Raw genomic sequence first — 576,716 nt, 5'->3', positions numbered from 1 at the left:
ACCTTATTTGACCCCATCCTGGTGCAGCCGGACCTTTATTGACTTGCTCCTGCAGAGGATTGACTCATTTGCAGTGGGTAACAGGACCAGACAAAATAATTTCTAATGATAACTTCTTAATTCCTAGATAACAAAATGTAAAATCCCTCAGGTGATTTGTATAAAGCTTTATAGCTTCTTTATAATTTTTTTCTGGACTTTCACCATAAATCTGGGAGGAAGGCAAGTAAATGTGCAATGCTGCTTTCCATGGCCAAGCTTTGCAGGGTGGACTAAGGCTCATCAGAGATAACAGGCATGCTTTAGAAGAAGGATGAACAGTGCAGAAGGAATATTGAACTCTCCTTTATATCCTCTCTGTGCTGGAACAGCTTTTTACATCAGTTCCATTCTCTGCCATAGTTCCCATGAGCTTCCCTGTGCTACCTTGTACTGCTGGACTGGGATTTTTCCTGTTATTGAAAGTAGCAAAAATAGCCTGAATTATGTTTTATAACTAAGTCTAATTTTTTTTTTTTCTCAGAAAGGTACATTTCAGAGACTCCTGCTTTGATTTGTGCTGCAGAAATTGTTCCCCTGCTGCAGTGTGGGTTTTTAACACCAGCTAAACAAAGCCACCTGATGGAGGAAGGTGACTAAAATGACTAATGCAAAAACTTGAGCAAAAGGCATTTCAGCTACATAATGTTTCAGCGAGGCAGACAAGGCTGAGTGACTGAGAAGTGGAGGATTTTATGCCAAAGAAGAATATGTAAGTGCAAATGTAGTATTTCTTCAAGCTGACTCCTAGAACACATGCATTAATATATTGAGGCAAGTTAATGTTTGTAGAATAATAGAATATCTTGAGTTGAAAGGATGACAAAGGGATCATCAAGTCCAGCTTCTGTACTGCACACAGGACAAAACTGTCCAATTTTTTTTATCCAATTTTGGACGAGAGCCGCAATTGATGTCCAGGTGTTGAATACCCCCACAAACTGTCAGTGGGGCTGGGTTTAAAGGAAGGGGGCATCTCCCTTTCCAACATGGGATGTTCATGCTGAGTCCAGTGGGTGCAGGACAGTGCTGGGGCTCACTTTGATGATGATTTTGGTTCAGAGGGACCTTAAAGCCCATCCAGTTCTAAATTCCTGCTATGGGCAGGGACACCATTGCTCCAGGCCCCATCCAAACAGGCCTTGAACACTTCCAGGGCTGGGGCAGCCACAGTTTTTCTGGGCACCCTGTGCCAGGGCCTCCCCACCGGAATTTCTTCCTGACCCCTAGAGCAACCCTGACCTCTGTCAATGTGAAACCATTCCTTGTCCTGTCACTACCTGCCCTTGTCAGAAGTCCCTGCCCAGCTCTCTTGCAGCCAGCCCCTTTAGGCACTGGGGAGATGTCTGTGCCATTGAGGTAGATTTAATACAGTCCAACTAATTTCTGAATGGTTCTGTTTTGTCCCTCAGCTCTGATTTCTATACCCTCACAGGTTCTCTGCACTTATTAATAGTGTTGCTCACTGTGGAAGCAGTGGATTATTTATAGCACATATTTCAGGGACAAGCATTTGCCAAAAAGGGATACTTTTTGTGTCCTTTCATGCCATGGGGGTCTGACAACATCTTCCTGTTATAATTGCTGAACAAATGAATGTTTTGAAACTGCACTGAGTGCTTAAGAAACCTAATAGAGGTGGATAATTGCTCACTTGGATCTACTTTCCTTTTTTTTCTGTCCTATAAATTAGTCCAAGATGAATTTTCTGTCAAGGATTGGAACCAGCCAGAACTTGAAATTTTCTTTTGATTGGAATTTTTTTTCATTTCAAGACAACTACAACTGAAATGAAAGCATGCAATTATGTGATGAAAGGCAAATACTAAAGAAAAGTATGTGAATTATTCACAACTTCTTTATTATTTCAATAAGATCACGTTATTACCTTTCTATATTTCTGAAATTTTAATATGATGAAATTTTTTATTTCAATTACTGGAAAACGTATTATAGTACCTTAAACATATATAAGTGGAACTGAGTTAATATTTCAGCATGATACAAAATTTGAAATTTAATTAATTGAAATAACAGATGAAATACTGGGATTTGTGTTTCAGAACACAGTGAGTGTTGTTCACGTTTATCTTTGATTTTTTCTCTTGGTCCAGGATGGAGGTATTGCATATATTTTCAGTTCTACAGGAATGGATATTCTCCAGGAGAAGAACTCCATTAAAGTTTGAACTTCTCAGTCTGGTTTTCAGTCTATGATGAGAAGAACAAAAATTTTGATGGAGATGTGGGAAAACAAATAGAGGACAGAACAGGGAGGACAGAGGAGCTCAATGATATCCTGGCCTTGGTGGGATCCAGGCCGTGGGATATGTGACCACAGATGTGAGAAGAGCTGGGAAAGTGCAGCATGTGCAGATATCAAGGTTTTTGAAACTGTAGTTTTGTAAAGCTGCCAAGTAATGTAAACAATTGGCTAATTCTGTAACTAGTGGGAAATTCTTGCTTAAGGATATGGCTGCTTAGAGCTGTGACAGTGTATAAGACTGAACTGACAGGAAAATAAACGACTTCAACCCCTTTTTGCTTGGACTTCAATGACTTCAACTCCAACTTCTTTTTGCTTGGGCCTTTGATTTGCAATGATAGGAATCTGTCGTGTGTTTGCTGTATGTCTGTCCCAAACTAGCAATGTGAGCACTGGGCTGGTAAAGTCATAAACACGGACCAGCTTGAATTTGAGGCAGGGGCTGCTCGTTGCATAGGCTGGGCATGTAGAGCTTAAGATCTTCCCCCAAATTTCAGGATTTTATAGGCCAGAGAAACACTTCGGGTGTGTGCAGGTGAAATTAGAGATCATGAGCTGCTTTCACTGGCTCAAAAATTTATCCTTTCTGATAACATTACCACTGGAATAAATAAGTTCAAAGAAATCAAGGAAGCTTTTTCCCTCCTCTCTGTCTCCTCGCAGATAATGATGGTAGCAGTGCTCAGCTGGGATGTTTCTGACAGCTTGCATTTCCTGTGAATATCTGGCAAATCCAGACAAAGCATTTTAATGGACAGCTTTTGGTGGTGGCATCAGCTGCCTCAGAGCACCAGATTTTACTGGATTCCTTGGTGAATGGCTTATCCATTCCTTCAAGACTCTCCAAGGTCGGTAAAAGTAGGAAAGAAAAAGAATATTCTTTTGAGCAAGAGCCTTCTGTACCGGTAGCATTTTTCCCTCTCCTCCACACTGTGCAGACTGTGGTGTGTGTCATGTGCCATCACAGTGATGATTTGTGTGTTATCACACAAATTTGCTGGTATGGTGTCTGTGCCTAGTGGGGCATAACTAGTGATGGGCCAGCTGAATAAGTCAGAAATCTTGGCCTGGTTTTCTAAACTGAAAGTATAACATCATCCAGGGATTTTATGGCATCTCCTTAGAGATGCTTTGTGCCAAGCTGGCAGCAGGTCTAACAGCTACCTGGCTCAGCAGGCTGGTACCTGCAGAGAAGGAGGATGGTGAATGACTGTACCCTGGGGTGTGCTGGGGCTCTTCCCAAGTGAGCCCCTTCCCAGAGGCTCCTTCTGCCTGGAGACATTGTCTATTTGCAGAGAAATCCAGCGTGCTAAGGAAATGGTTTTTGTAGCTGAAGCCGTTTCAGTGTCAGCCATGCACAGTTCCAGCAGTGTTCCTTCTCCCTGGAGGAGAGACCCTCTGCAGCAGCAGCAGGAGGATGAATACCAGTGGTCACTGGAACAGCAGAGGCTGGGAGGGGAGCAGACACAGCTCCTCTGCTTGGGGATGGAATGAGGAAGGGAGAGGGCTGGCATTTGACTGGCATGTAAAGCCTCAAGAAAACCAGATGATTTAAGGATTCTTGTGGCAGATGTTTCGCTCAGCCAGCTCTGGGTTTGTTGTTCTGTCCAAAAGCCTCTTGCCTGGACTCCTTAATTCTTGATAAAATGGACAAACAATATTGTGAGTTTAGTGAGAATCTCTGCAGAACAAAAAATGGGGCAATGGGATCCTTATCCTGCTGCCACCGTGCCATGGGTGAGGGGCCAAAGACAAATATTCCTGGCTGGCATCAGGGACACTGCAGACAGTTATTTAGAGGTCAGTTGTGTACTGACAATGAAATATTGATAAGCTGCAGATGGAGGTCTTTGGGTAGCAGGAGCTGCATGTCCTGGCACTTGCTGTGCTGGGGTGGGTCATGGCTGGGGTCTTACACTGCTCTGCAAAGAGATGCTCTGGCTCTGTGCTGGCTGTGTTAGGGACCCTGGTGGTCCTGCAAGGATGAGGTACATGGTGCTGGTGCAGCTGGGGCAGGAGCTGTGCACTGCTCTGCACTCACACACCCTGGCTGTGCTCTGGCTGGAACAGGGTGATCCACATCCACCTGTGCAGTGTTTGGCACCTTGCTTCTCCTCTGTGAGGAAGGGTAACCATAAACCATCTGTATAAGGAGAGATTTGTAAGGTTTACATTTATTAAGGTTTGTAAAGCACTCTTCTCTGCTGCAAGCAGATGCTGGTGCTGGTACACGGGATTATTTTACTTCTGCATCACTTGGGAGAGCTGCTGTGATTTGCTGTTTTCCTGGCTCCTGGGGTATCTGCAAAGACTCTTGGCTGCTTTGCAGTCCCAAATGAGATTTTTCTGCATCCTTAATGCATTGAATTTACTGTAATATAAAGAATATCATGACACCCAGGTGGTTTCATATCAGATTTCATATGAATAGAATTATGGCCAAGCTCAACTTCTAATAACAAACTGCAACCCACTGCTCTTGCCTTTGTCGTTGTTTGGGATTTTATTGTTTTTGTAATGAAGAGAAATAGTTTGATATAAACCTATATTGAACGTGATCAGCAGCAGGAAAATTTTGCCCTGTATTCCAAGTTTGGTTCAAGACAGAATTTTTTGGTCTGAATGTGGATGAATTCAGGTTTTTGCTTCTGAATAGGATCCAAATAGGAAGGAGGAGAAACTTGAGGTCTGAATGTCTGTAGACCCAGGACAAAATGTTTGCAACTTCAGCAAGCAAAAGATGGGCATCACTGCTGCTCATGGTGGCTGCCAATGCTTTGTGTACAGAGAACAGACTCAAGTCAGGATATTCACCATCCCTAAGGACAGATTTCCACTCACTGGTTGTTTCTGGAAAACTTCCCTCATTTTTGTTGTCAACAATGATTACACGGAGTTCGTAAAAAACCTTGTTTATTCCATTTTAGAGACAGGAAAATAACATTAAATGTTGAACAGAATTATGTCACATGTGGAGGGAATGATGTTAAAGCAGAGACTACAGTGGTTTAAAAAAGGAAAAGAAGTCACATGCAGGACTGAGCCAGTATCTACCCAGACAATTTGAGAGAAGGCAGTGGGAGGAGAAGCCCTGCTTAGCATATAACTAATGGCTTGGCCAAATTGCTCTGAATTGCCAGGCGTGTGACTGACAGCAGAATAAAGCCCAGATATAATCTGCTCAATTTGGGCCAGAAAGGTTGCATGCTATTTTCTTCCAAATGAAACTTTCATCTCTGGTTGGTTTTTCCTCTTTGTTTTCCTGTTTTTTTAGCACAGCAGCTTTGATGTTGGATTGAGCAGTGTTGAGTAGAGCTGCCCATGCAGGGTGGTCTGGAGACCCCTCCCCACCAGGCTGGCAGGGAGAAGCTTGCTTTTATATTTATTTATCTTCTGCAGAATCTGCGTTTTCTATGGAAATGAGCTGAAATCTGCTGAGGTAATTTCCTGCTTGGCTATTGATTAAGCCCCTCCTGCTCAGCAGGTGTTTGTTGTCCAAACACTCCTCTTTTGTTTCTCCCTGTTGATGATAATAGGGGAAATGCAATCTGTGCACTTATCAGAAAAGAGAGGACTCTTCTTTGTCTGGTCACTGATTTCAAACACAGCTCACTTGTCCAGCTGTGCCCTTCCTCTGACAGCTGCTGTTGGGTGCCAGAATGGGCACTGCAGGAGGACATGGAGCTTATGTAGCAGCTGAGTGATGTTTTGGATTTTTTTGTTGCTAATGAGAACATTTTTGAGCTGATTGAAATGGGCGTTAATATTGAAAGAGATGCTGTGATGCTGATCTAAGTGTGCAGACAGGTTGAATACTCTGCTGTTCCAGAGGGAAGTTAGTCTTGGATGAAATTACGATTTAAAGCCCAAGTGGGGAGTATGGAAATTTTTAATGTATAATTTAGAATAAAAGTTTCATTATAATAATATATATTCCATTTTGACACTTCCAAAACAAAGGGTTTCTCTAGCTCCAAAGGTATGATTTGAGAATAACCTTAATTGGTATATAGATTTTTCTTTTAAATGAGAGGAACTAAAAGAGACATTCTGACTGGAAACCACTTTTTTGTTTGTTCTTTGACAGAAGAGAAATCTGGCACATTAACATGACGATTTTCTCCCCCCCACACACTTCTGGGTTTTTCTGTCTGAAAACCTCTGTTTGCCACAGGTCTGCTTGGTCCCTGTTTCCTGAGTGTCAGGGGGAAAGCACTGCTACAAGAGAAAGGATGGGAAAGGACAGAAAAGGAAAGGGCTCATCCTTTTCTGGGATACAACAGCAGAGCTGAGAGGTCCCTAGGACTTAATAGTATGCTGCTTTGAAACTATGTCAAATTAATTTTCTGCCTGTTGGTACAATGACAACCTCTGGCAATGGCATTGACTTGAAAGACAATAAACAAGGAAATTGCATATTCTATTGCCAGTGTATTAATTTCATTGTATGAAACAGGAACTCATTTTGTGCCATTGCCCTGGGTAGTCTGTGTGTGCATGTGTAGGCACAAGGCACTTGGGAGGGTCTGGTCCTTGTTGCTGCAGAGGAGGGGAGAGAGCAGAGAGATTTTCCTGTTGGTGTTTTGGTTGGTGACCCTTCCTGGCCTCTTGGCAGCACAGGAGACATGAAGTTCACCTCAGCAGGATCCGTGAGAGAAGGAAGTGTTTGCAGTCATGCTGCTCCTGCTTATCATATAAAACCTTTATCCAAGGCTTCTGTCCTTAAACTCCTGACTGCTCTGTGATTTTTATTGAAAGTTGTTGGGTGAAAACATCCTTTTCAGAGAGATAATCATGTCCAGGTGCAGGGCTGTTTTCACACTGTTATTCTACTGAATTATCATTCATGAAAGGGACTGGAGATGCTTTTCAGACTGAAATTTAAAAGTGCCAGAATTAGAATAGAGGTTAAAAAGTATTTCTTGTAATACATGCTGAGTTTTGCTGGAGAGTCAATTTCCTTCAGGTTTAATCAAGGTCATTAGAACAATGACAGGGCTGAATTTGTTCATGAACTTTGTGTCTGGAAGCAGAAATTGCTACAAGGTTCTTCACACAGATGTGCAGCATGTGCTGAATACCTGGGCTGATATGTCACAAAGGTTAACTGACTTACTGCACTAGGATAAATAAATAACTCTGAAAGACCCTGGAAAACTGTGGCTCAGCATTGTAGCTGGATTGTGGACAAGATGACTACATTTTGGTGCAAATGAATCTATCTTTCCATGTTTCATGACTAGTTCACTGATACTATATCCTGATCAAACGTATGCTTTAAAAATATCTACAAACCAGATTCAAACAGGGAATCTCTGTTGAAGTCATCAGAGAATGGAGAGATGCTGCTCTTTAAAGAGTAATGAAGAAATTGTAATTCCACAAGCAACTGGATCAGTCCTTCCCATTTATCTCCTAAACTGATTATTTTGTCAGTTCTTAGGAAAAGACTTTTTAAATGACTGAGCAATTGGAATAGAGTGACACTGAAATGGAGCATGGAATAAAATGCTCCTTCTTTCATGGTCAAGAAGCCAGGTAACAATTGCAAGTGCTCCTGAACCCAATACTCTTCCAAGCTACATTTGGAACTGATGATTAAGCTGCCTTTAACTTTTTAATCTTGAACTGATATTGAGAAGTCTTTAAAAAGATGTTAGAGTAAAACAACGGACTTTCTAATCAATCACACAAAATTATAATATATTGGAAACTTATTATTAATAATGGACTATTATTCTTTATGTATCACGTCTTACTATCTAATCTATCTATATTAGCTACTTTTAAAAGGAATTGGGTGATAAATTACTCCATTAAAACAGAACGAAGAGACTTAAGCTCTTCAATGGGGAAAATTACAAAGGAGATTTTTACAGTGGCTTGGTGGCTTTGCCAAGCCCATCACACACCACTGGATTCCTGGGAGCTGAGCAGGACATGATGCTTCCACCAAGGGATTGGCATTGATGTGAACCCTGAGCTGTGGTGCACACCTGGGCCTTATGAAGGCCACCCCTGCAGGTGCAGTCTGTGGGTTTGGTTTTCAATCTGGTGATGATGAATTAAATCAAAATGTCTTTTGGCTCGGGCTCCTGTCAGCTCCCATTGTGTCTCTGGTGCCTTCAGCAGGACTCTGAGTTATGAAGACTTCTCTACTTGACCCAGTGTAGTTGTTGATAAAAGGAAAAGAAAGCAACAGCCTTTTCCTCAAGCTCTCCTGAGGCTGTGGAGAAAATGTGTAGAACTGGAGCGAAGAACGGTGTCAGGACATTTGCATTCCACTTTTTTGCTTTGTAATCTGCCCATCTCCATCTCATTCCCTATCACTTTGGGGCAAGTTTTGTAAAACTGACAGAAACAGTCTGCTCCTGTGTGCTTTGTTGCTGTGGGCACCCTCTCCCTGACAGGTGTGGATTTATTACACTGTTTCCTTGATGCACTTATTTCCTCCCCTCCAGCAGGCTGTGAGAGTCTCTCCTCCTGGTCCCCTGGGTTCGTGCCAGGCTTGGGGAGACGAGAGCAGAGAGATGAGCACATATGTGCTTGCATCTATAATGGGTGGAGGAAAAGCCTGAAAAATACCACTTTGCTCTTTTCCTGCAGGAAAATAAAGCAAAAAGAGCAGATTTTGTGGGGCTCAGGGAGAATACTACCTGTCAGATTTCTGACTTCTCAGCTTTTTGACCTTTCAGCTCTTGAGGCAGGTTCAGATTTGAGTGGGTGACCTGGACTGGGCAAATTGCTGAGGACATGAGCTGTGTGGGGCTCTTTGAGCTCTCTGGGCACCCAGTTTGAGTTCTCTGGGCTGGGAGGATCATGATGTTGGTATTGTTGTGTGCAGGTGCAAGTCCATCCACGTTCTTCATTGCTGCAACTTGTTGCAATTAGAATTGCATCTAAAAGATTGTGTTGGAGTTGTGTGGCACAGGGCATTGGGAGGTGCAGGAAGGCTGCCAGGTGCAGAAAGAGAATTTGGAAACTCATATGAGTGGAGAGAGGAGATCAAACAAATGAGCAGAATGGGATTCATCTGTTTGCATGCTTTAGCTGTGCAGTGCACATGAAAGGGAAAAATCAATTTACTGAAATCCTAAATAAATAACTGATAACAGAACACATTCTTCTTGAATTGAAAACAAAAAAGGAAATGGTAAATAAATTATTGTCTGAATGGGAAAAGTATGAAAAGCAGCAGTAGCAGAGTTGGAGGGCTAAAGGCACTACATTTTCATATGAAACAAAATACAAAATTGGCATAAATTGTGGATAAAGGCCCACTAGTAAGAGGACTTTGTTTACTGATGCTTTAAAAAGCTCATTTTTCTCCTCATTTTGATTCAAAATAATCTAAAATGGTGGGGAGGGATTTTCTGGGAAAGAAGCACAGTGTGCAGCCTAATCTTCTATCCCACAGACTTTACTGGCATTATCATAAAAATGCTGGAGGTTTTCTTGGTTTTAAACTCATTTTTCTGAAATTCTTGACAAATGAGCCCAAGTGCATTAATAATAGAACTGGAGTGATTTTCATGTCTGTGGGGAAACAGTCAGTCTATTTGAATTTTGTGTTTTCATTGTCTTTGACAGCCTTGGTAACACCCCACTGGCAATAACAAAACCTTCACCTGGGGTTTGCTTTGGCTGGGTTGGGATTTCCCAGTGCACTGCATCATCACTCTTCCAGCTGGTTCTGTTCTAAATTTCAGCACTGATGGCTGCTGACTTGTGAGGAGCAAGCTGGGAATAAAGGGCAGTGCAGGTGCTCTTTCTATGACTCTCTGCTAGGAGATTTCCCATCCACTTCCCAAATACAGTATCCTAGATTGATTCAGCTGTGTTAGCCACAACTGTCAGTAGTAAATCCATTGATTTTGGGATGTGTTGGTGGGTTTATCTACTGCCACTGATAAGTAACAGTGTGATTGCCCAGCTGAGGATGTGAATGCCTTGAGTTAAGCTGGATGTCCCCAGGGATGCTGCAGCTGTAGGAGCCAGGAGCTGGTACCTGGGTGGTCTGTCCTTCTGGCACTCCTCAGTGCACTTGTACTCATTTCATAGAAGAGAATTGTGGAATCATAGAATGTTTTGAGTTGGAAGGGACTTTAAAGATCACCAATTTCCCACTCCCTGCAATCTGTGCCAAGGTTTGTGCAGCCTCAACATCATTGGATTTGACACCCGGCCTTGTAGATTAAAGCAAGATTTGTTACACACCTGGGACAGTAAGTGTGGTGTGTAGAAGGGCTTGGGTCATACCTGGACATTGTAGCAATAAAGCTGCAGTAGGGTAGATGAAACCCTTAATATGGATAAAGTTAACCTGTCACAGAGGTGGTTTATTCCATTTACTGTTATTGCTCACTGCAGTGTCTGAGCGAGAGCCCATCTGAAGATGTGGCAGGAAATAAACTAATTTCTCTTCTTTTGTCACCAATTAAATGTGCTGTTGTGTATCTTGTGGCTAAGTTAGCTGTGGTTTCCACTGCAATGCTATTTTGTGGGGAAAAGAAAGGAAATAGGAGAAGAAAGTGAGTTTTCTAGGACAAAATGCTGGTTGAGTGATGATTCTGGATGTTACCCCAACCTCTAATATCACAGTAATTCCAGTATGAGCTGTACTTGGAAACTAAATGCTGCAGGTGTTCTGGGTTGAGCCTGAGCAGACAATGTGTAGCAACCACCTTTCTTGCCTCTGAAGGAGAGATCTCCAAATCTTCCTGGGTGTCACTTTTGGCAGCAGCTCCAGTTTCAGTACTGGCAGCATTATCTTGGTATTTGTAGGTAGTCGAGGCCTAGTTCACTTTTAATTACTGATAGAAGCATTAAATCTACTTTATTTACTTCATTTTTGTCTGATGCTGCTGTATCATGAGATCATGTGTGCCCATGTCTGGGTCTAAAGCTTCCTGAGCATGTAAGATGTTGGACTAAGGTGGTCCACAGGCCTTCCTCAGCAGGACAAGAAGTTGTTTTTTTTTTTTTGTTTTTTTTTTTTTCCCCAGCCCCTTTGCCAGTATCTTTGCCTCATCCAGTGCCTCCCTATGCATCTTCTGAAGGTTTATGATGCTTTTGTGGTGTTTCAGAGCAGGAAAAGAAAGATGGCATTCACAGCTCTCCATGCATGCCAGGGCTGTTGGTGCTGTGCTCTGTTCTCTGAGTTGTGCTGCTGGATCCTTTTGAGCTTGGCTGACTGGAAAGCAGGGACATATGCATGGGGTATCACTGAGATCTGTGACAGAAGCCCAACGCTTTCAGACTGCTCTTTCCTTCTCTCTTCTGCTGCCAGGAACACATACAAGTGCTTCAAGAAGGAAATGGTTCATTATAATAAAGATCAGACACTTGGTTTGGTTTAATTGCTATTCTAGACTTAAAACACAAAGACATTTTTAATTTTTTATGACCAGGTGTTGGCAGCTGTTGAAAAAGCACACAGAAAGCATAGGAGTACCTCAGGAAAAAGGTATAAATTTAGGATCAACTGTTGCATCAGTCAATGTATCTCAAGCAGAAGCTTGATATTTTGGAGTTTTATGCAAACTGCCTAAAAAAAGCAAAATAGTGTTAGCGTGGATGGAAGGTAATAGATGAATGGTTTACAGTAACAAAGATATTTTCTCTGAGACAGAAACTAAAACTTGTAAAATATATCAATAGGTCCAAATAACATAATTAAGAGTTAGTGCACTAATGTCTAGCTTTCCTTTGGACCACGTTTTATGGTCCAATTAAGTACTTAATTACTTATCCGGTACACAAGTTAGAAGCATAAAGCATTTATTTGTATTTTGTTCTGCCAATGAAGGGAGAGGATGTGGCCATGGGCCTGAAGATTCCAAGTGCTCAGAAGTGCTTCTTGTTATTAGCGCAAAAACTGTTTCTCTAAGTCTCCCTGATGACATTTGTTTCCAGTTAAACAGGACATTGTGCAAGAGTCATAGACCACTCAATCCTCTATATTTATAACTGGATATTTTGCCATCACTGGGATGGGACAGGCAGAGTCTATCCCTGGACAATGACACTTGGAATGAAACTGTTCTGAATAGTTCTTCATAGGGAGTGATGGAAAACAGTGACAGGTCAGGTGAGCTCATTTCAACAGAAATCAGAGGTGTAATATTTCCTCTAAACCCACACAAAGTGCTGCAGGGAAGGCTGCAGTTCTGCCTGCTTTGCTAGGTAAAGCAGAGTGTTAGAGGTAAAAAGCAGTAAAGCAGCAGGTAAAGCAGTATCTCTTTATCTTGCCTTGGCTTTTAAAAATAACCGCTTGATGCAGTAGATTTCACCCTCTAGAACAACAAATATCTTGCAGGACAGATGGAATTTTAAGACCTTATTTTGCTGGTGCTGCATGTTTGAAACTTCTATTGAAATTAATGGCGATTGCAGTCCTGTAACCATGTTAGGAGAGAACCCTGTGACCTTATAAATGCAGGCAATATTGTGAAGCAGCTACTGCCTTCAGGTGGTGAAGAGCAAACAAAACTGCACTTTATATTAGACATCACTCATTTGTCCTTTCTCTTCTTCTATTGCACTCCAGGTCCTGATCCTATTAGCCACTGTGTCCTTTTGTAATTTACCAAAGTAATGCTTGGCGCGGGGATCTGGGAGGTGATTTCCTGCAGTGCCTCCATCAGCATCACTCTTGTAACGGAGCCAGAGTCTGTGAACAGTTGAGCTGGGGCAAGTTCCTGCAGTTCCAGTGCATTTCCAGAGTCTGGTTTATTTGCTGGCTCAGATATAAATCTGTTTTCATTGGCCTTTCTCGCTTCCTCCAGCCCTGCTGAGCAAACGGATGATATTTGAGGAAGCACTATATACTGGGAGTGGGCAGAAGGCAGGAAACTGGATAAATGGCTGTGTAATTAATCTCTGGTTCTCCCCAATTATTCTCCTCTTATCTGTTACCGTGGTTAATTGAGTTTTTGCCCAAATATGACCTCTCCTCCTAATTTGCACATGAATAATTTTCAGAATGACTGTATAACTTCATTCTCTACAGTCTCCAATGTGTAGTTAAACTCCAAGAAGTTAGATCAAAATGGTGAAGATCAATGTTTCCTGAAGGCATCCCATTAGTGGGTGCTCATTGGGATTGTATGGTTTTCAGAAACTCAGGTGTTTCTTGACTTTTGCTATGATTTTTAAAAAAAATTCAAGTGAGTATATGCTTATCAAAAGACAGTTGCTCGAGTCTCAAGTCACCTACCTGCTCTTGAAAACATCTCTGTGGGTTTTTTTTCAAATGCAGTTTTGTAGTTTGTTGAAATTTCCATAAGACTTAAACATTTGGTGTTCTGTGTTACTCTTGGCAGTGGAAATTTTTGCATCACAGTAAATTTGTAGACTGTAGATTTGGAGACTTTCTCTTTTCCTGGGCCTAGTCTTCCTTCCATTAACCTCTTTAAAATGCAGTTGAATATTGGGTATTTTACCCCATAAATGCATTTTAATTAAAATATTAGAGCACAGTATACATCTTCTGAAAAAAAACCCCCAAACTTTCTGGTTTCTTTAAAAAGATTTCAGCAACAAAAATGCTTCAGTTCTGATTTTTTTTTTTTTCAGTAGGAAAAAAGCAGGTTTATCTTCTCCCTTCCCATCCTACCCATAGAGAAATCACAGGTGCTGTGGGGTGGGTCGACCTTCCCCAGCCAGCACTGAAAGTTGGATTACATTCCTCTTCCCATGAAGAGAGTCCTGATGAAGGCAGAGTCTTCCCAGCTCTGCCTTCATCACAGACAATATTTCTGGAAAACAAAAGAGTCAACATGCTTATAGTTCGAGTCCAAAACACCTGAAAAAGACAACTCAGACAGAAATTCTGATTTGTTTCCCTTCACGTGTCCCTTCAATCACCATGTGTCAAAGACAGTGGTGCTGGAGCAGTTTTCCTCTTCCCAGCCACAGAGAAGGGATGTTGAATCTCACTGTAGCACTAATTACTGAAAATGTCTTGGTGTCCTTTATCTGAATCTTCAAAGGGTGAAACTATTATTATGGCAAAATATCATATCCCATGAAATATTGCAATTGAGTGTGCAAGGCCATGGATCAGGAAGATTGCCTGAATTAACTCGACTTGGTGATGAATGGGAAGAGTAATAACTTCTCAGAAGATCCATAGGAGGCAGGCAGCAGCTTGATTAGCAGTGATATATCATGGATAAGGTTCTAGGGAACACAGATCCAGAAAAAAAAGTCAAATTTTGATTCCTTCAAGAGGCTGTGCTCTAGGGAAGGAACTGGCAGGGGAGGTAGGGGGGATGGAGCTCCAAGGAAATCAAGTAAGGTGTTTGCTGGATGCCAAGGTCAAAGACACATGTTTAAATCCTTGAGGATATGTGGGCTGCATGTGCTCAATATGAGATTTTTCTGTCCTGCCTCTGCTGGCAACACTAAAAGTCTGTGCTGAGGGGACAGTGTGCACTCAGTGCTCCTGGGTGTCCAGGTCCTTGTGCAATGGGGTCACTGAAAACAGTAGAAATTCCTGTGGTCATGCTGGGCTGCTCTGGTAGCAGGTATTCCAGAAAGTGCTACCCTTCTTTGTCTCACTGGAGATCTGTAAGTCGCCTGTGCAATTAAAAGGCAGAAGATGAAACAGCTGTCAGCAGTGCAGAACACAGCCTTCTGCAAGGCACTTGGAGTTCAGAAAGAAAAGCAACATCTGTCCAAGGTTTAACTTTCAAAATGAGATGAGCATTAGGAAGGTTGTGCAAGAGGAAGCAGATACATAGGTGAGTTGTGAGGGTTAGAAAAAGAAATTAGGCTATTGCACCTATCACTTTGAGGATTTCAGACATCCCTAGCAAAATAGTAAGGAATGTGTTGTATTTAATAGGAGAACATTTGATTTTCTACCATGTAAAAAGCTTTTTTAGATCCAAAAGATTCCTTATAGTAGTAATGTAGCTTTGCCCTGATTAAGTTCTTATTTCTCAAGTTCTTACAAAATGCTGTGAAGTTAAAAATTCAGCGTTTCTAGAGATTATAATAATGAGGTTTAGATCCCTTTCCAATTTATAGATAAAATGCCATATTAAATGTAGGCAGTATTATGTTTCATTATGCAATTCTGGATAGCTCTCACTCAAAGATAAATCAAAGTAGACTAAAGAGGAGTATTTTTCTAATGTAGATTTATGTTAGTGCAGAATAAAGTGCTGCTTCTCAGTTGCAGGTATTTTTGGCATTCCAGTTAAAAGTGTCAAAATAAATGATTAAATTTAAATTACTCAGTAGCAGCTCTGCTACCCCCTTCCCAACATAATAGATACTACAAGTGTAAGAGACAAATCCAACAGTATCCTTCTGCTGTGTCATTAACTTTCTCCCAGTTGCTGAGATATTTGCAAGTGTTGCTCCATGTCTACAACACAGAGGATGGAAAACAAGGATGCTTTTAGTCTGGAGGCTTCAGCAGGAAAGGCTCTGAGTTGTCCTTCCAGGGGAGAAGCAGGGAAGTCATCAGGTAAGGATTTCATTCCATTGTCCCCAAACCAGACCTCTGCAGGGTCAGGGCAGAGCCCCCATCCCATATGCAGCTTGCTGGCTCCTTAACACAGTCCCCAGTGATTCCAAAGGAAAGGGGACTTGGAATGACACTGGCTTATGCCTGCATTGAATGAGGGTCTCTGTTGTGAATTATGCACTTGAATTTTATTCCTGTATGTGAGTGGAAGAAGCAGGAGGGGTGTGGGGTGGCAGTGCCTGGGAGGGCAGTGAGAAGGGAGCCCAGCACAGGGGCTCACAGTAAGGATTGTGCTCAAAGTGCCCCTTTGTGGGCAGAGCTTGCCCAGCTGGAAATGAGCTTTTGGTTTGATGTGTAGAGCCCACATTTGAGGAGTCTCTGCTTTCTTTGTATTTTTAGTCTTTTGAGGACAGCAGAAAGAGCACCAGGCAAACTGCAGAGGAAACAAAAGAAAAATAATTTGATTTATAAACCAGTCGCATCATTTTAAGGTAAAAACTTGTTAATTTTTATCTATAATTTTGACTTCTCCATGGCAATAACCCCAAACCATTAACAATATTGTTTACTTAAACCAACACTGTACTAAAGAGAAACTAATTCTCTGGTGAAAGGTCGTGACACAGTTAAATCTGCAATGAGAATTGCCAGGTCCTTGCACTGGCAAATAAGCAGGGAGAGCAGAGGCGAGGCTCTCCTGCCTGACATTCTGCTGGGGAGTTCCATGGCTGGGGAGTTCACAGGACTCTCACTTGGTTCCAGGTGTGGCAGGGGTGATCTCCCGCATCTGGAACTTGACACTGCAGAAAAACATGTTGGTCTGGTTTCAATTACACATGTGGAATGTAGAAGTGGATGATATTCTATGAAAATTCAATAAACCTTGAGAACAGCAGCAGTGCTGATATCTGTAATTTAAAATAATGGATATCAAGAAATTGTTTCTCATTTATCTTTACTGCTGAGTTTCAGAAGCACCAAAGAGACTTCATTAGGCTTTTTTTTTTAAATAGCTTCATTTATCTCAATCAGTGATGGGTTCTAGAGGTGGCTGAATATTATGTTTAATAATACACTGGATAAAAAATATCCCCGTCCTTTCACATTTTTTGACATATGTGGAAAGAATATATGAAATCTCTTCTCAGTGGAAGATAGAATTAGTTTGGGTTTTTTTTAAAAAAACACTTCATTATGCAAGATAAATGTGTTTTTTGTTACACAATGGGATCTGTAGGCAGAATATTTAAATCTTTGTTCCACACAGATTGAAGTTTCATTAGAAGAAATAGCTTAAACCTGAGATTCCAAAGTAAATACTGTGACCAAGAGATGACTTGATTCAATCCTGTGACTGCCACTCCTGAAAAGCCTTTTCGGGAGGCGCAGTGTAGGCTGGACCTTTGAATAGAAATTTTAGGGAAATCTGAAAATTGGGAGTAGCTGGTTTTAATCTCCCTGTGAGCACCCCATGTTTATAGACCAGGAGTCCTGTGCTATCCTTAGACTGTGTAGCCTGAGATTTGGGCCTCCTCAGCTCCCTGCAATGCCACTCCTATTCCCCTCCCCTGGGCCCTGTGCTCTGCTCCAGAAAAAAAATATTTATTTGACAAGGTTAGATTTGGATTCTGTGTTTTGGTGTCACAGAGTGGCAGAGTCTCTGCAGGTACCAACCTGCTTCTCCTGGGCTCTTGTGAGGTCTGGACTTGATGAATATTTAAATGGGTTTTGCAGCCTCTCCTCTCTGAGGTTTGGCACCACCTAGAAGTGTTCCTGGACGATTAAACTTGCATTTGATCTTAGGTGTCTTTCAAAAATTTGAGAAGTGATTTTTCACAGGTTACCAAAGGCAGGTTGTTTGAAGCATCTGACCAAAGGAACATCATGTTGGGGAACAAGGTGAGGTACAAACAGAGTTCATCCAAAGCAAAGGAGTAAAGAAAAAATATGACCAGAAAGTAAAGAAACCCAACAGAGAGTACTGCTGCGGGCTCACAGCCAGTGCTGCCACCCCATGTGCTGTTCCATGGGGTTAGAGGAATTAAAGGGGGTGAGATTTAAATAATAAAAAAATGCATCCTAAACTGAACCTGATGTGAGACACAGGTAGGAAGATGGCAGCTCACATCTGTAACTCTGCAAGCATTCAAAGTGGACAAGTATTCTGACTGAATCAGGTTTTCTTTTGCTAAATAAAATGTTATCCTGCCCATGTATTGTCTGCTCCAAAGATTATGTGTTGATTTGGCACAGCCCAGTTCTGGTAGCAGGGCAGGGCTACAGAGGTGGCTTCTGTGAGAAGCTGCTGGAAGTTTCCACCATGTCTGACAGAACCAATCTCTGATGGCTCTGAAGATGGACATGCTGCTGGCCCAATTAAAGAGGTTGGTAAAGCCTCTGTGATGACATATTTAAGAAGAAAATCAAAACAGTGCAGGCAGTTTTTTCCAGGGGCGCCGAGGCACTACTCCCAAGAACTTATTTTACTTCTCATTATCCTCCTCTGACTCTGTTGATAATAAATTTACTTTGTACCTTTACATTTGAACCTGTTTTACCCTTATAGAGTGTTTTCACCCAGTCCTCATCTCAACTCATGAGCCATTTGTTGATTTTTTCCCCTCTCCTCTGCCCAGCTGATAGCAAGAGAAGGTAAGCAAGCAACTTTCATGGTGCCTGGTGTTTGGCCAATATCAAACCACAACAGGCCACCAAACAAGCAGACTAAAACCCAAGAGTTGCTGTGAAAGGAGTTTCAAAAAAGGTATTGTCCTTCAGAGTTTTTACAAAGGAGATTTTACCTGAGGGATTTGAATACTGGAGTCTGTCAGACATTCCTGAGTTCATGAATATGATGCACCTGGTAAGCTGCATTTGTGCTCTAAACTTATTTTGTTAGGGTTTGGCAGGGAAGAAAGGCTGGGTTTGGATCTGTAGAGCCAACAGGGAATGGCTTAGTGGCATAAGCTCTGTTTTGAAATAACTCAAATGACATGATAGTGATAGGGAAATAGTTCTGTATATTGGCACCAGATGCAAAACATGTCTTTATTTAATTTTGATAAATTGGGGGTGAAATGCAGAGGAGCTGTGTCATTACAAAGACGGGAAAAAAAGAATATTTTAAGAGAAGTCTTGGAATAACTTCCTGTGAAGGCCTAGGCTGGCAACTTCCATGCTCCAGAAGCAGTTTTTTTTTTCCTTTTGCTGCAGTATCTGACATTAGGACCCCTTGTTTTAACCCCATGAACATCGGTTCGTTAATTCAAACCTTATGGATAATTTCTATGCAATTTTCTGGTTGAATGGCCATGTTTCCAAAGGATAAAGGACGGGGGAATAGAATAATTAAAAAGCATAAATGGAAACAAGACCTTTGACTTTCATTGGCGAATAGGGGAATAGGGAAATTTGGTCTGCCCCTGTATGGATGCAGCTGTCCCAGCTTTGTATCATCAGTGGAGGATGAGGTTGGGAGATAGTAACTCATATCCACAGGTCAGGGTGATCTGGGTATGCCAAGGAGGTTGTAGAAGTACGTAAATAGGTGGAGTAGGTGACTGGCAGTGAGTTTGTGGCAGGTAATGCTGCTGATTCTGGTTAGGATAAACACAAGTGTGATGATTAAACATCAGATCAAAAAGAGGTTTTAAAGAGTTGCCCATGTGCTTTGAGGCTTCTTGTATCACATCCTTAAGTATCAGCAAATCCAATTCAATGAGGGCAGAGAGGTTTAAGCTAGTGCACAAATAAGATTACAACAGACAAGAAATGTGTAAAAATGAGGCTCTTTGGAGGTTTTGCTGTATTATCTGGTGAAAATATTAAGGCTGGCAGTTTATCTTTACATTAAGAGGCCCCTGACTAATTAAGGGGTTCTGGCAAGGATTATTCTGACCCACCAGAATCAGGGAGAGAGGAGCTGATGGGATGGCTGTTAGTGAGTTAACTCAAGTGCAGAATTGAGGCAGATGTGCTGCTTTGAGAGGTCCCATCAAACATTAGCTCAGTTAACACGCAACAATTAAGTTCTCCAGATAGTGCAATAGATTAAACCCCTCTCGTAATTCACACCAGCAGTTTACCTGAAATGGAATGATCAGACACAATCTTAGTTTGGAAGTTACAGCTTATTGATTCAAGCACAGTATTTCTCCTAAGTTCTATTCTTAATGTAAATAAATAATATGTCCCTGGGAATCTGTTTTAAAGAAATCTAAGATGCAGTGGTTTTTATCAGAGTTTATTTCCTTTCAACTCACTCCTAAGAAAAATCACATTGCTTTTGGTTCTGTGGGTTTTTCCTTCTTCTTTTTGCAGCTTGAACATGGATATGCACTGACAGTGTTTTTAGTAGGTTCTATGGCGTGTCATGCACAACTAGAGGTTTTCCCAGCATATATTGTGGAATTGTGTAATTTAACTCCCTGAGTTTAAAATTCATCTACTACACTTACAGTTTCCTAAAAATAGACAACTGCTCCTCAGGTAGGTGGTTCGAGGGACTCCTGAAACACGAGAAGTCAGAGCCAAGCTCTGCTTCCATTGATTCATTGAGAAGGCCAGGAAAAAATGATGTCGTTAGTTTTAAAGGTAATGCATTTCTATAGACACTTAAAAATAGACTCCACATTCACACTGGATTTCTCAGGCTCCTGGTCCTTTGAGATCCTATTCACTCTCTTTGCTGAGTGCTATTGAGAAATATAGTTTCCAAAGGTTACAGCTGCTCCTGGGATCAATAATTCTGGCACAAGGAATAAGTAAATCTCAACTTTCTGACACATTGGAGTACAGGTTTCTGTGCATGAGCAGGATGTGACTGATCTCTGGGTTTGCTGAAGGTTGTGTGCTCACGCAAGGTTACTCTGGAGCTGGTGACATGGGGGTTTGCTTAATCACAAGCCCCCCAAACAATGGGGAGGTTCATTGTGGTGCCTCAGCCCTGGGTTCTCAGCTGTGAGCACGGAGGCTGTTTGTCAGAAGGGCTGCCCTTGGGCTCTGGGTTGGCAGTTCCACTGGAAAAAAGATGGAAACAGGCGGTGGATCAAATCTTTCCCATGGGCTGTTGGTCCCCAGTGGGTCCTGTAAAGCTGGAGAGATGCCCTGCAAGTGGACAGCTCTCAAGGGCAAAGTCATGAAAGCAGGCAATGTGCAGTTATTTTTTCTCATGTTTACAGTGGAATTCTGTTTTGAGCCGTGCATGAGTGAGAGACACTACATTAGCTACTGTCACCTCTAATAAACTGATCATTAATCATCAATCATTGTCTATTTTCAGAGCATGTTCACTGTGTATTTGGACATATATCTAGCTAATGCTTCTTGATATAGTTGTATGGGAGATCTAAGCTTGTTACTTGAACTTGTAAAGTGTTTTTATTAAGTTCATCTTTTCATGTTAGTGTTTTCAAGGACTGGTCTGGAATTTTCCATGAAAATATCAAGCAAAACACTTTCTGTAAACTAAACCTGCTGAACTAAATCAAGCATCTGACCATATACCAGCCTGTCTCACCTGGTTCCTGTATGGATGTTGTATTTTGAATGCTCTTCTACCCTTCTTCATGAGGAAACCCATCCCACAGTTCCCTGTGGCCCTACCAAAACTTGTACAATCACATCATATCAAGTTTGGCCCATTCTGGACCACTATCCACAGAATATTTTTTTGTTGTTTTTTTTTCTTACTATCTACACATGTATTCTGAAGACATAATCCAGGCACCATATTAGGACATTTTTCATAGTAGCTTTTAAAAAAAAATCCCATAAAAAGATTAGGAAAGGTCCAAAACTCAGAATTTCTTTTATTTGAAATAGATGGCCCATTTCTCCCCATTCCAGATCCCCCTTTTCCTGTCAAGGACACTCAATCCCTACACTTTCTCCTACACTACCGTGGGTGGTTTTCGAGCAAGATATTACACTGTGTTCCTCCTGTGCTTGATCTTGACTAAATCTTCTGATGAACTTTTATTTTTATGGCTCATTCTACCTAATTTATATTAAAAATATTATTCCTTTTGAGTGATATTTATGGTTTTGAGAATGAAATTCAGAGGAGAGCAGTCACGACTCTCCAGCTCCCCACCTCAGTCTCAGAGAGGTTTGAGGCACAGGAACAGACAGTCTATTCCAAGGTAAGAGGGTGTATTTTAAGAGCTGTTGTAACTCATCTATGGCTCTGGCAGAACATACATCTCTCTAGAGGATTTTTCTTCTATCTGCATTAGCAATGGGTGTTCATCTAAAATAATAGGCTTGAAAGCTCTCGAATATGAATTCTGCAGGTATAAAATTTCTCCTTTTTCCCCATAGGACTTTTGCTTGTTGGTTTTCTTTGAGATTATTCTAATATATTTGAATTATTTTCTCCTCTTAATTTTATGAGATTCCTCCTAAGTGAATAAATTTTAACACTGAGGCTGCAGCCATTCATCCCAACTGTAAATCCCAAGGAAGCTCAAGAGAAAAGAGGAGCTGCTCTCTGAAGAAAGATTCCACTTCACTTAATTTTCTTCTCGTTATGTTTGTGTCATGCCCAGTGGGGATGATTTCAGCTGTCTATGCATCATTGTGTAGTTAGAATAGACAGGACTTTTAATACCTCTGTTACTATGAGATTTTTGTGGCACTCACTGGTACAGAAGGAAGCTAACCTGGAGCACAGTTACTGGAGTCTGGACCTTCTTTCTACTCATGTTGGTGTGAAATTTGTCTTGGCTTCAGTAGGCTTTAGAGGCAAAATTTAAAACTATCTTCTTGCTGCAGAGGGTTTCCTTTGGGGGATCTATTCTTGAGCAGTTCTCATGCCTGCAGGTCTAAAGGCCTGGCGTGCACATCCCTATTCTGTTAATTAAATAAGATTAAAATCATGGTTTTGTAGTATTGTTAAAATAACACCTGCAAGATGCTCTAAGGATGGAAGGGTTGGTGCTGCTCATGGCAAGAAGGTCTGTGCAAAGCAGTGTGGACTTATTTCTGCCACAAGACACCTGGGGAGAAAGATGCAATCATTTCAGGGGAGAAAGCTGCAACCATTTCAGTTGCTGATTTTTCTGTGGCTTTCCTGGTTTGGAACACTTTCCAGTTGTTCTATACAGACAATATAATGTACTGATGATGCAAAATTGGGTTAAGCATCTCAGAGATGGTTAAAAATGGTCTTTCAATCAGAGACACCTTTGTCCTCCACAATTTGGAGAATGCTGCAACTTTCCCTTGCAACTTGATCTGTTTATCAAATATTCCTCTTTTCTGGCATTGAGCTACATAATTTTCAGTGGATTAAAGATATGGGGTGTAGCTACATTATAGATTGTTTAGTTGTGTGTCTAAAGAGAAAGACAACCACAATTCATCAAAGGGCTTCATGATTGTTCCTAAATGTTTTGTTGTGTTTGAAAGGTGGCACGTACTTGTTTGAGTTATTTAGACACTTCTGAAAAGTTTCCTTTGTCCAGTAATTCAAATAATTCTGATTTGATAACCCATGATGTTTGTCTCAAGAAACACCTGGGTGATCCTGGCTCCCAAGGATCATGGTGTGCAGCAAGATGGAGCCACATTCAGTGAGGTGCACTGAACTCTTCTGGAACTAAAAGGAAAGGAGAAGAAAAGCATGGCAAAGAGCATTAAAACCTAAATATGTTAAGTTTATCAGTGCAGAACTTCTTAAAAGTACTGCTTCAATATGGGGTGGGAAAAATACAAAATAAAAAACCCAGAAGAGATTGCAGGCTTGTTACTTTTTGCAATCAGGGGGGATTAGTCACCATCCTCCATGTGTTCTCCAGATGTTTGCTCAAGTTTTACTGGACCATCAAATAGGTATGTTTTCATAGTTCACCTCAGGCTTCCTGGAAATCCACGTTTCTCTATCCCCTAAAGGTCACAATCTCCACTGCTCAGTAGGGCTGATTTTGTTACACAGATTTGTACTCCATTTGCACAGTCCATAGGTTATTTCTAATCCACAGAACTGATTTATTTAATCCTTGTAGATGCCATTTGTTACACATTATTCTCAGCATTTATTCACAGCACAAACAGATGGTCAACGAAACCAATTAACCTTTCCCTAGCTCCTTTTCAGGCTCTCTGTGGTTTTCTTGAGTCTATGGACAAATGAACAAAAAACTATCAGGAGACTTCATGCCAGAGTGTGATGAATAGGGAGGCAGACTGGCACATGTGCTGTGCTTAAATAAACCTCATCCTCCCCTAGGCTGGAGTGCTGGAGGGAGGACTGTAGCTGACAGAACAGGTAGAAGAAATGAGCTTCCAAAAGGTGAAGTGACCCAAGTCTGTCTGTCTTCTTGCTAAATAGTGTGGAGGATAGGGAGAGTCAATAGTTGACCTCATTGCTCTTTCCTCCTTTTGTTTTTGGTTTGTTTGTTTTGTTGTTTTGTTTTAATTTATTTTTAAATAAGATTTTTTAGATATGAGGAATAAGTATTTTGAAGTGAAATTACAGATTTTGTTAAAAACTGTGCTCTCAATCATCAAAGCCTTCACTAAGTGCCTTGAGATATAAAAAAAATAAATCTGTTTTATTAGCAATAAATGTAATATATGAGTAATTAGAAATTGCATCCTGCCCTTCACTGATAAACTGGAGGACAGGCCACATAAATTTAGAACAGTATTCATTGCTAACTTTTATGACAAAACTATAAATAAGTATTTAGGTGTATCCTATCTCAATCTGTTTATCTGTGTAATAAAACCACAACCTCATTTGTGTTGTACAAAATATCCCTTGATTGTTTCATGGCTGATTAGTTTATTACCAGAGCACGTGGTCTGTTGGATGGATACATCTCTGCTGTCCTTTTCTCAAGTCCTGAATAAAATGGGGTGAAAGGCCTTGGCAGGGTATGGTCGGGCTGTGTCAGGGCTCAGAGGGGGATTTTGGGCAATTCATTTTGTCTCCACAGGGTTTTCTAATCCTCTTTAGCAGATATGACCTTACATAGAGAGGAACTTTTTTTTGTTGTTGTTCATAAGAGCTCTGTGTGTTTATGTAATGACCACAGTGTTTCTTACACACCTAATCATGGAACCATAGAATGATCTGGGTTGGAAGGGATCTTAAAAATCACCTCATTCAAACCTCCCTGCCATGGGTCGACTAGACCAGGTTTCTCCAGGCTACATCCAACCTGTCCTTGAGTACTTCTGGGATGGGGCAGCCACAGCTTCTCTGGGCACCCTGTGCTAGGGCTCACCACTCCCACAGGGAAGCATTTCTTAGAGTATAACCCTCCCTTCTGTCAGTGTGAAGCTGTTCCCTCTTGTCCCGTCACTCCAGCCCTTGTTCCCTTTGAATAGCTGGAACTTCTTGGAAAAGTTTACTTAGGGTCTGAGGTGATGACTCTGTCAGCAGCAGCCCTGTGGTTGTCTATATATACACACTTGGCACGTTTTTGTCATTTTCTTAGGTTGTCAGGACTATTTGAGCTCAGAAATGGAAATCCAAAGGTATTTCTCTTTGTTTACATCAAGTGTTCCAAAATGTGTGACTTACCTGACTCTGAGTGTCTTCTCAAAAGAGAGCAGACTTTGCTATTGATCCAGTCCTCTGGTCACTCAGATTGTGCCCTGGTAGCTGTCGAGAGGCTGTAGACTCTAACTACTGCTTTGGGTTAATCCTCATCTCCTGAGCCAAGACCAGGGGCCTGGGGCTGTACCTGCTCTGCCTCACAGCAGACACTGAAGTTCAACTTCTGTGGGAAGTTCCATTTAATAACCCTAAAGATTCTTTCCCCTTTGTTTCTTCCTGTGTTAAAAATTCTGGATCTGCACAGGGACAGCTGATACAGGTATTCCCTTTTCCCTCCAGCCCCTTGCTTTGATGCCTATGTGTGGTGGTGCTCCCTGGCTCGGGTTCTGCCTGCAGCAGGCAGGTGCCAGGAGGCTGGATCCCCCTCTGCTGAAATGCAAGGAATAATAATTCAAATGAAAGCTCCACATCTTGGGTCCTTCTCTAGTTATGGCAGGAAAGAAGTAAAGATTACAGCAGAAGGGACTGTATTCCACAAATCTGAGTCTGATCTCTTCTGTTTTACAGATTTTACTCTTAGGGAAAAAAAAAAAAAAAAGATAAGAAAGAAAAAATCCTAGATTTTCAAGTGGAATCAGGGCTGTCATGATCAGGTTGGATCTTGGCATCACTATAATAGAAAGAATCTCTGTAACAGAAGCAAATGTTTAAGGACTTTGTGTCCTGCACCTTTGAAATCTGTAATGCTGAGCACGTCTCCTGGGTGGGCAACTTCTCCCTGCAGAGAGAAAAGCTGAAGCCAGCAAGAGATACTTTACTGCAGACCCCCATGCCCCTGAGAAGCCCCTTTCCTTTCCCGGGTGCAAAAATTGGCAGTTTCTGAAGTGAGGGTTATTACAATTTTAATATCCTGCTCTGCTTATATGTTCAGACAGTCCCATAGTTTTTCACAAATATGGAAATTATTGTCTGAGAATGAATTCTTAAAATCCCATTATCATACATAGTAAAAACAGATGAAGAAATCCTACCTAGGGCAGCAGTGGCTGATGATACCTATAAAATAAGCTGTAAACTCCTGGAGCCCTCGTGACCAGAGGGGCACAGCAGGTTTGAAGTCTCCATCCTCATCTTCCCAAAGTGTGGGAATGCTGTGTGAGTACATCAGGAGAGGTGTTGGTCTCACCTCCATCTGCCCATCACCTTCACAGCAGCCCCAGGGCACAAGGGGCTGAGCTCAGGACCTGTCCTGTGCCCTTCTGCCAGGTGTGGCAGGGGATCTGTAGGTATGCCACAGTAATAGGAGGATAATTGCCTCATAAGAACAGGAGAGATGCTGATGGTCTCATGGGGGTCTGAGTAGGGTGTTTCTCTGGTCTTATTATAATATATCCTATGAGACGTTATTTTATGAGAAATTATTTGAGAGGTCATGAGCATTTACAGGAAAGACTTGTGTGCAACAGAAATTCTGATTTGGGTTATGCTTGATATTGTTCAGGTTTTGGATATAAGAGCCTCAGGTATGGCTGGTTTTACCTATTTTTTAAAAAGATTATTTTATTTTTGACAGTAATTGAGTTGTCCTGGCAGTGTGATACCTTACTTCAAGTATTTCACATGAAATTGCCATGTTTATGAGGGTAGAGGGGAAAAGACTGGCCTATGTGCCTGCTTTGTAAAACAGGAACTACACTCCCTCTCCTTCAAATAAAGGGCATTTATGACTGATAATATATTTCATTCCCCAAACCTTAAAATCAGAGGCTTAAGTGTAATTTTGAACTTGACATTCTCTGATTAAAATTTAAAATTTAATAGAGCTCTGTATGTGTCCAGCTATAGGGAAAGTAGTATCCAACTTCCAGCTGGTTGCTCCATCTGTTAAAACCTCTCTGTGTGACTACAGGGCTGTTCAGGAGCTAACAGGGAAATTGGTGAGGTGGGATGCTTTGGAGAAGGAGGTACCAATCCCCTCCCTGTTGGGAGGTTTTTCACCTCTCTTTGCCTGGAACATCTCATGGGCATCATCCTTGTTGGGGTCAACAGCACCATGGCAGGCTGTGCTTGCAAATGACAGCAGGAAAAGCTCTCAATGAGCTGGTGCTTTGACAGAAACTCTTTAAGGCAAAGGGGTTTTGATTTTTTTTTCTTTGATGCCTAGTCTGTCTCTGGTCCAGAGAAAGCTTAATGGCAGTAATGTTTATTTGCTGTCCCTTTGCTGGTTCTCTCCCTTGCTTTTATTGCTATTTGTATGGTAAATGCCACAGTTCAAGCAGCTGCAAAGCAACAGTCTTGTTCAAAGTGTGTGTCAAGGGTGTTTTCAAGGCTTCTTTAATAAAATCAAATAACTGGTGAATATTTATCTTTTAACTCCCATTTAAGTCATATGTCAGAGCATAATAAAAGCTGACTAGGATGTTATCTGCTGGAGAAGAACTTCTTGTGGTGATTTATGTCTTTATTTATGACTTTTCTGAAAAAAAAAAAAAAAGTTTTAACTGAGTCTCTAAGTTGGGTTCTAGAATCTGTGTATTTTGAATTTGATAAAGAGTTAAGTTTGTGGTCCTTCCACAGGTGAAAATGTATTTGTTGCAACTAGATATTATCTGGCTTGCTGCTTCATCTCCATGGGTGGGAAACAACTCCCAGTTTTGTGACTGGAAGCTGTCTTGCATCACCTATGTGACACAGGCAAAGACTTTGCCAGTCAGGACTTTTGGGGAGTTTGTGTAAGATAAAATCTACCTCTTCATGGGCAGCTTCATTACTGAGTTAAATTTATCCTCTTTTCCTTTTAAAAGATCTTTGCAGAATATATACTGTAAGAGTACTTGGAAGCTCCAGAGCACAAAGACAATCTGCTTTCACCTCCCTTTGTCTCCCACAGGAAAACCCCACCCAACCTTAAAAAAGACCAAAAAACTCCACAAAATGTCCTTCTGTCCTCTGTTTCCTACTAAAGTCTGGTTATCTCTATCCTCAGCAGCCAGATAACCTGAGCAACACTTGCAGAGTTTGAAGATCCTGTGCCAGCACTAGAAAAGCAAAAAAAAATTATAAGTAACCCCCAGTTTAGCCTCAGACAGTAAATTTCTTAATTCCCTTCATGAATAGTTTCTTGTAGGAGTTAATTACATTTCTAAAGCAATGATTGATTATCCTGATGTGGTTGAAACCACTGCAATTAAATGTAAGAGCCTAGAGAACAGTGAGAGCAGTATTAATATGCAAAATACGCAAAGAACTGTTTTTTTTTCCAGCTCCTTCCTGCAATGTTTCTACACCTACTTGTACTTAGCTCCTTTTCTTTTACAGTTAGGAAAGTTAGTAATTACAAGTTTACTTGACCAACACAGCCACTAAACAGTGGCTATGATGTTGTGAAATACTTCAGCATTGATATATTTCTGCTACATTTTGTGTCTTACATTAAATCTGAACAGCGCAAATCAAGTATTTAAGTGTCTCTAAAGCAAAATACCCTTTCCTCTATAGCTTTGCCCACTTGGATTTGCCAAGTTTTAGTCACTGATTGTTGGAAAAAAAGTAACTCCTTAAATGGAGAATTAGGTGTCTTGGTTCTCCCTGCTTCAAAGCAGGCTTCAGTAGCTTTAAGGAAAACTCTCCTGTACATTCCTCTTGGTTCACAGCTGAAGGAGACGTAAAATCTTTTTTAAAGTTTGAAACCAGCTCATCTTTTGGCACAAGGGATCTATTCATAAGCAAACATTGTTTTTAGCATTAAAGCTGAGCCAGTATAAACTGTCCCAGTTCCACTGAGCTCCATCAGTCTGTTCCAGTTGGGAATAGAGCTGAAACGTCTGGCAAAATCCTGCATCAGGCTCCATTAACGCACCTGAGTGTGAGGTAAAATCCAGCAGTGTGACCACAAGCTCTTCTATTTTTATCTGTTGAAAGATTTGCTAATTGTTCTGCCTAATTGGACCTTACAGAGTCTGGAAAAGTAGTCTAATTTCCTGCTTCATGCAGCTTTTTTCCCTTTGCTGTCAAAAACGCCCCAAACACCCATTAGTTTCATTTGCTATATAGACAATAAATTAATTTCTTATTGTTTTCCTGTCATTGTGCTTGCTGCAGATTTAATTAACAGCAAGTAATCTCTCTATATTATTCCTGCATGTTACTTTTGTCTTTATTTATTTATTTACTATCTTATGTATTCATTATTATTAATAGCTGTATTTTTTTATCATATAAATCCAAGCCCCAAATCCTTTGCTGGATCCCCAGATGGCATTTGGTGGTGGTAGACCTTCACCTCTGCCTCTGTGTCCCTTGGGAAAAGCTGTAAATCCAGGATGGAGATGCTGCAGTGGAGTCAACAGTCCCTGCACTCACTGCTGGGACTCAAACCAGTCCCTCTGTTAGTGAGCAGCTACTCCCACAAGCACTACCTCACAAGGAAACTACACACCTGCCAGTATGATTTATGGTTTTCTATTGCTGAGCTCCCAGTCAGATAATCTTTCAGTGTCCACTTTTCTGCAGTACTGCGTAAAATATAATTAAAATTTAGAATTCAGTAATACCTGTCAGCTTGGGAAATGACTTGTTTTGGGAAATGACTTCTTTTTGGGGAGTGGACAGTTAAGGGCATGGAGTGGTGGCAGCCCTTGGAAAACAGCAGGTGGAGCTTGGTGGGTGTGGACATGTTTAATGAATAAATCATTAATATAAGAGCTGGTTTTGGTACAACTCAGTTTCTCCAGACTGGAACCTGGGGGATATTCCAGGTTCCCTCCTGACTGGGTTCAGTTACTCTGAAGGTGTTTGTAGCTTCTTCTCACCCCTTTAGCTGTTACAAAGTGGAAATTAAACCATGTTTACAAAAAGAAAGGTGTAATTTTCTGCACCTTGAAGCTGCTGTCCTGCAGTGGGTAGTTACAGCAGCTCATTCCCTTAGTGCATTGGTACCACCAAGTGTACTGCAACACCTCCCGTGCAGGATTCTAGAGGGCCTGATGCCAGCAGGTAAGGAAACCAGGGAGGATGTATTTACTAGAGAAAGGCTGCTCCCTTTATTCACTGCTGTTCCCTTTATTTGTGACAGAGGCACAGAGCACTCACCAGCACCAGGAGCCCGTTGATGGCTGCTCTGAAATGAGGTGCTGAGATTTTCCTGGTAGGAACTTTCTCAGCATGTCATGTGGCAAACTTCATCTTATCTGTTTTTCCACACACTCTGGTTTCTGAGCTTTTATTAGAGCACTCTTTATTATAACAGAGCACTTTTATTATAACAGACTCTTCTGAATATTTGATTAATGAAAACTGGCCTTTTGCATGGGTGCACAGTGCAATATTTCATATTTGGTATTAGGCACTGTGGTGAGCCCAGCAGTTCTGCAGAGATGGGGATTATGCAGCACAATGATAGAGTATAAAAGGTGATGGGAAGTTCGCAAGGAAGGAAGGAAGAATAAAAAGAAGGAAACCACAGACAGAGGTGTCTGGTTTCACAGCTTCTTGATACAGCAGCTGCATTACAATTCTGATGCACAGGTGCAGCAGAAACACTGAAACACCAGATAGAATGAGGCAAATTTGCCTTTAGGACAAACCTCCAATTTATTGACATTTGTATAACCATGTGGTGATCTACAGATAAAACCCCCCTGTAGAGCTCTCTGGCACTATTGTAACAGGCAGGCAGAAATTTCCAGATCCAGGCAGCAGTATCTGGGATGGATGGGTATCCTTTGGTTATCCTTCTCCCTCCTTAGAAAGCAAGAAATGCCAGGCTCGGATAAAATAAGTGTATAAATCATTGCAAATGTGTATAATATTTATGGTGCTAATTTATAACTTTGGATTTATCTCCTGCCTGGCTAGAGAGAGTTTTTTCTGATGCCCTCAGTGGCTGCTGCTTCCCAGTTTATATCACTTGTTGTCATTTTTTATATCACTTGAAAGGCTATGTCTGAAAGTGGAATTTGTACCAACACGTTACAGTATAGTTAAAAATAATTTTGGTGGTTGTCCAGGTTTCCTCCTGGAGGAACAGTGGGCTTTCTCTCGGAGGACTGGTTAATTGGGACTTTGCTGAAAGGTATAAGTCTATTTCAAAATCTAAAATGAGTGAAGGACTTGGCAAGGCAGAAGATAAAACAGTATAAAACACAATCCTAACTTTTGAAACTGTGCCCAGTTTCAAAACTGGGTTCCTCTGGGAAGATAAATAATCTTCCCTTAAGAAATGTGTTTTCCTTTTTGATATGGAGAATTGTGATCAAAACTCCTCCAATTTGTTCACCTCTGTGAGAAGCTGTAGCTTTCTCTGGAGTGTAACGAGGAACAGTTGTGCTGGTGCGAGCACTGGTGGGCAAGGAGCAAGGTTGAAGGTTGGGGTAGGAGGAAAGTCATCCAACCTACAGTGCTTGTGCTGCAATTTTCAGTTATGAGCAAGCTGTGATTTTTTTTATTTTTTTTTATTATTTTTTTTTTTTTTTAAATACATCTGGGCAAATTAACATCTAAAACCTGAGTTATGTTCAGACCTTGTTCTTTGAGATGATATTCCTGAGGCCAGCAAGACAGTGCTGATACCGAGGTATCAGGTTAAAGCATTTACCTTGAACCCCAGGTATGAATTATTCAAGGCTGACTCATTAGTATTCATCTATATAACCTCACTTGTCACTCATCAGAGGTTATATTTTCCATCTATGCCCAATTCTTCCTTTCCATGTCCAGACCTCCCAAACCCTTGTATGTTTTAATAAGCACTGAATTATAGGGGCACAACTGAGTGTGTCTCTTCCCCTCTCTAACTTCTGCTGGTACTGGAGCTTTTTGTTTTTATCCAGGCCTCCTAAATGCCAAGTAAACTTCAGAACAAGCTTTTATGGATGAGAAAACCCATGAAGAACAAGGAGAAGCCATTTGCTGGGAAGTGCTTGTTTTTTCCAAGGTTACACTCTGCACCAGACTGAAATCAGACTGTGCAGACTGGAGTGCTTTGGTCCCATTTGGTCTGGAGACACGAGTAGTTTGGAGGGAGCAGTGAGGGACAGGTTGGTGGTGAGTGATTGAAGCAGGAGGTGATCTGTGAAGGTAGGGACAGATGGAGTGTGCAGGTGTTCAGCTGCCGAGGGCTTGGCGGGGAGCTGGGAAACTTGAGACTCTTTTACTGAGATGTTGCAAGGATTTAAACATAGCAGATTTTTTAGGTTGGGTTTTTTCCTTCATTATTTGGAAGCTGTGTTTCTATGTGTGCCTTATCAGATGCATGAGAGCCCCTTCTTAAAATAAAGGGGTGCTGCTGGGGTCAGTGGGTGCTTCCCACAGCTCCAGCATGACTTTTCCTGGTGTTGGCAGTAATGGATGTTGCCTGTCTGCCCTCTTTGTTCTTGTTTTGGGTGTTGCAGTTCTTTGAAAAGCAAACACCATTCAGGAATTCAGGCTTCTGCCCAACAGCACCCCAGGGACTCACCAAGGTCCCTAATGTGGTGGGGAAGGTGGCAGGAAAGGGAGAGAGATTCACAGAGAAGGGAGGCCCAGCATGATGCAGGGATCTGGCTGAGGGGAGCAGGAAGGAATGTCTGCAGGGAGGAGCAATGGGTTTTTGTGACATCCCATGTCCTTGATCTTGACTACTCTCCCTAGGAATCGGCACAGGAATGGTGCCTGAGCACCTGAAATGAGCTCTCCTGGAAACTTTCATGTTCTTCAGACTTATAAAAATTCCCCAGGAAAGGGAGAACTAAGAAAACCACATTCAGATTCCTATCTGCCCATCTGCTTCTGCTTCCCCTGTGACTTTTGAACCCGTTTCAAGTGCATCCTGACACTGAAATGGATGGGCTTAAAATTCCCAGGAAAATTTATCAGAAGAAATTGTGGGCTGGAAGAGGGACACCAAACCATCACCAGAAAATCCATACATTTCAGTGCCACAGGAGAGCAGGCATTGGAAACTTTAGTTTTTCCTGGTACGCATTTTGCCTGCTGGCACCAGGACAGTCATGCAGATGTTGTGCCCAGCGGTCATGCCTTCAACACAGCTGGGAGTGTGTTCTGATGGGGGAGAAGTGTTGTTAACCCAGGTTGGGCCATGCTCTGTCATTGCAGAGGCACTCACAGGTGGTGGGAAGGTTTTGGCAGCTGCAGACACCAGGGGAAAACCCTTTTGTTTCATACAGCCAAAATTATAGAGTGAGAAAACTGGTGTTTGTCATCCCCAAATTTCCTTTGGTATTGCTCAGTTTCATTCTGAATCTAGATTGAATGCAAGTAGTGCATCGAAGTTAATTATAAAATTAAAACATTTTAGGAAATAATGAATTTACACATGGTAAGTACAAACTGTTTAAAGGTCACTGGGTAAGGACTGTTTAAAAATCTATTAAAGATTTTGCATCCCCAAGATTATGTGATCAAATTGTTTGCTCATTCGGCAGCGAGCTTCTCTGCGTTACTCAGATTTATTCTTGGGTAAAAGGAAGTGAAAGGGCCCCTTTCAATTACTTATTTTAACATTTCATTTCACCTTTAAGGCAATGTGGAAGCTGACGATCTAACCTTGATTGCTATTGCAGTGCTGACAGTGATGAGTATGAATCTGTAATATCCAATGGAAAAATTCAATCTGCTCTACCTCTGGCACTGCTTTGTGTAATGTGCTTTTTGATTCAACATGTTTGCCTGTCTGTGTCCTGCTCTGAAGCTGGGCAGACCTACAAGGGGCTTCTCATGCTTTTTGTTGCTAGATCTGCCTCTTCTCTAGCCTGTGTCATTCCCATAGCCAGAGCAATCCCAGTCTCTGCTGTGAGAGTCCCATATCAGGTTACATTCTCCAGGCAGAGTCAGAGCTCATTCTTGTGCTCTCCAAAACTGAAAGCAAAGCTTTCACCAGTGGAATGAAGAGCTGATGCAGGACAGGAGCAGGGAGTTTGTCCTGTTTAACTTTAGGACTGGCACTTCTGTTGGCAGGGCTGGGATTGAAAGGCTGCACATGGAAGTTGTGAAATCATCATCCCTGAAAGTGTTCAAAAAACACATAGATGTGGTCCTTAGGAACATGGCTTAGTGTGGACCCAGAAAATGCTAGGCTAGTGATTGGACTCTGTGATCTTAGAAGTCTTTTCCAGACTTAAGGATTCTATGATTCTGTGTGGAAGCCCTTAATGCTGTTAGCACAGGGAAATTTCTGATAGTAGGAACCTGTGCAGAGTTCAATATCCCTATTGCAACTGTCCTTTGGCTACCATGTCTTCTCTTGGGCCTTTCCACTCTGGTTTTCCCCTCCCTCCACAACAGCACCTCAGCACAGCAGATGGGGAGGAGGAAGCAGGGACCAGCTGATATCTGGGAATTGCTGTTCCCATTACCAGAACTTCAAGCTCATGACATCCAAGTGCCTTCCAATTTTTTTCCAGAATCAGCTGCTATTATCTTTGCTTCTCTGGCTGAATGAACCAACACAATTTTATTAAATTAGCCGTTTGTTATGTCTCTTGTACACCATGGAAAGCAATTTTGGAGACTAATGACTGCAAGGCCTCTCACAATAGCAGTGTGAACTCTCCCTGCTGTAGTCTTGCTGAGGACAGCCTCACCAGCACTGGCATCAAGAGGGAAGAGATGACAGAGCAGTGGTGACACACAGCATCTGCTCCCTTAGAAATCACCTGAACCCAGGTCATGCATCAGCAAGAAGATGTCCCTTTATGTAAAATCAGTGCCTGAAAGGAGTCTTGGTGTTTTTCCTCTATCTCACAGCCCACTTTGGCTGGGCTAGTTGCCCTTTGGGAAAGATGCTGTGGCTGTTTCAGCAAATGCCTGACCCCTCCAGCCTGTCCAAACCACATCCATTAGAAAGGTAAACCAGCCAGAGTTCAAGAATATTCTCTATCTCTTTCTGTTATGATAGAAAGACAAAGCTCTTGAAGAAGACAACGAAGACTGAAAAAAGAAAAATACAATTTTTTAAAAAGCAATAGATAGAGGGAAGGATAGCAAGCCACGTGGTGAAGTCAGGAAATCTCTTTCCTTGAGGAGGAGGGAGGGAAGGAAGTTCTTGTGCAGCTGTGGCAGAGATTGCAGCTGATAGGCATAATTTGGCTACTGGACCCCCTTTGCTCTGCCTTGGAGCATCCCTTTTCCATGCTGCAGCAACCCCTGCTTTATTTTCCAAATGGTGCAAGAGGCAGGTGTCTGACAGCCCCTGCACTGTTATCCTGCTCCTGGCACATCATGAGCTCTCATCCTTTTCTGCAGCACCTGAGAATCAGCTTTTTTATTTTCAGAGTCTCCAGAGATGGTAGCTCTAAAAATGATGCCTTACCTGGATCCTGTCTCTGCAAGTAGGTGGAGTTACAAATGGCACCCCTTCCAGAAGGTCACTGGGTTCCCCTTCTGCAGAGGCACCAGGATATTTATGGGGCACCTCGCAGCATTTCTGTCAGGATCCCTTCTCCTAATAAATGTGTTAGAGATTTTGAGCTTGGTGCACAAGAAAGATTGTAAAGCCTGCACAATAAATCTGCTTGTATTAATTCAATGGCTCTCTTGTGCAAAGCCTTTTTACTGCTACCAGTACCCAATAAACACAAAGCAAAGTCAAAGCACAATGATATTTTGGAACAACTTGTGGGTGATGCATAATGCTGAGGAAGCCCTCATAGACAACATCAGCAAAATCACAGCAGATGTTCAGCCCTAGCAAATGATGAGCTTTTTTCCTATGAGCAGAGGCAGAGGATGCCTAGCAGTGCTCCAGGTGGTCTGGTGAGCTGTTTCCAATAGAGGACAGTGTTGCACAGTCACACTGGCTGCTTATGAGTTAGGATTCAGAATCCAAAGCTGTAACGTTATCCAGTTTAAAATTCCTGTCCCAATTCCTTAATGGGCTGATTTGTCCTGTTTTTTAAATTCTTGCTGTGTAGTGTTTGATCTCAAACTTCCCCATGCAGTGCTGGGTTCTCTGGCAGCTCTGTCTGCTGCTGTTTCTTTGCCCCTTCTGACGGGTCCCAGCAAATCTCACTGGCTCACAAGGTATGAGAGAAAACCGAAAGGGGAGAGGATCAGTGGATGTAATATTGCCCAAATGGAGTTAGGGACTGAGCAGCTGTACCTTCTTGCCTGTACTCGACCATTTGAGTACCTTGCCTAATACATCCTTTGCTGTTGAAAAGACTTTGAGCATCCTTCTTCTTTCTCTTTTTCTGGAGCATTTTGACTGGTGTTTTTAGTAAAATCTGTGTATGTCTCAGGAAAGTGTGTTGCCTTTGTCCAGGGAGGTGTACAGAAGCATTTCAGGGAACTTTCCTAATTCAAAAACCAATTACAAGGCTATCTGTAATGCCAATGGTTGTATTTGTAAGGAAAGTGTTAGCTCCAGTTCTTTCTTCCATACAGTGGACTGAGAAGTTCATAAATTAGCATGAGATGATGAATTTAGAAGCTAAATTGCATGTTTGTGACTCTGTGATCTGAACAGCAGCCTCTGTTCCTGGTGCTGGGATCTTCCACCTCTTAAGGCACAGATGGTTCCTGCTGCTGGAGGATGCTCTTCTCTCTCAGAAAATGAAGTTTTCTGAAATTTAACCACAAAGCAGTTGTTTTTCCTTCTGGGAGGAAGTTGTTGCAGCATCCACTCACCTTTAACCTGAAGGGATGGACACTTGTCTGTGCCATCAGTCACTGCCAAATACCAGGGAGAAGCCAGAAACACCTGACATCAGATACTGCTTTCTCACCATATTCCATACCAGAGATTTATTTGGCAATAGTATCAGAAAAATAGGGAAAAATCTCCTGACAAATTAGACAAATAGATGCTGCCAATAAACCCCATAAGCAACAAAACCTTCTTTATTGCACTGTGAAGCTGCATTTTATTGGTGAATTAATAGGAATAACCAAACTATTTTAGTGGCTGACTGGGAACAGTATATTAGTAGCAGTATTAATAAGTGTAGAGTGACAGGAGACTTGTAAGAGTGGGAAAATGAGATACAGTATTTATCCCTAGTGCAAAATCTCTTTTATTATTAAAGACATTGGGTTAACTAGGGGTAGATTTAATACTTCAACTCTATTTTTATTGGATAATTAGTAGTGAGCAATCCCAACCCTGGGACAAGGACAGAAATCTGAAAATCAAGGAAGTTCTGAAAGGAGGGGAAAGAAAAAGGAAAATAGGCATTTGGCTTGGGGTTTTGCTTTCTATCTTTTTACAGAGTCAGCCACAATATAAAACTTCACTGGTGCAGGTGGAGGGACACATGAGGGAATGAAGAACGGCCCAAATTCCTACCTGTCCATGAGATAAACTCATGCAGGAAGATTTTCTGGATTTCCATTAAACACCTCACACCCCACCAGCTTGTGCACTGCCAGGTCTGCTGCAAGGAAGAACAAAAAAATACACCAGCTCTGTTAAAGGTAAAGGTCTGTCTTAAGTTTTGTTACCTGGATAAAAGCAGTTAGCAAGAACAAAGAATATATGATGGGATTTTCAAAGAATGAGAGTAAGATCTAAATGCTGGAAGTTTGGAAAGGCTCTGGAGGTGGTAAGGATTGAGGGAGGGCAGACAGGATACCAGCATTTTGGGCAGCTGGAAATGTAAACCACCCTTCCTTAGGCTAATTGTGCAGAAAAAGAGCCTAGTACTGCAGTTTTCTCTGCAAAATGGGGTGATTGTGCAGCAGCACCAGCATTTACTGACTATGGAGTCTGCTTATTTCCCCCTATTTTTTATTATCAGCAAAACCTTAATTACAGCTTACCTGCCACCTTCTGCCTACGTTTACAATGCAATAAATTTTCTCTCTCCCTATGTAATCTGCATCTCAAACAGTGCTGGGCTCTGGCAATGGGCATTATTGATTCTTGGAAGAAATTAGAGCAGCATTTGTTCCAAGGAAAAGGGGATAGAGAGGTGTACATGTGCGCATGCCAGGTATTAAAATGTCCCCTCTCTCCACCAGCACTCTCTTGTCTGTGCTTTATTGAGCAAAACATTTCCAGGTTAGAAAACCGTGAAAATTATTTTAAAGTGATTGATGGGAGTCACGAGGAGCAGGAAGAGGAATTTGGACTGAATTTGATTCCCCACTTTTCAAAACCAGCAGTTTTTGCCTTTTTCTCCCCCTCTCTCAGTTGTAGGACTATTTAAAATGAAATGCAGGAAAAAACAGTTGCTTAATGATTTAAATGTAAGTGAGAAATCACTTTGCAACATTTAGCTGATTTTTTACTGTTTGAGTACAGGAGCAGATGTGGCTGTGAAGAGTAATTAAAGGTGGAATCAATGGCTTCTTGGCTGTTGGGAAGTTAAAAATAGCTAGAAATGGAGTGAATGAATTATTTGAAAAATATTGCCTTTCAGATTACTGCTACCTTGAAAATATGTACAACACAATTCATTGAAAGCGTCTGGAAACGAAAATTGGCTTCTTGTTTAAAGTTTGTGTTAATTTTTCATTAATATTCATTGACTTAATGAAGGCCATAACTGCTGCAGCATCTGGCTGACCTCAGATGAGGCTCTGCGTGCTCTAGTGCACTCTACAGAGGTTTCTTAAATACTTTAATTTAATAAATATTACAGACACGTTCTCCTGTGATGTAAACTACAGTGGGATCAGTGCACTCACCACGATTAACACCCAGCCACAATGGTCAGGGATTAGAGAGTGCTCAGCCCCAGGGTGTAACCCAGCAGGGGCAGTGATGCAAATGGGAGATTTCTGTTACTGCCCAGGGATGGAAGAGCTAAAATGCTGTGAGCAGGAGGGAGACTGAGCTGTTGGAGTGATGGGTGACCTGCAGAGCCTGTGACTTCGCTGCTCTCACCCGGTGATGAAGAGATCAGTCAGGAGGGTGATGAGGGTCATTCCATCACTGAGTGCTGAAGGCAGAGCCCAGCTGTCTCACAGCTCCTGCTGCTCCAAGGAAGGAACAGGACCCTACACACAGGTGTAAACCTGCACCAATGTGCAGCTGGGTGGCAGGGATTGCAGTACAGCTCCCAAGGGCTTGTCCTGAGCAACAATAACGTCCGTGATCTTTTGTAGTGCTGATTCTTGACTATTGATAATGAAGTTTTATATCTAGAGTTAAGCAGACGGAATATTAAAAGACGTCACAGAGTATCCAGTTCCCATGGCAGGGACACTTTGCACTATCCCAGGGTGATCCAAGCCTCATCCAACCTGGCCTTGGATACTCCCAGGGATGGGGCAGCCACAGCCTCTCTGGGCAACCTGTGCCAGGGCCTCCCCACCCTCACAGGGAAGAGTAAAAGTAAAATGAATAAATAAATGAAAGTGCATACAAGTGTATTGTAGAAGATAGCTTTAAATTTATTTTTGTCCCATTCATGTAGTATTTTCTGTTTTAGTTTAGAACGTGTGTGATACTGTAAGGGTTAAATGTAAGGATTTTTTGAGGGTTAAGTTTGAGAATTGTTCAGAATTCCCAGGTATTGCAGAAATAAGGCTGGGTATTTTGTTTTGTGTTTGATATTTTTTTGTTTTGTTTTTGTTGCTGCTGATATGAGATGTGATTCTTGGGTGTGGCAGTAGATGGTGTTTAACCAAGCAAGAGCAGGGAGATAAACTGGAATTCCAAACAGAAAGCCAGTGGAGTTGAATAAAAAAGAATTGTGGTTCAAGTGTTACCCAGATGAATGAGCTTTGCATCCTTGGCTCAAAAGTTTTTTGAAAAATTCAGGTTTCAGTACCCCTTTTGTTTTAAAAATCAATAGCACTGACATGAAACCTGTACTTAAAAACAAAAAGAAAAAAAGAGTGGTTAGATTCTAGCTCAGCCCCATCCTCACCCCTTATATAATCAATAATAATAAAGGAATAAATCTAACAATGAATCTTATGGATTCTGAGAAAATGAAAAATATCATGCCTGGTTCCCTTGAGGAATTTCAGTTTATCCTAACTGTTAAACAGGAGGAAGATGTTTCTCAAAATGAATTATACTGTCCTTGTCCAAAAGGTTCCCCTCAATGTGCATGGTATATATGTGAGCATAAACCCTGCCATAAACCAGTGCTGGGTGGAGTGCAGTTCCACCAGCACGGCTCTCTGGGACAGGCTCTTACTTCCCAGGTGAGATACAAGTGGGATGCTGTGTTTTTATAGCAATAATAAGACATGCAAGGCAGCCAGGTGAATAGATTTGGGGGAAAAAAATCCCAATATCAAAGCCCCTCAAACTAACAGAAAAACCTCACCATCACCAACCATTCCCCCTCTCCTGCCTCTCATGTTCTCAAAGTCCTTCAGAACACTCAGGAAAATTGGGTAGAGTTACCTTAATACAGCATACTTTAGGTACTCACTTGGAGTATAATCTACAAATAACTTCCACACGGTCTTATCTAGGAAAAAACATTCACGAAATTCCCACACAAAGTGTTTAATCTGGCATGCCAAGTTTTTTTTCCACATGTGTTGATGCTGTTTAACACTCTATGTGCCAATGTAAGTATCAGGAAACTCTGGATCTGGTCATTCTCAAATTCCGAAGCTGTAATAAAAAGGCATTCACAATAATATTAAAAGGTTAGAAACAAACGAAGAGATCCTCCTGCAGCTGGACCTTAGTTCTAAAATGCATTCAGTGATGGAATTGGCAGCTCTTATATTTTTATTTAGCATTGCTAAATGTTTTCAAACCCTGGCAAACAAGGATGTAAATGCAGCTGAGATTAGTCATCTCAGTACCTAGAAGTAGCACAATTCACCTCAAATGATTGTGATGGAGAAGTGTTTGCAACATGAGATGCATTCCATTTCCCTTGTCAAGCTTCCAATCAACAGAAAATAGCTGAAGACAGCAACATTAAAAAAAAATAAAATAAAGTGTTGAACATCATCAGCAGCCAATCTGTGATGTTAGGGAGAGGCAGGTTGTGGTGCTGGAGCTGTGGTGCCACCAACCCTTTTCTTTTTTGGGACCTCTGCTTGGGATGTGTCACTGAGCCTGTGAGCAACAGCTGCTGGAACCTGCTGGATGCTGGAGCTGGAGATTTGGTCATCTCATCCTGAGCCCACTGCACACAAACAGCAAATGCTGCTGGGACACCAGTCAGCCAGGGCAACTTGATGCACTGTGAGTGCAGCTCAGGCATCACCACCATCTCTAGCATCCATTCTTCCACCTGCCTGCTTGGTTAGCCTCTGTTTTTTTTTCCTTAATAATGTTCTTAGGAACACATTGCCCCAGCCCTGAGCTCAACCCATTAGCTGGCAGCCTTTGATGTGGGCAATGGTTTGGAAAGCTGCTGCTAAACTCTGGAACAAAAAGAAACCGGTCAACAGAAGCACAAGGATCACCATGTGGGGTCAAGAACCTTTATCTTTTGTGGATTTTTCCAACAGCCCAGCTCTTTCTGTGCAGATGCAAACCAAACCCCAGCTTCAAAAGACCCTTTGTTTAATCAACTGATTTCTCTTTTTTTATTTTATTATTGGTTTACACTTTTATGGATGTTGTTTTGCATTACTTTTGTCAAGCCAGTGTTTCTTCCCCTACAGCTAGAATGCTCGAGTGATGTTTGAAATTTATAATGCTCTTTGATTAATATTAAATGTGGAGAACAAATACATTTGGAAGGTCTTTATCTTCTGATAGACTTGGTTGTTTGAGTTGCTGAGGCTGGGGCTTGTGACAGCTCCTTGGGGATGTGTGGGGTGTCTTTCTTGTTTTCCAAGCCTCATTATCATTGAGCAAAATGTTCTCCAGTTTCCCCAGTATTCCTTTTTTGTTACATCTCTAATATTTTAGGTATTTCTTCGTTCTTTAATATCTTACATTTACGTATCTTTTTGTAGTTTCTGATTTTACTTTACTTTTAAAATGAAAGGGTTTATGATTTTTAAGGTTCCATCCACTGTCCTCTTTGATACAACAGGATAAAGTCTCCCTTATATATTGGAAGTCAAAGTTTGCTTTATGTGCAGTATTGTATTAGGCAAAATTTTTCCTCAAATAGAAAACAGATATCTGTTACAGTTCTGCTTTATTGCATTTGGAATTAATTTTGTATTCAATTTTAAATTAATTTTATCTTTTAGGGGAATGACAAATGTTAGGAGAAAAAGGTATTTTTGTGAGTGAAAGATATATTAAGTATATATGAAAAGAAATGTAATATTTGAGCAAGGTTCTGAAATCTGTTATTTTCTGACCAGAAATCACTTCCTTCTGCTTACAAATTGAAGGCAATCAGTGGTATTACGGGTTTCTGCTATCTTTATTTTTTTCTTTCACAAATTTCCTCAGCATTCTGTGTCCAACTGTTTGCTCAGTGAGATAAGAAAAGTGCTATAGCTGCGAGTAAATATTCCAGGCTTTCAGGAAATCCTGAAGAGTTGTTGCAGAATGACACAATGGGGAATTTGGGAACAGAGCACACTTCTGCCAGTATTGACCAGGGCCAGAGGTTATCAGAGATGAAGAGAGGATGCTCAGCAGTGATAAGTGTGAGTGCTTTTGATATATTTCAGCCTCAAAGTCAGAGATGTTGGCTGTGGTGAATTAGTGGTGATTTTGAGGTGGGACTGACCTTGGGCATATTTGTGTGATATTTGGTTTATACCCTTGTCCAAGGCAGGTGGTCCATGGACACCTGGCTTATGATTTCATTAAACTGTGTTAACAATTAGAACCAATCAAAACTAAAGGTTGACATAAAGCCTAGGTGTGTTGGAGGGGCTGGGGAAGAGAAAACCTCCCTGTGCCATAGGGAAGAGCTAAAGGCAAAGACTGAAAGTTGGTGATGCTCCCACCCATTGTTTCATGTAATGCCCAGAGTTGGACACAAATTGGTGGAGCTTTCAGTAGAGCTCATAAAGTGAACAGTATTATCTGTTACAGCAAATCTTTGCTTGTCATTGCTCACCTCTGCACATTACTTGTAAAGAAAAGAGCCTTCTGTTTGTCTCTAATATAGTTACATAGACAAATCAGCGCTTAGGTCCTTCCCTTTGCTGTAAGCTCCTGCAATTGTCTCTGTGAAGTCTCCACATTGGATGGCCTCTCCAGAGGCTTAAAATGAATTGCAGAACAAAATGAAACCTGACCTCATGCTGTTATGTATTTTTTATGACTAGAGCTTCTCTTACCAGATACCAGAAAGAAACTCTGGCTGACGCTTCCTAGCAGAAATGAAGAGATGTTGTTTCTCTAGTGCTTGACTGATGCCATCAACCTGCACACGCATTTCACCCAAACATGGCCTTGCTTTAAGAGCACAGCCATATCTGAGCTCTTGTTGGAGTTCAGGGCACAGAGAAAACTCTTCAAACTGCCCTGGGGGGTCTGGGACCCCTGCCAGGACCTCAGGAAAGCATTGCCTTTGACCTTAACCCATGGGAAAAATTGCCAACAATTATGGATGAAAAGAGAACAATAAAAATATAAATTAAGTAGTAGTTTAGTTTGTCACAGGGTGAAAATTTGTAGGTTTGGGTTTTTAGAATGAAAGTAGCTAGAGGCAAGATGGAGAATTTTGGGTAGTGTCTTAAGTTCTTCTTCTACTCCATCTTCTGCTCTGATGGTGGCACAAAGACATTGGTAGAATGTATGTGATGTAGAGAATTGCATGTCTAGAATTAGTAGTAATTATTGGTACAAAATTATAAATATAGTATGTTTCAAGAGTTAATTGGGTTAGAAGTCCTTAAGAGACCTTGGACACCAGGTCTCATGCTTTTGGCAGCAGTGTCTGTCAGTGTGCTAAGCCTGGTATTAGGCGGTGCTCTGACCTTCAGATAAAAATTTTAATAAACACCTTTCAAGACTGAGCTGTGAGTTCTGTTCTTCTTTCAAACTCTGGCACAGGACTTTGAAAAGGAAAAAAAAAACCTAATTAGGGAGATCTTGGACTCAAAACAAAAGAAGCTCCGTTTTAAGAGTGGCCTAGCAGAAGGCTGGCTGCTGGGTGGCAGCTGAGTGTGGAGGGGAGGGGAGGGAAGGGAAGGGAAGGGAAGGGAAGGGAAGGGAAGGGAAGGGAAGGGAAGGGAAGGGAAGGGAAGGGAAGGGAGGTGTTGTGATGGGGCTGACGGCGCAGCTGCGGCCGCATGGCTTTGATGGTAATTGGGTTGGGCAGATGTCTCCGACAGCTGTGGCTAATGGCCTGCCATACTGGTCAGGGAGCAGCCCTCCAAACCCTTCCTGCTTCACAGCAAATGCGTGGGTTTGCATGCATGGAAAAATAAAACTTGTTCCTCTTTTAGCTTTATTATTGAATTCTGCCCTCTCTAGTAAATCAACAAATTGTTGGCGCTTTACACTCGGAAGTTGGTCTTTTCTGTGTAAGGTTGACTCTTTTCCTTTGTTGTGTTTTTTTTTATGTGTGTTTTTTTCTTCTATTTCATTTGTTTGAAATGGCTATTTAAATTATTGATAAGATCTTAAAACTGAGCTAATTCATTTCAATTTATCCAAGAGACAAAACTATTTATAATTAACTGAGAAGCAGAGGTCACTTTGGTGTGTAATAACTGCCAAGCCAAATGAATAACAATTATGCAGTTTTTTTATGCTAAGCTAAAAATTATGCAGGGACTACCTTCTGAATAGCCTTGAAATGATTAGCAAGAAATTCAGGTGGTAGGCTCTGGGGAAGGAGAAAGAAAATCCTTGGCGGGTAGGGGGTCTCAAAAATTGTGCACTTATTTACCTGATTAGACTGGCTATGTTGGCACTAGAAACAAATGATCTTTTAAAAGAAACTTTATCTTTAAATCATAGTGACAGAAGAAGCTGTTGTGAGAACATGACCATACATAATTGAAAAGGACAAAGGGTGATGGTTTTACATAAAAAGAATAGGATTTGAGTGGTGGCTTGCTTCATCTGTCAGTGTTTGCTGGGCAGTTCCTTGGGCTGTTGGTGTGCTTGGTTCAGGAGGAAACTACTGTGAGCAGTCACATAACCTTTTGTTTTTCTGAACATTAAGGCAGGGAGAAAATGTCCCTAAAACGTCCCCACCACCTTGCTATAGGTTCCTCTGGGGCTTGCATGCCATTTGAAGAATCAAGAAATGAAAGAATGCCTTTGCTCATGCACTGGCTGGGTAACACACTTTTGTTTGCACAGCATATTTTATTACTGTGAAAGAAGGAATGGTTAAGAGAGAGAAAAAAAAAATGAACGCAGGCTACAATACTGAGTTATTGCACCAAAGCTGGAATGGGCGTAAAAAGTAGCAACAATTGCATAATGGAACAATAAAAAAGCTTCTTTCTTTTTCTTGCAGGACATAATACCAGTTCACAACACAGTATAATTAGATTGCCACATCGCCCCTTGTAAAACCAGGAAGAAAAGAAATGTAGGGCTGCATTAAAACTCCTTTCATTTTCTAATGCCTTTAGAGAACTATTGGACATAGAAGATTCGCTCTGGCAAAAAGCTCTAGTGAGCTATTAGGTTTTTAACTATTTTATAGGGTTTTTTTATTGTTGCCAGGCCTAGTTTTTCAGTACAATGACTTTGTCCTCTCTCCCCTTTCCAGCCTGTCGCACATTTATCAATCTTACAGATAACATCCACTATAAAGATAAGTCCAGGCTCTTATGAAGCACTGTGTCCTGCTGACATATCTTTCCCTCCCCCACCTTTTATTTAGTGAGTCTCACATGACTTCTTTTATCTGATGATCTTCTGATACAAATTTCTTGTGTCAGCTCCACATCTCACAGACAACAAGAACAAAACCCTGTCATGCAAGAAGTGGACGCCATCACCTCTGGGCCAGGTTTTAGTGGAATCCAGCAGAGGAGAGCAGAGACTCTTCTAGGTCAGAAGATGACCTCTCCTAAACAGTTAACCATGAGCAAAGCCCACTTTTTTTTTTTTTTTTTCTATTAATTAATTAAAATGTTTTCTTTTCATAAAGACTTAAAGGTAAAATGCAAGTGGTCAGAAAGGAAGCACTTGAATGTTGAAAAACAGCTTCATTTTCTCAGTGAAGCTGATGAAATTGACTTAAAAAAACCCCCAGCTTTTGCCAAGGACAAATAGATGCAAAATCACTACATTGCCACAGGTTGATTAGAACTGGGTCTTTTCAAAGAAAAATAATATTGCTTATTAGTGGACCTGCCAAATTTTGTCCTGACTCAAATTTCTTACAATCAGTGGAAATGTCAGTGGAAATGTGGTTGCTATAAACATGCACAGCTGACAGTGATAAGTTGTGTGCATCTCTAACCAGAAGCTTTAAAATGATGCATAAGGAGTGCAGTTGAATGAAATTTTGCAAACTGATACCAGCAAGAAAAATGTTCCTGCTTAATGCAGTGGAAAAAAAGAAAGTTGCAACTTCCTTGTGTTTACTGTTTTTATGGCAGTGGGAGATGTAGTCTTAGCTGGGACTTAAGGATTGGTCATGAATGTCACCATGCACAAGTCCTTCAAGGTTCCCAGGCAGCTTGGGAGTGCAGTGCCAACAGCAGACTGAGCAATAGACAGGATGCTGACCCAATAAGAGAATGTCTCCTAACATGTCCTGGTTCACCTCTTTCACGTTTAATTGGCTGTGACTGGTCTCCAGAGCAGTGTTCTTGGATCCAGGATAAACTAATTCATGTTGCAGTGGAGAGAACATGACAAGCCTGTCTGGTTTCTTCCTCATCCATCCATCCTGAGCACTGGCCCTTGGGAGCAGAGATGAGATTTGTTTCCAAGCCATTGCAGCGACTTCTGGGGCCAAGGCTGTGTTGTCACCTCTGCCAACTTCCTAGAAATGTTTCTGTGACTTTTGCTTGGTCTTAATAGCAAAGTCCACAACATTGCTTGGGCACTAATGAACACCTCAGCTGGGCATTTCAGTTTATATCTGTGTTTTGAATTGGAGATTGAGAAGGATATACTCTTTGCTTGCTAGGTTGAATTTCCTACATGAACTACTGGGTAAGTATGTTGAGCTGACAGAGTAAGTCTGGACCACACAGTTCCAGAGACAAAACATTTCCAGCTGGCCTAAGCTGACATGATCTGTATATTTAATTAAATTTAATAGCACAAATATCTGACAAGATAGCATGAAGCACCTCTATTAGACTTTAGCTTACAGAGGTACTACGCATGAATGGATGTACATGTGTGTATGACATATTTTTTATATATTGATAAGTGTAATATGTCTATGTCTTTCAATCACTTCTACAGTTGTTAAATATTATTTAACCCAGTGTGTTGACTCTCACTGCCTGCAGCAGAGCAGTTGAGCAGAATGTTTGTAAGCATCTAGAAGACAATAATAAGAAAGATGATTAACAAGAAGTCATGTGAAGCCTATTCAATTTTAATTTCTAGCAGCAAAAAACCTTGTGAGTAGCAAGCCAGTTTCACATATCATTACCATAAGCAAATATTTAGAGGGTAAATTCAAATACAAGTGGAAAATTTTATTCTAACATTAGAATTTATCCTGCATGTGTAGCCTGCTCTGCACAGAGGGGAGTGGATGAGCAGAGAGGCAAGAGGACAGGGTTTATGCACAAAAAAATCTTGTGAACAAAACCTGGACAAACACACTCATAGAAAAGAATAGAATATTTCACATGGAGGGGACCTTCCAACTGAAAAGTTTTCATGTGGCTAAGACTAGAAAGGTGAAGCTTCAACTGAAATAAGGACAAATCAGTCTGTATAAGTAAGAGAGAAAAAAAAAAACAACAAACCCTCAAACAATCAGCAAACCAGAAGAGCCAAAGCTATTGGACATCAGAGGGGTTTGCCCAGACAATGGGGACTGTTGCTGTAGACAGGTAAAGAAGACACCTAATCTTGTCCACAGTGAAAAATAATCCCATTGCCCAACGAGGGGCTGGGGTCTTACTCCCTTTTTGTTTTTCTCTTTTTACATCTCCTTTCACTAGACAAGGCCACAAGGTCCCAGAGTGGCCAAACACTGACCGATGAGTGGCCGCCAGGGCTCAGCAGTGGTGGTTGGGAGGTGTGGGAATGGCCCTGGCAGCCTGCAGGTTCCTGCTGGAGAGGGGATGCTCTGAGATGCAGTGTAAGGACTGTGTAAATGCCTGGGAATGGAGCCAGTGTTTCCATAATGGCACTTGACACAAGAGCAAACACCAGAGAAAATCCAATGAAACTTTAAAGTGAAATGTCTCTTAATTGTTTGGCGGTCACAACCTCTCTCCATCAAACCCCTGCATAACGAGTTTCCCTTCAGCCCTATTTGGCCTTGTCTTTCCAAGCTAAAAATCTGAGCTTTCAAGCATGAGTGACAAAACTGTCAGTATTGTCTAGATTTGCTCAAAAGGACATGCTTTTGCTGCATGCAGCAGCTCCTATAGAGAGGAACTTACCCAAGGTTGGGTCAATTTTTCTCTATGAAGCCATTTCAGCAGAATGGGAAATGGTTTCAGGAAAGCAGCTTAGAAAACAGGCATCAAGATGTTAATTATTACAGTCTTTCTACACTAAATCATGTAAGTTTACCCAGACCATAAAGCCTAGTGCTGCTGGGTGATCAGCTTCCAGAAACAACCAAAGATGACTTTTTTATTTATGTTTGATGTTTCTTGCTAATTTAAATGTCACAGCTCATATCTATGTCTCTGTTACCTCAAGGGTAGGCTACTCAAGTGTGAACTATAATAGTGCTGTATCTTAAACACACTTGAAAATGTATTTCAATGTGGAATGCCTCTGTTTACATTAAAATGATGCATTATTATTTATTATTTATATTGCAGTAATATCCAGCAGCTTCAGACATCTATTAGGAAGCCTTTATGGTCAGGGCAAGGCAGACCATAAAGTAATGTCCCTACCCCTGCTAACTTTCATCTATAAGTAAATCCAGCTGTGAATATATCAGCTTGTTTTCACAGAAACCAGATATTTGTGTTGCAGTGTTGATGTATCAGTTAGTCATACAGCTGCCAATGGACTTTACTGCACAACATGGTCCATCTTCCTTCTTCCATGCCAAAATAACCTCAGGCATTCAGGCTTGGAGTCCTCAGGTCAACGAAACAGAGAGAGATATTGAAAGAATACTCGACTTTTAAATTGGCCTTTTTGGTGCAAATAACAACTGTTTGATAACAGGTAAGCCACCTGGCCAATATCCTATGAGACTTTGGGGACATCACTGATGGAGGAGGAACATTTGGGTGTTATCTCTCTCTCCCTCTTTGTTTCCTGGAACTGAAAGAATAGAAGCCCACACCACATGGAAACCTTTTAGATCTGTTTACTGAGGGGTTTTTTGTTGTTGTTTGTTTGTTTGTTTGTTTGTTTTTGTGCGTGTGTGTGGGTTTGTGTTTTTTTTTTTTTTTTTCCTGCTACAGATGTACAGGATGACTGGCTTTTACAGTGCATTGTCTGATGAGAAAGGCCCTCCGCTAATAAGCTGATATTCTCAGTTGCACTCATAAATGATGCAGTGATTCTAACAGGCATTTCAGCTGCTACCAAAATGTCCCTGATCCATGTGTTTAATTGCACTCAGAAATGCTGCAGGGACAAGGAGGGTTTGCTATTCATGTCAGGGAGCAGGTATGGCTGTTAACATGTTGTTGCCCTTTTCCATTCTTCTACACATCTTTTGTTAGATGAGCTGTGCGTGTCCTCTGTCTTGTGTCATGGAAGAAAAAAGCCATAGAACTGCATGTGGAAAGATGTTATATCTGCTTTGCCTTGAACTAATGTCCTATTTCTGGGTACCTGGTGGATGGAAGACAGGTTCTTTAATGTCAATGCTCCCATGTGGGAGGATGTGACACCCCAGTTCAGGTGTGTGAGATGTGAGGGGCTGAAGTCTTGGAGATGTTAGGCTGGGCCTTAAAAACTGACTCGTGTTTCTGAGTATGTAGCTCTAAAATAAGTCAAAGAAGATATGACAGGCTGCCAAAAAGAATTCCACCAGCTTCTTCCCCCTCTCTCAGACCCAACTTAAAGGTACAGGACTCATATCCGAGCATAAGGCAGACAATAGGGGATACAGTATCATAAAGTCACCCCAAGACATTTGGATAGGCTTCTTTATATGGAGGAGTCAAAATTGCCATCCTTCCTTACTAAAGGTGCTAAGTGCCTGATTAGCCTGGTTGCAGGAGCAGCCAGGGGTCCCTGTGTTTTGGAAATTAAGACTTCAGAGAAATCTTATAGTTTATGAACTTGTCAGCATCTGAAGCAAGTTGTGTTGTCTGCTGCCTGAGTTGGGGTCTCATTCCTCCTTTCATCATGTATTATTGTTGTTTGCTTTTCTGCTAAGAAAAAGGCAAGTTATGAACTGGCTTTATTTAACATATATCTGTTCAATTTGCAGAGGCATGTCTTTTCCTGAAATTCCATTTATTTTCTTTCCTTGACACAAAGACTTTTCCATGAGCAGTCTTGGCAAAAGCAAGACTGCTCAAGCTGTCATGACCAGCCCAGATATTCATCCTGCCCCAAGTCAAGGCTTGTGTCTTCAGCTTCCCACAAATCTGTGCAGAGGATGGAGAGCAAGAAACTCTTTGCATCCACAACCTGAACTGAAAATGCGGGAATAATGGTGTCCCTATGTGTATGTTCAACTTGCATACTCAATAATTCCCACCCATGCCCATGCTAATCATAACAGACATACAAACATAGGCACAAAATCTGCCTTCCCTCACTTTTTTTTTTCTGCCAAAAATATTATCTTCTCCTTGAGTCTTCCCTTCCTGCTTTGAAAAAAATATCCCCACTTGCTGCCCTGCAGCCTTCAGTTTTGTGTGTTTTTCTATTGATAAAAAGCTGTATTTTTCAGGCTAAATTTCTGGCTTCCTGCACTACTCCAAGAGCAGATCAAGGCGTGGTTTATTCCCCTGTTCCCTTTCTATCACTTGAGCAAATGCCTTGTGTTTGAAAGCCTTTGCCTGAATTGAACCCAGTAAATTCACTCACAATATTTAAGAAAAGCTGTCAGGAGTGCCATGTTCCTTGTATTTAATTCAGTAAGTATCATGTAGGTTCTGAAGTGCCAAGCTCAAGGCAAGATATCTTTGTGTGCTTATAAGGGTGCATCTGGCTATTTATTTTCTGTTTTTCTGACTACAGTTCAATGGCCTGGACATTACTATGATCCCACCAGTGACCAAACTCCTTTGTCACCTGTACTCAGCAGAGCTGGGTTAAGTAACTTAGTGTTACTGGAAGAAATTTCACCTATAAGATGGTAAATATTCATTTTTTTAACTCTGTAGTGATAACTGGTTGTTACTGGCACGGTGAAAAAAAAAAAGTCTTCACAAGCCTTTCCTAAAAACATCTTTGACATGAGATTAAAAAATGATGATTGTTATAATGATGTCATGATGGGGAGACACCTTTGGTGATAATGTCAGAGGAACATTTAGATGTCACCAGTGCATAGTGAAGCCTAATTATTCCTTGACATAATAGCTCACAGATTTCTTGTCCAATAGTCCTTGAACCCACAGGAAGAAGCACTTTTCCCTAACTGCATTTGTAAATTTCTTGGTGGAAATAATCTATAACAAAGAGACACAAATCACTCAATTGAAATTAAAATGAATATTAAGAAAGGTGAAATCCCCAGTTGATATTTTCTTCAGAAAGGCAAACCTGAGTGGGTAAGGAATTGGAATAAGCAGCTCATGAGAGGGGTGTGCTAGAGGTGGAAAACCTGCCAGTGGCAACCCTGCCCTGTATGAAAAACCATTGTACACAAAATACATATATATGCTCTTACCTTCTCTGGGGAGATATAGGAAACTCAAAAGGGAAGGAAGAGTGAGGTTAATTATGACCTTAGAAACTTGCAGCTGGGTTGGTGCTATAAGGCAAAAACTCATCAGCCAGGAATGTCTAATGAGGAGAAAGATTCTGGTGTGGTGTTTGATCACAGGGTGATTATGAACCACTAAAAGAGTATGGCTGTATAAAAACCCAATGTACTGTAAGATTAAACAGCTGAATTATTTTCTCCATTTATACAGAAGCATCAATGTTTGAATACAGCACCAATCCCTTATAGTCAAAAGAGATGGATTCAAGCTGCAAAATATGTAAAGAAAAGTGTAGAGTGTTTGATAATTATGTGTGAAAAAGTATCATAAAGGACGAAACTCAACGAGCCAAATCCAAGGCTTATTTGTCCCAGCAAAATGAAAACTTTGAAGGTTTCTCTAGACAGACAGAGAGCAAGAAAAAAGGAAGAATTTCTTAACCCAAAAGGTGATACTGTGGTGATAGAAATTAGTATGGATGAGCTGTAAATTAATGGGAGTTGGGAGTAGCATGGCTCTGGGAAGCCCTTGCAGGGCAAAAGAGAGAAGTCATTTAAGATGATGTTTGTCCCAAGTGGTGCAGTTATTGGTTTCTTGGGGGACAAAGTGGCTGTTTGGAAGGACAGTCCTTCCAGTCTCCTATTTCTGACTTTTTTCCCTCTTACTCTTGATTAAGTAATAAGTACCTTCCACTTAGTATTTGGATGACTTTGTCACTGTTTGCAAAGTAATTTAATTCAGGTATCTATTCAACAGCCACAAAAATATTCATGAATCCTGATTGTTTTGTAGATTTTAGTGCCGTAATCAGTCAAAGAAGTTGTGCTATACCTTGGTGACTAGACAGTAAAACACCAGCTCTGCGCTCCATATAAAGTGACAGAGATTTTAATTGCATGCTTGAAAGGTCTGAGGTTGTTTCTGAATGAATGAATTAATCTATTAGTGCCATTGTCTTTGACTATAAATGCTCCAGCATAATGACAAGGCAAAGCTATTACTTTGCCTTGCATGGAGCACTCCCACTCCCGTGTTGTTCAAATTGTTTTCAGTCAGTGGTCAACACTGCATCGAAGACGTGATCTCAAAAAGTAAAGTGGACAACTAATGTAAAGTCCCATTGAACTCTACAAAATTTAAATGCTTTTCAGTTTATTAGTTGGAGAAACTTTCACCTTATTCACATCTCATTTCCTGGCTGCACAGCATGCAACTTGCCTGGCTTTAATGTGAAGCCTTATTTATGCTGGTAAATTAATATACTAGTGTGATCGGTCAGCTTAAGGGATCAAAGCCACTTTCTGTCCTCAAAAATAAGGAATATATTTTATTTGGCTATACCTAGTATGATATTTTTGCTAAAAAAACAGTCCTAATGTCCAAAATACTAATGGAAAAAACCACTGGGAAGAGTTTTGTATCAAAACCAAAATTGTGTGCTTTATTATTGACAAAATATTATGTTGCCTACTGGCTGCATGGTTCTGAATCTTGCCTTAGTATCCACAGTCTTTTAAGACATTTCTCTGCCAGTACAAAACCCTGTGATACACAGAAATCCTAGCTGTAGGTGTTTCTGTGTGCTGGAGAGCTTTGCCAAAGTAGCTGGAATAAGCAAGAGTTTATCTTTGCTGCTAAAAAAGGCCCATTTCTCATCTTACAAATATTTTAGTTTAGTATAAAATATGTATGAATGATGCCACACAAAAATCACTGTGAAGGCTGGATGTATTAATTGCAGTGCTTTGACTAAAACAAGTTTATTTGTGGTAGAACTGAAGTGGTTTGCCCTTGCTGGAGTCTGTGTTCTGAATATTTTTAGGCTAAAAAGACACATTCTTTTAGTTCAGACATGACAAGCTCCTGCTCTAGTCCTTCTTAATGTCAACCAAAGAGTGCTTTGGGCACAGTTATTATTTATATCTGTTCTGCAAATTATCTCTTGCTGGGGTACTGGATGTTCAGTGGGAATTATATTGATGCAAAATGCTGTGCTTTTATATTATGTTTCATGGGAATGGTTATAAAACCAGGATTTAAATGTCCCAGTATGAATGAGGGGTCTGCAGACCCAGATCCAGGTCATGGGTTTACAGAAAGGGTGAGCCTTGGGCATTGAAGAAATGGGCAGAATTATTTCATCAAAAGTTGGTCCGTACTGTCCTGCACCAGGTCTGGATTCCTCCTGCTGAGGAGGAATTTTTTTCCTTCTCTTTGTGCCAGACTCCATAAGACACAGTACAATATCTCTATATGTTAACACAAATCTCAGCAAGTGACTATCATAGACAATACGAAGAGTGGAAAATAATGGTAAAAAAGAAGCTATATAGGAGATAAAATTATTTGCATGAAAAATCCCACAGCTGAGAATAATAGATGGGGAAAGGAAAGAGGGAGAGATTCCATTTAATAATGATCTGTCTGGGTCAGAGGGACAAATATTTGGAATTAATCCTGGGCCCTCTCTGAGTAGTTGTCTGCATATTCAGACGCCTTAAATCCATAGATACCACTCCCATTACTCAGATTTGTGGGTTTTCTGCTCTCATTTCTGCCTTGGAACATATATATGCTGAGCAATAGAAAGCCTGAAGTTACATCTTTCATTCCTAACTGCACAAAACCAATAAGACTAAATGACTGAAACACAGCATTAGGGAACAAAAGCATCTTCCTCCCTCATTTTCTTCCTCCATGACAAAAGCTAATGGCATGCCCACAGAATTATTATATAGAAGGATATAATCTATGAAAGAAAACCTGAGCATCACTTCTCTACTCTGTGACACAGGGAAGTGATATCCCTGTTGCACAAAATTGGTGCACCTGGGCTTGGAGTCAGATTGAAAATGTGTGATGGTGTCTCATCTAATGTCACAGCACAGCTGGTCAGTGGCTGGACAGATAAATTTGGCCATAAATAAGAAATCCAATTCAGCCAGCCCAGTTCAATATAGACAAGAAGTAAACAAGTCCCTGGGTGAGCAATGGTTGGATGGATTTGAACTCAGACAGGGAACACAGCCAATCCCATTCAGTCCTGATTGCAGACAGCTCATTGGCCAGGGCAGTGGGTGGGGCTGAGACCTTGACCAATCAGATGTCCAGGCACAGGAATTTTGAACCCCCTATAAAAGGCAGCACTGACCAATAAACTGCTCTGTTTGTCATGTGATCCTTGGAAGGTGCTCTCCTATGTCTGTCCCCAACCTCCAACCTAATTTATCCAATAGGATAAATAGGATAAATTAACTCTTGGAAAAGAAAGCACCATGCTATATGTCAAGTGTGTCAATAAATTTCCACCTATGTTTTCTCTTGTGAGCAGAAAGCAGACGAGAGAACTAACAAATGATCCCTCTCCTCCGATGCCTTCAACATCACTATAATGATGGGAAAACAGTGGCAACTTCTATCACCGTCATGAAACGAGGAATTTACTGTCATATCTCTCACGGGACCCAATTTAAAGCAGTGTTCTTAGAGAAACTCAGGTCAAGAGTAAAGAAGAAAAAGTTGATGGAGATCTGGTTTGACAGCTGGAATATCACAGAGCATTCCAGGTTAAACTTGGAGGGCTTTATGGAAAAGGACTTCTTACAGGGAGCATGCCTGACTAACTGGAAATAAATAGCAAAGCTTTTCTGTTTCTTGGCATATGACTTCCCTTACAAATGCATGCTGGAATTTTTGCCAGAAATGTTTTCATTGATCTGCTCCTTTTGCAGCAGTCCTGGGCCATGAGTCTTATCCTTTTTTAGGAAAAAGTCCAGGATTTTCCACTCGGGTCAGCGAACGGATGTGGTTGTATCTCTTTGAAGAAAATGTAGTCTGAAGGCAGAGCATCCCTCCATCTGTTGGTGTTCATCTCTCACAAGGGCTTCTTGCCTCTTGCTCATTGATAGATGCTGCAACTTATATGAATTAAGTAATAATCTTTCTGACTGGGGGTGTGTTGCTTTGGTCGCCCAGCAATGTGTATTTGATCCATCTTCTTGACTTGGACTTCAAAGTTTAGGAAATTGCCTAAACTAAGCAGAAATTGACATTTTCCCTTCAGGTTTCTGTGCACTGTGTAACATGCCTTCCACATGTGTTCTAGGACTAAATTTGGTGCAAGGATTTGTCAGAAGCACAACAGGTAATTTTCTTTTCCTAACTTTTCAGAAAGGAAGGGAAAAGAACATATTCTTTAGCTTTTGTCAATATTCTTAACTTCAGAGAGGCAAACAGGTATCCTTTAGCTGTCAATTCCTTGTAATTTGTTTTAAACTTTTGCAAAGGTCATGTAAGAGAAGAAGTGGGGGGTACCTGCAGGGAAATGTCTCTTTTTTACAGTAAAAGCAGGAACTCACAGCTAAGGCTATTTTTGTGGATTTTTCTAACAGAATAGGGTTTTTTAACTGCTTTTATATTCTTGATATTTTTTTTTATTGCTAAAGGTAGCAGACCACTTTAGCAATATTAAAAAAAAATGCCCCATAGGGTCTTTGAATTAAATGCTCCTTTTGGTTTAAATGGTTTGGGACTTTGAAATAAAGAATGGTGAGGCCTCCTATATTTGAAGGCTTTGCTGTTTGAAGCATCACTTTTGTTTTACCACCCAAAATGTCCTCTGGGACCCTGAGAACACTTTTACAAAGCATAAGTCCAAAAGTCACCTGTTTATGGCAAAGCTGCTCTTCAGAGGAGAGGAATAAGTGAAACTAAAGCAATTCACCTCAAATAAAGTAAAAATAGACTAAAATATTATGAAGCTTTAATAAATTATTATATGTCGGCAGGCTGGAAAGGAGGAGACCAGAGAGTAAGGAAGTGAATGGGGATCACAAGTAAAAGGACAAGAGGAATGGTCTCAGGTTGCGCCAGGGAAGGTTGAGGTTGGATATTAGGGGCAATTTCTTCATGGAAAGGGTTTTCAAGCAACTGAACAGACTACCCGGGGAAATGGCTGAATCACCATTCCTAGAGACATTTAAAAGAGGTGTAGATGTGGCACTTGGGGACGTGGGTTATCGTGGCCTTGGCAGTGCTGGGTCAAAGGTTGGACTTGATGATCTCAGAGGGCATTTCCAACCCAAATGATTCTGTGATTCCATGACGATTAAATAGCAGGGTCTTACCCTGTGGGACCATCCTCCAATTATTGATAGTGCCCATTTTACAGGCAAACAGTGTCAGCTGTGCAGGATGAGCCACCTCTTGCCCCCATCCTCAGAGGTGCTGCCCCAAGGTGAAAATAAAGGTCAGGGACATCAGAGGCATTGGCACTCTGTGATCAGGAATGACTGACTGTAATTGACCCAAATACAGAACAATAGCTCAGACAAAGCTGATAGGGATCACTTGGTCATTACAACATAAACCTCTGCCAAGCCTTTTAGCAGCAATAATGTAAAAAGCAAACAATATTGTGTTAAAAAGAAAGGTCAGGACAGCACTATAAAATAATTGGAAACCGAGCACACTCCTTGTGAAGATTTGCAGTCTTCATTTTTCTAAGGGAAACTGTATAAAGGTGGTGTCAAACCTCATGTTTTCTATGAATTACATGCCACTGAGAAATATTTTTGTGTGGCATATTTACTTAGAAATATCAATTTTCATGGGTTCTAATCAACAAATTCAGGAACTAATGCATGCTGCTGAGTTTTCCCAGACCCTGACCATATTGTGTTTTCTCTAAACAAACCTGTGCTCAAGAGCAATAACAAGCTGGTAAAGCTAAAAGCAGTGTCTCTACAGCAAAACACAATTATGCTGTCTTTATTTTTGCAATTTAAGTGGAGTAGCAAGAGCTGCTCTGCATGACCCAAATTTTCTCTTGCTGAAGTGGGACAACTGGAGATGGTTCTGCTCTGTGGAGAAATAGCTCAAGGCAGGGTAGAGGGAGGTGTTCTCAGCCATTAATAAAATAAACCTTCATCACCACTCTTCAGGTCTTTGCTTGCAGTTCAGGCAGAGGACATTTGCTTTGCCATGCACAGTTTAAAAATAGTTCATTTGATCCACATTGGAAGAGGAACATCCAAACCCAGGGACAGGGAGTAACCCTGCACATGTCTTCTCCTAGAGCATCCTTTCTCAGGTCATCAGGAGTCCTTCACTTTGACCTCCTCTGTGGGCTTTGCTCTTACATCTCATTGTATATAAAGTGCATTTTTCATATAAAGAAACCCATGTTGTAACATGAAAGTATATTTTTCCAAAAAGACATTTTTGGCACCCTGACAAAGGTCATCTACACATGCCAGCTCTTCTTTTAAAACCTCAAATTCTCCAGTGCAGTAATGATGTTGAAATATGTTTTCATGCTCTAGAAACTTGTTTATTGGGTATTTTAGTTTGGCTGTTACAGAATGAAAAAGATTACCTTCAAACTGATTTAAGGTCTTAGAAAAAGTCTCTTTCAATATACAGGTTTGTTAATGTGGTGAGTTTGGGAATTTTCAACATTTTAGTCTGTGAATGTGAATTTTAAAAATCTGGATCATTGGAGTGATATATAAATGGGTTAAATAAAAAAAAAAAAAAGAGATTTTCTGAAGAAGGATGCAATCCACAGCAATTATTCAAAATTTATCACTAGAGGACAAAAATAATTCTATTTTTTGTTATAACTGCAATTTTAAAGAATAGGTTACACACAAAATGAACACTTGGATTTGCAGTTCTGATTCAAGGCTTCCACTGGGAGACTCAGTCCCAGCAGCTGACCTTGTGCCTTACTACCATGCAGAACAACAGCTGGATTGAATGCATCCCAGAGAGTGCAGTAATTCCAGTGTGCCAATCACCCTATAAAAAGCCAAATTAAAATGTACCAACTAATAAGACCTAATTTCATCATCCTTTAGCACTAGAGAAGAATGAGCAGTGTAATTAGATGAACACTGTCAGTGGTCTTTCAAGAATTGTTTTGAAGAAAAGCTAACAGAACCTGACTAAGAAAACAATTGGATTTATGGGATTTGGGAGGTAGATTAGATAGCATTTTTTGGTGAAATGACTGCTGATAAAAAGTGGGGTCCCATGAGGGATGAGATGCAGAGGGGCTTGAAAGGAAGATTAGATATTGGGATGAAATTCTTTACTATAAGGGTGGTGAGGCTTTTCCCACCTGCCTGGTACATTTGTGCAACAACTCTCCCCCCCAAAAAAATTCTTTGCAAATTAACTTAATTAGCAAATGACCTACCATGAAAGTACAATGCTATTGTGCATCCAAAGAGTTTCACTGACAGGTCTCAAGGTACTGGAACATTTTTATCTACAAATCAATAGCCAGGCTCCCCAACACTTGTACTATCAGACGATCCAAGCTGTGATAGCACAGCAATCAGTCACAGCCACGAGAGTACAATACTGGCTTCTAATGACATGAGTGTTATTGGAGATTTGCAGGACCTAATCAATTGAATGAGACAGTAGATGGCAATCAATAGTTTTCTATCATTACAGCAACCCCATTCATACTGCTGGAGTAAGAGGTTTGTCAGAACTTAATTTCATGGACTTTTTTCTGTGATTTTATCCACTCAGGTGTTAGAACTCAAACTCAATTTACCAGATGTGTGCTTTGAAGCTGGCTTTGCTTACACTAAGATAGCTGGGTGATTTGTTTTGGTAATTACTTTCTACTGAAAATTGTTTTTGTGCATATCCACAAAAAGGGAAGGCTAATGAGTAATTGTGTTCATAGAATGGTTTAGATCAGAAGGGACTTTAAAGATCATCCAATTCCAACTCCCCTTCCACTAGACCAGGTTGTTCTAAGCCCCATCCAGCCTGGCCTGGGACAACACATGGGGAGGGTTGCAGAGGGGGTAACACTGCCTGAGGGCCACAACTGCTGTTGTCCCTAGCAGAAACCAGGGCAAGGTGGCCCATACTCCAAAAAATGCAGCTACCTCAGTTGCTGCTCCATCTGTCTCGTATCTACTGGTGTCCTTCACTCAGAGTTGGAGTACAAAGCTTAAAACCTTGAATTCTGGCATTTATTTTATGAAGACTCCTGTGCAAGTAGAGCATGACATGAAAGTCTTCTCAGTCAATATTTTTCAAAAATAGAAGCCAAAATCTGTCTCCTGTAGCCAGGCTTTTATATGGAATATCTGATTTTCTCAATGCTAAGCCCCAGGCTGCTCCTATTTATTTGATACTCCACAGTCTTGGTATCAACTATTTATGAGTTGAATGATGCATTTAAGAGCTTAACTAATGTTTTCTTTTTCCATCAGCCCAGTTGTTATTATGCTTGTGTTTTTAAACCTGGTGTTCTGGTCATGGTGAGTGTCTGGTTGACAGGCTCAGCCCATCTGCAGCAAGCACATGTAGTTTAACCCTGGGTTAGCAGCTTTGAGGTCACTCCAACTCTTCTTACAGATGCTGATCTGAGCAAGGGGCTGTTGTTTTGCCCCTGTGCTCAAAATAGTGAGCACTGCGTTGGAGTGAGGTTTTGACAGCAGCTCTGCCAGGGGCAGCTTCTCCATTAAATTTACATCAAGGAGGTTTAATTTAATTAAGAGGAGGTAAAACACTCCTGTGCCTTGGGATTGCTCTGTGCCTTTTTTTGGTGTTGGCTTGTGTGCTGAGCTCTTTTAACATGGTCACTGGCCCAAAGTAACCCAAAACTTTAATCTGGGAGAGCACCAGTGCTTGGGACTTGCTGTCTGACAGAAATAACATGCCCTAGCAGAGAAGGAGGCCCCAGGGCCAGCAGGCTCCTGCAGGGCAGGACAGGACCCATCAGTTACTTCAGCTCCAAAGAGGCTTTTTTGCTCAGCACACAAACTATCATCTGTGTTTGATGGGACCTAAAGTTCATGGTTTGCTTATCAGACCAATGGAAAAAGAGTTTCTTATTACAGTGTCGTATACCTGTCCTGCTCGTTAAAAAATAACAGAGGCTCAGGATCAGGTTCCCACCTTTGTCTGAAGCTAAACTGCTGGCCATGAGGAAAGCTCAGTGCACTGCTTTCATTCATTGTTTTATTGGGTAAATAATTCAGTTTAATACTTTCCTGTGATCTCTTGCCATTGTTGCAGTTTGCTTATGCACACAGCCATCAATTTAATCACATATTACAGTTGGATTTGGGTATTTGGGTTGCTGGCTGGTTATTATTTTTGGACTCACAGACAGGAGCATATCTCTTTATAAATTCTTTATCATATTTCTAGAGAAATATCTCATTTGAATGTAATTAACTTAGTCACTACACAATTAGTTTATAGGATTTATTAATGCAACTATTAAAGCCAGCTAACAAGCTCTGGCAATCCCTATGTGGATTTTAAAACAAAATATAGACAAGCATAATAATAGAAGGGAAACATTTTAATATTCTCCTGTGGGTGGCATCCTGGATTCCCTACATGTTTTACACTGTCTTCAAATTAAAGTGCCTGCCAGCAGTTCCAACCCTGAGGTCTTCACTCAGATTTTGCTTTAGCTGCTGTAGGCAAAGTCCTTGCCCTTTTTTACTTTTTATAATTTTTGTTTGGTTGATTTGGTTTATTTTGTTGTTGTGTTTGGGGGTTTTTGTGGACATTTTCTGTATGCATAAGGGTGGTATTTGAGAAAAACATTTCTGATTGGATTTCTAATGTGTTTAAGATGACATGATTAAGGAAAGACAATTATTTGTAGAATTGCTTTTAAACCCTGGCTATTGCCTTAGCAGAGGCCAGTATACCTTGAAAGGAAAATTAGTACTGTGATAATTTAATGAGTACAGACTCAGAGCATGGAAACATTTATAATTCCACTGTTGTATTTGAAAGATTTGTTCTTCTTATAGGTTTATGTATTCATAACTGTTTATATATATGTAGGATTGATTTTAAAAGAAAATATTAATAAATAATATAAAATTTAAAAACCTAAATCAAACCTTAAAGCCAAAGGTTCTACATGCCACATTTTTTATTCATGAAGAAATTAGAAAATGGTACCTTTTTATCTTCAAGATTCCCACTTGTCATAAAATGACAAAGATCAGGTTTTCATTGCAAGGTTGTTAGATTTAGCTTTATGTAGATTCAGCTTATAAGAGTTAAAGGAAATTTTAACTGTGCACCTTGACTTGCCACTGTGGCTTTCATGGCAGATAGAGAGATGTCAATTTTTCCCAGAATGAACAACCATGCTCTTGAACAAAATCTAAATTATGGGTGGGTGCCATGAAGGCTGTGTGGTCTGACCCAGCAAATGGGCACCTCTGTGCAGGGGGACAGTCATCAGTCATGTCATCAGCCCAGTGGTCATCACCCCCCTGGATGGCACAAAGCTGCAGCCCATGACTGGAGCAATTGAAATTGTAATTAAATCATGGGGTGTGTAATGCCTCTGGAAACAGCAGTGCCATGTGGCAGTGGCATGTGCTGCTGGCCTTCGCTTGTCTATACATTGAAAACAATGTGTCTGAGCATTGAAAGGTCTGAGTGCTTTCATCTCCAGCTGGAAAATTTTTAGATGAGGAATGGTGCAAATGCAAAATGTAGAGTGAAGTTGTTTTCTAGCAAGTGTGGAGTGTATTGGTGGCCAGGTTGGACAGGGCTTCTGGTCTAGTGGAAGCTGTTCCTGCCCCTAACAGGGAGGTTTGTAAAGATGACCTTTGAGATCCTTCCTACCAAAATCATTCTATGATTCTATATATCTGATTATCCACTCAAAAAATGCATGTTTCCTCTTTGCCATGCTAAGACCATGCCCTTTTTAAGAGCCTTGCTGCTCCAAACTCTCTGTTTCACACAGACTGAGCTTCTTTTGCTTGGAGCTGTCTCTGCCCTTGGACTTGAGTGAGAAATTAACCCTGGAGCCCACAGGTGTCTCCAGGAGGCTCAGGTTTTCCCTGAGAGCTGAGGATATTGGTAGGGGTTATTGACTTTGTGCACCTTCTTTGAGGTCAGGAGCTGTGATTTCCCTGATTTGGACATGTTTGCTCTCCTTCAAAGTCTCTTAAGCAGATTTGCCGTGTGAGAACGGGAGCTCCCAGCAGGGTTGGAGGTGCTTGGCCATATGTCATTATTTGAGATTTCTGATTTTACTCCAGGTGAGATATCAAAGATTTAAATTTTCTGTTGAAAACTGGAAATTATTTTTCAGAATATTTTTTTCCCTCTCTTCTCTTTACTGGATAGTTATTTTCACAAAAAAGATAGAGGAGAAAGCATTACTAAAAATGAGTTCTATCTTTGAATAGCAAAATGATTAAATGTTTACATAAATAAACATAGAGTGTAAGAAGGCTATTATTTATAAATTTCAGGTTTTGAATGAGCATACATTGAAGAGATTACTAAAGTTATAGGCATTAAACCTAAATAACAATAATTCAGTTTTCATAAGCCCAGGTCTCTGTGTTTTAAATCTTCAGGTTTAGCAATAAAAGCTGGAGTTTTGGCTGTGCTGAACTTAAAGGCAACTTTGTCATTACTTCCATGTGGCCAGAATTTCACCCTGAGAAAAGCTGCTGTGAGAGCACAGGATGATTTTCTGTGGTGAATTAATGTTTTCCTCTCGTTAGAATACTCATTTCAGAGTAGACTAATAAATGAGGATTTCAGCTATTTGAACACCTGGAAAGTGGTGAGAATGGTTTCCTTTCTCCCAGACCTGCCACCTGGAAGGAAAGTCTCACCTGTACAAGGCGCTGGGAGAAAAATCAGGAATAAATTCTGACTTGGAAGTGTTTATGAAGAGCAACAATCAGATAGAAGTGACAAAACATGTGAGACATGCAGAGTACAAGAGAGGCTGATTCCCAGTGGATAATACAATTTAAATATTTATTATTATAACATTTTTTTCCAAGGTTTGTCAAGCTCAGGTTTGATTCAATGTCAGTGCCATTGCTTCTTTCTTTTCTCCTTATACTGAACAATTATATTTGCTCTTTGATGGAAACTTATATTTTATATCACTCATTTCTCCCTTTAAAAATATTTTCCTTGAAAGTGAGTTAAGCTTAATAAAATAGACTGAATTAATTCTGAAAGAAACTGTCCCTTTAGGGTTGTAATGCTGCTAATTTATCTATTCTTATGTTATCTTTTAGTTAACTCAGAAAGTCTTCCTTGAGGAGCTGGTTGTGGTTTGAATGGTTTTGAAGAGAGAAGTCGCACTAAACCAGGCTCATGGAAGGTACTTTTTTTTTTTTTTTTTTTTTTTTTTTTTTTTTTTTTTTTTTTTTTTTTCTTTTTCTTTTTCATTTATGAAGGGGATAAAAAGGTTGTATGGAGAGTATAATAAGCCCAGTGTGGGCTGCCAGGACCAGGCAGGCATGTTCACTGCTGCCTCTTGAGCTCTGGCCTCCTGCCTTCAGTCACATTTGTGATGGCTGTGACACACATCTGCACAAGGCTCACTGAAGGACACGGACCTGGAGATGAGTCTGAGCAGGGCTGGGGACAAGATGTTCTTAGCCAAGTTGCTTAGGTGTAAAATTAATTGCTGGAGTAACGTGACAAACTCTATTAAGACACGTCCATCTGTGAGGTGAGGAGACCACGAGTGAAAAGGTGTAAAGGAAAAAAAAAAAAAAAAAAAGCTGATACTAAGAGAGTTTCCCAATCTCCAGAGTGAAGGGTAATGTTGTCAAAGGACTCTGCAGACACAATCACAGACCTGGATTACTGGGATGTGCCTGGAGACTGGGCTGATCTTTCTTCCAACTGAATGATCATCGAGCAGTAAGCAAGTGACTTGCCCAAAATGCAAGTAAAGACAAGAATTCGCCAGCGTTTTTGTTGTATGTTGCACACAGAGGCAGAGATAAAGAGTTGTATGACCCTTCAGCTCACTGGGAGCCCAGTGCTTTGCTGTGGTTTATTATTCAGTGATGTATCCTGAAGGTTCTGATGATTATTACATTCTTCTCAGTTTCTGTGTGATTTGATAGAGTCTGTAATTTTGAAAAGAAGCCATTGCTTGAAAGGCAGAAGCACCTTTGTGTTGTGAGCAGGGTTTCCCTGAGAGCACTTGGAGGACTCTGCTGCATTACCAGGCAGGACACCTCTGTGACCTCCCCACAGAACCCACACAATGGTTTGGGCTGCAGGGAACTCCAAAGCTCATTTCATTCACCCCCTGCCATGGGCAGGGACACCTTCCACTATCCCAGGTGGCTCCAAGCCCTGTTTAAACTGGCCTTGAACATTTCCAGAGGTGGGGCAGCCACAACTGCTCTGGGCAACCTGTGCCAAGGCCTCACAAACCTCTAAGTCAAGAACTTCTTCCTAATATCTAAACTAAATTAGAACTGGTCCTGAACTCCCCACTCATAGCTGCATCATCCCTCTTTCTGTGGCTGTTTGGCTTTACCTGTTCTTTGCATTTCTAAAGCTGCCTGTAACAAAGCCAAATCTCTAAAGAAAACAATTGCTTCTCTGGACAGAGAGCTGTCATAACATGCCTTAAACCACATTTGCACCTGGGCTGTGTTGACATGGCCAGTTTATCATTATTCTGTTTACTGGGCAAACACTGAACTGTCTTTCATGTGTATTGTCTTTGGTCTTAAGTGACCCTATCAAATTTTAAATGATCTGCATCTATTACGGTTTTGGCAGAATCTTTTTACATTATCCATGGCGAGCCTATTAACCCTCTCTAAATGCACCTATCTTCTCTCTTAATTTCCTGAGTCAAACATCATTATGAAATCACAGACCTGTATGAAGCTAAAAGCCAGAAAAATCAGTATTTTTTTTCCATATCAAATGTTATTAGGAGAGATTTGTATTGTGTTTGCACTGACATCTACCTATACACTTCTGCATCAATGACTTGTGATAGTTTGCTTCTTTTATATTGAAACAGAAATTGCTGCAGGCTAATGCAATGAAAAAACCATATTCCTTGACTTCTTTTCTGCTTATCTGACTTCTTTTCTAAACTGAAATCTTCTAATGTAAACTCTAAATCCTGTCCTGAAAATAGCCCACACCACTCTCAAATCCAGTTTAATATGCACAAGTGAGTAGTTTTGTAAATGCACAGGAAGGAGATGAGTCAAAGCCCCTTTGGAAAACATTGTGCTCTAAGATAGAGAAGATTAAAGGTTAGATTTCCATGGTTTTTTCCTCACCTACATCTTCAGGAACTTGGAATCCATTTACTTAAACATATAAACCATAACCTGGTCTAGTGGGAGGTGCCCCTGCCCATGGCAGGCAGTTGGAACTAGGTGGTCTTTAAGGTCCCTCCAAACCTAAAGCATTCTATGTTTGTATGATTTTTCAGGCCATGTATTCCAGTGGAGATTTTCCAGACACAAATAGACAGGAGTTCCAGCTGGCCTCAGTGGGGACACTGCTGACAGCCAGGTGCTGTCTGTGTAATTCCAATCATAATATTTGACATTGTGCCTCTTTAGCTAATACCTTCTTTCATGTGTCTGTTGCTTAGAAAATAGACTTCCTAATGTACAGGTGGGTGGTGTGGCACAAGCTTGCACTGACAACCAGGTGAGACAGGCAGTGCTGGGAGAAGAAAATTGGTATTGAATCCATTTTAGAGCAGAAGAGCTGAGGCACAGAAAGTGAACTGATGCCTTATCTGAAAATAGAGTGGAAGACTACAGTAGGGCTGAAAGGAGACCTTGATAATTTAAAAGCAGTACATAAGTCCTGAGTACACATCCATGTTTTCTCCTGCTGCTCTTGGGATGTTGGAAGAGCTTTCTGTATTTTCACCATCAATATTTGTAAAATCATCCTGAAGTGCCCAGTTTGGTGCAGTGTAGATTAACTTTTCTCTTTGGTTTTACATTGAGCATCTCACACAGAGGTCCCTTAACATCTGGGCTTCCAGCTGCAAGATTTTCATCTTGCTCACCCTCTCCCACACTGGCTGCTGAACTCGGGGTGTTGTATGACAAGATGATGACAGCCATGCCTGTTAACAGCTAATTTGTTCTGACTACCAAGACTAAAGGTGTAGGTTTCCCACTGTTGTGGTTTGATGCTGGCCCAGTGCCAGGCACCCACGAAACTCACTCACTCACCCTTCCCTGCCACAGCTGGGCAGAGCAGAGAAAAATATTTAACAAAGGGTTCATGAATTGAGATAAGGACCAGGAGAAAACATTCCAAGGGCAAAACAGGCTCAACTTGTAGGAACAAAGTGAATTTATTACAAATAATATCAGAGGAGGATGATGAGAAGTAAACAAAGCCCTTGAAAACACCTTTTCTCCCCCCAACCCCTCCCTTCTTCCCATCAACAGTGCAGGGGACCGAGCATAGGGGTTTTGGTCAGTTCATTATCGAGATTTTCCTCTGCTGCTCAGGGGAAGAAGTCCTTCCCCTCTGAGGCCTTGGAGTGTCTCCCACAGGAGACAGTTCTCTGTGAGCTTCTCCACCCTGGTTCCACTCTCATGAGCAGCAGTCATCCCAAAACTGCTGCAATGTGGGTCTCTCTGTCCAAAGGGTGCAGCCCTCCAAGTACAGGCTGCTCCAGCCTGGGAACAAAGGTCCCTCTCTGCACTGGGTCTGCCACTGGATCACAGACTCCTCCAGGCATCACCTGCTCCAGCCTGGGCACCTTCCCCAGGGGCTGTAGGTGGATCTCTGCATCCCCCATGGATCCCCATGGGCTGTGGGTGGATCTCTGCACCCCCTGAGGATCCCCATGGGCTGTGGGTGGATCTCTGCATCCCTGTGGGTCCCCAAGGGCTGCAGGGGCACAGCTGTTTGGTCTCACCATGGCTGCAGAGGAATCTCAGCTCTGGCCCCTGGAGCAGCTCCTCTCCATCCTTCTTCACTGACCTTGGTGTCTCCATGTTGTTTCCGTCACAGGTTCTCACCAGGCTACTCCTCTTCTCTGGCTAGGAAAAAAATGTACCCCACCTTGTTTCAATTTTCTTCTTAAATATGTCGTTATACAGGCATTACCAGCCTCTCTCATTGTCCCAGCCTTGGCCAGCAGTGTGTCCATCTTCAGAGCAATCAGGGACTGGCTCTGCTGGACATGGTGGAAGCTTCCAGCAGCTTCTCACAGGAGCCACCTCTGTGGCCCCCCACTACCAAAAACCAGGCTGTGCAAAACCAATACACCCACACTGGAAATATCCCTTGGTATCTTTTAAGGTGTGCACTAGTGTTCAGTTTCCTTCTCATTCACTTCCTACATAAAGCACAAGTGCAGGATTTCTTTTCAGCATCGTATTTACCATGTAACTCTCCTTTGTGTGTCCTTGTATTAAAAATGTCCTTGGCTAGTTACTAAATTAAGGAATATGAATTTATTTTCCTCCTAATCTTCTTCCTGTACTTGAACTTTTGCTCCACCCACATTCTTAATGTTTTCCCAGTCTTTTAAATGTAGGGGTAAGAACAGATTCCTGGATATTCCTTATTTGTCTTTGATTCAAACACGACTGAAGAATAATATTTTATATTCTGAACATAAGGGAAATCTAATACAGCTGGAAAATTAAAACATCCATTTAAAATCAAATTTCAGTCTTTAATTAATCTGATAAACAGGAAACAACTGAGTTGATGAATTGGAGCCAGATTGCTGCACGACATCAAGGTGCACAACTGCTGAGCTCTACCAGTTCTGGGCTTGAGTTTTGTTGAAGGACCCGTCCCCAGCACAGCTGCCTTTGTGACGTGAAACATCCCCCTGCTAATGCAAGTGTGAGTGGCTACTTGTTAGAATCTGAGGTTTAAAATCTGTTAAATTCCCTTTGTCTTTTCTCCTGAACAAGAAGAGCCATGGGTGCTGTGTCGCTTGCCAGGTGGTGAATGCTTCACAGGTTCTCCCCCACTGAGGGCAGCTAAAAAAAAAGAAGGAGCCTTTCAGGACCAAACATGGAGATTTCTGTAGTTGTCAGCACCAGTCAGTGTTGCAGAGCATATTCATATTCTCAAAGCAGAAGTTCCTTTTGGAATGTCACTGGCAGATGAAATCCATGGAATTTTTGGGTAACTTGTTTCCACTGTTGCAGATGCATTGGTGAGGTGTTGAGCACCTGTGTGTTATTCAGTGCACTTTGTATGGCCTCTGTAGCTGTTGTGTGGTTCTTGCATTTCTCTCAGGTCAGTCATGGCGGGATTATTTTAGCTCCAAAGAACATGATTTCCATGTGGGATCCCATCAGGAGCTTGTGTCAGGCTTTCTCCTGCACCCCAGCACAGCAGAGGCTATTCCAGAGTGGGGAGTTGGGCAATAATACAGACTTTAATCTTAACTCCAGCCCCTTGAGAATGTGGCACTGATTTCTGATCTTTAGGGCAGCCTTTAGACAAAAAAGATGTCCAGTAGGAAAGCCAAAAGCACTGCTGATGTACAAGGGCATAACCCTCTCCATTTTGATGTTTGCACACATGGAAACTACAGTCAAAAAGGAAACCATCATCCAAGATGAGATTTGGTAATCTCAGATCTCAGGGAAGAATAGACATTTCTCCACAAGGAAAGGTTCTCTGCCCAGAGGTTCACAGCTGCTTTCAAAGTGATTATTCTTCCTGGTGCTCAATGTGCAGGTGCCCTTTGTGTGCTCTGTCATTGAGCTGATCCCTGGGGTCTGGTTTTCCTCTCTGTGCACAGGTAAAAATGTCTGCTCCTACCTTACACACAGTCATTGCTATCCCATTTCCCACACTGATTGCTAACCCTTGGCTCCCCCACAGGGAAAGCTGCTTTGGCCAAACTACTCCCACTGCACTCATGTGTTCACTACCTCCCCACCCAGATTCATCCTTAAGGAGTAAAATAACTTTATCCATCAGCTCCAGGAAGAAATAAGGCAGGATGAGATGGCATTCTTTAAAATATTGTTATTCATTATCTTGAGTGATTTGAGTGCTTTTCAGTAGCATTAGGTGAAAGAAAGTGGAAAGGAATTGGATGGCTGCATTTCTCTAGGAACACACATGGTCCATTTTCTTTACATTATCTGCTCTGAGGTCATGAAAGGATGATGAAATAAGCCCCATGGGATGTGTTTGAAGCAATTATGTTCCCGGGTTATTTAGTGAGCGGGGTTTCCTTTAACCTACAGCAGTGCTATGTACAATTAAATAAATAATTTGCTTTAATATTAATCTCCAATCATTGTATGAATTGTTTTTGTTGTGCATAATGAGCAAATTGCACTGTGCAATTTTGATGCATATGTTGGTGTATTTGTCATTGGGCTGGTTTATGTTTAAAGAAGTAATAGGTTGTCTAAAAACATGTTGAAATTATATTTCAATCTTTTTCTGATGGCTTAGCACCTAAAACAAGACTTCAGTCCCCTTCTCTCTCTGATAAGTGGAGAAGACGTGTGGTGGTTTGAGGGTGACGAGGATGGTTTTGCTTGGCTACTGTTTATCTACTCAGTTTAACCCTGTGTGTTTCAGCATGGTTCAGTTCATGATTATAAGCTGGAAAGATGGGGAATAGTTTATAAAACCTTGTAGTAGTAATTCCCCATGTGGAGAGAGGTTAAGGCAGCAGCCAGGCACGTGAGCAGGGAAACAGGAGAGACTGAACTGATTTCACAGGTGCAATCCTGAATTCTGGACCTGGCATTAGAGAGAGTGAGAGAAGGAAGGAAGGTTGATAATAATAATAATAATAATAATAATAATAATAATAATAAGGGGAAGAAATCCATGAAGCAATGGAGGATACTGTGCACAGCTGGCAAAGGATTGAGCTGAGAATAGCATCCTAGAAATGGGAATTCATGTCCCTTTAAAACAGCTGCATTCATGTCCTCAGGCTGGTCATAATTCACAGAGTGTAACATGTGGATAGTGATAGAACAAGTTTCCTTGGGAGCTCTGGCTGTGATACTGCAGCTCTGTGTTACACCTGGGGTACAGCATTTCCCAGCCTCGTGGGGCTGCTGGGTTGGCTACACTCACACCTCTGTCTCCCCACTAGCCCAGGTTCTGTGCAAGGGATCAGCTCCCAGCAAGTTCCTTTCTATCAGTCCCTAAGCAAAGGGGAAAACTTAAAGAAGGAATATCTTAATTATAATTAATATCTTCCTCGATTCAGAAGGAAAGTTAATCCATTCTTTCTCCTCCAACCCCAGCATATTCCTGACACAAGTGAGGCTTAGATAGTTTTCAACCTCCAGAACGATGAAATTGGTAAAAGCCAAAAGCATTAAAGAATGAACCTTTTCCACTCTATTAAATTTTCCCTTCATCACTGAGCACAGTCTGCCAGGCAAGGAGAGATCCATCCCACTGCCCCCTGTACTTGTGCAGACAGTGGAGCATCTCCTTGGATCATTTCACATAAAAAGTTCAAAAAAATTTATTAATTTTTCTCTTTATTGAACTGATTCTTAGCCTGGACCTCTTTAATGTGGGATAACATGGGCTGCTTTTGCAGGCTTGAGGGTGAGGGGTTTACATTTCCTGTCCTTTTCCTGTCACAGCTGTATAGGCTGAAGTGCTGCAGTCTAACTCCCATCCTGGGTAAGTTTTATTTCAAAAAGGGAAGAAAGCTTTAAGGTTTAATCTCCAGGGGAAAGAAATCAGAAGATGCAAATCTAATAGAGAATGATCATTTAGCTTTAAAAATCTCCCATCTCTTGAGCATGTGGATAAATGCAGAAATTGCTTTATGAGTCTGATGGAAATGCCTTATGATGTCTAAAAAGGTTTGAATCAGTGGGCCTGTGGCAATCCAATAGGGCATCACAGAAATTTCTCGCTGAACTCTGTGGAGAAGCTGATCTACTCACTGAGGTGGGGGTTCTGCCCATCCCATCTGATTTTGACACTCAAGAATATAATTTTCTGTTCAGCTCTGCATTACAAGCCAAAAGCTGCCATTTTCTATCCACAAAACTGCTCTTTAAAAGCTGTCCCAAAGGTTAATAATTATACCTCTGGGGATCTAAGGTTAAGGATGTGATTTTTCTGTCAGTATAATAGAGTCTGCTTAAATTCATGGATACAGCTCTGCATTGGGATCAGCAGAGAATATTCCCAAGTGCATAATGAACAAAACCAGTCAATTGAAATCAATATAATTTTCAACTTTTGAACGACAACTCTTTTGCCTTCATATGCTTTGTAGGTCTGTCACTCCTTCCTATGCACAGTGAATTTAGATTTTTATTTTACTTTTTATAAGATAACAACACAAAGTAAAGCCTTGGTTATTTAACCATGGACAGTCCAGTGAGAGCACTTCCAACTCTGAAAAACAGTGCTAAAACAATGTGTGTAAGCTTCTGTGATGCTTGCCATTCTTCTGTATCTGTGGTAAAATGAATGAAGAAAAAGAGGTTGTCATTTTCCAGGATACACTTGCATTCAGTGTTTTCCTCCTATAAAATGAGTGGATAGTTAAATGACCCTGCTGAGGATTTTTCCCCATCTAAACTAATTTAAGCTCAGCTGCTGCAAGCTGAGACCTGACACTCCACAGTGCTCAGCACATCTGACTCTTCCCAGGGTCTATAGAGTGGATGTGTGTCCTGGTTTAGGGCAAATTTGGGAAGAAACCTCCAAATGTGGTCCCTCTAGAAAGCAAAATTCAAGCAGCCCTTCCCTGAGCTGGTTCAGGAAAAGATTTCCTTGGAGCAAAGTGAAAAAAACCTGTTTATTTAACAAGCGAAGTATTCATAAGCATTAAAAAATTGAATAATATTAAACAATAAAGAGGGGGTGAGAAGAGATGACGAATTCAGAAAGTTCTTTCATGGGGGGCAGCTCGGCTCACTCAGTCTCTTATCAGTCCTTCTGTACTGGAATGCAGCATCCCAGCCCTGGTGGGCCACAGGTGTAAGCTCCTGGTGTTCTTCTGGGTTTTCACTCCAGAGCAAGTTGATCAGTTCTGAGAAAAAGAAAAAAACACAGTCCAGGGAACTACTCTGCCTCAGCTAGCTACAAACCAACTAAAAGCAAGGAGAGCTCTCTCCTGCTGTTCCTGCTGCAGACAACACAGCCTGTGAGAAGAGATGGGGGACAGCAAGTGCAGTTTCTAAAAACAAACTTCATGCTTCTTCTCCTCCCTTCACTCTCAGAACCAGTCTTACAGGTGCAGAACTGAATATCCAGCATTAACAGAACACACGGCTGGGGATGCAAATATCATAAAGTCACCCCAGCACAATGTGTCAGGCAGGGATGGAGGTTTCCCCATCACCCTGGATTCCTGTGTTTGTCAAACCCTCTGTTCACCTGCCTCTGATTGTGTCTACCTGGAGTTGCATGTTTGCCTCTACATGAAAACAAAACCAGTATTAATTTAGTTTTCTTCCCCTTAGAACGTTACTGATTTTATGCATTTGTGACATCTCAGCATTGATTATCTGTGGCTGTGCTGACTGTGCAAAGTGAGATGCTGTGGGGATCTGGCAGATGGGATTCAGAAGGGCTGGGAAAAGAGGGACAAGAGGGACAGAGAGGGCAAAGGCATTCCTGGCAAGCATACAGTAGAACTGGTTTGTGGATTTGTTCCTGTTTAGGTACTGAGTTTAAGAAGTGAAGAGGGTAGAAACAATGCTTCTCAAAGAAACAAAGTTTTCAAAAGTTTCTCTTTTTAAAATTTATTCTACCTTTCTTCTTTTCTAGTCTGAATTTGTTCTCACAGAATGGTATTAGAAGAGGGATTATGCTTAAATGACACCCAGAAAACAGTCACCTCTCTCAAAAACTTGCACAGGTTGCAGTTAATCTACTTTTTTTCCTATCCATATTAAGTCTTTACAGCAAAATATATTTCATCTCCCTGCCCCAAAATACTTAAATAACCCCTTGAATTAATTGCTGTTACTTTTTTTTAATGCACAAAATTATAAAATATTAGGAGGATCTTGGTGCTTTGAGTAAGAAGGACCCTTACTGAAATACTGTACACTGTGCTTGGTTTCAAGCCTTTGTAATAAAATGGAACAGGGCCTGGCTATGAACCTGAATTCAAGCAGACATTTCCCTCTCAAGGGGCACAGGCTGTCCTGATGTGTGTTGTTTTAACCTTTCATACAAGTTTTTGCTTCAGTGGTAGACATTCAGCCTTGAGTGGAACATGAGGGGGATTGGCTCCTTCTGGATGATGTCTGGCAGAGGTTGGATGTATTGCACAGTCCAGGCTGGTCTCATTTGGGAAAAAATACCTGTGAGGCGGAGACTTCTGAGATGGTCCACAGGAATGGCAGATGCTGCTGTAGCTGGAGAAGCTGCTGTAATAGTGTGGGGCCAAAAATCTTCACCAAAGGCAACTTGTAGTCCTTTATTTTTCATTTTGATTAACATAATGAACTTGAAAAATGCAAGTTTAGAAAGCACACATCACATAAATTTTCTTCACTCTTTCTGCAACAGCTATTGATGGGTTCCAGCTGAGTGGATAGAGATGACAGACAAATTCTTACGTTGAGGTAGCAGGGGAAGATTTTGGTCAGGATTACACCTGTGTAATTACACCATTAGTGCTCTGTGCATGCCAGAGAGGGTGGGAATTCAGCTGTGTTTTTCTCACTGGGAATGAGCAGAATGCAAAGAATAATTGAGCTGGATTTTTGAATTCCAGGTTGAGATTGAAGGTTTTTCATAAGGACTTGCCAGGAAATTCCAGTGTTATCCTTAGAGCAAAGCCTCAGACTTGTACTTCCATTTCAGAGACAAAGTTTAACGTCTTCCTTTTTCTCACATTGGAGTCAAAGATTTGTAAACTTCTCCAACTGTGAGAAGTCAAATGCATAAAAGTGTGTGCTTTCATGAATTTTTATGGATCTGTGAAAAACGAGTCACAGATGAAAATGGCATTTACTCTTCTGCAGAGCAGCCCTGTGTGATGGAGCCGGGCAGTTCCATGACGATTAGCAGTCCATGGAGTGAATGTACAGAGTTGCTAAGCAACACCCAGGGATGCGTCCCTCTCTTGGCACACAGACATCCATCCCACTGCATTTTTCATGTGTACCCAAGCAGTTCACTTAGATTCCACCCCTCTATCCAGGCAGTGCCAGATGCCAGCCCATGTGCAGGCGCAGGGCCCTACTTTCTGAATGAACCAGTGCTTTAGGAGAGAGTGGTAGGTGGCAGCCCATGTCCCCTGTGGTGTTGCCCAGTTGTCCCCATGGTGCTCCTAAGGTGCAGTTTTCCTCATCCTCCCTAAAATCCTTTCATCATTGAATGTTGTTAAGTGGCTCATTGGTTTTTAGTGTCCTTAGCTTGAGGATAGAACAAGAGGTGCACAAGTGGAGGGAACCCAATTTCACTTCACTAATGGGTTCAGAGGTTCCCAGCATAATAATTTTGTAGTCTATGACCTATGGCTGAAAATTACTGGCTAAATGCCAGTCTGTATCAGCTTCTGCAGATCTTTGCAAATGCATAGATGTTACTGTTTAATATGTTGCTTATTCTGAAGTCTATTTTAAGTTTCTATTTTTAAGGCTATTGAAATCAAACTTGATTAGCTAAAATTTAGAGTACTGAGACAACGAAAAGAACATTTTATTATCAGTTATTACTGTAGCACTGAGCTTTTAAGATTCAACTATTGTTTTACTTCGCTGCTGACAGCTCATACCTCCTTCACCCATTCTGATTCAACTTCTCACTGGCCCATTTCAGTTTTCCTTGCCTGCCATGTTCAGTTTCATAAATACTGAAGAGAAGAACTTTCTTTCAGCAGGTAGACAATAAGTGGAAGGAAACCCTTGGGAACTGATCGAGTTAAAGCCACTGAAATGTAAGGGAATTATTAGCGTTTTGATTATGTACTAGGAGACGTGCACATTGGCACATCAAAAATTTGTTAATTAATTCAAGCAAAGAATGTAAATTGGAAAGGATTTCTCTGAAAATCCCGAGCTTGATTTGCTATGTGTTCTACCAGCTACAAAGCTGATAGCATGTGTATGTCTGCAGGACATACCCTTTGCACACCTGCCTGTTATTATTGACTTGTTTGGGCCTTCCTGACTTTCCCTGAAGCTCTGTGCTGTGAAGGATAAGCAACTGAGTATATCTAAAAAACTGAAAGAAAGGGAACTCATAATACAGTTTGTTCCATATTCTTCCTGGTTTGTCTGGGAATAATCAGAGTTAAAAAAATTTCATCCCGGCTATTCTAATAACCACACTTTTTATGTAAATAAAATACAAAGAGATCAGGATCCAGAGAATCTGCTCGATATCATCCTTTAACTGTGCCAGGATTTATGCTGGAATGCAGCAAGTACAAGGAAAGGAACCATGGCTGATGATAACCATCACAGCAAATTCTCCAGGAGCCAATTCATCATAAGGGGTGAGTTCCACCCCAGTGCCGAGTGTCACTGCAAGCCAAATTCATCATTTATGTCTCAAAACACTGTATTTGGAGAAGCCAAGTGGTGCATAGGCATTGTGCTGGCTTGTTCCTCAGGATGAATTTTGACCTGCATGCTCAGAGTTACTCTAAGGAAGCAGAGCAGGAAGTGAATGCATCCAGCCCTGAGTTTCCGAGGTGACAGTTCAGTGATGAACAGTGCAAACCACAAACAACTGAAGATTAGTTAAAAAGAGAGAGGTAACATTCTGCCCTATTTCATAATGATGACATTCTCCTTGAAATATATACAGCATCTGCATGCTGCAGTTCAGCCAGGCAACAAGACATCAATAAATATCTCCTTTGAAAAATACAGCTTCTTGATAAATATTGCATTAAAGAAGATGATGCTGGTGTCTGCTTAGTATCTGTTGGGTAGCCTGGCAAGACAATATTGAAATTATGTGCTGTGTTCTCTGTGTGTGTTGCATCAATTAGGGCTCAGTCCGTCTCCTGCTGAAGTCACTGCTTTTTTATTACTGTGGCCAAAGTACCCTTTGCTTTTACCATCTCTCTCTGTGTGATTTTCATCATGAGGGGAACCCAGAACAACCTTCTAGAAGAGAACACTTTCTTGCCAGTTTTGCGAGTGTTATTTCTATCAATACCAAACAAATTAAAATCTCAGTGATCAGTATTCCAACCCATGTATTAGTTTCTCTTATCTATTTAAACATGTGCTCTTGCTCTGTCTCTTCCTTTTGCCCAGCAGGTCTTAATTAAAGATTAACAAATCAGCTGTAATCAAGTAAGAACAACTGAGTCAAAGTGAAAATACAAACTTGTAAAAACGTTAATGCAAGCTTGGAAAAATTGTTTGGGGTTGATCTTTTTTTAGACAACTTTAACTCACTGAGCAGGTGAGTTCCTTGTTCTCATTAGCCATGCAGGCACAGGGCAGGGCTTTCCTCTGGTGAGCAGCAGGGTGATTACAAGAGGGCTCTTGGGAGTGAGGTGAACAGGAGAGAGCAAACAGGGCTGTGGCATGGCTCTGATCTGTTGGAAGGGAGGAGGGCTCTGCAGAGACACCTGGAATGGTTGGATGGATGGGCAGAGTCCAGTAAGATGAGGTTTAATAAGTCCAAGTGCCAAGTCCTGCATTTCGGACACAATAATCCCCTGCAACATTATAGGCTGGGGATGGTGTGGCTGAACAGTGCCCAGGCAGAAAGGGACCTGGGGGTTCTGGTGACAGCAGCTAAACATGAGCCAGGGTGTGGCCTGGTGGCCACGAAGGCCAACAGCATCCTGGTCTGGATCAGGAATGGTGTGGCCAGCAGGAGCAGGGAGGTCATTCTGCCCCTGTACTCAGCACTGGTGGGGCCACACCTTGAGTGCTGTGTCCAGTTCTGGCCACTCAGTTTAGGATGGACATTGAGTGCTGTGTCCAGTTCTGGGCCCTCAGTTTAGGATGGACATTGAGTGCTGTGTCCAGTTCTGGCCCCTCAGTTTAGGATGGACATTGAGTGCTGTGTCCAGCTCTGGCCCCTCAGTTTAAGAAGGACGTTGAGATGTTGAGGCATTTGAGCACCTCCAGAGGAGGCAATGAGGCTGGTGAGGGGCTGGGAATACAAACCCTGTGAGGAACGACTGAGGGAGCTGGGGTTGTTTAGCCTGAAGAAAAGGAGACTCAGAGGTGACCTTATCACTCTCCACAACTCCCTGAAAGGTGGCTGTGCTCAGGTGGGGTTGGTCTCTTTCTCCAGGCAGCAACTGACGGAACGAGAGGACACAGTCTCAAGCTGTTCCAAGGGAAATATAGGTTGGATATTAGGAACAAGTTTTTCACAGAAAGAGTGATAAAGTATTGGAATGGCCTGGGGAGATGATGGAGTCACCATCCCTGGGTGTTTAAAAAAAGACTGGATGTGGAACTCAGTGCCATGGTTTAGTTGAGGTTTTTAGGGCTGGTTTGGACTCAATTATCTTAGAGGTCTCTTCTGATCTAATCATTCTGTGAGTCTGTGAAAACAGCTCTTCCTATCATCTCTGTGGTGCCCTGTAGCACAGGGAGTGGAAGCTCATCATTGCTGAGAGATGCTGCTCCTGTGTGTTCCTTCTAATGCAAATAATGGCATAGAGAATGCCGCAGCTACCGGGATTTGTAAAGGAAAATACATCCCTGTTTATTTCAGTGAAGTGGATCTCTGAATGTAAGAAGTGATTTGTTTTGATTTAACAAGGTTGTCACAAATTCAAGCATATCCGTAGCACCTGTCAGTGCCACACAGAGATGGGAAAAAAGAACCACAAACACCAAGACAAGCGTGGGAAGGGGAGCAGAGATGGGGACATTGTGAGAGAAGATCTGTGGGTGTAGATGGAAGTGTATCATATCAAGGGACTGCTAAATTATCATTAGCATTAATTAATACATTAGAAACATGAATGATTCTGCTGAAGTTTCTTAGCATGACTCAGCAATGAACTCTGATTGCTATCTCTGAATACTCCCAGAGGATTTTGAGAACAGAAAAAACCCTCTTTGTATCTGTTGGAAAAGTCCATGGCAAAGACCAGTGTTTCAAAACCATCTGCCAAGCTGTTTGGGATGTGAACCTAATTCCCAATTTTTCCCATAGACTTGGTGGTGTCTCATGTTGCACAGATACAAGAGGTTTAACCTATAATGAGCATAGGAGCAGTTTTGATGAGGCTGGGAGCTGTTCTCTCTGAGCCATGCAAGACTTTGGTGGACTCCCAAACCAAGTGTAGACCTTGAACCTGCAGAGATCTCTGCCCTGCAGAACAGCCCCTACCTTTATAATTGAGTGTACCGATGTTTCCAGCTGGAGCCAGCACAGGTGGGAGATGGGCCAAACCTGCATCTGGGTTTTACCCCAGCATGAAGAGCTGATCCATGCAAATGCTCCTATTTAATTTATCCCTTTATTTTGAAGAATAAAGGTCACTTGGTGGTTGACAATGTTTCTCTCTCCAGCTACAGAGATATAGTGCCTACAGTGAAGCTTCTCCTCCTCCTGCTCCTTTTTTAACTTTGTTTTATTTTTTATTTATTTGACTGAAAGCAGCAAACAGATAAATGTGTTGACAAGCAGTAGCTCAGCAGAGAACAAAAGTGGGAAAGAACAGCTTGAAAGAGGTAATCTTCTGTGTGAGAAGCAAAAGCACATGGGAGTGAGAGATGAGCAGGTAATAAAGGGACTTTTGCCTTTAATGCATCTAGCTCCTGGTAAGCAAGCAGACATGAAATTGGAGAGAAGCTGTTCCTTACCCAGACAGAACAAATGCCTGACAGCACAGGCTGTATCCATGCAGCACTGCTGGGGCTGCCATGAGCTTTCTTACTATCAAACTCATTCTAAGTTATCAACAAAAGGAGATAGATGGTAGCACTGGATTTTGAGGGTTTCTTCCTTTTTTAGCAGGTATATACTACTATGAAAAGTTTGCAATAAGACTTGCATTCCATTGGAAATATCTCCTTCAAACTACCCATAAACATAAATAACAATGGACAGAGACTGGAAATATATATGGAAACTCTAAGATGTACATGCAAAAAAAATGTAACAAAAGGGACTGAAACAAAAACAAAAACAAAAAACAAAACAAAAAAAAAAAAAAAAAAAAAAAAAAACAAAAAAAAAACAAACACAACAACAACAACAAAAAAAACACACTGTGATCTCACTGTTGATTTAGAATTATGCCACCCCTTCTCCAAAGCCCATCAGGCAAATTTAACAAGTACAAATGTAATAAATGTTCATGAAAATAAGTAATTGCTCATAGAGTTACCTGTTCTGTGCCTGCTCCTTCCTTTCCACAGCACAAATGTGGCAGGTAGGTGTGGTGAGTGCTCTCCTGTTGGCACTGAGCTGTTGTGAAAAAGATGTACACCAGGACTTTGCTGTTACTAAGATTCAGTGTATAGTGGCTTAGGACTGACACTCAGGTATGGATAAACAGTTTGTTATAGGTAAATATAACATTTCCAAGCAGTTTCAGCTGTCTTTCTGAAAAGCTGAGGAGCAATCTGAAGAGTGGCCAGGAATGAAGAAAGCTTTATCTCAGCTGGTGGCAGGGGGAATCAGCTCTGGAGAGGTCAGCAGTCTCTGTTCAAGATCAAAACTGGGATTTCCCTGTTTTCAAAGGCACTGAAGACATGATGCAGTTCTGTGGGGGCAGATCTTGAAACCCTCCTAATCCCAGTGTAGATGTGGACACCTGGGTTGTTTTCATCTGCATTTTCTGTTGGTCTTCATTATATTGCAGTCTTCCAGTGCCTCAAGGGTCAACAGGAGAGCAGGAGAGGGTCTTCAGACAAGGGCCTAGAGTGGCAGGACAAGGGAGAATGCCTTTGAATAGAGAGAGGACAAGGATTAGATTGGGAAGGAAGAAATCCTTCCCTGTGAGAGTGGTGAGGCCCTGGCACAGGGTACCCAGAGAAGCTGTGGTTGCCCCATCCCTGATAAGCTTGGATGGGGCTTGGAGCACCCTGGGATAGTTGAAGGTGTCCCTGGCCATGGCAGGGGGTTGGAACAAGAGGTCATCTATAGAATTATGGATTCGTGGAATCATCACAGAATCAATGATTCTAGGGCCATCCTTTGAAGATTTCTGCTCCACAGAGGAGCCCAGGCTACAACCAGTACATATGTGAGAGTTGCAGAACTACCCCGGATTTTGAGGGTAGTTGAGACACATGAAGATTTTCTGAAGATTTAGGTATCTCTTAGCCATGCACCAGAGGGAAGTGTGGCCCAGGAGGTCAGAAGGACGAAGCCAGCCATTCAGCTTCCTGCACTATGACTTTCTCACACTCATCCTATTTTGGAAAAAGCCTGTGCAGTGCCTTGTGCAGACCCTTGAACAGCTTATATGCCCTTTAAGCCTTTGAAATAGGGCATGAATAGGACTCATATAGTTCATGGACATTGGCCCAAGGGGGAATGTCACACCAGTAGCATTCTAATATCTCTCTCCCTCTTCTTGGCTGGGTCTTTAGATTTTTATTCTGCTTAATAGCATTGGTGAAAAGTGAAAGAAATTATAAAAAAAAATCTACCTGGGTATAGAATCAGCAAAACCAGTAATGGATATAAGGCTTTTTTCCCCCCTCTAGACCTTGCATGTAAAAGTAACATCAGCAGTTTGACCTGAATCAAACAGTGGGACCTGAGATCAGTTATCCCTTTACACTGCATGTGTTGTCTACTGAGAATTATTTATTTAAACAGATGGAAAATTCTTTAAAAAGTATATAGTAAACAGATTTAATATTTTTTAAAATTTGACTGGATGGTGGACTTAAGCCTTTGGTAATTTTCCGTGTCTTAAATCTTTTTGCTGCTGCCCAGAAAATCAAAGCTCTTGGTTCTGTACAAAATTTGACAGGTGCTTCCAAGCCTGAGCACACAGACAGCAGATTTGTGTGTTACAGGCAACTTCCTGGTGAAGAACCAATACAAATCTTAAACTGATACCTTAAATCTTTACCTCTCTGATAGGGAGAGGTAAAACCAGCAAGTTCTGTCAATAGGATTTAACAAAAATCTTGAATGAATTCTGGAAATAATAATAAAAAAGTGTTTATAAGCTTAAACAGGATTCTGTGAAATGGTGATAAGTATTGTGTGGTTTCTGATAGATTGAGGGGTGGGTTTGTGCTGGCTTAGAAAGAGATACTATTCATCTTTATTTGTGCTACAGCTTTGATAAAATGGGCTTAAAAGGTAAGATATATACGAGCTGTGTTCAGTCTCCAGTAGCAATGACAGTTTGATTTTATCACTGCCAAATGCAATATGCAGTCTTGTGCTCAGAAACCCTCCAGAAATAGAGATGCATTTTAAATATAGGTGTAAAGTATTTTTTTTTTCCCCATAACAAGCATAAAAGTACCTGGCAAATGCTGTGTCTTTTACAGGACTTGGTCTTTACTTGATGGAGCAGCTGCAGGTGGGATTTTTTGTTTCACTGTATTAGATGACTTTGGGAAATGCAGAATTGTAGCCTCTAGTCCACGGGCTATGGGAGCAAAATCTAACTTAGTGGACCATGTATCCTTGGATTACTGTTGTACAGCCTTTTTGTTGTATCAAAGCAGCTGTTGTTCAGATAATAGGTGCTGTCTCAGGTCTGAATGGGTTATTGAATCGGTGCAAGCCACTGTAAATTGGAGTGAGCTTGGCTTTTCAGAGAGCCTAAGAGTGAAGGGAATAACAGAGCTGAATCTTCCTGCTGTCAGAGCACGTGCACATACCTGTGGGGAGGAAATAAATACGTTCTCATCCAGCTCCCTTAAAACTAAAACCTTCCTCTTGCAGGCTTTGAAATAGGCAAAGGCACCAGGTACTCCTGCGAGACATCAGGAATTGCCAAGAGAACTGCTCTGAGATAAAACATGGGCCTCTTTCAGAACCTAACATTGCAAATGAAGCAATTTGGATTCTATTCTTGACTCTGGCCCAAACATTCAATTATAGAAAAGTTATTGGAAACCCAGTAAAATTTCCTTTATTTCACTTTTGTGATATACAAAATGGGAATAAGTGCACAGGTTCTTTGATACTATGTTAAATATTAAGTGACATTATTATAGTCAGTCACTGATATGTGAGGCATGTGAAAATCTTTGAATATATAGCTGTGTTTTTGCCAGGTGCTAGGTAATGTTGATGTAGTAAGGCATAAGTAAATGAAGAAATAAAGAAAGGGAAATAACAACTTTGTAAGTTAGTATTGCTGATACTTGGTTTCCGTGATTATTTTAGGCAATACAGCTCAGAGTTTAGATTCCTGGGAGTAAATATAGCCTAACTCTGCAGTGCCTGATTTGTGCAGGTATTTTTCAGGAAACAAACAAGATTTGGAATATACCCTGATAAAAATGAAATCTACAGTATCATAAATATCTCCAGCAAGGCAGGCACCATATGTAAACGCAAATATACAAAACCTTGCAAATGGAAATACTGTCCAACCCTCTGTTGGTTTAAAAGCTTGTGGCCTGACAAGTGGTGTAATATTTTGTATATCGCAGTAACAACAGAAAATTACATTTCACAACTTTTCCTATAAGGGAAATATATTACATTCTTATGTGAATGAAAAGTTTTCTTCTTCTTAGGGAAGGCCAGTTATGGGGTAGAAAATGTATGCTGGGGTATCTTTTGAACTATTATTATGCCTTTAGAGCAAAGTATCTTTTGGCCACAGAAACTTATTTAGTTTCAAGGCCAAGAAAATCCTGTTTAAGTTGGATATGGTTAAATATCATTGAAATGGGTAGAAAGAACTTGAATTGCAGGAGCCCAGAGAGTTCATTTGCTGACAACTTTAGAGAGAAAGACTTCCTGACATTTTAGTTAAACAGAGTCCAAAACATCGGGTTTGTCAGTATGATTATTTTTGATGAATCTTCCTTCAACCTTGAAAGTTACACTCGATGGTCTTGGAGGAATTTTCCAAACATAATGACACTATGGTTCAAAAATAGCAACTTTTTCCCACAGCCTTTTGGCCGTTTCATTCCCTTATGTCTTGGAGACGTGCTGATGGTGAAGCCAGTGAGTTTGCCTTTTTCCTCTCTCCCTTCTGGGTAGTTATGGAAGATGAACAAAGGATCACAATTCCTGTAGCTGATTCCACACCTCCTTCCTTTGCCCTCTATCACCTCACATCTAGATTTCACTCTTTTTTGGAAATCTCATTTACAAAAGTACGCTTTTCTTATGAAACATTATTTGCAGGCCTGCTATTAAAATCTCACTGCATTTATATTTTTGACAGTGTGAACCAAATTGCTCATAATTCCATTATGCTCTGTATATCACTGAGTTGGGAGAGTAATTCTGGCATATGCTAATGCCCCTTGGTTTACACACATAAAATGCTATTCTGGTAACAAAGTAGTGAGTATATTTTATAATGGGATATATATCATTATAAATGGAACACTGGTTTTACAAAATATTTTAAGAGGAAGGTAAATTAGATCATGAAAAGTGCATAAGGGCTATAAATTATGCAGTAGCCTAAAGAATTATTATAAAGAGATTTGGTTGTGGCCTGATCCCATGAAACCTTTAACTGTGGCCATTAAAATAAACCATATCAACTGCTCACAGACACAGAAGATTTATTACATCCCATGGAATGGTCACCTGAAACTTCAAAATTGCATACAGCATGAAAATAATAGTCCCCCTTAATTCTTGATGCAGATGTTTTTAATGAGTGATATTAAAAGGGAAATGGTGGCAGTTTCAACTGGAGTTTTTATAGTACATTCTTGACATTCAAAACATTTTTCCCTGAAGAGGTGCCTAGCATTTTTAGAGGGGAAAAGCTTTAATGTCTGACGTGGCTTGTGAAAGAGGCTTGGGGGTGACAGAGTGAAATACTCGATGTGAAGAAATGTATTCAGAACCATCCTTGGGTGTTGTGAAAAAGCCTTCAGTAGTCCTCCTGTCTAAATCAGAGATCTATTCATCTTTCTCTCTACTTCTTCTTCTTCTTCCTAATTTACATTTTGTTTCTTTACATCACCATGTTTGTCTTTATGCCTTCTTCAAGCTTATGCAGCCAAATCCTTCTGTCAGAAGGATTTCCTTTGGAGTCCAATCATGCACCTCCCTAAAAACTTCTTGGCTAGGTGTCACATCCCAGCAGTGGGACAGGAATAGTGTTTAAATGCAATTCTTGGAGAATTAGCAGCACTTTCATGTCCTTCTTGCTGCTAAAATGAGGCAGAAAGTCATTGCCCCAATCCCAGTTAGACATCTGGGTCCCCAGTAACTGAGCTGGGACTATACAGGAGATACTGGTAGACTCATCACACAGGGGATCTGTACAATAACAAACTTGCTTAATATGCTGATTGTAGTTCATTATTAGCATCCATTAGTTATTGATTTGCTGCTTTAAAGGAACATAATGCTCAAGTCCATGTTAGTGCTTTGGCACCTGGGCTGAAATTTGGAGTCACTTCTCTAGATAGCACAGTGCAGAAGTACTGCTTAGGAAAAAGCTGGGGAAAGGATAAAATTAAGTATCTTTGAAGGAAATGAAATTAGATAATGATTAGGCATTAACCAGGTCATTAATTTCCAGGCTATTTTAGGGAAGGAGAAGCCCTGCAGAAATGTGTGGAGGAGATGCACTTAGCAGTCCTGGTATCTCAGAGATTCCTAAATTCTCTTGTCCCTATTCCCAACCTGGGATCAGCACTCACTGTCTTTCTGGGTGGTCCAAGCTTCCCTTGTGTCTCTGTGTGTCTGACAAGTTGAATCATTAAACCCCTGTAAGTTTCCATTAGTCACTATAAATTGCCACTTCTGTACCTCCCCTATGCGGCTTTTTGTCAATGTACAGAGGCTTTAATGTTGCTTCTTGATCATCATCCCAGCAGTAGATAACATTATTATTTTTAAAGATCTGTGTAATTTTAGTATAGCTGAATTAGTGCAGAAATGGATCACAAATGAGCAGGCTGTGGAAGGCAGAGATCCAGCAGCCTGCTGGGCTCATCAGGGGTATGTTCTCACAGACATACAGAGAGGGTCAACAATTTGGACATCCTGTTGAGAAACTAAGTATGTCCAAGGACTCTGAGCATTCCAAATGACAGAGACTCCAGAATGTGTCTGCAGACCCTGTCCCCAGTGAGGCTAATTCTCACATAGATGAGATGTGTTGGGTCCCACTATCTGAGCTGCAGAGGACTATAAATATTACTTTTGGTGGTAGCTACTCACCATGGTAGTGTGTCATCGCAACCTCAATAGCATGAATGCTCTGTCATTTCAAGGAGAGAGACACTTCTGTTAATTTCTATTACTATATTTCACTTTTTGTAAAATTATTTTCTCCCAAGTACATGTAGTAAAATCTCATAATTTCAACTATTTTGTTTATAGTGCTCCAAAAATGAATCAGGAAAAATCTGGCTTTATGGGGCTGCTGCACTTATTCTCCTTCCTTGGACCCTCAGAAATCTATGGGGAGAATGATGAAAAATTAATGCTACTTCCAATCTGCTGCTGTTTTTGGTGCATTAGTATCAAGAACAAATCAGTCCTGTGTGCTTGTAGAAAACATGTTTTCTGCATGTTACATACCCAGTGACAGTCTGCACAAACTTTCATTTGAATGCATTTGGTTGTTTGTGCTATGTGCCAGCCTTGTCAGCTCCAGGGATTTTATCATTAGTCTCCTGACAGGGTTTGAGGTTTGTTTTTGTTTTGATTTTTTTTTTTAAATTCTGACAACAGTGCTAGGAGGCTTTTGTCAGGTTAGTCTAGTTTGATGCTGGTTGACAATAATTACACTAGTAATTAACCATACTTTTATAGGATGGCTGTAATTTCTATGTAATTACAGCTGGAATGACAGAAATACTTCTCTATTTTTAAAGGAAAGTAAAATTTTAACCTTCATAGCGCCAGGCAAAAGAGCTTGGAAATGTTATTTTCAAAAGATTAAAAGCTGGAGGGCTAAAATTAAGCCTTCAATTATATTGAAGCCTAATCTTGTGATACTAAATCCTTTTTTATGTTTCGGGGATCTGACCTGCGATTTTTATGTGTCTGGGGCTGACAGTATCAATTACATTACAGCAACCCAATAAACCAGTGACCTTTGGGCACTGACTTTTTAATCTCTTAAGGGTAAAGGGATTTATTCAGACTGAGTTTAAGATGAGTGTGATTGTTTGCTTTCTCATTTTCCACAGGTTGGCACTAACATGAATAGTTTCTGGTAATTTCTGTGTATTTTGCCGCATGCTGATGGCACACTGTGGGTCCTGCAAGCTCTTCTCTAACATTCCTTTGTTGTTTATAGTGACACCCTGCAGCCACTTGAGTCTGTATTTTGAACTTAGTAGGTGTAAAGCTTTATAAAATCAGAGTGTTTTGTCCTCATAATTTGGTGCACAGTGTCAGTTGTGTTGAGATAAGGGAGTGTTTTTGCATAGCTCCGGTCATGATTTAACCTTTGATTTTTAAGTCTGTAAAGTGTTAAAGTCTGTAAAGTCTAAAGCCTGTGGAAGCTGCTAGATACCCTAAATGTTGTTGGTGTGAGGCAACAAAAACGGTAAAGGCTTTCAGTGATTTTTTTATTCTTGTGAATTGTTTGAAAATGTCTGAAAAAAATATGGAAAAAATCTTATTTAATTTTTAAAAATTTTAAGATTTCTTTATTAATATATTTTGTGTTCCTAGAATACATATTAATATACTTTCTGTGCCTTATAATCCAGAGACTTTTTTCTAGAAATTTTTTGAACTTTACCCTTAGGTAGACTTAACTGTTTGCTTCAACCTGTGAGTCCTCGTGTTTTCTGAGTGGTTATTTGATATTTATCCATTCTGAGTTGGAAAACGTGTTTCTTTTGTGGATAATTTGTTTTAGCCAGTCCACATGACTAGAAAATGAGCTCAAATGCCTCAGAGGAGCCAATTTTTCCTAATGTATCTATTGGGTGTCATGTATTTCTCTTTTAGTCTTTGGAAATTTACTATCCAGTCTTATACAGAGCAGTGCCATAAGTATAAAAATGCTTATGAATGTGCCATTAAGCAGAAGAAAAGCCTCCAGCTAGTCTTACTGGGAATTTAATTAATTATGAGCCACACAAATTCTATGTGCATTCAGTCATTCTTCCTCCATAGCAATTATGTGTGTTTCGAGCCTTTATTCCTGCTTTCTGCATATGGATAGACAAATATCTGCTTAATTTAACATGAATTATGTATGTATGAACCCTTAGTATATTCTTATGTATAAATCAGCTAATTAGAGCTGTAGACAGAGTCTGGATGTTCCCCCTCTCTCAGAACTGCCCTTGGCCCATGTCTCCCTCCCCACAGTGACAGGAAGGTCGAAGCTGGTCCAGCCTCCAGCTTTCCATTCCCATCACCACCAGGTGATGCAGCACCAAGGAGCATCATCACCATCAGGTTTTCAGGAGCCTGCCTTTCCTTCATCCCTGTCTCTGCCTTGCCATGTCCTCTGAACACCTTGATACTCATATCTTTGAAGCCCTGGCAGTCTGTGGATGTGTGGTCTGGCTGTGTATGATAAGATTTTGAATTCATGGGCTTGTTTGGTTTTTTCCCCTCCTCCATATGGTGAATATACCTTTATTTAGAAGCTCAGGGGACAGATGTGACTGTAGGGTTAACAGGTAGCCAAGCAAACTCTAGCTCAGCCCATCCAACCAGCAAGAACATAAGGCTCCTAAAACCCTACACTAACCCCAAGTCTAACCCTAACCTAGAAATTCCTGTAGAAAAACCCCCTAAATCCCTAATTTCCCTAATTCAGCTGGTGCAGAGAGACTGGCTAGCCCCTGACCTATTTTTAGGAGTTGGATAAGTAGTCTGGGACAAAGTAACACATCTTTATAAACTCACCTGTCTGGCAATTCCAAGGGAGTCACAGTTGCTCTTTCAAGTGCTGGAGCTGGGGACATGACATGAGCCACTCCTGACACTTGTCAAATGCAATTTTCTATAACTGGTCATCTAGTATCCATGGAGTAGGTCACATATCTGTAGGGAAAATGAATTATCTGGCTTCTGAGCTCTGAGAGAGGCAGCAGCTCAACCATGAGATCAAAATTTCTTTCCAGCCACCTTAAAAGATCACGTAGGAAAAGTTCTGAAGTAAAATATCAGAGCAAAGAGGTAATCTGGGACATCTGGAGGAGAAGACCTAGTTGTATCCTGGAAGATGTAACTTAACCTGCCTCCATCAGCTCTACAAAGGAAAGGGACCAGCTTGGACTGCAAAGGGTAGACAGACTTACCATTGCCAGAGTTTTACAGCACAGGGAGTAAAAAAATAGGGTGACAGACGAATGAGTGGAGCCCTTTGCAGCTATAGTGAGGGGACAGTGTCTCTGCAGGAGTTCTCAGGGTGTCGGGCTCTGGCTGATGTGACTGTGGCACTGAGTGAACAGATACAGTTTTGCACACTTTATGGCAAACACTCACGATTGTTTTAAGGATGCCACCAGCATGGATCTTTCTGACCTACATTCTCTAGACAAGAGCCAGCTCCAGACTGTCAGATATCTCTGGGGAGCTTCATAAATTGATTGAAGCTTTTGGTGTTTCATTTGCATACAGATGATTTGAACATGAGGAAAACTTTTTGTGAATTTGAAATCTTTAGCAGACTTCTCAGCTTTGGCCCTCATGTTGGTGTCTGCCTCAATCTGAGCAATCAAAATATTTCTGATACAGAAAATCAGGTTTTCATGTGAGCTGGGGCTGTTCTTGGGCACCTTCCAGTCCTGAGATGGTAATGTCACATAGGAGCTCTCAAAAGAAACTTGTTAGAAAGGATTTGGGACAGGACTTTGCCTCTGTCCCTTCTTTTCCAGAAGACTGTCATTCATACTTTCCACTGTTTATAACTATTTCTGAAGTCTTAAAGACTACTCTGAAAAGAAAATCCAAGGAAAGGGGTAATTGAAATTTCCCAGAGGGAATGCTTTAAAGTGGCAACAACTCAATGGTTGGCCAACACTGCTAGGAGGCTTCCCATCCCTCTGTCAGAGCTGGTTAACTAAAAGGCTTTCTCCCATCGTGGACTGTCAGGCTGAATTTGTCATGTAGCTTGAGAGTGAATCAATGAACTGATTAGCAGTGGCTGAGAGGGGTAATTTAGGAATTAGCACTGGTATGATTTCTGTGGCTTGCTTTGTTTTTGAATGTAAAGGATCATGATCGGGCCAAGTATAAATAGGAATAATTCCTGTAATTTGAATTCCTGGATTTGTCCCAGGGAAGGCTTTGGCAGTAGAGGAGACATCAGAGGAGAAGGTGTTGATCAACTACACTTCCTTCCTGTATTCCTTCCAGTTATTTTTTATAATATTATTAATGAAGTGACCAAAGTGGTATCTGGGCATGTCTGAGAAATCAATGAAAAAGTAAATCTTAAAAAAAAAAAAAAAAAAAAAAAAAGAAAAAAAAAAAAAAAAGAAAATCAATTGTCCTGCTGTGTAAATTCAAATGTGACATGGTTTTACTGTACTGTGTATATACTGCATGAGTACCTGGTTGTGAAGAGATGTATTTTGCTTTAGTTCTTTCAACTGGATTTTTCTAGAAGCTAATTTCTTAAGAGAAGAAGAGGCTGTTAATTTTAGTTTTTCCAGCAAAGAGTCTAAATTCAAGTCTCTTTATTAGAACTCTTTGAACTTTTGGGTCCTCCAAGGACTTCAAAGAGTTTCCTAATTGCTTTCAGTTAGGTAACAGTTTAAGCAGCTTTATTTAGATTTCCTTTCTGTCTGTTTCTCCTAAGCTTTGTTCTCCTTTTTGACTGCGTCTTTTAGACCACTGTATGTTATCTTTCACTTTATGAGATATAATTTTTTTTCCACTGAATATTTCAGTATGAGTGGACATACATACATCTTCCTGTCTATATCTCTTATTAGTTATCCATTAATGGACAGGTTGACCCCTGCCAAAAGCAATCTCCTTCTGATTGCTGCCCAGGCTTTTTTCTTCTCACATATGTCTCCTCTGCCCATGCATGGCTGATAGCATACCCCATCTTCTTCCATCCTGCACTTCAGCTGCTATTTCCACACTTTCTGGTTCTTAGCTCCGAGCTCAGTTCATGAGGATTTACACAAACAACAAAGAAGAAGTGTGGTATAAAATACAACAAAATTTAGAAGGTCTGCTGTGACTCCCACTGTTGTTGGAATTGCACTGGGGAGATCCCAGAGCCCACATGGAAATGTGTCTTTTCCATATTTATTATTGATGTTCAGATGTGCACAGCAGCACAATTGTACATCCCTGCTTAGGCAGCACTGCTCAAAGAGTGTGTTCTTCACATGAGGGACTTTGATGAATATGTACTGTTTTGATCAAACCTTCATGTTTTGGGAGGCAGCAAGGGGTACAAAACAAGTCCTGGCTGATGGAAGGGAACTGGCCAACGATGGCTGAAAGGCTGTGGTTTTAAGTGTACAGGGACTGTAGTCTCTGCTTGCTCAAAACAGGCTCTGTGCATGTGGGGAAGAGCTGCCTCAGCCTGGTGACTCCACTAAAAGTGGGATAAATTGCATTTTAAAAAATAGCAAGTACACATCACAAGAGATTCTGATTCTGGCCCCGTGCAAGAGTGGGACACAAACCTGTCTTCATTTCTCCTTTGCCTACTCCTCCTGACAGACAAAATGAAGCACTCAAGAAACTTCTCCAGAGTTACCCAGTGGCAGGAGCCAAAGTCAGGACTTCTGAGTGCAAGGGCACTACTCTGTTCACCAGTCCCAATCTCTATAGGGATATGACAGCAGAGTTTAGCAGCACCATAATTTATTATGTCCTGCTACGTGTTCTACATTACGGCGAGGCTGACAAAGTTTGCAATTTTAGTGTATATGATCAACATGCTGCTCATTTTTCCATTATCAGGGAAGTCTATAATTCATCTCCCTCATTTATGTCTCATACTGAAGCATTTCATTTCCATGACTGTGAATTATCAGCATGCAATCCTTGAAGGTATGATTGGAGATAATAGCCTAAAATTTCACAGGTGAATTACTTCAGTTGTCCAGTTTGTGACACCTTTGAGGCCTTGCTTTCCCCTGTAGAAGAAAGTGTTCAGCATTTTCTGAAGACCATGGCCTTCTACAAATCTGTCTTGTTTGAACTCTTATTTGTTTTAAAGACTGTTATTATGTGTCCTCAGTTTAGTTCTCCCACTCAGCCTCCAAAATGTTAATAAATATATGGCAGCAAAAGGAATATCCTTTGTGCTACCAGCCTTTTTTCTTTATCAGGTTGCTGCCTGTAAAATGTATTTTGAAATAAAGTTTTGCAAAACTACCCAAATTACTCTGGAACATAAGCTTGGGATCCAAACTTCTTCATTGGGATTTGTTTAAAAGTCTTGGTTTTGTTGCCTGACTATCACTATTTATAACAGCACAAAACTATCAGTCTGGTACTTTGAAGGCATTAAGGCAATTAACTTCTCATTTTCCACTCAAAAGGAATCAGACACAGTTAATGAAATCCCATACCTATCTTCAAAATTCTCCTCTTGCATGGAGACACGGTGTTTGGTGCAAATATCTCTCCCAATTCTATGGTATATATAGTACAATGCCTACCTGTGCCTGAATCCAGCCTCTCCTGGACTTCTGACACAGCACCATCCCCTAAATAAGTGGTTACTCTGGATATCCTTGTCACAAATGTGATTTACCCTGAGAGCAGCCCAGGTGATGCCTGCAGGACTTGGTGACGTGCTGAAATACAGAACCTTTTTCTTGCATCTGCCACTTGTTACCCCAGCTGTTCTTGGTCTGCCTTACAGAAAATTGGAATTTGCTCCAGAGAAGAGGAAGGCCAGGCTAACTTCTACCAAGCAGACGTTGTAAAGGGCTTGTTTAATCTGTGAGTTTGAAAAGAATGAGTTGTGAGTTTTAGGGGTTCTCTAATAGAACTCTGTAAGGTGTTGATGAGGAGCATGTTGGTATGTTGAACACACAGAGAGTGTCTCTTATTCTGATACACATTGCATGTGGTTACTGTATTTCCAGAGACTTCATCCCTTACATATGCAAGCCATGAGTTGCTGGACTGGCCACTGGCATGGACTATTTCTTGCTGGCTGTTGTTTTGTATGCACAACTCCATGCCTAGACTTAAAAAATTGGGCAGAGTTTTAATACATCAGCAAACACGATGACCCATACTGAGCCATCCACAAGCTCTTCCTCCTGTTGGTACAGATAGCAGCAATTTCCCTGGATGGGGAATTTGCATGGTTTGTCATCTGTGACAGTGAGAAGAAAGTGAGAAGATTTAAAATGCTCCATAGTAAATTATCAGAAAACTCAGGCATTGATGCTGTGGGGCTGCTGGGACTTGTACGGGGTGTAGTTGATCTCCCCACTGCCTCATTTTTCTTCCCAGGTACATCTGCTCAAAATTCATCTCTTCTGACTGTACATTTCTGTTCCGTGACTTGTCAGATTCACTAATGTTGATCACTACCATCAATGTCAAGACAACATCTATTGACACAACTGGGCAGACACATCACTACAACTGGTCAAACCATCTCAGAAACATAGGCATTTTTCTAGAAGTGTTCTAATAAAATATTATTCGGGTTTGCTTCAAGAAAGTAGAAAGAAGAAAACCATTTACCTTGATCTTGCAGAGATTTTGACTAAGGGATGCCATAAGGGTTGAGGAAAGTGATTAACTACAAAGATCTATTCACAGTGGCATTTCAGTACTTAAAAAGAGGGATTATAAAAAAGAGAGTGACTTTTTACACGAGAGGATAGTCATAGGACAGTAGGGAATAGTTTAAAAACTGAAAGAAGAGAGATTTATATTAGATGTTAAGAGGAAATTCTTGACTGTGAGGGTGGGGAGGCCCTGACACAGGTTGCCCAGAGAAGCTGTGACTGCCCCATCCTGGGAAGTGTTCCAGGCCAGGTTGGACAGGGCCCTGAGAAACCTGGTCCAGTTGAAGGTGTCTCTGCCCATGACAGGGGGCTAGGACTAGATGGTCTTTTATGTCCCTTCCTACCAAACAGTTCTGTACTATACTTTATCAGAAAATGGTAAAATTTTGGTTTTATAATTTTTTTAATACTTCATGTTTTATTGGTTTTCTGTGAAGTTCTTTATTTGTGGGGTACATATACCTCTGAGATGTTCTAAAACTTGAAAAAATACACTTGCTATGTCATGGCTAAATGCTTGTCTTGCTAATCAAAACAACATGGATGTTTTACTGATTATAGTTCATACCTTAGGAAGCAGGGAGCAGCTCTGACCCTCAGAGTGTCATGGTTTGGCTGAGAGGGTGATGCTGGGTCTTAAGTACAATTAAAGGTACAGTGAGATTCCTTTTCTGTTGAGGACATGACCATGGAAATCTGGATAGAGCCTAGAAACTCCCCTTACTGCCCTGCAAATAACCATGGCTCGTAATGTTTCTTTTGTTAAAGACCTATGGACTAAAATTTTCAAAAGCAAGTCAAGCTCTTGAACCTGACCCTGATGGGTCACTTGGATACAGTCTCCCTTATTCTCAAGAGTTATTGCTTTAAAGGTGGGAGGTCAGAGAAAATCTGGCACATAAATGCTTGTAAAGCTCTAGACTAGCACTGGTTTTGAAAACACTCGAGTGCTGTAGTGAATTATCCTGATACACTGACAGGCAACACAGCTCTGCCTCCCATCCCCACCCACACAATAAAGAGAGCTGTTAATTTTCATGTGCCAGTTTGTGAACTGTGGTCTCCTGGGAGCTGCTACACACTCATTTCATGGGAGCACAAAGCCATGGGGCGGGCAGGGTGGAGAGTGAGCAGCAGGAGTAGGCTCAGCCCTTGCAGTAAAATCATCCACCATTCCTGAACCCACACCAGAATATTGCTTAGCCTATGCCCTGGACTGCAGACAAATGTGTGAGCTCTCCTGTTGCATCCCAAAGCACTCCCTTTCTTGGCTAGTTTTAGTTCTTGGTGTTTTAATTATATTTTTGCAGTTTTCTTCTATCCCCAATAGCCACACTATCATTATTGCGATAAATGGAAACAAGCATGCCCAAAGCTGTATGCTTTTTAATCAATATTTGGAGTCACTTCTATTTGGAAAAATATATATATATATATTTTGTCAAGAGCTAAGCCAACAATCCATGATTATAATGGAAAGACTAACTATAATAATTGGGCATTGTATCACACTGTATGGCTTTCATTTATGAAAACAAGCAGCAATTCAGTGATATAGATGCTGGAGTTGTTTTGAAACACTTTCATGCCTGAGGGATAAGTAAATATCTCAAAAGAATTGTGGATTATTTCACTTGCAATACCTACAACAAAGGAAGGAGCAGAAATGGCTGGGGTTTAAAAAAGCCTGGTACTTGGTCAGGGAGGGCCTCCTGCACCACCTGGTAGAGTTGTGGTGTGATGCAGAAGGGACAGACTGTGGCCATCTCCCAGCAGATCTCACATTGTTACACATGCTGTATTCTGCTGTATAAAGCCTTTGAAAAAAAAAGCATTTAAAAAAATTTCTGACTATAATTGTTATGAGCAGCACTATGCTGTTACTTCCATAGAAAACCCAGGTCCTCAATTTGGTATCCAGTGTGGGCATTGGTATTAAACCATTTTGTGCAGGCTCTTCATCATGGGTTGCCCCATGGTCATGGTGAGGGTTGGAAGGCACCTTGAAGATTGATTTGTTCCAACCCTCCTGCCATGGACAGGGACACCTTCCACTAGAACATGTTGTTTCAAGCTCCATCCAACCTGGCCTTGAACACCTCCTGGAATTAAATCTGATCAGCTCCTTCACCTCTGTGAAAGAACAGATGGATGGGATGGAATTTAAGGCAGCTTTGTTACCTCAGAGAGATGAATGTTGAGACCTACAGTGCAGCTGTTATGGCCCAGCACATTGTTTTTTCTACTGAAACATTCTTTCTTCTCAGTGATAAGACCTATAATATTTGATGAAGGGATGAGGTTAAAATCTGACACATTTTCTAATAGTTGCTACATACATAAAAACAGAGTGAGAGGGAAAAGGAAGGGGATTGTTTTACTTAAGGATTTAAGGGAGTTTATATCAGGGGTGAGGGAAGTTCCAGCAGATGAAAATGGACACTGAAGTCTGAGAAGGTCCAACTTAGCCAGCAGGTTGTCATAAACTCCTCTCACAAGCAAGGCTCAGCCCTGGCTGACATCACTGTCACTGCCTCACTGCCCTCACCCCTGTTGATCATCCCCACTCAACCAACAGCAGCAAATTCCCTCCACCAATGCTTCCTCCACAAGCTGAAATGAGGAGGAAAGGCTGTGAAGCTCCAAGGGATGCATTGCATGAACAAAGCTCAATACAACTAAAATACCCTCCATGTTGCTTAAATTAATGATGCTCTTGATGGTGACAAGCCAAGGTAAACTAGGAAGGTTCACCTTTCCTGAACAGGAGCTCACATCATGCTTTTTAGATCTGTGAACTGGAAAATTAATGTGAGGTTTTACAGTCTCCTGTTGTACTTGGAAACGTAGGGCTTTGATATGCTTCTCAGAAATATATGTTTTTAAAAATTATACTTTGAAAGAATTGATTTCTTCTAAAGAACTCTTTATGTCATATTAATGATTTTTGCTGTACACTTTATGTAAGTGTATAAATAATGTTTACAGAACAATAGGATATTTTATAATGTCATATATAGGCCAATATTCCCCAAAAGCATCTTCAGAGCAGTGTGAAAATTGTTATTACTATGTGAGCTCTTCACTTGTACATATAAATCTAGCTTCCAGGTGGGTTTTTCATACTCTGATGGGGCAGCTGCATTTCATTTCTTTCTCAGTCTCAATGTACCTTAATTTTAATTGGGAATAATAAATTATCATGGTAACTTGAATTATTCTCAGGTACAGATTTACAAATAGCAGGAGGTAATCAACATTGTTTGTTACTCACACTGGAAAGAGGCCTGAGATGATGACGGTGTGAGGAAACTTGAAGAAAAGCAAATGTATGCTGCATGTGAATTAGAGATGTGACAGGCAGGAAAAAAGCCTTATAAAAGCACCTGCATTTTCCAAGGAAGGTAAATGTGACACAGACACACAAACTAGAGAGGAAAATGATAAACAGAAGCTTGTCTGTGTCCTCCACTGCTTACCAGGGCTTTCTCTAATGGCTTCCTGTATGATTTTGTTCTTCCATTAGTGACTATTTCAGTGGCTATCAGGCCTAAATCTGATTAAAAAAGGCATTTTTTGTCTTAAGTGGGGGGGGGGGAAAAAGTGAATATTTGTCCCAGTTGTTTCTGATCTGTGCTTCCTCTGTATTTTTAACATTAGTAATAATATTTACTCTGCAAAAATATGCACATATGAAATATGCACATACCTTTTTGATATGAAAAAGAAAGGCCCAATAGCCCATTGTTAATGCTATCCAGTCTGTTATTCCACTGTCTACCTAAATGGTTTTTATCTCCACCTGTTTCCTCATTCTACCTTTTATTTCTGCTTCTTCTAGACTAGAAGGGGAGGTAAACCTTTCAGCACTCTCTACTTTTTCAATAACAGTTATGTTGGGTTTGTTTGCTGTTCTTAAGTTGGGCACATTCTGTACTATTTTTAAGAAAATTTTTTCCCACCTCTTTTTACCCCTGTCTTATATCACCCAGCATTCACTGTTCACTTGCTTCTTGTGTGCAGAAAATGAGAAGTGTGCCTTGATGTCTGCTAGATTGTGGGTTCCCAGTTTTCTTCTTCCAGTAATTTTCTAATGAACAGAGATGCAGGTGCTGGAAGAGCTTTGCTTGACTCCAGTTGCTGTCTCTTAGATCAGTTAGGATCTCCATAAAGGTTTGCTATTCCCACTATCTCCTGAGATAATCCACATTTAGCCTTTATCTTCTGGAGGCAATTTTGTTGAGACTATCAATGGCTTTTTCAAAGTCGATAAAGTTAATGATGATGGGTGCACAATTCTCCTCTGAAACCTTCTTGTTTTCCTCTTAGCTGCCTGTGTGTCTCTGATTTCACCTGCGATAAAAATATCCTCTAGCCAAGTTTTTTCTGATGCTGACAGTAAGTCTATGCTGCACCAATGGGTACAATCTGTCAGATTACAGTAATTTGGCAGTTTGGCAATTAAAGCCATTTCCCAGTTGTTTGTTGCTTTCTTGCCTCTCTGAGTTTACTTGTGCTGGTTTAACAGCCCTACAGTTGTTTTACTACATCCTTTTTTTAAGTGGTATTTTGCCAGCCCCTAAATGGTTTCTGCTGCAGCCTCTGCCTTCCTGACTGTGAACAAACTCTTGAAAATACTTTTCCTTCTTTGCTAGTCCCTTATCCCAAATGTTGGCATATACCACAGAAAATCCTCCGCAGTTTTTCCTTCATCTGCAATATTTTTTAGTCTCTCTATCAATTTTTTGAGGGTTTTTTTGAGGTGATATTTGGATTTTTGGTTGGTTTTGTGTGTGTGTGTGTGTTTTTCTTGGGGGTGGTTTGTTTTTCTTGTTTTGGGTTTGTTGGGTTTTTTTTTTTTTGTACTCAGTTTATTTTACTGGTGGCTCATAGAGATCTCTCTCATCTCTCTCATGTTGCTGTGAGGAAGAGATACTGAGCTGCCTTCCCAGGCTGGCATGGGAGGACATCAGTCCCAAGAGGATGACCACCGCAGTGGCATCTTCCTCGACAAAACACACTTCATTTCTCCTCAACTGTGACAGAACAGGCAATAATCAAGGGTGAGGAAGGAAATCACAAAATAGAATGGTTTGGTTTGGGAGGAATCTTAAAAATTATCCAGTTCCAACCTCCTGCCATGGGCAGGGACACCCATACCAGGTTGCTCCAAGCTCCCTCCAACCTGGCCTGGAGCATTTCCAGGGATGAGATACCCACAGCCTCTCTGGGTAATCTGTGCCAGGGCCTCATCACCATAAATTTCCTGCTTTCTGCATCACCTCTGATTTGATTAACACATAAAAGAAAGAGACAGAAATAGGGGAATAGAGGGAGAAATTCTCTCAGTGCAGTATTTTTGTCCTACATCAAAAAACACAAGAAAATATTTCTGCCTTCTTGTAACTGGATGTTTTTCTTTCTTTACTTCATTTGCTTCACCCCTGGAATCCACACAAGGATGAACTTCACTCCTATTATGCTGGAAAACCTTGTCCAGCTTAAATAACATCCTTGTTTCTCGGGAGGCTGCTGAGAGCTGAGGCTTTCTCCTTCTCCCTCTGCTCCTGACCACAGTTGTGACTGTCTCCTCTGGGTGTCTGTGCTGCAGATCTGGTGATTTTCCCATTATTCTAGGATTTAGGCAAGTGATTATAGTCCTTCTGTCAAGGGTCAATGGTATGGCTTTGTTCTGTGTGAATTTTTTATTGATGTAAATAAGTAATGTGGGTCCTTGTAAGTAGGACCCACACTTACATATTAACTGGCTATAAAACAGGCCAGCTCTTACCTCATTTTGTGAATTTAGCACATGCCTGATGCTTCAAAGGATCAAAAACCATTCATAAAAGTCAAGTTGGAATTTCCTTTCTATTTTAGACTTGTACTAATATTACTTTAATTGCTGTTCTGGGGACCTGTGAATGCAAATGGGCAGTTAGACATTTTGGTGCTTATTAACACATGCTGGTCTACTAATGTCATGCAAATTGTTGAATCTGTGTGGGAAGATTAGACAAATAGTAGCAGATGTATTTTTATATGCTGTGTTATATGTTTGATATTTTGAAAAAAACAAATATCCCTAGTGGGAGAACTGCAATATTTGAAATTCCTTTTTTATTCTTTTCTGAATACTTGAGAAAGAATGTTTTGGTGTATCTCTCACAGTAACTCTGTCAAGGATGACTTAGGATCACTGCTAGACAGGAATACAGGCTGGTTTGAACACAGAAACTTTATTGGATCCAATTCTAAAATATGACCAGATTATATTTATTCTGGGATGAAAAGTGAGAATGGAAGCAATGCATCTATAAAATGCTTGGCATGGAAGAGAGAGCAGTTTTGGAAACAGTAATGAGAGGAATGACTTAGAAATCTGTGCAGAGAGTTTAAATAATAGAAGGAGTGGTGACAGGACTGGGCAGAGTATCTTGGTCATGTAGAATTCATTGTCACTTATTTTGTTAAGTTTTAAAACAAGTTCTTTCCCATGTCAAATTTTGATCTTGCATTAGTAAGATGACTGAGCTCCTGAGGAATTTAGAAGTAATTGTAAACTTTGGTTTCAAAGCTGTGGATATAGACAGTATGGATATATTCATGGATATAAATATCACATTTCCAACAGCTAAGGCACATATACAGAGAGAATTTCAGTAGCTTCACAAAAATCCTGGTAGAAATTGTTCAAAGCAAGCAAAACTATAATTTTTGTTTTGAAAAACATGTAGCATGCTGGTATCTAGGCAAATACCTCTTTTGTTTAAAAACCAGACAAAAAATATAGACAGTAAGTCTATTTCAAAGAACATTTGAAGCCCTGGCTTGTGGCAGCTGATCTGTGAGCAGGGAAGGGAGCTGTTTGTTTGTCCTTTGACTCAAGGGCTTTCTGCTGCAAGTGATGAGGGCTTAAATGTGACTGAGGATGAGATTTTGTCCAAAGTAGGTCAAGGGAAGAAAATCTTTCCTGTTTGCCCAGAGCCCATTTCATCCCTGGAACAGGAGAGACCAATGAGAACCACCAGCTTGTGGCCCAACAAACGCAATTATTGTGCACTGTGTCTTCATTTGGATGCCACGCTCAGTTAATAACCAGATCCCCACCATACTTTTTTATTGCTTAGGCTGAAGGAGAAAGTAATTAAACTTTATAGGTATTGCCCTTGCTTTAAGGCCACTATACATTTTAAGCTGCCAGCAAAAGTAATTAATACTAATAGAAGTCATGAGTCCTAAACAAAAACATTTGTATACCAAGTAATGTACAACATGTACTTTTGGGAAAAATTATTTTAATTCTTATGCATGCTTATGACCATAAATTTGCTGCTTCATGGGGTTCATTATTTCTCCAATTTTTGTGAATTTTCAAATTTTTGTGTGTATATCTCCAAATGTCATTTTTCGCCCAGGGTTTCTTAAGAAAACCTGTAAGTTCACCATAATTTAAAATTAAAAAAAAATAAAAATTAGCAACTTTTAATTTGAATGCAACAGGAATTTAGAATACATATTTTGTTTGCAAGTTCTAATAATGCTGGGTAAGCATTGGGCATAGCTAATTGACCATATGGCTCCTTGATATCCACATAGGGGAAGATTTATATTATCATTAGAAATATGATGAAGTCAACATCTTACTGCAGCTCAGCAAAGAGGTGGATACAGCCAGCTGAATTCCTCAAGAAAGCTCTCAGTGCATGTTCAGATGTGGCTATATGATTGACTCATGATAGACAAGGTTTTACTTAGAATTAGTGTCCTGTTTTTCCATCATAAATCATTTTCTACTTACCTGCCAGACTTTGCTTGGTTGGCTGCTGCATGAGAACAGATCAATTTTTGCATAGAGGGAAGATAGAAATTGCTTCTAATTGTTTTCTGGGGCAGCCATTAGATCATCCAAGTGAAACCTTGGTATATTTCCATGAACAACCCATTTCAGTACTTTAATGACCCAATTATTTCAGTTCTTGAAAAAATGAACCAGTAACTTCAACTCTTGCCCGTTCCCAAAGGACAAAAAGCCACGTACGATGCATATTGTCTGTTCTGTCAGAATGATGCCAGAATTGCAGTCTACTGGATGCAGAACTCCCTGCAGAGCTTTGCTTGCTTGTGCTGAGCAGAAGAGAATCAGTGCAGCATCAAGTTGTGCAGAGAGAAGAGGAAAACTCTTCTCTACAGCTCTGAAGCTTAAAAATTCTTATGCAGCAAAAAGTGAAACACCCACCCTGGTTTACAAACCTTAATCAGTGTCAGGGAGCTGTAGGTATTCTTTTGAGGTTGAGCTCGTCCACCTTCCAACACTAAATTGTCATTATACCTTTTCCTTAATGTCAAATGTTCCCTAATACCAAACTCTGTGTGGTTGCTACTATTCTGTGCTGCCCTTAGGCCAACTCAATGAGCTCAGCTCTAGGAGCTTGACACAGAAATAAAGATGTGCTTTACTTTTCTGCCACTGGGCACGTTCTGAATCCTTCCTGCAGTCTTTGAGTGCTTCTTGTAGTTTCTTCTCAAGGCCAGGTTGGACAGGGCTTGGAGCAACTTGGTCTAGAGGAAGGTGTCCCTGCCCATGGGAGGGGGTTGGAATGAGATGAGCTTTAAGGTCCCTTCCAACCCAATCCATTTTGTCATTCACTGAGCTGTGAATCCTTCCATGTCCTTCCTGAAGTGTGAACTCAGAAACTGAACACATTTCACAGCAGTTTTGCTAATGTTGCTTTAGGAGGCAATATTACTGGGATGTGATGCTTCCTGCCTGTTGCTATTTTCAGGGAACTGAGTAAGGACAGTCAGTCCCTACTGGAAAAAAAACATAGTGACAAATGCCCCTAATGTTGTTTTAGGTAAAATGTTTTATCTGTAAGGATATTGACCAAAAGGCCATTAAAAATTACTAGGCATCAAGAAGGGTACTGGAGGAAAACAAAAATCTATTGATTTCTTGCTTTACAAATATGCTAGTTATCCTATTTAGCAGTTCCAATTTTGCAGCAATATCTCTTGTAAGGGCAATTATCAAACTTGTGAAATTAGTTGTGTTGCCAGGAAAATCCTATGGAATGTGTATGAGAAGAGAGAAGGAAGGCAGGAAGCAGTCCTGTGGCTGCTGAGGAGTGTCTCTTCTTTCTGGCTGTGTGGAAATCATCTACCTCTGGAGGTGGTGCTGGGCTCCATTATCTCCCTTTGATGTCCGAGTGCTGGATTCAGAGCTATTACTGTGAAAGCCCCTGCTCAAAGGTTTGCAGCAGTCTCCTCATTTACCATGCACTTGTAAGTGGTACATGCATACATGTACCTTCAGTCTTTATGAAAACAACAAACATGACTTTGAAGAAGAGCCTTCCAAGCAGCACAAGATGTCATCTGTGTTTTGTTCTTTTCATTTAAGAGCATCACAGTGTAGCCTGTTCTTGTTTCTGTCTTTGGTCTGTTTTCTTCAGAGACTAACAGTGAAGTGAAGTTCAGGATTGTCTTTGCAGTACATTTTTCTCCTTTCTTCTTTCTTCTCTTCTCTTCTCTTCTCTTCTCTTCTCTTCTCTTCTCTTCTCTTCTCTTCTCTTCTCTTCTCTTCTCTTCTCTTCTCTTCTCTTCTCTTCTCTTCTCTTCTCTTCTCTTCTCTTCTCTTCTCTTCTCTTCTCTTCTCTTCTTTTTCTCCCCTCCCCTCCCCTCCCCTCTTTTTCTTATACCATTAGTTTTTTCCTTTTGAATACTGAAATAGGTATGACAAAGATTTAATAGGACTTCTTATTTCTCATTTTTGTTTGTACTGAGCAAACAGATGGAATTAGAACAACCTCTCTAACATCACAAATCAATGAAACATGTAAAGGAATCTCCCAGAGGCAGCTCTAAGCAGAGTCCCATGAAAATCTCTCCAGACCTGTTTCCAGGGATTTCAGAGCAATGGAGATGGAAAGAATAATGAACAACTGGCTAGTCGGCTGCTGGGATATACATGAGCCTAAAATCAGTGGAAGGTCATGGAGATGATTGTGATTTGTTCAGGAGGTAAAAGAGAAAGTGAGTGGAACATGAAGCTCGTGCTGCTGGCAGGGTCCCCTGGCTCTGCCATCTGCCCTGTGCCTGCTCACCCCTCTCCAGCCTGGGGCCAGTCTGCCTCTCCACTGCTCTCTTCCAATTTGTTTTCTCCTTCGGTGACCAGTCTCTCAAGTCTCTTCATAGTGTAGTGTAAGCATTTCATTTTTAAAGACTTGCCTCTTTATTAAGTTGCTAATTAGAGTTAATAATTCAGACCTTTGTTCTGCCTCTGCTCCTGATGTCTGACAGGTTGTTTCATTGCCTCCTCACTTTCATTCTCTTCTGGGGTCTTCATCTCTCTGCCCTCCCTCCTTGACTTTTCCTCATAACTTGAAAAATTTGACCCTGCTTTTAATACCTCTGCTGGCATTTCATTTAATGATCCTATTACAAATTCCTGAAGCCCTTTTCACTCAAGATTCTCAGGGCTATACTAGTATCAATTAATCTCCAAACACCTTCATTTTGTCATGCAGATTTTACACATGGGTAAATTGGGGCATGGAAAAATCAGGCAGTGCTCAGCATCACAGCCAAAAGTAGCACAGTTTGAAAAGGGCTGTGATCTTCAGCACTGCTGAGCATCTCTGAATACTGCAGGCTTCATTTGTGTCTCTAGGTGGCGAAATTCAAGCCAGGGTAGATTTAATACTCATGCACTCAACCATTTCCTGTGTGTTGATGGGGAGGAAGGATCTCTGTTGGTCTACACACTTATAAAATGCATAGCTGAGGTTAGCATGCTATTAAACTGAGCCCAAAGATGAGTTAGAGTGCAGGGTAATATTTAAGCTCCTTCAGATAAATATCAGTGTCCAAGCATCCAGTGACATAAACATATAAACATCAGGAAAGCCACTCTTATCGTATCATTTTAGTCTCCTTTGCTTTATCTTTTTCAAACACATTTATCATGAATAAATTTATCATGAGGGAGCTGAAATTTACCACCTCAGTGCCAAATCCTTTAATGGCTTTTTCATGTGACCAACACTGCAAAGGTCTTGTTTTGATGTACAACAAGACAGACACATAAACATAAATGCCTTAATCCTGACTCTTACTTATTCTTTTAGATTGAATTAATGAGTTTTCATGTCAATACAAATTAGATAAATGGCAGGAAGAACTTGTTAGCCTGTTTCTGGTGGTTTGGATTTTTTAGCTTGCTAGAATTGATTAGGCATTTGTTGACAAAGGCAAGGAAAAGAAAAAATCCATCACAATTATGCACATTTTGCTGCAAGGCTTGAAAGGGCAATTTGGAAATCAAATGATAAAATAGTTAGACAGATATATTAAAAAATTGCAAAGAAACAAAATTCCTGCGTTTAAATTGTCAGGCAAGTGTTTATGCACTTGCTCTATGTATGTCATCAAATTAAACAGCAAAAAATCTTCATGTCCTAAAATGTTCAGCTGATAGCTGGAGAAAACATGAGGGATTCTCCTCAAATCTCTGCTGGACCAAGTGTGATGAAATATTGTAGCTTGGTAATGGGAAGAGGCTTGGATGGAATTCTGAGCTATTCCTTCCCTGCTGGAAGTCAATCACAAAGCTCAACTGTGGCAGTCAGGGGCACTGAGAAGATCCACACTGGAGTGACGTTGCAGAGCAAGAGGTGAGCAGGGAACAGGCACACAGCTGGTGGTTCTGGATGCTGTGGAGAAGGAAAAAAGAGCAGTACTTTTTCCTTCTCATTTAAAACTAGAAAAATATGGACAGCCAACTTTATTCTCATGCTTTGAAATAACTACTTATTTGCAAATAGTCAGCAACTGCCTATTAAAAACTAATATGCAGCAAATCTGGTCACAGTGTGGCACCCAGTTAATGAGCTTGTACACCAGAGGTTTTGTGTGGTGGTCAGGGAAAATGCTCCTCAATTAGGACTTTTCTGCAGGAGGGGAAGGAAGTTCATGAAAATTAATTTGTCTCCCTGATCGTTACCTTTTCTGACCATTTATAGTGTATTACGCTCTCCTACTCATGGCACGTTCTCCTTGTGACCTTTCTCCAGCTCCTTCTGTGGAATTTGTCCCTTTATTTCAAAGCTTGTTTTCAAGGTCTGACAAGGAGGGTGGCAGGATCTGAGCCAAACCCTCTGGTTGGAGTCACTCAATGGAAAAGACATGTACCCATTCATGCATATTTGATACATCACTTCTAAAAATAAAAGGACTTTTTAAAATCAAAGAACAATGGATTTTCCATTTTAAGTCAGAAAAAAAGTCAGGTGGCTCTGCTATGCTGAGCTGTGGTCATACACCTTTTTCTCAGGGTTCAACTCCAAAACAAAATCTACAGGAAAGGAGGGTAAATGTTGACTTTCAGCTTGTTGTGGGGATTTTTCCTTTTTCTTCCAGGATGTTGGGGATAGCCTGAAGGGAACAATGGGTTTTCCAAGTCCTATAAGATAAAGTTAAAGGACACGCAGAGCCTTGGAAAATAAATATAAAATTTCTATACTAAATATAAAATTTCACATCATTCAGGAGCAGAGCAAGGTCCTCCTCTATGAGAGCAGGTTATTTTCCCCAGGCTGCTCTGAGTCTTTGTCTCTGGGAGCTTCAGGCAGTGGCAGGGTCTCCTCTGTGCTGTTCCAGGCAGAGCCTTCATGTCTGCAGGTTGTCGTGCTGCCCCACCACAGCTCGCTGCTGAGCTACAGGAGACACCATAATTAAAAGAATTTATCTCCTCTTCCCAGGATCCTGCCTACCCCAGCAGAAAAACATTCCTAATAAAATAATCTAAATGGAATGGGAAGGAAAGGGAAAGCTGTGTGCTCTCAGTGTTACTCCTCAGGGATTGCAGTTTTTTGGGGTGAAAATGAACTTTGCTAGCCTGAACATCAGAAATGCAGGCTGAAACTCTGAGTTAAAATGAATTCATAAAGCAAGCTGAATTAGGGGCTGGATCTGGCATTTCCACCGTGCAGGACACTGTGTCACTGTGTTTTTCCTCTCTCTGCATGTATTTGTGCCCTTTTATTTTTCCTGTAATTGCAGAGAGAGGCTTTCTCTCTATTTTCCCCTCTATTCATAGAGATCTTGTAATTTATCTCGGGCCCCATAAAGGCACTTTTTCATGCTTGCCCACCCTATAATGATGGTTTCTGTTATGCAGGAGCTACTTTCTATCTGCTGCTGTATTCTCCTGCTCGTGGAAGGATTGATGCTGCTCATTTTTCTGCCACACACCACCATAAGGAGAAACGATGGAAGGGGTTTCTTCCTGAGACACAGCTCCTGATTTCTTAATAGGAGAGCAATAAATACAATGTCTTCCAGGCATTAAGAGAAAGGGAAGAGAAAGCCAGAGCAGCATTCTTTTTCTCCATCTGTTAGTGTGTCTTCTAGTCCTGAATTCCTTTCACCTGCACAAAGGGCTGAGCTGTGCCTTTCTGTGCACAAACAATAAATGCCCATAATTCTGTTAACTTTACCTTTTTTTCTTTTATATTTTTTTTCCTTTTTTTTTTTTTTTTTCATTTGGCATACTTTGTCTGAAATCTTAGTTAAGCCTCTGTTCTTTGTTATTCCATTGTAGTTTTGTATAGACAAAATTTTTTAAAAAAAATCTGTTTATAGTGGCTGGCTGGAGCAGCAGCACTGAGTGCAATCCTGGAATGACTGGTGCACAGTTTAGAAGGTTGCTAGAGAGGGCTGTAAATTATGTCATGTGTGGGTCATCAATTATATAGATAAAACTGTGAAGGAGAGTGTTTTGTCAGAAAAGATAAGAAAAGAGGGACTGAACCTAGATATATTTTCTGTGCTGATAATCTGGTCGTTTTTAGAAGTGAGAGGAGTCACTTGTAGAAGCCATTTAATAAATTTAATGACTATTGGAAGGGACAGGATAAAAAAAGAGCAAGGATAAAATGTTAAGTGTGCTTGCAATTGCAAAATCAGTGCCACTTTTCTTTAAGTTTGCAAATGGCTGTAGGTGTTGAAGTAAAGCAGGGATTGAAGAGCATGTGGTTCCCCATATCTGACAGAAGGGGAAGGGGTCCTATTTCAGGAATTTTGGCAGGTGTTTGGGTGTCACTCAAGAGCTCCCAGGCTCATCAGGTGTTGTCTCAAGTGATTACACTGAAGATGTGACAAGATCAAGCACTTTCCCCCCAGGGTTATGTGTGCTTTCAGAGGTGAAACAGCACAGGAAAAATGGGGACATTTTAATCATTTTTCCTCTCTGTTCCAAATGCAAGTAGGAAGGAGGGAGAAGAGGGCAATTTACACATAAAAAAAAAAAAAAAAAAAAAAAAAAAAAAAAAAAAAAAAAAAAAAAAAAAAAAAATTACAGAGAAACCTTTTGAAGTATTGAAGTGAGCTTGGTCTAGACCTATTGGCATTTCTCCTCTTCCCTTACCCAGACGTTCATCTTACCCTGTGCCCCTTCACAATGGGGAGGTGTGGGGCAGGACCTTCAATCCTCAAATGCAGCTCAAATGCAGCTCTGTCTCAAAGAGAGAGAAGAACAAATCCCTCCTTCTGCCTTGTTGTCTCACTGGTATTTTTCTAGAGCAGGAGACAGAGTGACTTCCCATGTGTCAATGACAGAAAGTCTTCAGAGCTGTATTAGGGAAGGGCCCTGGGCAGGGAATAGGTGATAAATTTATACAAACCCTACTTTTACTAATACCCTTGAGAGTGCTTCTGCAAGTGGCCTAAACTCATTCACCACACGGGGAGTTTTCCATCACTAAGTTGCTCTCCAGCTTTGCTTTTGGTGAGGTTAAAGTTGCTCAGGAGAAAATTAAAGGGGGTATGCCCTCCAAAAAAAAAAAAAAAAAAAAAGGGGGAATTGGAAGGAGGAAATGGGGAAGGTCGAAATGCACAGTTTCTTGTTTAGTTTTAATAGGCTGCCTGTCCTGTCATTTAATGGTCCCATTTCTGATGGAAATAAATTTTAAAACTCAAAGCCCATGGATGGAATTTATAGGGTGTTTCACCAAGACCCTTTGCCTTAAAATTAAACAACCTCCTTTCAACATCAGCTTAATAATAATAAAAGATGAAGCACTTTGTGGCTTTATTTGCCAAAAGATGGCAATATTCAAGCATAGAACATTTTACAAGGAGTGAAAACTAGAGGTTGCCATTGCCCTTTGAGCACTACCACCTCTGCTCTGTCCTGGAGGGAGGACACTCTCATCATCCAGGGCTGAATTGCATCATTGTCACCAGGGTGCTCCCTGGAGCCGTTCAACACAAAAAGCTTTGCCAGCTCCCTTGTCTAAGGGAAGAATTCCATGGACAGTTTTTCATTAACAGCCAATGTGTTTGAGAAAATTCACTTCTGCTACAAATCTGCATGACTGGTGAAATTATATCAAGTTACATCCTCAGTCAATGTGGGCTATTATTTGATTTTATAAATTGTATCAAGACAGTAATTTTTTTGATATTAAACCTGAGCATTTCCCTTCTCTGCACCTTATTGCTGACAGAAGGCTCTCACACAGCAAAGTTTACCTTTCATTTGTTCCTGTGTAATAACCCATTAGGTCTGCTGAGAAATACCATGTTTCTTATGCAATGTCAACACCTACTTCCATTTACTCTTTCTCTTCAGAAAACACAGCATGAATCCCAGATGCTGCAGCATGCTGGTGTCCTTGACCCATTGGAGTGCTAAGAGAAAGTAATTAAAGGGAACAAATTGATGAGTTTTTAAGGCTGGTAAAACATACAGCTTTTTGCCTTCTTTGTCCCTGTTGCAGTGGTGGAGTTCATGAGGCAAAGGGAGGCTGAGGGTTTGCCAGGTGGGTCACAGACTCACTCTTGGTACTTCCCAAAGGCCAGAGGTCTGAATAAATTTAGGAATGCTTACTTTCATATTTGAAATTTACTTTTTATAGTTTGAATCAAACAGACTTCAAAGATTTCCTCTGTTACTAAATAATTTTCTCTGTTGGGAGAGAAGATAGGCAAGGTTAAACAGGAAGATCCCATCTTACATTTTTATCTAGGATGTTCACCAACTGAATCTGCCAGCAGTTTGTTTTCATTTTTAACTCTTATCTTTAGATAAAAATCCACAGTATTTTTTGTGGAATGTATCAAAGTCATGAGATGTGTTTCAGATACTTGAATAATTCAGGCACTGATGCATGCTACAGCTCATATTTCCATGATATAGTAACACAGACGTTATGCTCAGTGTTTTAAATTTTTTATTCCCGTGTGTTAATACAACAATGATTCTTTCAGTCTCCTTTAATGAAATCTCCAGTACTCTTCAAAGTTTTCACAGTGATTGTCTGCCATGTCTGCAAATAAATCTGATGCAAACATATGGTTTGGGGGTTTCTTGAAAAAGATACTCTTGCTTCAAGTAAGACTGATGACAGGTACAGGATAACTTCCAGAAGTTGCAAAACACAGTTTCACCTAGAATTAATGTTTCTGGTTTTGGTATCTTCCTTTTTTTTTTTTTTTTTTTTTTTTTTTTTTTTTTTTTTTTTTTTTATTTTTTTTTATTTTTTTTTTATTTTTTTTTTTTTTTTGTTATTTTTTTTTTTTTTTTTTTTTTTTTTTGTTAAATAAAGAGATAGAGCAGGGGCTCAAACCCAACCAGCTATTTTGAACTTTGAAATTGCTTTATGAGATGTGGGAAATCTTATTGGACCCCAAAAAAGCATTAAATCCCATACGTCCTTCCTATCACAAGAATTACTCAAAACAACCAGAAAAGCTCTAATAAGAGGGGTTGTTTTTAATGTGCTGAAATGAATTTTTGCCTTTCAGATTTCTTTCTAATAGGTCCTTTAGGCTGCTGTTGTTCTTGATGGCTTGATGGTGCTTAGTTGAGCTTGGAGTGGGGGGGCCTGGGTGAGCTGCTGCCAGGAGGACAGCAGGGACAGAGCAGTGGGAAGAGATGGGCATCCTTGTAAAAAGGGGAACTGCAACGGTAGGAGGGTACAAAGGATCTTAGGGGCTCATATTAGAACTGAATTCATTTTTAGGAGTAGTTGAATGAGGGAAAAGAAGGTTAGTTGTGACTTTGTCTAGGGTTGGAGTGGTTTGTTGGAGAACTACATTATGCCATGCTGGGAAGCTTGGGAAGTGGAGCACAGGGAGAAGTTTCTGGAGGCAGAGGAGCTAAGATGAGTCTTGGGAATTTTTATATAATGAGAGGCTGCATGAATCAAACAAGCCCTGAGAACTGCCAAATACCAGGTAAAAGTGAACAAAACTCAACGGCATGGACTCAGAGACAGGATTGTGGATTGTGAGCAGTTGACTCTGCAGAAAGCTCCCTCTTGCATGTTAGAGATCTCCTATTGCAACCCCCTAACTCTGCAGAGATGTGGCACTTCTGATCCTGATCTCCTGCCATGTGTGCACTGAGAGGGTGTTGGAGCTCAGTGAGAACTGAGATAGCAAGCGATCTGTCAGAAAAGGTCATAGAATAAGAATGGAAAGCCTCAGTTGTAAATATTTTGCATACTGAATTAATATTGCAGATATGTCTATTATGAAACTACTCTAACTACAGCCATGGAGGAGAGCACTGTTATAGCTGGCCAACAAATATCCAACCTGACCTAACACTGATCAAAGAGGGTTTAAACTTGGGTGTATAAACTAAAGCAGTTGATGTGTAGGCATTGGATTAAGCAGCATTTGGGTACCTTACTTAGGTTAACCTAACAGGTGTTTGAGGAGGGTGACCTGTGCAACTTGCTCCAAAGTCACTCCCTAAGTCAGCCCAGAAATTCAGAACAGACCCCAGGAGCCTTCTCCGCTGGGCCTGAGCAATGTCATTTACACCCTGCTCGGGACTTGTTCTAAATTAAGTGTAAGAAATGTTATATTTATATTGTACCATTTATGTTTTTAATATGATTTAAAAGCTGGAATGTTATTTCCACTGAAGACTGGGGTTGAAAAGTCCCTTGAGCACTGAAGCAGTTAACTTTCAACAGAATTTATGTCCTGAAGAAGAACCAAATTGCGTCAATTTAATTCTCAGGTCACTGGATTCCTCCTGGTTCAACCAAAGTAGCACAGAGTGTGTTTTTAGAATTTTCTCTAGTTCAATTTGTTCATTAGTTTATTTTGGATTTGAGCCCACAAAAATCCCTCTGGAATGTGAACATTGCACAGATTTTTATATTAAAATTCTGCTCTTTTTAGGACAGGTAAAATGAAGCCATTAATCACGTACCTTAGGACACATCAGTAAATGTAATATTTAATATGCACATCTTCCTATGCAATTACATTGAAAATTATGTGTACTTAAAGACCCTCATAAAACTGGTGGAGGAGAGAGTTGCTTTATGCCAGTAGGACATGGTCAGACATAAATACTTTGAAGTGAAATCCCGAGCAGACTACAGATGTAGTGCAACGGGTTTATTTCCCTGGAGGACCAGTGGCCATTAACCCAAGTTGCAGTTTGTTCTGTACTCCCCAGAGCTGCTGTATTAATGCACCTTTTGGGTTACCACCTCAGGTACTCCTGGTGCTGCCTGGGAGGTGCAGAACTTGTCCTTCAGCTGCTTAATGCTGTTTAAACAGTTGCTTCAGGCACAGCACATTAAAGAAGTGCTCATCTAGGACAAGAGGTAATGGCTTCACACTGACAGAGAGCAGGTTCAGGTTGGGTATTGGGAAAAAATCTGTACTGTGAGAGGGCACTCTGGCTGCCCAGAGAAGCTGTGGCTGCCCCATTCTGGGAAGTGTTCAAGGGCAGGTTGGACAGTGCCCTGATAGCGGACAGTGCCTGTAGCTAACCTGGGATAGTGGCTTGGAGCAACCTGGAAGTCCCTGCTCACAGCAGAAGGCTGGAATGAGATGATCTTTGGGGTCCCTTTCAAACCAAACCATCCTGTGATTCAGCCTGTAAAGCACCATCACACATACAGACATCCATTAATTTATCTCCTTCTTCTTTCTTCCTACCTGGCTGCATTTTCCAAGTCATCCTCTGAGTGTACCAAGGATGGTGAAGGATGTGTGTTTCAGAAACATGTATAAATGGACATTTGAAAGCTAGGTGGGATTTTTATCTCCTTGCACTTGATTCTTAATTCCACAGTAACAGAAATATTAAAGAAAGAAATAACACCCATCATGGCCACATAAAATCTGCCTCAGTATATCCCTCACATTGTAGGAAATATAAATATATCAGAAAAAAACCCCTGTCTGGACTGTGTTTATTTTCAGTGATGCATTTCAGCTGGCCCTAATAAGGGTATGGACTGTGGTGGGATCTCATTGCTACTTTTCCTGTCACTAGGAAACTTAGAGAGTTCTAACTTAAACCAAGCTGTCTTTTTTTCATAGCAAATTCAAAAATCTGCAGTCATATTTCGGTAAGGAAAGCATTTTAGATTAAATGTTAAAGGAGAAAGCCTTTTAGGGTTTTAATCCATTTCTACTGCATCTTTTGGAACTGTCTGAAGTCAAGACTTCAGATATTTTTTCCAGCAATGAAAGCTTGTAAAGACTGTGCCTCATTCTCTAAATTTTTCCTTTCTGTTTAATTCCCTAACACTGAATGTTAAGTAATGGATCTACTAAATTTGGGTGTTGGGACCCTGTCTATGAGTTTTGTGGTATTTTGGCAATAAAACAGTAAACTGGCCTGGGGTTTCACAGGTGTGGCTTGATGGAACAAGTGACCAAAGAATGTGACAGTCAGATCAACAGGAGTTTTACAGGATGTTCTTGTGGCCAAGGACAGACCTTATAAAAATAGAAAGGATGATTGTAATTGAGGTCTCAAAGACAAACAGAGAATTACTGCTCTATTAAGTACTAAGATTCTTGCTCTGTCTAGTCTATACAGGGACTTGGATGTGTATTCAGGTTAAATATTTTCACATGTGAATCTCAAAATTAACCATTTTTAAAATTTTGGATATATTTTGGAGTACCCATGGGAAACAGAAACCCATGGGATAGCTCAGTGTGGATTAAATCCTACAGGCCCGTATGTGCTGATGAGAGGATGTAAGGATGTTTTAATAGAGGAGGTCTTGGATTAGGATTTGTAGACTACGTTTTTAGCCCAGCCACACACTTCATGTCCAGTCAGTCTGTTCCCTTTTTGCTAAAATAGGATGGATGATTCCATTAGTCAGGAGTGGTATTAAGAGAACAAATCCAATAACTGTGAGTGTCTCAGATGCTGGTGATACAACATGTCCAGCTGTTTGTGCAGAGAGTTGAGGTCACAAAAACAAAAAAGTTTTTTTGACAGCTTCTGTCTTTAATTTCACCATATGCAAAGAAAAGGAGTATTTGAATGATACTCTAAACAGGAAAAAATTATATTTGTTTTTCTAGCTCTCTTTTAATTTTACTTTTTTTTAAAAACTTTCATATATTAAAAAAAAAAAAAAGCCAATGAAAGTATCCAATATTTGTTATTTTTTTAAAGTATACCTTGTTTGGCAGGTGTGTGTAAAAACTTTGATTTTGTGGAAGGTGTAAAGATTACTTTCTCTGCCTGGGCTGGCTGATGCTCTACACTCACCTGAACCTCACTCAAGTGTCTGTGATGGGGGGAGGAGGCAGCTGTGTTCTGCTTGGCTTTGAGGAATAAAACCCAATTCTCTGAGGACCTCCCTGTTGTTTAGTGTTTGAGGTTTTCTCCACGGGGTTCTGATTTTTCAGCATTACTCTTATTCCTTAAGTAACTTTTCTGCATTTTCAACTCTGCTGCCTTATTTTCTACATGTTAATGAAACTTGGGCTGTTTGTTACAGTTCCCTAATCAAACTTTAAAACGTCTGTGTGTTTAATGAGTAGTACTGCCAGCTTTAACTATTCAAGATGGCTGGATGATGAAAACATTTAACTTCCTGATTAAGGTGTATACAAGTCAAAGCTGTGCTTCAGCATGCTGCAATTAAATCCAAGTGGTCCATAGTTCTCACAGACAGCAATAAAATTCTTTTAGTTTTTGAATGTACATCTTGAACAGAGAAAGCTGAGGCAATAAAAAACTAATCACAGTCAAGGAACTGGCTTTAAAATTCATGATCAGCCTTGTACAAAGAGCTGCACACCATGGCAGATGACTGGAAGATGGAGGTTTTATGCAAATGGAGGATCTGGTATTTGTGACCACCTTACGGTTTCTTAATTTTACCTGTTTTATAACCTGCCACAAAATTCTTGAATTTGAAATGCTCCAGGTGGTCCTGACCTGGCATCCCAGCTATGGCAGCTGTGGTTGGGTCTGGATTGCAGTCCTGGCCTGGCCAGGAGAGGCAGAACTATAAAAGATGAGACAGTATCATTCCTGAGAAATCCCAGACAGAAAAGATGAAAACAGAGGTGAAAGGCAGTTCAGGAAAGCTGAAAGGAAAGGAACAGGACAGGCACTTTTTGATTGGATTTTTTACCAAAACATAGTGAAGGCTTCACAAGATCATAAAATGGTGCTTTAAAATACAATCTCTTCAGGCAAGAGAAGCAGTTGGAGGTGGTTCCTCTATGATGGTAAATCAGGCTGGTGACAAGAGCCAGCAGGTCCCAGATCAGCTGGGCAGGAGCTGAATTTCATTTTAGAGCCCAGCCTCAAGCACTGAGGGACGTGTTCAAAGACACAGCTATACTCCTCACTGAGATTTGTGCCTTTGAAAATGTCCTTCCTAAATTTCAGTGCAATCTCCCTGCTCTTGGTTGATCATGAGACACTTTAGAGTTTCCTTTTTTGTTTACCTCCAGGTAAACATGGGGGAGAAACACTTTTCATTGCTGCAGATAACAGTGAAATAAGACCATGGGATACACAAGGCTTATAACCAGGATTTTTGACTGATAGTTCCAAGAAGTTCATTACAATAACAGGATATCATTATCAACTGATGAGGGATATACATGAACTGATCTGGTTAATGGGGTCCTCCCCTACTCACAGCATCCCTGACTCACCTGCACCTGGGAGGCTGAATGGCTCTGGAAACTCAAGGCTGATGACTCTTACTGATACTAGCTGAAAAAGTTAGGATATTTGGCTTTATTGCACATAATCTAAGTTTTTGCTGGTTTTGGTTTTTTTGTTTATTCAGTCTTGATAGGAGTTAACTCCCTCTAAACCATTAAATATGCATAAAAATGTTACTTACAAAAAGTTGCTATATTTTGTAATTCTATCCATCCCCCATTTTCTTTCTAAGACAAAATGTTAGAGAACCTGTAAAGACTTTATTCAACAGTTTAACATTATGAAAACATACCAATGAGTTTTCAGACCCCAAACAGGCAAAGCTAAAGAAGATAAAATGCAAAGTAATTATTAATATTCAGGGTTGCCTGTCAAACAGTGAATAAAGATAGTAATACTGAACACAGATTTTCCTCTATCAAGTAGCTGCATTGCCTGTTGTCTGGTAGCACATGGTGATCTCAAGGGTCTTTCTAACTCCTGTAAATCTATATAAACACATGGAAATCAAACAATATAAAAGGAAAGAGAAATGCACTATATTTTTACCAACACTTGGTGAATTCTAGATTAAAAGAAAAAACCAAAATAACCATCTTCTAGCGTATGTTGTTTCCTGAGAGAAATCTATAGCCCATTGACCCCCAAAAAAACATCCTCAGCATCTTTTGGCTTTGTTTTGATGGTTTCCTTGTACTAACTCAACACTGAGAAAAGAGAAATTAACAAGAGTTGTGGTTGAAGAAATTCAAGTTGATGGAGGATGCCTGAGTATCACAGCCCCAAACCTGCTCTTCATTTTCAAGAATGATGCCATTCCCTCTGCAGTTACAGCTAACAGTGCTGCCAATAGGAGTCAACTCTGCATGTGAAGGACTGTCCTAACTATAAGAGATGAAAGATTACTGCAGAACCTCATGGGGTTTAAACTGAGGAAGGTTTAGTTGCAGGAAAATCTCTAAATGACTGGCATCAAGTAACGTGTGGTCTTGGAGCTGTCAGTAAGAGGCATCTGAGCTTCCTTTCGGGAATATTCTGCAAAGTTCCATTTTGATGAGGAGCTCCAGTTGTTGATGAGGAGCAGTGGTAGGTCATTTGATTAAAGCGGTTAAAGTAATCTTCTTATAGAGAAATTTCTTATTTGATATGAGTCCTTCTGTGATTATTGTAAGAGCAACTATTTATTGGACTGACGGGGACTGTACTTTAGGGATTGCAGCTCTTGAACCCAGACCTCCTCTATTGCAGGGAGGGTGGTAATCACCAGGCCACAGTGTGGATATTGCCCCCTTTTCTGTCTCTGTTCCTCTTTCTCCTTCTTTTCTCAAAGTGTCTTGTTTCAATTATAATGCAAATTAAAATCTATTTCCATTTATGAAATGAATCTTTGTTTTCCAGCCAGTGTTAATCAAAGCCCCAAGCCAGGCTCTGCTTCTGTGCTTCTCTTTGGGGCTGATTTCAGTTGTCTTTAAGGCAACTTGCTGCCATTGCAAAGAGCCCTCAAAGTGCTGGATATTTCAAACACCATTTAAACTTGCTGGAAGACCAGAGGGTTTGAAAGGCTCCAGCAGTTTTATCCAACCTTTCTGTGGTTGAATTATGTGCCCTTGAATTGCACACATTTACCATAGACCCTCACTAAAAATATGAGATGTTTCTTGGATTTTTTCCAGAGACTTCACCTGTATATAGCTCTGGATTCTCTCTTCTGTCTTCCTATATGTTTACTCCTTGTCTGCAGTTTTGCCACTATTCAAGTTTATGTCAGCTGCTGACACCGTGACTTTTCCAGGTTTGAGGAGAGGAATCAGTGCTGGTTTCCTTTCCCAGCCCCACCATTTTGATGCACAGTTAAGCAAAGCTAAAACTAGAAATTATTTCAGAGAAGCACATTGGAAAACAGGGCAAGGAGGCAGCTCAGCCCCTCAGTTCCCTCCAGCCACGGAGTGACAGTTTCAACAGTGAACTTAATCCCTGCTTAATCCAATCCTCCCAAGTTAAATATTCTTTGATCTTCAAAGAGAAAAATATGTCATTTTCTCAAAATTTTTATGTCAGAGGAATATATTATCTGGAGATGAAGTCCCTCATGTCAGAAGGCCTCCATTACCTATTGTTGCATTTTCCATCTTCCTTCTGTGGTCAACTTTTTCATCCTCTTCCTTTTGTCAGTGTCCACTTGTAAGAAGCTGCTCCAGCAGATCTGTTATATAGAAATACTGGTAGTTAATCCATGGCAATCAGTGGTGCTGAAGTTCTTCCGTGCTCTGCACTCGGCCAAAACCTAGAGGGACTCAGAGTGTTCCCAGGGAAGCCACACCAAGGGGGCTGTGGAAATGATGCCGTGTTGTTCACCAGTGGCTTATTTTGTCAGATTTATTTTGTTTTCCCCACCTTGCTGCTATGATTGTGGAAATTATGCTGAGGGAGCAGTAACACTGCCTTCTGGTCTTGAGAGGGTGGGTTTGCTCCTAAAAGCTGAAGGGAAAAAACCTCCCTAACAGTTACTAGTTCTATTACAGGTCTAGAATTAAAAATAAGAGGGAACCAGAATAATATTCTGCCTTAGGTGGAGTCAAGCCTTATATATCTTGGAAAAGAAAATTAAATGTCCATAATATGATACTTAGGATTTGGGGTTTTGTTCATAAGTAATTTTGTATTGAACTTTTCCTCATTCAATTGCACAGGTGAAAATGAACCCTGTATTTATCACATCTGGCTGAACCATCTTCATGTTCATGACATTGATATGGTTTTGACCTCAGATTGCAGGCTGGAGTTTATTTAGAGGCATGTCAGTACAGTGACATTTAGGTTTGACTTGCTTTGGACACTCTGCTCTTTATTGATCAAACCTGCTGTACTATGGATAGGTTAGTCTCCTAAGCTATATATTGTACTAATACTAGTGATAAGAGAGCATCCGTTGGTGCTATTACTGATATACATCTTCAGCCCATTAAAATGCAAATTTTAAGGTGTGCAGCAGTAGAAATCTCTGCAACTAAAGCACCGGAAAGGCTGGCTAATTATGAGTCCAACTATTTTTCAGATAAGTGAGCAGTAAGTCATTATATAATTTGTAATGTGAATCCTTTTATTTCCCTTGTCCCCTGACTATTGAGCTGCAGATAATCTCATAAGGCAGTCTCAGTTTCCAGAATGAGTGCCCAAGGGTTTATTCATTATTCTAAATTTGAAAGCAAATAGAGCTACGAAAACCAACCCATAGTTCCTATTATTTGTCTAAAGCTACATAAATATATGCAGCCCCAAGATGTGTAATTTATATCAACAAGACCAAAGATCAAGGATTTTCTTATCGTGTAACTATCAGGTGCCTCTTCAGTTTGCAGAGATGATTTTTGGGCAGTCCTGTTCCTGGTATCTTCTATTTCAGGGCTGAGCAAGTACTTAGAGATTTATGCCATTAAATATGACTCAAGGACAGATCTGGCCTCTTTGCCAGCACAATGCTGCCCTTAGAAGACAGATATTTCAGAAGTTGCCTAAAACCCTTTCATACACAAGCACCTCATGGTCTCCCAGGAAATTCCTCCCCTGAGCACTTAACTCTGGTGAGCCATTACACCAGTGCAAATATGCCAGAAAAAGAATATGTTTTTTATCATAATACAGTCAGAAATTTCCAGGATCATTTGTGCAATGGCATTTATGTATGCTTGAGCCTGAACGTCCATTTTTCTATGTGTGAATACTCAGCAGGCAGTGTGCTATAGATTTCACTCCATCTGAATTTACTTTCCCACTGAAGCGTCTCTTGATCTGGTTGTCTGGTATTTTTATAGTTATTCCTGTTTGAACACAGATGGTCCCATTGTGTTGCAGTCTGCAGAATGAATGCAGTTGCTGTGATTAAATAAAGATACAGGAACAATTCAGCCTTCTACTTCCCACTTATGATCTTCCCCTTTAATATGACATTTATGATGACCATTTTTCTCGTTTTCGCAGGTTTCAACTCTTTTGGCCAGGCGATTAACTGTGTATGTGTTAAGTCAGACATGAGCCCTTGGCAATATGGCAGAGTGGCTTTGTAATAAAGCAGGTCTCAGTATCTGCTCCAAACTGAAGAGAAAACTTTTCTTTGTGTTAAAGTTTAGTTAACTTTCCTCATGTCGATTTTTCTTTGACTCTATTTGAAGAGTCCACCTCCAGCTGGCTTTTGAGACGCAACCAAGATCTTTGAAAGATCAGCAGCTACATTAAAGGAAGAACAGAGAGCAGTGCCAATACAGCAGGTTAAACAGGAAAGTCAATGTCAGGGGCTTTAATTACAAAAATGACACTGTATGGCTGCCCTGATGTACTTTGTGATAGTTGTATGCAGCGCTGGAGAAAGGCAAACCAGATAACCTCTGCATAGGGTGCAAACAGGGAGAGATTTATAAATGGTGCTTCTTGTTCCAGCTCCTGCTGACTTTAGGGCACAGAAGGAAGCAGTCCTGAACCGCTTTTCAGTGGGGACTGAGGACCATCTATCGTCAGTGAGGGTCTGGGGTCCTCTCCCACAAAAATGTTCTCTGCCACTGGGATTCAGTGAGGGCTGGAAGGCAGCAGGCAAGTGCTCCTCAGCCACAAAACATTTGAACTCCTCTCAAAAGGCAAATTCAGTTCCATGGTCTCGGAAAAGGGGCTCTTTAGCTCATTTGAGGGATGGGGGACTAGAGGGAAAAAAAAGAGAGTTTCTCTGTTAAAAAATATATGTTCTGGTTTTGAGGCATTTTCTAAATGTAATTGGACGAGTGCAGCTCCCTCAGTGACTGCTGCTGGAGACTTTACAAGCACAGAACTAAACACTTTTATGCAAGATCTCCTTCCATGCACATAGCTGCTGGCCCGCCTGCAGGCCCCTGTGTCCTGGCCTTCCAGGGTACCTTATGTAATGGGGATTTTTACTTTTAAGCTATCAAGTAACAGAATAAAGTCTGGGCTTTTGGAAATTGAAAAATAAAGGTGGGGAGAGAAACCCATCCAGACCTCAACGCCCCTTATGCATGAGAGAGTTGTTCCACAATTTGCACATGGCCATTGCCTGGAGCCTTTGCCTGTAGGAGTGTGTGGGGTGGTACCAGTTCAGGATCTCTCCCTCCACTGTTTTGGGAGCATTTGACTTTCAGATTTGAAGTGCCTGGCTTGAATCCTGCTTTCTGAGATAAGCCTTGGGCATGGAGCCGTTCTGGGGTGTGGGTGGCATTTCTCTTCCTGTTAAGCTATAGTGGAAGGGAGACAAGCTAATGCAGACAAAATTGGCTTTTTCTGCCCCTGGCCAGTTCAGATCAATGAGAAGATCTATGGAAACCCTCAGCCTGGAGAAAATAAAGAAAAAACAAAGGGAAAAAAGAAAACCTTTCTCCTGAGTGATCGTTTAAATCCCTCTGACAGCCTTGGAAATGGAATTTCACTTTCTTCTCCACAATTCCAGCCCAGATTGTTTACTCTTATCTGCAAGCTTGTCTTCACTAGTTTTTCACATTCAGTTAATTGATTGATTGGCACAAGATTGTTAGTTACCACAATGGCAAATCTGCCTGGTGCTCCCCTAACATCTGTGGCAGAGCTGTTACCCTGAGCCATGTCCCCATCTTAACTCCAGAGAAGTATTTGAATAGAAAAACCTGTAACATCTTTCTACCTGTTTTTCTGTGTCTGTATAATATCCACAAACAATCTCTAGACGTAGCAAACATTCGGGCCGTATTTGTGGCAGAGGAAAGAAAGGTGACCTTTCCTATTAAATAAGGTCCTTGTAATTTTAGAAGCTGAGGTAAACCTTAGCAGGACTCAAGTAACATGTTAAAATACTGATTCCCACAGTGGAGATTGTTTGAATGTATGCTGAATACAGCACAGGCAGCAGACTGTGGAGAAGCATCTTTAAATTAAAACTATAAGTTTAACTATGTCTTAGCAGAAAGCAATTACCCAGGCTGAAATTTGACCCAGCCATCAGAATTAATACACCATCTTTCTTGAAGAAAAGGCCTTTGGATATTTAGATTTCATAAGCAGATAGAGGACTGGGTTTATATCTCAGGGGAAAAAGACAAATAGTGTATAGGAGTAGCTCTTGCAGTTGGCTTATTACAGAAAACTATTAAGATGTCATCCTTTGTATGGCTAGTGCCACATTTCCCATCACCTCTGTGGCACTTTATAGTGGGATTGCAGATGTGGTTAACACCTTTGCCCGTACAGCTATGATGTTTGCATGCATAATATACAACATCTTGCCCATAAAACTTTTTTTCTCTTATATAATTTGTTGTGCCTGCATACTGGTATATATTTTTATTCAATCTTTTACATATAAATGAGTTTTATTGAATAAATGTTGCCATTGTCCATTCTCCACACCATATTTTAGCTCTGTAACTTTAGTGAGTTTATGATTTGTCTTCGATTCTATTGCAGTAACAAGTTTGTTTACTGCTTTTTAAATCTCTTGCACTGACACTGTGTAAAATTAAGGACGTGGTTAAATTCTTTATAGTTTTAGAGTGTTTTTAGAATTTCACATTTCCATAAAATTGGATGATCAGTGTCACAAATCAAACCCCAGACACCATGGCTAGGTAGGTCTGAGCTTGTGGCAAGTTGCTGCACACTTTTAGTGAGAGGATTGAAATACTGTATAAGCATTTTCATCTAGTTTTATTGTTTTTCCTTTTGTTTTACAAGTCTGTGTAAATCCAAGCTGGCAATCAGTGTGTGGCTGGCCATATTTGAATATTTTCTGAGCAAACCAACTTCTTTTCGTCTTGGAAGGCAGAGGATGTTTGTGTGTATATGAAACATTAATGCCAAGGCAGTGTGGATTTGAACAGGCTTGTCAGTTCCTATTATTGACAGAAACTAATTACACAGCCCAGTCTCAGGGCTAATACATGCACAAATAATGTAACTATAACAAGAGAGGTCTGCAAACATTCAAAATAAAATGAAAACCCACAGGTCCTAATCCTTCTCCTTCCTTGAATCAACAGGAGATTTGCCTTTTGGTGTGACAGGTTGTAGCAGTAAACCAGCACCAGGTCTGAAAAGTGATGGGGATTACTCTATCCTCTGTCTGGCAGAGCTCAGGATGGGACTGGAGCAAACTGGGATGGAATGGGCGGGGCAGAGCCCTCGTGTGCTCTTGGGGTCCATCCAACATCATGCTGAGGGCAAGGTCACATCTTCAAGAGAAGGCAAGCATTGTGCTACTTTCAAGTGTCCCATGCTGCAGCCTACTAGGCTTCATAGACCACTTTCAGGACCTTTGTATCATCAAGGTTTAATATAAAGTTAATTAAAATGTGATTTATTACAGACTTCTTAATGTAGAGAGGTTTGGGTTTTTTTAAATAGTGCTATAGTGAATAAACTTGTACTTATACATGCCTGCACAGGAATGCATTTGTGTTCTGTCTGTACTCCGGGTTTTAATGGGGAGACTTGTAATAGTCAAAATGTTAATTATTACAGGAAAGTCCAAGACTAAGGCAAGTGAAAGATTTTCAAACAGCCTTTTCAATAATGTAACGAACACACATTTTTCCTTTTTAATTTTTGATCTAGTAAATGAGTTGTGTTCATCTCTTTGACTGCAGCACTGAGGATACTTCTCAGCTTATAAAAAGATCCTTGTGGCTATTTGGCTCCATTTTGTTTATGCTCTCTTCGGAGCACAGAAATTCTTTCCCCGCTCAAGGTAGTTGTTGAACTCCTCTTGTGCTCTATAGCCTTGCCTACAAAGCTTTACATTGTAGGGTCAAGAGAAACGACAGCAGATAAAAAATGAATCACAGCCCCTACATTCTCAGGTAATTCAGTGTATTAAGGACATAGAGGAATTTCCATGGGAGTGAATGGCAAGTAAATACCCAATGAAACTCGTGGCAGGACTCCTACTGCCTTAAATGGTGTGAGAGCCTGACCATAGCTCAGGCACCACTAAATTACCACTGCAGTTCCAGGGAAGGTTAGTGAGGTTAGTTATAGCTAGCACAGCAATACAGGGGAATTCAGGGGTAGGGGAGAGGTTCCAGGGTGAGAGGAAACAGCAGAATGAGTGAGTCCTTCTCCCTTAGCTGGAGAGTGAATGAACAACACAAGGGTTGGGACCTGATTCCTGACTGACACTGATGGAGATGGGAAAGCAACTCCAGCAAGTGGAAGTGAGTTTCTCCTTCTGCCTTCCCAGAGCATGAGAGAACCAGGATCTGGACTGCAGCAAGAGTGGATTGTGTCTGCTTCCTGTGTGAAGCCTGATTTGTCAAAGCAATTTTGGGAGTTTTTTGGGTGCTGAGCTTGGTTTTGTTTTTTATGTACCTTAGCTTCAAAATAAGGGCACTACATTAAACATCTATAGGTTGGATTCAGGTCTTTAAAATGAAACAAAGTGCATTGAAAAGCTTTGCTTGAAAAAGGAAATATAGATGCTAATTTTCTCTTCTTTTATATCACCCCTCTTGCTGCACTATCTGCATTTCTTCCAGTAGCACTTTAAGTGTCGTGGCTAACATCTGACACGTGTTTCATTCTTCCTATCATGCAGTATTTCAAAACCAACAGTAAATTCTTTGCATAATGTATGGGCTGCTTTCCTTGGAGGAAAATTGTGCTATGCTTCAGGGACCAGGCTGTGCCTGCGCTCAGCGATACAGCCCTGCTGGCAAACCCGAGCTGCTGCTCCCTGGTGAAGTGTTTCATGTCTATAAATGTGGGGATGTTTTATGAGGTCCACACTCAGCCTTATGATCTACACTGCTCCCCCACTGCTTCTTTTGCTGTCTTTCCTAGAGATGAAGGTGTGTCTGAAGCCCTTGCTGGTAGATCCCAGTGGGCTGAGAGGCTGCTCGACTTGGCTAGCAGTGACTGCAGGGAGCTCAGGGAAATCTTTACTGAGAATTCTTTCCCTGGAAATCTGCTGGGAATATAATTAACGAGTCCAGGGTGAGTTGGATGCTGCTACAGTCAGCCTAGTTTAACTAAATAGGTTATCTTGAGTGAGTATAACCCCAGCTTTGGCACTGATGCAGGAATGCAATGAGAGTGCAGCCAAGTGTAGGGCAGTCAGGGATGTGGGGCTGCAGCAGCATCCCAAGGATTCCTGTACTTGGCTGTGTTGTAAGGGGAGAATGACATTGAAATTACTCATATAGAAACGACAGCTGCTTGGAGGATGCTTATTTGCAGTGTGGATGTAACCATATTTTAGAGCTGGCAAATGATGTTAGGTCAAATACTCCAGGGGTCAGGCCTAATTAAGATGTTGGTATCAGATTCCAAACTAATTATGCAGGGAAAGTGAGCTCTGTATTGTTTTGTGCGAGTTGTTGCATTCAAAGGTAATGCACATGGGTCTGTGCAGTGGAGGGAGACGTGATCCATGATGGAAGTGCTGTGCTGGAGCCAGAGCAGCCACCCAGCCTGAACCAAGCAGAAAAGGGGCCAAGCAGCCTTGGCCACTCAGAGCTACAAAAACCAAGTGAACAGTCACTTATTTTTGGGCAACAGTGGTGTGCCAGAGGATATTCCACAATCTGTCACCTGCCTTGTTCATTGTAAATAATTCACTCTGGGAATTATGTCTGTGCACTGAGGGCACTCTGTAGCCACCCTGCTGATCACCCCCAGAGCACAGTGGCCACTGCATCCCACCAGCCCCAAAACCACCACAGGTTATTGAAACACCTTCTAGGAGTCCTTCCTCCAGCTTACAGCAGATGCTTACACTGTGGTAATGCTACTCCTGTTGTACAGATCCACCAAATATTTTATGTTGAGCCACAACCAAATTTTTCTGAGAAGCAACATTTAATAGTTATTCTTGCTCCCTTGGACATCTGTGGCCAGTTCCACTGAACCCATGAGTAGGTCTCAACTGGCATTGCTTAAAACAAGGGCCAGACAGCCAAGATAGAAATTCTAAGTGTCTCCAAGGATGTAAAAGACTGCCACAGAAATGATTGGTATAATTTTTTTGTCCTTGTGTCAAGAGGAAACAGGTTCATACTGAAGGAGAGCCAGATTAGACATTAGGGAACAGCTTTTCTAACGCTGAAGATAAGAAAAGGTGGGAATAGTGTTAAAACAAGACACCACCCTCCCCATGCAGTACATTTTAAAAGGCTTCAAAACTAGGTTAGACAAACATCTGGGACTATAACCCTGTGACAGCCATGGAAACAGTCTTTCTATTGCAACACTTCCTCCAGATCTGTGGCTTTCCCTGCTGCAGTCTTACAAGCCCCACATTCTTATATAAATTCCTCATAGCTCATCTTTATAAATAACTAACAAGGGTTAAAAAGGGAAATTGTGTAAGGGTCTTGCCTACAGACTGTGGTGCAGAATGAGAACTTCTGAAACTGCTATTGTACAAAGGACTGCTCAAATCCTAATAACATCTAATTTAAGCCACAAATTTCTCCTCAGGCCAGTCAAATTTTGGAGTTACTGAATAACTTATTTGAACTCTCTGTGCTTCAGAGTTTCCTGGAAGAGAAGACAGCCATGTACAAATGGAGAGCAGGACACTGTGTCCTGGTTTCACAGAGGCAGCCCATGTCACTGAGTGTGCTGTCCCTCTTGGTTTTCATCAGGGCATTAGAATGACCCAATTTCCCCTGCTCTGCTGTTATCATCCCTTGCTTATAGGAACTGGTGATATTTAAAGTCATCCTTCTTTGAAGAATGTCAGCTGCTAAGACTTCAGGACAGGTAATGGAAATTGCTGATAGAGGAAAGCACCCAAAAAAACCACAGTTTCTGGACTAAGTGATGCAGGTTTCTGTGGATAGGCTGCTTGGCTCATGTCCATGACATGTTGCACAGGGCTCAGTGCTTTCCAGGAGAAACAGTGAGTGAACAGGCAAAGGGTTTGGGGGGGTGGCAGCTAAAATAAAGACATGGGTAACAACAGTTTGTCACCATTACAACTTCAGACCTCATCTAATACAAGGAAAAACCTCTGATACTAACACTGCACAATAAATGCAATATAATCAGATGCTATTACAACCTAGAGCTGCTTGAAATTCAAATATTTTGGAATATTTTGAACTGAAGTTCACTATATATATGCCTTTAAATAAAGTTAATGTGTTCCCTACTTCCCCTTCCCCCTTACTCCTGTATCTTAATGAATAACAGGCTTAATCACTCCATTATCAAGATAGCCTTTTTACAGCCATGCAAATGTTCTTTGGTGTATAATTTGTACATGCTTCAATCATCTATTATCATTGTTCTTTCTAAATGAGAAAATGCAAATGTTGCACCAAGGGCCCCATCTTCACAGCTTACCAATGTAATTCCTGACAGCAACATGAAGTTGTTTAGCATAATTTTCCTGTTAATAAACTGCCAATTACAGTAATTTAGTTCTTAGTTTCCAAAGACCAAAAGGTATATGACGATTTCCAGTGCCCTCCCAATTAATGTCTCCGGTTATTATTTTGGTATGTCTGAGAAAACAGAAAAGTGGGGAGGACTCAGTTGTTTAAAGATAATACCAATGCAATTTCCTTTCAAATATTTAGAAGTTTTTCTTATCTGAGAAGCAAAATGTGATTTTCTATTTATGCAATCCCCCTCGCATGTGAACATTCATAGGTATAAAACAACCGAAAACAGCATCAGAGATGTCTGTATTATATATGAATGTGAGTCAGCTTGAAAAAATACCAAATAAAACTTTGTAAAAGCTCTTAGAAACACCTGCTAGCAATTAAAAACTTTTTTCTTCTCACAGTAACTTCTGTTTGTTGTTCAAATGCTTCTAAAACTCAGGTGATTATGCAACACTTTATTAAAGTCACTGGGAAATACTGCAAGAGAGAAGGGGAAAGAATATTTAAAGAAATGTTTATAGGTTCTGGGAAAGATTGAGAATTATTATGTTTAGAAGCAATTATGTTTTGAGCAGCTCTTCACATACACTGTTTTCTGATCATATCTTAACTTTTCTTATTAAACAGAACTTGCATGAAAACAGAATCCTTGTTTCTTAGAGAATTTGTCTGTTCTTCCTGTTTATTTCCCATCTGCTCCTAACATCATCATTTTCCTGATTTTTGAGGCAAGTCAGGCTGATTTTTAATTGAGGAGTAAGCAATAGACAGTATCTTGGGAATTAAAGGTGCTACTTTCAATTCAAGTATATCAGTGAGTACATGTGGGAAACAAATGGTTTGATTTAGGGAGGAGTTGAAAGAAATGACTGAGGTGGATGAAGATTTTCAGTTTTCTTGCTTCAGACGATGACTTTTCCCCTCCTACTTGGAAGCAGTTCAAGAACCTGTCCCATATTTTCTGATCTATTACTTCTTTCAAGACTCTGTGAACAGATTTTGCCAATTTTGTCTTGCATAGTTGCAGCTCAGTTTAAAATAAAAAAAACCCAGCAAAACTCCCCTCCAAAGATCTAAATCTTCAAACCCCAACAAACAAAAAAAGGAAAGAGAGATTTCACCCTTCCCACATTGTGGGACTTGCAATTGTAAGAACCTGGGCTGAGCCTCCTGTTGCCTGCAGGATTAGATCCCAAATGTAATACTTACTGGACGTTCAGGAGTCAGGTTTGAAAAAGAAATTTCCATAAATACTTATGTTAAAGTCTGTTCTGGCTTCTCCAAACACCTGGAGTCGGCTGTTTCAGCACTGCTGTCCCTGGTCTCTGTAATGAAAATGAATTGGCTCCTGTGGAAGCACAGTTAGGTCAGTGCTAAGCTGTTTCTTACATTCCACCTTCCTGCAGGCTGTGTCCAGAGCACAAAGCACAGGTAGTGCCATCACCCTGTGGCATCTACCCTGTTCCCCTCTCAGGTGAATGCATCACCCAGGACCTCCATCAGCTGGACCCAGCCCTGTGCCTAAAGAGCTGCTCCTCCCACTGATTTTGGTAGCCAGCAGAGCAGTTTGCTGGCCCAGCTGGCTCAGGGCAAGATCAGCATAGGTAAGGGGTGTCCTTCATCCAGAGATGGTGGCTGGATCCAGGGTCCCAAGGCGCGTGCACAAGCACTGCAATTCTGGAAGAGGGAAAGCTCCAGGAGGACCTTAGAGCCCCTCCCTGTACCTGGAGGGGCTGTGGGAGAGCAGGAGAGGGACTTTAGGCTGGAGTGGCAGGACAAGGGGTCTTCCCACTGCCAGAGGGTGTGGTTGGATTAGATTTTAGGAAGAAATCCTTGACTGTGAGGTTGGTGAGCCCTGGCACAGGTTACCCAGAGAGGCTGTGGACTCCTCAACCCTGGAAGTATTCAAGTTTGATATGATTTGGAGTAACCTTGTCTGGTGGAAGGTGTCCCTGCCCATGGCAGGGGGTGGAAGGAGATGAGCTTTAAGGACTCTTCCAAACTAAACTAAAATTTGATGATTGACACCAGGACAGTCTTACACAATCCAGTGTCTACAGTAAGGCATGCTCTTTGCCAAGAAATTGCATTTCTTTTTCTTTGAGGAAAAAAATCCAGGTGAGCTTCTTTGGGGACTTTATTCAAGCATGGAGCACATTACTAAGTTGGTTGCACATCTTTGATGTTGATGCTTGGCCAACCCCTCCCCAGTGCAAAGCCTCAGGCAACTGCTCCAACAAGAGAGATTCTTCCAATGCTCTGAAAGCTAAATTGAAACTAAGTTATTGAAGTTATTAAACTTTAAGGAGGTGCAAGTGCATGTGCTAGCTAGGTACTTTTTGATAAGTATATACTATTAATAGCACTTTAAAAATCCCAACTCAAGATCTGCAGTATAGGTATTTTTCAAGATACTTTTGACTATTATGAGATTAATGGATATGGGGCAGTTTGAAACTGGTACATTAATTTTAATCACTTTTCTCAGTTTGTATTAATGAGAGAAGTGGGCAAATCCTACAGAAAGACATGAGAATATATATACCTTATATACCCCTTAAAGGCATAGGTAGTGCTTATACTACCTATGTGCTTATACGTTTTGGTTTCAAAAGTTCTTGCTAAGCACAGGAAATAACTGACAACAGAATTTTTCAGGTAGATGCAGCAACACACTGGACAGGGCAGTGGTATCTGTAATTGTGGCAGTGCCACTTCTCTATTAGGATAAACAAATTCTGAAATAAATCTGGGGAATGAAACAATTGCCTTTCTTCACGCTGAAGACCTTCCTATGTGGACACCAGGAGAGTGCTGGGGTGTGTTTGCCTGTGCTTTTACTGTAAGTGCAGTTTTATGAGCATATTATGGGTTTTTTCACTCACTGGAGTGTTTAGTTGGTGCTGAATGACTCAGATCAATCATATCACTTTCAAGTGCCTTTGATATAAATTTTATTTATTTTTTTTTAGTTTATAGACTTGAGGCTCAGAGCTCTGTGCTATTTCCTTGCTGGCCTTGAAGCTAGCAGGTGCTCTTCTTTTCTAGGCTGACCTCTCTCCCTTGTTCTCAAAGTTCATTGCCACAGCCCGAGGCTGGAGAAGCGTGACAAGAGGCTGCCCTGGAACTGGTGTCAGGATATGAAATGGAACAAGGGAAGAACTTTGTATGGGAGTGACATCCATGTGAATCTGACCAGGGGCACCACCTCACTGCCCACCCACGTTAGGTCTGTACTTTTTCTGCCTGAGGGGCAGAACCCCGTGTTAGTCACTAATGATGCACCAAGTGTAGGGGAGGCTGGGGGCTGCTGCCATCCTGCTGCCTTTGTGCCTCCTCATCAGGCGCCCCGAGGTGATTTAGCACAATGGGATGGGATGGGATGAGTGCTCATCACTGGAAAGCCTGCAAATGTTTGTAGTTATAATTAGGAAATGTTCTAACACTCCTATTAACCTGATTGATGTGAAGTCTTGCTTAGGCAGAAAACTGATTTTTCCCCAAGTGACTCCAGTAGAAGAGCCATTTAGATTGAAATGGAACTTAAAAGGAGTGCAAATTACTGATGATCCCTGTAACCAATGAACAAATAATTGGTGCATCTTCAAGGGTTTGTAGTGATGAGAGAAACCCCCAAATGAGGATGTTATGAGAGAGTAGCACTTTTTTATCCTATAGGTAGGACCACAGCAGTGTCTGCATGGACATGTGCTCCATCCTACACCAGGCTATGCCACTGGTCCAAAGAAAAGCTTGTTGACACTGCCCCATCTATACCCACTATCAAATTTAGGACATCTCTATCCTAAAAGGACAAGATCATTCTATAATTGTGAGCAGAAGAACCAAATAAAAAGCTAGGCTGGTTTTACCAGTGCACTGACCCAGATGTGTCATTCAGGCCCAGGCTGGTGTTTGTGTGCTGTTGGCTTGCCCTTGCCACCTTAGGTCAATGCTATTTCCAACCCCTCTGTACCACCATGAGGATGCCCTTGCTAACTTAACAGAGGGATAAAGAAATCTGCTCTCTTTTTAATGTAATTCTGGGAGAAAATGGCTGCTTTTCAGAAATAAAATTATTTCTGTTCAAGGTTTACCCAGTACAAATGCACCAGTGATGCAGCTGAAGCTGTGCTCTGGGGCTCTGCACAATGCAAAGTTTCTGACCTAAAGAAGAGTTTGTGTGCCCAAAAGCATTTTTGTTCTTTAGGTGTATTCACTGGTTTAATAAAAGCCATAACTCTCCACACAAACCTTACTGTCTAAGCCATGAACTAAATTCCTGTGTTCAAAAGGACTTGATATTGACCTTAAAACCCTTAAAAACCTGTTAATTTTAGGCAGACTGAAGAAGATATATAGAACCAGGGTTGATCATGCTTCACTTGTACACAGGCAAACAAAGTTCTGTAGTATAATCAAAGGACAAAAATGAAGCAATAGAGAGCCACAATGACAGTTATTTGACATCACTTTGTCCCATGATTATTTATGTATTAGTTGAAGCCACAATAATGTTAAAGTCACCCTCACTAAACATACAACACTTTGTATTTTGACAGCAGTTCATAAACATTAATGAATTAAGCTGAAGTAAACACTTCTCTGAGATCAACCTTTCCTGAATGGAGCTGCAAAGGCAGATTAAAGGCAATGAGGAGCACATTGCAGTTCAGGAACATAAAACCACTCATCACCTGTTCAGAACTTGAGGGGAATAAAACTTGAACCTTCTGTATGCTGTAGACTCACTAATGAAGTATCAGAAGTGACTTTTATGTGCTTTGTAATTTGAACATTACACTAATGTAGGGTAGGAAGGGTCAGGATAAAAATGTGGTTCAAAAGGACCTTGCCAATCTCAGTAATTTTGGACTTACAGAAGTAGAGAGAAATAATCTGTGCTTATGTGCTTGAAAAAAAATTAAAAATGGAAGTTTTACCCCAAGTGAATCTTGTATCTCACTGGTTAGTTTTCAAAATCCAGGCAATGCCACCTTCAAGGTGTATATTCATTTTAAAATAACCCAAGGTGTGAACCAGTGCAGCAGAGCCGCAACTGATGTCAGTGATGGTCAGATGTGGAAAAACAGGGGCTTTTGATTTCTGTTAAGAAGGTGTGCAGAACTGTTTGCTGACCATGAGTGTTTTGGCCACAGCTGCTTTTTGTGTGACCCCTGTGCTCAGCAGAAGCAATGCTTTCTTTGCCTGAAGCTGTGGTCCCAATCTGTGCCCTGGGGCTGCTCCCACCCATGGACACAGCCAGGGAGTACCAGGCTGTAGGAGGTGCAAAGTACTCACAGGCCAACTTTTTAAAGATCCTCCACACAAAAGTGCTACTTGTCTGAGTTTGGGCCAAGCAAAACTCAGTTTTCTGCTGAACATGCAGGAACTCCTGAAAGCAGACTAAATTCCCTAAAAAATACAGACAAAAAACTTTCTTGGCATCTTAATGATCCCTTTGGGAAAGCTGGCCAAGTCAGACAGTAACATTCAGTAAATCCTTGTTATCTGTGCTTGCTTTACTAATGAGCCTGAGTATCATATTTAAATCCCTGTAGCTGTGTCTCATATATTGGCTGCTGTGAAAATAAAATATTTTCATTCAGCAATTGGTGTATATCACGGGCAGCTTGGCTGTGCTCCCAAAATGCCTTTCCTGTTATTAGTGTATTGTGGGCCTTCAAATGGTCACTGTGATGGATAGGATGGGGGAGGCCATCAGAGGGCAACATTTCAAACCAAGAATGCTACAGCTGTTGGAGGGTAATTGAGATATTGTGTATTTACACAGGTCTGCCTCAGAAATATTCCTTTAGCAAAGGCTACAGTTGATTAAGGGCTTTCCTCCTCAGATCATGGCAAAGTCAAATTCAAAGAGCAAGAGGAAAGAAATAGAAAGGTAAGCTGGAAAAATAAGATGGGACATTTCCAGTATAGCCCAGCTAATGACTGGGGATATTGTTTGGAAGAAGATGGATGAGACTTCCTTTTGGAGACAGAAGTTTTTAGTGATATGACCCATTTTATTTGATCAAATTGATCAAGCAACATTTTGGGAAAGGCTCTCCTTCCTTGGTGTGTTTTACTGCATTTTTGAGTAATTTTGCTGAATTAAGAGTGACAAATTATTATTTGCAGATTTATTTAGGTCTGTGTCTCCCTAAGTCCATAAGTAAAATCAACAGGCTCAAAGCTATGCTGAGGTTGTGTTTGGGAAGCTGTGCTTGGTCCCTCTATCCTAAACAGGGACTGGGACTGGGACTGCTGTGAGGAAGGCAAAAGGATTTTAGAGTGAAAACACACAGCCAGCCTAGCAGATAATTGTACTTTTCACTTCCAACCTCTGGGAATACTCCTAAATGAGACAGAGGAAACAGCATGGGTGGTTACAAAGAGGCTTGCAGGGAAGGTGTGCTTCTAAGTGAATTGTTGGTTCTGAGAGCACAGGCTGTCTTTGTGTGCAGGAGTTTTTATGTCCTGCTGCCTCATTATCTCAGTAACTTACTATAGTTTTATGTCTGTGTTGTGCTGCAAATGGACTGCCCATAATCCCCTTTTTATAGACTTAATCTGGTGGATGATAAATGCCTATGGATTCAGCACAGCATCTTCCTCTTGGTGGTGGGGGCACAGTGTGAGCAACTCCTGGGCAAGCTGAAAACACCCCTCGTGCCTGTATTTTAAAATCCCCTGTATTCCAATCTGACTTTAAATAGGTGCTGGTGCTGACATTTCTATGTGAAATACAGCAGTGTGTTTACTTCTGGAAAGATCACTGCCAGCTGTCCTAGCTGCAGTATTCTGTATGCACACTGTGTTAATCTAATTAACATCCCCTCTGGAACCTGGAAGTTAACATTGGACAAGACTCTAAAGCTGTTTTTGAAGACTCTGGTAGCTTAGGTACTTGCTGAGACAGGCTGGATGAATTCTGGAAACTGCCTTCTCAAACATTCAGTGAAATAACTATTACAATTTCACATTACCTGTACACACAAGCCAGTTAATTTGTTTTCAGTGAACATTTGTACAAGTGAATTATTCACCCATCTGCAATATTTATCTTTAAAATGACTAGACAATTCAGCTCTATGTGAAGATGTGCCTCCGTATGAATTCATAAATCCACGATCACTGGCAGGACATTTCCTGTAGCAGCTGATGATCTATTTATTCTCCCTTTTCTTCTCTCTAAGGGTTAGCCCAGACCCTCCTGCTTTGACATGAACGAGAAGCAAACAACTTGTATAATATTTAATATTTTCTAGTTTGAATATAAAGCTCCAATAATGCTCCCCACCACTGCAGCTTGTCAGGTAAGCAGCTCTCAGATTATTATGAAGCATCAATTTTGTGCTAATTTTTTTCCTCTCACATTGAAGACATAATGAGCATAAGGATATATGTGATGAGCTGAAATTACTGAGCCAAGTGAGGAAGTAATGCAAATGTGGAGCCTTTGCTACTATTAATGGTCAGCTCTGAGCCTGCTAGCAGAGGGAATACTTTTGGGAGGCAGTGTTTCTTCCTGTTCAGAGATGCTCAGAGTTCCCACACTCTAGGGCAGCACAAAGAGGACACAGAGGGATATAAAATCATTATTTTAGATAATCCTACTGTTTTGGTTTAGGGCAAATTTGGGAAGAAACTTCTTAATGGGGTCTTCCTAGAAAGCAAATTTAAGTGGCTCTTCCCTTAACTGGTTTAGGAAAAGATTTCTTTGGAGAAAAGTGAAAACATTGTTTATTTAACAAGCAAAGTATTCACGAGCATTAAAAAAAAAATAGTAATATGAAACAACAAAACAACAAAACCTTTTGCTGTTCTGAAGAGATGGCAAATTTAGAAAGTCTCCTGGTAAGGTGCAGCTGGGCTCACTCAGTCTGTTATCAGCCCCTCTGGTGATGGAATGCAGCATCCTGGACCTGGTGGGCCACAGGTGTGAGCTCCTGGTGTTCTTCTGGGCCCTTATTCTAGAGCAGGTTTGAATAGCTCCAAGAAAAAGGAAAACTAGAGTCTCAGGAACTTCTCTGCCTCAGAGCAAAAAACTAACTGAAAGCAAAGGAGAGCTCTCTCTTGATGTCTACTGCAGACAATGCTGTCTGTGAGAAGGATGGAGGGGAGTAAGTGCAATCTCTGATAACAAACTCCACACTTCTCTCCCTTTTCACTCTTGGAACCAGTCTTAAGGGTGTAGAACTTAATATTCACCATAAACACAACATAAAACTGGGGATACAAGCACCATAAAGTCACCCCAGGACACCTACCAATATTGCCTTTACTGGGACTGCCCCAGGGCTGGCACTGCCCCTGGCAGGGAAGCGACTGGAATTGCTCCGTGCTTAAATGGCCAATGCTTTTCCTGGTGGAAAAATGGGAAGAGTAGTACTGGCGATTTATAGTTGCCTAATGTAATGATTCAGAAAGTTATTTCAACAGCTTTACCTTAAGAGAGTCTTAGCTTTAAAGAGCAATAAGGATATTTTTAAAATGTCTTTTCTGTGTGGTCATTTAAAAAGCCATTCTTTGCCAGGGATGATGAGCTTGAGGGATTTCATTATGTGAGCCTGGAGATCACAGAATCACTGGGTTGGAAGGGAGCTTCAAGATCGCCGAGTCCAACCCAGCCCTAAACACCTCCGCTAAACCATGGCACTGAGGGCCACATCCAGTCTTTTTCTAAACACATCCAGGGATGGTCACTCCATTGGTTACACCACTGTGTCATCCACACACTCTAAAATCTCCCTGGACTGCCTCTTTTCTGCTGTGTTAAGTTCCCAGCAGATGTCTGGTAGGTTAAAGTCACCTACAAGAACAAGGGCTGGTGGTCCTGAAACATTCTCCAGCTGCTTGTAGAATAAGTTTTCCTTCCTGATTGGCTGGATGATAACAGACTCCCAGTAGGATGTCAGCCTTGTTGGCCTTCCCCTTAATTCTTGCCCACAGGCATTCAACTTCATTGTCATTAATTCCAATACCTATGGCATCAAAAGCCTCCCTAATATAAAGGGCCACCCCTCCACCTCTTCTCCCTTTTCTGTCTTTCCTGAGGAGCCTGTAGCCATCCAGTGCAGCCTCCAGCCATGTGAGTCATCCCACCACATTTCAGGGATGGTGATTTGGGGCTTGATCTCATCTTGTACAAACTAGAGTAGTTCCAGTAATTTCCACAATCTTAGGAAGTAGTCCTGAGTATCCATGGTTTTGAAGAGCAAATTTACTGAAGCATTTACTTAAGACACACTTTCTGTGGATATCTCAACACTTACTGAAGTGCTGAAGACTGTTTAAGTGCACTGAACTGTGCTGAGTGAGAGACAGCTTTTACCAGCAGTTAGTGATTCCTTCACTGACACTTGTGTCTAATTGCTGACATGCAGCATGCAGAGAACTGTACCTGACTTTCTCTCCAAAGAGTCTCTTTCTTCAAATGTTTTCTTCATCCCTCTCTTGAAAAAATGAGAAAAGCATGCTTCTCTGAGACAAAAGTATTTTTTTCATCAGGAAGGAAAGGTTGGCTTTTCCTCAGCTTTAAATTATTCTGAAATGAGTCACAGATTTTACCTTGAAAGTGATGTGCTTTGCTGCATTAAAGAGACTTGTGAAGAAAGCAGCTAACACACTGTAACCTATTTCCACCAATTTTAGGATTTCAGTTCTGCTAATGCCTATGTACCCTCTGTTAATGTCTACATGGAGAATAGAGTGTTTTACACTTGAACTTTAGTGTCTGAAAGTGAGAACATGCAGCTGCAGTTGTAGTTACACTGCAGAAATGATCATACCCACTCTGGCTCTGACTGTTAAGTACCCAAGAAATAAGCTTCTAGAGAGTAGATAAGTCATCTCCTGTGACAGGAAAGATTTGCCTAGTAAAGGGAGAGTCTAAATCAAAATTCTCCTGGATCATCTAGACACCAGCTTTCTAACCTGTGTAATTTTGTTATCTGAGCTGCTTTCTCTCCTGTGCCCCTGTCCATGCTGCTCTAATTAGAAGGATAACTAACAGAGCAGTGTGACATTGCTAACAGGGACATTGAAGTTTTAGTTGAACATGCAAATTAGCTTTGAGGTTTCCTGCAGTCCTAAAGATTTTATGGTAATTTTCCATTTCTGCATAGGCATATTTGCATTTAGCAAGACAGTTTAGCTCTAATCATCTGTCAGGTGTTGCCAATCTGCTGTCAGTTGGCTAGAGCCATCAGCTTAAAGAGTTTTTACTTTTACTGTGCCCATTGTCTTTAATGGGCATCTGGAAGCTGGCTCCTGGGGGCTGCTCATGGATATTCCAGAGCAAAAAGGGCATCAAGGCATCAGTGTGACTTAGTGAACCTCCCAGACCAAGCCTGCAAAGTGCTGTAGGCAGACCAGGCAGCAGTGTCTGACTGCCAATGCCCTGTGGAGCTTTCCTTACCTCCCACTCTTGTTTTTACATTGTCCATTGATCTGATCTGATCAAGCACAAGGCATGGTGTAACCCCTGATTTTGCCCACAATTAGAGGCATCTATAGGTACTTTCCACAGATATAATTTGTATGAACTCCTCTTCATTTGGTTACTGCTATTGGAAAAAAAAAAAAAAAGGAGCAAATCAAGAATAACTTCAGAGCATAAATTCTCTGGATGTCTCCCTCTCTCAGCCAGGTTGAGTTTTCATTACAGAGGGTGGTAAAAGGCTCTTGCTCCTTTGTTCTCCTGCTGTGTTGAAATGCAGGTTCTACTATAATGGGGCTTTGAACAACCTGGTCTAGTGTCCCTGCCCATGGTAGAGGGCTTGGAACTAGATGAGCTTTAAGGTCTCTTGCAACCCAAACCATTGTAGGATTCTACAAATATCAAGCAATTAAAAACATAGCACCCCTGTCTTTCATTTCTGTTTCAGACTGGAGTGTTCTTTAGTGCTGTGCAGTGTCCCTCCTCCTTTCAGCAGTCACTTTCAAATTTCACAGGGTCACAAATGTCCCAAATTTATTTTGCTTTTCCAAACCATCCCTATTATTATCTCAGTCCTATCTCTTGGTCAATTTACACATTATCTCACCCAGCAAGCCTTGCTGTAGGTTTATTTTCACAAGGCAGCAGCAGACCCCAGTGTTTCACTTCTTTAATACATTATAGACTCATAGAACAGTTTGTTTGGAAGGGACCTCAAAGCTCATCTCATTCTAACCCAACTGTGCCCTGAGCAAGAACACCTTCCAATAGATCAGATTGCTCCAAGCCTCATCCAGCCTGGCCTTGAAAACTTCTAAGGATGGAGGATTCCTACTTTTTCTGGGCAACCTGTGCCAGGCCCTCACCCTACTCACAGGGAAGAATTTCTTTCTAATATTTGCTCTAACCCTTACCCTCCTTAATCTTAAAGCCATTCCCTCTTCTCCAAATATTGCATGGCCTTGTACACCTATGTATATCTATGCCTCTGGCTTACAGCACAGGTGTCAGTGGCTCCAAGCATGCCCCCTCTGTCCCCCCTGCCCAGCAGCTTCACTTTCACCTCCTCCATCTCTCTACCTTCTCTTCCTTTGAAAGTTCATTCACTCTAACTGGGGCTTCTCCTTCTGCCCCATCCCTCTCGAGTCTCACAAAGCAAAATCTCTTGATCTTTGGGCACAGCCTGCACCTCTTCAGACCACAGACAGCCAAGCTGTTTCCTTGTCCCTCCTCCCCTGGCCTCCTCTCTGCTGCTGCAGCAGGATGGTGTCTCCTGTCCCCTTCTTGTGGCTGTAGTTCTGTGAGTCAAAGGCACAAAATCCTGCCTCACTGTGTTTTCAGATCATGCAAAAATCCGTGCCAGTGCACAGATAAACCTCCTGAATTCAGCCCTGAGTGAACTGTGACCAGGTGCTGTCACAGCCCAGACCTCATTTGTTAGCCAGTTCCTTGTCCAATTGATTATTTCACCAGCCTTGCTGTTTTAACAGCTCTATTGAAGTTCATGTAATTCCTGTTTTCAGTCTCAGTCTTGCTCCCTCTTGCTGTTCCTTTCTCAGAAATATAAATCAAACATTAATATTGATCAGCATTTAATGCCAGGCACAAAGGAAAATCTGCTTTCATGTGATATGAGCTATTAATAAAATATTAATGAGGGCAAAAGAGAAGGTTTCAAACATGATGGCCAGCCTATCTTTCCTCCTCCTCAAACACAGGAGGCAGGTGTCTGGACTTTCAGCTGCATTGAAATTTGGATTTGACTTTTAAATCCAGATTTAGAAAAGTCAAGGGACTTATTACTCAAAAGGATTGGCTGAGAGACCTCAGATACTTTTATCCTCTGTATACACAGGATGCTTTCTCAAATACCAGTGCTCTGAATTTTAACATCAATCATTCTATCAAAGTTGGATAGGTTAACCTCTTCCAAATGCTTTGCCTCATTTAGCCAGACATTTACTCATGTTCTGCTATGTGTTCCCTTGTGAAAGTACAGTCAGATTTTTAATGGTATGGACTGGTGCTTAGAAAGCAGCAACTGAGCTCTAGTAATCCAAGGGACTTTGACAGATGAGTGCCTGCTGTGGTTTGGGTAGACGTGGGCTTGCTGGACGTTGCTTGTCAGGAAACTCTCACATAAACCTCAAATGCTGAAAGTGTCTTCTTGTTATTCCCCTATTAGTTTGAGGACATGGGGAGAGACAAAATAAGGAATTCAGGTGTAAAGAAAAGAACCAGAAAGAACTGAAAATGCAGTTAAAAATGTTTGGAGGATTTTGAAATAAATCAGATTACTTTGGCCTCCTTATAACCAAAGCAGAGAGATCACATCTCAGCTCAGAGAGACAAGGAACCTCACTCTCAGCTGTGTAAAGGGAATCCAGAGATAAAGCTAAGAGAAAATTGGAAGGCAGGAAAAAATGAAAAATGGAAAAGGAATACATGATAAGAAGAGCAGAGGACCCAAAGAGAGGACAAAGAACACAAACATAATGAGAATTGCATCTCTTAAATAAAAAGACCTAAGACTTCTCTGTTGTAAAATTATTTTTTTTCTGGGTATACTGTGTAGCAATTCCACCAGATACATCCAGCTACTCTGGTTACACAAAGGCATTGCTGAATGCACTCCTGGTGCATTGGGTTTGATGCTCTTCTGGCTTTGATGTGGCTTATGCTGGTGTGTGTGAGAGAAGATGTACTCTGAGAGCAATTGTCAACTAATAACAGTATATAAGAAAAATAGGGCTCAAAAGATTATGACAGCTGCCTAATCTGAAGATCTATCATATACTTCAATCATCAGATCCTGCTAGGGAAAAGGAAAAAAAGCTACTCCTGGCTCTTTCTTTTTTTTTAATCATGAACTTTGAAGAAGCTTCAGTGTTTACCAGTATCTGCTGATTGTTTGATCTTCAACTTAAGTGTAGCCCTTGATTTATGAGCTGCTGAAGAGTTGTGTTTCTACCACACTATGGAGTAGCTAGAGACACTCGAGTCCTCTAAATCATTATTGCTTATTAGGGAAACTTCTGTTTTCACTGCTGCTGGATGACAGTTCATTTTAATTTTGCTTTCTGAGGATCCTCTCCATCAATGACCTGCAGTCTGCGTAAGTGGGAATATAAAGCAATTGACAAAAAATCAATATTAATTCAGGAGTGTGTTGGATTTTCCCCCTCTGTTTCTAGCAGTATTTATCAGGGTGTTATTGATGCCTTGAGAAGGCTGACCTGGAACAGAGATTAGACAGAGCTAAGAGAATAAAGTAGGTATTATTAAAAGGCCTCAAAGGACACACCTTGGGCAGTGCAAGAGCCTGGCCAGGGCTACACCCAAGATGAACCCAAAATGGTAACAAAATGGCTGACCAGTCATGAGGTCTTTTATAAGTTTTGGTCTATTTGCATATTGGAGTTAACTGTCCAATTACAGTTTCAGATTATGAAGTCCCATCCTTCTTGTTTTCTCCCTTCAGCCCACTAGTGTTTGTGCTTTTGGGCCTGAAACTTCTAACAGTTATCCTTGGTCTCAAGCTGGGAAAGGATTGGTTTTGTCTACCCACCTTTTGAAGAGAGCTAACTAGCACTTAATATGAGTGCAGCATAGAATCTGAAAAACATGAAAGCTAAAACTTAAGGCATCATTATGACGTGGCAGCCTGAAGCAGATGAGCTTCCAAATGCAGGATCCTGGGGCTTTGTCCTGGTTTAGGGCAAATTTGGAAGGAAACTTCCTAAGGGGTCCCTCTAAAAAGCAGATTCAAGTGGCCACTCCCTCAAGGGGCCACTCCCCCTACTGGTTCAGGCAAAGATTTCCTTCAAGAAAAGAAGGGAAAAAACATTTAACAAGCAAGGTATTCCCAAGCATAAAAATTTTAATAACATTAAACAATAAACCCTTTTGCTTTTGTGAAGAGATGGCGAATTCAGACAGTCCTTCTTGTAGGGAGTAGCTCAGCTCACTCATTCTCTTATCAGTCCCTCCTGTGCTGGAAAATGCCATCCTGGGCTCCCATGAGCCACAGGTGGGAGCTCCTCATGTTCTGGGTTTTCAGTCCAGAGCAGGCTGATCAGTTCTGAGAAAAAGAAAAAACCACAACCGGAAAACTTCTCGGTCTCAGCTAGCTACAAACTAACCAGAATCAAAGGAGAGCTCTCTCCTGCTGTCCCTGCTGCAGACAGCACAGTCCATGAGAGAGAATCTCTATGTTTTTGAATGCAGCCACCTCAGACATTCTACCACTTCTCCTTCTCCCCACTTCACTCTGAGATCAAGTTTTAAAGGTGCAAAACTTATTTCTGGGCTAAACAGATGAATGGGGATACAATTCAGCATCATAAAGTCACCCTAGGACAGAATTGAAGGGAGCCTTTGAGCCACATCTGTGTTGTTTGCTTAGCTACATATCGAGATTGTCAGTTTGGGTTCCTGACTTTTATCAGAACTGGTCACTGCAGTTGTTTCCAACACTTAGAGACACTGGTCTGTTTCACTCAGAAATTTCTTGAGCAACTGTATGGTTTTAGTAAGTGTTTGAGTAGTGTGAATTTCGCCCAGTTTAATTTTTTATTATTTTAGGTGGAAGTGAAGAGAAAAATATGAGTTTGGTTAGTTGGGTTTTTTGGTCATATTTTTTCAGCAGGCCTAAAGCAGAGTTTGTCACTCATGAACTTCATCAGGACTAGATTTTCCAACCACAGTAGCAGACATACTAGAGGAAATTTTAAAGGAAGATAGAGCAGATGTTCTGGGATTTACTGAAGTTTCTCCCCACACGTAAGAGGTGAAGTGGAAGAAATCCCAGGGATTTGGGAAAGAAAAGCTGATGCCTATGGATCAGTTTGGCACTGAAATCACTGCAGGATACACATGTTCTTTATGCTGAAGGCTGTTACGGACAATTTCCTATTTAAAGACAATACAGTATTTAAGGTAAATTTGAAGCAGGTAACACTGGGAGAGCTCAAAGGGAGACTTGTGCAAAGAGCAATGAGCCAAGATGGTTTTAGGCACAACATCTCAGGAGACTGAAGGGGAAAAAAAGCTTAAATGCAGACAACAGGGGAAAACTTTCCAGTCTTTGATCAAGCACTAATCTAAACAGTCTTGTCAACAGAAATTTGAGCCTAAGAGCTTTATTTTTGGCTTTTCAACTCTTTTTTAAAATCTTGAGCAAGTTGTTTTGTTCTTTCCAGCCTCAGTTTCCCGCACTTGAAAAAGGGATTTTTTGGTACTATCTCCTTTTACAGCATACTTTGCTACCTGTTTCCTAAAAGTGTGTACTAAAAGTTTAGCCCTCTTTGTTGCACTCAAATAATGGTTTTCTCCATTACCAATGGGGAAAAAAGGCCCATCATCCAAGGGGGCTGGCCATGGAGCCTCTCTCTCAGAAGTGAGAGGAGAGGAACAAGGTCAAGGCTGCCGTGCATATCTGCCTCTGCATGCCATGCCTCTGAGAGGGATGGAGGATTTTAGTTGCCAAGGCTGTTAATCTGGCACCTTTAACTAGGTATCTATAAAAAGGGAGGAAAATGATGAACCATCAGTCTCAGGTGCTTCTCAAGTGCTCTTGTTTGCAATGGTCCATAGCTTTAGTCTGCTAAGAGCAATTCTGTTCATCGTCCTATCTGCCCAGCAGATGAGCAAAATTACTGACAGCAGAAATATTCTGAAACAGAGGATATTAAGCAAACACACAGATGATTGATGTCTGCTGTTCTCCCAGTGGAGTTATCACTTATGTGATTTAAGTTCACTTCAGTGACATTTCTGCCCTTGAGGATTTCTCTCCTCCTTTGCAGAACTGTGTGCACTTTACTTGAAGTTTTGTAAACAGCTGTGGGGAAGGATCTTCCCAGGGCAGGGCTGTTTCCATCAGTGTCACAGGCAGCAGTCACGCAGGGTTTTTTCAGTGAGAGCAAATGTCACAAGTATCCCAATGGCTGAGTTAGTTCTCTGCTATTCACTTTACCAAAGCTCAGGTCCTCATGTCAGGCTGTGGAGTCCTCAGCTGTCTGAGAGTCCACAATTTCATCTCTGAATCAGCAGTTTTTTGTCAAAGGGGAGCCAGGCTGACTTCACAGATAAAGGCAATACTGGGGAGGATTTTAGCTCTGAAATGGGTTTCCCTCAAAAATCTTTCTGGCCTTAAGGACACACTGCTGGAGTGGCATTTGTGGAGGTTACCCATAACATGCTGAAGAGAACAAAGAAGAGGCAGAGGAGCTATTCCTGCTATGTCGGCCAAGACAAGAAATAAACCCATCTTCTTACATCAACTTATGCATCAAAGCCTATGAATAGACAAATAAAATAAGCTCATACAGTATCAAACTAGCAAAATGTGATGTAACAGCTTCATTATCATATTTATGTCTTCCTAATTGCACTCTGCTGAGATCACTTGCAAGCCTAGCATGTATTTCTGTATAATAGGATCAAGTGTATTTGATCTTAAGCTGTTTTCAACAGAAAGCTGAAATGAAAGGTGATAATCAAAAAAGAGCATGAAAATTATTGTCTTATCTTTAATACTAAAAGTATTTTCTCTTAAGAAAACTTTCCTCCTGTAAATGTGTGACCCATTTTTTAGAATCCATCTGTATATTTGTAACATGCTGTGGGAGCTGGGACTGAAGACAGAGGATCTCACAGGCTGGGTTGTCTATATGCTAAGAAAAGCAGCAACTGTACATGGGGAAGCAGTTGTGGCAAAGGGAAAACTGTGCCTCCTGCATAAATTACAATATTGACCAAAGTAATATTAGTATTTGGACTCAGAGGTCATCTCCAGCCTTGAAATACCTTTGCCTTCTGTGCTTAGTACTGGTTTTAGTCACCAGTGATTTTGAGTGAGAGCTGTCCAAAAATAGTATATACAGAATTCCTCATTTGGGAATGATCAACTCTTTCAGTAAATGGACAAGGAAAAGGATCTGTTCTTTATTATAACATGATATTGTGACACACAGAATTTAGGAAAAGATTGTTTCAAACTTCTTGTCATACTGTGCTTGTCAGAGACTGATAAGCAAGTCTTGTTGGCCCCAAGTGCTGGTGGTAAGATTGAGGTGTATTAGGAAAGCTGTTTTCTCCTGGGCATGAAATTACTCCAATGGTCACTGAGGAAATGTATTCCAGTAATCTGTGGTCACTTTACATGTGCTGCAGATCACTGGCAATTGCTTCAGCAAAAAAATCAGCTGCATTATTACTGTGTAAATTCCTCAGAAACAACTACTTGCTTTATGCAGCAGTTAGAAAAGTGAGTTGATTTAATTAATGGATGCACATTTTGTTTAATGTGTGCATATTATTATTCTACCAATTTCACAGATGCAAACCTTGAGCTCACAAATAAAAAGGCATCTTAAGGAATCATGATATCAGTTGTCTGCTCATGCTTTGGTTTGCACTGTGGGCTCTCACACCAGCAGGATCAAATCCAGCTGAGTCCCGAGCCCTTGGACACCAGCCCTGGGTGAGTGATCCTCCTTGTGAAGAAGTTGGTTCTAACAAATTGGCTGGTGTAGAGGACAGTGGCCCTACAGTGTGATATAACTTCACATTAGAAGGACAGCATCGAGATATGCAGGATAGCCTTTCCAAGAGGTCCTTGCCAAAGAAGCTTGTTTCTGGGACAGTGAGTGATGACTGAAGAAAATGAACAGGAAAAGTTAAGAGGAAACATGCTGAAAAGTCTTACTGAAGCTTTTTTTATTCAGTATTACTCTTATTCAAAGCTGCAGTAAGTATGAGCATTGCCAGAAAGATATGCAGACTTCTGGCTTTGGGTGATAGTCAATTGGCTGGATCAAAACAAAGGGAAATGGGTTCAAGATGAAAGAGGGTAGATTAAGATTAAATATTAGGAAGAAATTCTTCCCTGTGAGAGTTGGGAGGCCCTGGCACAGGTTGCCCAGAGAAGCTGTGGCTGCCCCAACCCTTGAAGTGTTCAATGGCAGGTTGGATGGGGCTTGGAGCAACCTGGGAGAGTGGAAGGTGTCCCTGGCCATGGCAGGGGGTGGAAGAAGATGAGGTTTAAGGTCTCTTCCAACCCAAACCATTCCAGGACCCTGTGATTCCCTGACTCTGTCATTGCTGCCCACTCCAACTCTCTGGGGGCAGCCCAGGGCTGTGTTTCCAGGGGTGCTGAGGGATTCCTCCAGCTGAGCTGTGCAGTCTGTGCTCCCTGTGTAGCCTCCCAAAGTGCTTCCAGGGTGGCTGGCAAACTTAAAAATGCCTTGGCATAAGACTACTAAGCTTTATCCTCCCCATAAATTTGTCCAAGGACTAGGAGTGTTTTAAGGCATATCAACCTAAAGAAGTTTTAGAGTGTGGTGGAAAAGAGCTATAGTGCTGCAATTTACAGCCAGGAACATTCACCTGGACAATAAGAATCCTGGTGCATTGAGCTGAAAAATATGCTGCAGTGTATGGTATTGGCTTGTTTGTAATAAACCACTAGCCTGGTACATTTTATTGGTTATACAGCCATTTATTGTTTTGTTTTCAGAAATACAGTATGTAAGCAAAACTGATAAAATAGTTTATTGCATAGCAATTGCTCAAGAAGGGGAAGACCTATGAGAAGAGGTATCTCTTAAAAAGTATTTAGTGGGTGCCATGCATTAGGGGACAAAATGAAAGGGATGGCTGAAGACCATCACAAGTTCTCCACTGTCTTTATTCAGGCTGGAGAGAGTTTTTCACAAGGCCTTGGACAATTATCTGTGAATTTTATCAGTTGGATCTCAAATAAGAACACAGAGCAGAAGAACAATATTTACTATTGGTTATATATCATGATTTTATTAAAAGGTTTCAGCTGCCCAGTGAGAAAGCAGAGGGAATCAGAGGACACCTCTGAGATCAGGCAGATCTCTCAGAGAGAAGCAATTTGACCCAACACCTATTGCATTCAGGAGGCTAGCTGTGGTTCTCCTACCCCTTCCTTTGGATTTTTCTCTTATAATGTTTGATATACTTGTTTACATTAAAGTAAACTCTTTAAAACCTTATCTACTTTCTCACCTCTTCTTACCCAGGCAGCATATTAATACAGTGCATATGATGAGCTAACAAATCTATCTATATGCTTGTAAGATGGGGACTCTGGATTTCAGTATTTGTACAGTGAGGCTTGTTAATGACAAAGGATCACTTAGTGTCAGCCTCACAGGACCAAGTCCAAGGAGAGATGCTGTTGTAAGAAAACCACCAAAGTTCTGATGATTTAAGACAGAGTAGATTTTGCCATGGTTTACGCTGGGGATTTTACCAGAAATCTCAAGAAATGTACAAAATAAATGGCAAAATTCTGTATCAAAGCAGTTAGAGATCAGATAGCCTTAGAACCTTTTTTCTCTTCTCTGTCTATGGTTAAATAATTTATTTTGGTATTCAAGTGCTCCAGAGCAGCTCAGCACCACTGTCCAGTGTATTTCCAAGAGCAATGTTATCCCTCTGCCTCTGCAGCTTCCACACACCCAGTAAGGAGCAGCTTTTCCAGGAAACAATGGAGTTTTGTGGTGTAGTGTTTGTCTTTCTAGCCCCATTGAACAAGACCCTCCTCCTTTATATTTCCATGTAGGTAAGAGATCAGCTCTGTTGGCTGGAGTGTGGTGCTAATAACACCAAGGTTGTGTGTTCACAGGTTCAATCCCTACTTGGGTCATTCACTCCAGACTTGGACTTGATGATTCTTGTGGGTCCCTTCTAACTCAGAAAATTCATTGATTCTCTGTGAAAGAAAATAAAAGAGCATCCAAACAAAAATTTGTTCCATTTCATGAACTCCCAAAGGTGCAGGTGGTTTTGGTTTCAGAGGTACAGGAGGTCATGGACCATGATCTCTGGCTTTGTACATGCAAGTTTGGACTATCAGCCATAGAAGGAATAGCTCTACCCAAATGATGCCTTAGAGAAACCAGATTCCTTCAACACATCCCAAGTATTTTAACTTTCATCCTGGCCTGAATCAGGGAGGAATATTTGGTGGATACTCAATTCCACCTGTAGCCTTTCAGCAGCTTGATATGTTCACTGTATCCCATGTCCTATTTAGACTTTTTCTGTAATTGAGCAGCTCTTCCCAGCACACCCACTACAACTTCATCCTTAAACTGCAGGAATGAGTTCCAACCTATTATTAGACTGCTTAATGAGCCCATTCAGGTTGTTTTGGAAGAGTAGTCCTCATTGTCTCACCCCAGGGATTTAAATAGGCTCATATATCAAGGCCAAGCCTTGATAATTCCTTTATTTCTGGTGGCATTTTAAATCACACAGAAACCAGGAGCTTCTGAGCAGGGAAATAACTTCCTGCCGTTAGGCAGCACCTATCAATAACCAAGACCACTCTTGAAATTTATATTCTTAGCTATGGCACTTGCTCAGAACTAATGAATTAGGCTGGGACAAACAAATCACTTTTTCAAATATTAAGTATCTCATCAAAGGATTTGCTTTCAATGATGTGTTTAAGCAGAAAGAGGCTAGGGGTTTTTCTGTGTTTCTTTTCTTTTCTGTGTTTTTACATAGTTTCCAAGCCCATATGCAATTCTGTATTGCTTTCTCAAACTGTATCTCTTAGAGCTCTCACACCAGGCCCTTGTTTCAGTATACTCTTCCCTGTGTGCCCACATTCTCTGATTTCTTCCTTCTCTTTTAAATATTTTTAGACTGTCAGTCAAAGATTCATCATAGTGAGGAGGGAGCAAAACACTAAACCTTTCAAATAAAAATGAGAGCTTTTCTTTCGAAGAAATAATCTGCATTACCATAATGACGAGCAATTATAGAAGTTGGTGGCATTTCAATAATCATACTACAATTGTTTTGCTCAATAGATGCTAGTTCACATTCTAGAGAACTCCTTTATGTACTACTAAGATCATCCTTGTAAAATGACAGATTTCCTGACCTTTTTCCTCTTCAAAGGATTTTCACTGAGCACAGTTGTTCTACAGAATAATTGTTGATAGCACTCCCAAACCCCAGGTACTCTCAGCTGAACCTCTAGCAGAGTGAAATTTTTGAGTTTCAGAATGTGAAATTGTCTTGACCCCTGTTGAGAAAATCACTATAGATGGATTTCTTTATAAATATTGTTGTAGAAATAGAAATTTATTAGAAAGGCGGGAGAGGATGATACAGCTCTTTCCTTGGAGTGATTTTTAAGGGCTTTGGAGCTTCCCTTGCATAAGGGCAGGAGGATTGTGGCTGGAAGATAAAACTGTCTTCTTAAAAAGACAGGTTGAAAGCAGTAGAAAGAATAATTATTGCCTAAAAATTCTTATTTAAGCAAGAAAATCAAATCTAGACTTAATTTAGGATTCAACTAAAGGCTGACAACAGTCTGAATCTGGATGGAATTTCAACATGAGATTTGCTGCACAATACATATACTCTAACATATTAATTGCTCAGTATTATTGATGCAATTGGAAATTAACTCACTGATGTAACTCTGCTGCTGCTGAATCCCGTGGTGACATCCAAGCTCTCCCTACTAATCTTTTGCCACAAAATTCTCAAAATATATCCTGGTGTTGTGTGATATCCCTCTGCAGCCTTGCTCTGTGACCATGGTAGCTCATTCCTCCTGGCCAGGTTTGCCATGTGTCCCTGAAGGTGTCTGCCCCACGGACATGTGGTGATGAAAAATGCACTGAATTCATTTCCTTGTGCTTCTATTCCTGATGCCAGCTCTTGAACTCAAGTACTTCTTTGGTCTTTCTTTGTATTCAAGTTGATTGAGAGGGTTGAGCCGTATACAATATTCAAATTGCTTTTATGCATGAAGAGATTTTCAAGAAATCAGTGCACTCTTTGAGTGACATAATTAATACATGAACTGGCTGCCCTTTAAAGAGAGCAGTAATGTTCCTTATGAAGACCGATGCACTAATAGTACATTCAGTAATGTACTTTTTAAAAGCTAAATTCTTCATTTTTGGTATTTGAGTAGGACAGAGAATTAGGCATGCTGAGCTGTATTTATTAGCAGAAAACTGATTATTATTACTGACCAATCTGCTTTTTAATGATTCAGTGAGCATGTTGTTTTTTTTATAGTAATGAATACAGGGCTCTTAATCAGGTGATCTGACAAGTGTGCAGTTTGTCTGGAAAATTATGCTGGACTGAAAGTGGTTTTATGAAGAATAAAAAAGGGGAAAGAACCTATAAAATGTCAGCATTTAAAGGAGAAAGAGTCAAGAAACTCTGAAGGAACACAGCAATTCTGTCTGCTTATCATCTGCATGCAGATATTTGGCCAAAATTCCCAGTTCATGTCAGAGATACATTATGCCCAACTCAAGAAAAATTTCAGGTCTGATTGTAACATTTTCCACTGAAGGCCAAAAGAGCAGGACGGAAATGTTCTTTACAAGCAGGAGGGTAATATGGTACTGTGAAAGACCTCTTTAAAAATCAGATGCCTGCAACTCCCCTGTGATCTGGGGTCATGTTTACCTTTCTCTAGTTAAAAAAAGAAATATTTATTTTTACTTTGAGTACATATTTGTCTCATTTCTTACCTACTTATGTGCCCCTAAGGCATCTTAGTCTTTCTACCAACCTGATCTATTTTCTGATACTGATCTTACTTCATACTCCTGAAAGTGCCTTCTCCTATACCCAGGAGCCTGGCCTGGAGGATACTGATGGTTCTTGGGGGCTGCTCTTCACACTCACCACAGTCAAAGCAGGTTTTCACACTGACAAAGTCCATGAAAGGGAATAACTGACTTTCACCTGACAACAGTAATCAAATGAGGCTCCGTGGAGACTTCTGCTGACTTTGACAGCTTTTGATCAGTCAATAATGAGTCACTGTCACCAGTGACCTTTATCAATGTATTACCTGAAAAATGAATATACTGCTAAAAAATACATCAATCTTCTCTTTTTTGATTTGCCTTTATTTAGCAATCTCTCTCTACTCTGGTCTCTGTGATTGACTAGAGAGTACTGATTGACTAGAGAATTGTATTTCATTCTGTTGATCCAGTTGTAAGTGGGTGTCCAGTTTCGAGGTTTAACTTAAGAGTGATTGGTCACTTTCCATTCCAATAAAACTCTTGGAAACAATAGCTGTCTGTTACATAGGAGGACCATGTATATCTACTTGTTTTTCTCTTTCCTTCAATTTTCTTCTCTTCCACAACCAATAGGCAGATTACTTGATTAGAACTTCAATGTAGTATGTATGTTTTCTCTATTTGTTCTGGGAGAAAAGTCATCAAATATGACAGACAATGGAAAGAAGGCGTGAAGGAATTTTCTGCTTTATGTTCTTAAAGAACTAAATGGAGCAAGGAGGCAATTTCAACTTTAGTCTCACAAATAACCTTATTTTTTTTCCTCCTAGATTCAGTACTATCTTTATATTGTGCACTGACCTCTTAAAAAAGGGGGTGTGTGAAGCTGACAGAGAATAAGGACCATCAGTGAATCAATATAGGTGAACTAAGTCCAGAAGTAAAAGTGCATTGAAGAGAAGCAATATTAAGTTATTTTTGCATTGTCTGCAACACCTGAGCCTTGAGTATCATTTGGAAATACAAAAATGTCCTTTTATCTATATTGTGAGCCTGAAAGTCTGTTTGCTCTTTGTCATCAAAAGCCCTTGTCCATCATTGTGCAGTATTTTGTATTGTCTTCTGTAAAACTCTGAAATGACTGTTTAGCTTGAATGCCTCAAGTGAGCACTAGGTAAGCCAGAGAACATTTTATTTCCTTTCAAGACCTGGGAGACAGATGCGTCACTCAAAACCATTTTTTCTCTGTATTGCAATCACAAGGTGCTTTAGTGCTTTTGTTTCACAATGAGGAAAATTGCTCTTCTTTTAACCTGTCTTGAAAGGCACTTGGTGGTGTGAAATTTAGTGGAGAGATACTGTAAAATTTAAACTTGCAGTTAGGTAAGCATTAGACACTGATGTCATCTGCAGTGGCCTTCCCAACAAGTAAATAGATGAGAAAAATTTACTGCAACCTCCACTCTCTAAGACTGAACTCCCACTGCTGCTGTAGTTATTTGTTATGGTAACTCAGGTAACTATCAAAAACTGGGCTGCATTCTTCCAGGAACCATATAAATTCAGAATAGTAGATGCTCTGTGCTCTGATGAGCTTGAAATTTGGAAAGACAAAGCAGCCTTGGTGTGAAGTTAGGAGTATAATCATGTTTTTCAAAAATCTCAGATCAACCAGTGGATTTGTAATATTTTTAAAAAGAAGGATCAAATATAGTATTCAAATGTTATGATTCCCTGAACAGCTTAATGTATTTTTAGTGTCCAAAATCACCTGGGCTGAAACTAGATGATCTGTATGGTCCCTTCCAACCCTAACCATTCTGTGATTCTATGATCCTGGAACACTAATTTCTTGGAAAACATCAGTGGTGCAGTGAGGATTTCTACACATACAGCTCACTAAAAACAAATTTAGCTTCTTCTCTAAGCTTCCAATGCTGAACACCAGAGCCATAGTCCTCACACAGCTGCTGTTCCTACCATTAGAATCTGTAGCTTTCTAGCACAGGTTTAAATCACACCCCAGAGCACTACCATAACTGACTGGTTCTTTCATTAAACCCTCCAGAAATTAACAGTTGCAGGAGTTCTGTGCTTTGATTGCAATATGTATTTTGAAGTACCTTTAATGCTATAAAACATTTTTTTTAAAAAGAGCATGTTTTCTAACGTTAGAATGCTTTTAGCCTCAGGGAATGAAAGATTCAAAGTTAATCTTTATCTAGGCTAGGCCAAGTGAACTCATGTTTGACATTATTTATTATGACGGTCAGCTATTATTCTTTTTAATGTCATTGTTTTCTCACGTCCTCAGTGGAATAACTTTCTCTCAGTGACAAACTGGCACCTAGAAGAGTCCACAAGCAGAGGTGTTTTTTTTTTTTTTTTTTTTTTTTTTTTTTTTTTTTTTTTTTTTTTTTTTTTAATGTAACATTGTGTTGATTGCCTGGAAGTTTTGTTGTAAAAATCCAGAGGAACCACAAGATGGGGAACTGGAGATCTAATACTTCTATTTATGTTAGTTGATAATCAGGAATATTATGGTAATAAAGAGATTTTAATGAGACATTTGTGATGTTTTCCCTGCAGAAGACATGGATGACTAAGGACACAATTCCTGGAGATGCTAAGCAGCTGCCTGTATTTTGTTCCATACTTCAGTTGTACTTAGAGAACATTTCTCTGTAGTTAATGTTTTTCTCACAAAGTACATATTCACTCTTCTTTGCAAACCTAACTACTTCTCCCTGAATAAGAGCCTGTTATGGCAATTAAGAGCTGCTGGAGCCATGGAAGTAATCAATTCTTGACCTGAAGAAGGTGTTCCTCTGCTCTCCTGAATCTCAGCTTTTGGGATAATTTACACATTTGTGATTTAGACGGTGCAATGCTCTTATTGCATTTATTTTTTAAAATATGGTTCATAAATCAGAGAGAGTGGTTGCTTCATACAGAATAAAAGCCAGGTCTTGGGTGCACACACACCTTATTTCTGACTGAAATCAATCCTGCTTTGCTCACCAAAGGACAGAACTTGTTTTGTGCAACCACAGAATAACTGAGCTGACCAAGAAACAGCGGGACCTGCACAGGGAGGAAAATATTGACCATACTCTGACATAAAAAACCAAATGTGGAAAGTCCATAATTTAAAGCTACTTCAAGTCAAAACAAATTAAATCATCAATTATATACAATTTCTCCTTAACATAGAACTATCTTAACATTTTTTTTAAAAATCAGTCCATAGATCCTTATTATATATGCTTGTGTATAGATAGATAAATACACACATATAATATCTCATGCCACAGTAATAATTCACTTTGATTTACCAAGATTAGCCCTTTTTTTGTGTGTGTCCTAGAATAGTTATCTTATTGGACGCTTTGTACTATATGATCTGCAATAACCCCAGCAGTAAAATAGGGTTTTTTCAAGTGTGACTACATTGGATTTACTCCCATATTCTGTATGTATAGTACAACAGCATGAAGCAGTGCCACCATGAGAATTAGCTAGAACAATAAAGTTGAAAGCATCCTTTGCCAGTAGCCTTAATTCACACTCACTTTCCCTTCCCAGGATTGTCACTAATAGGCAATCATTACTTCTTAAATATTATTTAAGTTTAATAGCTGATTATTATTGCTAAATGATATGAATACTTTTAGCTGTGATTGGACAGAGAAGCTGCTTCACATTTCAGGTTCCTGAATGGATATGTTTGCAAACATTTTGCCTGGTACATTTATTTAGGAAAAGCTGAAATCCACATTTCATGAACACACTTTCTGAGTCCTTTAAATTCCTTTTTCACAAACACATCAATTACTCCAGGAAAGGCAGTTAACGTTTCTCAGATATGAGCAAAAATAATTTAAAATTTGGATGAATATAGGCTTGTTTCTTTGCTTCTTCAGTTTTATTTGAATAGAAGAATGTATATTGAATTAGGTAATAGAAGCTATGTTGGAAAGTCTTTGTCATTCAGCAGTTTCAGAAGAGCAATCTCAGGCAATGTGGCTTGGCTCATTCCACCTAATTTTGGGATTTAACTGAGCCACGCATCTGAACCTTGGTTTTGGCATTTGCTAGCATTGCCCTCCTAAGACAGAAAAAGGCATGTTATTATCTGAAGAAAATTATCTCCTTCCCAAATGGTCATGACCTAAAATGCAAATTTCCCCCCCCCTTTTTTTTTTTTTCCACACCAGATAAGTCAGCTCTATGGAACAAAAATCATACATTAGCCAGCCAGCAGCTTTGTGGAAATAGGTAACTTTTACTCCTACAGAGAGGCTCAAGCAATTAAATCTGTGATCCCTTCTACAGAAGAATTACAACATTCATATACTTTCTTCTGATTTTTTTCCCTACCCCACCTTGACTCTACTCAGGACGGGCAGGATTGACTTCCATCTATCCATGGTGCTCCTGGACCTGCCAATGGACTTGTTAAATTGTGATAATAATTTTTAGGCTGTTGGCCACACATTTGTTATTAAATGAAGTGACTCTCCTCACATGAGCTGTCAGACAGAAATTACTCTTAGTCACAATCACTCTAAATTTCAACTGGAGGCTTCAAGGTCATGGCCGTGAACTTCATCACCAATTAAAGGCCCATGAAGCATCCAAGCTTTTCCATTTTTAGCTAGAACAGGACTTCTAAGCTCCTGTGCTGGAGAAAGTGTTGTTTATATGTCAAAATTCCACAGCATTAAATGCAATAAATCTATATTTCTGCAGATTACCTCCATCAGAGTTGACTTAATTTCCTCAGGCCAAATTCTGTGCTCCTTTCTTTCTTCTGTTGAAAGCAATAAATGCTTTAAATAAATTCTTGGGAAACTTTCTGGCCCCATGGCAGTAAAACTCAGAAAAGTGATCAAAAACTTCTATATTTATAGATTTCATTAGGTTTAAAAGTACCTCTGTTCCTCTCTGTGAATGTTTAGGATTTATTAAATACATGGAAGTCTTGTTTAGCTTGTTATAACATTTCACCCTTAAACCATTGGAGTACTGAGCCCATGAACTGAGGCTTTAAGATCTTTAAAGACCTTTGGAAGGAGCTGGAATAGAAGAGTGAGCATCTCTAAACTCTACACAGTTACACACACAAGGACCAACATGGCACTTTGCATTTGAATATTTCTCTTCAATGCCTTTTGCTTACACTTCATTTTTATTCAGGCACGTTGAATGCAACTCAAAACAAGACCTTTACCTAATGCTGGGTTTAATGACCCTTTTAATACCAGCAGAGCCATCCTCCTTCACTCTCGCTGCTGTTCCCTCGTAGCTTTGGAGCGTTAAACGTGTTATAAAAATGTCTTTTTGGTACGGTTCACAAATTAACTGAAAGGCACAGAGAAGCAGTATACTCATCCAGCATGAAATCAAAATCTAATCAATGCAGATTATGTTAGATTAGCTAAGCAAGTAAACAATTAGCCAAGTTAATGTTACCTACCATGTCCTTCAGCACTTAACGGTTAAGGAATTTGTCTTCCCAGACATGTTTATTTCCAGCTCTTGTTGGTGACATTGCAGGTTCTTGGATGAATTTTTCAAGCTGCTATCTCCTGTCAGCTCTTTATTTTCATTCTGTTGCAAGTCCTGAACAAAAAGGAAGGAAATGTTGGCAGAAAGAGGGGAGTCAGCTGCTTTGAAAGGAAATGTGGGTTTTGATGTGAACATTTGATGCAGACCAAGGAATTGTCCTCAGGCACACAGGCTGGATTACACAAGATTATGATGTTGCTCACCCCTCCAGCAGGGTTGAGGAGCTGTGAATCTACACCTTATTCCTTTAGAGACAAAAAGGCTCTAACCTCATAGAACAGATTTCTGGCAAATATGAAAACTACATAAGCAGTTGGTTTTGATTTTTGTAAAATCCTACAATAGCTAGGTGTGGAAGGAATGTTGAATACCATCTGGTTCCACCTCCTTTGCCACAGACAGGGACACCTTCCACTAGACCAGATTGCTCCAAGCCCTGTCCAGCCTGGCCTTGAACTTCCAGAGAGAGGCAGTCACAGCTTCTCTGGGCAACAAGATTTTTTGGGAGGTTATTGGGTTTTTTTTATTATTATTTTTGTTGATATGGCCATGAAAGTGTCTGAGTCCTCTCTCTGAATCCCTGGAGCACCTCAACTCTATCCCACATGCCACGTGCAGCTCCTGGGATGCTCCTCATCCTGTCTCCAGCCCATTTAGTCCTTACTCTGCTTCCTTTACCAGCCCTGTGAAATCTTATCCAGCAAATGGGTTGTTTGAAAGATGAGTCCAATCCCAGGGTAATGTATTGTTTCCCTTATATTTAACTTTAGCTGATCCCTACAGTATGAATTTTTTAGCAGGAAAGTGTAATCTGTCTGGGAGATCTCGACAACAGAGTCCATAAGACAGTGGAAACTTCTCAATCTAAAGAATTAAGTGCAAACCCATGAGGATGTGTTGTGATCAGAGATGGTCTGTGGAAAAGTCCAAATCCTGCAAAGCACCACTGACTTCTTCTATTCAGAAAGAAAAATGTTTGGCATCATCTGGATATTCATCATAACCATCCAGCTCCTTGGGAGCCTTCTGCAGGTGCCCTGTCCAGCTCCTGGCCCTGCTGCTCAGGGAATGGTTTGGGTTGGAAGGAAGCTTAATGGTCATCCAGCCCATCCCCTGTCATGGGCAGGGACACCTTCCATAGACCAGGGTGCTCCAAGCCCCATCCAACCTGGCCTTGGACACTTCCAGGGACGGGGCAGCCACAGCTTCTCTGCGCACCCTGTGCCAGGGCCTCCCCACCTTCAGAGGGAAAAATTGCTTCCTAAGATTGAATCTAAATCTCCTCTCCTTCAGTTTAAAGCCATCCTCTTGTTCTTTCACTGCACATCTTGTGAGTCATGGCTGCAATGTGGACACCAGAGGCAAGAAACAGAAAAGGGTCTTTAGCACTGAAGTCAAAATGAGACGTTGTTGTGTTGCCAAGTCTACAGCTGAACCCTTTCCAAGCAGATCTTGGGGAGATATGGATTTCCATTTATTCAACTGCTGATGAATCTGGGGATGTTGCAATTGATTGTCATATTAACAGAATATTTATGTTGGGATTTGAGTCTCTGGAGGCCACAATGACACAAACAGTCCAAGGGAAAACGCAGGAAAATGTTACAAGCTATAACCCAATGCCAAGAGGATTCTAATGCAAAAGAACAAAATACAAAAGAAAATTTTGATTGATACAGTTTTGTTTGATTCATAAATAAAACCGGTTCATATAAAAGGATCCAGCCTTATCAAGAAATAGTCATAGGCTGATTTCAGAGACCTAAAAGTTTGAAAGGACTCAAACTTTAAATAATGTTGCCTTTTAATTTTGAATTTAAAAAGTAACCCTCTTTGAACAACTGAACTTGTAAGGAAATTGTGTTGTGGTTCATTAGAGAAATTTTGTATTCTCAGCACTTTTTTGTAAAGAAAAAAGGCAATCAAAAATTTTGCAATCTGTGTAATTTTAAAGCTTTAGATTACTTAAGTGCTTTGATAATGTAAAGAAGTCGCTGTTAGAAAAGGGGAGCAAATTAATTTCTTGGTAATTTTCCAAAATTTCTTCTAAGATGCATTTTCTTATTTTAGGCTGGTCAAGGAATCCAGATTGCGAGATCAGTTAAAATTTAACAAATGTTGAAGTCCTAAAAGTGTAACTGAAGGAATATAAATTAAGAGAAAAATTACTGGGTTCAGAGAATTGGGATTAGGGTGAATTACATGTGATTTTGGCAAGGATTTACACCACTTTTTACAATTAAATTCTGGTGGGGTTTTTTTGTTTGTTTGTTTGTTTGTTTGTTTTTGTTTTGTTTTGTTTTGTTTTAGTTGATCCACTTTTACAGCTTAATCCTCATCATACTCCCTCATTCCTGTTAATTTATTTTGATGGAATATATCTTGGTTTATGGAGTTAAGGAGGTGGAATGCAAAACTATTCCAAATGAGCTGGGTTTGTATGTATCTGAGGATTAATGGGCAAAAGAGTAACCACAAGTTGAGATTTACAGGTTTTTCATTTCTCTATAACATTTTTAGGATTGTTTTTGAAAACAGAAAGGATCAGAGCAGCTTCTGGTCAAGAGCAGATGCCTCTTACATCCTGAAAGTCAGAGGATTTCTCCTGGCTAGTTGCTGTGACCCATCCAAACTCCGGTAGGAAAGTGTAGAAGTTTGTGTGCTCTGATTCACTTCAAACAATGTGTTCTGCAATGATGTAAAGAACAAAAGCCTATCAATAATCAAGGGGTTGTGGTTAAAAAAATTAATGGCTCTCAATATAAAATTGGATCTCCAGGTCTTCACTCATCCACTTCAGAACTAGTCCAAAGCTATCCGAGGTAATAAAAGACCTTGGTAAAATAAAAGACCTGTCCAAGCTAATAAAAAACTTGACAGAGTTACTGTGTGTCATTTTCCAGGGAGCTGTAACTACTGCGTTATAGCCAGTTCATTGAGAACTAAGTACAGAGCACAAACACTGACGAAGCTTTGGAAGAGGGATGAATTATGGGTGGATCAGATACAGACACAAAAGTGCTGTGCTGGAGGTTAAAGCCATTCCAGAAGCTGAATGCCTTTGCTCCACAGAAAAGGATGTGACAATGAGTTTCATTTAAAGACTGAATTCATTTGCCACGGGAACAATGAGGTTTTGCTTTTTTAATCAAAATGCAGACAAGTAATTTCTTAGGCAAGCAAAGCTCTGAATTATGCTAGGGAAGATATAACGTGAGTAAACAGTCTTTTCTGTAATATAGCTATAAAATATTATATTATACATATACATGAAATAAAGAAGTGATTGAACTTGTCATTTAATTGTATTATCAGATTTGTAGCTTGTGAAAATGACAGGGAAAATAACACAGTATATAGGATGGGTCGATTTATTAATTGTGGATAATATTTGAGCCAACTCCAGTCACTGCTATTGTATTTCTTATTTATAGGTATTCATCAAGTTGCTTGGATAAATAATTTCAACCAGCACACCAGTTTTTTATGGTCTTTCTATTCTGATTGCATCCTGGTTCTCTACCAGGATCAGTGACTGGCTTGCGAGGCCACACAGCATCATTTCTACCGGGATGCCTGTTACATTTCCAGTGGGAAAGTAACCTTGAACACCTGCTGAGTTTGAGCTTTTTGATGATGTGACATTTGTGGCACTCTAAATATCTATAATCGTTGAAAGAACAGAAGAGGGGTGATTTATTAATGTGTTTTTCTAATTCTTGCTCAATTCCTTCCAACTCTATTATAGCTGGCTTCATTTGCTTCTTAAAGTTGAATCACTCTAGAAAATCACTAGAAAAACTCTAGTTAGACAGTTGAACTGAGGGCCAAATTTTGGTCTAGGTATCCATTTTCACTCCCACAAAAATTGGGAGGTTTTTATGGATAAGAACTTAGGACTCAAACCTATCACATAACAAAGCAAAAATACCAGTTGGAGCTTGAACTGAGATGTCCACATGTGCTTGAAGCTTGTTACTGTTATTATTTATTTATTTTCACCAGAAAAAGCACAGTGACTTGGAAATTTCTACTCACTTGAGGAGCAACATTCACATGCCTGCTCTTGGCAAGAGTGCCTGAAACAAAGCCTCACCCACACAGATTTCCTGGACAGGCTCTTCCTGTGCTTTCTTGGCAATGCAGAAACATTATGAATGTCTAGAAATAATCTGGAGAAAATTTGGTCACCTGAAATAGAGCAATCAAGTGCTGCTGGAGAAGGGCTGCATGTACTCTCCAGCAAGATTTTCAAAACTACATCCAACATAGGTCTTGGAGCACAGAAGTTCATGGATTTTCAAAATACTTCAAGGCCAGATATACTCCTGGAAATCTTGCCCCATCTGTAAAGTGAATGAGAGCAAAATGGAGGAGCTAATCAGGAGCTCTTCCTTCCTTCCTTCCCAGGGGAGCAGCTCTCCATATGGAGCTAAAAGCTCCCCACATCTTCCAGTGGGGAAAATTATCTCTTGTGTGAGGTGGAAACACATTTGGGAGCATGGAGAGCGGGGCAGGAGGAGAGTGGAAAGTTTTATCTACTTCACATGGGAACAATGCTGCAAAAATAGGTTTTGTCATGGTTTTAAAAGTCTTTTATATCAAGTTTCATCAGGTTCATGCCTTGACTCCAGCAAGGTACCCTATAAAGGTAAAGACCTCTAAGCTTGGCTGCATTTCCTCTTTATGCTGTGGCTTTTTTAGTTTAAAGCTCTAGTTATTTGCAGAAACTTGTTTGTAGGTTGCTTGGTAAGCCTGGAGTGAACAATTGTCCTGGTTTTCAGATTTCAGTTTGGGGCTTGAGGCAGGGAGAGAATATTTAAATGAAGATATTAGGTGGTACCCATTGCCCCAGGGAGATGGGGTTGCAAAATCTTCATTAAGGCCATGTGAGAGGCAAAAAGAAAAAAGAGAAAAGGATTAATTTCTTCATGTTATTCATAGACAGGAATATATTGTCTTGAATATTAGCTGTGGGTCTTGTCTCTTGAGACTTGAGCACACTGACAATGAGGAGTCTTGAACAGGTTCTCAGCCATTAGGGAGTTACACAATACATGAAGAAGGTGAGATGAGAATAGGGACTAGATCTGTCCCTATTCTCTTATTTCTCCCTGTTTAAAATGCATCAATATTATAAAAAAAACAACACAGAACAAAAAAAACCCTGCCAAACAGAATACTGGCAGATTTTGTAATTCATCAAAGAAAAAGTAGAAATACAATATATAAAGCCTGCAGCTGACACTAACTTTTTCCTTTCTTTTTCCACCAGTATTTGAGCTAATAGGAATAATAACTATTTCTTCTGCCCACTGACCCAAAAGACATGCCTTCTTGTGCTAATCCACTTCTACTGGTATTGACTGCTGGTCCCCATGGGTTTGCCTTGCAGAGTCAGAAATAAATTACCCATCCAAATCAATGAAACTCATGCCTGTGGTTTACACAGGTGTAGCTCTATCACCCATATACAGGTGATAAGGGCTTGCAAAGTACTTCCACACTTCATCTTTTGACCATGTTTAAGCCACTCTTGGGAGAAAGCCACTCCTGAGCATATGGGCCCTTTCAGACCCTTGCTCTGCTTTGTAGTACTGCTGGGTTAGAGAAATTGAAGTATCTTCAAAAACAGCATTGCTTTTGCTTTCTTGCTGTGGAAACAATAAGTTAATTGAGGGTTATGCTGCTGATGTCTTGGTGGCACTGAGGTTACTGCACTCCCTCAAAGCTCAAATTAAACTAAGAAAGTGCAGCTACTTCACAGCCTGTGTTGTGTCTGGTACACCCTGACTTTTAGTTGGGTTAGTTCATTATTTATAAACTGCCAGATATAGAGAGTTCACTGACTGCAGGATTTGTGTTTTGAGTGAAAGAAGAACTAAGTCACCTCTTGGGCTGCTGCCTCATGATTTGAGAGATCCTCCAGTAACATTAAAATCCACAGAAGAGGGATGTATGTACCAAGTTGGTGCCAATAAGTTGTGGAAGTGAGTCAAGAATTCAATAGCAGCACTGGTATTATTTAAAGCCAAGTCGAGAAACCTCAGGCTGAAGCAGCTCTGTGAGAAAATTCTTGAAGAGGCTGGGTTTGTATGTTGGAAATCTCTGCTGAAGCATGGGCAGCCACATGGAGCAGCATCACCCAAAACAACCACAAGTGAGCAGACACAGTGCAGGTGAAATATCTCAGTTCAGACTGCACCAGGTGCTGTTGTGAGGGTAAGAATGAAATAAGAGACTCTTTACATGTATTAATCTTATTTAATACCACAGCAGCAACTATTCATCATAATACCCTCTATGTGTTTTCCATCAAATCTTCTGCTTCTAGGCATAAAAAAGACTTTGTAGATCAGTTTTCACTATTGATTGAGAATCTGAGCCTCTGCTTTGCTATTTTAGCTCAAAGTCAGCTGGAGACTTGTTACTTTCAATAGGATCAAAATATGCATATCCCAATCTGATTGCCTGAAAGTGGTCATGGATTTAGGTGGTTATTCTCACTAAGTGATGCTCCTTTATCTAGAGGCCAAAATCAAAAACTATTTGGAAAATAACAGAACTGCTGACAAAATATTGTGGATGGCACTTGTGGAGGCCATTCAGCCCAACTTCCTGCTCAAGGCAGCGTTTGCTAGAGCAGTTGTTCAGAGATCATCAATTCAAATTTTAAATATCTTGAAGGAAAGATCCTACAACCTCTTTGAGTACTTATTCCTGTCTTTAGATGTCCTTGGGGTTATTTTTCCCTCCCTTTATCCACCAGATCATGCATCTTGCACCCTTGGCCATGCACATTCACTGTGTGCCCATGGGACACACTCTGTCCACCTTGGTGCCCTCCCTCTCTAGCTGCAAGTGCAGTGATGTCCCTCCTGAGTCTTTTCCTCTAAAGGCTGAACTTCTTTAGATATGCCTTTATTCCTTTTTATGACATTCCAGTGTAGCAAGCACAACCATAAAGAATTTTGATTCATTTTAATTCACTGTAATATTTTCTCAATCTGTATTTGTGAATAGCCAAGATATGAAGCTGTAATTGTGCCATTTCCTTTCATTCAACACTTCTGTTGGCTCTGTGCAATCCATACACTTTCAATTAATTAATTCCTAGTTTTAACTTTGCTCCTATTTTGGTTCCTTCCACTCCTGAGTAACCCTCAGCAGTGTGACCCTGCCATTCCTAAAGAGAAAAGAACTTGAAACTGAAATTTATCCTGAGGAGCTGAACGAGAGGCAGGTGGTGAAAGCTGCGTTCAGCTGAAAGGATGCTGAAGGAAGATGCCTCAGTCTCGTGGCGCAGTGGCTGTGACAGCGCACAGCTACACACCAATTCATGCTGCAAACAAATCCTTGGGGCTGGGCTGGGGTTTACAGGCCTCCTCTCTGTTCTGCAGTGCTGCAGCTGTTGGTGCCTCCTTTAAACCAGCTTAAGTACCTCCCTGTGACTTGTAGTGCCATATTTGCATTGCAGCACAGATGTACCCAGTGTAACATCACATATAACTCTGCAAAGCAACATCTGGCCCCATTAAGTGCAGTAGAAATATTGTTATTGGTTCCAGTAGGCCTGGCATCTCATTTATTTATTTTGCATTGTTTTCTAGAAAAAATAGGAGTCACTCATATGATTGAGTGACCTGTCTGAACTAGTGAGAGCTCTGACCCATAGGTTTGGTTGCTGAGCAATGACATGGCTGCTTGAGTGACTTTCCCAGATTTTATACTTTCTTCCTGGTCATTATTATTTTCAGAACCGAAAACTCAAAGATCTGAAATCATCTAATAGGTTGAGGGAGACAATGCCTTATAAAAATGTCATTGCTATTGACTTTGTGGAAGATTTGATTACAATGAATTGTCAGGGAAATGATGTAATACTAAACATTGACAATGTAATATCCAAGTGTAATTCTGAACAATAGGAGACAAGAGAAAAAGTACATTTCCTTTTATTGCAGCAGAGGCTGTTGCTAAACGGACAACAGAGACTCAGTGTAGTAACTACTAAGAGTGATATGTTTGTATTGGAAGAGTTACAGTGGAATTTTGGACAGACATGAAAAATATATAAGGAAAGAACAATTCTGTAAGCAGCTGAAACAAATCTAAAACTAATTTTTTATCCCTTAAAACATTTTATCAAAACCTGCCACAAATGAGTTGCCATATATAAGGTAAAAGAACCAAAAATCAATTATCTATACAAGGTCCCAAGACAGATTTGTGGAAGCCATTTAACACCTTACTTTCTCATTGATGTGTGCTTCCTCAGCCTTAAGCATGAGGAATTTTGACTACTACCTCAAACTGTGGTCCCAAATATTCTCTGTCATGAATGATTATTTCCCCACTTTCTCTCTCCTCCCTTGCATTTCGTCCCAGCCAGAGATTTATAACCCGTTGTTTCAGTTCAGCTCGAGATTGTGCTTCAGAGCAGCCAAATAGCTGTCCACAAGAAAGTAAAATTCTTAGTACAATTCCAACCAGAGACTCTTTATTTTTAAAATATGGCATTCTGAAGCCTAAAGTCCTCTGGTTTTATTAGCTCTGCTAGAGGGGTGCTTAGCTGGCAAGTGCAGCATCTGCCACCAGCTCCTTGCAGCTTTAGCAGCCTCAGTGCAAACTTCCCAGCACAAATTTCACAGGGCACAGTGGGTGCTGGTGGAGGTGGGTTCTGCTGTTCCAGCATCCCAGTTCCTCCAGGATGCAGGCACTGCAGCAGTGCACAGGATGCAACTCTTTCTTGGGCCAAGGGGAAGTTGGTACCTTGGTCACGGCAGAGAACATGGGATTCTGCCTGTCTCTGGGAAACAATCCTTTTTTGAGAGAAACCATCCTTTTTTGAGACAAACCATCCTTTTCCAAGGTAAATCATCTTCTTCATCCCACTTTATGGGAAGTGGAGAGGCTGCTGTTGTGCTTTAAAGCCAATTCTTTCCCTGAGCACAGCAGGTATAAACCCTACACTACACAGGAGCCTGTCGTGTAGAGGGGACCCTGCATGGCCAGTGACACTAATTTAACATGAGGGGAGTATTTCAGCCTAAGTGGTCTCTGCTGCGTATAAAACACTCAGTACCAGTGACATTTGCTTCTTCTCTTAGTGGTAAAATATATTTATTTGTGAAGTGGATCCTAATCTATCTCAGAACAGTGTTTTTAGTCTTTCACAGTAGCATTTATAATGATTGAAAGTGTGGGCTGGAGAGGACATCTTTCCGTAGCAATGAACAAAAATAAGAATAACTTTTCAGTATTACCATATATCAATAGCCAATTATTTTTGTAAGGATGGGTTCTGGCTGGCTGCTAATGGACTGACAATGAGATAAGTCTTGCAGGAGAGAAACCATCGTTTTAAAGATGGAGTGGCTGGCCTTTTAATTTTAAGGCATTACCAAAATCACACCTTTCACCTTTAAAAATTGTAAATGATCGTAGTCTTGTTCTAAATCATTTAATTGCTGTTTTAACTGAGCCTGGCTCATGCTTTGCCGGGGTTTGTCTTTCTTAGCAGTGATGGTGCTGTTTAATTTCTTAATTTTTCTTGAAGAACGACATCCTCCTTGCTTGTACTCTCCCTCCCAGCTGCTTGCTGGCCATCTGTCTGCAAAGGCAATTTTAGGAATCTGCAGACAATTCACCCTTGCTCATATCCATTTCTAGAACCTGATACACAGCACAGATATTCACAGGCACAAAGTAAAACCTATTAAACAAGATAAAAATTAAAGATGCTTTAGAAAGCTTTTTCCAATGTTTCAGATAAAGCAGGCTCACATTTCGTGCTGCTTTTTTCTTCTGTTTATTCTTTCATCTTCACCTGTTTCATCCATCTGCCTCTTTCTCTCTGACACAGGCAGTTCTGATGGCATGGATTAGGAGTCCATGTCTCTATCTCTGCTAGATCTCCTTGCTTTAAACTTCCTCTTGAAAACAAGCTTGAAAGAAAGATCACCAAATGCTCTAGAATATGCACCAAGACTTGCCTATGACTTGACTGTATTTACAAATAGCCAAAGAGTTTGGGAAAAATCTAAGCACCTTGTTATTATCCATGCTCATGGATCAAAGTCCTTTCTTGTTTTCAGATGAATGTTGCCTGCTTCTTTTGATGGTGTCTGGGAGAAGAGACGAACAAAATATTCAGAGATGAGGAAAAAAAAGAGGAAAATTGATGCCATTCCCAATGGCACAACTTGGACCAATGGCCACAGGACCTGTCCCCACTGGCCCCTCCATTAGCCCCATGTTTGGCCATGTGCCTGTGGCTCCCAGGGCAATGGGGAAGGAGAGAGCTGCTCAAAATTGCCACATCAATTTTAATCCAGGTTTCTGGGGCTATTTATTTGAACACTACACATGTTCCCTACACAGCAACAAGCCAGCTGCTCTGACAACTCCCAAGAAATAAGAAATGTGCCTTGAGTTTCTGTGACATTTCATATTCCAAACTTTGCCCAGTGGCTGATGGTTCCTTCCTCAAAGTGACATATTGATTGTGGGTACACGTAAGGGTAAGTATGATTGTGTTCAGTACTTTGAGCTCATCATCTGTTATCCCATTCCCATTGTCATCCCATGCCCAGACACTATCAAATTGGAAACACTAGCGTAGAAAATTACGAACAAATCAAAAAAGGCTACAGCTGTGAAATGAATCAAAACACTGTTTCTACCCTCTGTTTTCTTTCAGTATAAAACTTCTTTCACAACAAAAAAACCACAATTTTTTGTATTTTGGACTTACAGCTATGAAGGCAGGGATGAAGCACTGCAACCCAGCGTTCACCAAACAGAGCAATCATTTATTAAAACATGAAGGAGACAGAGGATGGATCACTAAGGCCAGCACCTTGCATAGATCTGTGTGCCTCAACCCATTTTGACCACCCAAAGAACATTCCAGTGCTGCAGACATTCCATAGGTATTCCAGCTCATAATGATGTGGGAGAGCAGCACCCAGAGAATCTTCTGGCATGTTTGAAGTTCTTGACCTTGGTCCTCTCCATTTGCTGCATCTTAAGCAGGGTGATGTGATTAGAAAAGTTCAAGTCCAAGCTCCATGTCAGCTTTTCAGAGCAGGCCCTCATTGTGTGCTTGCCATACCCCGAGAGCAGGCTCTGAATATGTGTGTGCTTGTATGAAGATGACCACATTAAATTTAAGCAGAAATAAATGGTAATTTAACTGGCACAGATACACAAAGCTGACATAATCTCTAAAGGTTTGAGGCTGCTATTAAATTTGTTCTCCCTGTTAATTTGTGAGCAAGAGGATAATGAAAAACTGGTAACTCTAAAGTTGACATAGAAAGTAAGAGAAATACAATTGGCAGAGATAATTTTATGCACTGTCAAAGTGAAAAGGCTTTGCTAAATGTACGTAGGCAAAGATACACACTGTCATCTAAATGAGTAATTAAAAGATGGTCTTCTAATAATTGAATCATGACTCTTGTCACATTTGTATTTGTTTAATATCTCTAGTTTTGATTGAATCTTGTTTTGAGTTCCGATCTTAATCAGGTCTGATTTAGGCTCTTGGTTCAAATAACTCAAAGTGATGAGCATGAATCTTCTTGTCCTATTACCTCCTCAGCTTCTTGTTTCCAGTGAATACAATATTCTTAAATGTCCTGATTAGTTACTGCATTTAGCTAGCAAGACTGGACAAGTGAAGTAGGTGGGTGATATGCTGATGTTAAAGGTTTGAATTTTCAAAGAGGAAGTCTTCTCTTCTTCTGAACATCACTTCTAGATTTTGGAAGTACTTCAGGGTTACTAGTTAATTCCTTTGCTGGTAGAGCTCAGGGAGTCTTGGCTATTTGCATTGCTCTGTTGTACTGGTTTTTTTTGTAAATTAAGAAAGAAAAGCTGTGTAAAAGGAGATCATCTGTTCTTTAAAACTCTTTTCCTTAAACCAGCTGTCATGGTCACCCTGGAATGTGATGGTATCTTCAGTGACACAGAGCTGTGCCTCACCAATCTGTTTAAAATTTCTCATCAAATTCCTGAAGACCCATCAGTCAAACCGAACAAGAGGTTGCACATTTCCAGCTTCTCTCACTGAAGTACATAAGGCTGGGACTGTTGTAAATGTCTCCTTCTTCATAGTCCTCAAATTTCCCACATAATATTAATCTATTTTCTCTTGCAGCTTCAATTCCTCCAAACTTTCAGAGTTTTCTGGTTCTAATATATATTTTTCAAACAGACAGAATGGGATGATGCTTTAAATCTCATTATAGTGAACAGGTTATCCTGTGTTCCCATGAAAAAAAAAAAAAAAAGCTTATTTCTCCCCTTTCTCTGTCTAAGAATTTTTAGGTGCTCAAGCCTGTCTTTAAAATCATCCGTTTTTTCTCTTATTTTTAACTACAGTCTTCTTTTTTTTTTTTTTTTTCTTTTTTTTTTTTTTTTCTCTCTTCAATTCCCAGTTACAAAGAAAGCAACAATTATTTTGCTTCAAACTCATCCAGCCCTGAAGATGAGGAATTTATCACTTTTTCATTGCCAGCCTGCTCAGTTTATTTCTCCAGCTCTCTAAGGAAGCTGTTTGCTTTGCTCAGCTTCACCAAGGTGAGTGAACCACAGCAGGGAGAAGCCGAGTCCCCCCTGAAAAGCTCCCACAGCATCCATCCAAAAACACCTCTTGGGATGCAGACACACTTCCACAGGGCTTTTAAAGGTCTCAAGACAGATTGAAAGTGTTTGAAGAAGTGGGGGATGGAGCTGGCTGGAGCTGAGGGTGTGAGGAGGGTCACCTCCATCTGCTTTTTATAAACATGATTTTCAAAAGGTTGGAAACATCAAAAGGCTTTGAACCAGAATACCAGAGAAATGCACAGGACCCAAATGTGCGAGGGAAGGCACTAAAAATGCTTGTTGGTACCTCCTTCTGTCAGTGCTGGGAAAGGGACATCCTCCTTGGGAGCATGGACACCCTCAGACCTGAGAGCTGATAGAAGAGCAGACTTTACACGCTGTCCAACACTTACACTGTGCAGGGGAAATCCTTATTTAGCTGCTGAGATGCTCAGGGTGCTTTTTTAAAGGTTCATGAGCAGGTGGGAAAGCAGGACCAGCACTGCTGGTGCAGGCCGTGGGTGAGCCCCAAGAGCTCCAGGAGGGACCCCATAGCCCTCAGTGGGGGCCACAGCTGGTGGTGCAGGGAGGGGATGGCAGGCTCATGGCACTGCCCACACCACACTCTCCCACCTGCCCTGGCTGCCAGGGTCTTGGAGGAACACAGCAGTCCCAGCCTGTGCATTGAAAGCTGCATCAGATGATGTGAAATGAGCAAAATGTTCCTCCTGCTACAAAAGTGAGGTGGCAAATATCACCCAGGCAAGCTGTTGGTTGGGGAAGGAACTCTGTATCCTCCAGCATGTGTGGATATAAATAAACACAGGCTGTGCAGATACTTCAGATGTCTACTAATGCATCTTGTATTTATGTCCGACTTGAGGAGATACAGAGAGATTAGTAAATACTTCAAATTGACAGCACAGACATATTTTCATAGAATAAATGATGCTCGTAAGTGGAGAGACTTTTCTTCCTTCCCTTCAGGAAATGGGGAAGAGTTGTCTCTGCTGATATTATTTCCATTTTTTTTTTCCATCAGGAAAGAGAAAAAGATCTCACTGGAGATACCATATTTGTCACTGATTAGATTTCAGTGTGTTATTTTTGTTTTTAAACCTCAGATCTCTTAAACCTATAGGGCATCTATGTAATACACACTCATTTCTTCCAGGAAACTCTGCAAAGACCTTGGTTGTGTTGCCTGGGCACAATTCACAGTGGATACTTCTTTTTTAAAATTACATTTGTGATTTCTCTTTAAAATCTAAACCTTAAATCTGCAATTTCATATCTTTCTAAAGAAGGAAACCACAAAATAACAAAATCCTAAGAGGCTTTGTGTGTGGTTTGGGAGAACAAGCTCCATTTATTTGCAAACACTGAAAATATTTTAGTGGTATTGGATTTAACAGGCCAGAAACAAAGGTTCTGGAGAACCAACCAGTCTGATCACTGCAAAGAAAATAGAAAATAAAAAACAAAATCCCCCAAATTTCGTCTCTTCTGCAACCTCATGCTCTAATTTTGTAGAATGATTTTTTACTAAGCACATTTTCTCCTGGACTCAGCCCCAGTTTCCCAAAGTAGCCCATGTCTCTTTAACCATCAGAACTAGGGGGTCCTGTCCTTTTCCTGCTGAAACCAATGGCAAATCCAATCTACATCTACAGGGTCCAGCTGTAAGATTTTTACAGGAAGAAACACAAAATTTGTCATGTTTTAGCAGGTCTTTTAGACTGCTCCTCTCCTGCAGCTAATTCTGAGTGTTTCACCACCTTTGCCTAAACCTCCTTGTAGCCTTTGGAACAAATACCCCCCATACTCTGTTCAGTGGTCCTGCCATGGCTCCTGCCCCTGCAACCATCCCTGCTAAAAAGTAGATAAGAAATTATTATATTTATATTGTTTTTGTTGTTGTTTAGTTGGGGGTGTTTTTTTGAAACGAGATGAAGGGGGAAGAGGAGAGTGAATGAATTTTAACGTTTGCCTCTCTTTATAAACATGGTTAGGTGGGGATAGCAGGCACACCCCCAGCAGAGCCCAGCGCCTGCTGTGGCGGGTCCCCCCGCGGACAACCCGCTGTCCCGCGATGTCCCCGGTGTGGCGGCCACACGGGAGGGGCCGGGGTCCGGTACCGCAGCCCCGCTCAGCCCGGGAGCGCCTGGCCCCGCAGCAGCTCCCCCGAGCACGGCGCCACCGGGGGCGGCCACAACGAGGGGCTCGGCGGCCGCACCCCGAGGTGCCACCGGCCCCAGGAGCATCCCCCCTGTTCCTGACCCCGCGACGGCAGCGGGCTCCTGGCACGGCCCCGGGATGCTCCGGCACGGCCCCGGGATGCTCCGGGCACGGCCCCGGGATGCTCCTGGCACGGCCCCGGGATGCTCCTGGCACGGCCCCGGGATGCTCCGGGCACGGCCCCGGGATGCTCCTGGCACGGCCCCGGGATGCTCCGGGCACGGCCCCGGGATGCTCCTGGCACGGCCCCGGGATGCTCCTGGCACGGCCCCGGGATGCTCCGGCACGGCCCCGGGATGCTCCGGGCACGGCCCCGGGATGCTCCTGGCACGGCCCCGGGATGCTCCTGGCACGGCCCCGGGATGCTCCTGGCACGGCCCCGGGATGCTCCGGCACGGCCCCGGGATGCTCCTGGCACGGCCCCGGGATGCTCCGGCACGGTCCCCGCTGCCCCCCCCAGCCCCGGGGCGGTCCCGCCGCCCGCACAGGTACCGGGATTGGGCGGAACATGCAAATGCGGCGCTGACGTCAGGCGGCTCCGGCCCGGAGAGCAGAAATAGGGCCGGCCCGGCCCGCGCCGCGCACAGCCCGCACCGGCCCCGCCGCGCTCCGCCCCGACCGCCCCGGCTCCTCCGCAGGTGAGTGCCGCCAACGGGAGCGCCCTGGGGTTCCGCTGCGCCCCGCGCTGCCCCATCTGCATCCCCATCCCCATCCCTGCCCGCTTCTCTCCGCTGTCCGCTCCGCGGGCGCGCCGGGGGCCGGGCAGTCTCCCGGTGCCGCCGCCGAGCGCTCACTGCGGGCCGGGCCAGGTAACAGGTGTGTGTGTGTGTGTGTGTGTGTGTGTGTGTGTGTGTGTGTGTGTGTGTGTGCCCGCCGCGGGGCGGGGCGGGGCGGGACGGGCCGCCAGCGGGGAACCTCCTCTTCTTTACCGCGCGTCTCGCAGCGTGGACGTGCCGCCCGTGGGGTGGGATGGGGCGGGCGCGGCTGCCGGCCCCGGGGCGCGGTCGGGAGCGATGCCGCAGTGCTGCTCGTCCCGCGGGGCCCGTCGGGGCCGGGCGCGGAATCGGGTGCGGGTCCCGCCGCGGTCGCGCGTGGGGCCGGCGCTTCCAGGATTGGCCGCTGGGTGGCGCCGTGGGCCGGGCCGCGCTGCGCCCGTCGGGGCCCGAGATGGGCCGGGGCCGTGCCGGGAGCGGAACGGGGCTGGAGTGCCAAACCGGGACTGGGGCCGTGCCAAACCGGGGCTGGGGCCGTGCCAAACCGGGGCTGGGGCCGTGCCAAACCGGGGCTGGGGCCGTGCCGGGAGCGGAACGGGGCTGGAGTGCCAAACTGGGACCAGCCGTGCCAAACCGGGGCCGGGGCCGTGCCAAACCGGGACTGGGGCCGTGTCGGGAGCTGTCCGGGGCTGCAGGTGCTGACCCGGGGCTGGCGCCGCACCGGGAGCTGTCCGGGCCCGGCCGTGCCATCCTCGCTGCCCTCCCCAGTCCCCTGACACGCTGCCCATACTCGGCTCCCCAGCGGAGGGTCAGGGCATGGGGCTTCCCCGTGTGTCACCTCAGCAAAGCTGTTTGGAAACGTGTCCTGTGGGCGGCTTTGGAAACGGAGATGGAATCGCTGCGAGGTTCAGGAGTTTCTTGGTAGTCCTGAATCCCTGCTGGATTGATGCTTCCCCCAGATTTATTCTGGAGCGTTGAAGTGTCTTGGGGAATACCAATGAAATGAAATCTAATCTAATTTAATAAATAAAATTTAATCTAATTAAACATTAATAAGTAGCTTTTGCTCAAATGAAAAGTCCGGTTTGTACTTAAACATCAAAGCTGATTCCAATGAGTTCTTAATGCACCCAAACTTTAAGTACTTTACTGCAGACAGCTGACTGAAATAATTCTTCTATTTCATTATGTCTTTCCAAAACAACTGGCTTTTCTACTTAATTTTGTAGCACTTTAGAAGAAATTATGGAAGTCAAAATTATTTTGCTGTGGAGCAATTGGGAAGGTTGATGGCAGGAACTAAGGACCAGATTCTTATCTGGTTTTAATAGTGTCAGTTTGAATAGAAATAATAGTTATGTCCAAATGCTTTCTTTTTTTGCTATAGCAACAGTCAGAACTTCAGGTCGTTAAGTTCAGCCACTTTCTGATGTGAAGCTTGCTGGAAATTATTGAAAGCTATTGAAACTAGTAATTTCTCAAATAATCTGCAATTTAGATAGCCCTGAAAAAAACCCAATAACTGCTTTTGGCAAATTCTTTCATCTCCATTGCAGTCACCATAATTGAATCCTTAAAGCTTTTTTTGTTGAGGAGGAAAAAGTTGTGACATCAGTGCAGGATCTGGTTGTTGCATGTCACAGAAATGCTTTAAACAGTTTGTGCTGTTCTCCACTCAAACAGTCAAGATGCTCAGTCCCTGTTGTTTTTCAAGGTGACCCTTTTTGCTTGAGTAGCTGTACCCTAAAACCTGTCCTTGTCTTTGCCTTGCATCTGCTTGCTGTTCTTCTATTGAAGACAGTGCACCCGTTTGCTTTAAATTGGAGGCTCTCCCTGAGTGTTGGTGCCTGCCCAGATCCCTCTGGCTTTGGGTGGGTGTTTTGCTGTTGCCATCGTGTTTGAGCTGCTCCAGATAACAGTGCACAGCCTGGTGCTGCTGCACTTGTGGAGTGATTCTTGCTAGAGCAGTGCCGGCTGCGAGGAGAGCTGCAAGGCTGCTCCAACTCAGAGGAGGAAACCACAACCTTCAGGTAAACTTTTTAGCCTTGCATAGTATATTCTTTATCACAAGGGCTAATATTTATTCTTTCTTTGGAGTGCAGCTGCTTGTTTTATGCACATGCAAGCTTTGATTTGTCTAGACAGCGATGTCCGTACCAGCTCAAATCCAGCAAATCTGTCCCTCCCTCGAGTGAGGAAAGGAAATGGAGAGTAAAACTTGTCTAAGCTTACAGTGGGGGTCTGGATCTATTCAATCAATTTGAGTTTTTCTGTTGACTTCAGGAAACTTACAACCTGCAGCCTGGTAGCTGTATTTTATGGTGTAGCTGCAGACTGGGTTCTGCAAGGAGCCTTCCCTTTAGCTCAGGGTAAGGTGGTGCTGAGCCGTGGTTTAGGATGCAAGTGACATGAAAATGCTGTGTGACTCCAGAGAAAGCTCTCAGGTGATATTTATGGTAGGTATTTTTTGCTCGGTTGAGGCTATTAAGATATATAATGTGTATTAATGTGTCCTCCTCTTACTGTGACTGAGAGCAATTAGTGTGCTGTCAGCATGAAATACAAATAAGTGATTTCTAAACTGACTAAAGATGTTCTAGAAATTCTATTTATAAAGCAATCAGAGTTTCTACCAGGTAGAGTCTGCCCTTTCAGTTTCCTCAGTGTTACAGATCCTAATCCAACTACTTTCATGCTTTCTATCCATCATTTACTAAATATACATTAAACTTGTGATTTCCCTGTTTTGCTCCAGGATTATAATTTTAAGCAGGATATGATTCAGAGGTCTCAAGAACTGTGATGTTATTTGCTGTGATGACATCAATTGAGCACAAAAAATACCTCTATTAAAGAAAAAAAAAAAAAAAAAAAAACAAAACCAAAACCCTGTGAGAAATAATGTTGCTGTGCAAGAGCAATTCATAAAGTAACAATGTAATTGTCTCTTATTGATATAGTGACTTTGGTTTATTAAACGTTTATTTGTAGCCCCAGTAACATTACATCTGAGGTTCATAATTGGAATTTAGAAAGCCTAATAAATTTTGATTTCATCCTGAATGCTCTCCATTCAGTGTGTTTACATTAGTGCCAAGAAAAGGCATTGCTTGAGCTCTGTGGGTGCTGTGTGCTATGCTCAGTCTAGTGATGGGGTGTCTTTGGGAAAATGAAATAGCTGAGACTGTCACTGCTGGTGTAAATGGTTATGGCTCCAAAATTAGGAGTGATGCACCAAGGCTTGGATATACCCTGTAGCAAATCCATGGCATGAAAACACTGTAAAATGAGTCTTGTCAAGACAAGGTATGTCATGGTGAGTTAATTCAGCTTGGCTGAGTTTTGCCATTAGCAGGTAACCCTCCCTGTTGATGTGTATGGCTCAAGCCAGGCAGCAGCCAGTCCCTCTTCCTACAGAAATGCCATCACTTCATTAAGGGTCATTATGCTTCATTAGCAGGTCCATTTTAGCCTTCCTCAGCCATCTCAGAAACGGTCCCAGGCCTGAATATCGTTTGGTATTTTAATTGTGGAAAGTAATGACACAGTCTTTTGTTATTGTAAGCCCAGAGGAAGCACAGCTCCTGGTTCAGCTTCCAGGGCACCAGTGCAGGGCTGTGTTGTGTGAAACACAGGAATTCCATCTGACATCACTGTGAGTAACTGCACTGGTGTTCTTTCCAAGTTCATTAAAAAGTGCACAAGACAAAAACCACTGCTCAAAGTGCATGCAGATGTAGTGGAAATCCCTGCAGTTCCCCACAGATGATGTGGGGCTGTGGTAAGGCTTTTGCCAGGGAAATGGTGCTGCTCTTGAGTGGAGTGAGTGTGGGAGGGATTGGAAATATCTCTGTTTGGGACAGAAGAATATGAGTGCAGAAATCAGAGCCTCAGGTAGGACTCACCTTTGTTATGATTGGAGAAACATGTCAGCCTTCTTCAGCACAGGATTTGTTTGGTGTCTTTCAAGTTTGGGTGTGTTTGGTGACCATCTGGGCAGCTGTCCTCATTGGGAGGACAGTGACTGTCCCTGTGTACTGCTGTCAGCCCTGGCTCACCCTACACACCTGATCATAGCCAAGGGGGTTGGCAGTGGCTGTATCTGCTCAAGGCAATGTCCTCCTCGGAGTCAAAGAGGAATAATCATATTTTCTGTCACATTGCTGGGAGCCTCCAGTGGTCAGAGAAGCAAAGGTGTGTTTCTGGCATTTTCTTGAAAATCTGCTGAGGGTACAGGTGTGAGTCCCTGACTGTGAGTGACCCTGTGCTGCTGGGAGCTCTGGAGAAGGGATAAAATTCACCCTTTGGTTTCTGCAGTACCACAAAACCATGTTTTGATGTGGTTTGCTTTTGGCCACAGTAGTTACAGAAATCCCAGGACTTTGATTCTGCAGGTGCTGTGTAGCAACAGGCTGGGAACAGCATGTCCTGAGGAAGATAGTTTTGGTATAAAATTACTGCAATATGGGAATTCATTGCCAATACACTGCAGACTGTAGAGCTCTGTAGGCACTGAGGCTCTGATGGACACTGTCAGCCTCTGTATTATCAAACCTGAGCTACTTTTTGTTGTAAGATGAATGTTCTATAACTGTTCTCTTTTGTTTATTTTTTTTTTAACAGACTTGAAATGATGACATCAAGGAGCTTTTGGTGCTCTCTTGTATTGCTGGGGGTTTTCCCACTGGTCACCAGGGGATGGATGGATGTGGACCAGAGCAGAAGCCTGTACTCAGATGCTGGGAGGTTGCATCAAGAGGTACTGTACACCAGCTGCTGCTGCAGCCTCAGCTCTTGGGGTTCTGTTCTTGGGCTGTGTTCAGGCTCTCCATACTGCAAACAGAAAACAAGTGTGGGCTTATCCATTTGTATTAAGCACCTCCCGAGGAGGTCAGTGAAAAACAGTGAAACAGAAACTCTTACAACTTATTTGGTGTATTTACATTATATGGAAGTGAAATTGTGCATCTGGCTGTTGTGGAGATTCTGTCTTTGCCGCAAAGACTTTACAGTGTGCTGTGTCCTGAGGCTGCTGACACCAGTGAAGCTAAATTTAACAAGCAGACTGTCCTGTCTCTTCACTTGGGTCAGTGGAAATTTAGGTGAAACCTAAAAAAAGCTCTTTTGAAGGAAAACTGAGCCATAGGTGGTTCTGAGAGAATCAGCAAAATTACTGCCCAAAGTGTTTCCCTCCAGACTTACTGATGTGACATCTTTGTGAAGCACAGAGGAATGGAAAAGGGAGCAGGGAACAGTGACTGCAGTGAGCAGTGATCTCCTCCCACCCCAGTGCCCATCTGGATGGGCCAGGACAGCAGTGCCTCCTCAGTGCTCAGCCCTGGGCTCTGGGAGTGGAGGAGCAGCTGAGCCTGTTTCCAGTGCTGAGGGTGACAGTGTTGGCTGCTGTCACAGAGCTGTGGATGGAGCAGTCCCTGTCCCAGCAGTGCCAGAGCAGGCTGTCCAGCAGGATGCTGGATTTCTGAACCAGAGCTCAGCACTGCTTTTGGCACAGATGTAGACTCAGATTATCACAAGTCTGAGGCTGAGACACATGAATAAAGCCACAGAAATCTAGAACTTTGGCTTTGTTGAGCTGTAAATGATAAAATGAACACTGAAGCAATTTTAGTTATCTAATTAGTTCCTATATTTTCACTAAATGGTTGCTCAAATGTCTGAAAAGTGGGAGATGGTACAGGAGGACAGGGAAAGGACACTTGGATATTTTTTAGCTGCCATTGCCTTGAACACTTATGTGCTGGCAGACACATCAGTCAGTGCCAGGCTAATGATAAGCCCTTGATGGATTCATGTTGCAATTGGATCTATTTAAGCCTCGGGATTTGGTTGTAGTTGGAGGATCCCATTTCTCCCAGTCACATTCTGTCTACAAATACCCAGTTATCTGCATTACAGTTTAAGCCAATTAAAAAAGTGCTTTTTGCTGCTTAGAAGGGCTCAAAAGTAATTTCAGTGGTGTTGGATGTGCTACAGTTCTGAGGTCTATTTCAGGTGTACTTTGTCCTTGAGGCATCCAACCTCTGTTCTATAAAAGTGAAGAAAAACAGCTCCCTCCCACACCTCCACTGTTATTTTGCTGCCAAGTAGGCTCAGGTAGTACACTAGCACTTTGTTAAACTTGTTCTTGCAGAATCTCTGATCAAATTTGCTGTTTTATTAAAAGTTATTAAATATTTTGCATGCTTGTGCACTTAAAAAGGTCTCATTCTTCACTAATGCCAATTAGTTTTCATTTTTTAAAGAAAGTTGCTGGGAGGAATTAAATTTGTTACTCAATTTACTTTAACATAAATCATAGAATTATTATATTACTTGAAAGACACTAATTCATTTGATCTTTCTCTAAAGACGATAATGTTATTTTACCAATTACTTGATCTTGCTTAAGGTGGAAGGATCTCAGCTAAAAATGTATTTGCTCAGGTTTGCAGGGAATTTAACAAGTGTGAATATTAAAATTATGAATGCGCAAAGAATGCAGTTAAAATAGACTCAAGAAGTGTAAGTTATAATTCAGATTTTTGAAAAGAATATCTGTACAGAAAGCTTGTTTCCACAAGAAATAGTGTTTCTACAGTGTGGCACCAAACACCAAAGTTAATCTGAAAGCTCTGAGCACAGCATTCAGGGAGGTCAGTGAAATTGAGATAATCACCATTTGAGAGTAAACAGTAGTTACTTTGTCTTGCAGAAAATAGTTTATCCATAATACCTTTCTAATAATAAAAGTCACCTGAAATCCATTTCTAGCGTTACAGGGCATTGTTCAGTTTGGAGCTCCTTATCCGTGAGAAGTTTGTTAGGTTCCAAATTTTATGGTTTGATTAACACATAGATCCATTAACATGCATTTAAAAAATATCGAATCACAACTAGAAATGCTCCAAGCAAGTCACTAAAAACCTTTAAAAAACGAGTAAAATGTTAATTTACAGGTCAAGTAATTTTGAAATGTGCTCTGATGGAAAATTCCTGTGAACCTCATCAAAGCAAAGATGTGGGTATGGGTCACGGACCTTCACTAATACTTCTTCTGATCTACGTAGGAACAAGTTTACTGAATTAAAACATTGCTTAATTTATGTTCAGATTGCTAAATCAATTTTTTCATGGTATGTAGTAGAATTATTGCAGCTGTGCCTTGAATTTATTAAAGAAAGTAAGATTTCAAGGCTTTCTGATCAGAAATCAACCCTCTAGTATAACAATGGTGTGTGTTTTTTTCTTGATGCACAGCCTTTCACCCCTCAAGTTTATGGGGTGTTCCTGAGAAGAGGTTTGTTTTCTGGAATATTTTTAGTCCTGATTAGAATAGTTAATAGATATGTATATGCAGTATGAAATTCCAGTTTCAATTAAAGAGCTAAAATACAAAATCTAATTAAAAAAAAAAAAAAAAAAGACAGCATTAGTGTTTGACTGGAAAGCTGCAACGTTCCTGGTTTGTATTAATTTTGGAGGCTACTGCTGTGTTGTGTGAAACTTCTCATAGGCTGGTTCCAGGGGTTGCTGGAGAGCTCTTGGAGTTTCTGGGCATTGCTTCTGGACTTGGGTGAAGCTTCTCAGGGTGGAATCATCATGAGACTAAATACTATTCAGTGGAATATATGCCAAAATATCAGCTATATAGAGCTTACTGTCCTGGGGTGTTGTTTTTGGGCAAGTTTTTGTCTTTGCCTTCAGCAAGCCAGAGTGTGTGTTCAAGCTGGATGTTCTAGAGGTGATTACAATTTGTAGCAGCTCTGGGCTGGCTCAGAAGGGCTTTGGGTGGTCCATGATACACCAGGTGATGTGATCTGGGGTCACCTCTTCCTTCTAGAAAGGAATTCTCTGAAACTGTAGCTTTGAGTCATTGCCAGTGATAGTGAAGGGAGTTTCCAGTATGAGCAGAAAAGAGACAATCTGGATCTGAAATAACCCTGGAGTTTGGGTTTGGAGGAGAACTTGGCCAGGAGGTTCTGATGGAAAAGCCAGTGGTGCTAGTCTGCTCAGTCTCTACTAGGTAATCCACATTAGTAGCTCAGGCTGATTTTTTTTAAACCTCCTGGGGTATTTTGCAAAGCATGTTATTAAATACTGAAATTTGACAGCCAGGTTCTCCCATTCCCTGCTTTCCCTGTGAGAGGCTGATTTCCTGTGCATGCTGAAGCCAGGCTGGTTCTGCCATGGTTCTTGAGGCAGACTTTGCATCTCCTTTTCTGAGCCTAAAATGAGCAGAGCAGTGCTGCAAGTCTTCATCAGCTCTTCCAGGAGCAGAGCTCCTCTAACACAAGTCATCACAGGGCTGCATTTTGGAAACTTAAATTCTGTGTTATGTTTTCTGGGGCACTGCTGGTAGGTAGTTTGAATAACATTGTCGTAGCTTGAGAGTGTGAAAGTGGAGAATAATCCTGTGTTGTGGTACATGGAGAGTTGTTTTGTGCTGCGCTGTTAAGTATTTGGATGTCACCAAGCTCCTGAGCAGTGACAGTAAAGGCTGGCAGGCATTCTGTGGTCTGCTCAGGGCTACAGAACCATAACTGCTCTGTGGGTTTCTAGAAATACTTAATTGCTTTAATTTGCCTTTCATGCTGTGCTTTTTTTTTTGCCACCCATCTTCCTATTAAGAAGTCTCAGGAGCCTGTGCACAGCCCCCCACACTCCTGCAGGGAGAAGAGCTGTGTCCCTGGGGAAGCTTCTCTGCACACAGCTCACAGGTGATGGATGCTCCATCTGTTCATTTTTCAAGGCACCATAACTTCCTTCTTGCTGGCATTTGGCAGGTATTGGCTCTGTTGGCTATCCATTGTTTCTGTTCATTAATTATTACTTGAAGGAGAGTGTAGATTCCCCATCCCTGGAAGTGTTCAAGGCCAGGTTGGATGAGGCTCTGTGCAACCTGGTCTAGTGGAAGATGCTCCTGCCCATGGCAGGAGGTTGGAATTGAATGATCTTTAAGGTCCCTTTGAATTCAAACCATTCTGTGGTTCTATGATTCTGTGGCATGTGAACTGCTTAAAATCTCCAAGAATAAATGTATGGCAAACAGCTGGATCAGACCAGCCCTTCAATGCCCTCCTGCCCAGAATAAAGCCTTTCTCTGGAGTCCACTCACAACCCTCAGCTGTGCTTGTCTAAGAGTATCAATTATTGCTGAAATTTCTAGTTATATTCAGATTCTTAAATGTTGCATCACTTACTGCTGCACCTGAAGACCACAATAGGTTATTCTGGGCAGAAATGGATTCATAGGGATGATTTTGAGCTCCTTCCCCAGCAAAATCATGTTTCCTAATCTAACAGACTAGGAAAGGATTGTTTTTGGAAGGAAGGTGAAAAATTGCAAAGGCTTTTGATAAAAGCTTTTTGCTTCTAATTCAAATAGAGACACAATTTCAGAGGATGAGCTTGGAATAAAACAGGCACAGTGTACAAATTTTATATACAATTGAAAATCTAGTATCCTGGTATTTATTTTAACTGTTAATAGTAGTAATGTATTGTGAGTGTTCTTCCTGCTTTTCAGTTTGGAGAAAGGAAGAAAAGAATCAGATTTGAATTTAAATCTATATTATGCTACAGCCTGCTCCTATTTCAAGCATTAATGAAAGTACAGGGAGACAAGACTTAAGTTTATTTTTGTATCACTTTGGTATGCAGTGATAATTCACTCCTTGTTACCTGCATTTATGTGGTATCTCTAACAAGCAGTAATTGCTTTTTTGTAGCACATCCTAAATCTTAACAGGTATATTATCCCTGTGGAGATGAGAAGCTTTTGCTCTCAGTGCTGGTTACCAGAGCATCTGCAGCTCAAGGTGCTGTGGAATGTTTTGATAATATTTATATTAGGCATGCTGAGGTCCTTGCTCTGCATCCCCAACCTCCCCCTCCACTTTATTCTGCATACTCAGAGGGCTTAATAAATGCTGTATCTTACTGCATGCTCTTGTGCTTGAAGTACTAGAAAATATGAAAATTGGAACAAGGCAGGTACTGTACACTTGAATAACAGCAGAAAATTACAAGAATTTTGGTTTACATAAGTGGTTATGGCACAATAGTGAGCGTCAGGGATTGTCAAGATCCATCTAAAGCACAATTTGAAGATAAAACCCACTTGTTTGCAGTCCCTTACAGAACAAAAATCCTGCTTCCTTTATGTTTTTTTAAACTCCTGGTAGGATGCAGTGTGTGATACCTGGTGGTGGTCCTGCACTGCCCAGTTCCCTGGGGGCTGTCACCTTCCAGCCAAGAGAACAGACCCCTGCTGCTGCATGGGAGCAGTTTGTGGTGTGTTCATGACATTGAATTTGGGGTGTTTGGAGGATGCTGTCCCTGGGGAGCAGAGGGATGTGGGCTTGTGGTGCCAAGGTCTGTGCTGAGCTGTGGCACACACTGACTGCAGGAATCAAATTTCAGTAGTTTTTCTCATGTCACAGTTGAGCAACTGTGAAAAATCATACTGAGATAGGGAAATGGTGATATGATTCTGAAGAAGAGAATAAGACCAGAGTAAATCATGTTGCAAAAATAAAAGGATTCATGGCAATCTTCACTTGGTTATGATGTGGCAGAGGGTTAAACTTTCTGATACTCTGTTCAGAAGCCACTCAGCCTTAAAAGACTAAATGCTGAGCAAGATTTTTTCTCAAATGTGGCATATTCTCCTTTGAAACAAAGGTTATATCATTAGTTTTTAAAGGAAGACAGTTCTACTTGAATTACTTTTGACCACAGGGGAATTCTCAGTTTTTTAGATTAGCAAGGGTACATCCACAAATTTGGGATTTCTGAAAACAGCTGTCCCATGCACTTCCCCATCACAATGTGGAAATTTATGGAGCTATACCCAGGTTTCTCATCCTGGAGTCCAGAAATAGTAGTGAGCGAAATCAGAGATGCAGCAATTATCTCAATTAGCTGCCGTATGGATGAGCAGATGATGCTGTGTGAGACATCAGAGTTCCTCTCAGTGTTCATACCAGACAGTACAAATGTGAGTTGCTGGTATCTGTACTGACAACAAGCTTTCTCCAAACAGTAGCATGTGATTTATTTGTTTTTCTCATGCCTGACTTGAAAAAAAAAGAAAAAGTGGATGTTCTCTGCCTGATTAACATGAGTTTTTAAAAATATTTTATATTCATGACTGTAAACAGAAAATCTTGATTGTCAAACTAAGCTGTGTATTAGTCATATACTGTGCTGATGCTCCAGTCCCCATGCAGAGTGTCACACCAGCCCTGTGCTCAGTGTCATTTCATAGAATGGTTTGGGTCAAAACTTGTCTAATTCCTCCCCCCCGCCATGGTCAGGGACACCTTCCACTATCCCAGGTTGTTCCAAGCCCCGTCCAGCCTGGCCTTGGACACTTCCAGGGATGGGGCAGCCACAGGTCTCTGGAAAACCTGTGCCAGGGCCTCACCACCCTCACAGGGAGGGATTTCTTCCTAATATCTCATTTAACCCATCTTCTTTGTGTGACTCCTCACTGGAGATAAGAAGGAGAAGGCTCTGAAGGGAAGAAAAAAAAATACACGGCCTGGAAATCTATTAATAGGAACAGTCACTTCTTTATTAATTTGCTAAATGAGTTAGGACTGTATATTTAGAAATTGTACAACAGTTAGGCTGATCCTGAGACCTGGTCCCTGGAGACCTGGAGTGTGCAGCAGTAACATCTGATTTATTGTGAGATCCAGCATGAGCCCAGCTGCAGAGACTGGGTTTGATTTATCTGCTTGCACTGCTGTGTCTCTCACAAAGGATCTGGTAAGGCCAGCAATTCAGGGAACTTGTGGATCTGGAATGTTACCTGTTCTTCTGCATCTCTTCATCTGCTGCATTAATTGTTTTATTGTGGGTTTTTTTGCTGCTGGTTGTGGGGGTATTTTTGTTCTTGATTTTTTTTAAGCTTTGAGGGTTTTTAGCAAACTCCCCTATATTAAATTTTGGTTATAAAAAGGGATGCCTTTTGACTAAATCCAGATCAGTATTAAAGGGCAAGAGACTGAAACCATTGCAATGATATCCAATGGGTTAGTGTGCTTGTGGGTAGTTGGGATCTCTTTGGTATCTGCTTTGGTGATCCCTGCTCAGCATCATTCCCTGCTGGGATCAGAGGCCAGAAACAAACAGGGATGGGAAATGCAGACTGTGTGAAAATCTCTAAATACTGAATTCATCCCAGGAGGGTTCAAGGCCAGGTTGAATGGAACTAGTGGAAGGTGTCCCTGCCTGTGGCAGGGGGTTTGGAACAAGATGAGCTTTATTGTTCCTCCCAACCCAAGCTATTCTGTGATTCTGTACAAAACAGCCTGAAAGTGGTTTTCCTGCTTGCATCCATTGCTGATGACCACTGGTAAAGCTGTTTGTGGCACACTGGCTGTCAAGCACTGTTTTGTGTTGTGTATTCCCTCTGTGTTGTTGTGCTTTAACTCTGCACAATGAAGTTCCCAGTGCTCCGTGTTTGTTCCGAATGAAATCTGATTTATCTCTTGAGCTCTGCTCAGCCATGGACTCACGATTCATCATTAATCAGGGGATATAACATAAACTGGCTCTTATGCCTTGGCATTCCTTTTGTAAGAGCAGGAAAGGGCTTTGTGCAAAACAGTTGTTAAATTCCATCAGGTTCACACAGGTGTTAGTACAACACACTGCAGCTACAGGAGAGTGAAGCAGTGTGACAGCAGGTACTGAACTCTATTTGATTTGGATTTTCATCCCTCTTAATCGAGGTAGAAATATTTATCATACTTGATGACCCTGGTGTGCTTGGTCTTTTGGAGATGCAATTTTTCTTTAGCAATTGGTGAAAACAATCCTGAAGCAAACACACTACACTACACTGATTTCCACATAGTGATTAGACACTTCAGATACAGAACAGAAGGATCTTTTGTTCTGTACTCAATTGACTAACATTAAGAAGTAGGAAATAGGTGTTAAAAGTGAACCTTGACAAATAAAACTGTTGTATTGCAGTAATGAAATGCTATTTAAAGCAGTACATGTAGAAGCTTTTTAGAAGGAATGGAAAATACAAACTAGTTTTTTTTTCCTTCAAAGCAGGTGATTTATGCTCTGATAAAATTAGGTTTTTAGTTAAAGGAATTTGCAGTCATTAAATGGTGCCCATGGAATAAGTCTCATTTATAACCATCTGCTTTATGGCTTCTGCAGAAAAGTATTCCTCAGGCAGTGCATTCAAGAACTTCGGTGTCATTTTTATCAAAATAGTTTGGTTCTCTACTGGTAACACTGTTAAAACCTCTGTGTGATTTTTTTTTTTTTTTTTTTAACTTGAGATCAGTATCATCTTCAAGAGAAATCTACCTGGAGCTGCTACCTTTTTGTGTTGCACTTTAAGCAGGTATTTTTCCATCTTTTTGTGTACCCTCCTGAAATCTTGAGCGTTCTCAGTGTCACTGGAGGTTTCTCCAGGGAAGGGATGTTATGGGGGACACACCAAGTGCTGCTGTTTTCCCAGGAATGAGAAGTGATGGCTTTGCAGCCTGACCTCGTGTTCTCCCATTGCAGTTCTAACAAGCTTTTCCTCTGAACTCTGCATCTGTTTTTTGGGATAGTTTATATTCATCAGAGCTTACAATTAAAAGGGGAACAGAGTAAAAGAAGGGAAACTTTGAAGACCATCCCTTGTCTTTCGTGATGTCTGTGCAGAGATGGAAATAACAAAAGGGCATTTTATAAAAGTGAGATGATACTTGCATGTTTGCTTAATAGAGTCTTGATAGTCTATTTCCTTTTGATCAATATAATAGTTGTAATTAGTTTTAGTGTTTCTAAGCTTTTGAACTGCAGAGAATTCAAACAGCTTGTTAGTGTGAGGGACTCTGGGGAACCTTAAAAGTATTCTTCTCTTTTGCATATATTGCATGTACACAGGCCTAATGATAGCAGCTGTAGCTGAGTTTTTTTATCCTGTGCCCCACCTCTCAAACTAATATTTTGAAAAGCTCAGAGCAGTCCCTGGAGTATAACTGCCTGCACAGCTCAGAGCTCTGCTGCATAAAGAGGATAAATGCTTTGAAGTCTCTACTAATCCTGAATGCCATTTTACATATTGCTCAAGATCACTGAGGGAGTATCCTACAGGGAATAATGACAGTATTTTTATAAGCAAATACCCATTTTTTTGTTTACCCCCTTCAGCTGACTTGAAGGGTGCCAAGGAGACCATTTCTGCTATTGTGATCCTTCTCAAATTTGGTGAAAGCTTTGTTTTGAGGAAGACAGCTTGTGGTGGTGTGATGGAAGGAGAGGCATCATCTGCTGCCTGCACAAGTGATGACAAAGGACAGTATAAACTGTCACCATGTTTGGGCCAGGACAAAGTGGGGGGTGTGAGGTGGCCCCTGGGCTGGAGGAGACCTCAGCTGTGGCTCTGTCCTGTCCTGGTATGTTCTGGGAGGGGGCAGGAGGCAGAATGGGGCATTTCTGTAGGCAGTAAATGGGTACCTACAGTACTGCAGTGTGTGGTGCCCAGAGCCTTCTCTTCTCCAGGCTGAGCAACCCCACCTCTCTCAGCCTCTCTCCACAGCAGAGCTACTCCAGATGGTCTTCACAGTTCCACTGTTTGTAATACTGTCTGCAAGAAGTAACTCGAGCGATGGAAATTTGGACATATTTGTAATTAACCCATAAATAATGTTACTGTGTGGAATTAAATATTTATTCCTCTGAAGTCTCACCATTAGTATAAGCAGATAGTGTTGCCTGGGAATGCAATACCTTTTTAAAACAAGTTTCTGTATTAGAGATGGTTGTGATGATTTGCAAAGAAATTATGTAGGTGTGCATGGATTGAAATGAGCCCTCAGCTTTCAGCTTGAGTAGTCCAGTGTCTTTGAAATGATTCAGATATTTGAAAGAGTCTATGCTAAAATATTTGTAATGGTTCCTCCTTCGTCCTCAACCCCAAATCTTTGGTGTAGTAATAACCTCCTAAATGCTCCCTTTTAACATCAATAGAGGGGAAAAAATCCATTTTCAAGACAAATGTTGTGTTTTACAATGTAATTTATCACACAGTGATGAGTCATTTTAGGTGTTATATTTATCCATTGAATATCTGTGGACAAACTGAAATGTGTCCTTGTAATTACTCCTCAGTTATTGTATTGAGTTTCATAGATGCTTGCCTGGGTCAGTGACTAATGTATTTAGGGGGGTTTGTTCATCCTGCCTTTAAACAATTCTTGTATTTAATAAAAAACACCACAAAAAATTCTCTTTTTCCTTATAGGACTCCAGAGGGCTTGAAGTTACAAGAAGAAAAGGTAGGAAAACCAGTTTTCTTTCAGTGTGTGTGTTGGTGTTGAGTATTCTTGCAGTAACTTTTCGAAACAAGCATGAGTTCACACTCTTGAAAGGTTGTGCTGCTGTGGGTTTTCCAACAGTCTGTGCCTGGCACTTGTCTGACAGTTCTTCGTGTTGCAAACTGTAGATTTTCTTTTTTTCCCCCAATGAAAAGCTGCTCTTTTAGCACAGAATTGCATGATGGTGTTGGGTGTGCATGTCAAGGTTTGGGTGCTGGCAGGGCATCTAAATGGCTTTATGCCGAAGGAAGATAATTTTGATTAGATGTCAGGAAGTGATTCCTCCCTGAGAGGGCAATGGTGCCCTGGCACAGGTTGCCCTGAGAAGCTGTGGCTGCCCCATCCCTGGAAGTGTCCAAGGCCAGGTTGGAGGGGGCTTGGAGCAACCTGGGATAGTGGAAAGCATGGCAGGGGGTTGGAACTGGATGAATTTTAAGGTTCTTTCCAGCCCAAAACAATCTGTGCTAAACTCAAAACCTGTAGGATTTCAGGGAGAAAAATGTGCAGCCAAGGCTTTCCATGCCCCAGCACAGCCCAGCTCCACCCAAAGGTGCATTGGTGCTCTGAGCTCAGCTCCTGGGAGCTCTGCTGCCCCAGTAACTGATTGGCTTTTGCCAGGAGTGGCTCTTTGATGGCTCCTGGCAGCTGGGGGAGAATTGGCCATCAAAGAGCTCATTCTGGTTATCATTAATTTTGATTTCGTTCAGCAGATGTTTTCTGGATGAGGCAGTTGCTTTCCTCATCTCTCTTGCTAGAATGTGAAGCAGGTGGCACTCTCCTGTTCAATGGATTAATGCATTCCCTGTTCCCTTCCAGCAGCTTCTTGAATTGCTTCAGGCATTCCATATGTTGGGAAGGGGTTGTAACTACCAGTGTTTTACTGCATAAGCAAAGAAGGTCAGGTCCAAGGGTAACTTACTTGTCATTTGGGCAAATAATCTCTTTTTTTTTTTTTTTTTTTTTTTTTTTTTTTTTTTTTTTTTTTTTTTTTTTTTGATGGTTGTGTTTTTGTGGGTTTTTTTCTTCTGTGAGGCTGAGGCAGCAGAGAGGCTTGAATTAATTAAAAATACATCTATTGCTAAAGGTGAAGTCTGTTTAGTTTAGATGTCCAGTGCATGTGTATGTTTGATCAAACTTCTGCCACTCTTCGTGAAGAAATCCAGTTCTATTGTACTTCCCTCAGTCTCAAGCTGAGTAGGGCTCTGAGGTGGGTCAAGGCTCCTTTGGGATGCAGAAAAGATTTTTGGGATTGTGGATGTGGACACATTTCAGTCACACTCTGGCTGTAATTTGTTGTGCAGTTCATTATAGGCATGGAGACTGAATCCAGCCCCATGGATGTACCTCTAGTCTTTTTTCAGATCTATTTCCAAAGCTTTCTTCCCAGTGAAAGTAACCAACACATATGAGAGCTTAGAGACAGCAATATTTGAACTCAGGACTGAGTTTACAGATGGTGTGTGCTTGGAGAATGTAACTTCAGAGCAATAACTGAGTTTGGAGATCAGCCAAATTTCCAGGCTAAGTAAGACTGATTTCTCATTGCTTTTAGAGGATGAGTAGGACTTAACTTTTATTTTGAGGAGTAAAACCATATTTTTTTTTTCAGAAGTGAATTCAATGTAATGGACTTCTCTGTTAGGAGCTTAGATCCATGGCTGGAGTGAAGGGGATGGCAGAGGAGGGAGTTAAGATGTGTAGATAAATTTGGCTTATGCTCAGCAAGGCAATATTTGGATTATCAAGTCTGGCCAAAGAACTGCAAACTCCTCAAAAGTCAAGAAAATGCTAACAAACATAATAAATACCTCTTGATCACAAAAGCCTGTGGATTTGCAGAGCTACCTGGGGATTTTCTGCAATGTTTAAGTATCTTCCTCTCTGGAGTTATTCCTCAATAGTGCCTGTAAAATAATTCAACTAAAGGCTCCTTCAGAAGCCTCTTCAGTATTAAAATGTGCATGGAGCAGATATCCTTTGGTGTCAGGAAAAAAGTATCAGGGTGGTCAGAATGTTATGCACACAAACGGATTTTTTATAAATTTTGTGATATGGTATGAGGTGACTTTAAGATCCAGCATTTTTCCCCCTAAAAATGATAATATTTGCAGATAATGGTTTTTACCTGAGGAAATGAGATGATTGGAAGAGATTGGGGGTTGGGGGTTTATCCTTGTTCTGTTCCCTTGGTAGAAGTTTTGGCTTTCTCTTAAAAAGCTGAAAAACTAAAAAATACCTCGTAGAAACATCCACAAATGTGGGAGATCAGCAGACTTACTCTGTATCTGCTTTTATTATCCCAGGCTTATGGATCATCCAAGATGATTAAAAAAAGAGCTTTTGGTGAAAGGAGGGGCAATCCTGGTTTAGACTTTTCAGAATTTTTCTTTCTTTTGGGACAAAAGGTTTGAATCCTTTAGGTTTAAAGCCAACACTTTTCTTTCAAAGGGAACAAAGCCTTGATTGTTGTTGAGCATGAGAACACTTTTTTCCTTTTTTAGTTGTGGAAGAGTGTAGTCAAACTGGGAGGCTTTTGGTTTCCAAAGTGTCAGGATTACGTATGCTGGGGAAATTTTGAACCTGCTCCAAAGCCCATTACAGTCAATGAATGATTTTTCCTTTGACTTCTATGGCATGAGATCAGCAGTAATTACATGATCTTTTAATTGCTGTAGTATGGAGGGGAGATGCTTCCCTGACTGCAGCTGGCAGCCACCTCTCAGTGATATTTGGAGACTGATTTTCTTCTCAATTGAAATGGAAATGGCTGCAGAACTGTTTTGTTCCTGGGATGCCTAAATGGTGTGCAAATATTACCCTTTTTAATAATTTTTAAATAAAAAAAACCCTCAATATTTTTTCTAAATTCACTTGAAGTTTGGCTCTGAGTTGGTCACACGTATGACCCACTGGTTTCCATCTCTATTGTGCTCATGCAATGGAAACCAGAATATGGGGTAGGGTGCCAGCGTTTGTGTTGTGCTTTGAAAGCAAACAAACTCCCAACCAGCCAAAAACCTCAAAACACAAACTCAAGAACCCCCAGCATGAGATAAGCAAGCACAGGCTTTGATTACCATCCCTCTATATTGCTCTGTTGAACTAAAATCACAGAGCAGGTTTGGGCAAGCAGATCTTTTTTTTTCCACTAGCTGAATCTTTTCTCTTTTCCCATTTTTATGTTAATTTTTCATAATTTTTCCTGCTCTTAGTGCACAGGAAAGGGGAATGGAGCCAAAAGGTGAATAACCTGCAAATTCCTCTCAGCTGTCCAGTGTAATACTGCAGGAGAGCAGATGGGGAGGAGCAAAACAGGAGTAGGGAGCTGGGAAAAGCAGCAGTTTGTGCAGATCATGTGGACACAGCAGATAGTTAGTGAAAAGGATGAAGTGTCAGAATGGTTGGGGTTGGAAGAGACCTTAAAGCCCATCCCATTCCACCCCGCCCTGTAATGGACAAGGACAACTTCCACTATCCCAGGTTGCTCCAAGCCCTGTCCAACCTGGCCTTGAACACTTCCAGGGACGGGGCTGCCACAGCTTCTCTGGGCAACCTGTGCCAGTGTCTCACCATCCTCACAAGGGAGAATTTCTTCCTAAAATCTACATAATCTGAGGAGAAGACCCTGTGCAGGAAACTGGGAGACCGAAGGGTGTGTGTTAGGTTGGAAGAAACACAGGACCAAGCTTGTAGAGAGCACCTGCAGACATTAGGCTGGATAGTGGCAGGGCTTAATTTTAAAGATTGGTGACTTTTCCCTGTGTAATGAGTATACATGAATGCATAATACTTACCTGTTGCTGTAAATTACTCCATACAACTTATATATGTAAAAGCCACATACATTCGTGTCTATCAAAATCCCCATGTCTGGCAGAACAGAACCTCCAGTGGTTTCCCCAATTATTTTAATGGCAAGAACACAGGAACTAATTCTGCAATTTCTGGAACTGACAAATGTTCCCATTTCAGTTGGCACTGTGGGGCTGAAGGATGCTGAATACTAGAACAAATTGTCTGCTGAGTAGAACTATGCCCAAGCATATGTATAGTCACATTAAGCATGAAGAGCCAGGTCTTCAGTAGACAGAAATAAGCAAGGCTCTGCTGAATTAATGGACCACCTTTGCTTTTTACTAGCTGAGAATCTAACCCAAGCACTTAAAACTTTTAATTTGTTTTTATGTTGTTCACAATCATCCGTTCAACAAATTAGTGTCAAAAGATGCTTTTGAAACCATTCAGCCAAGAAATGTTCAAGCAAATTGCTTCTGCTCTGACCATATAATCCTATTAAATGAGATGCAACTCTAGATTTATTCAGACAGATGACATCACACTGCCATAAAGATACAAACTTTAAATATCTGGTTTGAATTAAAACTTCTTTGAATTGACACTTCTCTGAGGTTTTCACGAGCTCTGTGTTGTGGATGTCCTATCTGTATATATTTATTACAGATACAGAATCCTCATTGTTACACTCTGATTCCTAATGACAATGTGAAGCAATAGAAGACAGTGCACCCTGAGCTTTCCCAAGTTGCCAGAGTTTTACTGAAAAATCTCTGCATCAATTAGCAGTGGTAGAGGATCCAGCCAACAGCTTAAGAAATATTTCATTATTCTCCACTTGACATCAATTTTTATGTCCTACATGAAAAACTGACTCATGGTTATAAAACAGTAATGCCCTTCAGAAATTCTCTTTACTTCATTCTTTCTCTTTGCACACTTCACATTTTTGCCTCTCCCTGGAAGAAAACAGGCACTCCAAAATTGGCAGGAATATTAAATTGCTCTCCTGAAATCCTTCAGGAACATAAACTGGTCAGCTGTAATTACTTTTGTAGTAAATCACCTATTAATTTCCCATTATGTTGGTTTTTTTCCTATTACTGGAATATTTTCCGTGTTTGTTATACTGGTTTTAACAATTACTCAGTCTTTACTTCAAGTAATTTTTTTTTTGTCCCTGCCCATCTCAGCTGCTTTAGTTTCATGGAAAGTTTTATTATCTCTGGCTTTGCCATTCACTGACAACATATGCTTTGAAATCTGTTACCCAGGGAAGGATATTTGGGTCAAGGTATTAATCTGATGTTTAGTGCCTGTTTTTCCAAGCTTATGAAGCCACTGTTTTCCAGCTTTTTTTATACTTCATCCCACTTGAACAGCCTAGCTGAGAAGGGGCAAAGTTGTTTGCTCCCCCACATCTATCAGCAGCGGTGTTTAATTATAACTTGGCATATTTCATGCTTTTAAGGGGCAGGAGATAAAAGAGGGAGTAAAACCATGTGGCAGAGGAAGAACCTCAAATAATCAACACTTTAGCCAGTGTTAGGCACAGCAGTAAATTAAACAGGAGTGTGGATGCACCTGGGCAGTGTTACTATTGCTGTTCAGATTACACATATGTCTGGGATGAGGAGCAGAGAATTGCAGTTCAGACAGGGACTTTCTGAGCAGCTCCTCAGCCAAACAGGGCTGGTCCTGGTGGTCACATTTGGCTGACAAATGACTGTTCACAGAGGCGGATAACTTCTGGCAATGTGAGTGCAGCCGTGGTTTAGCCCAGCTTTGCCATAGGTATAGCAAACCCCCCTTCATGCCCATCTCTCTGACTGGTGGAAACAGTGGGTTTGCAGAGTTGAGGTTCTTGTGAATGCATCCATCAGTTTCTGTAGTTGAGTACTTTGGGGCAGGAGGAGGAATGAATTCTCTTCATGGCAGAATGGACATGACTGTTTAGTAAGTAAATATAATAGAGTGTGGCTTTGCTAGAGCAGCAGATTGATGGACCTGAAGGAGCTGAAGTGAAAACTTCTTGAGTGTCAGGAAATCAGGAAACTGTTTCCCAGCAGCAGGTCAGATCAAGGAGCTTGTAGACAAGCTTAGGAAGTGGACAGACTTCAGTTCCCAGTGTGGGAAGAGGGAGAAGATGGAGATGAGCCAGAAATCCATGAGACCTTGTGAGGATTTACAGGAAGATACAAAATAATGTATGTATGTATTCTATACTACCATACCTCATAAATAAGTATCCCCAGTGCAGAGTGCTGAGGTTGGATGTGCCTGAAGGCATATCTCTTTTTCCATCTGAAATCAGAACAAACCGTGATGGATTGGCAGCTGAAAAAGCTGCTTGGGCTGTTGGCTTCTGTCATCCCTCGACTCCAAAAGCTTCTCTGCTTTTTCCGTCTAAACTGGGCAGTCTTTTGGAAGGTGCTGCTTTGTCCCACAAACCTTGTTTTGGCTGCATCTTCAGCCTCTCCTCCAGCTGACCCAGAGCTGTAAAGCAGGACTGGTCTGCACTGGTCTTTAAAGATAACTTGTCTTTAACAATAAGAGGACATATTTTCAGACAAATGGGCTTTTCTTCACTTAAGTATCATTAGCAGCAGCCAGGTTGAAATACACAGTGACGTTTGAAGTCACGTTGGATTTGATTTTTTGGTTGTTTTCAGTGGTATATTGTTCTTTCTATGAAATTCTATTTTTGTGCCCAGTCACATAACTCTAGTGAAATGCTGTTGTAACAGAGAGCACTGCATAATGCAGAAGCTCCTCTCATATAGAGCAGACAAGTAATGCTTGCACATGATATTAAAAGGTGCAAATGCACTGTAAACCCAGAGTTTTCAGACCAGCTATGACATAAACTCATTTGTAAGGGCTGAATAAAAAACTGGCAACAGATGTTTCTGATAATGGCAACATAATGTAATATGCAAACACTCTCCAACAATTCAGTTTATCCAGCGTGTCTTAGATATTAGAAAAGTGAGTACAATCAGACTTTGAGGCAAAAGACCCAATGTCCAGGATTGCTTCTGGGTCCAGTCAGATTTTTGAGTCATGATTTTTGAACATGCTACTAGTCTACTTAATATGTGTAAGAGCGTGGTGTATTTTCAATTTCAGACCTAATCGGTTTCAACATGCCATTTCTTCCTGAACTGAGCTTTAACTGTGAGGCAGAACAATTAGGTTAATATTACTGGAGCTTCAAGTCACTGCTCAAATATGAGCTGAAAATAAGAGAGGAATAATCCTCTTTGTGCTCTCTTGGTTCAGGTACTTACTCCCAGGTGGTCCTGGCCTGTGGAGGATGGAGGTGTTGAGCCTGTCACTGGGTCAGGGGTGACAGTGAGGGGTGGGGGGTTTGTGGCAGGAGAGGCTCTAAGGGAGCTCTGGTGGCCTCTCCTGGAGGTGCCCAGAGCAGTGGCTGAGGCCATCAGCGATCCTTGCAGTGCTGAACTGTGGGGCTGTTATGTCCTTGCACCACATCCTGCTCCACCCAAACCCAGCAGAATCACAGGATCCCAGAATGGTTTGGTTTGGAAGGGACTTTAAAGGTTATCTCATTACAGCCCCCTGCCATGGGCAGGGACACCTTCCACTATCCCAGCTTGCTTCAAGCCACGTCCAAACTGCCCTTTGGACACTTCCAGGGATGGGACAGCCACAGCTTCTCTGGGCAGCTTGTCCCAGGGCCTTCTCACCCTCTCAGGGAAGAATATTTTCCTAATAGGATGTGAAGAACGAACTGTTCAGGTGTTTGGTGCCAAAGCCAAGTCCCTGACTGCTGCCATAGCAAGTACTCTGCTTAAGTTAGTGGTTTTCAGGGGGCCCTGCTTTGTGTGTAAATAGCTCTTTTGGACTTTACATTTCTAAGCAAGATTTCATTTCAGTAATTAGCATGTCTCAGTATGTTTTTTAATAAGAACTTAGGAGCCTCTTAAATGGTCCAGTTGTTCTTGGTGCTTGGGAAAGAAAAATCTGCTCTGTGTAAGGTAATGTAATTACTTTTCTAAAGGAGTTTTTATTATGCATCTAATGTACATTTACTGTACTTTATAGACCCAAATAAAACCAGAACAGAATGAATAAGGCATTTTGGTCCATCGAGTAAATAAAAGATGTAAAGCATTTATAAATATGTATTTAGTCAGCAGAGCTGATTGGCCACTCTGCAACTGCTCCAATGTCTCAATAATCCAAGTTTAATATCCTTCCATAAATATTTCCTTGTTTGTCATGGGACAGGAGTTATTTATCCATGCCATGCTGCTTGCTTATGTTTGATGAGAACTTTTGAGGAATATTAGACAGGTTTGTTGTCTTGCATATAACATAATGAGCACTGTGTGTTTATGAAGTAGCATGAGAGTGATCCTCATATTTTTGTCCCCCTCTCCTCCTCATTATTATCCTTGCCTCTCCTTCATAAGTGGTATCTCTTTTTATCATTCTTTCTGCTCTCTCAGTTTTAGTGAGGTTAAGATGTGCCTTCTTTCTGCTGAACTTCTAAGTTCTGTCTGATAAAGTATCTCCAACAGTGGAAGTCATTAGGGTTGAATATCAGCCCAGATGCTTTTTCTAATTGAGTGTAAAACTGACTCATTTCAGGTATCATGGAACTCCTCCATTACCATGTTTTACCAGGATGAAACTAGAATGTGTGAAAAATTATTCTGGACCTACTGACTTCAGAGCTGGTTCCTTCCAAAGGCAGAAGTTGGATTTTGGCTTTTAAATTTGTTCAGCACAGGGGACCAGCTCTGTTATCAGTGTATCTGTTCCTGGGGTTTGTGTGCACAATAGTTGTTGCAAAGGCTGAAATCTATCTTGTGCAGCCAGCAGATAATAGCATCAAATTATGCTCTAGCTTGGAAAATAAAAAATACAAGAAAAAAGTGTTGTGTTTTCCATCTGCAGATTTGGAAATTTTTCAAAATGTCACTTCTTACAAGATTTCAATTTAGTTTCTCATTGCAACTGCAAAGTAGGTGACAGTGGTATGCAGTGCCCCTGCTTCTAGTTGTTTTGCTTTACCCATTGAATTTCTATGACGTGAATTGCCTGTAATAGGATCTTTTTTCTTTACTTTTCATATCCGAATGCTTTAAAGAATATTTTTCTCTCAGTTATTGAAACTAGGTTTTTTTATTATCCTGGTTTTTGTTCCAGAGAATTATTACTTCTTTACCCATCCTTGCTTTTCAAAAATTATTAGTTTTGCCTAATTTATATAATAGTCATATTTAGGTTTGAACTCCTATTGCCTGTTAAATACAGAAGTTCATCAGCTGCTTTTAACAGAATCAACATTGTGGCAATCCTTATTCCCTGGGAAACAGAATCAGTGAAGCCAGAAATTGGAAGCAGCCCTGTGCAGCTTCTCTGCTGTTTTCAACACGTCCAACTCTGTTGGCACCAGTGTCAGTGAGGGATCATCCATTGCCAGAGACATTTTTATGGGAAAACACCAGTTTGTGAAAAGAGAGGGTGGTTTGAGCAGATATCCCAGCCTGTGAGGTGCCTGTGTGTGCACCCCAAGGTGCTGATGGGATTTCCCTGCTGGGAGGAGTTGGGATCCAGGCTACATCTGAACACTGTGCAATGATGAAATAACTCTGGGACCCCCAGAAAATCCTGATAAAATGAGAAGTACATTCACCTAACTCTGTCATAATACTTTGAGCAGTGACCCTCAGCAGCAGACAGGATGAGACTCTGACTGGGTCTGTCAGAGAGGGGCTTATGGTCTCTCTGCTCAGGGTGGCTGGGCTGGTGTACCTGTTCCTGATGCTGATTTTGGAATGAGCAGCTGGAGTCATAGGAAAGTTAGAGAGAAGTACAGATTTTTATATGCTTGTAAAATCAAGCTGGGTTTTGCCATCATGATGGTGGACTGGCCAGCCAGGGCTGCAGTATGTGTGCTGGATATAGGATATAGTATATAGGACTGTGACAGCTTCCAGTGGACTGGGGGTCTCACAACCAGTAAGGAGCAACTCTTTACTGCAAGGCAGAGCATGTGGATTAAGTCAAAACCCTTACCAGTACATTAAATTGTCTGGAAAGTCCTAACTGCCCCTCAGTACTACAAGGTGTCCCGATTAGAGCTAATAATACCTTCACATAAAGGTAGCAGTAAAGGAGCAGAGATAGCAGAAAAAAATATTTTTGCCTTTTGTATATATAATAAATGCTTCCTGCATGAGGCGATTTGCATTTGGATGGCACCTCTAAGTATATTTCAAACAGGTCAGCTGGATTAGAGACAGTGCTAACTGATCATTTTTGGGGAGTCACAATTTGTATTATCCCTGGATCATCCTAACAATTTCTGGGAAGCATGGAGGTGCTGGTGAAGTAATTGGGCTCTGAGTGAACTTCAAAAAGATTTCTGTTTGACTGTGAGACAATGCTGAGAATGACTCTTTCACCCTTTTAATGCTCACCCAACATAAATAACATCACCAGAACAAGTCCTGCCTGATCTGTGTGTTGGGCATTGCAATTCCCTCTTCAAAGGAAGGGTGTTCATCCAGCCTTGTTTATCACATCTGTTCCCTCTGATCAGATGATCCCATCATCATTCAGGCATCTTTAACTGAGCACCCCATAATATTCTAAAACAGAAATAATAATTAAAGCCCTCTGTCTTTCACCCCTCTGCCTTTCCAGCAGGCAGAAGCTCTAATGTGTTTGTTTCTTAGGATGTGGTTTGTTCACTAGAGGGTGAGAGGCTGTTCTTGTTGGGAGGATGGCACTGCTGGCCTCGCTGAACACCTCTACACAACACATGGATTTTTCTCTGTTTGGGAAACCTGTGGGATTGTTTTTAGTTTCAAAATGTCCCAGCAATTAATATTTAGAATAACATAACTAAACCATTTTGTTGTACTCATTTAACAACAAGAACATGATGAAAATCATTAAAAGTATCCAACTTATTTTCCTTTGCATCCAGGAGCTAATTTTGACTCAGTGCCCTACACGTGGAGTTTCCATTTCACTTTCTTGATTTTTTTAGCAATAATTTTCAGACCTTTCTTAAAGCAAAGCTGGTGTATTCCCAGGGGACCAGAGGATTTCAGTGAGAACAGCAGAGCAATTCCTTTCAGGAAGCTAACTGGAAGCAGGGAGGGGCAGGAGGGGCTGGTGGCTCTGTGTGTGCGTGCCCCCATTGCTGATGTGCTGATCAGCACACGGCTGGTGTGACCAGGGCTCTCCAGGGAGAGGCAGCTCCAGCGGGAGAGCCCTTAATATCCAGCCGTTCTGTCAGTGGGAGCTAAGCATAGTGCACTTATTTAATTTAGACGTTAAATCTCTTTCTTAGCACAAACAAACACTCCTCTGCTGGCTTAAAATTCTCCTCGGCAGCTGTGTGGATGGAGCTTTTGTCTGCGAGTCTGCTCTTTTGGGAAGGGCTTGGAGGGGATGTGATCACAGAAATATGGAATTAAGGCTGGAAAAAGCCTCTAGGATCATCAAATCCAGGCATTAACCTGGCACTGCTCTGTTCCTGGGAGCTCTTCCAAGCCCTGTGCTGACCCATGCTGGCTGGTCACTGCTAGGGTGAGGGGTCTGCACGGCCTTGGTGGCTCCAAAGGCTTTTAGGTCATTAAGTAATTGGAGGCAGTTGGTCAAAACTGCACTGTAGGGTTTGCAATGGAAATAAACAGGCAGAAACTCAACCCCAAACTCGATGTTTTTAGCTCATTGCAAAATCCCATCTCCAGCATGTAAACGGGCACTCTCTAGCATTGCTTACAGGTAAAGTGTATTTGAGCAAGAATAATATGAGTTAATAATTATTAAAACTGGGATTTTTGCTGGCTTAAATACAACAAGATTTCTTTAGTTTTTTTGGTTTTTTTTTTACTTCTGGTGAGAAAGGGTGATATTTTGCATCTTCAGGAACAGAGATGAAGCTAAGCATTGTCTAGATCTTCAGTGAAAGAAATTCCTCACTACTTGATGCTACACATGCTGCAGTAAAAATGAATGTTATTTCCCACTATGTCAGTATGTTAGTACTTCTTTTTAATTACTGGAAAGATTGCTGGTACTATCCTTGTTTTTCTACAGGCAATGCCATATGATAAAACCTTCTGAGGTTTCCAGGAACATGGGCATGAGCTACAGGCAAAGTTTGCTAAAGCCAAAGGGTTGTGTTTTGTTTAACAAGAATCATTTAGTCCTTGAGAAAACACACAAACTTTCTTTTTTAAGGTCAGATAAAAATCTGTTTTCTGTGCTGCTAATTTAGCAGGCACTAGAATATGAAGGTCATGGTTTGTAGGGAGAAGAAGTATCTTTTACTAGGCCAGCTGAGAGAGAAGGAAATGTGGGAAGCTCTTGAGCACAGCCACTGTTCATCGAGTCTATAACATTAATGGCAACTGTCAGATAGTGAATTCATTCCCTTTATACTTAAACAGAATTTGCTGGTTTTAAAGTTAGTGTAAACACAGTCTTTTTACTTGCTATCAGAATCTAATGATGTGTGTTTGCCAGCTCTTAAGATAAAAATGGCTTTCAGGTCTCCCATTCTTATCTCCTTTGGGGTTTTTTTACGGATTTTTTGTTCTTTTTTGGATTTTCTTTTTGGGTTTTTTTGGTCTTTCCTTTTTGAAATAAAATATAAAGATAACTTTGGAGAGTGTTTTCTGTGATGCCAACTGACTGTAGGACTTGGATAAGAGTATGATTTGGCAGCAAAAGCTGTGGAGGGTACACTGTAATGGGGGGATGACAGTGGAAGATGAGATGGACATGTTTCCTTTTTCCTTTATTTACTTTCTAGCTTACATTTGAGATTTGATATTTTGGAATTTTCTTGTTGTTGGTGGCATGGATGGGGCCACCCTGCTGTGAGTGTCCCCTACAGTCCTGCTGTAAGTTCATTCTGTTCTCTTGAGAGTAGAGCCAAGGTTCCCATCTGTGTAGGGGTAATGTGTGCCTTAAGGAGTCTTCATGCTGCCATATGAAATGGTTTAGATTGGATATTAGGAAAAATTTCTTCACTGGAAGGGTTGTCAAGCCCTGGCACAGGCTGCCCAGGGCAGTGGTGGAGCCCACATTCTCATGGAGAGATTTAAAAGGCATGTAGATGTGGCACTTGGGGATGTGGTTAGTGGTGGGTTTGGCAGTGCTGGATCAGTGGCTGGACTCAGTGATCTTAGGGATGTTTTCCAACCTAAACATTTCTCTGTTTCTGTGCTTCATGTGTGGATTGACAGCGTGAGGATTGCTGCTGAATGCCCAGTGTGTGGCACAATCTCTGCATTAGCTCTCTGGGGTGTTACTTTGCCCAGAGCTAGACCTCATTTGGGAGCTGGGTTGTTAAAAGTTAAAATTCATGGAGCAGATATTTAGATCAGATGATGTTTGTCAGGGTGTGATGCTGCATTTCCAGGTCCCAGCTCTCACTGTGGGTGCAGCCAGGCTGGCCAGGCTGCCAGCTGGCACTGAGAGGTGAGGGTGTTAGCTGCAATTCTCTACTTGCTTCTTGCACTGAGACCTTGGTCGGGATTTAATAGGAATTAAGCCTGATAGAAGAAGTTAAAAAGTAATGGTCACTTCTTTAGTGATGCATTTTTCCCCTCAAGATTTCCTTCTTCTATGTCCTCTGATAGGAAAAAACACCTGAAAACAGGGTTCACTGGAGTGCAAACATCACCAAAGCTGGTGTGATTTCAGAGATGAAATCAGCTGAAAGCTAATTATCAAAATATTTAACTTTCTAATACTATCACAAATGTCAATAACCTCTAATTTGATAGTCATGATGTGCCTTTTTCCTTACAGTGTTAATGAATCCTTTAGGTCTCACTGCCTGACAGTGGCAGTCTGTCATTGTTACTGATCCAATTCTATTGACTCCAAGCTCTAAATAATTAAAATTTGGTGTTTATATTAGGAAAAAAGGCAATAAACTTCAGTATCAGAATATCCTGCAACACTGGAGTGCAACTTTTAGCATTTCCTTCTGTAATTTCTTTTCCAGCATTTCCTGCTGTCTCTTAGTTTGCAAGAAAGATGTAACCCTCTGAGTGAGATGGGCTGGTATTAGTGAGATATGCAGTCCCACATTTATTTGTGTAATTGCATAATTATTTGTGTGAAAAAGTGAGGGTTTTTGACATGGTGAGAAGAAAGCTCTCCTCTCTGGGTGGGACTAATGTGGAGCATGCTTTAATGTATCACTTGGAGGAGGAAAATGCACAGCAAGGAGCTTCTGCTGCTGTTTCTTGCTGTTTGTATTTTCTTTTTAAGATTAGAAGCACAGCAAAGTGGCTGGTCATGGAAGGCCATGAGCCAAGACCTCATCCCTGACATGTCATGTCTTACTAAAGCTTTTGAGGAACCAAACCAAAATACCATGAACTAGCCCAAGAGGCTCCATCTATTCTGGTACTTCCAGCAGCAGAAGCAAAGAAGAAATTGTATGAGAGTGACTAAAAATAGTCCTATTGATTCCTGCAGCTTAGTTACCCTCAGTGATTTCTCTGTACACAAACCTCGTTCAGTTGCTATTTCCTGCCTTTGTCGTGGTTTCAGTGAGGGAGGTGTAAAGGAAAGGTAATATCAATGGACCTAAATACAAGCTGTGAGTGGGAAATCAGGCATAGCATTGGGAAGAGCAACAGGGCTCCTCTGGGATTCTGGTGCTCCAGTGCTTTATCCTGTATCAGCCCTGCTTGTGCTGAGTGTATGGATTTACTGAGTTTGTGTGCATTATTTCAGCAATAAGTTGCTTTACTTTGGCAAGTCAGGGTGTAACTGATAAACATGTTATTTGGTATTAAAGGGTTTGGATGCCCTAAGATGTATCTTGACTATCTTGAGTCTAATACTTCTAGCTGAATGATTTGGATGCAGTAATAATTTAACTCCTAGTCACACAATTTAAAAAATAACAGGAATTCTTTGTATATTTGTGTTGACTATATGTAAGTTCTCAGATGGAATTCAGCATTCTATATTGAATTTTATTGACTGTTGCATTTTTACCCTAAAAGTCACTGTGTTATCTTAATCACAGCAAGTAACCTTTCTCATGTGTGAAATGGGGATAATGCTGGGTAAACTTAGAAATGTTGCGTGGGGTGGTTGGAGTATTTTGGTCTCTTTAAAATAAAGCTGTGTGCATGTGTGCCAGCAATGTACTTTGCTTTCTGCCCAGGTTCAGTGGATCAGTCACAGAGCCAGGTACAGAAAGCTGCTAAAATTACTGATGGGTTGGGGGACACTGTGATAGTTGGGTCAGAACTTGCCTGGTATCGATGTGTGGGGTTTGAATATTCCTCAGCAGCGTCCCTTGCAAGGTCTGCAGGACATCTGTTACTTAAGTGACTGATTCAGGAGGGGTGGATAGGCTGTCACTCAGACTGTTGTCCCTCTCTGATGGATGTGTAGAAGGAAAGGCATCTGGCAGGACCACGATTTGCCCATCAGAAGCCTAGAGTGGGGATCTCTGTGCTTGGTGAGGGCATCATCTGCTGTGCTTCCAGCAGGGCTCCTTTCTGCAACACAGTTTAGACTGAAGTGTGCCTGATAGTGTCAGATGTTAAATATAAAATTATATGTGGACTTTACATCTTTGGGAACCTCACTGAAATGTCTCTGGTTCTTGCTGTGCTTGCTTTACAATACTGCAGCACGTGTGGGTAGGCAGGGAAAGAGATTCTTCAAGTCTCTTAAGACAAAGCTTCAGAACTCTTCTCTGGAAAGGAAGAAAACTTAATGGCTAAAGGAAAGTTGATGGGATCCCCCATGAAAACAGCAGCAAAATGGAAAGGCTGCCAGGGACTCTGCTTGCTGCAGGGAGGAAAACTAGGAGGGAGGTTCAGGAAGGTGAGGGAGATCTCAGTTTCTATCCTGTAACAATTAGAAGGGGTGAGAGAGAAGAGTGAGTGGAACAAAAGGGAAGCAACTACTTGGGAAGGCAAAAGCCCCAGGTGTAGTCTGCTTTACCAACTTAAAATCTGACTGACATAGTTATTCATGGAGGTGAGGCGCTGACTTCCAGGATGCTGGGAGGTGGATTTGCTTTCTGCAAAAATTACTTGTCAGGCAGCTGCTGGTGCTTTCCAGTGCTTTTCCTTTGTGCATATTTGGAGCCAGTGGTTTTTCTGTTGAAGAACTCAGAAGAATAAAGCTTGACATCCTTAGGTTCATTCTAAAGGGAAACACAGGGCATTTTAGCATGGCATGCCATGCCACGACAGATATTGGCATCCTTTCAGTGCTGGCAGCTTGCTATGTGCTCTGCTCCATAGGGAATTGCTGGCCTCACTTCTGCAGGGAAAACTGTCCTTCTGCCCCAAATATCTCTGGAAGTCATGGCTTCTTTCCTATGACCCTGCAGCACTGCTGTGGGCCAGGTCTGCTTGCTGAGCTGCCTTCTCTCCCCTCAGCCCATGCTGCTCACTGTGTGTCTCTGGCAGCAGCAGTGGGAGTTGTGTGCCTGGCTGTGTTTGCAAATTTGGCCTTTAGCTGCTTGGTCTCCCGTTTTGTTGACGGCTGGAGAGATCATACAGAACATACAGAGGGACGTGGCTGTGTGCACTGAATAATGATGAAATGCCTGGGTTGTGGTACTGCTTGAGCAGGGTTTGAAAGAGAACCTTCGTGGTGTTTGTGTTCAGAGCTTCTCTTGAAGCAAGGGCAAGCTTAAAGGGAAAGAAAAAGTGACAGAATTTCACATCCCAGCCACCACCTCCCAGAGCAGCACCCCTCTGTCTGTCAGACATCACAGTGCCCCTTCCAGAAACCCTCCCTACCTTTAACAAGTATCACTAAGAATGCTGAATTGTCTTTAGAGGAGAGCACTGCTGTCAGAGTGGGTATGACTGCTCTGTTTAGCTGTGCTGAATTATTTTGGATAGACGTTTCTGTGGTATGGACCAGCCTCCAATGACTCTGTAATACACAGCTCTGCAAAACAGCTTCTTAGAGCTCTCTCTGGGGAAGGCAGTGGTTGCCATTGAGAGACAGATGAGATTGCAAGGGCTGCACTTGCCTCCCTTAAAAACAAATAAACATTTCAGCAGCGTGAGGTAACAAAGTGTTATCCCGGTGTTTTGTAACAGCTTTTTTTGAATAGAGCAAGGCTTTGTTAATACTGTAGTACTGGAATAATACTCTGCAGCTGACATTTACAAAATCTCTTCAGTTTTGTATTTCATTATTTGAACAGATCTTACTCATCCCTAAAGGTTTTGCTTTAGTAAAGGAAAAGCCGATGTGTGTACGTGTGATCCAGAGTCATGAAAGAGTATGGGTATGCACACTTGCTTTTTTCTTTCAAACAGGAGATTCAGACAGAAAAAAGGTCTTTCTTTCATGGCCATCTGTGATCTTCCATTCAGTTAAACTAAGGAACCCCACATCCTGGGAGTGCAGGAACCTGGAATCAGGAGCCTATGCATGCATTTAGTGTAGATGCAGTAATGCTTGAACCAGGAAGGCGTGGCAGCAACCCACCAGCTCATCCCATTTTCAGTACTGACTGTCCTGGATTTTGCTCCTGGTTTCTTACCTGTAGGAGGTGAGAGAAGACTGAAGCCTTTACAGATTTGTCCGTGGTCATGGGGAACACAGAAAAGGGCACATAGTGGCATCAGCAGGAACAGATCATAAGCACAGTGCTTTATCTAGAGCTAGTGAAGATTTTACCACAAATAATTCATCCTGCTCTGTCCTTCTTATCTCTCCCTCAGCCTTGCAAAATGTATTTCACATACACAGTGTCTCCCTGCCTGAGCCAGTTATCTGCCTCTCAACAGCTACTTATTCTTCCAAAGTACTCTATTACTGCTTGGATTTGATTTTTATATATATACAATCATTTTGCTATTGTGCTGCTTGTGTGTGGATGCAAAACTGCCTTAGCTCCCTGCACTCCATCTCGCTGCAGTATTGATGTTGCTATACATGGTGGTAAAATTAATTAAATTATGTTCTCTATTTATGAACTAGTTTATTACTTTAATTATTTATTGCTACTGCAGCTAATTTGATTTAGGCAATATTTAGTTCTGTTTCAGTAACTTCATTTTAAAAACAAACTGCTGGTTTGAATTCATTGGCATTAAGAACCTGTTATTGATTAGTTTGGCCTCAAACTGTTTGATGAGGAGAGTGGCTGTATGCCATGCTAAGCCTTCAGCCCAGAATGTTAACAACAAGCTGCACTTATTTTTCTGGGAATATTTCTTTGGAAAGTGTATGAAGACTTGTAGGTGTATAAGGAAAGAATAAAGTAAAGAATGCAGAACTGAATAACTGCAATACCTCTCCCACTTTTGTACCCCCATCACATTGTTCAGACCTGCCCTTTACTAGAGTTTTTTGTTGGGAATTGGTAATATTGCCTGTAAAGGTGACATTCAGTCTGCTCATCTGTGTATCTCTTCAGTTCTGCTCTCCAATTTGAAGACCTTAATTCAAAATCTATTAAAATCAATCATAAAGCTTCCTCTTTCTCTTTATTTCATGCCATAGCTCCAATGACTCCCTGGCTTTTCTCTGTTACCACTTTCTGCTGGCTCTTCATGATTTAAAGATGAAGAGATTAAATGGCTTTTCTTCTACCATCTCCAATTACCTGTGATAAAGCTCAAGGGCTACACTTGAGAGCAGAAAACAAAGGTCTTGTTCGTAAATTAGAGTTCCAGGTCTGTTTGTAGACTTTTCTTGAGGGATGATCCTGCTTTTCCCTTCATCCCATAGTGGCAGCCTGTATTTGGTGACCTGCCCTGCTGTGACCCTGCAAGGCTATGTCCAGAGGTGAGGAAATTATCTTGTGAAAACTTTAATACCAGTTCTTTTGCTCTACAGTAGCTTTTCTGATCACAGTCTTTCTCTTTGGAAATGAAGAAAGCCAACATGGTCCAAAGGTTGAGGGATCTTTTCAGTGGTCAGCCCCACAGCACTGGGTTTGTTTGCAGCCCACTGGGACAGTTCAGTTCTCCTGTGACCAAGCCAAGGAGTTGCTGCTGCTGCCCAGACAGTGCAGGCTGGGGCTCTGCTCCACTCCATGGTTCTTACACTGGGTCTGGAAATCTGCAATTTCAGGTCTTTGCCTCAAATGCTGCATGTCCTTGCCAACATTTATAAAATGCTGTGGGTTCTCATGGTTTTCTTCTCTTCTAGAGATGCACGTCATCCTTTTTTCTGTTCTTGAGCTCCTCTATGGGAAAGTGAAGGGCTGAGGGAGGCTTTTCTGTAATCTCCTTACTCTGATGAGTGTCTATTGTGGTTTGACACTGATAACATATTTAGGAATTATCATCAAAACCACATTAAACACACAATCTTCACTTAGAACAACAAAAACAACTAAACTAAACAGAAGGAAAAAAGTTCCCCCATACTAGATCCAACAATAATCACAGCACAGAACAAAAAAGACAAATTACACAAAAATCCACCCCTGGACCCTACACTGCAATTATGGTACAAATTTCCTACTATAATTCTACTTAATAACATAATTCAGTACTTGTTTTGCCTATTATTTCCCCCAATTAATATCCTTAACTCAAAGTCCTCATGACAGCCTGCAATTCTGCACCAAAAACACTGTTGTGGTTTGTCACTGGCCAAAAGCCAGGCACCCACAAAAACTGCTCACTCACCTTCCCCTGCTACAGCTGGGCAGAGGGGAGAAAAAAAAAATATTAACAAAGGGTTCATGGGTTGTGATAAGGACCAGGAGAAAACACTTCAAGGATGAAACAAGCTTAACTCAAAGGTACAAAGTGAATTTATTGCTATCAGAATCAGAGGAGGATAATGAGAAATAAAATAAGCCCTTAACACTTTCTTTCCTTCCCTCCCTCCTTCCCACTGACAGTGCAGGGAGACAGGGGATGGGGGTTTTGGTCAGGTCATCCCCTGAGGTTTTCTTTTACTGCTCAGCGGGAGGAGTCCTTCCACTGCTGCACCATGGAGTTCCTCTCACAGGAAACTGTTCTCTCTGAACTTCTCCAGCCTGGTTCCACTCTCATGAGCAGCAGTCATCCCAAAACTGCTGCAATGGGGAGTCTCTCTTTCCATGGGGTGCAGCCCTCCAAGGACAGGCTGTTCCTGCCTGGGAGCAGGGCCCCCTCTCTGCACTGGGTCTGCCACTGGATCACAGACTCCTCCAGGCATCCACCAGCTCCAGCTGGGCACCTTCCCCATGGGGGCTGTACATGGATCTCTGCATCCCCTGTGGATCCCCATGGGCTGCAGGGGCACAGCAGCTCCACCATGGTCTCACCACAGCTGCAGAGGAATCATGGCTCCAGCACCTGGAACAGCTCCTCCCCATCCTTCACTGACCTTGGTGTCTCCATGTTGTTTCCCTCACATGTTCTCACCTCTCCCTCTTCTCTGGCTAGGAATAAAACTCTGTGTGTCCACTTTGTTTTGATTTTCTTCTCAAATCTGTCATCACAGAGACATTACCAACCTCTCTCATTGTCCCAGCCTTGGCCAGCAGTGTGTCCATCTTCAGAGCCATCAGGGACTGGCTCTGCTGGACATGGTGGAAGCTTCCAGCGGCTTCTCACAGGAGCCACCTCTGTGGCCCCCACTACCAAAAACTGTGCAAAACCAACACAGTGTCCTTTACTTATTCTGTACAACAGTGTGTTGTTTACAGCATTTGCAGTGATATTAAACAGCTGCTGCATCTCAAGCCAGAGGTAACTGCAGCAGCCCTGGAGTGCCTGTGTAAGCTCATGTCAAATCCCCGTGGATGAAGGGCTCTATTAAAAATGTAAGATCATTATCACTAATCTTGAAAGTGGACCGATGCATTTAACATATATGATTATAAACTTTGAAACAAGATGATATCATCTGGTGGAGCATCTGGGAATTGTTTTTTCATTATCACGTTTTAGAGAGTGAAAAATCTTCCCATTCTCTCAGAGGATTTTGTGGGATTAGATGCTTGCTGTTTGCTGTTGCATATTCCTGCAAATGTTTGTACAATTATGCACATCTCTAGTTCACTCTGCATCCTTCTGGGGAGGTTTTGCATGGCCTTCCCCAGTGATGTGCTGGGATGGTTCCCTTCAAATGGCAGGGGAAATAAGGAGAAGCTTTTCCCATGATCAGTTTGAAAAATGATCTGACAATATGTGCAGGAGTTTACTGATGTGGCAAAGTACTTTCTTGTGCAATCAGTTTGGGAATAACCATACTGACTCAGAAAAATCCCCTGATGAAGTGATTTATATGAATGATATTTTCAGTATGAAATGCAATAGCAACTATGCACTGATACTTTCACTGAAGGTGAACTCCTTTCTAAACCCCTGACAGCAGGTCCCACTGTCCAGCCAGCAGCTCTGACCACACATTTACAGAGGTCTCTGGTCCTGGTGATTGAAACTTTTGCTTATGAAGAAAGTGTTTTCTCAGTTGGATTTTAAGATAAGTAGTACAGACAGTCAAAAGTCACAAGAATGTGTTTTTATCTGATAAGGACAGCTCATCCCAGTATGGATTTTCAAACTATGAGGCTATTTGCTATTGTGACAAAAACTGATCTTAGAATTTTCTATTACAATAAAGCCCAGTAAAGGCTAAACCAAAGCGTCTAAATTTAAAATGAGTAAAGACTTCATTTCATCAATTTAGCTGCCTGATTGTTGCTCTTCATTTTCAGGAACTTTACCAGAAAGGAGATGCAGAGGAGGGGAGGAAGAGGTAAATAGTGTGAGAATGGGAAGGGAAAGGGGGTCCTTGGAGATGGTGCAATTTCTACACTTGGCTGGGATACCAAGCTGATGTGTTGAGGAGGAAGCTGCTTTTTGAGAGTGTGGGACCAGGCAAGTATAAAAGTGGTGGAAATATCCTGTAATGGAAAATGCTCAAATTCCTACCAGGGAAGGACCATGGTAGGCTTTTTTTTTTTTTTTTTTTTTTTCAAAAAATAATCTACTGCTGGCCAGCCAAGCATGTTTAAATTTGATCAGAGCATAAGGCTCTTAAATCACATCCTTTCACAGGATGTTTTAAGAGTATTACAAGTTTTTCTTGAGATGTTGCTTTCTTTTTTCCAGAGGAGAGGAGGTACTGATGAGGGAGCAGGCAAAGCAAGGTTACTTGGGAATAAGGATACTCCAGAGAGTCTTAAAGAATAAAATTTTAATGGGAGGTTTCTCCCTGCTCTTCTTGGATAGAAACAATACAATACAGCTAGAAAGAGTGACAGAGAAAAGAGAAGCTTGTAAATAATTTGAGCAGTACTAGCATTTAATATAATTTGAGCATATGCCCTCTCAAAATTCCTTACCCACATTTGAAAAACACCTTAAGGCTGGCTTTACTGCAAGGTCTCAACCATCCTCAAGTCTTGGAGTCTTAAATCTTAATGATCTTTTCACAAAGAAGATGTGAGTAAAATGGTGTATTTTTGTAGACTTTTAAAACTTAATTATTTTACAAAGGCAAACTTAATTAATAGAATCAATTGACACCTGCAGCTGAACCAGCTAACACATTCTCTTTCCTCAAATGTTTAACCTCTACTAATTAATACTATTGTGCAGTCTGCTATGGAATCCCTAACTTTGTTCAGCCATGTGGAAGCCAGGAGTTTCTTTTGTAAGAACTCAAAGTTTGGGCTTAATGATCTTGGAGGTCTTTTCCAACATAAATGATTCTGTGATTTAACATCAATTCCAAATCCCAAATCTACACTTTCCCTTGGAGATAGGAGTGTGTAAGATGCATTTCTTACTTTTGAATGGGGCAGTGTAATTACCAAAACAAATTCCACTGAACACGTCTCTGTGGCTCCACATGGAGGTCATTCATTCCTCTAGAAAAAACCATTTCAAATCTTGTCAAAGTCAGAAACTTAGGAGCATGTACAATATTTGAAGCAATTCAATGATTTAAAACACAGGAACTCCTGTTATGCCTCTTGCTTCACTTTTAAAGCAATTCCATCAAGAGAATTTGAAATCAATGACTTTAAACTCCTCTGTGCATCCACATGATTCAAGGAAGGACTGAGGATGTTGCTGAAAATTTAAATAATGACTTTGGAAACCAACAGCAACATGAAATGAGTACATCTGTCAGTCACTGCAGTCCCCACGTGTGGCAGCAAAGCAGGTTTTAAAATACACCTGGTGAAACAGTGCCCTTTGTGTCATTGCACATGAAGTTGTACTCCTCTTGATAAAGATAATTTTTAAGGTTTTTTTTTTCTGTTAGCACAAAACAAGTGGTTAAAGTCAGGTGAAATTTTGTGCTTGTACAGTGGCTTGATTATAATTTTAAAGCATGATAGTTAAGAAGAAAGCTCAGAAGTAAAAGGGGATGTTAATTTTACTTGGTCTGTAATATTGCAGCAGTTATGTTCAATCATTTGTGAGACAGAAGGCTGTAAAATACATCCTGTAATGAGGTTACAGTAAAACCAAACATCATCATCAATAACAAAATCTCACTCTTTATTTACTGATCTCTAAATAAAGTGTGATTGGAGTAAATATGATGGGAGACATTTAATTAAACTGAATGAAGGAGTGTTGTAAACATCACATTGCAGTGACAACATAAAATTAATAAGTTGGCAGACCACATAGTTAAGACTCCAAAATGCATTTATAACTATGTCCTTTTGATAAATGTTTCAGTACCTCTGTGAATGCCTTCAAACCGATTCAAGGATGTCCAAGTGCCATAGTACCTTGCCCAGCCTCTGTCAGGGCTGTTGTCCTTCTTATTTTCAGTTAAAACATTGCAAGTAAAGAATATTTTCCATAAGGAAACCTGGCTAATACCCTCAAATCCATAAAATGAAAATACAGCTTGCATTGGAAGGATTAATGAGTGTATTGTCACAGATGTCAAATGGTTACAGTCATGATGGCCGTAAATCTTTTTCTGAGGATTGCTTCTTTTCTCTTTTTGATATTTTCTGTAAAACATCAAAATACATTTTAATTCATCCAATATTTGCTAATATGGTTCTACTGCATTCTTGTGGTTTTTTTTCAAATTTCTGGATCCAGAAATGAGGATCCTGTGCCAAGAGAGAAATGTTGTCTTAAGATGGAGTTCTTGCTAGAGGTGTTACTTGGAATAGATGATGAAAGCTGCACAGTAAAGTTTGCTACTTGTATCCACTGTGCAAAACAACTCTGTTGCCTCTATGTAAATCCCTCCTCCTTTTTCCTGTCCCGTTTTTTATTTTTTGAGGGAGATCTAGTCGGTCATGCTCAGATTCCAGTTTCCCTCTGGACAAGCTGTTGTCCTGTGGCTTTGTAGAACCACCACAGAGAAGCTACATCAGGGCACACTGATGAGTCTGACTCTCAAATGCCTCTGCCTTTCACAGTGGGAACAAAGCTTCAGTTTCTTTGCTGCTTTTCCATCCTAATCGGTGCCCAATTAATAGGAAGCCCATAAGCCATCTACAGAGCTGTGTTCGTCAAAAATGTCAAGACTTCTTACTACATATAAAATAGGTGTGAGTTAGGTGTCGTGGGAGAGGCGTCAGAGCCTTCAGCGTACCAAACTGGTAAGTACTGACTTGGTGCTTTTGGAGGACTTTCTCCATAAAACAAGGTTGAGAGGAGTTGAGGTTGGAACACCAAGTACACTGCACAGACAGATGAAACCAGAGACCATTAAAAGCCCTGTCTCTTGAAGTGTGCTTTGTGATAGAAGTGCATGAAAATCCCTCGCTGCACATCCTCGTCTGTAATGGTGTTAATGGAGCTTTGAATAACGCAGTGCGGCGTTGCTGCAGTCCCATGGTTTTATCATCTTTTTCCCATTATTTCTACTGCTTCTGGGGGAACCAGACTCATCCTTTCTATTCTTTCTTTTGTTCCAGACATGAAGTGTGCAGGGTGCTGCCGGGATGGCATCGATGTGTGTGCAGGCACTGCACTGTCCCGCTCAGCCTCACACGCTCTGCAGCACAGATAGATCTTGTGCCTAACAATTAATTCCTGTTTCTGCACTCCCCTCCTGCCATTCCCCTGGACTTGGGCTGAGGAAGATATGCCACACCCCTGGGGAAGCTGAGAAGCATAGCTACTTGTTTCTCTCTCCATGTGTATTTAAATGGGTTGGGAGCAGAGCCCTTGCTCTTGATGTTTTATCAATAGTGCCTTCATTAGAAGTTCACTTCTGTTCATTAAAGTTCCCTTTCTCAATGTAACATGTCACTTCTGTCCAAGGGAGGAGGGTGTTTGTGGGAGTGTGATTGCTGCATTATTTTCATGTTGTCAATTCTCAAAAAATAATATCAGCACATTGGTGCTCCCTTCCTGTTGCTGGAGTTGATTCAGGTTCAGATTAAAACCCCACAGGTTAAGACCCCTCAGCAATTTTGACTGGTACCAGCCATCTGAGCTTGAAACTGTGGGTTTTGTGGAGCCAAAGCATCCGTCTCTTCCCAACCCACATCTTCCATTTGTCTTGCCAGAAAGCAGCCATGGATATCACCTCACCAAGGTCAGACTTCAAATTCAGTACACGTTTGTTGTGGAAGATTTCTTTAGAGTTGTGTTCCTTGCTTAATTCCAGTCTGTGAAACTTCACCTGATGATTTCTATGATCTCTTTTCTAATCTGGACATCAATGTGATGACCCATAAGCTACTGAACTACAAGGGAAATTTACAGGAAGATATTCAGGCTTCATTAAAGGCTTCAAGATATACTACATGTTTTTAGCTGTAAAGGAAGAGATAGTTTCTTTTCCCTAAAACATAAAACAATCAAGCTGAATGTGAAAAATTGGATAAAAGCCTCTTACCAATAAAAAATTCCATATTTGCAGTGCTCTAAGGTTTCCCATTCTGTGCAAAAATGAGCTGCTGGAGGTAGGTGGTTGATCATCCCAAAATGTGAAACTGAAATAGCAGGTCCAAACTGCTGGTGATGTGTGCAAATGCTTGAAGGAAGGACCCAGCTTTCCTTGCTCTCTGAATTGACTATGCCTTGATTCATATTTATTAAGTTATGATAGAAATTCTTGGTGGCTTCTTGAGAAACAAATATAATATTAATGTTGGCAATTAACCCAGTTATTCTACCATGCAAAAGGTGCAATTTTCCTCGTAATGAAAAATTTAGATCTGCTTTGATCATTTGGAAAGCATGAAGTAAACTAATGAAGCAACTTCAGGACATGAATTCCAACGTTCTTACTAGGTAACTACATAGTATCATTCCTCGTAGGCCCAGAGGATCTAACTATAAACTCAAAATAGAAAACCACAAAAGAAATTGCAATTAAATTTGCAATGCATTCAAAGAGCTGGAAGGAATTGTGTCAGGCTTGAAAGTGTATCATTTATTCTGTTTGCTGATGTCTACAGTCTCTTCCTTCTCCATGAGAGATGGCACCAGCTCTCCAATAAGTAGAGAAGCTGGCACACAGACATTTTCTAGAGCATTAATAGGGTCAAGCACAGATTTAAGATACTGATAAAGAAAACTGCAGCACGTGCAAAAGGGTGCCTGGGTGTGCATTACAGGAAATGCTGTGGTGATGATGAGTAACATGCCCAGGCTGTGGATTCCTCTGGTGAGAAGAAAATCCTGTTTGGGCTGTGCTAGGGGTACCTGAGATAGGTGATGAGTTGGAGGCTTAACCTACATGTTGGTTTAGCATAAAAGTTAATGTCTTTGAAAGGAGAAGGGCACGAAGTCTGGCTGAGGTGCTGCTCACGGTGCTGGCACAGAGCTGCAGCCTGTGAGCAGCTTCAGCTTACTGAGGGAGCCTGGAGAGAAAAGTCTCATCAACAGAAATGCAAGGTCAAGGTGACAAGATAGGACAGAGGAACAGAGCAAAGAGTGTACAGTTCTGAAAAGGACAACCCATCCAAAGACTTTTTTTATATACTTCAATATGTGCATCCATGTGTCTAATTGAAAGAGAAAGGTATTAATTGCATTCAGAGAAAAGTGCCAAGATGTGTTTTGAAAGGTATTCAAATATTTTGATAAGTTCTGGAGCACTTCGAGTGGTGGCTTGTTTATTTTCATAGCTTGGCTTGATGTGAAGAGTATCTCCACAATGTGAAGGAAATTTCATCTTGAAAAGGCATCTAAGCTTACATTGGCTTGACTGTCATTTTCATGCTAATAGGTTATCAGAGGCTGAGTTAAATTGAAGACAGGAAACCTTTAGGGTCTGTTTAAGACATCATAAATATGAATACTGCTATCTCTTCATGTAACTATTTTTATTAAGAAAAAAACAGAGCAGTCATTTATCTTGTAAAGACCTTACTAAAAAGAATGATTAGTATGTTAGGTTTATTTTGTGATACTTTTTCATTCTGGAAGTTAATGCACTCAGTGATGTGGTCTCACTCTCTGTGGTTACTTTGCACCAAGTTTGCTGACACAAACCTGACCAGTGGAGCCCTGGTGCAGGAGGTCTGGCTGTGCACTGAGCCTCAGGAATGGGGAGGGCTCAGCCTTGGGAATCTGTCCCACAAAACCAGCAGGGAAACTGTGCACACCTTCTGCAGAAGGTTTCATTTGTCCCCCTTGCTTTGCAGTGTCAGGATCCAGCAATGTCAGTTATGTGACATCTGCCATCCACTGTCACTGGGCATAGTGGAATTGGAAAGCAAAAATCCACATCTTTAGAGACAGCCAAGTCTTACAGCATTAGTAGAAATTGTGGTATGGAGACCTGTTCTTTCAGCTGGCAAGGACAGTTTTCTGTTTACTTCTGGTCATTGTTTTTCTCTTGCTTCTACATGGAAAAAAAACCCCAAAGTCTGGGCACCAGAATACTTCAGGATGAGAGAAGCAATCTACCTGTAATGCTTTAGATCATGATTTCCAATCTCATCACTGTGCCAAGAACCCAGTTACTATTAAGCACTGAATTTTGATGAGATGTTTATGCACAAGGCCTGTTGTCTCAAAAAAACCAGCCCTCCTTGGCATTGTCTGAGTGTTGCTCCTCCACCTTCTTCGGGAACAGCCCAAATTAACAGTTTTGATGATGTGACACAAAAAAAAGTGAAGGGTTTAGAAGGATTTGTTCACTTTGGCTGTATACAGAAACTTCTTTGCATCAAGGAAAACATTCATTAACACCAACCACACAGCAATTAAGGGTAGTTAATATTTACTTGGCATTTTCAATGGGCATGGTGATAAATTCCTATATGATTTTCCAGAGGTAAACTTAATGTGAAATCCATGAATAAACAACAAGCCACACACAAGACAAAGTGAATGGGTATTAGCATTTCCATCCCTGTCCCTTCTGTCATTTATCCTTCTGGCTCTTGCTGTATTGCAGGAGCTGTATTTGCAAAGCAAAGGTAGAAGTTGGGATTCTACAACAAAAAAAAAGTCTCTTCCTCTTTATTCTGATTTTGTCCTTCCATATTGACCATGCTCTGTCTTCTAGACTTGAACTCTATATTAATGGATATTCTTCCATAAATAGATCATGTAGGTGATAAGTAGCTCTTTGAGAGTGTAGGTCTACACACTCAGCAAAACTCCATGCAGGGAGACTTGCCAGAAGCAAAATCAATCTGTTAAACTTTGAATATTTCAAAGAAGTTCAGTACTGCGTGTGAACAAAGATGCTGTAATGCACTCAAGCACTTTTTTTGGCAACAAAAGCATGTCTGGTGAAAAAACAGCACTGCTCAAATATTCAGAAGTAAAGAATGCCACACAAAAATTAATTGTTAAACGGCTGGTCTCATCCTTCCAATAATCCAGCTCAGATGCAGAGCTTTGACAATCTGCAAACTATTGTAATTTGACTGGGCTATGGAGCTTCACGGGGAGAATTAAAGCTTCACCCGTCCAGAATACATTCCCAGTTGTCTGCTTTAGCTGGACTTTAGGAGGTCCTGGCAGTGCTAATGCCAGTGCTGCTGCCAGCAGAGCTGTGCTCCTGCAGGGACCTCAGCCTGGCAGTGTGTTTCCAAGCCAGAGAATCCGTCCTTTCTGTGGCACAACTGAACCTGCTGCTGCAGCATTCAGCTCCTCCAGGATCTGTGGTGTGAGGGAGTCCAGCAGGGGCAGGACCTGTGAGCATTGAGGGATGTTGGGCCCTTGGGATGAGGTTCTGGCTTGTGGCCAAAGGGATTCCCTTTATTGCAGAGCCAAGCTGATGTGCTGTAAATCTCTGAAAATTGAATGGAATTTTATTTATGGTTTCTTAAATGCCCTGTAAGTGTTTTTAAAGGATTATTTTATGTTATTTATTGGTCCTTAAGGTTTATTAAATATCAGCATCCTTAAGGTCCATGATGCACAGGAAACAGCTCTCCTGTCCTTCAGCAAAGCTGTTTCTGTTGTATTTGAAGAGACACTCCTTTCTCTCTCCACAGTCTATTGCAGTGTTCTCTGGTTAGGTCTTTAGGAGGGCTAACAGGGAGAACACATTGCCATGGGTTTATGTTTTAATTGAGGTGTGATAGAGGACCTTGGTCTGCAAATCTCCACTGTATTTTTACTGTGTATGTAACATCCACTACTTTTGTGAACACTCTTTTCAATCTTTGCTATAAGCTCTTAGTTGCACGAAATTTTAGTAATAGAATATATTAAATCATCTTTTATATAAAGGGATTAATTTTATTCCTTATATTCTATTGAATGTTTATTAGAGAAGACATAAAATCATTTTGCAGACTTTTCTGAATTTCAGTGGGATAACATTTGTTTACCAAATGCACTGGTTTTGGAGACTTTCCATACTCATTTCCCTTTGCATACAGCTGTATACATCTTCTCCCTTCCTATATCCAATTAGTTTTCAGCAGCAAGGGATAAAATCGTTCCACTCACGTGGCTTCTGCTGTTGCTGTCTATAAATCCTTGACTGTGACACTTTGACTTGTCCCTCCAGCTTTCAGGATTCCCAGGGAGCCCAGCAGTGACCAGCTCACACACTGTGTAGATCTACAACTGAATGAGTTTCAAATGCAGCTAAACCCATCAGGAAAGGATGTGCATAAACCCTCTATGTTTTTACTGTCTGTTTTTGATGTTTCCTTGTAAATGCAGTTGTATTCTTCTGAAATGAGTTAACTTGACCCTGAAAATGCTGCAAAAAAGTCTCACCCATTAACCAGATCTGATTAAACAGTGGCAAATAGATGACACAGGATATCAGGATTTTGAAGACTGTGGGGAGTAGATGCTGCACTTAGGAGAATCTTCTGTGGCAGCGCAATGTTGAGTTTTGGCTCAATATTTGCTTGGAAATGTCCTGATCTGGTGCAGAAAGCAGAGTCTCCCACTGGGATCATCTCCACTGATGAGGAATCTAATTCTCCATCCCCCAATTGTTTTGTAAGGAAATCCCTGTTCTCGGTGTGGGTACATACAATGGAATGGGTTGGAAAGGACCTTAAAGATGTTCTTGTTTCAACCCCTGCCAAGGGCAGGGACACCTTTTTCTAGACCAGGTTGCTCTAAGCCACATCTAACCTGACCTTGAACACTTCCAGAGACAGAGCAGCCACAGCTTCTCTCTCCTAGTTCTTGTTTCCAGGGGCAGGAGCCCTGCCCAAATTACAGGGGAGGTGCAACAATGAAAAAGATCCTGAGAAATTAATAATTTTCTCATCCCTCTTACCTATTTCCCTTTTTCATTGAGAAAATGCAACAGTTCTGGCAAAGGCTTGTGCAGCCTCTTATGATGCTGATGGTGTCTGACACAGCATTAATGTGAAGTCAGACATGAAAAACAATGCAAGTAGCACTGATTTGTTGTTTTCCAGGTTGGTTAAGTTCCTTCTGATTGAGGAAAGGAATTTAAATATAGCTTGGCAGTTTGGAGGGAATACATACAACCAGGAGTTGGGTTTCCACCGATCTTAATGGTGACACTCCCACACTACTTCCAGAGGATTCTGAAATTATTATTAAGGGTGGGACCCCAATAATGCTTCCAGAAAAAGAAAAGGAGGAGGGTGGGCTGTTTCCCTTGGGTCTCAGCAATCCTTATGAGTCCCTTCCAACTCAGGATAGTCTATAATTCATTGTGGTAGGTGTTAAATGCAGCATCTGCTATCCACATTCATGCCTTAACTCCACTGTCCTTAAAGCATGAGCCTGGCTCGTGCTTGGTGGGGGCACATCCAAGTGGAATCAAATCCTTTGTGGAGTAATTCTGATTTGTAATTGTAATAAAGGACTTCTTTTCCCCCCCAGGTCAGTGAGAAGTGCTTCTGTAGCATGGATGCTTTGCTCTCTCTTGAGCATGATTTTGGATGACTGTGCCATCCATAGTCCTTGAAAACTCCCCTGGGATCATTGCTGCACCATCAGCTACTGTTGGTAATGAGGCATCCATTGCTTTGCTGTTCCACATGGCTGTGAGAGGACTTGGGAAAAGCTGATGGGATCCTCAGAGAGAGAACAAGTTAAGGAATGTTTTTAAGCGTCCATGCAGAGATACCCTTTGTTGCCTAAAGGAGGCTGCAGAAGTCCTCTGGTTGGATGGACAAGTTGGAATATGGGATTTTGGTGGGTTTTTCCCCTATGTTTTCATGACTCAGCCTTAGGCTGTCTAGCTCAGAGAGAAAGATTTTATCAAGTCACTCATCTTTCCAATTTCCTTGAAGATTTTTGCTAGTTCCATGTGGCCATGCATTTTAACACTGTCAGTATAAGGTGGCAGCATACACTGCATTTTGTTAGTCAGGGGTAGCATAGTCCAGGGCTTTTACTGAGCTTCATGGATGTGTGGTGGTGCAGGTGTTCAAAGAAGCACTGGAAATGCCTATTTAAATTCTTCTCCAGCTACTGGAATAAATCATAAATAAACTTAAATTATGATCTGCCTTCTTTGCAGATTTTCCTCCCCACCTCATGTAGCAGAAAAATCCATGTTGTAAATCCCCTGTGAAGCACTTTTTGCTGGCAGTTCCTGTGGCTGCGTTAAAGGGATGCTCACTGCCATATTTCAAATCTTGGGCACCTTTTATCTTCCTCATGTGAGTGTGCTCCTAGGTTCAACTGGGGGAGAAAGACAGCAGTTTGTCTGGATGATGTGCTCTGCAAGCTCAGATAAGAATATAATGACCTAGAAGAGGGGAAAAAAAAGGGAAAAGAGCCCCCATAACTCAGGGTTTCTTGTTCCTAGAGATAATATGGAAGCATGCTCAGCACACCTGGGAATGGAGAATGATCTCCTGGGAAGCAGTGAAATTAAGTGCTGGTGCTGCTGAAGGGAAAAAGGACAGATTGAGTATTTTGGGTTCTTCTTATACAAGGCTTCAGCTCTCTGCTGAACTTCCATATTCTGCTCCAAGAGACAGAAGGGAGCAGCTGTTACCTCTTGCCACCAAACCTGCTCCACTTTGTTGCTGATGTTGTCAGCTGGCTCGGGGGAGGGTGTGGGGAAAGCAAATTTTCTTGCTGCTCTCTGCTTACCAGGTTGTGTTTCAACATTAAATTGGGGCATGTCTCCCTCTTTGTGTGCCATGGATGTGGATGTGCTGAATTTGCACATGGGGTGTAAAAAAGGACTTTTGGACCAAAGATTCAGGCTCTGTGCTGACGCTTTTTATTTTTTTTTCCTTGGCACAGCTGCACAGCTTAGCCAGACTTGTCAGCCAAGCACAACAGGAAGGAAACAAAGAAAAACCCCTGAAAATCCAGTATTACAGTACTAACTGCAGAAAAAATGGTACTTAGAGTGGTGATAGTGTCCTGATAAATTCAGGGTGCTGTGAAACCAGGTGATTTTTCATTAACTCCTTTTGTTTAGGGATTCATTTCTTCAAGTTCTCATTTGATTTCTGCAAAATTCTTCTGTTGAAAAGAGTTTTTCTAAATAACAGGGAACTGTGGCCAGACTGTAGGCTTGGCTTGGGCTTTCTAGGTTGTGCATTCCTTCAATCCAATTCTGCATTTGTGGATAGTATAAGTTATATCATGCAGCTTCAGAGTCATCCTGTGACTAATTGCAGAGGAGGTGATGAGACAGAGAATGGATTGGTTGAAAAGGCTTGTTTTCAGGTGGGACTTTTGGCAGCCTCATTCCCAATGCCTGACCTGCAAGGGATCCCTAATTTCTCTGAGTTTAGGTTTTCCACTGAAAACAGTATGCTATGGGTGAACCTGCGAATGGTGGGACAAAGCAGTCACTGTTCCAGCTTTCTTTTGTTTCCATAAGGAATATCGACTGGTCTGGATTGACTGATCAATCCCTCAGTGTGTCCCTCAGCATGCACACACATTGAATTAATTCGATAATTCCTTGGGTAAAGAAGAATATTTTTTTGTTATTATACAGCAAGAAGAAATCATATCCTGAAATGGTAAATGTCATGATATTGATCAAAATTGGCAACAGCGTCTCCAAAACTTGTTGCTACTGCTCAACTTTCCTGCTCTCCTTCTAAAGGTACCTTTCATACCACCTTGCTGAGGGTTGTGTTTCTTTCTTATTTTACTTATAGAATAATTTCCCATAAGTTGCTAGGAAACTAACTATTGGGTATTTATGGGTACTTTAAAAAAACCCAGAAGAATTGGCCAAAGGAGAGGAGTGTAGCATTTGGCTACAGTTCTTTTTTTTCTCTGGGAGTTTCTCTCCGAGAGGGGGGGAAGATACTGTGAGTTTTGGGGGCAGGTAAAGGACGGGCTGGGACAGCTGGGCTCTCACTTTCAGCCTCGGAAGGGACGGGGTCGAGCTGTTGTTTACTGTGGAGAGAATTCACTGTTATCACTGGAGTCCAGTCCTGGGGACCCGCCACCATCTGCTGTGTGCCCGGGAATCCTGAGCTCGCCTTTCCTGCCCTGCTGGGGCTGGGCCCCGCTGTCCCGGCCCCGCCGCTGCTCCTGCACCGCTCTGGGGCTTTGCTGTGCTGTGGCCTCACAACCACGGCCCTGCCTGGACATCCCGCAGCTCCAGCCACCACTATGGTGCTTCTGATTCATCTCATCCACCAGCCTGAGATTCCTGCTCATCCCTGCTGTTCCAGTTTGGTGCTCTCAGAGTCCTGCAGGGGCCCTGGGGTCAGACTGCCCCAGGGTTTGTGAAGCAAAGCCTCTCCTCCATTGCTTCCCATCTCAGCTGAGAAGGACATCACGGGGCTTCTGGTTCTGTTTCGTTGTTAATGCCATTGTTATTGTTGTTTGTTTGCTTTGTTATACATACTAATAAAGAACTGTTATTCCTATTCTCATATCTTTTCACGAGAGCCCCTTAATTTCAAAATTATAGTAATTCAGAGGGCGGGGCTTTACATTCTCCATTCCAAGGGAGGTTCCTGCCTTGCTTAGCAGACGCCTGTCTTTCAAACCAAGTCACAGCTGCATCACTAAACCTTTCAAGATGTGTTGGGTTTGTTGTTTTTATTTCCTTTTTCCTTGCTGTTAGTAGCAAGTGGTTTGTGCTTGACTGATCATTCCTGGTGAAATCCTGTGTGAAGCAAGCTGTTGGTGGGACAAGGTGGGGGTACCCAGCTCAGGCAGTGGTTGCTCCGTGGCGTAATGGAGCTAATGGCAATACAGCTGTGGGTACATCTGATGTTAAACTACCATTATTTAAACTTTATGATGCAAGAGACTGCCAACTCTCCCACTTGCAGCATATAAATCATGTCAATTGCTCATGCACTTTTTTTAACCCTGATTTCTCTTGAATTATGGATGATAGACAGGGCCAGAATTTGCTTTTAGTGTTCCCTTGTGACTGTGTGTGTGCTGAGTGCGCTGAGCAGTCATAATCTCAGTATGTGCAGTCAGGGGATGTGTAACATAATTTGGGCTATGACCATATAGCTTGTATCCTTACCATTTAAGGAGTTACAACATCTGAAACTTGGAGCTATTTTGAGGCAGGGTGGGTGCTTTGATGCCAGATTTGACCTGCTGAGCTGGAAAGTTTCATACTGTGAACTCTGCATTCCTGATGGATTTTTGAAAGCCAATGTGATGTTCCCTTTCAAGAGAGCCCTCTGTTTGTGGGGATTAGAGCCTGTCCTCCAGGCTTCATTGTGGGGAGGAACAATAGCTCGTGTCTGTAATGAAAATATTATGATTGCCGTGCTTTGAAGTTTTCTGGCCCAAATGTGTGGTGGTGGAGTGCATTCATCAAGCTATTCACTTAGTTGACTGAATACTCTTGTGTGCTTAGGGAATAGGTTTGCCTGGAGCAAATTAAAGCAGCACACTCCAAAGGTGATGGGGACCTGCGAAGCTGCTGGCCTTGCTGTGATTTTGACTATTGGTACTGCTCCTCAGCAAGGAAAACCTTTTTAAAAGTGTCAGTGCTGTGCATGGATATTGTAGATGCTTTTACAGAAGCAAGTCAAGGCACTGCTGCTTTTAAGATAATTTCTGCAGCATTTATTGAATAATGTGTGTTTTAAGGTGTACTAACAGCAGGTGTTTCTAAATTATATGAGGCAGCAACGATGTGTCTGCACCCCTGTTGCTGCATCTGCATTCAACATAAAATTTAAGACTTTTTTTTTTTTCTTGCTTAAATATTAAGAAAGCTTCACTCCCTGGCATATTGATTTTACAAGCATTAGCACTTTAATCAAACAGCTCTGAAGTGTTGCACTTCATTAACTGATCTTTAGAAGGAAAGTGCAAACAGTTTGCATTGGGTGAAGCCTGTCCTTGCTGATAGCACTTGAAATGCCCTGTGCTGGAAGATTTTAGACATGAGTCTTGCTTGGGGTGGAGGCAGCAGAGCTCAGAGCTGTGGAAATGGCTGAGTGGAAGGAATGAGTGTAGCCAGGTGTTGTGGCAAGTGTTGCTACAGGAAAACCCACAGCACTGTCAGGGAACAGGCTGCCCAGGGCTTCAAGTGCCACATCTACATGTCTTTTAAATCCCTCCACCATCTCTGGAGGAATTTAAAAGACATGTAGATGTGGCACTTGAAGACATGGTGTAGTGGTGAACTTGTCAGTGCTGGGGGAACAGTCAGATTTGATGGCCTTGCAGGCTTTTCCAACCTAAATATTTCTATGATTGTGTGATTTCATAGAATATGTCTTTAGGCTTGTGAAGCCATACAGAAGCAAATCTTAGTTCAGCTCAGAGGAGATGGGGATGGGATGTAAAATTCTTTTATGTGGCCAAATGAATCCTTCTGCAGAACAAGGTGCAGCTCATGCAGCAGGACCAGCCAGGAGGAGCCAGTGGGAATCTGGGCTGGACACTGCTCCCAGCTCTGCTGCCCATTGCTGCACATCAGGCTTCTGAGGGCACTTGGCTGGCCAATATTACATTTGTAATACTGTAATTTTGTTTACAGGCATAATTATGAAGTCGTATTAATAGTAAACATTGTATAACGAATGCATTTACAAATAATGACTTCATAATGTTGCCTAAATCATTGCTTTAAAAGTGGCTAGAACATTACCTTATTACAGTAATGTTTAAAATCTAAAGCATGCCATCAAAGTTTTATTTCCTTTCATATTTTCCTTATTCTGTCTTCTCATTTTTGTACCGCACTTTCATTTTTGACATTTTGGCATGTGCAGTCACCAGTAGGACACATTTACCAAAAGTACTGTGGAAGCACTTCCAAGGTATTGAACCATGTCTCTTCACAGCTGCAGTCTCTCACTGGCACACATATGTGTAAAATACTGTTATGAGGCCATTTAATGGGTGCAGTTCATTAAGACAGGAGAGAGAGGTACCTGTTCTTTCCTGCCAAGAGCTGCGTGGTCCCCAAGATGCTTTGCAAGCACAGACCTCTCTGAAGAAAATCCCTTAATCCTTGGATGAGCAAATAGGATGAGAATGTTCTGGCTTTGTTGTGTGCTATGATCTAATTGAGATTTAATGCATTCTGCCATGTCCCTGCTGTGGACTCCCTTTGGACCCTCTGGTACAAAGCTCAGTGTTGGCAGCTTTTTTTTTTTTTTTTTCCTGTATCCCAATTTATGCCTTCCAAGACTTTCAGGCATAACTTTTTTTTGCACATGTGGAATAGTTGTGCTGGGAGAGATGCCCAAGAAGGGAAAAAAACGAGATCCTTGGTTTTCCTTTCAAAATGCAGTATTTGCTTTAAGAGTATTGAATATGATTCTTTCATATTCCCACCCCTCTGTTTAATAACTATGTATTTGCTGCTGATCATGTTAAATACATCTGCACCTCACACAAAGGTATCTAATCCCACAGCAATATTTCAGTACAAAATCAATTGGAATTGCCAGTACAAATGTGTGTAACAAATCCAGCGGGAGGAAGTTTTGGACAGCTTTTGGAGCCCAGTGTATATAATAGCTCTGATATTATAAGGGAATTCAGGGCCACAAAGCTGCTGTGCCAGCCTGGGGACACTGAGCTCCCGTCACAGGTTGTGCCTTTCCTCACTGATCAGGGACATGCATTGGATTTTCACAATAAAAAATTCCAAGAAAAATGGTCATTCTCTTCACCCCTAATCTCTATCCCTCAGAATTGGAGCCCTCTTTCTAATAATTTACTTGGGAAGGGATGCTGTAATTTTTATTCCATGTGTTTTAGCCACTAAAGTGGGTATTGTTGAGGCAAATAGGACTTTAGGTGTGAACTTTGGGAAACTTGGTTGCAGTTCAGGATTATTTCTGCCATCACACAGAGAGCAATTTGCCTGTTTCTCTTTTTTTTTTCTTCCCCTCTCCCCTCCTTGCCAGCTGGTCATTCACTCCATTTCACTGTGAGACCCAAGGGTTTTTTTATTTATTGACAGTCTCAGACCTTTTTTCTTCCAAAATGGGCACTCTGCATGTTCTTCCACCTGAGTAACTTGGAGGCAGCCATTTAGTGCCTGCAGGTCATGTTGGAGTCAGTAAATCACCCTCCAGGATCCCTGTGGGGACCTGCTCTACAAATGCAGCTCCCATTGGTGTCGGTGAGGATTATGAACATGAATACTTGGCAGCTCTGGTTTGTCTTTTAGGTAGAGACAAATATTTCCATTGAAAAATGCAGGTTTTAAAGTTAAAGCTGTGCTACATTATTTAGTGCAGAAGATTTTCAAATAATACCTTTTTTGCCTTTTTTTTTTTTTTTTTTTTTTTTTTTTTTTTTTTAAACATGAACTCTGTCTCATGGACAATCCCAGCTGTAGCAGCTCTGAAGTTGTTTGAGTCTCCCATGCTGGGTGTTAATGGGAACAGGAGCAGTTGAACACATGCACATCAATAGGTGACTCGGAAGCATAAAAACAGAATTCTCTCCTGCCTTTTCCTTTCCTATAGAGAAAACAGGCCCTATTAATACAGAAAGTTTTGGCAAGGTGGTATTTGCAGTCCGAGACTGGAAAGCAGCTGCCATCCCCAGTGTGTTGTTCAGCAGAGGACTTCACTTTTCATTGCTGCCAGTAATCCTATTTGCTGTGAGCACAAAATGCCAGCTGGATTTTGGCTGCTGGATGTGATGTTCTGCTCCGAATGGGTCGAGTTAATTTTGTGCTGCAGTGGATCCAATGGAGCCACACACAGGAATGCACTGCCCAGCTGTGGGTGGGGACTGTCAGCCCTTTCCAAGTCATGGTGTGATGGGAAGAGCCAGGCTGGGAGGGGATCAAACACAATTTTTGTCTCTAAAGCAAATGTTTCTGGAAGTGAACTTTTTCCCCCAGGCATTTCCAGTCATCCCTGTCATGCTGCTCGTGTATTTCCTTTACAAGCTTTAGGCTCCTGTATTGCTGTGCTGAGCTATAGAATATTCCTGCATGCCAGGCTGGTGGGGAGGCATTGGTGGGTCCTGGATTGGGGGGACCTGGGTGCCTTGTCAAAGGGCTGCCCCTCTGCTGATAATTCATCATTTGAGCTCTATATGCTTATGGAAAAGAGTTCTGTCCTTGGCACAGGATGTTCTTATTTACTATTTGTATTTATTTATTTATTTATTGCCTTTACTCCTGTAGAGTCAAATATAGTGACTCACAGTGCTTTTTTCCTTTCTGGTCAGTCATCCAAAAAGACTGGTGGAAACGCTGTCTCTTTCCTTTCTTTTGATCTGTTTCATCATTCCCTTGTTCCCTCCAAGCTGCCCAAGAGCTCTATGTGCTGATCCAAAGGGACAAGTGGCAATGACAGATAGTGGGGTGACAGACCAGGGAGTTTCTTGAATTGTCCCCCATTTTTATGATGAGATTTACTTCATTTTTCTAAGGCAATGAGCTTGAAATATAAGGGGTAGAAAAGCCAAATTCCAGTTTTCTATCCAAAATATGGTGTCTACCTGTTCTTGGCTCATGTTGGGCATCTCACATCTCTGCTTTAAACTGGTGCCACTGTTTTTCTGGGGCTTTGAGGGCATTCATCTTGCCTGCGTTCAGATGTAACCCTGCTTTGAGTCTGTGCTCACCTTGTACTCCTCTCTTGGTGTGGTTGTGCTGTATCCATGTGGATCAGCCCCACAACATGCCCTGCACCAAAATGCCTTTTGTTCTGTTCCCTTTCTTAAAAGAATCAAAAGGCCCATAATGCTGCCTTTGCCCAGTATACTCTGATGTTGATGACTGATGATTGCTGCCTATTCCAGCTTTTTATCTCAAGCTTTTCCTCTTCTGCTATTAAATGTGACCCTCTTGTTTTCATTTGGTGCCTTTGTACTTGGTGCCTTCGAAGGGAAACAGTGTTCAGTTGATTTTAGCCATCGTTGCTTGTTTTTATTCCATGTACAGAGCACTTTCAAAGGGAAGGGAGTGAATACATGTACTCTTGTTTTATGTCCACCCTTTCAAATCTAGCTCTCCCCATGCTTTCCCTGTGACTGAGGAGGGCTCCCACACCCTGAATGCAGGCTGCTGTCTTTGTTTTGCAGCAGGATAAATCCTGGATGGACTCTTTGCATGGCTGTGGACCAGCACTGATGCCATGGAAGGGAAAAAGCTCATTGTGGGGGTGAGGGAAAGGGGCTCTGCCCTCTGGGCAATTTCTCAAACCAGATGCCCAGCCTTAAAAATTAAGAAAATTCAGATTAAATCAAAATTATCTGAAACAAAAATACAGCCTTTGCAGAAACCCTTAATTAGTTACGGATTTTTTTATACTTTTTATCTCTTCTGAATTTCTATTTTTAGATTGTGAGTCCCAACCTGAGGAACCAGTGACATATTCTGCTCCTTTAGAATCAAAAGAAACAGCAGCTAATCTTAACATTTTGGTGCTAACACTCCATTTCTGCACTGGTACCTTCAGAGCTAGTTTTAACATTATATGAAGTTTAAAGGCTCTTCACTTTCAAAATAGCTTTTTAGTAGATTTTTTTCATCTTACTGTGTTATCTTTTCAGTAGTTTCAGTAGCCAATAACTCTTCTGTCAGGTAAATGCACTTTAAAATGCTTCCTTCAGCACAGAGCAAATACAGAAAGAGTAAAAGGTTTGTAATGCAGGAGAAATGACATTAATTCTTCTGTTCTCCTTTGCAGAAGAGCACATGGAAAAATACTGGGGTTAGTTATCTCAGGAGTAGGAAGATATCTTGAATTGTCATATTCAGAGGAGATAAATCTTTAATCACAATCAGAGTAATTTCCATTATTGATGCAAAAGTGAAATCCTCGGGGGAGGGGGTGAGAGATAGTTTTGCCCTGGGGACAGAGCCTCAAACGTCTGGGTGCTAACACCAACTGTTAGGTCTGATGGGCACTTGCTGACAAGGGCTTTGTCCTATATGAAATTAAAGTTTCCATGTGTTAACATTAACTTCAGATGGAGTTAAACAAAATGGTGTATCCACAAAATACAGGTGTCCTGGCTTAGACAACAAACAGGAAATTAAACAAGTGGAGAATTACAAAATTAGCACTAGGTGCCAAGGACCTTCATGCAGTTGCTTTAAAATAGTGTTTCTTCGTATTTCTTAGTCTTGGAACAGGAGTTCATTAAGGAGAACAGAGAATGGGAAAGGGGATTGCAAATTGTTATTGATTGGTGTTGGGCCGTGGAGATGTTTCAGTCTGGTTTCAAGCTCCTGGAGCATTTCCTGTTCACTCTCACTGACCAGCACTGAATTAAAGCTTGGGGAACTGCAGTCTCTTGTGCTACAGCAAGGGGGGCTGCTTGGGCCTGTCTGGAGTCAGGAATTTGGGAAAATGTTTGTATTTTTATACATATGTTGGTAACATTGCAATTAAAAGCAACTTGCTCTGCCTGGCCATGCACACACCTGAGTGCAGCTTTTGCTCCATGGCTTGGCTTGAGCAATGATCTGAGTACAACCTTTGAGCTGCTGAGCAGATGGAGCAGAAGTGGGTTAATTTCAGGCTTACCTGCAGTCTCAGTGCAATATGTACATTTGTCTTCATGACTGTCCCATTGGAAGATGTTTGGTTTGTTTGGATTTGCTATCATTTAAATATGCTTTGAGTTTTTGTGGACCTTAACAGACGAGCACTACATAATGTATGTAGAGAACATTTTAAAGACATGTCCTGTTCTTTCTAATTTTTAAAGGCAATCCCAAGGTGGGATGCACATGCTGCCAGCAATGTGCCTCACATGTCTGCCTTGCACATCCCTGGAAGTGTTCAAAGCCAGGTTGGTTGGGGCGTGGAACAACCTGGTCTGGTGGAAGCTGTCCCTGCCCACAGTGGTGGAGTTGAAACAAGATGATCTTCAAGGTCCCTTTCAACCCAAACCATTCTACGATTCTAGGAAAACTATTTTATAAGATATCCTTTCTTCTGAATCCCAGTGCAGATATAACACTTCTTTCTTCAGTATTTGTGTGATTGTAATTCTCCCCATAATGGACCTCTTTGGCTCCTGCCTCATACTTGTAATGTGTGGTAACACTGCTGCACTCATAATCTATGAGGCTCTAAGGCATCCAGTTGGGAAAACATAAATGAAATACCTTGAAAAAAACATATGAAAATACACTGTGCAGCCTGAGTTTCTGTGCAACATTTTCAAGCTGGAGGTTTATGCTGATTTAGGTGTGATGCAGGAGGGGCACTAATCCTGTTGCTGCGGCTGCTCCTCAATCAAGAAAAGTGTCCCTGAGTCAAACACAAGTTTGGCTTCACCCAGGAGAAAAAAACACCCAAACACAAAATACCTGCACTAACACAAATCCCATTACAACTTAATAGCTTTAATATTTTTTCCCCTTTTACTTTCAGGAAATGTCAACTTTTACAGAAAAGCATCAGTTCTCAGAAACAGACTCACAAAATGAATCCAGTCCCTAATTTTCACACAGAGCTGTCTGCCTTCCTTTATGTGTAGCAGTAAATGACAGAAGTGTTGCAAGTTGTACATAGATATTGATAGATTCTATCTGGAAGCTTTTACCCTTGTAAATTAATCTGCTTGGGATGAAAGGAAAGGAGAAGGAAGGGACAGTAAAAGACTCTATAGATTCATTTTCTCAATAGATCAAGCTGATTTGTTCTTTGACTTTATCATCCTAAAGATTTTTTTTTCTCCCCTCACAGCATGCATGGTCTTCCTTATCTCCAGCAAGGGCAGCAAGCAAGGAGGGCAGATTTAGATTAGATATTAGGGAAAAAAATCTTCCCTGTGAGTATGCTGACGCCCTGGCAAAGGTTGCCCAGAGAACCTGTGTCTGCCCTGTTCATGGAGCTGTTCAAGGTTAGATGAGGCTTGAAGCAATCTCACCTAGTGGAAGGTGTCCCTGGCCATGGCAGGAGGTTAGAATGAGATGAGCTTTAAAGTGTGTTCCAACCCAGACTGTTCTGTGATCCTGTGATTTAATTACTGTGTATTTAATTACTGTATATTACTGTATATTTAGCTTGTACCCTCTGCCGACCTCCATCGTTTTCTAATCTGTTGTTTCCACCTCTTTTACATCTTTGGGTTGTGTTTAATCAAAGATTTAAAGATGTTTATCAAGAACATGACTTGTGAGGTTGCAGTGTGTGACGTGCAGCTCTTAAAGAAAAGAGAAGGAAATGCTTCTGGAAGTGCTGACACTGTGGTGACACTGATGGAGGATTCCAACCTGTCATGATGAAACATCCTGCAACAGCATTTGAACAGTTTGGTGCAAGTCAGATGATTTTTAAATTTATATAGAGCTGAATTCAAGAGTAATGTAATAAGGAAACTGAATGGGTGTTAATTATAAAAGCTTATCTATTCCTCTTCCAACTAAAATAAATAATCAGATTAATGTTCTTCGGTTTTTTGTTACCACAATGGTGAAATGTCTTTCTGCTTCAGTTTTTTGGCCTCAATGAGCTTTATAAACTGATGTCTGAATTAGAAAATAAATAGGAAACTGGAAAAGTCTTTCTATCCAATCTGAAATAACATTGCATTTGTGCATATATAAGGGGGAGATAGGCATAGAGTAAACAAATTGATTTATTTTCTGATAAATGGTCTTATTGCAAAGTATTGAGAAAAAAATAGAAAAATAAGAGATTTCTGTGAACTGAAGAATGCTTCTCAGATGGCTTCCTATGTCCATCCTTCTGGCCATAATACAATGTAAAACCAGACTCTAGCCATGCTGAATAGAGTTAATTAGTGTTGAAGAGTGGCTTGTTTTGCAAGATGATAAACTTTTAACCTACGTAAATTACTTTCTTTGCAACTAATAAATGGAATAAATTATGCCTTCTCCATGTAGTACAGTGGAGCTCATAAATACTTTGTGCAGTTTGTTGGTAGTTTCACTTGATCACCTTTCCCATTTCTGTTTCTGATAATCCTTGTAAGAGTGAGGACTTCACTTACTTTTAATAGTTCCCAAAAAAGCAGTGGGAGGCATGTTTCATGCCTGTGAGCTGCACACCAGTCTCCTGCCTGTAGGATCTGCCTTGATGCAATCAGGCAAAGTCCCTTTCCATGGAGCTGCTCCAGATGAATTAGTTACTTGGATAAAGACAGCAGTGCTTGTACAGTCAAACACTCCCTTTCCTCTCCATTTACAGTGCTCTGTTCTGTTTCACACCCTGCAGCTGTCCTTGCTGGGCAGCGGGTCCCACAGCTGAGTGAGCTTTAGTTCTTCAGAGAATTATGCAAATAATAATTGAATTAAAGAGCTGCTGTCAACATTATGAGGTTCTGGCAAAGATAACTGATGTTAGTACTCTGCTTGCAGACACACAGATTTCAGAGCACTTGGACTAACAGAAGCACATCAGGATTCCCAACTACTTCAATATTTTCTTTCTGGCAGTTTGTGGGGTATCTTTCTTATTCCCTTACCAAACAAAGCTGTTTAGCCAGGAGTTGTCCATCTGGGAACACAGAGTAAATTATACTCTGAACAAAATGAATAAGGCATAAATATAGCCAGGGTTTCTCCACAGTAACTGGGATAGATGGAGGAAAGATTGAGTATTTTATATTTTTTTGATAAGCTGGTTCTTTAACAAATCTTTGACGGGCCATTAAAAAACTCAAAAATCCCATTCTAATAAAAAAGTCTGTCTTCAGTTATGCAAATTTTACATTACAAATTAAAATACCAAAAATACTTGAGGCTCTTAGGAGGGTTTTTGCTGCTGTCAGGGCAGGGTGCAGCTGTCACCTCCTCAGATGTGACCTGGTGCATTAAATCAGAGCAGTACCTTGAATGAGGAGGCAGCAATAACCTTCAGCAGGATGCATAACAGAGTCCTTGGCGGGTGCAAGCCCTGAGAGACCAATTTTTAGTGATCAAGGCAGCCCACAAAGGTCTTTGCTGAAGTTTTACCTGAATTACATTTATATAGAAAATAATAGCTCCTGAATCTTGATTTTAAATAACTTAAATATCAACAACAGCCTACAAAACATGTATTTTGAAGCACATTGTGATGGAAAAGGCAAGTCCCTTTACCAATGCAGGTCCTGCCACTGAGAGGAGGAGGAGGAGGATGCTGGACCAGAGATTCCTCAAGTCCTCAGTCCTTTGGGCTGCTCTGATTTACAGCAGGCACTGATAAATAATACAACCTTTACAGTGAAATCTCCCTGAGGTCACAAAATTTGCATTTCTGAGGATAATTTGCAAAAATTCTGGAACAATTAGTAAAGTAAGTAAAGAATAGTCAGATATTCCTTCCATTGACTGTGCTTTTTGCACTGCTCAGACATGCTTTGACCTTCTAGTTTATTACAAGTCAGGAAAAGTCAATATTTCTTAGCCTGCCAAGTTGGAGGAATTTTAATGAGTTATTGAGTCAAATAGTTAATCCTCCAATAACAGACTTTTTTCCCTTTCAGATTTACAGTGATAAAAACAAAGGCTTAATGGGGACCAGGAGAAATGGGGTTTTGTTAGAAACACTTGCTTGTCTCTGTGCACATGCTTTTAACCCCTTGACCACAAGTAGATGGAATGGAGCTTCAGCACTGGGACATTTTGTATTGGCCTGAAATGCTGGGCAGACAAGGGCTGTGTTGATGTTAGCAGGGAATTTAACATGATAAAATAAGATTGAAATAGCTGGCACTGATGCTTCTCACATCTCTTCTACATGTGATAATGGGCTCTGGATGAGACCTGGTCTATGCTCCTGCACTGAACTGTTTGACTGCTGGAAAAGTCTTTGAAGGGAAGAGCTCTGGGTGCACCTTAGAAGATGTTGTGGCACTCCAGTTGCTGTAGGATGTGTTCCACTGGGCGCTGCAGCACATCTGGGATAGTGCTGCACTTGAACATCTTCTGAGAGCTGGCACATGCCAAAACCTTTCCAAGAGCCAAACCTGCATGTGGTAAATGTAGAGAAAAGGGATTTGCTTCCAAACCATCTTGCTGGTCCAGACTGAGTCCCTGGCTCAGGGCAGCCAGAATCTGTGGCTGTTAGGAGGCTGTGCAAGGCTGGCAGTGGTTTTTGCACAAGGAAAGGCTTATTCCTGGTATAATTATGCCTTTTGCAATTCCCCTTTGTAATGCTCAACTTGGTGAACTCCAATTAGCATAGAATAATCTAATTTCCTGAAACTCTCTTCGTTGAGTGTAATGCTAATTATTGTACTGAGTAGTGGCTTGTTTGGAAGTGTCCTGTCCTGTGTGAATTATAGTAATGTTCTCTGTAAGCCTTTAAGTGAGGAAACTTCATAAACAGAAAACATTATAGCACAAGGGCAGTTTTCTTACCCTTTTAATAGTATCAAACAGCACAGTAATATTCAGAATATCATATCCAGTGAATTCTTAAAAGTAGTAGAAAGTTATTTTTCATTATATGTCATTACTCAGAGTGTAGGAATAACTACTGATGGTTGCTTTTACAATGACTAGTGTTTTCCCACATCATTCCCTTTAGTGATACTCAGTAACATTCCTTTCAGTAATAGTCTTTCATGGGGGTTATGTTTTCAAAAGCTCTCAGCAGTTGTTTGTCTGAGCTTTTCATGAAACCTGTGTGGATTTTAGCCTGGAGGATATTCTGCTTCTGGGTGGGAACTTCGGGCTCCCAGGATGAGAATTGGACTCTATATGTGGACAGGAGCTGAGTGCTGACATTTAGGGCACTTTTGCTCAGTTTTGTGGCTGGAGTAGTTAGGGTTTCAGAATTGCTTTCTGAATGTAACTCATGGTCAAAGTGTGGGCTCTGAAATGCTCTCACCGGGTTTTACTCTAGGCTCTAGTTCCATGAAGAGCTAAAAGAACAAAAGGTCACACATCCATCACTCTCCAATAAAGCACTTTGAGCACACACTCAGTGTCGTGAAAAGGCAAAGCTGGAGGCCTGGGGAGTGCAGATCTGAGCACTCCCTTCAAGCTGCTGCTGTACAAAGGGGAGCTTTTTTTTTTTTTTTTTTTTTTTGCCTCCAAAACCTTTGTTGCTGCTGCTGCTGCTGTCAGGGCTGTGCTGCTGCAGCAGCCCTGTGTGGTCTGTGGAGGCCAGTGTGGTTTATTGGTGGCATTTTCTGCTCTCCCCAGTGCTCTACGGGCAGGACGGGCTGCACGCGTCCTGCGAGAGGAAGTTCTGCGGCCGGGGCAGCACCTGTGTGCTCAACAGGGACACCAACCTGCCCGAGTGCAGGTGTGTCCAGGACTGCAAGCCCACCTACATGCCCGTCTGTGGCTCTGATGGCAGGTTCTATGAAAACCACTGTCAGCTGCACCGAGCCTCGTGTCTGCAGAGGAAGAAAATCTACATTATCCACAGCAAGGACTGTTTCTTCAAAGGTAGGGCGTTGTTGAAAATAAATACTTCTGCAGGGCTTTCATCAGCTGTCGTAATCCTGGTAAATGGCTGAATGGTATGTTTTATTTCTAAGAGCTTAATTTTTTAGGGATGATTTATTCCAGGACAGCAGAAAACATACACAATGTTTTATGCAGCTATTAAGCCCCTGAGTGCCATCACCATGCAAAATGTAATCATACTGGGAACTGGTAAATAATTAACATCACTGTATGCATTGTGTGCACTGTAGCTGTGCTGCTCAGTACTTTCAGCTGCCAGTGTAATAACTTTTTACAATCCAATTCATTTGAAAAGGCTTTGAACAAGACAAAGATGTTAAGAAAAAGTAGATGGTATAAACAAAAGTTTACTGCAACATTGAGAAATGAAGACCTAGTTAGGCAAATGACAGGCAAAGGAAAGGAGCTGTTTAAATGAAATAAGGAGTGGGGACAGACTTTAAATAAATTTTAAAACATTCTGGTTACCAGTGGTATGCATACATCTGGAGCTCTTTTACTGGTTCAACAGCAAATTTCATTATCATCTTTGCACCAAAGCCAGTCCTGTGTCCTTCCCATTAATATTTTGTATGCCATGTACCACCCTGTCATCAAGGGAGACAGTAGGAGCATGTGATAAAATGCCAGGGAATGGAAGAAGCTGTAAATTATTTTACTTGTAATGAGAGGTCTCATAAAGGGCCTCACTAGAGTATATCTTGAAAGCTCATTGTCAAATATGACTCTATGTACCTACAGGAAGATTTGAGTGGGTTGTTGCAAATATATCCAGTGACATTTACGTGATCAAATATGAAAATAATTCCTTTATCTTCAGCTCACTTAAGCCCCCAAGGAGATTGGCTGTATACAGAGCTATCCGTCATGAGTTCTTCTTTGCTAACATGATGCTAGAACAGCCTATTTAAGAAACAAGAGCCCATTTGAAGAGTCTTATTAATATGTCCCTGTGATACCCTTTGGAGACAGAAAAGCAGTGCCATTCTTGTGTCTTGGAGAAGACCTTGTGTCTTTTTGTGACCAAAGGTTTTCCAGCAGTATGTAGGCTCTGCTTCACCATGTATTGCAAAGTTTCATTTGTTTTAAAGATCTGGCTGTGGAGAGGACAGCACAGCTGGTCAGAACATTGGTTTGGTGAACACCCTGGGTTAGTTTGTCACAGACAGCCTCTAAATTTACCAAAGCAGGTAATTAGGATCAATAGACCTTGTAGGAAGTTAGTCATGGAAAGGGGTCACCCAAAGGTGTGTTTCAAGTACATGAGCATATCAAGGCAAAGAAGGACTTTTTGCTTGTCACATTAAAAAGAAGCATCTAAAAAGGACATTTGTGCCTTGCTCCAACTGCTGTGCTTCTGCCTCTGGGCGTCAAGTCAGATGAGGGTATGGATCAGGCTGAGAACAGTGTCCACCCCTGTAAGATCCAGGTGGGCCTCTGCAGCATAAGAAACCTTGCAAAGAAAGGCAAAGTCCTAATTTCAGAGATGCTCAGCAACCCCTCACTCAATTCAGGGGATTTTCTTCTCCTGACTACCAAAAATAGTCCTTGGGTTTTTCATTCTCGACATCACCCACCTTTTTTATGACAGTGCATCTGGCCTGGGTTTTCATTTGTTCCTTATCACATATAGTGTTAAAGAAAATGAGTTCTTATTGCAGTAATCAGCCCCTGCAGTGGCTGTATTATGCCTAATGATACAATGTCACGCTTCAATACTTCCCTGAACACACCATGAAATGATGTCAGAAAGTAGGAGTTTTGAGTCCCAGTTTAAAGTAACCCTCGAACTCTTGCCAGGGAGCACTGCTTAAATCTGCCTTTCAGCAGAATAACAGCTTTATGGAAGGGAAGAAAGAAACAAGCTCACTTCTCTTCCCACGTGAATAAATAAAAATGTACTTCACACCTCTGTCTGCAGAGATAACATACAGAAAAAAGTTTACCTTAACTGGCGAATAATCCCACAGAGTGGGACTCTGTAGAAATACTTGACTTCAGCCCTTTTTTCTGCTACGCAGTTCCTGAGTAACCTTCTATATATTCTTCTGTTTATTGGTACTTTAGTCTCCTATTTCTAAACCAAGAATGATAGTGGTTTCTTTTAAGTCCTAATTTTCAGTCAGCAATTAAGGTACATGTTTTTAAGCACCATTATAAGTGTAACACGAAGTTTAAGACTTTGGCTGGAGAAAAACCTTTAAGGTGCAAAATCACAGAGTCCCCAAATGGTTTGGGTTGGAAGTGACCTTAATGAGCCTCCTGTTCCAACCCCATTGGTGTGATCAGGGGCACCTTCTGCTAGGCCAGGGTGCTCAGGTGTACATCTGGCACTAAGCACATGTTTTCTGTTTGTTTTTCATCAAGTAGATAATTTAATTATTTGGGGAACTGTCGGACTGATGAGTGGCCTACTTAATGTTTTTTTGTCCCAGTTGACTTGTTCAATTAAGACTTAAATTCCTGTGTAGAGCTGAGGGACACTGCAGACTGGATGTTTGTGTATGCTCTGCCAGTTTGCCCAGTTATCAGTGACAAACTGAATGGACTTAAGGTAAGACAGAGATGAAATACCCTGATGCTGCTTTGGCTCAGCTAGATCTATCCACAGTAAACTGATAATAAAGCAAACAGCAGTGATTTGTTTTGTTTTGTGTATTTTGGGACAGGATTTTTTTGATCTTTTAGCATATTTATCAGATGTGAAGTGCTTTGTAAATATTAGTGGATAGCAGATACTCCTGTGTGAGTAGAAACATTGCTCCATTTGGACTACTACCTCAGCAGCCGAAATTTGCATTCTGTATTAGCAATAGCATTAGGAAGAGCAGGAGAGAATTTGTCCCTGGGAAAATGACTGATTTCTCCTTGGCCCAGCCTGGAATAAAATGGCTCCTTGAAATCTCGAGAGTCCAAAACATTGAAAAAACTTGTGGAAATGTGAATGAAGCAACCAGAGATCTCAGCAGGAGTGATCTCCCCAGGCTTTATCCTGCAGCCTCTGTTGCAGCATGGCTCCCTGTAGACAAAAGTATAAATGCATTCCGTGTTCCTCAGTTGATAAAGCAAATGTTAAACAGGTGGGAAAGTTCACTTGGGAGTTTGAAGTCACAAGGGAAATACTGTGAAGCAGAAGCCCTAAACCCAGAGATCTCAGGAGAAATGTCAATCCCACTCATAGCCATTGACATTCTGCTTGATCTGGTTGTCTTTCCTGGTGTGAAATACAGTTTGGTTTCCCCACAGGAAAATGTTCTATTTAGGATTTTTCTACCATGTGGCAGGTTTTTTTCATTTTCTATGTTTTCACTATTTTGTGAGTTTCTGTAGTCATTTGATTGGGGTGTTGGTGATTTTTACTGGGTAAGAAAATACATAAATATAAAAGTGCTTTTACTCGGTGCTGAACTGGTGAGGAAAGTTTTTCTTCTCTAAAAGCTCTCCCAATACTCATGAAGACTGGAAAAATAGCTGTGCTCATAATGACAATTGTCCCATGGATGTTCAGAATAAGCACTTGGCCTGAAAATGTTCCTATTTAAATAAATGCCTTGGATAATGAAGTTATATAATTTTAACACAGTATTTTGGACTATGGTTTGCTTTTTCATAGCAGTAGTGCCCTTTTTTCCACTTCTTTTCATTTTTCTTTCCTTTTGAGTATCTACACCCACTCTGTCTCTTCCCTCACTTTTCTCTCATTATTTTTGGCCAGTAAAAGCTGTGCAGACACTGTTCAATAATTTTTCTCCCCTTACCTTCTTCTTCCTCCAGAAACATCAGAGCAATGCACTTCCCTAGCAGTTTGCATACATCAGAGAAATTCTGTTTAGAGCTGTGCTTTTCCATTTGCAGGATTTAGGAGTAATTTTTCCCTTTCTATCTTTCTCTTCCTGCTTTTTTTTCTGCTTGATCAGCAATCTCAAAGCTCCTGTGCATCAGCCAAGCCCTTGCTAGAGGAAGGCAGCCATGTTTCCCTGCCCGAGCTCATTCATTATTTTCTGTGGTTCTGACATCCTCTCTTTATCCAGGTGGATTGGGTTTTTTATAAAAAAGCTCAGCTTTTCTTGCCAGTCTGTACAGCAGCTTTGTGCTGTAGCTGGTCAGATTGAGTTTGTGCTCTGGCATGAATTCAATCCAACTTAGTTGACCAAATTCTTGAACCTTCCACACTATACCTGTGTCGATTATTTAATGTTTGGTTTGTCCGTTCTGTTCAACTTGTACCAAAGCTCTAATTTTATGAAACCTGACAGAATTTTATGCAGAGAGATGGTGTGCTGTAAAAGCATGTTCATGTCTGGTATTCCAGTCTCATTCTCTTCCTTCCTTCCTCCTCTGCTGAAATGTCAGTATTAATTTTTCAATAATTTTGTCCCATTGCTTAAAATGTAGGTTTGGTTTTTTTAAGCTAGTATCTGACAGTAATTTTCCTCCTTTCTTGTCCTACAATAAACCATAATTTTGTACATAATTTGTACAGAAAAAGAATTTTCATAAGAAATCTGTGTGGAAAACCGCTTGCCTTTCTCCTTTCTGTTACACACATAGTCCCACTGTTTGGTTTGGGGCTTACACTGTTGCTCAGAACAATATTTCTTGCCATGAATTTATATATAAAGTCTTCAGAAGTGTGCATGCCTGTGTGCTGGGTTGCTGTGCATGTGCACACGTGTGAGTGTGTTTGCACATTGACAGGGCCAGAATAATGTGCTTTCTCAGGACATTGATGCACAGGTAGTGTAGTAGAGGATGGGACCTGGATCTGCCTGGAGAGAGAATGCGAAGCACAGGGCATAGCTGAAATGAGATGCTCAGCCTGATGTAAGGAGGTGGTTTCCCTTGGAGATTGGTTTGGTGCTGGGACAGGCTGCCCAGGTGCCATCTCCATCTCTGGGAGCTTTCAGAGCCTGGCTGGGAGCAGCCCTGAGCCACCTAGTCTGACCCTGCACTAAATGTCTTCATGGAAGCCTCTTCCAGCCCATATCATCCCATAATCTTACGATTTCATGACCTTAACTAATGACATCTTTCACTTTCAACTACTCTATCTTTCCTCCAGTTCTCAAAAAGTTTTTTTTTTCTAATTAAGGAAAATTATAATCTTCTGCATGTTGACAGAAAATTTTCTATGCTTGAATGTAAATAAATTACAAACCTGGAAAAAAACCCCAAACAAGCAGGCTGATAACCCATATCACTGCAGTAATCTCAAATACATCTGAATTCAGCCTCAGGTGGTGGTGGTTTATTTCCTCTGCACTTTATTTGTTGTCCATGTGTTAGTTCTGTGCTTTGTTACTTCCAGAAGTAATTTGTTCTATGGAATAGCTTTCAAAACATCTCTGGGAAGGTGTTGAACGTTTTTTTGCTCATTATGTGCTTGTGCAGAGCAGGCAGACCAGCTCTATTGCTGGTTTGGAGGCTGGAAGGAAATCTGCTCCATTTAACACTCTCTGTCTTTCCAGCTGGAAAAAAATCTGAGTGTGAACTAATGGCACTTTTCCCAGCTGGCAATTAATATTTGCCGATTTAACTTTGCAGCAGTGCTGACAGGCTGCCTCGGTGGCAGCGAGCTGGGAAGGGGCTGCTGGGAGGAAGGCAATTAATCCCTGTGGGAGGAGGCTGGGGGCTTTGACATGGAGGTCGAGCCCCCAATGATCATTTCAGTGTCCAGTGTAAATATATTAGGAGTTTGAAGTGTTATAAAGAGAGATAAGTGGTATATAAAATGAAGGAATGTGTTGGCTGTCAGTAGAGCTGATAGAGTTCTTAATAACCTGAATTCCAGAGGGATTCCTTTCTATTCCCACAGCACTCTTTCAGCTCCCTCCACTTAGTCTTTTGAGGAGGGATCAATTTTACCTGGCTTTTCAAGCTGGCTGCTCTTAAATGTGATTGATAGCTTCACACCTAATAAACAGACTGCATCAATCTTTGGGATAAATTATGGAAATTCCATTGATTTATGTGAGGATACAAACAAGGGAATGCTAGTCTGCTCCTAGCTTTGGTAATAGGAATTTTCTAGGAATAGGTTGAGATCTTGAAAAGTATTTTCCATTTTAAGAGAAAATTTAATGCTTACATTCCTGAAATTCATGGCAGGGGAATCTTGGCAAACAGTCAGTTGTGAAACTCCCTGGTATAGGTGGGCTTTCACTGGAAATTAAATGCCAATAACAAGAGTGGGGAAAGTCTAGGCATAAGAAAAATAATCAAAAATAGCAGAGATCCTAAAGAAGTCTAACAAAAAGAGATATTTAATTATATATTAGTAAAGGAAAACCTTTGCTGGAGACCTCATGGCAATAATGGGAATCCCACAGGTGGGAGGGAAAATGGGACTGGAATACTGGGATGGACACTGAATTTGACATGGTCAATCAAAAGATGAATTATGCCCACTGGAACTCCTCACAGTAGAGCCATTACCTGCTTCTGCTTGGCCAGAAATCTGTTTCCCTGGTGCTGGGACTCTACACAGACCAGTGACAGATTTTAGTTCCAGTCAGTAAAGCTGAAATGGAGGAACACGCACCATGGATGAAGCTAGTGGAAAAAACAGTGTTACCTAATGTGATCCCAGCATTCTTGGTGTTTTTATAGCTCCAATTTGAGGCAATAGCCATTTGGGGAGTGCAGGAGTAACTGTGACATGGCTTTTTTTTTTTTTTTTAATATGAAATTGTATAACATTTGCTTACAACGGTCATGACCATGACCCCCATGAAGAGTTTTATTTGGTGACTGTTATCTGTCTCATCTTATTTAGGGCCCAGTCTATTAATCTTCTCCAGTTGCCAGTCTTGATGTGTATGGCCATAATATCTCCCATAAAACTGAAAAGCTTCATATTGTGTATCAGCTAGTGAACAAAGGAATTAAAGGACATTTCAGCAGCAGTATTAACATCTTATAAAGGAAAAGCAAGGATTAATCTTTGTAATTTGTTTCCCCCTGGCAACTGAGGATGTACTGGTTGAAGTCTCTGGAGCCCATGGCTCCCTTGCTGGAGGACCACACCAGCACCTAGCACTGTGTAGCATGAAAATAAGTAAAGTATGAGAGGAACTGCTGACATGTTGAAAATAGAAAAGCTCAGCCTAAATCTCCATGGTGTGGAGGAAGACAATACTGGCATGGGGTGGTCTCAGTTTGAAGCACCCCAAGTTTCAGTTTCAGGGCAGGGAAAGGAGATGCAGGTCACTGTAAGGAGGCATCTGCTCCAAGCCTGGGTCTGCTAAGCCTTCACTGCAGTGCTCTCAGAAAAGCTGAGAGGTGATAATGAAGCTCTTTTTTGATGCACAGTCTTAGTGGTTGTGATGGGGGATGGAGCAGAGGAGGAGGATGGAGAATCAAATTAAAGCGTGTGGGAAGAGAAGCAGGGAGGTGATTTGTATTTACCAGTGGAAGTTCCTGTGCCAACTTTGGTGCTGCTATCTGCAACACTCATTATGTCAGGGGGTGTTTGTCTTTTTTTTTTAAATCTATTTTTGTGTGTTCTTTGCATCTGACACGTGCTTGTTGTGATTTGGTGGCTGTCTGAACTCACTGCGTCCACATCACTTTTCTTTGCAAGTCATGTTCATGTTTATTCTACATTAATTTGGGAGCTCAAACCATACTTAAATATTGAAGAGCCTTATGTAGGAAACATTAAAGAAAGGTTTTGCTTTTTTTAGTGTGTTAAATTTAATATTAGCTCTCACCATTCCCTCAGTGATTTTCCAAAATGCTCTAAGTGGTGTAAAACTGGAGAAATGCCAGCAAAGTGGGCCATGATATTACAAAGTCATGATTAAAAAGTGACACATTTACTGAGCTTCTGCATTGCTGAACCACTCACAGTCCTGAAAAGAGCTTGGATGCTCAAAAGTTTATCTGCTTTTTTTCCCAAGTGAATTATCGTAAAAGTCTTTTCCAAACTAAAATATTCCTTGAAGTGTCTACATCCATAGTTTTCCCAGTGGAAAGAAAGACTAGCACATGCCAAGTAATTTCAAATGAATGAAAACAAATACTGCAATGCTTTTGAAGTCACCTTTATTTCCCTAAAATTACATAAATTGTATCAATAGAAAATTGCTGATTTACTTAAGGCCTCCACAAGTCACCTTTTGGGAAGCAGCCTGCAGCTTGATGCCAGAGGACTCTCCATAGGACATCTCCAGCTCTGTGCTGAGACAGAGGCCAGGGAAAACCTTAATTTCATAATAAATCAAAAAGTTCCAAACCTGAGAGAGATAGAGAGATTGTTTTAAATGAAAACTGAAAAGGTTAAAAGGTAGAGATGAGCATTAAAGATTAGGATGATTAGATCATGGTAAAGGGCACTGGAAGCTGAATGAAGGAAAACAAATGGTGGAATAAATTTTAGGGCTAGGGGAGACTGAGGCAGGGAGTCTTAGAAATGCTTTAAAGATAAAAAGAACTGATTAAAATAGCTGATTAAAAGCTATTCAGCACAAATGCTAATTTTTCTGAGTGTTCAGTATAAAAATCCATGGAGCAAATTGAAATTCTGAGTGCCTGGGAATAGCAACAGGCTGGATGCTGCAGATTCAATTAGGTGGCTGCAAGGAAAAAGCTGGTCCAGCATCCTCCAGCCTTCACTCCCTTCCTGCCTCTCTCCACCAGGATTTAAAAGGCAGTTCTTTGTAATATGCTTGAGAGGGCTGAATCCTACCAGAGATGTCCTGAAGTCATGGGAATACTAGTTAAAATGAGCACTCCACAGCATGGGGTACTGATAAAGGCCTTTGTAATTTCCCAGTTATTTTTTTTGCATGTAGAATTGAAGCTGTTCTCTCATCAGGGGCTCATGGGGTGCCAGGGGTGAGGTTATCTGCTTTTGCTCGCCTGCCTGAAATGGAACTGGTCCCACAAATAATAAAACTTGACATAGAGAGGTAATGAGTGATCTGAAGATTTATTCTGTCTGCTCATGGCTTGAAAGCACTTTGGATAGAAACATTTTTTTCCTGCTAAAAACCCTATTAATAGAGATTAATTTCAAATGTAAAGCACAGAGTTAATTATCAGTGCAGGCGTAGGAATGGGGGTGTGTAGGAGCATCACAGAATCATCATTCACTGGTTTGGGCTGGAGGAGAAGTTCCAGTTCAGCCAGTTCCAACCCCCTGCCATGGGCAGGGACACTCTGCCACTATCCCAGGTTGCTCCAAGCCCCATCCAACCTGGCCTTGAACAGTTCCAGGGATGGGGCAGCCACAGCTTCTCTGGGCAACCTGTGCCAGGGCCTCTGTACCCTCACAGGGAAGAATTTCTTTCTAAAATCCAATCTAACCCTGATTTCTGACAGTGTGAAGCCATTCCCCCTTGTCCTTGCTGGGAGTTGGTGTAGGGGTGGGGGTTTGTTAGGGATGGGTGCTGTGGTGGCAGAGGGGGGGTCTGTGCCCCATCCCTTTGCCCAGAGCTGGTTCAGGTGGTCCCAGTGCAGTGCAGGGGTGCAGCATCCAGCCATGGATCTCACAGTGCAGCTGCAATTGCCCAGCTCCTTCCCGTGGATTAGCACTGCTGCTCTTGCTGGCACCTTCCTGTGGGGTCTGCTCCGCTGCTGGAGTCGACATGTAAATTCCATTACCTCTAATTGAGAGGAGATCAATCACATATTAAAGGAGCAAGAGGAAGGTTTCCAGGTGAGATTTAAATGGAAGGCCTTTACTGATAATATTTTGCATTTTCCATCAAAGTGTCCTAGAATGCTTTACAAAGATTAATGAATTAGACCTCACAACACCTTTGAATGCCAGCAAAACAGTAATCCACCTATTACAGAGGAGGAATTGCAGTCTAGAGGAGAGCCAGTGACTTTGTCAAGGTCACAGAAAAAGGCATCAGAACTCATGTTAAATGATCCCAACTTTAAGTACCCTGTACCTATAGAATCCCCTGGCATGTGCTGGTTTTTCTGTAGGTTTTGACAGGGGTGAAGGAGGGGTATGGCTGGGCCAGGGCTACAGAACACAGAATCCTTGTGCTCACATAGGAATGAAACTGGTAATGAGTGGTCTAAAGAGAAGTGTTCAAGTGTGAGATTGTTCTGTCCTGGGCATGCAGGACAGCAGGGTTTGAAAACCATCCAGCTGCTGTCCTGGCATAAAGAGATGACCCATGTTTATATTTGCAGCTCTGGAAGGGAAAGGAAATACTGGAAATATACAAATATTCAACTGTTGCCTCCTCATCTCATAATGGTCTTGGTGAAAAATATCCCTGTGGTAATGAACCCATGTGATGGAGTAAAACAGAGCACAGTCTCTTCTGCTCTCTAAGCTAAAAATTGAGAAGGAATGAGCCATGCAATGGAGAGGGAGCTCACAATTTAAATACATCTAAGTATTCGAATATTTAAATGGAATCTTTGTAGTAAAACGTTGATTAGTGTGATGTGTCCAAAGGAAGACATTTTTGTTTACCTTTTGAGTGAGGGTTGTTTGTACTGCAAACAGCCCAATGAACTGAACAAAGGCTCACCTGGAAGGGGTTTGCCATGGGCTGCATAGGATTTGTCTCTTCCTGCAAGTGACTGCAGTCTCCTATCAGTATCTGTCAGGGCTTTACTCTTCCTTCCTTCCTTGCTTTTAGTCTGCCATACTGGCAATTCAGTTGCCAATTCAGTTTTGCTATTTCTCAGGAATAATGAGGGGGGGTTCATTTTTCAGCTTATTTCAGAGTAATATTATGAAATTTTAGCAGGATTTTATCTATTAATCCTTATTTACCTGTTCTGGCACAGCAGCTCACCAGGAGGTTTTGTGGCAGTTTGGAGATGTTGGTGCCTTATGGTCCCTCTGCAGTGTTTGGACACATACAAGAACCCTGAGGGAACAGAGCAGTCTTGGGATCCTTGTCCAACACCAGCCAATCTCCTCACCAGAGGTTTTCTAGTGGAATCCATGATGCTGAAGGCTAGTCATTGTATAGGTTGGGGTTTTTTTGGTTGATTTTTTTTTCTTCATTTTATCTAGAGCAAGCCAAATACTGTGAAAACATTTGTGGTGAATATTTAGTTGCATTGTCACATGTAAGCATTTTGCTGTATCCATGGCCCTGTAGTTTGCTATTCATGAATATTTTAGCAAATTGGTTTACTAACAGGAGTGTTGCCAGGAAGCAAATGTTCCTGAATATTTGTAGAAAAGCAGATTTAACTTTGGGCTTGCAGTCATTTGCTGTGGGAGCATTATCTAAGCCCCATCTTAACGCTCCTCTGGGAGGACCAGCACAGCCAATTAAAGCAAATCTTGTTTGGAAATGTGATCCTCATAACCTGCCCATGAGTAAACTGATATAAAGAGTTCTATCTCTGGATAAAGACTGACAGTCAGCTGAATCAACCATGTGCAGCTCACCCTTGGCACAGCACCTGGGTGCCTTGCAGATAAACTGGAAGCAATAACCACATCTCTTGAGGGCTTGCAGGAATCTCTGATATTTGGTCTGGTTTTTGGATCAAAGCTGTGCTGAGGGAAAGATTTAGAATAATAGATTTTTGGTTGGCATGTCCCAAGTAATTTTTTGAAGGGTAACTTTACTCTGGGTTCTGCTGCATTTGTGTGGCTTGAGTTGTAAAACAGTGTTAAAAGAAAATTGCTGTGGTGCTATTTTCATATGGCCAGTGTTCAGGTATCTATACTCGAATTCCAGAATAACTAGGAAAGAAATGAAGTGGCATGAATACCTGCTCAGTCAAGGACTCCAAGTGCTGTGAACTCACAGTGACCTGTGCAGAGGCTGTGGCAGTGCAGGACCCTGGGGTGGGGTCCTGCACATGTCCAGGTGCTTCTGGGCAGGGTCTTGAAGAGAGGGGAGACACTTGGGTCCACTCAGAGTGGAGCACCATCTGTCTCAAACACTCCACTGTTTAAGCTGTACAAACACAGCCCAGTAGTGTGTGGGGAGGGAGCTGTTCTTTCCTGTGGACTCAATGCCATCAGTGAGGGCAGGAATTGGATTTTAGGAAGAAATTCTTCCCTGTGAGGGTGCTGAGGCCCTGGCACAGGTTGCCCTGAGAAGCTGTGGCTGCCCCATCCCTGGGAGTGACCAAGGCCAGGCTGGACAGGGCTTGGAGCAACCTGGGATAATGGAAAGTGTCCCTGCCCATGGCAGGGTGTTGGAACTGGATGAAATGAGCTTTAAGGTCCCTTTTGATCCAAACCATATTATGATGATTCTGTGAAGTCGTGCTCACAGTGCTGCACCTCTCCATCCACAGCTTCCCATTCCTTTCCTATTTGTTCCCTTCAATGGTTACCATCAGACTTCATCCTGCACCCTCCTATAGGCATGTGTGAGATGTGCTCATTTTCTTGAGAGATTTTTTTCCTTAGGAATAGTTTCCCATAAGCAGAAACTCAGGGGGCAGCCTATCTAAATGCAGCTGGTACAACCCTTACAGCATTTTGGAAGAGCTCTGTATCCAGCATTTAAGTGAGGTGCTCAGCACATCTGGAAAACATCTGTCTTAGATTCATAATTTGGCATTGTCATTCTTGGAGTGACTGTAAAACAGGACCTTGTGGAAAATGCTTAATACTCCTGGCCACATTGTGTTTTGTGTTAATGGGGAAATGGCTTGTTAGGTCCAAACTAACTGGCAGAAAATCTTGCTGAAGTTGTGCAGTGTTGAGGAAGTAAAAGGCTGTTAAGGCTAAAATTTCAGCCTCTCTGAACCCAGGAGATTTTGGCTGCATTTTTACTGGAACAGAATTGAAAGCTAATGAAGGCATTTGGTGGCCCCACACTGGCTTTCAGCTAGCTTTTATTTTACATAATGAGTTGGGGAAAATTGGAGTGCAGTTACTCTGAGCTCACTTTAGGAATGTGAACAAGTTGCAGGCTGCTGTTCCAGGCTCGTCAGTTATAGCTAATTCCTTTGGCTCTTCTAAAAAAGAAATGCTTTGTTTTACTTTGCAAAAGGTGGCACAGGCAGCACACAGGGCTGCTCCAGCTACAACCAGCCCAGGATAATCACTGGAGCCCTGCCCTCCTGAGCAGTTCTCTCCCAAATCCATCCTCTTTCTTGCCTGATGGGATTTTTGGCAGGTTGTTTTTTAAGTCACGTTTCACCACTTTCTTAAATTGATGGCAATTTCCTAATAGATGAAATTCAAATTGCTTCTTCTTATGTTTTCAGAAACACTGTGTCTCTTTTTAATTTATTTTTTGTTTTTAATTTTCTGCACTGGGCTGAGGTGTTTTTCATAATGTTATGTGAACAGACATCTCTTGGTTTATTCTCTTTCGTCTTTTCGGTCTTGGTGCATTTATCTACTTAACACTTCCTTGCAGTCACCTGCATAGGAGATGAAGAATTGAAGAAGTGTTGAAGAAATGCTTCATTATCCTGTTTGATACTGTTACATCCATAAATGTGGATCTAGTTTTCATTGGCATCTCATCTATAGTGCCTTGTTCACACAAGTGAAGGCCTTTGGTAACCTGAGCTCAGGGAATGCTATCTTAGTTCCCATTGGTAAATGTTCTTTTGCAGTAACTTAGTATCATGAAGATAACTTATTTTTACTGATATTAACATACACAAAATACTAACAATATTTAGAAAACAAGGAGTATCAAATTCCCAAATCTTGTCTTCCTCCTCTTTGGAAAGCCTCCAGAGAAAGCCATCATCTCCAACAAGGAGCTGGAGAACTCTGACATTTCAAAGTAATCAGGTAGAATTACTGCATCTCCAGATATCTTTAACCTGTTTACTGACATTTCATTCACATCATCTCATAATGTTCATTGGATCAGAAAACAGCCTGGAGCCACATTTGCAAAATGTTTCATGAAATGTTTTGATCTGGGAATGTGAAATCATTGTATAGGATAAAGTATGGGCTGTTTATAGGATAATCAAATGGGATATCATAGCTCTTGATTTTTTTTTTTTTTCAGCTTCTATGGTTTTCCCCATTTGTTTGTTATCCTAATTTTCTCCTCCCTTTGGTCACTAAGCAGTCATTTCCATACTCCCAGTGTCAGGCAGGAGGCTGCCATGCTCTTCGAGGGGATTTCCTAACCAAGCAGAAATGCAGCAATCCTGACAGATATTTTTAGCCATATTTCAGGTGCCTGTGTAAAGGGGCTGGTCAGTCAGGACACCAAGCTCAGCATTGCTGCTGGAGCACCACTCAGGAAAGATAAACTACAAATGGAAGCTAGAGTTGAAAAAATCAGTGCAGGGTAGAGGAGAGCATCAGCAGTGGAAGGATCAGGTCACTCAGGGTTTTCCTCAGCTGTATCCTGAAGTGTGAAAAACCTACAGTGGTTTTACCCACATTCAGAAATGTGCCTGATGGTAACAGGCATCTGCAATCAATAAGTTCAAAAGAAGTTGGGAATAGGATTATGAATGTTTGTTGTTTTCAAAAAAGAAATACCAATATTTAATTAAAATGCGGGAAGAGCATTTTTAGGGGCATTGGAAATTACATTCCAGCACTGCAGATGCCTGTTGTTCATTGTATCCTTTGGCAGGACTGTCATGGCTTTAAAATTATGGAGTTGGAAAACCTTCTAAAAACTTGTCCAAAGAAAGGTAAAAAAATAATCTTATTTAGCGTGAAGAAAATACTTAACAATCTTGTAGAAATAATGTTCAGATTAACAGTTGGTCTGGATGAGCTTTTGAGTGAGTAGCTGCTGTCTAAAGCCAAGCCAGGTGAGGTTTTTCCCTCTTGAGACAGTTCAGATACTGAATAAACAGGAGCTTTTTTTATGAATTAGTTTCTCTGATAAATCCTGCCTTTCTATGCTGCATGAAGTTGAGAATGTTTCTAAGATACATTAGCATTACAGTTCATATTTTTTGAAGTTTGAAACAATAAAAAAAATACTATTTATATATATCTTCTACTCTGACATTAACGGTAAATACTGTGAAGTGATCTTGGAGGTCTTTTCCAACCTTAATGATTCTGTGATGCCATATGAGGAAAATCCCAAGCACTTTGGAAGATTTTGGTCTTAATTTTCCTTCACAATTGCATTTGGCTTGATGCTTGTTAGAGTAGGAAAGAACAACCCCCCAAATATTTCATAACAAAAAGCACAGAGCAAGTAAAACATCAGCTATTGATTTATTGCTGTTGTATTTCCACCATCAGATCACAGTTATCTTTGATGAGGAAAGCATGAGCCCAGTGATGGAAAGAGCTTTTTGTCAATAAGGGCTGTTTGTAGGAACTTAGTACCTGTAACAGATAGAAACTGGAAGGAGTATTTTTCCCTCTGTGCCTTTTAGTACTGTGAATTCTCCCCAGATTTTAGAAGCAGTGAGGAGCTGGGAGGATGACAGATGACACAAGCAGGTATTTGCCAAGTCAGTGTCACTGTGACTCCTTGCTCCCACTGGCTTCTATAAAAACTCATTCTGCTCCAGCCCTGCACTGCTGATCCACACAGCAAAAGGTGCAGACAAATGGAAAACCAGATTTTGTTAGTGTGAAACAGGGAGGAGAATTGCCATGCCCCCTGTTCTAGGTTGATTTACACTTTTCTGTGTGTTATTTGTGTGATCAGCAATTTCTTTGTGAGACTGGTCTGAAGTTTTGGCCTGAGGGATCTGGGACCCAGTTCAGGGATGTGGCTGTGACATGGATACCCTGCCAGGCAGGTGGCATTGGGTGTGCAGTGCAAGGCACCAAATAAAGACAAGATAGGCTGTTTCTTTTCTTCTTGGGTGTCATTGACCCATTTTTAGCAGACTATTTTGAAGAAAATGTTATTAATTGGGTATTTCAATTAGCTGCTAAATAGTTCCCTACTTGATTACTCTAATTACTTTTTCTTTATTTATGCTGTCTTCATCCAAGGGAGAGCCTGTGTCAGTGCTGACTGCAGTTTCCCAGGTCTGCCTGTCCCACTGGAGAAAAGCCCATGGGAATGGGCTTTCTCTTCTGCTTCCTTATTTTTATTTTCAATTCCTTGTGTGGATTTATGCACTATAATTTTTTTCCTTTAGCAATTGACTTATAAGCATGAAGCTTCTAAGTCATGAGTGGTGGAGACTTGGCACACTAAAAAAGGCTCTTCTATGCAGCTTTTTTTCCATCTGGCTCTCGGGTGAAAGGCCTAAGGGCACTGAGGGGCTTTTTTACTGGTTGTCTGTGGGTGCTGTTCCCAGGTGTGCTGATCAGATGTTGTAAACAGCAGCACCAGGAGACAGGACAGTCTTCTTGCTTCTGTAGAACCAAGAGAAGACTGAAAGGGTGCCATGCTTGGGAGGAAAACTTTTTAATTTTAGTTCCATTAAGTAATTTCCCCTAAAAACAACACTGTAAATGAATACCTCAGTAATAAAGTACATTTTTTAAAACCAAAATGAAATTAAAATAGTTTAAGACCACAAAATCAGGTTGAAAATCGATGGAAGCTACAGCTCATAAAAAAATTCTTGTCTTGGAGGATTTGAGTCAATGCAAGAAGGAATTCTCTGCATGAATAAACTGTAATAATTTTTAAATAATTGCTGTTAACACTTTTGGTGACTACCTAAGTACATGCTGACATATGGTGTGTCAGCGTGAGGCACTGATTTAGAGTTTGATGTTCTATACCAGTTTTCAAGCTGTTAGATAGAAGCTGGAGGAAGCGTTATGTAAGCAGACAGGTGGCAAGGATTCAGCAGCTTGGTCAGCAGGTGGGATTCTGGCCTGCTGCTCACCATGGAAAACTTGTGCTTTCCTCCTATCTCATTGACCTCTTTTCCCCATCTCCCACTTTTTTTTTTTTTCTTTTGCCACTTTTTTTAGTATCCTGTGCTTTGCTGGGGGAGCATCCCCAGCCCAGCTGGGGTCTTTGAGGCACTACAGCTCTTAAGGCAAAAATCAAAATTTCCCTACAAGACAAGGAAGGAGAAGGAAGAGAAGGAGGCACATTCTCCTTTTATGCCAATGAAAAACCTTCTAAAAGCTGCAAGTGAGCATTTCAAACCAGCTCTCTGAATTTTGCAACTTAAAAACATCCCATTTATTGTTTTTAAAAGTATGCACGTTTTCCTCTGTGAGTTCTAAAGTTTGCATGCTTCAATAACCCCCTTTATGTACCTTTTGTGTAATTTCTTGCTGCGACAGTTGCAAGCGAAGATGCTCAGAGCTGTCTTTGGAAGCTTTAGCAGCCAGCTTTTGAAAGGGAAACTGGCACTTCTCCCAATTTTCTGCCATCTGTTGGAGACAACCTCCAAAAGCCCAAACTTGCACCTACTCTGTAGAAGTTTCCAGGTAGGAAATCAGAGTAATATAAAGACCGGATGTAAAGTAATAACATGTTAGTACAATGTGTGTGCAGCTGCTTATTCCAGTTAGTTCCAAACCACACATAGTTTGTACAGAGGCATCACAGACCACGTACAAGGGGCTAAGGTTGCTTTGGTCCTTTAGAGATGGCTTGTGCATCCTGATTTTTACCTAAAGAAGGTGTATCCAAGATGCTTGGAGTAGAGAAGAAAAAGTAGTTTCCTTCTTTTTCTTTTTGTCTTCCCTCCTCACTTCTTCTCTTCCCTGTCTTTTCATCCTGCTTTTTAAATTTTTTTCTGTAATTCAAGATGCTGCAGGTTTTTTTCTGGGGAAGCTTAACAGCAGAGATGTACTGATTGTGGAGCACCAGGAAATCTGTGATGTGAGGAGCAATTGAAGATGTCTCAGCTGGAAGCAAAGCTTCTTGCCAGGCCCAGCACAGCTGAATTTGTCAGTGCTCAGCAAGCAGCAGCAGATGTGAGGCTGCTGTAGAAAGCAGCAGGTCTGTGGGGAGCCTCAGGAGCAGAAGTGTGCACAGGGAAACCCAGAGTTCATCTTTAGGGTGCTGGGAAATCACCTGTGCTGACTCTGACATCAAAATCTGCCTGTCTCCTGCAAGAGGCACATGCTCAAGGAGCAAGGAATTCTCACAGGTGCAGGAGACACTCAGGGCAAGAGTGGGGTGTTAGAGAAGATGATGCTTTCATTCTTCCTCAGGAGGAGTGTGTCCTTTCTATGCCCATCATCTATTGCACACACAAACTGCACCCAAAACTTTATATAAATAACCTCCATTGGAATCTCAGCTGCTGGGTTTGAGCACGTTTTAAAGACATTATAGAGTAAAAGGGGAAGGAGGCAATATAAATAAGTAAATTTTTACATACTGTAAGGATGTAGGGGTTTTGTTACACTGGGACTTTTGGGGCTTTAAAAAGGTTGGGATTTCATTTTTTGCTTTTGAGTGTTACTATGATTGGATGAAGCCTTAATTGTTGAAGCCCTCAACAATTGCACTGCAGTAAATATGTGAAAAAGCGAATGTAAATAGAACTTAGCAAATGAAATGCAAATATGTTTATTTGTATAAAATGTGTCCTTATATCTTGCAGGCAAATTTACATTTTTAATGAGCTTCTTTGAAACACCATCTGCAGAAATCCCTTAATATTAAATAAATAAATCTTTATCTTCAGACTGGATTCACGTGTAGAAATAGCGAAATATATTCTTAATACAAAGTAATTCTACAGCATGATGCACTCTGTCTAATGTCTCATCATTTTAATGGATTCTGGTTTAATTGCTCATACCTCCCAGCTGAAAGCCACAGCTGAAGGTGGTTTTTTCTTGTTCTTCTGAGGACATGTTGATATCTTGAGAAATTGCTGGGGTCATAGCCTAAGCTAAAATAATTTGCTAAGCATTTTCCCTACATTTGGAGTAGGAGTACAGCTCCAGCAAACCAAGCTGCAGGCCAGGGCTGTGGGCTGATGCTTATGGAGGAGCCCTGGGGTTTTTCACCCCAAGTCCCTGCAGCCTGAAAAAAAGTAAGTGGTGTGTCATATTTTGCTCTGGAAACAATGCCAAATGCCCAGTGAGCTCAGACAGAGTACTGATAATTCCTAATATCTCTGTAAGCCTCAGCATAACAGCAGAGCTTTGCCATTTGATTCTGCAGGCTTATCCCAAATCAGCCTCTATTAAAATGGAATTACTTGGCGGGAGTAAATCCAGGGAGCTCTTGGCTTGCCAGTACATTGATGGGTGCTAGTAGCTGTTCCCAAATTCTTGCAGACACTTTAATGCTTCCTCAGATTGACGTATCTGTCACTCTTCCAATGGCCAAAGGTTACCACATGGAGGCAGGGCATGGGTTTGGGTTTGGTATCCCCTGTGCAGTGAAGACTCCTGGGTTTGCTGATTTTGACCATCACAAATTTAGGTTTCTCCTGGTGAGCTTTGGTTTCTATCAGTGCCCAGATTCTGTCTCTGCAGTAGGGGGGATTTGGGAGCTGTGGCTGCCCTTGCTGCTGGAACAAAGTGTGAGTCAGTGGGGGTGAGAATGAAAGCAAGTAGTTATAGATGGTGTCTGCTTAAGTCTTTGATAGCTTGTAGTAAAATCTTACCAGCAACTCAGTTCACGTCATGTCTTAAACTGCTTGTGAAATAAATATAACTGACAGCTCTGCACGCAGCAATGCACCGCTTGTGCTCAGAATATTTTTCATTTGAAGCAACCCAGAGGCAGAAATAGATGAAATGCTTGGAGCGGCAGCCTGCATACCCACAGCATGTGTCACTGCACCAGGGATGAGTGACACATGTCCTGATGGATTTGGGATGGCAGTTGCTCAGACACTTTTCTGTGCTGATAATGAAAACAGTGCCCAAATCTGATTTGAGATCTGAAAATGGAAAAAGTGATATAAGCAGCTGAAGTGTATCATTTACCTCAGGAAGCCTCGTAGCTTGGATTGCCAGGGGAAAGTTAACAAGAGAAAACACCTTCCAGTCTTCAGCTTAACCCCCCTGGAACGGGAGATGCCAGGATGTTACCAGGGCTGCAGAGTGAATGTTTAGAGGGCAGTTTGCCTTTAATTTGCACCAGTGTGACATAAATTCATCTTGTGGAATTCCCCTGGTAAAGCACACATGTCTGTGTTATTTTCCTTTTTTTTTTTTTTTTTTTTTCTTTGCATGTTTTCTTTAAAGAGAAATGAAGATGCATCCCATTCCCAGCTGTCCTCTTGCTCTCTTGGGTTGCAGTGTTGTGTTACTTCATAAAGTCACTGAGGTTGGAAAAGCCCTCCAAGATCATCAAGTCCAGGCATTAACCCAGCAGTACCACTGGCAAGCCCAGCTCTAACCATGACCCAAGTGCCACACATCTGTTAAATGCCTCCAGGGATCGTGACTCCACCACTGCCCTGGGCAGCCTGTTCAAGGCTGAACAACCCTTCCTAGGAGGAAATTTTCTCCAGTATCTGATCTAAACCTCCCCTTGTGCAACTTGAGGCCATTTCCTCTGGTCCTTTCCATTTCCATGGGTGGGGGCTCATTCTCAGTGCTGGGGGCTGGAGCTGTGTGTGCGGCTGTAGATGTGTTAATCATCGTGTTGGAGGCGGGGGTGAAGTCAGTATCTGTTCATGAGAGCTTGTCATTAGTGCTGACATTATTAGAGTGCCTCATTCCTTTTTCAGTAGGTGTTTTAGATCTATAACAGAAAAAGGGAATCTACACTATGGCTAAAGATACTCCAGAACAGTGTATTTATGGCTCTTGTTACATTTTGATGGTTGTGGGTTGTTTTTTGCTGGGAAAAAAATGTTCTTTCTGTTATATTTTATGAAGAATCGGTGACATCTGGTGATCACATATAATGAGCCCTCTCAAGACTGCCGACAGAAATAAACCTTTTAGTCACAAAGATTTGTCTTGCGACGTGTCTGAGAGAGCAGCTGCAATTAGCACATAATCCCTGCCCGCCGCTCAGCTCAGGAACACTCAGAACCTGTGTCAGGGCAGATACTGGTCTGAGCATATTGCAAAATGAAAAAGGTTGTTCCCTGGCTCTTAGGTCTAATTGAATAAAGGCCTATCCAAATGAAAAGGGCAACACTGATGCTCTGGTCTCTGTTGGATGGGTGCAGGGAGCTCTTGGTAATGTCAGGGGGATGTTTGCAGGATCAGGACGACTTTGTCTTCAGTTAAATGCATTTATATTTGTGGGCAGAGGCTGTTTTACTTCAGAATTTTGTCATTTGTTTTTGAAGTCTAGTAGGGCAAAAGTGAAATAATGAGAAGCTGTTTTAGAGTGCTGCAGTGTATTGATGAATTATCAGGTGGGGAGGTTCCATCCCTGCTCCATCCATGGATCCGCACAGTGCTGCACTTCCCAGTTGGCATTGAAGCCCTTCAGGTGTACCTGGATATGCTGCCAGCAGCTAGATGGGCTTTTTACCTCTCCTGTGAGGAAAGGCTGAGAAAATTTGGGTTGTTCAGCCTGGAGAAGAGAAGGCTCTGGGAGATCTTAGAGCACCTTCCAGTACCTAAACTGGCCACAGGAGAGCCAGAGAGAGACTTTGCACCAGGGTCTGGACTGACAGGACAAGGGGGAATGGTTTCAAACTGACAGAGGGCAGGGTTAGGTTAGATATTAGGAAGAAATTCTCTGTGATGATGGTGGAGCCCTGGCACAGGTTGCCCAGAGAATCTCTGGACTTCTGGAGCTTCTGGAAGTGCTCCAGTTCAGATTGAATGGAGCTTGGAGCAACCTGGAATAGTGGAAGGTGTCCCTTCCAAACCAAACTATTTTATAATTTTATGAAAATTTGCATCCATTGTCTCATCTGTTGATTTTCTTAACACTCAAACGGTTAATACCTTTCTTGGTAATCTTTGATGTGGGGAAGAGTGGGTTCTCATGGGTTGCTCTGTCAATCTGAACAGTAGGTAGTCCTGGGGTGTTTATTAATATCTTTTAAAATAAAGAAGTATGTTGGCTTGATTTGAACCCTAAAACTTTGCCTAGTTTTATTGATAGCGAAACCATCTCTATTCATACTATGTTGCCTTTGTTTGCAAAACAAAGTCAAGATTTTAAATATTTTTCATTTTAGAGCACTTGACCCTGTTTTGTGATAGCTTTTAAAAAATTTTTAGATGTTTTCATTCAGTGAAATTCATGCATATGTCTAAAGTCCGCTGATATTTTTATTTTCTAAATAGTAACCTTGCTCATAAAAAGCTATCCTTTTGTTTTAGAAAACTTTGAAAAGAGTTATGGGTTAATTAAAATACTACACTGAAAATTCAGAGTCTGCTCTGAATGACTCCTTGTTTCTCAATGCGCTCTGCCTTGGAGCTGCCCTGTGATTTTAAACAAACAAAAATAAGCATTCAGGAAATGGGAAAATAGCCCTCAAGGAAATCCCACCCATTTTGTGCAGATCTAGTTTTATTGAAGAGATTTGGACACTTCAATTTCTTGAATTCGAGTGCTAAAGCTGGGTAAAAATAGATATATCTCATGCATATGATGCATCTTTCAAGGAACACCGTTTTAACTCAACTTTGCTCTCAGTATTGTGAATTTTGCTGTGTTTCAGGAGGGGGGCAGCTGTTTATGTGTTTTGTGTGGTGCCAACCTGTAGCTGCTTTCATTGAATGAAAAACTCTGAAAAAATCATGGGTTGGATTTATTCTTAAGAAAGATCTCTCCAGATTATCCGAATTGAGCGTGTGTAATGCCCACATGCATAATCTCTGGAGAAAGTGTGGGTTGTTGTGAATAAAGCGAGTTGTGAAATACAGAAGGAAATGGCCACAGTAGCATTTCTTTTATTCCTTTGATCAAGTACAATCTTCTCTAGCTGTTCAGTTTTATAGTCATTTTGAAAATAGCATCTTTCTAATCACATCCAGAGAAGTGCTCTCCCTTCCCATCTCCGTGAATTTCTCTTTATGATCCCATGAATAGATAATCAATGGAAGAGGCTCAGTGTTAGCCCTGGCTGACCCTCCCTTGTTTTCCAGTGCCACAAAGAGATGAAGTTATTGATAATATCTCCAGATTAAGTGGAAAACAAAGCAATAGCTCTCTCCTTGCAGGCACAGGGTAATGCACACACTGATATGGAAACCATATCCTTATCAGCTTTTTATCTCACTGGTCTGCCAGTGGAGATACCAGTGCAAGGAATAACTTGGAAACAATAGTCCCTTAATAACTTGTGTTCTGCTCTGTGCAGGGGGGTGGGACTTAGAGTAGTGTGACCTTGGTTTGTGGTTCTCAATGGCCAGATACAGAGAATTCTAGAATGGTTTGGGTTGGAAGGGACCTCAGAGAGCATCCAGTTCCACCCCCTCTTCCATGGGTGGGAACATCTTTCACTAGACCAGGTGGCTCCAAGCCCCACCCAACCTGGTCTGGTTCTGCTCAGGGGATGGGGCATCCACACCTTCTCTATGTAAGGTGCCAGTGCCTCACCACTGTTCAAGTAAATGTCTTCCTAATATTGTGGATCATTCACAGCTGGTTTTCAATAGCTGAGCACCGATGCAGTGTGCTCTCTAATGTGTTATGAACTTTCTGACTAATTTCAACCAAATTGCACAACAGTGATGCAGAGGTGGATGGTGGTTTTCATGAAGGTTGAGACCCTGTTGTGGTTGTCTGTGGAAGGTCAAGACTGGACCTGAATTTTGTGAGACACTGGAGAACTGATATATGAGAGAGCTATTACATGTGAAAAGATTTGGAGATTAGCTCATTATGTCCCAGTGCTCTGGGAACAACAACTTCTTTGTGCCATTGCACAGGAGGAGCCAGCCAACCTAGGTGCCAGGACTTGGAATAGGGATGAGGTCCTGCTTCTGTTGGATGTCTCCAGGGAAAGACAGCCTTTATTGTGTACTGGACTCAGATCCAGTTTCTGTTGTAGCTGCTGCTGCACAGCTGCTTGGTTAGACTACATTTGGTTTTCCAGCCCTGAGAGGAGGAGTGATGGGTGTTGGGGCACAAGGAGTTTGAAGGATAGATGGAAGCCACGTCCTGGCCTTCCTGACCTATGGATGTTTCTCTCCTTGTTCCCTCTGGCCTTTCTATAATTTTAGTCTAGACCTGAGGGGCCCACCTTGTAGAGGAGACAAGTCATGTCAGCAGCAGTAGCTGAGGAAATATGGTTGCTCTCTTTTTAAAGACACAGAAGGATTGGATCTTTTTTTCATTATTTTACTTTATTTCTTTTCCAAAAGATCAATGCCTGAGCCAAGTGCCTCTGTCCCTGGTGACAGCCTCAGCGTGGGTCCCCAATTCCCATCTGATTGTTAAATTGAATTATTTCCTGCTTTATCTTTGAAAGCAAAACTGTGTTATTATCTTCTGAATATGTTTGCAGACTATAACCATTTCCATTCTTCTGCAGGATACAATGCAGCAAACCTTAATCAGATGACTATAAAGCTTGGATTTATGGTGTTTCAGTCTTTAAGATTTTCATATTAATTAAGATTTTTGAGACTGTCTTTCAGGTTTCCCTTCTACATTTTATTGTTCATTTTAGCACCTTTTTTTTCCCTGCTGCTATGTAATCTTTTTGCACTCTTACTCATCTAACCACAAAATTATTTGGATGGGAAGGGACCTGTAAAGACCAACCCACTACCATGGGCAAGGACATTTTTCACTAGACCACATTTCTCCATGCCCTGTTCAACCTGGCCTGAAACACTTCCAGGGATGGGGCAGCCACAGCCTCTCTGGGCCCCCTCTGCCAGTGTTAGAGAACTCAATCATCACTGGCAGCACAGAGCTTTGTCAGCCTGTGACATGGGCAGTTCATCCTTGACAGATGTTGGGGATGTTGTCTTCTCTCAAAAGGCAGATATTATCTTTGGGTTTCTGATGAGGAGATCATCTGCCTGGGCTAGGGATATCAGCTGCTTGATTCTTGTGAGCCCCAGAGAAACAGCATTTTCGTTACCTATTTAGAAAATTAATATATCTTTAAAAATATTTTTATATTCTTTTTTTAAAACACTTTTCCTGTCCAGGAAAGAGAGAGATGCCAAGTCCTTTGGGAACTGCGACTGCATGGAATGTGTTTTTCTGAGGATGCCATGGAGTCACTAGGAAGTCGTATGTGACATTGGCCTTAGCTCTTCTTTGGGCTCAGTGTTCACTGCCTGTGCCAGCAGCATCCTTGCACTGAGTCAGGGTCAATTTCAAAGCTTGCCAGGTTCTGGGTCCTTCATACTTATCCTCTAACAAGGTCTTCCTTTCTGCTCTGGAAGTCAGCATCCGATTTCCTCTGATGGCAGATTTGTTTCAGAGGTCAGGAAAGGCAGCTGTGAATTACTATATGTATGGCTCCTTATTCATTGTCCATATAAAAGAGATGCTCTTGAATTGGAAATAAAGGTGGAAGAGCAGCAGACTTTTCTGAAGACTTTTTAGTATGTGGACTAAATCCTCCTGATCTTGCTTTGCTTCATTTCTGGCACCTCTAAAACCCTCTGCTCTAGCACAAATGCCCCAGCAACAGAGGGAGGTGGATGCTGAGCCAGGTCAGGGGGAAGTTTGTTACCCTGCAAGACTGGAGCATTTTTTAAAACAAATTTTATTCCAGCTCTTGGGCTGGGAAATGTCTGTCTTGGTCCACACAGATCATCTGAATCCCTACATATCTTACTTCCCTGGATTAATGTGAAGAGACACTTAATTGAACTGCGTATTTTTCTTCTTCTTCTGTTAATTTAATGTTTTATTTGTAAGCAGCGAGGAAAAGCACTGCATGAAGTATCCAGCCACCAGAGAGTGTCACTGGCAATATTAGTTACTTCTGTTGTGTTTCTTTCTATACTCCCAACCATGTCTTCCAAGACCTGCAATTTCGCCCTTCTTGATGGTCCTGTTGTTTTATCTATGCTGTTTCCTGCAGACTGGATTAGGAACTTGACTCATCTCTATTTATTTCTCAGTCAGCCATATGATCTGAAGACTGTGAGAGAGAAGGTTTTGCTCTAACGTGTTCGGCACCCTGGCTGGCTCTGAACCTCATTGGGAACCATCATCACTGGAAAGGGTTTTTTATTGGGGGCTGTTTTGATTTGTTTTATGCTTTCCACATCTCCAGCCCCTTGAAAGGGCACTGGACAATATCACACCTTTCTCCAGAACCACCAGCACTGACTCAAGCCATGAGTTGTGCTTTTTCCACACCAAAAAATCATGACCATCTAAAACCAAAGGCAGCTCTCTGAGAAGGTCCTGATGATGTGAATACACCCCAAGGCTCAAGCTGGGGGAAGCAGGGGCTGCATACGTGGACATGAATGTGTTGGTGGGTCCCAGTGCCACGTTGTGGCCCCAATCACATCCTCTTCTTCCTCAGCACATGAGCCTGTTGAGCAGTGTTGAGGAGGGTGGTGGAGAAGAGTGGAATTGATGTGGAGCAATGTGCAGGCCTGCTTACTCAAGTATCAGAGATGGGAATGGGGACACTGACAGGCATCACACGCTGAGCTGTTGCCTTTGTGCTGTGCTCAGTATCAAATAAAAACCAGGTTTATGTTTTAGGGACTATGCAGAGAACATGACTTGTGATTGCAAGCACAGCTCTATGTACTGCGTTTTACAGGCTAGCATGTTTGCTGTGTCTGAATAATTGCACTAAAGAAGAATCAATAACCTATAGATTTTATAGCAGTAAAGGATGTTTCCTGTCTGCTCCAAGTAGCCTTGACTTGGGTGGACATTGAAGTATTGCCCTTCTTGCAGGTAGGCTGGATAGAGTCACTGAAGGACTTGGCTTTATATTTAGTTTTAATTTCAGTCTAATTTTGTGATCTGTTAGCTCCATTAGATTATTTAGGAGTTATGATCACCAGTATTTTGGTAAGAATATACAAATAGTAATCATGGTATGAATAAGGCCATTTCTCATTATTTCTATTGACTTTGATGTGCTTATATTATCAGTTCAAGATAGCGATTTGAATTTAGTACTGTTTAGAAAACAAATACATGTCCAAATTGGCTCCAGATGTGTTTCATTTAATTCTGTGCCTTTCAAGATGTTTTTAACAGCTGATGTATGATTATGGAGGGAGATTGCCAAAACAGATGCTTTTTGTTTCAAGTCAAAGAAGCAGAAACTCTTTATCTAAAACACGACAGTTTTTCTTCCAATGTTTAAAAAGAATCTCTAATTATATATTTTAATGAAAGAAAATTTCTTTTGGCTCTGCATTTAAAGCAGATTTCAGACATAAATAGTTCTCCTGCCAAGACATCCATTTCCAGGTATCGCCAGCATTCAGGTTAGGAGAGTTTAAGGCTGGAAGGGCGACTGTCTCTCCATGGCATAAGTAGAGCTACATGCTTGAATGAGCTGAAAGGGATGGATCCCTGCTGAAGAACACCATTTAAACATTGCAAAGGGAAAGAAAATAATGAAGCAAACAAGTCCAAAACAGGTTCTGGGGATGTTTTGAAAGCTGTTGGCTCTGACTGATTAGATGCCTTTTTGTTTCTGCAGAAAATACTAATATGTCCCTTGTAATACAGCATTAAAGGAAGAGCAGTACAGTTCCATTCCCAGAATTTCTATTTTCCAATTTGGAATGTGTTTTTCTAAGAATGTAAGCTTTCCCATGCAATGGATGCTCACTTTGCAAAAGCAGATGTATGTCCCAAGCTTCACTCCTATTAGAGACCTGGCTGACACAGTTTAGGGCATGATTTTTGACCATAAAGATGCCAGTGCTGAATTTGCCAGTGTTGTAGATGAGTAATGAGATGGTTAGCTCTCACAATTAAAGGATAAATATTGTGCGTATGTTAGAAGTTTTGTAGATGTATAGTTACGTTATTGTAGTGTGTCCTCCCATATGTAGCACATCCTCTTTCCGTCCCCTTGTACTGTTATCACGGGGTGGCCTTGGTAGTTGGGGTGTTTGGGGAGGGCCAGACTGTTACTATGGCAACACCTGACCTCCAATCAAATTGCAAGAAAGTTATCTCCACCAATGGACGGCAAAGAGAAGTTGACTGACAGGCTTTGGGCGGGGCCAAGATTCGCTGAGGCAGCCCTGGGGGTATAAAAGGCAGAGCGGCCATTTTGTGAGTGAGCCTGTGGCTGCTGGTCATGGGGACTCCCAGCACTGCTCTTTCTCCTTATTCAGTCTTTTGCTGTATTTTGTTAAGGTTTAATAAATCTTTTCGATTTTAAAAGTGAGTGTTGTTTCTCACACCAGCAAGAAGCTCCCCTGTGTCCTCCTGTCTCAGACCCACGGAGAAACTACTACTCTCTACTACTATACTGTTGGGCCCTGCTATAGCTGCACTGTGTCCTTGTGTGTGCATTATGTACATAAATGTATATAAAGGTATTTTCATAACATGCATGCCCTGCTGAGATGGTTGAATTTGGGGCTGTGTGCTGCCACCAAGGTCAGGATAGTTTGGATTAAAGAATTCCTGAGTTTCTAGGTCATGATGCTTCCCAACCCCAGTTCTGGCCTTAGTGGAGAGGAGGAATAATGGAATTTAATGTCTTCATGGTCTGAATCATGATCTGTGTTTTAGTGATGCTTAGTTAAGCTTCATATTTAAACTTGCAAGGAATAAAAATAATCCCAGCCATATAGATCAATGTATATTCCAAGTTCTATCTAAGAGATGCAGCTGATAATTTAATTTTTGTAAGTTTTATAGTCAAAACCTTCATCTACAGTCTCATAGTGCAAGGCAGTGTCCTAATGGCTGTGAAAAAGTGCTGTTAAAAGGTGGCCTCAACTCCTTCTCCCCCCTACCTCTTGATACAAATTTGGGATATTTTCAAGTATATAGGCAGTGTATTAGAAAAGCAGATGTGCAGATAAGCAATAGCTGATGACTTTGGAGCCAAGGGATTAGTTTCATACTCGATGCTGAGGACTGCTCCTATTTTTTTATTTACTGGAACAACCTCCACAAGGCCTGACGCTGTCTCACAGCAGTGCCATCATGCGGGATGTTGCTGGTGGCATTCTTCCTTAGAAAGTGTCCTGATTTGTTGACCTTCTAAGTGCCAAGGCTTCTGCAATTGTACTTTGTCAGCATTTCACTCCTTGAAGGAAATACTGTAGCTGCAGTCTTGTCTTTTATGACTCAGTCCCATCTGCAGGTACTTCTGCCAGGTGTCGTTTTAAATGTGCCATTGTCACCATCCTGAAGGGTGCTATTTGGGTTTTACCTGAGGTGTTCATTGCATCTCTCCCTGTCAGAGGAGCAGCCAAGGGAGCATGTGGGGAGGGAAGTACCATGGAATGAGGCATTAGCCAAATGTATGTTAACTACGCCTCTGTCAATTACAAATATGTGCCCATGGAAAAAGTGTGCTTGTGGAGCATGATCCCTTCTCAGCTAAAGCCTTCCTAAATTACTTTGGAGAGTTAATAAATTAAAACTGGAAAAACAAATTCATTTCTTTGTCTCTCTGGTTTCTATTTTTTTTTTTTTTTTAAAGGTTGAGGCTTTGCTTCCTTAAGATGTCTTTTGACCTAGAATCAAAGAATCACAGAATGGTTTGGATTGGAAGAGACCTTAAAGATCATCCCATTCCAACCACCTGCCATTGGTAGGGAACCTGAAACACCATGGAGATCTTCTACCTGACATGAAAATTCAATTCTTTTTAAGATGTAAGGAATTGAAGTTTTGACATTTGAATATCAGTAAGAAAGCAATTATTCTGTAATATGCCACAAAGCTCTCGAGACAAAAGATCCCAATAAAGCCTTGCAAGAAAAGGCTTTTCATTAGCAGGAGGAGACCATGCGTGGCTTTCAGGGCAGGGTTTGGAAGGCTCTGGGACTGGCTTCTTGTGAAGCTTCAAATGCCCAAGGTTTCCTGTAACAGTTTCCTCAGTCTGTATGTATGGAGGGAACAGCAGATTCTTTCAGAAAGGAGTGAACTGGAAGTCAAAAGGACTAAAAAAGGTTTTCAAAGGCATGGAAGAAAGGTGACCTGTGGAGTGGCACAGCCAGAGAACAGTCTGAGTTCTTTTTGTGTCATAGGAAACAATGATCAGATTTTAATGAGTATTATTAAAGATGACGCTCCTCTGAGATTTTCTGGTTTGCTTAGGGCCTTGGTGTGTGCTGTGTTTTCCATGGAGGTGGGAGGTAAGAAGTGCTGGGCACAGTGATTTGCAAGGAAACCACTGTTAGAATGCACTTCTGTAGTTTCTCACTGTGTCTGTGGTACAAATATCTCCAACTGCATAGCAGTGGGATTGCTGGTGACCTTCTGCACCCCTTAACAGAGATCCAGATGTGCAATCTTTCTATTGCTTTTTTGTAAAAGTCAATGGGTTTACACTGCTGTTACAAATCTACTCACAAATACCACTATCACATTTCATCTATGGGTCACTTGCAATATCTTTGAAATATGAATTAGACCAATGGGCTATTGGCTGGTATATTTGGGATGCCAGGAGACTACCTTGTGTGAGATAGCAATATATTTTTTTCACAGCTGAAAATAAATTCATCTGACAGCCATAGATATATTTTCCACTTCAGTGGTTGCAGCTCAAAACATTTTGAGGTTTTACAAATTCTAGCATATGAAGCATAAAATTTTAGAATATTAGTTTTTAAAGTTTTCAGATATTTGGCTGCCATTGTATTAAGAAGAACTCAAGAGGTTACTTTACTTGGTTGGATAAGTTTGAGCTGGGAGCTTTGTCCCGTTAATGTGACTGGCCGCCACTTATCAGAGGGCATCAGTCAACAGAGGGAATGGTTAATTTGTTTTCATTCTGTTGACGTGGATGCAGACAAAGCTATTAAATAATGGTTTGAATGTTGTGTTGTTTTCCTTGCAGAGGTCATTCCAGCCTGGGGAGATGAAATTACCAAACTTGTATCTTACATGGCCTGGAAATTAAACACAGAAAATTGAGTTGGTTGGTTAGTTAGTTAGTTAGTTAGTTAGTTTTTATTGGCTGCAGGAAAGAGATCTTGAAATAAATAAACACAGATCTTGATTCCAGTCATGTTTTCTGTGCTGCAAACGAAGACTAAATCCAGCAAACTCAGTGATATTCCCTTGAGGTAAAACTGGGATGAGGAGAGTGGGAGCAATCCTCTGTGAAAAGGGCAGAGAAGGGGAGAAAAACGTGATCACCCTGTAATTGCAGCATGAATATGTTAACTTTCACTTCCTTTAAAGGCAAAGTGATAAAGATGTAAGAGACTTTTGGTGCTGTTTTGATTGCCTTGCTGTGGTTTTGAGATACATGAAAGCTGGGCAGGGCTGTAAATTGATGGGGGGCAATGGTGTGCAAGTTGATTTCATGGCTTCCACGTGGTTTGGCTAAACTTTAATTAAAGTTTGGACATTGATTCTTACTTTTACTTTTGTCATGTTTCAAGCAGCTTAGCAGAAGAAACCTAGAATGATACATCTTAGTTTGGACATCACAAAACCACATGGTGTATGAGAAAGACCTGACATGACTGAGGGAATGGCCCAGCATTAAATTCCTTGGCTCACCCTCCAGGGCAGAAACTTTCACTCATTTTCTATGCGGTGCTAAAGACCATTTGTGCAAGACCATGTATGAACTGATTTGATTCTCATTATCACTGAGGCTTTGCAGGGTGTGTTAGCCAAAGACCCAGAGGATATGGGAAGGTTTTCACTGAGAAAACCTTCAGTGTGTTATCAACAAGCCTTATTATCTTACAGAACCTGCCGTGAGGGAAGGGCTTCCTTACATAAAACTTCACTGCATCACTTCCTCAGAGCACTTGGTATCCAGACTTTTGCTCTCATTGTAATGCCAGCACAGGCATTCAGCAATGCAGTGACTTATTCGTGCCTCATGCTGCAGGTTGAGCTGCATTAGTCTCCTGAAAAAGAAATAAAATCACTTTGGGTACCCAGTTTCTGGAAGTGCAAGGTGTAAGCCTCAATTCTTCCTTCCGAGCCCTCAACAAATAGAATTTATGTCAATAAAACTGTGTTGAACTCAACTTACTGTTATCTTAACTGCTTCTTTGAGCAAAGAGCAGCTAAAGCTGTGCAGCATTTTAACAATTTGCTCTGCTGCAATATTGAATTTTAATCTCCACTGTAATAAACTTCAGAGTTTTATCCTCTCCAGGGCTCTGAGTTTCATCTGGGTCTTGTGCTGTTTGGACACAGCTAGGTGGAATTTGTGGCAATGAAGAATGGCTGTAAGTTGGGAATAAGCCTAAACACTTTTGTGACACTTTAGGGTTACTGTGAGCATAGGGGCACAAAGCCATGTCAGTTCATCAGAGCCCTGGGAGTCAAAGGATGCATTGTTTGAATCTGTCACTTATGTTATAGTTAATACATTTGAAATAAATATTGAGAGGAATGAATGTGGAGCAGAGAATGAAATTAAAAGATTTCCTGGGATGTGAAACCAATTCATAGTTGGGGGTGTGTTGTAGTGCTGTTTGAGCAGGAAAGAGTTAAGATAGAAAATGTTTTGAAGACTATCTGTAAATGGCTTAAACTCCTTTTGGGAGAATCTAGAGCTGTCTTTCATCTTCTTCCCTCTTTCTTTTCTAACTCCCAAACCTTCTCTGATGCTGGGGATGTGTTGCCATGGGGGAGGCATTTCTCATCCATATGAGAGATGGAAATTTGGGTAGCCCCTTTCTTTAGGGAGGTCTGAAGGGAGCCTGTTGAGGCAGAGCATGAGCTGAATCCCTGCAAGACAGGGACAGAAGTGCCAGCGCCAGCTGTGCCTGGGCAGGCAGCTCCCCTGGGGCCATTGCTCCCTTCATCCCAGCTCTTAAACTGCTAATTCCTTCTCAGTTTAGTGCTCTCATGGATCAAAACACAGTGATTTGTCATTCATGCTTTACCTTGGAATATGACACTCTCGGTGCTGAAAATCTTCAGGAAAAACATGTTTTCATCCCCTTATTTCTGTGGTAAGAAGCTTCCCTCTGTACTTTAGTGACATATATAATGAAAAATCCCACTGCCAACAGTTGGTGTGGGGATATTGTTATCTTGACAGGCCTCCAGCAGATCTACTTTAGAACTGGTACCCTGAACCACAGAAAGGTTATTCGAATTGTCAGTAGCAAAGCACTTCCAGTGCTCAGATAACTGTCCTATTCATCATCCATCATTATAGTGCTTAAGAGAAAATATTAAAAAAAAAAATCCCCCCCCCAAAAAAGAGGAGAGGAATTAATCCTCAAAATTCAGCCTGTAGCATTGGTGAGCTTTTATTTATTCATTCTGTTTCTTGATCTGCTTTACTTGCTGTTCATAACATGGATTTAGAGCAGAAATACAAATTTTGTTTTTTCTGTTGCCTGGGCTCCAAAGGGAGAGGACAAGAGGCAGTGATGTGGATTTGTGGTGTAAATGGGACGTTAGAGTAGATGAATTTGTGTTTTCCTCTCTGTTGGAGCCCTCAGAGTTGTAAATGCTGCCACTGCCTTTTATAAACAGGTCAAGGTGTATTCAGAGGTTGAGTTGAATGCTCTGGTTGGTTGGTTGGTTGGTTGGTTGGTTGGGCAGGTTGGTACAATAGACATTGGAGTCCTCATCTGCACTGTTTGTCGCGTGGAAGGAATTGGGTTTATCACTTTACATAGCTGGCCCTTTGTGTTCATTAGGTGGCACAATTTCACTTTCCATAATGGAAGACTGTATTGGTTTCTGGAATGCCATATGTGTATGACATTATGTATGTGTGTGATTATAATAGCAAAAATCCAGCTATTTTTTGCAAACCTTTATATCTACTAAATGGAGTACTTTTGACCTCATTAAATTCTGGAGGACTAGACAGACTCTCACCTCTACACATGCATGTTGTAAGTGTTTTCCTTTAATCTGTTGTTTCTGGACTAATTTAAGAGTTTTCTGTGTGAAGTTTCTTACTCCTTTTTAATGCTTTCTTTCCCCATTAGAAGTACTTTCTCTCCCTTGTGCATGTTTTCCTCTTCAGAAGTTAACATTTTATAATTGCCGTTACGCCCTTTAGGGTGTATGTTACGGTCTACTAATGAGATGCCTGAGAGGTCTCCTAATGACATCTGAACAACAGGCACAGCACATCGTTATCAGACCATTACACACATCCTTAACAATAATAAATACTCCTGCTTACTGTAATTACATGTGTTGTCCTTTAGTGCTCAGCAAAAGGATATGGGAGACTCCACAGTTCAAGTGCAAGGTGCTGTATATCCACGGTGTTTTGCAGAGATTTTCCTGAATGCCTTTGAGAATGTGGAAGGACATACAGTCTGGGGAGAATTATGGTGTTTTCCTCTTGCTTTTGGACTGAAAATGTCATGAGAACTACTTCCCTGTGTGTGCACATACCCTCTGCTCACCCTGTTGTAAACATCACACACCCTCTGAGAAGGGAAGTTCTTGAGAGAACAGGTAACCATGGGCAGTGGTCTCAAAATTACTTTAAACACTCTGTGATAGAGGATGAAGCTGTCTTTTGGCCAGATCCTGTGGTCTTGTCATAGAAGGAAGAGTGTCTCCAAGAAGGTATCAGAGAAAACCTGTGCACACAGATACTCAAGAGAAAGAAAAAATGTTCTTGAGTGCATCCATCACCAAAGGATGGTGCACAGTAGCCTTTGTAATACACATTGCTGGCTACTTTTCCTCTGCATACTTCATACCGATAGAACACCAGACAGTAAAAATGAAAAATACCTTTACCAGGGAGTCAGATTCATGAAATCCCAAGCACTGAGTGATAGTGAACCATTCCTTCTGACAGCAGAGCCAGTGAATTGTTTGGAAGGGTGTTTCGGAGCAGAACAGAATCAGCAAAATTTACATTAGTGCCAGAGAACTTTAACGTTTATTAAAGCTTCCAAATAACACATTTGCTATCTAGAAGTATTTGATAGATGTACCAGTCAGCCATTAAAAAGTGAGCATTGGTTACTTCCCAAAGGAATCCAGCCAATTTTGCTTTCTCTAATAGGAATAAGGTAGATGTTTGTAAAATGTCAAACTGCAGCTTGTGTAGCATCACCAACTGAAGCAGGCACAATGAGCAAATGTCCTGTTTATCTAACAAAAGCCTGTTTGTTTTGGTTACTTTAAATTAAGGGGTGTCTGCATTAAAGTAGTGAAGACATTTTCCATATAGGAACAGTGATAGGCAGGCCTGGCTTCCTGCACACTCAGACTGATGGACCAAGACTCTTCCTCACATACCTGCTGAAGTGAAAATGAAGCTAATCATCACTGTACAGTAATTAACTCTTCCAGGTCATGATGACAGGTGGTTTTGTCTTATATGGTTTCAGGTGCTTCAAATAGCAAAGAAGGACTTTATTTATTTATTTCTCTCCTGCAGATCATTCAGGAAGATTTGGCTTCAGGGTTAACAAAGCAGCACTCCTCAAACATTAATTGTCTGACTGGTTAATTCCCTTCATTTAAAAATAGCTATGTGAGGTGCAAAGAGTTATGCTAAAGCACAGCATCAGGTGTAAACTGGTGCTTACAGCAGATGCCCTGCAAAAGATATTTCTGGCTTTCAAACAGCTCCTCTTCTTGATGTATTTGGTTTGGGTTTTCTCTTGTCTGTGGGCATGTGCATCAAGCCAAGGGTGATAGCCCTTAACTTCTTGTCCATCTCCTTCTTTTGCTGCCTCTGTATTGAGGCTGTAATCCATCACTGACACAGCATCTGATGCTGTGTGTGTACAGATAGAAGGGTCCCAGCAGATCCTTTGTACCGTGTTTATTCTGCTGTTTGTGTTTTGGCAGCACTTGAGGCTTTAAACCCATGCCAGGGGCACTCTGAAAGCACAGCCGGAGCCTTATCTCAGAGCCTTTAAATGGATTGGACAGACATGGACAGGGAGAAGGTTGTAGATTAGTACAGAGTGCTCCCAACACCTCAAAATTCCCTGCTGCCCTACAGCTGTCCCCCAAATACTCCTTCATAGCCCATCACAATGAAACCACACAGATCAGAGCCTTCCTGCCATTGCTGGTGGCCCAAAGGGTCAGGCTGTGGAAAGAAACCTGTCCTCCAACCATCCTTACAGCAAAAGCACAAGGAAACATGTAAAATGAATACCATCTAGTCAATTCTTGCTGAAAGCAGTTTTGCCTGTAGTTTTGCCACTCTGTACAGACTGAGTGTAGAGAGTCCATTGTGCTGCCCTGGAGCAGCACATGCAGCATCAAGGCTCTGGGATGGAGGATTTGACCCCAGGAAAGTACAAGTCACAAAAATGGAGGCGTCAGTCATACACAGTAGGTTTGCCTTTAATTACCTAAGATTTGCTGAAGTGATGAAACAGAAATTCAAGTCTGGATTTATAGAGGACAGCCCTGTGTTCAGGAGTGCTGCTCAGGTGTTGCTGTTGGGAATGTGTCTTTCACAAATAGGTCTTTTTACATTTTTGTTGATTTGTTTTGTTTTGTTTTCCCTATTGGAAAGCAGTATTATGCAGTATCGCTTATGGATCTGATTGAGAATCCCCAGCACCCACCAGCCACCTCTCGTCTTATTTTCTTCTTTTTCTTACCCTTTATAAAAACCTCACTGTCTTCCCAGGCTCTTCCAATACAGTGTTTCTCAGTCACTGAAGCAATTCATTATGCTGTTTGTTTTGGGATGAAATCTTAAGTAATTAGACATTCTTAAGCTAATTTTGTTGTTATTGTTAAAAGACCTGTATAAACAACATTTTCCTCTCCTGCTCTCTTCCTCCCTTGTCTGCACCTTAGGAAACAGCATCACTAATTTATCTTAATAGCTTTTAAAAAGCAGAACAATAACAATCTGAAGACAAAATATAATTTAGAGAGAGTACACAACAGTCACAGAGAGTTGAGACTGCGTGAGACTGTGTGTGTAAGATCACATCTCTGCGTGGAGTAATAGATTTATAGCAGAGTGGGCTGTGTTTTGAGTAAATTAATCATTAAAACCAGACAGTTTTCAGTATAGAACTCATGCATAATTCACTCAGGATTTCTGTTATATTTACACTCACCTAATAGTTGAGGCAAGTGATATAGGAGTTATGAGTTGTTTGTCTTGACTGCGTGGTGTTCCTTCATCTGCATTGATGTTCATGACTTTGTTTCTTCCCTCTGGTTTGACAATAGTTTTTAATTTTTTAACACAAAAATAACAGCTAATACTCAGCAGGGAGCAAATATAATCAGAATAGCCTTGTTTGCTTCTGGGCTTTCCCAGCCCAGGCATTGCTGTCAGTTACATCTTCTTTATGCTAAATAGTTTTTGGGAATGCTGTCTGAGTGGATCTTTGGGAGAGATGTCTTGGTGGAATGAGAGCAAACACCCAGTAAATCATCTAGAGATCCCTGGATTGGGGATGTGTTTGGGATCTTTGTGGGCAGTGCAGTATCACCTTGTAGTACCAGGGAGGGTCTGAGCCAGCTCAGGACGTGAACACTGAATTTTGGAAAAGCCTCCCACTGTTGACTAGAAGCCAAAGGTTCTTGCGAACATGGCCACAGTAATTTTGTTGTCAACCACAGAAGGGTGGAATTCCCAGAAAAGAGGGAAAACCCATCACTCAGGACATGAGCTGCCTTAGCCATTGTATCCCAGAGCTCGTCAGAGAGGACAGGTATAACATGAGATGAGCACAGCAGCAGAGCAGACCTGGGAAGGGGACATGTGGAATATAAGACTGACATTTTGATGTACCAGATATATGTGTAACAAAATTCAGTGGATGGAAATTGAAGCTAAACAAATTAAAAATAAAATATGTTTGCCCACTGAGACTAAGTAATCATTTGAAAAATTGCTCTTAGATGTTTAAATTAGGGCTGGAAGCCTTCCTGGGTGGTGTGCTACAGAGCAAACAAATTATGGAGCTGCTGCAGGGAAAATCTTGTTGAACTCAGTGCAGGAGGTCAGAGTGTGCACATAATCCCTCTTGGCTTTAAAAATCTATAAATCTGTGGCACACTGCCTAGGTGGTGATAGGCACTTGATAAATTACGTTTATCGTGTGTTTTCCCACCTGCAGGCTTCCTCCTGCCTCCCTCCCTGGGGCTGCTCCTGCTCCCTTCCAGGCAGGACACAAATCTAGAACTTGCCTTTGGACTTGGCAAACCAAGTTGTAATTCTTGGGCTTCCCAAGAAAGGCTGAAAATTCATCCATCTCTTTCTGTGCATTTGGGGCTGAGGCATACGATTCATTTAGCTTTATTCAGTTTGGAAGGTAATTGTTTAAGGTAGGAATAGAGTTTTTGTTTATAGAACTGGGAATTAATATTCTCATGCTGTAAGTTTTTAATATATTTTTAAAACTCACAGAGTAATAGATGGGTGCTTTTTCTTGTAATAAAATGAAATATTGAAACAAATATACACTGAGGCAAGCTTTAACTCTTCCAGGTTGTAAATGTCTATTGTTTAATAGTATCTATTTCGTGGCATGTATTCCATTCCATTTCTGTGATAAATTTGGTGAGCTCCCAGTTGCTGCTAAATTATATATGGATACCTGATAAATGTACATCTTATTAGCTGAAACACATCCCTAAGATAAGCAAGTTAGTTTGGATTTTTATTGTTAATTGAATTTTTTCAGCAGAGGCTGAAAGGATGTTCATTTGCATGATGTTAAACATCTGCTCTTCTTAGCAGGAACTTCACCAGAGTTTCACTTAACCTGTAAATTCAAATCAGGAATTAAACAGGTACTCAGCCTTTGAGGAGCTTGACTGTGTGTAAAGGAGGCGGGCAGGCAATGCTGTGAGGAAACAGGATGTAATTAGCAGCGTTGCCTAAATGTCACATCTGTGGAGTGTGGCTTCCTCTGTGCACAGAGATGGTCTTCAGTGATGTTTGGAGACAGCAGAACACTCCCTGTGTTATTATCAGGTGTTATAGGAACACTGCAGTGTAATTGCTGCAGAACACAGCCTGGTGTTTTATAGGAAGCTTTCTCTGAATGATCAGAAGTTAAATGGTTGTTATCACAGATTTTTATATATTAAGATTTGGGTTGATTTCTCTGCCTCCTAAATTGGTTTGCTCAGACCTTATATAGAATCGTGGGATCATTAAGGTTTGTAAAGACCTCCAAGATCATAAAGTCCAACCTTCAGCCAAATATCCCTGTACCACTATCTTGTTGCAAAGTGCTACATCTGCTCATTTTTTTAACTCTTTCAGGGATGAGGATGCTGCCTTTTTCCTGAGCAGCCTGTTCCAAGGTTTAACCACTCTTCCAATGGAGATTTTTTTTTCCTAATATCCAACCTGTAGTATTTACAGCCTACAAAAATCAGAGCTGGGAAGATTCAAAACTCACAGATGTCTCTAAATTGGAAGAAATTCTCAGTTCCAAAAAGGTTTCTTGATGTTCTCCTCCTGCAGCTGCGCTTGGTCAGAGGAGTCTGTTCCTGTAAATCGTTGAGAAAAGCAGTTATTTTCTTCTTTCCAACCTCACAGGAAAATTGGGAGGAAAGTCCAGCCAAAGTCTCCATGCATGTGCAGAAACAAGCAATTAAAGGAAGAGGAAGATAGATAGAAAGAGACAGATAAAAAATTTGCATGGCAGAATGGGGATTTGCAAGAAGACCCCTGAAGAACTGAAGTCATCTTTAATTTTCCTGTCCCCATGTAAACTTACTCTGCTGAGTCAAACAGGCCATAAGGCAACAGATCATTGGGGTAAAGAGTTCACATAATGTCTCACTCGGGTTCAGCAGTCTGATGTTTTGGGATCACATTTGCGCTCTTCAGGCAACACTTCCATTTTGTGTGTAGGAAAACAGGCTGGTGCAGATGAGGAATTTTGCCATAAATGGCAAAAGAATTAAGGAGCCACACTCAGAAATGAATTCATAACATTTTAATTTAGTCATTTTGTGATCCTTCTTACAATGCCAGATAAAGCCTGAGTGAAACAAAATGAAAGGGCTGTTTTGAAAACAGAACTTTTCTCCAACCCCTTTAATTTTGTCTAGAAATGTTATTTTCAGTAACAATATCTTTTTTTGCCCTATAGATACGGATGAGAAAACAAATCTTAGTGCTCTCATCTCCTGCACTGAATTTCTTTCTGGACCTTGAAAACTGCCATAGGAACAGCTGAAAATAGTCAGCATGGTCTGAGAGGAACTGTCAAATAAAATGACACCTCTGATGCCTCCTGCCTTAGAAATGACACTCTTCAGCCTGCTCCAAACTGCTCTTTATTACCACATACCGTGGTGCCGAAGGGTTGCCTAGAAAATTAAGTGCCACTGGAGTTCCCCCTTCAGTGGTGGGTTGTTTGTGCTGGGTTGTTATTCTCCCCAGTGGGGACAGTGAGCAGCAGCACTGTCCTGCTGTGATGGGTGGATTGCAGGCAGGTGATGGTGGGATCCAGGAGCCAAATGGGGCTGGCAGCTCAGTGTGGGATGCTGGGTTGTTACGTCCTATCTCACCTGCAGTCGCTGATAACACGCTGGGTCTAATCCTGTGCTGGGAGTGGCAGCACAGCTGCAGATTTTAACAGGCTGGAGCCCAGATCTGAGAGCATATGGACTGGGTACCTTTTCTCCAGCTCTGTGGAGATGCCACTCAGGGGAAACTTCTGGAGAGTTTTTGAAGGGTCACAAGAAGTTTGAATCTCTTTGTATGTCTTCTGGTGTGTTTCTTGATAATCACACAGTCTGATATTTAGCCTGGATGCTAAAGGCTGCACAGCTTCTCTCAGGGATTTTAGGCAGAGCTGCAGGTGCCACCTGCTATCCTTGCAGCCCATGTAGTTTTGCTGGAAAATAGCTCAGGAATCAGTGGGACTCAAATCCTCTAAAGACTTCTGTGTGTGTTCAGGCTCACATCTGCTGTCAGGTGATCTGCACACCAAGGTCTCAGAGATTGGTGCTCTGTAGGTGTTATCAGATCATTTTTGAAATGTAAAGAAGTACTGACATTTTGAGTAATCATTGTATTGTAAGGCACCTTGCACGGTAATATTTCACTGGGAGATTAGTTTCCCCATCAAAGCAAGCTCTTCACTTCCTCATTTTATTTTTATTTTGTACCCTGCATTCCTTTGAAGGACACTTTCATCTCCAGCCTTGCTGTTCCTCTGTTACCTGCGTTTACTCAGAACTGGGTTGAAGATTGCTGTGGGATCCAAGTGTAAAAACCTGCAGCAATTCACAGAAACCAGGAGTAAAATTTTTAAAGAGGACAATTATTGAGGGAGCTGGATTAATGATCTGTCATCACAATTTAGCCACATTCACCGCTGACCTTTCACAGGGAGGATGCTCTTGATAAATGTAGATCATTACAGAGTTCTGACATAAAAACATAATGGCATTCTGTGTTTCTTGGCAGGCTGATCAATATTTTATCTGCCAAAGCATGCAGAAGTGCTAAACAGGATGAATTAAGTTGCTGCTGCAAAACAAGAAGCAGCATTGCTTGGAGTGAGCAGAGCACGTAAATTTGACAGTTATTTGCCACATTTTAGCAATCAGACCTTCATCTGCTGGATTTTTCTTTTACTTTCCTTCTGTCTTATTGTGTTTTTTTCCCTGTTTTTGTTGGGGTTTTTTTTCTTTGTTTGTTTTTATGTTTTTGGTTTTTTATTTTTTTAATTCAAAGTTAATTCAAAGTTTTATTTAATTCAAAGTTCCAGGCTTCACTGGGCTTGAAAATGCTCTAAACTGGTAAGAAGAGCTTGTTTCTTTGGAGCTCTTCCCCAGCATGAACAGGGAAATAATGGACTAGAGTTGAAGAATGAGTTTAGGGCATGACAGTATAGCAGTTTTAGCATGCAGAGTTTGTATGCATGTCTCTGTGTGTGTTGGTTCCCCAGCTGTGTGGTGGGGATGGTTCTGGGTGCACACAGAGGGGCAGCTGGCAGTACCACACAGGCACCTGGAACACATGTGGTGGCATTTCTGATTTAGAAACAGGGAAGGGAAGGAATGCTTCAAAACCCATCTCTGAAGAGCAGTGGGGGTCACTTAAGATGAGAAAATCCTGAGTTTGAAGGAATCCACAAGAATCATCAAGTCCAGCTCCTGACCCTGCACGAGATAACCCCAGAAATCCTACCTTGTGCCTGAGAGTATTGTCCAAGTGCTCCTTGAGTTCTGTCAGGCTGGTGCTGTGACCATTCCCTGTTGCAGTGACCAACTACCCTCTGGGGGAAGAACCTTTTCCTAACATCCAGCCTAAACCTCCTAATACAGGTTGCAATTGTGAGCTGAATCCAAGTCCCTGGGAGGCTCTAACAAGGAAACCAAGCTGAGAGACATCCATTAGTGAGACCTGCCAAGGAGAGCAGCCTGATATGAGATAAACTGCTAATGATGAGCTTGTGTTGCAAAGGAAATTGCTGTGGACAGTCAGCAGAGAGAGAGGAGAGTGGGGATGAGTGAGAGGGCAGACAGACAACTTTTCTCACATTCTTTTTGCTTAACAGTCATGTTTGTAATACCTGGCAGTACAGAACAAGAGGTGGCAGAACCCTAAAGAGACAGTATTTAGGAGATAAAGTTGGTAGATCCTTGGCACAGTGTAAGAAGATTACAGATGTCAGGACAGCAGGAGAGGGTAAGAGGGAAGGAGAGGAAATACAGAGCTTTACTCTCCAAGACCTATAAACCAGCTCAGTGTCAGCAGTCTCTAAGGAATTTAGGTTAAAAGATGAAATAATAATGCCTAGTAAATGAGAGGAAGGATCTTTGATGCAGAAGAATCTCGCTGTCTTTGGTATTGGCTTTCCAGATGTTTCAAGTGGCCTGAATGTGTCTCCTCTGTATCTTGGCTGAGCAGGCAGTGTCTTTTCTAGGATGCTCCCAGCATTCATGTCTGGTTGCTGAAGTGCCTTAATTTGTTTGAAATAAATAGCATTAGGTCTGGGTTGTGCAGCAGCACATCAGCTCAGACATCCCAAATACAGATACTTTCTGAGCCAACACTTTGGCCAGACTTAGTATAAAGTTATAGTTTCGGGTCAGAGTACTCAACTAACCTGGAGAAGTTTTCCTTCTGTTCTTACACTACATTAAGAATAAATAAATAAATTATACATATGTACTTACATGCATATATCTATTACAGTTGTAGTGCATTTTTCTATTGATCTTTCAGTTCAGTCAAAGGAACAAATTATCAGTCTCACACCCTGGGACAGAACTCTATTGCTTTTACTTCTTGTGTGCTGCTAAACAGCTCAGCACTGCTGGGCTCTGCCCAAGTGCTTCTGCATCACTGCAGCCCTCAGATGTCTGGCATGTCAGGGAAAATGTGCAAAGGTGTGAGACCCATGCAGTCTGTCACATCCACACTGTGGAGAGAGCCTTGGGATCCACTTCCAACAGAGCTGGAGAGTGTGATTTTCTCCAGAAGGAAGTGAAGGTAATGAAATTTTGGGCCAGATTTGACAGGGGTCAGAAGCACCTTCTGACTTTGTGCCTGCAGCATATGTTAGCAACATGTGAAACTGGACTTATTTTTTAAATAAGAGACACAATTGTCTTACTGCTGGTTTTCTTTGAAGTGTTCACCATGGACTGGCCTCACCCTGCTGTGCAGGATGGGGGTCTGCTGGATCCATGACCCTGAACATAGCAACAGTGTGATGGGGAAAACTGTATTTTGAGTTTATAGCAGGATTTGGGAATTGCAGTCACCAGCTGTCACCAGCTCTGCCCTTCTGTGTTTTGCTTTATTTCACTCTTAGTGCCCATCACACTTGCCTGGAAGCTGCAGCATGGCTGTGACCCCCCAAAAGGGCACATTTACCTTGGGCTGGCTTGCAGCCCAGATCAGCCTGTAGTTTTTTAAGAAGAGCAGTTTTGTGGTGGCTTTGTTTTCTGAGCATGGAAGAATCCAGGAGGGTTGTAATTCAGTGAAAGGAGATCACTGTCTCCTGGCTCACACCGTGCCTGAGGGAACTGGAGGGTTCAGCCTGAGAAAAGGGGGCACAGGGAGACTGTCTCACTCTCTATAACAGGTTTCTCTAAAATTACTTGAAAGACAGTTGTAGCCAAGAGAGTCAATCTTTTCTCCCAAGTAGTAAATGACAGGATGAGATGAAATGGCTTCAAGTTGTACTAGGGGAAGCTTAGGTTGAGTATTAGGAAAAAATTCTTCACTGAAAGGATTGACTCCATCCTGCCCAGGCTCGTGGTGGAGTCCTCATCCCTGCAAGTGTGAAAAAAACCCCCTGTAGCTGTGACACTTGGGGACATGGGTTAGTGCTGGGCTCAAGGGAGGAAGGCTAGGAAAGCCTTGCCCAGGTAACAGCAAATATCTGTAAAAAGAAGTCCCAGCTGCTGAAAACAAAACTTCTGGAGGGTATAAAGGAAGAACTGCTTTGGCATGTCCTTGTGGGGAGCACAAGTGTAAGTGGGTCAGCCCACCCAGGTGTCACCATGAGCGTTTCCATCGTTTTCCCTATCCTCATTAGCCTTAGATACATTTCTGGGATTAACTTTTGACTGAAAATAAAATTCCAGCTCAGAGAAAAAATATTATTGCAGTAGCTAAAACAGTATTTACAACAGAATAGCTTGATTAAATGGATACAGTAATCAGGTTTTCTCTTAAATAAGCTGGTGATTGAATGAAAAAAAATCATACTGCTTTCATAAACCATCAAATGACATGGTTGGGAGTAAAGAAGTCAAAAATAATAAACACAACTAATAGTAGCAGGATAGCCTTGTTTTTTCTGTAAAACAAGACTGATCCCAAGTGGGACTCGGTGCTTTTTGGAGATTATTTAGAGGGAAGGAAAAATTTATCAGCTGCTTAATATCCCAGAGCAGCAAGAAGCTCTCCAAACTGGGAGGTGGGCCTGAGTTCAGGGTAGGAAATAAGCCTTGTCTTGCAGTTCTTGTTCATGTAGCAGGAGGGTACTGACCTGACTGGTGAGCACATGTTCAGCCTCTGTGTCCTCTCTCACCTTCTCAAGTCATGATGCTTTTGAAGTTGTGAGCACAAAATATGAAGGGTGAAAAAAAAAACTTGACAGTAGATGGGTTTGCTATCAGAGAAATGCCTCCCACCTGGAATTTTAATTGGGTTTTGGTTGGAGTGGGACCAAGAGGTCCAAAATGTTGCAGCTCAGCAAGAAAAGGACAGGAACATTAGCTGTCAATGTGCCAGAGTATTCTGTTAGTTTTCAGAGGAATAATGTTTAGAGTCTTTAGGGAACTGATCTACAAGGGTATTGTACCTTAAACTGAGGTGGGACCATGTTCTCTTAGTTTTAAGATTAAATCTTAGATTTCATCCAACAAGATCAGTGATGGGATTTAAAAGAAAAACTTTGTTTTAAAACCAGTATTGCAGAGAGTAAGGCTATTTACATTATAGGGAAATTATATTATAGACATAAGGACATCTGAGGGGAACAGCTGAAGGGTTGATGCTGGTGGTGGGGTGTGGTTGGTACCCACAGAGTGTGGGACAGCTGAAGCCTGAGGGTGCTCCAGGGTCTGCTCCAAGGCTCCTGCAGGGCACTAGCCACTGTGCTCTGCACTAAAGCAAACAGATGTGCACAAAAAGACAGTTGCCATTTCTCATTCTGCTGAGCTCTGCCAGAAAACAGATGAGCAGAAAAGGCTCATATCTTATATCACTTTGGGCATTTCCTTGAGGAGGAGAAGAGCTGTGGGACAACTGGATGCTGCGGGCACAGTGTGAGCTTTTAGGGTCAGGAGGGTTCAATCTGATTTCTTTAGTCAAGCCAGAGTCACTTCAGGGACAGCGGCTTGAGGGCTTTTCCCTGATAATAACCTTTTTCCCTGCTCAGGGGCAGGACAGTGTTTATTTCAGCCTGCAGCAGGGTGATGAGAGCAGGCACTAGTGCCCCACAGCTGCAGGCGCTCCCCACAACTTTCTGCCCTCATTGTCCTTCTTCTGGCCTTCTGCTACTCCAGGCTGCCTCTAAGGATTCCTTAAGATCAGCCCCATGTTTGACATAGGGTGACACTCTGAGGTGCCATTTACATTAGTGGAAATTCCTCAACATCATCTTCCCCAGGTTTATTTTTTTTTTTTTACTTTATGGGATAAATTTATTCATACAGAAAAGCATAAAGCCAATTTAATATTTGTGGGAGTTACAAAACTGAGTGTGGAAGTCTGTAACTGAGGCCCTATAAAATCTGGAAGGTAACATGCTGGTATCCCCAACAGCAGGATTTAGAAAACCTGCCAGCTATTACAAAAGGTAACGACTACGGGAGCTCCTCCAGCGCAGAGTTGAGTGGAGCTGAATGTGCAGACATATGTGCCTAATTTTTCCCTTTAGCACCTCAGTCCTTTGAAAAGATCCAGGTAAATGCACATGGTCCAGTAATGCTGTCCTGTCTCTCAGGTGACAGCTGCACCATGGCAGACTACAGCCGGCTGAAAAGCATCCTGCTGGACCTGCAGGCTCGGCGGCAGAGCCCGCCCAGCAGCCTGGCCAGGGACAAAACAGCCCAGAAACGATTCCTCATTGAAGAGCTCTTCAAGCACCTGGATCTGAACAGTGATGGGCACCTCAGCAGCTCTGAACTGGCTCAGGTGGGTTCATTGTTCAGTGAAAATGGAATTATGAAGTGGATTTTCATCCGAAGTGTGAATTGAATGTAACACGGCAGCACTCAGGTGGGAATGGTCATTTGTGCCTGTCCAGTCAGCAGCAGGTAAAGGAGGAAAATCTAACACAGTCAAGGAGTCTCTCTCTGCATCTCCCAGGAGTCAGAGTTATCTCAAACATTTGAAGCTCAACTCTAAACAAAAAAAAAAAAAAGGCAGTTTTCCAGCCCATCTATGCTCCTTGGAATAGATAATAATCCTTGCTCTGCTAGCTGACATCTTCTGAAGTATTTCCAGCTAGCCAGCTTGGGGAGAATTAATTTCAATTTTTTAGAGGCATGTAAGTTAGGCAGGAATCTCTCAATTCTTCTCCCCGCCTTCTGGACTGTGCATTAGCATAGAGTAATGTGACAGCAAAGTGGAATGTTTTTCAACAGGTTTATTGTCCTAAAATCCCTGGGCAGATGCTGCAATGTTGATTAGCAAAAATTGATAGAAAAGGTAAGATCTTGAAAAAAACTGTTATTTCTAATTTCAGACATGCTGTGCTGTTAGAATTAATTTCATTGGTAAAGTGAACCAAACAGCCATCCTGGGCACTCTGTCTGGGTATTCTGTGTCCCCAACTTGCTCTTTGCACATCCAGACCTGGGAAAACAGTCCTGTAAAATGTCTTTTCCATTTCAATATGTCATCCAGGAGAAGAATTAGAAGCAAGTGCCTTTTAAGAGCCCTTTGGAAGCCAGTCCTATCTGGGACCTATTCCAGTTTCCAAAGCTGTTCCTTCATAGAATTATGGAATGGTTTGGGTGGGAAGGGACTTTAAAGCTTATCTCATCCCAACCCCTGCCATGGGAAGGGACACCTGCCACCAGACCAGGTTGTTCAGGGTAAGTTCACCCTTGAGTGTCTCCTCTGCACTCTTTCTTCCCAGGAACACAGAGCGTGTTGCAGGCACGAGCCTGCTCCTCCCTGAGCTCACTCCTCTCCAGGACAGTTTTGTGCTGCATTTTAGTCCTCAGGCTGTTGACAGGATGCTTGATCCTTTCCACACAATGCAAAGTGTCAGTGTAAATTCCCTTAGATCTCAGTGCTATGAATATATGCAATATTTCCTCTGAGGGCAATGATTTTTTCATAAAGACATGGTAGCTATAAGAAAGCACTTTTATCTGAATTCAAAGCCAGCTTTTACATAGTGGCGTCTAAGTGTCTGTTCTACTCTCCAATTTTTTTTGCCCTTTGTACATGAAGCTTATTTTACTGGGATTTTAAAACTCTCCTGGAAATCAAGTTTTGGCAGCCTGCAAGCACTTGTTACTGCAAAGGAGCACAGACAGTGTTGTAAGGTCTGCCTCAAAGTTCCTCTGGGCTTTGTTTGCAGATGTGCCTGGAGCCCAGGTCTCTCTCACAAGTGCAGGCACAAGCATTGGCTACTCTTATTTTAATTCTTCTCACTATTATAAAAATCAGTAAATGTGCCTGAACATCTGGAGCCCACTACAGTTTGATGGGCCAGAATAAGTTCAGCCTCAGTCAGGAGCCCTCTCACCCACACAATTTTCCACACAATCTGGCCACCAGCATGGCTGAACTGACAGTGGGATCACCTCTCAGAAGATAAAATATTGCCTTTTAATGCACAATTTAGATAAGCCATGAGTGCTTTTAATCCTGAGCTGAGTGGTTCTGGTCTTGGGCCCCTTGGCTGAGTCCCAGCCAGGCTGGGCACACATCTGTGGGGCAGCTCTGGGCTCTCACAGCAGCAGGATTCACAGTTTATTTGTAGCATGACAATTTTTTATTTTTCTCTTTAACGAGATTATTTTATGTGCTCTTACAAAACAGGTTTATCCACCCAGGTTTCAAGGGACTTTTTTTTAGGTAATGAGCAATTTTTAATTACCCAGGTTATAGTCTTAACAGAACCATTCTTACCTCCTTCTTAGGTAGATTTGTGATTGATTTGCATTAGCTGTCTATTTTGAAGCTCTCTGCAACTTTAAATTTCCCCTAGTGAGGGGAATTTCATTGCCCATGGGCAGAGGAAGCTGAGCCAAACATGATGCAGTGAGATCTTGTTCCCTCTGACTGCTGGATGAGCTGGTGCCTTTGCTTTGTTTTATTTAAAAGAAAAATAGTCTCTCGAGCACTATAACCTTGTCTGCAAGCAAAACCTCAAGGCAGGTAACTTGCACTGCTGCAGTAAAAAGTAATTTTTAAGACCTGGAGGTGGATCTTTAGGAAGCTCATTGCAGAGGGATTCACCCCAAAGGAGAGTCTCTCTAGAGAGGATGGTCCTTCATTGATGCAGCACCCATTTGTTTGTTCTCCACAATAGAATTGCTTTGAGCAAAACAGTGGCAACAAATGGCCCATCCCCTTCTATTTAGAGCTGGTTTGCCTCCTGTCTGCTGGTAGACTCTATCCAGTATTTTCCCTCTGGACCCAACAGAGAAATTCCCATGAAGTTTTGCAACCATGGATATATAAGGCTATTAACAATTGTGGTAATGGGAGTGTTATTTCCATTTAAATCTTTAATGTATTTTAAAGTCAGATTCATAGGTCTACTAAGTGTGTCACAGCTGAAGTGTTTTCCACTGTTTTTTCTCCCTGACGTTAAATCAAAAGAACTAGTAAAAACTTGTCAGTCTTATGAAAAGTTAATCAATTTTCTATACAAAGGGTAGACAGAGGGAAATTTCTGTCTTTAGAGGATTGATCTTGGAAGTTATGGTTGATCTCACTTTTATTGAATATTTTTTACTTGCTAGGTGAAGGGTCATTTTTTAAGCATTATTACTTTAAATTGCTTCAACATAATGGGTCAAGACTAGAATAGTAAATAAAATGGTCCCTGATCCACAAGAAAAAGCTTTCCTGTCTGGAAGATGCAACAGTTCAGCAGTTTTCTTCATGTTCTACAATAAATTTAGAGCAGCCAAATGAAATGTTGAAAAAACAAAAGCAAACTGTCAGGGGTAGGAAAAGCACATTAGTGTTGGGTGCACCATCCACTGTTGTCTGTTCTAGTCCTAATATCAGGGAATACAATTTTGTCCTTACTTAGAGAGGAGAAAGGAGAAGCAGACTTTCCTTTTCCTGACTGAATATTTATTTTTCATTCCGTTTTCAAAATGAAAATGCATTTCTGTCCTGCTGGTAAAGGAAGGGGCTCTTCAGTCAATGGCCCATGAAGTGCTGCAGGAATATGAATATCTTGATAGAAAGCAAATATGTAATGATAGATATGACAATCTATCTATCTATGGCCCCAAAGGTAATTTCATAGAAAATCTGCCGGGTGAGTCAGGCCAGCAGTGTGTAACATTACCTTACATGTAAGGTTACCTGTTCTCTTTGTTACAGCTAATGAAGAAGGAGGAACTGAGAGATGATTTACTGGGTTGTACCCTTGAAGACCTTCTCCAGTTTGATGATTACAATAATGACGGGCGCCTGACCCTGCAGGAGCTCTACACAGCCTTCCGTGAGTCCCTGCTTTGGTCTGCCCTGGGTGTTTGGAGCATGGGAATGTCTGTGAGGGCACTGTTGTCTTCCTAGACATGGTCAGGGAAGATGATCCCTTTTTTGTCTTTATTGTCATGAAAACTCTTTGGAAGGCTTATTTCCAAAGGTGTCTTCTGTGCTCCACAGCGTGAGCATGAAGCAGGAGGTTGGTACAGGTGTATCATGTTTATTCTTTTCTTCTGTGTTTTGTTGAGCTTCTTGTTGATGGCAGGGGAGAGATGGTGGCCTGGCCAAGGTCTGTAGCCCTGAGTCTGTAGTTTGATTAACTCTAAAAAAACAAGATGGAAACCTGTCCAAAGGTCCTGTGGTAATATGAGCTAGATTGCTGTGGGGAAGGTGTTTACTGAATATTTTTTCTGGGAATTATGTTTTCTACATTTTGTTTTCATGTTAATGACTGTATTAGAGTGTGCAATCGTGATACAAATCTCAGCATCCTGTGCAAGGATCTGGGGATCTTAGAGCTACTTAAACAGCGGGATATAATAAATACTTCTGTTATCCCATTTATCTTCATAAATTTCTTTATGTGTTCTTGCTTTAAGTTAATAATTTGTTGAAGTCCTTCCCTGGAAAAAGCCCACACCATCTCCTTCATCTGGGTGGTAGAAAGTTGTATTGTTGCCCATTCCTTCGGGATACTAAAGAAAAGGGAAATGGGCAGGGTTATTCAGTAATCAGGATAGTGAGCTACAGAGAACTTGGGTGTGGTTAAGATATTGTGGCTAAAACTGTAGCAGGATTCAACCTTTGACTCCATTGAGTGCAGGGGAAGTGCCACTAACAAGCTGGTTACCTCTTAAGCAGGATTCTTTTCTAAAGAGAGTAGTGTCTGTTTTCTTGATTTACAGCTTTTCATTAAAAAAAAACAATTTAGATAATAATCACATAGTGGTTTGGATTGGAAGGGACCTTAAAGATTATCAAGTTCCATCCCCCTGCATGGACAAGGACACCTGGCATTAAACCAGGTCACTCCATGTCCCATCCAAGCTGGCTTTGAACTTCCAGGGATGGGGCAGCCACAGCTTCTCTGGGCAACCTGTGCCAGGGCCTCACCTTCCCTAACAGGGGAGAATTTCTTCATAAAATATCCAATCTAGCCCTGTGCTCTATCAGTTTGAAGCCATTCCCCCTTGTTCTATCATACCATGCCCTTGTCAAAACTCCCTTTTTAGCTCTCCTATAGGCCACCTTTAAATATTGGAAAGCTGTTTAAAGTGCTTTAAGATTAGCCCCAGCTGTCACCATGGACCTGTTTGAACCACACATGCATTTAATTCAACACAGCAGATATACAGTAAAACATAAAAATTCATACATTAAGAAGGCATAAAGTGTATTAACCCAGCTATAAAGGCTTGACACGCAGTTATTTGGGAGTGTATTCGGATCAATAGGTTCTCAAAGTCACATCAACTTAAACCTAAATTCCAAGAATTATTTCTGTGGGTTTTGGTTCAGTGAATTTTAAGTAGGCAATGAAACTAAGACAAGTACAAAATATTAACCAATTAATAGTGATAGTATTGATAAACTGCAAAACTATGGTAAAAAAACACAAGGTGTAACAATGACTGTTTGTCAAAGGAATGTTGTATCTGAACAAAATTGCTCACCATCTGAAGCTGAAAACCAGACTGACTTCTCAATTTTCAGTTTTCCCAGAATCCCGACTTTTATCAAGAGCAGGTAATGGCTCATCAGCTTTTAATTTAAAACCAAGGTTATTGCTTGCAACTTTTGAAATTTTGGGGAACCTGGAAGCAAATTTAGTGCTGGCTGAAGTATATTTTTTCCCTTTACTTTATTAAATGATGTAGGAAAAAAATAATCTCAAAAATACCTTAAACACTTAAGGGCACACTTTGGTTTATGAAAATTTTGTTTATAAGATTTCTGCTTTGTTATGAGTTAGAATTTGGCTTACAGCAGTAATTTAAAGGTACAACATCCTGCACATTTCCCCTATTTTTTTGCCTAATAAAAGGATGTTTTTGTTGCTTGAAGTTCACCCAAGCCATGAATTGTGGCTGCCACAGGCTGGCAGTAAGATTTGGGCACTGCTGCTGAGCAAGCTGAGTAACATAATTACCAGAATTCAGTGACATCAGAAAGTCTCAATCTAATTTATCCTCTCAGAAACTCTGTCACATCTGTTTTGGTGCCCTGTGCTCCGGTGGAGTGTCGCAGTGTTGGAAAGGTTTGAAAATGACCTTGATAATGTGAAGAGCTTCCCAATTTGACATTCTTGTGCTGTGTTGGAAGATGCATTTCATTTTAGAGAGTCTTGTGGCCTTGTTGTGATTCACAGAGCTACAAAATGGCCTCTTTCTCTCACTCCAAGTGTGTCTCTTGCTTTCCCTTGACCCATCCTCTCTCTCTGAGACCCTCAGGGACCCAAAGGTTATTTTTCTTTCCCATCATGGGGATCATTTGTAAATAAATGAGAAGTGCATGGATGAGAGAAATCCAGAGTCTTACATTTTCTGAAATGTGTTTTTACCAGTACAAGCTGTACGTCTAATAGGTGCTGGTTTTAATCATATCTTCTAACCATGCTAATAACTTTCATACATGTTTTAATGCACAGTTTTGGATTACGGACAAAAATAGAGGCCTTCCTTCTAAACTTACCATCTTTCTTCTGATTTTCTGAAAGTTCTTTTGTTCCTTAATCCTAAGAATAGAACTGCTAAAAGTTTTCTTGCATCTATGATGTGGAAATATCTGTTAACACAGGGTTAAAGTGTCAACTCTTCAAATTGCCTTAATCATGCACAAGTAGTGCATAAGACAGATGAAACACTCTCCTGGTAGCTCTGGTAAGAACCACTTGTAGGTGTCTTCTAAGTCCTCATTAATAAATTTTTATTAGATAAGGAGTCTCAGAACCATAATTAAAAAATAATTTTTAATATGATTGATCTTGAGATTTTTCACATGCCAAAAATAGAGTACTAGAATGATTATTTGTCTGTTGTCTTTTCTTTAAGTTGTCACAAAGATTCAATACATGACTAATAAATGAAAGGCTTACTTGTCATAAGAGCTGAAGCAGTGCATGCATCTAATTAATCAGCATGGAGATGGGCTGGTGAGTTGGCAAGCACATCACCCAGCTGAGTCATACTTTTAAGAATGCTCAGATGGGTGGTTTTGGATATAACTTCTGGCACTGTATCTGACTGGACGTCATTAGAATGAGGCACGACACTTCTGGCATTCCTGTTGTCTTCCCTAATGGGCAAGTGGCAGGTTGGCAGATGTGAAAGCCCAACTTAAGAAAAAAACTCTGTGTAATCTTCTAGATCTGTATCATCATCATCATCAATATGGACAGGTCAATTTGTAATACAGATAATTGAGGGAGAGGGAAAAGATGCATTCCATCAAAATGCCCTTATCCTGTCAACATTGTTTAGCTAATAAGGAGTTATTAAACCAACAATAAAATCCCCTTAAATTCTAGATCATGGCCCATTAAAGTACTCTCCTGATGTCATAGCTGGACTAAAGCAACCTACAAAGGAAGTTTGAAAGAAAAACACTGATTTGTTATTTTTCAGTCCAGTCATTATTTTCCATGGTCTATTGCATATAAGTTACATGTAGACAGAAAATTGTTGTTTCTGTAAGATGAGAGGCATGTCATCTATGGATATATTGCTATCTAAAGAACACAAGTAGGGACATTTTTCATGCAGGAATGAATGCAGCAGCAGCTGCAGGATTAATGTGTTCATCTCTTAACTCCAGTTAAGGAGTATAAGACAATGGTTTTCTTTCCTCCCTGATTCTGCTTTAGGTCAAATTTTCCCTTTTTTAATATGTCCTTAATATTAACAAAAAAAAAAAAAAAAAAAAAAAAAAAAAAAAAAAAAAAACACCACAAGGAAGAAATATGAAAATGAGATATATATCCACTTTCAGCAGGGGGTCAGGGAAATGCTGGATAACAGCCAGGGAGGGTGGATGGTGCCAGCCCTGGGGCCTGGGGCTCTCCCAGCACCACCAGGGAGTGGGAGACCAGAGTGAATTTGAATGAACTGGGTGAAAAAATTAATTGAGAGCCTAGTCTGGGCATGTGTGTCAGGTAAATCACTGCCAATGCAGAGAAGCAGTGTTGGACTGGCTCCAGATTTGCTGCAGTGATCCTAAAATCTCCAGGACTTGTATTCCTCACAGCTGTGTGTTGTGGAGAAGGGAGCAATCCATTCCTGATTCCTCCACCGTCCTCCAGAGGCTCATTAGAAGTGTGGAGTATAAAACAGATTTATTTTTGAGCTGTGCATGTTTCTGATTCACTAGAAACTACTTTAGGGCAGAGCTTTTAATTGTCCCAAAATTGTGGGGATTGGTCCTGACTGGGAAAAAGCAAAGCTCCATGAATGAAACATAAGAAGGGGATTATGGGGTCAAGTGGGAGAGGAAGATGTTCAGTGAGGAAGAAGCTTTCAGCAGGGTACCTGTTCTTGGTAGATATACCAGCATATCCAACTCTGTGGTCACATAAATAACAAAGGGGTAATGGTAAATAAATACTGTTTGAGGAAAACAAATACCCCTATTTGCTAGCTCTGTGTGTATGTGTGTGTATATATGCACTCCACACACGTGTGGCAAACCAACTGTTCCAGCAGCAACTGCACCTGTAAAATCCACGTTTAGATGAAGTGTTTATTCACAAATTCATGAAGCTGTTCTTGGTGGCACAGCACCCACAGTCATATAGTTGTTGCTGTTTCCTTCCAACTGGATTGGTCAGGCCCAGATAATTATGTTGGACGAGTATATTGTGAGATAAAATGTTTCGCTTGCAGGGTTTTCTTAAGCAATGTTGTAGCAACAGTTATCTACAGAATCAAATCACAGCCCTGAAATATTGACAGTTTGTGCCCCATGCTCTGCCTCTCCCGCTGTCATCTCCCTGGTATGTGATTTTTCTTTCATGTTGCTGCAGATATTGGTACAAACTTGGAAATAATTCATTAGCTTACCAGCATTGATTGCTTCTGCTGTGAGTGACGTGATCTCCCAACTTCAAACACGGCTGAGCAAGCAGGGGAGAGACCTCTGCTTTTGGTTTGACGTGGTGTTAGAGGAGATACTCAGGAAAGAAATGAGCTTTCCTTCCTTTAGTTGGCCAAAGCAGCCCATTCTTGATTGCCTTGAGGAATGGTGTGCAGATATGTTACTGAGGATGAAGGCAGATTTTTAGAAGTAGTAGTAGTAATACTGTTGTTATTATTTACTGTTACTATTATCATTATATTAGTGTATTAGTACCATTGTGTTAGTATATTAATATTAGCATATCAGTTATATTAATATATTAATATTTTACTAGAATCATATTAGTATATTATTACTAATTTAATAATGCAATCTTATAGCAGAAACAAAACTAGAAAGATTTTTAAAATCAAGTGAAAAAGCAGAGATTGAAAACAATTCTGCTTGATTCCTGCAGGAAATGCCAAGTGGCTGAACAGGGTTGACAGAAAAACCCACCAAGCACCCAAGTCGCTGCATCAGCACTTTATCACCAGCATTCCCATTGCTGAGCCATGACATCTTGCTGGGTTTTAGGCATTTTGAGGATGGAGCTGGTGTGTGTTGGAGGCAGATACAGCAGCTCAGCACAGGGGAGGGTGCCCAGAGAGTTGTGAGTGGGCAGGGCTGAGCTCCAGGCATGTAGTTGAGGATGGAGATGCCTTTGATCAGCTCCTGAGATCTCCCTGCTCTAACATGTTTTGACTTTAGATCATTTTCAGAAGCACCTAACTCCTTACCTCGCTCATAAATGCAGTGTAAGATGCTCAGCTTGAGCACTAGTAATGATCATGCTGCACCATGAAATGTAATTTTTGTCTGGTAGGATACCTCAGCTGGGGATATCACAGTGAGTTTATCTGTACTGCATTTTAGTGGGCAGCTATTTCTTGAATGTGGAAATTTTTCTTGCTTGAATATTCTTTTTTTTTTCCTTCTTTTTTTCCTCCCTTGGTATCAAAGAGACACATTCTGCCAAGCAAAAAGTTGATTTCTTTTTCTATCTCTTTTAAAGCTCTTCTCATAGTGAAAACCTTTTGCACTTCAAGTCTAAAATATGTCTCAGGGCTCCAGCAAAGTGCCCTGCATTGTTTGCAGTTCCACAAAACAGCTGTCAGAATCAGGTTTGTTGTGTAGTCTCAATTGTTTTGCTGCATTTTGAACAAAGCAAAAGGTGTCTTCTCAGAAGAAGAAAAAAAAAACTGAATTAATATGTAGCAAGAAAGACAAGTTTAATCTAAGCAAAAGGCTTCAAAAGCTAAAATGTGGTTCCAGAGAAAAAGTTAAAAGTGCTTAGATCAAGAATAATTATGTTGTATGTGGATAGGTACTTGCCAGTGGAGAGAGGGACATGGTTTTGCCTTGGGCTAAAAAGGGAAATGTTTCTATGTTCAGATCAGACATTAATTCATTTAATCAGGGCTGCTCCTAAGATTTGTACTCTACCCACTTTATATATTTTGGTATTATGACTTCAATTAAGAGAACCTCCTCAAATAAAATTTTAGCAGAATTAATGGTAAACATAGACATGGTTAGAATGATTGTGGCTTCATGTCAAGAACAGGGACCATGATTTTTCCATGATTTTTTCACTTTAAACTCATCGTGTCCTAACCTCCTACCACGGGGACACCTTCCACTAGACCAGGTTGCTCCAAGCCCCATAAAACCCTGAGCATTTCCAGGGATGGGGAATCCACAGCTTCTCTGGGCAACCTGTGCCGGGGCCTCACCACCCTCACAGGAAAGCATTTCTTTCTAATATCTAATCTAAACCCAGGATTTTTCATTTAAAGCCATTCCCCCTTGGTCATATCTTCAAAGACACCATCTGTAAAATGTCAACAGTCTTAATATGCAACGACTGAATAAGAGAAAGTGATTTAATTACAGGTCGTTATTGGAAATCTATTGTCTACAAATTGCAAAGAAAACTCACTAGAAGACAATGTACTGTTGATCTTAAAATGTTTTTCAGGATGCATTGATTTGTTAATCTTGGTTTTAAATGCAAGAAATTGCCATGTGCTTCAGAGGTGATGTAGTACAAACCATATCAAATGTCTACACACACTCTTGCAGGACTAGAATATTTAAATATTTATAAGTATTTATGAGTGACTCACCAGCGCATAAACCAGGCAAATACCATTTCTCAAAAAATTATTTGATCTGTGCCAGCAGTGATCACTGAAGCAATTTCACATGCACAAATAATAGTATTTGGGGTTACTTGCAAACACAAAATTATGTCAGTGAAGAGCAAAGACAAATATTGGTGAAATCACAGAATGGCTGACAGTCCTAGACATACGTTGAGTCACCATCAGCCATTAAACAAATGTGTAGATGTGGCACTTGGGGACATGGTTCGGTGGTGACCTTGGCAGTGCTGGGTTAACAGTTGGACTTAATGATTTTAGAGGGTTTTTCCAACCTAAATGATTCTATGATTCTCTGTGCACCTTCAAGTCATGTAGTTAGGGGTCTAAAAAGTATAATTTTCATTTTTTATGAGCTGGGAATGAAGAACTGCAGGAGTTCCTGTGGTTTCCTTATGGTCTTGCAAAACCAGGGGCCATTTTTGAATGAAAACTGGACCCAAACTTTGTGGTGGGTTTTTTTTTAGTTTGTTTTGTTTTAGTTTTGGGGGGCTTTTGTGTGAGTTTTTTGTGTCTTTTGTTTTGTTTTGTTGTTTTATTTAAGTCATATTCTGTCTTTCTGAGGAATTTTTGAAGCAAATGCAATATTTTCATGAAGCAAAAATGACTTTTTGTTAAAAATGGGCAAAATCACAGTTACAATGCCTAAGACTTTACATGAAGTCAGAGGCATGATACAGTAGGATCCTGAGCCAGATTTTATTTTATTACATACAGTCCAGAACATTTTAGCTGCAATTTTCCTGTTCTTTCTTGTTTCCTCTCTTGTATTTCCAAGTGGGTTTTTGCTAGAATTTTATTTTCCTTTCAGAATCTGCCTTCATCTGAGGAGAGCTGCTGTGAATGGTCTCTCTGCCTTTACAAGCACCCCATGGATGCCCTGAATTGCTTCTCCACTTACATGTTCTTTGTCTTTTCTTCCACTGGTTGAGCAGACTCATAGTTTTTAAGGCCAAAAACATTCCATGATATATATATATATAAAAAAAAATAATAAATTACCTAATACAACCTCAGTCCCACCAGAGTAGGTGTAAAGGGTAAAACTTCCTTTATTACCCTTCCCCTCCCATATTACTTTACTCATCATCCAGGCAGGGATCATGCTGCTGTTGTGTGTTTTGTCACTTACTGACCCGTTTCCCCAGGATTAGTGACCTCATCTGGTTTCCTTTTGGTAGTTCTGCCCTGCTTTCCTTGTTCCTGGCTGTCTTGTCACTATTTGATATATAATTGTATACATGGCTATATTAAAGTGCTAACCATGCACAGAGGGAGGTTACTGGCCAACTCCAAAAGCTCAGCACAGCAGTCCTGCCTCCCCCTGCATCACTCTCAGGTGTCCAAAGTGTCAGCTGGAATTTCTGTGTTCATTCCAGATCTCAGTGGAGATATTGAACAGATTTGGGCTTTGGATGGCTCTCGAAACAGCCCTGTTTGAATGGATCCCTTTGAGAAATGCTTTTAGAGATCTGTCCTCCAGCCAGTTCTTAGTTCATTTAGGACAGACTTTATTGACACTGTACAGCACTACAGAGCTGCAGTGCTAATTTTGTAATCAAAATGCCAGAGCAGCCATCAGAAAATTATTGACTACAGTACATATCCCCAGTGCAGTGATACAATTTATGGAGAGCCACAGCTGAGATGTTTTTATTTCATGTTCTTCACAGGAGAAAATCTTCTTGACAATTCCAGGATGCCCAGATAGAAACTTATGAAAAAAAATAGCAGTAGAAAATTGAGTAAGCTGAACTCAAAGGTTGGTTCTGCTTTAATACTTCCAAAAAGAATAAAAAAGGGTGCTAGCCTTTAGAAAAAAGTAAAAAGCTTCAGAAATGCTTCAGTGGCATCAGGATTTGAGGTGAAACTCTGCTGTTGCTAATATCTGTCTTTAGCACCACCATAAAAAAAACTCATTCTCAAGATTCTTGATGATCAAAACTTCAGAAAGAATATCAAGAGCCATTGATAGACATAAATAAGGGCAAGCTCAGCCCTCCTGTGCCTCTCAAGCACTGTTCCTGCTGTCACCTTTTCCATATGCAATACATAAAATTCAACTGCAGAATTTTTGTTTCTCTTTTTGCAAACAAGTACAGGCACTACTGAACTCATGCTTTATGCCACACTTAGATTCCTGTAGCTTTCACCACAGTTCAAAAAGGAGTAGGGTGAAAAGAGAATGAAAATATGCTCACCCTGGGATTTCATAGGGTATATATACACCTTTTAAATATGAAATAAAATGAGAGAATTGAGAGCTAGAAAGACCAGGGTAACATTTCAAATACCCTTTCAGACTGTATTTTGACATGAGCTGTGTTTCACAGGGTTCTCCATATCCTGATTTCCTGTAGTGTCAGGGCAGGGCTCTGGTCTGATGGAGTGGCTGCTGGAACTGCTTTCAGGTACAGACTGATTTTGAAGTTTTTCCTGAAAGATGCTGCCCAGACAGACACTTCCTGTGGTTTGTTCTCCTGTCTGGTTCTGTGACCTGGTTCTCCATGTTGTTCATGCTTCATGGTAATAATGGAGAAAATTCAGCTTTCTCCAGAGTTTTGGGCCACCACAAGTGGCATCATCAATCACAGCCCTTTTCTGAAGCTCCATGTGCTGCCAGGGGTGTTGTCCTGCTGTCCACATGGAGGAGCAAAGAAACCCCAGTTTTGACCCTGACCTGTGAAAACCCAAGAGCTCTCACCAGTCCTGACACTGTACGGCCAAGGTCAGGCACTGTCACTGCACTGTTTGTTTTTCACAGAATCATTAATGTTGGAAAAGATCTCCAAGATCACCAAGTCCAACCTTTACAGCAATACGTGCATATATTTAATAGTCATAAATGCATATTTTAATATCTCACAGCTATTATTTGATAGCTCTTGCAGTTAAACTCAGAAAAATTTTGCTGCACAAATGTCTCCCTTTTACATTCTGCTCACTCCTGAAAGTCTGTTGATCTAAGGAATGCATTGCTGGGATGGAGAAAAAACATCTTTTTTGCCAGGAAAAATCAGGAGCTGTGCATGGGGCCCTTAGCAAGCTGATGAGAGGAAATGCATCTTTCTACTGCTGGTCCATGGTGAATGTTGTTGTTGTGTTTAACCTGTCCATTAGCACATCCTGTAGCAAAATTGGGAGCTGGAGGGAAAACATTTGTTAATGTTTGTGTGGTGAAACAGAAGGATATGCTGTGTCACCTACTACTCAGCATCTGCCCAAGAACCCAGTGGTTTACACATCTGGGAAAAGGTTCCTCTAGAGGATGACTATTGTGGGTATAAATCCACTTGTAAAGTTACAATATCCTGCAGTTTACAATGTGGACTTTTAAAATAACCACTGCTCAGGACTTAATTTGCAGGACAGGAGTCTCATTTCTTTATTGTTCTTAAAATGCTGATGTATTTTTCTTTAATCTGCTGATTCTGCAGCAGGATGCTTTGGTTTTCTGTTCAGGACACCATGGCTGGGGTGACAGGCATGGATCTCTCATGCTGCTGCAGCAGGAAAACCCAGATTCATCAACAGACTAAACAAGCTGGAACCAAAATTCCTTTTTCTGCCCTAAATACTCAGACAACAACTTGTCAGTCCTGGCATCTGTAGCTGATATGCAGGCATCACTAGATAGGGTTTACATTCTTGTAGGACCTGGAGGCAAAGTTCATTCAGAACAAGTGATAGCTTCTGGTTGTAGTTGGTCATTGTGGATAGTGGAGGCAGTTGCCTTCAGTCTCTTCTCTTCAGGGGACTGCAGTTTATTGTAGCAACAAAAAAAGCTCCATGCCATATTCTCCCACAGTAAACAGCATAAAAGTCTGTCCTGTCTGTCCTTGATTCCTGTATCACTGATAGCCACCAAATTAATCTCCAGCCTTTGGAACAGTCCATATGGTAATTTACAGACTTAAGAAGGTATAAAATGCAGATATGTTTTGGCTGTTTTAGCAGATCTCCACTTATTCAAACACTAATTATTATTAGATTTTTTTCACCATTAATATATATTCAGTGCAGTATTAAGCACAAAGGATGCAAGTGTGTCTCCTAGGTGGACTGGCTTGGACTCTGCTCAGAGGTGTAGTGTGTCTTCTGGCACAATTCTAAAGAGTTGTGTGACTTTTAATGCAATTTGCTAAGCAATCATCTGCTAAAATATAAGATGTATATGAGGCTAAATTGGCTACAGAATTGCTATTATCCTCCTTATTTTCTTTTAAGATGTATTTTTATGAACCCATTCACTCCAAGATGCACTCATGGAAAGATTCCAATATGTTAATCAGTATTTATTGAATACCTCAGTGTAATGGGATGAACAGGCACTGTGGACTGTAATTAATACATTGACATGCAGTGACTAGCTAAATGGAAGATGAAAACAGCTTAGTCTTAGGACAGAATGTGCATTCTTCTTGCAGTGCAACATGGACACCCACCGAGTCAAAGAGCTCTCAAAAAAGAATGGAAATGCATTTTCTTTGCCAAGTGGGAGTTTTTTGGCAATAGCAAAACATACTGACATGGCAGAAATACAGACTGTGGGCGCTAGAGGGGCTGATAATGCTGAACTCCTCTGGAGAGCAGCACATCCCTCCAGCATAATCCATGAATGAGAGGGATGCTTAGGATATAAAAGAACAAACTTGGCTGCTGCCATCCAAGTGAGCACAGCTAGTGTCTCCTCCTTGTCCCCCTTATCACCTGTCCCTTATCCTGCAGCCTCTCTGAGTTGAATTCAGTGAAAACAAGTGCTTGAGGGAGGGATTTGGCTCAGAAAATACATTTTTTCCTTTCCCAAACATGGTGAGAGTAGCCCACTTACTGCTGTGATGCATTAGCACAGGTGGCCTCTGAACACAATGCATTAAACAAATTATATGAGCTGAAAATAATGTGGTTTGTATTCCAGTACATAAATAGGGCTTCAGCAAACACATAAACCAATGGCAAAAAACTACTTTTCAGACTTCACTTTTCAAGCCCTGCAGTGAGGCATTAATACAATTATGTCAAAAGTCTGCTGAACAGATAGAAGTAATGAACTGTTGGATTCCTGCTCTGTGAGAGCTCTTTAACAGCAGACATTGAGGAATGAAAGATTTCCCCTGCACCAGCGTCATGTGTCCGAGAGTTTTACAAGTAACAAAAAGGAGAGTAGCAGGTTACCTTCATTCTTCTGGCTCTTGGGAGGGGATCAACAGCTCTGAGCCATCATTGATCAGGGCTCCTTTTGTTAAACATTAGGCAAGAGAAGGCTTGGCAGGTGCAATTTCCTTTAAGAAGAAAGCAGGAGGGAAGGGAAAAGGAAGGCTGAGGGACTTGGTACCACATTGTAGTGAACCATCACCTTCATCCAGCTGTGCAGTTACTCTCTGAGGGGCAGATCTTCCATCAGGCTCTGCAAGCACTCCATGAAACAAAAAAATGCTTTAGTAAGTGTTAGTGATCCACTAATTTCCTATAATGAAAGAAACTTTGAAGAAATCAAGAGGGCCAGTGGCAAAGCAATTTCATTACATGTCTCATGTCAACCCAGTGGATAATTTACTCTGAGGAACAGATACAAGTTGCTCATAGAAGAGGTTGAAATATCTTATGAAGCAGTTATACAACTTGTGGGGATGTTTGACTTCCTATGGTTATTATTGCTTTTGTTATTAGTTTTTGTGGAGGATGCCCCATAGGAACTTGATTGTGAGGCCCAGCTAATTTAAAATTTCAGCATCAAAAGCTGTCAGATAAAGTCCATTTTAAGTTGCTTGAAATAACAGATGTGTTTCCGTGCAATGGAGGTAACTGATGCTGGGCTCTGTAAGCAGCCCAGTAAATGCTGCAGTTGTAACACCTGTACAGAGACAGTGGAAGTGCTGTCTGAGAGTCACTGTTTCTCTTTTCATTATCTTGTGAAGAATTACCTAATAATCAGTCAGAGGAACCAAGGTGATTTTGCTGTGCTGAAGTTTTATCTAAGTATCCTTCTGGGTGGTTGTGCTGTCAGAGCCTGAGTGAACCCCAGGTTATGCAGGGGCTGTGCAGTTGCCCCCAGCTGATGTGCCCAGTCTCCAGCAAACCCAGCAGTGTCTGACTTTGAAGTGTGTTACTTCTTGTAAATCTGTTATGTATCAGGTTTGTGTTTGACATACAGATTCTGCACACTCTGAGAGCCCTTGCCTATTGCAGTTGTAAGCTGGAATAACAGGTTGCCCAGGGTAGTTGTGGATGTCCAATCCCAGGAAGTGTTCAAGGCTAGGTTGGATGGGGCTTGGATGGAGTAACCTGGTTTGGTGGAAGTTGTTCCTGCCTGTAACTTTAATAATTTTGAAAAAGCTCCTCCTCTGGTCTTGGGCTGTCTCTGATGTCTCTGTGGTCTCCAGCTCAGAAAGAAATACATTGGCACTACACCTGAAAAGGTTCCATATTTGTTCATTCCTGTGCTAAAAACCTCTTAGACACGTCCCCACCAGCCTTAGATGTGGAAATAGTGGTGGGATTTTGTCCAAGTGAATTAGATGTTGCAAGCTCTGCTGGTTTCTAAGGAGGGATTCCCATGGGAGATATCCCTCCTCCAGTGGATGGACAGCATCTTCCTGCTGTGGCAATGCTTCAGGAGCTTCTTTTCTCTGAATTAGTTGGGCAGCACATCAAGAACTATATCCAGATTTCACGTTATGTAATTTTCTTATAACTGCTCATCCCATTGGTAGCCTGTCCCATGATGGTGGAGGTTGGTGTCAGCCACATGGAAATGCCCCTGCCAAAAAACAGGGTCTTTCTGGTCAGTGTTGATTTGTGTGGTCTGTAGCTGTGGGAGTGGTGCTTCCTGGCAGGAATATGTGTCCTCTACAAGGTGAAGGAGAGAATAATCCATATATTAGATAGAGTCTTCAGGATTTTGTATGCTTGAACACTGGTACAGTGTCAACATCACAATCTCATCAGATTGCAGGATTTTACTTAAACCAAAATGACAAGAAATTTCCTTGGACTTCACCCATCACCTGAAGAAATTGGTTAGAGTCTGAGTTTGTAGAGCAAACACATTGAAATGAATTTGAAGAACTTCTGGAAATAGAAAGACCTACATGTGTAACTTCCTTGCAATTTCTGTTACGAAGATTTAATTTCTAAAATTGTAAACTATGACTGGGAATTATTTATTACACTACTTGAGAAATTTCTTGCTCTTCCTATCTTTATGAATACTTTTTCAAAAATTTTTTTATTCAATACAGCAAAGGGATCAACCACTTCTCTGTCATAGTTACTTACACATTTCCACTGAGCCTAATGCTTTCCTAGAATTGAGAGTAATCAGTCTCTGTTTAATGGGATTCAGGCTTCCCTCTGTGCCACAGGACAGCAGGGCTGGACAAGGGGAAGGGTTTGGGTGCCCAGTCAGTCTGACTTAGCCTCTCAGTTTTCAGAAAAATGGTTTTTGTGGGAGTTTTTAATAGTATTCAACTTTTTTTGCTTTTCTGCCCTCTGGCAATGAACTCAGAAGCCATAAAGATGCCCCTCCTGCAGCCAGCACCAAACAGGCAGATGTTGGGCTCTGTCAGTGGAGTTGGAGCAGGGCCAGTGCCTGGAGGTGGCACTGGCCCAGGGAGCCCCACTGTGACCAGGGATGCTCAGTGCCAGCTGTGGCCCTGGCAGACACAGATCCCCTCACAAGGACATTGTCACTCCCTGCTGCAAAGGGTTTTCATGCTGAGCATGGCAGTTCTTTCTCCTCTTGGCTAAAGCCCAACTGCCTTCTAGCTCAAATGAAACTTTTGAGAAGAATATTTCATTCTCACTGTGCCTCAGAGTGACTTCTCCCCAGAATGTGACCTTGGTGTCTCCACCCAAAGCTGCTGTGAGAGTTGGATGTCCAGGGGAATCACTGCCACCAGCCACTGTTCATCTCCCTCCAAAGTGAGACAGCCACACTCATGTATCACACACAGGGACTGGAGTGACTTTAAAGCCAAGGTGACAGTAATGCTGACGAGTGATTTACAAACTTGGTAAAGGACCGTGCTCTGGATTTTTAAAAGCAATGTATTTCCTGTAAGTGGTTCCTCTCAAAGCACCCTTTCACCAGACAGAGAAAAAAAAAACCTAGGACAGAAGTGCCAGATTTTCCAATTATTTAAATGCCAGCATTTCATTGCAATAAGTAACCTAATTGTGATCATAAAAGTTAGAAGACCCTGGACCATGAAAGAAATTTTTTACAAGAGAAGATATTGTTTCATTTTTATAGAAAAGAATTAACTGTTCATCATGTATTGGGAACAAAGCAGAACTCTGCTGATGGGAGAGGATACAGACTAAGTTTATAACCATCTTGCAGAGCATGCAGAAAAAGGAGTGTTGGGTCCTGGATGGACACCAAGAGTTAGGACATGTCTCTCTGACTGGGAAGGTTGAGGAGGACATGGGACTGCTGCCTCCAGACAGCACCTTCAGGAAAGGACAGGAGCAGCCTCACAGGACAGGGTTGGAGCAAGGACAGGATGGTTTGCTGTGTGGAAGAAAGTAAAGAGACAGTTCCTTGTTTTCATAACTAAGCAGACTCTGGTGGACCTGAGCTGTAGCACAAGGTGAGCTGGTGGCACACCTGCACTGGGTACCTGAGCTGGCTGCAGCCACTCAGGAGTTTCCTGGTTCCCCTGACTCTTGCACGGTAATATTTGTGGTATCTGGGAACAGCTGTATTACCCTCTTCTGCAGCTAAATCTACTGTAATAGTGGCAGGAGCAGATGAAGAAAGGATCTGTGGAAAAATCAATCTGAATAGGCAGAGATTTCAGCCCTCATATCTCCCCACCAGCTGCAAATCAAACCTGTGTCTATCCAGTGGGGCAAAACTAAACAGACTGCATTTGCACAGAGTTACCAAGAGCTGAGTAACTCTGCCCTGCAGAATATGGGACTGTCCAGCCTGACTATCTCCCAGAAAAACAGCATCTCTTACAGGACATGGTAAGAAAGAGAAGGCAATGGCATCTGTGCTCCAAGGCTCTGTGTCCTTAAATCAGTGAACCTGAATTTATGGAAGTGAACCACCTGTCATTTCCCTTGTAGGGGATTCTTTATAAAGACAGCAATGTTCCTTTACATCACCTGCCATGTCAGGGCAGTACAAACAATGGGTCTTTTTCCATCATGTTACCTGGCTGGAAACAGCAAACCAGGACATAGGGAACGATTTTGTTTTTTTCTGAGCAAGCTCTCCTACAGGAGAGGCAGGAAGGAGCCTTCATCTCCAACATGATGGGCTGTCTGGGAAGGTTCATTCTGGGGTCTGACAGCAGTATTTCAGTATTGATCACTTTAATACATTTGCCAGGTAGCTATTTGTTTCATCTCTCCTTCCCACTTCCCCTAAAATTGTTGGGTCAGAATTGTGACTAGTTTCAGTCATGTTTCTTGAGAGGCAAAAGTTTTAAATGTGCCAAATATCATTAAAAGCAACTGAAAAGGAAAGAAAAATTGCATTTTTGTCCCAGGTGAGGGGAACACTGAAGAATAAGCTGGGGACACATGGGGGAACACACTGGTGAGAAGGTCCTGCCAAACCTCCCACAGGCAGAGAGCACCCTTGGGGGCTCACATCATCTTAGATGCCAAAGTCAACCTACCTTGAGCTGCTGCTGGATAAATCAAAACTGCTTCAGGTCCAGTGCTGGACAGGCTTTCATAAGCATAATCAGATGCTCAGATGTTTGTTGTTAAGTTCCTTTTCACTGTATTGGTTTGTAATAACAGTTAGAGCAGAATGACTTTGCTATAACCCATGTTTTACTTTCCCTGGTAGGACATGATGTTTCTTCACATGATGCTTATTAATCATCTGTTCTTATTTCTTGAAAGATTTTTTTAAATAGATGTTTGAGCAGTTCACCCAGTCCAGGTTAAACATGTCTCACCACAGCTGTGTTTCAAGCCCTTCAGCTCTGCTTTGCTCATTGTTGAGTGTTCAGATTCTGAGAGGTTACATTTTGCCAGGGAGGAAGATTCATCTTGGTTTAAGCTGTCTCTTCACTTAAAGAAGCCAATAGGCTGAACAGCACCCTTGCTGGCTGAAAACATGAAGTCCCATTTAATTCCTTTGCTCTCCCTACTTCCAGACATTGTAATATAAAATAATTAATCCTGATGCAGCCTATGTGGCAGCTTGCAGCCTTGTTGATATTGCTCTGTTGCTCCAAGCAGAGGGAACTTGCATTGTTGCTTAACAAATTGACTGCTTAGAATTGTTTAGAGAAATAATTTCTCTTTTAGTCTATTCTTTTCTTGGAGGCATGAAAAGCTTTCAGTAGTCAGTTCTTTATTACACCTGTGGGCAAGCAGAAATATGTTGAGAGGACATAGAGTTTATCTTTACTGTATTTGCATAAAAATACAATTCAAACTATTTTCTTTTTCCATATTTTTCTCTCCTCAAAGAGAAAAATAAAACAGACACAGTTATGTTAAATTGGTGCATATTGTAACATGGCAAAGCCTTTCACACCAGAGAATCCTCGGGGCAGGAATTGTGCCCTGGTTGTTCACATGGTGTAGAGAAAACTGGGAGTTGGGAAAACAAATTGACTTTGAGTATTGTATTCAGCTAAAATGTACACTGCAATCAGATGCTATCCTGTGTTCTTAGAAGTTGATTGAAATTTTTGAGTCATCTAAATTTGTTCAGTGCTAAGAACTGTGTGACAATACCTTCAGAATTTCTGCATTATCTCATGCAGAAAATAAAGAATGAAAGTTGGAAATCTGGTTCCAGGAACCTTTTGGATAGATTCAGCCTGCCTGGACTGATTGAAATAAGTACAAAACAGTTCTTATTTCATTATTTCTTTTTGGTTAATATGACACTTAAATACAGGCATAGGATGTTCTGGTAGCTTGAAGTTAAGCTGAAACAAGTTATTTTGAGGGATTTCAGGTAGAAAAACTTTCTGTGGTTTTCTCATGATCCATTTTATGCCTGCTTGCATAAAGATTGGGTCTGTGCCCCTGTTTGGTAAAGGATGCACACAGTGGGGATGTGGGCTGTCTGAAGCACTGTCTAACAAGGAAATTCAAGAAAGTTTCCCCTATTCTTTCTTAAATACATTACTTCTGTAATTCCAACAACAGTAGATTGTTTCCTCTGTCTTTTGTTCCCTTTGTCCATTATCTCATCAAATGACATAGCAGCTTTCCCATCAAGGTTTTGTGGCCTTAATTAATCACATAATGAATATATTTCACAAGAAAAAGTAAATACTGGTTGTGCTTGGACATCCAAGCCAAGAGGATGGTGAGAACCTGCAGGGTGTGATGTGTCCTGAGGCTGAGGTGGGACATCTTTTGCCACATCCTTCATCACATGTTCCAGATGCACCATTCTGCTCTGGTGGCAGGTAACAGGTGACTTATGGGCCTGTGCAGCTTTTTCTGTAGATTTTTATATTTCTAATAAAATTTTGCAGTTTTTCAGTCTGAGGACTGTATCATTTAAGGATTGTTTGTGTCTGCCCAGAAACCAGAGAGAATAAGCACATACAACTGATTTAAATAGGCCTATGGTGACAATGTAATTAGGCATTCAGGCCATTGTTGCCATTTTTTATTTACTTATTTAGTGTCTATCATCTCTTTAGAAAGCCTCGGTTCTTTACTGCTTCATTAAAGGCTGCAGTCTCCTCCCAGCTGCCTCCCATCTCTATTTAGATAGATTGGACAGATCCTGTTAGCTTTCTCCTGCTGATGATGGGGACCAAAAAGTCATTTAAACATATTTGGCAGGCCATATATCTTAATGCTAACAGTAATAATTCAACAGAAAAAAAATCTTGTGACTGCAGGCTAAATGAAATGAAATCAGGACTCCCTGGGGGCCAGAATCCTCTTGGTCTTACTTGATGTAAATGAGATGGGCATTTGAGCTGTGTAGTCAAGATGGAGAAATGATGTTCAGGACTCTTCACTGGAGAGATGTGGTCTGAACACTCTTTCAGATGGGCAAATATGCAGAGAGTCTTGTACAAAAAGTTACCTCAGTGACTCAGGGTGCTGATGGCTGTGTGCAAGCCCTCAGGGAGATGCCAGCCACACCCAGAAAACTGTAAAACTTGCTTTTCCAGCAATGAAAGTAAAGCAGAGACCAAGAGCAAATAGGGACAACAGGCAAGGGTGTTTCCATACTAGGAAAAAATTAAACATGTTGTTCATCACTGTTGTTGCAGGAGGAGCACCTGAGGTACAGACAGGGCACAGACATTTTTATTACTGTGCCATCAAATCCTGCCCAGGGAGATTTAAGGCATTATTGCTGGAGGTAGCAGTCAGTGTAGTCAAGGAAGCATCTAACCTCACTGAAGAAATTGTCTAAGCTTCTTCCTATAATAAAGTTTATTTTCCTAGCATTAAATAAAAGGGGAATATGTGTGTCTGGGGTGGGACCTGTGCCACTCCCAGCAGGCTACTACCTGCTGTCACCAAGCTTTTCTTTCAGCTGTGAACTTTCCACAGCAGTGACTTCTGGGTTGCATTTATTTACCTGAGCCACACAAATCCTGGGGTTTTATTACCCAGCTTGTGGTTTATGCATGGTTCAGGCTGGATGCCTGTGCCCAGCTGGGCACAGAAGGGAACCAACTGCCCTAAGCACTAGGGACCTCCTGGCCAGGTATTTTAAAGGGTTGATAACATTATATACATCAGAATTTTGGCTTGGAGCCCCAGTTTTGTGTGTCAGGTGTGCTACAGGCAGCCCAGCAGCAGAGCAGCAGAGCCCTGAATCAGGGCTGGCATCCCTCTGCCCATCCCCATAGGATCAAGCCCAAAGCGCATAACTTGATGCACTGGTGCTGTTTTGAGGTGTTTAAATGCAAAGGGACATGTAACATCAGTGGACTGGCAGTACTATGGGAATCAGTGGAGTTTTTCTGGTGTGCAGCCAGTGTCTGTCAAGAATGGACCTGGGGCTGCCATGCTCACCATGCCCAGTGGATGGGAAGCACCCACAGCTGTCATGGGCACTGATGTCAGATAGTATCCTCCATGCTTCTTTTTGCTGCTGTGAACTAATTTCCAGTTTTGTGTTGTCAATGTGTGTTCTCCTCCTTCCATTAAACTCTCACCCCATCACCCTGTTGGCTTCAGCAGTGATTTGGTTGCTGTTTAAGGATTTGATCCACTTGTTAAAAGCTCCATGACAGAAAGTCCCAACACTTTGGAGGCATCAGATCTGGTGTCAGATTCTTCAAGACTTATCCTACAAGTGTTTGTGTGGTTGTAAAAAAAAAAACCAACAAAAACAACATGAAGAAAACCACACAAGCAAAACCCTGAAATTAAAATGACAGCAGAAGAGAACAAGGATGCTAGAGAAAAGATCTCAGCTCTGTTGTCATTTTAGAAACTTCATTATCCAGCTATGGGCTTTGATATTGCTATTGATTTCACATAGAAGATACTCAAGTGCTACAGGAATGTGAATTGTATAAAACCCAGATACAGATCACTGCAAAAATATAATAAAATGGTGGTTGCAACTTACACTTTTGGTAAAAACTGCCATTAATAGAATTCTGTAATGAAATTGCTCCTTAAATGAATTATTATGCCAGAATTTTCTGATTAATATAAATCCCCTATTATGTCATACTCCAATTAAATTAGACAGGATATTATTTTATCTGAGATTGTAATTAACTAAACTGGAATTTGGCCAAGTAGTCATAATTTATACCTGGACTGTGAGAAGACGTATGAGGATTTTAATATTTATAGTTGGTTGAGAATTACCCAAGTTTCACATTCATCCAGATGATGATATTTTGCCTTTCATTCACTGTTAATACTGTAGGACTGATTTAGGATTTCTTTGTGACTCCTACCTTCAAACTTTACTTTCTTTCAAATATTTCTGTGTCTGTGAAATGTCACTTACACATTTGTTTAAGAAGGTAACATTTCAGGCAAGTTAATTTTTTAGGGTGGTAAAAGTAAAAAGGTAATGGCCCTGACACAGGTTGCCCAGAGAAGATGTGGCTGCCCCATCTCTTGTTCAACAACAGGTTGGAGCTTGGAGAAACCTGGGGTAAAAAGTGTCCCTGCCCATGGCAGGGTGTTGGAAAGAGACCATCTTTAGGGACCCTTCCAATCCAAAGATTCTTCAGTGTCTTGCACATGTGGGATCGTGGTGTGCACCTATCTGAGTGAGCAGTGGAGCTGTGCAGGGAATGGGCCCAGCAGAGAGAGTGCCTTGAGTCAAGGAGAGAAAAAAAGATACCTGGAATCGATGCTTCTTGATTTAGGCTTCTATTTTATAGGATTAAAAATGTTTCATGAGTGACCCAAGGGAAAAATGTTAGACTGGAGGCAAAGTAGAAATTATTACTGTATCTAATAACTTCCAGATGTCCAGCAATATTTTGAGTAAAAGGGTGAAGTGCCAGTTTCCAAGCATTATATATTATCAGTTTCAAAGTGGGGGTTTGATTTTGGCTTGTTGCTTGACTGTGGGGTTTTTTTAATTTATGCAAATTAATTGACACAGTTTTTGCTGGAGAACCTTCAAAATATCTGCCTATTTTCTTAGAGATTAATACCTTATAAACAATGTTTTTAGTAGCTGGGAAATGGGAAGAACACAGTGTATTTTGCAGTGTAGTTTTAAGTCATTCTAGTCACAGGTTTAACACAAAAACCAGATCTTTTATTTAGGAGTATAAATTGCTGCACAAGGTATTTGGACCATTCTGTTCTTACAGCCTGGCAAACTGTTTATGGAGCTTTACAGGACTTAATGGATTTGTGATGGACTTAACATTAATAACAGCCTAATGTAGTTCAAAGTTGCCCATCTTCATGGTATTTTATTTCTTCGCTGGCTCTGCAAGGATTTGCTTGGTAGTTTGGGTGCTGGGGATGAGGAGGGAGGACCTCTCCATTGTGGCAGTGGAGGGAAAAAAATTCTTGAAAACTCTAATGTTTGCCTGAGTTTCCTGATTGTAGAAAAGTAGCCTTTTTATAGGCTTGGAATAGGATTGCCTGTGTGGAAAGGCCTCTGGTTTTGTAAGACAATAGGAAACATGACAGATTTGTTGTGCACAGCAACTCTCTTACTGTCAACAGCAAAGTCATGGAATCACAGAACTGCTTGGGTTGGAAAGGACCTTTAAAGTTCATCTCATTCCAACCCCCTGTCATGGGCAGGGACACCTTCCACTATCCCAGGTTTCTCCAAGCCCCATCCAACCTGGCCTTGTTGTTTTATAATTTCACCTCACAGAAAAAATAAAAATTAACCAAGACAATACTCAAAAATTAACAGCAAAAACCCTTCCAAAATGTTAAATTCGTCAGCATATATTTGTTTATATCCCAGTGGGAAAAAAACCCCATTGGTTCTTTCTCTGTCTTTAATAAAAGCAAATCCCCTTTCTCACCTGGCAGCTGTCAGCAATGGGAACTTCACCCTTCAAATTATCTTTTATTGAATCTTGAAGAAATTGAATTGTTCATTGTGTGTGTCAGCTGTAGTTTACTAGAACACTTCTGTCCCTCCAGGAATGGGCTGATTGCTGTAAACAGAGAATTGATTTAGCCTTAAATTTTAGACATTCAGATGCAGCCCTGGAGCATCCTATCCTTTTAACACTATTGTGGAATATTTATTACTATGAGTATATAGCATTAACTGCCCATCACCCATAAACCAGATCCACCTTAAAAGATTAAAATATAATTTTTAATTTGAAAAAAAGAGAGTTTTTTTAAAAAATACAGATTGCATTAACCTTTAGTCTTTTCTCCCTAATATCCATATCTCTTTATGCAAATGTACAGTTCATGTTCTTGCTTCTGTGTGCAACCCAAACATCCAAACTTCTCCTCAGTCTAAAAGATCAGAGATCTTTTTAGAAGACACAGATTTAATTTTCCACCTCTTACTTCTGTCAGACTCAGCTGGTGGTTCCTTGAGGTCCACATTTGGGTGTCACTGTGTAGAGGGGTTTATTTCTGATACACAGCAGCAGAATTCACATGTACTTGGCTCCTCCTGTCACCCCTTTCTGGAGACTTTCCCATCCATCACTGTGAGCTGGTGTGTTCACTCATCACTTGATCACTTGACAGATGCTACAAGTGTGCACCACTTAGAGGATCCCAGTGCTCCCAGTTCATCACTGCATAGATGCTCACTTCTCTTCCCAGGTGGTCTGGCCTGCAGAAAACGCCACAGTAAATAACTACAAATATCTTAAAATTCATTACCTGATGTAATGAATTTACCTGTACCTAGTGGGATTGTTAGTTCCCTCTGTGGGTGGCACAAATGTGAACTATTTCCAACAGTGTGGTCACATCCACTGCACTACACACAGCACTGGGCTGTTTGTAATGCCTTGATTCAGTGGAAGATAGCATTTAGTAAATGGCATGTGGGGTTCTTTTGCAAATATTTTACATGAAAGAAAATGACTGAAGCTGCAGGAAAGGAAGCTTAGAAGCATTCTTATATCAGAACTGAAAACTAGATAAAGATTCAAATCCTGACTCATTCAACATGACACCATTCTCTTTTTTTTATTCTTTAACAATTATGGGAAATAAATGTTGTGGCAGTAGCTTGCATAGTGTGAGAAATCTTGTAAGATTAAGAGAAGGTGGTTAGTAGAAGTCCCAGCAGGAACATGTTTTTCCCAAGCTGCAAAGGGATTTATGAGGATGAGGGGAAGGAGCAGAGCTGGATGCTCTGTGCATCAATTAAAGGGCTCAGCGTGTGTTGCTGGGAGCTGCAAAAGGACCAGGTGGTGCCTCTCAGGACATTGGCAGAGACTTCTTTATTGGAAAATGAGGATAGTTGCACATTTCTTTTGGAGAAGTTCAGCCTGTGGTTTTCAGTAGGAGATTGAACAGGGGATTGACAGTTTAGGAAAGATGTTTCCTGACACCTAAGAACAGGTATTGTGCAAGGACCCTCTGTTTTTGAGAGAAGCATCCTGTGATTTTGTACATGGTGCTGTAATAGTCCATACCTGGTAAACAGCAATGGAGTCAGTGTCTGTCACTTGCCTTTGCTGAACTATCACTGCTGGATTTTGTCTGTGCTAGACACAAATATGTAATACAGGGCTGAGAGAGAAAACATAATCCTGAAGAGATGAGGTTAAATGATAGTGGCTGGCATTGGACATTCTGAGAAAAGCCCCCTCTGGGTATTTTTGGATGGTGTTGTTTGGTTTATTGGTGTTTGTTGAATTGTACTGCACTGTATTCCCCACCGGCACAGGACTGAAGACCAAAGACTCCAACTCTGAGATGACTGGTAAGATCTCAGCTCTTCGGAGATTTCTTTTTCCATCTCCCATCCTTGTTTTTTCCTCCTGGTCTCCTTTGGACACCAAAAATAGATACTGTGGTGGGGGAAAAAAGTGGTTTAAGCCTCTTTTGTTGAATCAAGAACCAGATTGATTGTGTTATGTGAGGATCAGCAGTGGAAGTGGCAAGTTATGGGTTTCTGGATGTCTGAATTAACACTTAGGATGCTCTATAGCCAGCTGCAGCACAGTAACATGTCTATGTATGTGTATATATGTATATGTATATATATGTGTGTGTATGTACTTGTGTGTATACATTTTTTATAGTACTTGAAGAATCTTTAACATTAATACAGTGTTGCCTCTGGTGTGAGGCTGGCGACCTGGTAAATCGGGGGCCACGGCGAACTTACAAACTGGCCGGACAAACCACACGTGACACCAATATGATGAATGGTGGAATGCGATTTATTTCCCACGGGCACCTGCTTAAGTAACCTCGGTGCGCCCACGTGACACTCGGAAGGGGATAGACAGCAGGGTTACGGGGCAGCAGCATGGAAAGGAGGAGGACCCTGTTCTCCTCATACATCGCGTGATTTTCCGTGCGATTTTGCTAACTACAATACAGCAATCCTCCATATTATTCCAAGTCAGCCTGTTTAAACCTTCTGCACAAACGTGGATCTATTTGCAAGCGTCTGTGTCACGGTTCTGTTAGAAACCTTGGTGATGTAGAGGCAAGAGTTCTGAAGACAGACCCAAAGCACTCTCTGGCAATCTGGTGGCACTGTCATTTCATAAATAAAGTGCTGTAGAACTTGTAGAAATAAATTGCTTTTTTCTTTGCTAAGGAAATCCTTGCCAAGTATGGATTGCAAGCTGTTTTCACCTCCTGATCCCAGCCTGATGGTGAGAGCCTGCAATGTAACCCAAAGCTGCTTCCTCCTTACTCATTCATTCCAGGACAGTACCACTGCTGTAGGACCCTGTGTTTTTCTTATCTCATGAGAAACATTGTCATTTAGGGTAAATATTGTGCTGTTGCTAATGGGTTTAAAATTCATTTCAAGTTTTCCAATTACATATTTCATTTATTTCATGAATGTGAAATGACTCTGCAGAGAGCAGAGCTCTTCACAGGCATGCACTGAGCTGGAGAAGGTTTTCCTTCTCCTTTTTCTATTTAAACCCACAAATATAATTATTGAAATGAAAGTTGTTCTTGTTTACTGTGAGGCTGAGATTGTAATGTGTACCTACCCCTACTCTTTTATGTAGAAGGTTAAAAAAAAAATGGTCCCTAATGGCCTATCCAAGTTCTGACCTTAGGTGATGGCTGCTGGCATGGATGGGAGTTGTTTTGGAGACAGGAATACTCTGCAAAGAACGACCTTGGTGTTCTTCTCAAGGCCATGGGTTTACATCCATTTTTTTCTTGCAACCTGCCTGGTCTTGCCTGCCAAGCAGTTCCTTACTGTAAAATAACTATTGAATTAATTTCATATGTAGTTTTGAAAACCACAATGTCTTGCTGGTCCTCACTCTTTGCTCCAGGGAGAGGTAGAGGACAGCACCCTGTGATGCAGATCACGTTGCCACATTGTTAAATGCATTTAAACATTCAGAAAGGACATAAATACCTGATGGGAGTTCAGAAGTGTAAAAGCAGATTTTAAGTGGCTTCTCAGTGGGAGGTGGAGATCTGCTTGGGCATCTCTGAAGTTTCATAAAAATTCAAATGATACTTAAAAATAAATGTTAGTAAATAGCCAAATGAGAATAAATAGCCAGATCTAGGAAAAAAAAATACTAGGACCATCCCAATTTGCAATTCTGCATTGAGTGAAACCACAAAATCCTGCCCATTTTTTAGCTGATGTTGATTTGTGGCAAATTCATCAAATCCTGTTTAGGGGCTTAATACATGGATCTTCTGCTGTGGTAGGCTTGGAGACAGACCCAAAGTTTTAGCTGTGTGAGTGCTGTTCACTGATTAAATTTGCAAATTAGGTGTAGGTTCCAGGGGTAGAAACCCAGGGACAAGCAATGAAAATGCCCAGGATGTCTTTATTCCAGCCCAGGAGGAAGAGCTGTGCCATCTTCAAATATGAAATCCTGGTGTTCAGGGGTTTATTCTGCAGAATGAAGAGAGGAATCAGATTTCTTTGTTCAGTGATCAGAAAGAAAAAAATGCATGTGTCAGAAAAATGCATTCACATCTTTATTTTTCATTTGTGCTTGAAAAGGATCAATGAGAACAAATGCTTGGTGCAAACATTACAGATGATAAATTATTTTGGATATCTTTCCTCAAAGCATAGGGAGCACTCAAGTGCAGCAAACTATCCCAGTGTCTCAGGCACTAATAAAATCTCAACATAATTCTTAAACCCACAATTCTTTAGCAATCTAAGATACATAGAAAGATAATTCAAGTTATTTCATCTCAAGCTGAGAGTTTCACCTTTTTAAAATGGCAAACTGATTTACAAGGTTTCTCCTCTAAGGTCCCTTAAAGTAAATTACCTGTCACAAGGGTTGTGGATCCCTGTCTGCATGTTTGAATAAAACGTGTAACAGATTTATAGTGTTAATAATGGGGCTGTCATGGAAAGCTCTCTATTTGCAACAGGAGGAGTGGAGAGATGGCAGTTTGGTTATTTAGCACCCTGCTTGTCTTTCCTCTGAAGTTCTGAGAACTCAGTTGCCAATTATTTAAGATGTGCATCCTTTTTTCTGATGGGACCTTCCCAACAGTCCTCCCTTAGGCCTTTCCAGTGCTCTCTCCTCAAATCCATGAGTGTCCAGAGCTGCCCAAATCCTGGTCCCTACATCTGGTGGCAGGTGCTGAGCATGTGGAGCACAATGCTCAGCAGATGGGGTGGGAGTGCACACTTTTACTTTCATCAGTGAAAGACAACCGAATTTTTCATCAACAAAAATCTCCATAACAACCAACTGATTTCATGTTGACAGCATCTGATATCATTCCTGCAGGAATAGAAATAGTAAAATTGCTATTTTAGAACTCCTCTTTAATATATTTCAGTGTCATTGGGCTACATCATGTCTTTGCAGAAATTCATATACTCATGTGTACATCTGTGAAATTAGACTGGTGCACTTGAAATAAAATCCTGAACTTTATGAACAATTCTAGCTGGGCCCTGTTGTAATAATATTTCTGTATCAGACAGGGATGAGTGTCTCCACAAAATAGAAGTAGCTGCTCTTCCATCCATTCATAGGCTGTTGTTTTATATAAATGCTTGCTGCAGAGCCCCAATGAGACAGCCTGTATATCTTACTCATCTGAGAGGAGTTTACATTTCATTCTCATTTATCTGTAAAGAATGCACACAGCTCTATGACAAGGGAGAGATGGATGGAGTTACTGATGGGAAATTTACTGCATATCTGAAATGCATTCAGGGACCTTTGGATACACCTCCTCTTTTTAAGATCAGATCAGATCCTCTTTTTTCGGATCAGTTTGCTCCATGCTTGGAGAAAAGCATTGTTCTCTCTTGGTGAAGCAGTGGGTCCTAATATGGGCAGAGCTGCCTGTGGAGAGGATAACACAAGGTCTCAGAGCTTGTCAGCAGCTGCCATCAGTCCATAACTAAGCTGTATCTTGCAGCTTGCAGAGAGAGCACAGCTTTTGGGTTGGGGGAGTCAGTTCTTTCCATCCTGTGAGAATAAACGTATGTCTTCCATCTTGGGCAATTCTCTTTGCTCAACTTCATGTAGTTCCTGGTGGCCCATTTCTCCAGTGGGTTGAGGCCCCTCTGTAAATCTCATAATATCTCTTCTAATTCCTTCAGTTCAATAAAATCTGGCTTGTAGTTATTTAAAATTCAAAAACTTTCAAAGGCTGGAGGTGCATGCATATCTGAAGGACATGGCAGAGTTATTACAGCCAAGATGACCTTTCCAACATTTCATTGCTACACTGAGGAATGGAAGAGCCAATACTGCAAGACTGTTCTTGCAGAGAGTGGGAAAAGCTGCCTAGGGCACAAAACCTACCATGGGGAGTGAAGGCAAATGCTCTCCTCCAGTATCTGTGATTTTTATACCAGTATAGGTGTTATAAACTTGAGAGAGCTTTTGCCACCAGGACTGATGGGGTAAAAAAATTACACTCTTAACTGGATAGTGCAGACCAGTCAGAGGATGCTGCTGTGCCCTCCTGCTTCTTTTCCTATCTAAGGAAAATTGAACTCTAATGAACTAAGTTCACTAACTCTAAGTGAACATCTTTCTGTGCCAGGCAGGGACTTCATTGGAGAGTCACACATTTATGATGTATTTTGTACAAAGCGGTAGTTAAACAAAAAAAAGAGCAAGATAAAATCACAGACACCTGGAATTATTAAAGCGTTCCAGAAAAAAATAATGGAATACCAACACTAATATTTTTGTTTCAACACTATTAACAGTCCCTAAGTACTATTTCTGCATCATGCTATTTGTTGAAATACCAGTGCTGCATGTTTTGGTTTATTTGCAAACCTTGTGCCATTTGGATCTGAATCAAGAAAGAACCACTTCCAGTGGAGTCAGAAATAAGGCGTGCTTAGAATATCAAATTTCCACAACCATTTATTTTGTATTATTTTTAATTACATTAGCTTTCCGGCCACATCATTATTTTGCAAATATATTCCTAAGTAGAAGATGTGTAGATGTGTTTGCACTGTTATCTTCCATCCCAAAATGTAGCAGTGCCTTTTGGTATGTTTTGTATGCGCATAACTTAACTGAGAAATTCGTTAAAACTTTAAAATCAAACCACAACTTGAATAACCATGTGCATTCTTTGGCGACCTGAGGTTGGCTTCAGTCTTGCTGTTGGCATTGCTGGGTTCATGCTGTGCTGCAGATATCACTTGGAGGGCTGTACTGACGAGGAAAATTTTATTTTCCTAAGAAAATAAGCAAATGGGACTTCAAATGAATGCAATAGGCAGGTCATCTTCACTGTTAAAAATGCAAAACAGTAAAGAAAGAGATACCTGATATGGACCTGGCCTTGTGATGAATCAGTCTGTGATTTATTTTCTCAGTTACCCCAACTTCCAGTGCACATGTTTGCTACAATGGATTTTTATTCAAATACCATGTTTTAGGTAGCATGTATGTAACATTTGTGCCTTTTACTTTGTAGTAATTTAAAATGAAGAAATAATTATAAGGTGGAGCTTGCTTGGGTAATGTCTACATTAGATTATTATAATCTAAAATTAGACTATTCCAGTCTATAAGAGCAAGACACAGAGCTGTCAATTTAATTACATTACCTTACTGTCCATTCAAGTAGCATGTACAGTCCCTTCTAAGGAGTGGGATATTAATAGTGTAGCTACAGTGAAAAAGGAAATAATTGCTAGGATTTGATGTGGTTTTCCTATTGATCTCTCATTAGACATTTTCAGGGGTCTGCTGCTAAGCCAGGCAGAAGTCCTGTCAGAGGAAATAAGCTTAGAGTCTGGGAAATCAAAATTGTATGAAACATCTACAGAGCCTAAGGAGGTTCTGAGTAACCTTTTCTCTCTGTTCCCAGCAGTCTAATACATGGCATTATAATGTAGAGAAAGACATAAATTAGTCCTTTAATCAGTGCTCAGCTATGATTCAAGGATTTTGATAGAAAAGTGGATATTTAGGACTATTACATTGGGAACATCAAGCAGTGAGAGGCATTGTATTCCTGCAAGTATGACCTTGCCCATATTTAAAGGCAAACCTTAACTTTAATAATTTTAGAATTCTGGTGCTGCCAGTTAATTAAATATTATTGATCCCTGCTGTGGGTCTTGATATAGTGCTGTTAAAGTAACACCATGCTTTTTCCTGTTTTCCATATGGGGGAGGATTTTGAGATGTTTTCCTTACTGAATCATTATCTGCACTTCTCTTTCCCATCCTGTGCTACCCCTGGGTGCTCTTTTCCTGCTGTTAATTTGGAGTTTTACTCCATTTTTGCTCAGTGTGCACTTTTCCCAGTCTTTCTTGGGCTGTGTTTGGCTTTTTTGTGTGTGCAAAGAATTGGAGAGAGTTTATCCTTCTCTGATATGGGTTGAGTATGTCTATAGGAAACATCCACAACCTTCCTGTGGGATGCAAAACACCAGTGCATCAATCACATTGGCACCATCAGCATTACTCAAATGCTGTGGGATCTTGAATTCCTTTTTGGTGTAAACTCATTTTATTCATGGCTGTGTAATTAGGGAAAAAAACCCTCCAAAAATCTGTAATTTATCTTTGTTCCTGGATTTGGGGTTTCCCTGTATTCATGCAAACTAAATGAAAGTAAGTCTGTAATATCCAGCAGGGCATTAATGCCAGATTGCTGCTGTACATATATTGCTGGAATTTAAACATGATGCAAGAACCATAACCAGAAAGTTGGAGGCATGCTCTGCTTAATCAGCAGTCTGCTAATTAGATCTATGAGCCTTGGTGTAACCTTTTCTGGGGTTTGTTGCTTTTTACAAGGAAAATCTTTAAAACCTTCCTTCATAATATATGTGCTGAATGTCCCACAGAGGGCTATGACACAGCAGTAAAAACCACACTATAATATTTGTAATATTAAATTTACTGCGTTCAGTAACATTTATCACTGTCACTCTGATTATCTGCCTCTAATTAGGAAAGAGCAGAGAAATCTCTCAGTCCTGGTCACCACAGCAGGCGAGGGGCAGGGGTGGGAGGAGGTCTGGTTAACCTTGTGTCTAAACTCCACCAGCAGAAATAACACTCCTCTGCTCAATCCATGTGGTTCTCTCCTGACACCTGCAAGATTCCAGCTTGCAGAAACTCATTAACATGCATTTTTTTAATTTCTGATGCAAATTACCATGAAGTGCCCTTCATTGGTTAAGAGCAGCAAGTGTGTGCATCTTGTTGCTCAAGCTGTGCAACATCCTCACCCTCCCAACCTGATGTGGGGTGCAGCTGGGCTCCCCTATGTTCTGTGAGATTGCCAGGTGCTCTGCACCCCTGGTCCTGGGGGGAGCACGGGGCATTGTCACCTGAGGCAGTTGTTGTCACACACAGCAGTCACTGCACAGGTCGGTCACACTCGAGATGAAGAGGCAATGTGCACTGCTGATGACTAAGTGGAAATTTGGGGTGATTGCAACCTGGTGTTCTCAAAATCAGGGACCAGAGATGTCGCTCACCCCTCTGTCCAAGCTCCACGTTTGTGGAGGTCCAGCCAGTATTGAGGGGCACGGTGTGATGCCATTAACTAGCCAAGTAGAGTTAAAAACAACACTTTTCTTCTTTCTGTAATTTACATTATTCTGGCACAGAAACTGTCTCTGGTTATTTTTCATTTCAGTGAGATCAGGCCAGGTTCCACCCTTCGGGGGTAGAAGGTATTTTGTAATATTTTTATACCTGAAATAACCCCAGATTCAATGCATTGGACTCAGCACATTTGTGTTTTGCCAGGATAGGTATTTCATTGAGGGCTGGTATAAGCTGTAGCAGCAAAGCTCATTTTATGCCCCTATAAATGGCATGCAGACAAGGCAGATTTGCTGCTCTGGCTTATCACAGCTGGACTACTATCAGCAGTCTTTTCCTAGCAGGCACCTATCTGCAATTTCAACTTTGTCCCTCAGCCCCCTGTATAACCAGGGGACTTCTGAAAATCTTGGAATAACTTACTGAAGACCTTTTATCCATAACTGCTTTTAAGCATTTATTATTTAAATACCATTTTATCCTGCTAATATTGTTATTGCATACACATCCTGCTGTTCCCAGGGGTCATTATGAATGAAAGCTGTCTGAGAGGGTCCAATGTCCATCCACTCTCCTTCCACCCTGATGCTGGTCCTGGGTGCATCACCCAATACAATGATGCTGATACATGAACAAACTCTCAATTTAAATGTTCCCTCAGCACAGGGTGGAAAAAACACAAAGCAAGATATATCCAGCTCTTCCAGTGATGGTCAAGGGATGAAATATAATTTATATTTTTCAGGAGTAGTACTGCAAGTTGCATTGCTGTATGAAAATGCCGACAAGGCTGCAATATTCCATCAGTAATGAGAATGGAATAAATTATCTCCAGATGAAAATTTTAATTTAATTGCAATCTAATCTCACTAATATATTACAATAATAAGAATATTAGGATAATAAAATATATTTAAAACCTGAGTCATCTGAAATATTAAGACCTGGTGCTGGCTAAAAGGCCCATAATGTATATATGTCCAGTTGATTCTCATAAATGGGCAAGTAATTTGGTGCTGTTTGGCTCTGTGGTGTCATAAAGCTCCTCACTGATGTGTGCTTGAAGTGTTTTCAGTTTTAAATATTTCTTCCCAACAATAGCAGTACTGGGGACCACCTTAAATGCAGTCATTAGCTATAATATATTTTATATAAGTCTACCAGAATACTCAGGTAATGGTCAGATGGAAAAACCTTAGTTCCTTGCCAGTTTCCTCTGGGAGAGGACTGGGTACTCAGCATCAGAGCTGAAATCCTCTGGAGTGAGTGAGAGGGTTTTGTTGGTGTTGGGGAATTAGTTAAACTTGTTTATGTGCATTGGTGACTCTCCCTGGTGACTTACCTGAGCACCAGGGGATGTAGTTAGCAAGCAGGCTGACTCCAGTCTGACGGAGATTACTTCTATTTGCCCTGGAGATTTGATGACTCACTTAAATAGCCCTGCCCGCTGCTTTTTTGCTCATACAATCCAGTCACCCATCATGCTAATTACTGGCAGGTAAAGCATTTGCTGGGAAAGCTTCAGGTAGGAAAAATATCACACTGGCCCATTGAACCTGCTTTGTGTTAGGTACCTTGTCAGCTTCTTGTTAGCAGAAATGCAGCTGCCTTTGAAGCCAGTACTTTTAAATGTGAGATACATAATATTTGATATTTACTGTTAAGTCCTGAAATGGACTTTACTGCTTGACTTCAGTAGGAGTAAAGGACACAACTTCAACTGCATCCCTCAGGAAACTCAAGGACAATATACTGTGCTAGTAGCACAGCATGGGGAATACTGGTCAGGCATTTGGTTACATTTTTCCTCCCTACTGTAACCAAATAGACCAATTCCACTGAGTAATCCAGGAAAATGAGAAAAACTGTTCATCATTTGACTTTTCCAGTGCAATGAGGTTCAGTCCTTGGGCCAAGAGGCACAAAAACCTGTTGCCACAATCTATTATAAACTTTATTGTGCCTTAATTGATCTTTAATCGTCCCAGCTTGATAAGTGCTTATTTACTGCTGAGTAACTCGTACTCCAGAAGCCAGAGAAATAAAACCTATTCCAAGAGAGAAATTGCTGACTGAAGACTCCTGCTCCTAGTCACGGGAGAAGCAGCACACTCAGAATCCCGTTAGATGAATGCCTGTGAAGGAAGAGCCAGCCTTCTGTGAATGGAAAGATAAAATGCACTCATAATTTAAGATGTTTGATATAGTAAACAGTTGGAATGTGTTTTGCAAATTCCTTACTGTAGGAGTGAATCACTCCCAATTCAGTCATTGCACAAATAGGCAAAGCGAAAGTGTTTATTGTGCATTTCCATCTGGGAATTGGACAGGTTTTGGGGGAAGTGCCTAAACTGATGTGTGCTTTAGGAGTTTGTAGCCATGTGTGCATCTATAGATACAGGAATTCACACATTAAAATATTGGGAACATCAGAGGCTACCAGTTCAAGAACTTGAAAATCATCATATGCCAGATTTGCAGTTAGAAATAAGTAAAATAAATTGACAGTGAAAATAGCTCCAACCCCCTGGGCACTGACAGACTTTGAATCCTTGTTCAGATCACTGAGGCTGCCCCTGTTGGAGGTGGAAGAGCAGCAGGAGGCTGTAGGATCCACGGAGAGAGCAGTGGGTCCTGTAGTCCAGCTGCCTCCTTAATAATCACAGAATTGCAGAATGGTTTGGGTTGGAAGGGAACTTAAAGTTCATCTCATTCCAAACCCCTGCCATGGGCAGGGATACCTTCCACTATCCCAGTTTGCTCCAAGCCCTGCCCAGCCTGGCCTTGGACACTTCCAGGGATGAGACATCCACAGCTTCTCTGGGAAACATATGCCAGGCCTCAGCATCCTCACAGGGAAGGATTTCTTCTAAATATCTCAATAATACCTAAATCCACCCTCCTTCAATTTAAAGCCATTCTCTCTTATCCTGTCACTCTGTGCCCTTGTCCAAAGTCCCTTTCCAGCTCTCTCTCCCTCTAGGCACTGGAAGGGTCTCTAAGGACTTTCTGGAGCCTTTTCCAGGTTAAAGAACCCCACTCTCTCAGCCTGTGATGAGTTTAGTGGAATGGACAGTGTGTTGGTCTTGGGGAGAAGAGATGCAAAAATAGGGACAAGGCTTTGAAATGATAACGTGGTTTCAGAAGGAGCCATGAAAGGGCAAATGGGAGAAAAAAAGAAGAGAGTTTGAGAAAAAAGATGATGTTTCCACTCCTACCCAAATGCTGTGAGTCTCTTTGTGCCCATGAGCCTTGTGCATGAGGCTGGGAGCAGAATGCACTCAATGCTTCCCATAGAGAATTTCTTCCAGTCCCACCTTTGCCAATCCAAATCCATTGGTGCTGAAACACTCCATGCCTGGAACCTGCTGAAAATGAATTTGTAGTTTTTATTTGCTTTCTGAAAACTGCATTAAGAATTGCTCAGCAGCTTTTGGTAACAAGATCAGAAAAATGCCTAGTGTTTAGCCTCTGCTACAGAAAAAAAACTTTTTGCTACTACAGTGTGAAGGCTTAATACTGGATTTTTTGCAGTACTGGATTTAAACCTGGCTGTTGGGCTGCACTTGGAGTCAGGTATCTCACTTCAGCTTAAAGCTGGATTTAGAAATGAGCTGAAGGGGGGCACTTTTGTGCTGTCCTGATGTCCTCAAGCTCGCTGCATAAACAGCAGAGAGCCCTGGCAGCTGGAGAGCCTGACCTTTAGGATTACAATTAACTCCTTGACCCTCTGCCTTTTATTTCAGCTTTTCTGGTGAGCAGAAAGTTTTGAGGCTTTAATTTGTAAAAAGCCTGGGAGCTAAGGAACACAACAGGGAGGTAAAGAAGGAATTGTGGTTTTGTCCTCCGAGGGGGAGGCTGACCCTTGTGTCCTATCAAATTTAGTCCTAAATATATTTTACCTTTATTTTAAAATGCCCTTCAGCTGGCCAGGAGCTTCTCATGCCTTGAGCTAATGCATTCAACAACACGGGCTGTTCAAGGTGAGAATTGAATCTTGTTGCCCCTTGACAGAGATGGAATAATAGTGTAATGCAACAGAACATATTTGAAATGCTAATACTTGCCACCTGCAACTTAATTTTATTTTTTTTCTTATTGCCTTTTTTATGACATTTCACAGTCCCATAGTCTCAGTAGATGGATCTGCATCATAAAAATGACACAGCGATGATTTAAGGAGGATAGTCAGTCTGAGTGAAACGGATGGAGTGCTTTAAGAGTGTCAGTTTAGCACCTATTACATAGGGTCAATGTTCATTTTCAATACATCATTAAAGCATCCTGCTAAATCACTCAGAAAATGTTCGTGTTCTCCTTTTGAGGCACCATGTTAGATTACAGGGATAATGAAGTGTAACTGTACATAAATGGCAGTATTGCACAAGCATATTTTATTGTTTTCAGGGCCACTGTTTTAGGTTGTTCTGAATATGAAACATTAAAAATTCCACAATGAAATACTGAGCACCTCCTTAGGTGATAGTTTTCCCATACTTATATTTGCAGTCAGCTACTAGCTCCATCAAATTTCATAATCTAGTGAAGTCATTTTCCCACTCTATCAGTTTTACAATATACAGTGTTCACTAAACTAATATCAATAAAATCAAAACTACCCTCAGCCTAGTAGCTAGTTCTTAAATTACATTACAGGAGATGTATTTCTGTTATTTTGAGAAGAACCTGGGAAGGCCAGCTATTTCAAGAGAATTCACTTTGCCAAGGTCCTTGTAAGGCCAGGGTGATCTTTGCAGTCTCCAGGTGGTGTTACCAGAGCAGTGGCTCAGTGATATACCTGTCAAAATTAAAGTTTTGATTATCAGGTTAAATTTAAAAGTCAAGCTATGGAAAACAGGAATCATGACTTGCAGGTATAAAATGGTAAATCTTTCAAAAAGTCATTGTAATTTTTCCCTAATACTGACCCTTTCTATGATACATGCTGGCAAACACTTGGTATGAACCTGGATTCCATGGATAGCATATACAAATACTGAAAATATTTACTTCTGTTGCACTGAAACAGGCAGCACAAAGCTGCCTTCACTCTAGCAGAGAGAAAAAAAAATGTCATCTCCCCTCAGGGCTATAAAATATTTATTTACTTTTATTGCATTTTGTAATGGAAAACATGGTTTTTATTTACAGAAAGGTGATGTAAGTGTGTCCTGAGGCACTCGTTTTTCATCCCACCTAATCCAGGACATCTGACTGAAGGGTTTAAATTAATACCTTGATTACTTTGGGCTTTCACTGGCTCCACAAGTCAGAGAGGAGTACCTCTGACTTTTTCTGTGTTCATTATGGAGGACACCTCCAGTTTCAAAATCCCGACTTGTAGATCACATCTGTTAGGGGCCACCTACTCTGTCGTTTTGGATAATGTCATTTTGGTCTATAAATGACAAGAAATGAAGGCAGAGTGAGCTGGTATATGGAAAAGAGACTTTTACAGGCAGCTGCTGGAGCAGGCTGAGGAAGAGAGCTGCAGAGGGGCACAGACTTGGACAAGATCTGGCTGGTGATTGGGCTGTATTTTTGGGAGAGCATAGTTTTTTCTGGTTGCCTTTTCCTTACATAGGAAGTTCAGTTGTGGGGATCATATAATTTTTCTGATGTAGCTCCCCTCCATTCCAGGTTAGTGCAGAGATCCTCTTTGTCTGCAGACAGAAAGGACCCACACAGGCAGAGCCATGAGAGGCTTTGTGGAGGGTAGGAATCACCATGGGAAAGGCTCCAGGGTGGATGTGGAGCAGATGAATGGAGTTGAAGGTGGCACTGATCATTGTGTCATGGAGCTGGAGAGGGTGGAGGAGCCTTCCAAGTCAGCTAATGATGCAGGATTTTTAATGCTTCATTTGGGAAATTCCTACCATTAACAAGACATTCATCTTAATGACAGGCTTACTTTAGAAACCGTTCAAAGCTAATAACTATACTCAATAATGATAGTGAACATTATTGAGTTTTCCCCATTCACCTGTAAAGGATTGTAAAAGACTTCTACCCTACTGCCAGTGAAGTCTTCAGCAAGCCATATTCTCCACTGCTCAGCTCCTCCAGACCCTTGCTACCTGGACTTGCAGGGAAATGTTACTTGGGAAGCTGCTGGTTTGCAAAACAAGGGATAGTTTTGCAAACAAAGGGTACTTGAGGAAATGGTTTTTCCCAGTGCAAGTGAAACAAGGGTGATCTGCGGTGGGAATTTCTTATGTGAAGAGCAGAGGATCATATTCCTGATCTTTGTTCCTAACAGCTCTGGGTATTTAAGCACATGGTATTCTTTCTTTTTCCATTCTTTCAGGAAGGGGATCACAGGTTTTCCATTTTTTTTCTATGATCACGTCCCAGCCATGGTCCAAGGTTGGCACAAGTCCTCTGTCCCCTCTTTCCTCCACCTTCTGATCTGTGGGGAATAAGCCCTTCAGCATGAACTGGGGTTGAGGAGCTCCCTGCAGTCCCTTCATTTGGGTCTAAGGAAGGACATTACATTTGAATTTGTAGAGTAAATTATTTTCCACAAAGTCAGTAGAAGGGGGTCCCCTGAGCTGTGGAGTTTGGTCCTGATTCAGAGACAATTTCTTGTCTTTTCAATTTATTTTCTAGCCTTCCCTTTGAAAAGAATGCAGTGCTCCTTCCATATTCTTGACTTAGTTAATTGCCTGAAAAATATTTTGAAGGTCTGTTTGTTTTATTTTGTGAAGCTGCTCTAGGTTCTGAAGTCTGCCCATATTTCCTTATTATAGCACTCTCTTACTCCTTGGAAATGTGGCAATATATCAGTATTATCAGGTCTCCAATTCTTTCACTTTTTGAAAGCTTCAGTGGGCAGTTTCAGTGTTTTCCTCATAAGTTAAGAGGAAATTACCTTTATTTACGCCCTACCCTCAACCTTTCTGGTCTTGATTCTGGGTCTGTAGTATCTGTCTGACAGAGCAGTGACACTGCTCCTTGCAGTGACCACATATAGAGAGCAATCAAAACAAGAAGTCACAAGGTTTTGTTTGTTTTCTTATGGCATAATAGCTTGGCTCTGACTTTCTTGCTGTGCACTAACTGGTGGTCTTTTGAACAGGTTTCTGTTCAAAATAGATGAATAAATTAACCCTCACATCCTGCTGAGAGTTGCACAAGTGCCTCAGTCAGCAGCTGCTCCCACCATGGGGTCTGTGCTTGGGGCTGGTTATTTCACCTTTGCCTGCACTGAGCAGCACCTCATTTCTGCACCTGCAGCTTCTTTGTCACACAAGACTTCTGGAAGACAGCTCTAGTCTTCTTCATGGTTTAATCTGTGGCCATTCTTCAGGAAACTGCTTCACCTCAGTCGCCTCAAGTTCTGCCAGAAGAGGTTTAGATTAAGTTATTAGGAAGAAATTTTTCATGGAAAGGGTTGTCAAGCCCTGGAAGAGGATGCCCAGGAAAGTGATGGGATGACCATTTCTGAAAGCATTCAAAAAAACATGTGAATAGGGTGGATATGGTTTACTGGTAAATATTGTAGTGATGCTGGGTTGACATTTGAACTTGATGATCTCAGAGGTCTTTTCCAATCTTAACAATTCTATGATTCAAGACCGTAGTGGTTTTCTGTTGCACAGAGGAGGAACATCACTTGCCTCAAGTCTAGCATTCCAGCTCCACATTTCTCCCCACTCCGTCATGGATAGCTGTCCCTGGGACAGCACTAGCCATGGCTCAATTCATGATTTATGATCATGCTTCTAAGGGAGCTGCAGCACCTCTGTGGGAATTGGCACAGCCATGAAAGTGTACACAGAGGCAGCCCTGTCCCGCAAAACTGATCATTGAAGCACCTAGGGCACAGGATCTCCTGTGATAAATACAGACAAATAATTTTAAGTATTACCTTGAGACTTACTATACCATCCGATTTAAGTATTCTGGCATTTTACTGACAGGTCAAAGACAAAAGGTATTCTGTAAAGCAGCACTGCATTTGCTCAGAAATGCTGCAGCTGAAGCTTTTTACAGGATTATTATTCAGCAGGTTGTAGGCAACACTGTACATACATCATACCCTCTAGCATTAACTCTCAAACATCTCCAAACCTTTGAACCAGTAATTTGTATTATCCATCTTGTTATTTCTATGGATAAGCTTGTTCCACAAACAGTCTTGAGGTGAATTAGTCACAAAAAAACCACTGTACCTCATTTAGTAGAAAAAAAAGAGCCTGAGCATTGGCATAATTTTATTGTAGAGGCTCAGACACAGTCTGATGGTGTAGAAAAACTAGCCCTTGTACCTGTGGGTGACCATAGCTTTTCTCCAGTGAAACCCAATCCAAGCAAAATGCTTTGGCCTGATACGGGTACACAGCTCATATATATCCCTGCATCTGAATGTTACACCACTGTAAAACAAGATACTAGGGGATAAAACTTTAAAGGTTGGTCATAAAAAGGTAATAAATGGGGATATACAAAAGGCTGATGGGAAACTTCATTTATTTCCTTGAGTTACGGATGACCCCATAACTCATGAGTGTTAGAGCGAGGCGGAGTTATGAAAGTCATGAAAGGTCATCAATAACAAGTGGAAATAAATGAGTTAGTCTATTGTATTTTCAGTTTGTGTGCATCACTCAGTGATAAATGTGACACCAATGCTGGGATGATGAGGCTGGGAGAGAGCCCAGGAGGAGCAGGGCACCCACCCCACAGCAGTGCTGCTTGGACCCTGCACTCCCAAGGACAGAGGGCCATCTTCTCAATGAGAGCTGGGGACAAAGAAAAGCTCCTAGCTGAAGTAGAAAACAGACAAGAAAGGTGCCAGCACAGCAAAGAATGTGATTTGTTGTCCTTTCCCACAGACAATATTGCTATGGGATGGCATATCCCGTTTTTCTCTTGAGAGGGGGGAGCTTGTCTTCAGTGCACATAGAAAAACTGAGCAAGGATCAAAATACTCCAGCAGTACCAGCTCAAACGACTTACAATGTAATGTAACAGCATGAGGGTGCAGAAAGTCTTAAACTGACATTTCTTGTGGTGTTAGGCTGTTAGTTCAGTGGTTGTGTATTTTAGCACAGCCCTCAGTCTCCTCTCAGAATGCTTTTTCAGGTTCCACAGTAACTGTCCCCACTCTGTGCTTCTGCAAACCCCCAGAGAAGCCTTGGCCAAAACAGGGCATGACAATCACTGAGAACTCACACCTTGCTCACATTTTAAGAGGGGCAATCCAAGGAGGCAGCTGTGTGTGCATAGCTCTTCCACCCATAATGAGATTATGAAGTAATCTCGGAGAGGCTGGAAAAAGTAACCTTGGGAAATAAGGCATGTGTCTGGTTCTGGTTCAGATACGCTGTGTAACTGCAGCTAAATAACGTCTGTCTCTGCTTCACCTCACCATCTGTAAAGCAAGGATTTTTATGTTCTTTCCATAAAGGAGCATTACTGGGGAGAGGGAAAAAAAAAAAAAAAAACAGTTATGAATTGTGCAGATATTCTTGTCCTGGTGAGCCAGCCACAGAGCAGTACTCAAATGGAAAGTCACTAGAGGTAACTAAAGAAACAGTATTTTGATGAGTAGGTTAAAGAGCCAACACTCTTCCTTGCTGACAGAATATTGAACTTCAAAATTTGGTTAGAAGGCACTGTTTTGCTGACAGTACTGTCTTTCAAAGGACATGCAAAATCAACACCTGACCATCTGTAGTCATTTAGGATTCACCCATAACATTTTTTGTAGTGGAAGGGTTGTTAACCTTGACATCCTGGGCAAATGCCAGCTTTTCCTACTTGGTGTCGATCATCAGGCATAAACAACTCACATCCTCCTCTCTCATGTAATACTCTTTTGAGTTCTTGGACACTAGATGCTCTTCATGCCTTCAGCAAGTGCAGGTTTGTGTCTCCCACTGCAAGTTGCAGCAAACCATAAGATTCAGTGATATGATCCACATAGTCCTGAAGTGAGGCTGCTTTAGACCTAAAGTCTTCCCAAGACTGTGTCCACAAGAGACCATCCCATGCAGGTTTCTCCTCTCCTGCACAAGTAGTGCTCTATGTGGTGTACATAAGGTGTGGCAGCCAGACTTCTTGTAGTGGTCTTCAAGCATGTACAGGGCTGATGTGCCTTACGTTAATGGGAGATTAGGAAGAAGGGATCTCCTTGCTTTTTACATCCAACCTTTGTAACCCTGCAGCAGGTAAGGATGCTCTACCCTTTAACATGTAACAAATTCCAGTGAGAGTTCACTCCTTCAGGTATTGCTAAGAGAAGAAGGTAGGAAAAAAATAGGTTAACTAAGTGTCCACACCACAGTAGGCAGCATCATGAAAGATCAGCATTTCTGTGCCTCTCTGCATGAAAATTTTGGGGAGCACTGTTGGAGCTATGTTAGTGTCCTTGGCTTTTCTCTTTCCTTCAATCACTGCTATCCGTAATTTGGGAATAGAGGCCCCATTCAGCCTGAAAGGAGCAGTTCTGCTGCAGTTTATGAATGTTTTGTTTGCTCAAACATCTGAAATATATTACTCTGAATCATTAAGAGCCTTTTTTCACAGTATGTCCCTGACTTCATCCTTGATGTTTCCTATATCCACATTGCTGTTGATTTACAGTGAGAGTTGCTGATTTGTAGTGCATTCACACAGTCATATCTTTGGCAGGGAGGTACAAAATTCCAGGCATAGCTTTAGGTGGAGCAAAGAAAAGGGATGCCTGTGGAAGTCAGCCTTTGGTGCGCACCTTGAGGTGCTTTTCATTTTTAGGAATGAGTACAGACCTCATCCTATGCTTCTGCTCGAACTTATCTGGTGAGGTTTATAAAGCATTACCACAACCCTGCTGTACTGTGAGACTGTGTGATCCAAGCAATGCTTTGCAGAATGTCGGAGGGATTTTTCCTGTAAAGTTCATCTTGCCCATGGTTGGAGGTGAGGTTTGCCTGACTCATGGCAGGAGCACTGTCATCTCCTTCTTATAATGAAAGGGAGGTGGAAAATTACATCCTCCTTGATCTGACCTGGACTAAAAAGCAATGTCTTTCAGCTTATGGCACTAGTTGAAGGTATTTCCACTTACAGGATGCCCTTTTTGTAGGATCAGAGGCAATCTTTTCAATTCCATGTGTTGGCATTTTGCTGTTTTGCTCAGTGTAGTCTTAGTAAGGGGAAGGAAGAAGATAGCAGAAAAGATTGAGAAATTAGGGTTTTGGCAAAAAATGAAACATAAGACAAATGGAAGAATATTTCATGTCACCTGTTTAAATAGCATAATCTAGCTAATGCTTATTAAATCCCTTCATCTAGAATTATTGACACGAACACTCCGTGTGTTCCACTGACAGGAACATCCATTCATGCACCTGAGGTCTTGCCAGAGACAGAGAAATCCCAAATATTGGGAGCTGAGTTGGTCACCGGAGTGAAAAGACACAAAATCAGAATTCAGCAAGAAGAAACAATTTTTCCCACACTAATTTATCACTTTTTTAGGGGTTTGTCAGTACAGCTTAGGAGTAGGGACACAAGGTTTGCTCTGCTCCACACAAGTAATTTTCCCTAACTGTGCCTTGATTTCCCATTCCATCTTCTGTCTTTGTTGCATATTTTTATTGCAGCTCTCTAGGGCATGAACTGCATTTCTAAAATACTTTTAATATATTTTTGTGTCACAGTTTTAGAGACAGGCAAGAACACACTGATGGTCACGCAGCCGAACTTTATTGTTGGGAGTCCTCTTTTATAGGGGCTTCAAAGTTCCTGCACTTCCACACCTGATTGGCTGGGGCCTTAGCCCCGGCCAGCTCACTGGCCAATGATATGAGTGCATTCATGATTCGATTGGCTGGAGTTCCCTGTTTGAATTTGAATCTGACCTATCACTATCATACCCAGGGATGTCCTTGTTTGCTTCTGTTCTCTAAGGGCCTTAGGCTGGTGCAGTTGGTGTTTGGTTGGGCTAATTTACCCATGCAGCCACAGACCAGCTGTAGCTGTCATATTTTTGAACACAGCTTTGCCCTGTGAAGCCCCAGCCATGATTGGGCCCTTTTGATGTCTGTGGCTCATATATAGAATCCAAACCAAACCTTGTCAGGCATCATGTGTGGCACTGTAACAGCATTGGGACTAAGGAAGTAATAGCTCCATAAATTACCATTAATTGTTTACCCAAATTAATAATAACACAGTTGATCCAATTAAAAATGTAGAATATATGATTACTCTGAAGGGATATATGCCACAAAGGACTGTACATCAATTAAAATACAGCAGAAGGCTTTTCACTGCATGCCCTGCAGGTATGTGTTAGATGTTAGTGAATGAATGTCATGTTATGTTTGTGAAAATCATTTCATTAGCAAAGCCAGGATTTATACAATGGATAATAAATACTGGCATCTACAAGCCAACCACTGATCTTATTAATACTTGTGTTGGCTGAGGGTTTTGCACTGGAAATTTTTAACTTTGGCATTACCATTGTGAGCAGTAACTACATTTCAATGTTGATTTCAATAGTTTTCTTGTCACCAAGGTTTAACTTAATTAAATAAGATATTTCAAAAGCAATTGAGTCATCAGGGCTGATGTTTTGGTTCTTTATGGTTTACTAATTTGTATCTGAGCTTTGGTGAGTAAATTAATATATTGTGGATGTTGTTGCTGTGTCTCTGCATAAAGGAGACACAGAGTGTCCTTGGAGCAGGTGAGGAAGGCTCGTGTTCAGGCAGGAACCATCTCTGAGGATGGACACCATTTAACCATTTCTGTGATATGGTTGTTGTGAGGGGCACATGGTCATGCATTCTGGAAGAATTTCTGGGCTTTTTTTCACATTTAGCATGCATTATTTCTTGGAAAAACAAAGCATCTGGCTGACAATATTTGTGATGAGAGCTGTGCTAAAGATCTTAAAAAGAAACTGTCTCCAGACTCTTGATGTGATGAATACTGTTATTTTGGCATATGGTGGCTATGCTGGCAAATAACTTAGCATTAAATAGTCTTTCATTTAGCCCACCGGGTTTCTGGTCTGTTTTAAATTAAATATATATTTAAAGATTATGTTTATATTTAATTTATAGACTTAATCACCAGTAGTTCATTAGATATAGTGCACTGTGCATTCCTCAAATGTTCAGTTTGTTGAGCTGATTTTAATTTGTGATCATTAAATGTAAACAAGGCATGTATCTACTGCAATCAGCCTAAAAAGTCAATATTAACAGCCCTCATCAAAATGATGAGATCTAAGATCCTATTCTTTTAGTACAAGAGAAATCTCTGTGATGTGAACTTTAATCCTTTGTATAGGGAGAAGGTGGTGGGTAGCACAGAGTCACACACAGAGAGATAATGAGATAAAATTGGTAGCAATTGAGAAGGAAACAAAATAGAGGAAAAAATTAAAAGACCGTTTTTATAGGGAGAAGGAATGGGAATGTGCCCATTAGAGAGAAGCTGTAGCTGTCCAGTCGCTGGAAATATTCAAGACCAAGTTGGATGGAGCTTGGAGCAACCTAGTCTGGTGAAAGTTGTCCCTGCCCAGGGCAGGGAGGGTGGAACTGGATGCTCTTTGAGGTCCCTTCCCACCCAAACCGTTCTGTGGTTCTATGGTTCTGTGATTTTAAATATTGTTGGTTGGAAGAGTTGATAAAACATATGTTGAACAGGCTGGAGATCTGGAGAGCAGAGCTGGGCTGAGCACTGGAGGGGTTGGCACAGCTCAAGTGGGGCCAAGTTCTGAGATGCAAACTCAGGGGAAGCTTCTCAGGTTTTGGCAGAGAAATTCTTTTGGTAAGAAGTGGTGGAGGCTGTCCCTGCAGAGGCAGGAGCAGGACCAGGCCATGCTTTATTCCATCAGCCTCTGCTGGATCTGGGAGACATCAAATCCAGAGGTGATGCAAGAGCTCTGCTGTGGCTGTGGGGAAGGGAGCTGGACACCAGCTGTCCCTGGGATGGCTGCTGAGGGCTGTCAGTCAGTTACAGTCAGTGAGGTGGGGTGACTGAAGCTCAGCAGGAATGGGAGATTTTTGGACAGATCACAGCTGGGAGCAGGCTGAGCAGAAATGAGGCAGAAGGGCTAAAAAGTTCTTTATGGCAAATAATTTCTCTCTGAGGCCACATAACTCAGCTAAAGCAAACATGTCAAAGGTGCTCACAAGCATTTCTGAAGACAATTTAATGGTGAAGGGCGTTACAGGAAAATCCAGGGAGCAATGAATCATTTCTACCTTCAGAGCTGCATTTGAATAGCTGAAAATAAGGTTGAGGATATAAGATAAGAAAAATAAAATTGTTGAATAGCTGCTCTCTAACTAAGTCCTGTCTGTTCTGTGCAAACCTGGTGTATGCCAACAGAATGAGAAGGGTGCTGGGCAGCCCAGGTGATGGAGGCTGTCACTGCTCCCCACTCCTGCAGCTGCTTCCCATCACAATCAGAATGTTCTTCTAGTGCCAGGGGGTTTTATGTGACATAAGACTTATAAGCCTGAATGATAAAGTACAGCTTCCATAAATCATTTTGCTCTGCAGATGTAAAAGTTTCAAAATGCTACTGTCAGGTTGGTACACAAAGTACAACTGGCCACATTTTGCCAGCATATCTTGCTTTTCAATATGCTTTTTAGTATGGTAGTCTGGGTGATTTGTTTTTCCCATTACTCTCAAGGATGCGGCATTTATCATTTTTTTTACTGGAATTCAAGTTTCTTGCAGCAGAGACTTCAAATCTCAGCTTTGAAGTATTTTTGTGTAATTAAATTTCAGTTTTATATGTGGATTTTATCTGTGAACCTTCAAGGGGCTTTAATGAGAAATCCAACATGCTTGTGGGTATTTGTGTGACCCGTATTATCATGATACCAAAAAATCTTTTTAGACACCTTATTCCTAGAATGTCCTGGAGAGGTTTCATATGGGGGAAACTGAGGCAGAGTAGGGTTTTACTGTCTAGACAAAGATTAAATCTGCTTCTCCTGCTGTGACTAAAGCTTGACACTCTTTCTGGAGCTCTTTGCAGAGATTTCCACTCCACTGAAGAAGCCATCTTGGTGGCTGTACTTACCCATTCCTTACTGGTCTTCGCCAAACCTTTTGTTGTCCACCTTGATTCCAGATCTTGTCCCAAGGTCCAGTTGCCTGCCCAGCATTGCCCTGGAGCTCTGCTGAATTATCCAGTTAAAGGGTCTTCTCTGCAGGGGTTTCTGCAGAGAAATGTTTAAGCAGGACAAAACCTGCCCACAGCAAACAATGCTGTGTTTCCCGCTGATAGCAGGAAACCAGGGATTTTTTTTAGGACTGTACTGTGCTTTCTGCTTTCCCTGCACAGTCATCTACAGAAAGAAATGTTATTGAATTACCTGGTTCTTTGCTGTTTCTCTGCACATTCCTGACTTTCTCTTAAACTTCAGTCAGGTGGTTCTGAGCAAGAGAAGGACATGGTGAGAGTGCTGATGCCAAAGGTTTTACCAACTAATGTATTTTGAGAATGCAAGATGTTGGCTGGATACATGTTGCTGCAGAGCAACCTTGCTATAACCTTGCAGGATCCCCACCAGCCAACTTTGTGCTGTTTGTGCCGTCTCAAGATTGGTACATCATTGCAGCACACATTAAACTGGTCACCTTTCAGGGCAGGACCAGCAGCACCTCAGGATGAGCAGAAATGCATCACGGATGGTTTGGGTTGGAAGGGTCCTCAAAGATGATGGAAATCCAACCCCCCTGCCATGGTCAGGGACACCCTTCAGTAGACCAGGTTACTCCAAGCCCCATCCAACCTGAAGCATGTCAGGTTCTGTCTTGGAACTGTCATAAGCACAGGAGAGCAGAGTCCTTGCATTTATTAAACATCCTGAACGTAGCTGTAGTAAGGAAAGATGAAAAATCCAAGTAATCACCACGGCTAAATTTGCAGTCATCCATAGAAATCAATGAAAGCTCCATGAAAAATGTTACTAATGCTTATTTACAACTCCAAAGGGGTGCTCTCCCTTATTTGGTTGTTTATGAGCACAATAAATGTGGGAATATGAAAGAAATATGCATGCTTGATTTTAAATGCTTGGAATTTTTTTTACAAATGCTTAATCTGAGGTTTTGAAGAATTACAAGGTTGGTTTCTAGTATCCTTTTTTTCCTGGTTCATCCATTTTTCCTTGTATCAGATTCATTGCCTAATGCTGGCTGGGAATTCAACGGAAAATGGACAGAGAGTGAAAGATTAGAGCAGTTTGATAAAGCCATTTTTGATGACTCAGGGGTTTTAAATTACATGAAATGTTTCTTGAACCCCAAATATCCCATGGCCTGACTTGTCTCTATATTTGAAGTAATTTATGTACACATCTTAGTGATTCCCACGAGTCATGTTGAACTTAATGTTCTGACAGAATTTCCATGATAAACCCTAGGGCTTAGTAGAGCATCCATAAAAATTCACTCCAGGGAGAAACTTGGCATGCCCATCCTCCACCAGAAGCTATCTTCCTCTGCCTTAAATTAGGTATAAATCAGTTCAGCTGTTGTAACTTAGAAAAGTTACAAAAATAAGTTTAGTGATTTTGTATGGGGTTTTTTTTTGGTTCTGAAACTCTGAAATGCTGTAGTTTAAATATTGATAGTGGCTGTTCAGTCTTGTTGCTTTGACAGAACCTGCCAAAGAGTTCTCAGTCTCAAAGCTAAGGAATTTCTGGATTTGGAGAAACTTTTAACCTCCTAAAAATGCTGAAATAAACATTTTAAAAGAGACAACTCTTGCTTTTGTGACAATGAAACAAATGGTGCTAATTGTGTCCTACAGTTCCAGTAGGATAGAAAATGTGAAACTCAAAGAGCAGCTGCAACACTTCACATCTGTCCCCAAAAACTCATAATGTTCTTTATTTTTCGGTGGGGTCAGTGAGAGATTTTAATTCTGCTCTCCCACAGTTATTTGGAAAGAGGCAGAGGAGGACCTTGTAGTGTGATTTTGGCTGTTTTTAAGGAAAAGACACAAGTCTTTTGAGTCTCATGTTAAACTCGTGTGAACAGGTTGCCCAGAGAAGCTGTGGCCCATCCCTGGAGTGTTCAAGGCCAGTTTGGATGGGGCTTGGAGCAACCTGGGATAGCGGAAGGTGTCCCTGCCCATGGCAGGGAGGGTGGAACAAGAGGAACCAAAACCATTCTGTGATTCTATGACTCCCTGAAGGAATTCGGAGAGCCTGTTAGACCATTAGCAGTTTTGCTTTGCAGATTAATAAATTGGCTGGGGAAATGCATGGCTGCTACAATCTCAGCAGGACACTCTTGGTACAACATGGGAATATTTTATCAGAAATTAATCATATCAACATTGCTCTCTATCTGCAGGAAATAAGAATTTAAAATAAAAACAAATGCTTTTATGTAAACTTTTCTCTAAAACAGACTACTTATGCCTATTTACATAATGAATCAATCACTACTCTCAGGAGATTAGACAATTAAGCACTGAACAACTTATATTTATTCATGTACTTTTAAGAATGAATTAATTATCCCTTCCTGCACACACTCAATGTTCTCCCTCTGATTAGTAGCAGGAGGACAGTGATGGGATTTTCTGATGGGAAGTATGTTGCTTGTTTTCTTCTAAAAAATGGAAAACAAATTGATCATTAGGATAAAGTACATTAAAAAAGCTGTGTTTGGTTAAAAGTCAATATAAACAGTTTTTAGCAAATTTATTAGCAATGTGAATATGCTTGATACAAATTTGTATGAGAGAGCTGGACTTCTTTTTTTAAATATGTATGATTTTTGGGAGGACTTTGTGTATAATTTAGATAATTGTTCAAGCAGCTGTTTGAACAGAGTTTGGCTCTCCAGATGTGACATTTCCAGTGCAGGTGGCTCAAAATTACTCACCTGAAGATTCTCTCTAGTCAGTTCTTGGGAACAGGGCACCAAGCCAGGCAGGGTGAGCCAGGGTCCCAAGTGGGCTCAGAAGGGGATTGAGGCACCCTCTCAGATATGGCACCAGCCTCCAAATCTGAGGTTTAGGAGATCTGAATTGATCCTCAGATGCTCTCAAATCCAACTGCTGGCAATTGTGCTCATCTTCCCCCTGGAGCGTCTCTTCACTCTTCCAGAGGTGAACATGCAGGTATTTTATAGAACCAGGACAGTGTGGTCTGAATGAAGTTGTAATCCCCTTAGAAGCTGGCCCAAACTCTGACATTAAATATGTTTTTGAAATTATGCTTTATTTTCTGCTGCATATTCTCATTCTATAAATAATCAACTACTCTGAATAACCTGGTCTAGTGGAAGTTGTTCCTGCCTGTGGGAAGAGGTTGACAAGATGAGCTTTGAAGGTCTATTCCAACACAAACCATTCTGTGAAATGTCATCAATAGCATGTGATGGACACAGTTGCTGAAGAAAAGTAAAAGGTATCATAATTTTTAATTGTTTCAATAGCTGTTTTTCTCTTACATTTGTTCTAAATCAAAGTGACACAGACTAGATAGGGATGAGAGGCAGTGGTGTCTTTACCACCACACCAGGGATGAGTGTCATGGGGACTTGCACACATTTATTTTGAATTCCACAAGACCGGGTTTAGCTTCAAGTATAAGGTTGAGACCTACCTCAGGGAGTCATAGCCTGTGGCCATCAAGAGTAATGATAGAAGAGTGCTTCAGGTACTAAATTTTGCTAGATATATAATCATCCCTTTTTATGACATAAAAAACAGCATTAGTAATTTAGTAGAGAATTTACAATAAAATACTTTCTGAAGTAGCCCACAAAAGCTCCTGAGGATTTATAAATTACATTGAGCCTGAATTATTGCAGTTACAAAATAAAGCTGAGATACAAACATTTCTACTCAGCTTTATAAGTAATTTTCTTGTTCACATTAATTAAGCTTGCAGTCCTTAGAGGTAGATATTTTTGAGGGACACTGAGCTCCTGAGATGTCCCACAGTGACAGCTGGGCAGTGGTGGGTCACACCAAGGGTGGCCAGAGGCAGAGCCCATTCTTGGTGGTGTTTTTCACAGGTTATAAATCCAGAAACCTCATCCCAGTCACCTGCACTGAACTGATGTGGGAGCTGTAGGAGTTCTCTGGGTTCATTAATTGTGAACAACTATAATCATGTTCATTAACAACTCTAAGGTCATTAATTAATAACATAAACAACTCCAGTAGCATGACTGGCTTTCCTCTAATTCTAAGTTGACATTCCGAAAATGGAGTTTTTTTCTCTGGGTGATGTATAATCCTTTCACCTGACTCTGGGCAGGTAAGAAGATGTCAAATATGTCTAGGTTAGACCAGCTTGTTGAACCTTAATAACCAGCAAAATGTGATGGCATGGCAATGTTTCTTCTGGAGATAGTCCTAAAAACAGCCACTGGGAGAGGTTTGCATGCCTTTGCAAATTACCAGGGTAATTGGTGCGCTGAGGTTGTTATTAATTCATTCATTTGGTCTATAGAGTAGGGTAGGAACTAAATCAAATCCTAATATGAGTAATTTATAAGCAATTATACCATGTTTTACAGATTCAGATCCAGTGTGAATCACCCTGTATTGCTTTTAGCCTCTCCCTGCTGTGACTGACCAGATGACATCCCAGCCCAGTGTGTCCCCAACAGTATCACCAGAGTCCCTCCTTGGCTGGCCAGACTTCACCTTCAGTTGCATGTATAGAAATGCATCTCACATATAACATGGTCATTTTAAAATCAATTAGCTGCAGTTGGCTCAGCCTTAAGAGGGTGTAAAATTTCTCCAAACTCTATGCAAAGCCAGATATATCTCATCAAAATTATTGGACAAAAAAGTAATTATGAAAGGTATATCCTGTATGGGAATACAGCTGGAAAGCAGAATTCAGAGTACTGCTCATCTGGTTACAGAAGTAGACATTCTGACTTTGGTGGGCTGCAAGCCCTGGCAAGTCAAGACAGAACCCTGAAGGAATAAGCAAAAGATAATGGTGTGCTTTGTTTGGGACAAATCGTGCAGGGTGGTACATGCCTGTGTGAGTCTGTGCAAAGCTATGATTTAGCAATGTTACTAAGAGACATGGTTATTACTAATTTTAGCTATAGCTGAAAAGGTATATATACTGAGCTGTGTAATCAATAAACTTGATTAATGCAGGCAAACCATGGAGACCCCATCTCTTCAATCACTGACATCCTGTTTTTAACTATGTTCTATTAATTGTTTTTTATTTTCTTGATTCAGTTAGCTCCTCACCTGAAAGTATGTTCAGCTAGAGAGTTCTTTTTATCCGTTGAAACAAATGGTAAAATCACCGCTGACCTTCATGGCCACAAGGCAATAAACAGATTTTACTAATGCAGTGCATAAACACAGCTGCAGGACTTGGGGAATTAAGTAGACACTAAAGTTTCCATCCCATTAAATCACCCCTGATTTGTACCATTGCCGGAGAAACTTTATTTAGGGCTGTGTTACCCATGCTTCAGTTCACAAACAACAGGTCTCTGCATTAATTTGGGGGCAAGAATTAGTGCTGGAGACTTTGTTTGAAAGTCATTCACCTGTTGAAAATCAAACAAGGCTATGTTTTGGTTTGTTGTCTCCCTTCTGAGGATGAGTTACAGGATTTAAAAAGTATTACCTTGTTTCATAAGTAGGATCTAAGCAATAGAACAAGAGTAGATTAAATATTATTTAATAATATTATTAAATAAATATTCTTCCCTGTGAGGATGGTGAGGGCCTGACACAGGATTCCCAGAGAAGGTGTGGATGTGCCATCCCTGGAAATGTTCCAGACCAGGCTGGATGGAGCACTGAGCAACCTGGTCTAGTGGAAGGTGTCCTTGACCACAGCAAGGGATTGGATTGAGATAATTTTCCAACCCAAACCATTCTGAAATTCTACAATACTCTGTTTCAACAAGGCAAGATATCCATGGACAACTATAGCAATGATTAAGCTGGTTACAAGGCATTAAAATGTGTATTTCCTTTAGATGTAAGGGAAGAGATCTAATTAATGGTATTAAGCACCATTTAAAATGTGAAATCTGTTTCTGTAGGTAGTGCAGCATGAGCAAAGGCAGGTGCCCAACATTGCTATGTAAATTATCTCCACGCGATGCTACATCAGTGAGATTTTCTCCATAGATGTTTGTTCCAGGTTGCTCCCTATAATGACCTCAATTATACATGTCTTCATTGTGAAATTATGATTGCCTTTGGTGTGCTGCAAATGACAGCAGAGGAAAAGATTTCCATGATAAACCAGCACAACAGGTAATATCTGCTGCATTAGTATGCAGAGCTTGTGAAGGTGCAGTGTAACTCCAGCTTAGCACCTTAAATAGCACTGGAGAGGAGGAGGGACAGAGGAAAATGTTCAGCAATGTCTTGACACTTTTTTACAAGGCAAGGAATTGCTAAGACTTCACATTCTCACATGTCACCGTGGGACATGGTATTGCAAGGAATTTAATGTAAGAACATCAAGATGGTGACAGCTGGGTCACCAAAGGTGCTTAGTGCTTCAGGCTGAATATCATACCAGGCAGGAAAGGTGGGAGAGGATGGACAAGAGTGGTCCCTGCCCTGAATAACCCCTTGGCACTAACCCCCAGCCCACAGGGAGGGATCCCTTTACCCTCCTGAATAAGGCAGATGGGTCTGAAGGTGGCACTGCCCTAATTCCTGAACCACATGGTGTTCAGGCACTGAGCTGCTGCCATCACCAGTGTACTGGTTGCCTTTCACTGACCTTGATTTTGTTCCACATTTGATGTCTTTCATCTGAGTGATCAGGGATTAGTCCTGGTCCTCTGATGCACAGACACATGCTTACACCGATTCCTTTTTAAGGAATTTTTTTACAAAGGCTTTACCCCTGTCTGGAACCATTAAAAATTGAGTGAAGAATGATAGCATCCCTTTCTCTGATGATAGCATCTCTCTCTGATGGCAGAATAGTTGGCAAGAACTTACTTCCAGCTGGAAAAAGCTGAGGAGCTACTTCAGCTGAAATCCCAGAGAAGAGTATCAGGTTTTACACAACTTGTTAGCTATGATCAGCAAGGACTGATACTATGAACACATTGAAGACTGATACTATCCATACATTGAACCTATAGAATGTAGAAAAAATGGTTTGTGTGAATCATCCTGCAGTATTTCCAAATGAACATAATATTGCTTGATTTTAGGACCAAATTCCATTCCAGCTTGTGTTCTTCTCCAAATGAGCACCCTTTGAATATTGCCTATTTGTTCTGTTCAGTTTTATACCCATGGTAAAAATCCTTTTATCTCCTAAAGGTTTTTAAAAATAAAATGAACAGTGTTCAATACTTAATCTAGGAGCTCTACACAAAATCATTACGGTGACTTGAATAATTTTTACACATAAACCAATAGCAGCAGTTTCTAAGCTCTATAACTTAATACAATATTGAGTCTTTTTAAAGCTCAGCCCTCACATCAGCTTAGAGAATCCTGTTTTGTCCCCAGTACACCTGTTTGTATAAGGAAATCTTTTCTATTGAAAACAAAAAAGCAATAACTGAAACCACACTAAGTAATTCTGTATTAGTAGAAAGGCTTTTAGCTGTTAATAAGAGTCCCTTAAATGTACTGGTAATAAGATGCTGTCAAATATACTCCATAGAAATACTCTAAAAAGCAGTGTGTTTGTATTGTTAAAGTGGTCTGTGCTAATTACATGCTTTAACATAAAAAACTCATCTCTTGGCCTCATATGGCTCATCCAAGAATGGCAGCTGTGCAAGGTGTCTTCTTAATTAAAAGTGAATGTATTTTTCATTACCGTGCTTCTAAAAAGGAAAAGCCAGAGCCTCTTTAGCAATTGTTTGTAAGATGGGCAGAAAGCCTTAAATTCCACTGCAAAAGAGCACTGAAAAAAACGTTGCTGAAGAAGGAGCTTATGGAAGCCCAGCAGGAGCCGGGGAACTCAAGGCACCATGGAAAACAGCAGAGGGAATTAAGGAAAACAGCAGTAAGATGAAAAAACAATTCTCTTGTAAATGAATGGCCCTCTATTTCATTTCTCCTCAAGAAGAGATGTCCTCATTAGCCCTACTGCATGCAACAAATTATTGTAATTATCAGTTCTTTATCCTGTCAAGTGCACTCCAAATATTTTATTCATTAAAAGAAGCTCTTCATTATGTAGAAAATAACTACATTATTAGCCCCTATGTGCTGTTTACATGCTTCAGGCAGCTGGATGAGAATGGTGGGATGGACTCTGCATCCCTGGAAGTGTTCAAGGCCAGGTTGGATGGGGCTTGGAGCAGCCTGGTCTGGTGAAAAATGTCCTTGCCCACGGCAGGGGTTGCAAAGATGGTCATTTTTGACTTCCAATCCAAACCATTCAGTGGTTCCCTGGGATATCTCTATTCCTATGGCCCACTGCCCATGAGCTGCCACATCCAGCAGGCACCTGAAGGCAGTGTGATTTAATCATCTGTTATGTCTTCCCAGCTTAGCTGCTACCTGCTCAGTGATCTTCAATGGGTAATGTTCTCCTTCCCAATTCATCTCCTCTTTTGATTTTTAAGGTTTGATGGTCAGACTGTGTCAGTCTTCTCATGTAATACCTCTGGGTGCCACCATAACACAAATAGTAGCACCACATTGGTCAAACATTCCTAATTTTGATCAACCATCTATCAAAACTATAGTTACCTTTTATTTAAAACAGCTTCTACTCTTCCCAACACATCACTGGGAATTCTAAGTGGGAGAAATGCTCACTGCTGGCAGACATACCAGAGCAGTGAGTCTGTCCAGGCTGCCCAAGGCTGCTGAAATAGACTGAGTGTTTTAGTGACAGATTTAAGAGGTTTGCTGCTCAAGAGATGTTAAAGCAATTTTTCAATTAGACAATATGTGAAAAGGTGGAAAATTGTGCTTGCAAATGTCAATACTGAGGGGTTTTAAATTTTTATTCCATGCAAGTGACATTCATATCTTGTGTGGGATGTAATGACAGAGTTGCCAGGTAAGGGGGCAGGATGAAGAGTACCTTTACTAGTTGATGGGAGGGATTAACCTTACCCCTGTATGTCATTTTACAGTGTCAGCACTGCTTGAAGTGGTTTTTCCCAAAGCACATGGCCTTGGGTGAGGCAGCATCAGTCTCTTTCATCTGTGTTTTGCTGCTGTTGCCAGTGGACACAAGGAAGGAGGAACCTTGGTGCTGGTTGTTTCGTTCCCCAGCCCAGTTTTTGGAGTTGGCTGAAGCAAAATAACTCCAGCTGTGAACATTCCCTGTTCCTCTCAATGGGCCATTACCTTGAAAGACTAGTTTTCATCATTTACGTGCAATGTAGTTTTCTTAGTGCAGAGCTTGGGAATGAGAGGAAGCAAAAGTCATCATGTGAAGCACAGAGCTGTGGCTACAGGAGCTTGGACAATATGGCCTGACTGCCTGATCACTGTCTCACTGCTGCCAAAATGCTCTATAATGGCAATCTTCACCCAGGGTAGTTCTGGTGTCAGGTCTGACCTTTCTGTGTGACCACACATGGCAAAAGATGCAGCCACATCTCATGTCATTGGCCAGAGGGAAACAGGGTGACATAGTGTGGTTTCAGAGAGCTGGTGGTAAGGTTTCACATAAGGTCTGCTGCCTTAGGAGTTTCTTTTGTGTGGCCCACAATAAGTCAAAATACTGGGGGTTTTATTTAAATAAAATATTAGAAAGCTTTTCTTTTTTGGGGCGTCTGTATCTCCGGTGCCATATGTGGCTGTGTTTGGTAAACGAATTTTCATGCTTGTTGACTTCAGTGTTTGGGCAGTTTGAAACTAGGTTTATCTATATTTCAGTGGCAGCAGTCTGACCTTAATTCTTCTTCTTCGAGGAATAAGCATGACTCATTCTTGTACCTTTTTAAAGGACTTTGAGAGGAGTGTTCTAGAGAAACAAGCCCAGATGATCTCAAGCCAGAGAGCCTTTGCTTTTCCTCCTGTTGCTGACTGCTTTGTATGAACTACTGGGCCAGGCTGGCCAGATGGCCATCTTAGTGCCAGTTGTAATCCTAGAAACTTAGAATTTGGGGTTTTAGTGTATAGTAATGTGTGAGTCAATATGGAGGATTTTGGGTGTTGTCTTTGTCCTTCACTTTCTTATGTCTTCTTCATGGTTTTGGGTGGTTTTCTGTAATTGAATGAAAAATGTCCACATTGCAGGCCTTTGGTGGTCATTATTGGGTCAAAAGTATAAATAATATATGTGTCACCCTGTTATTGGGTAATTATCTCTTAAATAGCCTTGGTAAGAGTAAGAAGGTGACCATTTTACTTTGTTTCCCTAGCTTGCTAGTTAAGCTCACAGCTTGAGAGCCTGTAAATACTGTAAATAGATAAGGTACAATAAACATTCCAAGTCCAAACTCGAGCTTGGCATTTCCCACGTTATTCGTCCTGACCTTGGCAGAAGAGAAGAGCAGAAGCCAAAACCCTTGCAAGTGCCCTCATGCCACAGCTAAGGTGTGTCAGGAAAGGGATTCAAGGAGTTCGATTGAGACAGATTCAATTTGTCTCTTACTTGGCTTTATGGTTTATGGGGTTCTTTTTTGTATAGCATAGGTACCCCGTCTCCTCGCCAAAATCCTCCAAAGTTATTCTGAGAATGAGAAAGTCAGAGAGGGGAGAAGAGGAGCAGTGTGGGAACTGACAGTGGTGAGAACATGGATTCTTAAGCTCCAGGCAGAGCCTTGAAGCCTGTGGGAAAGCCAAGGACAAAACTCTCTCAGTCTGGCCTGGAAAATCATGAGGAAGAACCCAAAACATTCCCTATAAACAATCCCTGTAGAGAGCCTCCTCCTGACACCTGGTGTTTTTCCAACTTGTTTACTGGTAGAGCTGTTTACGAAAAGGTGGTGCCCTAAAGGACCAATCCTATTCATTGCACCAAAACACTGTATTGTTGTAATAGGACATGAAATAAAGATGCTTGACTCCAGTCAGAAGGCAGTAGAAATTAGAAGGCTGTATTTATAACTCATTCAGGTTTTTTATAACATGCTGCACTAGAAGCACGTTATTGGTCCGTAGGACTGACACCTCTCCCATTGGCTGAGGAACAGAAATAGCAAACACTTGTTCTTATGGGAAAGGAATATTGTTTACAAAAGGTTGTTTTGGGAAAAAGAAAACTGTTGAAAAGTTTGCCTTGGGAAGAGCTTCTCAGGTTCAGAAAATATCGGGTTCACACTGTATAAAAAGAATCTGTCTTTCAATAAACTTTGCTCTGAGCCCTCTGAAGAAATCAGAGCTCTACGCATCATTACATGAGCCATCCTGAACCGTTAACAACAGAGCAGCTTCCCTGTGTGATGTTTGATGGTATCCCTGTTGTTTTCCCTTTGCAGAGGTGGTTCGGCTGAGCCTGCCAGAGGAGCAGAGGGTCACTGTCACCACCGTCACGGTGGGGCTGAGCACCGTGCTGACCTGCGCCATCCGCGGGGCGCTGCGCCCGCCCATCGTCTGGAAACGCAACGGCGTCGTCCTCAACCTGCTCGACCTGGAGGACATCAACGTAGGTCCTGAGCCACTCCTGCCCTTGGGCAGGGCCCTGAGTATGGCCTCACTTAATAGGTGGTAGCTATAGGGTGCAACTTTTATCATATTATTGTGGAGAGTGGAAGCTGGTGCAATATTTAAATTGTATGTGAATATGTCTCAGGATTAAAAGTGAAGCAGCATGTATGCAGGGGAGAGCAAGAGTACTTGGAATATGATACATGAAATTATGCTTCTTTGATTGGTGCAACCCGGGATCCAGAAGCCTTAAAACTCAGGGGAAAAAAGCTCTACAGACGATTCATTCCTGAGGGATGTCTTTCCCATTACAACGAAACAGGTTTGTTAAGAGCATGAAACAAAACATTTATGGTTGGCTATGAATCTCTCCTCTCTTTAAACAAAATAATGTTTTTTTTAATCTCTGATCTTCCTGTTTCACTTGCCTTTGAGTCAGTTCTCCTCTCTCATTCCTTGGCTGTTACTTCTGATGAACAGTTTAAGGGATTGTTCAGCAGGGTGTGGCCATGCCCTTGCAGGAAGGAAAATGAATCTCTTTTAATTCACAGTGCTGGTCTGATCTGTGAGTCATAGTTGGTAGTAAAGACAATACCTGAATGATGGTATAAACTTACACATTTATTTAATAACATTTAATTATGGAGAGAGTGGGAAGTAGTGTACAAAAATATACGGTCTGTATTTCATTTCTATTTGCATTAAAGTACATGGTAAATCAGGTTTTATTTTAATTACACTACAGCAAAAGTTGATTTATATTTTTGTTCAGTTCTTGTTAATTTGATAGCCACTCAGTTCAGAGTTGTTACAGTCAATACTATAGCTCCCTAAATTGTTGTGTATCCAGGATTGCTGAAATGGGAAAAATCTTTGGTTTATTCTTCTGCAGTAAAATGTGAAAATTACAGCACATGGGACAGAAATACACACAGCATCTCAGTACTTTATTTGTTGACTCTTCCTTAACAGGAAAATCATGTGCACCATGTATAGGTAATTACTGTGTGCACAAACTCAGTAATTAAAACCATCTAAACATCTTTTTTTTTTCATCACAGCAAGTGATGAAATTTTTAATTTTTTTGTATTTCTTGTCACTTCTTTGAGCTTGACTTGGAATTGCAGCAGAACCTCTGAAGGCTCAAGTGTAGTCTTAGGATTTGTTGACCAAAAATAATGAAAATTCTACGTATTTAGCTTACATTTTTGAAATTTTGGTTATGATGATATTAATCTTAAAGAACTAAAGTTCCTGTGTGAACTGGCCACAAAAGGACGGTCCAAAAATCTGAGTAGAAACACATTATTGAAAGACTGATGGCACTTGGCTCTGAGGGTTCATTTGCAATTCCTACTATTTTAAACAGAACGCTGAATACGCTTTCGGACTGAAATGCCAGTTCCTCACGTAATTTAACACTGGCCCAAGTAGATTTCTGGTTTGCTTATGAGTAATTCCATTTCTCAGTGGTGATTCTATGTTAAGAGGCAGAGTTATGTCCTTGCACATGAGCTGACTGGTTCCTGAATGATTCAACACTCCCATGGAGTGTAATACAGCAGGAAAAAGCATCACTTTTTGATCTGTTTCAACTAGTATATTATTGAGAAAGTATATCTGAAGAGCACTCTGAGATTGTTACAAGGAGAAAAAAAGAGATATTTATTCCTCAGTTTTAATGTGTCACATATCAATTTATGACCACTATCAGTTTGTCGTATAACACCTGCTACTGGTGAACATCAACTTTTCTAGTCTAATGAACACCTCCACAACTTTGTCATCTTTAACTACACTGTGTAAATTCTTTTATGTTCTGTATATACACTGCCATCTGTATTCTGGTCTGATTGCTTGAGGAGGCACAATTTGGGGATTGCCATTTTCTATTTTATCTCTTCCACTGTGGGTGTTATGTAGGATACTTGAGCTCAGGCATGTTTACTCTCTGGCTACTGAGGATGGGCACCTGCATGTGTGAAGCATTTAGTGGCAGCAGAAACGGTCCTTCAGCTGCTAAATGCAGCCTTTTATTTATCATAGAAACACAGAATGGTTTAGGCTGGAAGGGACTTGAAAGCTCATTTTGTTCAAACCCCCCTGCCATGGGCAGGGACACCTTCCTCTATACCAGGTTGCAAAAAGCTGCATCCAGCCTGTCCTTGGACACTTCCAGGAATGGGGCATCTACAGCTTTTATGGGAAACATGTCAGTGCCTCACCACTCTCACAAGTAGGATTTTTTTCCTAATATCTAATCTAGCCCTACTCTCTTTTAATCCATTCCACATTGTCCTGTCACTGCATGCCCTTATGTAAAAGTCCCTCTCCATCTTTCTTGCAGATTCCCTTCAAGTACTGGAAGGACACAATTAGGTCACCCTTAATCCTTCTGTTTTCCAGGCTGAAGGATCCAAATTCTCTCAGCCTTTCCTTACAGCAGAGGTGCTCCATCCCTCTATTCATCTTGGTCTTTTCTTAAACACCTAACAGCTCAGGTCAGGGGGTGGCAGTAGACAGTTCAAAGCTTCAGCTTCACGTGGGTACAGACATTCACATTAAACAATAATCTGTTTAAAGGCATTGACAGCAGAAAGTAAAGGCAGCATGCTTCTTAATGTACTTGAAGGTAGTTAATTAAGTTACTTCAGTTTTCCTTTAGTACGCCTCAAGCAGAAACTCGATTGCGTTTCTGCTTTTCACAATAAGGTTGGCAATTTGGCTAATTGGAAGTGCAACAGGAGATTAATTGTACTTTTTTAACTTCAAGAAAATCCTCCCTGCTCTTGGCACGTTGGTAATCACATACAGACCTGAGGATAGTCACACACTTGGAAAAATCCTGGTATTATATTTCAATTAAACTTTCTCTTCTAAATGCTAATTCAAGAAATCAAATGAAATTAGAAGCTCAAGTCTGAAAAAAACAGTCATGCCAAATAGGTGTGAGAGCAGCAGAGGAAAGGCACTCCTTTGTTACTTTATTGTCTCCAGATTCATGACAAGTGTGATCTGAGAAGGTGACCTTTGTTCCAGGGTAATACTGGGTGTGACAAAGACAGTCAACAAAAACTTAGATAATCCTAAATTTGTGCAGAACTGAAAGATTGAAGGTTACTATAAAGCCTACTTGTTTAACTGCATTAGTTACATCACTTTTATGTGATATCTTGATTGGCAACAAAATATTTATAATTTTTCATTTCTCTCTTAATCAGAAGCTTTCATAAGCAACTAGTAATAATTTGTCGTGTCCTGTCCGTGGGAGCTCTGTTAATGAATTGTCACAAAGCTATTGCAGAAGAGCCATCCTAATGGTACATGTAATTAAACGGTTTCTCTTGCAAACATTTAAGATTGATTTTAGCATAAAAATATTATTTCTCCATAAATTACCCATCCATATTATTTATCCATTAGAAGTCCCTTTGCAATTCCACTTTAATAAAGTCACGTCAACTTTTCTCATGCAGAAAATAACTATAATATAGCTGAAACTGATAAAATTGTTATAGCTATAAATTGATTTCTGACTACAAAAGTGAAGTGGTTAAAATGTGTCATCATTCAAAATAATATACTTTTACCTCCTAGGAACAAGCGATATGTTTTCTCAAGTATGTGATTATGAAAGCATTCCTCAATTTGAAAATAAAATTAAGTCCTCATGGAGTCAAATGCATATAGTATTTATAGGGTATTGTTTCACATGACTTGACATTATCTCCAGAGAAACATGTGTAAATTGATAAAATTTATAAATACAAGTTGCTCCTTCAGAAGCATGGTGAAAGAGAAGATTACCATAAGAAAACAAATCTGGTGTAGAGGTGGATAAGAATTTGGTGAATTACCAAGTGTAATGCAGGTAACTATAGCCTAAGCTCATTAGTGTCTTTCATTACTCATTTCATTTTAATCTGTACGCTTTAACTCACACTGACACTGGATAATTAGTTCAAAAATAGGCTTTACATAACCACTTGTGTAAATACAGAGTTCTTCATTTTTGCTGATGTCAGCTAGGATGGCACAGCCTTGCTCTCTCAAAACATCGCAGGCACAGAGCTCCAGACCACAGCCTTGATTGGTTGTGCTACCTGTCCTGATACACACTGCATGTATATTCATGAAAATGTCCCTTTTCCATGTATAATAGTTGAAACCCAAAGTAAACAGCCAACCTTTAAAGTGCAAGTCACTGGGATTAGTTTTCTCATTAAAATAGGCTGTATTAAGACAATGTATTCATGATGTTTTTAATGTGGATTCACTGTTAAATAATAAAAAGCTCATGTGTGAATAACCCCATTAATTCCCTGCTAATAGAATTTGGGCCATTAAAATGATCAAACTCTGGGCCATTCTAGATACTGCAGTGATGCAGTGATAGGAGCAAGTTACAAAAGGTTGCATATTTAGAACAAAGTTTTTTCTCTTTCAAATCAAAGTTTATGAAATTACTTCTAGTTTCTTAAGGTATTTGTTTACAGGTTCTAAAATAGAGGTTAAGTGCAAAATTACTACTGACAGTAGTAATATATTCTGAATATAGTCTCAAAATAAAATTTTTCATAATGAAGATTACAGAAATTGTATCCACTTGCATTTTTAGGAATGTAGCTTCTATTTATTTTCCTTGTCATGTTATCTCTGAGTTTCTCAGGATGTAAAACTCACCCATTTTTTAGTTTTATTATAATTACACAACTATCTAAAAGGTTCATTTCCATATTCTCAAGGCAAAAAAAAAAAATTGACTCACCAGCAGTCTTATGTTGTGTTAAGTTCTTTGAGCAGAAAAACAAGAAAAGATAAATTAATGCCCCATCAGGCTGTGTTTACAATGGTATTCTGGCATTTGCTTAAGGCTGAATTTCTCTCCATATAAATTACTAAAGTGATGTGTAAAACCAAGAACAAATAATATTAATGAAGCATAAGTTCTCAGCTTGTCTCTAGATATGAATTATTAAAAGCATCAAAGAAAGTGATTTAAGGACCCATGATTAATTTAGTTTGTATTATTTTTATATGAATCACTCATGAATCTATTGTAAAAAAGATCAGAGACATTTCATTAGTGAGGAGAAATCATTTCCAAAGTGATAGCCATTGTTGTAGATTTTGCATAATAATAATCTCATTAAATGCTTGGGTACATTTTGTTTTAAAATCCTGTAAACATTATCAGAGAGATATTTCTAGGACACTGAGGATCAGGCAAGCTTTTTTAGTGTGAACTGGCTAATACTGGCTGGCTGCTTTGCTGGTGATTGTGAGATCAGAATGGTGTTTTTCTCCATCTGGAAATATCCAAGGCCAGGTTGAGTGGGGCTTGGAGCAACCTGGTTTAGTGGAAGGTGTCCCTGCCCATGGCAGGGAGTTGGGGCAAGATGAGATTTAAGGTCCCTTCCAACCCAAACTGTTCTGGGATTCTAGTGGAAAACTGGTGACACCAGCAACCCTTTTGCCAGGACTGTTTTTTTCAGAGGCATTGAAACCACCTGGAGAAGGTTTCCAGCTTCCCTGGGCTTGGGAAAGGGCTGAAATGGAATGGATTTAAATAAAATGAATTATTATTTGTAGTTAGAGTAATAGTAGTATTTGGAAAGCAAATCTCCTAAGAGAAGAACCACTCAGGGAACATCATTCCCTCTGCCATTATTTCTGCTATGAACATTTTTAAACCATCATGGTGAGAGTGTCAACTGTCTTTAGGGCTCCCTCCCACCCTGGCCCAGTATTTATTAGGAGCATTCAATATCTAACTTGGATGGTTTAAAATCACTGTATGGGTTTAAATGGCTTAAACAAGGGAGTGTGTAACCCACAGTGCCATACTGTGGGGTGACTGGTGCCAGTGTACCCCCCTGAGATGGGATCCCCATCCCTGGGGATGTGGAGAATCTCTGGCTTCATGTCGGTAGGATTGACTTTTCGGTTTCTTCTTCCTATTTATGGTTTGAAGTCAAGTTTGAGTTTTTTTTCTCAAGCAACTGGAAGTTAACCTAAAAAATAATGAGTGTCTATGCTCATTCCTCTTCAAACTTCCTGAAAACCAAGAAACTTTGACAAAACTTTAAAGGGTTCTAAATGTTGGAACAACCCCCAAGGCATGTTAGAAAGCTTCATTAAAATGTATCTGAAACAGGCAAAAGGTGGATGGCAGTGTCCTGCACCCTGTGACATCACAGCCAGCTCAGCATCCAGGGTTAATGCGATCCTCCCTGCCAGCTCCTTCCTGGGTGTCAGAGCAGCAGATTTGTGGTGTTACAATCACAGGCTGGAATTCACTTGAGACAGGATGTGAACAAGATTTACAAGTAATATGCAATGTTTTACACATCTCTGAGCGTGGTATCTCCGAACTGCAGCAGAGTGCATGACCAGGGAATGCATTAGAATGGGAATAGGATAAATAAATATGAAAAATATTGTGTTTCGAGAGACCTATGCCTTGGGTAATCAGTAGTGATGGAAAGGAAAGGAAATGCTATACCAAAAAAAAGGTATACATCCATTTTCTAGGATCTGCTTTGTTGGTTTTTTTAAAGCAACTTTTTAAAAAATATTTTATGGATTATCAAGCTGTTATCAATGTAAAATGCAGGGTGGTGTATTTTATTTAATCTTGAAAAGTTCAAACATATTCTGAGGTCATTTAATCAATCCTTTGTTTGAAGGGTAAATGCAAGACATGAAAGAAGCTCATGAAGGACGAGAACTTTTTTATTTGAAAAAGGCAGAGAAAAGGTGATACAAACTGCTGGAGAAGTCAATTTATCAGCTGCCACTAGCAGACCTTATCAATTATGAGAAATTATAAGCATAGCTTTCTGAATTTTTTTTATTAGAAGAATTACTATGTAATGAAATTCATAAGGAAGAGGTGATGAACGCCCTGCCCTTATCTGGCTGCTTTGATGCAGGGCTAATGATTCTGTGAGGTTAGATGGAGGCTCCTTCTAGTTCCATCACTTCTCTTTCTTCCTCTTCACAAGTAAATGGTGAGATACCCCATCCCTGAGCACCCACGTCCATTCCAGGGACACCCCATCTCTGAAAGTGTTCGAGGCCAGGGGCATGGAGCACCCTGGTTTGGTGAAAGGTGTCCCTGCCCATGGCAGGGGGTGTTGGACCATGTGAGCTTACAGATCCCTTCCAACCAAAACCTTTCCATGATTCCATGATAATTCACCTTCCGTGATAAATGAGGAAAACCATGTCTCAGAACCTACTTTTTTGCCTTTCTACTGATTGCCTGTTGTTCTTAATGGGATGATACATTTAAATGTCTTTTCAGTTTACTGTGGGGCATTACTAGGGTTGTTACTAGGCAGTAACAGCTCCCTGAGGTATGCAGCACTTGCTGAGCCTTCCAGACAGCCCTAAAATACTCAGTTTTAAAGCTGGGATAGATCTGGTGAGAGAAGAATTATGTTGCATCAGTTTTATAGATGTTTTTGTTCTGCTCTGACTGCTTCAGACTTGTGACTTGGAGAACTGGCTTAACAAGCACAAGCCATCTGAACTAAATCAAAATATGTGAAAATATTTCCTCTGCTTTTTCCCACTGTGAATTATTCCCATTCCCTCTGCCCAACCCATCCACATCCAGCAAACCAGAGCAGCAGCTCAGCAGCTGTCAATGCTCACTCACACTCTGTTATCCCAGGGCAGTGGCCTGTGAGCAGCTGAGCAGCTCCTCAGAGCTCCCAGAGGCAGTGCAGCATGGAGGGGGATATGGGACACATCCCAAATACATCTCACAGCTTCTAACTGCAGCACAGCACTCCTGACTGCAAGATGTGGAGTTAGAGGCTATTAAGGAATCAAAGACTCATCATTTCTTAATGCTCCAGGGCTTGGGTTTTTACAGCACTTCCAAATACACCCTTATGAAATACACAAAGAAAGTGCTTGTGCATAAGAATGAATCCATAGATATAAAATGTAACAGCAAGATCCTAATGTACTAACTACATCTGCAGGAAAACACTAGGAGAAACCATGAGCTGCAATAAACACACAGAGAGTCAGATTTGTTAGAGAATTCAGTCTACCTTTTGTAGCAACAAAAGGTTCAATATTAAACATTTAATACCACAATCACTTTTCCCTTCCCACACCTAAACGCTTTTAATTCTTAATAATGTTGTTTTTATATATGAAGTTACTGTGTGTGCAGGTTCCAATACAGGGTTAATAATTCTCTTCTATACCTGACATGGTGATATGGTGCTAACCTAAATTATCTTTGATAATCTGTCTTTAATCACCAGAAATCAGAAAATAGATTTTAAAAGTCACAAATTGTGATTTTACCAATATAAGCCCCTCTTTTCAAGAAAAACACATTTGGAATGGAAGTTAATATTATAATAGTGTTGCACCTGTTTTGTGTCGTGCAAGGGTTTTTGTTTATATTAATACATTTGTATGCATTAGAAAAAACAGATCATCCTTACAAAGACAATTGCAGAGCAAAACCAAGCATTCAGAATATTTTTCTACGATATTTTAAAGGAAGTAACATACTTAAATAGAGATTATATTGTCCTGGTTTTCCACGACTCCTTATAAATCATTCCATTTAAGTAGCCATCCTGCTTTTATTGATCTAAACTCAGTTTTCATTTCTTTTACCTTAAAAAAACTATTAAGACCCCTCCAGTGCAAGCATTTTCTGTATCTCATGTAAATGCCATTTGAACAGGGTTGGTGTCTTTTCTGTTAGCAGTTACTCATGCATCTTTGCTTTCAGGAAAGATCTAACTGACCAAAAAAACAGGCACATTCTTGAAATGGGGATTTTTGAATAGATACTTGTAATAATGTATTGGATAACTTAACCAGCTTATCCCATAGTGTTGATGCCTGACACCAAGGTGACAATAATATCTGAGATGCTTTTGATTATAGATAATGGATTTCAGATCATCTGTGGATTTACTCAGATTCTTTGTAATTGTTCATACATTTGCCCATTGGAGCAGCACAGCCAGCAGAACCAGGATTGTGGATATGTCTGTGCCCTCTCAGGTGAAGGTCTGTGCTTTGGGAAGGGTTGTCTCCTGCCAGTAAACTCTTCATTTCTCAGTGTTCACTTTCAATCTGCCTTAAAACATGTCTAAAAACTAAAATTCTCCACCGTCTGTGATGACCTGCCACTGAGAGGTGAGGCATGAAGATGCTTCTTAGTGCCAGACAGAAGATTTTGGAGAAGATTCACGAGCTGACAGAAGTAGTGCCAGATCAATCCATACTACAAGAGATGGAATGTTCTGTAGTTCTCTTGGAGGTGCCAGCTGGCATTGCAGAATCACAGCTTCCTTCAAAAAATGTTCAAAGTGTGGTGTCTGGAAAGGAAGGTTTTAAACTGCAAAGCACATGCACCCTGAAGAGGCAGGAAATGTAAGATGTAAGGAGCCCCAAAAGGTTTGGGGTTAGGAATCAGCCCATCCACTGATCAAACAACTCCTGCTTGTAATCTCTGAGCACCTGGCAGGGGCTGGCAGCAGCAGGTGGATGTGGATGGTTCCTTACAGCGCTGGAGGAGGGAAGGAGCAGCATCACAACTTCTGAGTGTGGATTCCCTTCCTCCAGCATGAAGAAATCAGGAGCCAAGTTCTTGACTCCAAGCAAGCAGATCAAAGTGATGTTCCTGTTTAATCTGTGCCCCCTGGTGGGTTCTGCCATGGCAGTGAGCTATCACCTCCTCAGGGCACACACTGCTGTGTGTCGCAGGGTGGCAGCAGGCAGGACCTCCTGGAAGGGCTTTCCCTGCACACCCTGGGCTGCAGGCTGGCTTCCAGCTGCACACTGGGGTTTTGAAAACAAGTCCTTGTGTTTTCATAAGCAGAACCACTCGCCAACATTCACCGTGTTGTACTGAGTTTGTGCCACCCTGACTTAAAGTTGAATTTTCCCATAATATTGCAGTGAAATTATTCAAAGAGAATTCAGTTTAACATATTTCACACGTGGGAATGATTACAGAAAAATCATCCTTTCAGCTCATGAACTGTTTTTAAATGTATCCTCCTGAGATTGCACAGAAACACAAACACCCTGAAGCTGCAGAAAGTCTGCAGGTTGGTGGAGTAACAAGAGAAACTCCTTCACATATCCATCAGTGCTGTGGTTCTCTTAGCTGTAATTCAGTAAATAAATATTGAAATTAATAAATAAATAATGAATTGAAATAAATTCTTAAGCAGGGTGCTTGTACAACATATTCAAGTGCCAAAAATGTGTGTACTAACTCAATCCTTCCCATCTGTAACTAAAAATTGAAATAATGCAACAGCAGATCTAGGAAGATGAAGGGGATGAAGAAAGATACTTGTTAAGTAGTTACAGATCTAAACAGGTGTGTTTGAGAAAAGGCTTTTTCTCTTCCTTGTCTCCTGCCTAGGATATTGTCTGAGATAAGTGACAAAGAGCTTCAGTTCTTTTTCATCAAGTCTCAAGGCTGCCGTTCATTTTCTAGGAACCAGCACAGATAAAGGAAACCTTAACCCACCCAAACGTTAGCATTTTATGCATCTGAGGTTAACAGGTAGATATTAAATTCCCCTATAAATTAAACAGCTGGAAATGGCCGTCTTTTTTATGTGGAAAGAGCACCTTGTTAGCAACAAGCACAAAAGTTCATATTCTCAGATGGGTCACTTTACCTTACTCTTAAATTGCTGCTCATTTTCTCCCTGCATGTTGATTTATGAACTCTATAGCCTACTGTTCAAAATTCAAGCTGTGTCCCCAGGCTGCATTGCTATCAAAACCTCTGAAAAGGTAGTCTCTGTTCACATAGTGTTTAAAATATTGTTACTAAATAATAAGGCACCTTTCCTGTCTTTTGTTCCATTCAGGATTTTGGAGAAGATGATTCCCTCTACATCACCAAGGTAACAACTATTCACATGGGCAATTACACCTGTCATGCCTACGGCTATGAAGAGCTGTATCAGACCCACATCCTTCAGGTGAATGGTTAGTAAATAGCATATATGACATTCCATGAAAATGTTCCCTAAGAAAAGTTGTGTGTTAACCTCATTCACATAGAGATGTGTAAAGCCAGAGCCCAAATTATCTGTGCATGAGAGCAAGCACAGCTTGAGGTTCACTCACTCATGCTGTCACACAAGCAGTCAAAAATAAAAGTATCAAGGGGAGATGTGTATAATTACCTGGGCTTCAGGAGGCATCTTCACTGTGAAACAGACTGTCAGTGACATTTCCATAGAGTTAAGAGCAGAATTTCCAAGCATCTCTTGAAGTAATTCCTACTTTTGTCAACAGGAGTGTTGCCTCAATAATTTCTTCTTCCAGAAAATCATTTCTGTTGCATGAAATAGCCCAGGATATTTAAATAAACACAGCAGTGTTTCCAAAACCAGCTAACTCCCAGCTATATATCCAGGTTACCTGGTTGTACAGAGCTTGGTTTGCTGAGGGCTATTTACCATGGCTCACTGGATTGCAAAATGAGGGCAAACCATTTTACAGGTGAGAGAATCACACAATCCATATTCCAGCATTCTCGTTCACCTCCGTCCCCTGGACTGCATTTGTGCCTGGTGGAACTTACATGTGGAACTTACATTCAGGTGCTCACTATCTATCTCCTGACCTCAAGTTCACTCAGTCAGATTTAGTTTAGAATTACATTAGATTAAGCCAGCATTTCATCAAGGGGCCAGCCCACAGAGTATCCACTTCCATAGCAGCAAACAGCATTTCCCAACTTCAGTCCCATTTTTACATGTGCTGATGATGCCCAGCAGTGACTCCAGAACAGGGGACACCCATTACTAACTATGGGTACATTCTGGTATGAAATGAGATGTGCACTGTGGGATGTACTCTGGTATGAAAGTATTTATTTTTAAGGAAAATTCAGTAACTTTATTACAGGGTATATATATTATAAGGAAAACTAATATTTAGTCCTTTCTCTAGGTGTGTATTGAGCTGCACAAAGGAAAGCTTTTAATTAGTAAGAGCAGGTACATAGAGGTCTGTAGTGAGAAGAAAAACAGTAAAGAGGGATACTTGTGCATTTTAAGAAGAGCCATGGTGGACATGAGGTTTTGTTTCAAGTGCAGCTCAGGTTTGCTGGACGTGTGTAAGTGCTCCCCGCCACCACATGAGTACCTGGAGAAAAGCACAAAATATCTGGTTGATCTGAATGAAAGCTGACTTAATGTCTCTACATAATTATTTTTCATCTTTTGAGAAAGTAAACTGTAAATCTCAGCAATGTGGAAAACTAAGTCGTGTATGCTGCAGCTGAGAAAATGAGCTTCCTTCCTCAAACTGCTGTTTGTTTGATGAATGGCAGTTGAAAGAAAAGCCAGCTAACAACTTAATCCCATGTCTATTATGTGATGTATTATGAGGCCTGAATGGAGTTTAGTTGGCAGACAACAATGTAGACTTTATCAGCACTGAGAATAGAAGGCCCAAAGGCTTTGAAACTTAAACCAGAATGAGAGGAAAGCTGGATGGAGTGTGGGGAGGGGCTGATCTGTTCCATACTCACGCTTGCCACTTAGATTTAACTTGTTATTGAAAGATCACATTTTCTTTTTAAGTGGAAGTTTCATATCATAGGTGTGTGGGGTTTTTCTTGCCAAAAGAAAAATGCTGTTATACAAAAACCACTATCTGTGTGGGCTTTTTAATATGCTATATAGTCACTAAATACAGAATAAAATGCCTTGCATTCTGATATCAACTCGGGCTTGCTATAAAACATTGTAGGGTCTAGAAATCTTTGTCTCACAGCATCTGATATTCCCATGTGAGCCATTAGGCTTAGCAAAGCTGGGTTTTTGCAATGCTTGATGTGGCTGCCCACATCACTAAATTCCCTCCTTTTCTGCCTGTGTCCTCCAGCAGCTGATGCAGGACTGACAGCCCTGATGGCAGGACATTGTTTGCCTTCAAATGCATTGGAGGGTTCCCAAGGCAGAGCCCTTCACAGGGAAACCTCAGTTTTTAGTAACTTAAAGGACAAATGGAGGAATTTTTCTTGACAGGAGTAGAGGGAAGAAACTGAGCCAAACTGAATTGAGTGAAGATGCTGAGAATCTAAGTGTAGTTGATGGGCTCTGTTCAGCGCTGGGGCTTGTCTCTGCCTGTCTGTATCAAACTAAAAACTCCATCTTCAGCATGGGAGGGTTTTGGTTGCTTTCCTGTGTTGGACTAAAACGGTAAGAGAATGTGACAGAACCAAATCAGGCAGAACTCGGGTGTATCTGCTCGCCTGTCTCCTCTAGGGAGGCACTGATCTACTTTCAACATCAAAAACATGGGAGCTTTTTATTTTATGAAAATTATCAGAATTTTTCTTTTCACACCTCCAAAGTTTGTCTGTTGGGAGAGAACAGAGAAAAAAGAACCAGCTGGAAGTAAAAGGGTTTATCCCCAACCCTTCCCAAGCCTGCTGTGTCTGTACAGGCAGGTTCTAATTTTTAGACTGTTTTTCAGTTAATTCAGTGTTTTCAAAGCTGCAGTAACTCTTCCAGCATCCTTGGGTTCTTTTCTGTAGCACCTGGGCCCTGTCTTACTGTTCCCACTAGGACACATCAGTCCAGCTCACAAAAGAATCTGGTCCTAGTTACATGTGCTCTCTTCCTCTGCTTTTATCCAACATATTAGATGCTCTTTAACTTATTTTTTTTCTTTGCCTCTTTTTAGAACATAGCTCTAAATTGTAACATTAATTAGGTTATATAGGAAATAAGCAAATACAAGCTTAAATAGAAAGTTTACAACCCAGTTTTAACAACATTTAATGTTTCTGAGATTTGGAGCTCTGCTACCACTCAACTGCTGAATGCTATGTAGTGTTTCCCTATGTATCAGCTGGTCCAGGATATCCCAAATAACATGGGTAGGTCCAGTTGCTTATTTTGACAAGCAGAGACAAGAATCCTCTTAGGCAGAAAATGTGAAGATCACCAGGTGAATGCCCCAAGCTGCTGGCTCATATCTGGGCAAGAAGCACGAAGCACATGTGAAATGCAGCCTGTTTGATGTGAGAGGTTTGGTTGAGCTCATCAATCTTAGGATTCATAGTTACTAGTAAAATTTAAGTCAGTGTATTTTTTACAGCTTGGCCTTAAGATCTTTGGAGGGAAAGAAATTGCTGAAAACTGTTTAAACAGTTTAAGAATAAAAAGTTCATCTTGCGTTCTGGTATTTTTGATCAGGAGGAGCCAAGAACAGTAGGAAAATTATTTTCTCTCCCACGTATGGATATTGCTTGGGAAATGTGTACAGTATACACTAACTGTAGGGAGGAAGCAATTTAGCACTTTCAAGAGGAAAAAAGAGGTCCTGAGGATAAAGAATCTCATAAAAAAGTAATCAACTATGAAAATTGATAGTTGGCAAATCAAGAGATTGCTGAGTGTAGGGCATCATTTTCATTGCACTCAGGAAAACATCAGCATAAATCAGAATATTGTATTCCTTGAAAACAGTTTTAAAAAAGCCATTTGATCCTCAGCCCAATTATAAGGGCCCAATAGGACAAATTTTGCAGTAAGCGAGATGTTACAAACACGGATGTTTCGTTAATGTGGCTTTTCAGGAGAAAACATAAAACGCTGCAAACTCCTTTCAAATCATAAATGGAAAGAGTAAAACATCTCGAGCAAATGATTAATCTGTTAATTATTGCTACACCCTGGAGTATAGAGCTCATACAGCAGCAATGGATGTCTTTGGGCCTTGGTGCCACCATCTGTGCTCATCGCGTGCTTTATCACCTGAGCTGTTTTATAGTAATGAATTGGTCTGCTCACCAATGAGGCGCTGCTCAGTATGCAGTAGTAGGAAATCTACCCAGTCTCGTGCTTGTTTCAATGCCTCTTTTTTCCTGCTTTGCTTAAGATAATGGCATTTTTATATTGCCCTTGGCTGCAGACACAGTAATGGTTAGCAATGATATATATTCACCAAGGGAAAAAGCAAAGGGTAATCCATATATCCCAAAGTCTGGAACTGAAATCTTTGCAAGTTTAATGTGCTTACCTGGAATGTATTAATTTGTAGCAAGGACAATAAAAATATATTCTGCAGTTTGCTGTTATCACAAGGCATTTGCATGCAATGATTTACCTGTGCAGTGAATTATGTAAGACAAGGGAGAAGAAATAAAAAGTTTAAAAATAGAAGGAGATGGGAAATTATAAGAGAGCAGATATGGATGTGAAGGACATATTCTTTGTAGGTGAAAACAAACAGTTTCCTTATTAATCACTCTTGAAAAGACACCTTGCGATAATTTTAAGTTAATTTTCATGCAGAGCATTGAATCAGTGTCTAGAACCTGTGAGCTACATTTGGCAGTATAAATCTATAGTGTTTTCAGCCCTGCAGGTAAAATAGGTGGATTATTCATGTGCAGACTATCAAGGTGTGAGGCAAAAACATGAGAGATGAAAGTACAGTCTGTTTGGTGAAGGCATGCCCTGATCCTGGGGAGCTGATGGCTGTGGCCAACCTGGGAAGTGCTGACACAGGTGCCCAGACAAGCAGGAAACCTAAAGCAAACAGTAATAAGGAAACAACCCACAATGGTTTTGAGAACATTAAATAGATGAGGACTGGGATGGGCTGTGTCTCTGAGAGCTGGCAGGTAAGAAGACACTTGACTTGGAGTAAAATTTTTCTGGTGCCTTTGGCCATGTGGGATCTCAGCCAAGTCAGTTGATTTCACCAGGATTTGAGACTCAGACCTTCTTGAATATCGTAAATCTTTTTCCTCTGCATTTGTAGGAGGCACACTGTCTTTCAGCTGTGAGTCAAAATAAATCATGTAGACCTTCAATGGACCTCACTTACTAAATCATTTCATTCAAAAATATTACTAGTAGCAAGCAAATCATAGTTAAGACAAGTATTGAGTGCAGGACCTTCATAAAATTCTGTCAAAGTAGACAAAAATTACCTTATCCTATCATCCCTGGAGACACTGACTTAGAGAAATTTAAGTTAATTTTTCAAGGTGCTAATGAAATGAGGAGTGCCTGACTGTCAGTCTTATTCTGCTGAATTGCTGGGGCACTGGCTCCTAAATAAAATACAGATGGTTCCAACAGCCACCAGCATCTCTGGCAGCAGGTCCTTTCCCCTGCTTGCTCTCCCCTTAATCTGACACCTCCTGAAGTCAGGAGGAGCTACAAATGTGACAGTAATGGGGGAAAGAGAAGATAACATGCTAGTAAATGCTTTTATTTAGAAACAGAAAACTCAATAAACCAAACCTTGTCTTTTTGGTAACCCTCGATTAAAAAGTTCTTGGATGGTATTTCCTTCACTGCCCTGCACCTTACAACACCCACCTTTTCTTCTCAAGTAAAGGAAATAGAAGACAGGGAACTAAACCCACAGGTCCAGTGCAGAGGTGGAGTTCAAAGCCATTCCTTTGCTATAAGTCCCTTTTTTTTCTTTTCCTCTGCAGTTGGCTGTAGGCATTTTCTCTCAGATTACACTTCAGTTTTTAAAGCTGTAAAACCCACATAGACTTGAGGGCTTTCTGTCGTGGCTGATTTCCTTCCAAGCTGACAACTGAGCTCTGGTTAACTCTTGGCAGTTGGTGCAGAAGACAGAAGTGAAATACATTTCTCTCTGGTGAATCCCATTAAAAAAAATTGATATAGAAAGGTGGGAAGTACATGCTAATGAATGTATTAATTTAAACTATCCCCACATGGACATGTAGATACAGAGCAAGCTGCAAACCTGGATTTCATTTTATTCTAAAGCAATTGTTAAGGCAATTTAATTTTGATAATCATGGTGCCTAATGATCTACTATATAAAAACAGAGCAGTGAGTTAGATACCTTAAGCCAGTGATTTCCAGAAGTTTATTGTTAACTCATTCAGGCTTTCTTAAAAAAAAAAAAAAGCCAAACACAACCCATAAATTTTCCTGTCTTTCACCAGTGCCAGTAGCAGTTATTCATTTTCCTTGGGGAAGAAATCGAGCCTCTCATATATCACATCCACACTGGGCTCTGGCCATGGTTTTACAAAACTCCACAGCTTTCAGCAGCTACATCATGATTCCCAAAATCTCCTAATCTGATAGAAAAGTTGACCTCTTCATTGTGAAACACAAATACCATTGGCCACAGTATGAGGTGTTCTCACATTTCCTTTTATTTTTCCCTCAAAGTGAAAGTGTCTCACTGGTATCTTTCACTGATGTTGCAATATTGCTTTTTTTTTTTTTTTTTTTAAAGTGTGTGAGTAAATTGTTAAGAAATAGTTAATGAGTGGTATTAAGCCTTGTTGGTTTGAGCAGTGAAGGAAAGATGATTGAAAATCAATGAACATCTCTGAAATTGTAATGTAATTAGTAGTTCTGCCAATGGAGTATATTAAATAGTTTAGGAGTGCCTTCTTGAAACAAGTTAAGTCATGTTTTGAAAACCTCTCAGTGAAAAGGAGTAATTGATAAACACTTTATTTGTTCAGAATAAGAGGTAGTGAATACACAGGCTACTTCCTGATGGATATTCAGTTAAATACCGAATATTAAGTTATTTGTTGTAGGCAGGAACTCAAATTCCCTCCTAGATTCAGTGAAGAACTGAAGGTTGTACTTTTATTTTTAAATATATGACTACCCACATTAGGTTTTAATCCAACTATATAAGTTCAGTTAGTCACTCAATGAAAGCAAGGACAGTCTAAATGCAGAATTGGATCGCAAGGTTGCTCCCTGGTACTGGTATATTAGTTTACTCTCTTCTGTTATAGAATCATAGGGTCACAGACTGGTTTGGGATAGAAGGGATCTTAGACACCATCACAATCCAACCCCCTGCCATGGGCAGGAACACCTTCCACTATCTCACGTTGCTCCAAGCCCTGTCCAGCCTAGCCTTGAACACTTCCAGGGATGGGACATCTGTGGATGCTGATTGTGAGAAATCAGGCAGCAGTGCCGTGTCTGTGTGAAACTAAGTCACACAGATTTCTCATACTGGCCTCAGATATTGTGGCCTGAGAAATTGAATGAAGAATTTAAACAGTCCTTGGAGAAAGTAAAACAAATCCTTGCAGGTGTTGTTTGTCTCCCTGTTGTTTACTTGCAAGAAATGATTGAGGGGTGTTGTTCCTCACTGTCCAATGATGGTAATGTATTGGTTTGCTGTCCAATGAAGTTTTACTCCATCAGAACTGCCTATAAAAGAAGATTTCAAAGAGTAAAGATCTCTTTCACTTGCTAATAAGCCTGAGAGTCTGTGTGTCGTTTCTACCGCCGTTCCTAATCAGAGCCACAGGACATCCTCAGCTTCCTCCATATGCCACTGCTTGGAAAACTATTATTTTCTATTTTCTGCCCCTAAAGTCAGGCTGTAGAGAAATCATTCTTGTAGCTGGCACTAACAGCCAGCCCAGGTCTGTCTCCCTGGTTCTCAGCTCCGAGCCCCTCACAGGACACGGGGCAGCTGCGGGTCTCGGGCCCGGGGTTTTCACGTCCCCAATTCCTTCCTTCCCACAGTGCCTCCAGTGATCCGCGTCTACCCCGAGACACAGGCACAGGAGCCGGGCGTGTCAGCCAGCCTGAAATGCCATGCTGAAGGCATCCCTAATCCCCGAATTACCTGGCTAAAGAATGGCATTGATATCATGCCAAAACTATCCAAACAGCTATCGCTCCTCGGTAAGAACAGAATTTTGATTAATTAAAGTATTGTAGACAGGGATTAAGGAGGATTATTTTGCACTTTAAACCAGAAGTTCTTGTATTTTGCTAAGCCACAAGTTGTTGGAAATCGTGTTATAAAACCCCTGTTCCTTCTTTTTATCTCTTTCTCCTGTGAATTTCCTGGGAAATACACTATTGATTGATGTAAGTGGTAATTGCATTCTGTTCAAAGACAGCCTGCCTGTTTCTCCACTGCCTTGCTTCTTGTGTATAGCACAGCAGAAAAAAAATGCATTAAATTATTTGAAGAGAAATTCATTAAGTTATTTGTTCACATCTAAGCCCACACTGCATGCAAGTCAGCTGAGAATCAGTCTCCCACTCAACTCTGCTGAAGGAATTGGGCTTTTAACACCTCTAGGTCCTTGTTCAAATGAGGGTGCAACAGGTGTAGTAAAATTCAAAAACATTTATTTGCAATTTTCTGTGTAAAAATATTAGCCTTATCCTCAACACATGCCCCAGTCTGGCTTTGGTGGATTGTGGCCTTCAGCCTGTGTTGGTAGCACTGATGTCATGGCATGATGCATACAATGTCTCACGTTCCAAAGGTTTTAGGCAATGATCCCACTGCAGAAAGCAAAATGGTAGGAGGAACAGTAGAGAGACCCCTTTAAACCGAAGTTTTTGGTGATCTGATGAAAAACAGTTTGCAAAATTGAAATTAATTTTTCTTCACTAGAGCCAAAGCATTTTTCTAACAAAAAGAAGAAATAAATGAAATGTAATTTATAGTTTGACTTCAGATTGTTCTTTGTTCTTTTCTGGTGTGGAGTGTGTATGTGCTGATGGAAAGGAGCAAGACATCAGCTCCCAAGAGAATCCCCAAAAACCTCTAGTTAGATAGGGGGAAGCACAGTGGGGTGGAACCACTGTGTTGAGCCATCACCAGGCAGCTGTGGTGATGGAAGATAATTAAGGCAGGGAAGGCAATTAGCAGCAGTGAGGAGCACTGTTTATGAGTGTCTCTCTTACAGCAAATGGAAGTGAACTTCATATCAGTAGTGTTCGGTATGAAGACACTGGTGCCTACACCTGCATTGCTAAAAATGAGGTGGGAGTGGACGAGGACATATCTTCCCTTTTCATCGAAGATTCGGCCAGAAAGACCCGTAAGCTCAATGTTCTATGTATTTATTTCTTTAAATAGTGTTTGAATGTGATGGTATACATGTAGTTTACTAGTTCAGGCTATTGCATGCAGTAAGTTGAAACTTACATGAGGTAATGTCAGTTTTGAATGCACTTTGATCAGAGGATTGGACACTTTTTGGGGTAGGAATCATGCAGAGAAGGTAATCTCTTGTCCAGGAAAATGGTGTCTTTCATGTGCCAGAAGTATACTGGATGTGTGATGGGTAACAGCTTTATTGGAGTAACAAATTTGCAATAGTTTCAGATATCAGGGAATCCATATGTAATATTTTTGTTGAATTCTGTAAATCTCATTGATTTCTGTATAGTACTTCTTTTGAAGCTAGTTACCAGTCAAAATTCTTGAATATGTAGATGTTTGGAAAATGTGATTAAATTATTTATTTTACCTGTTTTTTACATCACTGACTGGCATAATAGGTTTCCCTCAGTGGGAAATTATCTTCCACCTCAAAGACAAATGCTCTCCCAGCTACTCTTCCCACATCTCCCATAAGAGTGCAGCAGTGTTATCTTGACCACACTGACCCCAAAATAGAATTGCTGAAGGAGGTGATCAGTCGTCCCAGTAGAAAAGCTCCCAGAGGCCTGATCTTTCCTAGTTCTGCCATCTTAACTGCCTGGGAGTTTACCTGGGTTTATGGTGAAACTAAAAGTCTAGGTGCAAATGGGATTTTTGCTGCTTTTCTGGCTGCTAATATAGAGCAAGAATTGAAAACAAAGTTACCCATAAATATGGGCTTTCAAGGAGAATCTTTGGAAAGGATATTCTATTCCTCATTAACTAGATTTATGTACTCTGGTTAATATTGGTAGTTTTCCCTTGAATACTTGAGCAAGGGAAATTACAGTATGTTGAGAAATAATTGGATCTATCTGGAACAGAAATTCAAATGCAGGTGTACTTTCAAAGGTTATATGAATCCTGGAAGAATGCAGTTGCATGAAGTTTCCAAGAAACAAGGCAGCCAAGGGTGTAGCTGCTGTAGCTGCCAGTCTCAGGCTTCTTCTGAAAAATGCAGGTGGACCTGGCAGTGCTGGGTTAATGGTTGGTCTCAATGATCTTAGAGGTTTTTTCCAACCTTAATGATTCTGTAATTCTGTGTTGTGTTTCCTTATTGAACGTGCACAGAAAATCATAGGCTGTACCATACCTCCAGCTGCATTTGAAGGTAACAGCTTCTCTTTAGTAGGTCATTGCTCTTTGCACAGCTGCCTTCATTTCAGGAAGGATTTTTCCCATTTCAAAGTCTCTGAATTGTCTCTAGAAAGAGCAAATGTGTTTACAGCTCTCTGTCTTTCCTGGTATTTTATTTGAATTAATATTACAAAATTTTCACCAATTAAACAGTTCATGTAAACATGATTATTTATTCAATTACTTGCTACAATGAAAGTTTTGACATTGTTTTGTTGTTTTTTTTCTTTTCCTGATTATTTTCTGGCTTTCCCAATATTCTGATGCTGCAGTTGCAAACATACTGTGGCGAGAGGAAGGTACTGCAGTAAAGTTCTTTTGTCGTAGTGATAATGTGCTTGTCTGCTTTAATAATTCCATGATGGGCCATTCTCCACTGACTTGCCACTAACCCTATCAACTTTCACAGTCACCAGATTATGTACAGACCAGACTTTTAAAAGCTAAATTATTCAAATAAGAGATGTCACTCTTGTATCTATAACGTCTTGCATTTTCCCACTATGAAATCATAGATGATCATAAAATATATAAAAATATTAATTTTATATACACTGCCAGAAATGTGAGTAGCCTGAGATTCTCAAGCTGCATTAGCAATCACACAAGTGTCAGAAGTGCTCCCAAATTACCATAATTGAACAAGTAAGGCATAAATTCAATATACTACATTTTTCAGCAAGCAATTCAAGCTCTTCTTTTTCAGTAGCATGTATTGCTGTTTTCTAGGTGAGCAGCAGAAATTGTGTTCTTGACTGTTAGGCAAAAAAAATCCAAACCACAACAAGTTTTCTTCCCTCTATTCTTTGAATCAATGCAGGGTAAAGGTTGCCCCATTTCTCCTTGTTTTAATTGGCAGCTAAGAGCTCTAGTTTGATCAAACTTACAGTGTGCCCTTCACAAGGTCAACAACTGTGTATCTTGGAAGCCAAAGAAGAAAAAAAAAAAACATCCTCAGCAGCTAATTGACTCAAAGATACTATGGAGGCACTTAAAACCACCTCATTTTTTACATGCTTGGGGTGTCATAATTTCCAAAACACCCAGTAAGGAGTGTCATGCCACAGCCCAAGGGGCTCCCAAGCAGGTTGTCCACCTGACTCTGTAGGTGTAGATCCCAGGTGTGTTCAGGGTATCCCGTGAGCTTGGACTCCTGGAGGGCTGTGAGCAGGACATCCACTCACTGCAGGAAGGTTCTGAGGTTGAAGCACAGATTTAAACCAGTTCTTACATTTGCCAGCTGCTTATGAGGCAGCTGAGACCTTGGTGTCCTTCAAGCTGTGTGGGAGAGGTTGCCATGCAGTGACAAACTGCTCTCAGCCATGTCCCCCTTCCCCCTGCAAACACCCAAAGTCCCTCAGGCTGCTCCTCCAAGAAGGGCTTCAGGCTCACTCTGCTTTTGGAGGGTGCAAAGGTCCATTTGTAAGTAGTGCCTCCAGGTACCCAAAACAGTAGCTGGACTTCCAGCCCTCAGCATGGAGCTTTCTGGGTAGCTTGGGCTTGGCACGAAGGATTTCAGGGGCAGAAGGAAGGTGCCAGGGCATGGTGACCAGAGCAGCCTGGGCCAGGTGTGCAAACAGCTGGTGCACACGGTCAGTGCCACTCTTGGCCACAGACACATACAGCAAACACACTACTTTATTTTTAAAGGCCCTCCCAACTCAAGCCAAATTCAGCTCACTGAAGGTCAGAGAAGTGGCACAGTCACCAGGAGAGATCCCCAGCACTTCTCCCTAAGCATCCCACCTGCAGGTTCCTTGTGCAGGGCTGTGAGGATTCTTCACTGCTGACATTCCAGTAAATGGCATTATGGGGACTAAGAATTGCAATTTTCCTTCTGCTTGGAAATGAAATCTCTAATGTATCTCATCAGTCCAGCATCACCTGCACAATGCTCCATGGCTGTTTATATACTGTGTCCCTTATGCTCCCTTTTAAAGAAAGCAGTTGGATAATCCTGCCAGATGTAGAAGTAGAGTAATACTTAAAGAACAGCTGAGAAGTTGGTTGCAGAAAGTCTTATTAGAATTTTGCTAAAGTAGTGGACTTACTGCTTATCAACCTTGCACATTTTAAATAAAAGTATGAGCAATGTTGATGCAAAACATGGCCAGTAAAGCAGATTTGTTATTGATGTTCCTAAACAATTCAGTATCTGTAAAGCAGGTGTATTACCCTGCTTGTGTTGTTCTGTAGTATTCAATGGACACATTGATTCTAGAATATACCTCAGCATGTGAAATCTTGGCACAGAGAAAGCTGGAAGACAGGAATGGTATTTTTGGTTTTACACTATAATATTTCAATTCCTTACTACATGCAAGTAGCAATATTAACAAATGCATTGGTAGATTTGAGCTCCCTTAAAATTATCAGAGCCTCACCCCCACAAGGTCTGGAGTAATTAAAACCTTGGGAAAATGCCTAAATAAATATGGTGTAGAACAAACTTTTGCTGCAAGTCAAACTTTTAACACAATTATTTGGTCATTTTAAAAGTCAGTCTGTCAGTTTGTTCTCAAAACCTTTCAGACCATGCAAAAGCAACACCTCAAGAAATGAATGCACATAGGGCAACCAGCCAGTTAAACCTGGGGCTGGAAGCACGTGCAGTATTTACTCAATGTACAAATAGTTTTTAATTTTGTCCAGAGAAAACCACAAGTAACCCAAATGTAAAGCAGAGATTTGTTTTCATGACAGTGTTCATTTCTGTGGCAAGCATTGCTTACTTAATAACTGGAGAAAAGGAGCACTTTGTGCCAGCAGGCACTCAGCAGTTATGTGAATGTATGCACTTAAAAAGCTGAAGGCCTTTTCATTACCAAATTTAAGTTCTAAAATATTTCCAAGTATTTAGATTAATTAGGGGAAAATTATTTAAGTATCAGATCAGAGGAGAGTATTCCATGGTGAAAAAATTGCCCTTTGATCTCGAAGGAGGGAGGTATAAATGTACACTGATGGAGACACTGTATTTCTCAAATAAGCTCTTGTTGATATCCAGTGTCCTCCTGAGGTTTTTGTTAGAGCCACCTTCATCTGGAGTGGATCAAATAAAAACTGTTATGTAGAGGAAACCCTCCCGTTTCCTGTTTCTTAATTTTATTTTTTTCATATTAGGGGGTTTTTGCTATACAGTGAGGTATGTTGCCTTTCATAATGCCTTTAGGTTTTAAACTAGTTGTGTCATCTAACCTGAAATGTCCTCAATTCAAAAGGGATAAAAAAAAAAATCATCCTCATCCTCCTCATTAGTGCCCTAGTTCCCAATTTAGTACCTGCCTCACTACTATAAAAAACAAAATACCTCATTGGCCACCTCTGTACTGCTAATTCCCATTCCCTGCACCAAAGAGTTGCATCAGTATAATCAAAAATTGTGTCTGTTCCACTGATGGCCATAAGATGTTTAGGATATACCCCAACCAAGATTTGGCAGATGTTTCATAAGTCACAATAAAGTGACTTTACTAGTTTGTCTAGTAAAATCCTGCTTGGTCTAAATATCAGTGTGAAGCTCAGTCTCTGGGCAAAAAAAAAAAAAAAAAAAAAAAAAAGTGGTTTAATTTAAACTGACAAACTTTTTTTAAAAAAGAGTAACTGAATGCTCTCAGGAATTTGTTCTGAAATAATTTTAATCAATCTGCAGAAGAACTTGGGCTCATTTTACTGTAAAATAAGTAGTAGAACTTGCCAAGTCTCTGACTCTAAACCTGTTGGGGTAAAATTCTTAATCAAAATATTTTTGTGGGTTATTAAGCTCTTAATTTTTACACCCTCATTGTAATAAGATCATCTGACAAAATCACACTTTTCTTGTGCATGAAAATAATAATAAGCATCTTCACAGTAGTCATAATTGATTTCCTGCCTGTTTTCACTTCTTAGGATTAAAATCCTTTAACCATGAAATATCGGCACTCATTCCAGGCCAGGGTCAAACTCTGCCCTCTGATGTGTTCATCAAATCCCACTAAAGCAGGTGGGAGTTGTGTGGATGCTGGGAGTGCAGGTTTTGGTCCAAAGTGCCTGAATGAAATGTTTTGCCAATATACTTGGGAAAAATAATAACCCTTAGTCCATGAAATAACTCTCCATGGAGCTTTGTTAGCTTTTCTCCTACGTGCATGATCCTGCTCTGTGGAGTCACATTTGAGGATCACAGCTCTTGTACCCACCTGATGCCCTAACTGGGGGATTTCTGTGCTATGGTTCAGAGACTCAGCTTGAACCATGTCAGTACAGCAAACACCACATGCTGACACATTGTACTTGAAGCTACTTATTTGGCATCAAAAGAAGGGGGCTTAGCAACAACAACAACAAAAAAAACCCTTCTAGCCTTACTAAATACAATGTGGGTTTTTTACAATATTTTCCAGAAATGCATTTGTCCAAATTATCCGTATTTTTACTGTCAAATTTCCTGTGATGATTTAGATCTCAATCCTGCAAACAGTTAAGAAATGTGAGAAACTCTGTTTCTGTGAGCAGTATTTAGAGCTGCCACCACAGGACTGGTGAAGGAAATTTCGAACACTGAACACTATTCAGAGCCATAGAATGGGGACTTTATTTCTCCATGGGAAAAATGAATTTAATTAGAAGATTCAAATTATAGCATCACCATATTGTTGGCTGATAAAGTACATAATCAACACTGTTAGGGGTGACAGTGGTCATTGCAAACACTTACTGGTGGTGGTGTGAAAAATTGAATGATTGGATCTTTGAAATTAGAGTGTCTGAAAGGATCCTGAACATTTCTTAAAGATCTTGTCACTGCAATTCCATGTAGCATGACAGAAGTGATAAAACACAATCTCCTAATGGCAAAGCAATGACAATCAGCCAGTTTTCCAAATCTGGAATGCCCTGGTTGGATTAATGAGTGCTAATGCAATGCTGAACTACTCCACATTTGTGAATTACAGTTTGCAAGATTTCAAAAATGTATTTATTTTGGTGGCTGTAGTTAGTTCTTTCAGATAGTTTAAGAAAATAGAGAAATCTATATATTTTCATTCATGGTACAGATGCTAAACACTTCCATTTAACATCACAGTTACCAGCAGTCAAGTTGCCTGTAACAGGATGCCCTTCACTTTTAATTTTAACTAAAGCTTTTCTTTCAGTTCTCAAATTATTTTCAAGCTGTTTTTAATGAAATCATAGGGGGAAAAAAATCATAATCTGTGGGGGTAGCAGAGGATTTTTGGGATCAGATCCTGCTTTGGTACCTATTTACAAGACCAGCCATAATTATTTGGGTAGAACCACCGCCACCAAGGCAATGCATTTTTGAATGTGTTTGTACCTCTTCACTCCTTGAAGCCCTTGTGACATGAAATTTGATTTTGTGAATGCTCCAACTGCATCCAAAATGACCAACTTTTATGTAAGGCAGATTTTGTTTGTCGGGAGAGGAGGACAAGTTCTTTAGATAAGTCCTAACAGCTATGGATACATACCAAAAAAAAATCCAACTCCTTCTTCTTTATCCCCCTTTAAGGCCTGAGTGTTGGGAATATGTTCTATGTCTTTTCTGATGATGGGATCACAGTCCTTCAGCCAAACGAATGTGAAATCCGGAGACATATCAGGCCTGAAGAGAGGATTTTCACAAGTTATGTAAGTCCTAAACCCAGCAGCTACAGCTGACAGCTGGGAAACTTTCTCCTAATCTCTTCAAAGGTTGTTATTGCTAAAGGACCCGTTTGCCACAGGGATTTTGGAGCTTGGTGGGCTTCGTGCAGCATCCCTGAGGTATAGCATCTTCTCTTGAAAATCAGGGAATCCACATAAGTTCTAAGGCTGACATGGAGGATTTACTGACACTTTGCAGAGAATCTGACTGGTTTTCACATAAGCAAAGATTTTCATTTGTCCTTTTGGTCTGTTTACTTATCTATGCCCCAAATTTGTAACCGGCCTTTAGGGAAGGTACAAAATTCAACAGCAGAAAGATGTGCACATCATTCACTGATGCTTCTTTTACTGATGGCTCCAAAGGCAAAGACCTGAGCTACTCTGGGCTACTTTCTGCTCTTTGGAAGTGGTTTGCCATGTTAAACTGCATCAGGGAGGCAAATAAGAATGCTCAGAAAATGGTTTTGCCATGGACCTCTGCATCTTCTGCCACTGAAAGAGAGACTGCACTGTCCATGTTGGCTGTTGGCACTTTTCTGTCAACACTGAGTTTACCTAACCCTTGCTTTAGGGAAACACAAGGAAATTTTTTTCAGGTGTTTGGAATGCCAAGCACTGGCTTGTAGGCAATGGAGCTCAACATGGCCAGTGGATTAACATATGCCTGGGGGCTCTGTGACATCAATGTTCTCAGTGACCTGTGTTATGTGCTCCTGCACAGGAACAGACATCAGGCATATCCACATGAAACTGACAGTTCTGAAAAAAACACAGGTGCTGAAATACATCCAGAAATGCTTTTTTTAGTCACTCCTTTACTTACTTCCTAATTTTTAAAAGGGGAAGTTGAAAATGTGACTTAAGAATGTGTCTCTTCTGAAAAAAAAAAAAAAAAGGCTCAGCCTTGATTTCAATTTTGGGAGGAATCAAAGGGGAGGATCACTGTCATGAGCGCTGCAGGTTGGGTCAAGCTCTGCTGCTATGGGTCAAGATCATCTTTTGAGTCTGTAATAAGTATTTTCTAAATCTCAATAAATTTGTAGTTGATACTGATTTTTATTTCCACTAGATTTTAATATACCTTAGAAGAAGTCCAGACTGATGCTCACCCCAAGGCTAGTTCTTACCATGGACTTAATACTTAATATTAAGCCACACCTGAGCTTTACAAAGACAGAAATCCTGTGTTTCTTTTCTGAAGAGCTGTAAATATTGAAGAGGTGGTCCTGGAGAAACAGATTGAAAAGAACAAAACACAGAGGGAACTTAAGGAGATAATGTCAGTACATTGGTGTGCCTAAGAGGGAATTTTAACATCACTTGGCTGCTTTTCAGAGATACCTCTGAGGAATTCCTACAGATCTCAAGGGACTCTTCCCTTGGTCTAGGGAGGATTGACATTTTTTACTCCCTTTTCCCTTTTACTATCTTGAGTGTTTGCTACATAGACAGTGACACGGGCCCAACTTTAGGAGTGGATCTACAGAAAAGGTTGCTTCATAGAGGGCACAAAAGCAGGTGGAGCAGCTGCAGCTGAGCCCTGTAGCAGAAAGACTGGTGACCTTTCCCTATGCCCCTTTGCTTGGGTGGAGGCTTGTCTATCCAGATAAAGTCTAGCTGTAACTGTTAGAGATTCTGTGTTGGGAGAGTAGAGGATGAGGAGGGCAATGTGGAGACTGGCAGATGCTTTGACTGCAGGAATGGCTGCTGGAAGCCCAAGTCTGAGCTTTTGTATCATCTTCTAGCTTGTAGCACAGATTCCCAGCCTGGCTGGAGGAACAGAAAGGAAAATGCAGCCAAGTTATTGAATCTTGTATCTTCAACCCTTACTCGTTATCTCCACCAAAACACTCAGCCAGCAGAGCTGTGCAGCTTAGAGGTGACAGCTTTCCATCCATAATTGTTGCACATGGTGTAGGTCCCTTCCAACTCAGGCTATTCTATTCTATTCTATTCTATTCTATTCTATTCTATTCTATTCTATTCTATTCTATTCTATTCCATTCCATTCCATTCCATTCCATTCCATTCCATTCCATTCCATTCCATTCCTCCAATACAGACACAGTGTTGACATTGTTTTTTGTTGCACCTCCTCTTCCCCTGAACAATCTCTGATGCAGCTCCAATCACATTTCCCTTAGGTAAGTTGGGCCATTATTGAATATTACCCAACATAAGGTCTAAAATCAACAGTTGTGCTCCCTGAAATTTATATGTGTTCATTCTCATTTTACCCCATTTCCTCCCCACAGCCTGGTCCCACACAAATGCTCTCTCATATAAAGCCTCTTGACAGAAGGAAGAGTAATGAGGAGTAGGGAACATGCAGAGGGTTGTTGGTGAGACTAAAAGTGGCTCTTCAAACTCAGCTGTACCCTGAGTTCTGCATCAGTGAGTGGAGGATCAGAGACAAAATAAGGCATCAGGCAGCTCTGTGAACAGAATTTGGCCCAAAGCAGCAGAATATGGTTCATTTTGAACAGGGGAAGTTTCTGTAGCTGTAGGATCCTGCTTGTTTTGCTTCTTTGAGCACAGGTGTTTTAGAGCATGCTCTCCTGTGCAGAAAATGAAGACTTTATGAAAAATACAAAGCAGTGACTCAATTAATGTAAATCACTGTTTTTTCAAAGCACAGAATGATATTTCTCTTGCTAATAAATGCTGACAGCACTGCAAGTCTTGATGAACCATAGTGTGCTTCAAAAGATCAATCTATAGACTCTGTGGTTATTTAAATTCAATATATGTTTGCAGGAGGTCCAGCTGTTTAATGTCATTGCATAGAGCTAGGCTGAAGTGTGGTACCTGATAAATTAATTATTTCATGTTTTCCAGGAAAGAAAGGGGAGAAATACCATCCTAATGGAATCTCCAGGAATTTTTTCCTGTCGTATTCAAGGCTAAGCTTCTTGCTGCTCGAGGCCCTGAACTTGTAAAAATTAAATCTTTTCTTTTTTAACCCCTCAGGAGGAGATCTGTCCTAGAGTGGAAGGTGAAGACACTCAGTCCTGCCTCTGGGCTTCAGCAGTCAATGTCAGAGACAAGTACATTTATGTGACACAGCCAAAGCAGAACAGAGTAATGATAATTGATATCCAGACTCAAAAAGCCATACAGGTACTTACAACTGAACACATTATTCACTGATGGCAAAAGACTTGATACAGGACAAAAAAATGAGATCTTTGCCCAGTGGATCTGCTGGGCAAAGCTCTGCTCATCACTAAAGAGCTGGGCCTATGTTGTTTTTGCCAGTAGGATCACATGGAGTTCACTGTTCTGTAACCTCAGTGGCAGGAATAAACTCCTCTGTGGATTGGAGAGCGCAGTCTCAGGGCAGCATCTGCAGCCCCGCTCACAGTGAGCCTGGTAAAATAATGCTGGGATGAATTCCTGGCTTAGCTGCCTGACCTGGGTTTGTAAGCAGCTCAGAAAGAATGAGCTGGTGTGGGCACAATTCAGACAGAAATTGGCCCTTGATCTACTGGCTATAAGTAAAAGCATAAGATGGAGTGATGTCTACCCAGAAAATGGCACCAAACAGCCAAATTTTTCAACTACTGCTGATGCTCCACTTGATTTGAAGGCAAAGCTGCACAGGGAACATAACAGTGGTGCATGAGAATGCCTGCAGTGAACTGATGTCATATTTGTCATGTGCATTTGGGTCACTGTGTCACTAACTCTCTCTGGATTTTTTTAAGTCCTTGGATGTGGACCCATTACCAACCAAATTACATTATGACAAGTCCCATGACCAAGTGTGGGTGCTCAGCTGGGGGAACATGAAGCAATCATCACCCACACTGCAGGTAAGTCCACTATGGAGCCTTTGCTCTTCCTGGGCTCAGCATCACTGGTAACACACTGGTGGCTTGCAGGTAATTACCAGCTTTTATGGTCTGCATATAGATCTGCTTTTTTATTTGCATATCCAGTGTGTTTTATTCATCCCTCCTCTGTCCATCCTCACATATTTTCCTGCCGTTTAATTTGTTTTTGAGCAATGACTGTGCCACAGGCTGACAGCAGGGCTGCTTTGTGCCAAGATCTGTTTTGTTTTAAGACTGGTGACAGAGCCAGGTGCCATAAAGTTATACAGCAAGGGCTGGCAACTGGCTGTGAGCAGGACAAGACTGCTGTGCTCTGCAGGACTGGTGACACACCTCCAATCCTGGGTTCAGTTTTGGGCTCTCACTACAAGACAGATACAGAGGTGCTGGGATGTGTCCAGAGAAGGGCAACAGAGCTGGAAAAGGGTCTGGAGCACAAGTCTGACAAGGAGCAGCTGAGGAAGCTCAGGGAGGACCTTATCAGTCTCTACAATTCCCTGAAGGGAGGTTGGAGCCAGATAGAAGTCAGTCTCTTCTCCCATGTAACAAGTGATAGGACAAGAGGAAATGGCCAAAAGTTATGCCAGGGGAGGTTTAGGTTGGTATTAAGAAAAATTTCTTCACTGATAACTTTCTCAAGCCCTGGAACAGGATGCCAAGGGCAGTGGTGGAGTCACTGTCCCTGGAGGGATTGAAAGGACCTGTAGATGTGGCAACTGGGGACATAGTTCAGTGGTGGGCTTGGCAGTGCTGGGGAAATAGCTGAACTCAATGATCTAAGAAGGCTTTCCTATCCTTAACAATTCTGTGACTCTGTGTTTCTCTCACAGTAAAATGCAAAGGGGCTTTCTAGGGCATGAAAAAATTAAAAAAAAAAAAAACAAAAACAAAAACAAAACAAAACAAAACAAAAAAAAAACCAAACAAAAAAAAAAGAAAAAAAAAAGTAGAAGCAAAACCTTGGGGACAAATTTTGTTACTGGGTGTTAGTGATTCCACAGCAGGGGTGCCAGTGATATCTGTGGAACTCCTCCACGCTCAGCACCACCAGACCCACAGTGACATTGGGACACAGCACTGCACATGAGTTTGGACAACTAAATTAGCTTCCACTTCTGGATCACCCTGGCAGATTTACTCTTCTCTTTGACAGTACAGAGAGCATGGAGAATAGTCATCTAGTGGGGCATTTTTCTGCTGCTGTATGTTGTATGACAGAGTTGACACCAGCTGATGGATCTGATTTGATCCATACAGACATCTCACTCTCTGGTAGTTGTTTTCTGGCACTTGCTGCCCAACCTTTCTGGAAAAAGGTGTCATGTGAATTCTCCTTCTGCCAGAAGTGTTTTGCTGCTAAGTCTACGTTAAAGGATTCCCCAGCAAGCAGAGAAGAAGGGGGGCTGTGCTTTCTGACCTAAAAACCAACATATTGGGAGTCTACATTAATTGTGGGGCTACCCAAGGCTTCCACTGGAGATACTGCCCCATGAAGATGGGATGAGCCATCCCCACCACTCACATGCTCCATCCAGAGCTGACTGTCAATAATAGAGACTGGAACAGCTACTCATCATGGGCAATTTCAGGAAAAGATGCCAAAACCAGAATGGAGGCATATAAATGAAGGTTTCCAGGGCAGCAGCACCAGGTTGTTTCACCTGGGAATGTGAGTTTCCTGTACGGGTATAGGGAGACAAAATGGGCTCTTATTACCCTTTCTGACTTAATTTCTTCCATCCAGCTGCGGAGGTTTCTGTAATTAAAGGAGAGATGGCACAAGCATGTCATTATTAGGATGAACACACCATCTGCACAGCTGGAGACTTGTTAGAAGGCTCCAGATCTCAGAAAGCCCTTTCTGTTATCTTTATGATGTGCAGTTACACACATAGAGATGAGATTAGCATCAGCATTAGCAGATCCATTCTTTTTTCTGACCTTCTTTCCCAAAAGGTGGGCAGTGACTAATTTCTTCTTAAAACCTGCAATGTTTGGTTGCAGACATGCAATAAAATATCTTTTTTTAATGAAGATGCTGCTGCAGAGGTTGATCTAAATTTCCAATCATTCTCTGGAAGTCAGGGATTTATCAAACTGCCTGTGCAACCAACTAACAGGATACTGTTGTTTGGCTATTACTGGCTTTTGGAAGCAAATGTCTGGCCTCTTGAAAGCACTGTGCTAAGGTGAGCATCCTTCTTGAGCAATCTAATTGGAAGAAATCTAAATGGCATGACCAGAACAGCTGTCTGGAATAAACCTTTTAGGGATTTAGCATGTTTTTAATGAATTATGTAGCTATAAATTCAAAGAAATGACTGCTGCAGATTAGAGCAGCTGAAAATCCTAATGAATGGACTAAAGTCATCTTAAACCCAGCAAACAATTTGAGTGTTTAGCATTTTAATTTTTGAAAACTTTTACTTTTCCTTTCTGGAGTAGTGGAGCAGCTGAGTTCCCCTGTCCATGGAGATCTGTGCTGTGCTGGAGGACAGGACCAGGGAACAGCCAAAGGGCACTTCTCCACTCCTCCCTGGACTTTATATCGATGGAGTTTTTCTCCTTCAAAGTGATAATTAACTCCTCTGACTTAGTGTTTGATCCTTCAGGATGGTAAATTATCACTGTGCATTTAAGTGAGATTAATAAATGTGTCCATGAAGTAAATGTTTACTTTAGATAGTGGGGGATAAATTATTACAGTCCTAGTGTTGTCATACTGCTTCAGTTCCTGCTTGACTGCTCTTTCTCAAGATGTAAACAGCTTATGAAAGTCAAGTCGAGTACTTACCTTACAAATGTCAAGCCTCAAATACTATTTGCTAGCACACCTTTTCGAGACAACTACACCAAACAGTGTTTTGAAGTCATTAATCAATTGAGTCTACTACAGCCTGGAAAGAGCCACTCAGTACTGTGCAAGTCTCTAATCTGTATTTACCTTTCTGTTTTACCCAGTGCTTATCCTGCACTCAACCTTGTGTGTATTTATTGTAGGTAATTCCGGAGGCAAGCACCGGGGAGGATCCACGTGTTATCCACACACCATTTGAAGGAGTGGATGATTTTTTTATACCACCTACAAATCTTATTATTAATCATGTTAGGTGAGAAATTATTTTAATGAATAATAATGGTGACCACGCTGCTCCTTTCTCTAAAGCACTTTACAGATATGAATGAAGGAATGAATGAATGAATGAATTTGTGATGAATCTTAACTACATTTATCCCATTTTCACACATGAAATGTTGAGGAAATTGCCAGTAGTTATTCAGCTAGTCAATAAAACAGCAAGAAAAAATCCTGGACTTCCCTTAGACCATGCACAGGCATTCAGACCTCACCTTAGTCATCCATCTCTCCTTGCAGCTTATGGCACTCTGCCCTGACTTACTTATGCCAGGAATTTGATGGCCCAAAAATCACTTTCCTTGCCACAAAACTGTTATGGATCTGGGCAGAAACCTGTGTCAAGGATATATTGCTTGAAGTGGTAAAAGTGTACTCTGCCTGAAGCATAAGATGTGGTTCTTTCATGTGTTTCCAACTTGTTCAAGTATTGGATCTCTGTGTGGGGTTTATGGCTGGCGCAGAAAAATGGTAAGCACTGCACAGAAAAAAAAAAAAAATCCCTCCATGAACCATCAGCTTTGAATGTTAATGGGATGTAGTGGTTAATGAGGTTGTGTAACTAACATACTAATAACCTGGAGTAGTACTGGCTGCTTCCCAGCAGGCACAGGAAGCCTCCCATTAACATTATCAAAATTGATGATAACTACACAGCAATTTATACTCTTCTTCCCATGTTATAACGTAACAACTTTTTAACCATCTTCTGTCCTCTGTATATTTTAACTGAGTTAAACACTCAAAAAACTGATGTAACTTTTTACAGTCATCTTAGGTTTCCTGCAGGAGACACTGAGAGAAAAGGGGTTACACTTAAATGATTATATGTTGAATCTGTTCCAAAATAAATAATTTTGCCTAGTGAAACGCAAAATAATGATGCATGCCTCATGGCTGTCATTTGTAATTTCTCTCTACTTCGTATTTCCAGTTTTTCTTTCACAATTTCATTATGACTAATAGTAGTGCCAGGAGGTAGATGACTCTGCTGAATGTTAAAGCCTGAGCTGAGAAGGTGAGAATTGGATTCAAAGACAGGAAGGTGGAACAGTTAAACTGTTTTGTTTGTTTAATTGTCCTTTTGCTTCAGTGTGATTAGTTGGCTGAAATAATAAATATAGATTATTGTCTATAGTTTTCTGTAGGCAAAGCTGCAAATGCTGTCCCTGATTCCCTGTTGCATTTGTTCAGGGCCAGATCTTTGTCCATTCTCTCTCACCCTCAATACAGAAAAATCATTGCTTGCAGGCTAATGAGACTCATTGAGATGATGTTCTAAATTCTCCACTCAGAAACAATAAATGGCAGTACCAGCATTTCCCAGGAAGGTGAACATTTAAGCAATTTCTTCCATGAGCCAAATAATATTTATATGCAAATACTCCTGTATATGTATTTCAACTGCCTCCTGTTTTAGATGGTTATCTAGAAATGTATCCATTTTTATTAGTTCCAAGGGTAGACTGTTAAAAAACTCTCTAAGAGCAAGGTTTGCTTTGTGATTTCAGATCACAGATTTCATGCAAAGGCTGAGCCTCTTCTGCCACTGTGGGCACATAAAATATATCCTGACCCACTTCTTTAAGTGGAAGTTTATGATAAAAAACATTACTTAACTTCTTCAGGCATTTGGCCAAGTATTAAGGAGGTCTTGGGGAAAAAAAAAAAAAAAAAAAAAAAAGCTGTAAGGGAAAGCACTTTTTAAAGTGTGCTTAAAATGCATTCATCCAGGAGAAATACAAGTGTCATATCCAATTTCCACACACACAGTGCGCTATGACTCTCCTCTGCGGATACTTTGTGAAGTCTCTAATGGATGTGAGTATAATGGGGAAATGAAAGGCTTGGCCCGGTGATTTTCATGGGATCATACACTACACTGGCTCGTTCTTTAGAACTGAAATCATTGCTGAGTGTCTCATTGACAGATGGATTAAGAATAAAGAAATAAACCTAGTGTTTCAAGCAAAATACGTATTATTTGCACAGAAGCACATTGTCCTCCACACTTCACGAGACAATTTTACATCTTTTGAAGAAGAGATACAACACTAAGCACTCACTTCATTTCCCTCTGTCTGCATTGAATGGATGAAAAGATACTTGATGTAAAATTAGTTTTTGTAGGTCAGTGTCAATGAATCCAGAGGAACACAAGCAGGCTGTTTCTAAGGGCTCCCTCTCTAATTAAGCAGAAACCTTTCTTGGCTATTCTTGACCTTTTCTTGTCTCCAGCAAAGGTCAGACATGCTGCAGCATATATCTTTTACAGAACATTTATCCTCTGCTCACTGCTCTTTGCCCTGTCTTGAGACAGAAAATAAAGACCCCTTATCTTCAGGGCACTCTGATTATGTTCCTCAAGAAATGTTTTGCACCTTCCCTGGGCTGGCAGGATGGTTTTTAAGAGTCTGCTCTGCACCACAGCCTTACTGTCTCCTGCAGTAGTTCCTAGGCACCATTGTGTCCAGGTTTAGGGCAAATTTAGGAGGAAACTTTCTAAGGTGTCCTTCTAAAAAGCAGATTCAAGCAGATCCTTCCCCAGCTGGTTTGGGAAAAGATTTCCTTGGAGAAAAGTGGAAAAATACTGTTTATTTAACAAGCAAAGTATTCACAAGCATAAAAAATGAACAATATTAAACAATAGAACCTCTTGCTGTTGTGAAGAGATGACAAATTCAGAAAGTCCTTGTTATGGAGTGTAGCCTCGCTCACTCATTCTCTTATCAGTCCCTCCTGTGCTGGAAAATGCCATCCTGGGCTCCCATGAGCCACAGGTGGGAGCTCCTCATGTTGTTCTGGGTTTTCAGTCCAGAGCAGGCTGATCAGTTCTGAGAAAAAGAAAAAAACACATTCCAGGGAACTTCTCTGCCTCAGCTAGCTAAAAACTAACCAGAATCAAAGGAGAGCTCTCTCCTGCTGTCCCTGCTGCAGACAACAAAGTCTGTGAGAGAGAAAGCTGAAGCTCTTATCTCTGTGTTTTTGAGTGCAGCCACCTCAAACATTCTACCACTTCTCCTTCTCCCCACTTCACTCTGAGATCAAGTTTTAAAGGTGCAAAACTTACTTCTGGGCTAAACAGATGAATGGGGATACAGTTCAGCATCATAAAGTCACCATAGGACACACAGGTACACAACACACGCTGCAGCTTCCCTCTGGTGCTCTTGGTTAAGAGATGAGATTAGATATGGTCTTCATTCAGTGGTTATGCATTATATTGTACACAGCTATATTTATTACATATAATTACTGTCTGGCCCCAAACTGTCAGCAATATGCTTTATTTTGAATGCTTTTTTATTTTGAGATTGAAGGCTTGAGTATATATTGAATTTCATGACTGTAATCTCAGACAGATTAACTACAAACCTGGTCAGCATTAGCCTACTGAACATCCAAACCTTGATATAATTTCTATAGAAATTGGTCTTCCCAATAAAAGATTGCAGCTCTTGAAGATTCAAACAGCTAAGCACATATTCAAATTTCCAGGATCAGGTTGCTAATTTGAACTGAAATATATCCCTCCTTCTAGGATGTTTTAGAAGCACTAAAAGAGGACATTTCTTACAAAAAGAGACAGCATTATTGCACATGCTCCCAAAACCAACAGACTAAAAGGTTCCCTATTAGGCTGACGGGTTTTTTTTGCTCAAGCATGTCACCACGTCTCCAGAGGCGACTTCAGTGTCTCATTTTCTGTTTCAGGTTTGGCTTCATTTTTAACCAGTCAAAACACGCGGTTCACAAGATCGACCTGGAAACCGTGACCCACATCAAGACCATCAACCTCAGGGCCTACAGCTGCGTGCCTCAGGCCATGGCATACACACACCTGGGGGGCTACTACCTGGTGCAGTGCAGGAGGAGCCGCTGGGCACCACCACAGCTGCTCATCGACAGCGTCACCGACGCCGTCATTGGCCCTAACGGTGCCGTGTCGGGGACGCCGCACGTGTCACCCGATGGGAGGTACCTGGTCAGTGCAGACCAGGGCAGCGGCAGGATCAGCGTCCAGGCCCTGACTGTTCGAGGGGAAATCAAATTGATTTACGACTTAAAGACAGATATACACGTGTCTGATCTCACGTTTCAGCCCTCTTTCACTGAAGGCAATCAGTACTATATATATGCTACTTCGCATTTGCAGACAGACGTGCTTTTTGTAGAGCTGTCAACGGGGAGAATGAATGTACTGAAGAACTTAAAGGACCCTATCACATCCAAAGACTGGCCCTGGAGCAGCTACAACAGAATTATGAAAGACAGTGGATTATTTGGACAGTATCTCATTACACCAGCTAAAGATTCCTTGTTTGTTATAAATGGGAGGCAAAATACGTTACGCTGTGAGGTTTCAGGTATAAGGAGGGGTAACACAGTGGTCTGGGTTGGGGAGGTATGAAAGGGCAGTAGCAGTGGAGCCTTCAGCAGGCAAGGACCAGTTGGACCTTTACACTGCAGGAAATGAGCAGTAGCATTGTATATTTTTACACTGGGAAAACAAAAAGACAAAAAACCCTGTATAGGCTTCATGGTACAACACTGGTCTACTTGCAAGTTTTATAATATAAGGTATGCTCTGCTAATAGGAAGTGGTTTTGAAGGGATATTTTTTATTTGTGGGTATGATTTGTGGTTATGAGAAAAATGCTGGGAAGCAAATAATATCTCCACTGAGATATCATACAAGCCACGAAACCTAGTAATTCTGTAGAACAAAACAGATTTTGACTTTCCATACTGAGGAGCTTTTATGTTATGTCCAAGCATCAGTTTTCTTCCCTGTATCCCTTGCCCGTTGGCTGCACTTACTACCCCAGCCCAGCCCAGGGAGATGGCAGCAACGAGGACTATTCACCTTTGAATATTCACCTTTGGATGATGAGGGAAAGTAAACATCAGAGCAGTTTTCAACCCAGAGAGACCTAGGGAAGCGATTTAATGAAAACTGATCAGTTTTCCTGCAGGATGGCTTTGAGAGGATTTGCAGATGTGATTTCAGAAGAAGGCATCACAGAAATAGTAACTGTCAGCTCCCTTGCTTCTGCACTTCATTTTGCTCTTGGTCCTACTGAAGGCAATGGGATGAGTCCCCCCTCTTCCAGTGCATATTTATGTGATTGTATCTGAGAAATTTGCCATGAAATATCCAGGCCATTACCCATCCAGGCCTGGGTAAAAGCTGGAAAATGCTGACAGGGGGGTCAGAGTTTATGTAAACAATTTTGTTGAGAAGGTGGCATTAGTCTTTCAACAGCTCGTGAGTGTGGTCAGTTTGGGAACAATATGCAAAATCTACTCTTTGGGGACAGAGAATTAGTTATGGTTATTCCCATTGGAGACAGCAACACTTTTAGAAATCATTGGTTTCTTTCATTAAATATTTAGGAGCACTGAAATCACTTGGTTCTTCATAAAATAACAGTTAAAATAACAGAGTTTATTTTTAATAGAAAACTTACTCATTTTCTAGTCATAGCCTTGATTCGCCTGTTTCTTTTCAGAACAACCAGGAAACAATTTTTCTTTGTGTTTTTTTTCTTTCCATTCTGTTTATAGTACACTTGTTTATAGTCAATTATCTTTTAGTTATAAGCAAAGACATTCAAGTAAAAGCAGCTGAATTATCCAAGAATGCAACAGCTGGCATTGAGAAATTTCAGTCAAATTCCCATAAAAACACACATCCATTTATTTGCACACTTGGAAGATATAAAAAACTTTTTCTAACTTTCTATATCCATCACTATGAAGTAACGAGGCCAAAAGCAGCTGTGGCAGCAGAGCCAGACAAGAAATGGTGCCATCCAAGCAGTTGTAACCATCACTTGGAAAATGGGGTCTTCAAGTTGGAGAAACCTCTCTGCATTGGAGCCGCCCATCGGCCTCTGGAAAGACCCAGCTTGGTTTGCCAAGGACCTTGTTACCCAGAGTCTGTAGAAAGCTGCCCTTGAACACGTGCAGTGATAAATAGTGGTTTCGTAATTATTTCCCTCCGCAGATGCTTTAAGTCACCCATTCCACAATACACACAGAGGGATTGTAAGCAAGAAGGATACAGAATGACACTGGCAATCTTTGCTTTAAATGTTTAGCTTTATCAGAAGAGCAGCAGTTTAGCATGGCTGTGGACCTGAGATATTTTACACCATTTCAGTTCTATAGAGAATATAAAAATCTGTTCTGACAGACAAAGAAGGGGAGCTGAATCCTATGAATTCATTAAACATGGAGTCCTTGAAATTGTCCTTCAACACCCATATGCTGAATCCTACACTTCTTTCACTTATGAGCCATAGGGGTTAGAAGAGACTCTTCCATCATTGCAACACAGACATGTGAAACAGATGGGCATAGCCTTCCTTTAGTAATGCATGGTGTCCATGATTTTGTACTCATCCCATTAAGAAACATAACCCATGTGAAAGAAAGGAGAAGACCAGCTTTGTAAGTACCTTTAAATATGCACAGCTCCTTTCTTGAACAAAGCTGTATCCATACATTGCAGCCATCCTAAATGTGTTTTACCAAGGCCAAACACTGCTCTTGTGTTACCTTTTATGACTTCTTGAGTATTTTATTATGCCTATGGTAAGTTTTCCCTGTAGTTCATTGTGTCATAGATCAAGCAAATATTACTTTTTTTAAGAATATTAAAAAAAAAAAAACAAACACCCCTGTATATATATGTTCAGGTAAATATTCTTGAGGCTGGTTTATATATAGGCTGTGAAAGATGTGTAACAGACCTCACTTTTTCCTGTTTGTCGCAAAGTATTGGAATAGCATTCACTTGAAAAAAATCCCACTTGGACCTTCCAAAGATGTTCCCTTTGTTCCCTCTCCAGCCCAAGTTCTGGTGATGTGTTTTTCTAAAGTATCCTAATGGTTATATATCATACTTAGAAAATGAAGTATAATTTAGATTGTCCACACGACTTGTGAACAGTTCCAATAACAGTCAAATCTGACATTAAAGTGCTGCACATTTGTTACTCTGATTTATTTTTTTTATGACACAGAATTTTTATATATACTAAAAAAACTGTTTCAACTCATATTTGCCTTTCAGCTCTGGCAAAAAGAGACCGTATTTCCATGTGGGCAATTTCCTTCCTTATCCTTTTGGTTCTCCACTGATTCACACTTAATTCCTAGTTACTAAATTATTAATTAACCATGGTGATTAATCAAAATTTATCTAAATTGGATTAATGACCTTTTCATTATCCTATACACTCATATATCAGTAGGATGTTCTGACACTAGAATCATGGGAAAAATAATCCTTGGTTGCCACTGAGACTCCAATGCCAAGATCAGATACATTTGCCATTCATCACTGAGGTTAAACAGCAGTATGATAGAAATGCTGTTTTGTCTTAGTATTTCCCTCAATATTTTCACTTTCTGAATGGAAGTGCCTGTTCAGAAACCATCCACTTTTAAACTGGAAAAAAAAAAACCCTTAAAAGTCCTTTATTTGGAATTTGTGATGATTAATGTATTCTTATCCTTAAATACTTTACTTTTTTATACCACTAAAAAGAATCAACAAAAGTACAAAATTATTTTGGTGGGGTTGTATGTGGAATGGGTGGGAGATGGGAACTGGCAGGGTGGGTTGGTTCCCCCTGCAGAAGAGACTTCATGAGGGGCTGTGAAATACACTCTGCCTTGAAGGCCTTGGGCCATTTTGCTGCACTGACCTCCATGAACGCAGCTTTGCCCAAGAGGAACACCAGTCCTGATGACCTGTTGACAGGTACTTAGTTACTTGATTTATACCATGATTAGGTCTTAATTGCCGGAGTGCCTGGTAGTGTGCTGGGTTCTGTGTAAAACAGATAAAACAGGTCAAGATCTCAATTCTGTAAGGAGATAATGGCTAATTCCCTGTATGACCCTACAGCAGGTCAACAAAATGAACAGGAGCACAGGAACAGAGGCTGGGGAGACATGGGCAATAACCTGGTTATTCATAAGAGATGTGGGCATACCATAGCGCCTTTGTATTTTTTTCCTTATCACCACCTTTGTCCCTCCCTGTACAAAGCTTTGTGATCCTCTCTCAGGTTACAGGTGTACATGTCACCCTTCACTGACCCTCCAGGACCCAGGGATTTCCTTATCTGCCGCGTACCCTTATGACTCACTGCCTCACTCTCTGGTAATTGCTTTCTGAGAAAACTGGGCGTAAATCCTGCTTTTTTTAATGAAGTGCATTATTGCATTATGCAAGGCAAGGAGCAGCACTGGCTTTCTGTATTGGATGCAATTCCCACTCTGCTTCCATTCTGAAACCGGCATCAATCACCTGACTCACTGCTTTGGGTATTTTGTCATAGGGCAACAGCAACAACACAAAAAAAAAAAAAAAAAAAAAAAAAAAAAAAAAAAAAAAAAAAACTGAAGCCCCTATAGTATAGTTAAGTTACAGGAAATAGAGATCAATCTTATAGTTGGCTCTTCCAGTGCTGCTATTTGCTCACTAGAGCTCATTTCCCCCAGCCTGGCAAGCTCCCCTCCAACCTACAGAAGTTCATCCTCTCTGCCAGTCATGGGCTTCCACAACAGGAAGTTGTTCCACAGCAGCAGCTGTTTCTAGAGCTAATCATCAGAGAATGGTTTTGGTTGGAGGAGACTTTAAGCTCATCTCATACCAAGCCCTGCCATGGGCAGAGTCAGTTTCCACTATCCCAGGTTGCTCCAAGCCCCGTCCAACCCGGCCTTGAACACTGCCAGGGATGGGGCATCCACAATCCACATTCCACACATCCTTTCCCCTTTGTGGACCTGTAGCACAAGGCACTTCAGACATAATGTGGGCACAGCTCCTGCTCATCACTGTGGTGTCCCACTCATTTGGCTGCTGCCAGTTTTCCCCAACCACTTCTGCAGAAAGGATTTTTTATTTATATTCTTTCTCTTGTTAACTTTTTGAAGTAGAAATGAATAAAACACAGGGACATCTCTCTATCTAGAGACCAGGAAGACTCATGTATTTCTTTCATGCACAAGATGGTGTGTGATGTTGAAGACCATACATATTCCCGGCCAAGCACAGCAAGCCCAGGAATGAACAGCTCCTCTCTGTGAGTGGAGAAAAAACATACCTGAAATGTCACTCTTTTTTAACTTGCCTCCAACAAGAGGGTTGGGGATTTGTTTGGTTGGTTTATTAATACTTGTTTCTAAAATAGCAAGCCTATGAAGATCTTTTTAATAAGCCTGAAAACAGAGAACAGTGACAGGCAGGCAGGAATCTCACATCTGCTCACATCTGCTAGAAATCAGGATGCCCCAAAAATGCAAAGGTGCTGACCTGGGTGTCAGGCATGAGTGATGGGGGCTGAGCTGAGCCTGGGCTGGGGCCATCTGATGAAGGGCCTGCAAATACAGACCTGACATTATTCATTTCCTTTTTTATCCCAAGCAATGTGAGCTGGATGTGCAGCCCATCTTAATGCATTGGCCAAAATACCCTCAATTCAGTACAGTGAGGTGAGATTTACAGCCTGTCCAAGCAGAGCAGGATGGTCTGGGTGGGACCAGTGCAACTTGTTAAGTTCTTGGCCCAATCTACTCTCTGCACCAGCTGAATTAATGCCCATTACTCAGTTCTGTGGCAGCAAAAGGTCATCACCATGCAGCCCAGAGGGAAGATGTAGCAGTGCCTTCACAGTGCTGTTAATGACCCTCAGCGCCTTGGCACAGGATGCTCAGGTGACTTACAGTCCTTACAGACGTGACTGGCTGCTAAAGAAGCTCTCTACCTTTGGGGTTTTTTTCCTTTGTGATTTTATTTGTCCCTTATTCCAGAAAATCATGAAAAAAGGTGAAAACTCATCTTAGTGGCACAAAAGGCTCTTGCGTGTCTCGTCTTGAGTTTAGGAAAAATGGGGATTGAGGGTCGTATTTTCCAAATGCTTGTAGCTGAGAACAAAATGCATGAAAAAGAAAGAAAAGAATTTTTTTCCAGTTCACAATACTAACTTTAGAAGAAAACAAGAATAAAGAAAAGTAAAGAGTCCTGGTGTGGTGCTTCTACCAAGCAAATTGCCACATCCCAGAGGCTTGTTTAATTAAGCACTTCAGCACTAACCCTTAGCAGTCTATGGTGTTTTTGACACTTGTCCAAAGCCATCAGGTGAAGGCAGTGAGCACAGCGAGAGCAGAGAGACAGCTGTGCCTCATAAACAAGACAAGTACTAAATCAAAGGAGCATCAACCCAGTTTCTAAAGGTCAGACCACTGGCATTTCCAGAAGCTTAGCTCCAGTTCCCAGGTTAGCACAGGTTTCTCCCTCTGTTGCACACAGAAAATGCCAGTCATGGCCTGATGGCCACATCACTCCTGTGTCGTTGGATACCCAGCCTGGGAGCTGTGTGTTCTTCAGCTACTCTTCAATTAAAAGAAAGTGTGAACACAGCTGGCATTGCAACCACCTGTAGTCACAGCAGAGCAGGGTGAGGAGTTACCTGGAGAGGCGTTTACTGGAAGCAGTATTGCAGAGGGAGAGTTTTTAATGTTTTATTTAAGGCTACAGTAAACTCAGTGTTAATGGACTTTCAGAAACTGGAGTTTCTGTGGAGGAAAGTTCATCATTTCTTCAGAGGATTTGCTTTGAGGACTGGCAAAGCTTGGAGCTGCACTGGGTCAGGCAGGAGAACCAGGCTGGCATCTCCCTTTTCTTTTTCTTTAAATAGGGGATTGGCTAGGAATTTGGGGTGGTAGGGGTTTTTGAATAACTGTGCTATTTCCTACTTTTAATCCTCATCCTATTTGGCACAGCTGCTCCTGCAGGCCAGTACCTCCTGTACCTGTTGAAGCTGTTCCAGGCATTAACCATGAATTTTCCTCAGCTGGACATCAGCCCTGTTTTGCAGACAGTTCCATATGAGCTGCTATATTGTATTCCTCTTTATTTGGAGTGTGGCATTGAATTTCACTCTTAGTTTCCCATTGAATCCAATATAATTACTGTGTCAAAAATGTTGGAATCTCAAGAGCTGATGGACCACAAAGAGAGGCTAACTACTGGCCTATTGTCATGGATTCGTAGTATGTTTTGGGTGGGAAAGGACCTTAGAGTTCATCTCATTCCAGCCCCCTGCCATGGGCAGGGACACCTTACACTAGACCAGGTTGCTCCAAGCCCCGTCCAGCCTGGCCCCGATGGGGCACCCAGAACTTCTCTGGGCAGCCCTCTCCCCACCCCTTTCTTCCTAGTGATTGATGTGTAGTGGTCCATCTCCTGCCAGCCAGCTCAGCTGCAGCTTGATCTCTTTCTGCAGACCATCAGCACATCCCAGCCCCGTGCAGACAGCATCGCGTGCTGTCGAGCACAGCAGGATTCCTGCAGGAAGATGCCCCACACTGACTCAGACAGCAAATGCCAGCCAGTCCTGCTCCCTCGGCACTTTTCCCATTCCCAAGCTTGCTCAGCACAAAGTCAGCTCTGTGTAAAACACAACTTCAGCTTTGAAGCTGGCTGGCATCCTACCATTGCATGCCAGCTTTGTCCCACAGCCAAAATTACTCAGTATTTTCTATCTGTAAAATTATTTGAGTCCAGTAAATACAATGGCTTCTTTAGGATTTGTTAAGTATATTTTATTCAATCAAGTCAAGGCATTATCTCAAGCCTAAAAACTCTTATTGTGATTTTTTTAAAATTTATTTTTCACATCTTCATTTTTCTGTAATTTCTGCTTTTTAGTGGAGGAATGGGATGCATTTATACAGTATTGCCTTTTTTCCCTCATGTGTGGACCACACTGGAAAAAAACTCCCATGTGTAGCAATTTCTAACACCAATAGGGCAGATAGAACATCAAGCCCAACCATTCCCCCACCCTGCTACCACTAAACCATGTCCCCAGGTGCCCCATCTACAGGTCTCTTAAATCCCTCCAAAGATGGTGCCTCCACCACTGTCCTGGGCAGTCTGATCCAGAGCTAGACAACCCTTTCCATTAAGAAATTTTCTCTAACATCAAATCTAAACTTTCCCTGGTACATACAGCTCTCACTCACACCTGGCACCAGTCCCTCCACAACTCGTTCTGGTGTCAGAGCTCCTAAAAGCAACTAGGTGAGCTCCCAGTGTTCTCAAGCACACTATACTCTATGGGTTTATGTTTAAGATTAGCTGGCCATGTCTGTGTATTTAATTTATAATTATAATTTTGGCTTGGGAAAAATTACTCTGTCTTTACGTGGTGCTATTGTAATTCTGAGACACAGATTGCTAATTATCAATATGTCTAATAGCATCTTTGTAATAGTCCTAAGGCAAAAAATATCCCACTTTTGACAAGCACTATTTGCTGAAACAAATTCCATTTAATTAAGACGTGAAATCTGGACTGAAAGACAGCCTAGCTCATCAACAATATTATCTGCAGCAGATACTGCTAGAGGTTAAGTTTTGCATTAAGGCTAAATGATAAAGGCCGGGAGCTTTTGGAAAAATTTCTTAAGCTCCCCTGTATAACAAGGTTAAGCTGGCTCATTTTCTCGAACAGTCTTTTACTTTAGAAACTCAAATCAATGTTGATGAAAACTCTTGATTTGACAGCTTTGGCGCTTAAAATCCTCTGTACCCTAAAAATTCCTTTCACCAACACAGGCAGTTCCATGTGCCCTACCCCAAGGTCTGGAGAGCCCTGAACCCCCACAGAGGTGCACATGGGAGCACAGGGGCTGTATCAGCAGGACCATCACCACTCCTGAGTGCTTCTCATGACAGGTTGGAGGTTAAAAAACCATCCCTCCGTGAACCACCTCAGCAGAAATCATGGGCTTCCTCCCAGGGATGTGAAGGTTGCTGTTCACCGCCCGTCAAGTGAGGCTCGTTAATGCGCGGAGGGGCTGTGTGCAAAGCCAGCAGCTCAAGGTCTGCAGCATCCCATATGGCAGTAAAATTATTCAAGGAGAAATTATGCAGATAGTCAACAAGTTCAAGCTGCAATGAATTATGCTGAAAACATCAGCACAAGTAGCAGTAAATTCGTGTTAACGGTCAATGAGCACAGTTCAGTTGTTCTCTCCTGTTTGAGGCCCTGGGGGCTCAGGGATGTTGGGATGCTCTGACAATCACCCTATAGCTATGGCTTGTACATTGGTCTGTGACAACAGAGTTAGCAGGACAATAATGTCTGGGAGTAACAGCCATCATGCAAAGGACACAGCACTTCATCCACTGGCAGCTCATCCACTAGTTTTTCAGACATAGCAGAGGGCAAGTGTGGGAGGTAAAAAGGCAGGAGGGAAGGTGCTGGCTTTTCTGCAGTTACAGCTACAGGCTGACTTCTAACATGCTACAGGGGAGAATTGCTTCCAACAAAGAGGGGGAAGGGATAGATTAGTTATTAGAAAGAAGTAACCACCTGTGAGGGTGGCAAGGAACTGTCATAGATTGCCCAACGAAGCTGGGAATGCACCATCTCTGGGGGGACTGGAAATCATGTAGATGTGGCACCTGGGGACATGGTTTAGTGGTGGTCTTGGCAGTGCTGCGTTAATGGTTGGACCAAATGATCTTAGAGGTCTTTTTCAAACTAAATGATTATGTGATTCTATGACTCTGAATAAAGCACAGCTTTTAGAAACTATAACCAGGTTTTGTCAAACACCCTTAAAAACACCACCAAAGCAGGAGAGTGGCTGATACAGTCATCACACAACATCAGGCAATGTTACAAAATCAGTTTGTGTTTATTTAAATCCTTGCAGCAATAAAATCAAACTCCACTGGCTGTGGTTTCCAAGTGTTTCTTTGAGTCATCCAAGAAATCCCTGAATTATCATCTTCAGCAAAAAGAGACACACTATTAAGTCAGGCTGTAAATATCACTGAAAAGCACACCCTGACTGATAAATCAGGGGCTGTGGTGGCAATGGTGTTAATGCAAACCGGCCCATGAGAAAATGAGCATTATTGCTCACTGGGGGCAAATAATGTATTTGTGGTGTTGCAGAAGAGACAGCTAAAAGGTGCTGGTTGTGTAGCAACTTGCTCATGAAACCCTTCAGACCACTGCCAAGAACCTCCCAGTTGATGGGTAGAATTGACAGATGGAAAGATTTACACTTCTTTTCACACCTCCTTGGGAAGGCTGCGATGGTCCAGAGCATGCTGTGAGTTTGCTGAAAACTCAATGTCAGAAAAAGCTGTGGGTCACCCAGCCCTGGGTCCAGGCTGCCAGTTCCCAGATCATCAATAAAATGAGTATGGCATCTTCAGGAGTTTGCAGCCCTCAGAGCAAAAATATTTGCTCAGTGAACCTTATGATTGGCTGGAGCTGTGTCTAGAGTGGAAGCTGAAGGAACACATGAGCTCCAGCACCAGGGGGAAACCTGGGGTTCTGCACTGCACGAGGCATGTGGGGGTCCCAATGATACATCAATCACCAGGGAGGGTGTGTGTATGTGTGACTGCAACCCAAAGGTGGTTCATAGGTACCCCAGGACAGGAAAACTGGTTCCACCTCAGTAGAGTCTCACTAAGTGATGTGATGTATAAATACATGAAAAGGAATAGGAAAAAGTAAGGAAAGTTTAGTCTAGAATTTACTGAATTTAATAGAATATACATTGCCGTCAACTCTAGTAATACTGGCATTTCAATTCATTAAAAGTCCAGACAAATTAGATGTTTGTAGTCATTTAAAATAATTTCTCCTCTTTGACCTAGCCTAATTTATCATATTATGTTTTTCTGCAGTGCTTAGGCGAGCTGCTGTTTAAATGAACCCAAAAGAATATACGAGTAAAATATTAAGCAGTTTTCATTAACAACAAGGTCCATTAAAATCCAGGACCACAGTTTCTGTGCAGCTATTTTTGCCATACCAAACACAAACTATTCTCCTACAAATGTAGGATTTGTTTTTCTTGCTGTCTTAAAGCCAAAATTCATTGTGACAGTGTTTTCACAAGTAACACATGAATTTGAACCATAGTCACTTCAAAGAAAAAGAAGCAGAAAAGGGGAAATTTTGTGTCTCAATATATAATCCTTACCCAAATAATATTTACTCCTTTTTCTTTCCTAATAAAATCCTCCCACGTTTCTGCCATTTTATATACACATTTCAGTTTTTCGTGTGGTTTATATGAGTAGCTACATTTTGGTTGTGAAAAGAAGCTGGATAATCAGCAAGCATCTACCCAAACATTCAAATATTCAATTCTGGAAATTTTTTTATTGACATTGACCTACTGACATTGTTTGTGTCTGCCCTGAGTCCAACACAGAGTAGCATTTATGCACTCAGAGTTACAGGTAACCCATGAGTAAGCTTCTCTCATATCTGCATTATTCATTTCTCCATCATCAGAAATAGATAGTGTCACTGAAGGCTACATAAATTATGTTTATCCAGCAGGCTTAACCAAAGATATAAGAATCTTGCTAAGGATATATTAATGTGGTTGTCAGATGGGGAGAGAAAAAAGGAGAAAATACAAGACTTCCCTGACATCTGGGGCAAATCAGATACAGAATGGAATAAACTGGTAAAGATAATGCAAATATGAACTACAGTTATAAAAACCTCAAAAGATCCATTCCAGGATGTTCCTCTGGTAGACTCCAACAAAAGCCATTTCTCTACTTTAATAATAGTGTAGATAGGTAGATTAGCTAGATAGATAAATAGATAATCAAGTGGGTCTCCAAAGATGATATGGATTATCATTATATTTAGCAGGCAGGACATGGCATGCAGCAAAAAATGTTCATTATTTCTCCTACAGCACCAAAGTCTATGGCAAGGCATTTCTGCTGTTTCAGCTCTTCCTTATTAAAAGATTTTATAGAAGACTTAATTTAAATGTACACTTCTGCTGCTTCTGGCCATGGTTTCCCAGGTGCACAGGTTGACTCATAATGTCACAACTACCATCTGTTGACTGTCTGGGGTGTTCAGGGAGATCTTTCCATGTGGTCTGATTTGATTTCTGACTGAAATCCACGCTCCTTCCTTTGGATGACATCCAGAAAACACCTGTGATTTTTCATTTTGAAATACTGTTTCCAGCTTGCTACCTGCTGGCTGGAGAGCTGAGAGATCCTTGGGGAAATGAGTGGCATTACCATGAGCCATTTGTCATAATGACTGAGAAAATTACAGGATAAGATGTACATATTAGCATGACAATAGGAAGAGGCCTCACTTGTTCTCCCATCAAGTAAGTGGGACTTCCTGGGGCAAACCAAGCCCCCTCTCCCCCACACTGATCATGGTTTGTGGAGCAACCCCAGCGATGGACCCAGCCTCCTTCATCCCAATTAAGAGCCAGGAGCTGAGAGCAGGAGAGAGGTGACACTTTTTTAGCTTGAAAGCAGGAAAGTCAGTTATGTGTGAAGAAGTAGTTAAATATTAGTAAATAAACACAATTTTAGCCATCAGCTAAGCCTACAAAGGCTGGCCTCATCTTGGAGCATTTCTTTTTCCTTCTTCTGCAAAGTCTCTGCAGGGACCCAGCAGGAGATGGACCTTGTGATAAGGGGCACATCAGAGATGTCACAGCAAAGGGCTTTCCAGGGCCAGCTGGGCTGCTGGGAGCAGCAGGACTCTGCCTGGTGACAGGTGAGCAGGCAGAGGCACAGGGATGCACAGCAAAATATGTATAAATAAAAGCCACAGCCCAGTGAATAGTCCCTGGTAAGACTTGCAGCCCATCTCTAGATATGTCTGTGTGTGAGTATAAGTTTCTCCTCTTATTCAGTAGCAGTTCAGAGCTCAGAAAGGGTCCTCTGCCATACTGCCTTGTAATATAATAATATATGTGTAATATCGGAAGATCAAGACCATTTCTCTATTAAATTAGATAACAAATAATTAGATAATTTTAATTTACTCTATGAATCTTCTAGAGAGTAAACTGCTTACAGGCAGCTAATGTGATAAACTTACTTTATAAGCAGCGAGCAACACCTGTTACCATGAAGAGTCTGCAGCAGGCATTAGGATTCTGTGCACACCCAGCCATAGTTAGAGTAAATGTATCATTAAGTTGGTATCCTTTCCTATTCAAAGCACACTTTTCAAGATTTATGTACTGCAGACAATGAGATAGCAGGAGAATCAACTTGTGCTCGACTCGTCTTGCATTCAGCCCCTGTCCGATGGCAAGATAACTATAATAAAAAAGGTAAGACAGAGCATGGAAGTTAGGTCACTTCTACATGTGGCAAAGGAAATATGACTCCAGCCCCACACCCATTCAAAGGAATGACAAAATGGAAGCTGTGCTGAAAGGGTATCTTTAAGGACACAAGATCAAGCACTATGAAATCAAACTTCTTCATCAGTCTCCCTCCCATACTCACTGCTGTCAGGGATGCAATACAGGGAGCATCCCAGGCCTGTAAGCAAAAACACAAGTTAATATAACTTCTAAAAATTCTTCAATATCTTAACTGAGTATGTGAGAACTGCAGTTTTTCCAAATATTTGTGAACTTAATGAACTAGGCAAATAGGAGTAACAGAAAGGAATGTTCTTTGTAAAAAGGTCTACTCTGCCGTGGGTGTGACATTACTATTCCAGATCCAAAGGGTGCTATGAAAGAACAATTAATACATTTTCAGTTGGGAAAAAGAATATATTAAAGGGAACATGTCAATCCATGCACTTCACCTTTTTCAAAGTTACCATGGCACTGCATTGTGTCCAGAAGTGACCAGTGATTTCTTAGGTGCCCTCATGGTTTGAATGGGGAAGAAACCTAGTTTTTATCAGATGGATGCCTTATTGCCATTGACAGAGATTGCCTGGATTTCTGACTGAACTGGCAGCACAATATAAAAATAAAACCAAATCAGCCGAGCAATGCTATTGTGCATTTTAGCAGTAATAGAAAACCACATTGTCCCTTCAGGCAGATGAGCACAGCACTAAAGATATCGCCTGATGTCATTTATGTGAAAGTTGCATTTTTATTATAAATTAATCTACCATGTCAGTCACACATGCAAACCCTGTCAATGGTCATCACACTTACCAAGAAAATGAGCCTTACTTGCTCCTTGATTTTGCAGTTGCTGACTTCTCCTCTTTAAGAGGAACTCAACAAGATAGGATTAATGGACAGGAGTTTGGTAATAGGAGTGGGAAAGAGGGACAGCACCCAGCAGAGCACAGGGCTGCATCATCCATATGTGTGCTGTGTGTGAAACTCCTGGAAGGTACATGGCAGGTTAATTGGGAAGAAAGAATCTTGTATCTGAGCTTTCCCTGATATCACGGCCTCTTAAAATCCCCCTTTTCTTCTTTGTAGACTCTGGGGCAAATACCAGTGAGGGTCACTGAGTGCATGGATGGTTTGTGTCAACACCTTCAATCTTGTGCCAATGTCTTCCCTCCAAGAAGATTAAAGGTTGTGGGGAGAATGAACTTGAACATTTGAAGCAAAGATAAATAAGTCAACACAGGAGCAACATCATGGCCAGCTATGCAACAAAGCTCCCTCATAAATGTCTGTGGTGGAAAAATCCATCAACACTTGATTTCCCCTTCAGCACAGAACTTCTAGAGAGTTCATTTTGAGTGCTAGATAAGATGCAATCCAAGTTTTCTGGCTGCTGGAAGGTGTCACCTGTGCTGTGTAAGGACACAGAGATCCTGACATGATGGATGGCCAAGAAATGACCATGAAAATGCCAGTACAAGGTCACTATGATTGCTACACACCAACATGGGAGCCAACTGCATCTTAAACACACAGCACAAGGGTCTGCAATAGCCAAGGGACCAGGGAATAATGCACTGAAACCTTGAAAGTTGTAGCCCTACTTATAGACCAGAGCCCTTGGTCATATTTCAATGTTATACCTAGCAATGAGCTATTAAAAGACTCTTTTTTTACCTCTGGAAGATTATTCCATGCTAGACCAGATTTAGTGAAAATTCCTAGGGTTTTCAGCACCAAGGAGCCAATTGTGTATTTTCTCCCCTTTTCCTGGAGGATGGGAAGAGCCTGTTGTGTCCTGTATTCTACTCCAGGCAGGTGCCCACTGAAGCAGATGGAGGAAATGTGCAAGATTCACTTTGACTCTGACAATTCACTTTAACTCTACTATGAGTTTTCAAAGCAAAATTTTGTTCATATCTCAATATGGAGCTCAAGGTCAGCATTTGTCAATGTGCTTTTTTAATATCATTGTTCTCATCAGGCTATTTTTAATCTCATTGCTCTAGAATCATAGGATTGTTTGGGTTGGAAGGGACCTTGAACATTGTGCCATTCCAACATCCCCACTGGGGACAGGGACATCTTTCACCAGACCAGGTTGCTCCAAGCCCCATCCAATCTGGTCTTGAGCACTTCCAGGCATGAGGCACCCACAGCTTCTCTGAGTAAAATACTCCTCTTCCCCAGAAAACTGAACCAAGAAAAATTCTCAGAGACCTTACAACTGCAAACACTCTGAGGGATGGCAGCCACCTCTGTTACTGAGTATGAGCCTGATGCACAGATGGTGAGCTCTACTTTGCCTCTGTGATTCAGGAAGAGCCCCAAGGAGAGGAAACCTGAATCATTTGGGGAGAAAATGTGCATCCACAGCCTTAAGCACAGGCCTGTCTATGCTGACATTGCACTTGAACTTGTCCAGCTTTAGACAGTCCACATACTAACCCTGTGATCACAATGGTCTGACTGTGAAAACTGGTTTGAGTATGGGGCTACACACCCCAGATTCAGCTCCATTATCTGCGGTTGGGTCAAGTGGTGTAGAAATACATGAGAAAGAACTGTCTCAAAACAGCTTTCAGCCTCATGGGCCATTCAGAAGAGTGCATACAATTCCTGTATGCGCAGAAAACTCTTTGAGCTGTGGCATACACTGCTCTGGGTGGGGGGAAGGAGGGAGCAGCTTAAGATGCACTGAAAATTTGATAACTGGATTAGGCACAAGAAAGGATTTCCTGAGGGGGAAAGAATCCACATCTTCTCTACTGAGAAAGATTTCTAGACCAATCTCATTTATCATGCATTCATTTGTTGAGTAAATATTCATAATATATAACTGCTAGTGTCACTTTAATATTCTGATTAGCATGGTACATCGTTTCATCTGTCTAGATAATGGTGAAAGTCATACTAATCGAAGTAATGTTGTGTGTCAAATGATACAGAGCTGATTTACTTAAGACTTGAATGTCTACTCCAATTAACTTCCAAAGTACATTGCACTGAAGTTCCTTTTTCTGTTTTTTTATTAAATAGAATACATAAAAAGTACAAGTTGCAAAGCAAGTCCACCGAAGTTCTCTTATACTACCTCTTGACATATCCACTGACCTTCAGCCAGCGATTTCCAAAGCAGAAAGAAGCCTGAAGAACTCCTAAGAGTTTTCCTCTGCTCCTGTAATAAATTAATTTCTACTTGTAAACAGAAGCTCAGGGAGCTGCCCAGTTCAGATCTGCCCAGTTCAGATCTCAGGCTTTTCTGTACACTGCTCAATTGTTACAGCAAGCAGCCCTTCAAGAGAGAACGAAACTGTACATGGAATAAAAGATGTGAGAGATATAAAGTTCACATGGTTGAGTGAAATCAGATCATTGTATCTAAAATGCTTTTTTAATGCTGCTGTGTGTGTTTATAATCCATCTTTACAAGGCACACAAAAAAGCACCACTTAAGTGGGTTACCATTGAAAGTCTGACCTTATTAACACCCACTATCTTGTCATTTGCACTAACACTTCTAGAAGATATTGTACCAGCCACCCCAATATTATTGCAATTCAGAAGCGAATTTGAAAAGTAGTTTACGTGAAAATCAAACATCCATTTTGGGCGAAGTGAATGCAATGAAAAACAAAATACAAGGAAACATGAGCTGGCTCTAACAGTAAAAACAGAATTACTTTGGCCACATCAGTTTTGAATGAATTGAAATAGAACAAAATATTAAATGGTTGCATAGATAATACCTGAGAATAAATGGGGGGGAAGCATGAAAGCCTGTAATCCCAGTTAATTTTATTTTTAAATAGCAAAATTACTAGTTCAAGTGCCTGAACACTGCTGGTATCTCAAGCCTATAAAAATTAACTGTAGGAACTGTAGGAAACCAGTCTCTGATTGAAAGCACTTCAACCCAAGCCATAACCCCATGCTCAAACCTAAACCTATTCACACTGGTACCACATGGGCTGAGCACTTGTTCATACTGCAGTGATTTTTAAGGGGAATTTAGGTACAGGCTTCAGCACTTTTCAGAATCAGCTCTTAGCAGATCTTCTGGACTTCCAGTCTATAGTGTCAAATCCCAAGAAAGGGTTCATGCAGTATCTACAATGTCTAAGTGCAAAGAAAGGACATGGGGATAACGGTATCTGGATCCTGTGGGGCTCGTCTGGGAGCCACCACCACCCCTGTGCCCACAGCCCAGCCCTGGGTGCTCTGTTGCTGCCAGCCAACTGCTCCTCAGCATTTAGTACCTCTTTAAATTCTTCTGTTGAGGCAGAGAACCCTGAGAAAGAACAAGTAAATATTTAATCTACCGTCTGAGTTTTAACTAGTAGTTCTGGGGAGAGTTATTGAATTTTTATTTCGAAAGATGGTTTGTGCTCTGAATATCAGAATGTGGTGCTCACATAGGGATGTTCAGAGAAGCAAGCTCTCCCCAGAAATACTCAAATTACCAACATTTTGACTGGGTTTTTAATGATTCTTTTTTGAACTGAGGGGACTTTGTCAGTATTCATGCAATGGACCGGTCAGAGAAGCTCAACAGTATCTCTGTCTTTTCAAAGCCAGGAATGGAGTTGATTTGCACCTTTCAGTCACCAACAGCAATATCAAGTACAGTTCAATCAATAGTAGCTGACAGCACTGGAATAGTTTTGGCAATGCAGACGTGCACCCCAGCACAGGTTCTGTCAGAGCATCAGCACAGAGCTGCCCTCCCACCAGCTCAGCCTTGGCCACACAAACCTTCCAAAGGACACAGGAGAGGAGACTCAAGCCTGAATTTCCTTATTTTTAATTAAGTTAATTCCGCAGGTTACTTTAATTGAGTAATTTGTATTTAATTTCCTGTTCAAGGGGGAGAAAGGGTCAGGAGAAACAGATGTTGCCCCCTGCAGTCTGTAGAACAAAGAGAGCCGTGAAAACTCGTCTGTCCATCTGATTGCTTTTTTATTAAGTAACACAGATGCTGCCAAAGTGGAGAGAACTGAGGCAAAACGTTAACTTCTGCTTTGGGGTTTTTTTTCCCCATTCTGCTTTGTATTAACTAAAATAAGATGGAAAATAAGGTAGTAACCTTCTTTCTCTTTCAGCTTCTGAATACACAGCAAACATCTGGTTTGTCTTTTTTTCTGGCATGAGAGGGAAGTGCAACTAGGGACTTTTTTGCAATAACACACTGACTTTTCTAAAGAATGTTTAAGAAAAAGTTTATTTATGTGGATCATCTGTAGAGGATTCATGTTTCTGTTTCTTGTAGAAGTTCAAAGTCACAACAGCTAAAAAAGGTGCAGAAAAGATTTAATAGAGACTGACATAAATGTAAGTTTTTGCCACGCTATTTGAAAACTTGTCAAATGCTGTAGTGTTGTGATGTATTCTCTGTGCAGCTCTGTAGGGGTTGCAAATGCAAAAATTGCCTTGGGTTGCAAAGCAGAAGGAACAGGAATGCTTCTGCATGAGATGGGGCAGGGAAGGAGGAAAGAGAGGGGAAATTCTTCAGATCAGTTTGGTTTTAGCCATTTTGTCAGATTTGTCAAACACAATAACAGACTCAAAAGATGTAGAATTCTGCAGAAACATATATAGAGGTTACATGGGGAATGGCCTCTTCTGAACATGAAAATCTATTAATCTATTTCTACAGCTCTCTGGCTGTGATCAAATGAGTTTAAAATGATACAAATGGTATTGTGGTAACTGTCCTTTGATTTCAAGTCCAGTCACTATGTAATGAGGGCAGCTGAGAGCCTGAAGGCTGAGCCTAGAGGGACCACTGGGGGCTGATCCTGAAGCAGAGAAGCCTTGGCCATCACTTTGGGTCAGCACTATGTCACCCTCCCAGCTTTGCTCAGAGCTTCCCCACTGCAATTTCTTCACTTACTCAGCCATCTCTGGTTTAGAGACTGCTGTCAGCAAATTTGGTTGAGACCCTCAAGATCACAAAATCATGGGAATCACTTGGTTTGAAAAGAACTTTAAGATCATCAAGTCCAACCATTAATATCTCTTTACAGAACCATTTTCACTGAAAAATATTCTGACTGAACTTTTCCAGCTGGAGGACATGTCAATCTTATACCTTATCTATGTAAAGATCTTTTTATCTACTTGGATTTCACCAGTCTGAGAGCAGAGTGAGCTATACTTACCCCCCAGCTCCAGGGGATCAGGGATGCTCAGACCTAGAGGTTTGCAGTCGATTTTCTGGTGAGAAAGAGAATACACATGGAGGAGCAGCCTGCTGGCATTAATGGGAAGGAGAAAAGTCATAACCTTACCCTGGGAAAGTGTGCAGGCATCACATTTTCTGAGAAAAGATTGTTCTGCTGGAAGAAAATGACACCGTTTTCTTCAATAAAAAATGTATTTCAAATTACTAAAATATGTGAACCATTCTCTTATATTCCACTAGCTCCAAACCATAAAAATTTATAGCTGAAGCCAACTCCACATCAAGCTGATGCTGGTAAAGGAGACTAGACCATGACTTGTTATGTAAATAAGCCCATAAAAGTCTTGAGATTTTACATGAAAATCAGATCTGCAACAACCATTCTGCCTTAGCTCTCTGGATTGTTTAATTTGTATGTACATGATTATGCAGCATTATTATACAGAGAAGGCAGTTTACAAACCTTTAAGTGATCAATCAGTTAAATAAATAAAGCATCTCTGGTGATGCTGTACTAACTCTTTAGGCAGTGCCTCATCCTTCTGTCATTAACATAATCAGCTTGAATAATGTTTCCACAGCAATTACCACCAGTGGGTCAATGTCTGCTATTAGCAAACTTTCCTCCATGGATCATGAACATAATAAAGCATGACAGCCCCAGAAGACACCGGGTGTCAGAAGACTTTCTCTACTATCTGTGCCAGGCTGCTTTAATGTGGCACATATAGGGACAATAGATTGTCAAGGATCACTCACTGCAACAACAGTTCACAGTCTCAGTGGAAGTTTTCTTGTCTTAAGAAGTTCAGCAAGTGTTATAAATCTGTAAATTATATGAGACGTAAGAGGAAACCACATATACAAAAGTGGCTTGGCACTTTTGCCAAGTTGTCCCTGCTCAGAAATGGCTCTTTCAATCTGGATTTTCTTTCCCCAGTTCGTTACCTCTTGGCATTAGGTCACATGGGGTAAAGCTGGCACCAACATTCAAGCTTTAAAGCAATTTGTTGCAGAAGAAAGGCCAGTAAAATGTTTTAGAAAAAGTCACTAAACTTATTTAAAAGCAAGGTGCTTTTAATTTAACGTCCCAAGGTTACCTGGGGACTCTGGAGTTTAATTGCAGTTGTTACTACATTACTTTCCAAACTTAGATTTTTCATGCCCTGTATGCTATAAATCCTGCAAAGTCAGGTTAGAGAACTCTACATGTAACACATGCATTTTCCTAATTCAAATATAGGAAAGTGATTTACAGACACTCAACAGCTTCCAAGAGCTGGAAAATGCATTTCATAGATTGCTGGAACTGATATTGCAGATTTCATGCCAGACCTCAGGGGGCATGAGGGCAAATGTGAGAGCAAAATCCATCTGTCAGTCCCAATGAGCACTCCAGAGTTTTCACTGGTCCAGTAGGAAGTTGTCAAAGAAATAGGGTGACTGGAAAATGTAATGCAAAATTTTTCACTGAGAATGAAATAGACAGTTTTCTCATAAATACATTCTGGGGTGTTTATTTTCTTATGCAAAATACATGTGCAGATAGATCCATCCACAGAAGTAAAAAAAAACAAAAAAAAAAAAAAAAAAAAAAAAAAAAAAACAAAAAAACAAAAACAAAACAGTTCCACAGGTATAGGTTACTTACATCGAGCCTAGTGGTTTGGATTTGTGACTTTGTGCTTTGCAATGATTTCCTCACTTCTTTCCAGCGTCAGCCCTTGCAAGGTGAAGCCATCAGCTTCCCCAGGCTGGGAAAGGGATCTGAGGCTTTCTACAGGTGAAAGGACTGCAAGAGCCAGCTCAGCCTGCATGGTGAGCAAAACTTCCTCAGTAGCAATGTCAGATTTCCAGTAACATGTGATTATACTGAATAAGCTGAGGAAACAAACAAACAAAAGAAGAAGAAGAAAAAAAAGACAAGCTCCTACAAGCACATGGGTGATACCTGAAGTCTTTATTTGAAAATAGATTTTGCCTTATTTTTAATTTTTTTTTCTACTGCCATTTTGAAGTAACAACCATGCAAGTCTCATTATAAAATACAGTAAATTCTTGTATTTCATCTGCAGAATTTAACATGATTGGTGTTGTTAGGAATTTGAAAAAGCAAACCCCACCTCTGTCTCCTCTTTTTGGAAACATTTCAGCTATTTCCAATTTCAATTATTTTCAATTCCACCAGTGTGATCAGCATGTTTAAGATTCAACCAGCCTTCTCATTAAGAATATTTCATGTGTGTGTCACACTAAAAATCAACAAGAGTCCCAAATTTAACATCTGTTCCTAATAGCAAAGAGGTTTAATTTGAGAAATGAAAAAATATATATATATAACATAATTATTAGGCATTCAATCACAATGAATAACGTGTTTGCTACCAGCATTCTGTTCTGTCAGCAAAATCCCTGGAGAGGCAGAGCAGCAGAGAAGGGGAACTGCTAGAAACTGGGGAAAAAAATCAAAATATTGCAATGGGAGAAAGATGCTGTTGTGCATTCCCTGTGGATCACCCCAATGATCACAGGGCTGCTGCTGGGAGAGCACACCACCCAACTTGTGAGTATCAGTGATGCTCTGGTGTCTTCATCTCTTCACACTGTCCTGGGTTGCAGTGTAGGATGTACACGAGTATTTATTCTATTGCCATCTTCATGAGCTGTTGGAACCAGGTGAGGCAGTGTTTTCCCAGGCCCCCTTCCTTTGGGCTCTTCTGCTCATGGCCCATCAATGCCTTGTCCAGGACTCACAGGGAACTCCCTCCAGGAGTTATCTCTGTTTAATGGGCCATCAAGGACCCACTGCACGACTCCTCATCCCATTGGGAGATGCTCTGCCCAGGGGGAGGAGCCAAGCATTCTCACCTGGATATAAGCTGGGATGTGGAACAGGACAAGCAGCCCTTACCCACTGGATTCCCAGAGGACCAGAGCTCCCAGACCTTTCTACAGGATCACTGCTTCAGGAAGAGCACCTCACCTGGACTGCTTCCACCATCCTGCTCAGGTTGTATTCTGACTCTGTCAGTGGTCTTTTGTATTATTGCATTTATTTTATTTTATTTTACTTTTTTGCCTTTCTTCTCATTAAATTGTATTTCTGATTTGGAGTCTCTCACTCGTTTTACTTTCAAACCACCACACACACCATCCCTCTGCCCTGCTCAACTTCTGAAATCAGGATTGATTTGTCACCACAGGTGGATAAAGTGGTTCTTGCTGTGCCCAGCCTGGTTTGTGTGTGTGTACCCCCCATAACCATGTTTGAAAAAACACTAATAGTTATTCATTTTACAAACTTAAAATAATATTTGTTTCAACTGGTTTATTTCCTATTACTCAAGTTGAATACTAGGAAAAATTTAATCACAGAAAAAGTGGTTAAGCATTGGAACAAGCTCTGCAGGGAAGTGGTGGAGTGGACTCACCATTCCTGGAAATATTCAAAAACTGAGTAGATGTGGCACATGCTTTCTCCTACAAACATTACTGATACCATTTGCACTGAAAACAAAAACAAAAACAAAACAAAAAAAAATTTCAGTGCTTTCAGCTCATTGGATTATACTCAGAAAAAAAATTACATATTTTATAAAAGCATCTTCAGAGGATTCACTATGTATTGAAGAGGAAGAGAAAATTAGAGAAGAAAATTACATAGAATTAAAGAATATTCTGAGTTGGAAGGGATCCACAAAGATCATCGTGTCAACTCTTAAGTGAATGGCCTATATGGAGATTGAACCCACAACCCTGGTGTTCCTATTACAAGGCTCTGTTTGGGACACCTTCCAAATTATTGCCATTCTACTGGTGTCAGATTAAAGCAGATATTTTCCAAAATATTGTTTTGATGAGTTTAACAAAGGCATCTTTTGTTCATCCCTTAGAAATACAGAAATGAGATCACATATTACTTTAATCCTAAGAATTAGGGTTTAAGAGATAACATGAGAGTGACTGGATTATTTCTGGGACTGAACGCATCTGGTAATTCTCACTCAATTATCATCCATCTTTGATATTAATATAAAATTTTATGTATTGGCATTAATAAACCTAATCCCCTGCAATGCTGTCATCAGTCAAGGCTGTCCCTTGCCCAGCTATTGTCTCCAAGTATACCTGGAAATGGAGGTAGCCACCAATGTAAAGATATTGATATTTTTCCAGTACTGGTTGGACCCATATTTTAGCATATTTTCAGGTACAGGAAAAGAAATGGAAATAAAACAGCAACTATGTTGCAAAATTGTGATGTAGAAAATATATATTTACTTCTTTTTGCCTCAGAAGTCGAAACATACTTCATAATTTTGGGCAATGCTCCATTTGGTTCATAATTTAGATGTATGATTTTGTACTTAGGATCTGCTCAGTTAGATGTGCAACACAATTTTAATTATTTCAGAATTATTTAAATGGAATAATAAATCTAGTGTTTGATGTAACATGGCTGCCTGACCCAAAGAAATATGTGGGTAATTATCATGCTTCCCAAGTGGATTTTTTGTTCCTCAAATCAGTCACTAATTAGCGGCCACACTTCCAATGATCACTCAGAGTTAATACGATATTTTGCTGCATTGTTTCGGACAAGAACAAAATAATCCTCTTAATGAAAATAAATGTACAGATTTTTTCTCCTAGGCCAAAATGCAAATGTAGTTGGTCTGACGGTTATGAGCTTAATAAACAGAAGTGACTTAATAAATACAAAGGTTAGGAACTTGCATACTTTTTTCCAAACAAGAAAACTTGGTATCAACCCTGGGCATGGGCAGTGTGGGCAGACTCAGGAGAGACCACCACATTCTCTTCCCAATGGAAAACCAGGGTACCCAGCCTGAGCTGCTCCACACTGCAGAGAGCTATGCTGGGCTTATTTGTCAATAATTAATCAGTTATCTTTGAATTAATGTTATCGTTGAAAGTATCTCCAATTCCATTATCATTGCAGAGAACTTAACAAGGTCATGACAAAGGGAGGTAAATGTGGACCAGTCTAGTAATGAAAAGGTCTAGCCATGAATGAGGACTTTTGCTTAGAAAAGGAAAGATCAGTGTACCTTAGGGATGCTCTTAAAACTTTTCTGTATAATAATTCCTGCGTGATACACCACCATTCCAAATCCCATTTTCACACTGTCGTTCAACCTTCTAACATCCAATGTTAGGCAGCAATGTCCTCTTTAAAGGCCAATGACCTAAATTAATAATAACCAGCAGTAATAATGTTGATTTATCACCTCTGGAGCTACATTTTTCACATGTGTCTAGTAAAACTTTGAGCAATCTCCTCCATCTGGATACTTTTACTTTCGATGCCATTACCCAAGTGCAGGTTTCAGTTGCTCTCAGGGCTCTAATCCATGTTTTGTCTTTGACTGCTCTGGGAAAATTAAATAAAAAATAGGTTGCTGAGGCATGAAAAAGGATAAAGAGAGCCAAGAAGAAGACATGAAACAAAAGCTCTTTCCCAAATCCTGCTTCAATTCATAAATCCTTGATTATATGTGGAGAGGGTGACATAACCTCAAAAAAATTTCCTCAGAGTTTTATGGTATTTCAGATAAAAACAAACATTCCTTCTCACTTTCCTTTTAGTCTGAATATTGCTTTTTTATTTACTGCATGCACTTTTTTAAGAATAATACTGCTTTACCTGCAAACTATTGCATTTTTTCATTCTGTAATTGCATTAGATATATATATTTGTGTGTAAACAAAAAGAAAGGGAAAGAGCTGCTCTGCACAGCCCTTTCTATTTATCCTGGACTTCCTGTATGCTTAAGTTGAAAATGTTAAAATGTGTATAAGGAAAATAAATATACATTGGGCATTACCTTCAAATAACTGTCATATATGCATGAATGTGTGTGTATATATGCAAATGTGTGTATGTGTGTGTGTGTGTGTGTGTGTGTAAATGACAAGTTTTCCTGTCTATATACAAAGAATAATATATAATAACTACAGTTTCTTTAGTGGAAAACTTTTCCAAATCATAACAACCAAAATCATCTTCTGTGACAACCTGGAGCTGTTTGCAATGACACATAGGGGATTCCCTCTGGAGAACTGCACCACCAAAACCAGCACACACATTCCCAGTTTGGCTGATTAACCCAGGGAAGAACAAACCAAGGGATATGAAAAAAAGGCATTGTGACTAAGGTTGTTTTGCTGCATAGGATGGCTCATCCCTGGAAGTATCCAGCTTCCACTGATCTTGGAGCAACCTGGTCTAGTGGAAGGTGTCCCTATCCATGGCAGGGGGACTGGAACAAGATAAGCCTGAAGTGCCTTCTGACCCAAACCATTCTGTGATTCTATTAATGATTATAAATGTCTCCCAAAACAAATTCCCCCTAGTTCATTTAGGTTTACTTCTTGTCTTCAAGGGTATAGAGCATGACCTAATTGCAGCAGCAACTACCATCTGTTTTAATGACAGTTTTAAAGACTTAGTGGGTGGAAATAAAAAGGTTGATTTTTTTTTAACTATTGACCATAAATTGGCTTTCTGAAGATTCCTCTATGAAGTAGGGCAGCCTGTGAGCTCCTGCACCTTGTCCCCACTCAGCTTGGACCTTAAAACTAAACTGCTGCCCCTGGCCCTGTGCTGCCACTGCTGCAGAGGACGTCATTGCCTCAGCACTTGTTCCACATCTCTTTGCTATTCCACATCTTTTTTGAGTGCTTTCAGGTAGCAGCGAGTTGTGCTGATCTTCCTCTTATCAGCAGTTGCCAGGACTTGGGATGGTAAGTTTGAATTAGCACAATGAGTAATTCCACCAGTCCTTTGGAAGAGTTTTCAGCAATAGCTGCTGTATGAAATTATTCATTTCCTATTGCTGTCAGCAGTTCTTTTATTTACCATGATTTTTCTATCCTTTATTCCCAGCCTCGATATTGACCTTTAACTCACCAGTTCCATTCTATCCTTTCCACAGTCACAGAAATCCACATTACTCTGCGGTGTGGGTGCTGTGTGACAGAAGGCACCTTTGCTCTCACTCCCCAGCTCCTGGGCTTTAGGTCAAGTCTGATTTTTGCATGTCTACACACACCAGAAGTACTAATCCATGGGAGCAGATGATCATCCCTGCAGGACTGCAGGAAAATACCCCCAGGGTGTAAAGGAGAGGCTGGAAACATGGACATGCACAAAATCATCGAATCATGGAATCTCCTGAGTTGGAAGAGATCCAGAAAAAATGGTTGGGTCAAAGTTCTGGCCCTGCACAGAGCTCCAAGAAGCCCACCTTCTGTCTGAGAGCATTCATTGTCCAATTGCTCCTTGCACTCTGTCAGGTTTAGTTCTGTGACCACTGTCCTGGGGGGCCTGTTCCAGTTGTCCAACTTCCCTCTGGGAGAAGAACATTTTTTTAATATCCAGCCTGACACAGCTGAATGTCATTGCCTCAGGAACATGAATGTCATATAGACAAAATTGAAATTTTTCCATTGGCAAATGCAAGCTGGGCAACTCAGCTTGGTCCAGTCCTGCCCCTCAGGGGATCCTGTCTCAGCTGGTGCAAGGAGCCCTGGTCAGACAACCATTCCAGCAATGCTGATTGCTGCAAGCAAACCCACATGTCCACACCATCATTTAAATGAGTTTATCAAACACATTCACGTTTAGTTCCCACCTCCTCTGTGCTCCATGATTGTGCCAGTGCTTTATGGTTGCAAGATGTCACACCAGGGGGTTTGGGGATGACAAGAACCAGCACTCACCCCTGCCTGCTCACCTCACAGGTGGAGACATGGAAACAGAGGGCAGAGACCACAACAGCTTTGGCTCCTTTCACAGTGACACATTTTGATGGGAATGTCTGGTTCTTTATTTCCTCATTATATATGATACAGCATCACTTGTGTGTGAGCTGTTTCAACTAATGTGATTTTGCTGTGGAGAATACAAGAGATGTTTCATTAATGTGCTTGCCTTGAACAGCAATCAACACGATGAACACACCCCACGTGATGAGGAAAAAACAAATTGAATCATTCCAGCAGCTTTTATTTATCCACTTTCCATCCAGGTGCACAGAAAACACATTTCATATTAAATCCCAGCTACATATTGGACATAAATTTATACAAAGGTATTAAATAGTTTCTATTTATAAATAATTTTCAATGAGATCATAGATTCCTGGCTTGGATTGACTGCAAATTCACCATCCTGTGACTTGATTAAAATGCATTATGAAGGGAAGACGGCAGGAAGGCAGCCTGCATTTTCCAGGCAGTAAAAAAGCATCCAGCTTGCCCTGCTGAATGTCCTTTGAGCAGAATCGTTGCTTTAGCAGACAACTGCATCTTTGCTGCATGCTCAGATAAGCCCAGCTCCAGAATGCCACATTTTCCATTCCACATTTCCATTTAAAATTCCTGTTTCATATGTTTTTCTGAGGCTAGTTACTTGCAATCTGGATCTTAATGCAAATATTTAAAGCTTAAGACAAAACTAGGAACAGCTAGCTCGAGAATTGATAAAGCATTAGAAAGCCTTTTATCTTCCCAAGTTACCATTCCACATTTGATTCAGCGCAGTCAGTAATGGTGCACGGGCCCCTGTCTGTGTCCTCATTAATGAAAATAAGGACAGCAAGAGCCAACAGCTGAAATAAATGTCACACAAAAATGCAATTTTTAGTGAATGAGAACATTCCCCAGTGCTCAGCCACAGAGGACTGTGAGCACCAGGGAGGGCTGAGCTGAAAGTGGCAGCTGCAGTGACCCCCCAGCTTGCCCAGGGACCAGAAGGATATGGGGAAGTGGGACTGGGCATAAAAGCACAGCAGTAGCACCACCACCAAAGATATTTGAATTTTTTTGTGTGTATATATTTTATACGGGTATTTATATAAGCTGTCTGTATACACAGATCAGATCAAATCAAATCCAGGATTTCCCTTTGTTACACAGTATCAGTGTCCAGACCTCGGTGACCCACAGGAGGACACAGACCCAGTATTACCCTATACTCTCTCCATCTGATCTTCTGATATTTACCTTAAAACTAAAGCACGTGCATGAACCCTTTCCCAAGTGTTTGTACCCTTCAGTTGTGATGGTGGGCATTCCTTGTTGCCATATGGATAGCTAATCTTCCTGAAATCTGTAAATACTATTTCAGATTTATAAGAATTTCAAGAGGATATTCTTGCGCTGTATTTTCTATTTCATCTTCCCTTGCAGAGTTAATGGCAAAATGCCCTTAATGTCCCTTCATAGGGATAACCAGAGATATGTACCATAGCAAATCTACCTCTAATAAAATGAAATGTTTGAATTGAATTAAATGAGATTCTGTTGATATCTTTTGCTGGAGAATCAATCTCTTTATTCTTAAATTGACCAATCCTTTAGTCTCTGAACACCTAATTGTTAATTCCCTGGTGTCTGCTAATAGGTTTGAAACCAAAGGAACGTGAATAGTAATTGGAATGGTTTAAATTCCTCCGCATTGATTTTTTTATGTCCTTACTGGCTTCCTGACCCTAGCTGTGCCAATGCACTCTGTGTGTGTGTATTCTCTGCACATACCTGCATACACACACATGTGCAGTGGAATTTGTACCCATAAATACACAAGACCCAGCTTGCAAATGGCAAAATCACAATGACATTCATTCGGCCAGTGCTACATTTCTGTTTGGTGAATTCTCCAAGTGATAAAACAATGTCTAAATATTGTGTTTTCTTGGGATTCAACACTTAAAAACCTGGCAGATTCTAATTTTTACTGGCCTGTATGTGACTGTAGCATGACAGGGGCTGTGTTATAGCAGATGGGAAGCTGAGCCACTTGTGCTTATTCTGAGGGTGTGATTTGGGATTGGTATCATCTGTAACAAGTGCCGAATGCTGCACTTCAACTTCTTGTATTTTAACCCCTAGCGCCAAAATGTCACTTGCTTCCAAGCTGTCACTAGCTCCAATAAGGACCAATATCATTGCCAGTGTCACTGTCCCTCCCCTTTGGCCCAATTGGATCTTACTAAATAAATCATTTTAAAAATGGCTTTAACATTCCAGTCATACCCATCTCCTCATCTGGTCTCAGTAATGCCATTAGGTGGAATTTATGCTCAGTGTAATAAATCCAGAGAGTTTCCTTCCTTGATTAATTCTTTGCCTGATATTTGATTTGGTGTTAATTCTGTGTCTTAGGTTGCAATGCAAGATGCAACCAGAAGTATTTATTGTATCACTATCCACTGAAACCAGGTGGAGCAGTGTTCCTTATCTCTTCCATGACCCATCCCTCATAACTCCAGGGGGGATATCCTCTGTTAATGGGCCAGCTGTTAAAACCAGGTAGGGCAGTTTTCTTTATCTTTTACAGGACCCATCCTCCCTCCAGGGGGTATCTGCTGTTAATGGGCCATCAAGTCTCACTGCATGACTGATAAAATTATGTCATCCCATTGGGAGATGCTCCACCCAGGGGGAGGTGCCCAGCATTCTTACCTGGATATAATCTGAGATTTGAAACACCACAAGCACCCTTTTTCCCCTGGATTCCCAGAGAAAGACCAGACACATCTACATCACTACTGGACCTTCAGAAGGAAACTACATCCTCACAGGCAACAATTTCTTCATATTCAACTTAAATCTCTCCTCTTCAGTTTGAAACCATTCCCCCTTGTCCTGTCACTACATGTCCTTGTAAAAAAAAATGCAGTCATGGTTCTCTGGTGCTGCTGAGATCCTGGTGTGGTCCTGTTTCTCCCCTCCCAGTGCCAGCAACAGCCCTGAGCTGGCCCAGTGTGTTCATACATCATCCAGGTAATTCTGACACCAAACCCAAGGTGAGTTCAGTCCCACACCAGAGCCACACATAATATATGGTGCATCACACTTTGAAGGCTAAAATCTTGATCCCCATTGGTTTTAACTAAAAATACTGTGAGTGGGTCTCCTGCATCATATTGAATTAGTTCTTGCAGGTCTGCTGTCAAAGCCTTTCTGTAATCAAGCAAGGTTTAAAGTAACAAAATTAGTGTCTCCATCACTGGAAGGATTTACTGAAATGAGGAACATTTTTATGCACACGATTTCGTCTCACTCAAGGCATGCTGGATAATTTTTATCAGATGATCAGGAGGCAGTAATATTTTGATGCTCTGATGCTACTGAAATAAAGAAATCACAAAAAGCACACTGTACGATTTTTATCTTGAGAAAAACTAATGCAGTGTGCCACTTCAAATTTTAGTTAAGTGGTCTTACATCATAAAGAACAGTAGGTATTTTGCTTTGCATAGCAGAAGCAATCTTCCAGGTATAACCTTCCCCAGTTGCACTTCATCCTTACCTTTTTAAATATAGCGTTATAAGACAAATATTATTAACACAAAGAGCTTTAAAATCTTGAAAGTTTAGACACTTGAGGAATACAGCAGCCCCTAAAGACACTAAGCATCACCAGGACGAAAAGCAGAACAGACCTTCCTTGCCATGTCAACAAGTAATTTAAATCCTTGTTGAAAATCTGCACGATTACATTATGAGGGAAAGTATCTGAGGAAGTAAATACTCTCTGATTTCCCCTGGTACAAGGGCACGCTGCCTGTGAATTGCTGAGACATTTCAAAATCACTTTGCAATCCAGGCAGGAGCTGATGAACAGCCCATGACATGTAATGAGGAAAAAAAATCACCAATTTGAGAGCTGGAAAACCTTCTGGTGGGAAAATGGGCTTTTCCTGTTATCTTACAAATGATCCCTCACAATGAGAGAGTTAAAGAAGATGGCCTAGGACACACATGCAGCTCATGGCAATGCCCTTCTGTTGCTGAGGGATTATCTATATCAAACAAAAAATATTAAAGTAACGATCCCTGCACTCTAGGGAGGAACACTTCATCTCACTTTACTTGGAAAGAGAAATCTTCTCTTATTTCATAGCTCAATTATAGAGAGTGGTCAGAGACACATTGGTGAGAAGGACAGAGGGAAAGGAAGAGAAAAGGAAAGGTCACAGTGTTCATGGGATGGTACTGAAGAGTTTTCCAGATGGGTATTTTGTCACAGACCTTCCTTCCTGCTCATAATGAGAGAAAATAAAGTTGTGGCTGACCAGTTAATACTGCTGGGGCAGGGATACTGTTACAGAAATAAAATCTGGTCGATCAAAAAAGCCAAAAAAGACCCTAACCTGATGGCCAACTAAAACCTAATACCAATACCTACTGGTATTGTTGTCAAAAACAGCTATTAGCGGTAAAAAGGAATGGAGATTTATGTTGTTAATCACTTTGCCAACTGCCCTTCACTCCTCCACAGTGGGGCAGCAATAATGCTCCTTCTAAAAGTTACATGGAAGCAGCTAACCTTACCTGAATCATCATTTTTTTGTGTGTTAGCTGCCCTTAATATAATAAAATTGAATTAAATTAAATTAAATACAAACTTCTAACACAGCAGGATAAGAATCAATTTTGCTTTAAAACGATTACACAAACCTGGAGCTGAGCTTACATAAGCAAAACTGTTACCAAGTTTTGTACTTTTCCTTCTCAGCCCCACCCCCTGTGAGGACTTGTGGGTCCCTACCCACTCACAGTCCCATGGCTGGGCCAGGGTGAAGGTCCCTGGGGTGCCCAGAGCACCAGACAGCCACAGACCTGCCCAGGAAACTTGGAAACATTCATGCAAAGACATTTCTGTAGCCAAACATATGCAACAAATTCTTCTGCCAAGGGTTATGGCCAATCAAGGAATGAGGGGTTACCAGGAGCCCAGCACATCCCTTCTGCACTCAAAGAAATATCTTGACATGAAACAGCCACAAGAAAATCAATACAGGTTGGAGAAATTATTTCAAGCTAACCAATGCTTTTAAATGCAAATTTTTTTCAGTAGATAATTCACACACAATAAGTAAGATGGGATTTGTCAAACAAATTGTGCACTCAACAGAAGCTGCTGAAGAGCTTCCATAGGTTACCAAGGCATTTTCAGGCTCAGGAGGCCGTATGAATATTTCTCTAGGCTGCCAGCTTTCCAAGCAGCTGTCCTACAGCATTGTCCCACTAGATGAGAGATGAAATTACACAGTGTGTTTAGATAATAAGAGTTGGGATCATTTGTATGGAACAAACAAGACAAATATTTAAACAAATAAACAGTCTATGGCTTTATGAAAAGATGGTGACTGCATAATGAATTCTTACCAGGCACTGCAAATTCCTGCATGGTTTAAGCCTGTGTTTTCAGAGTGTGACATTTTAAAAAAGAGGAGAAAAACTACTGAGGGCAGGGTTGTGAGGATTGTCTTTTATGGTGTCAGTGCCTTGGCACTGCAAGCAGCCAGGATGGCTTGATGGGTAGTTGGGTAGGCTCCTGCCCTGTTCCTCAGCATTGTCCAGGCACCTGCAGCCCACATTGCTCACCAGAAGGGAAAATCTTCCCCCATCCTGAAGAGCTCAGATGCTGAAACACACCCAGCACTACAACTAGAATATCTCCTCTCCTATCTTTCACTTTCTCATCTTCCTGAAATACTGGGATTAATGATTTTGCAAAGTCTGCCCAAGTACTCTCCTCTAAAAATCCCACTTGAAGATTCCCGTTTTCCTCAGCTACTTCCACATGACCCAGTCGCTGGGACAGTAAGCCCCATTTTGATCTGAAATTCTTCATATTAATAATGCCATGCATTACATTTGACAGCTTCTAACTGATTCTCTGACTTCTATGGGGCAAAAACTTCTGGCAGTGTTATCAGCTTTTCCTTTTTGATTAACTGCTCTGACTGGCAGTGAAATCCCCAGCAGAAGTGGATGCTCCTGGGGGAATTTTTCAAAGGTTAGATCCTCTCATGCTGATGCAACGTTTTTGTCATTATTCCAGAAGACAGATTAATCACTTAGGCCTATATCCTCATCACAGTAGGGGGAAAAAAAGTCAGTCAGGTGCTTAAAAAAGGTTTAAGCATTTAAATGCACTTCACAGATTCAGTCTCTGGTAATCAAGCACTGGAAGAGGGAGAACAGTGAAGGGGGGAAATGAGACGAAGGAACAGACATTCATTACAGGACTAAAGAGAATGAGGCAATATGGCATCAGGAATGGAAAACTTCACTGGTGAGAGGTAGGAAACCATTTTTTTCTTAAGAAGGAGGTAGAGACTAGGACAGAGTACTGACCCTTGAAGTGCAGTATAAAAGTCATATTTCACAGCTTTTTAGGACATTGAAGCTAAAGCCTAAATCACTCACAAACGGGTTCTACATGTTATACTTCCAAACAGGTCCATAACTTCTCCAAAACACATAAAACTGTACTGTATTCCTATTTCCAAGGAAAAACACATCAGCCAGGAAAAAATATTCAAAGTGTCCAGTAACCTGGAACTTTCTCCATGTCTTCAGTCTACGCTTGAGGCTGAAATCTGTCATGTGTAGTGAAACCTCATTGATTCAAACCTTAAGTAACATCCCTCAGATGGGCAGGGAGGGAACAGGTATCTTGGAACAGATTCTATTTGCCAAACATATCTCTCCACCCAAGGTTATAGTGTCCAAAAGGTGTTTTCCCTTCTTACCTCCTGCTGTCAAAGAGCAACCTGTCCTTTCCTTCACTCCCTGCTCCACAAGGCCAGATAGGGGAGTCCATCTCCTTCTCCTTTCTCCAGTTCCCTTCCTACCCAACTATGGGTCATGCTCAAGGTCTGCTGCGCAGAGCAGCCCCAGCCCCTTTGGCTCTTTAAGGAGAGCCTGCTCCCCTAACAAGTTTATCTTTCATCTTACTGAATGATGTCAGCTCAGAAACTATGTAAAGATGTATTTTGGCAGATAAAGTATATTTCCTTGTTGCTGGATCATGGTGGAGCTCATCTGTTCAAATCAGCTCCTGGATTGTTTACATCCGTGTGACAGAGTCCTCTTCATCGTGAAGTCAATATGAGGTCTGATTATTATGGTCAAACGACTCAGCTCTTTAGGCAAGTCAGTCATTGGAAAACCCTGATGTTACTCCAGGCCTCCATGTGAATTCCAGATGAATGAGCAGAGCTGCTCTCATGGGGCTTGCAGGCTGCACTGCTCCAAGGCCATGTACAATTCCCCAAATACCATTGCTTTATCCACCCCTATTCTCAGTTTTGTTGCATGATTCTTAGTTCAAATTACATTTGGCTGAAAAAAACATATTCCAGTTCGTGCACAAAAATGCTCAAGGCAGCATCCTGTAACAAGCTAAACTGCAGAATCATTAGGGTTGGAGAAGACCTCCCTGATCATCAAGTCCAACCTTTACCTGACACACCCACGTCCACTAAACCATACTGCGAAATGTCCCATCTACTTGTTTTTTGAAAGAAAGAAAGAAAGAAAGAAAGAAAGAAAGAAAGAAAGAAAGAAAGAAAGAAAGAAAGAAAGAAAGAAAGATTATCTTTAATGACACAGCTCAGAGTGGCATTGCTGAGGAAGAAAGGCTTTTGCACTGTTCTCACATATGTGTGAAGACACAGAAGGGTAGTTGCCTTTGTAAAGTAACTGAAATCACAAGAAAAATGTTGGGACTTTGCTTAAATTCCAGTCTTTTAATTCTATCACATCAAAAAGCTGACATGATTTGTCTTCTTTCCAGACATTAAAGCAGTAGCCTGCAATTTAAACCAAATCATTCAGTACTTGTCAGGTTAGTGTAAATCCTTTCCTAACATGCAGGACAGAACAAGCTTAACATTTTTTTTAAAAAAAAAAAAAAAAAAAAAAAAAAAAAAAAAAAAAAAAAAAAAAAAAAAAGGAGGTTGTACAAAGCTGCACTTACAGACTATATTTAGTGTTTAAAGGCCTGATGGAGACTCTATTGAAATGTTCTTAGTAAGTTCATTAGATGTTGCATCATACTCTTGTACTACAGCAAGACTGTGCAAAAATGGACACAAAGGAGCAGCTCAGCTTCTCTGATGACTGCTCAGAACAGACTGCTTGGCATATTATGGGAAAGTGTACATTTTAGAGGAATTGATAAATCTTTTCATTTTATAGATTATTTCCTAAAAAGAAGAATTTATCACATTCAATTGAAAATTAAAATCTTAGTACCTTTTCATCCAAAGAAATGAGAAAATGCATTTGCTCTTTATTCTGCAAATCTCCTTATTTCAGGAGACAGTACTTTTTAAGCGCTGCTGTACATTTGTCACGATGAAGGCATTTCTTTTTCAGCTTTCCAAGTATACGCTCTTCTGGAGAAAAGCTTCTGCTATTGTCCTGGATATTTTGTACTGGGTACAAGGAGAAATGCATTTCCACTGTTCCCTGAGGAACTGAAGGCATTTTACTTCCATAGTTAATCCTTTCCCTTCCTAAGGAACATTTTGTCCCTGTATAGACTCTCACTTTAATATGCAGAATTTAGGGAGCAGAATCTGTCCATCACCATGGTGAGAAAATTTCAAGCCAAGAGCTACCCTGTGTACAATGACACTTAGAGATTTAATCATAAAACATAGCCAAGTATTCAGACTAACTAATAATTTATTTGCTTAAAAACGTTTGAGAGAAGATGTTGAATTTATTCTTGACATTCCCCCCGTAGATAATAGCTCATGTAAACATGGCATGCATAGTCAATGTTCGAGCCTTAATATTTGGACTGTGAGTTAGTTACATAAATCATGCAATATTACTGCTTCTCCTTCATGACATATGTAACTAAGCAACAAATCATGAATTCAAATAATAAATTGATTACATTCTGCCCTTTTCACAGGGATAAGTGATACAGAGATCTCAGTTCAGCAGGAAGTGATGGGTCATGCTGTCCTGAAGGCAGAGAATCAGAGAAAATTGTCAGCTCAAAAAACCAAATGGTGCTGCCTGTTCTGGATTACAATTTACATAATGAGCATTATTGTCCTGGCAAGGTTCAATTTCTCAGATATTCAAAAAAATTTATTCAAAATACCAAGAATAGATTCCAGCCTGAATTTTGATGAAGATGCAGAAGGACCTACTTGACCATGGCTAACACTCATTGCTGGTTGTAAATTAGCAGAACATCTAAAGAATTTGTAATAATTGCTGTAGTTAGATGTGATCAAAATGGGATGTGGTAACACAAAGAGCTGGAAAAGGCAGGGCAAAACGAGGTCCCTTCAAAAGGGCTAGAAGAGATATTTGTAATTTAAAACAAAAATTGAAGGCTTTTAAGAAAAAAAATGGCAGAATAACCTTAGAGTAAGAGGTATTAAGGTACTAAAGGGAGTAACCTTTAAAGCCTGCCTACAAAACAGATCCCTGAAGTCCTGAATAGTAGAGGGAAGGAAGCATTGAAATACATGAACATCACCCCAGAAATTTCCCAGAGATGAGGGGGAGAGCAGAAGTTTCTTGCTAAACTATTAATTTCTGAACTTCTAAGTAGTATGGAGTGCAAGAAGAAAGGAGAAAAGAAGGATATTAGGAGGGGAAATAAATCTCTTCCTTTAAATACATTTAGTGGTGTAGTGATAGGGGTAGGATTACACTCGATTTTATCTGAATGGATAACACAGGCCAGGATATTATCCATAGTTTTCTTAAAATCTCCTCTAAAATACAGCTTTAACATTTCTTTCTGAAACAGCAGTTTGCTCCCTAGCTGTGCCATTCCCCACAACACTCCACTGCTCAGGTTAAACCTCAGGAAAATGGGCCTCATGGTACAGCACAGAAAAAAAAAAAAAAAAAAAAAAAAGTAGTTTCATTCCAGGAAGAAATTGAACTAGTGAATAGGGTGGCAGGAGTCCTGAGCTGGTTAATTTGGGGAAAATCATATCATATGAACCACTTGTGTAAAACTGCAGGGATCCATCAGTAACACACATAAACTGCAGCTGTTGTTGACCAGACAGAAGGGACAGAGAGGACTGCAGAAAGACCTACCTAAAAAATCAGCTATTTGCTTTCACCTGCTTTGTGCAGTCCTTGTGAAACTGAGAAACCATTCACTGATTTGCAATAGCCGGTTGTTAAGTGTAATCTTGCAAATCAGCACACCTCAATTTGCCTGGCCCAGACAGGTTACAATCCTGGCTGCTCCAGCATGCTCTCCTGGTCTGAAATCCACAAGACCCACCATCACAGAAATGGGTGACCCAGTGAAAATTGTGAGCTGTTTGATTTGAGTTTGCCACATATTCAGTTCAGTGAATGCCCCATGGCAGAGTTACACTTCCTAAATCTCTCATCTTGCTTCATGCTCACATCTTCTGAAGCTGCTGCCCAGACACTTTTATGCCATACAGTGACATATTGCCAAACATGGGATAGAGAAATAGAAGAAGATTAGCTCTATTTTTCTGGCAAACTTCCTACTGGTGCTTAATTAACAATATTATGGGAGTTAATCACTTGGTGGCTCCTACCTCCAATTACTTTCTCAGTGCCACAAGGGCATGCGACAGGGGTGAGTGGCTGTGCTGTGTCTGCCTGCAATAATCTGTCACTTCATGAAGGGCTGTAGTGCCATTAACTGGGTTAATTGGGTTCAGAATTGTTGCCAATCCAGACATCTGTGCTCAGCTGCTGACACTTAAGAAGGAAAAAGAAGCTGAACACAAGTTCCTTGAAATCCTAAGGATGAGAAACTTGCCCCCAGGCAGCTTTTACATCCCAAAGGATTCCTGGAGAGACAGAGGATGTACAGGGGAGAGCCCTCCTTTCTGGGAGGATGTTCCTAGCTTCAGAAGTTATCGCCAGAAACACACTTTGCAGAATATGAACCCTTAATTTCTTGCAACAGATGTGGGGAAAATTCTAGTTAAATAAGACTAGAAATGTAAATGTGGTTTGGCAAAGGGAAAATGCCAAGGGAATTATTTTAGCCAGAAAAATATTTATTTTCAAGTAATCTTCAATACTGGAGATGTCTCAATTCCTCTGTAGTGCCTTTTCTCAGAAAATAAAGAAATGCTTGGAAGAAGTTATTGCTTTCTGGCTTGGAGAGGAAGAAATGCTATCACCTTCTTCCCAGAGGAGGCAGGCATAGGCTGAGGAAGATTTAATGGCTGTGGGTAACAGAAGAGTTACAGGTGAATGGTAATTTAACGTCATGAATGCATTGAATTAGACAGCATCTTCTGAAAACTCACAACTAAAAAGATTTTTATGAGTGAAATTGAGAGGTTTGGGCTTTTCCTTTCCCCATACCTACAATTTAATGGATAACTGTTCCCTGTGATTGAGAAATTGTGTTACCATTTAGATGAGGGTTTTGTTTGGGGTTTTTTATGTACCCTAGAGAGTGACACTGAGTTATTTCATGGGGTTAGTGATTTAAGTGATATGAACAGGTTGGTCATCAAGATAAGCAGAAGCTAAAGCAGAGCAGCATTTTCTAACTGCAGAAATTCAGATGATGTAGTCAGCTGGAGCAGCTTATTAAACATATAAGCTCAGGAAAATTACCAAAGGAATCAAAATTCTGTAACACAGAGAAGCAAAGTTCCCAAGTACCAGCATATTCCTGTAAGACTCTGAGGTGACCTGAGATTATTGTAAAATATTTAGGGAACAAATTTCTAATACATAAGTAGAGAAAAAAAAGAATTTAGGCAGTGTGGTGCTTTGAGAAGAATTTCAAAGTTTGGCTTAACACCAATCATTGTGGCACTGCCAACTCCCTGGTGCTGGAATCAGATTCTTGTCTTTCACTGCAAACCATGTTTTCCAGTCACTAAAGCATCATCATTTGAATCTGTACATTACTTCTGGAGACTTCTTGGGGGTTTTGTTATCTCTTATACTAAATCCCCCCAGCATCAAAATATTACCACTTTAATCAGACTCTGCTTTGATTTCAGATACAATCCTCCTGACTTTGCCCTGCAGACCTTTTTCTCTTCATCTGCTCTCACAGAGAAATCTGAGCCCCCCTGCCTCCAGCCTTTGCCTTTCATTTGATGCTATCAGTCTGCAATCTAAAATAATAATGATTTTGGCAATTCTTAAGCTATGGATTTCTACAAAATATGTATGTTCACCTGCACCATCTTTTACAAATGCATCACTTCCAGCAGAGTAAGGCTTTGGCTGGATAATATTTACATGGTGTGTCCCCAGAGCAATACAAATGTTGATCTCCAGAAAGCTCTGTGTGCTGATTAAGTACAGGATGGGTGGGTGGGTGATGGAAATCTCAGCAGAAAGTGGAAGAAATTCAAAACAGCTACATCCAAGTGAGTGCTGTTGGGGAGCTTCATCAAGGTTATCAGCTGGAGGAGTTCTTGCCATCAGGCAAGAGACTTTTCATTTTCACCAGGTTACCAACATCCCCTTGCTTCTCCAGCCCAACTTTACTTCTGTTATTGAGTCCTGCTGCATTCTGATCATGCTTTACCATTAGTGAGTGTTGCTCCTGCCTCCCAAACTGCTCCTGCCTGTTTGAGAGGGCAAGATTCTACAGAGGATGGCAAGAACCTTTGGGTTATGCCATCCTCTGGGTAGGTGAATCATAGAATCATTAAGAATCACAGGATCACAAGGTTGGAAGAGACCTCCAAGATCATCGAGACCAACCCAACTCTAACACCTCAACTAAACCATGTCACTGAGTCCCACATCTAGTCTTTTTTTAAACACATCCAGGGATGGTGATTCCATCACCTCCCCAGGCAGACCATTCCAGTACTTTATTATTCTTTCTGTGAAAAACTTTTTCCTAATATCCAACCTATATTTCCCTTGTTGCAGCTTGAGACTGTGTCCAATTAATGTTTAAAGGATCTCTGAGATCATCAAGTTCAACCTTTGAAGAAATACCACTTTGCCCACTAAACCATATCACAAATTGCCATCTCTACTCGTTTTTTGGACACTTGTAGGAATGGTGACTCCTCTGTTTTCCCAGGGAGCTTGTTCCAATTCTTAATCAGTCTCTCAGTACAGAAATTTTTCCTAATATCCAGCCTGAACTGCCACTCCCAAATGATTGTGCTGAGTCTTCTACCAGCACAGGGGTCAGAGGGAACACAATCAACACAATACACCACCAAAGCTGTGGGAGCAAGGCATGCAGGGCAGCACAGCTCATGAGCAACAGGGGAAAACATGAAGCATAAAACATGCACAGTGTATTAGCAAAACTCATGTCTCTGCCTTCATTCCTTGAATATCTTTAAAAATTCCACCCCTAATAAAATTATGGTGCTGAAATTGATGAGGGCCTGCAAGCAAAATGAAAACAGTACTTTAGCCCAGACTTCAGAGCATTGTGCTTATTTGGCAGTTTTCTGATTTGGGGACATAGCCACTGTCTCAGAGGGCGTTTGACCATTTTTCTGCAACAGTAAGGAAAAAGTTTTTTCATTTCCTTTTGTGGAGAAACATATACAAGCTAGGCAAGAGGAAGGTGTCTGCTCATGTAAAATGTAGGAAGCTATAATGGAAGTTTCACAATGCCCTTTCAAAGTACCTTAATACACATCAGGCAGACTATTTCAGCTGCTGAATTCATTCCACATTTCCCTGCTTTCTGTTCAAAATTTGTGAAATATGGTGGTTTTATTATTAAGGTGCTGTCATTTATAGGTATGGCTTCAGTCATTCGTTTAGCAAAAAACTCTTTGTCCAGCCAAAGAGAATAATTTCATCTCTGTCCAGCTGGGGGATATCTATTGATGCTGTCTGGCCGCAGCTGAAACTCAGGGCAGAGCATGCCACTCATCTTTTACTTTCATCTTATTCCTTCCAACTCATAAACTTGAACAGATTATTTTAAATTAAACAACCTAAAGAGCTCATTCATTGGCAGAAACTGGAAGAAAATCTTGCTTTTGCACAGGAGACATTATTCCGGAAGGAAAGCAGTAAAAAGAGACCTTTACTATTCAATTATAGACCTGCTCACACGCCAACAAAGGTACTGCAAAATTCTGTCCTGGATTTCCATGGGAAAGGGGTGACTAAGGGCCTCAGGGTGCTGCAAATATAACATAGACTGCTTTGTTGAGGTCTTGAAGTCGAGCCAAATCAGGTCTTACTGCAGTGAAATAGTAGAGATTTTATCATAAAATACACACTACATCCTCTCCCTGGATTTATGGGGCATTTCAAAGAAATCTTCCACGTGCTGGATTGTAATGAAGGTGGATTTTCATTGCCTTGCTCCAAATCCTCAGGCCAGCCAGCAAGAGCATCACAGGAACAAGAGACAGGCTTTGGCTTGCTTATCCAGAGGGTTTATCTTTCCACAAATATTAGTGGACTACACACATGATTTAAAAAAAAAAAAAAAAAAAAAATCCTACATTTGGTTTAAGCCAAAAAGTGGGGGGAAAAAAAAAAAAGTTTGGGTTAATGATTTTGTTCTCCTTCTTGCTGGAAACTCTCTACTGAGGAAAAAGTGCATTCAAAAGGTAGTGAATTATTTGGAAAGGGCAGATTCTGACCTGATAAAATTGGTGTGGCTATTTAGAGAGCAAGATTTCATTAGAATTGCTATAGCAATTGGAACAGTTTGACAAAACCTAATGAATGATTATGACAGAAATAGAGAAAGCTATAAACTGTCAAAAGCTATAGGAACAGAAGCTTCACAAAACCCCTCTGGAAGCACCCTGATCTCCCTGGAAGATACCACACTCATTTCAAACAGTTCTCCAGGGTATTCACTGAGCACTGACAGCAATAGAAAACCAAGTGCCCTCTCCACTGCAGAGTTCCTCATGGATTTTCTTCTCTGAGAGGCACACTTAGTTATTAAGTGCTTTATTATATAAAAGCACTTGGCACTTGTGTGGCACCACTCATCTCAGGGCACAGGGAAGCTCCTCCTGATGCTGCATTAACCTTATCCAAGAGGTACTAGACAGTCCTGTGGCTGAGTAAACTGAGCCAGAGACATGAAAGGACTCAAGCAGGGAAGCCTGTGATGGCCAGAGCTCCCAGAGCCCAAACAAATTCACAGCACATGAGCAGGGGGGACCTGCAGAGCACCCCCACAGGAGGTACCCCCATGGCAAGCAGTTCCTGCAAAATATCTTCTGGGTTCAGCTGAGCTCCTGCTGCACTGTGGTGCCTCTCCAAGGTATAAAATCAAAGCTACTGTCTGTGGGGGGCTATTCTCAACTCAAACTCTGCCTGAGGCCAAAAGGGTTTTCAGGATCAGTGTAAATATATATATATATACACACACAGACCCCTTTATTCCATTTTATAATTCCCAGCACAACTTCTCTCACTGGGTTTTTCCTCAGGTCTGAGACTGAGAAAAAAAATGCCTTCAGGTCAATAGAGCAAATGTTAAGCAATTCTCACTCAAAACAGCATGCACCCAGCTGGTCCATGCATCACAAGAGTGAGGGGGAAGGAGGGCTCCTGTCTCACCTCCACCTCCCAGCCCCTTCTTTCTTTCACTCTGCCCTTATGGCCAGAGTCCTCATTTCCAAAGGCACCTGCAGACCTAAAGACCTTTTAGCCAGCTCTTTGAGGGAGAACAGCAGTGATTTTAGGTTGTTGGACATGTTGAGCGATGACACTTGGACTGACCTGCTCCATCACTGGGCAGAGTTTCATCACAGGATGGAGCTTCAAATGACAGTTATTCACCTGCAGCAGGAGCTGAAACTTTTTTTTTTTTTTTTTTGTTAGAGATGTCTGAATAGTGTTTTTATGGCATAAAAATCTAAACCAACAACAAAACCTGTTTTTTAAATAGTTTGACTGATATTAATGGAGTTAAATGGAATATAATTTGATTCTGGGCTTTTTGAAGCTGCTAATTCCAGAAGGGTCCCCAAACCCTCCTAGGATTGCCTAAGGACATTATATATTATGACTTGAATTTAAAAGTAAATTTCTTTCCAATTTTGCCAGAATTGGGCAGTCAGATCCTGGGCCAGCCAAGCCCCAGGGAGCCATGGGGTATGGCCAGGACAAAGCAGTACAGCAGAGAACATGTACAGCTTCATTCTCCTATAGGAAATAGCAGATGAATCATGTTTTATGTTTTCCGAACATTTCTGCTAACAGCTCTATAAATTAATTTTCTCTGTTTTTTCAGATGTATCAGTCTGATGGAGAGTATTTGGAATGTGCCTAAGCATCAAAAAAAAATGCATTTTGACATTGACTTTGTTACTGGGAGAAAAACTGCAAACTATTCAATGCACTGCAGGCCTTGCTATGTCGAGGCTGTGTGCTAATTGTGCTGTGGTGGCTTTAACTCACTCCTGAAAAATTACCTTCAGGCTGCTTTAGTCAGACAGACACAAGAGCAGAGTGTTGGTTCTCTGGTGTCGGTGCAGAGGGCACAGAGAGCACAGTACACTTGACTATTAACTGATTGCTGTATTAAACCTCGTTTAATCAGCTCTGCAGCTGATGTCCCACTTGAACCAAAGCCATTAGCCAGGTGCAGTGTCTGTGCTGTATTGAAGTTTGTCAAGGGCCTGGAGTGACAAGGCAAGGGGTAATGGCTTTAGAGTGACAGCAGGCACCATTAGATTAGAGATTAGGAAGGAATTCTTCGCTGTGAGGGTGGTGAGGCCCTGGCACAGGGTGCCCAGAGAAGCTGTGGCTGCCCCATCCCTGGAAGTGTCCAAGGCCAGGTTGGGTGGGGCTTGGAACAACCTGGGATAGTGGAAGGTGTCTCTGCCCATGGCAGGCCATTGGAATTAGAGAAGTTTTAAGGTCCTTTCCAACCCAAACTGTTCTCTGATTGTATGTTTGCTTGCCCCCCATCCAGACAAATACTGATTTAGATTCAGAACCATGAGCTTTTAAATGTCCCTCCAGAAAGTTTTTCTAAGTGTTAACCCTCATAAACACTGGTTATTTCTCTTTGTCATATCAGACAAGTAATCCCCTATCAGGTTCAAGTCCTTAGTCTAAATTCTGCACATGGCATTTCCACTTAGCATTTAGACTAAAGACTCAGCACTGATAGAGGGATTAGACATTTTACATTGCCGTGGTTCATATTCTAATATATTTGAGTTCAGAAAGTGATTTCCTTTTCACACTTTTGTGTTACTGCCTTTCAGTTTCAGTGTAAGTTACTTGGTACTTGCACAAAGAGAGGGGGAAATGGCATTTCCCACACAATGTGAGCAAATTTTGTATTCTTGAGCTGGAAATGGAGAGGAAAAAACACACTGTTTTTGCATTTTTCATCCAACTTCAGTAGCCACTGCAAGCACATGCAGGTGTGGGAGGGAGCTCCTACCACCTATTTATCTGTTTGCCTTTGTAAATGCAGTTGGCTCACCAGTGAATGCCACTTCAGAAGTGACAACTGATAACTTCTGAGTTTCAACACAAATCTGCTTTATTCAAAAGGAAGGTGATATTCTTAAAAGAGGTCCATAATCTAATTATTTATACAGAAAGAGACTTAATTCATGCAAGACCATGAACAAGCCCTAAAGATAAGAATATAAAATTGTGGTGCTGTGCACACAGGGAGGGTTGTATGCTGATGATCTGCAACATTTTATCCAGAGAGATTACAGTTTGGTTATCAATTATAATATCCTCCCTTTCTGAATTAAAATTTTTGCACCATTATTACCAAGCAAAGAGAAAGATAATAATCACAGCACCTTCCAAACACTTGTTTTCATTTTCCTCCCTGCAGTCACTTGCCAGCTTCTCTCTCTGCTTCCCTAACATTCACTCCTACACTTTCCATTTCTTTCGGGTCACTGTGGAGTAGCTGACTACAATATGTTTGGCACAGTCTGGAGTAACAGGGGTCACAACATTAGACTGTCATTTTCTTAAAACTTAAAAACAGCCTAAAAATAAGAAGTAGCAGCATTTGGGGGAAATTTTCAACATATGGCTACATGAGCAAATTTTAAGCATATGGGCCATCAAATGCATTCAAGAAGTGTTGAAGCCCATCTAGTGATACCCAGTCAAATATTACATAAGATCGCATAAGATGAAGGACATAGATGCCTTTTTCAGTCTCATGACTAGTCTGTGGGCACTTCATCTGCAGAAGAAAGATGAGAATTCATCCTCCCTTTAAGGATATTCATTCATTTATTGCCTCAGAATGGTACAATAAGAAATTCACCTTTATAATTTCTCCTCTTTGGTTCTTATTCAAAATAATATCCTTTTGCTGTTAAAGAAAAAGAAAAGGAACTACCAAAACATGTATTTAAAATATGTATTTAATTTAATTTCATACAGGGCATGTAGGTGAGATGTTCATCAATCCTCTCTTAAAAATAAAAGCAATAGTAGTTATTGTTGATTGTATTATCCCAATAGGAGACAGAAATAAACCTGAATGCAGAAACTTAAATCACAACTTGCAATTTGCTAAAACAAAACAGAACTAGAAAGAAATATCCAATGTAAAAATTGCAACAATGATAATTCACAACTATAAAGAAATAACTGACGAGAGTAGATCTTTTGTGATGGCAAAAGTATTTTGTAAAAAAGCTGTAACATTTTTTTCCTCTAAGAATTAAAGGGCTTCCTGCTGTCTTAAGTATTAGAGTGAATCAAGAAAAATTTTTATTTGAACAGTTGAACTAGTGGGTAGCTTGTAAGAGCATAACCCTGCCTCTTTCCTGCAACTTAAATAAAAATGTCCATCTTAACTTAGGCAACACAGACTCACCAAGACAGCTGCAAGCAGCCAGGCTAGAAGTGTCAATTCATTGTCATTTGTAGGTTATTAATAACTAACTCAGAGAGGCTGCTTTGCCTTAACATTTCTGTTATTGACTTCAAAATAGAGAGATTTTCCCTTTTAGTGTCACTCCATTCCTCTATCTTTCATTTTGCCTTTGTCCTAGGACTTGCCATCTGCACCTGGCAGCATCCTCTGCTGCAGTGGATATTATCCTTGCCCTTCAGCTCAGCTCAGCTCCAAGTGCTCTCTATGATCACTTCAAAAATGTCAGCTACAGTGTTTATGTCAGCTCTAGTCGATCAAGGGAGGGAGCAAAATTCTGAGTTTCTCCAGAAGCGCACTGAGATGCACTACTGGAAACCTGATTCCACCCAGTAAAGACTCACAAACTGGATCCAAAATCTGACTGTGGGAAGAGCAATTGTGGACTCTCCCTCACTGGAGATATTGCAGAACCACCTGGCTGCAATCCTGTGCAGAGTACCCCAGGCCCTGCCTGAGTGGGGAGACTGAACCAGAGGATCCACTGTGGTCCCCTCCAACCTGTTCTGTGTTTCTGTGAGTGTGCCTCTCTGGGGTGGATAAAACTGGGTTCCCCTCCTGAACATCAGAAAGAATACTGGAGGGGGATTGAGGGCAGTGGCTAAGAATAGGGGTTTAAAAGAAAAATAAGAGAAAGATAGAAAAGAAGACATTTTTAAAAGGAAACATCACCACATTGGAAGGAACCCAGTGCACCAAGGGTAGCAATCCCTTTGCAAGCATCTCCTTCTGCAAGCACCTCCTCCACATCAACCTTAGAAATGGAGGAATCTTTCAGCAAACAGCAATGCTATTTCTGCCAGGTTATCTTCCCCATGGAGAACAGCTGGGGCTCGATATACTTCACTGAGCTTTTGCTTTACAAGGTTCATTAACACCTACAGAGAGTGCATAAAAGTTTGTGTTTCACCTCTGACAACCTGCTCATGGGCATTGCTGGTCCCTGCCAGGCTGGGAAGAGGAAAGAGCTGGACTGGCAGCTGGAGACTCCTCAGTGCTCCCACAGAACAGGATGAGCAGCACAGACAGACAGGGATGCACACGTGGGCTCTCCAACACCACTCATGGAGGACAAAGTGAATCCAGAGATTGTCTTAAGACAAAGGGAAAAATTGAAAGGTCACTTGGATAGTGAGATAAACATTAGGCAACATTCAAAATAAATAAGGAGGGAGAAAGCATGAGAAGCAGCAGCACCTTTAAACAGATTGCCATGGTAGAAGCAATGTGCTGGGAGAAACAGTGTAAGGAATTGTTGGTCAGAGGTCTGTGGTGTTGCCTTTAGCAGCAATATTACCCAGCCCATTCCTGAGCTCCAAGACCTTTGATTTATCTTCAATTTTAAGCCATCTCTTGGCAATCACTCCAGCTCTGGCACAGCCAGGCATTCCTGTCTGCCCTCTGCCTGGGGACACAGCTGAAGCTCCTCATTCATGGTACCATCAGCATCATCCCCAGAGGGTAGATTTCCCGTGTGCCAGGTCCCTGCAGCCACAGTCCAGTTCTGTGTGTTGTTCTGGGTCTTGCCCTGTGTCACTAAAGGACCTGCTGGCCCAGCCCTTTCCTCACACACAGAGGAGCTGCTGACTGATCTCCATGGCCAGTGTGCTACACTTGTGAAAGAGATGAGACCTGTTCTATCCCTTGCCCTTTAAAGCAATGAAATGCATTGTGCTCTCAGATTGAAATCTGAGCCCTGGCTAAATTTAAACTTGTTATTTTTGTCTTCTTATTTAGCCTGTCCTTCTCTTATCCACTTACTTTGTCTTTTATCCTACCCACAGTGTGTGAGAGGGAGGCTTGGCTGAAGGGCATTTACACAGGATCTGTCAGGCACATTTGAGCCCAGCCCCTCAGCACATCCCTGGCCAGCAGCTCTCAGGAGTCTCTGCAATGTTTCCATCACAGCCCTGTGCAAACCCAGCACAGGGGAACTCTCCCCTCCATCCCCAGGCACTGAGTCCCTGGCCTGTGTCAACATGCAATGAGAAGATTAATATACAGAGGAGACACTCATAAGAGTAACATGACAACTGTCAAAATCAGTGGTACAGTTGTTTCCCAGCAGATCTCTCCACTGTGGAAGGGCTAAGAAAGAAAAGCATAGGATGTGACCCTTAGCAGAGGAGATTATTTCAAAAGTCAGATTTAATTGAAGCCCTTAGAAGCCCTTAATTTTTGAGAAGTGGGCCACATTTTCCTAACACTGAAAACAAAGAGCTATGTAGTGGAAGCATGAAACATAAAACTCAAAAAAATGACTGTAATATACAGTAAGTGCAAGTAGCTGTTGAGTTCATTGGAAAAGCAGAACCAGAATGATGTTTTCCTCCTGGAGCACCTTTTCCAGACTGCCTGATTGATCTGATAATTATAATTTAAACAGCTACAGGTTCTGGACATAACTACAACTCACACCAAGTGATTTGAACACCACATGGTTCACAAATAAATCTAAAATACTCATCTGGACTGAGGCAACTTTGTTTGTGAAACCAAGCAAACAAAGAAAACACCAAAGGCAGGAAAGCCACAGAGTGCTGGAGGATAAGAAAGACCTATCTGGCCTCAGGGTTTCCATGTTACAAAGTAGTTGTTGGCCAAATTCGAGATGGAGCCTCTTTGGTTAAAGCGTTTGATAGAGCTTTTGCTTCTGCAAGCACCAGTCCTGGGGAGACACATTGGCTTGCACAGCATTAGTTCCATACCATTCCTGCTACAGTCAAAGTCAGGTTCTCATATCATTAGTTAGATTATTTAGATTAATGATTACACCTGAGTGATGAAGAAAAGCAAGGATGGCTACCCCAGCCACTCCAAAACCTTTGCCTGCTCATGCTGGAAACAGATTCTGGGTTTCTGACACAGCTGGATTTCACCCATTGCACACTGCCCACTGGTCTTTTTCTATTGTCACATATAATCCAGAGCAATTTATCCCTCATCACCCTATCACTACCACATTTTGGACTTTTGGCACCTTGATGCAAAGAATTTTTCTATGTGCCAACCAAGACAGTGCCCAGTTTGGCTGTCCTCCAGCCTTTAACATAACACAGAGGAGTTTAACAAAAACCAACAGCCTTCAGCAAAACACCTCCTCCCACAAACCCCCCAGTGATTCACTCAGCAGAGAACAGGCACTTAGAACACAAACACAAACAAAAATGTCTATGGCAGGACAAACTGCATTCCTTATTCTTTGAATGTGCTTCATATTATAAATCACCCATGAAGGTGATAAATGTGCACTTAAAAACAAACTACATGCACTGTTCAACAGGGCTGTTCAGCATAACAAAGCTGCCAGAGGGCAGCTGAGCTAAAATAAGTGTATTGCTCTTATTGGCCTTTTTGTGGTCTAGACGAGTGTGCAGCAGGCAGATTTCCCAGCCCACCGTGTGGTTTCTGCTTTATCCTGCAAAGTCTTCCTGCCACGTTGACCTGAAGAAGTGTAGAGGGCAGAGGACTGGGCAGTGCCAGGCAGGTAGAGTGTCAGTGGTGGGATGGGGGTTGTGTTTGGCACACAGACTGGCTCCAGGCAGTTAGTGACACTTGTCATTCTGTTACACCAACTCCCTTCCTAACACCTACATCTCATTATCTGAAAGGTTATGTTTTACAGGCAAGATCATTATCTGGTTTTGTCAGCTGCTGTTTGATTTCTGTGTTCTGTTCCAGAAAGATTTTTCTTATAACAATGACTTTGCTAATGGACACTCCTCCATGCTGCCCATTTATAACACCTTTCCTATTATACCTCCTAGATGAGATCTGACACTCACAACAAACATTATTGAATTAAACCTCAGCTGTAAAGTAAGCAAGCCTTATTACACCAAATTTTACAGTTGGGTAAACTTACATACTGGAGACATTTAAATGACTTTGCACAGCATTGTAGAAGGAGTCAGTGAAAGCAGAGAGCCTAGAAAAGTGCAGCTCTCAGTAACTCGCTTCAGGCTCCTCTTTGAGAAAACAAATTTATTAAGCATGTGTTTAATGTTAAGCTTATGAACAAGGGAGCATTAACCCATTACAAAGCTGGCTTCCTTCAGCATGCCAAAAACCTGCTGCCAGCCAGCAACAACAGGATATTAATCGTGCCTTCCACCGTCTCCACAGTCAGAAGGCAGCAGCGATTTATCACCTTGCAACAGAAGGGTGTGACAGTCACAGCTTGTGACACAAAGTGGAGGAAAGACACGCGGGGTCAGGGGACATTTGAGGCCCCATTTGACCCCTAAACTTATAGGAAAGCTACAGTAAAGCAAACAAAGTGATAAAAAGTGATGCTGTTGTCAGAAGCAGGATGGAGTATTTTCCAAAATTCACAAATCCCTTATAGGGATGCCAGTCATCCCAGGGTCTGCTTTCTTTTAGAAGCATCAGTCTCCAAGGATGAGCTAACTGGTGAAGACATGAACAGAGCCAATCACTCAGAGGTGAGATGTCCAGGATGGCCTTTGATGTGCCACCAGCCAGGGAGGTGCCAGGGACCCTGGTGGAGCCCAGCCTGAACCTGCAGCCCAGGACAGAGACTCACCTCCATACTGCTCACACTACCAGACTATTAAACCCCCAATTTTTTTTCCTTTTTATCCTCTCTTGGTTACTGGGCTGTTTGCAAGTAGGTACATTTTCCCTTCTCAGTGCCCGATTCATCCTCTCAGTTTCATTCCACAGTGCTGCCATTGCCTTTTTCACACCTCGGGTCACAGAAGCTGCAATTACCTCACAAACATCGGATTGCCACTGTTGGCAGAATGAAGCAGAAGGAGCTGGTGATGAGAGAAAGTTTTATTCAATGATAACCAAGGCAAATGAGTGACTCCAGAGAGAATTGCACTGAATGCAAGTGCTGAGAGAAGGGGTCTTGTGGTGTATTAGGTGATTTTCAGGGTTTGGAGGGCAGAGCTTGGTTAGAAAATTAGCTGAGGAAAGCAGTCTGCAGTGAAAAACTAAACTGAAACTACTGCAAACCCAAGAAACTGAGTCACCACTGCATTTGGGAGCTCCTTGAGTTTGAAAATTGCTTTCAGCTTAACCTGGAATTTGCCATCAAACAACACACATGGAGCTCTGCTCTCACACCTCATTTTAACAATAATTAATGACTTGAGAAATCAGGAAAAAAAGAACTAGCTTAACACTAGGAGAAGGGAGGCCAATGTGCAGTTGGGAGTAGTGCTGTGTGACTGAGATGGGACTTTAAAAGAGGGGGTGCAAAAGTAATCTAAGCAGGAAACCTTAAGTCAAAGCTTGAGCAAAAATAGTTGAAATTGGAGTTCAAATTGAAGTTAAAGTTTATTGAAGTCTAAGCTGAAGTCTAAGTTGAAGTAGTTGAAGTCAGGGTAAAAAGGAGTTCAAGTCAGGGTTGAAATCATTGAAGCCATTGAAGTTAGATATTATTCTCACAATACAGAGTTATATACTTGTTACAGCTCAAAAAGGCCACACCCCTAAACAGCCACATCTTTAAGAAAGATTTCCCACAAACTACAGATAGTTTATTGTTTGCATTATTTGGCAGCCTTTACCAAACTACATAGTTTCAGAGACCTTGATATTTACATATGCAGTTCTTTTCCTAGTTCTTTTTCCTGTCTGTGGTTGCCCTACACCACGGCCTGTACCCGACCAAGGCTGAGATATCTCAGCCCACAAACTCCACTGTGCCCCCCCTCTCCATCTCTCATCTGTTCTCTCGTGGAGAGAATACCAGGCCTGATTAGGAAGGGGTTTGGGATTACCAAATCCCCAAATCAGCCTTCAAGACGTCCCCTCCACAGCAAGCCCCAAGGCAAACTCTTGTCTGTAAAACCTTTGACAGGAGATTGTGGCCCAGGAGCAGCATTTCTCCCCCTCCAGCTCCGGCTTGTTTCTTCCCCTCCCTCACCCTGTTCAACCATACTTTTTTGTGTCCTAAATGAGGGTTTTATTCTTCCAGAGGAAAAAGAAAAGGGCAAGACAAATCCTGGCTGCCTTCCAGGAAGCTCCAGTCATTTCAACTTCATCCTGAGATTTAGACCCTAAAATGGGTTATAAATAGACTGATTTTACTCTGCTTAATGGAGGCTTGCACAAGGCAGAGTGGGGATTCCAGATCTCCTGCCAGATGGGACAATAGCCTTAGAGGTGCCGTGCACTTCATAACTTGTGGAAAACTCATTTGAGATTCCTTATCAGTAAATTCAAGGTGCCCACAAGCCAGAGTCCTCTCAGTCCAGCATAAGCCCAAAATCCATTCACTAACCTTTAGGAAGGGAGGGAAGGAAGGAGAGAGCAAGGAGATACCAGGTCATGGTGATATTTTTGGGATTCTGCAGACTGGCTGTGGTGAGCTCCCTTTTTTTTAACTAAATCCAAATGTAGATGGATAAAGGATTCTGATGCAAACACCAGCTCAGGGCTTGAACTCTCCCATAACACTAACTGAGCTGGGTCTAATATCTCCAAAATTTTGTCACAGAACAAGACCATGTGGGATAAGCAAGGACACTACAATGCTTTGAAGAGAGCTGCATCTTTTGTTTGAAGCATTCACCATTCCCAAAAACTTCTGCCAGATCTGCAAAACTAGGACTTGAGGAAATAATCATGCCTAAGTTATTGAGCCAAGGACAGCCGCCCATCAGGGCAGGACTGGCTCCTTTTCTCCCTGTTTCAGCAGCAGATGAGGAAGGACAAGCACCAGCACACTCTTCACTCACCAGAACACCCAGGGAGAACTCTCCCTCCTCACTCCAGATGATACTTCATCCCACAAAGAAGTTCTGATATTAGAACTTTTTCAATGTGTATCACACAGAGGAATGAGCCCTGTTTTATCACATGAACTTAACAGCCAGAAAAATCCAGCATGTGTCGGTACCTCTGCAATTTCATGCACTCCCTGGTTTCCACAGCATATGGTCTGATGGTGCTATTCCATTTGCTTTCCCTGGGAGAGCAGTTTGAAATGGAGAGAAATAGCATGGTACATTTGAGTTTATGGGGTATCAAAAGGGCTATAGTGGATGGTAATCAAGGCACCAAAGTGAATTATTTATAGTGCAATTGCACTTTCTCCTAAGCTACCCTTCAGACAGGTCAGGCCTTGGACACTCACATTAAGGTCTTGTTAAATCCAAATAAGATATATTTTGGGTTTTATATATTGTATACAATATATAACATATATACAACATATATACAACATATATACAACATGTATACAACAATGCAGATACACCAGTTTTACATTAAATCATGTTTAAGTAAAATTCCTTCAAAGTAGCACTCTGAGAATGGCATTACTTAGTTCTTGGGTTAGAGGCACAGACGTATTTTACATAAACCTCCCTACATCTAATTTTTATTGCCTTTTTTGGGTGCTATTTCCTAGTGTATCATGACCTCTACATTTTCAAAATGATGGGACAAAGCAGACTTCTTTTCTTTGCAGAGTAAGGCTGAATAGAAGAGTTTGCCTGGGGATATTGTTGAGCTCAGGTACCAACTAGTTCCATGCAAACCTTATTTGCACAGAAAAATGGCACCAGTTCTGCACTGCAGAGCATTGCAGTGATTTGCTGCATCACTTTTATGTTGTTGTGACGTAGTCCTTGTGGTCTGCAGGAAAAGACATTAGCCTTCCCAGCCTGGCAGTGAAGTTTTTAGCTACAGGAGTTCTCCCCAAAGTGATGTAAAACCCAGAGGCTGCACAGTATCCTGCAGAGCCCTCTTTTTTTCCAGGTAGAGTTTGCCCTAGCATGATGAAAAAAACCTCAAAACATTAAAAACTAAGAAATTATTCAGGGCTCTCCATGACAAAGGTACTACAGAGAAGGGAACAGAACAAACCCCTATGCACAGTCAGGATACAATTCTCCAGGGAACACAAATATTAAAGACTTTCTTCTTAATCCACATTTTCTATCTAATCATGGCTCCTAACAGCTTGTCTTGCAGCCTGCAGGCAGGTGTTTCAGGTCCTTTCTTTGGGGTGCAGTTTCATGGTTAGAAGAGGAGAGATTGCATGATCAGATTTTGGAGCAGGGCTGGAAATCACAGAATCACAGACTGATTTGGGTTGGAAGGTACAGTAAAGCTCATCCAGTTCAACCCACTGTCGTGGACAGGGACACCTTTCACTGAACCAGGTTGCTTCAAACCCCCTCCAGCACAGCTTTGAACCTTTCCAGGGATGGGGAAAGGTTCTCTGGGCAACCTGTGCCAGGGCCTCACCACTCTTACAGGGAAGAATTTCTTCCTAATATCTAATCTAAACTTAAACCTCTCAGTTTGCAGCCATTCCCCCTTGTCCTGTCACTCCATGCCTTTATTAAACATCCCTCTCCAGACTCCCTGGCACCCAGCATAAGCCCCATCCCCAGCTGTGCATTCTCAGCTCAGAAGATGGGAGCAGGATGTTGGTCACTTGGGCTCTGGGGCTGTGGGAAGGTGGCACCCAGTTCTCCCAGTGCTGTGCACTCTTCCCTGCCTTGGACAAAAGCAAGCAAAGCAGAAATACAGCCTCAGCAGAAAACTAATGGGTACATATTTTTATGAGATTCAATAGCTCTTTAATTGATTTTATTGCTATTTATGGCATTTGCATAATGATGTGAGTCAATATGAGGAGAGTGAAGCAGGAGGTTATAAAAAGCATTTCAGAGTCTTGTTCTCAGGGAGTGGAGTCCAATCCCCACATTTTAACATTTCAGTTATCTTAATTTTGGTAACGTAGCTGCTTTGCATAACCTTCTGAAGGAAGCAGCAGCATTCTGACAACATGCTATCAATAGCATCTGATACTGCTACCTAGTAAACACCTGATATCAAGCAATTGAATTAAATCTCTAAATATAGGATTTTTAAACTCCCAGTTTTCAAGCAAAGAAATCAAATTTATGTGGTTAAATCCCTCTACCAAAGATTTCTCAATCAAGCCAACAATCTTAGTTAATAGTCACATAAGAGACACCCCTTGTTTAGGCCAGGTCGTTGCATTGCCCCTTTTTCCTTTTTTTCCACCTTGAGGTTGTGTCACTGTCTCACTCAACACAAGCCATGTGCCTTCACTGCAACTCAAACTGTCCAAAGCACAAGGTGCAAAGGTGATTCACAGGGCAGTATTATGACTGCAATGCAATCAAAGGTCTTGTTAGCTGTAATTCTCTACATTAAAGACTTTGTATGTTGAATTAACATGATGGAGGTCCATGCAAATGGAAGATTTGCAGGTAATAAATATCAGATTATCATCATTATTAGAGGGTTTGTCCAGCTCCAATGAACAGCATTTGAGATCCATAACTGCATTAAAAGTGGTGCTGAGTAAACAAAATTTGGCCAGCTTCACGCAAAATGCCTGTACATATGGGAGCAGTGCCCACAGACACCTCATCCAACAGTATTTTCTATCTTGGCAAAAACCAAACACTTGTCCAGGGATCAGTTTCCCTCACACATTGCAGTCCACTGGCTTCATTCCATTCCATTCACTACCAACAGGACTAAACCAGGTGATTTTTCTTGTTCTCCTATTGGACTCCAACACAGTGAACCACTGGCATGAGAATTCCAATTATAAAAGCATGATTTTATAAAGCTTTATAAAGCTGTAATTAATGCTTGTTAACAAACTTTTAAAGTAATTAGGATACCATTTAGCAGAAAGTATTACATTGTCATTGTTGTTATTATTATTACTACTACTACTATAATATAATTACTAGAGCCTCCTGCTTCTCTGGGAATAGAGCTCTGAGCAATGTGGTCTAGTGGAAGGTGTCAGTGCCCTTGGCAGGGAGGTTGGAGCTGCATGATCTTGAAGGCACCTTCCAATACAAAACCATTCTATGACACTAGGATAGCTAAAATGACATACAAGAAAGCAATCAGTAACCCATGGTTTGCTCTAATAGCAAAATAACCCATTCTCACTTTGCTTGGCTCTGCAATGGCACCAGCTGTGCAGCAAAAAGCTGTCAAAAACCATAAAGGAGGTCTTACCATGTCCCTGGGTAAGAGAGGGGTCAGTGGGAGATCACAGCCCTCCCTGGGAGAAGGGATGGGGAACAGCAGAGCCCAGCAGTGACCCACGGCTCCAGCAGCCCCTGGAGAACCACCAGGCAAAGCACCAGCAGGACTGGAGGTGTGGGGTGGGGTCACAGCCCCGCCACTCCTGAGGGCTCTCAGGGCTGGGGCAGAGCCACAAACTGGGTCGGGCTTGTGCTGGGCCAGCTCAGCCACTCCTGTTCTTGGAGCTTGTCCTGGGTTGCAGTGTAGGGTGTACACAAAGTATTTATTCTATCACCATCTTCATGAGCTGTTGAAACCAGGTGGGGCAGTGTTTTCCCAAGCCCCTGCCTTTGGGGTGTCTTCTGCTAATGGCCCATCGATGCCTTGTCCAGGACTCACAGGTAACTCCCTCCAGGAGTTATCTCTGTTTAATGGGCCATCAAGGACCCACTTCACGACTCATCATCCCACTGTGAGATGCTCCGCCCAGGGGGAGGAGCCAAGCATTCTCACTTGAATATAATCTGAAATTTAGGACACGGCAAGCAGCCCTTATCCACTGGATTCCCAGAGGAGCAGAGCTACCAGACCTTTCTACAGGGTCACTGCTTCAGGAAGAGCACCTCACCTGGACTGCTTCCACCATCCTGCTCAGGTTGTATTCTGACTCTGTCAGCGATCCTTTGTTTTATTGCATTTATTTTATTTTATTTTTACCTTTTTACCTTTCTTCTTATTAAATTGTATTTCTGAATTGGAGCCTCTCACTCATTTTGCTTTCAAACCACGACAGAGCTCCATATGATCAAACTCTTCCCCAAATACAGTTGCCATCCTAATTCATTACAGAAATTGAGTAAAGACCAGAACTAATGCCAGTCAATACTTGGACATTCTTTCAACTGACAGTCCAAAACCACTTTTAATTTAATAATCCTCACAGCAGCCGTGTGATCTAAATGGGTTTCGTTGCACTCCTTTTGCAGATGAAAAGGGCAGGGACAATAAAAGAATGTCACAACCCCCCTTAAGCCTGACTACAGGTCATTTGGCAATGAAAGTAGCTGGGGTAGAAAGCAAAAACTCTGACCAAGAGAGGGAAAATCCAATCCACAAATCTGAGATGGAACGTTTTCTCCTTCCTGCCCCTCAGAGGGGACAAGAGGCTCAAGTCACTACAGCTCATGCTACAATTGGGTGTGTATGTACCCTGTGAGACAAAATTACATCTACAGATGGTCTAGACAAAAAAAACCACTCAGCTAATTTTAGCCTAGACAGAACCTCATGTATGTATCTGGGGGAATAAAATTAGATGCACTTTACATACTTTCTAAATTATCAAGATCTTCCTCCATAAAGAAATATCAACCAAAACCTAATCTTATGCTCAATACAAGACAGTATTTAGGGTTTTTTTCATGAAATATCACAAGTAAAAAAAAAAAAAAATCTGTATCTGTTTTTTGTACATTTACAGACACATTTAGAACTGAATACTTTTTGTCTATCTTGTAAAATCCCATTATCACACAGTAATGTGTCCCTAGTACCCTTTATGGATTATTTTTCTGCTTTCTCAATTCTGTTAAATAATTAGTGGTAACTGCCCTAAGCAAATGGTTACCCAGCAATCCAATACTATCAGTATGCAATTTGTGCTTTTGAGATGTTCTTGTCCTCACATTTGTGTCAGTGGTACCCAAAAGAGGACACCCAAAATGAATATAAGGGCTCATGGGATGGGGCTTGGAGCAAGCTGGTCTAGTGGAAGGTGTCCCTGCCCATGGCAGGGGGCTGGAATGAGATGCTCTTTAAGGTTCCTTCCAATCCAAACCTTTCTATGATTCCATGATTCTATTAAACTGTTATTTTCAAACCTATGCCTTGGAGAAAAAACAGAAAGTAATGTTTAAGGCTATCAAGTCTTTATGCCATTCCATACAGTGCAAGAAATGTAGGCTTACCTGTAACACCTCTTGTTTGGGATTATTATTTTTTATTATGGGCAGGGATTTCCAGGTTCAGTCTCAGGAGTCAGCAGGTGTGACTGGCAAGTACAGCCTGTTTCACTCCCGACAAAAGGCAATTTGCATCTTTTACACAGTGGTGGGCAGAATAATGATCCTGTTTACTATATTCAGCACCTTTCATATGAAGTTCTTAGCAAAAAAAAAAAAAAAACCCAAACCATTTTAAGTACTTTACAAACAGTAACTCTTAAATGTGTGGGACATTTTACCTTCCAAGGAGTAAAAAGCTGGTTTGACTCCTTCAGACAAAGCTGCAAAAAGTGATGATGACTTTGCCTTTATGATAAGCTGTGAGGCCATATTGTGATTCATGCTCCCAGGATGATTTTTAAAAGAATAAATATTTTATTATTTATTAATTAGTATTTATAATTCTTCCATACTATCAGTTACTTCATGACTTCTTTTTCCAGGGTTACAGACTCTCCACTCCACACAACACTGTTTAAGGGGTTACTAAAACATGATTATCAGTCTTTACAAAGCCTGGATGCTCAGCACTGCCATGTGCTACCCTAATTTATGTTTTGACCCTTCAGCTCTTCAGAGATGAAAATCAAAACCTTTGAAATCACCTGCATAAATTACTGTCTTTATAATAAAAATGTGACTAATATAATTCTAGTCAATTCTGAATATTCTGAAGAATTGCTCAAGGCACCGCTTCTGGATAAAAATAAATGTTCAAACAATTTCATAGTTGAGCGTAGGGATATCTTTGTGATGCATCATCCTGGTTCCACATAATCATGAAGTAAAACTAAATTGTATTTTAAAAGACCTTCTTCTTATTTCTCATGTGTGTAAAAGTCTCATCACTCATGCCTGCACAATCCCTGTAATTGCAGAAGTGGCACTGTAGCGTTGCTGTTTTGACAATTCTAAGCAATTTTTCATTCTTAGAGACTTTTTCTTTTGGGGGAGGGGGGATGTGGTACAAAGTTAATAACACATTTTACATTTCTTCCAGCAACATCCAAAATACTCAGAAACAAGTAAAGGGCAGAGCCCTCTCAGCACTGCATTAACCAAATGGAAATGTCAAGGTGGGAATGACCTGGGCTAAGGACAACCAGCTCTGTGGCCCAGCAAACCCCACCTGCTCAGACCCCTGAGCAAAGCCACTGCAATGCTGACCAAGACAAGATCAGCCTCCCCTTTCACCCCCAGAAATAAGGAGGTAGCAAGGCCCTGAACTGCTGCCCTTGCACCCACTGAAGCATCCTCACAACCCCAGGGCCAGCATGGAAGGGTATCAGGATCTGGGCATGGTGCCACCTGAGCACAGTGATCCATCCAGCCAAGCCACCCATCTGGAGTTGGTGGTATTGCCAACAGGCAGCCCATCAGGCACAGAAAGTGGACATTATTTCTTGGTGACAAGTACTTTACAGCTATATGTCCAATCTCTCTTTTGGCTTTCTGTAATGTCTTATCAAAATAAATGAGTCATTTCTGTGCAGGATCATATAAACACTCTCCAGTCTGTCTTTGTCTTCCTCAGAAGCTGGCAGGCTGTATTTGCCTCTCAGTTACCTGGATAAATAGATTGCTAATATAACCAATGGATGTGATAATATTCCTAACAAAAGGGTAAAATTATTTGAGCCAAACAATTCCCAATGTGTTAGTGCTGACAGAAATATCTTCTGCCTCTTGCTTTAGCATAAATGAAAAAACAACTGCAATGAAAGCCCTTAAAAATGCATTAAAAAATAAAAAATCTGCATATCTCCAGAAATTACTTTCTCAGTAGCATGAGCAATTTTGACCTCAGCATATGTTTGAGAAGTTCTTCTTCTCATTTTAGAAACTGCTCAGATCTAGGAACTCCTGTTTTAGCTGAAGCTTGATGTGCCAGATCAGTCCCCAGCCCACACAGCATTAAGAGGGAGATTTGCAGAACTATTTAGGTGCCTAGAAATGAAGACAGGCTCCTCATGGGATTTGAAATGAATGTGAACAAGGCTATTTTTGTTAACCTCTGTAAGAATTCATTTGGGCTTTGCAACAGCCAGTGGCACAAGTGACACCTCTGTCACAGTCCAGCCCCTACCCTTGGCTGTGTGCTCGTGTCCAGCACAGTCTGTGTGTCCAGCTGGGCCTCTGACCACATGGCTTGGGGACAAAGTGGGAAAACATGAGTGTGTCATCCAGCTTTACCACCTCTGCAGGAGATGACCAGAGAGGCCACTACCCCAGTAAAAACTCTTGAGGATGCACATTGCACACACAGATATCAGCTACAGCAGGTACTTCACTCATAGAATCACAGAATCACAGAATGGTTTTGGTTGGAAGGGATCTTAAAGGACACCTCTTTCCAACTGTCCTGCCATGGGCAGGACACCTTCCACTGGACCAGGCTGCTCAGAAGACCAGTTTGCTCCTTAATATGTTCTGTGGTTTGATGACAAGTTAATCTCTTGACCAAATACTGGGACTCTTTTCACTTCATCCACAGACAAGCAGGCAGCTTTTAGCCAGCCAAGATGGAGCAGAACTTTGGCTCTATTTTCCATCATCCTTGACCTGCTACTTCACACTCCTGCCTGCCAGCACAGACTTCCTCTCTTGCACTGGGCATTACAGAAGGTGACTCCAGTGAGGCACAAGACCTGAAAATCCCACTGCAGCTTCATGTGTGAGTCAGCTCTAAGAGAAGCCTCTCCAAGTCTTTGGTACAAATTATGTCCTTGTGTGGCAAACATAGCAATAATCACTACTTACTCATGGTCCCTTTATGTTGTGTAGCAACAAACCAGAAACCCTCTACTGCCTTTTCACTCCAGCACATCACTCCAGTGGGCATTGTCAATGAGAATCAGCTAAAAAGAATGAAATTTCGCATGTATCAATCTCATTTATCTCACACCAGATTTGTTCCCTGCCCTCTGTGCCCAAAGTCATGATATCTGATTTACTCTTAGGAAACGTTTATGTCTGCAACTCCAACCCCTTCCCCCTTTTCTAATTGCTGATAATGGGTCTGTGCCCAAGCCCAGGGTCTGTGCCAAACAGCTCTGAGTTTGGATTGCAATCAGCTGGTCAAGGGAGCTTTGTTTCTGTTTTATCTTCCTCGCAATATGTGCCACAGTCTAGAGACAGAAGGAGCTCTGCATCCCAATGAGGGGCTGACATACAGCGCCTGTCTGTGGAGAATCCTGAGCACAGAAAATAGGAAATGCTACGTGTGATTAACCTTCCCTTCCCCTACCCCGCAGTCTCCACAGAGGCAGATTTGTACATTCTTAATTTTAATTAATAAAATCAATATGCGTGCACTCGCACATGTACCATTGCAAATTAGCTTTCAAGAAGAAAAAAAAAAAAGGAAAAAGAAAAATCTGTGGCACTCTTTTCTCACAAATGAACTCTTGGAAAATATTTTTGCTGGCTGGTGTTTCTCTGAACTTGTGAGACCTCCCAAGATGTTTGGCTGAAATGTTCAAGTTCAACATGGACAGTTCAATTTCAGATTTATGTTTAGTAAATGTTCTAATGTTTTAAAAGCTAAACCCAAGAGATCTCACGATTATATTACAGGGCAGCATTTATGTGAAAACACAGTTTTTCTTAGTTTGTATTTTCCTCTTTTTTTTTTTTTTTTCCATCATTGTGAGCATTCTGCAGGAAGGGTTTTTGTCCTTAGCTTAATAATATTTAATAAACCATAATGTCACTAATTTGCCTAGGCTTTTAATGAGGCTGGGCTGAAAAGCTCTATTCCTTTATTCCTGCATTTTCTTAATGAAATGAACTTTGTTCTCATCCCTTTGTCTTTGCTGGGGTCTGCTGTTCTGCTGCTCTTGAGCTTTTCAGGCTATTTGATAAGCTGCAATATAGACACTGCCAGATGAAATGTATGCTGCCTTATCACCTCCAATTAAGCAGCTGGGCTAAGTGACCTCACCAGGGAACAGGAGTCTCTTCAGATCACTCAACACGGTGTTGCTACTCCCTTCTGCATTAAATTTTCATTTCTTGGGCTGTATCAGGCAGTTATAGGGACTATATGTGGGACAGAAATACTGCCACTGGTTATCCCAATCACACTGAGGACACCCATGTTATGTCACAGTTGCTTCTCCAGGGAATCCAGGCAACTAGAATATCCCAGAGCCCCCAGACACCCAGAGGAGCCTGCTCCAGACAGAGCCCATGGCGTGATGCTTTCCCTGGGAAGAAGAAGGGCAGCCAAAGTGCAGCATCAAAGACAAGTAACATACCATGATGAGTGTCTAAATCCTATGCTGACCCTAAATAATTCATCCAGCTGGGTAACTGGAGGTGAGGTGCTGTGGGAGCTGTGCTCAGCTCTGGGGCAGACTCCTGCCTTTTGCTGAGAGGAAGGAACCTTTTATAGTGACCTGAGGATCAGGAATGTACACCTCCAGTGAGACCTAGAGTCTGCCTTAGCAAATATCTGAATTGCTTTGGGCTAGGGACTCTCAGGGTTGTGCTGTGTGTGCTCCCACCTGGGGCAGCCCCTGAATGCATCCTGAGCTTTGCTCTCCTATCCTTGGGGAAGGCAGCACTGCCATCTGACCCCTCATCTGATCCCTCTCCCACAGCCTGCACCTTCCCTTCTTTAATACTAACAGGGAGTTTAAATATTCCAGGATTTTTTTTTTTTTTTTTTTTTTTTTTTTTTTTTTTTGGTAAAATTTATAAAATGCCAGTTCAAGTACCATTCGCGTTGAAAAGCTGCCTCATCAAAGTTTCTTGGACTAAACACAACAACATAACAAACATTGGCCATTAATAATTAAGCTTAATTGAGAAAAAGTCCTCCCCTGTGTTATCTTTCATCAGGATGATGTGTTATTAGTTCATAGATACATATTTTTTAGCTGAGGACTTTTTTTGGCAGCAATTTGGCCTTCACAATAATGGACTTTGCTGTAGCTTTAGAAAAATAGTGGTTTTGAGAGAGGTTCGACAGTGAATGAATCTGATTTAGAGAGGAATTTACTTTGCAGGGAAATAGAAAAATAGTGCCATCTTTTGGTCTGAGCAGCTCTGCCAGCATCATGGCTGAGAGTCAAGAGCCCAAAACCACTGGCCACCTCAACAGCTTGGATTTAGCTCTGGTTATTGCTGCCTCTGAAATTCTTATTTTTTCCTAAAACCACAATAAATTCTGGATTTAGTACATGCAAAGGAAAGAATGTTCATCCTGGAGGTCAGGGCTCTGCTATTTGTTGTCCCTGCCATGCCCAGCTGTATCCATACTTACACCTTATACTTGCAGTTTTGCCCTGGGGTCTCACTTAACTGAGGTTCCAGCTGTAAACCAGAAGTGTAGATGCCATCAGCACTCCTGCCCCTCCTTCCTCCATGCCAGGAAAAAGCTTTGGGGGATTTAAAACTGCTGATTTCCAGCCTCAGTTTGACAAATTGCCAGGATTAATTCTAGTGCAGGGCTCTGAAAATCAGGAGAGAGAATTTGAGCCTCAGCTAGTTCTATATTCAATTGTAGACTGATTAAGGATAGTATTAGCTCAATAATCAACTACATAAAAGGGTTACATTTCCACACACAACATGCCACACCAGGATATTTTGCATTCCTCTCATAAGGATGAATGTAGCTTTTAATCAGTATTTTTGTCTATACATCACCTTTTCCTTTCTGATCTCACAAATAAGAATTCTCTAATGCTTTTCCTTTTATTCTACAAAACTGACTTACTGGAACAATTCAGTAAATGTTTCATTGTGCTGAGAAAAGGACCCACCTTGCAGCCCTTTCTCCAGAAAAGAATGAACATTACTCCATACCACTGCACCTCAAAATGTTATTTTTCCTTCCTAGGGCCATAGAGAAAACAATATTCTCGTTTTGTTCCAAATATCTGAAGTTATTTGACACAGCAAATATCATCTGTGAGCCAGGACCCAGACATGTCCTGCAATTAACATCTCGAGTTATTGACTTTCCGTTGACATCAGGAAGTCTATTAAATGCTGCCGTGGGCAATGTGTGTTTGACATTGTACAGGTGCACAACACACTGGCAAAGCATCCAAAGGAATGACAAAACCCCACAGAGCTGCACAAACCCCCTCGGGCCACGAGAGCAGCACAAGGCTACACCTTGATTAGTCAGCAAAGGCTGCTGATGGTAGGGATGGGGGGAAACCTTTGTTCACAGGCAAATGACATCTGTTAAAAGGCTGCAAGATGTCAAACAAATACATAAGTATTGAATTATAGAGATAAACATTTAGATAGAGCTTGAAGACAAAACAAGGATACAAGTCAACGTATTCAGTAGAGAAATTTCGACTGCTGAGCTCAATAAAGATGCTCACATTCCATGGGGAAAACAGACTTGTTCCATCACAATTTCACTACCCAAACTTCCTTTTTAATGCAGGCTTTTATTAGGCTGTTTCTTCAGGCATCAGGGTTACTTTGCCTTTTTGGTTGAGTGTTTTCTTTTTCCTTTTACCCGGATAAGCCCGAACAGGGAGTTTCCTCTGACCTTGGAGACTTTACCAGTAGCTTAGCAATCATCTCAGATTTTATTCAGGCTTTAAAAGTGAGCAGGAGTGTTTGTACAGACTTCACTGGGATTCAGAGCCAGCTTCCAAAATGTTTTTCCTATAAAGACTCTAATGACATCGTGCTGATTTTACTACTGCTACACTAAACCTTCTCACAAGTGACACCAGACTTTTCTGCCTGTAATGACTGTCATCTGCCAGCTCTACTCAATGCCTGATGATCTTGGTTAACTTTCACTTCCCAGCAATTAGCAAAAGCAATATTGAAATTCCTCCCCAGGCGTTTGCTTCCCAAAGACAAAAATTTGATGCTTTAAAACCACCAGTAGCTTTTAAAAGAACAGCAGAGTAACTAAAATGCAAAAGGAAGGAGAGGAACTCTAGACTGCAACAATAATTTAACCATTCCAGGTACAGCAGTTTTATTTGTTCTTTGAAGAGAATATGTTCAAAATTTACATTTATTTAAATATCTTTCAGAAGAAGCAGCATTTTAGAACCAGCTACACTGGATTAAATGCAAGACCTGGAATAAAATCATGAAGAACACCCCTGTAAGCTCTACATCAGCTTTCTGCTACAGGATCTTTGTGCCTGACTCACCACGCATATGGATTTCAGGAGCACGAGCAAAAAAGGTGTTTCTTCTGGGGGATGACAAAAATCCCAGACAGAGATTAAACAGTATTCTGTTGCATAGCAAATATTATCAGCCTAAGTGGGAAATGAATTTCCTGTGGATCCTGGCAAACAAATAAGGCAAACAAACTCCCCACTGCTCACAAGAGACACTGCAATGTACAAGGATTGTATCCTCTATCCAGGGCCTCCTCCCCTGGGAGTTTAGGAACCTCAATTTCTATTGGACTGGAAGTATCCCTGCCCATGGCAGGTGGTTGGAACCTGGTGATCTGTGGGTCCCTTCCAACCCAAACCATTCTATATTCCTGTCCTTCCCCCAGCTGTTGGATGGGCAAAGTGAACAGCTATGGCACTTTGATGGAAACTGGTCCCAGCTCCCATGTCCCTTCCCCAGCAGCTGGCAAGTCCAAGTGCTCAGCATTTTCTTTTCATCCTTCAAAGAGGCCCCACATTCTTCCAGAGCACTTTATATTCACACTTACAGCCCTGACACAGTGATGGAGCTCTGCAATTCAGGCCCTGGTGTTCTTCGATCCCTTGCAATACACAAAACAGTGGTGTCGGGCTTAATGCTATTTCCAAGTGCCTGAGCTGCCTGTCACTGAGTTATTGATCTGAAGAATTCAAGCTGGCCCACATATCATTTGCCCAGTGAAAAGCCTGGCTGGCTATTGACACTCCCCACATGCAGTCCTGGCAGCCAGCAGTGACAGCAGGAACCCCTGCCCTGCACACAGCTGCTCACAGGGCAGAACCAACCCAAACCAAAGCCAGTGGCAGCACCACAGGCAGACCTGGGTTAACAGGCACCGTGGGGTGTCCCCTGCAGTCACTTTGCTTGTTTGACAGGACTAGATGAAACATTTAATGACACCTCCAAGTCATTTGTGTTTGCATTACTTGTGTAAACACCTGTAAAACCACTGGCACACAAACCACAGCACTGAGCTTCTTGGTCTGCCAGTTCAGCCATCTGTGAAATAATAATTCAGATTAAAAAAACAATTAACCTAGCACATTTCTAGTCCTCCCCACCTTTGCTGGTCAGCAGTGGGTTCTCCAGTAAAGTCAGTGCCCCTTTTGGATTGGCATGGTGCCACACAGCATTCCCTTCCCCTGGAATAATAAATCCTGCAAATAAAACACACCCCAGAGCTCCAGGGCTGTGCTGCATGTTTAATGCTCCATGAGGGTCCAACTCACATCTTCCAAGGTGACATTCATGCATTCAAACAACCCAAGGCAGCCAAGAGCAGGTGCCAATGCTGCCATCCCTCTTCCCAGGGCTCTCATCAGCACAAGGCAACTCCCTCTGGCCACAGGTGACATTTCCACCTGGCAGGAAAAGGCACAGGAAACAAAAGCATCAGCTACTGAACCCTTGATATCCCAGAAGAGTTTTTCCTAAGTAAAGCACTGTCGCCTTCCTGCAAGGGCCATCTCCCTCTGGAGATGAGTTTTGCCATGTAGTAGCATCCTGCTGAACAGCCAGCTAGGGTTCTGCTGCTCCAGACACACTGTCCCCAGGGTCATCACTCTGTGGAGTTGTTCAGCCCAAGTTTACATCAATGAGTTTGAATTTATAATAAACTTGATGGTGCCTAAATGATAGATATAAAAATAACCCTGTTATGTGACACTACTCTGATCCTAAAACAGATGTTTGAGGGTATAAAATTATGTTGTGAGCTTTGAAATTGAACATACAATTACAACCTTCATCTTTATTGCTACTCCTAAGTGTTAAATGCAACTATGTCTACACTGGAACTTCACTTATTACCATATTTCTCTCTCTTTCCCAAACTAAGACTGACTTGCAGCACTGTGACACTGGTAATTATTCTCCTCCTCTGACAAATTCAGGGGAATGAACAGAAATCTTTGTGGAGCCCATTTAACATTTATCTTGTACAAACAACTTGGTTCTTCCTTCATTTCCAGGAGTGTTGGCTCTCTCAGACAAGTAAAAGTCTTCAGGGCAGTACCTTGGGGAAAGACATTGTGCTTTTCTGTTGATGGGCTGTGGGAATTCAGCATCAGGAGCCAGCAGCTCAGTGCTGACAAGAGCCAGGGGCAGGTTAAATCAATACGGGTCTTCATCTCCTTCACAACTTTTTTTAAAATAATTCTTTTTATAGTTTGTGTTTTCAAGGTTCTCATAGCAACAAGAGCTGCTTTACACACCCTCCCCTCCACCAAAATGTCATCAGTTCATGGCATCACGTGCCTACAGGACCTGGATCTTGAGGAAAGCTGAAAATACTGCAAATTCTGGGTCAAACCACAAGAGCTGATGCCACAGCCTGAAAGCACAGAGCACTAACACCAGACTTGAGGGGCTCCTCCTGAATTAAGGGTGGATGAAGAGAAATGCATTTACTCCACCCTCAAAGTGCAGGAATTCAACCCAGAGGGAAGAATGATGCAGGGACAGGTTTTAGTCCTCCTGGTGCTCAAACATGGTCTCTCCAGTACATTTTATCCTCTTAATAATTGATGAGTGGCTGAAAGCACTGACTGACCCTGCCTGCAGAGCCCTCCTGGCAAGTCCCCACATGGTGGGGACACCTCAGGCTGTGACCCTGCTGCTGCCAGTGCTGTTCTTGCCTTCTTCCTTATGGCAAAAAGAAAGCATGTCTCCCTCAGGGAGCATCTCCTGGGCAAGCAATCTTCTGTGGAGGGAGAGAGAATTCATCTCTCTTTTCATATTTACTTTGGAGGGACAATTGTCAGCTTCTCCATGAGCAAATAACACATGGCACTATTGCAGTCTAACAAGCAATTGTTAACTCTTCCCAATAAAATGAGATTGAAACTGACACCAGAAGAAAATCAGAAAAAGCCTTGGCTGAGTGCCCCCAGGGAATACACTCAAGTTTAGGTCAGCGTTTGATGCACTGAGTGCAGCTTCAGAAGCCTTTGAGCACAGGGAATATGAAGCTCCATCAAAGCAATAAGTTTCCCCCACTCCAACAGTGCCAGGTCTAACCCAAATGTTGGACATGGAATGTGAGGGTGGGAAATGATGCTGCACATCGTGTGCTGGGTTTCCACCATCTGGAAGGAGAAGGTGAAAGAGGAGCCCAAAATCCAAGTAACTCTTTAAGTGAATTGGTCATAATGACACTGCTTCTCCTCCATTTGATTTTACACAAGGAATTGCTGGCTGCAGTCAGGCCATCCTGGCACACCTCCCAACACAATCTGAGAGCTACTTGCTGCCTTCCCACAGTGTCTGAACACCTGCTGACACTTCTGCCATGGGAAGAAAAACTTCAGAGCCTCCCTCCAGCACAGTGGATGGCGAGCAGTGGAGAACAGGACACGGCTGCCCCAAGGCAGGATAACGATGGTGAATTAAAAGGGACCATCCAAGCACATGAAGGAGAAATCGGGACCAGACAGCCTTGGAAAGTCCTAAATGCAAAGTAACCTGCTAAGACCCACATCCTCCTGCACCACACGGCTCCATATCGTCCCTGCAGGCATTGCCAAGGGGCCCAGGGCAGCCCCACGGCTGGAGAGCGACAGGGGAGCCCAAAATGTCCCCAGTGCCACCCGCCAGGGCGCTGGGGACGGGCTGAGCATCAGCGACAGCGAGCACAGCCCCTGCAAACCTGCACAGCTCACAAAACCAGAGGCAATGCTGGCCTCTTGTGGCAGCTCTGCTCCTTTTCCTTCTTTAAAAAGAACGGAAGTTTTCAGAAGTGGAAAAAAAAAATAAAAGAAAAACCTTACCACGTCCCAGGTACTGCTGGAATTCAAAGATTCCCTGGAACAAAACCAGGCTGGTTTTGAACAAGGTTCTGAGAACAAGGTGGAGCTGGACAGGGCTCTCTGATCAATCTGGCTGGTGGAAGGCATCCTTGCCCATGGCAGAGGGTTGGAACTGGGTGAGGGATAAGGTCCCTTCCCAACCAAACGATTCTGTGATTCTAAAACTGAAAAGCCCCACTGGGGTGAATAAGATGGACCTGCAGCAGAAGTGCAGCCACATCCCCATGTACAGCACAGGGAAAGGGGCTGCACAGGGAGGGAGGGAGGAAAATGCCATTTGCACTGGGGGAGCAAAGGACAAGAAGCTGCAGACTCTGCTTACCCACAAAGAACCCATTACACAAGCGTCCCGTTCCTGAAAAAAAAAAGTCCTTACCCATGAAATTCCCACATAGCTTAGCTTTTGCGTGATCAGTACACAAATGGAGAGGAATGCAGTCAGAAGTGGCCACACCAGCTGGGACAGGGGGCCCAGCACAGCTCCTGCTCCCCTTGCCCATCCCACCTTCAGCACCACGCTGAGGTGGCTGGGGGCCACAGGCCCTCTGCAAAAATAAGTGGGGGGAAAAGGAGAATTTTCAGCTCTGTGGCTGCACCCCCAGTGCCAGCACACACCTCCACCTGTACGTGCTGCACAGGGCTGTAGGTCTGGGGGGCCCCACACCCTGCCCAAGGGCCTCAGGCTGTCTCTGGTCTCTGAGTTGCTGTTGAGGCAGCAGCCACAGGACCCGGATAAAAGAATCACAGAATTACAGAATAGTTTGAGTGGTAAGGGACCTTTCAAAGTCATCTACCCAACCTCTGGCAGGGACACCTTCCACTTCCCTTGGTTGCTCCAAGCCCTGCCTTGAACAGTTCCATGAATGGGGCAGCCACAGCTGCTCTGAGCAACCTGTGCCAGGGCCTCCCCACCCTCACAGGGAAGAATTTTTTCAGAAAATCGAAACCAATCCTGCCCTTCTTCAGATTAAACCCATTCCCCCTTGTCCAGAGTCCCTCTCCAGCTTTCTTGGAGCTCTTTTATACACTGAAAGGGGCTCTAAGGTCTCCACAGATCCTGTTCTTCTGCAGTCTGAACAACTCCACTCATCTGAGCCTGTTTCCACAGAAAAGGTGCTCCAGCCCTCTGAACATCGCTGTCTGTATTGTTCTCATTATAAAGACAACAAAATCACTCAGTGGTGGCTCCTCTTTGATCCCAGGATGAGCATCACTCCCACCAGACTCTCCCCAGCTCTGCACCACCTGAGCTCCACCCTCTACTGGCTGCCAGAAAACAGCTGCTGAAAACAATTAATACATGTTGATTGTTTATTGATTCCAACATATTAATAGATTGGATAATAAACAGTACTTTTAAACATTCTCTTAACCAAAAATATAACAAATATTTACAATCACTCAGTAAAAATACAAAAAGCATACAGAGGCACTGTCTTTCTAAAAGACATAAGTGTAAGAGGTATCAAAAAATAGAAGACAAACATTGCTTGTTACAGAATACTTTACAATCACTGACTTGTGCAGCAGTACAATTGCTATTGGAATATCATTACATCTGTGCAGTTTTGCCAATATGCTCACATATTTAGAATTTAATTAATACCAAGCTAAACTGCATTCCAGGTATATCAGAAATAAAGATAAAACAATAAAAAGCACAACAGAAGCAAAAGCTGGGTTGGGAATTCAAGATAGATTACCCTCTATACAAGCATTCTAAAATATAATGTGTAAAGCTTTTCTAAAGAGAGAGTATCCCTTTTTTCTTTTCCTTTTGCAAAGGCAGTGTTAAGTTTATCCTTCAAAAATTCTCATGTTTTATAAAAACTTAAATGACGGGTTGTATTTCCACTGTTGCCTGCAGTAAAATTACCTTGGGATGTGATGAAAGAGGTTTTGGAACACACCTGGCGCCCCACAGACCCCTCTGCAAGTGGCATCACTAGCAGGTTCAGCCTTTGGGGACACCCTCTGCCTCCGGCAGGTGTAGACAGCCCCCAGTGCACCCCATCCCCAGCAATGGGCTCTGACCACCTCCCAGTGAAGTGGCACTCACCTGGCACCACAGAATGTGCTGAGCTGGAAGGGACCCATCAGGATCATCGAGTCCAACTCTTGGCCCTGCACAAAACCATCCTCAACCATCCCACCCTGTGCCTGAGAGCCTTGTCCAAACACTTCTTGGGCTCTGCCAGGCTGGTGCTGTGACCACTGCCCTGGGGAGCTGTTCCAGTGCCCAGCCACCCTCTGGGTGAAGAACCTTTTCCTACTGCTCAGCCTAAACCTCCTCTGACAGAGCTTCAGGCCATTCCCTCGTGACCTGTCACTGGTCATGAGAGTGAACAGATCAGTGCTGCCCCTCAGGAAGATGTAAATTGCAATGAAGTCTCTCTCCCCTCAATCTCCTTTTCTCCAGGCTGAACACACCAAGTGCCCTCAGCCACTCCTCATAAGGCTTCCCCCCTCCAGACCTTTCCCCATCCTCGTGGCCTCCTTTGGATGCCAACAGCATCCTATCTTTTTTGTATCATGGTGCCCAAAAATCACATACAGGACACAAGGTGAGGCCACACTTACAAACTTAAGTGAGTAAAGGCAAAAGGAAGGAGCCAGGAAAGCCCCACACCACCCATTGTTGGCACACACTCAAAATTTGTCCACATTGCAAAAACGTGAACTGCAAACACCTACAGCTGTTGTCTTTCCATTCTTTTGTGTACTTTGGGAGATGATGCTCAGAGGCTCAGTGATCTCATTTTCCCCTTCCTGCAACTGGAGAGGTCAATTCAATTTTACCAAACTACACTGCTTTCTCAGGACTTATCTGGAAGTTTAAGATTTGTAACAAAACACCGTGTGCTTAAATCATAGAAATCTGAAATGTATCTTTCACCAACAAGTCAGGAGCAAACAACAAGCAGGAAGTGAGCAAACCCAGGTATGGCAGTGGAAGAACATGACATGAGGCACCTTAACTGATCATCAGCATCAGAGCCCGAGTTAGAAGAATCTAGCAGAGGTACAGAGTCAGGGATCTGTGCTCCAGAAGACATCACTTCAACAAAGCAGTGTACAACAGGTACTAACCACCATATTGCTTCTGTATGAATTACCAAAAAAAGGGATAATGTCTCTTCAAACCCACATCAGACACTCTACATTTGGCTATTGGCCCCAATCAATGTGATCGGTTGAGTAAAAACAAACAAACAAACAAACAAAAACCCCAGCAAGGAGCAGCAGAGAAGCCACACTGTGCAAGGCAGGAGTAGCAGGAGTAGCTCATCTGTCATCATTTATGCATGATTTATGTACACCAGCTGTGACGGCTATTAGGAAAATATGATTAGTGAGAGTTTCACTCATTCCAGAACTTTTCAATGTCTGCCAAGCCCTGTTGAACAGACGGATGCTGTGGATGTGCAAACACCATCAAACACCATGTTTGGATGGTTGATTTATTCATCTGCTCTTGCTGACTGCCAGGAGACCCCAACCCTGCTCCCTACAGGGGCCTCCCTGCATCCTCGAAGGCAGCACTATTGGGTTTTGGGGTAAAAGAGAGCCACTTTAGTAACTCCCAACCCCTAACCTTTTGTTCAACAGGCTGGAATAAGCTGCAGCTTCCCCCCCTCCCCCCAAGGAAGTGTATGATTTCATTCACCTGGCACAACACAGATGATTTCTGATGGAACACAAAGCCTGTTGTTTCCATGTAGAAGTTAATAAGCAACCACAGCTGACAGTGGAATGGCAGGACCTGGATCTCCATCCCACAGGAATATCAGTTCAAGGGTTCTATTAACAACATTGCACGTGTTGATAAACACTCACTCTGCCCTGCATAGCTTTGACACATTAATCTTTAGTCATTAAGGCCCTTGCAGGTTCATTATAAGCATTAAGGCCTTGAGAAAGCAAAATGCATTTATTATGCCACACCTCAAGTGGATTTTAATCTATTTTTTCAACCACTTGCTCCTCTGATAACTTGTGCCAAAAATTCATACAACCAACCAGTGAGTTATAAATTAGGCATCCTCTTCCTCAGTGTCACTGTTCATTTACACTTCCCAATTCCAATCATGACAGATACATTCCAGGCAATGTTGAGCCTGGAACTGCTCTGCAGGCAGACACAGCCTGGGTCATTCACATCCACCTGGCTGCATCAGCCCCCAGCTACTATGGAGAAAGCACATCAAAGGCTTTGGGGTTTTTTTGGTATTTGTGGCATTTTCCAAAAATGTTGCGTTCCCCTTGCACCCCTGCACACATATAGGTTAAAAAAAAAAACCCTTAAAGCTCTTCACAACTATGGATATAGAAATAAGTTTTGAGGCACTGTAAAAATGACAAACATCTTTCTAGCTTAGGCTGTAAACATCACAACAAAGATTTACAATTGAATGTTTAAATACATATTCACACATTTGTGACTGATTTTATCACTAGAATGGGGTGTCATGTATGGAAGGAGAGGAAGGAAAGGAAGGAAAGGAACAAAGGAGAAGGAAAGGAGAAAGAAAAGAACCTGCAGGCCATTTCCAGTTCTACCCCTCTGCACCCTGGCTGGCTAAAAGTAAAATCAAAGAAGCAATTCTTTTGACCATAGTGAAACTAGAGGATCATGGTTAATACTGGCTGGCTGTAAGCCAAAACTCTCACTGACATTAAGAACACCACGATTTTTAACTATAATTTTTAAAAAATGGTTTGAGATCATCTGTATTTTCCAAATAAACACCAGAGGGTTTTTTAAAACTATCATAAAATGCATTATGCTCTTCTATAAGCACTGTGTCATTTATTATTCAGTTTCAAAAATTTTATTTGAAATATAGGTGATCTGTAATTCTTTAATCATTTTTTTCAAAGATAACCTTTGCACCTAAACCCTGTGCAACTCTGGGAAAAGGCCAGAACACGTAGGATGATCTTAAAAACCACAACACACAGCTGACTTTTGAGTTTTAGAACATGCTTTGCATGTTGAACTCTTAAGGGCAAAACCTCTTAAAAGTCTTTTGGGAAAGCTTCAGATCTCCCCAAATGCTCCCCGTAAGCTACAGCTTCCACATTTCCAACATTCCTTAGCAGGGGAGGAGAGCACCAACCGTTGCCTTAGTTGGCTGGCAGCTAAAAATTTCTAAATATCCTTGTACAGGAGGTTTCTGCTGTGTCCATGTGGGAGAGGAGCAACAGGAGTGCCAGCCTGACAGACACTGCTCTGCAGGGCATTGGGATCTATTCATATTAAATCTAAACCCACTCTAAAATCTATAAATTTCTGCACCCGTTTCTACTTTTCTGTGTTTATTTCGAGAGCACAACAGTTGATGTGTAGCTAATTTGCTGTCACATTGACTAAACATTTATATTAGCCAACCAGAGCACTCCCAACGCACATAAAGGAAACTCCCATTTAAAAATATTAAATTAATAAATTATTTTCAGATACTTCAGCAACATCCTTCGCTTTTGCTGACATTTTGATATAATTTTTTTTTTTTGAAGTTCATAAAATAACACTCTCAGACTTCTAACGGTCATGTAGAAAATAACAACAATGGAAACTGCCAAAGGATTACATGGTATCATACAGAAAAATGCTCCCAAGTTTCAAGTGGTGGTGACAACTGGTCCGCCCCAATGCATGAAGCTCGGTCCATCTCTGGGTACCCATGTTGGTAACCAGGCAGTCAGCACATTCCTTGAACAGGATTTTCTGTTTTGTAGGTAGAAATAGCTTCTTAGGTGGTGGTGGCAGAGTGAAGGAAGGTGTAAAGAGGTGATCCAACCCGTTCATCTCATCTGTGACAGAGGCAAGGTCTGAGGTCAGTAGCAGCAAGGTGTCAGCAGTCGCTCATAGAACCATGAGACCTTCTCCCATGTCCTTTGTGTTTTGAGTGGTTTATATAAATAGCCCAAGGGTTAAACTGCTGATACTTGTTCATCTTCTGCAAAACAGAAAAAGAAACAGGCAGTTATTCCACCAGTCTCCACCTCGGGCACACAGGGCACAGACCAGCACCCAGTGAGGTGATCGCAGTGAGTCTATGACAACTTCACCCCTTCAGCAGCATGTTTTCACTGTCTTTATCATCACTCGTCACTACACACTCCATATCACCATTTATCAGATTCTCAGGCAATCACAGAATGGTTTGGGTTGGAAGGGATCTTATAAAGCATCTCATTCCAACTCTATGCCACAAGGACACCATCCAGGCTGCTCCAAGCCCCATCCAGCCTGGACCTGTGCACTTCCAGAGATGGGGCATCCACAGCTTCTGCAGTCTGAGGTATGACAGTCATATGATAAAGACATATTGCAAAACAGAAAATCCCAGATCCTCCAAAAATTATCAGCATGCAGCTCCCAGTATGCCAAAAGCTATGGATTTGGGAAAAAAAGCCAGCAAATTTCCATGCAGTGAGCATTTTATACCAAAAAAAAAATTAACCAAGCGCTTCAAAAATAGTAAAATAGGTGCCTCTAAAAGCGTACGGTTAAATTTAGCTAAGAAAAAATTTGATTAAAAATGTTTGAAGCAATGACTTCCTTATTTTTACATCAAAAGCACAACAGAATTAATGCCAGGCAATTTTATGTTTACTCTAAGTTTGAACTGCACTACTAATATATATGTTAACTACTGCTTATACATTTTAAAGGGCCAAGATACAATCGTTTTGCATCAGAAATTGTTTTAACCTAAATACAGGCTCATATTAAATCAGACTGAAATGGAAGTAAATAATCACAACATTCTAATAAAAAAACCCTAGTTCACCAGCAAAAGGTATGGAAGATCACATCAGTGCACAGAAATTAAAAGCAAATCAGCAGATAAACAATTAAGTAGAAATTCCCCTGACCTGAAGTTAGCTTTGCCACAATATAAGAGCAGTCTTTATCAGAAAATCCTCTCCCATTCTGGTCACCCCACAACAGCACTGGCTGTTGCTTCAAACAAGATTATGAAAAATGAACTGGAGGAGACACTGTCAGGCCAAGTTAGGCAAAGAACACAGGTTTCATCAAATGCACTCTCTAGAAGAACAAAAGTTCACTATTATTTTGTTCAATATTTTGAAACTCCATCTCCGAAAATACCTGCTGAGGCATAAGGCAGCTCAGTGCCAGCACACCTGAATACAAATGAAATGAGTTCGCTCCACCAAATCCAAATCATTCATTTTAGACCATCATCCTGATGCCAGCCAAACCACTGGGACACCAGTTCATCAACCCAGGGAGGCCAGAGTTTTCCCATGTGTAGCCTGTCAGTGTCCCATCACTATTTGGGAGGGGACAGATTTTAAAGAAAAAAAAAAAAAACAACAAAAAACAAAACAAAAAATATCTACATGCTCTTAAGTGTCTCAGCTGTACTTCAGGAGATCTTATATGTATCTTCTTGTTTATTTATTTATTTATTTATTTACATACATTTTGAGTTTGTTTGGTGCCGACATGCTTTTCCTAAGGGGAAGGCATTGTTCCTTTGCTTTAAATGTGTATGTACATGCACACGGCTATGCACGACACACATGTGCATACAGCCACAACACCACGACTGTGTGCTTTAGAGATTAACCCGCTTTTAATCTCCAAGAGTGACCCAAGAGAAAAGAGCAGAAAATTGCTGTGAAGTGCACCCTGCACAGCCCCGCTCCCCAGCCAGGTGTGTTCACCTACCATCCTCTTCACTATCTGCATCAGGCAAGTCTGCTACCCTGGGGCTGGACGGCTGCCGGCCGTGCCACGGGGGCGTCCTCGAGGAGACACAGGCCACTGCGTCGCTACCCAGAGCAGCTGGTGGAAGTCTAGAGAGGTCACTGTGCAGCATCTTTGACCTCTGCACTGCCACACTATAGTCTGGAGGTTTGAGGTGTGGGTGGTGGGGCGATCCTTCTTTTATGTCCGCTAAAGAAATCCCCATATATCCCGGAGGGGTGGGCGGTGGCTCCCTATACCTATCGTCCTTCTTAGGTGAGGTGACACAGTACACTGGGCACGAGAAATAAGCAATGGAAATGTTAAAGAAGAAAAAAGAAAGGAAACAAAACGTTAAAAAATCATGAAATGTTACAATGGCAAAACAGAAACTGATAACAAAACGCAAATGCAGAAACACTGGTTATAATGACAGCAGCAGGTATTTTATGCCTTCATTTCTGCTTTCTATTTATTTTAAGAAGTCAGAGTAGCAAAAGGGTCCATGAACTCCTTAGGTGAGATGTCAATTGAGTGGAAAGAGGACTCTAAGCTTGTTTGCATTCAGACTGCAATTAACACCTTTTACTACAGTCCCTGCTCCTGTGGCCCTGCTGCACCAGGGGATTTCTGGAGCCCTCTGGCAGGATGGAGAACCAGCACAGCCAAGTCTGATGCCACTGTTACAGGCTGGGAAACTGAAACAGAAGGAATTAAGGCAACCAGCCCAGAGTTACTTCATGCAGCATGCTGGTGTCTGACAGCAAGAACTGCTGGTTGACTTCTAACATCCATTTCATCACCCAAAAGAGGTCAGTCACTTAACATAAATTCATTAAAATAAAATATCACCATATCAAATGATGTGTATAAAGACATGAAACCATCTGGCTATGCCATAGGAAGAAAAAAATAGCAACACTTAAAACTGATCCTATGAGGCAGACTGTGTATTAAGCCTGCATTAATTATTTTACAATTTCACAGAGTCAATAGTGGCTTGTCACACCCATACTTCAGATTTCTTTTTTTCCTTGGTTTTTGTTTTGTTTTCTTTTATACCCTTATCTTAAACTATGTTCTCTGTTTACAAGGGAGAAAAAAAACCAGGAACAGTTATAGGAACAGCCTTTGGAAGGGCTGCCCTACAGCTTGTGCAGTCATGAAAAAGCTACAATCAGTATTATTTCTTTGCAATATCCATGCCTCATATTTCTTCTTCTCTCTTCCTGCCCTGTTCAACAGTAGTTCAAGTCACAGAGGCTTTCAACCCAAAATTTAACTCTTCTTAGGATGCCTCCCCTCCCTCCCACCCCAGGTCTGGGGCTTATGTGCATGTTAAATTGGGCTTTTTTCCATGGACGTGTTGCAACAGTAGAGTTTCAAAGCCAGGGTAATTTTTTTTAATCTCTTAGTTAGGTGAATTTGCATTCTTCCTGTGGATCCATTTCAAACAGTTCATTAGTTTCATGTATTTCAGCAAATGTAATAGTTTCTTATCTTAGCAGAATGTGAAGGGATCAAAAATAAAGGAGTATTTCTTATTGTGTTGTAGACTTATGAGAGTCTAGGTTTTGATATCAGGAACACAAGCTGGTTCATACTTCATGGCCTCAGCTCATCCTTGGGCTGACAATAAAACAACCAAAACCAAATTCAGTCAATCTGGGGTTTAGCAGATACACGTGGGCACAGGCAGAGATTTATACTATTGAATTCCAGGATTTATTTTCATTTAACCAGCACTGAATGAGGTCTCTGTGAAAAAGCAGGGGAAGTGAAGAGGATCTGCCCTTCCCTGGAGGGATGGGGAAGGGCTGGGTCCTCACCTCACCTTCAGCCTTGGTTGGATTTGCAGGAGGAATCACGAGGGTGGTATGTTCTCCTTCAAAGGAGAAAGCTTCAGGCTCCCTAGTGCTAACCTTTGGTCTACTGTAGTAATGCAGGAATAATGTGTCCCTTTGTCAAGTTCCAATTCACAGTATTTTACAAATGGTGAAAGAAAGTGAAGATATCTTTGGCACACTGTGTGATGGTGAACAGCTAATGGATTTGCATTTGCAAACCTGTAATTATATCCACCCATATCACATCTTTCCTTGAGCAGCTCCAGCACTCTGTGAATGCTCCTCACAGCTACAGAATGGGAAAAGAATTAAAAGGACGGGAAAGTGCTGTCAGCAAAGACAGGTTGTACTGAACCTGCCATCACCTAATACAGCTCAGATGCTCATGAACAGCTCTGAAAGGCTGCAAGAGCAGAGCACAGGCACAGAAATACAAATTTTCTACAAGGCTCCACCATGATTTCTTTTCCAAAGGCGAGGAGGAACACAATCCAAGACCTCCGCCCTACGTGCAATGTTTATTCAGGCAATTACCTTTGATAACAAACCCCTCCAGCAATCCACTCAGTAATTAAATTGCATTTCAGCTGCACCCTTGCCTCACAGTCTTAGAAAGCTTTGCATTCCGTGTTTTATCTTGTACTAACCCAGTTCCTTTAATTTTGGCTACTGAACTCACTAGGATGGGGGAAGAACATCTTGGTTGATAGAACTATGCATATTTCAAAGAACATTTTTATTTTTTTCTCCTTTCATAAGTAGCCAAACTGCAGCTGTATAATCAGATAAATGGCATCTTAAAATAGCAAAAGCCCAAAGCCCTGTGGATGAAAGGTGCCCCAGCTCCAGAGAGGCAGGTGAGCTCCACACCACTCTGCAGTCATCCACTTCCCTCTGGGTTCCTGGGAAGTCTGCATTACAAGGAGTAAGGGATCACTGACCCTTGTCAGAAGAACATCTACAGTGATGAGTGCACCTCCAAAATCATTCAAAGGAGCAAAATAGGATACCTCAGAAAAGAACTGCCTGATATTTTCCTGAAGAGAGTTTTCCTGCAGACCCATGAAGTGATGGGGAAGTGCACTTGTTTATTACCTTGATATTCCTAATGCAAAAGAAGGTGGCTTGAAAACACACTGTGCAGTGCTATGATTACAACCACGTGTGAAGCTGAATTCAACATGCCAGGCAGCCCCAGACCTGTTGATGTCATTTCTTAACAACTTAATATCAAAATGAAAAACAGATGTAGCAGCTTCCACGAGCTGTTGGCTTGGCTTACCTATCAGGCCTTTTTCTGTACTCGAAGTAACAGTTTTGTAAGTTGTATCAGCGCCTGGTTTAGAGTCCAAAACCTCCGTCTGCTCTGCTGTGGAGTTCTCCAGCCCCCTCCGCTTAATTGTCCCATAGTTTGTCTCGTAAGTGTCTGACAGGGAGCTGGAGGATGCCCAGCTCTGCCGAGACTGATCCAGCTCCACACTGGCTTTTGACTGCCTGTTGGCTTTGGAAAAGGCTTCGGAATACAAATAACCCTCCTCAGAGTAACAGTTTGTGGGATCCACTTCAGCTATAGGTCCGTCCAGCTGGGTGTGACGGTAAGAACTGAGGAGATCCCAGCTCTTCTGGTTTGGGATATTCTGGAAATTGTCATGAGAACTACTTGAGCATGAAGTCCAGCTGCCCCGGCCGCTGTCTGCCGCCTCCACCATGATGTGCTCATGGGAGATCTCCTCGCTGCTCATGGAAGATGTGAATGCCATTCCTCTGATCAGAGCAGGCCTGGTGATGGACCAGCTACATTGGAAAACAACAGAAATTGGGAAAAAAACACTTGTCAGCTTTTACAGTAAGATCAAGGTACTCAGAGCCAACTCTGGGTTTGTATCGGGTTAGCAGCAAGCTCAAAGCACAAGGGAGCACTGACAAGAGACACTGTTGCTCCCAAATCATTACTGCACCCAGCAGGGAGGAAGTTATTCCCAAGGGAATAACAAGTTTGCAACATGTATTTCCAGGCTGCACTCCAGATCCCTAAGTCTGGCCCACAGAAGCTCTTCTCTACCAATCATAGCAACAGTACCTAACAGAAAGCAGAGGCGTAAATTACCTCTTACGTTTAGTCTGCTACCACCTTTTCCCTTAGATTTATAAACTAAAACAAAAATAAATATTTAGAATAAAATCCAACCCCTTCACTGGCAGCAACATCAAGTTGTCTAGACAGAGTGGAAGCAGCAAAATTTCAAGAACATTTGGAAATATTAGGCATAAGTAACATTTGTGGGAACAATATGGAGGGACAGATTCTGAAAAGCAAAGCTCAAAATTTCTTTTTTAAAGGAATGTCTGCTAAAAGCTCTAATGCTCTAAACGCATAATTAAGGGAGGGAAAATAAAGCTAGGTTTGTATGAATTTAGAATACACAAAGACAGGATTGCTAGACATTATTCAAGTCTCCCAACTATTTCTGGGTGTGTTAACAAATGCATGGGCAGCACAACACTGAAATTCAACACACTCCCCCTCAGCAGTTTACTGACACGTTGTGAAATCAAGAAATGTTTCTTACGTAAGTGCAAGCAAGGGGTTTCTTTCCTTCCTTTTCTATTTTGTAAATCCTAGGATAAAACTCACTTTCTTCCCTAGCAACCCATTGAAACTAAGGAATAAAAGAAACAACCACAAAACAAACTCAATGTGTATTATGCCCTCTAGAAAGGGAATTATTTTGTTTAATGAAGCACATCTTTAAATTCCCATTTTAATCCTACAAAATAAACTGAATTACTCATTTCTTTCCACCCCTGGAAGTGTTCAAGGCTAGGCTGGATGAGGTTGGAAGCACTCTGATCCCTGAATAGGGGTTGGACCAACATGATCTTAAAGCAACCCAAAGCATTCTATGATTCCATGTGCTGGAAAAATCACAAATGGAAGGAACATCTCTCATTTAGCTGAATCCATGACAACTGAGGACAGACAGTGCTATTCCAAGATACATTAGGAGATATCACATCCTATTGATTTAGTATCCAAGGTGCTACAGGTAGTAAGAAAAATACAAAAACTTCCAGTTCAAAGCATCATTTCAGCACAAATTCTCATTGCACCAAAGTAACAAAACCTCTTGTGTGCAAACTGTCAAAAAGACAGTGGCAGAAAGCTGCCAGTCTGACTAAGCAACAAATGATAATTAGAAAAATCCTTACAAATCACATTAGTGCATGTTAAGTGACTGGCACTGCTGACTCAGAGAGAATTGATCATATCCTGTTGTTCTTTTGCTGTCTCTCACCATGGCACTAATTTGCTAAGTGTCATCCTGGCTTTTAACAAGCTCTCAGTCTCCTGCAAGAAATATCCAGCTAAACCCCACCGATGGGAACAAGCTGTTGTCTCCCCAAGTAATACTGTAAGCTCCTTATGGAAACAGGCTCACACACCAGTGCTCCAGCTTCCAGCAAAAGCTTAATAACCACAGTGGAGTGCACAGCTGTGTCCTGGCCAAAGCTGCCTCACCCCTTCTGACACCAGCACACCAAGCCCCACCAGAAGCAGCTGCACCTTACCCCGGGCAGGGCTGGCTGTAATCTGTCAGTGCCTGAGGATGCTCCTTCCTCTCTGCCCCTCCTGAATCCACAATGAGGGACTGGGACAAACTCCTCTCGTCCTGCAGAGCTGCTGACATGGAGTCCACAGAGCAGTTGCTCACGATGCTGGACCGGGACGAAATCTCACTGTGACTGGAGTCCGAGAAGTTGTCGGATTTAGTGGAGGGTATGAGGGCATAGCCTAAGCACAGGAGAGGAGATGAGAATGTCTTGATGAACATTGACACACACATTACAGCGAGGATATTTAGAAGAAAACCCACCATACTCTGCTTGCATACAATCAATCCACTGAGGATTTTAGGGTACTAAATCTTTTAGCATCTATCAGCATCTAACACTGATTTATTAATGCCAGTCCAGGAACACCAATAACCCACCTGCAACTCCACTACCCTCCAGAGCAGCAGCTTTAACCTACACAACCAGAATCAGCAGCCTACTGCATCAGTACTGGGTGGGCAGATCAGGTCTTTCCAATTCTGCAAGTGCTGGCTCCTTCAGTATAAATGCAGCACACTTCCCACCATCCCTCTGTCATACTGCCATGCAGGACTCAAAAAAAGATGCTGGCAGTGGAGGAGGAGATGCTGACTAAGGTAATAGACATCTATTAGCACTCAGGGATTAGCCATATGATCCATTTCAGTTTTATTACATGCTCCAAAACTAACAGAGAAGGCAGCAAAGGCAGGAAGCACAACCTTGGCAGGAGCTGGACCAGACTCCAGTGTTGTTCCCACTGAAGGGAAACAACTGAAGACCCCATCAGATTCAGAGCAAAATGTATAATGCCTTTTTTTTTTTTTTTTTTTTTTTTTTTCCCCCCTGCTTGGCTTACCCTCAGATAACTTCTTTCAGACACAAATAAGGTTTACATCCCTTATACATCTAACACCTCAGCCAAGCTTTTCTTTCCCCTGAATTTCTGCACATGTGCCTTTTAGCAGGACTGTCACATATTTACATTGATGAGGTGAAGAAATTAAATGAGAAGGGAGTGTAAAACACACAACAAATACAGAAGATGATGCCCTGAAGTGCATAAACAATACAGAGATGATATAGTATGGCATGTGGAGACACTGGCATACAGCCACTGAGCATAAAGCTCATCATTTGAGATTTCACAGCTTAACTTTGATTATTGCTGTAAGATTTTAAGAGCAAATATGAGCAGTGAATATCAATATTATAGAACTATAGAACTGAACCTTAAAATGTACTTAAGAGCAGCTTTTTTAAGATTGAATTTCACTCTCATTTGGCAGTAAGTAATATTTCATATTCTTTGTATCTTTTAGGGACTCTTTAAACTGATACAACTGTACTGCAGTAACAAATGTCCTTACTGTGTTCCAACTATTTAGAGAACAAAAGGCCTCCTTTTCATTAAAGAAATTAATAACACTATCTGAAAGCTGAGCCATAAAGTAACAGGACATGTGTATGAATAGACTAAGTGCAAGTATCTGCTGAGCTGAAAAGGACAGCAGAAAATGTGATCAGTGGAATACACACCAATGCTGGAAGTGAGCATTCCAATGACACCGTATCAGAGACTGTTTAATTAACAAATGTTGCAGAACTTACTGTTTCATTGGTATTTGTGACACACTAAGTAACTGAACTGACACTGTACCTGGTCCTTGATTTTCTAAACTTCACATTATTGTCTTCACTGCACTGCACTGTAAGGGTGATTAGCTATAAAGAACTGACACAAACATCTGGAAGGGAAGCACATTAAACATCTTAAACATGTAAATGGATAATGATGAAATAACTTAAGACAAACTCAGGATATTGGACACAACACGGACATCAGTCTTCCTTCTAAAAATACATTATAGTGTCTTCCTCCTTCTTCTAGGTCTTCTGCATAAGCAGTAGGATGTGTACACACTGCTGCTGCTACAGATACTTGCTGTACTCAGAGCATCAAAGTCCTTGTCCTTTTGGTTTTCGCTGCTTTCTAATGCTTCAGTGGGCTCTGCTTCCCTTTTCGCAGAAAAAGCTGCTCTTTCCCTGGAGGAGCTTCTTTCCCTAAGTCTTCTAAACCAGAATCCCTTTATTTTTGTAGGTTCATGCTCAGCTTCTGCCTTTCTACTCTCTCCCTCTCTGTCCACCTTTGCACTTTTCTCAGAACTCTCTCCAGCTTGGCAAATCATCCGAATTTGCTTTTGTAAGTAAGCCCCACCTATTCCATAGCTGCGCTGTCCACTGTTCTTGTTGCTGGTTTCACTGGCCAGTGATGAGGAAGAGCCAGAAAGATTCATCTGACTGCAGTTATCCGACCTTTGGATGTTCCCAACTACAATGAAGTAGACACAGACAGATGTTGACAGATGATGAGGTAAGGAACAACAAAAATAACATTCTAATTGAAAGTCTTTTTTTTCCTTCAATCCTATTTGTGTATCACTTGGGTATAGCTCAAAAGAAAATGAAATCTAGGATTAAGTGGAATGTGTTCATGCCTAAAATTATGTCTTTCAGCTGTCTGTGAAGCGCCTAATTTTAGATCAATGAGCTGTTAAGCACAACACACACAACAAAGTACAGATCACCTCAATCGAATGAGATCAGTGCTGAAAGCAAGATGAATTAATGAAACAATCCCCAAGAAACAAAACATTCTTTTCAAAGAACCAGGTAAAAGTTAGCAAAAATAATATCTTTATAAGGGATGCTCAGTGGAGCAAGCTTTGGCAACCCAAGTATTTAAGCTTTTTATACATATGCTGTGTTGAAGTAAAATAAGTGGCATTCTCCTAAAGGAAACAGGATCTTGTGAGGGCAGAAGGGGATGGACCAGCCTAATCTCCCACTGGGAAGGGTGAGAAGATGCAGCAGGTCACCGTGCCATGCCATGCCAGCGCTGGGCTGTCAGTGAGACAAAGCAGCACAGAAGGGAGGAGAGAGCCCTTACGCCATCCAACACCGACCACCCGCGCTGGCTACTGAGTGCTGCTAAGAGATTTCAAATCAATTTCCATCCAAGGTTGACTAATGATGAAGTGATGCAGGTCTTTTAAGATGAAGACATCAAAAATAAAGGGATTCTCAGGGCATCATGAGAGACAGGGATGTATACAAAGCCCTGTGCACAAGAACAAAAAACATGAACAGCGACTCGAGGATTTAGATGGACCCACTACTCCTGCAGCAACCTAAACCACCTGTCCTGGAGAACTATGATACCATTCCATCTCCAGCTCTATCTAATCACCTGGTATTCCAGCTACCTTGGGCAAGACCAAAAGTTTTCTCAATAGCTGCAGTTTCTGTCCAACACTGTCATCTTCAAGAAATCCCCAGGTTTGCGAATCCCATTTAAGTGGCCACCTAAATCTGAACTAGCATGATGGTGGGTGTCAGCACTTCAGATCTATTGAGAATTCTGTCAAAAGCACTTATGCAGTATTTTAAGATAACAACTCTTCTCTTTTTTTAAATACTGAATGACTTAAAGGTCCAAAATATACAAATACATCAGAAAATCGTGTCCATAGAAAGACGTGATTCTATTTTTGACACGAATATTCCAAACTCCTATTTCTCTTACATGTCATAACCAACAAATATTCCTGCCACTGCACACCCTGGTTTAGGCTGCAGTTCCTGGGATGATGCTGCCACACACATACCTTTGCGTGGGGAGCCCTGAGGAGAAGCAGGTGGGCTGGAGTGCAAAGAAGATGCCATGGACATAGTGTCATCTGTTTGTTTCTTACTACTCACTTCCTCAGACAAGCTTAGTGACTTCTGTGGAGAGCCTGTACCTATGAAAACAATGGGATCAGTTACTGCATATTATTCTTCTTTTCAGTTACTGATTTCTGTTTAAGCTACAAATAAGCACCATGTTGAACAATCAGAATATTCAGCAAAGAGAGGAGCAGATGCTCAGAGAATTCTGCATGTGGAGGCAGTCTCCATTTAAATTTAGATCAGATCAGCCACTGCTATTGCTGGCTGCTCATCTGCACTGTGTTGAAACATGCATATCCCAACAGAAACCACTGCAATGGATACATTCATTGTGGTTTTGGCAAAAGACTGTATTAAAAAAAAATTTAAAAAATCTGTGTGCAGTGTAAACCTTGGAGGAAATCCTTGCCCAGAGCATTGTCGGGACTGTGTTAAAAACCATGTGTGTCAGAGCCACCAGGTCAGTTCAAGATGTCCACAAATAGGAGCCCTCAAATCAACACTCATGGGCAATATCCACAGCTTGGCCAGTTTAGCAAAACCCACACATGGTTTGGTGTTTCTTACTCACTATTAGACCATCCTGCAGAGGACTCAGTGCTGAGGAGCTATTTCAAGTTCTCAATAACTTGTTAGATCAGCATGGACCACCACACATGAATGAAGAAACACCTCTGAGAGAGGTTTCTAGAACTTACCAAACTGCACAGGCTTTTCAGAGGTAAACAAAAATAACTACTAACTGGAAACAGTATTTTATATGCTGTAATATACTGTTTCCTGAAGCTATTTTAAATTATGTTGATGCCCAATATACTGTAAAATAATTTCATATCAGTTATTGACTGCAGCTAACTGAATTTAATAACCCACAATTGCAGCTTTCAAATGCTACAACAGTTACATAAACAGGACAAAAGCTTTTTAATAAAGAATATACTGCTTTGCAACTAGCAAATTTAGAGACAAAAGAATTGTTCATAGGAGCAACTAATAATATATGTTGCTCAATTTGACCATAATATTGTTAAAATGGTGACCTAGAGGTTAAAATATTAAATGTCTGTGATTTGTTTCAATAATTTCACCCAAATATATTAGACTTCATGAAGCAAAAGCATGAAGACTGCACCTCACCATTAACTGTTTTAAGTTACAAAAGACTGCAAATGACTAAGCATGCTGTCTTAAAGCACAGCAACATGCACCAGCTGTTCTAAAATGAATTAATTTAACAAAGCACAGTGGTATCTCACATAAACCACACAGGTACAAAAGAGCTCCTCCCTCCTGTTTACTCACACCTTTAAACCTCCCCAGTCAGGTGAACTGAAGATACTCACTGAATGTGACGTGATCCTTTGTCAGCCCCTTTTTCCTGCTGGGGTACAAATTCACAGTTGGGACCTGAAGAACTTGACTCATTCGGTTTTGTTGATGCTGATGGGCTTTTGTGGTTTGGCCAATTGACCTCATGGGCACTGGAGACATTTCGGAGGATTTCCCTCCTCTTCTCTCACTTAAATTCTTTGTCACTGTTAAGGAAAAGTATGCATATATAAATGCACATTCAATTGCAGGATTATTGCAGTACAACCCTCCAGACACAGGAACCACTGTATAAGGAAGATAAATTGTATTTTAAACCATTTCTAGTCTGAACACCATGATCCCCTTACACTTAGGATGATGTGTGAAAGAGTTTTTTTAAAAAGCCCTAAATTTTTGAAAGTGCCATAGATGTACTTAATAAAAAGACCAAAAAAAGTTGTTCACTTCTACCACAAGCCTGTATTTTAAATGTTTGCATTCAAGGTGCAGTTGCACAACAGCATCTCCTTCAAAATCAGGTGGTTTTGCAACAGGCATCAAATGTTTCACTAGGTGGCACAAGTGATTTACAGCTCAGGGCACTGCTTCAGCTTCTGCTTTAGTCACACAGCAATTCACAGACTGAAGTTAAGGCCATCTGATTTTGCCTTATAATCTGCTGGAAAACTCTGGATTGCAGTGTCACTGCTGCTCATTCCTACCACGAGCAAGGCCAGAAGCTGATTACTGAGGTAAGAAATGGGGGAGCTGAACCCCTGAATGTGGGGAATCCAACCAAGTGGGGAGGGACATGCCTGGGACAGGTCAGTGCTCTCACTCCATCAGATTTAAAACCATGAGGGGCTGGCAGCCCCCTCGTGCTACACATCACTCTTCTATTCTCTCTCCCAGCTCTGTATAGCAAGTGTAATCTCAACTTGGTCTACTACCTGTGGGTTTTTGGGGTTTAGGACTTTTTCCCTAGTTTTTAAAAATGGTACTTTTAATAATACTTCAATCTACTATATATTTGTCTGTATATCCATTTAAACTTCATTTTCCTTCCTTTCTGATGTTTAAGAAAATACAGACTTGGTTTGCTTAATTACATGGAGTAAAACAGTCAGTATATATTCCCTATTTTTACTTACAAATATCTATGGCTAGCACTGCACAAATAAGATTTTCATTTAATTTTTTTAAACAAATAAAAAACAATGTGATAACACTGATGTTTTTCTCTTGGGTCTGCTGCCTGTTATGAAGGATTTAAGGGTTTTTTTAACGGGAGTTAAATATAGCCATTTCCAGGTTTCCTGCTTCAGTGCTATTTAAAAGAAAATTTGCATAAAACGGCATCTTAGGGAATAACAAGGATTTGCATTCTTAATACTGGATAACGGCAAGGACTTTAAAATTTTATCTTCAAGATGCCATCTCCTAGTCATCCTTTGAACTTACCTCACAAGAGACAAAACAGTATTTGAAGACAAAAAAAGCCTTAAAATGCTATATTTGGACAAAAGACAAGCAGGAAACATTATTTTGCTTAGCACGGTTGTTACTCATCTATTTTGAAGCAAATCTGCCATTCAAGAAAGTGAAAACTGCTGGAGTATCTTAATAAAATGCGAATATAATTTCTCATTTCTGAATAAGAATTTACTGAACTGTGTAAGACAGCAGGTCAGACAACAGTTTGTTTGACAAGAGCTCAAATTATGAGAGCTGTCCTGCTGTAGTCCTCAATTTGTGACTGTCAAGCCATTTCAAACTCATCAGTCAATATTGACCTAACTTCTCCTTCTCAACAATCTTCATTTATTCTAAGGTGTAATCCATTGCAGTTTCTATATTGATTTTGTCTCTTTTCATTTGTTGCTGTTCATATGGTAAACACTACTTTTACCCTTCCTAATTCTGTGCAAGGACAGCGGGGCACCAACAGAGCTGATGTGCTATTGAATTTCCTGCCAGACTGATGGAAAGACACACAGCTTCAGGAACTAAAGGTCAAAATAAAAAACATCACAAAATTTTTTTAAGCTCAACCAAAACATGAACACACAAGCTGCCTTGCTGAAGCTCTCAGCACATGAACTGACAACACAACACTTATTACAGTATTTTCTCCTCAGAGGAAAAGTTTGAAAGAGTATTTGTAGAGGAGCAACATTTTTTTAATAAATGCCATAGCATGATTGCTGCTGTCCTAGCTCATTGTACTTACAAGTGCTGTAGGCAGGCTCACATTGAACTGACAATGCTTGGATCTTTTCTTCATCTGTCTCTACACTGAGGTTGGACAGGTACTGCTTCACCTTCCTGGCCATCTGGGCATCCTCATAGAGCTTCTTGGCGTTGAGCAGCGAGCTGCGGCGGGCGCGCTTCTTGTGAGCCCCTCCCTGCACGTCCAGCATGTTGGAGTTCATGCTGCCCTGGCTCAGGGATCTACAAGAGAAAAGATAAAAGCAGTAAAGGTTCAGTTCTCAACAGCAATGAAGAGCTACAGTAGCATAGGGCAAAGCAGATTAATACCAATAATCTTCAGTTAGGGCTAGTGCATGCTGATGCAAATGAGTTAAAAAGATGAACAGCATTAAAACAACACTTGTCTGAACATATCTGGGTAAACTGAGAGCAGCAATTTGAGTCTAGAACATGACTGCATATGGAAATGTGGAGCTGGGAAGAACAAGAGGCAGTGCTGCATGTGGAGCTCATTTAGCTCTGCTAATGAACCCCAGGCTTGTGCTGCAAGACCTGCAGCTGACGAGAAGAAATGGCCTCAGATTGTGCCAGGAGAGGTTTAAATTGGACATTAGGAAAAAAATTCTTCATGGAAAGGGGTGTCAAGACCAGGAACAGCCATCCCAGGGCAATGGTGGGGTCAGCATCCCTGGAAGTGTTCAAAAACCACATGTTTAAGGCACTTGAGGACATGGTTTAGGGGGTCAACACAGTGGTGGTATTGGGTTGATGGTTGGATTTCATAATCTCAGAGGTCTTTTCTAACCTTAACAGCTCTATGTATTCAACTGTAGATTCTAAAAGGGGACAAACTTGGTAACATTTCTGGTGTAAGGAACTGGTTACCCACTGTGTACATCAGGCTTTACACAGAAACTTCTTGCACTTAAATGAGCACCGAAGTGAGTGACCTCTGCAATCCTCTTAGAAAACTGAGCCCCTTATAATGGTTAAACGAGGGGCAAATTATGTTAAATGTACAACGTACATTCAATTACACACTTAATTTCTTTCTTCAATTAACTAAAAACATTCACAGAAGAGCAGCTCATTAAAAAGTATCCCAAGAAAGGTGAAGAAGGCAGTTACGATACACATATACTCAGACTTGCATCTCTGAAAGAAGATGCTCCTCAATACCCCTAATTTTGAGCTCCCAAACCTATCAGAAAGTGAAGCAAAAATAAATAATACTGTAATTCTTAAAAAATGTGAGTTACTCTCCCTGACAGTCACTCCTATTCACACTGAAAGGGTGACCAAACAACTCATCTGGGTATAATTTAAACACAGTCACCTCTGTTTCAACTGCCACAGGTCCTACAGCCACACCAGTTCTGATGTATTTTTAAATAAATGGAGATTCCAGGGTAAGTCACATGTAAATTCTAATGGAAATGTCAAAGTTGTTCACAGTTGGGTTTGTGTGGGGATTTTTAAATATTCAGATGAATATTTTTAACGCTACGTGAAGACATTTATCAAGATCTTGTGTGTTTACAGAATCACAAGTGGCACAACAAACAACATCAGGCACAGAAGAGCCATAATAGCCACAGGAATCAGAATGAAACATGTTGTTAGAGAAAATCCAAGGAATCAAGTACACTGAGCTTAGAAAAGAAATGCTGGAAAACAGCTGACTGTAATATTTTCAAATATGCTAAATAAATCATTCTGAGAGAAAATACAAGCTTAAAAACTATCAGCAATTTACAGCTTAATTAAATAAAAAAGTAATGTTACTGGAGTCAAAGAGCAGCAAAAGGCATGATGGAGTGTTCACAACTATTCAAACCAAGGAGACACTCCTTTCTCTTGATGGATAAGGACAATGACCAGGAATTTATGTTTATTTTTAATGATATAAGTATTTCATTATTTATATACACACTGGGTTTTTTTTCTTTCAAGTCCGGATTTGACTTTTTAAGGCAATTTAATTCTATTTCCTTTAGCAACTATTTTTCCTTATTCTCTTGTGTTCACAGTAATTCCAAGGATTAGAAATTACAGTAGCTCTGTGGGTCCTGGCTATTTCTCCCCATGAGCTGCCTTGTGAGCAGTTGATTATTGAGCACCAAATGCTGCCAGCCAAGGGCATCCACACCAGGATCAGGGACCAGTATCCAAACTGCCAACCCCAGTGTGACCAGCCCAAGCCTGGCACTGTCCTCATCACTGCTATTCAAAGGCACACAGGGAACACCTTATGGGCAAAAATACACATAACACATAAAATATGGCTACCATGGCAGTCTTAAAATCAGTGCCCTGGGCCAGGCAGGAATTTCCCTGGCCAACATCAGAATTCTCATCTTTGGTCATTCCATGATCCAGTCCTCACACAACCATCACTCCCAGTGGTATCAATGAGGATTTTGGTGCAGGAAATGCAAGATACATTTTAAACATATGCTAAAAATAAACACTTTGAAGGTTGCCTGAACACAAAATTCAAGGGGGAAATTACTGCATCATTACCACAATTCAAAATGTCCTTATAGTTGAAAATCCATAATGGCTTCAGCTTTTCTGTAACACGTTAAAAGGCAAGTTACGTATTTCATTTACTTCCCAATACAGTTTTGCCTTCCAATATAACTGCACAGCAGGGTTTTTTTAAATGCACAAAGCCAAAACTCAAACGACTTATCTGCTACACAAAAGCAACTCAGAATTCTTATAGCTGCAGTAAAATGTTGGCTGTAGCCCCTCACTCCTGTTTTCAAAAAAACCATGTATTGCAGGGTTAATAAAATGCATGCTGTATTTCAGATGCATGCACTAACAAGGAGGATGCAGTATGTTAAGATTTGCATAACCTTTATTTATCTTAGTTGCATTCAGCTCTACACTTACCCCAAACTTCTCCACCTCTTCTTCCTGTAAGCAAGAGCCATATACATTGAAGCATGTATTTGAACAGAAAAGCACAGGAAAAAAATAAAACAGTTGAGAGTCAGGAAGAAAGATGTAGACAGGAAAGAACAGAAAAGAAAAATCTCTACACAGCCAAATTCTTCTCAAACAGTAACACAATGTTTTCATGAAATGCAAGGGCAAGACTTGACAAATACTTTAATATCTATCAGTTTTTTATTTAACCTATGAATTGGAAAAATCAAACTTGTATTAATATATTTTATTTTCTGTAAGTCAAATTTCAAATTTGATGGAGTGCAACTCATGCATACTGCAGAAAATGGGATTAAATGAATTTATTCTTTGCATTAGGTCTGCTGAAAGTATATGAGAAATCATCACTATCAATACTCAAGTTTATGATATTGTTTCCTTGTGATTGTTGGCTAGAAAACAAGCCAGCTGCCAAATACACCTTGAAAGCCTAGATGCTCTCTATAACTGGTAATGAACTTGTGAGCAAGTCCCATGTTGCCACTAATACACATCCTTTCTTGTTGATTTTTCATCTTCAAAAGCATTTATTTGGTGCTTCGTAACACAAACTGATAGATCAAACACGAGGCAATGAAAATTAATATAAATGACACGAAAACATGGAATTATTTTCTTTTAATCTTTGCCACTATCTCTAATATTAGATGCCTAAGCAATTTATGGCAGTGTGTCTAATTTAAATTATAGTCATTAGAATGTGTTCTGGAATTCTGAAAAACATACTAAAGGTAACTATTTACTATTAAATTTATTTAATGATTAGACTTCATGAGGTCTTAGGAAGTGCTTGGGCCATCAGGGAAATCTATTTATAGACATCAGGGAAATCTATTTATAAACTAATTTCAGTGGTGAAGGCCAAAGTTTCTGAAAAACAATCACAACTTCTCAGTAACTGACTTTATAATTTTATGCTGAAAATGAAATCTTGCTAATTCCAACCCAACTGTATAAAGGTGAATCTCCACTGTGAAACAAATCCATCTTTAAATAACATTAACAAGGATCTGTTATTTTTGGCTCAGGCCAGGCCATTTTTAGAGTCACAGAATCACAGAACAGTTTGTGTTGGGAGGGATCTCAGAGTTCATCCCCTTCCATAGGCAGGGACACCTTCCACTAGACCAGGCTGCCCAGAGCCCAGCCAGGCTGGCTTTAAATGCCAGTATTAAAAAAAAAAAAAAAAATAAAAAAAAAAAAAAATACATTTTTCCTGATAGCCAGCCTTGCAAACAAAAACCAGACAGAATTGATGATCCTCTGAGAATCCTGACCACTGGACTACCACAGGGAAGCAAATCTCTGTGCTGTTATAAATGACCCCTATCCTTGCACGCCCTATTTCCTTCTACTGCCACAGATGTAACTGAATGTACACATCAGGGAGAATCACAGGTGAGTGGAATTTAGGGTGGATGAAGCACACTTCACCCAAAAACTGTCCACTGCATCTCCTACTTGCATTACTCCCTCCAGGGTGTTCAGAGAGCTCTCCTCAGCTGAGGTGCACCCTCAGTATGGGCAGCTCGAGAGAGTATTTTGTCATTTTCTGAAGGCTGAGCTATGTGGCTTTTCAGCACCAGACATGACCTTGTCCTCAACTCCCCACCCAAAGTGCACCCTGAGGGGTCTTGTCTGGCCCATTAGTTTGAGGCAGATAGTGAGCACAAGGAGCAAGGCCACCCCTCATTCCATAGACACCTACAGGATCAGGACCCTGTATGGACACAACAGAGCCAATTATGCTTTTAGTTCAGCCAGTGGGAAGAAAAGAGATGCAGGAAATAATTCATTACCACTAAATAAAATCTGGAGCTGATCAGCACCAGATTAGAAGCTACATTGCTTTTATTCTGCACTTTGTTAACACCGAGCCTGGTGACATTTAGCATTAAGATAAAAAGAAAAAAAAATAAGAAAAATAAGCCAAGAAAACACCCTCCACCTGCTGAAGCCTGAACATATCAAACATTATGTAGGTGGAACAAGCTGTGCTGAGAACAAATAAAAAATATTTAGTTTGAATTTAATATGTTATCAGTGGGGTTTTGTTTTGAAACATTTCAGATCTATACATCACTGATTTAGGTGCTTTTTATCTCTCTCTCATAGCTAAATATTGTATCTCATAATATTATGCCTCTCTCTCAACTCTACTGACACTAACATTTTATTCGGCAGAAATACATATCATTAAAATTAGAACTTATTCTTCTGTGTTTTTTAAAGGTAATAAATTGGCTTATTAATCATTCCAAGCAGGTCTGCGAAGCATCATCTGCTTTGCCCTAGTTTGATAAAGGCTGTGGTTTGATGGCAGATGTCAATGGTGAGGCACACAATGAAATATCAACGTGCTGATGCACACAGAGACCCAGATCCCCCCACACTGAGAGCCCTTCAGTGCTGCTGCCCTTCCCTCTGCACACCTTTGTCTGAACATCACAGCTGGATCCATGTTTGCCGAGGTCATCCGGACAACTTGGCGGATTTCTTTGGCAATCATCCGGAGCTTCTCGAAATTCACCAGCCCATCCACTTTAGAGTCATTGCCTGCAGAATTGAAACACACACATAAAAGAAAAAGAAAAAAAAAAGTAATAAATATTTCTGAACAGTCACTGCACTTCTAGTTCTTCCCTTGTTACCTTTCCTCCCCTCCCTGTCCCACAATCAACACTATTCTTTTAATCGAAGTAGCAAGAAAACAGGATGACAGTAATAGAATCAGGCCCACTTGGACTGCCCGATATTCTTTTGTTAATCTATTTCTAAAGTAACAAGCATTAGTAGGAGGCAAAAGGAGTAAGTGAACTATGCCCCAAATTCACTTGCATAATGTTAAAATAATATAAATACAGAATTGACATTAACAACAGTCACATTATGAAAGAAGTTCAAATAGTTCTGAACCATCACAACCAAGAATTAAGCACATTTAAAAATGGTTCACCTCAACCAGCTGTGAACAGGACTTTGTATAAAGGGAAAAAATGGAAACATTTAAACAAGATTCCTTGAAAATGCTGAAAGCAAGAGTAGGAGGTTTATCACTGGAGCTGTGTGCACGCCACAACATGGAATGAAAACCTGGCAACATTACAGAAACAAGTTTTTTGTAACAGAAAATATCTGAAGTAGTGTAGCTACCAGACAGCACACCCACCTTTGCTTCCACCCTAAACCTTAGGACAGCTGAGGAAGATTACAGCATGGCTTTCAAAATATTAAAAATACGTGTTTTATTTTTAATTTTTGTCTAGGACCAGTCTCTTCCATTAGGCATTCCCAGTTCTATTTTATTTTACTCCTACAAAGAATCCCTCAAAACCATCCTACTGGCGGCAGCTTCATTAAGACACACGTTGACACACTGAGCACTGAAGAAAGGGCTGAGGTACATTCAGTGCTTCATTTATTTTCTCTCTGTTTGACATTACCTTCATGCAGAAACGTGATATCTTTCTTGACAACAGGGAAAAGTGGGATAATTGGAGGCTGCATGCTCTGGCTGCTGAGGATGTTGCGATATTTTGCCATGTTTCGAGATGGATCAAAAAGATCTTGAAGGTCTCTGAGGTGCTTTTCATACTTGCTGGGTAACTTTTCCCAAGTGCCTCTGAGACGAGCTACTGGTGCAAGATTTAACCCACTGCAAGGCAGAAACGTTTCATTATTAGCTGTGGGCGGAATTGTTACCTTTCAGAAAGAAGTGAAGGGTTGGGGGATTGTTTTAAGGATTAAAAAGAACTTTCCCAAGGTTAACTGTGAAGCTGGGTGAATAGCAGGCTACAAGTTCATCACAATAACCCTCTGCTGTTTAAACAGGACTGTAAAAACCAGGACTGCTCAAGATACACATTTCAAATTACTGCCAAAATAATACCTCTGCAACACAGGAGTGACATCTACTTAAGAACCACTTCTCTCCTGTAAAAATATATGCCACGGTAAGAAGAAAAATGGTAAAAAATGCATGAGGTGAACCAATGATTGCAAAGAAAATGATAACAGTGCAGAGCTCACCATTTTTTTCCCCAAAAACTTATTTTGTATTTGATTTATCTTTTAGACAAATTTCTCTTCATGCTATGCCAAACAAAGCCTTCTCTGACATGAAAAGATCGAACATATGCCAGCCCACAGCTCCTCTTTTCCACACTTCATTAGGATGGTTATCTTCATATTTCATGAGACATATGGCACCAAACTGCTGTGCAGGACAAGGCAAGAAAGAGAACCCCTGTGCCATATGCTAACAAAAATATATTCTTCTGGAAATAAGAGTAAAGCAAAAACTAACTTATTTGCTTTTTTTTTTTTTTAAACATGGCCTGATTGGACTTAACTGAGAAGCAGAAAGAGTTATTTCCTTACTTACAATAAACCATATAAATTAGGGAGCAGAATATAAAAATTAGAATCAGTATCCATGTGTGTATTCCCTCATAATGAGCAGCCACAGTCTCAATGACTGTCCAGTACCCTTCACAGAAACTCATGAATTCTTTAATGACTAACCACAAAAGCCAATACATTTGATGAACTGGTTAGACATGGGAGAAAATATTTTAAAATTATGTTTTTGACAATGCTGCTGGGATACAGCACAAATCCAGATCTTTGTCTGATGAATCACAGTGCCTTTTTTTCCTACAGTAAAGGCTGGGTGTAAGATAATTGCAAATACAGGAAATGCTGAACTCATGCTGTTAAAGCAGCAGCATTCCATATAAATCAGAAGAGAAAGCTTAAATGTGCAACTGAAGAGGGAAAAAATAAAACAGAGAAGCCAGCAGATGACAAGAAAAAATGAGAAGGAAAATGAAGCCAAAACAAGACTGATTTGAGGAAGTCCTTACAATGGAAGGAAGAAATAAAGTAATCTCATCATCACATATATGACTTGGCGCACCCTGGAAAAGTAACAATGACTGACAAAAGGAAGGGAAATTGGGTGCCAAAGTCACAGAAAATGACATAATGCTCAGGCAGGTTTCTGCAGTTCATCAATCAAATAGTGCTTTGTACCCATCTTCTCTTTTCCAGTGAGGTACTGTCACAGTTGCAGCCCTGACAAGGTGCCAGTCACAAAAGGAGACTGTCACACCTCTGCAGCAGGACTGAAGTGCTGAGGGGCAGTGCACAGGCTACGGTGACAATCCACCTCTGACTTTGGAAAACCACCCAGCCCCAAGCACAGTCTGCTCAGGATATTCCAATTTCTTTCCTTTCTCTTTGGATTACCAAAACTGCCTGTGACAGCACCAATCAAATCTGAGAAATGGCAAGTATTTTACCTGATCACCGCAAACATGGAATTGAAGTTCTTGCATTCTCGACAGTGGAGAGCAATTTTAATGAAATGCTTAATAATCTTCATTCTTTTGAGTTGGTTGGGTTCTGCTAAAATTTCCATGGCAACCCAGAAGGTCTCTTGATTTATGACATCTTCAAACTGTTTCAGGTGAGCATTCCCTGTTTTGGAGTCCAGCTTGTAAAGGTCGTCGATGTATTCCGTTGGCTCGATGTTGCGGAATAGCTCAAAGTCCCGCATGGAAAGCTGAGTGGCCACCTCAATGGTGCTCAGCTGGAGGAGGGAAATTTGGCTTTCACGGAGTAGCTCTTGAGCATCCTCATCTGAGCATAAGGTCTCTGTTTCCATATTGTTTTTCAGATAATACCTGAAGCGTAATTGAATAACAACACCACATTAGAGATGCTCTTCAGAGGGTTTGTGAACACAAAGACATTGAACTGTACCAATCACTGTGAGCATTACAGAGACAAGGGACAACAAAACCTTGTACTTCATTTAAGATAAAATAACACCATTATTAAAGTAAATAAACATTTCAAAAGCTTTTTGTTAATATTTTTTACACTGTACTCTGTAACATGCTGTAGTGTTCACTTTCAGAAAAAGGTCCATTACTTTTCCAAACGTACGTTCAGCATTTTAAAAACACACTGGTCCTGAGAAATCTCCTGTTAATGTATTTCTACATTTCTTACACAAATTTAGTGTGGGTTTTCTCTATAATTTTAGTGTGGCATATTAATACTTGCATGAGGCAGAGAGTATTCAGGAAATGAAAATATATCTGGAAAATTCATTCCACGGTCCCAGGTAAATCACTTTCAGATACACAAAAGTTTATTACTCATAAATTCCCTCTGTTGCCTAGCAAAGACAACTGCAGAGTATTTTACTTTAATAACCTTTCTTCTGCTATGGATCAGGTCATCAGATAAAACCAAGGCACTTAACATTTCAGAAACATTCAGAACAGTTTACTTAAAAATGGAAGAATTTATCTCAGGTTAGTATCAGTTCATTGCAGCATGACACTGAGAAAGAAATTAATTGTATACTTTAATCCTCAAGTACATGTGAGAAGTGTCAAAACAAATATAACCTTTTCCTCTAAGTGTAAACCACTATATACATTATCCTGATCTGTTAATTTAGCTGTCATCAAGCAAGCTTGCTGTAGATTTAGGGAGACATTTTTATTTTTGGGTGCAGAGGAGGAAGGTGACCAAAAGAAGGGGAAGTGTAAGCAACTGGCATTTACTACCCTGTGCTTCCAACAGACACCAGCGTATTTTAATTAAAACATCTCTCCCTGATGTTAGGCTTTGTTATCCTGAAGGTCTTCTCCAACATACAACCCTGAACGCCAAATAAAACCCAGCCAAAAAAAGGTGTATTCACCGTCCATTGAGCTGAATCCTGTCAGCCAGCTTGGAGAACTGGTCTGGGAGCCGCCGCTGCTTGATGACGCCCTCGGGGCTGACGGACACCTCGCACAGGGAATAGGTCTCCGGGGCCCCTGTCAGGTTGAACTCGTGGACAGCATGACTCACCACCTCCTTTGCTGTAGTGTCTTTGCTGATGATGATGTAACAGCTCTGCTGATCCGCTTTGAAAACTCGTATCACTTGATCTGGAATATCTAAAAAAAGAGAGGAACACCTTTAATGTATGAAGTTACTTTTCCCTTGAAAAGACAAGAGGTCACTTGAGAGATATTTCACAAGGACATGTGACAGAACAGAGGAGAATTGGCGTAAGCTGAAGGAGGGCAGGTTTAATTGGATATTAGGGACAAATTCTTCCCTGTGAGGGGGGTGAGGCCCTGGAACAGGTTTGTCCAGAGAGGCTGTGGACTCCCCACCCCTGGAGGTGTTCAGCACCAGGCTGGATAGGGCATGGAGCACCTGGTCTAGTGGAAGGTAGGGGAGGGAACTAGATGATCTTTAAGGTCCATTGCAAGCCAAACCATTCTATGAATCTATGAGTTACTGTCCCATTTGATCATCAGGAAACAAAAACAACCAGCTTCTGGGGAAAAAAAAAAACATGCTGGACTTGAAAAATATTTAAAATACTCTGGCTTTTTCATCAACTTTGTAAGAAGAAAAAGAGACTCTTCTCCTCTCTCCTCTTCTACAACTCAATTACTCTATCATGCCATGACCCCAGTTAAAGTATAAGACATCCAGGTATGTAACTAGACTGTGCACTGTTCCTTCCCAGTGTGTTTTAAAAACTTTGGCAGCATCATTCCTTCTTTGCTCTCTTGTGTCTGTGAGAGCCAGAGATAGGAACCCACCAAGCACGGATGGGTGGGCTTGGGGTGGGAGGATATGAAGAGGAAAGGAGATTTGGTTGCTCCCAGAACTAGGGAGCTTTTACACTCACTCTTTCCCCTGAAGGAACTAAGCTGCTGCCAGCAGTTAATTTTTTGGCTGATGTACATTTTATGGCACATTTTATGTATTATAAATGCATTAGAGAACAGTTTTATCTGAGGCAGCCTACAGCAGGAAATAAATATCTACGGAAACATGTGTTTAATTCATAGCTTGATGATTGCAAATAATTTACTCTATTAGCTATTACAGAAAGTTTGATTTTCAAAATAAAATTGATTTTAAAAAAAGGTCAAGAGTCAAAATACACAGTAATTTCAAGCACAGGGAAGCCCAGTTTTTCCCTTCCCTGAAGTCTGAAGACTAAAACAACTTTTCTGCAGACTTGGGAAGGTGGGAGGCTGTTGCTGAGTTCTCAGCCAAGGCTTCAGAGCCTGAAGCTCTCCAAAACCACACCAGAGGCAGACGTGCCATAACTCCTGCATCAGTGATCTTCAGTGAAGGAAGGGAAGGGCTGTCATTAAAGCAACAGCATCCCAAACAGCCCTTCCCTTCTCTCACTGCTATTTGCCCAGCCCTTAAAACCACAGTGGTAAGTGCCAATCCGTGGACTGATCTGCCCTGGAGCACTGGTGATGATCAGGTGTCCCTCTGCCCAAGGGATCATCCTGGGGCAGAGCACCCAGGTCCTTCAGGCACTCCTAGCAGCAGCTCTCTGAGCAGTTTTAGATGCTGCTCACCCCACTGCCTACACATTGATTTTCCTCTATCAAAATCGAGTGCTTAAGGAGGCAACAAAGATCTTTGAGGGCAGTGACCCTGGGTTACTTTTTCTTGTGTCTGGACTAAAGGTGTTATGGGCACAAGTAGAAGGAATTTCAAGGTAAAAAGTAAGCAGGTAATCTATGATCCGGCACCAAAGGTCTCACCCATTGGAAAAAAGAAAGGCTCAACATCAGTTGAAAATAAATTTTAAGATTGAAAAAAACATGGGCTAAAGAAATTCCGATGGAGAGCTAATTCCTCTAACAGTTTCATGATTATTATTAACAAGTTATCAGAACATTCTCATCAGAAGCTGGGTTCTAGCTGAACATAAGAAGTTCAATATACATATGTGAATAGGGGCAATATAAGGGAGAAATAAGTATTTTGTACTTTATTTCAGAGTGAAAGTGGTGAAAATGGCACACTGAATAATTAGAGAAGTGCCTGCACACATGAAAGTGATAATAAAGAAACAGAAGAGGGAAACATCTATACTTTGGTATCAACATACCTAAAAACCAGAACACACTCAAGATGTAAAACTGAAAGCTGAAATTTAATTGGGGAGGGGAAAAAAAAAGAAAAAAGAAAAAAAAAAGAACCATGCAACCAAAACAATGTAACTTGTGACAGATAAGAAACATAAATTACAGGCACATTTCTGTCTTCATGATCTTTGCTTTTAAGCAGGCAAACATAAATAATTAAATTAAATTTTTATGCATTATTCAGCTCATTTTGACAATACAAAGCACATTTCAAGTTGGCATGCACAGAACTTTAGTTATGAAGTACAACAGAAGAACAAACTAAATCTCAAACTGTCCTCTGAAACTTCAGTTCTGTGAAAGAGAGATATAAGCAACTTCATCCTTTTAAAGCAAGGCCACAGAGAAGCAGAAGAATCTGCCAAAGGTCATTCAGTGTGCTGGGGGCAGAAATGGGAATAAAATGCAGGTCTCAGCCTCATCAGAGCACTGTGCCTGTATAGGAATCTATGGAATTGTTTAAAGGAAAATTGCAGAGCACAGGGCCATCCAATGCCCTACAGTAATAACTATGTCAGTGCAACGTCTGATAGTGTTAAATTTACAGGCAAGCCATGCAATATTAAGGTCTACCGGATGCTTTACATGAGGATACTTACAGTAAAACCCAACAGCTGCACACAGGAGAAAAAGAAAAAAAAAATGTATCAACACCAAATCAAGATTGAGATGCTTACAAAACTTATCAAGTGTACGCTGTCAGAAATAATTTGGCTTTCTCTGACATTCAAACATGGCAGCATATTTGTTATAGCAAGCTGAAAGTAAAGCTAAATGATTCAGCTGAAGATGTCCCTGCCCATGGCAGGGGGGTTGGAATAGATGACCATTAAAGGTCCTTTCCAACCCAAATTAGTCTGCGATTCGATCTAAGATGAACTAGTTCCCACCATTTCATATTACACAGTAACTTGTATAATATTAAACAAAGATATTAGAAAAATGTGTAGCTCTCATGCAGACAGCAAGGATCTGGAACTGTAGCAAAAAGAGAACTTTTTTGCTGTGGGTATTTATGCACCTGATAGGAGATATCTGTGCACATCCCTTTTAAAGGGGAAATCTGCAGGTTTATGTAAACATGTCACAGTCACAAAACACCTGTATAGAACTTACATTTAAAACAGGGGGAAAAGATCCTGACAAGACATGTTTACAGACAGCTGCATATTGCAACAAATTCCTCCTGCAGCCACCCCATAAACTGGATTCCTACAGCAACAGCAGTGAAGACCCAGACCACGTATCTCAAAACATAATATACGTAATGTTTGTAAAACATGAAACATGAACATCACTGTGCTGGTACCATGGCAGTCCTATTCTATCCACAATACTGCTTGAAATACATACTGACAGATGGAAGAATGGACAAGACAAAGCACCGAAGAGAGATGACAATGGAAAAAAGGGCAGACAATCTCCTTCCAGCAGAGCCAATTTATTCCAGTAAATTAAAGGCCCTCAGAAGTGGCAAAATACATTTCTTTGTTAAAAATAATTAAGTCCCACGTTACCTTAGAAAAGAAGGCAAGAGAGGTTCAGGCAGTGTGGATTTTCAGTACATCTCCAGTTTGGCCCTTTTAGGCCCACAGGATGCACAGACAACTGCACTCAGCACCAGTGATGCTAAGAACAGCTGCAATTTTCCCCCTGACCCAGCTGCCTTGCTAACCATCCTGTACCATCAACCTCAAGCTGCCATTTTACCTGAAGGATTAGAGAAATCCAGAATGCTGGTAGTGGGCTGCAGCAGGTCGGGGCTACTGGAGGAGAGGGTGCCTGGGATGGGCATGATGGCCAGGCTGTGCCGGCACTGCCGGGTCCCCACGATGCTGTCATCCTGAGACTGGCTCACGCTGCCATCACTGCAAAACAGTTCTGCTTCAATTAGCTGCATTAAATCCTTCCATTCACCTTGGCAAGAATGGAACTAAGAAGAATAATGGTGTTCAGCTGTTTTAATTACATGCTGTAGACAGGCTTTCAAAACAAGGATGGGGGAAAATGATTTGAAAGCGTTCAATGGGAGGGAAAAGGTATTTTGGTCTTGTTCTGCATTCACCAGGCAGATGCCATCATTTTTTAAAAAAAACATAAGCAACATGGATATAATGACTAGAAACACTAAGTAATTGGTATCTCTTAATGGCCTGAGGCTGAAGGAGAGCAGGTTTTAGGTAGATGTTAGGGAGAAATTCTTCCCTGTGAGGGTGATGAGGCCCTGGCACAGGCTGCCCAGAGAAGCTGTGGCTGGAAGTGTCCAAGGCCAGGCTGGATGGGGCCTGGAGCAGCCTGGTGTAGAGAAGGTGCCCCTAATCATGAGAGGGGTTGGAATAGGCTGGTCTTTAAGTTCCCTCTCAACCCAATTCCCAGCCAACCATTCTATGATTCTGTGATTAAAATATCACAACTTAATAAGGAACCGCTACTTTCTGACAAGAGTCTGACAAACCTGAACAGTTTTGGAGGCAAGATGCTAAAACGAGTCTTGTCTAAAATTTTTCTGATTCTATTTCTTCCACCAGATACAGTGTTAGCTTTCATTTTCTTGTTTCCTTTTTCACGGGGAAACATCTGTTCCACATCTCCAGGCATATCTGGGATAGAATAACGGTTGTTTTTCTTTTCTGCAATTTTTGGAATATGTGGAATTCCATTCTTCTCCTGCCCTATCCTGCAGAGCAGCTCCTTAAACACTGTAAGAGAAGACACAGTTGCTGTAAGTAACCTTTGCACACTCAGAACTTCACAATGAATTCTTCTTCTCCCCTCAAACCTTTAGCTTCCCACGCCCCGGAGAGAGAAGAAAGAAATGCTGCATTCAGGGCAATAAGCACTACGCATTTAGTGGCTTTTTTGTTTGCATCTTTTAGGTAATGGAGTGTCCATGCTTCTTCAAGAGTAACTGTAACACAGACTGATTGATACTTTCCCAAACTGACTTTCTTTGCTTCTAACACTACTGAACAGAAGCTGCACCAAATTTCCTATTGCATTTATGAAACTAAGCCAGTCTATAACCCACACTGACATTCTCAAAGCTACAATTCTGTTGAAATTAGAAAGGTTTTATCCTGTTTCTTTTCACATAAATGAGGTGAAAAAAAGAGTTAAAATTGTCTTGTCAACATCAATTATTTCTTTAAAGATCCTTTAAAAATCTTTTGAAAAATCTTTCAAGTAAGAAATTCGGTATTTTCGGTTGGAAATGTGTTGATACTGGAAGAATGCAGAACTGAAAACAAAGCAAATTACTCAGACTGTCTCTATGAGCAAGGCAACCAAGATTTTCTGTACAGAAAGTCCAATTAAATTATATATTTCTGTTGTATAATAAAAGCTAAATATATATCAGCTTTCCTGATATAGATTTGAATAGAACAACAGGAATTGTTCATAGTCAGTACCAGACACTTAACACTCAAAAAGTCAGGATAGTAAGTATCACTGTTGAAAAAAGCTTCAAGACATTAATTCATTAAAATTTGTCAGAGAAATCACCTTGAAATTCTATCAGCTAGCAGAAGATGATTAAAAGCCACTTGTAAATGCATATTGATCACATTTATAATACCAATGAACAACCTATCACTGTCTCAGTTATAGTGATGCTTTATTTCATATCATTTCACATTAGTCTGGCCCACTGGTGACTTTGTTTGTTTCAAGCTTTTTTGTATTATGCTAATAAGCAACTGCTGAGGGCTTGAACTTTTTTAGCTGCACAGTGAATAAACACAGTGTAATAATCAATAGTGAGCAAGGGCAGGTAACTGGAGGAAGGAAATAGGAAACAAAAACCATCAGAAGATATGGACACAACTGTGGAAGAAGGAGCTATCCTGTGTACAGTCTCCTGCTTCCTGTAGCTCCTGTTATTCTGTTGCCTGAACAAGATTATGGAAAAAGAACAGATGATTTTACTGAGATTTTAAAGAGCTATTTAGGTGTTTATATTCATGATGACAATTAAAAGCCAATATTTATATGCCATGCCACTTTTTATATCCCCCTTTCAATTATAAAGGTAATTTATCCTCTCATTCTTACAGCCATTAAAAAAAACTTTACAAAATTCCAGTTTTACATTTTTGGTGTTTCTTGGCAAAAATATTTTGGTCCAGATCCCTTGGCTTTGTTTCAGCCCTATTGCATGGAGAGACACTGAATCAGCTTAAACAGTCATCTGAGGATTTCTCAGGGAGTTGAAGAGCTGCCTGTGCTGGCTCTGTGCCACTCAACGTGCAGCCCTTGGCACATGAGAACTTATCCAAGCAAACAGAGGCACAACGAGGGGACTTCTGCACAACTTCTCACCTCAAGAGCAAGTTGGAAAAAAGAAGGTGGACTTTTGTTGCACTTATAAAGCCAGAAGGAGTGGCGTTTTTCCTTCGCACATGAAAATGTATCATATATAAAGTCTACTCACCAAAAATGTTTGTTTTTACAGTAATGGAGAGATGTGTATTGTTCTTTAAGATTTCCAGAGCTTTTCCAAAGGTAATGTTTTCAAAATTCTGTCCATTTACTTCCATTATCTTTAAGAAATAAAACATTGGAGTATTAGGAGAATATCTAATACAAATACAAAGGTGATATTACAGGCATAGTGAGAACTTCACAGAAATTACCATACCCTCTTTACAGCAGCTACTGCATGAAAACATTCCATGTAAAATAACTATTTTCATTATGTCAGAGAAGTTATATCATCCTGTAAATAAGTCAGGACTTCCATTTTCACTTGAAAAATGCTTTAAGTAAGTTTATTTTCTGTGATAACATGACATTCTTGCAATTAATCAAAAATGAGAGATCATGAACCACAGATCTAGTATCACTTCCAAAGCTGTATTTTCACTGACTGTGACCTGTTACAGTTCCACCTGCCCCAGTGAGCTGGGATCAAACACATCAGGTGAGAATCAATCCCACAAAACAATCTGATGGTTTCAATGCAAAAAATAACCATAACTTGGTTTCTTTTCCCATTCTGTTTTTGGAATATTTAAATATTTTACATATTTTGAAAACTATTTAATAGAAACCCATTTAACAGATATAAATGGAAGCTGAGCTGTAGCATTCCCACACTTGCCAGTGTGTACACAGCATAACATTTCTACTGAGAACAACCAGGAGGTGGCTGAAGAAGAACAGTTTAAATTAACAAAATTGTTTTTACCTGATCACCACGCTTAAGTCCAGCTTCTGCTGCTTTACTGCCTATCTCCACAGTCTCTACAAAAATACCAAACCCCTTGTCACTGCCTCCAAGAAAGCTGAAAAACAGGGGGGAATCTCTGGAAGGTTTTTGCAGGGTGATTTGTCTCCATTTTGCTTTTGCAGCACAGGCGATATTCAGCAATCTGAGGTGGCCTTTCATTTTCTGCAACACAGAAGACATAAAATGCAGTGCAATGTTTCTTTTATCAGAAATGAAAAAACAGTTATAAAAAATACCTCAAGTGCCAGAAAATATATTTTTGATGCCAGATTTTCAGATCTTACTAAAGAAACCTTGTCCTTTTCTGCAGAAATGCAAAAACTCCTAAGTGAGGGCCACAGGTATTAGTTCATATGGCCTTTATATCTAATTTATACTTAAGAACAAATATATCCAATGTTAAAAGCCACCTGTTAACTGTTACACTTAGAGACTGCAACTGTTAGGCACTGGTAACACTCAAAAATTGAAATATATAGTACTAGGAAATGTGACAATTATTCTTTTTTGCTCCTACCGTATCTTCCAAATTCTTTTCAAATTCTTCCAGGAATCGAGTCATGGCAGGATCTCCTTCAAAGTCATTAAAATGATTGTTCACCCACAGCAACACTACCCTGGTAACCTGTAAAACCAAAATATGGATATATATGGATATATATATATATATAAAGAGGTACCTATGGCTCTTCTCCTATAAGCTTTCATCTATGAACACAGAGGAATATTTGGACATGGCAGAAGAACATAAAAGAGATTACTGTCTCTGATAGAAAAAAGACATTTACACTTGAAATCATCTTCTCCTTCCCTTTATTTGTGGAAGCAAATGAAAAATTTTAAAAAATCAAGTATTTTTATATGTAAAAAATACTGGCTACATCACCCAGTATTACTGATGCAAAAATCCATCTTTAGCTAAGCCTTCCTGACATGGCTCATCACTTTTTAAAGCATCCTATTCATTTCTTTAAAGGAAATTCTAGTTGTGATAATAAAAAGTTTTCTTCCAAGAAATTTTAGTTAAATGTTCAGATTGCTTCTGTAGGTACTACAGAGTCACTACCATTCATGATAAAGTCTGTCTAACAACTATATTACCCACCCATATTATAAAAAAAAAATCCAAGTCTATAGCCGTTTCTCTTCTAAAATTATACAATTTCTGCTTTTGTATGATGACACACTTTTCTTTATCTTTCCTTTTATTAAAAACCAGTAGTTGCCACAATGAAAAGCATTGAAAGAGGTAAGAAGAGAAGCAGCAACCACAGCAGACCCTGCACAACTTCCTATACAAAACACCTAGTGTTTGGCAGTATATTCGACTTCCTCAGCTCAAGGCTGGAACACATAAAAACATTGGCTAAGAATCAACAAATTGGAATGATATAAGTACCAGACTAACAAGGGTTTTCATCAATGTCCACACATAGATAGAGTAGAACATGGTTTTATTTATCCTAGTTTATCAGCAATACAAAAAGGAATCAGTTTAAATATATTTTCCCCAGAAATATTAATCTGACTCCAACCAACCTTGTCCCTGAGGCTGTCCACTGCAAACCATTCCAAGAGTTTATTTCCAACTTCCAAGGGACTTGTTAGAAATGTTCTGTATGTTAAAAGAAAATCTTCAATGTAGGTTGGATCCACAATAGAATGTTCCTCTATTAAGTGCGTGATGAGTCTCTCAGGTGTTGCCTTAAAAAAGCACATGAAAAAATAACTGATATCTCTCATCACTACCACTCCCTGAAGAGTAATTCAACATAAACCCACATGAACAGTATAATGCCTTTAGAAAGTTCAATTATGGCCAACTCAGGAGAAAACACACCAAACACATTCAAATCAAATCCTCCTGCTTCTCTCAGTCCTGACATTTTCCATAGGTAACACCTGGCTAAAATGATTAGTAACTTCCTTTCATTTTATGTTTTAGTAAGCAGTTCAAGTATCTCTTTCAGATTACAAAAAAAAAGCTTGTAAAGATCCCAAAGGGTGCTCCCAATACCAAACTCAATGTATGCGTTGAACAGGTTACAATGTATGTAGCTTTATTAAAGGAGAAATGGAAGTAGATTTGGGATATAATACACATTCCTTCCAATAAAGTTTTTTGAGCTAACACAAACAAAACTGAGTATGTATACTAAATTTAAACTGAAATTTTATCTATTTACTAATAAATAAAAGTTTAATAGATTAATGGAAAATGTAGAAAGAAATGCACCTTGATAACTATGTGTCCTTTTCTGGTTCCACTGCGATCCAGCTCCCTGTGCTCCTTCACCATCACAATTTCTCCTTCTTCTTCCACTTTATGAGTGTTTTTTTCCACATGGTTCAGAATCCTCCAGTAGTCTTGCTGGGCTATACACACAAACTGTTCCCAAGGATAAAAACAGTGATTAAAGTATCTGAAATATTAATGTATCCCCATCTCCAATGTGAACAACCCCAACTCTCCCAGTCTGTCTCCACAGCAGAGGAGCTCCAGCTCTCAGAGCACCTTTGTAGCCTTCTCTAGACCCATTCCAATCTGTTTTCTTTTAGTAGATGCTTAAAAGTAAGAGGTAGTTATATACAATTGCAACCTTACCTGGCAATCATCTACTTTGGTTCTGACCACTCCGTTCATGTACTGTTTGTCCAGAGAAGGAGTAATCCCAAAACTATTTCCCATACAGAGACTCTCACTCTTCCCATCAGGATAGGTGATTTCTACTGTGCCATTTAAAATAACATACCAAGAATCAAGCTAGAGAAAGAAAAAAAAAAATAAAAAAAAATTAAAAAAAAAAATTAAATTAAAAGTGCAGCTAATTCAACAACTTTTATAGGCTCTTATTTCAGGAAGGCTCATTCTTGTAGCCTCTAGATTGTTGTCACTACTTCTCTACAACATTTAATTTATCAAAATCTCACTGTAAGGCAAGTGATCAAGACTGAAACAGGAATGCTTTTCAGCTCTCTTCATTCACTTCAGAACTGATTCTGGAGGAAGAAGTGCTGATGAATAGATTGCTTTCTCAATAAGTAGGCTAATTGCTATGATAGATTTGTACCAGATTTTAGTGAGAATGAATTCTTTCCCTCAGTACACATTTAGTCACTACCAGATATGAGTCTACCTCACCCCTTCCTGGAGGGATGAACAGCAAATGCCATTTCAGATGTGTTGATCCAAGCAGGAAGAGAGATTTCAAGACAGTGATTCAGGGCACCCATCAGAGCCTGAGTACTGCCTGATTTAACACCTCTTCTGGCAGCAGACACTTACTTCCTGGCCGTCTTCAAGTATGATGGCTCCTGCTTGCTCTACGACTTCAAATATCATCACTGAGCACAGTTCTCTCCTCACAGACATGGTCATGTTGGCAAAGGCAGGGAGTTGATGCATGAACTCCAATAATTGTTCTGTTGAACAAAGGAAACATTTGTATGATGACTGCAAGGCCCAGGGTTTCCCTTACTCTCCACAGGTGTATTAAACTCCAGCTAAATTTATTTGGAAAGTGTTCAGTGGTGTTACAGTTCCCATTAGTGCCTGTGGCTAAAAGAGCCCAGTGGGCACTTTGTCATCAACAGGCAGAACTCAGCTCCACAGCCTTGCTGGTGTTCTGTTGGCTCTCAGGGCAGCAGTCTAGCTAAGAGTAAAAGCACTTCAGCTTCAAACATTAGGAAAAATTAAAAATACCCCCAGGCACAGTAATTATAAGCTAGACAGGAGCATGAAATGATTTTCCAGTGTTCAGAGATGCAATCTGAAGTACAGCAGAGAGCAAATTTTGCTGTTGAAATTCATGCAATTTCTAGTTAAACACTGCAGTAAATCATCTTCATTTTAACTGTTTTGCAGTTTACAGTTAAGTACACCTACACTCAGTAATAGTATGTTCTCTTTGCTATTTAATAACTAATTCAACAGTTTCAGGCAGTCAAAATTACCTTGCAACCTGTCCCATTACATCAACGCATACAATGACTATAAAACCTCATATCTTGTGCATCATAAAGACTTCAAAATACTTGGATTCTCAGAAAAAATACTCTTTTAGATAGCAAGAGAAGACATCAATTCAATTAAGACTATCAACAGAGCAAAGTGACACATCATTCAATTATTAAGATATACATTGAAAATTAACTCATTAAAGAGTTTTGGGTTATAGTCTCTTACAGATGTTATGTGGAATAGCCTTATGTAAATTTTACTACTGCATTTTTTTTCCTCACCAATGTCATCATCAGTTTTATCTGCAGGCTCTTTCTCAAGGCACTCTCGGACAACATCTCGCCCTAGAAGTGGATCAGAAGTTCTGTCAATATCTTCATCCTCCTCCTCCTCTTCATCCTCAGAGTCTACAGGTGCTTCTGGAAGACCCGTTAAATCAACATCTCCCATCTCACTTTCTGTAGCCTACAAAGAAAACATCAATCAGACAGACAGTTCAATGTCCTCAGTTCCATGGTTTATGGACTGAAGTAGCTAATTTTAAAAAAAAGTTAAATTCCGGGACCAACATCTCTAACAGCTCCCTTTCTGAACACCGAGGAAAACATGTTATGCTGAAATATACTAGATTCTTGTTTTATTCTTTCTTGTGATGTCATGTGACATTGTTTTTTCACAATTTTTGCCTATAATATTAACAAAATAATAACACAGTTTAGTAATACCATTGGATACCCAATACCTGTGGACACATTTCTACTGTCAGCAATAGATGGCAACATAGATATTACACTGAGCAGACACACAAGACAACAGAGAAAGAGAACAAAATATCAGCAACAAAAAGCAGAATCACATAGGAATCACTTGCACTAATTCCTTCTGTACAGTTTAAATGATGTAATGGCATAAAAATAAATTTCTAAACAGATGGAAGGGGAAAAAAAGTAGTTTCAAAGTCTCAGTTTCTACAGAGTAGTTACTCAGTCTCTCTTTTTAAAGCTTAAGCCAGAATGCAAATCATTTTTCTGTTTAAATTCAGAAATTTGAACAACAAGATGTGTCACTGAAAAGTATATGGCAATTATATAGAAACTTGCAGAAAATGGATTTTGTATTTAAATGAGCCTATTTACAACACTCACTTTCCCTTTGAAGAGATCCTTGAGATTTTACAAAAACACTGAACTAAGGCATCAAGTACCCTGCATGTTCACAAAACATCCAAAATAAAGGACGAATTTGAACACTGAAATGGGGCAGAGCACAGCTTCCCTGGACAACCTGCACCGGTGTGTCAAAACCCTCACAAGCAAGATCTTCTTCCCATATCCAAGTTAAATCTACCTTTTTAAGTTTAAAACCACTGCCACTTTCTAATAAATCTGCTTTAAGTATTGACAGGGTGCAATAAGATATTCCTGAGGCCTTATTCCTTTTTCTCCAGTCTCTGGGGGCTTTGCATGACTGCTGTGACTGCCAGATGGAGAGTGTCTCTGCAGGTCCATCAGCCAAGTCCCTCAGGGGACATAGTCCCTCCCTGCTATGCACTGCTCTGGGTCCCATGAACTTGTGGATGTTCAGATCCTCAGGTGGTCTCAAACACAACCTTCTCTTCCCATGGGAGCAGAGAGAGGTGGAAAGAGCAACCTGTGAAAACTGAGACAAAAATTGCCGAGTGCCTCAGCCTTCTCCATGTTACCAGCTCTCCTGCCTTACTTAGAGGGGGAGTAAATTTCTATCTGCTTTTTTTGTTTTGGATTTTTCTTTTATTTTGACTAATGTACCTGTAGAAGCCCTTCTGGCTTTTGTCACATCCCTTGCCAAATCCAGCTCCTGTTGAGCCTCACCATTGCTGATCCCAACCCTACACGTCTGGGCAGTGTTCCTATATTCCTCCCAGGACACATGTCCCTGATTCCACTGTATGCATTTCCTTCTTGTGCTTCATTTTGACCAGAAAGTCCTTACTTGGTCACTGCTCTCCTGCTCTTACAGCCTCACATAAAACAATATTCATTTTAAGTGATGTAATCACACCAGACTACACTGTCTCCATCTCCCTACACACTCCACACTGATGTGAGCCCCAATACCTGCAAATAGGAACAGTTTTGTCTTCCTACAGCAGAAAAAAAAAAATACTGGGGTTTAGATATAACCTTGGGCCTTGGAGCTTGTCCTCATTTTGGTAATTAACCAGCAAACTTAATAAATAAAGCTTAAACGATTTTTAAAAATGTATTTCTTTCAGAGGAGAGTAACAATATAGAGAGGGTTAAATCTGTTTTACATTACATCACTTTACTGGCTTCTGTAGCTCACATTAACAGTTTTGGAATTAAGCCCAAGCGCAAATTGTACTTGGAGACTCTCAGCAGCACATGATCAGCACAGCATTTTATTCAAGGACTTTTCTAGCATTTCTTCATTTAAATAGCCACAATATATACCAACTTCTCCTGCTAAGACAAACAGCAGGATCAATCCTCACTTTAATACACCCATGCTAGACCAGAAAAACTGGGGCTACAGGTTCTACCAAGTTTTATATATCTGATATAGGAAAATAGAAAAATCAATTCCTGTCTTGATAAGTTACATTTTGATCAAACTATGAAATAGGAGCAGGTCCTCCAACTGCGTTTCAAAGATTCCGTGCAGATGGTTGACAGAATGCTGGCAGGTCAGCCAGTGCTGGAAGGAACAGGAAGGATTTTGCTCATAAAGCCATCTGCAGAAGTAGCTGCTCTTCCCAACCACGATGCTCCAGCTGTTTCCATTATCAAATATAAAAATCACTCCTAACACAAACATTTATGAACTACTGATGTACAAAATGAAACCAGAAGCTGCAATCCTCAACTCTCACACAAATATGGATTTCCAGGATCAGGTCCATGACACAAGGGTATCTATGGAAGTACACATCCCTTGATAAATATTTTATAGATAATCCATTTTAATATCAAAGCCTTAACCACAATTGGAATTACTGCTAGACAATGATGTTCCTGCCCACAAAGAGTACATACTCCCTAAGTGATAAATGAAGGATTTTGAAAGAACTGAAAGGAGATAGAAACTTTCAGCATGGTACTAACAGAAATAAACAGGTTGGAAAAAATTGATGCAAACTGGTTGGTTGCTAACAGAAGATGACTGCCATTTATTGATACAAGAAACTAATTTCTGAGAGTAGAGGTGAAACCTTGTCCAACAACATTTAGAGAGACAACCTGGATTTCCTGTGTGACTCCTGACTGGGCACCTTAGACCCTACCCCATAAAAGGGCAAAGAAAGATGTTGAATTCTTTTTCCCTGAGGATCCCTGTAACAGTGGAAAAGCTGTGAAATTATTGATCAACACAAACCCAAGCTGAGGCCTCTCATTAACTAGAACATAAACACCCATGAAACGAGATTGTGATTTGACACAAGACAGGTAACTTATTAAGTGTATTATCAGTAAACAAATGAAGCTATCTCTGGCTTTCAGCCAACTTCTACTCTCAGGAAGCCACACTAGAATTTGCACAGTCAATTAGTGTAAAGTGGGTTTATTACCATGCTTTTGTTTGCAGAACTGAACATCTGCTATTAGCAATAAAGACAAATAATCAAGGACGGTATTGGAAACACCAGGCTGATTTCAAGAGATTTGTTCCATTTCAGAAAGGAAGATGATCCCATGAATCAACAAATGTTACTTTCAAAAGCCACAGCATACTTGGTGGTACAGAAATATGTGAAAAGCAGCAACAAGAGCTGTACAAGCAGCTTGTTGCACTTCTGTGTCTGTGGGAATGGTGAGACCCATGGGCAGCACAGGGATAGGTGAAAACATCAAGAGGGTTTTACCCAAAGTCTCGGAGAAAGGGTCACTTCTGTTTATGGAATAGTTTTAACATCAAGGAGGGGAAACCATGAAACCAAAGCAGTGTTACCTGATAAATATCAGAGAGGCTGCTGCTCCCAGAGTCACTGGCAATGCTACATCCTGACTGGCTCGAAGGGACGTGCGTCACCTGAGGGTGAGGATTGTCCGTGAGATGCATCTTGGTAAGGTCAGCTGGAAGCTGGAAATAAAATGAAAGGTGGAAAAAAGAAAGGAAAACAAGATGTTTAAGCCTGATTTGAAGACAAAATTTTTCATAAAACTTCGGTTACACATTTTTATTTTAACTACTGAATCAAAATCAAACATAATTTGAACCTGTAACTTGACATACATTTTGAGGAAAAGCTAGTTTAGACTAAGCTGACCCAAGTACACCTCACATTTCATAAAACTGATGGAAAACAATGCACCTTTCTATAAAACAAAGGCCTGGGATATTTACAGCTAAGTGACATACCACAAGATGACAAATACACGACATTGGCCAAACAGCTCACAGTATTTAACCTTATCTGATGTTGCAATCCATTATGAAGAAGCAGGATTCCTCTTTATAAGTTCAATTTACGCACCTTAGTTCAAGAATAAGCTTTAGAAAATATCAGTGTAGAACAAAAAGTAATGTAACCTAAACAAAATGTTTGGTCTACAAAGGGCTTTGAATTTCCTTCAAAGAAATGAGTACACAGAAAGAATATTATGCGTTTTGGGTACAGCTATGTACAACAGCAGCCCTATTTTATAAATCTTCCTGTAAATGAACACATGCAGATATCTAATGTTTAGTGCATACTTCAAGTTCACAAACATATTCTTTCTACTGAAAAAACCAGCAGAAGATCAGAGCTGCATGGGATACTGTAAAATAATCAGTCCTTTAATTCAGCTGTTTATTTTTTGTCACATATATTTATTTTTAAAACATTAAAATATTTAAAATTTTAAAAAACTAAACTATATGAAAAGCACATTGTATCAAGGAATCATAGAGTCTCTATGTGCTTTTTATAATTTTTAAATTATACAAGGTATATACTATTTCTTTAAAAAAAGTTCTGATGCATAAAAAGTCCAAAATTACTCCAACATCAATTGTTGTCATTAAAATGAAAATATTTCTTCTGTAAAACCAACCAAATTCCATGCAATTGTGTCAGCTACTAGATATTCAGTCCTACAAATTAAAAGACAGCACTGGAAAACACTCTTGGGCTGACATCAACTTTATAAATACTGACTAAACTTAAGAGAAGTGATAAACAGGTTTTGATTTAGCATCACAATTCCATGTCCATTATTTGAAGAGCACACAAGAGAAGTACTTCACCAAATACCAGCTCACGTATTTTCTGAAAACATGTGGCACCACAGGTCTTGCCAAACCTTCTCCATACCCAGGGAACAAAAAGTTGAAACCCTCTGACAAATGTAACATAATTTTACTATCAAAATTGTGATAAGGAACATGAGGGATCTTGTCATTGGGAGTTACAAGGGATGCATTCTCATTGGCAATCACCACTCAAACACAACAATCCATATGGGCTATGAAAGAAAATGTTACTCTTCCTCACTATCCTTATTTTTACTTTATTCTAGCTTTGTCTTTTCCTAACAAAAATATAAAATATCCAACCTGTAAATTCATATCTATGGTCACATAAATAGAAGAAAGTCTGAAAAGTAAAAGGTTGCTCAACTCCCAGAAAATCACAGAAAAAAACACCATCCAAGCAGTAGGGGGATAAAATGGAGTTGGCACAATGAGGGTTAGGGAACTTAAAATGTAGTGAACTTGATCTAAATACAAAGGAAACACAATACTTTAAAGCTTAGCCACCAGAAAAAGTTTTACAGGCTGAAAATACCTATTTTCAGGATTTGAGAACAGCAAAAAGGTCAAAGCACTCAGGTGACAAAATTCAATCCAGTGGCCAACAGGTAACCTCTCTGTCAGCACATGGGGAAGAGCTGACAGACACCAAGACGTGACCTCTCAATCATAACAAAATGTGGAAGAGTGAAGCTGAGATTTGATTCTGATTGAATTCTGGTCTGGAGCACTGGCTGGCTACTGTTGGAATCCAAATGGCACATTGCCTACAGAACCCATTTCTGTGCCACATAGAGACGAGCACTCTCCAGGCTCTGTTTCCAATGGGCACAAGGCAGGAGGCAACACATCCTCCTCCCTAAAGCCTCGGACACCTGGACATTGGTTAAGGCACCGACATTTCACCTGTGACACCTGTGGTGTGGATGGGGGATGTTCCTGTGCTGTGGCAGGACTCAAGGAGCAGCCTGTGCTGCAGGGTGACCCTGCTCCTGGAGCACACCCAGTGCCCCCAGCCACAAGCCAACGAGGTCAAAGCATCACTTCCCAGGGAGGTCACATCCACCAGCATTCACCGACAAATGGACAGGGCAAGGCAGCTGGCAGCTGCTGAAGCGCTGAAGGTCAGTGGAACTGAAATATCCAGGAGTTTTAGGGAATTACAGAACAAATCAGCCCACATAGATTCACTGTCTCTAGCTTAAAGACCACAGGTTTGCCACAAACTCTTCAGCCTGTCCTCACCTTTATAACCTCCATTCCAACAAACAGCTCTGACTTCAGCTTCAATCTTTTCCTCCATGAGCAAATTCCCATGCTGACTGTGGTAACACTGACACAAGGAAATCTAATTTAAGCTCCCTTCTATCCAGATTCTCAGATCTTCAAAACAGCTCCAGTAAAACAGTGAGCAGGACCCAGAGTAAAACCAATTCTGCAGGATTTCCCAGGAGAACAACAGCAGGTGCCTGCTCTTCACCAACAATTTGTGCTGTTAAAGCCTGTTCTGGCTCAAAGAGATCCCAGGACCCACACATATACACTGCCACATACAGTTTGTCTTTTCTAATTTATTTGAAATTTTAAGATTCTTGTGATGAACACTGTTTTCCGTACCTAGACTGAGAAGTGGGGCTCCATCTGGTCTAGTGGAAGGTGTCCCTGCCCATGGCAGAGGTTTGGGACAAGATGAGCTTTTAAGTCCCTCCCAACACAAACCATTCTGTGATTCTGTAATTCTAAGTACTGATGGAACAAAACATGGCTCTCAAAATAAAGAGGTTGTGCATTATTTTATGTTTCATTTTCACAAAAACCCACTGATGATCAACTCAAAGTACTGCCAGCTTTCTCAAACAACTAATTAATCAAAACTGCTCTTCAATCCCCCTGTCAGCACTCCCCTTCACTTCCATCACCTATAAAGCACATGGGTATGTATGATGTTCCTGCTGGACTGTGCAATATATTCTTGCAAAAGACATTTAATGCACGTTAGATGCAAGGAAACATCGCAATATCTCTTTAAATTTGAGAGAGAAGATAGGGTTTATTTGAGACAAGTGACCTTTAAAGTACTGCTTGCCACTCTACTCGATCTCCCAAAATAAATCACAGCTTCTGTCTTTTGTATGTCATTTTTATTACCCAAACTGATTGTTCTTTCTTGCAGAGCTCACTAGGCAGCAAGATACAGAGAGGATGTTTCTGTACCAACATGACAGAGGACACGGGATGCTCTTGCTGGTTGTGGCAGGAAGTTGCTGGAAGTGATACAAACTTAACTATACAGTCTTAACTATAGGTGACTGACTTTTTTCTGAAACTTAGAAACTCTTACTATAGCAGCATCAGTATCTTGAAAAATCCTGCACTGGGAAACAAGGTCCACATAGCAGTGTTCAACTATGCTCACAGTTGATGCAGGTGTTTATATCTGCTGTATCTTCTGGCTAATTGTGTGCCCCAGCACACCCAGACAGGAAAACCCCAAACACATCCACAACATTCTGGTAAATACTCCAACAGACTACTTAGTTGCCACTTCAAACCACAACAATTTCATTTTTTCACAAGAAGGGATAATCTGCACTTGTAATATGAGTGCATCTGACATGCTGGCACAGCCTGTCCCTGCATCAGTGCCAGCACATCCTTGTGACTGACCTTTCCCAACAAAGGGATATTTAGGAACAAACCCCCCGTTGAAATGCCACACTGCAATTCAGAACTGCACCAGAAAGAAAAGTTAAGAAAACAGAAGTTATGGTCGGCACAGCCACCTACAGCTCTGCACACCCACTGAGTCAGGAAAACACAGCTGGTGATTACACCAAAAAATCCTGGATCAACAAGGAATTTTTAGGGCAATATTGCACACTGCAAGAGGAAAAGGGAGAGAAAAAAAGACTAAATCCTTCAGAACCTCATCCTAATGGTAGTATCAGCCTGACATGCCACACAAACCCAGAAGCAACAGCAGCCTGGACTTGTTCTTGTTAAAGGAATTTGAAATTTTGGAAGAAGGTTCACAGCTGATCCCATCTCATTTGCCGGGACACAGTCACAGCCAGTCACCTCAGCCAGGAAAGAGAGGAGGTGGAGGGAGAGGACATGGGAGTGTAAAAGCCAGCACTGAGTAACATTTAATGAAAAATGACATGCAAAACATACTAAACTCTCGCCACAGCAGCCTTGAAAACCTGAGGTGAAGACTTCAAAGGTCCATCAGGAGCTTGGCTTTTTCCATCAGTTTCATGGGTGCAGCCACCTAGCACCAATGCAAGGGACAGCAGCATTCCTTCGGTCAAACCAGAGAACCTCCAAAAACCTCTGCAAGCCCCAAACCTGTTCTTTCTCCTATTACATAATACAGAGTTTACTTAAAATAAGTATTTTATTTGATTATGTTTGGTTGTTTTTTTAATAGGTATCAAGACACCTTGGTTTTATACAGAATTACCTACTTTCTAAAAGTCATTTGGTATCAAGAGCAGAACAATGATGTGCTGGTTTCTCTCCAAAACAGCTGAGGTTTCCCACTGTTCTCCAGCAAGAACAGTATAAAGTTTAATCAAGGTGAGTACAAGGTTGTGTACCTACATCAAGTCTCGTGTCTGTAATTCTGAAATTAATTGGAGTATAAGCTCTGATCCGTGGTACAACTCACAGGCCAGCAGACCAAGGACAGTGCGTCTGCAGTGATATTTATTTCCACGTAAACACCATTTATTCTCAGCAGTGAAGTCACACAGAATACTTGGGAATTAAATTAAAACCTAATTCTGCTATTACAGACTTTCAAGATTGCACATGCTCTGTCCAACAGAGCAAATGACGTGACCTTTGACGAGATCACTGCCCATCAACTCGTCTAAAAAGGACACTAAAAGTGATGGTCAGCCTGAGGACAACCTCCCTTCCTGTGCCCCCTACCAAGGACTTGCTAAAAATAAAAGCTATAGAAAGTCATTGCAGAGTTTAAATGGAAAGAAAGGCAACCACAGAAGTCAGAAGTTAAGTTTTGTCACAGACTGGCCAAACTGAGACTTTTTTTTCTATTTACCCCCCGCCTTTTTTTTTTTTTTTTCACAGAACGGAATCAGTAGAACCTCTTTTGTAAGACCATGCTCTTTGGCCTTTATTTCCATAGTGTTTTACTTTAAAATTTTCTGGTATCTTGGCCCTAAGGAAAAGCCACATCTGTGCCTTTGTCCTACAAGTTCTGAAAATAAGTATCAGTGTTTACTGTTATGCTTTGGATAACCAAAAAACACTGCAATATATTGTATGTTTAACCTGCAGTAAATTGTATGCTTATTAAACATATTCAGAAAGATCCTGTAATAAAGACAGGGGCCAAAGGACTCATCATGAGGAAAAAACTAATAAAGGAAGCACAACCTATTGAACTCTTCTGGTCCATTCCAAATTCAAATTAATTGAAAGAAAATGAGAAATAAAGAATCAAAAAGTTTGCCCTTTTCTTTCATACTCTCTGATAGCAAAGTTTTTTATCAGTTTTTCTAGGAGCCCATATGGATGTTTACAACCAATCAATGCAGTCTGGACACGGCAGAAGCATCAGCCTCTGAGAGAACACTCTGTCCTTTTCCAGGCTGTATAAGCAAATTTTCTGTCCTTGGTTTTACAGACTGTCAGTAACCTTATACCTTATTTGCTTTTCTGAAGTTCCCTGAAATGTTGCCAGCAAGACTAATATTCAGAAACAACATGGGATTTATTTTCCATGAAACACCCGAGGACAAGCTCGGCACAGCCCTGCGGTGTCAGGGCACACGGACGGCTGCTGGGTCACTGTAAAACCCCCAACTCAGCCACCTCACTGTGAAAACCAGCTCCACGAGACAAACAGTCACAACTTTAAGGCACATTTACTGAGCATTTTGCTTATTGTTTATTGAGGTTTTCCATTAAGAGGTTTTCACTGTTGCAAGTTGGAGCCCATTAACACAGTCAGAGCAGCAACTGTGATGACACTGGGTAACCCTTGAGCCTTAGGAAACACTCCTCCTCAGCCTCCTTCATACCCAAGTAGTTTAAAGACAGCCATTTTCCTTTCACAGATGACACAGAAAGCTGGACTGTCACAAGAAGTCAGTTAAAAAGGAAAAAAAGTTTGCCTTAAATCTTAAAAATTAAAACAAATTGCCAAACTAAAAAGACAATGTGAACAAAGAGCTGGAACACGACCCCCATCCTCTGAAACAGGACTTCTCCAGCTCCCATCTCTCCCCTTTCAGTGGCCATATCCTTCCAGTCCCTTCAAATGCCATTTTCTCTTTGATACCCTCGGTTCAACACCCCTCATACCTTTAATATTGAACTAGTTCTTCAGCAAATTCTACATTCCACCATCTTATTCACAAGTTGCTTTGACAGTCTCACCACGTGCTTGTGTTTCCATCATCAGCTTGGTCATTTACACAAGACAATTTATTTAATTCGTTCTATTTTTCCTTTCTACAACCTACTGAAACAACAGCAGCACTGCTCACTCCCACCGACAGCAGTCTCTCACCTGCAATCCTTCCTACATCCCACTTTTTGCTCTCCTCCACCCCATTAATTCTGCCTAAGAAATGAAAAACAAAAAAATCTCTTGGATGTTTTTTCTTGGCATCAGTAATTTATTTTAATCATCTCATATATCCTGCCAGTAAATCAACAAGAAACCGCTAAAACCCACGACTTCTCTTAAGTTATTCTGTAGAATTTTCAGTAACCTTTTTCACAAGGATTTGTATAAATTAACTCTGCTTTATATTAACCTTTTACATACAAGCTACAATTTTCCTCCAGTTCAAAATACACTTAGAGCTGTGTTAATGGGAAAGGAGAAAGTTGTTTCTCTGAGATACAAAGAGAGGCCACTTAGGTGTCCACAGAGAGGATAAGATGAGCCCAGCTGAATTACCCATGCTGACATCAGCCCTCAGACTTAATGCAAACAAAAACATTTCCTCCTTAAAGACCACTGATGGTTCACCAGTGGCACAAAACCAGATTTCTTCGGCTTTTTAAAAAGCACCGATCATGTCTGGGGGGTGAGTTTTTTGTTGTTTTTAAAGCCAAGTGTTGGCTCAAGCTTTTTCCCAACAGGTCCAAATAAAATCTTGTGCCCTTCAATATCATGATGCAAAAATCCTCAGTACCTATCCAACTACACAAACTTCATGACAATATTTATTTCAAAATATGTTTCAATTCACTATCTACAGTATCTACTCCTGGTTTTATCAGTACTACATGCATGAATCTCAAAGAAATAAGGACCAAGTTGACATCATTCATGACAGCCTTGCAGTGCCTCAAAAACTATTCCTGAAGCCTTCCTAAAATATCTCCAGGCTTACAATAAGGTTAAAAAAGCATGCAAAACAGACAAAAAACCATCTAGAAGAATTAATAAGCCCTAGAGGCTATTCTATATCTCTGGTAGCCAAGAGCTTTTTGGTCTTCGTGGCTCCTATAGCCCATAGAAATTAAAACTCTCTGAAGTATTACATTTCCTTAGTTACAATAAGGTGACATGAGGACAGAATTTCAAACTAAATTCTGGTGTTGCCTTAAACCACACATGTAATGCAATTTTAATTTGGTTTTCATATGTCTAAATTATAGATTACTACTATGCCTTAACTCACGATAATGCTGAGTGTCTGACACGCAAACATCTCAGCTTTGGAGAAGAAGTGGGTCTGAAAATTCACCCATAAAAAACTGTACCAGTAATGGTGGGAGCTCCATCATAAAGGGAATATCCAGCAAGTAAACATAATTGATGGTTGCAAAAAATGTTGCTCTATTAAGATCAACTCTTCTCTGGTCCATTCCCAAAGTAACATTTTTTAAAATGTCAAGACTTGTGAATTTGTTATTTTGAATATGGAACAGGAATGTTCAAGAAGGCTTATTTTCAGTGCCGGAGTTCAAATTTTACTCTTTGCTCGTGCCACTGAAAATTAATACAACAGTAAAAAGTGCCATGTCTAAATAATTAAAGCAGAAAATGAAGTGTGACAGGGACTAGTGATGCTCTGAGTTCTACAGGAGCCCAGGAACTCCAGCAGCCACCAACAGCCTGACGTTTGGGAACTCTCATCCTAAGCCAGTACTGCAGGGCACATAAAATTCCACATCTACATTGAGCTTCATTGACTAAATAATTTATCAACTCCTAGATGCAGAGATTGGTAAAATGCAGCAGAATGACAATCCCTCTTTACACATCCTCATGCTGCTGCAGCCACACATCACAGTGATGACATGCAGGTGACAGTCAGCTCTGGGGATGCACCGAGCTGGGCTCCAAGGACATGGGAGCACAGTCAGTGCTGCCAGCATTATCTCTGAGCCAGGACCTGTGTAAGGAGGCCCTTGGATATTGTACATGCAAAAGAATCAAAGGAGCACCAATCTTCCATTGGTGCTTCCACGTTTTCTTTCTGTATTCATCAAGAAATGCAGTCATGGAAGTGAGAGGGGCCAAACAGGGTGGTCCCAATCTAGGCTGCAGATGTAAGGAGAATTCTAACAAAGCAGGTTGAAACCAAAGTCAAGGAGGAAATAAATGAACAGAAAGGTTTTTATTTGCATATTAAGAGTCAATTTCCCATACAAACAATACTTCAGGAAAAGGCTTTTTCTGTTGAAAAGTAGCACAATGTGTACTTGCACTGAAGTTTAGCATATTATACACAAGAGTATAAGAAAATCCACTTTTTCTGGAGTCAATGGCCACACAGCTCATATTAAACAATTTTTATCCTAAACTATCAAGAAAAAAGTGCATTTAAGAAGTTTTACAAAAATATCCTGCAAGTGTTACAGAAAACGGAGCTAAAAGTTGTATCTAAGAGTAAGAAAAATTGTCATTTGCCAGTCCAAGCCCTTGCTCTCCAAGTGCTCAGGGATCACAGTACTGAGGAACCAAGGGGCTACGCTCCTACAAATAACATAGAGTAGGGTAGGAGAGACCATGAATACTCTTGAGGAGCTGGCTGAAACTCCAAAAATTCCAAAGAGGGGCTAAACCATGCAATGCAAAGTTCCCAGGAGGGAAGAGAACCATGAGGAGCCAGGAGAGGAGCTCAGAGAGCAATCACACTGAGGGATGCCAGGGCCCAGCTCTGTGATGCTGAAAGCTAGGCTGGGAGCTACAGGCACAGACAGAGATACTGGTGGGAAAGGCAGAACCAAGAGGAGGAGAAAGACCTTATCAAAACTGACTGAAAAAATAAAGCAAAGGATCAGTTACTCTATTTGCTCTGAGAACATTTAAAATTCATACTACTGGGACTACTTTCCATGTAAGCACGTTACCAAAGATAAGGATGACATTGAATCAAATCAGGGACACACTATCAAAGCTCTGTTTTTCTCCTAAGGAAATGAAATTAAATCTCTAATTGCATGAAGGTTTCAACTCAAGATCCTGGAGATCAACTGATGCCCTTTGGAATCAGAAGATGAGGTTACACTGATTTTAGTTATGAATAACCAAAAATTGTATCACATCCCTCTGAGACAACACCAGAAATAGGAATGGGACTGAAAAATTACTCCAAGTCTTCTGCTCTAACCCAAACACAAACTTTTACAAAGCAAATGCATCATTATTATGCTTCATATTATTAGATTTTTATCTAAATAGCAGAAAGAGAAGAGCACTGAAGCCTAGAGAAAATAAATTACCGTCTACTGCCATAAGGTAAGTTTCACATGCACCTGGGATCTTGAATTAAACTAATTTGCTTCAGGAAAAGAATTAAAAGCTTAAATGTTAATCAAAAAACTCTTATTTTCTATAAAAAGTACATTATCTCAAAAAGCATCCCTTTTAAATATCCTCTATAGAAACATTATCCAATCACTCCTTACTCCCCCCAACAGACCCTCATGCTTCACAAACACAGTAACTGTGGGTACATTACAGGTTTAGAAAATTCTTAAGATGTGCATAAAATTTCAATTACAGAAGAACCCTCTACATATAAATTGTCAGGTGCAGAGCTCTCCTTCATAATGACTTCATAGCACAGTTACAGTTTAGAGTCCAATAGCACAATGTACATCACAGACAGCTGAACAGAGAAAGTTATGATCAGAATTACAAAGACAACCCAAATCTTGCTGAGATACTTGTGAATTTTTTTTTCCTTTAAAATACTGCCCTGGCATCACAGGAGTTTTGTTTAATTTAAGTTGGATGTCTCTTGTCCTTGCCAACATAACCAGCCTGTGAAAACAGATCTTCACAAACGTGATGCTAAGTCCCCTGTCTTCCCTCATCCTCTTCCAGAGCCACAGTGCCTTGACAGCTGGCACAGCTTTGATCACTGTGCACCACACTCCTCACTGCTTAGCATCCTCACCACGTTTCCTTACAAATGCCTGCACCTATTTGTGCATCTTCCACAGTCTATCATTCCAGAACGGGCACGGCCCCCAGGGCAGAGACCATCCCTTGCAATGTGCAGTCCTGCCCCTCTACTGGTTCCTCCAGATGCAACTGAGAGAGAACAGCCATCAGCTCTTCCTGCCAAGGAGAGGGTGATCTCTCTTGGACACGTTTCCAATTATCAGCAGAGTCCTGAGAAATACGTTGACCTCCATAAGAACCTGGATGAAAGGGCACTGCAGAAACACATTCACTGTTCCCTCCCTCTGCTCTTCGGCCTTTTACAGCTCTTGATGCAGGGAAATAGAATGCATTGATTGCTTTATCCAAGTCTACTCTGCACCCTTACTTTCAGAACCCAAAAGCCATGGAGTCTCTGGGGGATGAGGATGAGTGCAGCACTAACCAGCATGTGCTGTGGAAACTGGTGTGGACACCAGTACCCAGAGACACCTTGGACTTGGAGAATGTCTTCCAGGTGCCCACAGAGCTCCTAGAGCTGGCTTCTGCTCCTCCACAGACACACCAATTAACCTCCCTAGGCTAAGGTTAACCTTCAGAAGTGTTCTACCTTCACAAAAGCCTACCTTTATGATTAGTCATAAGAAATATGACTTCATCGTGCTCTGATTCAATCCATGGATCATCACTGTCACATCCAGAACAGCTGTAATTACAACTGAGTCAACAGCCCATTTTCAGACTACTGTCCTGTACCAGATTAAAACAATTCTGGCACAGATCAACATAAATCCAGGTTCTAGTTTCAATACAATATCACAAAATACTTGACATTTTCAAGCCATAAACTTACATATTCAAAATTCTGACATGACTTATTTTGCTGTATTATGCACTATTATAAACCACTTGTCATAGAAACAGATTTTAAGTACAAAGCTCAGCTAAAACCAAAATGGAACAAACTCAGATCTGATTCAGCTCATCAGTTTGCTTAATCCTATGCACACTTCTCCCCAGTGTTACCAAACAACATGAACAGATCCCTTCAAAAGTTTGGGATGGCTGTATGAGTTTTGAGGGGCTTGCAGTTTTTTTTAGAAAGGAATAAAAGTGCTTTATCTTCTGTGCCTTTAAAGGTAAAGAACTATTAGCTATGGATTGGAATGCAAAACCAGTTAATGAGTTCTCATAAGCCATTAAGACAAAAAAGAAAACAACTACAAACTTTCCCCTTCCTAATATTTTACATCATTTTATTTATGAATAGCAACTGAGTGAATAAATGGCTTGGCTGGAAGAGGAGCAATCCACTGGATATTGTCCACAGAGCTGACACAGGGGTCAAAAAACTTTTTTTAGTATTATTATTTTACCCTTATGACGCTCATATTTGAGCACAGGCTTTTTTGTGGTTTCTCACTTCAGCCCAAACTCTGTGGAGAGTGCAATTCCAACTGAAGTACCAAGGTGACTAAAGCATTCCCAGTTTTTAAGCAGTATTACAACACTCAAACCATCGTAATAAGGACAGCGCAGGTAAGTCAAGCTTAAGTAAACTCAGCCTTTCATAATTAATGTCTGCAGAGTAGGAAGGGAAGAAAGAGCCTACATGTACACTGGGGCAGGGATGATAACACAAACAGGCCAAGATTTGCCAGCAGGAAGTCCAAGGCGAGGAGCTGCAATGACCTGTCTGAGCACTCAGTGCCCAGCCACCCTCCAAGACCACAGGGACCTGCAGTTCAGGACTTCACCTGATGATGGGATGGACTCAGCACACATGAAACAGCCAAAATTCAGCCACACATCCACCCACACATTTCCACGCTGGTTTTGGCACCCACATGGGGAAACCCCACAGCCCAGAGTTTTCGCCCCCATACACCACAAGTTTCCCTTTACATTACACCACCCAGAAAAAACCCAACAGGGAAAATCAGCCAGGACAGGGAGTCCACACACCCAGCTGGCTTCTCCCTGTGCCTTTACACGCCATTATGTCATTGAGACTCTAAACTTTTTGGGACCAAAGTCAAGAGAGATCTCCTGCTCCAAAGTCAATGCTGTATCTCACGCTGCCATGAGCACAAGGCTTTTGCCCACTGCCTCCAAATGCCAGAAAGTTGCACTGTCTTTTTTCTACCCAGTAAATACAAAATATTACAATAAAGAAATAATAATGAATATATACCTGGCTCCAGATTTATAAGGCGATTCCTGTGTCTTAATAAGTGACTACTTCTTGGTAGTAGCCTTAATACCAGAAACTCAGCTAATTTTCTGACTGAGTATAACAAACAGTAAGAGTCTCATAAATATTGTATTTTTAATTTCTTTAAAGGCTTTTATCTCAAAGGTGGATTTGCTCGAACATTCTAGATTTCATTATGCCACTTAAAAGAAACACCCTTCCCTCCCCAGTTTCACAGAAATACTGCATTCTCAGACACAAAAAATAATTTGTGTCCTTTAAAGCAAATTGTAATTACACAGTTCAGCTAAATAATTAACCAATTCCATGCTGCTGCACAAAGAAAACAAGCAGTACAGCTCCACACAGCTTGAAAATTAAAACATCAGTGGGTTTGGATACCAGTATTTTCAAGTTAGCAAAATATGCTAGCAGTTATAAAAATGTTACACTTCAATAATATTTATGGGCTCCATATACACTTCATATTTACAGGCTAAAAAACAAGCTTAACACATTTCATAAGGAAATGGCATTTTTTTATACTTGCTGGTAATTTTTAAGCTGTTGGTATATAAAACAATTCCATGATTTCTGTCTCCCCGCCTTCCTGTCTAGAAATGATTCTACAAGAATAGTTCATGCATAGCCAGAATTCCGGTACCTCCAACCCAGCATGCTGCTGGGGTGAGAAGGGAACATACAGCTATAGCACCAGGGCTGTCAATACATGTCACAGAAATGCAGCACAGACAAAATCTTACTTACTTTGGAGGCCCAGGGCTGTAGGCAGTTGGCGTAACATCGAACAAGAAAAGCCATTTCTTAGGCTGAGAAAAAAAAGTTTCCTTTCTCAAATAAAAGCCACAGGGGGAGAAAATGAGAAAAATCCCTTCTGCTTTCTCTTTAAAAATCATAAAGCAGCAATGTACATATATGCAACTTCTCAGGCTTGGATTTCACACTGAATTCGATTACAGCTTCCACTAGATTGAGGAGTTTTCAGTATTGCAGGGAGTTAGCAGCAGCAGCAGCAATTCCTATAAAAATGTTCCAGTTTTAACAAGCACATAAATTCAAATCAAAATGTTTCCTAGCTTCTCAAATACAAATACCCATACGTTCCTCCAGGCAAGAGGTATGCACCCATAAAGTGCTGCTTAAATTGAATTATTCAGAAATGGATTAGAACTGCAGGTAAAAGCAACTATACATTAAAAAGCGAGGTATGAATTCTTCAAATTTCTTTTTCTCTTCTAAAATGCATTTACAAGTGGCTTATCTTCGGGTCCACTTTTCAGAAACTTCATACTAATATTGTAGACGAAATTTTGCAAAGGTTCTTCAGCATCTTAGGTGATCCAGGAATCCCACACCCTGGGATATTAAAGTTTCTTCTTTATACTCATGTCCATCATAACTGCAGAAATTGAATTCGCGTCCAGATTGTAGCTCCAGGATATATGCTCAAACAGGTTTGCACTGTGGAATGTATTAAAAGCCTCTGCAATACAAACCCTTTTCTCTTTTGCCCCCCCTCCTTCTTTTTTTTAATGCCGTTTACAACTCTGCAGTGTCGCTTAGTATTCTAATGCATCAGTCAGATAGCACGACTAATCCACGCCTAGCTTTTCCAATTAAAACATTTCTGTAATGCCAAACAAAACAGGACGTCCATAGCTACAGCAAGGCTGACTGCTGGAGTCCTAATTCCTACTATCTTTGCCTGCTTCTCAGCAGCTCCCTCAGGAGAAGCTCCCATCGATTGGATGCTCCGCAGCAAGATGAAATATCTAATAAGGAGGAAAGAGAGTGGGAGGGGAACAGAGCTAAAAGGATGACATCACCTGTATAGAAAGCCTTTAGAAACTGCATTAGATCAATTGGCTACTGGATCTGCAGATGCAGCCAACAGAGCATCTTTATTGACCTAATATAAACACACATATCAGTACAACTGCTCAGCAAACACTCTGCTACACATCAGCTTTTATATAATTTTATATCATTTTATATCCATTCAGGGAGGTGCTGTAACTCGGATTTTCCTTTTCCTAAATATTCTTTTTAAATCAATCATATGTATTTACTAACACTTTCAGCAGCATTTGGGTGGATTATTTTTCATCTCTACATTCAAATTTAGAAATAAGTAAAATAAATATCTGCAGCCATTCCCATGTAGACAGAGACATGCATCATCGGCTCACAATAAAAAAAAATTTGCTTTTATATATGTGTCACACTAGAGACTCGACGCTTTTATCTCATACTACACAGTACAGAGATTTTATCCAGAATGAGAAGTAAATTTCTAATTAAAAAGTGATGTTTATAATCCTCATAATTTTAATGGTTTTAAAACACTTTTTAAAAGTTTTGGGGGGTGGGGTTTTTTTTCCCTGCTCAGTCAAGACCAATTTCCAACCCCATTTGCCTTAATTCTGCAGTAGTCTATCTAGTTCTATAATCTCTTTCTGCAACTAAAAACTGATGTATTTGAAAGGAGCTTAGAGTTTGGATGGCAGCCCAGGATGCTGGAGAGATGCTCCAAAAGGATCTCTGAGATCCCACACCTTTGAGCTGGGTCTGCCGTGATGCTTTCGGTTCCTAGAAGGCAAATGACTTCTGCTACTGCGCAAGGGAGGAAAGGAGGGAGGAGACAGGCAAGGGGACAGAGGGTGCAGGTTCTGTTAAAGCCATTACTTTGGTCTCTGGATATTTTACTTCACCTGCAAGAAAGGACACTCACTGTTACCGTTTTCCTCTTTTTGGAAAGAATTTTTGTCGCCACATCAGACTCAAGGGTAGTTCTCCAAATCAAAACTACTCCATGATGGCTGTACCTCCTGTGCTCAAATGGAGCTGCCAAGGGGGGCTGCTGGTGGTGAGGGCCAAAACCGCCTTTTTTGTCTTGTTTGCTTGCTTATTTTTGAATATTGAATCAGGCAGTTTGAGCAATCCACAGAAAGCTCTTTTTCATCTTCTGTGCCAAGGGACATGTGGAAGGAGATTCTCACATTTTTGAAGCCAAGTTGTACCAACAGGGCACCACTCTCCATCTCACATCAACAGCTCCTCAGCAATCATCCAGGAGCTGAATTCTTCCTGGTATATAACCCAATTATCACAGAAATACAGAATATCTGGAGTTGAAAGAGATATACAAAGACCACCAAGTCCAACACTTAGGATGGGAGTTGCACCTTAACCAAGGAAGACTTTCCCCTGGTGCCTTCCAAAACTATCCTAAAAGGAAAAAAATTGGCATCAATGTCTGAATTTACTCAACCTCTTATCAAACAACAAAAATAATAAATGCAACCAGGGACCATAAATATTACTGGGTTTAATTTGTATTTAAACATCAAGGACAATCTGAACTTCAATCCTGCGCTTGCAAAATTTGCAAACACAAAGTCTATTTGATTTTTAAAAGCTGAAAGCATTCTAACTACTTTAGATTTTTACAAAGCACTACACAGCTACACAAATAGCTGTTTCTTTTACTGCTTTTTCAATACTAAACAAAAGGCTGGATATGTGAGCTTCATCTTACACGCGACTGTATTGCCTCTTTTCTAATAATTCATAAAATTGTATTTAGAAGCATCTTAAATGTCTCTAATGCTACAGTGATAAATCCTCAGCAGCAATGAACACCCAAATACTTCCACGTGGTGTTACCTGCATTATGGTTAGCATAATCACCATTTATATCAAGGAGAAAAGAACCCATGCAGCTGAAAGAGCCCTCTCCCTGCCTGCCTGCCCCTGAGAGCTCTCTGGGCAGATCTCCACCTCCCAGATTCATCCTGCTGCATTGTGCAGCAAACCCGATCCAGCGCAGATTTTGGCGCGGATGCCATATTTTACAACTACTGTAAACACCAGCTCAATAATGGGAACGAAATTCTATTTCCTCCCTAGTTTTGCCTTCAAGTGGAGATGACATCATCCCTGTGTCCGCGCCGCCAATGAGCGCGGCGGCAGCGGGGGTCCCGGGGGGCTGCAGCCCACGCTGCGCAGCCCTGCCCGCCCAGCCCCGGGTGGGGGGAAAACCTGACCTACTTCCACACCCCGGCTTTTGGGGCATCCCCCCCCCCCCCCCCCCCCCCCCCCCCACTCCTTTCTGCTTTCATTTATTTATTTTAACACATGCCTCTCTCTGCAGCCCCAGCTCCCTGCAGCACAGGGCTGTGAGGTTTTTTTATAAATCATCTGTTTAATGACAAATCTCAAAACTAGAGCAACTCTGAGATGAAAAAAGATCTGATATAAAGGCTTGGTACTGATCGCAATCGAAATATTTGAGAAGAGCTGCTGCATTGAGCAGAATCACAAACAGAAAATCACCAGACACATTTTAAGCCAGAATCCAAGTTTTAAGAAGATCTTTAGGATAAAACAGTATACAATCTCTGTAGTAAAGGGAGTCTTTGTTCCTTAACACTGATTTATTTCAATGCTGAAATACCACTCCATAGATTTCTCTGCATCATTGTCTTTATCCTCCCATAATGCTACCTGAATCCTCCAGACTGTTAACCAAATCTGCACGTTCTAAATGTCTAACAAGAGTAACTCACTGAAAAATGGGATGTTTTTAAAAGGATAGTAAAGCCTTTCATAATTTAAATGCACATTCAGTTCGGCAGGATTAGAGTCTTCCCTTATTTAAGGACACCAAAAATGCAAGCCCTGCACAGGCTGGAAAGCACTGGCAGCTGCTGGCAGAAGGTACCCCGCAAGCAGCAGGACTTTTCCCTGATCAATCAGAGGAAGAAAAGCCCATTGTGCAAGTCCAGCGGGGAGGACAGTGACAGTCTCAAAGCCACCAAGGCCCTGGCTGACGAGGCAGGAGCTGCTGGCTGAGGGGCCTGGGGCTGCGAGCTGGGCTTAAGGACTTCTGTCCTTTTGTCCTCAGAACCAGGCGGCCGCTGGCACACTGTCCCTGCCACGCTGCTTCCCGCAGTGCTCAGACATGAGCAGGCACCTTCTCTTGCCCCCCATTCCCAGTGCAGCAGCTCAGGCGCATCCTGACTCCAAGCCCAGGTGGGGGCTGGGGAAGGCAACCGCTGCTCACAAGGCGATCTGTCACTGCACACGCTCAGGCAATGATGTTTCAGGCTAAAATTAATAGAGTTTTCTGAGTGGAAATTGCCAAACGCAGCAGCGTAATGCAGAAATATTTTAGCATTAAGAGCACCAGCATCAAGAGGTTATTTCCACAGGTTTGAGTACTTTACATCTTTTTGGACAGATGGGAAATGGGGAGCGAGGGGTGCAGAAGGCAGAGCCTGCCACAGCCCCTGCCACGCTGGCAGAGCTCGCTGGATTCAGTGTCACTGCCATGCTGCTCAGAGGTTCTCCCCACTTCTGAACTTACACAGCAAAAACAACTCATTGTATTGTCGTGGCAAGGTCAGCCCCTCATTAGGGTTTCTCAGGAAAAAAAGGAAAAAACTTAAAACCTCCACCCTGTTCCCGACTCTTTTAGGAAGGGGAGGGAGGGAAAGCAGCACCACAAGCTCCTGTTCCCCTTCAGGGCGACATTCTGTGGTGCCATCACATCCTTGTCGCTTTCCACGGTAGCACTTACTAAAAGGCTGTAGAAAAATCCTACCCAAAGACCTGTAGGACTCATAAGTAGTATGAAAACATGATCCATCCTAAGGGAAGGAGCGAGGGAGTGCAGGGGGAGAGCGGGAGGGGGAGGGCAGAGACTGTCATCATCCCTTAAGTGATGTAAGCTTCTAAATATAGCACCAGCAACACAGGAGGAACAATGAAAAGGCACCATGGATTGAATTTCTCCACTGCTTTCACACTACCCCGACTCCCTTTTCAGCTGCCGTGTTAAGCAGGGAAAGGTCATCTTCTATTTGCAACGATTCAGATTTATACGGTTTATAATAGGTTTATAAATTACAGCTCTCTCCTGCAGCTCTGTCTCGCACACACGCGCTGCAGAGCTGGGCAGAGCATGATCCGCATCACAAACAGGGATGACGGCAGTGCTGGGGAAGGGGGAAGCCCCCTTTGCTATGGACTCAAACAAATATAGTTCCTTTCAATGGTTTGAACTGAGATGATTCATACCACACTCCTCTCTTCCTTCCTAACATCTCGTTTTGGCAAGGGGTGGGCAAGTCTGGGAAGGTCTGCGACCCAAAAATCCCTGGTGATGAAAAGGTATGGATACAAGCCCCAAGAAGGTCAGTCTGGGGGACTGAATCCACTCAGAGACACAGAAAGGACAAAATAGCTAATATTGCACAGCAAAATTTCCAAAACACATTTAGGATTTTGCTAATTAAACATAACCTCAATCTAGTCTCAAATCTGACATTGTCTCCCAAACTTAACATGGGCCTGCGCTGAGATTTCTTTAGCTGACAGTGACCTGGGAAGCCAGCTGCGGTCTCCCATTTGCAAAGCCCATAAAGGTGTATATATATTTTTCTCATTCTGCAAAAGTTGATACAAAAACCCATATAAAATACCACTTTTTCTTCCCTCAGTTATTCAAAACAGCATCTCAGGTTAAATCAAGTAGATTAGGGCTATTTAGAACATAAGGTACTACCATACCTTTTACAAGAAAAAGGCTTCTGATTAAATGACCTTGAGAATAATGCATTAAGTCCATAGATAAGGTTAAAAGAAATCATGAAAATGGCACTTTCAGTATTTCTTTTGTCTTTTTGCTTGAGGATTAACACCAAACTGGTAGCCTGCACGTGGGAAGAGAGGAGGGATCAGACTCCTCCTACCAAAATTTCTCTCCTAAGCACTGGTAATTTTGAACAGCCCACTCTCATCTATTAGTGGTCAGTGCATCCAGTTTGAAGAGTGAAGGAGTCTATTCTGTGTCTGGAAGGACAGACTTGCCTGTGCTCAGGCATAACTTTATGCAAACAGCTTGGCCAGCCCCAGGCCGGGACCAGCCAGGCTCAGCACTATCTGAGCTCTGTAACAGACTGAACAGGGAATAGGGGCAGGGTACCAGGCACTGAGGGCCCACATATCCTGAGATCTGGATCCCCAGACCAGCCATGCTGGGGAAACACAGCACAGACCCTACAGCAGCTCTGCAAGGCTCCTCTGCAAAGCTTCTGTCATCAGATCACAGCACAGTGATTTCTAAACTTTCTCATTTTCTGGTAAAATCCAGCCTTTATCACCTTTAAAAACGCAAAACTGAGTATGTTCAGAGAAAGTTTTTCCCAGCGTCATTTGGGGTCCTCCCTCCACTGAGGGCAAAACAGCAGGAAAACCCAGCTATTCTCACCCAACCTGAGAAACTGATCTGGCAGATAAAGCAAGGGGTGAGCCCCATGCAATACCTGCACTCCAAGCTGACAAACCACAACTGCTAACCAAACTTTAAAGGAAACAAAATCAAAATCATAAAGACAATAGAAGTATTGTGGCTATTTTACCTCTAACTAGAAACTTCATCACATAAGAACAAAACCCGTTAATGCTCAGCAACAAAAAGCAAGTCTGACTCGCAAGAAAAAGGTAAGGAACAATGACAAATTAAGATACAATGATGGTCCCATTTAGTCTAGTATTTTATCTGTCAGATATATCACTATTAAGAAAGATGCCACATATCAAATATAAAACTAAAAATGCTGTTAAATGTTATTAGATAGTAATCAGTTCTATGCCAAAACCAAAGATACTTATCCAGCTATTCTCTCATACAGGTGGTGGTTTCATGCCATGTTTTTCCAAGGCAAACAGACCATCCAAATGCTTTTAATGATGCACTCACATTTTCTGATGGTGATTTTTATTGAAAATGGCTCAGGATATTCTCCATCTTTAAACTGGTCCATAAGGCTAATGAAGAACATGACTGCATTGATCTGCATTTCCATATTCTAAATCAGAAATCCATTTTACCTTGAACACAAAGTTTAAGACAACACCATTGCAGCCCTTTAAAGAAATCCTTCAGTATTATGTGACATTCAACCCAACAACTCCAACATACAACTTTACAAGGCTAACATACAAAATAAGCCTTTAAACAACTACTTTTCTCCAAGGCAGGAGAAACTTAAACCTAAGTGAAAGGCTGAGTTGGCTACAAGTGAGACTACAACCAGGCTGTTATATTTGAGTAGAGCATATTGGACAGAAGCAGCCCAGATGGAAGACAGGAAATAAAAAACAGATCCATGCTTGCTTCCATCTCCCCGCACACAGGGAGACCAGCTTGCTGGCTACTACCCTATCACATTCCTACAAGAAACCACCTAAAATGTCATTTCAAAAGACTGAAACAATGATGTTAAAAACAAGGATCAGATAAAGAACTGCAACTCAAACACAAAAGATTTTTAAGTCTCCCAAATGAACAAAACAGCTTTCTGGTGCAGAACATCTTTTGCCATCAACCCCCAAGTGACACAATACAGTTATGAGCAGTGGGCACAACCCTCACAGATCATTCTCCATCCAGTTTGCATAAGAGGTTGGTTATAAAGAATTAATGACTTTGAAATTGCCACCCAAACCCTTAGGGTCCATCAAAACAGAGATTAACTCTCTGAACATGCTACATAAAATATTTTCTCAGGCATTTTCCAAGAAACTGAGTTAATTTCTACCATGGTGTAAATGTGTCTGTGTGGTAAAAGGAGAAAGAAACAGATGACTGGTTATTGTGTGGAGACAGCACAGTAATGACTGAATTTTTACTTCTTGTGGTGGCAATTTGCAAAATAATTATTAATTCTGAAAGGTTTTTCTGCCACAAGAGTATGTCCCTCCCACAGTACCATCAGCACCAGATGAGGTCAAGGTTTGAGCAACTCTCCAGATTGATCCCAGTCAACAGAGTGGGATGGTTTCCCTGCAAAGGGCAGACCATGCTCTGGATCTGCTTCCAAACTGTTCCAGGTTTCCTGGTGGAAGTGTTCACCAGGTAAAAAGACTGATGTATTTGGACTGCAAGTAGGAAACCAGTGTAAAAATATGCACAAGTTTTTCTTGAGTTATCACAAACAAGTGCAGCTCTGCTGCTCTGCAAAGCAAGGGGAGGGCAACACACAAACTTGCTGTGGGATAACCTTGGGGTCAGGGAGCCCATCCTCACCCCAACATCTGGGGAGGGAGCAGGTGTACAGCTGACTGCTGAACTTGCTCAAGATGGAGAAAGGTTCAAAAACAAGTCTTTGAGGCAAGAATCATAGAATAAGTTGTGAGGGACCTTAAAGCTCATCTCATCCCAACCCTCCTGCCATGGACAGGGCTACCTCCCACTAGACCAGGTTGCCCCAAGCCTTGTTCAGCCTGGCCTTGAAGAGCAGAGAAGATGGATTCTATTACTAACCTCAGAGTATAGCTCTCCCTAACAGCAACTCAGTACCTTTTTCCAGGACCACAGCTACAGCCTGACAGGGCAGGACAACGTCTGTCCATCTGTCTTGCAGCAGAAAGATGCCACATCCCAACACGGCGCCATCACCCTTCTTCCACACCTCTTCCCAGGGCTATGAGAAGGGCTGCAAACTACTGAGAGCAGCCAGATTTCAGTAAGTACAGGTGCTTGCTTAAAATAAACCCTCCCAAGTTTCAGTCTGATGTAGTTTCATTTGTGCATCACTTTTAACTGCTGTTACACAGCTGCACATGTCACCTCCAAACTGAGGTGATTCCTGTAAATCCCAGTTTACATATAACCTGCTTGTCAAGTACATGAAATTCTTAGGGAAACTCCTGAATATAAAGTCTGAAAAACAATCACTTTCATTATGGATAAATTGGGGTTGACACGTTGCATTATGTTGTTAGTTTAAAAAAAAAATCTGAAAAATGCAGATTTTAACCAAAGGGCAGTAGTTTCATACTTTCTGCACAGCCTATTCAAGTCATTACTCATTTGAAACTGCAAGCACTCATTAATTGGACTGGGAAACACCAGTGGTCTATGGAAATTCCTAGGAAGATTTTTAATGCACAGTACACTTTGAGGATTGGTGCTTTGCTAATGACCACCATAACCAGCAGCAGACTTTCAAGGAGCCCTTGAAAGTAACACTGCTGACAAAATGAGCAGACAAAATCAATATGTAAAATAAAGTATGAGAGAACATGCATTTGGCAATTTTCCCCATGCTTACAAAAGCAGAAGGAAGTGCCCGAGGCCAGCTCGGCAGACCAGGGTGAGTTCACGATGCCAAGCACAGGTTCCCATGCTGGATGCCAGTGGGACCCTGCCAGAGGGTGCTTCCAGCCCCACCAGAGAAGCAGTAGAATCATACAATCACAGTATCATTAAGGCTGGAGAAGTCCTCCAAGATTAGGGAGTTCAACCATCAATCCAGCACCACCAGCATGTCCACCACTAAACCATGCCCACACCCAGAGATTTTTTTTTTTTTTTTTACACTTCCAGAGATGGTAGTTCCACCACTGTCCTGGGCAGCCTGCTTCAATGCTTTACAAACCTTTCTAGGATGAAATTTTTCCTAATATCCAACCTAAACGGTCCCTGGCTCGACTTGACGCTGTTTCTGCTCATCCCATGTCTTGTTACCTGGGAGAACAGATCAACCCTCAAGTGGTTCCAGTCTCCTGTCAGGGAGTTAAGTTGTAGAGCATGATAAGGTCCTTTCTGAGCCTCCTTTGCTTCAGGCTGAGCCCCACCAGCTCCCTCAGCCGCTCCTCATCAAGACTGACACTGTAGACCCTTCCCCAGATGCCTGGCCTGGGAACCAGACGCCTCCACATCACTCGTTAACAGAGCTGCTAAACCACTACCTGATTCACAGCCTCCTCCTCCACCCCCAAAGCCCAGCCTAACAGTCATTTTCCTTTCCAGAGAGCAGGGGCTCCATCCATGTACATCTCCTCTCCTCCACCAGACTCTGCCGCATCCACACCCACGGGCCCTTTGTGTGCAGCCCACGGCAAACCAAACCCACAGGGGCCCACACACAGGAAGTGAACTGCTGCACATGCTGCTTCTTTTGATCACATAAGCACAAAACACATAAAACTGCAGGAGTTCAGAAGAGCTGCAAACACACACAGCATATGTGGGCTTTTCCAGGGTGTTGTCCCACACAGGGCACTTGGCTAACAGAGGCTCTGGCGCATGCTCTGGAACCTGAGCACCTAAAAGCTGGGATCCCACCTAGGCCATGCAAAATTAAGAGATGGAGACTAGAAAAAAATCCTCATGTTGTTAAAAAACAGCATCAGGAAGACAGAGCCTGCATTATCTCTTTGCATCACACAACGCCTCCACAGAGATAGCGACAACGTTAATTTCTGTATCCTCTGCAAGACCCAAGGATTTCAGCAAGACCTGAATTTTCTTTTGATTCACAGAATCACAGAATGGTTTGGGTTGGAAGGAACCACAGAAAATAATCAAATCCCAAGCCAGTGCCATGGGCAGGGACATCTCCCATTATCCCAGCTTGCTCCAAGCTCCATCAGACAAGGCCTTGAACACTTCCAACGATGAGGCAGTCACAACTCAGGGAAACCTGTGCCAGGGCCTTACCACCCTTATTGCCAAGAATTTCTTCCTATTACCAATCTAAACCTACTTTTCCTGCCAGCCTGAAGCCATCCTCCCTTGTCCTATCACCCCAAGCCCTTGTCCAAGGTTTCTCTCCAGCTCTCCTGGACCCCCTTTAGGCAGTGGAAGGTGCTCTATGGTCTCCCCAGAGCCTCCTCCTGTCCAGGCTGAATAGCCACAACTCTCTCAGCCTGTCCTTAGTTAATAAAATTAAAATTCTGTCAAGCATTTTTTAAAAGTGTCAAAAAGAGGAAGTGTGACACAAACACAATAAAATGCAATGAGCTGCAAAGAGAACCATCCTCCAGCTCAAGAAAATAATTTCAGTCACTCACAAGATCAGCCACAGCCTCATCAAAATTAACTGATATTCCAAATAAACAGAAGTCAGCGATGCTGTATTCAGGTTTAACAAAAGGCAGCTGGAGACATGCTCTAAGTCAGTCTTACTTGGTTTACATCAATAAAAGGTACCATTTCAGCAAATTTACCTGGTAGTTAAAGTAGATTATAAAAGACCCACTGTGTTTTATAGCATTTAAAAAGAGAAGGATTGGTGATGGTAAAGCACCTAATGGGTTTGATCCAGTATACTGAAATGTGACTTAATTCCCTCCAATTATGAGATCCCCCATTCTACCTCCAGCCTCTGACAGGATTACATTAAGTAATGATCAAAGAACAAGAAACTTGCCACTCAAGCAGTCTGCAGCGACAGACTTCTCTGAAGATAAATGTTTCTACAAGGCTCCAGGACAAGTTTTACTTGATGCAAATACTAAGATACTGTCCATAAAATGCAGTATTATAATAAATCCTTTAAACCTCATCATCCTCTTACAGTAGTTTAAAAAAATTGCATCTCTGAGGAAGTGGATTACTACTTAAATTTGGTAATAATTTCTTTATTCTGCTCTACAATAAACTAACAGGTGAAAAAATCAGTATGTTGTCACAACTCCACAGAAATAGGCATTAGATCATACGTGCACTATTTTTAGAGCTACAAATATTCTTCATTTGAAAAAAAAAATCACAGAGACTTGTCAAAAATGTATGTGGGTAATAAACGCATAGAATCACAGAATGTTTGGGTTGGAAGGGATTTTAAAGATTACCTTATTCCAACCCCTTCCACTACACCAGGTTGCTCCAAGCCCCATCGAACCTGGCCTTGAACACTTCCAGGGATGGAGAGTCCACAACCTCAAATTACTGACCATAAACATGAATTAGAAAAATTTTACTGAAATGAAAAAAATATTTGAGTTTACAGGTTTGAGTCACATGGAAATTTGTACTGAACTGTTAAACCCTGTTCGGAATTAAACACTCCCAGAAATATAAATGCAAAACTTACTATCTCAGGTTTTATGTTTTAACTGTGAAGATAAATAATTGAACTGTTTACTTTCCTAATACTTGATCCAAGATCAAAACAGCAATTTATTTTTTATAAAGCACCAGAACTATAATTAATTTTTATTTTTTTAAAAGCATTATCATTAAAAAGTCATTTGCTGTTATTTTTGCTTCAGTTTTGTAAACTCCTACTGCACGAGCACAGAAGTTTGGGATACAGTTTAACAGAGATGATCACAATTATTTCTTTCTTTTGTAAGTAGATAACATGGTTGTATTATTACTTTCTTCTTTTGTAATCATAAAACATGGCTGCGTTATTGATTGGGTTGAGAAACAGACTAAGAATAGAAATGACTCACTCGTCTCCATTGTGACGCTGCCCTGCTGCAATGACCCCAGCTCCTGGCTGGATGCTTATCACCACCAAGATATGCAACCATGCTAACAAATCAGATCTGAAGCAAGAGCTGGCATAATTAACACCAATGGCACATTTCTTCCTAATCCATTCATTTTGAGCAAGAGCTTTCACCAAACGTGTCCAGCCTAAGTTTCTCTCCCACGGTCAGGGTGTTACTGCTGGGGTGACGTGCAAGATGCAGAATTACTACGCGACAAAAATGGAAAAGGCCAGAAATGCCCAGGGATGAAGAGATCTGATGTAATTATGGGGATGCTCAGACCTGCCCCAGGCAGACTGACAGTGACACATACTCGGGCTGCCACTGCAGCCTCATACATGACCCACGTCCTCCAGCCCAGCCCTTCACAGGCAACAGTGCTGTTGTGTACCCTGAATAAAAAACACTGGTAAATGTTTTGCCAAATGCACAACTGTCCTTGGGATCTGGCTGCCCTGCGGTGCTGTAGAAGGGAAGAATCTCCAGCACCACCTCAACACGGGTTGGGTGCACCCTGGATCTGGAGGAAAGCCCAGCCTGCTGGCCAACCCACCACAGCAGGGCTGGCATCCCCTGCACAGGGACTGCCAGAGCAAAGTTACACCACTGTGCTCTTGGAGATAGAGACAGAAACATAAACCTGCTCACTCTGAGGGAAAAGAAAGAACACTGCCAGCATGTGTTCGCTGTAATTACCAGGAAGGAAAAAACAAACAAACAAAACCAAAAAACACCTACCAAAAACAAACTACAAATAGTTAATTCGCAGACAACTAGTGCTCTTGTGAAATAACGCTGTTCTGTGAACCACAAAAATGTAGCAAAGGAATCTAAATGGTAACACCTTCACCAAAGAAACTAACCAGATGATCCATTTTCAACCTTAGATCATTCAAGGGAAAGCAGAGACGGAAGAAATTTAAGATACCCATAATAATTTGAATGTCAACTATCCTGAAGATATACAGTTAAATCAAGAACTAGAACTCTTTTACTTAATTAAGAGGCATAAGAGAAAAGAAGAGCTTCAAGGATAGTAACAATAATTTAAAATATTATTTAAAGTATCTGCATATAATTCTTGGTTTTGTGGCCAATCAGGTATTTCTACAGAACAAGTTCCAGCACTAACAAGAAGTACTCCATGTGAGAAGTAGATGTTAGCTCATGTCACAACCCAATAGGTAATGTTTTACAAGACACAGATTAACCTTAATCGTAAATATAATCACAGTATATTTAATGTGCAGAGATTTACATTCTAACGAGTTACTGGAGATTACATAGATAATTCCCCTTAAAAGCAAACCCAAGAAACCTTATTTTTAAGGAACTATTCATAGCTGGGTTAAAAAATACTGAATTTCAGTACCTAAAGGACCTGAGTTTTCTTTAGAAAGCAGAAAACTACTTGCATATGAGGGATAAGCCATGTAAAAACTGAAATGGTGTCATACTGAGTATTCCAACATCAACCACGGGTGATGGACTGGAGTCCATGAGAAGGCTGGAAAGCTCCAAGCCCTCCCCAAGCACACAGGACTCACAAAAGCTCCATGTGCCTGCATTCAGCATCTGACACAGAGCACTCAGCAACAGGCTGGAGAGTGAAATACAACTCTGTGCTCATTCATTAGCCTTATGCCAGACAGGAGATCTGCTGGAGAGCTTGTAAACACTTTTCCCACTCTGGCAGAAAACTTAAAATAAGTTCCAGTAAAATGGAAATTTGACTTACTCTCCTCCTTATCCTGATCCCCTGCCTATAGCAGAGGATTGGAACTAGATGATCTTTAAGGTCCCTTCCAACTCTAACCATTCTATGATCCTACTCTTCTCTCATGGGCTACATAAAGGGTTACACCGTGAAATCTGTTTTTCAAGATCACTGGGAACCAACGTATGAGCACATTCATATAGGCATGGAACTAACTACACCTAAAATAAATTTATTATTTTACTAGTTTATAATGGAATATGGAAAAATATAGGCAGCGAATTCTTCCTTACTTGTAACACAGGCAGCTTGTTACGGTGTTTTGATTCCTTAGTCATCTGTTGAGTTACAAATTATTTTTTGTTACTGTAAGTACTCAAGTATGATACTTTCTAATTAGGAGCTTGCAGTTTACAAAGCATTAGTATTTCAATTCAGACTACTGAAAACCCAAAATCTTGGAGATTTTGTAGCAGAGAGGTGGTCATTTAGTCCTTGCCAGTTAGCACTCACTCATCCAGAAAAACATTGTGTTACAGGACTCTTCTCATAGATTGTTAATTAACAGACATGAAGGCAGATTTAGGAAAGTGTTGTTGATTTAATAAGTTTATACCATTTTCCATCAAACACCTCGTGTATATTTATGTGTGTGTGTACATATATATAGGTATATTCACAAATCTGAGGAAGACACCAGGTTTGCTACAAGCTACCACAGGCACAGGTGCTCTGTACTGTTGCTAACAATGAAATAAATCAACACGAAGAAAAATAAGCCAACTTGAAGAAAAATCTTAATGAGGACATCATCTGTTGACTAACCAGCCCTGTGAGTGTACCACACGGACTCCTTGCAGCAGTAACTGACAGTCTCTGAAATCATTCAAGAAGCCGTGAAACTTGGTTTTTCTCAGAACAAAGATGCCAAGTCCCTTCTCACGCATCCCTCCAGGCAAGCCGCAAAGGTAGCACCAGCATCAGCTGTTCCTGGGATTCTCCTGCTCTTAGCAATGAAACCTGAGAATTATTATCTGTGTGCTTATTCACTGTCACAAACACCAAAGGGACAGAGATAGATTCTGTCATACACAGATTGCAATTTAATTCCTAATAAAGCTTTATGCACACCCGCCCAGAGTGTGAGGGTCCAACATCTCATTTCTTCAGTAACTAATTTAATGTCTTATAATGATAAAATACAACATATGTGACAGTTTTAGAAATGAGATGGCAGAAGATGTTAAACTTCAAACAGCAAATTCTCTTCCTGTCGCAGACACAGTAATGTTGTGCAGGGCCTAAAATCACCACCTGTGACCCAGCATGCAGAAAAAACATCAGTTTATATACGCTCACATCTGACTGCACACATCAGATATTTTGAAGCCTGTCAACTGAGAATGCATCTCTTTTGGGGAGATGAAAAGGAAGAAAGGGGGAAAGGGGGAGAAATTGTTTTTTTTTCTTCTGAGCATGAATACTATTCCAGGCTTGTACTTCAATGTTAGTGCTGCTTTTAACCTTTGATTTTCAAAGCAGATCAAATTATCCAGAACAATTATTTTCAATTAAATTATTTGTCTAGATCACATATACCCTGTTACCAAGCAGGAAGTCTGAAAAATAGTGGTGAAGAAAAACCATCACATATGCTTTACAGCCCTGAAACCACAGAGGTACGTGCCTTTACACAGTGCAGAGTTTATAGTCTGGTGCTATTTAAGACTAACAGGTGAGTTGCTATTCTTTTTGATGCTTCAACTACCACTACGCTATTTTTAAGCAAGTAAACACAACCAAGTACAAGACCGTTAATGCTGTATTTTTTATTGATCTGCATTTGCAATTAACTCTAAATCACAGCTCAAATTTATTAAGGGGGAAAAAAAAAAAGAAACCACCAATTTCTACATCTTACCAAAAGAACTCCAGGTTAAACCAACAAAAAATGAAGAATTACCATTTCTTTGTCCAGTGAGCATGTTAAGATTTATTTATAGTGCTCAGCTGAAGATCCCTAAACCAAAAAAAACCCCATCTTTTCCACTTATGACCTTCACATCCACCTATGATGTTCCAATCCAAACCACTTCACTGCCCCTCAACATGAAAGAAGTGTTCCCAAAAACAGCAAGCATGGACTATTTCACTCCATCAGTTTTGTCATCAAAAGAAAATTCTAGCCAGCCATGCGGACATCACAATGGCAAGGAGATGGGCCAAGAGAGAGCAGACTCACCGACACGTAGCTGCTGGAATCCACATTGTCCGTGATGGTCTGACGCTCTCCCCTCTGGTTGATCTTCCTGTATCTCCGACGGGACTGCCGGAGTGGGACTTCTCTTTGCAAGATGTTTTCCTCATTGTCTTTGGAGTTCTCCACCTGAAACACACGTTCAGGCTCCTGGTTAAACATCCAGTTCTTCCATAGCACCGAGAGTCGATGGAACCGTATGAAACTCATGTGGAAGGAACAAACATCAGTTCAGGGCAGCTGAACTTTTCCGGAAATAACGACCATGCTTGTTTCACAGAACCACTGCCTGGATCTCCGAAGTGCCTTATTACAATGAGCCGGAGGCCACGGTTTCCTTCCAGGAAACAAGTGTATTTAAAATGAAAAAAGTAAAAAAGGCACACATGTCCTCTAAACAATGTCACTCAGAAAAAAACCCTTCTGTACCCACATGTACCACAAAGAAGTTACAGGCACTGCTCATTTCAAGTTTGTCTTCCACACAGAAGCTACCATTTTTTGTGTATTTACAATATGGCAAAACTATTGAATTGTACCTTATTTTTAGTAGTGTAATTTTTAAAAGCGTAATTTATTTCTAGTATCAGTCACAGCTAAACAGCTTTAAATATTCCAGTTTTTCATAAATAGCTACTTCACCTATGTCCTACTGCCTTCTAATCGCTTCCAGTGGATTATAGAGAAATGGCTGGAACTTGATTCATATCTTTATGTCAAATATTATTTCTGACTAAACATTAAAAATTAGGTAAATTTATCTTGTTAGCAAAAGCCAATATGAAACCTTTTATCTCAATAGCTACAATCCTTTTTTTCTATAAAAAGCGGTCTCATCCTTTCTCCTTTCTCATTTCCTTTTGATGTTTTGGAAAAATATCTCCCAGCAGGAAGTAAGGCAGACATGCATGCAAATAGGCTGCAGTAGGCAAGAAGCTTATCTACAATATATTTACTATGCAGAAGTTTCTACTGTCTTCAATGGCTTATTTTTAATTTTTTTTCTCCAAATTTCACTGGAAAATCCTAAACATTGAGACTGTGCTACTGAAACAGGAAAAGAACCCCTGTATGGTCTTACACAGCACTCATTTCACATATTTAAGTAAATTATCTTAAAATTAAAATCCAAAAAGATACAAAGAAATGAAACCCAGAAAGACTTAACAGACAGAAACAGGAAATTACTTTTTTTTTTTCACAATTCTAACTGAAAACTAAGACCTAAGCATAAATAAATTATTTGACAGTAGTAAGTCAAAACAAGTGGTGGAAAATGAGACCACCTGCTTCCTTTGGTCAGTGAACTGCTGTTGACAAAAACAACATGGAAATCAGAAACCAGGAAAGACCTCCATGTCACAGTTTCCAGCTTAGTACCACCAGCACAAGCAGTATTTTGAGTCCAGCTTGACCACCAGGTTGTCAACACTTGCGATTTACAAGAACTGTTTTTGATGTTCTGTGCATCAACAGGACAGGCACACCTGGGCACCTCACTCAGCCCTGCTTTCACCTGGTTAAAAACTAAAAATTCCTGTTGGCAGAGAGGTGCCATGCTCATCACACTGCTATGGAGGAATTCAGCTGTCGATGCTGTGAGCCACATCCCAGGAGGGAGAGCAAAGGAAGGACAGACTTCCTGGGCCAATGCAGAGCCAGGAGAACCAGGCTGCCATCAAGTCAGATGGAGACACTGTCCCACAGATTGCTTCCCATTATTTCATTTTCAATACAGTATCACAGAATGTTCAGGTTGGAACAGGACTCAAAAGATCCTCATGTCCAACCATGCCCCTCGCCCTGCCAGGCCCACCACTAAACCTTGTCCCCAGGCGCCACATCTACACATCCATGAAATCCTACCAGGGGTGCTGGTGACTCCACCACTGCCCTGGGCAGCCTGTGCCAGGGTTTGACCCATCCCATGAAGAAAATTTCCCTAATATCCAATTGAAACTTCCTCTGGCACAACTTGAGGCCATTTCCTCTTGTTTTATTGTTTGTTACCTGGGAGAAGAGGCTGATCCCCACCTGGCTATAACCTCCTGTCACGTTCCCTACTGAGCCTCCTCTTCTCCAGGGTGAGAACCCCCAGCTCCCCCAGCTGCTCCTCATCAAACTTGTGCTCTTGTGCCAAAACATCTGAAATAGCACATTAACTGGCTGCATCCTATTGGAAAGGACTTCTTTATGAACTTCAAACCCTGGCAGCAGCAAGATGCTCCCACACCAGCAGCTTCACCCAGGCACTGGCTGCCACACAGAAATCAAGGAGAACCACAGGACTGCCCTGGTTCACTCTGCAGTCCAAACCAGCAATGATGTATTTTCTACCTGTGAGTATCACACTGCTCTTCTGAAATCATACGCTTAGATCTGAAGAAGAAAATAAAAGCACCAAGGAACAACAGTAATGACACTTCAATACACCAAAGATACGCTGCAATTCTGGGCCATCTTCTTAAATGATAAATGGGGCTATTATTAATTCAATAGATTGCTCAGCCTCCAAAAATATGAGTTACAATGTCCATTCACACACTATCTGTTATCCTCATTAACTTAAGCTGACCACATTTTATGGCCTTTAAAATGGGCCTGTTCCCAGAGGATTTCCACTACAAAACTGATTTACATTCTAAAATGACAGGAGAGAATGGAAAAAAAAAAAATCAAAAAAATCAGTCACCAGCAGGAAACAATAGTTCTTTAACTCCATTAAAGTGGCTAACTAATTCTTTTGCTTGAAGATAAATATTCATTATGTATTAAACCTCATTAGTATGCTACAAATTAAAAACTAGAGAAAATAAAAGAATTAAGATAAATTAGTAAGAGTTAATCAGGGAACTGAAACTCAAGTACACCTTGTGTCAGTGAAGATCATTAGCAAGGTGCATGCCACCCCACTGATGCTTTCTTCTCACACTATTTGAAGTGCTTCCTAGAAAATACAGCTAATAGTACCTTTAGCTACATTTACCTGTAAAACATGGTCATAAATATAACAAGGAAACTACTCCGCACTTTTAATTCCCTGATTTTCCTACTGGAAAATTATCCTGAAGTTGCAGAGAAGGATGTAAGATACTTTCAAGTGTCTCTATACTCTCACTGGCATTTAATCACAATTACAGACAATTCAGGAGATTTAAAATAAGCAAACAGCTGTCTGGGCTGTGCCTCTGTCTCCAGGAACACCCAGCAGGGCGTGAGGCTGTGAGGCTGCTGACAGGGCCAATGCTGGCTTCCCCAGCTACTGTGATACTGTACTCCTTCGAAAACACTCATCACAGTTGTGCCTGCTCAAGTTACACACACAACACTAGTTTCTGCAATAAATATTTCAACAGGGTCAGTTTCTCTCTGGAAGCACACACTGCACAGAAGCTCCTCTTTTATTTCCATCTTCAAATTTTATTTTTTTTTTTGGCAATGGTGATATGATCAAAGAAGGATGTAGGTATTTTTTAAGATTTCCTTTGCCCATGAAATATTTTTTCATGTAAACTTCCAAATGCACTTGCAGTGAAACAAGTCACCAGCCAGACTAACCTGGTCTAGTCTTCCACTATCCCAGGATGCTCCAAGCCCCATCCAACCTTGTCCTGAACACTTCCAGGGACAGGGCATCCACAGCCTCTCTGGGCAGCCTGTGCCAGAGCCTCAGCACCCTAACAGGGAGAACTTCTCCCCAATACCTATTAATAGATATGACTGGATAAGTGAGTGTTTGCCTTCCTGCTATAGGAGCACTGAGGTGCAAGACTCAGCCCAGGCACAGCACTTGGACACAGAGTGCACCAGATGCCCAGTTCAGACACCAGATCCTTGGTAGCTGCAATTAAAAAGTAAAAATGCAAAGCAGCAAATGCAAACCAGAGGGCCTGGGGCACTCCCATGACTTGACTGTGCACATTGCCACCCAAATAGTCCTGTGGCATCTCTCCAGGCATAAATCTCCCTCCCAGAATTCCAGCTTTGAGAAGAGACTGGACAACTCAGAATAAAACAAATTAACTGTTTTACTCCAAAGCATGAAGACAGGTTTCCTGCACTTCATGGCAGACTGTAGCTTAAAAATAGGTGCTGCAGCACAGAGCATATTACTGATGCTATCAGAGCCCACGAGCAGAGCCAGATTGACATTGCACAGAGCAAATTGCACAGAGGACAGCAAGTGGACTTGGTACAGGACACTGCTGACATCCCTGCTGGTAATGCACTGTGGGAAACTAATATTTTATGGAAGCTGAATATTTACATGCTCAGTAAGAGACACTGTCAAATATTAGTTTTAATGTTACCATATCTAGATCTAGGGCAGCTAAATCAATAGCAGTCTGGAGACCAGAGTCTGATTAACAGACAGGTGGGCTCTGAGCACAACAAACAGCTTTGTTTCAGCTCCATTAAAAACATCTAAGGTGAAAGTTGGAAGAGATCTGCCTGTGTCCCCAGGCACACTGCTGGGATACAATGTCAGTCTTCACTATGGAAAAGCAATCCTAATATTCCAACTGCTCACTGTATGTGTACAACAACCCGGGAAGGACTAAGCTACACTCTCTAAGCACATATATATGCATCTATATATGCACTTGGCAGTATCAGGAAGTGTTCTGAAGAAGCAGAAGGAATCCTGGACACTAAGAATGGTGACAAATCTTACTACTCAAGCTTGGCTAAGCACTCTCATGTTTCTTCTCCTACCTACAAGCCTTCCCACTATGTGGCACTGCAAAGGCTTGGAGGAAGAATGTTTTTCCATCCAGACATGACCAATAAAAGCTTTGAAATGGGGAATAGGGGTGTAAATAAAATACTCAAGATAGAAGACTGCCATAGCCTGACTCAGGAATGCTCAGCTCAGCCGTGACTGCTAGGCTTTTGAAACTCAAGTAAGCACAATTTTAGAAAGAATGACCTAATCATCATCATGATTTACCCATCCGGATTAAATTTACATAGCTACTGCTGTTATGAGAGCAGCCATAGGAATAATTGAAATCAAGGCAATTTTACTGCAATTTCATAGAATACTTTACAATAAGCTTTCTGCTGTGAAAGAGAAAGAATTTGCTGAAACCAGCAATAGATTTAAATACATATGAAAAAAAAATCTGTCTTACCACAATCATTTCTGAAGGTTCCAATATGATACATTCGCATCCTCGCTTCCCTCCAGACTGCTTGCCAAAACTAGAGTGGGATGGAAAAAAGCAAACAAAAAAGAATGAGATGAACAGCCTATTTTACCTTTTCAGTAACAGAAATAATTGGCAATGGTCCATGTTGTTAAAAAACAAAAAAAGAACAAAGAAAAAATGATGAAAATTATTGTATGAAAAATGCTAATTAGACAGTATCATTACCATAATATTTTAATTTATTCAGCACCCCTCATCACAGCCTACTATGTAAAGTCCAAATATCAAGAATGTTCTTTTGTAAAATCATTACTACTTGCAGATACTCAAAACCACGCATAATACGTTTCAGTCCTGACAAGAAAACCTTAGTAAATTTAATTAAACATTAAACAGGCCTTGTAAAAACAAATATTCATAAATTCCAAAGATTCCAAAATACTACTCAGTACACAGCATTTTTAATGAGAGCTCTCTCAATTCTACGTCACCCCTTCATCCTCCCAGCAAAGGGGGTGGACAGAGAACCTCTTTTCTAATATTGAGCCTTAACTCATGACCTCTGTCTTTATGCTACTTGTACCATCACAAGGAATGGGTAACGGTGATGGATTCTGTTTAAGAAGTTTGAAAAAACACAAATGTAACAAAGCATGATGGGCAGTGTAACACAGCAGCTGAGGAAAGCAGCTAAAAACAACCTGATGTGCTTTTGCTCATTGACTCTAACAGGAGACTTCCTTCAGGACACTGAACTGAGGTGACTTTAGAGAAATCACCTCTGGAGAAGGAACCATGGAATCAGATCTGAAGATGCTAGGACTGAGCTAGACACTGCTGGGGGATGTCTGGGGTGTGTTACAGACCAATAACCTCTCGAATCAATCCATTTGTGACTGTAGTGGTACCTGGAATTGAATGTATCTAGTTTCACAGATTAGGTAAGCTTGTCTTCACTCCTGACCCGTTAGCCTGAGGTGGGAATGCTTGACCTACTCACTCCCTGGGCACGAGGGAAAGTGATTCCATAACCCCAGCATATAAAACAAACTCCCTGATGAGCAGCACTGGTGGCTGGATTAGCAGCTCAGTAATTGTAGCTGCCATGTTACAAACTCAGACTGTCAACAACAATCACGTTTTAGCACCTACCAGCAGGTGAGATAACTGAAGAACTGGTTAATGCAAAGCAGGGATTAACATGTGAATTAGAAGGAAGTTAAGACAAGAGTGGCCACAAACTCTTAAGAAGTGGGTCAGCTCCATCTGTTTTCACTGAGGTTATATTTAAAAACCCCATGTGAAACTCCAGCCGTCAAGATTTGAGTTACACACACGGTCATCTTGATGGCAAAGATCCACTGAAACCACCCCCACTTGATACAGAACCTTGAAAAGGAGTCGCATTTACAAACAACACTCCAAAATTTCTGTGGGATATATGCAACTACGGAAAAAGAATTTAAGAAACTAAACTGAAGCTAAAAGACTAACTAAACTAAGCTGAAGAAGAGGAGGTTTTAGATATTAGGAAGAAAGTCTCCCCTGTGAGGGTGGTGAGGCCTTGGCACAGGTTGCCCAGAGAAGCTGTGGCTGCCCCATCCCTGGGAGTGTTCAAGGCCAGGTTGGATGGGGCTTGGAGCAACCTGGGATAGTGGAAGGTGTCCCTGACCATGGCAAGGGGTTGGAACAAGGTGACCTTAGATGTCCTTTCAATCAAAAGTCATTCTGTGATTCTCTGAAACTCTGAAGTTACTCAAGCAAAGCTTCAGATTATTGCACCAAAGAGATTATCAATGTAATCCAGTTAGGAGAAAGAATTACAATTAATAGGAGCATGGCAGCTTCCACTGTCAAGTTTTGATCTTGCTAACGGTCTACTGAAGGAAAAGAAAAAAAATATTTAAATTACGTGACTGCAATACAGTCATAAACGACATGACAACTTAAACTTTCTCACCCAGACAAGACAAGCAGAAGTTTCACATAGAAAACTGGCATTTTCACACATCTATAGTAAGAAACTCAGAGTTCAAATTTTCATGTCTTCTTTAATGTTTTTTCCACACAACATGTGATCCAAGCATGAGAGTCTTGTGGTTTTGCAACACAAAAAGAACAGCTAAACTACTCTCACTCTTACAACAGTTAATTCACTCCAGAAAATACAGAACTATGATTTTTAATGTCAGCTCCAACACTGAAGTTAACTGAAATCCACATTAGGATTTCTCTACAAACTAAAAGCCAAAGTGAAATCAACTTTGCTACAGGATTATCTTCAATTGGAAAAAAAAAAAACATTAAATAACTTATAATTCTATTCCTTATAGCAGAAAACTAAAGATAAGAGATATTTTTTCCCAAAACACCAAAATCATAAAGGAATTATATGCAACTGGAAGTTTTGGGTTTTGCACCTTTTTGAAATCATTATCAGTTTTATGACAAAACAGATTACTACTATTGCTACATCCCCCATACTTAGGAAAATGCACCAATTTCCTGTTGCAGGTTGTTCAAGTGAAGTATTTTTGTTGTGTAACAGCATTTTATCAAACTACTGGAGGTCAAGGAGGAGTTGTTTTCTTTTACATAAACACATTCCTCAAATTCAGCAACTGTCCAGCCTCCCTCTGCTTATGTTGAAGTGTTTGCTAATTAAGTAATGACAGTAAACACTAATGAGGACAAGAACAGTGCTCAGAACAAAGGTCACCAGTCTTGGCCCTGTCATTTCTGCTCCTTCAGGCACTTTACAACAACCAAACAGTTGGAAAAGGATCTGGTTCCAAACACAAAACCCACCCAGCTAATCTTAAAGAATAAACTACTCATATTTACAAGTCAAGAGGTAAAGTTTCATTATTTCCTGGTACACACCATGGATGGTTTATCAATTATTCCACAGCAGAGCTCCTTTCAAGGGAGGAGGTCGCATATGGTTTTTCCCCAGCCATAACTACCATCATGTCTTGAAAATACCAACTTTTAACATTCTTAATTAAAATATACAACAGGTTTTAGAAACATGGTTTTTAAATTTCCTAATGACTTATTACATACTTTTCCTCTAGAATACAAATATTTAGCTTCTCTACTAGTTAAGAGGTTTGCTGACATCAATATACTTCACTAATCTGCCAATTATAATCAAGGCTTCAGAACATCCATTCCTAAATGTTTGTAAATGGAAAAGGTTCAATTGAACAAAGCTTTGAAAGTGGAGGAGAGAAAACCCACTATGGAAACAAGAGCAAACTTTGACACGGAACATTCTTCCAAAGAAGAAGGAACATTTCTGTGAGAGCAAATTACTTGGAGAAGTCTTTATCAGGTAATTAAAGATCCACCCAAACCTGAACCATGATGTTCCTCAAAAAAGAGAGCTCTGGAAAGTACATCTAATTCTGGAAGAGATGGGGTAATCTTATCTTTTGGTACTAAAAGACAACTTTGTTGTGGCATTAAGAACACACAGTGCTGTTTGCAGGGGGTATTATTATTTAGCCATTTTGGTTACCCAAGTTGGCACCCAACAAGACCATGACCAAGGACATCTTTTCCCAGGGTCAGGTTTGCTTCCTGGAAGGTCAAATCCAAGAAGCCCATGTCACTACTTCAGCTTACCTACCACCACAGCAGCTTCCCCAACTTGTTGCTCATCTCAAAAACCACTATGTCCTCCTGATGTCACAGGTGGTAAAATATGTAAGAAAATTGGGAAAGACTCACTAAGGTACAGCACATCACACATGCTTTAGTGCTTTAAGCTGAGTGGGGAAAATAACCTAATTAAAAATTTAAATTAACACTGAAAGTGTAAGAAAACATGAAACTAATGTAAATTAAGCTCTACTTACAATAAAAAAATTGTCAAAGGACATACTACCACTGGTATAACCACTAAAGTTTTAAATGAGCCAACAATTTAATTGGCATTGTTAACACATGTGTGATTTAAGTAAGTCCTAAATTTAATATCATTCTATGGCTTGCCACTGCTGGAAGCCTAGAAGAAATCAGTACTATAAAACTGTAATACAATTTGTTTTATTTATAATTTCATTGTATGCTCCCGTCATTTAATATTCATCTATTTCATCTGCATCATTAATTTTCACACACACACTCAATGGTCTGCAATGCTGTCATGGGAAAAAAAAGTCTTCCAAATACCAAAGGCAGCTTTGTTTATCCTTGATTTATGGATGCCTCATTTGCAAGAAACCTTCCTTCTATTTACTGCTACTTATAATTAAAAATGCTTAAGCACTTGCATAATCTGAGAAAAGAATCTAAGTTAAACTGGCATGATATCCCATACCAACAACTAATGGGTGTTCAGGCTATGTGACCAGACTGGAGCTACCAAAATGTAAAAGCCCAGGACTGCAGATAACAGTTCTCAGTCCAGGCTGGATAGAGCTTGGAGAAACCTGGTCTAGTAAAGTGTCCCTGCACATGGCAGTGGGCTGGAACTAGATGAGCTTCAAGGCCCCTTCCACCACAAACCAGTCTGTGATTCCGTGACATTCTTTGTTCATCTGTCCCTTTTCCACTGTGTGATTTGCTCATCTCTCCATAACTGCAGAGTACCTTAGAAGTGCAGGCACCTGAGTATGTGCTTGACTTCACTGATACAAAGAACAGAGTAAAATTAATCACTGGAGGGAGCCTTCCGTACCTGGGAATACTCCCATTTTCACATTCATGCTCACTTCCCAAAACAGGAAGGTGTTAAAACTTCTTTAAGGTATTGGACCTTTTATAACAAACCTTACTTTTGTAAACTACTTAGAAATGCCTCCAACATAACATATTTTGAACACAGCTCTTGAAACAGAATGTGCGCAAACACAGTTTTCTGAAAACAAGTATTTTGAAAACTGTCATATCCAGCTGTTGCAAAACCTGAGTATTTGGTGATGAAATGCATCTGGAATGGCAAAACTGATGAATTTAAGCAATAGCCATCACATTTTACTTAAGCATTCCTGATATCAATATGCTCAAGTTATTCAATATTGATAGGTTCTCATCCTTCATTATGCAGAATATTGTACATAAATTAAAGGTAAAAAACCAGCCTGTCCTGAAGAGCTTTCAGCCTACAGATGGAGACTGAGATTGTCTTATTATTTGTTTCAACACTAATCGGCAAGCATCTTCAAATTTACTACATCCTGAAAGAGTATTTTCAGATATTTCAGACATCAAAGCCATCAGTGGCAGGATGTCAGGCACTTTATGTCCTGTTCTGTACTGTACAGGAACTACAAAACCATAACATAATCCTGTCTGTGTAAATTGGTGCAATAATGCACAGTTATCTGCGACCATCAATAAAGCAACCTGCAGGAGTTTTACCACAGTAACACTCAGTACTGCATTACATGTAGAACGGGGCCAGGGCCCTGATATACCAGTTTATCAAGATAACAAGCAAAGGGTTTGCAGGTATTTTGTTTTTATGAATATACCTGTCTCTCAAACTGCCTGTCTGCCTGTCGGGCTGCTTTTAGGTACATAATGATGAAGATAAATTGTACTCGCCACTGCAAAGTGAATCCCATGACCCCACTTATCCAGTAACCTGGATGCATTTCTTCCATGCAAAAAGGTTTTGTACGGAAAGGCACAACTGGGCCTGGAAGAGACAAGATGCGCAAGGAATAAACATATTGTTTGATTGGTTTTTTAACAGATGAAAATGTGTTTTTCTGCAAATCAGGGGGAGCTACAAGGGCATACAGTGACAGGACAAAGAGGAACGGTTCTAAGCTGACCTAAGTAGATTTAGATGACATATTAGGAAGAAATTCTTTCCTATAAGGGTGGGGAAGCCCTGGCACAGGTCACCAGAGAAGCTCTGGCTGACCCATCTCTGAAAGTGTTCAAGATCAGGTTGAGTGGGGCTTGGAGCTACCTGGGCTTGTGGAAGGTATCCCTGCCCATGGCAGAGGGTTGGAATGAGATAAGCTTTAAGGTCCTTTCAACCCATCTGTGATGCTATGAAAAAGCATTTCATTTTTCCTCTCCTTGCAGAGTACCTCTTGTGCAGAACAATTGCTCCAGCAAACCCCTGGGTATCTACTGCAAAGTTGCTGTTGGTCAGATCCAAGATAAAATGCATTCCATTGCCAATGAACAGAGTAAAATGCCAAATGTACCACACAAGTATACTAATGGCTGAAATAACCACTAGTATTATTAAACACCAAAATAATTACTCTAAAAATGTAACTTCATACTTAAATTTGTCATTGTTCGGGAAGTAACACAGAGAAAACACAGGAAGTTGCATAACAGGCAGTAACATTCGCAGTGACTGCAGACAGAAAACTCAGGATCTGCCCTTCCTGCATTGCAGTCATGACACAGGAGCATACTCAACATCAAAATCCTCATAGGAATAACCTGTTTTTCTGGGCCTCTCCATGGAGGTCTCAATTTCACTAGATTTGTCTCAGGCCAACTATGATCTGAAGAATGGAGTTAGTGGGGAGTTGCCTGAGGCTCACAGGTGCATCAGGAGAGCTCACAGCAACTGCTGAGCAGCCCCAAATGGCTCCACTTGGAAAACAGAACAAGGAGATGGGAAAAAAGGTCCATCAGCACAGACCAAAAGTTTCAGCAAATGCAAGTGGCAGAGTTTACATGATATCATATGCTGTGCAAGTCCTGAGCTCTTCAAAGTAACTTCATTAGAAAAATATTATAATAGTTAACTCCATCAGGAAATGGTTTAAAGGAAACCAGACACCACAAGATACATGGCTGAATGCAAAATACCTATTTCAATTAATGCTCAGTCATCAAAACTCATTTCTGCATTAGCTCTCAGTAACAACATTGAGCAGGTTTATCTCTTAAGCCTGCTGAAGTTTTAATTGGAAATTATTTTGGAGGCTATGTAACATGCTACTCAATTTGCAGGCTGCAAGCTCAAGATCTCTGTATTAATTACTTTATACTCAGAACTTGATGACCCTTTGAGGAAGCCTGTGTATCACCTACCACTTTCTGTGCAGCTTTCCAGCTATTCCAGATCACGAGATTGCAAAGTCTTAGTAAAATTGTATTTTAATTATAAACAAACCATACGTGACCCCTTCCTTCTAATTTCCTTTTTCTTGCACTTTAGTTTAGCCAACAAAAAACTCTTTCTGTGGCACAATCAGCACCCCTTGCAGACCATAAAATTTCTAAAAGGTTGTTGCTGTAAGGAACCATGAACAGACCGAAAGGAAATGATTGGTGCGGGGGAAATAGGGATGAGATTTTTCAGCCATATAGTTGTTACAGGTCTGAACACAGTCTTTCTTCATTTTTTTACTTTCTTAGAAGATTATTCTATATCAAACAAGATGCACCATGTACTCTTAGTCTGCAACACCTTCCCAGCCCTTACTCAACATCAGCAAGCCCAATGCAAGTTGCTGCACTTAGGGAGACCAGGACACAGCTTCTCACTAGTGTGCTGCCTCTTCTCATCCACATTCCATTTTCCCTCCTAGTATTTTCATGCCAGCACTAGCTCTGCCAGAAGAATTTAAATCTGAACAACTCTATCTGAATTAATTAGTTTTACAAATACATTTATTGGTAGCATTCCCAAGCTGTTGCTTCACTTACTGGCTGTCAGGCAATGCTACAAGTTACAGCCACCACTTAACAGAAACACCCAGGGAAAACATCACCTCACCCAGAGCCACAAATGCACTGAATAACCACTGCTTTTATCTTGTGCTGAGTACTAAATCTCTCAGACTTGATAAGCACAAGGATGTAAGCCTGAAGCTCCCTTTAAGAGAGCAGAGAAAATAATCCACAATAGTTAGTTGGGAAGAGCTTTCCAGTGAAGCATACACTCAGAGTATTGTATTGTGACTGCAATATTTACAGTCACACAGTAAGAAACTTAAATCCCAATTATGGTAACAATTACCACAATTCAGAACCTTACTGGCAACTGCCAGTTTGTCAGAAATTAGGTTCACTGTATGGCAGCAGGGGACTGGCAAACATGGATCCAGACTACGGGAGCAGAGGGAGGAAAAGCACTATTCACACTCCAGACATTGGGACTGGGATGGAGATGACAAAGAGGAAGAGCAGAGTTTGAGGAGCACTGGGACAGAGCTTGGATACAGCAGGTAGAGTCTAAGCAGAAGCAGTATTCGAGCTAAACCTGAAAAGGAAGGATTAGGGGACAAAAGACCAGTTTATCTTGCACTGGCAGAAGCTGGGAGCGCAGGAGCTCTGAGCCACTGCTTTACTTTTAGAGCAATGGTACAAATTCGCAAGTATTTCCAGAAAGCAGCACTACAGGCTTCAGAAGTAAAACTGATCTGACTTTACATGGTGCATTTGAAATATAAATATGTTTCAGAACAATGTTACATACATCAAAATTTACATTATGGCATTTTGTTAATCTTTAAATTCTTCAAACAGCAAATCTTTCATCTCACATTCTTACTTTCCAACACTAACAGTCCTGTAAAAGCACAGTATTTTCTGTGCTGCCACTTCACACAGAATGGATGCAAACACTATTAACAGTCAGTCAGTTGCAAAATATAGTAAAATATAGTTACTCACAAATACTAATACAAAACAGGTTAAAATAATTTCAGCCCAAGCTGTTGTTCATGATACAAAACTGGAGTTCCTCTTTCATTATAACCATTTTCTTGATCTAAGCATTTAGGTCTTCTCCTTTTACTAAAGAAAAGAGAAATGGCTTTCTTTTTACTAAAGAAAAGAGAATTAATTGAGTCATTGATGCATCTACAACTGTCATGAAAAGATACCACACAACTTATGAGGCCATTTTAAATAAAGTAATTGTTTTTAGCCAAGAAATGCACTACATGAGTAGAACAATGATTCCAGTTTTCTCCACCTGAGAGATTTTGAAAAAACTGGGAAAAGAGAAGTGTTTGTTTTAATAAAACTGCATCTTGAATGTTTCAAGAGTTTGTATTTTTCCCTTGGAGGTTCAATTCTCATAGCTGTAGGAGGCTGTCAGCCACATAATTGGCTTCAAAAGTTCCTCCAGGTCCTTGATATATCTCCTATGGTTAATCTTGCTGTGAGTAATCTCCTTCAAATATCCTGTTCACATGAATTATCTTCATTAACAAGCAAGGTTAACACAAAACCTCTTTAACTTGCTGACATGATTTTCCTCCCACAAATCTGTCAATCCTGTTCTTTTATTCTGGCCATCACTTTCATGTTAGAAGCAAATTCTTCTCCTCTTATGCCAAATCTATAAACAAATCCATTCTCCAGGTAATAGGGTAATCAAGATTATGCCATCTTTGCACCTGGTGTTACTGACTGATCTGCCTCTTACCTTAACAATCTTACAGGGCTTCTCTCATCATGAGCATGAGTGTCAGAATATTGAATAGATTTATTGTATCTGGATGCAGGTTTTACTCCTCCAATTTTTAAGCCAATCTCTGAATGAGAGCTTGAATACAAGTTCATCAAGTCAATAAAAAGCCCTTTTCAAGTACAGTGAGCCCCAGTTGCCATCCTCAAATACTCATTCAAATACATAGACAAAGTTAATAAACTTGCTTCAAGCCCTGTCCAAATTGGCTTTGAACACTTCCACAGATGGGGCAGCCACAGCTCCTCTGGACAGTTTCACTCAAGGACCTTCAGTCACTCAAGGAGCATTAAGAGTTTAATATCCAGCCTACAGTTAACTGAGTTGAAAAATTCAGTCCTATATGTTCTTACTAGCACTTACTATGAAATTCAAGTATATGGAGATGTATGTAAGCTGGAGCTGGCATTAAGTCTATCCACTCACAGTCAGCTCATGCTGAGTCAAGTGAAACACAGTGAAATAAAAATGAGTGATGTACAAGGTCAAGCAGAATATTACTGTGGGTACTCAGGGTATTACTTGCCCCAGTTCAGCTCAAGTCTAATACTGTGCTTCAGTGAAAGCATGTCAGTGTTCACTGTGTCTCAACCCCGAGACACAGACAGGCTCCTGGCACAAGCTCTCCACAGTTGATGCTGCTGGCCCCTTCCTGCTTCACATAAAAATCCTATGTGCCATTAAATACAGCCTCCAACCAAATACCAGAAGCTGTGTGATCTGCAGACGTACTTTTGCAATGGGGAAGTCTATCCAGAACAGTCACACAGCACAAATTATTCAGAGAGACCCCAAGGTAATAAGCTGACTACAAATTCTCTTAAAAACTTAAAAAGCCAAACTAGATTGAGTGCAGTGCTTCACAAAGAAATTTCAACGTGCAGAAAAAGTCTGAGAAAATTTTAATTGAGTTAGCTGAACATTTCTTTCACTATCAAACTTAAGAAAAACAAAATTATGGAATTATTTTTAAATGCTTTAAAAATTACAGTAACACAAATACATAGGAAGCATTTATTAAAAAAAATAAAAGCTTTAAATAACAACTGTAACTCAATTATTTTACATACCTGCAAGGTGGCAAAAACATTGAATCCTTCATGAGCACAGATCCAGAAAGCAGGATATACCAGCATCTTGCAATAGTTTCTGAGCTGTAAAAAAAAAATCACAGATATGTACTTCTGCTTACAGCACCTTAGAATTATGTTATCCAAAATATTATTGCAGTAAAATAATGATTTATCATGCTACCAGTTCAGTATGCAAGAACCTGGGAACTGCAACTGGACCGGGATTTTTTTTTAAAACATTCACATAAGGAATGTTTCTTATACTTTACATTTTGACATTTAACTCAGCCTAAAATTTTACTTTATTAAAATGAAATTTTTTTATTCCAGTGAAAGTACACACAAAGGCTATAAATACAGGACAGCACACAACCCCACACACAGACACTGACCTGCTACTGGAGCAGGTGGGTGTCACACATACCCACCACATCAACAAGCAGGTGGCATCTCATTTAGACTCAAGTGTGCTGGAAGCTGTGCGACAATATACCAAATACACCAAAAGCAATGCTAAAATATGAGGAAAATAAAAGTATATTTGCCTCCCAGCAAGGAGCTAGAGAACTGCAAGCTAAAATACTAATTTTTGCAATGTAAAGTGACAGTATTTAAGCTCCATCCCTCTCCAGTACAGGCTGCTCTGACACAGAGCCGTGCAGGCAGTGCCAGCTCCAGGGATACAGTGCCACCTACTGAGCGTCACCAGGGCTCCCACCACTGCAGAGGGGACACTGCCTGCCCTTCAGTCACTCCTGTCACTGACACACATCCTCTGCTGTCCTGGGAGCCGGGCTGGAAAGCCACGGGCACCTCTCAAACACCAACATTGCACTACAGCTACAACCACCTCTGCCTAAGCTTTTAGCCAATTATGGACAATGACTGAAAAGCAAGTGACATATAACAACATGCAAAACATTAGGTTTGCTCACATTTCTGCTGAAGAACTCCAACAAGTGCTATGTACTCACCAAAAGAGAACTTGGTTGCCCTTGTACCTCTCATAGCGGGCACTTGACGACATTATTCTGAGGGAAGAGAAGTTTAAATTCAATGTTAATCCCCAAGATCATAAGCCATTAATCACTCCATTTCAGTAGAATCACTTTCAGGCTCTAAGACCTCAATTTCAACTATTTTTTTTGTTCTAAACAAAGGATGTGCTTAACTGGAAAATTCAAATTATTATGGTGTTCTTCATTATCCACATAGATAACATAGAGCATGTTTTCCAAGTGTTTATATCACTCCCACACACTAGAATTACCCATAGCAATGGAACTGAAGGAACTAAAATACTTCCAAAGCACTTTTTTTGTGCTTTCTTGGCCTTGCATTTTATGGATTCTGAGACCATCTGAATGTCTGAAGCATTAAAAAGCTTTTATAATCTGGAGTTAGGGCACTGTCTACATAGTCCTTTGTAGGCAAATGGGAGTAAGCCCTGCCTTCCTTCTTAGAAGAGCTAATTAGTTTAGATTCTGTGCCACATTTTTGCAGTGACTTAACTCAGCAATAGATTTGGTCAATGCTCTGCCACTTCAAATCGAAGGCACACAAAAGCTCTGCTCATCTCCACAAAAAAGTCATGGATGCAAGTGCTAAAAAACACAAACTGAAGAGTACTTCACCTCAGCTGATGTTCCCTGAAATGTGATAGTATGTCCAGTCCATGAAGGAAAGAATAGATAGTATTCAAGTCCTAAAAAGAAAAAAAACCAAAATCATAAGCAATCTCATTCACATCTAATCACTCAGTGTTACTTTTGAGACTCTGCAGTAATTTACACAGAAGTGTACAAAGCCCAGATTAATAGACAGGTCAGGACATACACAGACTTGAAGAACCCTGTCTACACTTGAGCTGTGGAAGTGAAAAGAGTGAAGTGCAACTGATGCATAAACACCAACCTGAAAAAAAGAAATTATTAAAAATGTCCATGAAACTATTAATTATGTGAATGGATACAGCACAAGCAAGAAGCAGAATAAGACAAATAGAGGCAGGCCTGTTCACCCAAGGTCAAAAATTGATGAAACTTTCTAAGATCTCTTTAAAAAAGGATTTTTTCAAAACCACTGAAAACTTAAGCCACTACATAGGGTGCAGAGAACCACCAGAGTACCTTTTCATAGCAAAGGGGTTATATTTAGAGAGGAAAAACTCCTTCATGTCCACCCCAGACCTAGCAGGCAGGCCCACTACAAACTACACCATCCTACTGCCTCTCCTGCTCAGCCCAGTCCATGTCTGGAGGGAATATCAAAATGTACTCCAAAATACTCTTTGGCAAAGATGAAAACAATGAAGCTTTAGAGGTCTCCCACTCCTACTACCACTAGTCAGCAACACATCAGTGCCATCCACTAGCAACCACAGAAACAAAAATATTAAAACATGAAGATTATTTTGCTTTATAAACTGAACTTTACACAGAAGCTGTAATTAGGAGATACAGCTGTTTAAACTTCTCACCAGACAGAATCCTCTTCAGTCACAAAAATATCTGTGCTGATGGTGCAGACCACATGGCAGGGAACAGCTCACTAGGGCTATTCATCACTTAATTTACTGTCCTGAACAGGTGGGCTGTTAAGAGTCAAATACACACACAACAAAATCATTATACACCACAGGGCAGTCTCTCCAGCTTGGCCTTGAAAGGTATGTTCTGAATTTTCAAGTGCTGCATTTATCCAGTGTTTACATAAGATAAATCAATATGAATGCTGGCCTCAGAATTTACACTAGATTTACTTCAGAAAAGTTCCTTGGCTTCATAGTCCATGTTTAGAACTGATATGGACTGTTGTATCGAATGAAAGGTCAGACATAATTGCAGACCATGTAAAACCAATAAAACTCTGATTTTTTGTTTTTTAAATGTCATTACCAAATCCCATGAAAATTAAACAGAAGGCCTGAATTTGTAACACGTTTACAAAGCACTCATTTCACACAGTCCAATCTAATTTTAAACTGCCACAAACATGATTTTATTAGTGAAACCATCCAGGAGCACTAGCTATGGATAGACTCCAAACACACCACAGCCTGGCAGCCAAAGGGTCATTTCAGATAACCAACAGTTCCATTACTGAGCTTTCCCTGTTTCTGAGCAGGGAAACTTCTCTACTTCTCCACCTGAAAGTATCAGGCACAGGAATGCAGCAACTATATACTCGGACCACAAAGTGGCTTAGTTAGTAATATCTGACTCTCCTAGGCCAAAAGAAGGATACTCACAACTCCTGTAAAAGTTGGGCAGCCAGGAGAGAATCAGTATTTGGTATTAAAATTAAAGCTGAATTTTTCAAGCCTTTATAACTCATTGTGTCTATATAGGTTTTCCCTATATTTTCCAGTACTTTTTGACATAACTGGGACTAAGATATGACAGAACATCTTGAAAATGTTTTAACCAGTTCTGTAGTCATGAGTTACATAAAACTGTAAGCAGAACAAGAGCCTATGTTCCCCTTTTAATCACAAAGTTTTTAACTTCTGCATATGAAAAATGACCACATCCTGACTTGTAAATTATTCTCTACAACTCCCCAGAATGCAAACCCTTTGCAAGCTGACTCAGCCTGGACAGACTCCTGCACTCCACCTGCAGCACAGAGGACTGATGTACTGACCCACTGAGGAGCCTGATGAACAAACAGTTGGTAAAATAAAGAGAGGAACATTTGCTTAAAGGGATACATGTCTGGAAAGCATCCCCCAACTCCAACCTCATCTGTCAAGATGAGCAGCAGCAGAGGGAACAGCTGAGCACAGCACAGCAAAGGGAAGGCAAAGGTTCCTATTCCCTCACCCAGCAGAAGGCATTTAACTTACACTGCCACTATTACTGCTCTAATGTTGATAAATGTAATAAATTACATGATAAATGTAACTGACTACCCAGCCAGGTGACGCACCAACCATTTAAACACATTGCTACTCACACAGCAGTTTCTATAGGTGGTTTTAAAACAGGATCTGTAATGCTTTCCCTAAAAATACCTGACTTTTAAAGCAAACCCCTCTCCTAGTCATGCAGAGAAGGCAATTCTGGGTACCACTGAGCAAAAGAATTAACTCAGCAATCTTTTGGGAAGGGTTGTGACGTGCTTTTGTCTACTAGTACCTCAAATGTACCCACGTCCAATGTGTTTTCTGTATTTTGGTGAAAAAAAGCCTTTTATGCTTGTTTAAATAGATCCAACCAGGTATAATTCCTCCTCTCCCTCTCATGCCACGTCAGAGTCTAACACAGGAGGGTATAGTACATGTGGTGCATATATCCCAGTTTTTCCCAATAAAATGAAAATTACCTATCAGTCATAGTTTGTGAAGTTTTCTTCAACTTACAATACTTGCAACTCATTGCAGACTATGTGCTTAAAACAGCACTGAAATTACATCTGACATACTATATTTAGAGTCTCATTCTATATTTTTGCCGGCAAGTAACATCCATTAATCCGGGGGTGGCAAGACATGGGCAGGGGCTGTGGCCACCTCGTGGACAGAGGCTGAAGTCCAGCTGCACCACGCTCCCAAAAATCCTCCTCCAACAGAGCTGAGAACATTTGTTTCTCTAACTCAAAGTTTACAACGACTCCTAATAAGATTTTCAGTTTTATTTTTAGAAACAGTTTTTTTTCACCGCAGCAGTTATAAACAGTGGACAAGCACATAACCTCAGTACAAAGGGTAGTGAACAGTTTCACAGAGACTTTCCGATACTCACTACGAAAAGTGATGCCAAAGGGCAACGTTCAGCTTCGTATCAGCAGAACACAAAACATTTCCTGGAATTTTACAACCCCTTTCCATATCCTTCCTTATAATCTCTTTACTCATTTTTGTCAAAACCCAACCAAGACACAACTATTGGTGAAACAATTTCTTCACGTAGTCTAAACTGAAGAAAGATATCAGTATGATTTTATTTTGCAATCTCTTCTTCAGAGCTTTTCATCAGCTGAAACAATAGCAGAAACTGAAGCACAGGATCTACCTGCAAATGCTATGATCACAACAGATTCTTCAACCTCTGACAGAAAACAACCTTGACTAAGGTTATTTACAGAGAATGTAATAGAGAAAACTGCAGCTCCAGCAGCTCAAGGGAAGGTGGGAAACCGGGCAAACAGTAATCAGGCAGTTGTTAATCCTGTTAGAAAGGAGATTTTCTACACCATAGGGAGGAAACGTGAACACTGTGACTGCAGTGATCCTGCACCAAGCTGCCAGTGACAGATCATTCTTTGCCTCCAGCTCTCATAGCAGACATGTTTAAAAAAAGCAGAGGATATCTGTGTCTCCAAATTCTTCCCACGACAGAACCCACTGTATAAAACAGCCTGTGCCCCAGCAGCAGTGCAGAGACCACGGGATGGCTCTGTGGATGGCGCTGTTATCACAAAAGTGTGGTCACCAGCCACCTCAGCTTCCTCCAGCACCAGTTTTTATCATCTCCACTACACACACATTCTCCCAGCAAAAAGCTTAACCAGCTGCTAAACCAAAGGCGGTATAAAAATACAGAGATTTTAGTAACAATATCATGTTATATAAATATATACTCTTTTATGGTAACATCCTCATCCCAATATAGTAAAAGGGAGTCACCTGAATACCCAGACCACTTCTCATTTTCCCTGCCAGATGCTAACTCTACACCATAAGAGGGGAAAATAAAAGAAGCACCAACTAAAAACTCACTACACAAAAATAAATCCGCCAGCTAGCTACACCATTACCCATTTATCCCAAAACATTTCTTTGAAAATAATTTCCTCCTATTTTTTTTTTTTTTGCAAGGATGGTGAAATATTAGTTTCTTAATTGTTAAGATGTAACTTTTTAAAATAAAGAAGTAAGTACAGTCATCCAGAAAAATTATCAAGAGAATATAATCCAAACTCAAAGCTGCTGAGGAAGTGATGGTCACCTTTAAGTTTCATTATTGGCATCTTTTTTAAATATGACCAAGATCTAGATGCCTCTGAACAAGCACCACAGTGCAGCAACACCAATGATGAGCAAAATTTGCAAGCAGGTATTGTTTCCTTTTGCTTCACCCTCTTTTCACCCAATCTCTCACCTTTAATCCAAGAAGCATCTTTACAAAGCTTGGAATTAAGGCTCAAGTGGAACAACAGTGGTCTCGAACATGAAGTTCTGACCACAAAGTTTCCCAATCAACAACTCTAGCCAGCACAAGTGTAATCCACATGAGCTGCATCCAGATGCCTTAAGTCCACAACAAGGTCCATGACAAATCTTCCTGCAGTGTTAAAAGTGGGGTAAAAGACGTGAAGAGAAAAAAAAAAAAAAAAAGCTCTGAAACAAGGATGCAATGACTGTCAAAAACACAAACCAAAAAACTAATGCTTCACTCTATGTGACCCTAGCCAGGTGTTCCAGTAACATACCATTATTACTGTTATTATTATTATTATTAAACACTAAACAGGAAATCTGGTCTATTTCTAAGGAAAATTAATTGTTCCGAAATGACCTCATAGTTGCAAATTCTGATTAATCACACATAGAGACAACCTCAGCAATCACAATCAGGTATTAGGGATGCTGAGGAAGATATAAATCCCCAGGGACTCTTTTTAGCACTGCCTGTCATGTTATGTCCTTCATGCCAGCAGCAGAGTCAGCCCAGTTCCGCAACAGCTGCATCCAGCCCCGGCCATGGGACAGCTGCTCACTGCAGCAGGTCAGGACCCAGGGATGCTCCCACATCCAGACCAGTCTGGGCTTCCTAGACACCCTAGATCCACCCTGAACCTGAAACAAGAGGTCCCAAAGAAAGCAGACTGGCCAGTATTATTTAGTCAGTCCAGAGTTTTGCTCAGGGAATGAGAAAAGAGCAGAAACCTGCAGCAGAGCAGCAGCACTTCAAAGCTGCATGTAAAACCAGCTGTGTCAGCAAGTTCCAGACAGATTGCTCTCACATGCAAACCTGTCCCAAAGAGCTGCACAAAACCTGTCTCTCAATCCACCCCAAACACATTAAATTCCTGTTGCAAGAACAAATGCTTGGCTCACTCAGGGCTCCCCAAGCCCAGCCCACGCAGGCTGCCGAGCCACCCAGGACTCCCTGGGTCACACAAGAACCTGCTTCTACAAAAGCACAAAGGATGACTGATGGGATTTTGCATCCATTCCTTTTCTAAGCTAAGGCTTAGAAATGGATGCATATGGCAGGATGCATATTTTATATGTTTCACAGTGAACAAAATACTAGTATTTTCTGAAGATATGTTAGAGATCCAGCTGTATTACTAAGAATATACTTTAAAAGAAATAGACACACATTTCTGCCTTTGAACCAACAGTTAAACCACATGGCAGCAGCCTCCCAAGTTCCAATGGCATTCAAAAAGACTGTCAGGTACAAAATCCTCCAGGGAAGGGAGCTGCATGGTTGAAAGGTACCCTCCTGCTTGTATGCTGCTTAGCTTCTTCTCCCTTTTCTGAGCAGAAACAAGGCTGGAAACAAACTCCAGCAGAATCAAGCACTCACCTGGTATCAGGACAAGGACTTTAACAGCCTCTTGGACAGTGTCTGAATTTGTCTGTATTAAAGTTGTTATTTAAAGTGCCTAGATTTCAGTAAAGCAAACAGAGGTGATTCTCGGAGCACAGAGCACAAGCTGTGTGAGCTCTATGTGGGAGGCTCCCTCCAGCCCCATGCCATTACTTGCTCCTCAGTGATTCAGCAGGCTCCTTATACAGATTGAATGCAGCTTTTATTAGGAACCCTGTCAGGCTCAATAAAGACTTTGTCACCCCTGGAGGGGGGGGAATGGGGGGGTGTAGCAGAAGAGAGGAAATGTTACTCAGCACGGTTTATGGTTTTCATTGCTTCCCTTCCTGTTGCTTCATTGAAGGCTGGAATCCGCGCTGGTTCCTTTAGTTTCTGTTTAAGGCCAATTTAAAAATAGTACTCTCCCAAATTCTTTCCTGATACTGTAATACCAGAAATAAAAACACAGAAACATGCTGTAGTTCTCTGATCCATATTTTACACATTCAGATATCTACAGTGCAAATTCACCAACTTTAGGGATGCTGGTTCAAGAGGCCCACACTACACACTGTCGGCTACCCCCAAAACTTGTGGGAGGAGCAGAAAAATCCACTTTAACATGTGTAACAGAGCATACAGCTCCTAAACTAAAAGGAAGATGATGAGATGAACTGGAAAACAACTCCTCCATCTTAACTTATTTACTCTCCTTGTTCAGGGGCATAGACATTGGACTTCAATAAAAATGCAAGTGATGCAACACAACGTCAGCTCAGGGCTCTTCACTTAAAGTAACAATTCCCTTTAAAGTAGACTCCTATTTAGCTGGAGGCCACTAAAAAACAAAAATAAAAATTAAATACAAGCACTGAGACACTATTACGGAAGAGAAAGGATGGATTAGTCAGTCAGACAAATGAAAATGTTATGAATGAAGAACATTAAAGCACCTTGCAGAGAATGGCAGAGTTTAAGCAGCACTCCTAAGGAATGAAACCACATCATTCCATGCAGGAAACACCACTAATTCAAAAAGCCTAATTAAAGAACCTTTCACAGAACATAATAGCAAACTCCTGCATGATCTTACATCACTGCCTGAGCCTGCTCACAGTAACACTTGTATACAATAAACTGGTTCAACTACTTCAGAGCTATATTCCATTATTCAGAAAAAAATGGCATGTATTTCATAAAGAAGCTGAACCACTTCAAATGAGCAAGAACTTGAATTCTTTGATTTATGGTCGTTCAGATGTCCCCAAACTCCTGGAGCCCATGGCCATCAGACAACTGTGGATCACATTGTGACTATGATAGAGCACTCCTCTCTAAACGCTTAACTTCCCATTTACCTGCTCAAATGACAGAAATTGGTTTTTCCAAATGAGGAATTGTCAGTCTAGTTATTACAGTATCTTTATACAGGAGAAAAGAGATTAAAGGAGACTTCATTTCACTCTTGTAAATCCAGGAAGCAATTCCCATTGACAGCATCTGTTAATAACAGTATGGCCACAAACAGAAAACTAAAATCTGGCTCTTATTTTTGCAGATACTAAGTATCATTTGCACACTGGGATTTTTATCTTCTTATTTGTGAAAAAGTAATTAGTCCCTCAATGGGGTAAATAGTTTCCATGTATATTATTTTCCAATATTTCATTATAACATGCACATGGCTACAGGCACAGACTTGCACTTTTAACAATCAAACTATCCTGAAGAAAATTTATAAAAGCCAGATCTTTAAATACAGAGACTTGAGAGCCACTATTATAGCTTTCTGATGGACTGAAAATACCTCAATTCAGTGGCATACTTCTAAAAACAAAATAAAAGAACAGAAGTCTTTCAACATGAAAATATAACAAAAAGTTTCTCTACTCACCAATCACTCCCCACACCCAATCCAGATAAACACCTTCCACCTCAGAACCCTGGATTATGTTGATATAGGACTTTGGTAGAAAGAAAAACATTTAAAGGAATGAGGGAGGGTAAACTTTATATTATTTTTACTGCTGTTTCATCACAGAGTCAGCATTTTTGGAACCCTGACTTAGCCAGAGGAAAAAAACTTCCTTTGGAAAAGCTGATTTTGCAGTGAAATTGCACAGGCCCTGAACTGGAGAGACAGAACAACAGATGTCACTGCTTCAAAGTAAACAGCTCATGGAGAATTTTGAGTATCTGAAGCACTGTTCAACCCTTTTCACAGTTAAGAATAAAAGTACAGCTATGAAAAAGTGCTTTCAACTCAAACATTACCATTAAGTTCCCTGGCATACATTACTTAATTTTAAAACATCTTTCAGATTTATAAACCAATATTAGAAAAGCAAACTGCCTCAAAAACCCTGAGCTCCTGAAGCTCAACAGGATGGGAAGCACAGAATATACAAAATTATCCCCTATCAAAGAGCAAGGCTTTACACCAAACGTCGTAAAACCAGCCTCCTAACCCAGGCTCTTGAAAAATCATCTAAAATCCACCAAGAAAATGGGTGGCTTCCAGCTCAATCAACAGTCTGTTAGTCAAGCAGCCCACCACTTGTCAGAATTACCTACCTCCTTTCCAGAGGCCAAGCATCCATCAAATAGCAATATTTCAGGTAAAACCTTTTGGTCATAATTCCAAAAACATCAGCTCCTCTGACTGACAAAGAAACTTCCTGCTCTTTTCAGAGGAAAGTCTCAACATCTGAAATTTCTTTTTAAGAAAAGAAGGAATTGTGGTAGGAAAGGTCAGAACACTGAAACATTTAGGAAAAAAAAAAAAGATACATTCTTATTAAATAAAAAACCTGGGGATGAGGAGAGAGGAGTGGAGGATGAAATCCAAAGGTCAGTTCTATGCTTACCTGTCATGACAACTGGGGAGTGGGGCTGAATGCAGCTCAGACACATTAAACATCTGAGTTGTTACTTACACATGACTGTGCTCTTACTGCAGAAAATGCTCTAGTTCTTGCTCTCCTTCCTCCCTCCCTCCCTCTTGGACTAACAACTGCTGGTTCATATTTAACATATAAACACTCCATTATCAATGTTTTCATTGTGTTTTGCCCAATGTACTTTTGCAGCCAGTGAATGCTATAACTGAGCTCCTATACAGCTCAACAGGTATCTCACACAGAGAAGGACTGACAGACACAATAACAGCACTTTACTGTAGCTTTTCTCCATCATATTGATCATCAGAATCTCATACAAATGGATAAGAATGCTGTTATTTTTATAATGGCACATTTATGATTTTGCTGCGTGTAATTTCTTACTTCTTTGTGAATTCAAGCAAGCAAAGATCATGTCTGCCTGGAAATTAAGTCCTGCTAAATAAATAACAGTGAAGGCAAAGTGAGATTTTTACCAATATTGTAATTTAAATAACCCACTCAGTAGCTAAGTAAGGGAGAGGAATAAAGTTCTATTAACTGCCTAAAAATGTTTTGGTGCATCACTAAAACAGGAAGAGAATGATGAGATTGTAAATGGAGAATAAAATATCACACAAATGTAATGCTCTCCTGCAGTCTTTTTCAATAAAGCCACTGAAGGAAAAAAGAAAAAAATCAACCTCAACATACTTAATTCCTATAATAATGTCATTATGAACTATGAAGGAATTCCCATAGTGGACAGCAGTAATATGTTCACCAGTAATTCCTTCTGCATCCTGGTATTAGGATACCCAAGCACTAGCAAATAGAGTAACCTAAGAAAGTTATGTAGAGGAGGCAATATTTCTTAGACAGACTAAATTATCTGAATACAGACTTTCACAAACTTTACTAATACCTCAACTACTACAATATCCTCTCACATGTTGACAAAGGTTAACATGCCTGTGTTCATTGTGTCCATAAAATGGCAAACATACTTATATCCCTCATCAAAGAAAAAAAAAAAAAGATTATTCGGTAGCTCTTCACATCTTTTCACATAGCAAAGAATTAGCCAGATTTACCTCACTGCAACATTTGAATGTAAACCACCACAGCAGAACTCTGGGAATTGATGCTGTGCCGCTTTAACATCAACTTCTTTATTTCTCAGCAATACCTGTGCCATAAACCACAAAGAAGCTTACAGATCCAAACTGAGGAGTTACATAAATATATGCATATACACACTCATCTAGCTAGTTAACAGGTTTCAAGTTTGAAATCAAATTAAATAAATGTCAGAGGTGCAGATACCTGTGCACTTCCCTAGTCATTACATTGATCATTGATGCATAATGTTACAAAGAATAATTCTAATTAAGAAAATTAACAACCTCAACATTAGGAGGAACAACAAACAAGCATACCATTAAGGGACTGAATCAACCATAAGACAATTACGTTAGTCGGGAATTTCTAGCTCCAAATCCTGCAGCCTACCCACCAGGTACCCAGCTTCACAAAGTGCAACAAACTTCCTGGCTAACACAGAACTATAAACCAGATGCCAAGAACTGTCTCCTCCACCTCTACACTAAATCAAACAGGTACTAATTGATAACACGTGAGACACGGGCTCCTTCAGCTGGGTTGTAGTATATGAGATGACACGGAAACCTCTTCTCCAATGAGCCATTCAAGCCTTAGGCAGACCAAAAACTTCAGAGGTTATGATCAGCTTTGACTACAAAAATAAACAAGCCAGTTTTACCACCTTTCTCATTCCTAAGAAACCATGATCAACACAATTTGTAATGCACCATATACCAGAGATTCCTCCAACCTCTTGCTCTTCTAGTGTTAGCCAACCACAGCCTCTATGGAGGTACAACAAACCCACTTTTAAACAAATCAAGGGTCTCGCCTAAAAAGAAGACTTCTGTTTTAAGAGAGCAAGACTGCCATTATTTACTGAAGGTGAAAAAAAAAAATATCCACCCAACTAATACTAAACTTAACCTAGATCTGGTATTGTAGCTCAGACATCTTACATAATTACACTGAAAATTAAGACACCTCTGTTGTGTGTGTTTTCTTGAAAAGCTGTGCATTTAGTGTCTCAGCCTCTTACTCAGGCAGCTGAACCACTGCAGTACTTACTAAGTACACTCAGTCCAAGTGTTGGAAGGAATGGAAGACCTGCTATCTAAGGCTTCTCACTTTATTGCATTAGCATTCACAACCATGGAAGTTATGTAATTATATTTAATACAAAAATACATTTTAAAAACACATGCAACTGGAGTCTAACTAGAGCTTGGGAAAAATCAAAGCAATATTACTATTTGCCATACTAAACACTGAAGTCCATGACTCCAGATTTTACAGAGCCAGATTTGCTCCATTTGAGAGACCCTAACTAAACACAAGGGAAATTCTAGTTTTTCTTAAAAACACGGTTGTACTCAGCTCTGATAGGTTATGAAGCACCTGTTAACTACAGGTCTGCTATACTTCATAATCACCTTCTACCTAAAGTGAACAGAGGGGAAACAAAACACAAGAAAGTTTCTCTCTTGAGCTGTGGACTTCCCCAGGAAATGTACCCCAATGGCTCAGGAATTGGGCTGAAATGGTGGGGCAGGTATGTGGGATAAGAGACTTTGCATAATGATCACACCAGCTGGATGATACCCTTTAATCCCTGTACCAATTGTGCATCAGTTTGGAAGAGCCGGAACAAGAAGACTTTGACAAGCATCTTGGAAGTCACCTAGAATGGCAAATATAGAGGAGTTTGCTGAAGTAAGCCTTCCCATCCAACATAAGGGAAACAGTAAATGTGTTTGACAGAAGGTCAGCAGTCTGACATAGGACTGTCAGTTTCCTTCCTACTTTAAATGGGAAACAGGAACAGAAACTTCTTCTGCAACAGTTGGAAAGAACAATTTTATTCAGCCAAATCAACACAGCCTACTGGAGGCTGAACGTGATGCAAAGAACTCTAAAAATGTAGGATGAAGCAAATCAGATTTAAGTAAAATAACCTTTCCACAGTATCTAGTGGCCATTGACATGCACAACCCTTTGTGACAAGAGCATCACAAAGCTCCCAAAACTGAAGTGCAACAAAAACAGTCCCATCGCCTTTCAACACTAAACCCATGATACAGTTTACAAAGACTTCACTCCTCAGCTCCTTCAAATACAAACTGCCAAAGTGAAAAACATTACAAAAGCTCTGGAACTCTCTATAGGAATTCATCTTTGGCCAAAAGGCCAAACTGTATGTGCCTGCAATGCAACACACTACCACAAGATTCTTCCCTCCAGACCAACAGGACCATCATTTGAGGCTCATTAATGATCAGCCTTTGAAGGACAGACTGCTTAAATGCCAATGCCCTAATCAGGCACAAAAAGATTACAAAGAGAGAATCCCTTAAGGCAGTTATTTTTGTTCTATTAATCAAGAATTTGCTACACTCTTGACATGCTAAAAGCTAACCAATAATTAGCAGAGCAAAGGAACCTCGAGAAACCAGATGCAGAAAGCAAACTAATTTGTGCATGCTTCCCTGAACTCAGGGTATTTCCAAAATACTGCACTGAAATCCTCAAAAGAGGAAGAAGGGTGTATCACAGAACCATCAAACAAAGGAAAACCCTCTATATTTTAAGCCTGAAGGCATTGAAAGAAGAAGACCTCCAAGTTTTAAAAACAGCTTGTCAGGCAATACCAACATGAGCAGAGTTCTTTGACAGCAGTATCAGGCCCCTTAAAAGAAAAGGCATCAGAGCTCTGAACAGGCTTTATCAAGCTAATCTTAATACACTTCTCAATGAAAACTCATTTTTGCACATGCCTGGCAAAGAGTTTTGCACTTCCTTGCAAACTGGAAGTTCATCTGGAATGGCCCTGAGAAGTATGCAGCTTCTTTGCCAGTGACAAGACCACTACAAGCCACCTTTTGATGCCAAGGGACTCATTTCCATCTGAAGACTGGCAGCTTTTTGCACTCTTGGGATGGCAGCATCAGCCACTAGGCACCAGGGTTATCAGAGGGCCATGGAGCAAAGAGCAGCAGTGTGTGACCAGTGCAAGCAGCAGCACAGCAGGGATGTCACACAGCTGCTTACAGGTGTTTGGCTCCCTCCCTTCTGGGCCTCAGAAGCAGGGCTGCCACAAGTGGACAAAAGCTGGGCACAGGCACCTCACTTTCATCTCACAGCACACATTAGCACAAGTTCCCTCAGGCCACTCTCTTACTATTTGTTTTCACTGCAGACAGATATCCAGCTCTCCTTGCACAATGTGACACAAGAAATGGTTTTGTGAAAATAAACGTTACAGAAAAACTCCTCTCTGAAGCTTATACAAAATAAGTTTGGGTATAACACTTGAAGAGATTTTCTTTTGAAAATCTTTTTTTTTTACAGTTATCTTTTTATTCACTGCAATGTTTTGCAGCTTTAATATTGTTTCTATGAGAAATTTAACACCTACACATCTTGACTGCTTCTCCTCCACCCTTTGCATTTTTGGAGAACAAAAGCAGAAAAGAAATGTTGTTTTTTTCCATTTGGCAACTTTTCTGAATGCCAAATGTACTTGCAGTTCTCTCCCACCTCCTTCCACACCCTTTTCTGGCCCTTTTTCACTATTCTAGTATCTCCCAGAAGCTCCTATTGCAAGGTCAGTAACAAGGAACTAGGCTCATATTCTAGGTCAGATTAAGCATTGTAAAACACACCTTTACTACCTAACCAGTGTCTGAATTAAGTTTTTTAAATTCAGATATCACAGTAAGAAATACATTGGTAGAAAAATATTACATTACATATTTAAACTTTAATTCATAAGTGAAAACTTTTCAATTATCACTCCACAGACAAAACAAAGTGCATGACCCCACTTCATGGGAAAAGTATATACTAAAGGGTGAGTTCCAATAAAAAAATCCAAGATTTCACCATAATTTCTGGTTTTACTCTCAGGGCTTTTCCAGCTGTCACTAAAATGAAAAAACAGTTTTTCAGGAACAATAGAAGAAAGGACAGGAAAAGTAATCTTGGAGCAATTAACATTTCACGTGGTCCTTGGAAGATCACTGGGACCAGCTACCCTAATACACACTAACTCCACTTGCTCCTCTAATAGAATTTATATGAAGCAGAAGTCATATTACCTGCCGGAAAGAACCAAACCAATCTTTTCTGGTAAAGTTACAGGTATGAGATTACCTGTCCCCAGCTCCCCGTGTTTGCAATCTGGGGAACACAGAGGGAACACTGCAGGCACCACCTGCCTGCTGGCACCAGCTGCAGCCCGCAAGGTCCCCACAGCTGTTCTGGGGCACTGAGTGTCTTCTGTGACAGCAGTGGCCAGAAATTTGAGTCTTTTTTCAGCCCTCTACAAGCTAAATTTACCACCACCCTACCATCACAGTTCAGAGAATTAAGCCTTGAAATATCTGATCAACACTAATGTATGACCTAGTCTGCACAATCACATCTGCTGAGCCCTAAATCCTGTATTTATTATGAAGATTATCATTAAACAAGCTGCTGTGATCTCTGGTTTTTATTTACAGTTACTCTGGCCAATAGCTTGAAAAATATCTCAAAATACTACATGTGTAAGTTTCCACTATGCTCTGAACCAGACAATGAAAACAATGAGTTTGTTTTACAATCACCTCTCCAACACAAAAGCCTTGTTGGCAACACTATCATCGGTCCAGAAAACCCCAGAACCACTGAGTAAACCTTCTACAGACCTCCTTGGAACAAAATATAAATAAAAAGAACAGAAAGGATGTGCTGCCCTCTCAGGACATCCTAACATCCCCCTGAAAGCTTAAACAGAGACAGGGGCTGCACACCAAACTCCCCAAGGCAGGGGACACATGACAGCAGAGGTATCACACACCAAACTTTCTGAATGAGATCGAGGAAAAGGGATAGAGATTTTGAAGAATACTTTGTGCTTTGAGAATAACTTCACAGGCAGATTAGGAACTTGATGTATTCTAGAAATACTTGGTTAAATATTCTTACCTACACTCACACTAGATTCTCAAATTGTTTCAACCAACCAGCACTGAATCAAAAGGCACAATGCTAATAAAATCTGTGCTTGAGAATCACTCTGTATTAGGACTGTAACAGCAGGAGAAGCTTAAAAAAAGCAAACAAAAAAGCAGTAAGAAGATATCAGGCCACACCTGGACAACAGGGTTTTCAGACAAGGTCGTTTCTAAATACACCAGATTCCAGACAAATTAAAGAATGACATGAAGTTCTTCTCCTTGGTAACAAGTGACAGGACAAGAGGAAATGTCCTCAAGCTGCACCAGAGGGTGTTTAGCTTGGATATCAGGAAAACTTCTTTTCATGGAAAGGGCTATCAAGCATTGGACAGACTGCTCAGGATGTGGAAGAGTCACCAGCCCTGGAAGTGTTCAAAACAACCGTGTGGATAAGGCACTCAAGGACATGGACTAATGGTGAACTGGTGGTGCCAGGCTGACAGCTGGACTTGATCCTGGAGGTCTTTTTGAACCCTAATGATCCTGTGATTTTGTGAAAGTTCTCAAGAGCATTTCCTTTAGGCTGAGGCTCGCTCTCCCAAAGGGAAGACAGTGATGTCTGCCATCACTGATGAAGGAAAGTTCCTCCCTCAGGTCTGAGAGCAGAATTCCTGCAGGCACCCTCTGACCTATCTGGCAGAACCACCAACACACACAGACCATGATCATCTTCCTCCTCCTCATACAAGAGTCATACATATACACTTAGAATACAATTTCCTTTCAAATCCTTATTGTACAAGTATTTTGGAGAAAAGATAGCTAAAAATTATATACAAAAGGTGTGCAGCAGGCACCCACACATCAACAGGCACACAGACCAGTCACAGAAAGCAAGAGACGCTGACACACAAAGTACAAAGCCAAAATGTTTTGTTACCACTTTTGGTGGGGCCCTACTTTCTTCAGATGAACCCCAAACTACAGAGGCAAGTTAGATTAGGCAACAGCTTCTGACTTCTTTGTGTAACTACTCATAATAGATACTGCATAACCATTACACTTCAGTAGGAACATTGAGATTCAACAATTGTACCAAGACTTAGACACGAGAAATACTGGAAGCCACCAACTCATCAGTCCCACTCATTCTTGGGGTGGTCCTGTGCAGGGACAAGAATTGGGTTTAATGATCCTTGTGGATCCCTTTTAACTCAGGATGTTTTTTGATTCTAATACAATTCCTCAAACTCAGGAAGGTTAACTTATAGCTCCTTCCCAGCTAGACTCACATTTCCTCATGTAAACTGGATTAGCACTGGGAATAGGTGCACCACATTTGAAAAGGCTGAGCCAGTGCTTTAAAATATCCACTCACTTGTATCCCATAACAGAACCACATTCCTGCTCACCGCTTCATTTCAATGAATCAGAATTGGAAATTACATGCAGGAGACAAACAAGAATGGTGGAACAGCTTTTTACCTTGTCATGTGTAACTCAGTGACTCACAACTACACACAAACCCTCAATGTTCTACAAACAATGCCAATACACATGAGCCATTGTCCATAGTTTATTAGTGCACTTTAATTTCATCTTCTCTTTAATGCATCCATGTTCTGGTGAGCAGACTTTACACTGGATGAAGGAATTTTCATTAGTCATGGCCCAAGAGCAGAGTGAAACATGTAGGAATAAAGGGCCAGTGTAAGTAACTTAAAATAACCCTTCTAATTCTGTGCAGAGAACAAAACAGCATCACTTGTCACAGACAAAAAAAACCATCTGTACACTTTTGCTCTTAGAGGGTGAGGCACTGGAACATGGATGACCCATCCCTAGAAGAGTTCAAGGCCAGGTTGGACAGGGCTTGGACCAACCTGGTCTAGTGGAAAGTGTCCCTGCCCATGGCAGGGGCCTGAAAAAGGATGGTCTTTAAGACCCCTCCAAATCATTCTGTGATTCTGTGATGAAGAGGTGAGAGACTCCACTACACAAGGTATCAGTATCAGCACAAGGAGAGGCTAAAGCCTGCCAGCTTTCTTCGCAGAGGGTGCCAAGATGTTTGACTTAGAGACACAGACACAGCTCTGAGTGACCACTTCAAACAAAAAGCCCAGAGTCTGCCCATACCAGGGAAAGCAGCAGTCCCAAGGACCCTTCATAGACCCATGTTTAAAGAAGGTATTTCAGAAATCAACATCACCCCAACCAGATTTAACAACACTGCTCCAAGCCAGTAACAGGGATACCTACAGAAGCAATGCCCATGATTTTACACTGCAGTGATGGAAGCACCAAATACTCATTTAAGCAAAGAAGAAGCCCTGACCATCCCTCAGCTGCCACAGGGAGCAGATACCACAAAGTCACAGCTTTAGACAGAACAACTCTATGTGTGTTCCACCTACACTAGGTGATAAACAATGAATGTTCAGTCTAATTTACTTCTCAAAGTTTTTATTAAAAGTTTACTTTCTTTGGGATTTTGTTTTTTGCTGGTTTCGTTTTGATTTCCTTTTTTTTTTAACCAGCTGTGGTTCACAATGATCTTCCAAAAATAATTAACAAATTATATACACCTACTCCAAGGCAATTTAAACATCACAATGTTTCCCTGTCTCCATCATAGTTTGTTTTAATTCTTTCACTCCTGCCCAGATTTTCCTTTCCAGAACAGTGCTCAACATCCTTACCCACAAAACAAGTTAATATGAATACAGACTCTAAAAATCAAAAAAACTCACCCATCCCAAAACATTCATGTTAATTTTCTCTATTTGTTTGATATTACATTTTTTTGAACAAGGAAACTTCATTAGACACACTTTAAATTTAAGAATAATCAATAGTCACTTCAGTAAAACCAGTAAATGTAGTTGAAGCTAAAACAGTGCCCTGAAACTTGATTTATTTCATTGGAACCACAAATCCCTATTAGACTGAAGTCAACAGGCTTTACTGTTAAGAAAGCTGGAAAAAAAAAATCTTTATTTGTGAGAACTACAGGCAAAGTTTCCTTGCAGGTATTCCAACCAGACAAGAGCTGCAGTACAGCCAAACCAGATCCCTCCTCTGTGAACAAGGTACCTTGTCCAAGGCTTAACACACTCTTATTTGTGTCTCTGAGACATAAATAATCAAAAGACTTATATGAGCAACATCTTCAGGCTTGCTGATTAAAGCATAACAACAAACTCAAAAAAAGTGTTCAAAAACAGGCAAAAAACACTCCTAAGACAGATACTGATGTCCATATAGCTGAATATTTACATATACTAACATTTGTTGAAACTAGTAAATGTTCCAATATTGTATTTTAGTTCATTTGAAACAGATGGATTTTATTTTTTATGTTCAACTAATTTAGGGCTGATTTCAGCTTCAGAAAGTGTGTTGTACTTAAGGTTCCAAATAATGATAATTTGAATTATTTGAATATTGATATATGTCAGGTTGTTGAGCACCTCTAGCCAAGAATTCGACTTCATGCCACAAGCAGGGAACCCTGTCCATGTGGCAATGAAAACATAAAATAACCAAACACCACTGATTTTTAAGTAAGACTTTTTGAATTCAAAGTCAATCCTGTGATCAGTCACAGATTAGAGATGCTAACTGAGGTTAATTTCAATTATTCAGAAAATAGATTTGACCCTGCCCAATCTTGGGGAGGGGGACACCACATTTTACCTCTGTACTGGTTTCCCAGGGATATTTAGGAAGACTGAACCACTACTGCCAACGTGCACTAATTGCTATTTATCTCAACTTTTGGAATAAAAGATAAAATATATCTGTCAAAGAGTATCATTCTTGATCACCTTATAAAACAAAGTACAAACACAAAGTTTATAAAAATGAATTATCAAGCATCATAATACAAGAGCTTGCCTTTTTTTATTACAGGAAAACTTATTATTACCTAAAAAGTTATTGAGAGACTTAAAAAGTCTAATTGAGCTGAAGACTCATGACACTCCACTGTGTTAAGAAACAAAGAAAGAGACAACCACCCACCTAAAGCACAAGACAAAATAGAGGAAAATCTAAGCACTAAAACCTTCCTAACTCATCAAGCTGGCAGCTAAAGAGTTGCTGTTTTCCCAAAGCTTTGAGGCTTGTTGGACAATCCTCCAGAACTGTCAACGCTGTATTTACCATGAGCTTAAATACATTAATTTAATGAGCAGCAGGGAAAAAAAATGTGGCTTTGTTTTACCTTCAACTAAAAGCTCTGTAGCAAGGAAGCACAGGAGGAAGAGAGAAGGTTTATGACTGTTTCATTAAAAGGAATAAGAATTTCAACTTCATTAACACAGAAACTATAGTCTGCCTGTGAACAAGACTCAATCTTAAGAGCTGTCAGGCAACACTATGACACTCAATGTGCCATTCCTCATGTACCTCTGTTCTGAACTTTGGTTTTAGTAGGTGGCTATAAAAAAGCTTTACAACACATTTTATTTAAAGAGACAAACCTAATATTTAATGAAACATCACAAGTCTAGGTTTTTCCTAGCCCTGGCAAGATGCTGATGGAACGTGATGTCAATGAAATTCATGCACTCCCAAGTCTTTCCCTAAAATTGCAGTTACTCAACGTTTTTGTCCATGAAACAGTTTTTCTGCGCTTGACTTTTCAATCAAACTAAACATAAATAAAACTGTAGCTGTTGCTTTTACAAAACTACTTATAAATTTATCATATTACAAGGTTTTATGTTTTTCTAACTGTAGAAGATAGTTGTTGCCTTATGAGCACAGAAAGGCAACCTGCACAGGGCACACAAGGACCCAGGAAAGAATTCATTGGCAGTAAATTGCAGGCACGTCAGTACGTGCTCCTATCACTTTGGTTATCACCAGCGATAACGAATTTTTCCACTTTAAAGGTCTTTTCCAGCTTCCCAGCACAGTCACACAGCAAGATCAGCCCAAGTCTCTGCACGGTGAGGGGTGAAAGTTATTTAGCACTGGTCACTGCATCTTTGATCAAGGCTTCAGGAGGTTCTCTGGCAAAGACAACAAAGCAGAAAGACACAGAACAACCTCAAGAATTTTACAACAGTTGGCTGCTGCTCATCTTCAGTTTGAGCTCCAGAACTGTTAACTGCATGATAAAGTCTTACAAAGTGCCACCTACAGAAGAATAGATCACCAAAAATTGGGAATGAAAGTGTAAGACAGAGGTTAGGTAGTAGAAACTCATGGCAGGAGTCAGGTGTCCATCTCTGTCCCTGTTTTAGAGGCTCACATACTAACAGTAAGGTGTTTTTATTAAATAGAAGCCAGCACCTGCAACTCCATTTAACACAAATTTATTTTGGCTTTACAGTAACTGCAAGCATGCCCACTTTACTGGTGACTTTACAATTCTAATTACTTTCAATGGGTATCCAACCAACACCCCTGACACAGTTACATTCCTAAAGCTCACCTAAGATTCTAGAAACAACAGATTTCTACAATGCTTAATCCCATTTCACCTACTGAGTTTACAGAAAATTATTAAAAGGATGAAAAAACCCACTTCAAAATACCAGTTATTTCTGGAAACAAGAAGCAGATGTTCTCCTCTGTTTGGCTCAGCTGTGCTACAGTACAAGAGTGCCTTTGTTATGCTGTCAGCAATAATTTATTTTATTTATTACAGCTATTTCATAATGCCTATCAATGTACTATTTGTGCATGATTTACATTCATGCAGATCTATTTCTCTAGATCTAAGACATCAAGAAGCATCACACACAGGCTCCAAATAGCAGACACTGTCATGACACAATTCTGCAAATTAGTTTTTTTTCCTCTTTCCACTGTATTAATAAAAAGGGAACAGGAAGAGAAGAAGGAATTAGTATTGCCAAATGAAGTCGAATTAACATTAATCAAGAATTACTGCAAGAAGACAAAGTTAGGAAAATACAAGAGCTCAGAGTATAAAAATAAATTCCAACTCTTTGAAGTGAAATAAAAGCAAAGCTTTCTGAACCACGAAAGTAAACACTGTCTAGAACAAAGTCATGAAGAACTAAAAAGATACTATATTGGGAAAAGGTTCCATTAAAAATGGAAGAGAGCATTCACAGGAGGGGAGAAGAGAAGACAAAGAAAAAGGAGCACAATCATTTGCTGTTGGCCCTATCAACTACTGAGTCCTTATCTGTGGCAGCACGAACAACTCCCCTAAAGACCAACATCAGAGCCTTTGTATGGATCTGATAAGGAATTCTGGGCCTCAAAAAAAAAATCTTTAATGAGAGCACACACATGGTGGTATAAGCATTCATCCTTCCCTCCTACTGCTTCGAACTAAAGATTTTCTCCTATTAAAATACTCTCAAATTGCTAATTTAATATCCCCACCTGTGACAAGAAACAGCTAAAACACTGCACAGTAAATCCCATACTCCCAAGCAAAAACTGGAGGATCTGCATGTATAAACACTCACAGATTTACCACCATACAGACACCTGCATAACCCTGGGAGAAAAATGCAGACACTAAAATATTAAAGAAATGTACAAAATCCTATTGCTTAAGTATAGGTGTGATTATTTTTTTTAACTGATTAAGCATCCAACTGATGCCAGTTTCCTCCCTCTGACAAGACAGAAGGGATGATTTGTTAGGATAATCTGTTATCAAAACTAATACCTGAGAGAAACCTCACAAATTCTGCACTTTGAGGCCACACCTGAGAGACAGGCACACAGGTTTATTTCCAGTGTCAGCACAGGGGGACACGCCATCAGGGAACCAGCAAGGTACAAGTTTGGCTAAATGGGACTCACTCCAATCCTGGAGCAGCATCTGCTACATCCACAGGCATCAGTCCACTAGGAAACATCCCAGAACTCTTTCCACATGACAAGTCACTTGCGTCACATATGAACAATGTGTACCTCCAATGATCCACCAAAGGAGAGGAAAAGAAGCAAAATATTTGCCAGCCTTTGGTAGTTCCAAAAATGATTCTAAACAGAGCAATGCAACAGCAATTACATAAAAATGTATGCACTGTTAAATTTTTGCTACAATCCCTCCAAATTCATCAAAATAATTCCCTCTGGCAAAATAAATTGAAGACTATAACATATGAAGTATCCGAGCAACAACAACTAAAAAAAAAAAATCAAGTGTGTACATGCCTAATATGCATAACTTATACACTTTAACAATTAACAAACATTGGAATGTTACCACAACACTGAAAACTTGCCCTAACACAGATTTTTCCAAATATTTCCAAGAAATATTTGTAGTATCAAGAACTAAAACACTTACTTGAGCAACACACTGAGACAAATTTCAAAATATGTAAATTTTTTTAATACCTCCCTGCTTAGTTTTGTGGTTCTTAGATATTAAAATATTTTGTCAAGAAAAAGACCTACAATCAAAATCATATGGATAATTGTACCACTTGTAAGCAAAAATCTGGCATGTGGAGTGTTTATCTGTATTTTTCCACAGGCTGCAGAGATGACAGGAACGAAGCACCAGACCATGCTACTAATCAGCACAGCCCCAACCCTGTAATTTGTAATAAATACCCAGGTAAATTGCTCATATAAACTGCAGGATCAGAAATAGAGATGGGGACAGAAAGGGACTAAAAAAGATTGAAATTCTTGTGGATGAGCAGCTTTAGCTTATCATAAAATCCCATCATGGCTCGGGGAATTGGAGGGGGTTTCTGCACAAAAACACAGTCAAAGTGCACAGGCAGCCCCGTGCAGCTGATTTTGTGTGGGAGGAATTGATGATACCTTCCCACCAGAGTAGGAGGGGAGAAATGAAGCCACACTTTTGTCTCTGTACAACTGGATACTTCAGGACAGGAGTCACCAGACTGTTCATCCTGTGCAGGGACACCCGAAATTTGGGTCTGATCCTAATGGCTGCACTAAACAGGTTTCATTCAGCTTCCCTGCCCCAAGTGTTGCAGCCTACAGAGGAAAGAGGACAAGTCAGGATGTTGGGAATAAATAAATGAATAAACAACATTGCAATTGTTATTTCCACCTCACTTATCACCCTACATCCATCTACGCTCACATCCCAGAGCAGATGTTTTGAAAATCTGTCATTGTGACTGTAACAGGGGATTGATTCCATGCTTTGTACCTGAGCAGGTAGCACAGATCCAGACTGAGGACCCTGGGGTACACCCTGCTATCAGTCAGAGAAAAGCTTTTCTTTCTAAATGTATGTAAACAAAAATGCCCTAAGAAAACAAAAGTGATTTGACTATAATTATCTACTCAGCAACAGAGAGCAAGAACTGAGGACCCAATCCTGCCAAGTTTTAAGTACATGTTTAACTTTAATCACAAGTAGTCTCACTGTGTGGTGTCTCTAAAAGCCTGCCAAAACAGGGCCAAATTGACAAAGGAACTTAGATTTTTTAAAATCATTTTAGAAGCACTATTACTTAGGTTACCAAAGATTAGATTTTTTCCCTACATTTAAGATACCTTGGCAAATTTAAATCTGCACACAACACTCATGTCACTTTCAATGGAAACCTACACGAATACACACAAACCCACAAGCAGTCAGTCACTGTGATACTTGACAGCTTAACACTAGAAGGTGAAGCAAAATAATTATTTTAAGGCTGTTTTAGCCAAAACAAGTTGACAACCAGAAGGAATTCCATGACAGCTGCTGGGAGAAAAATTTGGGATGCTTAAAATAAATAAATAAATAAAAAAAAATTAAAAGCCCTATACAGCTACAGAGGTTGGCACAGCAGGCAGGAGCAGTGGTGAGCAGAGGTTCTGGGCCAGGCCATATTACCTGTTTCCCAAAGGCCAAGCCATGACGAGCCTGCATGGAATGCCAACTCATGAATGACACCTCTGTGATGAGCCCAGTTGCCCAACACTTCAAGCCACACTAGCACAGGAATTTTGCTAACTGAAGACTCCAGGTGAAGAGAAAGAAAGGTCTGAAGCAAGAGGAGAGTGCTAAAAGTAAGGGGAAAAAAAAGAACGGACACTGAGACTGCCTCATCATTAATTTAGAGACACAAGGAGGAATGTGCCAGATATCTCAAAGCAAGTCACCATTGGGACTGAACATCTGTACTTCACTCACTCGGCTGACTTGAAAGGGAAGCAGGGACTCTGTCCTGGCAGGATGAACTCCAGAGCAGCCTCTAAGTAGCCCTTCCATAATTAACTTATAAGGAAGACCAGGCAGGACATTCTGCTCTCCATGAAGTACCAAGGGAGAACAGATGTTCCCCAGTCTCCAAGGGAAAAACTCAAGAGTGTATCACTTCATAGCACTAATTCTTGAGTACATTAAAAAAAAAAAAAAAAAAAATCACAGCAAGGGAAACAAATCAAGGAAGGCAAAGGGTAAGTAAGCAAACAAACTCCAATCAGACCTTCAACAAATGCAAACGATATCAAACCTATTTCATTATTAAGGTAATGTTCCATGCCATTACCATTCCTAAAAACACACAGCTGATTACAGACTGGCTTGTGGGGAAGGGACGGAGAAGGCAGTTAATTGGAAAACGCTTTTTATTGTAGCTTACCAGCCTCACACATTTCTACACTCCCACTCACTGCAGAAACATCTCTATGAAGTCTGGGCAGCATAATTAGTTTGGTTTTGTTTAAATCTGCATCACTGTACAGGTAAGCAAAGCCTTTCAGCTCCCTAACTTTTCCCATAAGTTTTGCATCACTGAAATATGCATCATTTTCCTTTTCGGCGATCTACTTGTTGTTCTTCTCCCCACAGCTGGCCCGAAGCGCTTCAAGAAGCGCCTTGTGCCCGTACCCAGCGTGTTTCGGGGCTTTTAAACCACTGCTGGTCCCGAGAGGGCCAACTTTGGACCGAAATAAATAAATACCCGAGCCCCAGACAGAAGTTGGTGCGCCAGCCCGCTCCGAGCGCGCCGCGGACTCCGCGCCGTCGGAACACGGATTTACGCAAAGGAAAAGTGAGAAAGTAAATAAAAAATCCCGCTGGGAAGGAGCCGGAGCCGCCTTACCTCCGGAGTACGCTCGGCGGGCTTTTTCCGCAGCGCCTGTTTGATCCTGGGCTCCACCGGGGCGCTCATCCTCCGGCCCGGCGCCCCCCGCCCCCGCCGCCTGGGGAGCGGCTGGCGGGCTCTGCCGCGGGGTCCTGCCCGGGCTCCGGGCCCGCGGGGGACGCGCCCCGAAACCTTCCCCGCGCCGGGGCCCGGGCGGGGAGCGGGCCGGGGGAGGCCGGGGCGGGAGCGGGGCCGGGCGCGGTGCCCGCGGGCTGGCTGCTCACCAGGCGGGCGGCGCTCGGGGCGCCTCGGGCTCAGCGGCGGCGGCGGCGGCGCTCGGGGCGGGCGGCGGCGGCTCCCGGCGCGTTCCCGGGGCGGCCGGCGCCTCTCCCCATCGCGGCGCGAGTTCCCCGTCAGCCAAGTTACCGGCCCGAGCGGGACTCCCCGCGCGCCCGGGCCCCCGCGGCTCCGCCCTCCCTCCGCGCCCGCACAAAGCGATGCGGTCGGGCCAGTTGTTCCGCGGCGCGGCGCCAGAGGGTCCGGAGAGAAACCCCGCGACCGGGTACGAGCCCGCGCCTCCCCTGAACACGCCGGGAGTCGCCGCCCCCGTCCGGACCCCCCGCCTCGCTCACTGGCCGCGCATCCCCCAGTATGGAAAAGCGCGAGAGCGGGCGCTTTAACCCAGAGAATCAGCGAGGGGAGCGGGGGCGGAGCGCAGGGAGGTGGGCGGGGCGGGCCGAGAGCACTGCTCCCTCCCCCCGCAGGGGGGGCGGGGCCTGCGGGCGGCGGCGGGCCGAAGGCTCGCGAGGGTTGGGCGGGGCCGTGCGCATGCGCGTTGCGGGAGCGCCGGTTCCCGGCCCTCAGGAGGCGGCGAGTTTCTCCTGAAAGTCGCTTTTGTCCTCCCTCTACACCCGACATAAGGCGTTTCCTTCAGCAATCTACATCCGAAATAAAGCTTTTTTTTTCTACATCACTTGTGATCAGAGTACCCGTGCAGGCATGGTCTCATGGCGCCGCTCCCCCTAAATTTACGTGCTTTCCCCTTTTCCCTCACACTGCATTTCACAGAGTGTTGACCTCCGTGATTGCTGAGCTTCTCCAAACCTTTGCCTTAGGTCTCTCCTGGGGGAGCGGCCCCATGCTGGCGGGCCCCGGTGAGGCCTGGCAGTGGCCGGGCGGGGCCGGGCCCGGTTCCCCCGGACCCGCCGAATACAGATAAATTATTACAAGGCATTAAATACAAGGAAGGTGCCACCACAGCTCGGCAGTCCTGTGGGGTTTTACAAACTTCTTCCAAGCCCTCAATTACTGGTCCTGACGGCCTTTTGGGGAGAAAAGGAAGCAGCCACATGCCAAACACGCAGAGCAAGATTTTCCTTCCTATTACAACTCCAATTCTGTAAATTTATAAGATCAAAGCTTTGCAGGCACACAACTTGTGTTTGCCTTCTTGTTTTTCCTCTTTTCTTCCTAATAGCCAAGAGAGTTTTTGTTCCTGCCCCTTTTCCAGCTGCCCCTTCCGTTCTCGTTACCACTTGCCCTTTATGGTACAATTACCTTTTTTGTACTCAAGGACTTGATTGTCCCTTCCACTTTGTTTGATAATATTTCTACTGTTTCCTTAAAAAAATAAAAAATCTGAGGAAATATGACATTTCCTCCTGTTATGATGCTGTGCCTGGTATCACTGCAGGGACAACAACCATGGGATGGACAGCCAGGATTTAAAGAGCAATTACTCATCACAGTCATTACACTGCAGGCACAACAGAGACAAAGTTTTGTCCCAAAACTAACAGGAAAGACACGTTTCACTCTCATAAAGTCTATCAAAACTTATTTTCTTTCTTTCTTTTTTTTTCTTTTTTTTCCCTTCTCTTTGAATTTCTGTTGTAAATGTAAGATACCCAAATATCTATTATTGCTCCAAAGGTCAGAAGGTTGTACTAGTTATTTGGCAGAACATATTATCCTTTTTCAACTTCAGTACATAAAATGTTGTTTCCAGTGGTGTGGGAATCTTCAAAGATTCCCTGCCAGGAGCCAAATGGAAAAGAGAGAAAAAGTCCTCCTGAGTAACTAAGGAGAAGAAAAGAACTGAAGAATGAATCCTTCTCTATTAGGAGATTCTTTTTTCTCCTATTTTTTCCTTCTTTTAATCAGAGATGTAATAGCAAATCAAGAGCTTTACCAGCTCGGTTTATATTTAAAGATCATGTAAAAAATTAGTCAACACTCCCCAGGTGCAGGTGTCTGGAAAAAAAATTAATAACTAGCAAGAAAATCCCAGATTTTGGTGAAATCTGCACAGTCACAGTTCTCGTGGATCTGAAATAATTTAAGGCCTATTCTTGGTTTTTAGAAGGGAACTCATTTTGCCACCTATCCCAGCTGTTCAACATTCCTACAACCAACATAACACAGAAGTGGATGCTCACTATGGGAATAAAGTTAGTAGCCTAAAAATTCCTTTTTCTTTTGCAAACAAATGTCCCATACTGAATACCAGCCTACAGCCAGGCACAGGAGCAGTGAGGGAGCCAGAAATATCCCATAGGAACCAAAGCCACCATTCCAATTTAATTGTTTGGCTCAACTGACCCATGAAACAAGACTTCCCTCACTCCAAAAGTACCTGAATTTGGGTAGGTAGTGGCTCTAGTAGCTGCAATTATTCCAGAGGCTATTTCAGCCATAGGGTTTATTTTCGCAGATATCTGGAGAACAATGGAAACGAGTGTCATGATCCTCACTGCTTACTGGTGTTATAGCCAATGTCTCCACGTGGTAAATCTGACATAGTTAAACACAATTAAAAGGCTTTCACAAGTGAGTAATTTCAGGGCTGAGATTAAGGGACATGGCCAAGCAGGATGCCTATTGTCCATGCAGAGGGGAAAATTTGTTTCCCCTTTATCTGGATTGAATCCCTGTGCAAGTAAAGCATAATCACTTATGGCAGAGTTTTTTAGTTGAAAACTAACAGTGTCTGTATCATGTAAGAATCAGAGGTGCCTTGCTATTAATACGGATGAGTTGCAGTCCCAGGAGACTAAATGGTTCTGCTTCAAGCATCTATGAATTTGGGAAGACCAGCTGAGTTACAGAGTACATCACCTCCTCCCAGTTATGTTCCCTCAATTGTTCTGCTTCACTGACACTCCCAAAGACGCCTTTTACCACCATGTGCACACCCCAGATTCCTCAGGGTAAAATTCAACTTCCTCACCTCTCCCACTGCAAAAGATTCATAATCATCATGCATTGAATTATTTTTAACTTTTATTTTTATGTGTTCTATGTATTTAGTGTCCTGTGAGTTCTATTACAGCCTGGAAATTTCCTTCCTCTCAATTCTCCAATCCAGCTCTTAGGCTATTGGTTTTAATTTCTTAGCTTTGGAAAAAAGAAATCCCTTTGGACATTCGTGCACATCTTTGGCAACAACTACTAGCTAAGTATGTGGTTAACATACCACAAGGAGGATACACACATTAATTCTCTGCCTGACTAGAGGAAAACAAAAAAAATTCTGGAATACCCAATAGGAAGAACTTCTTCAGACAGTTTTACCATATATACTTATTCTGATAATGAACTTCCTGAAAAACTGGGGAGGCAAAGGGATCATTAGGAATTTTGTGAGATCTCACCTTTTGCAGGAAAGTTACATTTTTCCAAATGGCACAACATTGCTCAGGTAGCTTTGTAAGAACATTGATCTCTTGGCTATAACAGCATTTTGCAGCTCAAAATTTCCATTTATGAAATTAAAAGTGAAATACCAACTTATTTTTGCAAAATCAAGAGCAAGAATGAAATGGTCCAAATACTATAGCACTGATTCTGCCCCTTCTGAAGCAAAATTCCCCACTGTGCATATTTCCAGAGCTTCAGTTCAAAAGATAATGGTAGAAGTAGAAAAGAAGAAGCAGAACTGTGAGATCATTATCTTTCTGCTGTGTTATAATAATGTTAATTTAACACCTAGTTTTTTAAAACTAAACCCCCATCTTTCTTCTTTTTAACTCAAGACTAACACATCTTTCCTTCTAAAAAAAATCTAGTACAGATTTTTCCTGAAGGACTTTCATTCCATATATAGATTTTTCCTGAAGAGTAGAAGCCATGTACACATAAGCAATTGCAGATCTCCTTGTCACAGTGAAACACTTATTTTTCAGCCTTTATCAACAATATGGAAACAAATGGGAAGCCTGACACCTTTTAAATGAGGGGATGGAACTCTTTACTTACGTTTTACCTTCAATGGCATTTTCCTTGCTTTTCATGTTCACTCTCACACATCTGTGATGGTCTCTAACGTGCTGAGTGCTCGTGTGAATGGACTGGGAATTCAGTGAGCCTTAAGATTGAAAGATTTTAAGATTTTATTAACATGCAAAGAGGGGGAATAACAAGCCCCAGCTGCTCCTAAGAGCAGCCTGAGCCATAGGTCAGCTGGAGGCAGTAACAGTTTCCTAAGTCTTAGTCCCAATTGAAGGACACATCTCTCAGCTAAGGGCAATTTGTGGCTTGTCCACAGGAAAGGCTTCATGAAGGACAGGTGGAAATTCTGAAGTAACAAATATTTTATGCTTGAGGATGCACAGTGTGTTGGGAACATGTCACCCTGACCTTTGTGTCACGTAATTGTTGGCCAGTGCTTATGGAGTTCCCAAGTCAGGAACAGTCTGAAAAGGAAACACTGAATTGGGTTATTTGCTATTCGTTTACTAAGGTTTCTGTGAACACAAAGACAGGCATTGATGCACTCTGAAAGTTAGCAGTGAGAGCAGTGAAAGCTGTATTTGTTGAAAGAACACTGGCAGTCCTGTGACACTGACATGTATGTTCTCATCTTCCTCGTTTCCCTTCCGTGTCCATAAGGGAAACAACAGGTATGAAGAAGGGCATTCCTCTCCCTTGCCACTGCTGAGTGACTTGAAAGAGTCCATCCGGGACCTGCCAGCACCCTGATGAGTTGCCAAGCCCTGATAAATGTGAGTGAGTGGCATGAGGAAAGAAAGGACTCCTGCCAAATCACTGGAGCATCCAAACTACCTCAGGCATGGTGTAGCGTACAACATTATCAACAGAGTCTGATAAAACAATTAAAACTGCAAAAAACTTTCAAAATAGTTACAAAATAACATCCAAATCCCAGCTGCTTTGCTCCAAGCCACAAGTTGGTGGCTTGCTACACGCTCGGCAATGGAACAGCTCTGTCTGAAACAGGCTCTTTTATCAATTTTTTGTGTGTCTTCTGCCACTTTATTTTTACTACAAACAACCAACAGATACGTGATTCCAGCCCCAGCACTTTGTTGGCAAAACCCAGAAGAGCATATGGACCTGTCTAGATATTGGAGGTATCCAGAAAGAGTATAGAGATATCTATGCTCAAGTCTGAAAACATTAAAGATGGGGGTGGCGGGGGAAAACCTGCCCTGACAATAGGCAGTCTGCAGTCTGGTGACTGCTCCATTTGCATGTTCTTTGTTGCTATAATCAGGTTACAGCTTCAACTGAAAGATTTTCTTAATTTGTCCTAGGAAACAATATGCCAAAGCCATTAGAAAGTGGAAGGTGGGTAAAAGAATGGGCTTGGCACAGATAAAGATGAAACTGTCCACCAGTAATTTGGTATCAGTTTTGCCAATTTAACATATCTTATTCCCATTAATTTTTGGGGGATGTTAAAAGTTGTACAACTATAAGCTGCAAGAAGATTTCACAAACAAGTGAAGATTTTGTGTCTATGACCTGTTACAACCCAGAGAGAACATGCAATGGGATTTGTATTTTTCTACTAAGTAGCTATTTTCAGAGGCAAAAAGCCAAACACTTGCATAACTCAATGTGACCATTCTGTGTATTTGTGGCATTTGTTACTGGACAACACTTCAGCCAACAGTGTTGAGCTGGTAAAAGAACAGGGCATGCCTACAGAAAGCAGCCAGTTTAAATATGATAAAAATTAGAGTAAATAGGATTTCAGTCCTTCCCCTTTTTTAAGTAAATGGAGTAATTCTCCGAGCATGTGGAAAAATAATAAAAAACTTCTCTTCTGCCAAGGAACAGGCCAACGGTCTAGACTTTTTCTTAACTGGCAATCATCTGGATTAAGAAACTGTGAATAAATGCCTGACAGGCAATTTCACTGCTTTATGCAATCAAATACATGTTACTTATTTGTGAAATCCTACAAGAAATATTACAGCATTTGAATTGAGACCAAGACTGGGGAAGTCTTGCATTTCTTACTGTTCTCTTCTTGCTGGTGTCACGGGCTTTGCTATTGTAGCTTCAACCACAGTGATGATTCAGCCAGCATCATATCAGCTTTCCATTGTTTGCAGACATTTGGTGTGTTTGTAGGAAGACACAGGTCTCTGTATTTGTGTTTTTGTGCATGTGTATAAACTACAATTTGATTACAAAGAAATGTTGCACAGTTTAGCAGACTCAGTCCAGGCCTGGGAGCCAGGAATGCTTGGTGAAGTCATTGCGAAGTTATGAAGGCCAAAATTCCCTGTATCATCCTCTGGTTTTAGTCATATCGCACAGCTGTCAGTCTGATTTTTTTGATGAAGAGGGGATAAACAGCTCCTGCTGACATGAGTTAGCAAGAGCTCAGCTCCTCCATGCTCTTAAACTGGGTTCCCTGGCCTTGCAGCACTCGCTGTCAGGGGCGGTTGCTTTTATCATCTGTCTTCACAGGATTACATGCATCCTTATGATTCCATGTGATCTCTTCTCTGACTTTTAATGACCCTACAGAGCTAATGACATGTTTAGTTCCCCCCTCCAAGCACATCTAAAAGGATGAGATGATATCAGGAAACTCACTGAAAACATTAAATCTCAGGCATGAGGAATTTCCAGAAAGTTCCTGTTGTCAGCATGTCAGTTTTAGTCTTCAAATGCAGAAGCATACAGCCTGCTCACATGATTACAGCAGCATAACAGGACAAACTGTCTTCTACAGACAGACACAATCCTAACTATTTTTAACTTTAGAAAGAACTGCAGATGACTCTTCCTCCACACAATGTGGTTTTCCTCCCTTCCTTCTGCAGACCCTGCCCTTGGTAACATATGGTAATTCTGTGTCAAGGGGTATTGATTCCTAACAGTATCCCAAAGCCTGTGATGGCCTCTTCCAACCACGCAGAAGCTCTCCTACATCAGGCAGCTGAGATGGTCCTGCTCAGAGACCACCAGACTCTCTTTTACCTTCATGCTTCAGAAAGCTGAGACATCCAGGGAGATGGGTGTGCCTCCCCAGCTGCAAGGGCAGGACACGAGTGTGTTCCCAGAGGAATGTCCTCACTGGGGCAGAGCAGGAGCTGAAGGTACAGCACCAGACTGAGCCAGCAGAGTTAGACTCCTCCTGGAAGATCTGCTCACTTTTCCATACACCAAACAGGGAGGAACCCTCACTGCAAACTGCATCATCCCACTCTGAGGGGCTGCAGCATCTCCCAGCTGGGATTTCACCTAGAAAGGGAGGCTGTATCCAAAGTACAGCAACTCCTGGAGTGTGTGTAGTCTGCAGGAGGGTAAATGTGAGGGGAGAGGGACGTGATATTTCATCCTGTGCTTTTCCAGTAGATGGTTATACTGGTTGTTTTTTCAAATGCTAAAAGCACAACCAAACCTTGAATGAAAGGAAGTACTGTGTATGGAGCACAAGAAGAATTTCCTTTACTGTAATTTGTAGGAAGAAAAGGAAATAAAAGCAGAGCAGCAGTTAGATGAAGGTCAGATGATTGTATGAATCAGAGGGTGATGCAAGTTATTGAGTGCACAGCTGAGTGCTCCGCCCAATAAAACAGATGTCACCCAAGTGCACAAATACCACTTACCTATGATTGCTTACCCCCATGGAAGTAATCTTCTTCCTCAGAGAAAGAGGACTGAGGCTTTTTTAGGAAAATATTTATTAGATAGGATAGCAGTGATGACATTAAGGCAGATGCAATTTCGTAAGATTTTTAGGCATTTCACTCCATGTAGGTGAAAGCTGAGACACAAGCATTCCCTAGTCCAAAACACTGAAGAGGTGATGAAGGCTGCCATCAGGATATTTCCAGAGCTGCATCTGGAAATGTATTTGCAATTTCCATTAAAAAGGGAAACACAATGAAATTCCTGCAGTGACCTGCTTGGCCCATAGGAAGCACAATGACTTCCAGAAAAACCCTGACACCAAAAACAATCTTGTCAAGGAAATAAAATTTTCAATAGCTGCATATGAAGTGACTGCACAAGCGGAACTGGCAACATTTGACTTTTCTAGAAAGCTGAATGGAGCTGCCCTCCAAGTGCCCTTACCTCCCATCTGTGTGTCAGGGATACTCTCAGTGCCATACCAGCATGCTAAAGGCCATGGATGGTACCAGCAGATATCTCACTGCCTTTTTTCAAACTGCTTTAGTGACTTACTTTTTTTCCCAGAGCTTCTGTCAGTGGCAGACATTTTCCATGGCAGTCCATTGCATTGGAACAGTTGGATTTCATTGCCATTTTCATCCAAGGCAAAATTGCCTTTGCAGTAGAAGTGTTTTCTTTTATATGAACCATTGCTGTAGTAGTTGCTAGTTTGTGAACTATCATTGGGTCTCAGCTAGGAGAGTATTACGAAAGTGCCGCGCTTTTGAAGAAGGTACCAAGAGAAATGGAAACAGTTTGTGGGTTTGCAGTTAAGGGGGCCCTGAGCAGGAACCACCCCAGAGCTTCTTCCAGTTGTGGTCTCAAGAAGGATGTGCACACACATGGTAAAGTATCTGCAATCAAAATTGGCAAGAAGAGTATTGCAGTAAGAAACTGAGAGGGCAAAGCTCTGCAGCACCTTGGGCCCAGGGTGGGAATCACCAGTAAAGCCACGTCCTGGTGGAGATTGTGAGTGGAGACAGGTGTCAGGGACACCCCAAACCTGAGTGCAGTGATGGTGGTCCGGCAGATAAGGCTGTCAGTAACTTATACAATAACAGGATCACAGCATGGTTTGGGTTAGAAGGAACCTTTAGACATCATCTTCTTCCAACACTCTGCCATGGGCAGAACATCTTTCACTAGACCAGGTTGCTCCAAGCCCCATCCAGCCTCCCCTCGAACACTTCCAGGGAAGGGCAGAGACAGCTTTTCTGGGCATCCTGTGCCAGGGCCTCACCACCCTCACTGCAGAAAACTTCTTCATTGTAAATTGAGCCTCTTTTCATTTAAAACCATTTAGTTTAAACACCATGGGCGAGGAGAGGGTGAGGGTTCTGTTGCAGAGTGTTTCCCTTGCTGAGATAATGAGACCACCACATGCTCCAGCAATGCTGCTCAGCTGCCTCTTTAGTTGACAGCCTGAACAGGAAATATCCAGATCACGCCTAATGAGTTTCATGCTTTGATTGTAATTGATGAAGGCAGAGGACAGACACTTCTGATGGAAGACATTTCCTCCAAACCTGCCTCTGCTGCTCCCATCCTGAAAAAGTGGGAATTCACCCCATATTTCTGAGACTAATGACTTGCACTGGACAAACCCTGCATGGGTTCCAGCAGAGCCCATGATTCCTTCACTGGAAGGATGAACTGCTCTAGGAGTTTGCAATCCAGCGGGGTCAGCAGCTTCCCAGCCAGCCAACCTGGGAAAAAACAGACAAGGAAGCAAAGGTCAGCCTCAAAATATCTGAAAAGTTGTATTTAGGTTAAGGATTATTTTCCCCTGAAAAATGTGTGTTTGAATTCACAGCTGTGAAGAGCTGCAGTTGCCAGGAGCAATGGGGAGAGCCCTTGATTTTAATGCTAAATCAGTTCAAGTCTACAGTTCTTAAAGAACTCTGTTTCCATGGGAAGGGCCTGCTTTTCACTAACCTATAATTTAAGAAATAGTTTGGAGAGTTAAGCTGTACTTTGAAAAATAAATTCTCCTTCAGGCTGATGGCTTTTACAGCCTAACCAGCCTCAGAACATTGTCATGTGAAATGACAGAGATCAAGACCTTTAGTTAAACTGTACAAGAAAAACAGCTTTGGACAATAAAGTGCATGATCATTAATTATTGCAGCACAAGGAACACAGCTGTATTTTTTTTGTTTGTCCAGAATACCTCCCACAAGTTTTATCAGTCTTATTGTTAATGCATGAAAACAGGATCCCTTATTTTTCATGTCTTTTGGTAGTGATCAAAATTAGACAAGATTTCTAGTTACAGCTGCTATTAATAAATCTACTCCTTGAAAATGTGGTAGTTAATTTCTTAGGATTTGGTGCACTCAATAAGCTATTGAAAACTGTAATTGCTCATGGCTGTAATTTTGAAGTAATTATAGAAATAACTATAGAAGAAATGCTGAACATAATCTTTCCAACACATTGAAGTTCTCCAAAGTCAAAAGCATCCCTGGCAGGAAAATTGAGTACATAAACCCACTGGTACCCTCTGCCCTAAAGTCACTGTTTATAGACATCTTTTTAGAATAGTGACTTCTTGCCAATGCCACCCCAAATGAGGGTGTTTACTCAGGAGATGTCCCACTAGTGGCCCTGTGTCAGCACTGGGAGCTGGCCAAGGGACTTGCTGGGGTCACCCCTGCACAGACTTGGGCTCTGCCTCCAGGCACCCTCACCACTGCACTCTCCAGGCTGTTTATAAACCACTTTTCTTTTGGTGACATTAGTGAAAATATTCTAGAAATTCATTTGATTAGCCAAGAAAACAAAATTAATGAGGCTTTGGGAAGTAAGAAGCTCATTTCTCAAGGAAATGTTC

At 41.1% G+C, this 576,716-nt stretch overlaps 2 protein-coding genes across 8 annotated transcripts; one reads left to right on the top strand and one right to left on the bottom strand.

Annotated features, from left to right (window-relative positions):
- Window positions 1-170,884: 170,884 nt before the first annotated feature.
- FSTL4 (follistatin like 4) lies at window positions 170,885-380,645 on the top strand. Of its 2 annotated transcripts, XM_083871698.1 has the most exons (16): window positions 170,885-170,923; window positions 175,622-175,757; window positions 186,270-186,303; window positions 232,948-233,196; window positions 279,362-279,552; window positions 282,940-283,060; window positions 341,255-341,421; window positions 352,305-352,425; window positions 359,968-360,129; window positions 361,152-361,286; window positions 362,800-362,826; window positions 368,043-368,161; window positions 371,150-371,299; window positions 371,887-371,994; window positions 375,016-375,125; window positions 378,866-380,645. In XM_083871698.1, the coding sequence occupies exons 2-16, from the start codon at window positions 175,629-175,631 to the stop codon at window positions 379,560-379,562; spliced, it is 2,520 nt and encodes an 839-aa protein (XP_083727824.1). In that variant the 5' UTR covers window positions 170,885-170,923; window positions 175,622-175,628; the 3' UTR covers window positions 379,563-380,645. The 2 variants fall into 2 exon arrangements, with proteins under 2 accessions (XP_083727824.1, XP_083727825.1); XM_083871699.1 differs by lacking the exons at window positions 170,885-170,923; window positions 362,800-362,826 and having other exon boundaries at window positions 175,445-175,757.
- Window positions 380,646-449,494: 68,849 nt separating this feature from the next.
- RAPGEF6 (Rap guanine nucleotide exchange factor 6) lies at window positions 449,495-566,060 on the bottom strand. Of its 6 annotated transcripts, none has more exons than XM_083871863.1 (31): window positions 565,964-566,060; window positions 541,109-541,179; window positions 540,449-540,505; window positions 539,472-539,555; window positions 528,975-529,044; window positions 523,825-523,968; window positions 493,683-493,814; window positions 490,016-490,199; window positions 489,060-489,196; window positions 488,379-488,537; window positions 488,010-488,162; window positions 487,313-487,477; window positions 486,291-486,398; window positions 485,732-485,935; window positions 484,976-485,084; window positions 482,999-483,242; window positions 482,254-482,411; window positions 481,143-481,157; window positions 478,287-478,527; window positions 476,869-477,252; window positions 475,009-475,220; window positions 473,998-474,121; window positions 471,509-471,532; window positions 468,627-468,847; window positions 466,429-466,620; window positions 465,022-465,156; window positions 463,572-463,685; window positions 461,330-461,552; window positions 459,042-459,553; window positions 455,895-456,206; window positions 449,495-454,149 (listed from the first exon to the last, which is right to left on the bottom strand). In XM_083871863.1, the coding sequence occupies exons 1-31, from the start codon at window positions 566,030-566,032 to the stop codon at window positions 454,124-454,126; spliced, it is 4,983 nt and encodes a 1,660-aa protein (XP_083727989.1). In that variant the 5' UTR covers window positions 566,033-566,060; the 3' UTR covers window positions 449,495-454,123. The 6 variants fall into 6 exon arrangements, with proteins under 6 accessions (XP_083727989.1, XP_083727993.1, XP_083727994.1 ...); XM_083871867.1 differs by lacking the exon at window positions 565,964-566,060 and adding an exon at window positions 548,913-548,963; XM_083871868.1 differs by lacking the exon at window positions 455,895-456,206.
- Window positions 566,061-576,716: the final 10,656 nt, after the last annotated feature.

The sequence above is a fragment of the Zosterops lateralis genome, assembly GCF_965231275.1.
Source record: "Zosterops lateralis genome assembly, chromosome: 14".
NCBI lineage: Eukaryota > Metazoa > Chordata > Aves > Passeriformes > Zosteropidae > Zosterops > Zosterops lateralis.
Note: the sequence above shows the minus strand (reverse complement) of the source record. Positions and strands in the feature narration are given on the sequence as shown.

Excerpts from the sequence above, each read along its gene's own strand:
- FSTL4 (XM_083871698.1), top strand. The coding sequence starts at position 175,629 with ATGATGACATCAAGGAGCTTTTGGTGCTCTCTTGTATTGCTGGGGGTT. Across the intron at positions 360,130-361,151 it reads CAAACAGCTATCGCTCCTCG|CAAATGGAAGTGAACTTCAT; the intron begins GTAAGAACAGAA and ends TCTCTCTTACAG. Across the intron at positions 371,995-375,015 it reads AATCATCACCCACACTGCAG|GTAATTCCGGAGGCAAGCAC; the intron begins GTAAGTCCACTA and ends TATTTATTGTAG.
- RAPGEF6 (XM_083871863.1), bottom strand. The coding sequence starts at position 566,032 with ATGAGCGCCCCGGTGGAGCCCAGGATCAAACAGGCGCTGCGGAAAAAG. Across the intron at positions 483,243-484,975 it reads TGTAAAAACAAACATTTTTG|TGTTTAAGGAGCTGCTCTGC; the intron begins GTGAGTAGACTT and ends CTTCTCTTACAG. Across the intron at positions 463,686-465,021 it reads TCAGGGCTCCCCACGCAAAG|TTGGGAACATCCAAAGGTCG; the intron begins GTATGTGTGTGG and ends ACTTCATTGTAG.